The 576716-nt window shown below is 37.9% G+C and overlaps 15 protein-coding genes, 2 long non-coding RNA genes and 2 pseudogenes across 37 annotated transcripts in view; 10 read left to right on the top strand and 9 right to left on the bottom strand.

Moving 5' to 3' along the window:
* The window catches only part of LOC127417722 (AF4/FMR2 family member 2-like), a 266275-nt gene extending 191820 nt beyond the window's left edge, over positions 1 to 74455 (top strand). For both annotated transcript variants that reach the window (XM_051657903.1, XM_051657902.1), the window contains 12 exons: positions 40059 to 40221; positions 44937 to 45983; positions 47028 to 47143; positions 49181 to 49436; positions 49926 to 50062; positions 50309 to 50372; positions 51964 to 52100; positions 52767 to 52838; positions 56442 to 56535; positions 56844 to 56893; positions 65536 to 65762; positions 67920 to 74455. In XM_051657903.1, the coding sequence (XP_051513863.1) occupies positions 40059 to 40221; positions 44937 to 45983; positions 47028 to 47143; positions 49181 to 49436; positions 49926 to 50062; positions 50309 to 50372; positions 51964 to 52100; positions 52767 to 52838; positions 56442 to 56535; positions 56844 to 56893; positions 65536 to 65762; positions 67920 to 68041 (2485 nt within the window). In that variant the 3' untranslated portion in view covers positions 68042 to 74455. The remainder of the gene's footprint in view (positions 1 to 40058; positions 40222 to 44936; positions 45984 to 47027; positions 47144 to 49180; positions 49437 to 49925; positions 50063 to 50308; positions 50373 to 51963; positions 52101 to 52766; positions 52839 to 56441; positions 56536 to 56843; positions 56894 to 65535; positions 65763 to 67919) is intronic.
* Positions 74456 to 89882: 15427 nt separating this feature from the next.
* Positions 89883 to 294239, top strand: LOC127417577 (fructose-bisphosphate aldolase B-like). 2 transcript variants are annotated; one of them, XM_051657602.1, is made up of 9 exons: positions 89883 to 89891; positions 291842 to 291954; positions 292178 to 292389; positions 292663 to 292717; positions 292808 to 292968; positions 293123 to 293206; positions 293292 to 293466; positions 293548 to 293747; positions 293880 to 294239. In XM_051657602.1, exons 2-9 carry the CDS (start codon positions 291843 to 291845, stop codon positions 293973 to 293975), a joined length of 1095 nt encoding a protein of 364 aa, XP_051513562.1. In that variant the 5' UTR covers positions 89883 to 89891; position 291842; the 3' UTR covers positions 293976 to 294239. The 2 variants fall into 2 exon arrangements, with proteins under 2 accessions (XP_051513562.1, XP_051513561.1); XM_051657601.1 differs by lacking the exon at positions 89883 to 89891 and adding an exon at positions 290890 to 291039.
* Positions 142992 to 156106, bottom strand: LOC127417835 (iduronate 2-sulfatase-like; annotated as a pseudogene).
* On the top strand, positions 156278 to 158295 carry LOC127417581 (lysozyme g-like). The gene is made up of 5 exons (XM_051657605.1): positions 156278 to 156399; positions 156560 to 156643; positions 156802 to 156998; positions 157179 to 157317; positions 157556 to 158295. The coding sequence occupies exons 1-5, from the start codon at positions 156396 to 156398 to the stop codon at positions 157687 to 157689; spliced, it is 558 nt and encodes a 185-aa protein (XP_051513565.1). The 5' UTR covers positions 156278 to 156395; the 3' UTR covers positions 157690 to 158295.
* Positions 178948 to 180909, top strand: LOC127417579 (lysozyme g-like). The gene is made up of 5 exons (XM_051657604.1): positions 178948 to 179031; positions 179170 to 179253; positions 179347 to 179543; positions 180057 to 180195; positions 180379 to 180909. Exons 1-5 carry the CDS (start codon positions 179028 to 179030, stop codon positions 180510 to 180512), a joined length of 558 nt encoding a protein of 185 aa, XP_051513564.1. The 5' UTR covers positions 178948 to 179027; the 3' UTR covers positions 180513 to 180909.
* LOC127417582 (lysozyme g-like) lies at positions 189786 to 192823 on the top strand. The gene is made up of 5 exons (XM_051657606.1): positions 189786 to 190172; positions 191043 to 191120; positions 191220 to 191416; positions 192067 to 192205; positions 192377 to 192823. The coding sequence occupies exons 1-5, from the start codon at positions 190169 to 190171 to the stop codon at positions 192508 to 192510; spliced, it is 552 nt and encodes a 183-aa protein (XP_051513566.1). The 5' UTR covers positions 189786 to 190168; the 3' UTR covers positions 192511 to 192823.
* On the top strand, positions 195842 to 197570 carry LOC127417834 (lysozyme g-like; annotated as a pseudogene).
* Positions 197850 to 248019, top strand: LOC127417574 (acrosomal protein KIAA1210-like). Of its 9 annotated transcripts, XM_051657588.1 has the most exons (15): positions 206450 to 206732; positions 207086 to 207156; positions 215791 to 215847; positions 227375 to 227454; positions 232233 to 232401; positions 234634 to 234766; positions 237209 to 237364; positions 238791 to 238856; positions 241991 to 242149; positions 243214 to 243313; positions 243495 to 243886; positions 243978 to 245370; positions 245719 to 245843; positions 246225 to 246312; positions 246634 to 248019. In XM_051657588.1, exons 3-15 carry the CDS (start codon positions 215798 to 215800, stop codon positions 246786 to 246788), a joined length of 3066 nt encoding a protein of 1021 aa, XP_051513548.1. In that variant the 5' UTR covers positions 206450 to 206732; positions 207086 to 207156; positions 215791 to 215797; the 3' UTR covers positions 246789 to 248019. The 9 variants fall into 9 exon arrangements, with proteins under 9 accessions (XP_051513549.1, XP_051513552.1, XP_051513554.1 ...); XM_051657589.1 differs by lacking the exons at positions 206450 to 206732; positions 207086 to 207156 and adding an exon at positions 197850 to 198131; XM_051657587.1 differs by lacking the exon at positions 207086 to 207156.
* LOC127417584 (uncharacterized) lies at positions 222975 to 224743 on the bottom strand. The gene is made up of 2 exons (XR_007893297.1): positions 224274 to 224743; positions 222975 to 223615 (listed from the first exon to the last, which is right to left on the bottom strand). It is a non-coding gene; the product is annotated as an uncharacterized LOC127417584 (long non-coding RNA).
* LOC127417578 (transmembrane protein 109-like) lies at positions 248914 to 257298 on the bottom strand. The gene is made up of 3 exons (XM_051657603.1): positions 256283 to 257298; positions 251911 to 252013; positions 248914 to 250408 (listed from the first exon to the last, which is right to left on the bottom strand). The coding sequence occupies exons 1-3, from the start codon at positions 256490 to 256492 to the stop codon at positions 250050 to 250052; spliced, it is 672 nt and encodes a 223-aa protein (XP_051513563.1). The 5' UTR covers positions 256493 to 257298; the 3' UTR covers positions 248914 to 250049.
* On the bottom strand, positions 265352 to 285777 carry LOC127417576 (E3 ubiquitin-protein ligase BRE1A-like). 4 transcript variants are annotated; one of them, XM_051657597.1, is made up of 22 exons: positions 285655 to 285777; positions 284618 to 284801; positions 283804 to 283872; positions 283619 to 283717; positions 281283 to 281424; positions 280866 to 281051; positions 276097 to 276212; positions 275873 to 276019; positions 275684 to 275758; positions 275409 to 275528; positions 274951 to 275130; positions 273453 to 273588; positions 273210 to 273331; positions 272942 to 273098; positions 271494 to 271770; positions 271284 to 271401; positions 270935 to 271084; positions 270574 to 270786; positions 268705 to 268830; positions 268293 to 268433; positions 266615 to 266719; positions 265352 to 266253 (listed from the first exon to the last, which is right to left on the bottom strand). In XM_051657597.1, the coding sequence occupies exons 2-22, from the start codon at positions 284777 to 284779 to the stop codon at positions 266077 to 266079; spliced, it is 3018 nt and encodes a 1005-aa protein (XP_051513557.1). In that variant the 5' UTR covers positions 284780 to 284801; positions 285655 to 285777; the 3' UTR covers positions 265352 to 266076. The 4 variants fall into 4 exon arrangements, with proteins under 4 accessions (XP_051513557.1, XP_051513558.1, XP_051513559.1 ...); XM_051657598.1 differs by lacking the exons at positions 284618 to 284801; positions 285655 to 285777 and having other exon boundaries at positions 265353 to 266253; positions 282387 to 283717; positions 283804 to 283853; XM_051657599.1 differs by lacking the exons at positions 283804 to 283872; positions 284618 to 284801; positions 285655 to 285777 and adding an exon at positions 282387 to 282605 and having other exon boundaries at positions 265353 to 266253; positions 283619 to 283633.
* A 136-nt stretch (positions 294240 to 294375) lies between the features above and the next one.
* si:dkey-74k8.4 (L-asparaginase) lies at positions 294376 to 295437 on the bottom strand. Its single transcript, XM_051657607.1, has 4 exons — positions 295315 to 295437; positions 295046 to 295206; positions 294823 to 294906; positions 294376 to 294747 (listed from the first exon to the last, which is right to left on the bottom strand). Exons 2-4 carry the CDS (start codon positions 295204 to 295206, stop codon positions 294576 to 294578), a joined length of 417 nt encoding a protein of 138 aa, XP_051513567.1. The 5' UTR covers positions 295315 to 295437; the 3' UTR covers positions 294376 to 294575.
* Positions 295438 to 296234: 797 nt separating this feature from the next.
* On the bottom strand, positions 296235 to 309895 carry LOC127418049 (E3 ubiquitin-protein transferase MAEA). Of its 4 annotated transcripts, XM_051658382.1 has the most exons (10): positions 309821 to 309874; positions 303205 to 303281; positions 299661 to 299843; positions 299303 to 299506; positions 299096 to 299218; positions 298755 to 298849; positions 298458 to 298566; positions 298178 to 298311; positions 297744 to 297939; positions 296235 to 297618 (listed from the first exon to the last, which is right to left on the bottom strand). In XM_051658382.1, exons 3-10 carry the CDS (start codon positions 299766 to 299768, stop codon positions 297523 to 297525), a joined length of 1065 nt encoding a protein of 354 aa, XP_051514342.1. In that variant the 5' UTR covers positions 299769 to 299843; positions 303205 to 303281; positions 309821 to 309874; the 3' UTR covers positions 296235 to 297522. The 4 variants fall into 4 exon arrangements, with proteins under 4 accessions (XP_051514342.1, XP_051514340.1, XP_051514341.1 ...); XM_051658380.1 differs by lacking the exon at positions 303205 to 303281 and having other exon boundaries at positions 309821 to 309895; XM_051658381.1 differs by lacking the exon at positions 303205 to 303281 and having other exon boundaries at positions 298773 to 298849; positions 309821 to 309895.
* Positions 309896 to 312531: 2636 nt separating this feature from the next.
* On the top strand, positions 312532 to 334722 carry LOC127417804 (C-terminal-binding protein 1). 2 transcript variants are annotated; one of them, XM_051658056.1, is made up of 9 exons: positions 312532 to 312690; positions 321563 to 321717; positions 328803 to 328947; positions 329042 to 329248; positions 330460 to 330674; positions 330774 to 330904; positions 331088 to 331215; positions 331421 to 331535; positions 333439 to 334722. In XM_051658056.1, exons 1-9 carry the CDS (start codon positions 312684 to 312686, stop codon positions 333623 to 333625), a joined length of 1290 nt encoding a protein of 429 aa, XP_051514016.1. In that variant the 5' UTR covers positions 312532 to 312683; the 3' UTR covers positions 333626 to 334722. The 2 variants fall into 2 exon arrangements, with proteins under 2 accessions (XP_051514016.1, XP_051514015.1); XM_051658055.1 differs by lacking the exon at positions 312532 to 312690 and adding an exon at positions 318012 to 318332.
* A 2927-nt stretch (positions 334723 to 337649) lies between these two features.
* Positions 337650 to 346443, bottom strand: LOC127417802 (serine/threonine-protein phosphatase 2A 55 kDa regulatory subunit B beta isoform-like). 3 transcript variants are annotated; one of them, XM_051658053.1, is made up of 11 exons: positions 346333 to 346443; positions 346079 to 346172; positions 345503 to 345601; positions 341485 to 341582; positions 340904 to 341045; positions 340680 to 340792; positions 340186 to 340363; positions 339234 to 339398; positions 338751 to 338920; positions 338259 to 338350; positions 337650 to 338153 (listed from the first exon to the last, which is right to left on the bottom strand). In XM_051658053.1, the coding sequence occupies exons 3-11, from the start codon at positions 345558 to 345560 to the stop codon at positions 337829 to 337831; spliced, it is 1341 nt and encodes a 446-aa protein (XP_051514013.1). In that variant the 5' UTR covers positions 345561 to 345601; positions 346079 to 346172; positions 346333 to 346443; the 3' UTR covers positions 337650 to 337828. The 3 variants fall into 3 exon arrangements, with proteins under 3 accessions (XP_051514013.1, XP_051514012.1, XP_051514014.1); XM_051658052.1 differs by having other exon boundaries at positions 346079 to 346437; XM_051658054.1 differs by having other exon boundaries at positions 340904 to 341025; positions 346079 to 346437.
* Positions 346444 to 357104: 10661 nt separating this feature from the next.
* Positions 357105 to 364530, top strand: LOC127418195 (uncharacterized). 2 transcript variants are annotated; one of them, XM_051658644.1, is made up of 8 exons: positions 357105 to 357222; positions 360559 to 360659; positions 360757 to 360840; positions 360920 to 360976; positions 361141 to 361221; positions 361481 to 361579; positions 361680 to 361880; positions 362309 to 364530. In XM_051658644.1, exons 2-8 carry the CDS (start codon positions 360561 to 360563, stop codon positions 362348 to 362350), a joined length of 663 nt encoding a protein of 220 aa, XP_051514604.1. In that variant the 5' UTR covers positions 357105 to 357222; positions 360559 to 360560; the 3' UTR covers positions 362351 to 364530. The 2 variants fall into 2 exon arrangements, with proteins under 2 accessions (XP_051514604.1, XP_051514605.1); XM_051658645.1 differs by lacking the exon at positions 361481 to 361579.
* A 141-nt stretch (positions 364531 to 364671) lies between these two features.
* LOC127418194 (uncharacterized) lies at positions 364672 to 366289 on the bottom strand. The gene is made up of 5 exons (XM_051658643.1): positions 366121 to 366289; positions 365623 to 365781; positions 365446 to 365545; positions 365176 to 365306; positions 364672 to 365056 (listed from the first exon to the last, which is right to left on the bottom strand). Exons 1-5 carry the CDS (start codon positions 366172 to 366174, stop codon positions 364763 to 364765), a joined length of 738 nt encoding a protein of 245 aa, XP_051514603.1. The 5' UTR covers positions 366175 to 366289; the 3' UTR covers positions 364672 to 364762.
* A 27946-nt stretch (positions 366290 to 394235) lies between these two features.
* On the top strand, positions 394236 to 397933 carry LOC127418196 (uncharacterized). Its single transcript, XR_007893382.1, has 3 exons — positions 394236 to 394384; positions 397153 to 397516; positions 397616 to 397933. It is a non-coding gene; the product is annotated as an uncharacterized LOC127418196 (long non-coding RNA).
* A 32702-nt stretch (positions 397934 to 430635) lies between these two features.
* Positions 430636 to 434559, bottom strand: LOC127417970 (early growth response protein 1-like). The gene is made up of 2 exons (XM_051658263.1): positions 433909 to 434559; positions 430636 to 433163 (listed from the first exon to the last, which is right to left on the bottom strand). The coding sequence occupies exons 1-2, from the start codon at positions 434117 to 434119 to the stop codon at positions 431845 to 431847; spliced, it is 1530 nt and encodes a 509-aa protein (XP_051514223.1). The 5' UTR covers positions 434120 to 434559; the 3' UTR covers positions 430636 to 431844.
* Positions 434560 to 576716: the final 142157 nt, after the last annotated feature.

Genomic DNA, 576716 nt, shown 5'->3' with positions numbered 1-576716 from the left:
GCTGCTTCAGGAAGGAGGGATTGTGGGTGGTGGTTTGGCTAGGTGTTCAGGCATGATTGCCATAATAGTGGTGTAGAGTGCAGTGAGTTGATTAGTTCAGGAAGTTTTTAGTGTTTTGAAGAGCAAGTAGAAGCGGCCAAGAGTTATTGCTCTGTGGGGGCACAATCAGTATTGTAAAATTCACAAATATTTAATAAATAATACAATGCTTTATTAATAATAATCATGGCAAGATTTTTTTAATTTTCTGAAGAAAATTACAGTGGTGCTTGCCTGTGTTAAACTTGCTGCCATGATGCTAGGGTGTTATGGGTGATTGCCAAAGTGTTGTTATGTGGTTGCTAAGGTATTTGGGCTGGTTGCAAGAGCGTTGCTAGGGTTTTCCAAATATGTGATCAAATTTTGCACTATGTGACTAAAAATGTCTGTGATTAGCCACTGGCTGGTAAATTTTCAGATTTCAGTAACCTGTAATTGAGTAGAATAGTGGCAAAGAAGTTCAGCACTGAGATCCTTCCACTGCATGTTGAGAGTAAATGTTTGGTTTGACTCATTCCGTGTATTGTGTGTCCAAAGATGAGATCCATGTAATCCATTTGTCATTGAGTAATGCCTCTTTTAATATCCTTTCTGCTTTTTACAGTCAGTTGTTGATCAAAAACAACAAAAATAGAAACTTGATAAAATGTATTTCTAATTACACAAAGCATGGATGCATTAAAGAAGCCATTCGACTCAACTCTCGTTAATATGCACTCAACTGAAACATGCTCACTGAAATGCTGCTGTTCTTAAAGATACCATATAAGCACTTGTTCAACGTGTCAGTGTAAATACTTGCATATAGTACCTACATATTATGCATTATACATTATGTAAACAATAGACATCTGGTAATCTGGTGATGTTGCAACATTATAAAAATCTTCAATGTACTGAAAGCAAAACAGATAATTTAAGGATATTTTATTTTTTAAAGTACAGCTTTGAACATGGCTGTTCCAATCACATTTTGCAGCCGGACCTATTTAAAAAAAAAAAAAAAAAAAACATTTACATAAGAGTTTGCCCCAATTCCGGCAGCTCCAGTCCAAACAGTGGAATGTGCCCATTACAACATACCCTACAGTTCAGTCCTGGGCTCCATACTGCTGCAAACTGGCTGTATGACTGCCTGCTTGCCTTTCACACAATCATGAGACTGGGCTGGGAAAGCCTGGAAGCAAGAGCTAATCCAGAAGCAGGCACTGTGTTGTTCAAATCTGAGCTAAAATGCCAGGCAGACTCTGAATATAACCAGTCATTCTTTTAGTGTAATTATTTTCTCGGGCTGTATCTCAGCCGGAATAACATGCAAGTCTTTTGCACTGGAGGAGCTTGTTTTGCAGTCACACCTTGCATTCTGTATATCATCATACTTAATACGCAACATGTCACAAGTTATAAAGCTAAAGTGTGTCTCAGAATAATCATAGATGGTCATGGTCATATATAGCATGCCCACGGATTGCCCAGAGTCCATTCACTGACTGTCTGAGGCAAATTGTATGCAAAAATGACAAGCATTATCCAATCTAATTGGCAACTTCCAAAGCCTGCACCAGTCTTCCTAGACGTCAGTTCATGTAACAAGGTACAGGGTTGATACAATGACCACTTCTGAGGAAGAACAAGTCTTTGAATTTGCCAAAGTTTTATGGTTAATTTAATATATAAGGGACTGCCTGTTAAGGATGCACCGATCGATCGGCCACAGTTTTAGATTGGCCAGTAAATATGTGATTGGTGATAAGATGATCATGCCTGGAATGTGGCACATACGAAATGAAAAATACACTGCCACTCTAATGAATGAGCTCTTGTTCACCCCTCGAAACCTGACATTGCGGCCACTGGAGGGTGAGGCATTTCTAGGCATTTGTGAATTTACACTTTCAGACATGCTGTAATTCAGACAAATGTGTGTGATGCTCTCGTGGTGTTTACTGGTTGCCAGTTTGTCAAAATAATTTGATAGTGACAACAGAACTATTCTTAACTGTTTTCAATTCAAATAAATGTTAGCATTTCAAATAAATGTTAGCATTTTGTTTTAGCCACTAAATATTCTAATTGATAAATTGTATAAATTTATGACTTGTTGTCACATTATGATTATGTGACAACCCGCCCGATAAAAATTTTACAACATGCCCCTGACTTTTATGATACCTGAACTTTATGAAAAATACCTTTGTCCAAAGAACACATTTAAACCTTTCAGTACAAATTTGCTGGTTTGATTTAACAAAAATTATTCTAATTTAAAAGGGGTTTAAACTAGGTGTTTGAAACCAACATGCAAGACCACTTCTAGAGGAAACACAATTTGACTTTTGACTTAGTAAATTCAGTACTTATTACTTTCAAAGTCAATACACATTTCTGCATATTTCTTATCAGTCTGTTTTTTTTCTTGTTGAATATCCTGTTTTACTCAGCAATACATTGCATTAGAAAAGTAAAATGAGCTGTTTATGCAATTCCATGTTGACTTTAAGAATAATACTGCTCTGATAAAAAAGGGCAGGCGGTTTGCAAATGTTGAACTGTTTATTGAGGCACACAAAGTGGACAGGAACAAATTAGCATCAGCTGTATTAAATCATATGTGGTATATTGCTTTGTGTTGTGAGAGTATTGCCTGCATAACTTAATACCACCTTGCATTTGATAAACTTACTGGCTTGCTATGCCTCTGAAAATGCCTTTTAAAAATAGTAACTCGGCTCAATACCTGTCAGTTTGATTTAGGGGACTACCGTGAGGAGTTTGCCTCTTTGTTACTTTGTTTTGTTTCACTTGAAGTTGGACTCACTGTTTATCCACTGTTTAGTCTACCACGGTGACACACTTTGATAAGAATCCTGTATTCCAGAAATTATTTCCCTTAGCTTTATTTTTTTTAAAATCCTCCAGTCTCCTCCACTTAGTTGCACACTTACACACACCGCTGCTCTTTTCTTTCCACCTTTGTATCATTTCTTTTCACACAGCTTATCTCATGGATGGAGTCTCTTTAAAGCTACAGTTATCTAAAGGTCTTGTTTGTCCCTAGAGCTGCAGCCTGTTGTTAGCCTCTGTGCTGGAGATGTGACCCCTCAAATGCAACCACGCTCTTCCCTCAGTCTGTTTGGACAACTCTCACTCCCATCACAGGTCAAACTGTTCAAGAGCCAGGCTTGCAGCAGCAGCATGAGACAGCATGGGCAGATTTTATACTGCTTGTGCCTTTGACACATGAGGTTGGCTTGTGTGAAGAAGTCATGCCTGTTTTTTATTGGTTTCAAACAGCTTATTGCTATGTCAAACCAGCATATTGCTATGCAAGCTATTTGTGTTATTTAGAGGTGGGTGTTATGACCAAAATCATAAATCATAGTATGAGTAATTTTATGTTATGGAAACGGTATGTTTCACAGTATAGTCACTTTTCCACAATTCAATGGAAAATACAGTACTTCATACATACATACAGTACAGTACTTCATACATATATACAGTATATATACTCTGCTTATAGTAAAACACCATCTGCCATTTGTCAAAATGTTGTGTTGACAGGGCAAATGAAGTGAGAATTTAAATGTTGTACATAGCTGACAACTAGTTTTTAAGGCAGTTTTATTATGTCAATCAAACTAATTATCATGTCTGTTACATGGAGCAACTTTAAATGTTTCTCAAAAATGCCATCTGGACATTTCAAAAGTGCCAGAAACATCAACATTCATTTTGAGCATACAATTGCATGCAAAGTGAGACTGGCATCGCTTTTTTTGGTCTTTTTTTTAAAATCAAAAACACATTCACAAATTGAGGTCCAGGCTTTCACATCACACCTCTATTGATTGGTTCATCTTGCGTTACATTTGTTTTGCATCTCTGTAAGGCCAAGTCAGGTGGTCACGCTTTCAAATCACACTCTATTAGAACTCTAAAAATTCACACGCGCATGCACACGCGTACACACAAGCCGAATCGGAGGGCTTGAAAGTAAATGTTATGAAGGTTGGAGGGTGAAAATATGCGTATTGAGTTTACCTCCACAGACGAGTCTTGGCTGATAGCAATCTCTGTGAGCAGCCAAGCAGCAAATACATCAGGCGCTTCTCTTGTCGGTAGAAAAAGAGAGGCAGATGGAAGCGGCAAAAAAAAAAAGACCCCACCTCCCTCTATTTTCTCCTTTATCATTATTCATGTCTGCTCACCTCACTGTGCTATGTATCATGTCAGCTGCCGTATCGCCATCATCGCCGCCCGTTCCAAACAATATGTTTTAATGCCTTACCGTAAAAACAGCCCCCATATTTCAAGAGACCGCATTCTGGTGCATACGTTAGAGAAAACGGCTGGTACAGTAAAGTACAAAACAAAGTGACATATTAGCTCTGTTCCAAAATGTAGAGAGCTGCCTATCTAGACAGCATTTTAAGGTATTTTAATTATATCATAGGTGCAGTCTCGACTTGAAGGCTGTTGAGAAAAGTGGTCAGCATAATTCTAAAACTATTTGGTTATTTTGACCAAAAGATGTCAAGTTCAAGATAAACACATTTCATTCAACACTTGTTTCATTCAATACGGAAAAGTGTTGAAAAGAAATAGTTTGATATGGATTCCCATTTTTCTGAGGAAATAATTATGAACATCTAAACTACGAAACCATTTCATCGTCTCTCTTGTGTAGATGCTTAGTATCAACAATACATCTGGATAAGTCACTTCAGGTCATGTTCTTTAAGAAAATATGTTAACTCAGAGCCTTATATAAAGAATCCATAATGATATCGGAAATGCTTCAGGGTCAGTAGAGTACTAATTTCTTTGTTATTGTTTACATCCATGAAATGGTCTATATGAGTATCACGTTGTTAGCCTAACAACATGCAAACTTATTACACTTTGTACAAGGAATGCTATCTGTGTGACGAACAAGTTGTTACCTATGTAGAGCGTTCCAAATTAGTTCTGGGTGGCTTTTCAAAAAAAAAAAAAAAATAGTTCAATATAACTAAAAAATGCACCCAATATTTGTTTGTACTATAGATTTTTGTGTTTATTTTACTATCGTGTTGTTAGCTTAGCAACATGCTCATTAGAAGGTAGTTGTCTCTGTAGGCAGTAGACATCAAGGCAGCTCACAAAATTTTGGAAGAGAGCAGTTGTGTCGCTCTATAGTAAAATCTTACCGTATGTTAGCTGAATTGTTGAACAACTGAAAAATGTTTGCCACATAACCCTTTCAGTCTTGACTATTCAGCCATTGATTCATTTTGAGGACATGCATCTATCCACAGATCATTCAATTTGATATACCTGTACGTTCAACCTAAAAAATTCTTCCCATACCATCAATAAGAACCTACGAGATTTATGCTAATGTTATGGATGAACTAGGTTCTACATGGGTCTAATATTGAAAATGAGAGATATTCATTCTTTACAGCTCATACACAGATAACTTCCAGGGTAAAGAGAGATAGTCATCTTTTATCAAACACAGAGAGAGGAATAGTAATTACTCAACCTGACCAGGGCACTGGAGGTCTTGTGTGGCAGCCAGCCACATTTAATTACTTTACTCAATGGAGGGCCCTCTTAGCTATTTCATGCATTAGGCTGTAATATGCTATGCAGAGGTTCCTCACTGACAAGGAACCAATAACTGCAGTTTAATCTCTTGACTGCATATTCCAGCTGCAGGTAGCAAGGTCTCAGCCAATTGAGTCATCTGGCTTCCCAGCGCTAAAATAGACTAGGCACTATTCACTTTTTATGCTAATTGTGTCCTCTCAATGTCACAATCAAAGATAAGAGCTTGTTTTGAGGGGATACACACTAAGGGGTTGAGATACAGTAGCTTCATGCTGTACATATGAGTTGATTTGAGATGTTTGCTGGGAGCTTGACAGAATTTAAAGGCAACATCTGTTTTCAGAGCCACTGTGACACAAAACACCCATCTTGACTCCGACAGGAAATACTTTGAGAGGCAGTTAAATACCAATGAAAGCAAGTCAGAAAATATGACTCGGAGACAGAGACAGAAATAAAGAGGGTAAAGAAGACAGTGAAAAGTCTGCAAGCATGGAAACAGACTCTGTCTGGAGGGTGTTATGTTTCAACATCATCTTCGCATCATGTGATCTCTCTCAGTACCTGTCTTTAAAGTCAAACCCAGATTCTTTACATCAAGCAGAGAAGAGTTCCACTTAACTGGAGTGATGTCTGACCCCTTAAAGAACGAGGGAATGTTCTTGTTTCACCAGAATCGTTGACACAACTCACAACAAGTTAAACTAGATTTGTCAAGACAAACTTTGATGATGGCTTTACAAAGCTTTGTCTGAAATTTTCAAACTAGTTTAAAATTTTTTTAAGGAGACAGACAGACAGATGTACAGACAGACCATAAAAGCAGATTAAAGGCCTTGTATGGTTTGCTTACATTTTAATTGTAAAAAATTTTGACAGTTGGAGTTGGAATAGTCTTGGCCTGTTTGAACATTTCATCAATGTATGTCTATGAGATTTTAGGGATTTTTGACTGCAAAAACCTTAGGTCCAATCGGCTGTAAAAAAAAAAAAAAAAAAAAAAAAAACACAGAGCAACCAGAATCAGAAAAGGATGGAAGTCTGTACCAAGTTTGGAGGATGTAACTTTAAAGCTCAAAGAGTTACAGTCAGAAGCCAACATAATTATTAGTGGCGCTTGATAAGGCAAGCATCACTATTACTTTTGCTCAGACTTTGGGGTAGTGATTTCAGCAAAGCCCTAACCCTAAATTTTACACTTCAGCAAATAACTCGCCCCACAATGTGTGTGCAATGGGCATGAAAAAAAAATCACTTAACCTTTAAATAAAGGCATCATATAGGGACCAGAATATCAGACACTTGGTTGTTGGGCTGTTTTGACTTGGGCCAGTAAGCAACCATCCAGAAGACCCTAGCAACCACCCAGAACAGCTTAGAAACCACACAGCAATTAAAAACAACCTTAAAAACACTCCAGTCTTAGCACGTAACATTACCCTGGCAAACCACCAAAAGCACCCCAGCATTGTGGAGGTGAGTTTTGCACGGGCAAGCAAGTTTTGTTCTTCTCAGCTTTATTTTTCAAGCTTAAAACAATATATTTATGTTCTCTTGAAGCATTGAATTTTTTCATGACTATCTTTCAGACTCAACAATAAATTGCACAACGTTAACAACAGATTACTGCTTGCTTGTATCTGGCAACTCTTCAATGGCTAATGATGCAACCCTGCACTAAAACTTCCTACACTGTTAGATCAGTAGCATCAAACGCTTTATAAGCTCTCCTACCAATATTTTTTCAACATTAGATTGATTTTTGTGTCAGAATTCAGAAAAATTCAAAAGACGGATCACCTCTCAAACTATGGAAGCTGGAATGAACTACAGAAAAATGTCCAAAACCAATGAAAGTTACAGTTGATAAATCAACTAAGTCCAAAAAGAGCAGGTGGTGGACGCTGCTTCCAAAATCAAAGAACAAACTGTTCAGTCTTTGCACAAACTGCTTGTTTTTGCCAAGAATTATCCATCAATTATAGCAGATGCTCACTCGTCTTATTTCTGTAACATCACTCCAAACAAATTACATATTACTGAAATATATGCAGTGAGTGCATATGAGCTATAAACAGAACTTATATGAGCTATAAACAGAACAGAAGCCATGCTTTTAGTAGATGATTTATCATTTGTTTTGACAGAATCTATTCGAATATCAGCTAACAGTTGTGGAACTAACTGCATGGATTGGTGGACAGTTTTCCAGAACAGACCCATACCACCAAAACCAACAGATTGCTTTAATTGTCCATAAGTAAAAAAAGTATTCATTCAGTATTCAAGTCAAGTATTTATTTGACGGAAGTGGTCCTGACTGATAAATATACTGTATACAGTATATATATATAGATATGTGTGTGTGTGTGTGTGTATGTGTGTGTGTGGGGGGGGGGCAGGTTTAAGTGGTTTACAAACTGGTAATTACAAGGGTATTATGCTATAAATGTGGTTTGTGAGGACATTTCTAGTGTCCCCATAATTCAAATAGCTTAAAAAACATACTAAATGATGTTTTATTGAAAATGTAAAAATGCAGAAAGTGTTTTGTGAGGGTTAGGTTTAGGGTTAGGGGATAGAATCAATAGTTTGTACAATATAAAAATCATTATATCTATGGAGAGTCCTCATAATGATAGCTGCACCAACATGTGTGTGTGTGTGTGTGTGTGTGTGTGGTGTGTGTGTGTGTGTGTGTGTATACAGTATTAACATACATTTTATTATAAGCTTTTCAGAATTGTTCTTCATTGTTTACAAAAACACAATAACACTAACTATGCAAAATAAAAACTCAGTTGTTTGAATTGTATGCACCAGAAAAGAAAAAACATTTACAAACTAAATGGAAAATGTCAGCACTGTCTTTGAGATGTATGAATCAAAGACGTGTTTGAGTGCTTTGATCAACTCTCTCTCTTCTTACCTGAACACCACAGGCTGATCGAAAGTGGGACTTAATGTTTTAGGTGAGGGAAAGTCTGTGGCCCATTATGCTGTTCTAAGGTCAGTACAAATGGATGTGCATTTGTGAGCAGTGCCCATTTAATTGTTTTTTGTTTGTTTTGTTTTGTTTTTTTTTTTGTTTTTTTCTGCTCACAGTGAATCTGTCAGTGTGCTGATGCGCTCTTGGCAGGTTCGGGCTAATTGCTGCTCGCCGCTTGGCAGCCGAGTCGCACTTACAGCTGGGCTAGAGTTCAGCCCTGTTCCCTGCAGCCTTTGATATTGATATAAATGTAATTCAAGCCCATCAGAGTAGTCAAATACACACACTCACACAAAATCTTGTCTATACCTGTCTTGCAGTAAGTTTCTAGTCAAGTTGTCCTGTGTCGGGAATATGCCATTTAAAACACCTGGCTCTCTACTTGACCTTGACCTCCTGCAGCTTACAGTTTTGCTGCGTTCTATTCAACATCCATGCTGATATTTAGTACAACAAGTGTCAACTTTTTAACTTCAGTTAACTTTATAATTCTCATTACTGTTTGACAATATCATGTTTGATATTGTTGCAGATACAGGTGCATCTCAATAAATTAGAATGGCGTGGAAAAGTTCATTTATTTCAGTAATTCAACTCAGATTGTGAAACTCGTGTATTAAATAAATTCAATGCACACAGACTGAAGTAGTTTAAGTCTTTGGTTCTTTTAATTGTGATGATTTTGGCTCACAATTAACAAAAACCCACCAATTCACTATCTCAAAAAAGTAGAATATGGTGACATGCCAATCAGCTAATCAACTCAAAACACCTGCAAAGTTTCCTGAGCCTTCAAAATGGTCTCTCAGTTTGGTTCACTAGGCTACACAATCATGGGGAAGACTGCTGATCTGACAGTTGTCCAGAAGACAATCATTGACACCCTTCACAAGGAGGGTAAGCCACAAACATTCATTGCCAAAGAAGCTGGCTGTTCACAGAGTGCTGTATCCAAGCATGTTAACAGAAAGTTGAGTGGAAGGAAAAAGTGTGGAAGAAAAAGATGCACAACCAACTGAGAGAACTGCAGCCTTATGAGGATTGTCAAGCAAAATCAATTCAAGAATTTGGGTGAACTTCAAAGGAATGGACTGAGGCTGGGGTCAAGGCATCAAGAGCCACCACACACAGACGTGTCAAGGAATTTGGCTACAGTTGTCGTATTCCTCTTGTTAAGCCACTCCTGAACCACAGACAACGTCAGAGGCGTCTTACCTGGGCTAAGCAGAAGAAGAACTGGACTGTTGCCCAGTGGTCCAAAGTCCTCTTTTCAGATGAGAGCAAGTTTTGTATTTCATTTGGAAACCAAGGTCCTAGAGTCTGGAGGAAGGGTGGAGAAGCTCATAGCCCAAGTTGCTTGAAGTCCAGTGTTAAGTTTCCACAGTCTGTGATGATTTGGGGTGCAATGTCATCTGCTGGTGTTGGTCCATTGTGTTTTTTGAAAACCAAAGTTACTGCACCCATTTACCAAGAAATTTTGGAGCACTTCATGCTTCCTTCTGCTGAAAGATGCTGATTTCATTTTCCAGCAGGATTTGGCACCTGCCCACACTGCCAAAAGCACCAAAAGTTGGTTAAATGACCATGGTGTTGGTGTGCTTGACTGGCCAACAAACTCACCAGACCTGAACCCCATAGAGAATCTATGGGGTATTGTCAAGAGAAAAATGAGAAACAAGAGACCAAAAAATGCAGATGAGCTGAAGGCCACTGTCAAAGAAACCTGGGCTTCCATACCACCTCAGCAGTGCCACAAACTGATCACCTCCATGCCACGCCGAATTGAGGCAGTAATTAAAGCAAAAGGAGCCCCTACCAAGTATTGAGTACATATACAGTAAATGAACATACTTTCCAGAAGGCCAACAATTCACTAAAAATGTTTTTTTTTTATTGGTCTTATGATGTATTCTAATTTTTTGAGATAGTGAATTGGTGGGTTTTTGTTAAATGTGAGCCAAAATCATCACAATTAAAAGAACCAAAGACTTAAACTACTTCAGTCTGTGTGCACTGAATTTATTTAATACACGAGTTTCACAATTTGAGTTGAATTACTGAAATAAATGAACTTTTCCACGACATTCTAATTTATTGAGATGCACCTGTATATGTAACCCATAGGCAGATCAGGTTTTTAGATTGGACATTTTTATTTGTCTAAACAATTGTGGATATGCTTTGTTCTTCCATTAAAAATAAAAATCTGAGCACGTTTCACAAGACGAAACCCTTTACTGTAGTACAAGTGTTTTAGACTTCTTTAAGAAATGAACACACGGGTGGAAACAGACCAATGAAGTTGAACAGGTGCAGATCAAAGAGTCTTTCCCAGGCCACTTTTTTTTCATTTTCTCCTTAGTTGCCTGTTTGCTTTGGACTTTCTGTGAATCATGAAATTCCTCGTTGATTTAATAGCTCTGATAATGCATTACCGTGGCAACAAGCAAGAACTTTATTTGCACTATGTTATACTCTTCAGAAATGGCTTGGCATTTATCCCAGCAGATACGCTTAACAGAACTCTGAGAAAATCTTTGTTTGGATTATAATCTACATAATGCCTTAGAGGCTTTGCAAAAGACCAAACTCATTAGAACTGCAAATGGTATGCAGGAGGAATGCTCGTAATGGTTCAGATATCCCCATTTTTTTGACCTATGCACTGCCTCACGGACATGATATGTTAATGTCGGAATAATGTCTAAATTATTTTCCTGAGAGGAAATGAAGAAATTAAATAATTCAATGATGCGGCCAGGTCACAACCTCTGTAACGGTCGAGCATTTTTATAGTCAAGTACGAGCTTGTTTATTATAAGTAATAAAAAGTTTTCATCTCTTCGCAACTGTGGACGTAAAGTGCCCTATGAAAATTACTGTGCAAATACTGTTGCAGAATTCGAAACAGACACTTAAATAAACACACACCTCCTATTTGTCTTTATACTCGTTCAAACAAAACATCACGGCTAGCTTTTATGTTGTCAAAATCAGACTTTTCCCACTGTGCTGGGCTGATGTGTGAGGGTTTGTGTGTGTATGCATGCATGTGTGTTGAAGATTAGGGTGAGCAGTCTGACTAAAATTTAATCATGGTATGAGTAATTTTATATTACAGTGCTGGTATACTATACTGGTTCTATAATGGTTCATGCACTATATAATACAATAACTGTGGTAATGTCTATTTTCAAATTCTTTTGGCATCAAATTCTTCATGGTAACACTTCCTGCTGACATCTGGCTGTTCCTTAAATGGTACAGAAACCAAAGTTAAGGGTATTATGTTGAAAAATTGTTTATAGTCAGTTTCTTAAGATTTTGATGTTTCATCAGTCTGATACTTCTACTTTAAGTATATTTTTCAAGCTATTTAAATTACCTTGGGGTCTCTCGCAATAAAACATGAGGGTTAATTTTAAAGTCATCACTCCATATATTTCTCTCTCACACACATTACACACCATACAATCCAGCCTTAGTATTTCCTCTAATGTATGGCCCATTCAGCAGAATGTGTGTTTTTTTTTTTTACAGTGTATCACTCTTTGTTTACCTCTATGATGCCATGGTTTAATAATTCATCTCAATCTACATGGGCCTGTCAGAGCCCCTTAAAGCACAACGCTCTAGCATAAATCTTGCTTTGCTCCCTCCATGCACCCCATAAATGTGTTGAGTGAGATCTCAATTTGACGGGTCTTTTTTAAGAGTGAGGAGGTGCCATTTGAGTGGCGAATTTGTGCGGATAAGGAATGAGTAAGCATCAACTGAGGATTTGTCTTTGGAAATAGGTTGTACAGGGACAGATGGGAAAATGTCTGGGAATACAGTTTTTGCTCTTGAAGAGAGTGTTGCATTTCATGTAAACAATGTAATAGATACCATATATGTAAATGTACAGTATAGAAATATACTGTAAGTGACAAGGTAGGTAGGTAGATGGATGGATGGATGGATGGATAGATAGATAGATAGGTAAAACAGTATAAGATTTATTTGCTATATTATTTAATGTTTGATATATTGTATTACAGACAATACAGGATATTGTATTTATGTTCATTGAAGCTAGTGTGTGTTGGATGATTGACGATGCTGCAAAAGCTGATTTATGTCTTTACTAATGGGAACAAATGAACATGACTCAGAGACCTTCAAAACTATGAAGCATCTCTTTCCACTCACAGTGTCTGTTTACTCCTACATCAAAAGAGCACCTGTTAATGAGCCACAAATATATGACAGTCAGTGCTGTTAATAGCCAAAGTGCAGTTTAAATGAATGAGGGAACCATCACTGGAAAAAATAAAATAAAATGTGGATGATTTCAGTGGGGTGATACAAGGTTTTGTCATTTTGAACAAAACAGATTTTGTGAAAACAGATTCTTTTTTATTTTTTTCAAGTTCTTTTTTAGATGCAAATCTACAAATATAAATGAGAAATAATAAAAAAAAAAGCAATATTTACAATGAAAGATAGAAATGAATAAGGAGACACAATCAAACATCATTAGCTGTCAGTGTAGGAGAGATTATGGGTTGAGCATTAAGAACAGTCTTAGGCAGAAACTTCAAAAGAGACTGAATCTTTGTAAAAGCAGAGAAGTTTCTGGTAAATGACACCATATATATCAGTATGAAGAGGTGAAGTCAGAGCACCTACCATTCATTTTAATGTGCTATATCAATCAGACGTGCAAGACTCTTGTCTATATAGACACACACACACACACACACACACACACACACACAGGGTGCACTGCCTGTGGCAGCAATAGATTGCTATTCATCGTTCTTAGTTTACATTGACGGTGGAAAATATTTCTATACATCAGCAAGTACTCTAGTAAAAAAACATTGTCAATATTTTAAGTTATAAAAAAAAAAAAACACACATTTAAGATGTCAAAATTAACTGTGGAATACTTAGTAGGTTTGTTAAATATTTTAAGAGGTCTGTAATTTACAAAGTTACAATTAAGTTACAAGAGGTCATGTGCTCTAAATGCTAATTTATTATATTGAGTATAATAAAGGGTAAGAATCAATGAAGGTGAGGATCTTCTCATAGTGAAAACGTGACTATATACTGTACATTTTGTACATAGGTACAATTCCCTGCTGTTTCCAGGAGAAATGAACACTAGTGGCACTATAACAATTGTGTGTTTTATTCACTTTCACTCAAGTCATGACTTAAATGGTGGATTATGACTTTATAAATACTTATGTTGTACTCAGAACCTGCTATTTTATGATATCGACACACTTTTACTCAAGCACATCTTACGAAAAAACAACATGTTTTAATACTTTTATTACAGACGCACCTACATATATACACTTATTCCAACACGGATAGCTTGCACGGTAGCCCACCTGATAGGGTGTTGAACCATGAGTCGGAGGACCGTGATTCAAGACCATTCATGGCCTCAAGCTGACATGTGACATTACAGAGTCACAGAAGCGGCACAAACTGATGTAGTTGGTTCAGAAAGCGTGCTTTTTCATTTCACTTCTGCATTTTAAAACACTAATGGTTAGATTTAGGCATTGATAAGGTAAGGATGTCTTTTTTAACTTCTCATATTTTTTTTTTAAAACACTAATGGTTAAGTTTAGGCATTCATTTGGTAAGGATGTTTTTTTAAAATATCTTTTTATATTTAAAAAAAAAAAAACAACTATTGATTAGGTTCAGGTAAAAGTTTTAGGTTAGGGAGGTATGTTTAAAAAAATAAATAAATAAATAACAATTTAAAATTCACCTTAAAACCGCATCTGAATACGACACCATACGAAAGCTGGCAAAATGATCTAAATCCATGATGGAGCATCGGGCAGTGCAATGAGAAAATTAGCTTAGTTACGGTATTCAACAAAGGTCAAAATAAATGAGTAGAAACATTACAAAAATACAATAACCTTAATCACAGACATTGCTATTTGGGCAAGATTCGATTTCTCAGAGGACAACCAATTTAGTAAAATAAAAAGTGTAGTAATTTGCTTTGTCACGTGTAGAGAAGTTGTGCAAGAAAAACAAAGCTGTGTATGATTTGGATCGAAAAAACAAAGTATGTTGACAAAACATAAATTTACCTAACCTCCTCAGTGACGAAACATTGCATAATTTGTCATTTAAATCTGAATCTTACATGTCTGTTTTTCTTGTAAAACCTTGGTAAAATTACAGATCACATTACCTGCTTTTTTTTTTTTTTCAGGCTAATGTTAAAGAAAATAATGAAGCATATTGTGAATACACATTTTTGTTTCTCTGTTTAGTGTTATGTTTTTGCATGCTTTATGTTTAAATATACTTTCGCCAGAAAAAGAATAAACTTAGGTTTAATGTGCATGTGCATTGTATATCATTAATTGCTCTTGTTGCACAGTAGTAAAATGCAACCAATCAACAATTCTTCTTCTTTCAGGCAATATCCTATATGTCACTATTTGCATTTTGTGTGGGCGACTGCTCTTCGCTGACTGCCCAGCACTCGGCTGTGTTTATGCTTCTCCATCTGTCTTTGACAAATAACTTCATGTGCCAGTGGCTCAGCTCAAGCGCACAGGGTTTTGTACATACTTAATAGTGACGAGCTTGTCAATATCCAGCAGGTTTGACTGGGATTCCATAAGCTGCCCCTCTGGGTACTCATTTCTACCATAATCCCTCTCTCTGCTCTTTAGTTGTCAATCAAACATGGTCGATAAGAAGCATGAGGCCTCAGCTGTGGCAGCTACAAATGCACAGGGAAACTTTGATAATGTAGGCAAAAGAACAGAGTGGAAATTCTAGAGCTGAGAACACAAAAGAGCCTTCAGTGAGAGAGTGTATCGTCACACAGACACACAAAAACTTGTATGCTTTGTAGAGCTTTCCATTGACATCCAGTGTATGTATATATATATATATATATATATATATATATATATATATATATATATATATATATATATATACAGCTCTGGGAAAAATTAAGAGACCACTACAAAATGGATTTACTATTTATAGGTATGTTTTTGAGTAAAATGAACATTTTTGTTTTATTCTATAAAGTACTGACAACATTTATCCCAAATTCCAAATAAAAATATTGCCATTAGAGCATTTATTTGCAGAAAATGACAACTGGTTAAAATAACAACAACAACAAAAAAGTTTTTTCAGACCTCGAATAAGGTAAAGAAAACAATTTCATATTAATTTTAAACAACACAGTACTAAAGTTCAGAAATCAATATTTGATGGAGTAACCCTGATTTTCAATCACAGCTTTCATGCATCTTGGCATGCTCTCTACCAGTCTTTCACATTGCTGTTGGGTGAATTTATGCCACTCCTGGCGAAAAAACTTAAAGCAACTCGGCTTTGTTTTGTTGGCTTGTGGCCATCCATCTCCCTCTTGATCACATTCCAGAGGTTTTCAGTGGGGTTCAGGTCTGGAGATTGGGCTGGCCATGACAGGGTCTTGATCCGGTGGTCCTCCATCCACACCTTGATTGACCTGGTTGTGTGGCATGGAGCACTGTATATACTGTATATATTAGACATTATTGTTTGAATTAGGCTTGTTTTTAAATGTACAGTAGTAATATGTTCTGCACTTTATAATTCACACACTAAATAATATATTAAAATATATTTATTTGCATTCCTAAAGATTATTCTGGCTAAGTCATTAAATCACATTCATTAGCAATTCAAAAAATCTGCCATTATTATTAGCACTGCAGGTTAGCTGCTAATTCTGCTTGGACAGCATCCAGGTGCTAGTGGGGAACAGGTAGTGTTAGCTCGGAATAGATGTTCTGCCACAAAGGGGTCTGTGATGGTAATTGAGTTTCATTAGCGATTAGTGACAGCGGCATGTTGCAGCTCAGATGCCTGGGTCAGGTTAGTGCAGGTTAGCGCTAATGTGCATTGGTAATGTAATAACTGCTGTGTTACAGCTTTTGTCAGAGCACAGGGCAGACGTTAGCGCTGTATCTCCCCGTGGGTGGCCAAATTGAGAAAGTGGCAGGGCTGTTACTCTATCTGCAGGACTGCATGCGTGTGGAGCCAGTCAACACTGTACACACAATCGAATTAATTGGAGCCGAGACTATTATCCAGCTTGAATACATTAGCTCTTCCATGAGCAGTGCAATATCTTGCCCTTGTCGTGTTGGTGTTACACAGTACAGTGGTTGTTTTGATGAAGCTAGGAAACAGGTTGTGTTGACCTCTATGTGATGTTGTCTGTGCAAGCTCATGTACTGTTACGTATTTTTAGCAAAGGGATCATATGCATAAAAATGACAAATCTGTTCTAGGCTAACATCCAAATGCAACAGGCATTGTAGGAGGTGGATTAGAAGCCATTTGATAGCAGCTGATTGAAGATATCTTCTTTGTGATTGTGTGAATCTCATGAAAACATGCCGTGTCACATTTCATTTCAAAATAAATGAGTAAATTCTTTTTTTTTTTTTTTTTAAAGAGTAGTACTTTTTATTAAATAATTACTTAAATACAATGATTTTCTTTATATATATATATATATATATATATATATATATATATATATATATATATATATATATATATATATATATAATAAAAAAATAGCACAAATTAAAGATGATGAATGAATATTACTCATGGTCAATAAAAGTAAATAAACTGATCTGTTGGGGTAAAATTGGGGTGCTTAATATTCATGAAAATACTGTCACAATTCAACAAAATCTAAATCCTTGATTTGGGGTGAAATATGACCCAGACATGTTCTTGAGAGATTTTGTGAGAGTCACCCAATCAGTTTCTTGTAGTATGTGGAATCCCCAAGTAAATGGATGTTTGCATCTCAAAAGACCACAACATAAGAAAGCACTCTAAAGACAACTAGGAACATCACTAGTAGCAACACAGAGAGTACAACCTCCATGTTCTTTACCTTTATAATAATTGATCTCAGGGGTTTCTTTGTCTTCTTGCTAGTTTTGGGAACATTTAGCAGGCATTTAATTCCCATATCAGTAATTAAAAAATGAAAGAGAAGATTAGACCAAGTCAGCAAATTATTGCTTACATTGTTTTGTTTTATTTTGTTTATCTCTCTACATACAACCCCAATAATAGTTTAAGAGTACTAAATTATAGTACAAAGAGTACAAATTATATTGAAGGAACGTTTCACTGCCCGATGCATCATTTACATTTGAGTGTATTATTAGTCCATCAAGCTAAAAACAAAGGGCCAATGGAGAGGATGGCATATTCATTGGCACTCACACATTGAAGCTGAAGTCATAATCATAGTTGAAATGTTTGCTAATAGGGTGCGTGGCTGTCATTCCAAATTAAGGTGCATTAAATGTGCTTTTTCGGCTCAGCCTCACATCTATTGAGTCTTTTTAACACAGAGCTAAGATGACTTGGGCATCAGAACAACAACAGCTGGAGGCTATATTGCAACACATACACTTCTCTCAGTTGGAGTTAGTGGGGGGAATTAATCGAGAATAAATTGCGACACCTTATAGCATGGTTTATTTGCATATGTTGTCTGCGTTGTTTTAGCCTCCAATTTACTAGTGAAATAATTAGGTAACTGCACAAAAACACACCCCAAAATGTTGTGCTGAATGCAAAGAAAAATTGGTTCTGAGTGCTAGGTTGTGGAGAATGCAGCAGACCGCAATCTGGCATACAGGTACATTAATGGGCCTGGACAGCATCTCTCCACAATTGTGATCCAGACACCTAAACCACCAAAAATGCACTCAACTACACTGTGGATATGGATATATGGCCAGTTATAACGCTTCTCTTTATCATTTGATCATCAGTTGATGAATTATTGCTGCCCTGAAAAACAGAAAATCTACACAAATATCTCCCTTAAACGTGCTTTTTGTGGACGGTAATTGCAAAAAGTTAATTATGTCAGGCAAATAGCGCTGAGTTTTGTGAATAAAGCACAATCTAATCCCAATTTTCATATAAAGGAGATGTGTTTGCGCTGAATAAATAATAATAAATTAGCAAATAAAGGTACATTTCTAGTTTCCACATTATATTAACTTTAGACATTTGTTTTGTTGGACTAGAAGAGCTAGCTTCATATCATGTGACCCACATTTGATTTTACAGTGCATCCGGAAAGTATTCACAGCACTTCACTTTTTCCACATTTTGTTATGTTACAGCCTTATTCTAAAATGGATTAAATTCATTATTTTCCTTAAAATTCTACAAACAATACCCCATAATGACAATGTGAAAGAAGTTTGTTTGAAATCTTTGCAAATTTATTAAAAATCAAAAATCAAAAAATCACATGTACATAAGTATTCACAGCCTTTGCTCAATACTTTGTTGAAGCACCTGTGGCACCAAATTACAGCCTCAAGTCTTTTTGAGTATGATGCTACAAGCTTGGCACACCTATTTTTGGGCAGTTTCTCCCATTCTTCTTTGCAGGACCTCTCAAGCTCCATCAGGTTGGATGGGGAGCATCAGTGCACAGCCATTTTCAGATCTCTCCAGAGATGTTCAATCGGGTTAAAGTCTGGGCTCTGGCTGGGCCACTCAAGGACATTCACAGAGTTGTCCCATAGCCACTCCTTTGTTATCTTGGCTGTGTGCTTAGGGTCATTGTCCTGTTGGAAGATGAACTTTCGCCCCAGTCTTAGGTCCAGAGCGCTCTGGAGCAGGTTTTCATCAAGGATGTCTCTGTACATTGCTGCATTCATCTTTCCCTCGATCCTGACTAGTCTCCCAGTTCCTGCCACTGAAAAACATCCCCACAGCATGATGCTGCCACCACCATGCTTCACTGTAGGGATGGTATTGGCCAGGTGATGAGTGGTGCCTGGTTTCCCCCAGACATGACACTTGCCATTCAGGCCAAAGAGTTCAATCTTTGTTTCTCATGGTCTGAGAGTCCTTCAGGTGCCTTTTGGCAAACTTCAGGTGGGCTGTCATGTGCCTTTTACTGAGGAGTGGCTTCCGTCTGGCCACTCTACCATACAGGCCTGATTGGTGGAGTGCTGCAGAGATGGTTTTTCTTCTGGAAGGTTCTCCTCTCTCCACAGAGAAATGCTGGAGCTCTGTCAGAGTGACCATCAGGTTCTTGGTCACCTCCCTGACGAAGGCCCTTCTCCCCCGATCGCTCAGTTTGGCCGGGCGGTCAGCTCTAGGAAGAGTCCTGGTGGTTCCAAACTTCTTCCATTTATGGATGATGGAGGCCACTGTGCTCACTGGGACCTTCAATGCTGCAGAAATTTTTCTGTACCCTTCCCCAGATCTGTGCCTCGATACAATCCTGTCTCGGAGGTCTACAGACAATTCCTTGGACTTCATGGCTTGGTTTGTGCTCTGACATGCACTGTTAACTGTGGGACCTTATATAGACAGGTGTGTGCTTTTCCAAATCATGTCCAATCAACTGAATTTACCACAGGTGGACTCCAATCAAGTTGTAGAAACATCTCAAGGATGATCAGTGGAAACAGGATACACCTGAGCTCAATTTTGAGTGTCATGGCAAAGGCTGTGAATACTTATGTACATGTGATATTTTTCGTTTTTTATTTTTAATAAATGTGATTTCAAATAAACTTCTTTCACATTGTCATTATGGGGTATTATTTGTAGAATTTTGAGGAAAATAATGAATTTAATCCATTTTGGAATAAGGCTGTAACATAACAAAATGTGGAAAAAGTGAAGCGCTGTGAATACTTTCTGGATGCACTGTATACCATTGAAAACTACAGGTCACAAATATAACCTTTTATTTTTAATTCTAGTTTATTTTTACCCAGAGATAGGTTGGTCTATTACTTAAATCAGTTGACTTTAGCACCCATTTTTGCATTATATTGCAAAAAATAAATTGGGAAAAAACTTTTTTGTGTTGTTTTTTCATAGTTGGAGTGCATATAATTTTAAAAGTATTAAATATATCTTAATATCCTTTAGATTCTGGTTCAGAACAATTATTTATTTATTTTTTTAAATCTTGATTTTTAAGGCCCTATGTGGTTAAAAAAGCGATATGGGGATCTCAATGTGGCTCCATGCGAAAATTGTTAAAACTCCTATTTTTCTCCAAAATTTAAAAAATTTACATTTTGACCCAACTTCATAAAACACATTAATCCATGGCATTTAATATGTTGGCTTTCATAATAAGCCATATTAAGTAATAATAAGAAAGTTTATCTTTCACCAGTAAAAAAAAAAAAAAAAAAAAAATGATGATCAAAAACAAAAATTTCAGATGGGATCTCTTAAGCTCTGGAATGACCCAATCACATAATTTAAATACGCCACAGTGCTATTTCAGTGCATTTAGCATCGGTTAAACTGGATTGTGGGTGATTAGTAAGATTCAGGTTTTTTGCACTGAAATACAGAGAGCAAAAATGCCGCTGAGTGAGTTCACCCCAGTGTATGTTATGCTGGCTGGTGTTCTGTTGAGGTAATTAGACTTTCTGAATGCCTCCAGTTGGCTTTCTTTCTCACCGAAGTCCTGCACACTCCAGATTTTCAACACATTTATTGATGTGTTTTCAGCGCCAATTCTCTCTCCCCTTCAATTTACGTTTCTCTCTCCACTGTCAAAACACTCTCCTCTCCCTGCCTGCGCCCATCGAGTTTTGTTGAATGAATTTTTCATTAATTGATCCCACTATTTTATCCTTCTTTTCCCACCAAAAAAAAAAAAAAAAGCCAAAGGTGTTTTCATGTCCATGTGGAAGACAGATTAATGCCCCCCTGTCTGGTTTGGACTGTTGTCTTATAGACTTTGAGAAATAAGTGTGTTTTGGGCAATTTGTAAAGGCTGCATACAGAAACATATGCCAGAGGCCAAAACAGATGCCCAGGAGCAACAGAAATGAGCAATGTCAGTGGTACTGCTAATAGTGGTGAGGAGTATAAACAAATGATTTACATGGTTATTTATATAGTTATGATTTACAGTGATTCCTTACTTTATTGCCTGGCCCCATAGATTCTTTTTTATTTTTTATTATTATTTTTTTTTCAGATAATTATTTTCTGTAGTATTCGAAATTATTGCCACGAATGCTGTTAAAAGACCTTGTACTGATAAAATTTGACTGATCCAGGAACAGTCTTTCAAGGTGATGTGTGAATATTATCAAGGCTAGTTTTCCCAGAGCAGGTTTTCGTATATCACAACAAACAGGGATTAATTAGTTATTTTCAGACTTTTTCACACAGCTGGGCATTCCATTGATTTTAAAGTGAGGTGAAGCTTCAGTTAACATCTGATGGTGTATAAAAGCCAGAGGAGCACTAACATTATCATTGAAAGAGTATTTGAGCGAGGACATATCTCTGCCTCCGTGCCAGAGGTTTTTTATAAGGCTGAATATAGAGGGCCCATGAGCAACAACGTGCAAATTGCTGCTTCATTAGATTTCCAACAGCACTTAGAATGAGCGTGTCAGCAATTGGGGCTCTGCTGGTCCCAGCTGAGCAGTGTGTGTGTGTGTGTGTGTGTGTGTGTGTGGGGGGGGGGGGGGGGGGGTGTTTGGGTGGTTTACGAGGACATTTTCTTAGGTTACAAACTGGTAATTACAACGGTATTATGCTATAAATGTGGTTTGTGAGGACATTTCTAGTGTCCCCATAATTCAAATCGCTTAAAAAACATACTAATTGATGTTTTTTTGAGAATGTAAAAATGCAGAAAGTTTTTTGTTAGGTTTAGGGACAGGGTTAGGGAATAGCTGCACCAACATGTCAGCAATTGGGGCTCTCCTAGTCCCAGCTGAGCAGTGTGTGTGTGTGTTGGCAGGTTGTGGATGGCTCAGCATTTATTTGTATTGAAAGACACTCAGTACTGCAGTACTTGATTAACCAAGTAACCAAAGGCAACAATATATATATATATATATATATATATATATATACATTTTTTCTTTCTTTCTTTTGATTTTAGGGTGAAATGTGACCTGGGTTATTTTTTACTTTAGTATTTTTGACAAGATATAACAGATTGCAAAATATTAATACATAAGGCATTATAAAATCTTTATAATGTATAAAGAATGCCATGAATGCTATCTGAGCTATTCAGATTTCCAAGAAAATGTTACCAAAGTAATTTGAATGTAATCGGTGATAAATGGGTACCATTCCCGTCAGCAACATTTTGTAAGGGACTAAATAATTTTAATTAATTTATTTTGTCTTTATTTATTTAATTTGATTATTGTTTTGTTTATTTATGTTTCCCTATTTCACACATGAAAGCACACTGTGACACAGTAGTGTTCTTGACATGGTTTCAAGTATTTTTGAAAGATTAAAGTATGTTAATGAGACATTATAAATACCTTTAATGCACTATTTCCAAATGTTACAAAAGTTATTTTAATGTTATCAGTTGTAATATGGTATAATACCAATCACACACATTTTGTTAGGGACTTAACAATGTTTGTTAATGTATTAGTCTTTTGTATTTATTTTGTTTATTTGTTTTGTTTATTTATATACATTTTGCCATCTTCACATGTAGAACCACAGTGTGTTACCTGATGCAGTACCCTATAACAAGTAAACCATACAAATGCATCATCAAGGGAAACAGCTCTGTTTTCAATAACAGATTTGTGTAATTAGCAGAATATTATTACACATTTTTCTTAATGGCTCCTTTAATCTCTCTTGGCCAGAGTTCCTTTTCTCAATAGTGTGGGGCCGTCACATATTAATCATAGTCAACCAGTGCTTAATGTGTGCCGCGTTGTTTGCATCTTAATTCATTTATGCTTTTCTTCTTCAGGTGTAACCTATTAACATCCTGCATCTCTATTCTCTCATTTTCACTCCTCGGCTCATTCATTTCTCCACTACTTTGTTAATTGCACACACACAAACACACATACACACAGTGTGAAGTTAACTCTGGTAGAGTTTGGGATGTGTTTTGGGAATCTCCAGAGGAGGGCGAAGCACATTCAGAAATCCTTTCACATATTAATTTGTTGTTTACTGTGTCAACAATGGCATTTTGTCTCTCAAAAGCAGCATATAAAATCAAATCAAGCTCCAGTTATTTGATGTGTATCTAATTGTGTGTCATTGTGAGGGAATATCAAGCGACTCCACATGCAAAAATCTACTGGTGTCAGTCGGTTTATTCAAAAGCTGTTTATGGCCTTATACAATATAGGAAAGCAGTTCAATACATTAACATGAGGTTTTCTTCCTTTACCTCAAAACCAGGGGTGGATTTAGGCACGGGCGACATGCCCCGTGCCGCCCCCGGCAAGATGCCGCCCAGAGCGAACCCCCCCCTTCAGGGGTGGGGTGCTGAAGGGGGGTATTGCCCAGGGTGCCATAAAAGCTAGAACCGTGTATAGAAATTTGGTAGCTTACGTACATGTACACGGTATGTATTCAAGTGCCCGCGTACCTTCACCAATAATATGTAAGGAAATTTATGTGTGCTAGGAATTAAATTAAACTGTCTGCATGTCTACACCATTATGTAGGAAAATTAGCGACTTTGCATATATCCAACAATGATACGTAGAAAATTGTATAATGGAATTAGCCACGTTTGACCACTATTATAAGAAGGATAAATGACAAATGATCGGATTAGAATTAGATTAGGATTAGAGATCTGAATAAAGATTCTCCACCATTTAAAATGTAATACAACAGGCTCGTTGTATCCAATCACAATTAATATGTAAGGAATTAGCTTAATAAGGGAATTATGATTAATTTACTTATTGAAAGAATTACAGTACATGTCTAATCACTCGGCCACGCTGAGTTGATATAACGCAGCGGTTATCTCTTTAGAGTAATACTATTTTCATGGCTATTGAAAATAATATCACAAATATGTTTAGATATGGTTCGAGCTTCGGAGCGCAGATCTTTTAAAAAATCAAGTGATGAGATTATTAATCAAAATATACCACAGTCAAATTATTTTTGAATACAAACAAGACTTTATTGCTAATCTAAAAAATCAAACTAACTAACACATATAGATAAACATAAACAACAGGTTGGTGAGTTAGCTGTAACAGAAGGTGAATGAAATGATCTGTACAGAGAAATTGAACTTTATGGCGTTTATAGACAATAACTTGAGAACTATCTATACTTCATTTAGTCTAACTCGATTTGCAATCGGGTTACTCTTTCAGTTAGAGATGTACTTGCGTTTCCTGCATTGCTTTGATTCTTTGGCTCTTTGTAGAAAGTTTTGTTGTTCTGTCTATGTTTTGGACCTCTGTTAAGATCATGGATTGGAATGAGGCGGGGCTTTGAAGCAAGGCCTCCAGCAATGGAGACTACCGACTCCCCATCACATTGGTGAGTCGTAGCGCAGAGAAGAGAAGGGCTTTCTTTGAACTTTTCATTCAAAGTTTTCCTGGACTCTAAATTGTACAGAACCTGGCAGAGGGGTGCCAACGCAAAGCCAGCCGAGGAAAGGCTAAGAGCCACAAGGGAAGAGAAGAGAGGAGGATGCAAGAGCATGCAGAAGAGAGAGAGAAATTCTTCCTTGGTGGGGAGGTTTTGTTGAGTTGAGGTTGGCCACACCCCAAAGGTGCCTTGAGCCAATCAGAAGTGTATTCAGATACCATGTGATCATCTCTCTTGAGTTATGAGCAGAGCATTAGTTTCGTGTGTTACTGATTGAATAAATGAATGGAACAAAGGAGCTTCTCTTGGATTTCTGGAGACTTAGCCCCTCAGTGAATGGCCAGTCATGTGATGTCCATTAAGTGTGGGGGTACATGAACGAGAATTGATCTCGGTGTGTCCACAGAACTCTCTTTGTTCTCAAGACGGTTGACACTCAGCACAGCAGCTTTTAATGGACTCTTTTCAGGCCTCTGGCTCGTTTGTTTGCCGTTAGCAGAGCAGAGTCTTTAATTTATGACGTTGAGGAATTTCCAGCGTGGACCGCAGGGCCCCTGTATTATTCTCAAAATCATTTAACTACCTCCAGTCCCTACAACCGCTACTGCTCAAAGCAGTAAGGATGCAAAAGATACATATGCTCCTCAGCAGGAAATGAAAATGTCAAAAGTTAATGCTGTGTTCTAGTCGCTGACAGGCCTTGAACAGAACAGCCACCTCATAACTGCATGTGTGCATAATATATCCTTTAAATCTACTATTAACTTTGACATTTGACTTTCTTTTGACTTTACTTGCTAGCTTTGATTAATCTTTTTTGGCTTTGTGGCATGGGAAAAGCTGTACAAGACAGTGGAATTTGTTCTGTTCGCCCTCTCAGAACCCAGGCTAAAGAGAGGCCTGGGACTGTGTACCACCCTTTGCAATGGCTGCGGACCTGCTCTATTTGAGGAAGAAAAAAAAAACACAACTCCAAACAAGTAGAGAATAATTATGTGAGAAATATCTCCAGCTGGAACCTTTGGGTTTTTCTGCGAGACTTTGGCATTTAAAGAAAGCCACATATGGAGTTTCAAAATAATTTTCATTTGGTTAAAACATTTAGGTTAGCTATGCAATGTCACTCAGAGTACTTTATGTAAAGAGTACTGTACTTTGCATTTAGTCATGTACCAAGTTTACACTGTAGGCTACGTTTTTAACATGTTTTATATAACCTGGCAATTTCTGCTTTTGTTACCAAAACAAGAATACCATGGCATTTGATGTATACTAAAATAGACTTACATTTTTTTTAAAGCAGTGTAAATGGTGCTTTCCTACTTACAGCCACAATTCTGGGTGGTTGTCAGAGCGATGCTAGGGTGTTCTGGTTGATTGATAAGACATTGTTAGGTGGTTACTTACAGGCCCAAGTGAAAAGTTCCCACCCCCAAGTTGCTATAATATTCTTGCCCCAAGACAGATGGGATCCGCCAGGCAAATTTAATATATTTAAATGTTTAGAGAAGTAATAACACATTTCTTCAACAAAACGCACAATAATTCATGGTTGTAGCACAAACCTAAAAAATAAAAAACCTAACCCCAAGAATGAGCAATAGGAATAGTTATGCTTGCCTTAAATACCACTACTAACAAGCAGTCTAAAAACATTTCTACTGTAGCATGGATACGGCATGTAAATGTCACCAGACACCAGCACAGATAGTTAAGAGAATGTGTCCTACTTAAAGAGAGTGCATGCTGCTAATTATTCAAGGCAAACAGCCACTTTACTTAATGAATGTACCATATGATTGCATTGCCAAAACAAAGCCAAAGACGTCCGCAGATGCAGTGTTGAGTTCGACTCATCTCCATTACTTAAATGTCTTCAAATGTATATCCACAGACTGTAGGGGGCTGTGTTTAATGGTACCAGGTGACAATGTACGCAAGTGCATCTTTTCTGAAGAAAATGTCAGTGGTGCTATAGCTCATGCAAAAGTCACTTCCATGATGGTAGGGTGTTGTGGGTGGTTGCCAGGGTGTTGCTATGCAATTGCTAAGATGGTCTTTGATGTTTTATGGCGCATTGCTAGAGTGAACTGGGTGGTTTCTAGATGGTTGCTTACTGGCCCAACTCAAAAAAGCCCACCCCAAATCTTTGATATTCTGTTCACTAGATTTGGCTTGAGTCCCTCCTTCATTGTAAGTCTAAGATATTTTTTCACCCGTTTTATTGTTTGCCAGGCAAAAATCATTTAGCAAAGTAATCTAAATTAGGGTTTAAGAAAATGTTGTACGTTTTAAGATTTTGAAAAAAACAAAAAACCTAATTTAATTATGAACAATAGAACTTGTGATGCTCAAGTATCTCTAATTAGGGTAGAGAAATGCATTTGACATCTGTCATGAGTTTCAATCATAGACAGCTAGTTGCCTTTGGTGGAATTTTTGTTGTTTTGGACTACATTTCAAAGTCAGTTGTAGCTCTATTTTACAAAACATTTTAAAGAAGGACCGAATTAATATGAGCTTGGGAAACCAACCATCAAACTTCTAAATACACTCACTGTGTCCTTCATAAAAACCTCATCTCAAATGTAGAAATGTTGTATTGAAACAGTGACACAGGATCTATAATGTGTTCCTTATGCGAACAGGTCAATGATTAAATCAAATAAAGCTTTAATGGATTTAAAGGCAAAGGAAAGTCACAGTCATTGTTTTAAAGATGTTCGGCAAGTTATTCTTCGAGGTGATTTAATAAAATAATGTATGCGCTGCATGCAGAAGATCGTTTTATGAAGCAGTGGGCTGATTACTTCTAAATGAAATCTCTCTATCTTTCTCTCCCTCATTTTATAGTTCATCCTCTTTCTTGGTTTCACCCCCAAATAGATAATCATATTTTGCGCCGAGACCTTGCATACTCAAATTAGTTTGAACTTTTGAAATATAACTTATTGATGGAAATCATGAATTCACACTTCATTAAATTCACCTGGCTGGCGGTATCGACGGGTTGTGGTCCAGACTCGATGTCTGAAACAGCCCCAGCTCCATTTCTAAAGGGAATAAAATCAAACATCAGCTTCTGAGTCGAGGCTCAGTCTCTGTCTGCTCGGGCGACTGCAGAATTCATTCATCTATAATTAACCAATAAACTTCATTGAAGGAGAGGTTGAAAAAGAAAAGAAAAAGCTGACAGTTCTGCCCTTGGAAATGGGACGTGGAGAAGAGATGGCAAGAATAATAATGTGAACTTGCTCAGGGTTCTTGAAGATGTCTCAACTTTGATAGACCTGTAAATAATTACGATCTACAAACAAAATTGATGCTCAAGAATGAGGGCAGCCTTTACTGAGGTCTCAAGGTTTGGCTGGTTAGCATGGGCAGTTAACCCCTGTTGGTAGATTCTAGGGGTGTTCAGCGAACCCATTATCTGTATTTGTATCTATATCTGTTCATATGACAAAATTATCTGTATTTGTATTCGGATAGAACTGAGTGTGGGCGGGGCTTAAACCGGAAGTGCGTCAAAACTAAATCAAATGCCCATTTTTAAGTGTTAAATTTATAGTTTCTACTAATAAAATATGACTTGTATATGCCTTTTCATAATAATAGTCTATTATTATTATACAAATATTATTTTATTCTTTTTTTTCTTACCAGATGAAGCTGAATTTGTAGGCTGAATTAACTGTGGAATATGTTGTTAACTATGGTTTCTCCTGGTATTTCAGATATTAATATCAACATGAAACAGAATTTTAGTTTGTCTGTGCATGTACAACAGCATTATTCGGAAGGCAGGAGGTTTCAAGCAAAATGTGAAATGTCAAGCACACATTTTGCAGTGAATAATATTTACAAATTCAAACATTAAAAGAAATTAAAATAAAATCTATATAGCCTACAAACAGGTGAAAATCCCGTAAATCTATCAACATTATTTAGTTAAATAATAATAATAATAATAATAATAATAATAATAATAATAATAATGTCAATTATATAGTGCCTTACCAGAGTTCAAAATCACTTAATATTTTCAAATTTAGCCCAGTGTCATGTGTATTTTGTTGATTCATGTCTTTTATTATGAAATGTTTAGTTCCTGTTTGCCTTGTCATGTGATTTCATGTTTTCCCTCCATGTTCATGTGTCATGTTTTCATTGGTTTGGTTTTGGATTCACTTTTGTAAATAAACTGCACTTGTGTTCTCATCTTCATCATCGTCTTCATCATCGTCATTGCCAGCCAGCAACCAGCTTCGTTACAGAATACTTGACCGAACCATGAACCCAGCAGTTTTACATCTGCGCCTACGTCAGGGGAATTATCCCCTGGAGGACTATGTTGAGGACTTCTGCGGTCTAGCCTGCCAGGTGGACTTTAATGAGGTTGCCCTGAAAGACTGTTTTAGATTTGGACTGAATGAGTCCATTTCTTTTTTGATGCCTGACGGTCGCAGTTCCCTCAGCATGGCTCAATATATCGACCTCACCCTACAGATCATTGGTTCCACGTTCACTGTGGGGGAGGCGGATGCCGAGCCAGAGGTCCACGGCATGGCCGCCGCCGAGCCAGAGGTCCACGTCATGGCCACCGCCGAGCCAGCGTTCCACGACATGGCCGCCGCCAAGCCAGCTTCCACGACATGGCCGCCGCCGAGCCAGCATTCCACGACATAGCCGCCGCCGAGCCAGCATTCCACATCATGGCCGCCGAGCCAAAGTTTCACGTCATGGCTGCCGTGCCAGAGTTTCACGTCATGGCCGCCTAGATAGAGTTTCATATCATGGCCACCAAGCCAGAGTTCCTAGTCATGGTCGCTGAGCTAGCGCCATCTATTGCTCCTTGCCACGTCACAGCAACGCCTCAGCCTGCTCCATGCCACATCACAGCAACGCCTCAGCCTGCTCCATGCCACGTCACAGCAACACCTGTGCAGTTGGACCTGGAGATGGTTCCCACCCTTATACCCACCCTTATTTCTCCTGAGCAGGCAAGGGGAACTTTCGGCCCTCCGACCCCGCCTGGACCCTCCGAGCCCTGGACTTCACCTTGGCCTGTCAGTCCCTTGACATTTCCTCAGCTCGGCGTTCCCTCGGCTCCACTGCGGTCCTTCAGCCTGTCGGCTTTGCCGGGGTCCCTCGTCCCTCCGGCTCCTCCTTGGTCTGTCGGTCACCTGGCTCTGCTTTGGCTCTCCGACCCTCCGATTTGTCAGCTCCACCGGGGACCTCTTTCCCTACGGCTCCACCTTGATCCTCAGTCCCACCGGCTCCACCTCAGTCTTCCGATCCCCTAGCTCTGCCTTGCTCCTCCGAGCCTCCAGCGCCGCCTTGGTCCTCCCTGCCATCGGCTCCACCCTGGCCCTTCGAGTCTTCGGCTACTCTCCGGGCACCAAGTTCCATGGCTCCACCCCTCGAGCCTCTCACGGGTCCGCCTTCCATGGCTCCGCCCCTCGAGCCTCTCATGGCTCCACCCCCCACGGACTCTGCCCTGGTCCCATGCCTCTCGCCCTTTCTCGCCACGCCCCAGGCCTCAAGACACCCCCACCCCCCCAGCTCCCTACAGAACTTTGAATTTATGTCATGTTTTACGTGTTTTGGTTATGTGTTGGGGCGTCGGGAGCCGCCCCTTAGTGGGGGGGATATGTCATGTGTATTTTGTTGATTCATGTCTTTTATTTTGAAATGTTTAGTTCCTGTTTCCCTTGTCATGTGATTTCATGTTTTCCCTCCATGTTCATGTGTCATGTTTTCATTGGTTTGTTGTTTAATTATCTTGTTAGAGTTCTGTTTGTTCATTGGTTAACTTGTTTGTCTTGTTCTCCCATGTCTTGTATTTAAGCCCTCATGTTTGCCATTGTCCATTGTCAAGTACTGAATGTATGTGGATGTGTTTCTTTCTAGCCAAGTCAAGCCATGTTATGTTTGTCAAGTCAAGTTTTAAGTCTAGTCAAGTGCATGTTTCACATTTATAGTTAGGGTTTTGGATTCACTTTTGTAAATAAACTGCACTTGGGTTCTCATCTTCATCATCATCTTCATCATCGTCATTGCCAGCAGCCAGCATCGTTGCACCCAGTTTTAAAGACGACAACGACGGAGCATGTTTCAGATTCTTCGTTTTACAGAAGGATGAATATTCCTAATAGTTGAATACTCTATGGAGCATTTAAACCTTAATGGAGCATTTTAACTTTTTTTTCTTGAATAAAGTCTTAACCAGTTAATTACCTTAATCGCTGATGTGGATATAAATGTGGTCAACTTTAAGAGACGGATAGATGAGCTCTGACGTGAAATCACTTTAGGTCAGGAATTTAACATCGTGCTCAGGTTTAGGCTATAAATAAATACATGAGAATCACATGTGAAATGTGTGATATATTAACACAGACATTTCAAGAAGTGGAGAGTGTATATGATGTCGTATCATAGTTAATGTTACACTTGACAAGCTCCAGACGCACACAATTAACGGAGACCACAAACAGAGTCAAGACCGTACCCATCCGATCTAAAATCACAACGTGCACATTTTCATTCATAAGGTATACACTTTAGTAATATTGGCTGCACAGATTCATAAATTCTTGTAATTTTGGATATGTTTATTTAAAATGTTGCTTTATCCTTGTGCTTTTTGGATAATCAGTCATACCAATATTTTTTATATTATTCGGCTGAATCATTTATTTGTTTGAAATCATTATTCTGCCTTTCCGAATAAGGTATTTGGCTTCGGACACATCCCTAGTTGATTCTATAACTACTCCATTATGGGCCGCACACACAGGATGCGTTCTTGCGTTTAAAAAAAGCTAGATGGAATGCAACTGAATGGAACACTACGTAGGTGCCTCGAGATGCGTTTTTAACACTATGTCCACACTAATATATTTTTCAGTTAATTTTGCCACATTTACGCCTGTCAACCACACTAGAACTGCATTTTCCTCCACCAAAAACAAAGACTTTCGAAAATGCTCTCCAGAGGACCAAATACTTTGGGAAATGATTAGTGGTCGACTGATATGGGTTTTTTAATGGCCAATGCTGATATCCAGAGAGCAGAGTGGCTGAGAGGCCGATACAATGCCGATATATATAACACAATTTAAAGGTGCAATATTTTAAAAAAATTTCGTTCGGTTTTGGGGAACAAAACCGACCCTGAATTGGCGTTCTTCTTATTGCACAGGTAAGCTTACATAACTGCAAAGCATGTGAAATATAGTGCCATAAGGATTGATCTGTGTAATTTTAGATAACTTGATCTTACCTGCTAATGCTGCAAGCTACCTATAAATAATTTCAACGATCTTCTCTTTATGACTAAAAGTCAGTTATGCTGATTCACAGTAACTGACATAAACATGTTAATCTGTAATTATTCAGCAAGGTTAACTACAATAACACATTAAATGAATGCTAGACAATGTTCAAGATAATGCATAAAGATCCATTCATTAATGTAACATAACTTGGTTATACAGAAAATATATACAATCTGTTATTATAAAACAAAAGCGCATCGATATATCAAAATGACAGTTGTGATGGAATCACATCAATACTGAATTATATCAACATATTGTGTTTAGACAATTTTATTATATTACCAGTATAATGTATAATGTATAATGGTTTACCTGTGAACCAGTTATTTTGCCTGATCTCACAGCTCATCCACTGACAGGACTGTCTCTAATGACAGGCTTGGGACTTTGCACATTCTTGTAGTTCCAACATGCCTTTCAACATCAATAACAAAAGATAAGGGATGCTTTTTCTGCTCCCTTTTAAAAGTTGAAACCTATTTATTTTGCTATCCTAACTATGCACAATTATATGGTTAGTTGCATTTTATTATTTGCATTCAGCATTGTGGTTGTCCCTACTCTCCGTGACCATATTAGGGCATGCATCCCATTTTTGGGTCTCAACCCATCAGCTGAGAACCATTGTGATAAACCTCCTTGGTCTAAGCTTGTATCGTTTGACTCAATTTACCTGTGGCCCTTTGTGCATGGTGTGAATATCTGGATCTGGTTTTAATATGTCACCTCAACCAGCTTGTTTGTGACAGACACTAGTGTTACTTGACCCTGCTCCATTCTAATCTCTATCCATCTGTGATTTAGCCATTAAACAGACCACCAGGCTGTGACTATCTGTAACACTGATCTGAAGTCACTGTATCAGTGTAAATACGGAGAAGAAAAACACTAGTCATTGGTAGAGTCCCTACAGCTGTTGTAGTGATAGATCAGGGTTTGTGTGTATGTGCTAGTGTGTATCTGATCTCAGCATTAGGCAGCAACCCATGGGCCACTCTGTCCATTCACAAACTGCTGCATCATTATTTAAATTTGAGTGTTTTTCACACCAGTCTGTTATTGTGGTATCAACTTTTAGAGAATTCCCTGTCCCTAAATACCACAAAATAATAAAATAAACTGTGGTTGGTCAATTTACATGTCAGTTAGACAGCTATTTCCTGTCTAAGTGGGTAGTTCTTGTCCAAAATAAGAGCTGCTGACTATATGAGGCTACCTAGTGTGTATCTTAGTCTACACGTACATGAGGTTTTGATATCCTCTCCTGTTTAGCACCTGGAAAATCACTTCACTGTAAAACACTGAATGTTTAAAGTCTTAATGGTTTTAAATATTGCTGTGTTACTTATTTATTTACTAGAGTTGTTTAAGATGCTTTGCATGTGCCTGGAGTTCCTTTTTAATAGCACCATGTATTGACAGTGCATTAAAGCCAGAAAATCTGATAATAAACTGGGAGGCTCATGCAAATTCTGCACTTACTGAATATTAACAATAGTCTTGACAGCTCTCACACGCCATTACTTATGGTGAATTTAAGAAATCTATTTGTGCAAGTCTGTATCATGTGTAGATAGCACTTAAGACACTTTGAATTTAATTATTGAAGTGTTTTGTGCTTTGAGTGTTTCAAGATAGGCTGCAAATGAATGCTAATACAGTATGTGCTACTATTGTATATCTGTCTAATTCATGCATTGAAATATTCAAACTTTTTAAATGATTAAAACATAAAAACAATGTCTCAGTCAGGTTGATTATGACATTGTATTGGACATTTTTTAAATTTATACTCTTAATAAATGGCATAATAATTGTTGTCACTCAATTCTTGTTTTACACTTAGGTGCCATACATACATCCTTACTAAAGAAGATATATGTTATCATTGCCCATTAGATTTATAGAGTAAATTGTTGGTTTAGTTTACCCAGTTCTTTCAGTCCCAGGGGCCCAACTCTGGTTGATTTAGCCGAGGGGCTGCTGTAACTCCATGTGGTACTTTACAAGGAGAAAACTATTCCCAAAGCATTTCTATCCAGTCTGTTTGGGGACATTGAATCATTAATTATGATTAATGATAATAAGTCACTTAATAAGCAATGCAAATCCTCTAATTTATATATATATATATATATATATATATATATATATATATATATATATTATATACACTGGCGGCCAAAAGTTTGGAATAATGTACAGATTTTGCTGTTTCGGAAGGAAATTGGTACTTTAATTCACCAAAGTGGCATTCAACTGATCACAAAGTATAGTCAGGACATTACTGATGTAACAAACAGCACCATCACTATTTGAAAAAAGTCATTTTTGATCAAATCTAGACAGGCCCCATTTCCAGCAGCCATCACTCCAACACCTTTTCCGTAAGTAATCATGCTAAATTGCTAATTTGGTACTAGAAAATCACTTGCCATTATATCAAATACAGTTGAAAGCTATTTAGATCGTTAAATGATGCTTAACATTGTCTTTGTGTTTGTTTTTGAGTTGCCACAGTATGTAATAGACTGGCATGTCTTAAGGTAAATATTAGGTCAAAAATGGCAAAAAAGAAACAGCTTTCTCTAGAAACTCATCAGTCAATCATTGTTTTGAGGAATGAAGGCTATACAATGCTTGAAATTGCCAGAAAAACTGAAGATTTCATACAAAGGTGTACACTACAGTCTTCAAAGACAAAGGACAACTGGCTCTAACAAGATTTCCGCATCAGTTTCCAAGTTAGAAGTCCGACATAAAGTGTCTTTCCATTGCTCTTTCGCCAGTTGAAAAGTGGAAATTCAGACTCTCCGAGTTGAATAGAACGCTTCATGAATTATCACAGCAACAATACGGAGCATTGCGGCTTTCCCATAGGAGTGAACACTTGGACACACACACACACACCAGGCGCGTGTGGCAGTGGACTCAACACATTTACAGCAGTCGAGCATTTCAAACAGCAAGACAGAGTGCAGCTAAATGGAACAGAATGTCTTCAAAACTGAAAGCGATTTGAAAACAGACGATTCAGACAGTCATGGAAAAACTGGTGCGGGCTTACTAAGATTATTAGGGTAACCTGAAGGAAGAACAGACAGACGCACGTTGTGCCCATTCTTTCATTGAGTTGGGCAGCGAACCTTCACATAATGACAAAATATGCTGTTATATTTTGATTATGCAATCTTTTGTACATTTTGTAACAGATTATTTTATAACAGCCTATAATAATGAATAGATGGTATACTGGAACAACAAGACGCAATTCAGCAGCCAAAGACATTTGTCAGACATGTTATTATATATACAGTTATGTACATATCATTGCCCCTCGAGTACTCGAGTAAACAAAATTACCAAAATGCCCATCCCTAATATGTCAGATTGAAGAGTTTAAATTAACATATTTTAGAATATTACACATTTTCTAGAAAGGGGGCCTAATTGGGGACCGTGATGTATTACACATTCTGTGTTTAAAGATAAACAATATATCTGTGGTAAAAGGTGGGTGAGCCTTTTATTCATTTATTTTTGGACCTTTCTCTCATCTGTCTTATGAGATTCTACGGCAGTAGAAGGTCAGCCCTATTAAAACCAAAAAGATTGAGAGAGATTGAGATTGAATATTTTTTTGCTTTTTTCCATTAGTTTGTATGTGTGTATCACACAAATCAGTGATAATTGCATAAACAAAGTTCACAGAGCTTGGTGTTTTGAAAGAAAGGCAGATTTCAAGCCTCTTGTGTTTTCTGGAGCTTTGTGGCCATTCTAGAGGGTATTTTATTTTCTAGAATTTTATAAAGTTATTCACACTACCTGTGATATAAAGTAAAAAAAAGGATTTTTAAAATATTTTTTATTTTAATTTACAATAAATGTAATAATAATATTTTAGTTTTTTTATCAACACCTTTTTATCTATTGACTATCAAAAGACTTTTCTTGTTGTAGCCGTAAAATTCAATGCTCATAACTAATTGTAAGTTTACTTAGCTATGCCAATAACAAAATACAAGTAGCGCTGCTGGGCTTTTGAGATCTCCACAGTCGTAAATCACAACTCAAATTACTGACCAATCCACTGTTGATCTACACTATTGTTTCCTTTTGAATTTAAGACGAATAGCCTCTTTGCGTATTTCAACAGGTTTAAGGTAACCTAAAAATCAGTGGACACAGGTATTCTTCCAATTCTATAGCCGTGTCCTAAATTGTTGCCTATTTCCTACCAGGGGTGAGGAACATCAGGCCTCAGGGCCCACGAGACCATTTTACCCAGCCCACAATGCCATTCAAGAAATAATTTGAAAAGCAAAAAAATTGCCTTATTTCCATTAACTGTAAAACTAAATACATAAATAAAATAATGATTAAAAAAATGTAAAATATTTTCCGAAAATATTGGATAATAGAAAGACCTTTTTTTTTTTTTTCGGAATGTGCACGTTAATTTTAACACACAATCATAAATTGCAAGCAATTGTATGGTCCGCGAATAATTTTGAAAAGACTCTGACCCTTAATATAAAGGTTCCCCACCCCTGCTGTATGCAGTGGCCCCAAAAAGTGTTTGGAGCCTTAAGCCACACTTAAATTTATGAATGCCATTGTATTAGATAACAAAATATCAAACCAAGTAGCATTTCATTTTTAAAGAATGAAAGCACAAACACACTTTTCAAGCAAAACATTTTACAGAAAGATTTGTGTTTGGTTATACAGTTAAAATGAGGACAAAAGGTATTTGGACACATTCTGATTGTCAAATGTTAGTAGAACATGCCCATAGGTAACATGACTTCATACTTCCACTAAAAATCACTTTGGGATCAGTTGGTAATTGCAAAAAAATTGTAAATAGTGAGGTTTATTCTGTAAAAGTTTGCCATCATTTGTTTGCATATGGCACTTTGTTTGCATATGGCCACTGTAGCACACTTTTTGGGTTTTCGACATAGTGATGAGTGCACAAGTGACCAATTTTGTATACAGCCTATGTCATGGTTTGGCATGAATCTGTATTTTTTCTACTTCTCAGGGACAAATTCCTCTTTCCTGGTTAATGCTGTCCATGTCTTTCTGCCAGAGCTGTAGAACGCCTTTCTTGTCGTAACATCATTGATAATGAAGTGTCAACATAAAGCAGCATGGTCTGACCTTTGGAAAGGAATTTAATTTACCTTCTTCTGGCATGTTTGGCTCCATGTAGAACAGTCTTGGATGGCCATGCCTGAGGATGCACTGAGGAGAGAATTGCTTATTGGATTAGAGCGCTGTGGCCTTTCATGAACTCATAAATAATGCTGAGCATGACTGATAATACAGACTGAGCAAAGTAAAAGCCACGTAGGTGGAGAAATAAACAAAGCCTCATTCTGTGGTCATTCTGTCTCTATCTATCTGTTAATATCTTTCTATCTGTCTAGCTCTCTCGAAGTAATATCTTCTATCATCAACTGGAACAATTGTCTTGTTGTTAGTTTGTTTGCTGCTGCAGCAAGAACTAAATTATATATATATATATATATATATATATATATTATAAAAATATCATGGCTATCTTTTATAGTATTTAACATGAAAAACTAATTTCCATCTTCAGTGTTGGGGAAGCTATTTTGAAACCAGAGCTTAACAAGCTACAAGCTATTCAAAATGTAAAGTGGTTCAACTACAGTCAAGCTTCACTTTTTAAAATGTAGTTAGTAACACATCTGCTAAATGAAATAAATATAAATGTACAAACTACTAAGTTAACTACACAAAAGAGTAGTTAGCTGTCTGCTAAATGAAATAAATGTGATGTATGCTACAAGCTACTAAGCTAATTACACAAAAAAGTAGTTAGCTTCACTTCTGCTAAATGACTAAATAAATGTAAACATTTAGCTACAAGATTCTAAGCTAACTGCACAAAAGGTAGTTAGCTACATGTCTGCTAAATTACTAAATTAATGTAAACAAATGTACACTACAATATAGTAAGCTAACTACACAAAAGAGTTGTTAGCTTCATGTCTATTAAATGACTAAATGTAAACATAAATGTACACTACAAGCTACTCAGCTAACTACACACACAAAAAAAGTAGTTAGCTGCATGTCTGCTAAATGTAAATGTTCACTACAAGCTACTAATAAAAAGTAGCTAACTACAATGAAGCTATTAGATGAAAGCTATTATCACCCAAAAATGAAAAGTCTGTCATTGTTCACTGATGTCATTTCTAACTCGTATGACTTTCTTTCTTTTGTGGAGCACACAAGAGATGCAATAATTGTAAATGCTGACTAAGGCTGACATTCTGCCTAATAACTCCTTTTGCGTTCTACGGAAGAAAGAATGTCATACGGGTGTGTAAATGATAAAAAAAAAAAAAAGGGTTAGGGTCTTTTTTCTATGAACTGTACCTTTAAAGGATTAGTTCACCCAAAAATGAAAATTCTCTCATAATTTACTCACCCTCATGCCATCCCAGATGTGTATGACTTTCTTCTTCAGAACACAAATGAAGATTGTTAGGAAAATATTTCAGCTCTGTAGGTTCATAAAAGACAAATGAATGGGTGCCACATTTTTGAAGCTCCAAAAAGCACATATAGCCATCATAAATGTAATCTGTTTGACTCCAGTGGATTAATTAATGTCTTCTGAAGCGAAACGCTTGGTTTGTAAGAAATAGATCAATATTTAAAACTTTTTTTTGCTAAAAATTAACAAGGTCAAATGCATTGGCAAATTTGCACGAGAACTGACGCATTAACAACAGAGGAGCAAAGAAAATCATACGTAGATGCCTCAATCGGCTGGTTTTAATACGTGAACTGTGGCACCATCTTCAAACGGTAAACAAGCAGAGCTGTTTAAATCGGTTTGAATGCAAGTGGAGGAGATGCCACAGACCGAGCTCCTTGCTTAGACCACAGTATAAACTCCTTTTGTGTCGAAAAAGTACCGTAGTCCATAGAAACAGCTGCTAATAAGGGGGGATCTACATATGAATATCTATGCAGAGGAGGCTTACGCACTTACATCACGCAAGAGGCAGTTTGAACTCCACCCTCGTCAACGTACAAACCTCAAGCTGGCCAGAAGCGAACATTTTTATTAAAAAAAAAGTTTTAAATACTTAGCTATTTCTTACATACACCTAGCTTTTACGCTTCAGAAGACATTAATTAAACCACTGGAATTGTATGGATTATTTTTATTATGGCTATATGTACTTTTTGGAGCTTCAAAATTTTGGCACCCATTCACTTGCATTTTATGGACCTACAGAGCTGAAATATTCTTTTAAAAATCTTCATTTGTGTTCTGCTGAAGAAAGACAGTCATACACACCTTGGATGGCATGAGGGTGAGTAAATTATGAGAGAATTTTCATTTTTGGGTGAACTATTCCTTTAACTGTAATGGGCAGGTCATAGTTACAGGTTTGTCTAGTAGTACACTGTATCAAAGGGTTGGCTGTTGAATGTGTTGGCCCAGTTTCTCCTGATGGTTTCAATCATAGGACTCAATGTCCATTAATAAAATATCTCATACAGTATGTACATCTCTGCTGTCAATGGCACATTTGTGTGGTTTGAAGTGTGCAGTGATATCAGGTGAATAATGCTCTTGTCTGTTCTCTTGCCTAAAGCCTCCCTGGAGCCACACTGAGGACCAGCGAGCCAGCCAGTCACTCCAGTGGTGCCTCAGGGAGCTCCAGCGAATCAGAGAGCAGCTCTGAGTCTGACTCGGACAGCGAGAGCAGCTCCAGTGATAGTGAGTGCAATCGGGCATCCCGTGCCGCCACACCAGAGGTAATGAACATCGTTTCTGTCTAACATCTTAATTCATCACAACACATCCTCTCTAAACTGATCCATTAACTTTTTGTGTCAAATTTTACCGCATTACATATCTGAGTCTTCATCCTAAAATCAAAAGACAAAAACAAGAAATTATAATTTGGACAAAGCCAGTTTTTTTTTTTTTTGTTTTTCAGTAGGACCATTCCGCTTGTTTGTTTGTTTTTTGGTTGTTGTTGAGATTTTTGTATTATCACTATTTTACTTAATGCAAAAATAAAATACATTATTTAAATTGCAAAGTGTTTATACATGATGGTAGTATTTGTACATATTTGTACTTTACCTGTGTTAATGCGGTAATGAGAACTGGTAGCAAAATGTGTTTAATTGTCCTGAAAATAATGTCACAATGCAAAAAAGTTTAATGGTCCTAGATATAGTCTTAATATTCATTATGCAAGTATAATTTTCTTATGTTTCTTCTGATCTTGGGGTGAATTATGTCCCCGACATGTTCTTAACTGGTTTTGTAAGATACACCCGTAAAAATCTTTCAGTCTATCTTATTTATGTTGTTTACAGTTGTGTGTTGTTTTGCTCACCTTCTGAACTATGAGCCTTGAAGTTCAAATGAATGCCGACTTATGCAATTATTTCTCTCAAATAATTAATGTCAGGCCCCTTATCCAGAGATTTTAAAAGAACAGAAATGAATATGAATAAGTCTCCTTAAGCTAAAGGGAAACAAGTTTATCTCAGCATGGGTTTGGAGGACCTGGGTTTTTGAAGGGATCTCCTCAAAGGATTAATTGGCAGCTTTAAAGTTGTCCTACATTAGCCTGCCCGGGGCTCCCTAAGAGCATTACATTAGAATAAACATCTCCCGGTTCTCAATAGGAATCTGTATCTTAGCACTGCAAACGGTCTGCTGTTCTGAGAACTGTTTCATTCCATTTTTAATGGCAGTGCTCCGCCCTGATGCTTCAGTGACGAAACACTGGGTGGCCTGTCAATTTTGTCACACTCAATAGTCAATTTATCATCTGTGTTGGTACTTTCGATGTAAAATTTGGTAGTTTATATGTTAGTGTAAATGACAGATTGAATGTGGTTTTTAAAGTGAAATAAAGTACAAGATCAGCTTTTGTCTCAAAACGTACCATCAGGTCTGATACAAAAGTGTGCTGAATTGAATTTTTTACACTATGATTTTAATGGTTAATATGGAAGTCCACTTGTTTCCATGGCTTTCTGTTCTGAATGATTTGCTATCATTTAGGAGATCATACAAGACTGCATTTATGGTTTGGCATGAAAGATTTAGCCCTACGTGTGTCTGGGAAAATAATGGTACAAAACATATTGCGTGAGATAATAAGGCTGTTGAAAACATTGCCTCCGCATTAAGAATTGTGAGCAGTCATCAGGACAATACACAGTGCATTTCCTCTGTTATTCACAAGTTTCTTAATGGACTTTCATCATTGTGCCAGCTCATTGGTCTATGAAAGTCATATGACTGAATCATCATGCTTCTCATGAAACAACACCGGAGACTGATGATTGCTGTGCTGATATGCATCATTAGAAATTTGGGTTTCATAATTTTTTAGACATGTATATATTAACTTTGTATAGCCCAACATGATTCAGTGCAGTTAAAAATGTTGCATTTTCTTACCAACCAATTACAAGTGGTTTAAAAGAATGATAGACCAATATATCGCCTAGGTCGAATAATCGACTGATTATTGGCCATTTTGATTAGTTTCCTCCACCTTGTTTTAGTACCAAACACAACTGGCAGCCTTGTTAATGTATTAAAAATCATTTGTTTACAATTTTCTGTGAATTTTGAGGAAACTTCACTTTAATTTCAGCAAATTTGTGTACATCTCAATTGCTGTCATTAAATTCTATGATGTTTATATCAGCATTACATTGACTATCGGCCACCCTGCTCTTCAGATATGATTTTGGCATATGTCATTGAAAAACTAATAGTGGTAAAACACTAGTTACAAAAACTATTGTTGTATGCACTAAATAATTCTCTGTAACACTACGAAAAGTTTGAATGTGTTAACACTGTTAGTCTTTGTGCGTCAGAGGTAGGGAAGTGCGGAACGACTAATTTCACTTATGTTTAAATGAACATTTTGGAGTCGACTAGTATAAAGCCTGTTCTAAACGGAATTCACCAAGTAAAAGTTACTTTATATAATAAAACAGTCAGGACATTGTTAAAATAATTAACAGGTAGGCTAAGCCAAATCTACAAGAGAAAAAAAATGCTCTGAAAAGTTGCGCGTATTTCATGACGTGCAGTCGTGCTTTAGTCATTGATCTAATATGACAGCTGTTCAGTAAAAACGTTAACTAATAACAGTTACAATGTAAAAAATAAATAAATAAAATAGATATAGGATTAAAAAAAAATAGGCCTGAGATGTAGCCTACAATAAACCTAATGTATTCTAAACATGACGTGCACACAGAATAAAAGATATTTTATTCCGTTAAGCAGTTGGCACCTCGTTGAAAATAGCCTTCTTAATCAGCAAATTAAAAAAATGGCATTCATTGCCTAAAACAGTAATTTTCTTGGCTACTTCCTCAAAAGCATAAATTTGATGAGCAAAATTAACACGTCAACATGGACTTGACTCACCTGAGGCGGCTATCCTATGCTTGAAAAAAACAGCTCAGTGGGAAAACAACTTACAAGCACACACAGATTCAAAGAAGACTCAAATGTGAAAACATCCAACTTTTAAGCCAACTTTTCAGAAATCCACTTCTATCAGGAAGACTCACAGATTTGAGTAAAGTTTTAGATTACATTTATTTGATGAATATAAAACAGGAATGTAATGTCTCTCTTTGGCGTAAGCCCCGTCTGGCAGTCCGAAGATGTTGTACTCAGAACCATCAGATGCTGCTGGAGATAGGAGGCAGGGGCGAGGAGCCTACCCCCGTGCAGGACGGGACTCAACTGGTGGCGGTGGGGTGGTGGAGGTTGCCATGTTAACACACTGAAACAGCAATGTGATAGATTGTGAGCAGACTTATAAAGCAATGGCTTACATTGGCTAGGAGTTACCTAGATAATGGTGCGATGATGTACAGCTGCTAGTTTTCCCACTAGAACTACGCTGTGCTTACATTTCTATCAGGAAGACTCGCAGATTTGAGTAAAGTTTTAGATTACATTTATTTGATGAATATAAAACAGGAATGTAATGTCTCTCTTTGGTGTAAGCCCCATCTGGCAGTCCGAAGTTGTTGTACTCGGAACCATCTGATCCTGTCGGAGATAGGAGGCAGGGGCAAGGAGCCTACCCCAAAAGAGAGAAATAAAATACTACCCCCAAAAGAGAAGATCCAGTCAGGTTACTATGAGAGCGAATACGCTGTTGACATTAAATATTGGCTCTTGATATTGATGCAGATGTGTTAAGATGAACAGACAGCATAGGCAACAGAAAGCCTAGACCCATGACTATAATCTGAAAGCATTTGATGGATATGATTGAGAACTTAGCTTATTTCTGATGGAAATCAGCTGCTGCCTGAGCTGATAAATTTGACAGACTTGGCGAGGAGCGCGCTCCTTCCATGCCGGGTCGTGCATTCCGATTGAGGTGAATGTGGTGGCTCTATTGAGGGAGATCTCCTAAGTGAATGAGATATGGATGAAGATCCTGGTTTGCTGATTGTTTACTCCCCATGGATTTGTTTGATATGGGCAGAAGTTGAGAAGTGACAGCGTTGTTGGGAAGGGAAGGCGGACTTCCAGAGATGTTCTATGCACTGGTTCGCATATGGCCTGGAGAGATAGGAACATGTCTATTATCATTACAAGAGGGCGCGATCCCACTGAGAATCTGGTAATTTACAGACGTGTGTTGCGGCGAGGAGCTGCTGATTCTGGATAAAGGTAAGGAGCAGTGAATAAGTCCGTGTCCATAGCTGGATGTTAGCTAGTTGGGAATCGAATTGGACTCGATGTCAGACAGTGCTAAAGAATGATGTTGCCATGTTAGCACACTGAAACAGCAATGTGATAGATTGTGAGCAGACTTATAAAGCAATGGCTTACATGTGATTGGCTAGGAGTTACCTAATGAACAGCTGCTATTCTTCCCACTAGAACTACGCTGTGCTTACATTTCCCGCACCACCACCGAAGTGATTTTACAGCTACTTTGCTGAGTTTGCTTGTCTAGCAAGAGGACATTTTCCAGCATGTACTGTGAGTGAGAGAGGGAAGAAGCACGCGCAGCCTGAAGTGCAATGAAATTTTGTATCTGCTCCAGATATCCTCTTTTTTAAAATAATAGTTGTATTATGAATTATATTTAAAATGTGTAACATTAATATGACAGTAATTTAAGTGCAGCCTCTTTAAAAATATGTAAATGTGTAAAAGTGTTTAAAAGTTTAATGGGAGGAAATATTAACCGACTAGTAATTCCAGTGTCGACTAGCATCAACAGAACCGTCTAGTCGACTAGCCTCGCACATTCCTTGTCGGTGGTACATGCGACTGCTGTTGACTGTAACAAAAAAGTTTGCACATACTGTGCTGATGACAAAATCTGCGTCACGCACACTGTGCGCAACACACCATGATATACAGATAAACAAAGTATACCCTAGCCTTAAGAGTTGTGTAATAGCACAGTACAACTCAACTAACATTTGTTTTCTTCTTTCACCAGCCTGAACCTCCGTCAACAAACAAGTGGCAACTAGATAAGTGGCTAAACAAAGTTAATCCCCACAATAAAGCACTAATTAACACACAGCCAGACAGTCATGGGCTTAACAGCACTCAACTGGATGAAAGCCAAGCCTCTGAGAACCAGAGCTCCAGCAAGAGCAAAACCAGCACAGCACTGGCACCAGCAGACCCCAAGGAGCGAGCTTTGCTTAGTCCCATCCGTGAGAAAGCCAAACCCAAGACGTGTCAGAAAACTCCAGACAGCAAAAGCACCAAGGTGAAATCACCAGCCTCAGTGGAGCTAGCACCACCCAGGAGAAGCACTGGCAAGAAACAGCCCAAAAAGGTGGAGCGATCTTCTAGCAGTGAGGAGCACAGCTGGCCCAGACCAGGAAACTCAAGTTCGACTCCAAAGGAAAAAGAGCCTCCGCCTTTAGAACCGCCCAAACCTAGAGGCAAGGGACCTGGAGTTAAGACAGCTCCTAGAAAAGAACCTCGGACCACCACAACAAACACTGCACTGACCAACATCACACTAGTTCCAGATAAGAAGAAGCACAGAGGACCCAACAAAATCATCCCCAAGTCCAAGGAATTCATCGAGACTGAGTCGTCTTCATCCGAGTGTCACTCGGACCCTGAAGAGCTCTCCAAGGTCCAGCTTCCCTGCCCGGGTCCCAACACCCTAAGCTTGAAATCCAAGGATTGCAACAGCAATATCCTGAGCGTTAGTAGCCTTACCAGCACAAGCAGCACCTCCATTCCTGACCCAGGTGCATCAGATCTCCTGGAAGATCCTCTCTTTTCCCCAATCCCCACTGTACAGAATGAACTTTTATCACCACTTAGAGACTTTGAGGACATCAAGTCACTTTGGGTTAAGATTGAACTCAGCTTCCTGTCACGGATCCCGGGGCAAGATCCCCCTGAGCCTCCCCCGACCAAGGCTGAGTGTCGGGAGGTCAGTGTCAAGCACAGGCGGCAACAGTCACCTGCGTCCATCCCTGCAGAGAAAAACCCAAGTAAATCAAAGAGGAAACACAAGGCAGGTGTTCAGTGTTCTCACCATTTTTCTTGCTCTATAATTATGAATCCAGGTGTCGCAATATCAATATTATTAGACAATTATTATTTTAAGTAGCAATTTAGCAGGTGCTTATAGTACACTTACTGTACACATATTGCAGGGGCAGTTCCCTTTGAGTAACTTGAGGTTAATTACCTTTCTAAAGGGCAAAACTGTTATAGCTCATGGATTGCACCTTATAGGGGTGAAACCTACAATTCATTGCCTTTAACTTTAACGACTGTACTACACTACCCAACATTATTATTTGTATTATAATAAGTCACTAATGTCCAATGTCATGTTCAAATCATGGACTGTTCTCCTAAAATTCTGTCAAATGAAAATTCTGTCATTATTTACAGTACTCTCCCTAATTTAGCTCCCAAACCCAAAATATTTTCTTTCTTCTGTGGAACATGTTTTAAAAAGTCACAAATGGTTTATTTGCCAGTTTGAATGTAAATAGTGACTCTGGACAATCAAGCTATGACAAAATGGACACAAAAAACCCCCACCATAAAACCACAGTAAAAGTAATTGATACTACTCAATATGATGCACTATATTCCAAGTGATCTGAGGTGACACAGTCACTTTATGCAATGAACTGAATGAAATTTCACTCCACTCTCAAATCAAATTATATGAATAAAGTGTTTAAATCTAATATGGGCTACGTTAATAACATTTTACCAATTTTGCTTGTGCACAATGGTGACAACTCATGGATCACCACTTGCAGTGCTTGAATCTACAACCTTTTAGTTATCAACCCAGATATATAACCTCTACTAGGTTACCAACGCCTCAATTAACAGCAATGACTTCAGTGATATCTTGTTTCGACCACACGTTCAAGGGTTGGTTTTCTAAAAACAGATTAAATGTAGTAATGGAGTCCCTAGATTATAAATGATGCCAGGTGGAAGTCTTGTATGTTTCAACACTGGTCTTCATCCTGCCAAGCTAAATTATATATTAAATTGAGGATTGTGTTTGTAAACTTTATTCTCTCTGCAGTCTGAGCACTGTGATGATATAAGTGGAGGCAAGAAACTTCGGATTGACAAAGATGCAATGCTACTTCCTCCTTGTATCTCACCCATACATAACCACAAGGTCCCCAGCACAAAAGAGTGAGTATTCAACACCAACTCATGGCATGTTGCTTACATTATCACATGCTACTGAGAGCTCTTGTCAAAAAACCTAAACAAGTAGTTAGCCACTACTTGTTTTGTTTTTCTCACCGTGTCTAGTGCATTTTACCACTTAACAAAGATCCTTGTTAGACTGCATGAAAACGAATATTGAATGAGTAAGCCCTGAAAACAAAATCACACTTAACCAGCCTTAAATGATGTGCTGGTTTAAGGGGGGTCATCATAAACAATGACCCCAACAGACATGGCAAACCTGGAAATATAAGACAATTTTTCATTTGTGTTTGTGTGTAAAATGGTCTTGAAAAGGCCAGGGAAAATTCATTTATTTCATATATATATATATATATATATATATAAAAAAAAAACAAATTCAACTTTACAACATTTCAGGAGCTAGATGCTGATCACAAACCATAGTGATATCAGATTTCTAGAGTGAATCGTTTTTTTGAGTCGATTCTTGCAATGAATTCATTAAAATAAAATTCATTCATGGTCTGAATGATTCATTAGCAAATTGGTCTAAATCTAAATTGTGTATCCAGTAATCACAAACACCTGGAAAGGTCATGGAAATTAATTGGTAAAAAAAGTGAGAACTTGTCAGCTGGTCAGGCTGAGAGACCAGCTTAAACCAGCTAAGACCAGGAAACCAGTTTAGGATGAAAACATTGAATTTTTTTTTTACCGTGATTTACTGTATGTCTCGTCATTGAATCCACTGAAATACTGCTTACAAAGAACCTGCAGTGTTTTACTTTTCTTTAACATATGCTACCAGTGTCCCCTGACGTTTTCGCCACATGTGCACACAGCGCAGAGATTTGCCATCTCAGCTTAGCAATTCGCTATCGGAGAGGGAGCAGCAGGTCACCATCCGAGCTCGACTCTGACACCAGCACAATGGCTACTGCTAATTTTAGATATTCAATTAGTGTCAGGGCAGGCTAAAGCCCGTCAAAGACACATGTGACAGGGGTCGTATGCTCTTACTGTTCGCCTGAGTGCCCAACGCACTGTGACAGGAGTAACGGCAGAGGATCTTGACAATAAGATCAGCAGCACTACGCTAAAATATTAGCCTTCGCTAAGGTCTATTACTGGAAGTGTTTAGCACCCTGGGCTATTTAGTGTTATCACCTGCTCAGTGTGTTTTAAATCAGCTCATTTCAGACAGCCCTAAAGCTCACACCCCGCATTCACCCTTTTAATTGAATTAGAAAGCAAAGAAGCCTTTTATTTAGTGTTGTTAACTGATGAGACTCGTGTTTTATAGCATATTTTCAGCCCAATAAACCAAGGCAAAGATATGCTGCAGTCTCAGTGGATTTTTTTGTTTCTTTATTTAGGGCTTAGGTTAAGTTTAGACATGTAAGCACTTCAATATGTAACTGGTTCACGACAAGTTCCTCTCCAATTTGCAATCATGCATTTACTTTTGTCTTTCCTATATTGCTGTAGAAAAAGGAACAATAGGAACAGAACATTTTGATTTTTTCTTAAATGCCCAACTGTCCATACGTAATGATCTTTAAAAAAAATCTTAAAGAAATAGAGTACAATACAGTATCAAATATTATTAAATATTATTAACAAAATAACAGGCTGGGGACATGTATAAAATAATATACGTAACTGTGAAAAGCTTTACTCTTTAATTAGGGTTTCATTTCATGCTGAGATGCAACATAAGCAGACAGACAGAAAAACACATTCAGTGTGTAGTCTACTACATTAAGACCCAGAACTGGACAAACAGCAACAGTCTAGGATTGACTTTATCCATTTCTAAGCCTTTTGCAGTTTCTTCAAATGGTTCACTCTTGTATTCCTTGATGCTGTTTGACATTTGAACAATGTTCAGTTGCATTGGCCTGACAGTTTCTTTCTTTGTCTAAGTGCTCTTTGATCAACAGAAGACTTGTTGGCCAGCACTGTAGAGGTTTGAAGTGTCCTTCAAGTGCTCAGACAGAGACCTTTAACATTTCTTTTGTTTCTTCTGCAAAGTTCATTGAAGAAACAGCCTCGCAAGAGGAAGGATAAACTGTTACCACCTCTATTGTCGCCGCTGTCAGATGAGCTGGTGGGCCGCCAGAGGAGGAGCAGTGAATGCAGTTCCATCAGTCAGGAGGGAAGCACCTCCACTGGCCCCAGCTTACTGCCCTCCACCCGAACAATACCTGCCTCCACCTCCTCATCATCGTCATCACACAAGCACCGCAAAGGAGGGAACAAATCCTTCTCCCATTCCAAGACCAACTCTGTGAGTCTTTCAAGCATGCTATGACCATGGGAGGGAGGGATGGATGGATGGATGCATGGGTGGGTGGCTGGGTGGTTGGATGGCACAAAGCAAGTACATTTTGAATGGGCAAGCACCACTCAGTTAACAGATGCTCAGTTATTAATATTATCTGTTAATTTTACTATAAGCAGGTTTGAATTCTAGAATTCTTAACCAAAAAAGCCTTTAGAATGGTTTACTTTCACCATTAATGACTGTTTTCCTTACTTGAGGCTTTCACCACATTTACTGTGTTTTTGCTAAACTTGGAAGTCTTTCAAAATAGCATTGAAGACAAAAAAATGGCTCCCATGTGCCGATCATCCAAACTCAATCCAACTAAACGGCCCTAGAAATTAAAACACTGGGTAAATGCAGAATACATGAAGAATGAATGGATCATTCAGGATTATTTGAGCTGTTAAAGGATCATAATCATTGCAATGTACGGTACCTTTCCTGTTACAGGAGGAAGACAGTCACAGTAAGCCATCCAGTGTTTTCCACGGCAATGGTCAATCGGACCCAGGCCTCTGGTCAAACCCATCCACACTGTCCATGGAGCACATCGAACCCAGGAGACCTAAACTCACATTTAATAACATGTATGTAACAGCCATGTGATTCTTGTATGTGCAACAGTGGAGAATAATCAGTATATATACTTAGACTGTATAGTATAACGTGACATGGAGTGTATATGTTTAAATGTTTTGCAGATATATCAATTTTAAGTTAATGTACAGTATACTGTATGTGCAATGCAATGTACATGAAGAACAAATTTAACATGGGCACCAAGGTACATCAGGTTTATGTTAACCTTTAATTCACACTTTATATCCTTACAGTGTTCACAATGCAGATTACTACATGCAAGAAGCCAAGAAGCTTAAGCACAAGGCCGATGCATTGGTAAGCCTCAAGATATGTACATAATAAATTTACATGCACAAAATGTTTTATACATGAAAACACAAATAGAAAGAAATGCTGCATTTGGTATATTCTTGAAAAGATTCAAAAATATAAATGTATAGTTTACATTATTCATAGTTTTACTTAACTAAACAATATCTCATTGGTTATAAACTGCTCTTTGTGAGTGCAATCTCTATATAAGTATTTATCCAATAATTACAATCAACTGGAAACACTTGCAAATTCATTGGTCAAAGTGTGTGGACACCCTGAAAATTTGGTATGCAAATGTGAGCACTGAGTGTGATGTTGTTGAGATGTCTTCTGAAACTCTTGAGGTGAAACGTGAGATGAAACATGTGACATTTGCTCAGGGGAAACATCTGAAAAGAGGGAGACGTTTGCAAAACCTCTATTTGCTTTCCATCTGCTCTCACTGAAGTCTAAGTGAGATATTAAAGAGACATCTTTTGTGATTTTTCTTTCCTATGGGAAGTTAGCACTCAGCAAAGTAGATGAAAAATCTCTGCTGTACTGCTCTTAACTATATGGACGCATAACCCATTCATGCAACAGAGAACCATTAGCAAGCTGAGAAAAAGCTCTGAATCCTTTTAAAATTGAAGACTTTTCAATTTAGCTGAGAAAGAGCCTTGTATCTGCCCTTAGCATCCATAAAGCCGAAGCTTTGTGCGAGATTTACAAAACAGACTCCCGACCCCCTAATAATTGGATCCAGGCAATTATCTCTGGAAACATTGTCCATTATCGCAAGTTACATCCCTTCTGTCATAAATCGGTATGACGATGTATAGGCCTAGTCATGAATACAAAGTAAAGGGAATTGATTGCCACAGTTACAAGGGCATAGAGGCAAGCGTGTAATGAATCCCGGGTATCCGCTCGACTTGTATGGACTCATCTCCAGAGGTGCCACAAGAGGCAAATGGTCAGTAAATCTATTTTACACTCCTATGGAGATGAGATGTGCGCTTATTGTTTATGCTTGTCTGAGGAGTAGGATGCAGTCAGGTTTTTGTGGGTAGGCGTAATGTTGTTTATTACTATTGATTAGTTTGTTTTTTGAGAAATTAGATTTGAGACTTAAAGTTAGCCTTTATGTGGCTGTGCCAATAAGTCAGGATTAAAAATGCAATGCTATTTGGAACAGACAAAATGTACAGTAAAACAACCCCTCATAATTCTTTGTCACACAAAATAAACTGTCCTGATTCATAAACATGTCATGAAGTTGAAAGTACTGTTGCCCCTTAAGTTTTAGTACACTTAAGTTACACTTAAAACTCTATGAATGTCATTGCATCAGGTAAAAAAGTATGAAACTAAATGACATCTGCAAACAAATGATGCTAGACCAAATAATGCTTTGACTCACAGAACTTCATAAAAGCCCAGTGCTGAGAATTACCTCTGCCTAATGGTTGTATTTTCCACAAAGATTATATCTATTTTACTATACAACTTTATGAGCTGTTTACAAAAGTTTTGAAACTTTGAAAATGAACTTAATTAGCGTAATTCTCTCAGCCTCTAATGCTATTTTGATGAATCCACTGCGTCACAGATGGACAAGTTCGGAAAAGCTGTGAATTACGCCGATGGCGCACTCTCGTTCATCGAATGCGGCAACGCCATGGAACGAGACCCATTAGAGGCCAAGTCCCCCTACACAATGTACTCAGAAACTGTAGAGCTCATCAGGTGAGTATCCCTCCCTCATGGAGGACCATTGTTCGTTTTATAATTGAAATCCAAAAGATGAACTACTGAGCAGTTCTTACCAGTAACAGATGTCATTTTATTGGCATCAGACGCAATGAAAATAGATGGGCCTTGAAATTCCTTGCTGTGTTCTGAAATTTGGCCTTTGCTGATTGAAATATGGAGTGCGTTCCATTCAGAAGTGGTCATCCCTATGCCCTATTCCCTTTGAAGACTTTATCCATCCACTGTAAGAGCATTGCAGGGCTGAAAGGTGTGGGGCATTCGAAACTCACATTTTAAATAATTTTTATTGGAAATTCAGTTTGAAGCCATCTTACAGCATGACTATCATGATTGTTCTCCCTTTGAAGTGCCCCCCAGGGGCATCATTCATCCCATTTGGAATGCAGGGATGGTGTCAAAGAGAATTGTGGTTAGACGCTTTGACCAGTCGTTCTCAACTGGTTTTGCTTCAGGTCCTAGATTTTACATTAGACATCAAGTGGTGAAAATTAAGTAACAGTAAGCAAAAACATCCTTAAAAATCAAACGGAAAAGTATTAATATTGCCATGAGCTACACAGGCCCAATAATAAGCAGAATTATTAACATAACATAGGCTCAAATTTTTCTACCATTATAGTCTAAATTGTGTACTTTCAGGTACGCGATGAGATTAAAGAACTTCACCAGTCATTCCGCCACAATAGCAGAGAAGAAGCTCGCTGTACTGTGGTAAGTTTGCCTGAACAGATGCCTCATCATGTGCCTCATCTCTCCATATTTGATTTTATAGAATTCTTGCAGTTCAGTGTTAGGTGTTCACAAAGACAATGATATGCAGCAACAAAGGGACCTGAAGTCATTCATTTTCAAAGAGAGTTGGCGATTTAAACAGCATGAGCGACAGCGACCAGAGTTATGTCAGATTTACTGACTCTCTTAATGGTCACTCGTTGCTCAGACAGCCTTTTCCTGTCTAAGGGCAGAAACATAGTTTACGCAAGTTAAACTATAGTTCACCCAAAAATGAAAATTCATCATTTACTCATCCTCATGATATCCCAGGTGTGTATGACTTTCTTTCTTCAGCAGAACACATTTGAAGAAAAACAGAAAGATATCTCAGCTCAGTAGGTCCTTTAAATGCAAGTGGATGGTGAGCCGACTTTTGTAGCTCCAAAAATCACAGACAGTCAGCATAAATTTCATCCATACAACTCCAGTGGTTAAATTAATGTCTTCTAAAGTGATACGATCGCTTTTGGTGTGAAAAATATCAATATTTCAGTATTTTTTGACTATAAATCATTGCTTTCTGTAAGCTTTAAGAGAGGGCAGAGTTCACATGGTCTCTTGTGTAGCGTATTCATGTTGCCATGTTACGGAGGTAAACTCACGTTCTTCTCTCGGTTGAGACATCCAGGATAAACACACAAACACACCATTGTGAGTAAAGAAACAGATACAAATACAGATCTAAACCAAAACCAACAAAGCTTCTGTTCAGCATTCCTCCTACTCGGTTGTAAACAGCGCTGCCCTTCTGGGTGTGTCGCACATGCCTCAGTTCCCACGTGTCTCACGTGCCAACGTGATTACGTCACACGTGCATACCGCTGCTGACCGGAAGTGATTGTTAATAGTTTAAAAGTACTTAAATATAGATTTTTTTTTTTTCGCAACAAAAGCAACCGTGTCACTTGAAAAGACGTTAATTTAACAACTGGAGTCATATGGATGACGTTTATGCTAACAATCTGTTCTTTTTGAAGTTTCAAAAGTCAGATCACCACCAACTTGCATGTTTAGGACCTACTAAGCTAAGATATTTTTCTATTTTTATTCATATGTGTTTATACACACCTGGGATATCATGATGAGAGATTTTTATTTTTGGGTGTACTAACCCTTTACTGTAAGTACGATGAATAATGCGCTGTCCACTTGAACAGGCTTAACGTGGCGATACTGTGGCGGTAACAAACCTGAGTACTCAAGGGGGTGACAGAGTACCTCCAAAAGTATGTGCCATTACACTGTGTGTGTTATTTTTCAGGTACAGTACTGTGCAATAGTTTTAGGCACTTGTGAAAATTTTGCATAGTGAGGATGTCTTCAAAAATAATGACATAAATAGTTTTCATTTATCACTTAACTTCCTACAAAGTCCAGTAAACCTTAAAAATCTAAATCAATATTCGGTGTGACCACCTTTGCCTTTAAAACAGCACCAATTCTCCTAGGTACACCTGGACACAGTTTTTCTTGGTTGTTGGCAGATAGCATGTTCCAAGATTCTTGGAGAATTTGCCACAGTTCTTCTATTTCAGCTGTCTCAATTGCTTCTGTCTCTTTATATAATCTCAGACAGATACAATGTTCAGTGCAGGGCTCCCTGTTCTTCTGTTCTAATCTTTTCTATTTGCAAAAGTAATGTTTGAGTCCAACAATTATATTTCCTATTGACAAACTAAAGCTGAAGATATACATAACCATCTTAAGACAGATGCTTTTGTGAAACACCTTATGTGCCTAAGACTTTTGCACAGTACTGTAAAATGCTATAAATATGATGATTTTAATTTACTTGCTCTGCAATATTCTCTTCAAACTATTGCTCAGCCATGTCCACTATAGTGCCCCTTACGGCAACATTGAGAATGTAATGTGCATTTGTTATGAATTACAAACACATTCTAGAATGCAAAAATGCAGGAAATCGACCTTGTGTAACTAGAAGCATCTGCATTCCCGTGCTTGCGTTAAGTTTTGACCTAAAGTGGCGGTTCTTAGCCAGAATTGTCTGCAATGTGGGCCAGACTTTATACCAATAATACATCGACTGATTCCGTGAGACTAGTGCAGTGTGTATTTGAGGGAAATTGACTTTCAAGACTTCATTTGCATTTACTGTGCTAATACAACACAACATGTATGGAGAACGAGTCTGAACAAGTGTTGCCTTTTGATTTGATTTACTTAGATAACCCAACTGATGTGATTATTTCAAAGAAATGCCGTACACACTAGGCCAATCTACAAGGGCGTCAAGGGTGGTATATAAAACTTCACCACCATTCCCCCAAAACCATCAAAAGCTAAATCCAGCTCTTTGCTCTGGCAGCCGGTTAAATCTCCTCTCAGCCATCGCTCGTCGACAATCATCCGTATCTGGGAGGAAGCTTTAAAACACTGCTAAAGCACTTAATCAGCTTAGAGTGGATCATTATTCCTGTATTTCATTAAGCTATTACGGGATAATGAAAGATTTCCACATGGTGACGGTGGAAACATATTCTCGCCCAGATAAAAGCTGCCTGTGCTCTGCCTGCCTGTCACGCTGCCGCCGCTTGTTTATTTTGAATGTCAAGGTTAGTTTTGCGCTTATAGTGGGATGACAGTCATCAGCGCAGATTGGAATTCAGCTGCCAGTCTATCTGGCTTGTTAATGAAAGCCATCTTGCAGCCGAAAGGGATTTTCAAAGACTGCCGCATTTATGATTTATGAACCTGGATTGACGACATAATACAGTTTTGTTGATGTTAAATACATTTAAGAAAGCTGTAAAAACCTGTTCATTTTCTGACTTCAGATATAAGGCCAGTATAACCTTTATATTTGGACCTCTGATAAAGGGACATGTTTCGTGCCCAACTGAAGACATGTCAACAAATGTCATAAAAGACCCCGACCTGGTTTTTAAAATGGGCAGACACTGTTTATATATTAACATGACTTCAGTGGTCAGGTTGCGTCAGAAATGTGGGGAAGCTAGTTTTGGTTTCATGGGGCAGAGCATATGTCCAAAGCATCTGGTGTCTCGCAAGCATACTGTTGAAAGGTCAATCACCCCATGAGACTGGCTGCGTTTTCCCCAGTGTTCATATTGATGCATACTTGTGATGGCTTGTTATGATTATAGTGTTGTTGTTGATCTTGTTATTAACAAGATATAAAGTATTTTGACACTTAAACGACACTTTAAATGTATTAATTCTATTGCTTAGCTTATCTATATAATCAAATATCAAACCAGGTACATTTCAAGTTTTAGTGGAAGTTTAGAAGCAATTGAGGGAAATGGCAAAAAAGAAAATAATTTAGTTCTGAGAAAATGTCACATAATTTGTTTGCAGATGCCACTTGGTTTGATACTTTGTTATCTAATGCAATGAAATTCATTTAAGTGCTCAAATACTATTTGGTGGTTGCTGTTTATTGCCTTATGAAAACCTATGATGCTACGTTAAAAGTTTTAGCTGCATCTTTTAATATTAGTATACATTAGGCTGGGCCTTGATAGAACCATAATTTCTTTTTTTTTCTTTTATTAGCAATCGCTGTTTGTCACTTCTGTACTTGCGAATGTTCAAACTGAAGAAAGATCACGCAATGAAGTATTCACGCTCACTATTGGAGTATTTCAAGGTAAGACTCCAGTCTTCATTTTACATTCAGCACAAATTAGAAATCCTGCTAGTCTTCGGCTCATCTAAATTGACTTCATGTTTGTTTGAATAGCATGTTCTCATTAAATTTGCATGTAATTATTTAATGCAATTAATTATTTCGGTTAGTGTCCAAATTAGTACCATCACTTATGTGTACATTGTTAAATTGTAAGCTCATTATGATTAATAGTGTTTGAACATTTTCATCAGAAGCAGCTATTTGCTGTTGGCAAATATGTGCTGTTTTTGTATAAATAATTATCTCTATGTTCATTTTTTTTCCAGAATTCTGCAAAAAGTTCCCAAGCACCTTCGCCGTGGGGAGCCAATGGAAAGTATGTGCATTTTGTTCTTCTCATCCATTTATATTTATGCTTATGTCTGCTTATGAAAAGATTTCATCTTGCTTCAGAACACCCCTCTTTACAGGGACAGTTAATCTAAAAAATTAAATTTCGGTATGTCATCATTTACTCACCCACATGATGTTCCAAACCTGTTTGACTTTCTTTCTTACATAGAACACAAGCGGTACATTTTTGAAGATTATCCTGGTTACTCTTTTCTATATAATAAAGGTGAATGAGGACTGGGGCTGTCAAGCTCAAAAATGACAAAACAAGCTACAACTTGTGCAGTATATTCCAAGTCTACTGAAGCCATGCAGTAGCATTGTTTGAGGAATAGACCAAAATTTGTCATTAGATGCAATTATGGGAGTTCATGAGAATCATTCACAATGTCCAATTTGTGAAGGAATATTTTTTTTTCAATCTTTCAACGGTTGATCCAATTTAAAAATGAATGAACTGTCTAATTCAGTTCTCTAGTTCAACAGCCCACTTAAATTTCAGTCTGTTCCTCACATATAACTATCATATGACTTCAAAAAACTTGAAAATATAATGCATGAGTCATATGGACTGCTTTTATGATACTTTTAAGGTGCTTTTTTATCATTTTGGAACTTGACAGCCCTAATCATCATGAACTTTATTATATGGAAAGGAGTGGCCCGGATATTCTGTAAAAATATGCCTTTTGTGTTGTATAGAAGAAAGAAAATCAAACAGGATTGGAATTAAATGATGACTGAATTTTAATTGTGGGTTAATTTTCTCTTTTTCCAGCTGTCAAGTGAGAAAGAACTAGAGTGTGAGATATGAAATCTCAGTAATGGTTGCTTGGTATCAATGAAAAGACATGGAGAGATGAACTTTGGGAAAACAGCGTCTCTTCCATGTCAGCTCCATGGCAACAGAATATCAATGGGGCAAGCTTGTGTGAGAGGCGCTGTGTTTTACTTAGTGTGCGAGTGTGTGTGTGTGTGTGGGTCTGATTTGGCCTCTAGTTGGACACTACTCATGCCCGATTTTCGACTGCCAACCCGCCTGTCAAAAGCAATTAGCCTCACCGGCCTGGCCCCTGTAGCTTCTATGTTAGCAATAGCATTTTTCTATTCCAGTATTTCCCAACCAGCTCCATTAATAAGGCTCAAGTATTTCATCAACAACAAACCAGAAAAATGTTCCTTTTAACTCATATTATAATGGATATAACTTTAATTATCACATAGTATTACAATGCCCATTATTTATGTATAATGTGGTAAAAACATCTTTATACAAACATTTTATTTGTGGTAAAAACATCTGCAAAACTGTTACATATGGAAGACAAAATCCTTAAAATATTGGTCATGTTATATTATTTAATTACTACAGATTTGTTTTCAGTTTTACAATATACCATGTTATTGCATAATGACTTATATTATTTTGTTTTCTTTCCTAAATGGAAAGGGACTTTATACAGAATCTGTGTTTGTTATTTTATGACAACTTACACATAGTATTTTGTTTTATTTCCAAAATGGAAAGGGACTAAAATAATTACATTAATTATTCATTTATCATTAGTGGTTTTAATCAATTGACAGCCATAATATTTTATGTCATCACTTCTACTTTATAGTCATAATTTAATTTACATTTTAATTTATGCTTTTAAGTCATAATAATATGCTTTATGTAACAATTACATATATATATATATAAATAAATAATACTACAGTTGTGCTCAAAAGTTTGCATACCCTGGCAGAAATTGTGAAATATTGGCATTGATTTTGAAAATATGACTGATCATGCAAATTGTATTTAAGGATTGTGATCATATGAAGCCATTTATTATCACATAGTTGTTTGGCTCCTTTTTAAATCATAATGATAACAGAAATCACCCATATGGCCCTGATCAAAAGTTTACATACCCTTGAATGTTTGTCCTTGTTACAGACACAGAAGGTGACACACACAGGTTTAAATGGCAATTAAATGTTAATTTCCCACACCTGTGGATTTTAAAATTGCAATTAGTGTCTGTGTATAAATAGTCAATAAGTTTGTTAGCACTGACGTGGATGCACTGAGCAGGCTAGATACTGAGCCATGGGGAGCAGAAAAGAACTGTCAAAAGACCTGCGTAACAATGTAATGGAAAATTATAAAGATGGAAAAGGATATAAAAAGATATCCAAAGCCTTGAAAATGCCAGTCAGTACTGTTTAATCACTTATTAAGAACTGGAACATTCTGGGATCTCTTGATACCAAGCCAAGGTCAGGCAGACCAAGAAAGATTTCAGCCACAACTGCCAGAAGAATTGTTCGGGAAACAAAGAAAAACCCACAGGTAACCTCAGGAGAAATACAGGCTGCTCTGGAAAAAGACGGTGTGGTTGTTTCAAGGAGCATTTGAAAGTCCTATTTTCAAAATCAAAGCCAAAATTTCGTAATTTCTGCCAGGGTATGCAAACTTTTGAGCACAACCGTATTAAAATTAAAAATTTTCAAGCCATGGTCATTATAACTAATAATTTACTTTGTGCTAAAAATCATCCACAAAGTGTTTGTTACATATGGAAGACTAAGTATGTAATATTTGGGTAATGTTATTATTACTGTATATTATTTTTTTATATTATGTATATTATGTTTTGAGTTTAATGTTTAAATACCCCATGTATTTTAAAGCAGACTGAGAAATACAGAATAATTGTTTGTTACTTTATAATAACTTGCACATATTATTTAGTTTTCTTTCCTAAACAGAAAAGTAAATTAATCGTAAATTGCTTTAATCTATTGACAGCCCTAATATTTTGTCATTTGTAAAGCCATTACAAATGTCTGCTTTATAGTCGTAATTTAATTCTGCTTATAAGTCGTAATTACATTTACATAATCATATGCAATATTATACAGTTGCAATATTATACAGTTGATGTCAGAAGTTTACATCCACTTAGGTTGAAGTCATTAAAACTCATTTTTTAACCACTCCACTGATTTAATATTAGCAAACTATAGTCTTGGCAAGTCGTTTAGGACATCTACTTTGTACATGACATGAGTATTTTTTCCAGCAATTGTTAACAGACAGATTGTTTCACTTTTAATTGACTATATCACAATTCCAGTGGGTCAGAAGTTTACATACACTAAGTTAACTGTGCCTTTAAGCAGCTTCAAAAATTCCAGGAAATTATGTAAAGCCTTTAGACAGTTTGCCAGTTAGCTTCTGACAGGAGGTCTACTGAATTGGAGGTGTACCTGTGGATGTATTTTAAGGCCTACCTTTAAACTCAGTGCCTCTTTGCTTAACATCATGGGAAAATCAAAAGAAATCAGCCAAGACCTCAGAAAAAAAGTCTGGTTCATCCTTGGGAGCAATTTCCAAATGCCTGAAGTTACCACGTTCATCTGTACAAACAATAGTACGCAAGTATAAACACCATGGGAGCATGCAGCCATCATATCGCTCAGGAAGGAGATGCATTCTGTCTCCTAGAGATGAACGTAGTTTGGTGCAAAAAGTGCAAATCAATCCTAGAACAACAGCAAAGGACCATGTGAAGATGCTGGAGGAAACAGGTAGACAAGTATCTATATCTACAGTAAAACGAGTCCTATATCAACATCCTGAAAGGCTGCTCAGCAAGGAAGAAGCCATTGCTCCAAAACCGCCATAAAAAAGCCAGACTACAGTTTGCAAACGCACATGGGGACAAAGATCTTACTTTTTGGAGAAATGTCCTCTGGTCTAATAAAACAAAATATCGTTATGTTTGGAGGAAAAATGGTGAGGCTTGCAAGCCGAAGAACACCATCCCAGCTGTGAAGCATGGGGGTGGCAGTATCATGTTATGGGAGTGCTTTGCTGCAGGAGGTACTGGTGCACTTCACAAAATAGATGGCATCATGAGGAAGGAAAATTATGTGGATATATTGAAGCAACATCTCAAGACATTAGGCTCGGTTGCAAGTGGGTCAAAATTCCAGCAACTTATTGTGAGAAGCTTGTGAAAGGCTACCCAAAATGTTTGACCCAAGTTAAATAATTTAAAGGCAGTGCTACCAAATACTAACAAAGTGTATGTAAACTTCTGACCCACTGGGAATGTGATGAAAGAAATAAAAGCTGAAATAAATCATTCTCTCTACTATTATTCTGACATTTCACATTTTTTAAATAGTGATCCTAACTGACCTAAGACAGGGAATGATTAAATGTCAGGAATTGTGAAAAACTGAGTTTAAATGTATTTGGCTAAGGTGTATGTAAACTTCTGACTTCATCTGTATGTACCATAAGGCAATCTGAGCCTCATCTTAAACATTTCAATACCCAGTAAACTCAAAATGATAAATAAAACAACTTGACAAAGAAAAAATCTCAAATCTAAATCTTTCCGAGTACCCCCTGGAACCTGCTCAAGTTCCCTGGTTGGGAATCACTGTTCTATTCCACCCATACCTGTAGTACACTAGCTGCAATCAACACATCCATCCTCAACCTCATCCTTTACCATCATGAATCTTATTCGCCTTTTTTTTTTTTACTGTGGTCTCCTCCCTTTACTGGAGCTTATTTTAGCAAAGCCCTGAAACCCACTAAGAATGGGCCTTGCTTTTGAAAGGGTGCATAATTTAGCCGGCCGAGAGTTGAGTGCATTTCCATTTATCAGTGGATTACAGACCATAGAGCCAGATTGTTTGGGTTGTAGCACTAATGAGGCTAAAATCTATATGTGCTGATAGATGTCTGGAGGGGAAACAGTGTCTGTGATATTGCAGCAGGAAGGCTACAGGTTACTGTTGATAATGTACTGTACAGATTACAAGATTGATATAAGAGTTGTTGGGTAAACATGAAGCAAAAGGGCTTTTGTTTAAGTCTCTTTGGTCTTTGACATATTACCACACACAACCTGTACTGCTAATCTAAATGCTAGAATATTGTACATAAGCTTAAATATGGCCATGCTGAACTTTCAAGCTGTAATTCTGTGATAAATTTCAAATGTCAAGTAATTTTTCTGTCCTCACTGAAAGTGAAACTGTGACACAACAAAATCACGACCAATCAGAATATATTTGATGTTAAATATACTACTGTGTGGAGCTGGATTTTGGAGATTTCACTGTGGGCAGGGCCAGGAAGTCAAGCTAATACTTAATAATCAGAATCAGAATCAGATTTATTGCCAGGTATGCTTACACATACAAGGAATTTGTCTTGGTGACAGGGGCTTCCAGTGGACAACAATACAATACAGCAACAAGACAGATAATAATAATAAGAAAAAAAAGTAAAAAAAAAAAAAATAAATAATAGAAAATAGAATTAGAAGAAAAATTGGATAGAAAATAAAGTATATATAAAATACACAATAAGGACAAAATATACACATCTGTTATATACAGTGCAAGGGAATGTAATGGCAAAAGAGGAAGGATGTGTTGGATAAATATAAAAAGACTAAACTGTGAATTGCACATAATTATTGCTCAATGAGGCAGTTTTAACTATTCATGAGATGGATAGCCTGAGAAAAACTGTTCCTGTGCCTGATGGTTCTGGTGCTCAGAGCTCTGTAGCATCGGCCAGAAGGCAACAGTTCAATAAGGTAGTGGGCAGGGTGAGTGGGGTCCAGAGTGATTTTTCCAGCCTTTTTCCTCACTCTGGAAGTGTACAGTTCTTGAAGTGAGGGCAGGGGGCAACCAATAATCCTCTCAGCAGTCCGAACTGTCCTCTGTAGTCTTCTGATATCTGATTTCGTAGCTGCACCAAGCCAGACAGTTACTGAAGTGCAGAGGACAGACTCAATGACTGCTGAGTAGAACTGTATCAGCAGCGCCTGTGGCAGGTCCTCAACTGGCGAAGGAAGTACAACCTCTGCTTGGCCTTTTTCACAATGGAGTCAATGTGGGTCTCCCACTTCAGGTCCTGTGAGATGGTAGTGCCCAGGAACCTGAATGACTCCACTGCTGCCACAGTGCTGTTTAGAATAGTGAGGGGGGTCAGTGTTGGGGTGTTCCTCCTAAAGTCCACAATTATCTCCACCGTTTTGGGCATGTTCAGCTCCAGGTTGTTTTGACTACACCAGAGAGCCAGCTGTTCAACCTCCCTTCTGTATAGACTCATCATCATCTTGGATGAGGCCGATGACAGTGGTGTCATCTGCAAACTTCAGGAGCTTGATAGAGGGGTCTTTGGCGGTGCAGTCATTTGTATACAGGGAGAAGATTAGTGGGGAGAGCACACATCCCTGTGTGGCACCTGTGCTGATTGTGCAGGTGCTGGAAGTGAATTTCCCTTGTCTCACTAGCTGCTGCCTGTCCGTCAGAAAGCTGGTAATCCACTGACAGATAGATGCAGGAACAGAGAGTTGGTGTAATTTAGTCTGGAGAATAGCTGGGATGATGGTGTTGAAAGCCGAACTGAAGTCCACAAAAAGGGTCCTTGCATATGTCCCTGGTCTGTCCAGATGTTGCAGGATATGATGCAGTCCCATGTTGACTGCATCCTCCACAGACCTGTTTGCTCGATAAGCAAATTGAAGGGGGTCTAGAAAGGGTCCGGTGATGTCCTTCAGGTGGGCCAACAGCAGTCTCTCAAATGATTTCATGACCACAGACGTCAGGGCGATGGGTCTGTAGTCATTAAGTCCTGTGATTTTGGGTTTCTTTGGGACAGGAATAATGATTTAGCATTTGAAGCAGCATGGTACTTCACACTGCTCCAGTGATCTATTGAAGATCAGTGTGAAGATGGGGGCCAGCTGGTTAGTACAGGATTTAAAACAAGCAGGTGAAACGCCATCTGGGCCCTGTGCTTTCCTTGTCTTTTGTTTTTGGAAGGCATGGCACACCTCTTCTTCACAGATCTTAAGTGCAGGTTGAGTAGCAGGAGGGGGAGGAGGGGGGTTGCAGGAGGTGCTGGTGTTTGTGTGAAGTGAAGGTCAGAGCAGTTGTGGGGTGTGAGATTGGGCCTTTCAAATCTACAGTAGAACACATTCAAGTTGTCAGCCAAATGTTGTTCCTCTACAGTGTTGGGGGCAGGAGTCCTGTAATTGGTAAGTTGTTTCATGCCACTCCATACTGATGCAGGGTCGTTAGCTGAAAACTTGTTTTTCAGCTTCTCAGAGTATCTTCTTTTAGCCACTCTGATTTCCTTATTCAGTGTGTTCCTGGCCTGATTGCATAAGTCTTTATCCCCACCTCTGTAAGCATCCTCTTTGGCCTGACGAAGCTGCCTGAGTTCTGCTGTAAACCACGGTTTGCCGTTGTTGTATGCTAAATAAGTCCTAGTAGGAATGCACAAATCCTCACAGAAACTGATATGTGATGTAACAGTATCTGTGAGCTTGTCCAGATTGGTGCCTGCAGCCTCAAAAACACTCCAATCAGTGCAGTCAGTGCAGGCTTGTAGTTCATTGATCCATCTCTTTACAGTTTTTACTACAGGCTTAGCAGATTTTATTTTCTGCCTGTAGGTTGGAAGAAGATGAACCAGACAATGATCAGAGAGTCCCAAATCTGCTCTAGGGACAGAGCGATATGCATCCTTTATTGTTGTGTAGCAATGATCCAGTATATTTCTGTCTCTGGTTGGGCATGTGATGTGCTGTTTGTATTTGGTTAGTTCACATGTGAGGTTTGCTTTGTTAAAATCCCCAAGAATAATAATAACTTAGTCCAGGTATTGTTGTTCCGTGTCTGTGATTTGATCGGCCAGCTGTTGCAGTGCGGCGCTCACGCACGTGTGTGGTGGGATATAAACACTCACCAGAATGAACGAGGAAAAATCCTGCGGCAAGTAGAAAGGCTTACAGTTAATAAAGAGCACTTCCAAATTAGGACAGCACATCTTCTTTAACGTTGTTACATCTGTACACCAACCTTCACTGATGTAAAAGCATGTTCCACCGCCTCTCGTTTTCCCCGTTAAATCCTCGATGCAATCCGCTCTGAACAGCTGAAAGCCCGGCAGATGTAACACGCTGTCTGGAATGGCTTCACTCAGCCAGGTTTCTGTGAAGCACAAGGCAGCAGAGGTTGAAAAGTCCTTGTTTGTACGGGTGAGGAGATGTAGTTCATCCGTTTTGTTAGGAAGAGAGCGGAGATTCGCAAGATGAATACTCGGCAGCGCTGTTCAAAAGCTGCGCCGACAGAGCTTGTCCAGTGCGCCAGCTCGTCTCCCTCACCTGCGTCTCTTGAACAGCACAGCTGCGCCTCCGACTAAAATGTCCAGGAAAGCGTCCGAATAGTCAAAAACTGGGAAAGGTTTGTCTGGTATATACTACCAAATGTTCAGCAGTTCGTCCCTGGTAAAACTGTTTGGAAAAAGATTACTAAACACAGGACAAACAAACAAAAACAGAATTGGAGAGCTGCACACCAAGGCGGCCATCCGCAGTGCCATCTTTGCTTTCAAATTAGCAAATCAATAATAATCGCATTTTGGATTTCTGTCTTTTTATCTTTGCTGAAGTTTTGATACTGCAGGTGTGATGTCAGCTTTGTCTACATATATCTTCAAAGGTTTTTGATACAGTCAAGCTGTTGCCATATCCATCTATTGAATTGCTTTGTTCATGAGCTGATTTGAATACCTCATCTGTCTCCATCCAGGAGTACGGGTACCCCGTCTCCCATGTCCCTGAGTCCATCTCCCGTCAGTTCCGTCAGCAGCAGCGCTGGAGTGATGGGCTCGTCCACTTCCTCATCTGCCTCTGGAAGTGTGGCCATTCCCCAACGCATCCACCACATGGCAGCCAGTCACGTCAACATCACCAACAACATCCTGCGCTGCTACGAACACTGGGAAACCGCTGACAAGCTGGCCCAGGAAAGTCAAGGTAAGATGGTGTCAGTATTGTGTTTTTTGAGCTAAGTGATATTTAAGGTTGGAACACTGTACAATTTGTACAGTATGTAGACCCTCCTTTTTTCAAATGTAACCAATCAAATTGATAGTTTTGAGACCACTAGAGGCCTTAGAGTGGAAGTAAACAGTAGAACTGAGCGATATATTGAATATTCATGATATATTGCCAGGGATTGTGCTATCGATATAAAATTCTGCAACACTGTAAATATCACGGTCTAAAGCACTTTTATTTGGCCTATAAGTTTCCTAAAGAAATAATTTTACAATTCTTCCTTGTCTTGTGACTTGCGAGTAGGAGATTTGTGTTAAAGGAATGTTCTGGGTTCAGTACAAGTTAAGCTCAATCGACAGCATTTGTGGCGTAATGTTGATTACCACAAAAATTAATTTCGACTTGTCCCTCCTTTTCTTTAAAAAAAAAAAAAAAAAAAAAGCAAAAATCAAGGTTACAGTGAGGCACTTACAATGGAAGTGAATGGGGCCAGTTTTTGGAGGGTTTAAACAGAAATGTGAAGCTTATAATTAAAAAAAAAGCATTAATTCTTCTGTTAACTTGCGTATTATTTGAGCTGTAAAGCCGTTTAAATTGTAATTTTACAGTCATTTTAGGGATTTAGGGTTTGTTGACATTGCATCATCATGGTAACAAAGTTGTAAAACTGGCTATAACTTTACACAGAAAAGGTTAGTAAGTGATTTTATCACACTAAAATCATGTTAACATGCATATCCTTTATGTCTTGTGGCTATACTTTTGAAATAGTGAGTATTTTAACATTGGAAAATTGGCCCCCATTCACTTCCATTGTAAGTGCCTCACTGTAACCCAGATTTTTGCTTTTTTGTTTAAAGGAGGGACAAGTCAAAATAAATTTTTGTGGTAATCAATATTATTCCACAAATGCTGTCGATTGAGCTTAACTTGTATTGAACCTGGAATATTCCTTTAAGACAAGTGTTTTAATGGAGTCTCTTGAACTAATGAGTAATAGAGTTGCTTAGTTCGATTAATTTCAGTTCAAACTTACTAAAAATCTTGGTTTTTGCAATATCACTCAAAAATTACTCAGAAGCATTAACATTTTTAAGTCAAACTATACTGAATGAAGGAAATGAGTATAATTGTTTTTCGTTTTATTTGTGTATATAAAAGAAAATGATTAAATATCATCCTTCCTTGTGTTTATTTAATGTTAAATAGTATGGAAGACATGCTTTGATTGTTTTTGACTAGTTTTATTATTATATTTTAGTTCTTACATGAATTTGGAATCTACTTGGCTACAGTGGCTTTTTGGATGATCATTTGACATCTGTTTAAAAAACAATCACCCCTGTAGTCATTTAATAAATATCAAGAAAAATATCATATATCCTCAAAAAATATCAAGATTTTTTTTAGCTATATTGCCCAGCCCTTCCAAAGAGATAACATTACTTATCTGCCTACCATATTTGGGCTGTTATATCTTGCATAACAAAACTGTAATTTTAAACAAGCAGTGAAGTGAAGAATTGCTTCAAGAAATTCTCCCACTTGCAGATAAATATCATTCATCTTCTCTGTCATATATGTCTGTATTATATAAGAAATACCCCTTTTGCACTTGCAGCATTTAGCACTGACTCAACATTTGATACGGACCACCAGAGAAATTGAAAAGCCACTATGCTAATTGCATTTGAGATGTAATGTGGCTTGTTGTTTCCTCTTGAGAAGGTTAATTAAAATGCTCAGAGGCCCGGCATGTTGCAAGCGGTCTCCTCCACCTCTTTCAAATTCCCCTCCTCAGTGTCTTTCCTTTAACTGGATGCAGTTTGAAATCGGTTGGGCACAAGCTTTGGTCAGAATGATAGCAAGATTGGATAATTATGACAGTATCAGCTGTAATGTAGGTTCCTGGGGTGTGTACATGATCCTTTTTTTAATTACTGCAGTCATTAGAAAGTGTCAGTGATGTCATCAGATACTTAAGTCAGTTATCTTCAGTCTAAACTTAAAACAAATCTCATTTATTTTTTTCTTAGATTTTCAGTGCACCCAAGAGCCTCCTATGTAACTCCTATGTTCACAAGGTCTCTCTATTTCTCTTTCTCTCTCTTCTACATCTCGTGGGTTTGACAGAGTTCTTTCAGGAGCTGGACTCAGTAATGGAAATGTTGACGCAGCACAGCAGCATGACAGAACTGGTACGCTACATACGCCAAGGATTGCACTGGCTTCGGCTGGAGGCCCATTTGTTATAGTGCTGGCATTTCCACTGTGTTCCGTCTCTCTCTCTCTCTCTCTCTCTCTCTCTCTCTCTCTGTTCTTCTCTCTCACACCCTCTTCCCCACCGTTCATCACTACCTCCACCATCCTTGCCATCTCCAACCCTCTAGAACCCTGAGGGGCGTCGGCAGTTAACCAATAGCAAGCCTAAGAACTGTGAGTTATTCCCGAGAGGGTGCTGTGTCCTGGTTCCAGCTTTGATTCCTGTAAGGAATGCATCAAGAACATCTTGCGGTCTGTTGCAGAATATCACAGACAGGCGGACCTGGAAGGAAGGAGTGGTGCTGTAGTTTTACGAGCGTCCAAACTTATGCATCTGTTACAAGGACAGAATCTGCAATGGTAGCAGTGGGCTAGTTAACAAAGTTGTCGAGCAACTCAGCTAGTTACATCTGTGTTGTGGACTAGACACCAGGCACATCAAATTAGCTATGTAAGGCAAGTTAGGCCAGAAACATACATCACGCAAGTACATAAATGCAGCTCTTTTTCAAATTGAACAAATCAAACTGACAGTTATCCCATCAACATGCACTACCCCATTGTCTTTCATTGTTGCACAATGCCTCCGTGCTTATATCTGCGTCTCCTGCTGAATGTGTTTAGATGCGCTCTACAATATGGAATAGCCTTTCTTTCCCTCAAACCGGGGGCCCGGGACAAAAGGTCCAGTTGTCCCCCCTTATCGGTGGCCCTGACTGTATGGTAAACTTTGTTGGTGATATAAAATTCTGCAATATTGTGCATAGCGCATTGAATAAATCAAATTGATCATTTTGAGATCTCTAGAGGCCTTTAAATGTAAATGGAGAGTAGGGCTGACTGATACAATGAATATTCACAACATATTCTGAATATATTTGCAACGATTTTGTTGGCAATATAAAATTAAGCAAAATTGAGAATAGCGCATTGAACAAATCAAATTGATCATTTTGAGACTTCTAGAGGACTTAAATGGAAGTAGAGAATAAGGCTGACACATATAGGCTAATAAATATTCACCATATATTCACAATGATTTCGTTACTAAAGTAAAATTATGTAATATTGTGAATAGCACTGTTTAAAGCGATTTTATTTGATTATAAGTTTTCCCAAAAACCTATTAGACTAGTTTTGCGATCCCTCTTTGTCTGCCAGTACTCAAGGGGGTAGATGTTTGTGGCATTAAACAATGCATACTTGCGTTGTTGCATTATGAATTGCGCACACATTTCGGAACACACCAACTCATTATTCAAGCTTGTGTACTTAGAAACTTATATGTTTATGTGCTTGTGTAGAATATGTTTTGTGCCTTTGCCTTGCGTGATTGAGATGCACAGAAATGAGGGTACATTTTAAAGCAGATTAAATGAGCTATTAAGAGCTCATACTCATCTCAATGGCATATATTCAACCCTTCTCCAGATCCATATGTATCCATTTGAAATTCTGCTAATCTTTCAAGGCTTTTGTAATGACTGTAAGGGACAGTTATGGTAGTCAAAGGTACATTTCTCAAATGTCACCTTCTTTCTATTTTACAGCACTATGACAGCTGGTATCAGTATGAGCAGTATGATAGTCTTGTTGGCTTCACTCCAAAGCTGCATTCTCTGAGCACAATCTCAAGTTTGCAGTAGCTGATGGGAGATTTCCCTGTGCAATTAACTTATACATATGCACATATGACAGATTGATATCTCTGCTAGAGGGTATCAGAGTATCTTAAAGATTTTGTTTTCCAATATGTACCATAATGACTGTGTTGTATATGACAGCTACTTTAACTGTTTGGTGTTTGTTCAATCTTGCATGTTAATGCAAAGAGGTAGTCGGTAGAACTGAGAGAACTATGTCATGAGCACTATGAGGAATCAATGTGTTTTGTAAATTTGTTTTTATTTTTATTTCATTTTTTTTTTTTTTTTTTAATTCCAGCATCTTTAGTGCTGGCTTGGTAGTGTTTAACATTAAAATCGTAATCTATAGAGAGTTTATTAATTCTTGTACTTCAAACTCATAACTACATTTTTCTATCTCCAGAGAAACTCCTGAACAAAAGAGGTCAACATTTTTTGACCTACGCAATTGAATATTGTGATGAAATCACAAGCCATTTTTAATCAAAAGATAATTTTCCATGCATAAACTCTTTACTGATACATTTAATGTTAAATATGAGAAATTGTTGATAACCTGTCAGCAAGATACAAGCATTTTCTCCTTGCTGGTCTGTTCATAAGTGTAGGTATCTGAGAATGTGTGTGTGCGCGTGCGCGTGCATGCGTGCATGCGTGTGTGTGTAGCAGATTTGCATTGGCAGTGTATTATATAGCTTCATATATGTGTCAATCTATCATGTGAATGTCAGTATGTGAGCGAGAGACAGCAGGGATGTATGCATGAAATAGACATTTCACAAAGATTATTCAAAAGTGCCTGTGTATCTAATGGAAATGTATTAGAGTCTATATTTAAGAATGACAATGGATCTGAATGATTTTCCATACCATATTGGTATATCCAATTTTTCTGTTTTCATAACATGACTTTTTATTTATTTTATTTTGTAAAATGGCGTTTGTGGTATCTATATTGGCTTTAATGTTCAACTTTGTGACAAGTCTATTTCGAATTTTCATTTTCTGCTCTGATGATGATAGAAAATGACTGAAAAGTGAATTACGTAAATTTTAAATCTTAACATATTGTACAGTTGATTTTCTATATACGTTCTTCTTTATGGTCGTTTCCAGACAGTTTTCACATAACATAGCAAGAAGTGCTTACTGAACTAAACACTGTAGCACACCAATCATAACTAGCAACACACAATACATAGAGTAATATTCAAAAAAGGATCTTATACACAAATTTAGCATAAAGCAAAAGTTTTTTTGGAAGCCATTTTTAACTTACTTTGATGCAATGGCAAAAAGTATCTTTATGCAAAAATCAAATTAGCCTTCCCACTACAATGTTACCAGCTGTTATCTTACTTGTATGGAGTCAGTTTTTTAAATTTGTGTTGCTTTTACGGCATCTGTTGCCATGCTTGTTTGAGTTATGCCAGTCTGGCAAGGAAATCTGTGTCCCTCTGGCATTTCATCAGAAACAAGCAGCACTGACTAACTCTAGCAGTGAAGTAAACAACCTGCTCTGCCTATTAGATGCACCTCCCGTTTGTCTTGAAATGAAAAACAAAACAGATATGCTTTCTGGAGCCTTTTTCTGACTTTATGCAAGCTATTTTTGACTTGAGAATAAAGGGTGATGTATGTTGAAAGAGCAAGTGGAAAAATAAATTTGGTGCAATACCATTACACATTTAATTTACTTGTTTCTAAAAACTATTAATAGACTAAATTTGAGCAAATGCTGGTCTATGTGATTGTGTTGCTAGAAATTGGTTTTGTACAATGTACAGATTATATTTGATTTTGATTTAATTTATAAGAAGTGGAAACATTGATGCAATCATTAAAATGGTTTAGAAGGCCCTTGTGTGGATTTTAAAATGCAATAACACAATATTTATGCCAAATTGTAAATTGCGTAAGCTAGTATTTGCATATTCAGGGAAAGCTGATGTTTAATTGGAAATAATGCTTTAATTATAAAGGGCACTGAGTGTGCGTCAAATACTGGCCAAAATAGAGTGCAAGTAAATATTTACTTTAAATACTTATAATTATCTAACATATTTTAGGATTGCGTTAAGAACAACAATGGATTTAATTAAGAACAACAATCTTATTTCACTGCTGAAAATATTAATATAAAATTTAATAATTCAGGTTGTCCATAGAAGTAATACTGGGACATGTAATATGATCAAGGGATGGAAATAGATTTTTTTTTATAACATATTAGAGGTAGGCTGATATACTGATTTTACCGATTAATCGGTGCCGATAGTTGCTTTTTGGAACTATCATTATTGGCTAAAATCTATGGTGATAGTTGCCGATAGTTTATTCATCATTTCAAAATAATTGTCCCCAGTGTGTTTCGGGCTTGTTTATACTATTGTTAATTTTTTCTGGTTATTTTGGGGATTTTGGTTGAACAATAAACTGCATCTGGGATTTTATTTATTTAGGATGCTTTGTCTGTGCCGATCATAGTAAGGAAAGTATAAGATTTTTTTTTTTTTGACATTCTATAAAATCAGTTTTAAAAACTATCATCCGATTAATTGTTATCTGCTTTTCCCACCACCTTATTTATCAGTATCGGCAAAATCCACTATCAGTCAACCTCTATTACATATGGCAGCACATACTATACATTTATTTAAAAACCGTATTGTACCATAACAACATGAATCAAACCTGGTGTCTCAGAAAAATATTGCTTACATCAGCTATTCAGGGCTATAAACACAACTAGTGCATTTGTGAAGACATGTTTACTTTTGTCTTTTTAACATTTACATTTGCTGCCATACCATTCTGACCTCTGCTTTTGACAAAGCTTGTAGGTGGTTTTTAAATGTGAATGAAAATGTATTTAGCATTTACCCCGCTGTCTTTTTGAGGTAGCATAAAGTCCCTTTGATTCTTTGTGCTTCCCAATGAGCTGTACTACCATGAAAATACCCTATCAGGAAGAACAATCTCCAATTAAAGTAGGCTCAGCTGGAAGCATTCTATTTGCTCTGCAAATTAAACATGCAAATAAGACTTTGTTACTGAAACAAAAAAAAACGTATCATGTCAGTCAATTAAAGATCTTTCAATTCCCACGCTGATTAACAGACGCCATTTACCATGGTACATTTAAAAGAACTGGCAATGTCGCTATGGAACACAATACATAAAAAGGACTTGTATTAAATGTGAGCACTTCTCTGGTTATATCATTGAAACGTATTCATATTTTTGAGTATCCTGTGACAGGTTTATCAAACTTGTTTACTGTCTGTGGACAATAATGTCATTGTATTGATTTAATTGCACATGTTACAAAGTCAGTTTCTAACTTCATCAGAGATTTCCTTTATAAATACCTTGTTGCAAATGCCTTGTTACTAGTGTAAACTGTAGAGAATCAAAGAGCAGTTATTTAGAGTCTTGTTCTGTCCAGTTTGTCTTTCTCTGTACAGTTTAGAGTCGTGCACCATGATTTGTCCTTTTGAGATTGTAATCACATCAAGGCTACCCATCCAAAGCTTTGAATATATGAAGATAAGCAACATATCTCATTCCTATCATGGCATATGAGTCAGCCTTTCTGCTACAATATCCCATTTTCAGTTAAATTACCACCTGGAGAATCATGTTCTTGGTTTTTGAATCCGAATGTTCAGATGAGTAACGCTACAATGGATTTCTTATACAAGAAAGGTATTTACTCAACAAGGCAATACTTCTTACTTAAGGTGGATTGTTAGAAGCCATTAAAGTAACCAAATGAAAGGCAATGTACTGTATTAAAGTACAATGGTGGCATAATGTATTTGAAATGACGTAAATGTGCCAGAGCGAATCTAAAACTGAAATTGGAGCAAAGTCCCAAAGAGCAGTTCATCTTGAGTGAGCCTTATAGGAAATGATAGCATTTCCGTTCCTTGTGGATTTAGAAATGCAGCCATTTAACTGTTATTTAAGTAAAGTTTCAAGGTTTCACTTCAATGAAATATGCAAACAGATTTCTGTGGGGGGGGGGGGGAATTATGGCGAAGAATAAAGTTTCTTACAAGTTTTAATGCTGCATGACTCTTTCTACAAAGTAACATCATAATCAAAGTTGGGTTTGATTAATACTCAATTTCAAAGTCAGTATTGTTATATAGTAAGTTGTAGACATATTTAAACCAGTCAAAAACAGTTCTGTGAAACTCTCGCTTTATAGAATTGCCTCAATGCTACCTATTGCCTAAAAGAATGTTGGTTTGACGTCAAGAAAGTGCAGGATTTTTACTTTAAGTAAATAGCCTTTTTCTTACGAAGATATTGACTGTAATGATGGACAAAGTTGTACACATTAATTGCAATGACAGAAGATTTCAATGTTCTGGCATGCTGTAGAAGTTAGTTTTTTTTTTGTTTTTTTTTTTGTTTTTTGTTTTTTGTACAGAGCAGGTAACCTGCAATGCTTTGGATTTATACATTGTATAGTTGTACGAATTCATTTTAAAATGCCATATGCATCCCAAAAAAAAAAAAAAACAAAAAGAAAAAGAAAAAACCTTTCTGCCTGGTTAGCTTTGTATTTCAAATGTGTTGCATAAGTCCAGCAATTTTTTTATTCTACTTTTTTTGGCTATTGTATGTTTATTTTATAATAAAACTGTCAAACGTAATGAACAAAATTGAGATGTAGTTATGTTGTTTTTAAATGTTTAATGTCTGTTTTAAAAAATGAATAAAATGTGAATAAAAATGGTATGAGCCAAATTAAAAAGGTTTCAAGGAATTTCTGACCCAAACAAGGATGAATTATGGTTTTCCATCACATAAATGGTCATAAATGTCAGAGAAACTGACATTTGCCAGTGTCTTAATCTTCTGAACAAACATGGCATTCTAGCAACATGTTTAGTCATATGTTGTCTGAAATTTTCCTCTTATAGATTGAAATAACAAAAAGCATATAATTATGAATTACTGTAAAAATGTATGAAAATTGACCATTTTAACCTTAACCCAGATATATTTTCCAGGACTCAGCAGTGAACTGAAAAATAGGCCATATGATACAGCGGCTTTGTTGGTGTTTGCAAAATGTGTGGAGGAACACTGAATTTATTGCATGTACAGTATTTCCCTCATAAACTAAATTCCAGCATTCATATACATGACATATTTTCATTTAAATTAGATTGTGGTTACTGGGCCTTATAACAGAGCATTGCGCATTAATAATACCCTCTTATTTATTCATCACTGGGAAAATTTGCATGCTCAGGCTTGTCGTATTAATTTACGAGCTTCTTCGTGTGCGGCAATGCCTGGATTCTGTATTTCAAGCTGTAAAATAATGTACCTTTAATATAATAAAATAACACAATAGTTCATCATATATAAAATTTTTTTTTTTTTTTTTTTTTTTTTGGCCAGACCCTCCCCTAAATAATACTTAAAAGGATGTGTCAAAAAGACTTTTATTTACTGAATATGAGCTTTTCATTTTTCCGTAGCACTGAGCCAGTTCCTTGACAGTTAAGATTTACTGATTTAATTGCCTAAGGTAACCATGCAATAAACTCAGTGCAAAGATACATTTCCATGGTCCTGTGCACAATCAAAGTAATTTTTCATACACTAGGGCTACATGTCTTCAGGTTACAGGTGTACATTTATAAGTCAGAGTGCCTCTTTACCAAGGGATAGTTTTAGTGCTGAAAGGTGTAATAGTTTTCTGAATGACGGCTTCCCGAGCTGGGCATTTGCTAATTGACAGTTTCAATGCCAAAGTGAATTTTATAACATGACCAAAAAACTGATTATGTTTCTCTTTAGGATTCAGAAATATTTTTGTGCTTGGTTATGAGATGTTCATTTTTAAGGTCTTATAAACTCTAAATGCAAAACAAACAATGATTTGTCATTGTCATCTATCAATTGTCCTTAACTTTAACCCTAAAGTTCTTTTTGGGGCCCTTTAAATACCTTAAAACATAATTAACATTGAAGTATCAGGTTGATATTTTACACATTTTATAATAATCCAAATTTTAACTTAAGACCTTCTTGAAAACTACTGTAGTAACTGAATTACTTTTTTTGAGGCTGTCATTTTTCATTTATGTACACACTGTAGCAATGTCACTCCTGCCAGTTGTCTGTTTGTATTTGTTTTATTGTATTTTCTAACAGTATGTTTTTGGTGGGGTCAAAACAACTTTACTACTGTGTGTAATACTCACATTTCTGAAAAATGCATGTCTAATTTGTTATACGACAGAGGGTTAAAGCTTCAATAATAGCTGGCAAATGAGATTTGATTAGGTTAGAGGAACATATTAATGGAATTTTAAAGGGAAATAATAGGTTGATTTTGAAATAACTATTATTATTTTTACCCATAAATCATTGAGGTCAACTTTTGGGCCAGTTTCTTTGTAAAATCCAGGGCCACCCCTGACTGTACCTATTAGAAAACATGCACTTTCATGCACTTTCATGCACTAGTTTAACAGATTTGAGTGCAGTAGGTGTAACAAGCCAATCCCAATCATGTCACTTCATTGCCCAAAGGATCAGCTAACAATATAGACCAGGTACCCGTCAAAAGGATTTCACACATCAGGACTATGCTGTTAAAGTGTTAAAGATTTTGTGTGTCTCTGTACGCACAAAAACATCAAAGATGTGATACCAGAACCATACAGCTTGCCAAGTGTGACTGAATAAACAAACTGAGGCTGTGCATTGTTTTATATTTCTATATAAAAGAAAAAGCTTTTCTCTTTGCTGTTGGTTCCCTAAATAAGCCCTTTTCTTCCAGAGTACCAGTCATTTTAAATTACACCTTGCTTATTAAAAATGTCGGATTGTGAAATGCTTTGCTTTTAAAATTAGTTTTACTATTTATATAGAGTAAATAGTTTACTATGAAATTTTCAAACTTATTTAGAATGATTATCACAATTGCTTGTGCAATGTATGCTTTAATTAATGGTACACTTTTTGGATTTTGTTTAGTCACAACATAATTCCCATAGTTCCATTTATGTTATTCCATAGTTTTGATGTAGATTAGTATTATCCTTAAATGTGAAAAATAATAATAATAAAGAATGAGTAAGTGACCCTAAACTTTTGACCGGTAGTGTAGTTCAGAATTTTATTTGACATTGAACTTATTTAATAGACATTTTGAGAAATACTATCTAGAATTAACCAATTATACGCTTCTTGCTCCTTCCCATCATCCCTTTTTTCTGCTCAGCATTATTGACTTAATTGTGTTAGCCACTTAATTAAATGATTTTTGATTAAAGCCAGAGCCTGGTGAGAAAAGCACATCACATTTTATTGCTTAATAATTGGCTGCGTGTTACGTTCCTTCAGAATATGATATGCACAGTGCTCGATTTATTAGATTTTACTTGCGTATCAAAGTTGAGCAATTAGGCAGTGTATATGTGATAGACTATATGGCATGAACGAATGGAAACCCTATCTCCATTTTTTATCTGGAGCTCTGTGGAATGTGTCGACAGAGTTTACGCCATCGATTTCCCACCTGTTCCACATGTAGAAAGTTTAAATACACAAACGCAGAAAGACAACAACAAAACACACTGAAAACCCTAATAAGTTGACGATAGCACTTTATTTTACAGTACTGTTCTACATTTACTTATTATATATAATATATATATATATTATATATAATTACAACAACTCCAGTAATTACTAGGTACTAACCCTAAACCTAACCCCAACCCTAACCTTAACCTATATTAATTATATGTAGTTACCTAATATTACTAAGTATTTTCTTGGGTAAGTATGCCGTAAGTATACTGAAAGTACACATACTATAAAATAAAGTGTAAACAAGTTGACTCTACTCATTTGATGGAGTAAACTCGTTCCCTCAATTGAATTGCTTAATGGCATTTCCAATAAGTATGTAATTAAGTTCAATGAACTCGATGTTCATGTAGAATGAACTTAACTATATAAGTTAATTAGATGATATGGCCTAACTCACATTTGCTATTTACATATATGTTGTTAATAATTTTAATTGAATTGATTGAATTTATTCAATTTTAGATATAACAATAGCACAGCTCAAACAAAGATGATAACTGATTTTGGGTCAGTCATTAAATAAATGTAATTCTCCAATGAAATGCATGTACATATACCTGTACTTCAGCTGCACATGCACAAGGAGAACTGAGATATAGGGTCAAAACAACTATTTGCAACACAACAACATCAATAATACTACTAAAGAGCTAAAAAAAAAAAAAGAAAACCTTTATGAATACTTAATAACATCAATTTAAATGCCCCCATATTTTACTAAGGAAACATAATTAAAAAACTCAAGCACAAGGCATTGTGGGTATTCCCCATAGCCTCAGTTGTTTAAGTTTTGAATCTTGAGTCTATGGGTTTTATTTTAATTTAGCTTAATTTATTTACTGAACTGAAATATTTGAGTTATGAGCCCAAAACTTGACATTTCAAGTAATTTTTAATTAAGACAACTTTAGGGTTTACAGTGGGGTTGTATTAATTAATCTAAAGTTCAAACTATGATGAAATTACTATATATATATATATATATATATATATATATATATATATATATATATATATATAGTAATATGTCAATCAAACATTGAGATTGAAGGGATAGTTCACCCAAAAATGAAAATTCTGTCATCATTTACTCACCCTCACATTGTTCCAAATCTGCAGGACATTCTTCTGTGAAACACAAAACGACAAATATAGCAAAATGTTCACCCTGCTCTTTTTCATAAAATGAAAGTTATTGGGATGGATGCCGACAAGAACCAAAATGCCATAAAAGTATTATAAAAAGTCAAATAAAAGTAGTCCACATGTCTTTTGTACTATATTTTAAATCTTTTGATGCCATACCATAGCTCTGTGTGGAGAACATACCATTTATTTTTTATTAATTAAATTAAATGTTTCATTGAAATCTTGTCCTCCTTAATTTTTTGTCTTTTATGCTCACATAAGAGCTGATGTATGGCTTTAGAAGTCTTAAAATATAGTGGAATACCTATGACTCATATGGAATACTTATGGGTCCTTTTTCAGCCCCAGTCCCCATTCAGTACAGTTAACTGACAGAACTTCAATATAACAGTTCATCTCCAGGTCATATGCCTTGTCAGTTTAATGTCTGAAGGTGTTTGGCTGGACCTAATAGAGGTTCTATGGTTCGAATAGACCTTGCTGATGCATTTAGACAGATTTAGCCAAAAATAAGCTTCAGTAAAAGGTCTGTTCTCTCTCCTGCTGTCTTCACACCACGGTCCAGGTTGCTCTTGACAGTATGTCATGGACCCGAAAGCCAGGAAAATTTAAGGGCAGTTTCAGGAAAGCACAACACATCTCCCCTCACTGCCAGGGCTAATATAATGAGTCAAGTGTCCCTATTAGGTCCAGCAAAATATATTATATAGTGTATCTGTTATTTCCAGTAACATGGGCTTCACAGATGTGTATTAGACTGAGGGAAAAAATCAGACATGAATTATCATAAATCATGCAGCTTGTTCAGGAGAGTTGTGCTATTACTTTTTAAAACAAATAACATATGATTTTCACCTGGTGGATAATAAAAAGATGTAAAAAATATCCCTTATATTGACAGGGATCCAAGGGACCCAAGCCATAACTAGAGAACAAGATATTACAGAGACTTGGGGCTGGTCTTTTTTGACGTGGTGTAAGCAGTAACTTATATGTAACATGTATTACACTTATTCACTAGACTGGAAAACACACTGGGCTATAAATCATTAAATAAGATATGAGTAATACCAAGTGACACCCTAGCAACCACCCAGAACACGGTAGCAACTGTCTAGCCACCCAGAAAACCCAGAAAACCCTGGTAAACACATAGCTACACCCAAGCAATGCCCTAGCAACCATCCAGATTACCCTAGCAACCACCAATAACACCATAGCAACCATTAAAAACACTTAAGCAACCATCAACTGTAGCAACACCCTAGCAACCATCAGTAACACCTGAGAAACAGTTTCGCAACCTCCTAGCAACTACCTATGCAAGACAAGCATCAAGCAACAGTGTACTAAGCGATACTCTAGCAACCATCAAAAATACCTAATAACCACCTTGCAATCGCCAAAAACAACCTAACAACCATCTAGCAATCACCAAAAACAACCTAGCAACCACCTAGCAATGCCAAAACAACCAACCCTAGCATCAACCAAGCAACATACTTGCAATGCCTTTGCAACCAAGACAAATAATCTAGCAACCACCTAGCAACATTCTAGCAACAACGCAGAACCTAGCAACGCCCTAGTTACCATCATGAACACCTAAGAAACTGCTTAGCAACCCCCTAGCAACAAACCAGAACATCCTAGCAACCGCCAAGCAATGCCCTAGCAACCACCAAAAACACTGTAGCCACCGCCTTGTTAGCATCAGGAACATCCTAGTGACACCATACCCAGAACACCATATTAACTGCCGAACAAGCCCTTAGCGTACAACCCAAACACCCTAGCATCTGCAAAGCAACACCCTAGAAATCCCCTAAGCAACTACCCAGAAAACCCCGGCATCATAGCGGCATGTTTTGCTCGGGCACAAACAACTAAAATTTTCTTTAGAAAAAGTAATATCTAGATATAGTGTTTTTCAATAACATGCTTTGAATAGTTATCTACAGTATAATGCCTTGTTCTACTGTATGTTCTTTAAACACCATATCCTTATAGCATCATTTACAAAGATATCATTGGGTCACTACTTTAGTTATTGAATAAGGCAAATACAAATATTAGGTCACACTTTCTTGAAATTATGCATTATTATTTTTATTACTCTTGTAATTAATTGTAATGTGTAATGACTGAGGGGCTCTGTCTTGCAATAAGACAATACCTTGGCAATTGACTGCAAACAATTATAATCAACCACACTATTTCAGGGTATGATGGATTGTTATGAGAAAACCCTTGTTCCATTGATATTTCAGTGAGGTAAGAGGAAGTCTGTTAGCAGGAAGCTGCTCAACACGCTTTAGTGACAGCAAGTCTGTCACAAAACAAACAAACTCCGCCGTAGATCAAGCAGCCAGCCTGACTTAATGATACGACCATAGTCTGGCATTTTTACGTGGCACATTTGACAAAGAACAACGTTCTCCCCTGGAATTCATGGCTGCCTCTCTCCACAATATGTGTTGTGCTTCCCCAAGGTTATAATAAGAATGTATCCCCCCCGTTTGCAGATTGCAGGGAAGCCGATGATGTATGAACCATCGCGTGTTATTTATTTGCCAAAATTTCCAAGATGTGGGGCTATCATTTATCTACTGACAAATCAAACCTTCCAAATAACCTCTGTTGTGACCCCAACTGGAGCAGAGCAGTGCTGCTGCTGAAGATACACTCATAAACACACACACAAACGTTGACACCTCTGCTGTGACCTAAGCAAAAGCAGAGGCAATGGCTGGTAAGGACACATACACACACACATGCAGTGTTGGGCAATGTACTAAAAAATAAAAAGGTAATCCACTACAAGTTACTAATTACTTCTCTGAAACTGTAATCCCATTTCTTTTATGATTACTGTGTCATAAAAAGTAATCACAGTAAAGTAACTAATTTATTTGTAATCAGACTACACACAATACTGCACACATGTATGTATCATATGACGTCACAAGTGCCATTTATCTTAAAGACATATAGCACAAATATATTTTAAGCAAAGTATTTCACAAAAAAAGAACTTTGTTAGGTGGCAAACAAGTGGTGAAACTGTTCACTGTGGAAAATATGTGGACACTTTTCAGTTGTCAAATGCCCATTGTTAATGTTATAAATTACACCTGTGGTTACTCTACAAGGACACCTGGGTGAACTTGAGGGAAACTGACTTCATACATCCACTAAAAAATTACCTTAGCACCAGCTGGTTCAAAGTAAATGCAAAATGGCTCAGAAAAGTGAATTAAAGGGATAGTTCATCATTTTCTCACCCTCATGCCATCCTAGATGTGTATGACTTTCTTTCTTCTGCAGAACACAAATGAAGATTTTTAGAAGAATAATATCAACTATGTAGGTCCATACAATGCAAGTGAATGGCGGCCAGAACTTCAAACCTCAAAAAAAAAAAAAAAAATCACAAAGCCAGCAAGTAATAAGACTCCAGTGGCTAAATCCATTTCTTCTGAAGCAATATGATAGGTGTGGGTGAGGTGTGAATTTTGGAGCTTCAAAGTTCTGGTCATCATTCACTTCAATTGTAAGGCCCTACAGAGCTCAAATATTCTTCTAAAAATTTTAATTTGTGTTCAGCAGAAGGAAGAAAGAAAGTCATACATATCTAGGATGGAATGAGTGTGAGTAAATGATGAGAGAATTTTCATTTTTGGGTGAACTACCACTTGAAGTTCAAAGAAAAGGTCTAACATCATTTGTTTGCTGCTACTTGGTTTGATATTTTGTTTCTAATGCAATGGTATTCAGACACTTTTAAGTGTGATTTAAAGGTGAAAAAGTGTCTAGATATTTTTTGGGACCACTGTATCCAGCTAAAACCACACACCCCTTTGTATCTTGCAAGCAACGCTAATAAGAAAGCTTGATAGATTAGATTAGAAAAGATCAACACACACTCAGATGCATTAACACACACCTTAAAGACTCTCCCATGAAGAAATGTATTTACAGATAGTTTTATAAATGCCGGTGGTTGTAAAGAAACAACACAATACACAAAAATATATTTTTGGGTTTTTATTCTGACGGCCATTTAAAAAAAAAAAAAAAAAAAACAGCGGTCGATTGGGCCGTATGAAAAATTATGATAAAGATGCAAAAATGAAATATGGAAATAAAATACAATAAAAGAAATACAGAAATGTAAAAAAAGTATTTTATGAATTTTTAAGTATGTAATTCCAGTGTCGCAAAACTCCAGTTCTTAAAGGGGCCACGTCCAATTTATGACGAGTTAAATTACATTAAATTTCTCCACTTGGCTACATAAAGCCATATATCTTGATTTTACACAGTATTATTTAAGCAAGGGTACAATGAGCTTTGCATGGCCCCTGATTCAGGGCACTGTGTCAGCTTTGTCTCAGTCAGCAGATCTCCGTAGGACATTAGGGTCTTCCGTGATGGGGTCTCAAGTGACCTCCAGTGCCAGCAGCTGCTTTGCTTTGTGCTGATGAGGCAAGAAAAGACCACCAGTCTAAGGAACAAACTCCGACCCTTTGGGGTGTCTGACATTTGTGGCTCTCTGCCATCAGGGAAATCTGGACCAGAACTACACTGACTAATATGGGCATGTATTGCAGATTCCATTCAGATCAGACTGTTCTGAATTTGATCAATTAAACAAAGGAAAATGATGTCATCATTTACTCACTCTTATACTGTTCCAAACCCATATGACTTTCTTTTGTCTGTGAAGCACAAAATGAGAAGGCAAAATGTTAGCCTCATTCACTTTTCACTTTCATTGCTTTCTTTTTTTCTAAACAATGAACATGAATGGTGACCGTTCCTTTTGTGTATCCCTTTAAATATATCTGTGTTTCTTTGACTCCAGGAACAAGACAAGAAGTGCTTGTCAGTAATGAAATGATCATATGTCACTGTTATGCTTTGAATCTCTGATGAACTTGTACCGAACCGCAGCGATGAGCAGTGCCCAGCCGGTGAAATAATGATCGATAAGATGAAAGGCCAAATAATAAACAGCTTGCAAACTCAATGGGCCAAACGGCAAGGCAGGCCATGTCAGAAAGTGGAGAGAGAAGATAATACACATTGTCTGCTTCACCAACCTTAATGTTGACTGATTATTGATTATATACAGTACTTATGTTAATACAACAGTTAATTACAGTCATCTAATATGATTGTGCAAGTGGCATTCCTAGAATGCTGCTATATCACTCTGCCTGTCATGTGTTTGCAGTTCATATCAATAGAGAACTTACTACTAGAGGAAACTGAAAAATAAAAAACAAAAAACATTCATAATACCATTATAACATGCCATAATACATTAATGTATTATTATTATAGCAGTGTACAGTCTGTATTGACAAAGACACTTATGGATGATAAAAGTTGCACCCTAATTAAAAATATATATATATGATATTAAGCTAAATTATTAATTAGTGAGTATCATTAAAAGTTAACATTTAATCATAATTTACTAGAAAATTTAAATTGTGCCACAGCCTGAACATTTTGTTACTTTCAAGGTTTTTCTGCGATGGATGGATGGATGGATGACAGGTAACAACTAACTTAAAAGTATCTTTACAAACATACTTCTAATGGGACAAATTGGATCACAGCTGAAGATGGGAAGTGTGTGGTGTTTATAGATGGTGCTGTCTGTAGTTGTAATACTGCCCTTCACTGCTCACTTCATGCTCTCGAGCCGTCTGTGATTGAACAGAAAATTACATCAGCTTTAGCCATTAATTTCAACAAGGATGCTGAGATATGGCATCAAAAGCAATGCGGCTGACCGTAAAACTGTTCATTTACAAATAATGAATCTTGACTCAAGAAAGGGGACAAGACACAAATCAATCTTATTATTTGCTTATTTATTATTTTACATTCTAGACAATAATAATTAAGAAAATAATGTTTCAATTTGTCACTGTGTAAGCAGTGGCAAGCATATGAATGCAATTTGCCTCCTACTTTATTGACATCAATTGCAACTTATTATGCAACAATTATGGCCTCACAGCAAAAACCCTTAAAATCACAAGCTGAATAGAATTATAACTGACAAACAAATAACATAATTGACCTGCTTTAATAAACAGGTTTTTAAAGCAGATAGTACAAAAGGAATTTGTTGAGAAAAGTTCTCAAAAAATCAAGGCAACGTGATGCAATTGTCCTTATAATTATTCCTAGTAATATGTATTTGTTTAGTTAATTTTAATTTGATAGTTAACTAAATGCAAAATGTCTCATTCAGTCAATACAACCTTGCCAGCTAGGGAAAATAATTTCTTTTTCAACAATCTATGAATTGGCAACACAAGGAAATTGTGATCATTCTTACACATTTCATTTTACTCTTAATATAAAGTGACAAAGCAATGCAAAGATTTTGTAAGCAATAATTGATATACATGCACATGGATATACCTCAAAAACAGTGGCAATCAACAAACAAAAAACACGAGTTCTTAACATCACCACACAACAATTAATAGTTTCCACAAAAATGACATAAGTATATTCAGAAAACAGCAAAACAATAATACTACAACAATAACCACATCATTTATTAATGCTAAAATTAACATTAGAAGCTCGCAAACCCTTAACAAATCAGTAACACTCACCAATTTATCTTTTTTTTTTTTTTTCTTTTTTTTTTAAACAACTCTGTTAGGTTAGTTGGGACAACATTTGGAAGAATATTGTTATGTAGACTCACGTTTCTTATTATTTGTGACTCAAAAAGAACCGTAAAATGAATAAAATGAAAAGAAGGCCTCAGAAGGAAAATAATTGATTCTTAGACTGAAAGTTGATTTGCACAACTGAAATCACTTTCACAATATTGATACACCAACCTATCAGTGGCAGAGGCAACAAAAATATTTCAAAGGATTAAGAGAGACTTTGCACTATTAAGTTGCTTTGCACTAAAAACACAAACAAAACGTCTGTTGCGCTTGCAGCCAAACTCAATAGTTTTCTTTAGTGAATGCGAGCGCCACGATCAAATGTGACCCTGGAGTACCTGTAGCTCACATCAGAAGCAGGCAGCAGTTTTTTCTTTTAATTTGCTGAAAGAGTGTGAAGCTCAAGGTCTTGTGTGTACTGTTTGAAAGTATGAAGTGAAGGTCACTGCCTGAGACTAGAGAATCTGTAAACTCTGAAATGATACTGAAGGATTTCACCTCAATGCCTCCCGAGAGCAGAACGTAAAGCAGTTATCAACAAATGTTTGAGGCATTGTTTTTACGAGAAAGGATCGGTCACAGTGTCGTCCAACAACCAACTAGTCGATTAGTGACTTCTACTAGCTTTTATTTTTTTAGTTTTTAGAGGTGCTGCTGTAATTAGCCTGATTGTACTTTAGCTCCAACAGTTTGCACAGTACAACCTTTTCAGAAATGTTGCATCTTGAAATTCATCCCCTTTCAAAAATCACTACCACAGCCATACACATTTAGACAAATGTTTTTGGACATTGCATAGTGTCTTTTTGTCTATTTTTTTAGTCTTGTCACAAGCATTGCATTTTTACAATCACAAAATTATACTTTACACTATTTAACCCTTATGTTGTGTTTTAGTCATTCTGACATGGACTACTTTTTTTTCTTAATCCAATTGGAATAGAATTCCATGACTTTGTTCACATATAGTATCTGAAAACACCAAAAAATGGACCATTTTCTTTACATTTTTGGGTTATATTTAACTTTGTTACACTTGTGTTCCCGGTCAAAAATGACCGGCCACTGGAAATGAATGGATTAGACTACAAAATACAGAAATATTAAGTGTTCAGGAGCATCCCAATCCTTTATGTGGATGTTTGTTGGCACAAACAAAGTCTTTGGACATGTGCACACACACTCACACTCACACAATGTAAGTTGAGCTCCCTTTCATGCATCGTCTTTCCATGTACACTCTTTGAAGAATATTTCAAGATCTACTTATCATATTATGTTGTGTTTTGGCTCGTTTGAATCGGGGTAGTCTGCTGTAAATTATAATGCATCATTGTCTATGTTATATGTATGTTTCAGGAAGTAATAAGGAAAAACGAGACAAAAAGCCACTCCTGTTTATAATATTTATGTGTCATTGGGAATTTCATACATTAATACTCACTGCAGTTTGGCCTCTGAGTGAAGCAAATGTGTTAATTGCATTCTACTAATTGAGACCTTTCCAATTATATTTAACACATGGCTATCTAATCCATGTGCCATTCATTCATTTCATATTCAATTAGGAATTCAAAAGCAGATTAGTCATTATTAGTTTACAAAACCAATATTAAAAAACAAATAATTACTTGTTTTTCGTAATTTCAATTTAATGAATAGGAAATTGAAAAAATAGCCACGGGACACTGTGCGTTTTGATTATTTGATTTCACTAATATATGGCTTGAATATTTGATTCGCACATATGGGTGGACCTGAAACGCCTCTTTCTTCTGATTGGTCAACCTGTACCATTGTCTTTCTCAATGCTGTGAGACAGAATAAAAGTTCTCTGCTGTTTAATTGTTCAGATAAATTCATCTCAGTTAAAATTAAATTCTTTACCATTATTCTCCAAAACTCGCCACGTTTATTGCAGCGAAGCTATCACTCTCATCTAGTAGCCAGATTTATCAGACAGCCCTACACATAAACCTGCTGTCTTTGATGTTGCTCCAGTTTAAAAAGGCATGGTTTTAAATGAGATGACAAAAATAACAATACATTCATAAGACTATTGAAGCATATGCCTACATTGTAAAGACATTTGGAAGACAACTTTAAATGCGGGATAAAGTTAGTTTTAGGTTCGATATTCATTAGATATTTGCCTATGGTGCGTAAGGGATCGTCTGAAAACTCCACCCACATCTAAAATGTCACTGGCATCAGAGCAGTCATTTATTTGACCATTGACTTGCATGTTCCATCTAAAAAAAAAACATTCTGAGTGATGGCTGTGCATATGAATGTACAGTATTCACTTATATTATGGAGAAAAAAAATCACTAAAATTAACGAAAACATTATTTTCACAATCCAAAGGTTGTAGTAACTTCCCAGTGGGCAGACTGACTTACTACAGGTGAGCTTTTTACAGTACGTCCTATAATATTAGTATTCGATTATTTTAAAAAGGAATTAACTAAAATTCACCAAAATGTTATTTTCACATTCCAAAGGTTGTAGTAAATTCCCAGTAGATAAACTGACTTACTACAGGTGAGATTTTTACAGCTAGTCAGTCTATCCACTGGGAACCTTTAGAATGTGAAAATAAAATTTTCAAGAATTTTATGATGTTTATCCTAAAATAACCTAATACTGTACTCATATTATTGGATTTACTGTAATACTCTCACCTGTAGTAAATCAGTCTATCTACTTGGAACTTACTACAACCTTTGGAATGTGAAATAACATTTTGGTGAATTTTAGTTTTTTTTCTCTCGAAAATAATCTAATACTGTACTCATTATTGGACTTACTGTAAACATCTCACTTGTAGTAGCTCAGTCTTTTAACTGGCAACCTACTACAACATTTGGAATGTAAAAGTGTACTTTCAAAATTTTATGTTTAACTTGCACATCAACTGAATGAGTGATTGGACACCGCCTGTGTTTAATAGTGAGTGGAATTGCCAGATGGTCCCTTATGTACGCTAAGCAATGAAAGTGCATCGGAGCATTTTCAGTCATAATTCTGCAGCCGTCACACCAACTGACAGTTCTGAGTGCAGTGTTTTATGTCTGTATATTATAGTTACATACCATTTATATTTATATACCATAACAGTGTGTGCGCAATCTTTGCAAACTTGCCGCCGGCAGAGGGCACGGGTACGAGAAACCGAATATAAAAAATGATCGAACCTAAAACTAAATTTACCCCACTCTGGGAGCTTAGGTGTGAGGGACTTGCTCGTTCATGAATGCTCATCTTTCAAAAGCTCAACCAGTGAATTTAAAATCAGCATTTACACATAGCCTTCACATTTGTCCAATAATAAAAGGTACACAAACCTGCTGCGTATACGAGTTGGTAAAGGCTACCCATTCCATTCAAAAACATGGATGTCGGAATGAGCTGAGCTTGAAATTAGTACTCTTCGCTTCCATGTAAATACTTTTTGTCTTATATTAAATATAAAAATATCTTCCAATTTAATTGTTATTATTATTATTTATCATTTGTTATTTACTGTTGTAGCTGTTATAATTCACTGGCATGAATGCTCATCTGTCTTGGATGCACCCTGTGTTAAGTCTGTATATTCCCTGAACCGCATCTTGCTTTGTTCATTGCACTGCAATATGTAAATATTAAAATATACCGATTCTTTCAATACTCTTTGATGATTTCTCATTTCAGAAATGCACAAAACACTGATGTCAATTTAAAATGCTTATTTAAAGCAATCAAACTATAGCTGCCTTAGATTAATTATTAGTACAAATGGCCGACTGTAAGTCCAGCGTGACGGGGTACATGACTTGTAAAATCGTGACGTCTGGTCACTCTAACTGTGATTGGCAGCCGATTCTTCAGTGCAGTGTGGACCACCAGTGCCCAACCGATCAGCTGCACAGCATGGTACCCCTTATAAATGAATAAAACAAGTTGTGTGGTATGACGAAGGATAACTGTGAAAAGACATTTGGCATACAGAGCGAGGGATTAATCTTAATAAACATCTTAATAATGTGCGTGTGTGTCTCATATCAATTGCTTCACGTGGCAATGACTGTGCTAATGCTAAATCGTATGAAGATAAACACTGTCTGCATTCAGTGAACATTTTACGGTTGTGTGTAGGCACAGTGTCTGACTATTTGATGAGAGAGATAGCTCAGCTGCAATGAACGTGGTGAGCAGTGGTGGATTTAGGCATGGGCGACATGGGCAGTTGCCCAGGGCGACATCTTGCGGGGGTCATGGGGGGCGGCACGAGGCACCCACACAGACGGTCAACAACTTTGGGGGCGTGTTGAAGTGGGTTTTTCCCAGAGAAACTGCACTGAGAAAGACGACGGTGCAGGTTGACCAATCAGAAAAGGGGTGTTTCAGGCCCAACTATATGAGCGAATCAAATGTTCAAGCCATATATTAGTGAAATCAAATAATCAAAATACATAGTGTCCTGTGGCTATTTTTCCAATGTCCTATTTTAAACTCGAGCATTAAATCGAAATTACAAAAAAGTCATTATTTGTTTTTTAATATTGGTTTTGTAAACTAATAATGAAATAAGTGGTTTTTTATTTTTCCGATTTTGAATTCCTAATTGAATATGAAATGAACAAATGACACACGGATACTATCTCATCTTTTTTATGGTTTTACCAACTCTGAATATAATTGTTGTTCAGATCAAGCAAGTGGTTATTAATTTATTGTGTAATTATTATTTTTTATATTATTATTATTATTATTCTGCAGGGAGTGCCCCTCAATGGCTCGCTATAAACTCAGTTCAGTTAATCCTTCTATCAATATTTTTTTTTTCTAAATATGTTAAAAAAGGAGTACAAAACCATAATTACTAAAAAAGAAGTTGATAAAAATATATAATGCAATATCTTGTGATAATAAACTCAGCAAAAAAAATGTCAGTGTGTAAATGTGTTAATATTTGTATGAACAAAAAAAGATTCAACAACTAAGACATAAACTGAACAAGTTTCACAGACATGTGACTAACAGAAATGGAATAATGTGTCCCTGAACAAAGGGGGGGTCAAAATAACCGTCAGTATCTGGTGTGGCCACCAGCTGCATTAAGTACTGCAGTGCATCTCCTCCTCATGGACTGCACCAGATTTGCCAGTTCTTGCTGTGAGATGTTACCCTACTCTTCCACCAAGGCACTTGCATGTTCCCGGACATTTCTGGGGGGAATGGCCCTAGCCCTCACCCTCTGATCCATCAGGTCCCAGACGTGCTCAATGGGATTGAGATCCGGGCTTTTCGCTGGCCATGGCAGAACACTGACATTCCTGTCTTGCAGGAAATCCCGCACAGAATAGGGCTGGGACAATTCATCGACGTAATCGACGTCATCGATAACAGAAATACGTCGATTTGCATAACATGTGTTGGCGCGTCGCAATGGAGTAATTAAAATGGCAGCACCCGGTTTAAGTATGGATTCCCCCGAAGAACAAGCTGCAGCTAAAAAAAACTCACCTATGGTCATCTAAAGCGTGGGAGTATTTTAGCCAGTGACCGAACAATGTGGTGCTGTGTAAGCTATGCAAATTGGAAATGGCTTATCACAGCAGTACAACCACCATGAACGAACACTTAAAGTGAAAGCGTCCCGGAGCACTTTGTCAAGACGGCAGCAAGGCAGCACCTAAGTCCTGTTTATTTTGTCCCCACCCCAGCATGACATATTAGTATTACAACACGTGTTTCAGTTAGTAGTAGTCACTTTAAACTGATTTTCGAAATGTTTCCTCATCGCCCCTATGTTAAAAGTAATTTCTGCACCACTGCTAACGTAGGGTGATCATACGTCCTCTTTTTCCCGGACATTTTCGGACCTTAAAAAAGCATCCGGCCGGGATTTCTAAATTTGCGAAAATGTCCGGGATTCGGCTTTAGTTGCATTATGATGTGCATCTGGTCTAATACTTCATTGTGTGTGCGCACATATTTGCATTGCTTTAACCCCTCTTTCTAAGTCCCGCATTCTCGCACACCAATTGGTCAATTATAAGATCCGTGGGAAGCAGAATGTATGACATGTAAAGCTATTGCTAATAAAGGTGCAAGTGATTTAGAAGCACACATTAGCTCTGTGAAGCATAAAGGGTCACCAAAAGGTGAAAGTTCATCAGGTAAATTAACGGACTACTTTCTGCGACCAGGTAAAATTATCACATTGCTTCATTTTCCATGGCCATTCAAAATAATAGTAATAGTAAATGAAGGTACACTCATGGCATCAAATATTTTATTTTAGTACATGGACATTCAAAAGTATGTTGGAAATTTGTATTTATTTATATATATATTTATGTTATGCTAATAGAGTGTCTTTTTCACTGTATTAAATTTGCATTCATAGTAACACTGTTTTTTGTTGCAGAATAATGCCCTGCAGTGCAGAATTTGTTTCTTCTACATTTGTTTGTGTTTAAGAGAATATAACTTAATAAAATATTGAAATATTAATGAGACAAGTTTTGTATATTTATTTTGGGTTAATTAATTGTTATATTAATCAAGTAATAATTATAAAAAATCTTTAGAATAATCGGCAAATTAGTCGTTAGGTTAATCGACTAATCGGAAAAATAATCGATTAATTGATAAAAAAACAATCGTTAGGTGCAGCCCTAGCACAGAACGAGCAGTATGGCTGGTGGCACTGTCATGCTGGACATGTCAGGATAAGCCTGCAGGTAGGGTACCACATGAGGGAGGAGTACCTGTAACGCACAGCATTGAGACTGCCTGCAATGACAACAAATTCAGTCCGATGATGCTGTGACACTCCGCCCCAGAACATGACGGACCCTCCACCTCCAAATCGATCCCGCTCCAGAGTACAGGCCTCAGTGTAACGCTCATTCCTTCAACGATAAACGCGAGCCCGACCATCACCCCTGGTGAGACAAAACCGCGACTCGTCAGTGAAGAGCACTTTTTGCCAGTCCTGTCTGGTCCAGCGAAGGTGGGTTTGTGCGTATAGGCGACATTGTTGCCGGTGATGTCTGGTAAGGACCTGCCTTACAACAGGCCTACAGGCCCTCAGTCCAGCCTCTCTCAGCCTATTGCGGACAGTCTGAGCAGTGATCGAGGGATTGTGCATTCCTGGTGTTGGGAAGTTGTTGTTGCCATCCTGTACCTGTCCCGCAGGTGTAATATTCGGATGTACCATTCCTGTGCAGTGTTGATACACATGGACTGCCACTGCGAGGACGATCAGCTGTCCTTCCTGTCTCCCTGTAGCGCTGTCTAGGGCATCTCACAGTACGGACATTGCAATTTATTGCCCTGGCCACATCTGCAGTCCTCATGCCTCCATGCAGCATGCCTAAGGCACGTTCACGCAGATGAGCAGGGACCCTGAGCATCTTTCTTTTGGTGTTTTTCAGAGTCAGTAGAAAGGTCTCTTTAGTGTCCTAAGTTTTTATAACTGTGACCTTAATTGCCTACCGTCTGTAAGCTGTTAGTGTCTTAACGACCATTCCACAGATGCATGTTCATTAATTGTCTATGGTTCATTGAACAAGCATGGAAAACATTGTTTAAACCCTTTACAATAAAGATCTGTAAAGTTATTTTAGATTTTTACAAAATTATCTTTAAAATACAGTGTCCTGAAAGAGTTTATATGCAATATGAGAGGTTTATAAATAATCTTAGTGGGCCGATAATTTCTGACCGGGAACACAAAATGTGTTAGCACAAAACTAACACATTACAAGGGTTACTACAGTAAATAATGAGATTATTACACTTTATACAGTAGTATACAATGTGACCAAGATACTTTTATTTAAAAAAATATTTATATTATTTAATAATAATATTTATTTTTATATAAGGTAAATAGAATATAATTATATAGGACTAATTATCAAATCAATTAGCCTATATATTTTCAATTAAGCTATTTAATGTATAATAATAATTACACAGTTTAAAATAAATGCATAAAACAGATAAATTATAAATAATTAGGCATAAATCAATCATTTCCCTACACAGATTTGTATGCACGACCACATAGTTGGTACAAAGTGGCAGCACGATTAACAAATTAAATTCAGAGGGAATGAACATGTTGTATTTAAGACCAAAACCTCCTTGTCTTCCTCTCAGACACTCAAGGGCGCTCTCCCCCTCATCACAATGTGAAATATTGTCCGTTATCACTTTGGGGAGCAAAGAGCAGACCTTCGCTTGATTAGTGAATGTTCCTAAAGCACAGTAACCAGCTTTCTACTTTGCACTCTGTACTTTGCACAGAATTTGTGAAAATGAAAAATTGCAAATGCACATCTGATGAACAAAGCTTGTGTTGTCTTAGGTAATAATAGATGGCTAATTCTGCACAAAAACACTCAATTATATAGTTAATAAGGTATTTATAAAGTTATGCATAAACTACAATGCATAGAGAATGATCACCTATATATCATATAGAGACTGTGTCTGTTCCCCAAACTACCGAACACAAAACCCTCATTAAGTCATTTAGAAAAAAATTTATTGATGTCAAACTTGAAAATAGCAACAAAAAACAAACATAATATAAAAGTAGGGCTACATTAGAACGCTATCATCCAAATCACTTATTGTAAATTAAATTATTACAGATAATAGTTTGAATTCGCTTAGTTTGATTGAAACTTGGATTAAAACAGATGGATACATTAATTTAAATGTGTCTACTCCCTCAGGTTATTGTTATAAACATGAGCCTCATCTGAAAGGTTGAGGAGGAGGTGTTGCTACAATTTACAGTTATATTTTCAGTATTACTAAACGGTCTGGATATAAGTTTAATTATTTTGAACTGATAATGCTTAATGTGACATCGTCAGATATAAATTGTTCTTGCAACAGTATATAGACCACCAGGGCCATATTCTGAATTCCTTCTAGAATTTGCTGTTTTTCTGTCAGATCTAGTGGTTGCTGTGGATAGAGCTTTAATTGTCGGTGACTTCAACATCCACATAGATAACGAAAATGATACACTGGGATTAGCATTTATCTATATTCTCAACTCTGTGGGGGTTAGACAAAATGTAACCGGTCCAACCCATCGCCAAAATCATACACTAGATCTAAAAATGTGAGAAAAATCCCACACCATGGTACAATGATCACACTCATGCTCTCAAGAGAGCAACTCGGAAAATGGAGCATAAGTGGAAGAATACAAAATTAGAGGTATTTTGCAGTGCATGGAAGGATAGTGTCTCTAACTACAGACAGGCTCTAAAAACTGCCAGATCTGCATATTTGAGCAAACTCAAAGAAAATAACCAGAACAATCCTAGGTGTTTATTCAGTACTGTAGCTAAAGTGGTTAGGAATAAAACTTCTATTGAACCAGATATTCCATCGCAACATAGTAGAAATTACTTTATGAATTTCTTTACTGAAAAAAAATAGAAATCATCAGAAACAAAATTGGAATTAAGCATCCGGCTGCCACAGCACCCCAGAACTTCAATCCTTTGCTGTTATAGGTCAGGAAGAGCTAACAAAAATGATCAAAACATCCAAATCAACAACATGTATGAGTCACGTGACGCCATGCGAGAATCGGACGTGTGAATGGCGAGCTCTGTGCACTTTGCTAGTTTTAACACTTTTAATGATATAAACCAGTGAGATTAAACACACTCTGTTCCATAACTATTCTAGGAGGACAATATGTCAAAGAATTCAAAACCCTCGGGCTCTGGAGACATTAAAAGACACTTACGTACTCAAGCTGATTCCCCTGGGTGGGCCGCGAGCCACGGAATCGATTTGGTTGGAGAGATATGGGAAATGTGGCGAGAGATGCTTTGCATGTCGGCAATGCTGACGAAGGTCGTTGCTGACTTGGAGGATCTTGCTGTGATACCGGCTCACTGAACATTCACTTGACTGTTTGAGGAAACTGAGCATTTTTTTTTTTTTTGTGCTGGTTCCGCCAAGTGGCTGGAGTTTATTTTGCAGAGTGGCACACCTTCAGGACAGTTTTGTGGATGAATCTACACGCTCTTTGAGTTTGTTCCACCTATTGGCTGGAGTTTGTTTTATAGATTATCTTTTGCTGTGTAATTCTGTTTTACAAAATTTTTATAGAAACACCGGACTTCAGCAATCCGACGGCAAAGTTGTCGCAGGGGTCCTCGTAGGCTTACATAGACTGTTTGAGTTTGGAGGGATAGACACCAGCTAGCGCTGTTGTGCGCGGGGTTAATGCGCACGTTTTTCTTTTTTCTGTTTGTTTTGTTCTGGGGGAAGTTCGGGTTTTAATGGTAACATGAATGTTGGAATGTGGTCTTTATAATCTTGTTTTTGACACACAATCTATTTTTTCTTATATGTGAATATAATATGAGTGAATTGTCTCTCTCCATGTGGAATGTGAATTGGTTGGGGCACCCCATAAAAAGAAGGAAGGTTATTTCTCTTCTTAAGCATAAGAAATACGATATAGTGTTTCTTCAAAAACACACATTTCTCCACAGGAAGCGGAAAAATTTGGAAAGATATGGGGTGGGCATTTTTTTTAATAGTGCTGGCTCGAGTAAGAGCAGAGAGTAATGATCAGACTCCGGTCGCTGCCATCTCACTTGACACCAAAAAGGCATATGGTAGATTGGGATTATCTTTTTAAGATTTTGGAAATGTACAGGTTCGGGAATACTTTTTTTGGGTGGATTAAGTTACTTTATAGACACCCGGTAGCGGCGGTTCAAACGAACGGATTAATTTCAGATTATTTTACTCTGGATAGGGGCACCTGTCAGGGTTGCCCTCTTTCCCCCTTATTGTTCTGTCTTGCCCTGGAACCATTAGCAGTTGTGATAAGAAAGGAGGATGATTTTCCAGGGGTGGTTGCAGGGGTAATTAAGGTAATTAAGGCATTAAGTATTTGGGTATTTTATTCCCAGCAAATGTGTGTGATTTAATTAGAGTTAATTTTGACCCTTTAATAAAAAGGTTTTTGAGCGATGTGGGTAGATGGGCTTCATTACATTTATCTATGACTGGGAAGGTTAAATGTTATTAAAATGAATTGTATTCCAAAATTATATTACCTGCTACAATCTCTCCCTATAGATGTCCCTCTCTCTTATTTCAAGCAATTTGATAGTATAGCAGTCCTTCATTTGGAATGGTAAACATCCCAGATTACATTTCAATAAGTTACATAGGCCGATTGACAAAGGTGGGCTAGGCCTACCCAAGATTTTGTTTTATTATTATGCATTCGGTCTCAGACATTTGGCTCATTGGTCACTTCCACCTGAGAGAGCCCCTCCCTGGTTCTGTATTGAACAGGAAGTTCTTGCCCCTATTTCGCCATTGCAAAGCCTTTCTATTAAACTAACCGGAGAAGTTAAGTTACACCCCGTTATCTCGTATTTGCACTCGGTATGGACAAAAGTGTCCAGATTGTTTAATTTGGTCATTTATTTAAATGTTGCCTCGAGCATATGGCTGAACCCAAAATTATGCATTAATAAGTCCCCTTTCTGCTGGTCAGAGTGGATTGTGAGGGAGGTTAATATGCTCGGTGACCTATATGAGAGTGGAGTGTTGAGATCCTTTGAAAATATGGTTCAACATTTTGGGATTCCCAGATCTCAGTTCTTTAGGTATTTACAGCTGCGCCACCTGATCTGTACTATTTCTGGGAGTAGCATACACCCTCCTAAAGCAGCAGATACTCTGGGAGTGGTGATTACTGCTTTTAGAAAAGGTCATGAGGCATTAGTGTATTACTCCCTGCTAATTCAGAGTCTGGGGGACGGAGCTTCAACTTCTTTCAAGAGATTATGGGAGAAAGATTTAAACTTGGTATTGGAGGAGGGAGTGTGGGCTAGGATTCTAAAAAATGTCAAGTCTACATCTAGAGATGCAAGGGTGCGCCTTATGCAATTTAAGATTTTACATTGATTCTACTGGACCTTCTCTAGATAGTATAGGCTTGATCTTAAAGACACACCCACCTGCTGGCGATGCCAATCAGAAGATGGGGACACAACCCATGTTTTTTGGTGCTGTGTTAAGATCCAAGAATTTTGGTTGAGGGTTCAGAGTTTTATGTGTGATGTATTGGACACTCAATTTTCATTTTGCCCCAGACTCTGTATTTTAGGCAATGGGGCGGTCATTAATATAGGGGTAGATATATAAAAAGTTGGGTCCTTATGATCGGCAGACGGATCATCTTTGGGGACGGAAGTCGGCTGGAGCACACTTATTTCAGAAGTGGTGCACAGAGATGGGCAGGGTGGCGGCATTTGAGGAGGTGACATATAGAAGGCTGGGAAAACTGGATTTGTTTAATAGGAAGTGGGGTAGATATTTGGCCTTTTTGGAGGGTTCTCGTGGAGGGGCAGTGGAGAGGGATTTGTAGTTTTAAATGTGTGTGTGCATTATTATTTTTTTATGTTTTTATATTCTAAATAATTATGACTTAACTCCACATTATCCTTAAGGCATGTCCCAAGAAACTTTAAACTGGCAGTTATCAAACCGCTTATCAAGAAACCACAGTTTGATCCAAGACAATTGGCTGATTATAGACTGATTTCAAATCTCCCATTTATGCCGTAGTGTCCTCCCAGCTATGTTCATTTTTACAGAGAAATGGTATATATGAAGCAATTCAGTCAGGATTTAGGCCCCATCATAGTACAGAGACTGCACTTATCAGAGTTACAAATTACTTGCTCTTATCATCTGATCGTGCCTGCATTTCTCTTTTAGTGCTTTTAGATCTTAGTTCTGCCTTCAACACCATAGATCATGACATTCTTTTGGATAGGCTTGAGAATTATGTTGGCATTTGTGGACAGGCATTAGCTTGGTTTAGGTCCTATCTCTCTGACCGCTACCACTTTGTCTGTGTAAATGAGGAACTGTCAGACCAAATTAAAGTTAAGTATGGAGTGCCACAGGGATCAGTTTAAGGGCCTTTGCTTATCTCCCTATATATGCTCCCCCTGGGAGACATTATCAGGAACCATGGAATTAGTTTTCACTTTTACGTCGACGATACCCAACTTTATTTTTCTTCGAAACCTGACTAAATTTTCCAATTTTCCAAATTAACAGTGTATAAATGTGTCACGAGGAGGAGGGCGTGGCCGTGATGGAGCACGGCCGGTGCTGAATCAGCTGATCAGCAGGAGAGCGAGATAAGGGGCAGCCGGAGATGCCGGTTAGAGAGAGAGAGACGAACATGGCCGCGTTGCATGTGTCTGTTCGTTTATGTTTTATGTTGTGTTTTATCATTAAATGTTATGTTTACTATTCAGTTGGGCTGCCCCCTTATAGTCGACCAAATGTTAGTTGATGAGAAGAGTCTTGGTCGACCAAGTTTTGATTGGTTGGTTGGTCGCAGGAAAAAAAACTCAACAGGAAACCGACAAACACCGGTATTACCACTGGTTGGACGCTAGGTGGTACTATGGTGTAATTTTCGTTAAGCAGGGTTAGGGTTAAGCCTACACAATAAAGCAAGACACCTTGATTTCAAACTTTGAACTTTATTTTTTATTTATTTTAACAAAGTTCAAATGAAACTGGAAAAAAAAAAAAGTGCATTTAAAATGTGTGCTGTTCAACTATTTGAAAGATGGCTTTACGTCAGTTGTGAACAGCTCTCTGGCAAAGAACCTACTTCATCTGTGCATTCTCTACCAGTCAGGTATTTCGTTGTCCGGGAAAATACATCATGTGTGTGAATACATTCGTTTTGTTCCCTCCTTCACGATATATATATATATATATATCGCAATATCCAATTACATCGGCAAACACAGGGCTGAGGGATCGGTGAATATTCTTGCTTTAGTGATTTTGCATTGAAAATTAAATTAATTTATTTAAAAAATGAAAAACTTAAATCAAATACATTTCTAAATTCAAATTGCACTCCAAATGAAACGAAAAAGCAAATAAATAAATAATAAAGTGATAAAAGAATAATATATATATATATATATATATATATATATATATATATATATATATATATACATATACATATACATACACACATAAGTAACCACCTTTCCATTTACCGTCAGGCAAGTCTCCGTCTAAACATACAGGCGGAAAATTACTTGCACAAATGAAGACATAAAAACAATTATAAATGTAAAAATAATAATTAATAATAATCACTGAAATATAAATCATGGTTCGAGGTTTTTTGTATTATTTTATGTTTTAATCACAGATGTATAGGCAGAGTTGCGCTCACAATAAACTGCTCTGTGGAAATAAGGCAAACTGAACTCCTGAGCTGAGATGTCTGAGGTCATTTGCAGCACTCATAGAAGATACTGTTCTTGCAACAAAAAAATCAGAAGACTGAAACAAAGAAAGAGTGAGAACCTTTTACAAACGCGTTCCACAAGACTACACGCCTCCGTACAAACATTCATGCGCATAGACGGCTTTTCTGTCATCTGTTCTTAATAATAAAATAAAATGTGTGTCTTCAAGCGCGTGTCTACGGGCAAATTATTTGTAATATTAATTTGATAATAATAATAGCCTAATAATAATAATAATAATTTAATAGATTGATGGGAAAAGGAGCCAAATATCATCTTGACATCGTCAAAGGCATCAGCTATTGGTGATCACTCCATCGTCGATCCCTGAGATCATCGTCTGTTGGCACAACCCTAATGATTCTGAATGTGTCGGAAAACCTAGCAAGGAGACTGTCTGAACATTTTGTTAATTTACAGAGAGAAATTACTGCTTTTGCGGGTGTCGCTGTGGCTCGCTTTGTGCTTGCGCTTGTAATATTTATATTTTAAAGGCTCATTATTACGGTTTAGTATTTCTCTGTAATGTAGAACAGTGTTAGCAATATTACTTATAACATTCTTTCTCAGCCCTGGAACTCAAACCATTTTCTGATGCCTCCCAATATATATATATATATATATATATATATATATATATATATATATATATATATATATATATATATATATAATTAAATTAATATCATAAACGTGCGACTAGTCCACTATTGGCTTAAATTAAGGACTATTAGTCGACTAGGGAAATCTTTGGTCGGGGGCAGCCCTATAATATACAGTCTCAAAGTTTGTAGTAAAACAATCATAACTGTGTAATTTTAATTATGCTACCTCATCTGTCAGCATGATGCCGGTGAATCATGTTCAGCCTCTTTGTACGTTACGTCATTGTTTTTGTCGATGCTCGCTCGCCTCCCTATGGAGTGCGTGCACGAGTGCGAACATGAGCAACAGGTAGCTGGCTGCAGTTCACTTAATGGCCACAGGTGTCATTAATAACAAGGGTTTCTGAATCTTACATACTGCACCTTTAAACTACATAGAAAATTAATTAACCACTAACAAAAGCCGTCATCAGCCAAAGTCTAAGGAAAATGCATCTACATGTATTTCCTCAGTTAATTCGGGATGACTTCAAGGAATTTAACACTAAAGCTTATAGTTCATACAAAATCATTTTGTTTAATCATTGACCCACAACACTTATTTGGTTTACTAATCTTAACCACTAAAAGTTCTAAACATAAATAACTAATATTGGCATTATATTCATACATTTTCTGTTACAGCATAATTTAATGTACAGCTGCTTTGAAACAACGCCTGTTGTGAACAGTGCTATACAAATAAATTTGACTTGACTTAACTATGCACAAATATAATTAAGTTACAATGACAAGCGACACGACACTGTCACATTTCAGCACTTCAAATATGGACAGCGACTCTGTTAAGTAGGACATAAAGCACATCCTTGTGCATTCGTGTTAAGTGTCTCTTTGGAAATAGCATATAAAAAATAACAAACGTTCTTAAAATCGCTCGTAGAAAACGCTCTTAACAACCGAGATCAGTTGTTTTTGGGAAATGGGGCCCAGATTAGCTGACTTTCTGTTATGGAAAACCACAAACAAGTTGATTTGTAAACTGCAGTTTTGTACAGTATATCCCTACTTCCTAATAATCTCTTATGTTACAATTTCCCTAGAGAAATTATGCTTTGCAACAGGTAACCATATAACAAAATCATTGGATTTTATCTTAAAAGTTTTAAGATAATAAATACTGTATGTTTTTCCTGGACGGAAAACTTGGAAACACAGTAGGCCTGCCAAAGTTAACAGAAAAGAGCGTACGTTTCCATGCACACTTTGAGAGAACAGTCATATGCAATTCAAGTAATCGATTTCTTCATATTTGGCAAAGAAATGTGAGAAAAAACGGTGGATAGAAACAACAATAACTTTTGGATTCAAAGCACTGGAACCATGAAAGAAAACTTTCATTACGCACATCAGCTATGTTCACACAGTCAGTGTTTAGGATTAAAAAACGTATTTACCAACACGTGTGACCCTTGAATTGTCCTGTTCATACAACATCTTACAGGAGTGGATTGAATACTGTCTGTATGAACAATTATGTTCTGCTGCTATGTGAACAGCCATTGTTAGTTTATGAATGGCCCACAAGTGCTCTCTAGTTTTTATGATTGACGTATAAATTCACTGCAACTGATTGATGTCTTATTAAGAGATGTCCAACATAGCTCATATACGCAAGGTCCCAACTGGCAAAGTCTCCCCTGGATTTTGAACACTAAATTACATTTTCACATAATTTCTCCTAGCCTGCAAGAACAGCTTTAAATCAGTGTCAGTGTTTGTCAGGGGACAATAAATGCCCGCCCGGGGTACTTATTTGTCGGTGAGTGTCCCGCAGTGACTAACGCGTCCCACCTCAGCTTTGTGCTCCAAACACTGTTGTGATGACAATAGCAGTGTTGGCTGAATTAAGCTGTCACTCAAAACATCCCTCGTTGAGATGCGCAAGCAAGACTGACACAATTACATCCCGTCCTTCACAACGAGAGCAACACAGTCAATATTTGGCTGGTGAAGAGTGCATTTTTGATTTGTGATTACTGTAATTCACATTCAGTGGGATCAAAGCAACTCAATGGGATGTTCTCCACACAAAGAGCAGGCATTTAACATCGCTCTGTTTGATAGCTCAAGCATTGAAATTTGTGAACGATGACGATATGTCTGCACTCTGAAGCACATAATGGAGAGAATGTGCGAGTGAAATGACACTAGTGTCTGATCTGTCATTCATTATTGAATCAACACCAGATCTACAAGTTAATCACTCATTTCAACAGAATGACAAGCTCATGGTTAACTAGCATTCGAATAGGGTTATTCCTTGTCAAATTATTCAAATTTCAGAATCTTTCCTGGTTGATTTTGTTTGTTTGTTTGTTTTTGTTTTTATACTTTAGTAAGATAAACATAAATGATGATGATGAAAGCCAAAACATTAAATGCCATGGATCAAAATGTACTTAGTTATCCATTATTTTGTAGAGGGGGGTTCAAAATGAATGTTTTTTTTTTTTTTGTCTATATTTTTTTTTTTTTAAATGACCTTAGCAGTGGCAGCATAATTATTTTATTTTTACACAGAGATAGGTAAGTCTATTTATAAAAATTAGTTGACGCCAGCACCCGTTGTTTTTTCAAAGTTGGAGTGCCTATTACTTCAGAAGTATTAAATGTCTTAATATTCATGCAGTCTCTAATTTTGAACAAACGTTCCTTTTGGTACATTCATTTTTAAGGTTCATCATATGGTTAAATCCCGGAAATGTGTGGCTCTCAATATGGCTCCATATGTAAATTGTTACATTTTACCCATTTTCAATGGTCATAAAACCAAATGTGGGTCACATGGCACTGACATTGTGACCTTCGTTTTTATGCCTTCATTCCGTGTGACCCACATTTGGTTCTCGACCATGAGCTCAAATATATATATATATATATATATATATATATATATATATATATATATATATATATATATATATATATATACTGCGCTTGTAACAATACACATTGTTTGCAAGCAGCTTTGCAGAGACAAATAACAAAGAAAAGGCTAATTCTAACATAGAATTAATCCACGTAGAATCAACATCTAAAACATCCAAAACCTCTCAAATCACGCTGGTAACAGAAATATACAGTGTTTCTTTCATTCATATTCAGCCCGGGATGTCATGTCCAAGTCAGCCCACACCCAAAAGGGGGGTTGGAGTTGAAGATGATAACAATAAAACAAGATCACAGCAAAAATATGCAATATATGCAATTACTTGAAAATGATTTAAGGTCTCCAAGTCATTATACCACATACAGCATTCACTACGATTTTCACTTTATCATAAGACATCATTGTATGTGTTGTAAAAAATAAGTGAATGTTAAAGGGATATTTGATCATTTCCTCACCCTCATACCATCCCAGATGTGTATGACTTTCTTTTGCAGAACATGAATGAAGATGTTTAGAAAAACTGTTGGTCCATTCAATGCAAGTAAATGAGAAGCGGTGAGAAACAGATCAATAATTAAGTCATTTTTTACTATAAATCTCCACTTTCACTTTCATAAACACTCTTCTCTCTTAAGAGTTCTTCTTCTGTTTTTGGTGATTTACATAAGCATATCGCCCCCTACTGGGCAGGGAGGAGAATTTATAGTAAAAAAACTAAAATTAAATATTGATCTGTTTCTCACCCACACCTATCATATCGCTTCTGAAGACATAGATTAAACCACTGGAGTTGTATGGATTACTTTTATGCTGCATGTATGTGATTTTTGTACCTTCTGAGTTCTGATCACCATTCACTTGCATTGAAAGGACCTACAGAAATTCTTCTAAAAAGCTTAATTTGTGTTCAGCAGAAGACAGAAAGTCATAAACATCTGGGATGGCATGAGGGTGAGTAAATGATGAGAGAATTTTCATTTTTGGGTAAACTAAGTTTATTTTAAAGACTATCTAGGCACATAATAACACTATAGAGCTGTAAATGTTTATAACTCTTTCAAGGCTCATGCTTTAAATGGTCAGTGCTTTGTATTTTAGATCATTAAAATAGCAACAGATCCAGTGAAACAATTAAGGTTGAGTGATTGTTTTTACATTTTTACATGCCATTCAAAAACGCGCCATTTCACAATGATAACAGTTAAATAAAATACTAAAAATAAGACATTTGTACTTTTTTTTACTTGGATTGTAAATGTTCAGGACAAAGGCAAAATGGTTATTGTCTCTTTAAGAGGGTTTTATCACATTATACAACATTGAAGGCACTCTGTGCAGTTTGTTTCGTTGAGTTTAATCTTTTGCGAGCTGTAAAGTCCCATTATTTTTGTACCGTGTCGTGCTGTTGAATCTGTATTCATTTACTTTAAGTATTCTGTTATTTTGTGACAAAAAATAATTTTGCTATTATCATTCTGCACTGCTAGGGAAGAGGATTTCAGAGATTAATTGATTGAGATTGTGAGACTGCAGTCAGTATTAAACTTGTGATGATCTTGTAGGCTACCTAAAGCACGTTCATCCATTCAGCTATTAGTAGCCTATCTGTTCTCGACGGATCACCCGTGATCCTTCCCACGCTTTCAAGTGAAGCGGCGCAACATCAGTTTCGTCTCTCATAGGCTACTCTCTCATTTGTTTGGATGTGAGATGATAAAATACAGACTGCGTCCACTATAATACGGAACGCAATTCTGATCCTTTAAATACCGGATGTTACGGACTGTTGGCAATTGTTATGCGACATCCGGCCCTGGTGTCAGTACAAGTACGAACAAAGAATAGTACCTTTCACCATGTAACGTATTGTAATTGATACACACAACAGAATAACATGAAAAGGACCCATTTAAAATCAAACATTATCTTGTATTTCTCATTTTGCCTCATCCTCAGCACAACCATTTTGACAAACATGCCATCTATCAAATATGACATTAATTAATCAATTGTTCTCATCTTCAAAACATCAAGCTAACACCCTAGAGGGATCTGATATTAAATGTGCAGCAGCAGAAACTTCAGTAATTGATAATGTTTGGCCACTGTTGTTCTGGGGGCTCAGAGACAAGGGGCTGTAATGGAAACAAATGAAGAGGTACAGTTAAAGTCAGAAGTTTACATACATTTAGGTTGAAGTCATTAAAACTAATTTTTTTAACCACTCCACCAATTTAATATTAGCAAACTACAGTTTTGGCAAGTCGTTTAGCACATCTACTTTGTGCACGACACGAGTAATTTTTCCAACAATTGTTAACAGACAGATTGTTTCACTTTTAATTGGCTATATAACAATTCCAGTGGGTCAGAAGTTTACATACACTAAGTTACCTGTGGCTTTAAGCAGCTTGGGAAATTCCAGAAAATGATGTCAAGCCTTTAGACAATTAGCCAATTAGCTTCTGATAGGAGGTGTACTGAATTTGAGGTGTACCTGTGGATGTATTTTAAGGAAAACCTTCAAACTCAGTGCTTCTTTGCTTGACATCATGGTAAAATCAAAAGAAATCAGCCAAGACCTCAGAAAAAAATTTGTGGACCTCCACACATCTGGTTCATCCTTGGGAGCAATTTCCAAATGCCTGAAGGTACCACGTTCATCTGTACAAACAACAGTGCGAAAGTATAAACACCATGGGACCATGCAGCCATTATACCGCTCAGGAAGGAGACGCATTCTGTCTCCTAGGAATGAACATAGTTTGGTGCAAAAAGTGCAAATCAATCAAAGAACAACAGCAAAGGACCTTGTGAAGATGCTGGAGGAAACAGGTAGTCAAGTATCTATATCCACAGTAAAACGAGTCCTATATCGACATAACCTGAAAGGCTGCTCAGCAAGGAAGGACTGCTCCAAAACCACCATAAAAAAGCCAGACTACAGTTCGCAAGTACACATGGGGACAAAGATCTTACTTTTTGGAGAAATATCCTCTAGTCTAATGAAACAAAAATTGAACTGTTTGGCCATAATGACCATCATTATGTTTGGAGGAAAAAGGGTGTGGCTTGCAAACCATCCCAACCGTGAAGCACGCATCAGCATCATGTTGTGGGGGTACTTTGCTGCAGGAGGGACTGGTGCACTTTGTGGATATATTTTATACTTTGTATATATATACTTTGTGGCAGGAAAATTACGTGGATATATTGAAGCAACATCTCAAGTCATCAGCCAGGAAGTTAAAGCTCAGTTGCAAATGGGTCTTCCAAATGGACAATGACCCCAAGCATTCCTTCAAAGCTGTGGCAAAATGGCTTAAGGACAACAAAGTCAAGGTACTGGAGTGGCCATCACAAAGCCCTGACTTCAATCCGCTAGAAAATTTGTGGATAGAACTGAAAAAGCATGTACGAGCAAGAAGGCCTACAAACCTGACTCAGTTACACCAGTTCTGTCTGGAGGAATGGGACAAAATTTCCAGCAACTTATTGTGAGAAGCTTGTGGAAGGCTACCCAAAATGTTTGACCGAAGTTAAACAATTTAAAGGCAATGCTACCAAATACTAACAAAGTGCATATAAACTTCTGACCCGCTGGGAATGTGATGAAAGAAATAAAAGCTGAAATAAATCATTCTCTCTACTATTATTCTGACATTTCACATTCTTAAAATAAAGTAGTGATCTTAACTGATCTAAGATAGGGAAATATTTCCACGATTAAATGTCAGGAATTGTGAAAAACTGAGTTTAAATGTATTTGGCTAAGGCGTATGTAAACTTCTGACTTCAACTGTATAAGCATAAAGCCAAATCCATATTTCTCTCTGTCTCGCTCCCTCTGGAACAGTGGCTCCCTTGATGTGTCTAATCAATCTTAGGCAAGCTGCCGACATCATCAGTGCCAATCCAGCCTGTGACAAAATTGCCATCCCATTCATGATTAGCTGCATGCAAACAGTAGCACTCATGTAGGTCATTATCTCTCTCTCTTTCACTGTCTCATGAATGCACAATTAATCAAATTAAAATTGTGGTATGTCCTGATGATCAAACCACAAAAAGTGAAGATTTAATTAAATAATTAGTCTGCATGTGAATTTATTTAATTAGACAGTTTTTGATGATAAAAAATAATTAAACTTTAAAACAGCATTTTGGGGTTAAAAAAATAAAATAAAAAAAAAATAAAAATAAAAAAACAAAAACAATTGTTGGCCACTATATTATTTTCTCTGTTCCAAAAACAATAGTTGATTTTTTTAAGAGTATCCTGACCACTTTATTTATTATGTTTTTTTTACAATGAAAGTGGATCTTTTAAGGTCTGGAACAACTACTACTAAATGAAGCATATATGTAATACAAATCATGGATCAAATCAAATTTCTTATGACACAATTTTCAGGTTCTGAATATTAGACATTATTACCAGCTCCACACAAGCATGTCATAAAATCTGCAATTTAAATGAATATTCTGGGTTCAAAACAAGTCAAGCTCTATCAGCAGCATTTGTGGCATAATGCTGATTACCACAAAAATGTATTTGAATTTGTCCCTCCTTTTCTATAAAAAAGCACAAATATGGGTTTCAGTGAGGCACTTACAATGGAAGTGAATGGGGGCCAATCCGTAAACATTGGAATACTCATGTTTCAAAATTATAGCCAAAAGACATGGACAATATTCATGTAAACACGATTTTAGTGTGATAAAATCACTTACTAATATTTTCTGTGTAAAGTTATAGCCAATTTTATAACTTCATTGCCATGACAATGTAATGTCAACAAACCCTAAAACGACACTAAAAATGATCATTTAAACAACTTTACAGCTCAAAAAATACATACGTTTTTACAGAAGAATTAATAGTAATAAGCGCTTTTATAAAATTACAAGCTTCAAATTCCTGCTTTTAAGCCCTCCAAAAATTGGCCCAATTCACTTCCATTGTAAGTGACTTACTGCAACATCGAGTTTTGCTTTTCTGTTTTTTTTTTTGTTTGTTTGTTTTTTAAGAAAAGGAGGGACGAGTCAAAACATTTTTTGTGGTAATCAACATTATGCCACAAATGTTGTCGAATGAGTTTAACTTGTACTGAACCTGAAATATTTAATATAATATAAAGTGCAATACAAATGCAGCATAGCACCTGACAAAGAGCTCAACAGTCTTTTTTAATTAAATTTCTCTCTTTTTTTTCAGCTCTTGAATTTTGGCAATCTGCTAAATACAATGTTTAAAGACACCTTAGCAGCCCTTAAGGTAAATTAAGGGTAGAACACCAATCAAGTATACAGAAAAGCACATTGTTTAAAATTAGGGACAGTTAATTTGCCTCCTTTATCTCAGAACAATAAAAACACAAGGCTGTGCACTTTTGGAAAAAGAGGAAAGTTTTCTATTTTGTTGCTATGGAAACAAAGACACTCTCTTATCCTCTAGTTCAGTAACACTGCAGTTAAAGTCAATATTCAATATCTCAACAAAAGACAGCCTGGCCTCTCTCTGTGTCTAACTATTACTATGAGTTATGTATGAGTCCTCCATTTATCAGACACTTTCAGAATAACAGAAAATTATACTTTGTAAAGCTTTAAAAACAATATTTTATGTAACAATAACTACATCACAAAATCAGTCTATTATTAACAGCTTTGCTACCTTTCTTCTTTTAACTCTATTACGAAAATTCACTTCAATTTACGTTTTGTATTATGCTTATTTTATATCTTGGTTTGTATCCTTTGCATCTATATTTATACATCTAATCTATAGATCAAACATTTTCTGACACATTATACAGTATTCCTTGCAAGTCACATTATTATATGGAGTGTGGCAAGAAAATAAAGGTAAATGCTCTCATGACACTGAACAAGAGAAACAGCTTTATATATAGGTTACATATACAGTGCTGTGAAAATGTATTTGCCCCTTTCCTGGTTTCTTCTATTTTTATGTATTTTTCATTCTAAATTGTTTAGATCTTCAAACGAGATATAACATAAAACAAAGGCAACCTCAGCAAACACAAAAAAGTTATCCAACACCTATATCACCCATGTGAAAAATTAACTGCACCCTTAAACTTAATAGCTGGTTGTGCCACCCTTAGCAGCAACAACAACTGCAATCAAATGCTTCCGATAACTGGAGATCTGTCGTTCACAACACAGTAGTGGAATTTTGGCACACTCTTCTTTGTAGAACTGCTTTAGTTCAGCCACATTTGAGGTTTTTAAGCATGAGCTGCCCATTAAGGTCCTGCCTTAAGCATCTCAATGCTTTAGGTGTTGCATCTCAGTGGGGTTCAAGTCAGGACTTTGACTAGGCCACTCCAAAACTTTAATTTTGCTTCTTTTGAGCCATTCAGAGGTGGACTGACTCCTATGCTTTGGATCATTGCTTGCTGCATAATCCAGTTGTGCTTGAGCTTCAGCTCACAGACTGATGACTGGACGTTCTCCTTTAGGAGTTTCTGGTAGAGAGCAGAATTCATTTTTCCCTCAATTATTGCAAGTCGCCCTGGCCCTGAAGCAGCAAAGCATCCCTACACCATCACACTACCTCCACCATGCTTGACGTCAGTATGTTGTTCTTTTTGTGGAATTCTGTGTTTGATTTACACCAGATGTAATGGGACCCCTGTCTTCCAAACAGTTCCACTTTCGACTCATCAGTCCACAGAACATTCTCCCAAAAGGTTTGAGGATCATCAAGGTGTGTTTTCGCAAAATTCCGACGAGCCTTAATGTTCTTCTGGGTTAACAGTGTTTTTCACCTCACCACTCTTCCGTGGATGGCATTTTTGGCCAGTGTCTTTCTAATAGTGGAGTCATGAACAGTGACCTTTATTGATGCGAGAGAGGCCTGCAGTTCTTTGGATGTTGTCCTTGGCTTTTTTGTGACTTCCTGGATGAGTCGTTGCTGTGCTCTTGGAGGAATTTTGGAAGGTTGGCCACTTCTGGGAAGGTTCACTACTGTGCCAAGTTTTTTCCATTTGGAAATAATGGCTCTCACTGTGGTTATTTGGAGTCCCAGAGCTTTTGAAATAGCTTTGTAACCCTTCCCAGACTGATGTATTTAAATCACCTTTTTCCTTATCATTTCTGGAATTTCTGTCAACCTTGGCATATTGCGCTACTGGGTGAAACCTTTTAGCCAACTTCATGCTGCTGAAAAAAGTTCTATTTAGGTGTTGATTTGATTGAACATGGCTGGCAGTAATCAGGTCTGGGTGTGTCTATTCCAGCTGAACCACATTATGAATGCAGTTTAATAGATTTGAGGATTTAGTAACTAAGGGGGCAAATAATTTTTCACACAGGCCCAGTTGGTATTGGATAACTTTTTTGGCTTCAGTAAATAACATTATCATTTATTTATTATTTACTCAGACTGCCTTTGTTTTATGTTAGATTTTTGAAACAATTTAGTATGAGACACAAAAAGAGAAGAAATCAGGATAGGTTGCCATTTATGTCCTTGTGATTTACTACTAAAACAATAAAAAGGAAAAGTCACAGATACTGAATGTAGCCACATGTTTAGTGTGTAAAGCAAAATATTGTTTTAAAATAAAACGTTAATTTTATTTTTAAATGTTTTTGACTGTTTGCATGACATTTTAGTAGGTTATATAGAATTTACAGAAAATAACAAGTTCTACCCAAAAGTAATTACAAGATCACGCTTTCACAATATAGGATTTTCGAAAAATCTTAAGCATTTTCCGAGAAAAGGAAGAATATGTATAGGCAGTATAGCAGAAGTTTAAAAATTGCATTCTACCAGAGACTATTTAGCAGAGATAGAGAGTCACTTCTATTAAAATTAATGGGAGAAACTGGAAGCTCATTGTACAAAGGTGCCTCAGTTTGTTCCTGGCAGGCAGCAGATACCCTAACACTGCCCCCACCCTAATCCTAACCATCTGAAGCTTGTAAGGCTGAGTACACTGCCAGCAACATCCTGAGGCACCTTTCTCCCATCACGAAATTGCAACCACCAATGGTCAACAGATGTAGAAGGGAAGTCCCGCCTTACAGGTAAAAGAGCCAATCACCTTTTAGATACAGTCACCATCTGTCAATCAACTCAAGAATGTGCATGCACATTAGCAAAACAATCCAGAAAAACTAAACATTTTCAGCGTAATCTGAGCTAAAGAAGCACAATTTATGATACCAGTGTAGTCAGATTTTACTGCTGATTTGAAATATGTTTATTGATCGTAATCATAACCTAACCCATTCAAGTAGATAGGAGTTGCACTGGCATGCCGCTTGTTTACATAGAAAAACAGCTGCCAGGGAGCGTTCCAAAGATGGCCACTGAGTGAACGGACTTGCTAAAAAGACTTTGATTCTACCTACATTTTTGCTTCAATTTAAATGACAATATCAAGCATTCCATTGTCATATGTACTTTTTATAAAGTACATCATTCATTCTCTGAGAAAATTAAGAATTAGCATTTGTACAAAAGCTCAAGTTTATACTGTGAAAATAAAAACACACCCTCACTGTCTAATTTCTCATCTTCTTGAGAATGCAAGTCAAAATGTGTTCTTCAGACACACTAAATGTTTAATGCACTCACTAGGCAGATCAGTGTCTCATTAGGCAGTGGAAGGCTAGTGTTGCTTTACGGTTCTGTTCTGACTCTGTTTTAATTACGTGGGGGGAAACAGTGTGGCTGGTGGCAGTTGAGTGATTAGGCTTGCGGGCAGGCAGAGCCCTGGGGCCTGTCATTATTATGCTCGTTCAGCTCAGCTCTAATGAAAAACCTCAACTCAACACCAGTTCTGATACCAAGAACAAGAGTTCAAGGCAGGAGCAATGTGTGTGTCTGTCTCACCAACTGCAGTCAGAGTGCGGGTGGGAGATAACAGTCACTTGTGACAGGTTAAAGATTTGAAAACGTGGACAAAATAGCATTTAAATGTTAAAAACTGTATATATTTAATTAAAATAGGCGTGACATGAATTATTTAATATAATAATACATGATTAAATGTTTATTTATACATTACAATATTTTTATATTACAAACTACAAATGTAAATTGAGAAATTCAGGGCTCCAGACTGCGACTAAAATGGTCACAAATGCGACCAAAAATACTTGATTGCGACAATAACTTAACATCTAGTCACCACTGGCGACAGTCAGGTTGTGTGTGTTCATATGCGGTTCATATGTGGCTCATATTGTGAGTTATTGAATACATCTTTAGAGCGCGCACGACCAGTGTGTCTCGCGCCACTTTTCACCGCTCTGTTGTGATGAGCTCGCTAGTCGCTACACTGCATGCAACAACACACCCAGCGCGAGAGAGTCATGAACAAATGACTCTTTTGGACCGGGTCTTTTTCATGAATCACCCAAAAAGAACTGAGGGTTTGAACTCAGGAGCTCAGGTTAGCAGTTTGAATCAGATTCGCATCTGGGAGTGCAGACTTTTAAAATAAAGAGTCCCAAGTGTATTTTGAGCTTCTTTAGAATTAAAAGTCCCATATTGTGTACCACTTTTTTATTTCTTGTTTGCACTTTGTAGTCTCTGTGTCTGGGCCATCCGGTATCCGTATATATATATATATATACTGTATATATAGACTTGTACACAACTATTACACAAGGTGCAAATATTCACTGATGCTCAAGAAGGCAACACACTACTAAATGCAATATCTGTAATGTAGATTCTGAAGGGCAGTACTAAATAAAAAAATCTTTTATCTCTTATATTTGTAAAAATTATGAAAGGGGTGTGAACATTTGAGACAAAAGGGAATGCAAACATATATTCTCAGCTATATATTCTGTTTATTAAACCTCTGATTAATGGATTATCAGCTGTCTTCCTTTTCTATGGCTTTCTATCTTGTTTCTGAACAGCAATCTAAATCGAGCAATTCTGTGATTTGGTGACTAAAAACAGCCATTTGGCTCCTAAAAAGTTTCAGTTTAGGAGCCAATGGCTTCTAAGACATTTTTTTAGTCTGGAGCCCTGAAATTGTAAGTACTCCACATTTTATGGATCACCTTGACAAATTTCCACTTGGTCACATTGGTCGCAATGCTTAAATTAAAAGCAATGTTTTGATAATTCCACAGAGCCACAGTGTTTACACTTCAAGAAGTCAACCTATGAATGGCTTACTGAAAAGTTACATACATCACCTTATATTTTATCTTGGTGTTTCCAGTTTTGATTATTTTAAAACTTTAAAAACTATTTAGGTATTTTTTTGGCTATTTATGTAAATGCATATACGTATGTCTAAAGCATAATTCTGACCGTTTACAAATAGACGATGATGTCATCAATCATTATCACAATTTTCAACTCTGAAGTGTTACATAATCTGGTTAGCAGGTCAGCTGCGGTGGCCAAATAACTGGCCATCCTATCCTGACCTCCAACTTGTTGTTCCATGGCCAACAAGAAGCTTGTCTCCTGCCGAATCATTCCCAGCTAGAATCCTCTACATGGTCTACACCAGAAATCCCCTGCAGCCAAACTCAACCTGAACAGCTAAAAGTCTGCTAACACCAGTCCCTATAGTCCTACATCAGGTCTTGGTATTTGATGGATCTTAAAGGCCTGCTCAAAGCCCTACACACTTGGGACTGTCAGTTCAACAAGGATGACCTTTTTTGCCTCTTTAAAACCAACATTTGGCCTCAGGGTTGTGATGGTGATCTATAGCAACCGTAGGGTTTTCATCTGGTCAATCCTCTTTCGACTTCATGCTTCGATGTTCTTCATTATTTGTAACTAGGTTTGTATGTGAACGATGGTTTCTACCTCTATGAAAAATTAGACCGCTTATCTTGGTTTGACATGAGTCTTGCATTGATTCTCTATCTTGTTCCAAGATGTTAGTGTGTAGCGTAAGGACTATATCACAATCATCTAAATCTCCTTTGGGCCACTACAGCTTCTGCAGAGCTTGCTCAGTGGGTGCTCCATCTTCTATCATTTGTAAAGTTTGGCTGTGGTTGGATGTTGTTGTACAAACAATTTTAAGGCAGAGAACCCTTGAATTGTTCGGATGACCACACCATGGACTTGTAGACCCATCTTGCCAGCACAAGGGTAGTTACTGTACTTAGGTTCGTGGACTCCATTTCTGGTCAATTGTTTTACCTTTCTACTAGTGTAATGAGGAAATTCATGTCATGATGAATACAAATGGAGATATTGTGCATAGGGCTGAGCGATATGTACAAAATATTTTAGCGATAACTTCCTTAAAAAATATTGCGATATCCGATTACATCATCAACCCCCCTGCTGAGGGTCGGTGAATTTTTTTGCTTTATTGATTTTGCTTTAAAAATGTAATTCATTTCTTGAAACACGAAAACAATAAACAAAAGACATTTCTAAATTCAAATTGCACTTTAAACTAAATGAAAAAAGCAATACAATAACGAAGTGATCAAAAAATCTTATTTAACCTCCTCCCCAAATCCAAACATTTACCGTCTCCAACAGCTCCATTTACATCATGTAGGAATCCACAATGCATGCCAAACGCGAGGAAATAAAGCACATTAAACTCACAGCACTTCCCGAGATGATCTGAGATAATTTGCAGCATTCTCATAGACAACATTATTCTTGCAAACAGTTTTCAGACGAATGAAGCTCTTTACATGCACTTGTTCCACGAGACAGGCTCGTGCTGCATGCCTCTGAACAAACAGTGAATCAGACACAAGGCTTTTCTGTTGTCTGTTCTTAAAAATATAATAAAGTGTGTTTCTTCAATCGCATGTCTTTGTGACTTAACAGCATTTCTTGTCATGTGTCACTCTGAGATGTCTTACAGGTTGCCCGCCTGTTGCAGGTAGATGAGCAAAATCGACAGCGCATGAAATACATTTGGACGAGGAGCTTGTGAACTGGATTCAGCCTCGTCGTATTTTGCGGGTGGTTGATGCTAGTTTCACACCCTGGCCACTGTTTAATATATTTGGCGACTTCCCAGATCCATGGTTTTGCCATTTCCCGATATTGTCTATATTTTTGTATCATCTTTTCGCAATCGGCATCAGGACCTTTGTAAGACATCGTCGATATCCGATTACATCGTTATATCGCCCAGCCCTAATTGTGTAGTCTGTTAGTATTCCCTTTCACAAATCATGCCATTGTGTTTGAAACTGTCCAAGCAAACAAAAATGATCTTTCTGAAGTCAGGGATGACCATTCCCTGGATGTGATGACAGTTACAGTCCATTGCTACAAAGATTAGGTCATGTGGGATTGACCCGTTTGGCAGATCGGTTGGCCAGGTTGAGTCAGCCTACTGCTAGGTCACCTTTATTTACTTTGGCCTTCTAGATCATCTGGTTAAGAATGCCAATACGCAACAGCGTCTGTTCCAAGCATCCTGGGACAATATTCTTCTGAATTGAGGTGTCAATATACCCACTCTCAGTCATGAGGTCATTCTTTGAGTCATTACTGAGAAGAATCTTGCCTTTCATGCTGAGAGAGATTGCTCTGAATCTATTGATCTCAAGGAGTCCTTCTACTTCAGTATAAAACAGCTCTCTGCTTCTTTCAAGTTAGATGGAGTGGTCCCATTCTGTATCTTCAGAAACATCTATAATCTTCTTAGCGGCTTCTCAATTATTTTTTTTACACTAAAGCATAGCTTGTACAGGTTGGTCGTTAGGCAGATTCTGATTAGACCATAGTTAAAACTAATCTACATGTTTGTACTCTCTATAAATCTATTTGTTAATATCATAGCCTGCGGGTGCATTAAGATTGTAAACACATCCTAGTTACCGCTCATTGCAGCATCACTTTTACCCATTTTAACACATAATCAGCTTTAAAATGGATGTTCATATTCAAAAAACACTCATATTGAGAAAGCTTAATTTTCTTTTTCTTTTACACCAAGTACCCACCACTTTATTATATTTTATTACAAACACACTCCACTTTATAAATGTGTATTTTATTTTTTTAGCTCATATTTTATTGCAGTCTGTTCTTTAACTTATCTTATTTTTTTATTATATTAGTTTTATTTACTAATTCTTTATATAATTTTTTATTTATTATTTAGAAAGTTTACTTTATAATGGTAGCTTGTAGGGAAATAAATGTCATTGTCAAAAAGTACTGCTGTTGCTATGCTGATTTAGGAATTCTCATACACCTGCTTTTAACATTTGTGTCGGATGATCCGATGTCAAGTGGTCAGCTAAGGTAGATTGCCATTTACACGTGATATTAACATGCATCGACACACACCACTTCCTACGCCAGTGTGTCACTGTATGAGGGTCAAGGACTAAAACGAAAGGAAAAAAACACTGTAGCACACTGTTGCTCACAAATACATTGCATTCAGAAATTATTCAGATTATGTTGCATCTTTATTCTAAAATGCCTTAAATTTTTTTTTTCACATCAATCTACGCTCCATACCCCATAATGACAAAGCAAAAGCCAGTTTTTTGATAACTTTGCAAATGTATTAAAAAGAAAAAACATTAAATATCACATTGACAATAAGTATTCAGACCCTTAACTCAGCACCTTTGGCAGCGATTACAGCCTCAAGTCTTTTTGGGTATGATGCGACAAGCTTTGCACACCTGGATTTGGGGATTTTCTGCCATTCTTCTCTGCAGATCCTCTCAAGCTCTGTCAGGTTGGATGAGGACCGTCGGTGGACAGCCATTTTCAGGTCTCTCCAGAGATGTTGGATTGGGTTCAAGTCCAGGCTCTGGCTGGGCCGCTCAAGGACATTCACAGAGTTGTCCCTAAGCCACACTTGCGTTGTCTTGGCTGTGGGCTTAGGGTCATTGTCCTGTTGGAAGGTGAACCTTCGGCCCAATCTGAGGTCCTGAGCGCTCTGGACCAGGTTTTCATTAAGGATCTCAATATATTTTGCTGCATTCAGCTTTTCTTGAACCCTGACCAGTCCCAGTGCCTGCTGCTGAATAACACCCCCACAGCATGATGCTACCATCACCATGCTTCAAGCGGTGCCTGGTTTCCTCCAGACATGACACTTACAATTAAGGCAAACAGTTCAATCTTCATTTCATCAGACCAGAGAATCTTGTTTCTCACAGTCTGAGAGTCCTTTAGGTGCTTTTTTGCAAAATCTAAGCAGGTTTTCGTGTGTCTTGCACTGAGAAGATTCTTCCGTCTGGCCACTCTGCCATACAGCCCAGATCAGTGGAGTGTCCACACATGATCTCTGGAGCTCAAACAGAGTGACCATCGGGTTCTTGGTCACATCTCTTACCAAGGCCCTTCTCCCATGATCGCTCAGTTACGCCGGGCGGCCAGCTCTAGGAAGAGTCCTGGTTGTTCCAAACTTCTTCCATTTAAGAATTATGGAGGCCACTGTGCTCTTGGAAACCTTCAGCTGCAGCTGAAATTTTTTTGTAGCCTTCCCCAGATCTGTGCCTTGACACATTCCTGTCTCTGAGCTCTGCAGGCAGTTCCTTTGACATCATGGCTTGGTTTTTCCTCTGATGTGCCTTTTCAGCTGTGAGACCTTATATTGACAGGTGTGTGTGCCTTTCCAAATAATTTCTAATCAACTGAATTTGTCACAGGTGGACTCCAATCAAAGTGTAGAAACATCTCAAAGATGATCCAGAGAAATGGGATGCACCTGAGCTAAATTTCAAGTGTCATAGCAAAGGGTCTGAATACTTATGTCAATGTGATATTTCAGTTTTGTCTTTTTAATAAAGTTGCAAAATTATCAAAAATCTGGTTTTTGCTTTGTCATTATGGGGTATGGAGTGTAGATTGATGTGAAAAATGTTTTGTTTAAAGCATTTTAGCATAAGGCTGCAACATAACAAAATGTGAAAAAATGAAGGGGTCTGAATACTTTCTGAATGTACTGTATATTGGGCCCCCTTAGATTTTGAGGCAAGAGGATTTTAAATCCAACTTCAGTCGCATGGACCCTGTTTACACATGTATTTAGCACGTTCCATTTGTGATCAAATTTGTGATCAAATCACCCGAGACAGATGTAACAATGGACAATACCAGGTTTAAATGGGGTCAGTAAGAAGCCACTGCAGTCAGACTGAAAGCAACACAAGTGCACCTGGCCTATACAAATTTATTGATTCTGAAACTTCACCATAGCAACACAGTGTTTACTAGTCCTAAAAAAGACTATCAAGTTATTACATCAAAGTATTTTCAGCAGAACCAATAAAATATACGTATTGTTTTTAAATTAGTATATATAGCTTTAACTCCAGTAATAGACTTGTTTACTAGACTTATCTTGTAGCTCTTAAAGTCTGGCTGTTCTTGTCTGTAAACACAATTTGCGCACTTTCCTGTATTGTATAATTATTTGGCAAAAATAAAATTAAAAAAGTGTCCACTCAGAACAGAACAGAACAGTAAATGAATGTGTCAGGAAAAACTGTGATGAACAAAGAGAAAAAGGAAACAAAGAAAGAGAGCAAGGACGGCTTTGTGGGTGTGATTTGCTATTTTGTGTAGTCCTGTATGGACGATAAATTTCCAATGTGCTGTTTAAGTCAATACTCCATCACAGTGCTGGTACATACAGTCAGGCTAATGATTTACAGAGAAAGTGACTGTTTGCAATAACAAAGCTTCACCCCAGCAAACCGTCTCTCTTCCAGACCTTCCAGGAGTGATCACTTAAAGAAACATTTTCCAGTAAACCCATCCAATAATCACATAAGATTTGAATCCAAAACAGGCAATTCAAAGCTGTTCCAACAGCTTGGTAACCCACAACCTCAAAACTTCAAACCAATTATCCCTTTAAAAATATGAGAAATAGTACTTGCATGATGAGTTCATATGGAGAATGGAAACTCAAAGGGCTGCAGAAGGTTATACATCACTGAAATTAATTAATATAAACACTGACAAAGTGATGTTTTTATATGTATATAACATATCCTATTACACAGTCACACAGTCCAAATCTTGTAACTCACCCATCCATTGAATGAGTCCACAAGGAATTCTTCAGGTTGATTTGTATGGTTATTAATAACAAACCCTGCTTCAACTGTCCAAAATATAATAAGATTACAATTACGCTGACTTTCTTTAATCTCAGCAAGGGCATTAACATGACAGGCCATACTGCTTGAAATTAAGACATTCCAGGATCAATCGAATTCAAAGGTGCATACCTCTTGGCGGTGATGATGACTCACATTTTTTTGGTTTGAAAATATAGTTTATATTACTTTTGGCACAAGATTTTTAAGACTATGCAGAATGTGAAAACATTTGCCACAAGTGTAACCAGTCCTACTCGACCATCTCGATTTGAACCGGGGTCTCCAGTATGGGAGGCGGGCACGCTAACGAGGAGGCTAAAGGCTACAGCCCCTAGCGTCAGTCGCTAGTGCGCCTCTTGAGGCCAGGTGAGTGAGGTTTTACACACTGCACAGCAGTGAACGATTTGGACAAAAAAATCTAATTGCAATTATTTTTTTAAAGATTGCGATTTGAACTGCGATATGATAAACATACAACAACAACAAAAAAGTGTCATTTCTTTCAACCAAAATTAAACCATGTTTTTTCCCATGCTTTACTGCCGACCGGAAATACTGTTCTAAAAATGGTTTTTATTTCAGGGTCTTCTAAAACGAACCAAAGTAAATAAATAAAACAGTGAAACAGAGGGAGGAAAAACATCACGATCACATTGCATCTGTCTGCTTTGTTTTAGTTTTGTTTTTTAATCCCCTTTTCTCCCAATTTGGAATGCCCAATTCCCACTAATTAGTAGGTCCTCATGGTGGCGCGGTTACTCACCTCAATCCGGGTGGTGGAGGACAAGTCTCTGTTGCCTTTGCTTCTGAGACAGTCAATCTGTGCATCTTATCACTAGGCTCATCGTGCATGACACCGTGGAGACTCCGCATTTGGAGGCTTGTGTTATTCTCCACGAACCACGCACAACTTACCACGTGCCCCACTGAGAGCGAGAACCCCCAATCGCGACCACGAGGAGGTTACCCCATGTGACTCCACCCTCCCTAGCAAACGGGCCAATTTGGTTGCTTAGGAGACCTGGCTGGAGTCACTCAGCATGCCCTGGATTCGAACTCACGACTCCAGGGGTGGTAGTCAGTGACAATACACATTGAGCTACCCAGACCCCCCCCCGCATCAATATGCTTTGTAAAAAAATAAATAAATAATAAAAAAAAAAAAATGGTCCAATTTGTGAAAGGGTCAGTTCACTTTTCATCATTCTTTTTTTTAAACCCAGTCAATTTGAATAATATATTATTGCAATAATGATGTTAAGAAATTATTATAGAAATATATTATTGTATAATAATAATTATCAGTATTGCTATAATAATGCATTATTATTATTACTATAATTCAATAGTAATTTATTTAATAATTTCTTAACTTACTATGCAGTCTGGTTAAACCTTTAAGTCTTTATTTCAGTGGAAGCTTTTATTTTGAAAACTGAAAGGGCGGACGCAGATGTTTGTAGATGAGATGAGAACAGCCTGTTGTGAATGAAATGCTCTCATCTGCCTTGCTGTCAATAAAAAATGCTCTCATGGGGTTATTTTAAATGTGTAAAGTCTATTTACATGTGTATAGTCATATACTCACAATGTGTATAGTCAACTGTAGTGGCCAAACATATCCTGTATGTGAAATTACGCAAATGTGCAATTGCGTAATTTCGATTTAATTTTGGTTAATCATTAAGCCCTACCAGCTGGCTACCGTTACACTCACCCCCCTAAACCTCATTCCCATCCGGGTCACAGCACCACTGTAACCGATCCTGCTCGACCTGCTCCGAGCGGGATTTGAACTGGGGTCTCCGGCATGGGAAGCGAGCGCACTAAAGAGGAGGCTAAAGGCTACAGCCCCTAACGTCAGTCGCTAGTGCACCTCTTAAGGCCAGGTGAGTGAGGTTTTACACACTGCACTGCACGTACCAGCTGGCTACCATTACACAAGTATGGTGTCCAGAATTAAAGATATAATTCACTCAAAAATGTACATTCTGTGATTTACTCACCCTCATGTATGTTGTTCCAAATTTGTATGACTTTCTTTTTTTCTGTGGAAGACAAAATTAAAAGTTAGGTGTTAATGTGAAGTCCCAATCTCAATTAATCTTTGAATGGAAAAAGGGTGCAATGAAAGTGAATGGTGACTAAGGCTACCGGCCCTAACATTCTAACATTTAACTTTTTACTCTCAGGAATACTCAACAACTGATTGTAACATTAACTAATTTAGAATATATGTTCCCCCTTCCCACTTTCTTGTGAAAACAATTAGCTATTAAATATTATGTAGCCAAAAAAAAAAAAGCACCAATAAAAAAAGCAATGTTAGACTGAAAACTAATCTTAAATATTTATATTCTACCTTTAAAAAGTATATGGTGTGACTCTGCAAATTAGGTTCTATACTTTGGTGGATTACATTCATACACACTTTTAAAACGTTACATGTACCATGGTATTGGATGTTTACCATAGAACTAATGATTAGGCTAACATTTTGTACCAGTTTTATGGATCAACTGGGGATCGTGTTAACTGGGCATGTGCGCGTGCACGTGAATAATTTTGCTTGCCTTTTCAGCAGATTCGTTTAATATGAATTGTCAAGGAGCAAAGAAAATACGTTTTGCACATTATATAAAATGTTTGGTATCATTATACCAAAGTTTTTTTCATCGATGTCTGTTCTAATGAATTTGACACGGTTTAAGAGAGATTTTAACCTTTTCACAGGGTAACATGGTTGCCCATGTTAACGTGTGACATTGGTTTGAATGGGAACTGGCGATTACATTTGTCAGAGCAGTAAATCTCATGTTGAATTATTTTATTTGCAACACTAAAGCATCAGATGCGTATATGTGTCAATAATATACTAAAATAAATGTAATTTAAGAGTATAGGCCTATTGTTGACACATATAAGCCTATGACGCTTTAGTGTTGCAAATAAAATACTTCCACATGCCATTTACTACTTTGACAAGTGTAATCGCCAGTTCTCATTCAAACCAATGCCCCACGTTAACATGGGCAACCATGTTACCCTTTGAAACCATCTTACAATCACTCATAAACTGTGTAAAATTAATTGGAACAGACATCGATCATACAAATCGGGCTAATAATGATACCAACATTTTTTTTATTTATATATATATATATATATATATATATATATATATATATATATATATATATTATGATGTGTAAAATGCCTTTTCTTGGCTCCTTGGCAATTCACATTGAACAAAACTGCTGAAAATTCAAGTAAAATTATTCACGTGCACGTGCACATCCCCAGTTGATTCATAAAACTGATACCTGCTATTAACATGGTAATTCAATGTACATAGCCTACGCAAAGAAAAAAAAAGTGAATGCAAAACTATTTATATATATATATATATATATATATATATATATATATATATATATATATATATATATATAATATATATATATACATACAGGTGCATCTCAATAAATTAGAATGTCGTGGAAAAGTTCATTTATTTCAGTAATTCAACTCAAATTGTGAAACTCGTGTATTAAATAAATTCAATGCACACAGACTGAAGTAGTTTAAGTCTTTGGTTCTTTTAATTGTGATGATTTTGGCTCACATTTAACAAAAACCCACCAATTCACTATCTCAACAAATTAGAATATGGTGACATGCCAATCAGCTAATCAACTCAAAACACCTGCAAAGGTTTCCTGAGCCTTCAAAATGGTCTCTCAGTTTGGTTCACTAGGCTACACAATCATGGGGAAGACTGCTGATCTTACAGTTGTCCAGAAGACAATCATTGACACCCTTCACAAGGAGGGTAAGCCACAAACATTCATTGCCAAAGAAGCTGGCTGTTCACAGAGTGCTGTATCCAAGCATGTTAACAGAAAGTTGAGTGGAAGGAAAAAGTGTGGAAGAAAAAGATGCACAACTAACCGAGAGAACCGCAGCCTTATGAGGATTGTCAAGCAAAATTGATTCAAGAATTTGGGTGAACTTTACAAGGAATGGACTGAGGCTGGGGTCAAGGCATCAAGAGCCACCACACACAGACGTGTCAAGGAATTTGGCTACAGTTGTTGTATTCCTCTTGTTAAGCCACTCCTGAACCACAGACAACGTCAGAGGCGTCTTACCTGGGCTAAGGAGAAGAACTGGACTGTTGCCCAGTGGTCCAAAGTCCTCTTTTCAGATGAGAGCAAGTTTTGTATTTCATTTGGAAACCAAGGTCCTAGAGTCTGGAGGAAGGGTGGAGAAGCTCATAGCCCAAGTTGCTTGAAGTCCAGTGTTAAGTTTCCACAGTCTGTGATGATTTGGGGTGCAATGTCATCTGCTGGTGTTGGTCCATTGTGTTTTTTGAAAACCAAAGTCACTGCACCCGTTTACCAAGAAATTTTGGAGCACTTCATGCTTCCTTCTGCTGACCAGCTTTTTAAAGATGCTGATTTCATTTTCCAGCAGGATTTGGCACCTGCCCACACTGCCAAAAGCACCAAAAGTTGGTTAAATGACCATGGTGTTGGTGTGCTTGACTGGCCAGCAAACTCACCAGACCTGAACCCCATAGAGAATCTATGGGGTATTGTCAAGAGGAAAATGAGAAACAAGAGACCAAAAAATGCAGATGAGCTGAAGGCCACTGTCAAAGAAACCTGGGCTTCCATACCACCTCAGCAGTGCCACAAACTGATCACCTCCATGCCACGCTGAATTGAGGCAGTAATTAAAGCAAAAGGAGCCCCTACCAAGTATTGAGTACATATACAGTAAATGAACATATTTTCCAGAAGGCCAACAATTCACTAAAAATGTTTTTTTTATTGGTCTTATGATGTATTCTAATTTGTTGAGATAGTGAATTGGTGGGTTTTTGTTAAATGTGAGCCAAAATCATCACAATTAAAAGAACCAAAGACTTAAACTACTTCAGTCTGTGTGCATTGAATTTATTTAATACACGAGTTTCACAATTTGAGTTGAATTACTGAAATAAATGAACTTTTCCACGACATTCTAATTTATTGAGATGCACCTGTATATGTACGTTAAGCGCTTTCATATACTGTTATGTTTATACTCTTGGTTGGAAAATCTTTACCTTGAGTCGTTCGAACTGCTCGTGCAGGTGTTGAAATTAATAAAGACCTTCTTCATTGCTGCCAAATGATAGATTTACAGGTTTTGTTTCAATTGTTTGTCGGTAAATATCCACTTCAGCAAGCGCTCTGTTTGTTCTCTGTGTTGTAAAGTATCCCGTTACGTTAGCGTTTTACTGGTGAGAAACCACTCTAAACGACTCAGTGCGCGTGAGTTGTCCGAACGAATCGTGAACCGATTTAGACCGTTTTGCTAACGTTTGACTAAAAAATTGAAAAGAACCGACTCAATACATTCTTGATTCCCGAATCGGGCATTGCGAACTCTGATTTTAATAAGCTGACAGAAATACAGGAATTTTGCTTAAATGTTGTCAGGGAAAATATTTCTCATGTTAGTTCCATAGTCAGACAAAGATAAAACTGCAGCGTCAGAAGTTAACTTTTTTTTTTTTCTGAAGGGGCAATATTTGTTATAAAATAAATAATGATAAATTATACAATTTCATTTTCACTTTGCATATTTTGCCGTTTGCATTTTTTACATCAATTTAGAGGTGATTTAAGGCATATCTAAATACATATCTAAGTATGCCTAGAATATAATATGAAATATTAAAAGTTTGACACCACATTAAAAACAAATGAATATAGGGGCATTTTTGCCCACTCATTTGTTTGTTTTGTTTTTTCTCCTCTTTTCTCCCCAGTTTGGAATGCCCAATTCCCAATGCACTCTAAGTCTTTGTGGTGGCATAGTGACTCACCTCAATCCGGGTGGTGGAGGACCAATCTCAGTTGCCTCTGTGACTGAAACCGTCAATCCTCGCATCTTATCACGTGGCTTGTTGAGCGCATTACCGCAGAGACCTAGCACGTGTGGAAGCTTCACGCTATTCTTTGCGGCATCCATGCACAACTCACCATGCGTCCCACCGAGAGAACCACATTATAGCGACCACGAGGAGGTTAACCCAACGTGACTCTACCCACCCTAGCAACTGGCCAATTGGCTGGAGTCACTCAGCATGCCCTGGATTCGAACTTGCGACTCCAGGTGTGGTAGTCAGCGTCCTTTACTTGCTGAGCTACCCAGACCCCCTTTGCCCCCTCATTTTAAATATATTGGGAGAAATTTTGCCCAAAGTACTGGATAATTTCTGACACATCTGTGAGTATATGATTAACGCTGAAAATGGTGGTATGCTTCATTCTGGTCACATGACCTCACTACTACACATGTATATTTCAACCAGTGCTGATCACTTATGAACCGGGGGGTAATTGCATTTTTAAACCAATTTTGTGTTAAAATATCTTAACTCTTGGCTGTCCAATCAAATAATTAGTAAATTACAATATGTTAAAAAAAAAAAAAAGGTTAATTTTGCTACAGTTCTTTCGTCACACTGTAAATGAAAGGTCAAGTCACACAGGATTTTGGGATACAGTCAGCGCAGTGTGCAGATCCTTGGAAAATTACATTTAAACAACCAAAACTGCAACACTCCCGTTAGCATACAAGGATTTGACTGTTTCTTAGCAACCCAACTGATAAACAATGCTGCTACACTAGCATTTGTGCTACAGGTGTACGATCATCAAAAGAGAGTTTAATTTACTGTATTTTGTACACCAGTCTCTACAAACGTTTGTTAAACAAGCTTTAATATCTTGTAATGTAGGAACTTTGACTCATTGATCGATATAATTTCATAAAAGTTCATGTTTATCATTAACTTTGTTCACCTCTGGGTGCCGACATATTTGTGTGACATCACGCACCTGCATCTCAGCAAAAAACATTTGCATGAAATATATGAAATATTAAGGACAGAAAGGCAAATAGGCCATAGGTTAGTATGGGAAAGGTCCCATCTCACCATCTGCAATTATATTTGCCACTATGGGTCAACAGAATCTACTGAGAGGAAGAACCAATTAGTCAGCAATTGAACCTCTAAAGAGGGCAAGGCAAGGCCCAGTCAAGCCTCTGGACCCATTTTCATGTGAAGCTGACTAATAAACAACTCCTTACTTCTTTGACCTGTGGGTACTTTGTCCAAATGAACTTGCTCATAGGTCAATATAGTGGAGTGCAACTCATTGTAGACTTACTAACTTACTACTATATGCAGTTATTGAAGGTGGTGTAAGTGCTATGAAATGCCAGTACTGTATTGAAGCATCCCATAGGCCCTTACTTACTTGTCAGTATGCTTTCAGGTTCATGTGGCAGAGCTAAGAACTTTGTTTGCCAAGTTGTACTGCAAAAACAAAGGTCCACTATGTCCACTTTTCAGCTTATTCTGGCTAAGAATCGCCCCTGAGTGGGGTAAATCCAGTCTGAAATTGATGAAACCATAATGATAGATCAACATAAAAAAAAACTATATAGGGCGTTTCAATAACAATTTCAAATACTTTCTATCTTCATTATATCTGCATGAAATGCAAGCTTTACTGTGAGAAATAATACATTCTTGTTTTAATATTATTCCTCTGCTGACATTTAGTATCAGATTGTTTTGCTATATATAACATATCTTTCAGGGAACATTGTGTTTCTTCAACAGTATCCAATAGCTTGATTTCCATTAGTTCATTAGATATTCATCCTTTTTTTTTATTTTTTTTATTTAGGAACAAAACATATGAGGCATTTCAGCCAATTTCATCATGGGCTCCAACATATTTAAATCTGTACAGCCCTTGTTTAAAGACGGAGTGGGTCATTGTGCTTTAAAAGCAAGTGATGTATGACTGTTTTATTACAGTTAACTCGCTCGACTGCCTTTATGAATTGAACTATGCCCTGGGGAAACAGTCAAGCTAATTTATCAACCTCTTATTAATATTGTTATCAGCAAGGTTGCCAGTTTTATTTTCTCTCTTCTCATTCAGCTAAGATGCTACACTGCCAAAAAAAAAAAAAAAAAAAAAATAATAATAATAATAATAATAATAATAATTTTGTTAATCAGTATTTTTGGCTTGGTTTCCAGTAAAAAATATCTAAATGTCATTAAAAATAGATATACACCGATCAGCAACAACATTAAAACCACCTGCCTAATATTGTGTAGGTCCCCCTCGTGCCATCAAAACAGCTCTGACCTGTCGAGGCATGGACTCCACAAGACCTCGGAAGGTGTCCTGTGGTATCAGGCACCAAGATGTTAGCAGCAGATCCTTTAAGTCCTGTAAGTTGCAAGGTGGGGCCTCCATAGATCAGACTTGTTGGTCAAGTCCAGCACATCTTATTGATGCTCAATTGATTGAGATCTGTGGAATTTGGAGGCCAAGTCAACACCTTGCACACTTTGTCATGTTCCTCAAACCATTCCTGAACAATTTTTACAGTGTGACAGGGCACATAATCTGCTGAATGAGGCCACTGCCATCAGGGAATACCGCTGCCATGAAGGGGTGTACGTTGTCTACAACAATATTTAGGTAGGTGGTACGTGTCAAGGTAACATCCACATGAATGCCAGGACCCAGGGTTTACCAGCAGAACATTGTCCAGAGCATCACACTGCCTCCGCCGGCCTGCCTTCTTCCCATGGTGCATCCTGCTGCCATCTCTTCCCCAGGTAAACGACACACATGCACCCGGCCGTCCACATGATCTAAAAGAAAACGTTCATCAGACAGGCCACTGTCTTCCATTGCTCCATGGTCCAGTTCTGACACTCACGTGCCCATTGTAGGTGCTTTCGACTGTGGACAGGGGTCAGCATGGGCACTCTGACCGGTCTGCGGCTGCGCAGCTCCATACGCCGCAAGCTGCGATGTACTGTGTGTTCTGACACCTTTCTATCATGGGCAGCATACTGATAAGAAAATTATTTTTGCAATGTAGCATTGTAAAGGACCTCTGTTTGCCTGGGAAAGAGGAAGCGGGAGCCGGATCCACATTCAACAATACTTTAATTATAACAAACGCTGAACTGAAAAACATGACATCACAACATAAACACACACGAACAGTGCTGCGGATGTGTGTCTCTTTTCTTCTCTCTCTCTCTCTCTCTCTCTCTCTCTCTCTCTCTCTCTCTCTGGCATCCCCGGCTCTTCTCTGATCTCTCTCCCACTTAGGCAACTCAGTGCCAGGCATGCATCCTCACAGCCCGGCCACACCCTCCTCCTCGTCTCACTCCTCCACCGCTCGACTCAGGCTGGAGCGCCATCCATATTGGCTTACCCCCCATCTCTGGAGGAGAGACGCTGCCCTTCTGGCCGTTCCACCACCCAATGGCCCTCCCCGCCTCCTGAGAATCTGAGAGAGTCGAGGGGAGGGGGAGAGAGAAAGAGCAGGTGGAGAGACAGAGAGTGAGAGAGAGAGGAGAGAGAGAGAAAAAAGAAAACAGTCTTCTTCGGCTCCCGTGGGCATGCCGCCCGCCTGGTCCTCAGCCACTCCTCCGGCCCCCAGCAGACGGCAGCGGGTCCTCCATCCCCTGGTGGATGACAGCGGGTTTCAGCACCAATGTAAAGGACCTCTGTTTGTCTGGGAAAGGAGGAAGCGGGAGCCGGATCCACATTCAACAAGACGTCCTTCTGGATTTTTTCCGCATAACAGCGGAAACAACTTAAAATACTCCGTCATTTTTGGGCATACAGATAAGTGTATGACATCATTAGAAACCATAAAGGGTCTACTTTTTATTGTGTACACTCACAATAACAACAAAACCTTGTGCTTTTGTAAAATAAAGAAAATAAACAGGGTGCGCTTTCAGCTGTCTTTGTCTCCACGAGCATCTTTCTGAAACACGTCACGAAAATGAACTGAAACTCACGAATTCTTATCACACAAATATGAAACATATGTCTAAAGAAAGCTTAAAATGTCTACTTTTAAATAAAACAATTCAAATTTAAAACAAATATTCTCCTGCAATGTAATCTGTATGAAACGAAGTGATGTACAGTTTCTCCTGGCTCAGCTCATTATCTCTAATGTGATCACACCCACCAGCAGAGGGCGCTATTCATACGGTAATGTGCTGAGGCGATCAATGCAAATGGTAAACACCTCCAACAATGCCTTAAAAAACATCAAGTTCATCATCAGATTTATTCACTTTCCTGCGCATTTGGAATATGGCACGCTACACAGGTGAGGAAGCTCTACAGATGGTCCTGGATAGTGACAAAGAGTTCACATTTTCCTCAGAAGAAGAGCGGGACTCCAACGAGGAACGTTTGCATTTTGAAGAGTGTCTTGATCCAGCCGAGGATACAATTCCGGATGTGTAAGTTATTTAGTTTTACTTACATTAGTTGACATGCTATTTTATATAAACATGTACATATTTTACTAGTTGGACTATTTCCAGACTTGCCATCCAGGATTCAGAGTATTGAAATTTGAAATATGTCTTAATAGGCAAGTTTTAGTTACATTTAAATGTTGTTTCGGCTAAAGAAGGTATTTAAATTGTATGCTGTATGATATAAATATGATATGTAATATGATATAAAAATAATATGAATGTTTAGATTCTATTTTAACTAGTGTTTATGCTGCCTCATTATTATCAACGAAGCTTGTGCTTGCAAATATCTGTTCGGGTGTAAATGTGTAAAATGTGCTGTAAATATGCCCATATTAGAAAATCAGCATATTAGAATGATTTCTGAAGGATCACGTGACACTGAAGACTGCAGTAATGATGCTGAAAATTCAGCTTTAATCACAGGAATAAACTGCATTTGACAATATATTCAAATAGAAATGTTATTTTAAATTGTAAAAATATTTCACAATATCACTGGTTTTGCTGTATTTTGGATCAAATAAATGCAGCCTTGGTGAGCAGAAGAGATTTCTTTTAAAAACATTAAAAAAATCTTACAGATCTAAAACTTTTAAATGGGAGTGTAGGTCTAAAGTAAAGTCTTTATGTAAAGAAAATGTATAGTCAGATTACTTCTTTTAACTTAAACTTGATTTTGTGAATAAGCTACAAACATTCATTCTCTCTCAGGGGAGGGGTCTTTGTCTCCTCAGGTGTGAATCACATCAGTATTCATGATCATCCATGCATATGGCCTTTCTAACACTAAAAGTGTCTTACAAAAGTTAAATGACTATATTGTTTTGTATGAATGAGTGATCAGGATGGTTTTCACATCATTTTTGTAGCAAAAACTCTAGGCTACAAGATCCAGTCCTCAAAAGTCTTGTGAACAAATGTTTAGTATGTGTTATATGGCCTTATTTCAGTGACTTAACATTTTTTATTTTTTTTCCAAAAAAACGCATAAACGTTATTTTCTCAAAAATACAAACATGTACATACATATGTAGCCCCGTTTGTGCTGAATACAGTGTTATCATACTTTAGCCATTAATATGTTTTTAAGCAACTGAAAAAAGCACAAATGTCAAGGCATGTCAAAACTTCTCCAGGGCCCAAAACACCCTCAGACCCCAGAGGGTTAATTATAACAAACGCTGAACTGAAAAACATGACATCACAAAATAAACACACACAAACACTGCTGCGTGTGTGTGTGTGTGTCTCTCTTCCGCTTAGACAACTCAGCGCCAGGCGTGCATCCTCACAGCCTGGCCACGCCCTCCTCCTCATCATAAGCATCATTCTAGTCTTCATCCCAAACTCCAAACCCCAGAGGTCATTATTGTCCCTCTCCTCCTTCACTCAAGGATATGGCCTGACTTAGTGGAGACTAAACAGATGGCCGTGTACCATCCAAGATGACAGCCCATCAGAGCAGATGGCAATCTAAAGGGCACCAACCTCAAGATCCACACACAGGAGGGGAAGACGAGAGAGAGAGCAGTGCTGTCACAAGAGCAGTATGTTACACATGATATGGCGTGTAGCATCTCTGTATTGCAAATGATTGGCCTTTTGATAAAGGAGAACAACCTATTCATAATGTGTCATGACCAGCATCACAAAAATTAAATTAAATGCACAAGGTTAAAGTATTTGCCATACCTGTTATGCTGTGCCTGTTATACTGAACTCAATAACCTAAAAAAAGGTTTTTTAAAATTATATATATATATATATATATATATATATATATATATATATATATATATATATATATACACACATACATAAATCAACCAAAATAAATCAAAACTGTGTTATATTTTAGCATCTTCAAAGTAGTCACTCTTTGCCTAGAATTTGCAGACATGTACTCTTGACATTTTCTCAACCAACTTCTTGAGGTATCACCCTGGGATGCTTTTTAAACAGTATTGAAGGAGTTCCCATCTATGTTGAGCACTTATTGGCTGCTTTTCTTTATTATTTGGTCTAAGTCATCAATTTCAAAATCTTTTATTTTATTTTATTTTTTTATTACATTTTAGGTATATAATGAAATAAATTAATATGGTGGCACAATTATATTTTTGTCTACAAAACTAATTTCAAACATTTAATCATGCGCCTTCAGATCAAAAGATTTTTAAGATCATGAGAAACATTTCAGTCGTGTTTCAAAACTTTTGACCGGTAGTGTATACATATACTGTGTGTGTATATACAGTATATAAATAAATAATAATAAAAGATAATTCTGCACTACTCATGCAACATTTAATTTTTCAAGAATTTCAGCTTTTAATTATATAGCTTTTAATTTTTTTTCCAAGACATTTTTACCTTTAAGCCCCAGAACTCAGTAATTGGAAACATGTTCATCATAGAAGAGGTGTATTCAAGTAACTGTTTTGTTTGAATTGCATTATATGATTTTTTCCAGATCAAAAAAAAAAAAGAGAATCATGTCATTCATCTTTGTGTTGAAATGTTTGTTAAATTGCATACCAAACTTTCATAGATGTGCTCTGGTTAAGCTAGGCACTTAAACTTGATTAATTATGATTATTTACTCAATGATGAGAAAATAAACATGATGCCTAATAGGATGGAAATAAAGAGCTAAAGCTTCATTGCTTAGCGAGGGATTGAGAGATAGCTTACACAAAGGTGTCAATATAAAGTTCATTTTTAAATATTTTGACTATGAATTTTATCAAACAGGAGGGAATGTTTTAAAATGAGATAAAACACTGTATACCACAAAACATTAAAAAACCAATTTTTATTTTTTTATTTTTTTTTATTTTTTAGTGCTAATACGAAGTGATCTTTGTGATCTCCCACCAAAATGATGTCACATCCTATAGGATGATGTCATTAAAGGAACTGGCATTTTAATTTTCTTTTTTTGTTAAAGGGATATTACATAAGAAAGACAGGATGGAAAATACCACACTAAAGCCACTTACTATTTAATTAAATTATTTAAAATTAAATTAACATTTTTATTCTGCGCTAGCTTCTAGACTATACTCTCACTACTCCGGGAACTTGGCAGCGCGATACTGCAAATATTGTTGCTTTTTGAATGACAAATTGCTGGTTATGTTCCTCATTTGTAAGTCGCTTTGAATAAAAGCGTCTACTAAATGGCTAAATGTAAATGTAATAATGTATTATAATAATAGTGACACGCATATGGAAATTATATATCTCAACAAAATAAAAATGTTAAGTGTTTCCATTCATGTCAACAAGCTAATCACTTAGGTGTTGCGCAAACGCTTGCATGTGAAAAACATAATGCTGATGATGGGATAGTAATCATATTTCTCTTTACAGATACATTTATGCACCAGAATATTTCAGTTTGAATAAGTTATATTAGCCAAGTCTGTATTTGTGTTTCCTTTCACACTGTCTCCATGGAAATAATTGCGAGAGAAATGCAGCATATGCCAGCTGTCACTTGAAAAAGAGGTCAAAATAGATAAATATGCTTCTTTGAAGTTCGTGCTCATTAGTCCAAGATGTTCTAGGATTGAAGAGCGATAGAAAGTACATGTTATTTCTGAAAAGTGACCAATATATATGCTGTTTGAAGAGAAGTCATTTGCACTAGTTTCACCATCATGCTTAATATATAAATGTTTTGTCTTAGTACAGCTGATTCTGGAAGTAAGACGTATAAACACATAAACCATTTGAGACAGATCTTCTATGAGCATCAAGACTGTTAAGCAATGAAAGCTTTGTCGGAAGCCACAAGTCAGTGTGATTTCAACTTAATTAAAAAACAATTTTATTAATAGACAACATTTCCAATGAATAGCTACATTACCCAAGAATCCTGAAGAGAGTTCCACCAGAAAAGTCGCTATAAATAAGGAAACTGAAATAGTGAGAAAAGAAGAATTTCTGCTTCCATTCACATTGCAAATGACATGGGCGGTAGCATCGCAATAACTGTGCCAGGCAAATAATAAATTTATTTTTATTTACATAATTTAATTAAAATAGATTGAGCCCTATATTAAGAGCGCTATGCCTTAAGCACAGTGCTATCCAATACATCATATGCACAAAGTGGTCATGGCCATGAAGTTTTGATTCATGTAAGCACGCACTAAGTTAGGCACAAGTGGGTTGCCGAAAATGCGAGTCCGAAGCGCTAATGGGCTGGGTCAAGTGCAATTTAATTCTGAGTTTTTTGCACCAGCTGCGTCTTATTTTATATTCCATTCCCTGTCGAGCAAAGTTTATATAAATGAAGACAGCCTGTTCATAAGAATTTGGTAGTGTAAATGGGCGGCATGTAATGCATTATAATAGAAGAAATAAAGACCATTTGTGTCTTACGTTCTTTTGCACAATAACTATGCCTCTTAACTCTCTCCAGTTTTGTCTGCCATCGTTGCAGTTCTACGGTGTTTAGCGGTGTGATAAAAGTTATTGATAGCTCTTTAATATCATCTGCCGGTGGAATCTGAAAATTGCAAATGCAGGAACTGATTTGAGACTTTGCACCGGGTAAGACCTCTGAGAAGCAGGAAAATAGCGAATTGTGCTTTTCGCCACTTCATTAACATACAATACACCCACAGTTTGTGCGCATACACCCATAGATAGCGCAAACACTCCCACCCACACCCACTTGCGCTTTGCACTGGCATAAAAAATGACGTAGCCGTCATTGCGTATTGCATTGCGCCTAGTGCAGTCATGAAAATGGAGCCGATATTCTGCGCAGAGTTTTGTTAATAAGATGCAATGTATAATAAGCCATATTTACAAAGAAAGTACTGTAGGTGTGTTTTCGCTGAAAAAAACGATGACCTAATTTAAATACTCGAGGCGCAGCACTATTTCAGCGCATTTAGTGCCTTGTTAAACTAGATTTCAGGTGGTTAGCAATCCAGGTATTATGATGCACGTTTTGTGCTGAAAATACTGTTCAGTGCAATGAATTAATTCTAGGAAGATTGAGCAAAAGTTACTGAAAAACTGTAACTGAGGAATTACTGTCACTTACAAACCATTTTCCCCTGTCAAACCGAGGGTGTTTCAGGCTAATTCAGTAGCAGCATGAGTGTGTCTGATGTCAGATACCATCATTGTCATTTTGGCAGAAGCCCTTTACGGCCATTAGAATGACACATCCTCACTGTTCCCCGCATAATGCAAGTCCCACAAACGGGATGTATTTGGAAGATAATGACCCAAACATGTATTTTGCTGATGCAAGCCAACTCGCCCTGTCTCTGCGGGCTTGCTTAGCCCCTTCCAACCAGGACTCTGGCTTGTGGAGTGACATTCCTAAATGCCAACATGGTGCCATGGGAGCATCCGAGGGAAATAATGATGGCGTACCCGTGGCCGCAGGTCGGCACAAGTTTGCTGCTGGAGTCACTCCCTCACTGCGCCAGATGGAGGGCATCAGATCCTGGACTATTATGTGCATCACTCTCTCTTTTTTCTTCTGCTTTTTCTCCCACCTCTTTCTCTTGTCTGCTCATTTCCCTGCGGAGCTGCACAGTCATTAGCAGCCGCTCAGCTGCCAAACACCATTGAGCATGTGGCGACTCCAACTTTGCAGTTCCTGCAGGAAATGGCATTATCCAACAACATCCTAATGTAGGTATGTGTGCTGTTGGTTTGCAGTATGATGCATCGTGCTGCTTGCACATACATAGGGGCGAATTCACTTTAGCTTGTAGTATTTCAGCGCAAAAATCTGCATCTCATTTATTATACACCTGCAAAACAGTGCTAAATGCACTGAGATAGGGCTGAAGCATATTTAATTGTCATCATATTTTTTTTCTTATAGCAAACAGCTCTTTTCTATGCAAACTGTCTTATTTTACAGTGCGCTTTTTCACAAAACTCAGCGCTATTTGCCTGTCACAAATAACATTGCGTTAATAACATCTGCAGATAGCGAGATGTTTGTTTAAATTTTCTATTGATCATGACAGCAGTCCTCAAAATACTAGTCCTCGCATCTTTTATCATAAAATAACTTTCTCCAAATCTGAAAAGACTCATCTTTTTAGTTAATGTTACAAATTTCTCTTAAATATTTAGCCCCACCCTCTAACATCAAATGTCCCGCCCTGTAGGAAAGTGTCTAAAATCAAGTCCAACCCTAATTTTTTTCTTGTCGAATGTCCTGCTTCACGAGAAAATACATCAGAATATGGAAGTAAAATGGAATGTGAATAGCATTTCACGTTGACTTTTAAAGCTAGTTTTTGGTGGCATCAGTTTTTGGCAAGCTCTTGTCTGCTCACACATGCCAGAGTGCAGCACTTGATGTGATATAATCTGGGCACATAATGAGGGTCGTGCTGCCCGTACCACAGCACTGGCCCTAAGGCTGGACGTCACTGAGCCAGACAGGAACAGCTTCCCCACCAAGACACTTAGACCTCAGGGCCAAGAATTCTGGCCCCAATCTGACTGGCACCATTAAACTCATCTGAGACAAAGAGCCTGTGTGTGACTTCTAAGTGCACAATAAACCGACATGCACGAGATGAGAGAGAATGGTGGTTTTCAACAGATCTTGATATAAGTCTCTACATGAAACGACTGATTAATATAAGGCCATAACTGCTATTAAACTGAAAATGTTGTCATTATGATGTTGTTCCAAACCTGTTTGACTTTCTTCTGTGGAACTCAAAAGGAGGACTGCTCTTTTCCACAAAATGAAAGTAAACAGGGATTTGGGCTATCAATCTCCAAAAAGGACAAAAAGCCCTGTAAATATAGTCCATATGACATGTGTGCCATATTCCAAGTCTTCTGAAGCCATATGATCATTTTGTGTGAGGAAAAGATTGATATTGAAGATGTTATTCACTGAAAATCTTCTCCTCCACTATACAGTAGCTCTCTAATCTCATTTGCACTCATACACTTTCAAACATGGTGCCTCAAGACACCAGAACACTTAGCTATGTTTTCATTCCCCAACATTGGTGGTTTCAGTTCATTTTGTCCCCACAGACCCTGAGCTGATAAACATCATTATAAAGTTCCAAGCAAATCAGGAGCTCTTATTTTGAGATTCTTTTAAATCAGTTTGTTTTGCTGGCTGTTTGTGAGCCATGTCAGACCATCAGTGCTCTGGAAAAAGCTCTCTAAAGAATCTCCAGCTTCATTATGAAAATGCTCATGATCACAAAATCTAATTGCAAAAGTAATAGTTCACAGACTGTTTCATAATCTGGTCCTGCTGTGTTTTATTGTTCTCATGTCAGAGCTCCAGCAAACATGGCATTTTTACTTATGCAGTAAGCATCTGGTTTCCAAACAACAATATCTGGCTTTTCACAAAAGTTTTGGTGGAATGTCTCAACTTTACTAAACTAGCATCACTGTTGCAATGAATGCTACATAACAGATACCATTAAAAACAGCAGAGACAACTTTATGACTTTGGTTGCCACTTATATAAAATTACATTAATTATCAATTTATTGATTGAAACATTTAAATGTAAATTAATAAATTTCTTTACAAATAACTTTTATATTTGATGTTTAAATTACAATTTTTAAAATTGTATAATGGGTCTATTAAAAATGATTTTTTTTTTTTTTTTTCATTTATATTTTAGAAGTAATACAGTGATACAATTTTTTTTTTTTAAAGTGGCACTCCAAGTCCTCCATATGTGATGACTAAAGAGGCAACAATTATACAGGACTGAACAGGCACTAGAGAGCTATACAATATGGGATTGTGCAAACTAGGGCTCAGCCAGCAAAGCTGAACAGCAACTGTTGCTCTTCATAACCCTGGACATTGTAAAGTTGGAAATGAATTTGTAACAATGTGAGCCTAAAAACCCACCATCAAATCCCCAAGCATATCGCTAGTTATAATTACTTACATTCACACTGTGCTTATGGAAATAGATTTTTATTATACAGAGCAGTGATCTCTAACCATGCCTGCATAAATTATCCAGTAGCTATATCACCCTGTAGCTCCAGACCAGTTGCCCACTAAAGCTAAGCAGGGTTGAGCCTGTCCAGTACCTGGATGGAAGACCTCCTGGGGAAAACTAAGTTTGCTTCTGGAAGAGGTATTAGGGTAGCCAGCAGGGGGTGCTCACCCTGCAGTCTGTGTGGGTCCTAATGTCCCAGTATAGTAATGGGGACAAAAGGCACTGTCCTTCAGATGAGATATTAAACTGAGGTCCTGACTCTCTGTGCTCATTAAAAAAAAAAAAAAGAAGAATCATCCCAGGACACTCCTTGATAAGAGTAGGGGTGTAATCCTGGTGTCCTGGCCAAATTCCACTCACTGGGCCTCATCAATCATGGCCTCCTAATAATCTCCATCCATTAATTGGCTTTATAACTCTATTCTCTCTCCATCAATAGTTGGTGTGTGGTGAGCGTACTGGCGCACTATGGCTGCTGTAGCATCATCCAGATGGATGCTGTACACTGGTGGTGGTTGAAGAGTGTCCCCTGTTCATTGTGTAAAGTGCTTTGAGTGTAGTGTCAGAAAAGCACTATATAATTGTAACATTCATTCATTCTGTGTTAGAAATCACACTAAAGAGTTAATACAAACCATTTATCATAACCAGGTCTAATTCTCTTTCTGGATGTTTGCCTATTTGAGTAAAAAGAATATGAAGTTAATATTAGTTACTATAATCAAACAAATAAGGGGTAGTTAGCTGCCAGTCATTATCACAAAAATATATATATACACATATATCCTATTAGGGTATATGAGAATTTACCCTGAAGGGGTTTGTTTTGAGCAATGTCTGACTGAATGTATATTATTCCACTTATTACATAGCTATTTGACACATAAATAAATAAATAGACGTAAAATATATTTGAGTTTAAATTACTTTACTATGCAAAAAGAGACCACTCAGTGATACAAGAGACATGAATCTCATGCAACTACTGCTGGAAATTGGTCGCCTGGGACAACAGTGATTTATACAGTTTAGTGGTCATTTAACAAAATTGTCACCACAGAATGTGGCCAATCAGAATCAAGTATTCAAGGAAACCACGTAATAGTAACCGATAAGTCATGTGTATGTGTTTTCAATCTTCAAGAGGAGCTGTATATTGTCAAGACAGCCAAGACCATTTAAGGGGTAAAATTCAGATTTTAAATACAGTATATGAGGTAAATTTGGAGACATTGCAAAAGTGCAGCATTATAGAATCAGCTGGTGTACAAAAATGCAAGGCTGCTTTGGTGCGAGCAATTAAAATATCAGCTTCAATCAGCCTGTGGATCTATCTCTAACTGCCCTGACCTTTCTTTTAGTCGACGAGGAAAAAAAAAGAGACAGCAGTGGAATTTTCCGGACCAGCTGGCAATGAAGCCTGTCTGCTGAAGCTGAATACATTGGTGGTCCCAAAGGATCCCCCTCAGTATAACACTTGAAAAAGGGATAGACACACAGAGACACAAAAGATGTGCTTGCTTTGTTTTGTTGTGGTTTTTTTCTTTTGAGAGCGAGAAAAATATATTTATGTTTCCATATAAATATTGAATATGTTCCTTCAAAAATAATTTATACTCTGCAGGAGTAAACAATGTGGTATCTAACTCAAGAGCGAGAGTTTGCGAGGAATCCAAAATTAACCTGAAAAGAGAATGGCGGTAGGAGTCTTTAAAATACAGACTCCTGGTATTAAATTAGCTAGGGAGAAAACACTCAAAGACATGGATTAAACCACTGGAGTCGTATGGATTACTTTTATGTTGCCTTTATGTGCTTTTTGGAGCTTCAAAATTTTGGTCACCATTCACTTGCATTGTATGGACCTACAGAGCTGAGATATTCTTCTAAAAATCTTCATTTGTGTTCTGCAGAAGAAAGAAAGTCATACACATTTGGGATGGCATGAGGGTGAGTTAATTAGAGGATTTTCATTTTTGGTTGAACTATCCCTTTAAATTAGTCTGGGGAGAAAGTGCTCTATGATATCACACAATGCACTCTATGATATCATAATGTTGGGCGCTTCGTTCAGGAGCGGGTTTGGTTATTAGCAATAATTAATAATTATCAAAGATTGATTAGAATCAATATTAGCTTATTCATCCTTCAAATAAACAATCATCAAATATAAATATAAATTATTAAAATCAATAGAACATTGATTAGAATCAACATTAGTGTATTAATCCCTCAAATCAACAATTATCAAAGATAATTATTAATTATTAAAATCAATAGAACATTGATTAGAATCAACATTAGCTTATTAATCCTTCAACAATCATCAAAGATAACTATCAAATATAAAAATCAATAGAATATTAATAAGGATTAATATCACTAAGGCAACACCCTGGAATCAGGGACTACTAACCAGACAGTACAGCGGTCTCAATATAGGATTGTTTTCTTAGGAAGTCGACATCCGGAGAACATCAATATTCAAAAGGTAAACAATGAAGGCTTGAATCCGAGCACTGACATTCCCTGCCAGCCCTTGACACAGGTGCATGCAGAACAATACCATAACACTTCTCTCTTTAAAGTATAAGAAAGTTTACTGATACAGTAATATCAAATCAATACAATGCAGTCAATAAACTTCTGACTTCCAACTACAAACTAAACAGTATCATGATTAGATATGGTAACAAATAAGCCTATAATACATGAGAGGATGGTGTGTGTGTGTGTGTGTGTGTGTGTGTGTGTGAGAGAAGAAAGAAGGACACAAAATGGCGGACGTGGCTCTTGTGGAGAGTGCGTCACGCTAGGTTTCCAGCCAGAGAATGTGGGCGGAGAGACTGGTCAGTGGCGTCTGCCCGTTTAACGCATGTCTCCGCTGGTACAGTAAATTAGTGACAAAGCTGGGCTCTATTGCCAAGTTATCTGCTCACCAAATGTGTGTGCGGGTAGGTTTGTGAGGGGTCGTGTGTGTGTGTGCTGTTAGTACGAGAGAGAGAGAACAAAGTGACGGCACCGAAGCCGGTTTTAGCGATCGTGGGAGAGAAGGCAACCGTTAGTTTTATCACTCAGAGACACGGTGAATGGCTCATAATCTGTCCACCGTGGTCGTTGGTTCTTTAATGGATAAACTCAGTGTGCCAGTCTCACCCGTGATGGCGGAAATGCACAAACAGCCCAATGTGGTTGGACGACAATACAGTAAGTTACATTAATACCTTGAGTATTATTAGCAGCAATGAGTGGACACGGCGGTCCATAAACTGTACAAGCAATAGCCTTGATACACATGAATAACACACTTTAATAATCTATCTCTGCCCAGACTTAAACCTCTAACTTGAGTCGCGTGAGGACGCGAGTAGAATGTGTGTTTGTCCATTGTTTGACTCCGACTCGGTTTCTCGAAGCTTGGGAGGCCGTTTCCTCACTCTGTCGGTGGGCAGTATGGCAGGTGATTCTCGGCAGGTTGGCGGAGATATCAGCGAAGTCAACTCGGTTGAAGAGAGAAGAGAAATCTTCTTTCTTCACTTCTGCAGACAAAAGGGTGAAGAGTCTCCTTCGGATCCATTAGCGTGCTCGGTGGAACACGGAGAAATCTCGGCTCATCCAGCAAGATGGAGATTGTATGGCCAAAGTTCAGATACGTACGTTGCTTCCTTGGGCAACGAGGCTACACCTGATAGCAGCAAGGCTGCAACTAGACGCAACTCATACTCTGGAAGCAAAACTTAGAAGGAATTTCCGGGTTTTATACTCTTCATGGTGGGGACGCGTTCTGTCTGCGTTTCATCCAATAGGAGTTGAGAGACTGATTCTTCAGAATTTCACACATAGGTGTAAAGTGAGCAAGGCTTAGGGGGGGCCTGGGTAGCTCAGCAAGTAAAGACGCTGACTACCACACCCGGAGTCACAAGTTCGAATCCAGGGCGTGCTGAGTGACTCCAGTCAGGCTTCATAAGCAACCAATTGGCCCGGTTGCTAGGGTGGGTAGAGTCACATTGGGTTAACCTCCTCGTGGTCACTACAATGTGGTTCTCGCTCTTGTGGGGCGTGTGGTGAGTTGTGCGTGGATGCCGCGGAGAATAGTGTGAAGCCTCCACACGCGCTAGGTCTCCGCGGTAACGTGCTCAACAAGACATGTGATAAGCTGTGCGGATTGATGGTCTCAGACGTGGAGGCAACTGAGATTCGTCCTCCACCACCCGGACTGAGGCAAGTCGCTACACCACCACGAGGACTTAGAGTGCATTGCAAATTGGGCATTCCAAATTGGGGAGAAAAGGGGAAAAGGATCCCCTATGACATCACACAATGCACTCTATGACAATATCATTTTATTAAATCAAAGGAATGGTAGGGTTTTTAAAATTCAGAGTCTTGGTTTAAATGAATCTAGGGAGATAGAGCTCTATGATATTATTCAATGTCATCTTTTTCACATTATTTAACCGAAGGAATGGTGATGTCTTGAAAATTCAGACTTTTGGTATTAAATAAATGGGGAGAAAGTGCTCTATGACATCAAATGCTCTCTATGACAACATAATCTAACATTGTTAACAAAGGAATAGATGTGTCTTTAAAATTGAGGCTCTTGGATTTTTAATGAGTCTGGGGATAAAACGCTCTATGACATCATCCAATGCACACTATGACAACACAGAACACAAGCATTGGTGATTTAACGTAAGGTTGCTACAGTCAAAGCTGAACAATCCTATCCCCTTTTTGTTAATGTTGGTCCAAACATTCATCATTGTTAAACTATTCTCTGAGGTGTATCCCAGCAACATCATTTGGAAGTTTTCACATTTAAGCATCTAATTACCTTGGCAACGGTGCTCTGGAAGTGCATGACTTGAAATTTTATATTTGAGTTGATTTTCATCATGCTGCCTGGGAAAACAAGGGCCAGAGTCTCCGTCGGCCTCCAAGACAAAACACAATTATGACTTAGTGACCTGACAAATTGCTAAAGCAGAGTGTTGCCTGTGCTGAGCTTTCTATTTCTCTAAGATTTAAATTAAACTAATTTCTCATTTGACTCGATGTTACATCATTCCCTTGCATCACATTCTGAAAGGGAAATTAAGTCAAAACTGTATTGGATTACCTAATAATTTAATATTATCATATACTGTATATGTATATATAAACATATGATTATACAGCAAGTCTGTAATTATCTCAAAATATCAGGGTGATCAGGAGGATTTGGATGCAAAGCAGAAATTTAATACACAAATGGACATAAATATTATTATTTTTTATTATTTGAGAAGAATGAAACCACAAAGTGATACAAAAGACATGAAACTAGCTAAGAAATTGCTTGTCTGGGACAATGGTCAATTATACAATTCAACATTAAACAAAAGTATTTGACTGCAAAATGCCACGATTGATCAATCAGAATCAAGTATTCCAGAGAGCTGTGTAATAAGTGAGAACGTTCACTTATTATTCCTTTGAGATGTCAAACAGGTGCTTTGGAAGTTCACATTCTATTATGACCTTATAAAGAACTCATTTAATGTGGAAAAATTGACCAAAACAGTCCAAAAACAGTCCTCTGTCTTTTTTGTTGTAACAATTTGAGAGTGAGTTAATAATGTTTAAAGGCACTTTTTAAAGAAACTGTAATGCTTAAAATAGGGCAAATCCATCTCTAAGTGCAAATCAGGCTACTATTATTGAACTTAGTGACCTACATTGTCCTTAAAGGCTATGTAACATTCCTCGAAATACAATAGGATTTTCCCTTGACTGCCATATTATGAAAAACGAATCAAAGAATCCCTTTAAACCATTGTTGAGATACAACATATGTTGCTTTAAGCTTTCTGACCATGACTGCTGCATGCAAAGCTTATACAATACCTTGGCATGGCCAAATTCATCAAATAAGTTATTGTCCTCACCCAGGTCTTCAGCCAAGAGGTATAGCTCACCTGTGTGGATGTCTGTCATGTTAGGTTGACAGTTGAGCGGGTCGAAGCCCACCCATTAAGTGAACCGATAGTCAGTGGAGCGAACAGAGTAGCCCATGACATGGATGTCAGCTAGATCGGGCAGGTCAGAGTTCTCTTGAATGAAGTCAGAGGGCCAAGGGTACTGGCTGAATGAGTAGGCTTCTCTGTTGCGGTCTCTCTCTGGATGAGATAGGCCAGGTTGGAGCCCTCCGTGCACAGCTCGATCTTAAAGGATTTAGAGAGGCAGCGGCAGAGAGGATGCAGCGCAACCAGGTTTGACAGCATGGGGAAGATATCCACAAGTTCCACCACACCTTTCTCACCTTGACCTGAAAGATAAAAATAATAAAACAAACACACTATGAGTTGTGTTTACTATTGTGAGATACAGATGTATAGCATTGTCTAGATTTCAAGACAACAAGTGATGGGGTGTTTAGACCTATTCACAACATGCCTGAATTTTCCACACCAACAACATGCAGAAAAACAAAATTTTAAAATGAAACACTGCATCTCAATAAACTCCTTCACACAGAGTCTAAAATATTGAACTGTATGGATGGCAAACAATTTAGGTATCTGAACTTTTTTTAGTGGATCACGAAATCTCAGCATCGAACTTGGTTTGAAAAGTTTTGGTACTCAAAATTCGCAATGCTGTATGAGAGTGGGCAGTTGCTGCAACAGAGTGTAACAGTCAGGTTCCTAAAGTTAAGATCCCATTCATTTTTACGTAGGCAAATTAACTTATAAACCTTTAAAGACAAACCTACCGTGATCTCCGAGTCTATTAATCAATAGTACTGTTTATGCTTATGTTGACGTCATCACTCTGCGTTATTTCAACTTTTTTGAAAATCGTGTTTAATAGAGGAATTCCTGGTGGAAAAACTACACTGCCCATGATCCTTAAGAGAAAGACCAATCAGAGAATTGCAGCCAACAAAGCAGACCAAACGAGCTCTGCAGTGACCGGCCATTTCCATGACGCACTGTGAATAACGCAGTCGAGTCAGCCTTCCTACATTCTCAAACTACTTACACTGGTGGCCAAAAGTTTGGAATAATGTACAGATTTTGCTGTTTCGGAAGGAAATTGGAACTTTAATTCATCAAAGTGGCATTCAACTGATCACAAATTATAGTCAGGACATTACTGAAAAAAGTCATTTTTGATCAAATCTAGACAGGTCCCATTTCCAGCAGCCATCACTCCAACACCTTATCCTTGTGTAATCATGCTAAACTGCTAATTTGGTACTAGAAAATCACTTGTCATTATATCAAACACTGCTGAAAGCTATTTGGTTTGTTAAATGAAGCTTAACATTGTCTTTGTGTTTGTTTTTGAGTTGCCACAGTATGCAATAGACTGGCATGTCTTAAGGTCAATATTAGGTACAACAAAAAAAAGGTTTCTCTAGAAACTCATCAGTCAATCATTGTTTTGAGGAATGAAGGCTATACAATGCTTGAAACTGCCAAAAAACTGAAGATTTCATACAAAGGTGTACACTACAGTCTTCAAAGACAAAGGACAACTGGCTCTAACAAGGATAGAAAGAGATGTGGAAGGCCAGATGTACAACTAAACAAGAGGATAACTACATCTAGTCTCTAGTTTGAGAAATAGAAGCCACAATTGTCCTCAGCTGACAGCTTCATTGAATTCTACCCACTCAACACCAGTTTCATGAACAACAGTAAAGAGAAAACTCAGGGGTGCAGGCCTTATGGGAAGAACTGCAAAGAAAAAGCAACTTTTGAAACAGAAATGAAAAGGTTAGAATGGGCAAAGAAACACAGACATTGGACAACAGATAATTGGAAAAGAGTGTTATGGATCTTAAACCCATTGAGCTTTTGTGGGATCAGCTAGAACGTAAGGTGTGTGAGAAGTGCCCGACAAGACAGAGCTACAGGAAGCATGGGGTGAAATGTCAACTGAGTATTTAGACAAACTGACAGCTGGATTCCCAAGGATCTGCAAAGCTGTCATTGCAGCACATGGAGGATTTTTTGATGAGAACTCTTTGAAGTAGTTTAAGAAGTTCTGGATTTTTTTTTACAAATTGTAATAGTAATTTTTCATGTTATTAATGTCCTGACTATACATTGTGATCAGTTGAATGCCACTTTGTTGAATAAAAGTACCAATTTCTTTCCATAAGAGCAAAATCTGTACATTATTCCAAACATTTGGCCGCCAGTGTATATATTTGCAAAGATATATTATCCACCACTTACAATTAGCAGTTTTTTGACATTGCTATCGCTTTTAATTCCATTCTTTGCAATGCTTTGTGGGATTGTAGTTCATTCCCTCAATAAATACATTAAGTATGCAGTCTTGTACCTTTGTCTGATTTTCAACTTTTTTTGCTTCAAATCTAAGTTTGTAATGTTCTGATTCACCTCGGAGCTGGTTGATTTGGTTCCAGGCTTAGAATGCTTTTAAAACAGGATTTTATGAAATCCCTACGAAAAAAAAAAAAAAAAAAAAAAAGAATGGTAAAATAATTCGTAAACCAAGACAGCTGGGTGGGCACTGTTGTGCTCTATTCCCGTTTTGATGGTATTCAGCAATCAACACAATTTAAAGAAAAAAAGTTATGTTTAAATCATGCAGACTTGTGGTTTCTGCAGAAGCATATTATCATTGCTTAACCTCAGAGCTCATGGTAGGTCTGTCTCGAAACATGTATTTATCACTAGTAAAATCTCTATAGGAGAAAATGATGGAGTTTAATGTCATAACATACACTATAAAATAAAAATAACTCTATGAGCGGGAAATCCACTTTTACCTTAAGTAAATGGCTTCAGTCCAGGAATGTCCTTTGAATTTAGTGGAGCAGTAACAGAATACAGTGCAGTTCATTAGAATAACAACAAGCACCAATGTAGAGCCCACTGTAGCAAAGACTCTCAGGACTTCTTAGATTCTCTATGCTGTCACCATAGTCATTACTTCAACTACTATTGCCGTGCACTTTCTAAAGGCTGCTACATAAGTGCACTTGAGAGCTGAAAGCAAGAACCATAACCAAAAGTACACTACCAATATTTACAGTTATTACTATTTCTTTCTTCTTTTCTTCATTATTTTGGAATAATAGTAAATTCATCAAAACTATTCAATAATACAAATGCAAGTATGTGAATTGTATAGTGGCTAAAAATTTTAGCTTCTGCAATGTAGCCACCCTTTGTCTCTCAACCAACTTAATTTATCCAGCTGAGATGCTTTTTAAACAGCATTGAAGGAGTTTCCTTATATGTATCCCATCAATTAAAAAAAAAATGGCTTTTTTCATAGGTAAATTCATAGGCACAATTTATATTTCTCTACAACATTAATTTCAAGCATTTAAGCACAAGCCATTAGACAAGAGTTTATAAAATCATAAGAAACATCTATTCGGTCAAATGTGTCCAAAATGTTAACTGAATGTGTACAGTATGTGCTAACACCACACAGTCAAACCTTGGTTTTGCACAAACAAAAATGTCAAAACAAAATAAATATCAACGCTTTAAATGGACCAATACTTCAGCCAGAACATCTTTCCCAGAGAGTTGATATGAAATGCTTGAGTGACTTCAGTTGGAGCCTCAGATTCTCATGAAGGATCCTGCTGTCTTCATGTCTTGACAGCTGCTTTGAGTAACGTTACCTTTGCCAAACTGCCCCCGTGTGCTCTGAAACACATTGATGAAGTGGAATGTCTTCTCCCCAGGCCAAGGGAAAGGTGAGGTCACACCTGGCTTCAATGGCACTCGGGTGGCCACATCAAAGTTGCTGTATTTGGCCCACTCACCATGATACTCTGGTCCCCAGATTTGGCTGCACTTCAATGTATTTGATTGTTTTCAGCCATTCTAGCATGTACCAGATGTAAACCTTAAGTCTGATCGCTTAGAAAAGTAATAGCACACCTCTCCTTAAACCACACACTGTGAGGTTTAATTAATGTCTGTAGCACAAATGGTGCAGGACAGGTTTAGTGGTGTAAAGTAATTGAGTAAAAATACTTAAGTATTATACTTAAGTATTATTTTTTATATTTGTATTTTACTCGAGTGCAATTTAAACAGAATACTTGTACTTTTACTTAATTACAGTTCCAAAGAAAATATAGTACTTTTTACTCCTTACAATTTTATTTAAACTTGAAAAGTACTCACTACATTATTGCATATAAATTTCTTTTGTCTTACTGGACTGAAGCCACCTTTTCACTGCGTCCGATAAAAGACAGGTGACAGACCAGAGGTCAGTCATTTCAAATGCAGTGTCACACGGTGGCTGTGTGGAGTTCCGACCACCTGCAGAGGCGGAATTTCAGATCTGGTTTGAGCTTTGGATACGTTTAAATATTTGTGCGACTAAACCGTATGTGACCGCTCGACTGAATGTAATGTATTCATGCAAAACTATAAGCATGAAATGAGAAACACTGATGGTTTTTGTCCTAAACTTCATTCCAAACATATGCTACTTCTAAAGATTGGACAGTTATGAAGTCCAAAATTATAATTTACGTTGCAAATATATATATGAAAACAAAAGGCTTTTTTTTTTTATCCCCTTTTCTCCCAATTTGGAATGCCCAATTCCCACTACTTAGTAGGTCCTCGTGGTGGCGCGGTTACTCACCTCAATCCGGGTGGCAGAGGACAAGTCTCAGTTGCCTCCACTTCTGAGACCGTCAATCCACGCATCTTATCACATGGCTCGTTGCGCATGACACCGCGGAGACTCCCAGTGGAGGCTCATGCTACTCTCCGCGATCCACGCACAACTTCACACAAAGCCCCACTGAGAGCAAGAACCACTAATCACGACCACAAGGAGGTTACCCCATGTGACTCTACCCTCCCTAGCAACTGGGCCAGTTTGGTTGCTTAGGAGACCTAGCTGGAGTCACTAATAAAAGGCTTTTGTAATTGTGCACATGTAATTTATTTCTACACTTGTCTTCATATTTAAATCATATCTATGAATTTCTACTCCCTATTTGCTGAATTATTATTATTGCTGTTGTTAGGCAACTATTAATTATAATAATAACTCTAAAACCAGCAATGACAATAAATGGAATCTGAGAACATTAATTATGAATCTGCTCAACAGCAAGGTTTGGTAGCAAACCTCAGAAAACAATTAATAAACCAACAACATTACTAACTTTCTTCAAAGCTTATTTTGAATGGTTTTATTATATTTTTTATCTTTCTCTATGTCTCAAGGGGCTGGGTGCTCTGACATCACAATTTGTGAGTGCCTTCTCTCATGCAACTAACATTGCGTGGCTGTGGCAAGGTTTTTGCAAAATAAAATTATGTGGTTCATTACACGTATCGCTGCAGTTCCGAAGTGAAATGTCCACTGTGTGGCACTAAAAGCAAGTTAAATTTTCTCCCGAACAAATGGGTTTTTAAGGTTAATGTTCTATCGAGATTTAAATCCACAAAACCGACCTCCCTACCCCAAACCTTAAACCTAAACCTAACCGATAGTGTCATAAAAAGCAAATGTGACACGAAAAACACAGTTTCTGAAGCAACCATGTCATTTTGTGTTGCTTCTATAACACTTTTGGCTCATGTATGGACTTGTGTGCTCTTCAGGACTCGTACCCCAGTTGATCTACCACACAGTTTGATCACACTTAAACAAGCTTGTAAATGTTGTTGGTTATGTAATGCATATGTTAAAATGAGTCGAGTGCTATGGTAAAAGTGTTTATATGTCATAAGATAGCATTGTGTGAGGAACAGAGTGAAAAGTAAGGGTTTATGAACTGATAATCTGCCGTTTTACTCATGATTTGAGTGAAAGGGGATAAAAGTCATTATTGTTTTAGCGCCTCTAGTGTTCATTCCACCAGGAAATTGCCGTGTTACGTACAACAGGACACATAAAAATGTAGTTATTGTAACATGATTCTTTGACCAGGCTGCGAATGCCACTGGTGGAGAAATATGACAGTAAAATTTAGTCAGAGACAGTAAAAAGGCGACTTAGCAAAACAACAGAATTTAACACAATCCTGTTACACAATCTCCTCTATTGATTTAATTCTAGCTAGGAAAGATGATACTTTTTACTTTTCTAATGCTTAAGTACAATATAATGTGAATACTTCTGAATTTTTTTACTTTCACTCAAGTATGGTTTTTAGCTAGATACTTGGACTTTTAATTGAGTAAAACTTTTACTCAGTATCAATACTTTCACTTAAGTATAATTTCTGAGTACTTTTTACACCCCTGGACAGGTTACATGCCAAATTAAATACTTATGTTTGGGAGTTTGTTCAACTATCTCACTTTAGGTGTGAGCAGTAAGTAATAGTGATGTTTAGAAATCACCTCTAATAATATAGAATCTCAGAGCAGACTGTGAAACTATGAGATTTAATACAAATCAAATGCTTCAATACTGCCATCTAGTGGATGTAACTTAAAATAAACAGGATGAATTGATAGAACTCCATTGAACAAACACCATGATCTGAGCTGAACACTATGGTTGTGTCATTGGTGAAGCCGAGATCAAAGGCGTGCAGAATTTTTCCGAATTGAGCATCCATGTATGACACAGAGGCAAGGTAGTGTTGTCAAATTTGCAAATAAAAACAAGGGAAAAAGAAATTGGGTTTTTCTTTCTAAAAGAAATTGGATTTGAGATTTTAACCTTGGGCCTTTAATGGCCTAGGGCCCAAAACCAACCACTAGACTACTAAGTAACACTTTACAAAAGCCAAAAAACATTCATTAGTAAACATTCAAGAAGATTGAACAAGTCATTAAACTCCCTACAATACAGGACGCAAATGAGTTTCCACTGAGTAAAATGACTATTCAGTTAAAAAAAATTTTTTGAACACTTCACAATTAAAAACAAAGGTAACACTTTACAATAAGGTTCCATTTGTTAACATTAGTTAACAACATTAGTTAACAAGAACTAACAATGAAATTTGCCTTTGTATTAGTTAACATAAGTTAATGCACTATGAACTAACATGAACTAACAATGAACAACTGTATTTTTATTAACTAACATTAACATAGATTAATAAATGCTGTAAAAAAAATAATGTAAATTGTTTGTTCATTATACCTAATTATTAACTAATGTTAACAAATGGGACCTAATTTTCCCAAAATGTAAAAAGAAAAAAGGGGTACAAATTAAATTTAAACATTTAGTGCATGGTTGAATCTCACAAAAATCTTGCATTAACAAAATGAAGCCTATTTTTAGGATCATTGCGATTTGTTTTTTGCACAGTGACATTATTTTCATGACAATTAAGCACATTTTACCCCAATTCTCATTACTTTTCAGTTTGTTTGTAATAATCATTATTCTTAATGAAGATTCTCATTAGATACTCATTCCTGTAATACCGTAATGAGAATCATTCTGTCCGGTAACAATTATTTATTTATTTTTTATCAACATTAGTTAAAGGCAATATAGCAAATACTGCCATGATGTATCAATATTTTCACAATTTAAATTATGTATTTTTTTTAAAGCATTATAGTAATGACAAATGGCAGGAAATGTTCTTAATTATCTTTAAAATTATGTCATAATGCAAAAAATCTAAACGATTCTGAAAACAGGCTTGATTTTCTTTACGCAAAATGTAATTTCCTATTTCTTTCTTTTGATTTTTGGGTGAAATATTGTTTGAAAGGGGTACAAAGAAGTCTGACTCCTGTTTTTTTTGTGTGTGTGTGTGTGTGCTGTACCTGAAAATCTTTAGGAATGGGGCCTTATGTAAAGCTCAGATTTAACGCCTGGACATCTTCCCTTTTGCGGATATCAGTCCAAGGGTTGTATGCCACATTGGGTAGATTCTTAGGGACATCTGGGTCTGGAGCCAGCGTCATGCTTTCAATAGGATAGAGCTTTAGATACTCCTATAACAAAGTAATACATTTCAGATTGGCAGACAGATTCTCGTATTGCAAGTAATTTTTTTATTGTGTGAAGGACATACCTATGGAATTCTGAAAGGAATATGTGGCTTATAGAAGCCTACAGCCAGGAAGAATGGATTCTTAGAGTCTTTCAAAGACTTCAGTAGTCGTATGGCCTCTGCTGTATTCTTCATGTCAGGAAGAGTTCCTGTAGACATCTCTGACACATCCACGGGACACAGCAAATTACTGTGCAATGTGCCTTCTTTATTTTTACTAACCAAAAAGATAAACATGAAATACTGGAAATAAACATCACAATCATGCAGAAACATACTCTTAAGCGGTATGTACCAAGAACTGTAACAAACTATTTTAAGCATTATTATGCTAAACTGTGCATTTTTTGTAAACTGCATATGATATGTGAGGATACTTTCTTATGCCATACAATACAATCCATTAAAGACCTCATGTGACTAGCAGATTACCATGCGAATGTCAGAATTGAATAAAAATAAGACAAGGATGTACAAAGAGATCAGAATGGTCTATCTAAACTTAAATGTGAGTCACTGGTATGACTTCAAACTGAGACCCAACTATCACTTTAGAAGGGACTTTTAAAGAGTAAAATAAGCATAATAAATTTGTCATTTCTCTGCATTATATTTTCTTTACTGCATAGACATTGGGGAGGAAGTGTGCACATCTATCAACACACACTTACCTTCCTCTTTTCATATTTAAAAGAGGGCGGATGATACGGCGGTACAGACCAGCTGTGCGGGTAATCATCCGAGTGGTTGGAGGCTTTGCCTTGAAGATAAGCACATAAAAGAGAAGTATTATTAGTTTAACATCATACAAGACAGTTAACATGGGAAAGGACTCATTTGTAAAGCTGACAAATTACAAATTTGTTTTTCAATAAATAAATTAATAGATAGATATACTGTATATATACTGTATATCTATCTGTCTGTCTATCGAAGAATGTGAAATGTCAGAATAATAGTACAGTTATTTAATAATAGTGGTTTATTTCAGCTTTTATTTCTTTCATCACATTTCCAGTGGGTCAAAAGGTTATATACACTTTGTTATTATTTGGTAGCATTGCCTTTAAATTGTTTAACTTGGGTCCAATATTTTGGGTAGCCTTCCACAAGCTTCTCATAATAAGTTGCTGAAATATTGGCCTATTCCTCCAGACAGAACTGGTGTAACCAAGTTAGGTTTGTAGGCCTCCTTGCTCAAACATAATTTTTCAGTTCTGCCCACAAATTTTCTATGGGATTGAGGTCAGGGCTTTGTGATGGCCACTCCAATACCTTGACTTTGTTGTCCTTAAGCCATTTTGCCACAACTTTGGAGGTATGCTTGGGGTCATTGTCCATCTGGAAAATTCATTTGCGACCAAGCTTTAACTTTCTGGCTGATGTCTTGAGATGTTGCTTCAATATAGCCACATAATTTTCCTTCCTCATGATGCCATCTATTTTGTGAAGTGCACCAGTCCCTCCTGCAGCAAAGCACCCCCACAACATGATGCTGCCACCCCCATGCTTCACGGTTGGGATGGTGTTCTTCAGCTTGCAAGCCTCACCCTTTTTCTTCCAAACATAATGATGGTCATTATGGCCAAACAGTTCAATTTTTGTTTCATTAGACCAGAGGACATTTCTCCAAAAAAGTAAGATCTTTGTCCCCATGGGCACTTGCAAACTGTAGTCTGGCTTTTTAATGGCAGTTTTGGAGCAGCGGCTTCTTCCTTGCTGAGCAGCCTTTCAGGTTATGTCAATATAAGACACGTTTTACTGTGGATATAGATACTTGTCTACCTGTTTCCTCCAGCATCTTCACAAGGTCCTTTGCTGTTGTTCTGGGATTGATTTGCACTTTTTGCACCAAACTACATTCATCTCTAGGAGACAAAATACGTTTCCTTCCTGACTGGTATAGTGGCTGCGTGGTCCCATGGTGTTTATACTTGCAAACTATTGTTTGTACAGATGAACGTGGTACCTTCAGGCATTTGGAAATTGCTCCCACGGATGAACCAGACTTGTGGAGGTCCACAATTTTTTTCCCATGATGTCAAGCAAAGAGGCACTGAGTTTGAAGGTAGGCCTTAAAATACATCCACAGGTACACCTCCAATTGACTCCAATTAGCCTATCAGAAGCTAATTGGCTAATTGCCTAAAAGCTTGACATTATTTTCTGGAATTTTTCAAGCTGCTTAAAGGCACAGATAACTTTTTTATAAAACTTCTGACCCACTGGAATTGTGATATAGTCAATTAAAAGTAAACAACTGTTGGAAAAATTACTTGTGTCATGCACAAAGTAGATGACCTAAACGATTTGCCAAAACTATAGTTTGCTAATATTAAATCTGTGGAGTGGTTAAAAAATTTGTTTTAATGACTTCAACCTAAGTGTATGTAAACTTCTGACTTCAACACCCCCTTCATTGATAGAAGGCCACTAAACAAGCTCAGTTGATGAGTAAAACTCAATAAAGCCAAAGTGATCCACTGCAACTGGACTAGTTACCTGGATGGAAAACTTTGCCCACTGATAAAGTGGTGTTTCCATTAGACTTGAAGTATTGGGGAAGTGTGGTATAGTTTCCTGCATGAACTCTCAAATAGGAATTGAAATCATACAACTTTGTAGTATCTGGTCTAATACTTGTTAGGAAACACACCCTAGTAGGTCCACAAACAGCTTGCTTCAAGAGAACATAATGACAGGTGTGCATCAGTAGCTTACTAAGTACATACTACAAATAAATCATAATATACAGTACATGTTTATGTTTTTGTTGCCCAATAGTAACATACACCAGTGCATATGCATTATAAAACACTGTGCTCATAGATGCAAGTTGATCAGTGTTTGGTGACTTGACCACTGGATCAGAGTAGCGGCCTAAATTTGGTCTCAAATCATCCGCAATTAAGTGCAAGATGTTAAGTTGTTTGTTATCTTTTGCAAACACATTCTGTTCCACAAGGTATAAAATCACAACAGGAAACAACATTTGAGAATTTACCAACATTATGTCAATATCCAGCAGGAATAACGCTAAGATACTGGTCAAATTCAATACTATCGCATCAGCATTTTGATTTTGTGTTCTATGGCATGTTCGGTTACTTAGAGTGATTTTCATCCTGCTTTCAATAGACACGCCCCCTAATTGCATTAACTCAAATTCTACTGGCTGTGATGAATGGGTCTGCCCTTAAAGTCACATTACACGTTTTCATCTCAAGCTTTTGTACTGTAGGCAACAAGTTGTTTATTCATTGGTCTTTATTTCTCTTTTTCTTTATTATGCCCATGTAAACCACTTTGATTTCCCATTGTTCACTCAAAAAAGTGAAAAAAATGTACTCACCTTGTGTATGAATTTCTGTCTTCTGCTGAACACAAATGAAGATTTTTAGAAGAATATCTCAGCTCTGTAGGTCCAGTGCAAGTCAACAGGTTTTGACAAACTTTGAAGCTCAAAAAGCACATAAAGGCAGCATAAAAGCAATCCATACGGCTCCAGTGTCTAATTCCATATCTTCAGAAGAAATATGATAGGTGTGAGTGAGAAACAGATCAATATTTAAAGGGGTTATGACATGAGGAATCAAATATGCCTTGATCTTTTAACATATAAGTGGTTAATGGACTATAAAAACATATTGTAAGTTTCAGAACTCAAAACTTCCTTCTCACTGAAAAAGAGCATTTGTTCAAACCAAGCTGCCAAAACAACTCGTTCTGTACTTCCTCCACATTGATTTTCATCTGACCGCCTCCATAACAACACATAAATGCCTACTTTATCTTGTCACTTCTATATTCCTGCCCAGCAGCGGTAAGCAGTGAGATGGCAAGGAGAGAGCCGGTCAGTCAAGAGCAGAGAGCCAATCATAACAGTGGTTGTTAACTGTCAAGTCTTAAAGGAGAAACACGACCAAAACCAAGCGTTTCTGGCAGAGGATCAGAATGAGTGTGGAAAATGATGTTTTACAAATATGTTTGTGCAAAAAACTTTACTAATATTGTAAGTGAACCTCAAGGAACATATTAAAATAAAAAAGGCATATCATGACCACTTTAAGCCCTTTTTTTTTTTTTACTATAAATCTCTACTTTCAAAGTGCTCTTCTCTCCTAAGAGTTCTTCTTTTGCTTTTGCCTATTCACATTCTTCGTGCATAACGCCACCTACTGGGCAGGGAGGAGAATTTATAGTAAAAAAGGACTTAAATATTGATCTGTTTCTCACCCACACCTATCATATCACTTCTGAGGAGATGGATTTGACCACGGGAGTCATGAATTACTGTTATGCTGTCTTTATGTGGTTTTTAGAGCTTCAAAGTTTGGACCCTTTGACTTGCAATGTACTGACTTACAGAGCTGAGATTTTTTTTTTTTTTTTTTTTTTTTTTAGATCTGCAGAAAGATATATTTATGACTTACAGTACATAAAGTGATGAGCAAAATACAAGTATTTTCTTGTCCCACAGCTTCTCCAGTCATCTCATAGATACAGCATGTTTCTAGTTCATTCTTATTCAGGTTCATAAGGCCTGTCCTGACCTGAGAAACTTGCCCACTTATGAGACACAGGCTTGAGTGTGATAATAATAATAATGTGTAATTTAATAAAATAATAACAGATATTGCATCATCAATAATTATAAGAATTATAAACAAGTTCTCTGATGATTTCTCCACCACTTTACATGAATAAAAGAGAAACCAGTCCTATGTGATCATTTAAAATCACACCATTCAAGTGTATGAAGTTCTCTGAACTAGTAACAAGGTTCATCAAAAGAGATTTGTTCTTTCACTGCAGCTCTGAGACAGCATGGGTAAGTTTTTCTTTTATGCTGAATAAGTTAATTTAATACTTTCTAAATAGTGTGGAGCATTTTGAGATACTATCGTATTGCAGTGCATAAATGTTCTATAGAAATAAAATATTTACTGATCTGAAAAGGCTTCAGGTGATATTTTCCATGTTGCTTGTAGCATGCATTTTTGGAGACATCATGAAAATTGACACCACTGGGGCATCGGAGATGACAGCAAATTGGGACAAATTAACCATCAAGGGTAGTTATGCCTTCATAACTTACCCTACATCACTTTTGCTCCAGTTAACACATTTTCCAAATATATACTGTACATATATATTTTAAATATATTTGTTCATATACATTCTAAATATATACACTTCATTACAGCTTATGGTAACAATGATTTCTTCAAAGGTGTTGAAGGCTCCAAAAAACTGGCTGAGCACGATCTGACCCGGATGGAGAAATACAAGGGTATAATCACCAAGGTTGCCACAGCAAAGAAGATGGACCCATCTGTAATTGCTGCCATCATATCCAAAGAGTCAAGAGCTGGAGCAGTACTGAAGGATGGTTGGGGTGACCATGGCACTGGATTTGGCCTAATGCAGGTTGGTTAGAAGAACTGGTCTGTATGAAAACGTAAGGCTGGCACAGATAGACTTAACATCAATTTAAGAATACGAGTGCACAAGATAAGCTCCAGGGTGTTTAATTATGCATACAGCAATAAATACTAAATATTTGTGAAAATTTTAAATTGTTCTCTTCTTTGCTGATGTTTCTCTCAGGTTGACAAACGCTACCACACTCCATTAGGTGCATGGGACAGTGAGAAGCATATCACACAAGCAACAGATATACTCATCGACTATATTCAAGCTGTTAAAGCAAAATTTCCCCAGTGGTCCCTGGAACAGCAGCTTAAAGGTAGACTTGTTCACACTAAGAGACCTGAAATTAATTTTAATATCAAGTGTGTACACATTTTGAGACCTTTGTAAGACTTTTTTATGACTGATTGGTTAATTGATTTATTGCATTTAATTAATAAGCTGCACTCCAATTAAAATATTGCCAATATGCACTGTGCCTAGATAAGTGTCACAAATAAAAGTATTAAGAATGTAGATGTTAAAAGTACACATTTTCATATGTAATGTTTCAGGGGGGATATCAGCCTACAATGCAGGTGTGAAAAATATCCGTTCATATGAGCATATGGACTTTGGCACCACAGGAGATGACTATGGGAATGATGTTGTTGCCAGAGCCCAGTGGTTCAAAAGCAAGGGTTACTGAATAACCTGTAAAATTGATATGAATCCTATGTTTGGAGAAATATCAACATGTGATTACACTGCAAAAAATTATTTTCAAGACAATTGAACGTGATTTATTTACTTGTCAAGCAAAATGGGATAAGATATTAAGTCTTGTTTTAAGATAAATCTGACAAAATTTGTGAACTTTAGACTTAAAACAAGAAAAAAAAATCTGCCAAATGGGTAAGCAAAATAAACTTAATTCAAAGGGAAAACAAGTATATTTTGCTTACCCCATTGGAAGATTTGTTTGTTTGTTTGTTTGTTTTAAGTCTAAAGTTCACTAAATTTGATTAGATTTCTCTCAAAACAAGAATTAAAATCTTATGCCAGTAAATAAATCACATTGTAAGAATGTTTAGATATTTTTACTGGAAAACAAGACAAAAATACTTGTCTTGAAAATGATTTTTTGCAGTGTGATTAAAGTTACTGTATTACTGAGAATATTACTTGTTGAGTATTTCTAACCATTGTTGATACAATATTTCTATTTTAACAATTTTAGGAATTGCTATATTTTGTTTACCAGTCTAACTAGAATTAAATTACACAGAGGACTGCCTTTTACGATATGGAATAAAATAAAATAAAACGTACTTATTCACTCAAACTATGTGTCTATCATGTAACACATGGGTCTTGAATAATATTTCCATATATACATTAAGGTTTCCAAGTAGCATATCTTCTGGAGCTTTGTCTATACTTCTCAGTCATCTTATTATTTTTCAGCCCTAAATGTATCTAGGCATAAGAAACCGAAAAGCACAGAGACACTAGACTTGGTAGGACGATCCCAAATTCGAATGTATCATCTAAAACCTAATGACAAAAAGTTGTTTAAAGAATTTCATTTCATCTGATTATTTTGCAGACACAATCTCTTTGTTGCATGTCACCCATATTGAATAATAGACCTTTAGCTTTTGAAAGCAAAACACAGTAGTAAGGAAATTTTGTACAGATAAACACTAGGTTTGCTCCGATACCAAAATTTTGGCTTCGGTACAATATCAGCCCTGGTACCTATCAATAAGTATCAATACTTCGGCAACAAATAAATAGCCTCAGATTACTGATGAAATCACACAGAAATGGACTTGATTAAAAGAACTGCATAAAGTCTTTCAGTTACAAATTATGCATTTTCCATTTACATTTTTCTGGATTTCAGCAAATTGGACCGTAAAACAGGCTTAACTTTGGAAACGTGGAAAACAGGGTGAATGCGATGAAGGTGATGTGGTAATATGAGGCGGACCACCACCAGACTAATGACTACCTATAAACTTGGGGCCCAGCTTACGTGAGGGGAGACAGAGTGGGATGACACGTAAGCTGGGGGCATAGACCGGTGTCGGTCCACTGACCTCTTAACCCGAGCGCCAGTCCGTAACAAGGCTTCTCTGGCAGCTTTCTAGGTGCGTCGGCACCTCTACAAAAAGGCATAGATGGATAGAACCTGAGCATCGGGCTCTTGAGCGGGGAACAGAGGGGGCTGGTTGCTGAGGCTACACTAGAAGGGTGATAACCCCGTAGACGGCAACGAGTTATGAGCATACTCAACCCAAACCAAATTCTCGCTCCAAGAAGGAGGGTTGCGAGAGTCCATACACTGCAGGGTCTTCTCCAGTTCCTGGTTCGCTTGCTCCACCTGCCCATTTGTCTGGAGATGAAACCCAGAAAACAAACTAACTGTTGCCCCTAGCTGTCGACAGAACTCTACCCAAAAACGAGACACAAACTGGGGGCCTCTCTCAAAGACCACGTCGACCGGGAGGCCATGAATATGGAAGACGTGATTAATGACCACTACCGCTGTCTCCCTCGCTGAAGGTAATTTGGGGAGGGGAATGAAATGAGCCGCCTTCAAGATCCGGTCCACTACAATCAAAATGACTGTGTTGCCATGGGAGGGGGGGAGACCAGTTACAAAATCCATGTCATGTGCGACCAGGTTCTTGAAGGCACCGACAGCGGTTGGAGGAGCCTGGCTGGGGGGGGGGGGGTTTACAGGAAGTCTTATTGTTCGCACAAATAGGGCAGGTGGCAACGAATTGGCAAACGTCCTGCACAAGCGATGGTCAATAGAAACACTGTCTAATGAGCGTTTGGGTACGAGTAGCTCCCAGGTGACAGGCGACATTAGATGAATGACCCCACTGCCCACTGGGCGGGCGGCGGGAGACGCGGTGTGTCATAGCGCTATGCAGACTTTAGCCTCCACCTCCCAGGATACCATGCCCACCACTCAGGGAGCAGGGAGGATGGTATCTGCTGGGGCGGTGGAGGTCTCGATTTCGAAACATCGAGAGAGTCAGTTTTGACATTCTTGGAGCCCGGACGATACGAGAGGGTGAAATCAAAACGAGTGAAAGATAAGGCCCAGCAAGCCTGCCTAGAGTTTAGACATTTAGCATTACGGATGTACTATAGGTTCTTGTGATCAGGCCAAACCACAAAAGGTATCCCCGAACCCTCTAACCAATGACGTTAGCCACTCACCCAAAGCCAACCGGACAGCCAGTAATTCCCAGTTACCGACGTCATAATTCCGTTCCATGGGGGTAAGCCGGTGCAAAAAGAATGCACACGGATGCATCTTTCCATCCGAGGGAGAGCGCTGAGAAAGGACTGCTCTAACACTGACCTCGGACGCATCCACCTCCACAACGAACTGACTAGCAGGGTCGGGCGGGCGGGGGCGTTGACCAATCCGAAAGGCATAACCAAATATTCAAAATGCCCTCTATGAGTGTGAAATGCTGTCTTCCACTCATTCCCCCTCCTGATACGAACCAGGTGGTAAGCGTTGCGTAAGTCCACTTCGTAAAGACGGACGCCCCCTGCAAGAGTTCAAAGGCTGAGGACATTAACGGCAAAGGACAATGATTCTTTACCGTGATGTCATTCAGCCTCCGATAATCTATACAGAGTCTATGCGAGCCGTCCTTCTTCTCCACGAAGAAGAACCTCACCCCTGCGGGCACTGAGGAAGGGCGGATGAGACCGGATGCCAAAGAATCAGTAATGTACCTCTTCATGGCCTCCCTCTTAGGAGCCAAGAGTTACTACAGCCGTCCTCGAGGAGGAGAAAAACCAGGAAGCAATTAAATTGCACAGTCGTACGGGCAATTTGGAGGGAGGGTTGTGGCACAGGACCTGCTGAACACCGCCCTCAGATCATGGCATGCCAACGGCACTCCAGACATATCAGCGAGCTCATCTTGCAATGAAACACAAGACTGGACAGGGGAGACAGCAGAGTTAAGACAATGTGAAGAACAAAAAGAGCTCCAGGCAATACAGTGTTAGAAACTATCGCAATTACTTCAGGTGAATGAACTATAAATCCCTTTAAACATCCAAGTTAAGTGTAAATAAATGCCTTGGCTCTGCTGTTCGCGTGATTGACAACTGGAGCGAAAACAGACAGCATTTCTGTGCGTGCACAGCGACGTGCGTGGGGCATGAGGCGATCGTATGGCGAAGAGAGTGGCTGTGTCCGAAATCATTCACTCATTCACTATTTCCTATATAGTGAATGGCAATGAGTGCACTAAATCTCAGCAGCGAGTGAACGAAATGAGTGAGTGAATTCGGACGCTGACGTGTACACCGAGTGTCGGAGCTCTGGGGCTGTCACAGAAACAACATCACATATGAACTTCTAAAACACTTGGCCTTACTTGTTATTCTTATTAAATAATATATTAATACAATAAATCTTCATTCTGTTTGTCATTTTTAATACATACTGTGTGTTAATATAAAGAGTAAACACATTTGATCAAATAAAGAGTGCATTTTAAAATGTATCTGTATGTTTTGTCTCTCTATATGTTATTATGTTATTTTAATCAAGTAATGATTTGTCAAAAAGTGATTTAATACATTCAACATGAAAGAAAACATTGCAGGAGTGAAGGAAGCAGTAAATTCCCAGCTCGTATGTCTTCCCCATGGTGGATTGTGGGCAATTAACCATCGTCGAGTGTACATCAAATATACACTTGAAATTAGAGTGCGTTGTGGGTTAGAATGAAAGTAAGGAACGAGTGGCTCACTCAGAATTCAGACACTCCTACAAAATGGCGGACACTCTAAATAGTGCATTATATAGTGGATAGGGGTGGTTTCAGACACAGCGAGTGTTCCACGACCGGGGTTGGTGCCCTACGCACTAGGTTGCGTGCTCTGCATTTAGAGAGCGGTGGTACTGCTGTACAGAACTAATTATCTAAATACTTACGACACTGAAAACTGTAACTACACTGAAATAAGAATCCGCGCAGGACTTTAAAAGCTATGAAATTAATTAATAAAGCATGATCTTGCTTTGGTTTATATTTCAGCATTATATATAATGTCCTTTTGGGACATTTTCACATTTTCACCGTAATAATTACTAGAAATGTTTCCAAACCTCTCTTATTGACAAATACATCCAGATCTGACAAGAGCCCTTAAAGGGATAGTTCACCCAAAAATTACAATTCTCATTATTTACTCACCCTCATGCCACCCCAGATGTGCATGACTTTCTTTCATCTGCTGAACTCAAATGAAGATTTTTAGGAGAATTTCTCAGCTCTGTAGGTCCATACAATGCAAGTGAATGGTTGGCAACATTTTAAAGCTAAACAAAATCACATAAGTCAACATAAAAGTAATCCATAAGACTCCAGGGTGGTTAAATCAATATCTTCAGAAGTGATGTGATAGGTGTGGATGAGAAACAGAGAAACAGATCACCTTCACATTCTTCTTCTTGTGTTTTTGGTGATTCACATTCTCTGCATGTCACCCCTGCTGTCTAGCAAAAAATGACAAATATTGATCTGTTTCTCACCCACACCTATCATATCACTTCAGAAGATATGGATTTAACTACTGGAGTCTTATGGATTACTTTTATGCTACCTTTTATGTGCTTTTTGGAGCATCAAAATGTTGACTTACAGAGCTAAAATATTCTTCTAAAAATCTTAATTTGTGTTCTGCAGAAGAAAGGAAGTCATGCACATCTGGGATGGCATGAGGGTGAGTAAATGATGAGAGAATTTTCATTTTTAGGTGAACAACCCCTTTAAAGTGATAGCTCAGCCATAATTTAATATTCTGTCATCATTTCCCTACCCTCATGTTGTTCCAAACCAGTGTGATGCTTTGCATTATGTGGAACACAAAATATGTTAGACAGAATATTAGGGACCGACACTCTTGTTCACCATTCACTTTCAAAATATGGAGATAAAAAGAAAATTCACTGAAAGTAAATAGTGACTCAGGCAAACATTCTGTCTAATATCTACTTCATGTTGCATGGAAGAAAGAAAGTCATACGGGTTTGGAACAACATGATGGTGAATGATGACAGAATTTCCATTAATAATAATAATAATTCTGTAGTACATGTTCAATGTGTATTATGTTATTATGTAATGGAATATAGGGGAGTTTACGTCTATTATGTCATTTGTGAAAGTAACGCGTTACTACTTGAGAACTCTTTTAATTGGATACTTTCTTACTCTTACTCAAGTAATTATTTATGTTAGTAATTGTACTTTTACTTGAGTACAGTTTTTGGCTACTCTACCCACCTCTGAGTATCAGTGAGTTGCTGACCATTTAAATAAAAATAAATTAAAATTATAGTTAAATAAATATCAGTACTGTATGTTTAGTATCAGTCAGTTGCTGACCATTTAAATAAAGAATAAATAAAAATACAATAAATAGCTAAATAAAAATCAGTACTGTATGTTTAGTATCAGTCAATGGCTGACCATTTAAATAAAGAATAAATAAAAATAAAATAAATAGTTAAATAAACTTCAGTACTGTATGTTTAGTATCAGACAGTTGCTGACCATTTAAATAAAGAATAAATAAAAATAAAATAAATAGTTAAATAAACATCAGTACTGTTTAGTATCAGTCAATTGCTGACCATTTAAATAAAGAATAAATATAAATAAAATAAATAGCTAAATAGACAACAGTAGTACTGTTTAGTATCAGTCGAATGCTGACTATTTTAATATTGCCAGTCAATTAGGGGCAGGTTGTAAAACAAGAAGCATTTACACCTGCTGAGTCAAGAGATAAACAGCGACAGCGGTGTTACACCGTATTCTGCTATACAAGTTCAGGGGAAACTTTCAACGGTGGAAAACCAGACTGTTAAATATTACATTTTGTAAAAGCAATGACTTGAATTGTTCAATTGAAGGGGGTACCAAACTGTGAATCCTGAATAAAACAGTTTGGTGAATACATGTTTACACATTAGCTTCCACTCAGCTGACAAGCAATAAAAGTAGCTATGTGGTTAGCTAGTTAGCTATAAGCTCGTTGTCATGGAGATTAAAAGATGGACGTTGTTTATTTACTTTCCAGCATTGCGTCTCATCAACTAGGTAACAACGTAGTGTGAAATCAACACTCAACAGACACAATCCACCATGCACCATTGTCTGCTGAGCTGCAAAAAGATGCTCTGACAAACTATAGCTTGCTAACAGCAAACAGATGTGATAAACATGAGGAACATGGTTGTCAGGGACAGGGTTAATGTTATATTAGTTATATTGAAAAGGGAAAATGATGGGGTCATTGTTTATTAACTTTCCAATATGTATTTCACAAACTAGTTAGCAACTTACCGTGAAGACACCGCTTAACTCCGACCTGTCTGCAGAACCACCGTCACCATATACGCTGATACCAATATATCTGTGAAGAGCTAATATCGGCCGATAAATCGGTCGGGCACTACTATAGTAAGTGTTGTTGCTTGTACTGTATGTGCTTCTTCAGTCTTGTTTCCTTATAGTCACATGGTTTTCCATTTGTGAAATTTTTTTTAAAAACCTACAATTTAAACTCATCTTTGGCTGTTTATTACAATTTATATAAAATTGTATTTGTATACAGGTAACCCTGATTATAAGTGGTTAACAAAATTTGACATGTCATCTTTTTGTATAAGCCAGACAATATTTGGTTACAACTCATGTTGATTAATAAACCTGTGTCTTGTTAATGCAATGCCAATGTTACTAACATACTATAAAGTAACAATTAAACAAGTCAACAAAAGTTGCCATCAAATATTCATCCATCCATTTTCTAAACCCAGATATCCTTGCAACCAACATCTCAGCATCTTTTCAAATATAATTTTTTGCATTGAACAACTGTTTGTATCCACAAAATCCACAGAATCTATTTCATCAAATCTTGCTAGCGTGGAATTGTATGACTCCTTTCTTCCATAAAAAAGGGAGATGTTAGGAAGTATGTTAGTCTCAGTCTTTCATTGCTCCTTTTTCCATACAATGAAAGTCAGTGGTGGTTGAAGCTACTTATTTTGCCTAGCATATCTTTTTGTGTTCAACGGAAGAAAGAAAGGTTTTGGAACAACATTAGGGTAACTAAATGATGATAAAAATTTTATTTTTTGTACTTTCCCTTTGATCTTTCGTTTCTTTAAATTCATCAGTTCATATGACACTTTGTTCAACCGTTTTGTGTTGTTGGTACTTGGCCATGTGTTTCTAAAAAATGGATCCACAAAGCAAAGAGACTTTTGTAGCCATGTAACTATAGTCTTGTGTGGAGTATTTCCTACCCTGAAAACTTGACCTGTGCATGAACATCCTTTTTCCTTTCATTTTCTATATTTACTTCCTTCTGTGGCTTGACATTTATGACTTCCTGTTATCATCTTGTAGAAATGACAAGAAATAGCAGGTGTTCTGTAATAATATGACTAAAACAAAAAGGGAATTCCAAAAGTTCTCTGCAGTTCTCTTATAGGCTAGTCCCACCCTAATAGAAGAACAGCTGAGAGAAGAGAAACAGAAAGCAGTCCCACTCGGCTGTCTGACTTTGCGACAAATCAAGTGATTTGTCTTTTTATAGCAATCCTGAGTCAAAATCATGGATAAGAATAAAATCAGTTGTTGAAGTAGACAGTATTTTATATGATATTTTGAGTGTAGTGGCAATCGTATCATTTTCTTTTTACATTTTACTTAATAAATAACAGAAAACTAAAAATCTACTTGCTGTCTTTTGCTGTAAGAAACCTTTATATGTGCCAAAAGTATCACAAAATGTGGAATTTACAGAACACAAAAACTGGGGTGTCACAATTGTTTTGACTGTAACAGTGGTTGGACAACTGTAATACTTCACATTAAAAATCATATTAACCCACTCTGTCTCAGTCAGAATCAGAATCAGCTTTATTGCCAAGTATGCTTACACATACAAGGAATTTGTCTTGGTGACAGGAGCTTCCAGTGCACAATAATACAAAACAGCAACAAGACATAGATAATAAATAAAAATAATTAAAAATTGAATAGAAAATAAAAAAAAGTGAATAGAAAATAAAGTATATATAGAATACACAATAAGACAATATATACAGTATATATATATATAGTAAATATATATATATATATATATATATATATATATATATACATACACACACAGACACATACATACACACATACACGTATGTAGTGCAAATTTAAATACAAATCTGTTATATACAGTGCATGGGAATGTAATGGCAGAAGAGGTTGAATGTGTTGGATAAATATAAAAAGACTAGACTGTGAATTGCACATAATTATTGCTCAATGGGGCAGTTTTAAATGTTCATGAGATGGATAGCCTGAGGGAAAAACTGTTCCTGTGACTGACGGTTCTGTTGCTCAGAGCTCTGAAGCGTCGGCCAGAATGCAACAGTTCAAAATGGTAGTGGGTAGGGTGAGTGGTGTCCAGAGTGATTTTTCCAGCCTTTTTCCTCACTCTGGAAGTGTATAGTTCTTGAAGGGAGGGCAGGGGGCAACCAATCATTTTCTCAGCAGTCCGAACTGTCCTTTGTAGTCTTCTGATATCTGATTTCGTAGCTGAACCAAACCAGACAGTTATTGAAGTGCAGAGGACAGACTCAGTGACTGCTGAGTAGAACTGTATCAGCAGCGCCTGTGGCATGTTGAACTTTCTCAACTGGCGAAGGAAGTACAACCTCTGCTGGGCCTTTTTCACAATGGAGTCAATGTGGGTCTCCCACTTCAGTTCCTGTGAGATGGTAGTGCGCAGAACCTGAATGACTCCACTGCTGCCACAGTGCTGTTTAGAATGGTGAGGGGGTCAGTGTTGGGGGGTTCCTCCTAAAGTCCACATTCATCTCCACTGTGTGTTCAGCTCAAGGTTGTTTTGACTGCACCAGACAGCCAGCTGTTTAACCTCCCTTCTGTATGCAGACTCATCGTCATCTCGGATGAGGCCGATGACAGTGGTGTCATCTGCAAACTTCAGGAGCTTGACAGAGGGGTCCTTGGCGATGCAGTCATTGGTGTAGTGGGGAGAGCACACATCCCTGGGGGGCACCAGTGCTGATTGTACAGTGCTGGAAGTGAATTTCTCCTGTCTCACAAGCTGCTGCCTGTCTGTCAGAAAGCTGGTAATCCACTGACAGATAGACATGGGAACAGCGATCTGGTGTAGCTTAGTCTGGAGTATAGCTGGGATGATGGTGCTAAAAGCCGAACTGAATTCCACAAAGGATCCTTGCATATGTCCCTGGTCTGTCCAGATGTTGCAGGATATGATGCAATCCCATGTTGATGGCATCCTCCACAGACCTGTTTGCTCAATAAGCAAATTGAAGGGGATCTATAAAGGGTCACAGATGTCAGGACGACAGGTCTGTAGACATTAAGTCCTGTGATTTTTGGTATCTTTGGGACAGGAATGATGATTGAGCGTTTGAAGCAGCATGGGACTTCACACTGTTTGAAAATCAGTGGGCCAGCTGGTTAGAACAGGATCTAAGACACGTGGGTGAAATGACATCTGGGCACTGTGCTTTCCTTATCTTTTGTTTTTGGAAGACATGGGACACCTTTTCTTCACAGATCTTAAGTGCAGGTTGAGTAGCAGGAGGGGGGAGGAGGGGGGTTGCAGGAGGTGTTGGTGTTTGTATGAAGTGAAAGTCAGAGTGGATGTGGGGTGTGAGATTAGGCCTTTCAAATCTACAGTAGAACACATTCAGGTCGTCAGCCGGTTGTTGGTCCACCACAGGGTTGGGGGCAGGAGTCGTGTAATTCGTAAGTTGTTTCATGCCACTCCACACTGATGCAGGGTCGTTAGCTGAAAACGTGTTTTTCAGCTTCTCAGAGTATCTTATTTTAGCAACTCTGATTTCCTTATTCAGTGTGTTCCTGGCCTGATTGTACAAGACTTTATCCCCAACTCTGTAAGCATCCTCTTTGGCCTGACGAAGCTGCCTGAGTTCTGCTGTAAACCATGGTTTGTCGTTGTTAAACATTAAATAAGTCCTAGTAGGAATGCACATATCCTCACAGAAACTGATATATGATGTAACAGTATCTGTGAGCTCATCCAGATTGGTGTCTGCAGCCTCAAAAACACTCCAATCAGTGCAGTCAAAGCATGCTTGTAGTTCCAGCTCTGCTTCAATGGTCCATCTCTTTACAGTCCTTACGACAGGCTTAGCAGATTTTAGTTTCTGTCTGTAGGTTGGAAGAAGATGAACCAGACAGTGATCAGAGAGTCCCAAAGCTGCTCTAGGGACAGAGCGATATGCATCCTTTATTGTTGTGTAGCAATGATCCAGTATATTTCTGTCTCTGGTGGGGCATGTAATGTGCTGTTTGTATTTGGGCAGTTCATGTGTGAGGTTTGCTTTGTTAAAATCCCCAAGAATAATAATAACTGAATCCGGGTATTGTTGTTCTGTGTCTGTGATCTGATCAGCCAGCTGTTGCAGCGCTGCATTCACATGCATTTGGCACGATATAAACACTCACCAGAATAAACGAAGAAAACTCCCGCAGCGAGTAGAAAGGCTTACAGTTAATAAAGAGCACTTCCAAATTAGGACAGCACATCTTCTTTAAAGTTGTTACATCTGTACACCAACTTTCATTGATGTAAAAGCATGTTCCACTGCCTCTCGTTTTCCCTGTTAACCCCGCAATGCGATCCGCTCTGAACAGCTGAAAGCTAGTTTGAATACTTTTTATGACATAAACAGGTGAGATTCGATACACTCTGTTCCATAACTGTTCTAGGAGGACAATATGTTGAAGAATTCAAAATTCTCGGGCTCTGGAGATATTAAAAGACACTTACGTGCTCAAGCTGATGCCCCTGAGCAGGCCACGGGCATGGGAGTCGACTTGGTCAGGGAGGTGCGGGAAATACGGCGAGAGTTGCTGAACATGTCGGCAATGCTGACGAAGGTCGTTGCTGACTTGGAGGATCTTGCTGTGATACATTGATCACCACCATAGAGGCGAAGTTCAATGATGTGGTCACAAGAGTGGGGGATGTCAAGAAACAGATTGATTACCTGGAGTCATCGGAGAGGGAATTATCTGCTAATCTGCTAGCAACCAAGGTGGATATGGAGCATGTCTGGGAGAAGTTGGAGGACATGGAAAACCGTAGCCGGCAGAATAACGTCCATATCGTTGGAGTCCCGGAGGGAGTAGAGGGACAGGATACAGTGAAATACAGGGCTCTTTCTGAATCTGCTCGACATAGCAGGCCATAAGCTGGAAATCGAGCAATCTCACAGGGTTCCTGCTCAGTGATCTGCGGAGGGAGACAGGCCCCGATCAATTCTGGCCAAATTTCTGAGATCATCCGATAAACATCTTGTGTTGCACGAGGCAAGGAGTAAAGGAAGGCTTTCTTGGAAGAACCACAGCATTTTCTTTTTCCCAGACTTTGCCAACTCGACAAGAGAGAAACGTGATCAATTCAAGGAATGCAGGAAACTTTTACATCAACCGAAGGTCACTTTTGCAATGATATTCCCGGCCAAATTGAGAATATATGCTAAGGATGGCCGTAAAACATTCACATGACCACAGCAAGCGATGTCCTTCATAAAGTCAGTGGAGTAAGTCATCTTGTTGTACTCACGTTGTAGCTGAGTGGACCGGCTCACTGAATATTCGCTTGACTGTTTGGGGAGTCTGCACGCTTTTTTTGTGCTGGTTCTGCCTAGCGGCTGGAGTTTATTTTGTGGAGTGGCACACCTTCAGGACAGTTTTATGGATGAATCTACATGCTCTTTGTGCTTAGTCCACCGATCGGCTGGAGTTTATTTTGTAGAGTAACACACCTTCAGAATTGTTTTATAGATGAATCTACACGCTCTTTGTGCTTGTTCCGCCTATCGGCTGGAGTTTATTTGTAGAGTAACACACCTTCAGGACATTGTTATGGATGAATCTACATGATCTTTGTGTTTATTCCGCCTGTTGGCTGGAGTTTGTTTTGTGGAGTATTTCTTGCAAAGTCATTGGAGTGAGTACGTCATTTGCTTGCACTCATGTTGCAGCCGAGTGGACCGGCTCACTGAACATTTGCTTAACTGTTTGAAGATCTGCGTGCCTTTTTTGTGCTGGTTCTGCCTATCGGCTGGAGTTTATTTTGTAGAGTAACACACCTTCAGGACAGTTTTATGGATGAATCTACATGCTCTTTGTGTTTATTCCGCCTGTTGGCTGGAGTTTGTTTTGTGGAGTATTTCTTGCAAAGTCATTGGAGTGAGTACGTCATTTGCTTGCACTCATGTTGCAGCCGAGTGGACCGGCTCACTGAACATTTGCTTAACTGTTTGAAGATCTGCGTGCCTTTTTTGTGCTGGTTCTGCCTATCGGCTGGAGTTTATTTTGTAGAGTAACACACCTTCAGGACAGTTTTATGGATGAATCTACATGCTCTTTGTGTTTATTCTGCCTATTGGCTGGAGTTTGTTTTATTGATTATCTTTTGCTGTGTAATTCTGTCTCACAAAATTTGCATAGAATCACCAGACTTGAGCAATCCGATGGCAAGTTTGTCGCGGGGGCTCTCAAAAGCGTGCATGGACTGTTTGAGTTTGGAAGGATGGACGCCAGTTGGCGCTGTCATGCGCGGGGTTAATGCGCACGTTTTTATTTTTTCTGTTTGTTTGGTTCTGAGGGATATTTGGGTTTTGATGGTTGCACTTATGTTGGAATGTGGTCTTTATAATCTTGTTTTGGACGCATGATCTATTTTTTCTTATATGTCAAAATGTCAAATGTCAATATGAGTGGATTGTCTCTCTCCATGTGGAATGTGAATGGGTTGGAGCACCCCATAAAAAGAAGGAAGGTTATTTCTCTTCTTAAGCATAAGAAATATGATATAGTGTTTCTTCAAGAAACGCACATTTCTCCGCAGGAAGTGGAAAAATTTGGAAAGATATGGGGTGGGCATTTTTTTTATAGTGCTGGCTCGAGTGAGAACAGTTGAGTCATTACACTGATAAATAAACATCTACAATTCAAATGTCTCAAACAGAGTAAAGATAAATTAGGAAGAGTCATTATTGTTTTAGCCAAAATTCAAGGACAAAGTCTTATTTTGCCTAATATTTATGTACCTAACGTTGATGATCAGGGCTTTTTTATAGATCTTGAAGGGATGTTGCAAGCCACTGGCACCCCTCATGATATAATATTGGGAGGAGACTTTGATCTTTTGATGGACTCAGTCTTTGATCATAGTGAAACAAAAGTGTGAAAACCCCCTAGAGCAACACTGACGCTTCACAGGATGTGTAAGAATCTTGGTCTTACAGATATTTGGAGACTTTTGAACCCATCTGGTAGGAACTATACATTTTTTTCATCAGTTCATAAGATTTACTCTAGAATAGATTTTTATATATATATATATATATATATATATATATATATATATATATATATATATATATAAGTCCCTCATTTCATGAGTGTGAAATTGTGTTTAGAGGTGTTGCCACATATGGAGAAAAATAAATCATATAGTTGGCACTTTAATGTATACCTTTTGCAAAATCCTGAATTCCAACAAATGCTAAAGGCTGAAATTAATGTCTATATGGAAACCAACTGGTCCTCAGTATCCTCTGTGGACATGGCTTGGGAGGCACTTAAGGCAGTTCTTAGGGGCCAGATCATACAGTATGCCTCATTCACCAAAAAATCCAAAGCACAAGAACTCATGGAATTGGAAGGGAATATTAAAAGTGCCGAGGCAGAGTTGAAGCGACAAATGTCATGTAATGGCCTCAGGGAATTGACCCGATTGAAATACAGATATAATACTAGTTTGTATTTTTTGAGTTTTAGCTAGTCAGGACAAGACAGTCATACTTTGAGTCGGGAGATAAGGCAGGGAAACCCTGGCTAGATTTATAAAACAGAGAGAGTCTTTTTCTACCAGTCTACTGAAGAGGATATTAGAAACTTTGTGGAACCATTAGAACTTCCTAAACTGACGACTGAGCAAAAAAATTCTCTTGATTCTGAGATAAACTTGGAGGAGCTTGGCGAGGTAATTAAGGCCTTGCCCACAGACAAGGCTCCGGGCCAGATGGCTTTGCCGCTGAAGTTTTTAGATCTTATGCTACAGACCTGACTACACTTTTGCTAGAAGTTTATACGGAATCATTAAAGAATGGAAAGCTTCCGCCAACCATGACACAAGCCCGGATCAGTCTGATTCTTAAAAAGGACAAAGATCCAAGCAAATGTAAGAGTTACTGTCCAATTTCCCTGATCCAGCTAGACGGAAAAATACCTTCAAAAATTTTGGCTAACCGATTAAGTAGTTATGACATCTCTTATACATATAGATCAGATAGGGTTTATTCAGAACTGTAGCTCTTCTGATAACATTAGGCATTTCATCAGTATCATGTGGTCAGTGGTGAATAATCAGACTCCGGTCGCTGCCATCTCACTTGACGTCGAAAAGGCATTTTATATGGTAGAATGGGATTATCGTTTTAATATTTTGGAAATGTATGGGTTCAGGAATATTTTTATTGGATGTATTTAGTTACTTGATAGACACCCGGTAGCTGCGTTACAAACAAATGGATTAAATTCAAATTATTTTACTCTGGATAGGGGCACCCGGCAGGGTTGCCCTCTTTCCCCATTATTGTTCTGTTTTACCCTGGAACTATTAGCAGCAGCGATAAGAAAGGAGGATGATTTTACAGGGGTGATGGCGGGAGGTGTGGCGTATAAGCTTTTGCTTTACGTAGATGATATTTTATTATTCGTCTCCGACCCTACTAGATCTATGCCTTGCCTGCACAGAATTATTAATTCCTTTTCTAAGTTCTCAGGATACAGATTTAATTGGTCTAAATCCAAAGCTTTGTCTCTGACAGCGTACTGCCCAGTAACGGCATTTCAGCCAGGCGCCTTCCAGTGGCCCAAACAGAGCAATAAGTATTTGGGTATTTTATCCCCAGCAAATTTGTGTGATTTAGTTAGAGTTAATTTTGACCCTTTAATAAAAAGGTTTTCGAGTGATATGGGCAGGTGGGCTTCATTACATTTATCTATGATTGGGAAGGTTAATGTTATTACAAATTTATTGTATTCCAAAATTCAACTACCTGCTACAATCTCTCCCTATAGATGTCCCCCTCTCTTATTTCAAGCAATTTGATAGCATAGCAGTCCTTCATTTGGAATGGTAAATGTCCCAGATTACACTTCAGTAAGTTACATAGGCCGAAGGTGGGCTAGGCCTACCCAAGATTTTGTTTTATTATTATGCATTCGGACTCAGACATTTGGCTCATTGATTGCTTCCACCTGAGAGAGCCCATCCCTGGTTTCGTATTGAACAGGAAGTTCTTGCCCCAATTTCACCATTGCAAAGCCTTTCTATCAAACTAACAGGAGAAGTTAAGTTACACCCCGTTATCTCACATTTGCACGTGGTATCGACAAAAGTGTCCAGAGTGTTTAATTCAAACATTTATTTAAATGTTGCTTCGAGCATATGGCTGAACCCCAAATTATGTATTGATAAGTCCCCTTTCTGCTGGACAGGGTGGATTGTGAGGGAGGTTAATATGCTTGGTGACCTATATGAGAGTGGAGTGTTGAGATCCTTTGAAAATATGGTTCAACATTTTGGGATTCTCAGGTCTCAGTTCTTTAGGTATTTACAACTGTGCCACCTGCTCTGTACTATTTCTGGGAGTAGCATACACCCCCCTAAAGCGGCAGATACTCTGGGAGTGGTGATTACTGCTTTTGGAAAAGATCATGAGGCATCGGAGTATTACTCCCTGCTGTAAGTGCCTTGGCAATGACAGGCAGACAAAGACGATGATGATGTGAAGGACCCAAGTGCAGTTTATTTACATAAGTGATAATCAAAAACGTGAGCAAGAACAAAACATAAACATGGACTTGACTTGACTTGACTTGACTTCCAAACAAAGTTACATTAACAATACCTGACAAAAACAATACCTGACTAAAGACAATGGCAAACATGAGGGCTTAAATACATCGACAAGGGTGACAAGACAACCAACGAACAGACAGAACTATAAACAAGATAACAAGACTAATGAACTTAAACCAATAAAAGACAAGACTGATAATGAGATAATCAAACAATGAACCAATGAATACAAGACACATGGACAGGGGAAACACATGACAGGATCACATGAGGGAACAGGAAATCACATGACATGAAACACATGACTATAAAACAGGAACTAAACTTCCAAAATAAAAGACATGAACACAAAACATGAACAAAAACACATTTAAACGTGACACCTGTTAATTCAGAGTCTGGGGGATGGAGCTTCAACTTCTCTCAAGAGATTATGGGAGAAAAATTTAAACTTGGTTTTGGGGGAGGGAGTGTGGGATCCAAAAAAACATCTAGAGATGCAAGGGTGCGCCTTATGCAATTTAAGATTTTACATTGATTCTGTTGGACCCCCTCTAGATTGTATAGGCTTGGTCTTAAAGACACACCCACCTGATAGCGATGCCAATCAGAAGATGGGAACACAACCCATGTTTTTCAGTGGTGTGTTAAGATCCAAGAATTTTGGTTGAGGGTTCAGAGTTTTATGTGTGACGTATTGGGCACTCAAATTTCATTTTGCCCCAGACTCTGTATTTTAGGCACTGGGGCGGTCATTAATATAGGGGATAAATACATAAAAAATTGGGTCCTAGCCAGTGTTATGATCAACAGACAGGTCATCCTTAGGGGATGGAAGTCGGCTGGAGCGCTCTCATTTCAGAAGTGGTGCACAGAGATGGTCAGGGTAGCGGCATTTGAGGAAATGTCATATAGAAGGCTAGGCAACTGGGATTTATTTAATAAGAAATGGGGCAGCTATTTGGCCTTTTTGGAAGGCTCTCGGGGAGGGCCAATTCTCCCCAATTTGGAATGCCCAATTCCCAATGTGCTCGCCTCGTGGTGGCGTAGTGACTCACCTCAATCCAGGTGTCGGAGGAAGAATCTTAGTTGCCTCTGTGTCTGAATCAGTCAATCCGCTCGTCTTATCATGTGGCTTGTTGAGCGCGTTACCACGGAGACATAGCACTTGTGGAGGCTTCACGCTATTCTCCGCGGCATCCACACAACTCACCACGCACCCCACAGAGAGCGAGAACCACATTATAGCGACCACAAGGAGGTTACCCCATGTGACTCTACCCTCCCTTGCTCCCTAGCAACCTCCTAAGGTCTGGTTGCTTAGGAGACCTGGCTGGAGTCACTCAGCACACCCTAGATTCGAACTCGCGACTCCAGGGGTGGTAGTCAGCATTTAAACTCACTAAGCTACCCAGGCCCCTGAGATTTATAGTTTTAAATGTGTGTGATTATAATTATTTTATATACCTATATATCATTTTTTTTTTTTTTTTTTTTTGTGTGTGTGTATATGTATACTTTGGCTTTGACCACAGGGATATTTGTTGAGAGTCAGGGTGGGGTTGGGGATTGGGAGGGGGAAAGGGAATAATGGGCATTAAAAGTTGATTTTGTGTATATATGTTTTGCTTTTCTGTTTTGTTTGTTAGAATCAATAAAAAGTGTTAATCGGGGGAAACATAAGGGCAACATAAAAGTACTCCAGACAACTCCAGTGGTTAAGTCCATGTCTTTAGAAGCAATATGTTAGGTGTGGGTGAGAACAGAAGTATATTATAAATTCTCCTCCCTGCTAAGTCAATCTCCACTTTTACTTTCACATTTACATTCTCCTTCTTCTGTTTTTGGTGATTCACATTCTTCATGCTTATCGCCCCTACTGGGCAGGGAAGAGAATTTATGATAAAAAATGACTTAACTATTAATCTATTTCTCACCCACACCTATCATATTGTGTCTGAACACATGGATTTAACCACTGGAGTCATTATTTATTTACCCTCATGCAGTGGTACAGTAGTGACTGAAGAGGTGGGCATTTTGTGTTGTTATCAAGGATCACCAGTTGTGTGTGAAAATCCCAGGAGATCAGCAGTTACAGAAATACTCAAACCAGCCCATCTGGCACCAACAATCATGCCATGGTCCAAATCATTGAGATCACATTTTTTCCCCATTCTGATGGTTGATGTGAACATTAACTGAAGCTCCTGACCCATATCTGCATGATTTTATGCACTGCACTGCTGCCACACGACTGGCTGATTAGGTAATTGCATGGATGATTGTTGGTGCCAGACGGACTGGTTTGAGTATTTCTGTAACTGCAGATCTCTTGGGATTTTCACACACAACAGTCTCTAGAATTTACTCAGAATGGTGCCAAAAAGAAAAAACATTCAGTGAGGGGGAGTTCTGCAAATGGAAATACCTTGTTGATGAGAGAGGTCAACAGAGAATGGCCAGACTGGTTCGAACTGATAAAGTCTACGGTAACTCAGATAACTGCTTTGTACAATTGTGGTGGGAAGAATATCATTTCAGAATGCTATTCTGAGATGTGGGTTGGCGCTGTTTTGGTTTTAATGTTGTGGCTGTTCGGTGTATATTTAACCACTGGGGTCATATGGAGTTCACTTTATTTTGGAGCTACAAAGGTCTGATTACCATTCACTTGCATTGTATGGACCTTAAGAGCTGAGATAGTCTTATAAAAATCTTTGTTTGTGTTCAGTAGAATACAAAGTCATACACAAATAGGATAGCATGAGGGTGAGTAAATGATGGGAGAATTTTCATTTTTGGGTGAACTATCCCTTTAAGTCCCTGTTTACTATACATTCTCCTCCCTGTCCAGTAGGTGGCGATATGCACAAAGAATGTGATTCACCAAAAACTAAAGAAAAAGAATGTGGAAGTGAAAGTGGATATATATATATATATACAGGTGCATCTCAATAAATTAGAATGTCGTGGAAAAGTTCATTTATTTCAGTAATTCAACTCAAATTGTGAAACTCGTGTATTAAATAAATTCAATGCACACAGACTGAAGTAGTTTAAGTCTTTGATTCTTTTAATTGTGATGATTTTGGCTCACATTTAACAAAAACCCACCAATTCACTATCTCAAAAAATTAGAATATGGTGACATGCCAATCAGCTAATCAACTCAAAACACCTGCAAAGGTTTCCTGAGCCTTCAAAATGGTCTCTCAGTTTGGTTCACTAGGCTACGCAATCATGGGGAAGACTGCTGATCTGACAGTTGTCCAGACGACAATCATTGATACCCTTCACAAGGAGGGTAAGCCACAAACATTAATTGCCAAAGAAGCTGGCTGTTCACAGAGTGCTGTATCCAAGCATGTTAACAGAAAGTTGAGTGGAAGGAAAGAGTGTGGAAGAAAAAGATGCACAACCAACCGAGAGAACCGCAGCCTTATGATTGTCAAGCAAAATCGATTCAAGAATCTGGGTGAACTTCTCAAGAAATGGTCTGAGGCTGGGGGTCAAGGCATCAAGAGCCACCACACACAGACATGTCAAGGAATTTGGCTACAGTTGTCGTATTCCTCTTGTCAAGCCACTCCTGAACCACAGACAACGTCAGAGGCATCTTACCTGGGCTAAGGAGAAGAAGAACTGGACTGTTGCCCAGTGGTCCAAAGTCCTCTTTTCAGATGAGAGCAAGTTTTGTATTTCATTTGGAAACCAAGGTCCTAGAGTCTGGAGGAAGGGTGGAGAAGCTCATAGCCCAAGTTGCTTGAAGTCCAGTGTTAAGTTTCCACAGTCTGTGATGATTTGGGGTGCAATGTCATCTGCTGGTGTTGGTCCATTGTGTTTTTTGAAAACCAATGTCACTGCACCCATTTACCAAGAAATTTTGGAGCACTTCAGGCTTCCTTCTGCTGACCAGCTTTTTAAAGATGCTGATTTCATTTTCCAGCAGGATTTGGCACCTGCCCACACTGCCAAAAGCACCAAAAGTCGGTTAAATGACCATGGTGTTGGTGTGCTTGACTGGCCAGCAAACTCACCAGACCTGAACCCCATAGAGAATCTATGGGGTATTGTCAAGAGGAAAATGAGAAACAAGAGACCAAAAAATTCAGATGAGCTGAAGGCCACTGTCAAAGAAACCTGGGCTTCCATACCACCTCAGCAGTGCCACAAACTGATCACCTCCATGCCACGCCGAATTGAGGCAGTAATTAAAGCAAAAGGAGCCCCTACCAAGTATTGAGTACATATACAGTAAATGAACATACTTTCCAGAAGGCCAACAATTCACTAAAAATGTTTTTTTTATTGGTCTTATGATGTATTCTAATTTTTTGAGATAGTGAATTGGTGGGTTTTTGTTAAATGTGAGCCAAAATCATCACAATTAAAAGAACCAAAGACTTAAACTACTTCAGTCTGTGTGCATTGAATTTATTTAATACACGAGTTTCACAATTTGAGTTGAATTACTGAAATAAATGAACTTTTCCACGACATTCTAATTTATTGAGATGCACCTGTATATTGTTTTTATAGTTTTCTATTGATCAAGGAAGTTGAAATGTGGCATGCTTTTTCATTGGCACAAGTGTTAACATGTTCAAAAACATAAATTATCTTTTCCCACAGCCTTGTATTTAATTTATTTTCACTTCCTCCTGTGCTCTGCACCTTGCACAGTCATGACTTTCTTTTGTCATCTAGACACAGCAATGGTTGCTAGCTAAGACTTATACTTACATAAGGCCTCCGCCTTATGTAAGCCTGCCTCCACCTGCCCTAATGTGTGCTGTTCAGTAATTAAATGACTAATAAATAGGGGATTCCAGATTTTGCAACCTTTACACTTATAAGAATATTAAGCATGTTTGATTTCGTCCCACCTAACGGAAGAACATCTGATAAAAAGAAGATGAACCACTCCCTCTGGAATCATATATAATCACCTTGCATAGTTGTATTCAGCTATACTGATTTGTTCTTTTACAGAAGTTCAAAGACATCATCATGGGTAAGTAAAATAATATCAGGTGCTAAATAACTATGATACCATCTAATAGTGAAGAGCATTTTGAGTGTAGTGCATAAATGCACTGCATAATTAAGTTATTTACTGGGTTTTAGGTGATATTTTCCATATTGTTCTTAGCATGTGCTTTTGGAGACATCATGAAAATAGACACCACCGGGGCATCAGAGGTGACAGCAAAACAGGACAAATTAACCATAAAGGGTATGACTGCTTACCTAGCGTGTCCATATTTGTCCTTTAAAAAATATGCACTACATTACAGTTTATGTTAACAATGATTTACTCTTTTCAAAGGTGCTGAAGCCTCCAAAAAACTGGCTGAGCACGACCTGGCCCGGATGGAGAAATACAAGGGTATAATCACCAAAGTTGGCAAAGCAAAAAAGATGGACCCAGCCGTGATTGCTGCCATTATATCCAGAGAGTCGAGAGCTGGAGCAGTACTGAAGGATGGTTGGGGTGACCATGGCAATGGATTTGGCCTAATGCAGGTTGGTTAGAAGAATAGGTCTATTTGAAAAGATAAGGCTGGCCCAGGTAGACTAAAAACAAGGTGATTAAGAATCCATAAGATAAAATTCAAGATGTTTAGACCTAAATCTATAGGGGCATAATATTTTTGTGTAAGGTTTTGCACAATGGCTGTGTTTGGAATGGAAAAATATCTGTACACTGTATACTGCCTACTATTATTAAAGACTAGTAAGTGAGACTGTAAGAATTATTCCACTTCAATTAACTCACTACGTTTGTCACAAGACCTCATCACAATGCAAGTTTAAATCAGCAAGTGGTGTCCTGTTATTATTTATTATTAATGGTTATAGATTTTACAAGTCTGTTTTCTTGTTTTATTTCCCCTTTATCCCAACATAGTTCCTTACGAGTTTCTGACAAATATACAGTAAATATAAATGCAAATATAAATAAACCATCTTAAATGTGAGTATTTTAAATATTTTTGCACATATCCAATTGTTCTTCATTTCTGATGTCCCTTTCAGGTTGATAAACGCAACCATAAGTTAGTAGGTGCATGGGACAGTGAGCAGCATTTTGCACAAGGAACTGATATACTCATTGATTTTATTAAGGGCATTAAAGCCAAATTTCCCCAGTGGTCCCAAGAGCAATGCTTCAAAGGTATGTTTACTCTGAGAGACCTAAAACTAACCCTGATTGACCTTAATTAACCTTGTTTGAGAATGTATGCATAGTATCATCAGAAAAGTGCATAAGGCTTTGGTCATATCACAAAGGATTTACAAATATAAGTCTTCAGAAGAACATAAACTTCATGTTTTTGAGGTATAATGTCTGTTCCAGGGGGAATATCAGCCTACAATGCAGGTCTGGGGAATGTGAGGACATATGAGCGTATGGATGTTGGCACAACAGGAGGAGACTATGCCAATGATGTTGTTGCCAGAGCCCAGTGGTTCAAAAGCAAAGGTTACTAAAGAACAGCATTTATTGACCTGAATAACTCATACATTATGTGAAACTGAGGAACAGTGTCCTGTAAACCTTACCTGTAAGACTCAACTCACATTTGGAAAAATAGCATAACTTGATTTCTCATCATTATTATATCTGCTTTATTTGTAAAATTATTTACCATAATTAAAGTAATTAAGCAGAAATTATAGATCCTTTTTTATATAATCCTTTTTTTTCTAACAATGTTTTTAAACAGTTTCAGGTGTTTATGAAGTGTGATCATTTCTATCTTTTGATTACCAGTGCTAGCTAGTGCTTTTTACATAGTGCATTACCCACAATGATAAACAAATGTGATGAAATAAAACTCTTTAATAAAATAATAATAACATAAATAAAACAGCAGTTTTAACCCTATTCTGCATTACTTCTCAGTTGTCTTATTATTTTTCTGCCCTAAAAGTGTCTGAGCATAACTAACATTGACAAACTTACAAGGATGGTTACATGTTGGTTTTCATATTCCAATAATAAATATTTAGTTTGTGCTAGCATATACCTAATACATAAACTAGACAAATAAAAAATGCACAAGATCACATTTTAGCAGCCAGTACTTTTGGTTGTGAATGTTCTTCATCAGTAGTGAATTTCACATGAATTGTTGGATAAAGGCCTAGCTTGCATTTCTTTAAGCTTTAGCTCTTGCATGTGTACCACAACGTTTGAGTAATGACCACAAGTTGGCACTATAGTAAGTGTTTTTGCTTGTACTGTATGTGCTTCTTCAGTCTTGTTTCCTTATAGTCATATGGTTTTCCATTTGTGACATTTTTTAAAAACCTATAATTTAAACTCATCTTAGGCTGTTTATTACAATTGATATAAAATTGTATTTGTATAGAGGAAACACTGATTATACGTGGTTAAAAGAATTTTGACGTCATCTTTTTGTATAAGCCAGACAATATTTGGTTACAACTCATGTTGACTAATAAACCTGTCTTGTTAATGCAATGCCAATGTTACTAACATAATATAAAGTAACAATTAAACAAGTCAACAAAAGTTGCCACCAAAAACTTAACAAATTTCAAATGTACAGCCATCAAATATTAATCCATCCATTTTCTAAACCCAGTTATCCTTGCATCCAACATCTCAGCATCTTTAGCATAGTTTTTTTCATTGAACAACTGTTTGTATCCACAAAATCCACAGAATCTATTTCATCAAACCTTGCTAGCGTGGAACCGTATGACTCCTTTCTTCCATAAAAAAAGGGAGATGTTAGGAAGTATGTTAGTCTCAGTCACTATTCACTTTCATTGCACCTTTTTCCATATGATGAAAGTCAGTGTTGGCTGAAGCTACTTATTTTGCCTAGCATATCCTTTTGTGTTCAACGGAAGAAAGAACGGTTTTGGAACAACATTAGGTAACTAAATGATGACAGAATTTTTATTTTGGTACTTTCCCTTTGATATTCAGTTTCTTTAAATTCATCAATTCATCAAATCAATCAATCACTTTATTGTCACACAGCCATATACACAAGTGCAATGGTGTGTGAAATTCTTGGGCGCAGTTCCGATCAACATAGCAGTCATGACAGTGATGAGACATATACCAATTTACAATAACATCAAATTAACACAGCACAATTTAAACGTCTGATATACACATAATTACACACAACACAATATACAAATAATAACATACACTGTACAGTATACAATACACACAATATAGATACACATTATTCAATAAAAATAAAAAATAAAAATAAAAATATATAAAAAAGTATATATAGTAGTATATATAGAACGTACAGTAGGTTGTATTGTACTGTATTGACATTCAGGCTGTCAGCTGATAGTCAGTTGTTAAGAGAGAATATAATATAATAATAATATAATTTATGACAGTCCGGTGTGAGATATAAGAGTAAGAGTAATAAAGTGCAGTGCTGATGTATTTTGATCATGGGAGATCAAGAGTTCAGAAGTCTGATTGCTTGGGGGAAGAAGCTGTCATGGAGACGGCTGGTGCGGGTCCTGATGCTGCGATACCGCCTGCCTGATGGTAGCAGTGAGAACAGCCCATGGCTCGGGTGGCTGGAGTCTCTGATGATCCTCCGAGCTTTTTTCACACACCACCTTGTATATATTTCCTGGAGGGAGGGAAGCTCACCTCCGTTGATGTGTCTGGCAGTTCACACCACCCTTTGCAGTGCTTTGCGGTTTTGGGAGCGGTGCTATTGCCGTACCAGGCGGAGATGCAGCCAGTCAGGATGCTCTCTACAGTACTGGTGTAAAACCGTGTGAGGATGTGGCGGTTCATTTCAAACTTCCTCAGCTGTCTCAGGAAGAAGAGGCACTGATGAGCCTTCTTCACAACGACTTCAGTGTGGATGGACCATGTGAGTTCCTCAGTGATGTGGACGCCCAGGAACTTGAAGCTGCTGACTCTCTCCACTGGTGCTCCATTGATGGTGATAGGACTGTGTTTTCTGTCTTTTCTTCTGAAGTCCACCACAAGCTCCTTTCTCTTACTGACGTTGAGGGAGAGGTTGTGCTCCTGACACCAGTGTGTCAGTGTGTGCACCTCCTCTCTGTAGGCTGTTTCATCATTGTCAGTGATCAGACCTACCACCGTCATGTCATCAGTAAACTTAATGATGGCATTGGAGCTATGTGTTGCCACACAGTCATGTGTGTACAAGGAATACAAGAGTGGGCTGAGAACACAGCCCTGTGGGGCTCCAGTGTTGAGGGTTAGTGATGAGGAGATGTTGCTGCCTATTCTAACCACCTGGCGTCTGCTTGACAGGAAGTCTAGGATCCAGCTGCACAGTGAGCTGTTTAAGCCCAGAGCCCGGAGTTTCTCATCTAGCTTGGAGGGCACTATGGTGTTGAATGCTGAGCTGTAGTCTACAAACAGCATTCTCACATAAGTGTTCTTTTTTTCCAGGTGGGAGAGAGCAGTGTGTATTGTTGATGTAATGGCAATCATCAGTGGAGCGGTTGTTGCGGTAAGCAAACTGCAATGGGTCAAGAGAGAGAGGCAGCACAGAGCAGAGGTAATCTCTGATTAGTCTCTCAAAGCATTTGCTGATGATGGGGGTCAGAGCAACAGGACACCAGTCATTTAAGCAAGTTATTTTTGATTGCTTTGGAACAGGCACAATGGTGGATGTTTTAAAGCATGTGGGGACTACAGACAAAGAGAGGGAAAGGTTGAAAATGTCTATAAAAACACCAGCCAGCTGATTCGCACACGCTCTGATGACGCGGCCTGGAATGCCGTCTGGACCCGCGGCTTTACGGATATTCACCCTTCGGAAGGATCTGGTTACATCCGCTACAGAGACAGAGAGTGAACTAACCTCTGTAGCTTCGGCCGCGAGAGTTCTCTCCGTGAGGGTGGTGTTATTTCCCTCAAAACGAGCATAAAAAGTATTTAGCTCATCCGGGAGGGAGGCAGCGGTGTTCATGGCGGAGTTTTTATTCCCTTTAAAGTCTGTGATGATGTTAATTCCCTGCCACATGCTTCTAGAGTTGGTGGTGTTAAACTGTCCTTCAATCTTGCTCCTGTACTGGCGTTTTGCTGTTCTGAGGCACAACTGGCTTGTTTATGCACATTAAGTGCCGCGCGAACATCGTTATTTATCCATGGATTCTGGTTCGGATAGATTCGTATTGTTCTGGTCGAAGCCACGTCCTCCACGCACTTTTTGACGAAACACATTACGCTATCAGTGTAAAGCTCGATGTTGTCATCAGAGGCAGACCGGAACATCTCCCAGTCCGTGTGATCAAAACAGTCCTGTAGCGTAGAGTCTGATTGGTTCGACCAGCACTAGATCGTTCTGAGGGGGGGGCGCGCAAGATGGCGACTGGTGAGGAGGTTGTTTTGAGAAGCTGAGGATAAAAGTTTGTTCCTTCACCTTAAATCGTTCTTTTTGTTTAATAAATTGGCCAGTCACGGACATCCAGATGTAAGGTCTTATAACTAATCATGAAGTTAATCAGGTGCTGTAACTTTTTCTTCAGCTTTGCAACTCGCCGATGTGTAACCCAATAAGCTTCCATGGCGGAAAAACAGAAAGAGAGAGAAAGTAAAACCAAGAAAAAAGCCTAACAAAGTCGCTAACAAAGATGAAAAGCAAAGATGATGAAGTACACATTTGCGGCACTGACATTCAAGCATTGCACTCATATTCGGTGCATAACACTTCATTTGCTACATTACCGGATTCGACCCCCAGCACTCCTGATCCGAAGAAAGGTAAACATGAACCTTCCTTGTCTGAAATTCAAGAAAACATCATGCGATGCATAAATGAGAGAGTCAACGGATTAGAGGAACTCTTAAGGGCAAATACGGTGAGCATTGAAGCTCTGAAGAAAACGACAGAATTCCTCTTCAGTGAAGTAAAAGACATCAAAGAAGACATGAAAAATGTTAAGAAGGAGATGAAGATAAATCATGAGGTCAGCGGTGCACATGGTAAGAAAATGTCGGAGATTGAAGCCAGGCTCAACGAGGTAGAATGTTACAAAAGAAGATGGAATCTGAGACTGTATGGACTAGTGGAACAGGCAGGCGAAGACATAAAGGCACGAGTGGTAGATATTTGTTGTGTAGTTCTTCCAGAACTTACCAGCAAACTTCAACAAGATGTAGATATCGTACACCGGCTTGGAAGAAAACTTGAAGGAAATGCTGTGAAAGCGAGAACCGTCATCATCCAGTTTGTGTCCAGATCCTCACGTGATATGCTTTGGAAAGCTGCAAAAACGAGTACCTATCTGAAGACAAAGGAGATACGATTTGGAGAGGATTTAAGAACTATGGACAAAGCCATACGTAAACAACTGTGGCTAAAAGTGGAGGCTGCTCGGCAGGTAGGAAAGAAGGCTTACTTCGTCGGCGTACGAGCCTTTGTTGATGGAAAAGAGATATATGCCTAAATACTGAATACGATTGTGTGCAAATACAGTATCTTGAATAAGAAATGCATGTGGTCACAACTTTAGTGGTCTATGTGTCTTTAACAAGTACAGTCATTACGTGGAATGGACTACGTTGAGGACAGAAATGCTCATATAGATATTATTGAAATATATCCAAAATGTTCATATGCTGTACATCAGAGTTCTTAAAGATCTTAAGTTAAGTATTATTAAGGTCAATCTGGGTTGTAGTTACATTATTGAGGTGATGGGAACATATTTTGTTTCACTTTTGATAAGGTATTGGTAATACAGCACATTGGTGTCTTTGTCAGTTTGTTCTATAAATGTCAGGGGAATCCGTGATTTGCTGAAAAGGAAAGCAGTATTTTTATTTTGCAAGAAATTTAAATGTAACTTTTATTATATTCAAGAAACACATGCTTCTTTGTCAGATTATAATTTTTGGAAGAGTCAATGGGGGGATGATTTATGGATGTCATATGGGAATAATCGATCAGCTGGTGTTGCAGTTTTAAAAGGTACATTTAAGGGGAAAATAATTCAAACCAAATTGCATGACTCAGATCGATGGGTGATATTGGTAATAGAAAAGAATGCTGACATTTTTATTTAGGGTAATGTCTATGCAACAAACTTTACCACGCAAAATAAAGCTTTTTTTTTACATTTTGAAGATCAGATTCAAAAAATAATAGAAAAGTTTAGCAATGCAAAATTAGTAATTGGAGGAGATTTTAATACAATATGGGATTCTGAAAAGGATTGTTTTCCTCCTCGTCCAAATGTCAGGTCTGTTCTTCCAGAATTGAATAATTTATGTTCTACTTTTGACTTAATTGATATATGGAGACATAAGTATCCAGATAAAATTCAATTTACATGGTGTAAAAGGAACCTTACTCAGCAGTCACGTATAGATTATTGGTTAATTTCAAGGTATTTAGTGAATTTTGTTAAAGAGGTCTCTATAGAGCCGTCTGTTCTTACAGATCACAAAGGCATTTTTCTCTCACTATATACAACAAAATCTAGTGATGTAAAAACAATTACGTACTGGAAAATGAACCAAAACATATTGAAAGATGAGCACTTCAGAGAGGATGTTAAAAATATTATTATAGATTGTTGGAATGAGGCACATTCAACAAATACTTTCGGTTTAAATTGGGAATTAATGAAATATAAAATAAGAGCTTTAGCCATAAGGAGAGGAAAAGAAATGGCAAAACAGAGAAAAAAAAATGAAGAAAAAATTATATGTGAAATAATAAATCTCTCTGGAAATTGCAATTTAGATCAAGAAGGGAAAAATAAATTATTACAATTACAATTAGATTTAGATAAAATATATGAATATAAAGCAAAGGGTGCCTTTATTAGATCAAGGAAGAAATGGTTAGAGGAAGGAGAAAAAAGTACAAAATATTTTTTTAACATGGAAAGAAGAAATGTAGAACTCACATCTATGGTCAAACTGAATATTAATGGACAGTTAACAGAAAATATGATGGAAATATCAAGATATGTGGCAAAATTTTATGAGAAATTGTATTCTTATGACGACAAATTGAGTAATGCACAGTCATTCTTGGATTCTATTAAAGAGGATGCTAAAAAGATAAGTGAGTCTTCTATGAAAATGTGTGACCAAGAGATATCTCTAAATGAAGTACTTCATTGTATTAACAAACTTAAAGACAATAAGTCACCCGGGAATGATGGTTTAATTAGTGAATTTTATAAATATTTCCAAAACGAGTTGTCACCTTTTTTGTTAGCTGTATTTAGAGAGGCTATACAATACAGTTATTTACCAAGTTCACTGAGACAAGGTTTGATAACTTTATTACCAAAGCCCAATAAAAATGTATTACTTTTAGAAAATTGGCGCCCGATTACATTGATTAATAATGATGCAAAAATTTTCGCAAGTATATTTGCTGAAAGACTAAGTGATTGTATTGATCCCATTATTGATGATTGTCAGTCGGGATTTATGAAAGTTCGACACATTTGTAATAATATAAAGCTAATTTTGGATTTAATTGATTACAACGATTTTATTACAGATAATAGTTTTATTTTGTTTGTTGATTTTTTTAAAGCATTTGATACTATTGATCATAATTTCATGTTGGAGACCTTAAATTTTTTTGATTTTGGAGAATTCTTTAAACGAGCTATTCGAACATTATATAATGACTGTAACAGTTCAGTTAAGTTGACATATGGAACAACATCAAGGTTTAAAATCAATAGAGGCATACGACAGGGCTGCCCAATCTCACCCTTTCTTTTTTTACTTGTAACACAAACTATGGCCATACATATTAAAAGAGATAAATTTTGCAGTATTACACTTTTGAAGAAAGAAATAAAATGCTCCCAATTAGCGGACGATACTACCCTTTTTTTGCAAAATGAAAATTGAAATAAAAAAAGCTATTGATTGTCTTCATACTTTCTCATCTGTATCTGGTTTATTTTTAAACATCAAAAAATGTGTTTTGTTTCCTTTGAGAACTTGTAACCTTGATAACATACATGGTATACCAGTGAAGGAGGTGGTAGATTATTTAGGTATCAAGATCTGTAAAGATCAGAAGGAGAGAAATAATTTGAATTTACACCAATTATTGGGAAAATTAAACAAAAATTAAATTCATGGTTAATGAGAGATCTATCATTGAAAGGTAGAATATTATTATCTAAAACTGAAGGGTTATCGCGCTTAGTTTATACAGCTCTTGCATTAGACGTTCCACAATCAGTTATAAAAGAAGTAGATACTGTTTTGTTTAATTTCATCTGGAAGAACAGACCGCACTATTTAAAAAAGACGATTCTATGCAATCCAATTGAAGATGGTGGTCTGAATGTACTTGATTTTAATACTGCTAATTTATGAATAAATGGATAAAGAATTATTTATGCTTTAAAGACAAAATATGGAACATTATCCCTGACCTGATTTTTGGAAAGTTGGGAGGTTTGGAATTTTTTTTTAGATGTAATTTTGATGTAAACAAGGTTCCGATAAAGCTATCTTGTTTTTATAGACAGGCTTTTTTGTTATGGATGCTCATTTATAAACATAACTTCTCTCCACACAAATCTGTAATATGGAATAACAAGAATATTGTGTTTAAAAACAAATCTTTATTTTTTAGAAACTGGTATGATAACGGTATTGTACTGGTGAGACAGTTATTTAAGAGTAATGGACAACTTTTTAATTATTGTGAATTCCTTAATTACTATAAGATTCCGGTGACTGCTAAAGAGTTTTCAATAGTTTTTGATGCCATTCCTGGTGGCCTTATTCAACTCTTATCGGGTGATATATCCTCTGAGTGTATTTCTGCATATAATACTCAGATAAGTATTAATGGTGTGGAGATTTTAGATAAAAAATTTAACAACTTATTTATAAAAACAATATGCAGAAATACATCGTTACCTAAATGCAAACCATTTTGGAATTCATTGTATAATCAGATTGAATGGAAAAAGGTCTGGAAGTTACCTAGTAAATACTGTCTCACCAATAAAGTTAAAGAAGTCACATATAAAATTATTCATTTAATTTACCCAGTGAGACAAGTAGTCTCAAGATTTATTAGGGACACGAAGACTACATGTGTTTTTTGTGACTTAGAGGAAGAATCCATAAAACACTTATTCTTTGAATGTGTGTTTACCCAACTTTTTTGGATTGATATTGAATATTTAATACTTAAACACACAAAATTAAAGATTCGACTAACTGGTAAAGATATATTTGTATTATTTAAGAATAAGAGTTTGGAACAAAATTTGGTGATAAATCTGTTAATTATATATGGAAAATACCATATACACAAACAAAAATGGGCAAACAATAAACCTAACATCATACCATTTAAAACTGAACTGATGCATTATATTGAGACTCTAAAAGATATAAGAAATAAAAAGGCAAAACGAATGTATAGAATACTTGAAACCTTTTCTCTTGTTAATTCATTTTAAGTTATCCCCTGGTTTTATTTGGTTAATTATTATTATTTGTTATTGTTTTTTCTTTCTTTATAATTTTACTTTTTGCTGCTACTATAATTGTATCGGAGTTCATTGTGATCATTTTGTTGTAAGTGTTCTTGTTCTGTAATAATAATTAAAAAAAAAAAAAAAAAAAAAATAGATCATTCTGAGGGTGGGTGCTTCCTGTTTCAGTTTCTGCCTGTAAGCGGAATTCATATGACACTTTGTTCAACCATTTTGTGTTGTTGGTACTTGGCCATGTGTTTCTAAAAAATGGATCCACAAAGTAAAGAGACTTTTGTAGCCATGTAACTATAGTCTTGTGTGGAGTATTTCCTTCCCTAATAACTTGACCTGTGCATGAACCTACTTTTTACTTTCATTTTCTATTTTTACTGCCTTCTGTGGTTTGCGCATTTATGACTTCCTGTTATCATCTAGTAAAAATAGCGTGTGTACTGTAATAATATGACTAAAACAAAAGGGGAATTCCAAATTTTGCAACATCTACAGCTATGAAAGTTCTCTGCAGTTCTCTTATAGGCTAGTCCCACCCTAATAGAAGAACAGCTGAGAGAAGAGAAACAGAAAGCAGTCCCACTCGGCTGTCTGACTTTGCAACAAAGTTCATCAAGTGATTTGTCTTTTCATAGCAGTCCTGAGTCAACATCATGGGTAAGAATAAAATCAGTTGTTGAAGTAGACAGTATTTTATATGATATTTTGAGTGTAGTGGCAATTGTATCATTTTCTTTTTACATTTTACTTATAAATAACAGAAAACTACAAATCTACTTGCTGTCTTTTGCTGTAAGAAACCTTTATATGTGTCAGAAGGATCACAAAATGTGGAATTTACGGAACACGAGAAACTGGGGTATCACAATTGTTACAACTGTAACAGTGGTTGGACAATTGTAATACTTCACATTAAAAAACATATTAACCCTCTCTGTCTCAAATAAATGATAATGAAATCACTGCTTTAATCCTTATTGTTATTACTGAACAGTTTTCACATTTGTATTGTCCAAATATTTGTAAATGCCAGAAATATGTGTTTTTGTTTTTTTTTAATAAAAAGTTAAATAATAAAAAAAATAGGGACCAATTCATTAAAGACATAAAATGGGTTAAATCCATTTTACTAAAATACTAGGCACTTAAATTTCATAATTGTTTTTTTTATTTTTTTATTTTTTATTCACTCTTACAATTATTTCATAATTTTACAAAGGCATCAACTTAAAACAGCAAAAGAACAATATTGAAAAAAAAAAACTTTTAAAGCTCTAAGTCAGTTTTTTTTTTTTTTTTTTTTATTCTCACAAAGTGAGCCGATAATTTGTTTATTTTTTCTCAGACAGAGACAATACTTTACTGAGCATGTGCTGAATAAGTGGCATCCCTCTAACTCGCTTGTGATTTGAGAAATATTGAGCATTAAAATTGCCCCCGGTCACACCTTCTGCATGAATGTTCTATATAAATATATTATTTCACACTCCGAAGAGCTTCAGGTGATATTTTCCATACTGTTCATAGCATTTGGAGACATCATGAAAATTGACACCACCGGGGCATCACAGATGACAGCGCAACAGGACAGATTAACCGTAAAGGGTACGGTTGCTCAAACTGGTGTATCCAGTTACTTAATTTTCCAAATATATTCAATTATCACAGGTTACAGTTTATGTTAATGATTTACTCTGGTCCAAGGTGTTGAAGCCTCCAGAAAACTTGCTGAGCACGATCTGCCCCAGATGGGGAAATACAAAGGTATGATCACCAGAGTTGCCAGCGCAAAGAAGATGGACGCAGCCGTTATTGCTGCCATCATATCCAGAGAGACCAGAGCTGGAGCTGTTCAGCAGGATGGATGGGGGGACCATGGCAATGCCTTTGGCCTCATGCAGGTTGGTTAGAAGAACAGGTCTATTCTGATTAAATATACAAGGCCAGCCACATGTGTACTTAAGATGACAGTTCATTCGACTAAACCTGACACTTAGATTACATGGGCATACTACTCATAGATAATTTACATATATGGTCAATTTTTCTCACTGACAGGGGAAAAAATATGAATGTTATATAATGTTTTGCCATCTTTAACCTAAACATACTAATAACCAAAAACATTTTTTTTTTTTTTTATTTTTTTTTTTTACTTTCTGCCATTTTATAGAGAGGGACAAACAGGTAGAGGGGGTGTATGGGAGTGCCTATAAGCACTACTGTGCAGTGCATCAGACTACTCGTCACATCCTGTCTCTCTCTTGCAACGGAAATTATTTTAGTTATGCTGTATGCATTTAGAAGATGATGTTCTGTGTATCATGAATTATTCACTTTGTGTCAGCGAATCATCACACTCTAGAATCTTTAATTTAATTGAATCCCAGCGGTTACATTTTTGATTAAAATTTTGTTTGAAATGTTTTGCTTTTGTGTCTGAATAGGAGCGAATCCCTGCAGCCATGTTTAATATACTGTACAACACTGAGTATATTGAACATTGCTGAATATATTCAGTTGTTCTCTTCATTACTGATGTTTCTTTCAGGTTGACAAACGCTACCACACTCCAGTAGGTGCATGGGACAGTGAGCAGCATGTTGCACAAGCAACTGATATACTCATTGGCTTTATTAAAGAAATCAAAGCCAAATTTCCTCAGTGGTCTCAAGAGCAATGCTTTAAAGGTATGTTTACTCTGAGAGACCAAAATCAACCCTGATTGACCTTAATTAACATTGTGTAAGAACAGAGGCATATCACCAGAGAAGTGCATGAGGCCTTGGTCATTTCACCAAGGTTTTCAGTCTTTAGAACATAAATTTCATATCTTAATTGTGGTATAATATCTGTTCCAGGGGGAATATCAGCTTACAATGCAGGTGTGGGGAATGTCCGTTCATATGAGCGAATGGATGATGGCACAACAGGAGGAGACTATGCCAATGATGTTGTTGCCAGAGCCCAGTGGTTCAAATACAAGGGTTACTGAAGAACAGCAGTTATTGACCTGTATAACTCATCTTTCTAAAATGAATCTCTTGTTTGAACAAATGGCATAATTTGATCACTTATCATTAAAATGACTTTACTTGTAAGATTATATAAATAAAGTAAGAAGAGGTTATTAATCAGAATTTTCCTTCTTTTTTGGCTTTTTTAACCATTGCTCATAAAATCTTTCCATTTTAATAGTAGGTGTGAAACCGTTTTTAAACTATGACCATTTCTGTCCAACTGCTTGTTAATGCTAAATGCCATAATGATGATGATGGGATGAAATAAAACTCATTTATTCACTCAAATTGTGTGTCTGTCACGTAATACCATCTTGAAAAGTCCACATTTAAATGGCCTTGTTAGGGGTCCAAGCTGCTCTGTTTTTGGCTCATGTGCTAACATATCCCAATACATATACAGGACAAAAAAATAAAAGGGTAAACATAACGAAACTGTAGTCTGTACCACATTCAAAGAATAGTTCACCCTAAAGTTAAAATGTTTTCATCTTTTTTACCCTCACGCCATCCCAGATATGTATGACGACTTCTGCTGAACACAAACAGAGATTTTTAGAAGAATATCTCAGCTCTGTAGGTTTATACAATGCAAGCGAATGCATGCCACATTTTTGAAGCCCCAAAATCCACATAAGGGCAACATAAAAGTACTTCAGACGACTCTGGTGGTTAAATCCATATCTTCAGAAGTGATATGATAGGTGTGGGTGAGAAACGGATCACTATTTAAGTCCTTTTCTACTGTAAATTCTTCTCCCTGCTCAGTCAATCTCCACTTTTACTTTCACGTTTACATTCTCCTTCTTCTGTTTTTGGTGATTCACATTCTTCATGCATATCGCACCCTACTGGGTAGGGAGGAGAATTTATGATAAAAATGACTTAAATATTGATCGTGACATTCAGATGTAAAAGCTTAAGTGAGATTGGAGATTAAAGTAAAAAAGGACTTAACTTTTTATCTGTTTATCACACACCTATCATATCATGTCTGAACACATGGATTTAACCACTGGAGTCGTATGGATTATGCTCCCTTTATGTGGATTTTGGAGCTTCAAAATGTTGGCACCTGTTCACTTGCATTGTGAGGACCTACAGAGATGAGATATTCCTTTAAAACTCTTCATTTGTTTTCTGCAGAAGAAAGAAAGTTCTACACATCTGTAATGCCAGGGGGGTGAGTAAATAATGAGAGAATTAAAATTTTGCGATGAACTATCCCTTTAAATCCATGTCTTCAGAAGTGATATGATAGCTGAGGGTGCGAAACAGATCAATATTTAAAGGTATAGTTCACCCAAAAATGAAAATTCTCTCATCATTTACTTACTCTCATGCCATCCCAGATGTGTATGACTTTCTTTCTTCTGCAGAACGCAAACAAAGTATTTCTCAGCTCTGTAGGTCCATACAATGCAAGTGAATGGTGATCAGACATTTGTAGCTCCAAAAATCACATAAAGCCAACATAAAAGTAATCCACATGATTCCAGTGGTTAAATCTATATCTTCAGAAGCGATATGATAGTTGTGGGTGAGAAATGGAAAGATTTGAAGTCCTTTTTCTAAATCTCCACTTTCACATTCACTTCCAGATGTGAAAGTGAAACTAAACAGTAACCACATGTGACTTTCAGATGTAAAAGTGAAACTAAACAGTAACCACATATGACTTTCAGATGTAAAATCAAAAGTGATATTGGAGATGAAAGTAAAAAAGGACTTAACTTTTAACTGTTTCTCACCCACACCTATTATATTGCATCTGAAGATATACACCGATTAGACACAACATTAAAACCACCTGCCTAATATTGTGTAGGTCCCCCTTGTGCTGCCATAACAGTGCCAAGCCACATCTCAGGATAGCATTCTGAGATGCTATTCTTCTCACCACAATTGTACAGAGCAGTTATCTGATTTACCGTAGACTTTGTCAGTTCTAACCAGTCTGGCCATTCTCTGTTGACCTCTCTCATCAATAAGGTATTTCTGTCCACGGAACTGCCACTCGCTGGATGTTTTTTGTTTTTGCCACCATTCTGAGTAAATTCTAGAGACTGTTGTGTGTGAAAATCCCAGGAGATCAGCAGTTACAGAAATATTCAAACCAACGCATCTGGTCCAAATCACTGAGATCACATTTTTTCCCCATTCTGATGGTTGATGTGAACATTAACTGAAGCTCCTGACCCATATCTTCATGATTTTATGCACTGCACTGCCACACGATTGGCTGATTAGATAATCGCATGCATGATTGTTGGTGCTAGACGGGCTGGTTTGAGTATTTCTGTAACTGCAGATCTCCTGGGATTTTCACACACAACAGCCTCTAGAATTTACTCTGAATGGTGCCAAAAACAAAAAACATCCAGTGAGGGGCAGTTCTGCTAATGGAAGTTCCTTGTTGATGAGAGAGGTCAACAGAGAATGGCCAGACTGGTTGAACTGACAAAGTCTTCGGTAACTCAGATAACCACTCTGTACAATTGTGGTGAGAAGAATAGCATCTCAGAATGGTGCAGTTTTGGTGGCACGAGGGGGAACTACACAATATTAGGCAGGTAGTTTTAATGTTGTTGCTGTTTGGTGTATATTTAATCACTAAGAGTAGTCCTATGGATTACTTTTATGTTTACTTTATGTGATTTTTGGAGCTACAAAGGTCTGATTACCATTTACTTGCAGTGTATGGACCTTAACAGCTGAGATAGTCTTTGTATTCAGTAGAAGACAGAAAGTCATACACATCTAAGATAGCATGAGGGTGAGTAAATGATGAGAGAATTTTCATTTTTGGGTGAACTATCCCTTTTTAGTAGTCCCTGTTTACTAGTAAACTAGTCCCTGTTTACTATACATTCTCCTCCCTGTCCAGTAGGTGGTGATATGCACAAATAACGTGATTCACCAAAAACTAAAGAAAAAGAATGTGGAAATGAAAGTGGATATATATATTGTTTTTATAGTTTTATATTGATCAAGGAAGTAGAAATTTGGCATGCTTTTTCATTGGCACGAGTGTTAACATATTCAAAAACATAAATGATCTTTTCCCACAGCCTTGTATTTAATTTATTTTCATTATATGACTAATAAATAGGGGATTCCAGATTTTGCAACCTTTACACTTATAAGAATATTAAACATGTTCTGTGATGATTTCGTCCCACTAAACGGAAGAACATCTGATAAAAAGAAGATGAACCACTCCCTCTGGAATCATATATAATCACATTGTAGAGCTGTATACAGCTATAGTGATTTGTTCATTTACAGAAGTTCGAAGACATCATCATGGGTAAGTAAAATAATATCAGGTGTTAAATAATTATGAAACCATCTAATAGTGAAGAGCATTTTGAGTGTAGTGCATAAATGCACTGCATAATTAAGTTATTTACTGGGCTTTAGGTGATATTTTCCATATTGTTCTTAGCATGTGCTTTTGGAGACATCATGAAAATAGACACCACCGGTGCATCAGAGGTGACAGCAAAACAGGACAAATGAACCATAAAGGGTATGACTGCGTAAGCGTAAGCGTGTCCATATTTGCCCTTTAAAAATATATGCACTACATTACAGTTAATGTTAACAATGATTTACTCTTTTCAAAGGTGTTGAAGCCTCCAAAAAACTGGCTGAGCACGACCTGGCCCGGATGGAGAAATACAAGGGTATAATCACCAAAGTTGCCAGAGCAAAGAAGATGGACCCAGCCGTGATTGCTGCCATTATATCCAGAGAGTCGAGAGCTGGAACACAACTGAAGGGTGGTTTGGGCTTATGCAGGTTGGTTAAAGGAATGTGTCTATTTTATATTTAAATTATAATGCAGGGCACAGGTAGATTTAAGATAAGCGTTATATTCTGTCAGAGTGCACATAAAATGAGGGTCAAAGTGTTTAGACAGAAGTTTAGACTGAAGCTGCCAAATATCCATGTGAAACATTTCCTCACTAACAAGGAACGTTGTGCTACATAATAATTGTTTTACATTACATGACCTAAACATTCTGAAGAACATTTTCCTCATGAGCATACATACCAATAAGCTTTTATTGCACCACACAAACCAAGTCTTTGTGCATGTAAAAACCTCCATGAACTACAGTGGCCCAGGGGTGTACAACACTATAAAATTAGCAAAGCAAATAAAAGCTGAAAACACAACTACTTTAAGACACAAAACGACAAATTAAGCCACAACACAGCAAAATTATCAGAAAGGAAAAGGTTTAATTTCATGGGGTGTGGCTTAATGTTGTTGTGCTTTTTCGTTGTGCTGTGGCTTAATTTCATTGTGTGGTTCGTGTTTTCAGCTTTTATTTGCATTGCTAATTTTGTTGAGCTGTGCACCCGTGGGTCACCGTAATGAACTCTCTGTCATTGGTTAATTTGAAAAGAGCTTGCTTGTGTCCAACTAAAAAAATGATCGTGTGAATTTCCGTTCCTTTTCCTTAATAAACTTATTTGCTGGGCAAAATATAAAACTACTATTCCAGTTTATTAAAGTGATTTAAAAAAGTTTTTCCTCCAGTGTTTCATTGCTGATGTTTCTTTCAGGTTGACAAACGCTACCATACTACTGTAGGTACATGGGACAGTGAGCAGCATATCACACAAGCAACTGAGATACTCATCGGCTATATTCAAAAAATAAAAATACATTTTTCAAAGTGGACACAAGAGCAATGCTTTAAAGGTAAAATCTTTTTATAGAAGGATGGATTAATTGATCGATAAGTCTACATATTTATTCTGATGCCTTTCTAGAAAACTGGCAGAGTGAGATTATGCAAAAGTGTTATGAACAATATTCATACATGAATGTAACTAGAATATCATCATCCAGTTTGATCAAGAAAGTGTCTCATGTCTGTTCCAGGGGGAATATCAGCCTACAATGCAGATGTGAAGAATGTTCGTTCTTATGAGCATATGGACGTTGGCACACCTGGAGGAGACTATGCCAATGATGTTGTTGCCAGAGCCCAGTGGTTCAAAAGCAAAGGTTATTAAAGAGCAGCAGTTTTTGACCTGAATAACTCCTACATTTTGTTAAATCAATCCACTGGTAGAATAAAAGAGTAGACTGTTTCTGTCTTTTGTTTTCTTTAGCTTTTGTTACTGTATCTTCTGTAACAAGCACTTCAACTAGAGTATTCAACATGTATTACAACTTATATGAACAATCTTTCCATATTCTCATAAAGAATGACCATCCTCTTCATTGTTTCTTCCAAGTGGCTTCAACGACTTCTTGAAACAGTCGTTTCTTCTCCACGATAGAGGGCGATGTTAAATGGAATCATTCACTCGAGAGTTTAGAATTAAATCAGTGAAAATCCCTGAGGTTTCGCATGCTTAAGGATGACCAAATAACGCTAGGATTCCATTGACTTTGTTAGTACACGTCTGTGTTAAAGCGTTAAGAAGCCTCTTTGGTTTTATTGAGGTTCTTCGTCAGTTTTGAGCAGTTCATAGCTGCTTGGACGAAGCGTCTGGTTGTTGTGAAGTTTGCGAAGCAAACATCTCCATCTCTTTCCGCTAAGTGGTATCGAGTGAATATGTGACTCTTTGGGTGAGTTATAGCCACTTTCTTTGTGTTTTTCTTTAGTTATTTAGCGAATTTTACTTGTTTACATGTACTACCGCTATTGGAATAATCTGTTATTCCTTTAATAATCTGTAGACAAATATTACTTTGGAATCTTCTAATGGTACTTAAATAACAAATATTCCGTGCAACGAGCTGTCATAGCAAATCCAGAAATATTTTCGCGATTTTATCGGAATGCACGTCTCAACATTATGACGTAAAGTTCAATAACACAGGCAACATCGGAATTCTCTTGTTGTGTCCAGTCATTAATTTATTTATTTCAACGTTTTGTCTGCTTATTTCTACCTCAGTTTCACGTAAAATCATTGTTTTTATTTTCTTGTCATATTTAACCCTCAGTTTACAGCAACTAAACAGCAGTTTTGGTGGGAAAAATTGCATATTGATTGGCACAGCTTGCAAAAATCACACAATAGTCGCCTCAAAGCAAAATGTAATCAAGATTTCCCCATAGACTGCCATTGTTTTCTAAAGTCACACACAATTCACCCTCAAACAAAATATGCTTAAAAATCAAGATTTTAATAATCATTGGCTTCCTACAAACGCACTCAAGGAGGTAAAAAGAAAATAGGCTACATCATCAATCTCTGTGCTTGGGTCTATCACCTGTAGACAACCAGAAATGCAATAATAAAGATGGAAAACCATTAAAATATCATATGCATTTCATCATGACTTGTAGCAGTGTGTTATTGTGAAGATGAATAGATCAGTATAAATTTGGGTACCCATAAAATCAGTGTTGTGGTAATGTAAATACACCACTTGGTCTTGGTAAACTGCATGGATTTTATTCTGTGAATGTGATTTGGCAGAATAGAACATTTTGATTGATATACTATTCATGGGCAAACACTGGCCCAATAGATGTTTTGCTGGGCAAATAATCTAGTCTTCAAAATCTCTAGAATTTCTTTTGGGCAGTGTAAAACTTTTGTAAGCTTCTTGGATTTTTAAACAAGACTGAGAAGCTACAAGGAAAGTAAAATGAAAAGGAAATTTATGTTAATAAGATACCTACGTATTGGAACATTTTTGTGACACCTTGGAAAAATGGCTTTTCTGAAGTCGGGGGAAATGTATTAAGGAAGATGGCAAACAAACCTTGCCTGCTCAAACAAATTATGATACCCCTCTTGTTTACTGTGAAGATGTTATTCTGTACTGCCTTGTGATCACTGTGTTTTGCTTCATGCATAGATTAAGGGAATCATTACCAGTTTGGATGGAGATTCATGTCTCTCTTGTGAAGTAGTTGCTTTGTGCAATCTATTTAAAAGTCAGAAGTGTGCTCTCTGTACAGAACAGAACATATTCATCATTGAATGTCCTACATAATCAAAACTAGATTTCCAACATGTGTAAAACATTCTGACATACTGTAAGGTATATTAAAAAAGGAATGAAACAAAATGCTTTATTTGATATCTTGTTGAAGACAAGAGATGGCCCTATTAATAACTTTCTGCATCTCAGAAAGTTATTAATAGGGAGTTAAGAAACGTACTTAAATATTTATTTTTTTTGCACCAAAAGCGATCGTGTCGTTTAATTTAACAGCTGCAGTCGTATGGATGACATGCTGACTGTCTGTGATTTTTGGAGCTTCAAAAATCGGATCACCATCCACTTGCATTTTAAGGACCTGCTGAGCTAAGATATTTTTCTAATTTTCTTCAAATGTGTTCTGGTGAAGAGAGAAAGTCATACACACCTGGGATATCATGAGGGTGAGTAAATAATGAGAGAATTTTCATTTTTGGGTGAACTATCCCTTTAAGATGTGCAATTGTAGAACTGTGGTTTTACCAGTTCATTAAACACCTATGACCATGTGTTCAAAGAGCCTGTATGTATCCCATAAAGAATATTTTCATGATGAGGCACCTTAATATTACTATTGTGTCTGCAAATGAACTTTAGATAGAAAAGTATTGTAAAAACCAGGGTGCAATTATTTAATTATCGTCATCTCATTAAACTGTTGAAGATACTCCATTTGGAATCCTCCCTCCAGAATCGCCACACACAGAGTTTTAAAGAGCCTGGAAAATCAGGGGGATACAAAGTTAACTGGTCACAGACAGAGGAAAAGAGCAACTTAAGGGGGCTTTTCATTGGTCAAGCTGTGCGGACTCAGCTGGATCCCTTTTTATTGTAAGAGTGAAGGACTTCTCTGGGCTGCTCTGGGCTTTGTCTTAGAAGTCCTTTCTCATGTGAAGATAGAGTTTGCATAAGGATAGACTTTGCATACAGTATGTTACAGTATATATGGTTTCGGGAAGATGACATGAAATACTTTCAAATTACTTCTAAAACTACTTTTAAAAGCCTTTTACTGTTTGTTTTAATGAACGTGTGTGGCTTTTATGACCTCATATTAATTATTAAAAACTACATGGATTATTTGTACATCTAAAAATTCATTAAAACACTGTAGGACCATTTAAAATGAACTAGTGTGGTTATAAATGGTGCAAAAGAAATGGTGACCATTAACATGTAAGATGAACACTTTACCTTATATATTTGTATAAATGTAACCTAAAATCTTGATGCTAATTAATAAAAGTATCCCTGGACACATTATGCTTCAAGTATCCTGAAGTTTTGAAGATTTCAGGTCATCTCTGTAGACATTCTCCCACTTTTCAGGCCTGTGTGCTTAGCCGAGGGTATCATTTTGGGGTTATTTACAGTTTGGCATACATGGCCTTAATTAGAGTGCCGGGTAGAGCGCTGGCTCAGTAGATGTGTTCCAGATGTTGGCTGGAATTCAGAGAGTTTTGTAAAGAAAAGAAACTGTTCTCTGCAGGGGATGGCTGAAGAAACTTGAGTCAGAGGGAACTTTTAAAGGGAATTGACAGAATTGAATTGGGGGTGAGGGGTCCTTTCTAGGTATAAATATTCATGAATGTGTCTATAGAAGAAAGTAGTCAAATTTGTTCAGGGTGATTTTGTGCTTGTCGCTTGTCGATCTTCTAGAGCGATGATTACTATTACTGCTTTTTGACTTGTGATGGTTCATTTGTGATGATACTAAAGGAATTTTCTGGGTTCGATACAAGTAATGCTTTATCAATAGCTTTTGTGGCATAATGTTAATTGCCACAGAAAAATAATTTCGACTCGTCCCTCCTTTTATTTAAAAAAGTGAATAGGTCAATTTTTTAGAGTGTTTAAGGGCAAATATGTGGAGCTTATGGTTAAATAAAAGCACTTGCATTTAATTATTCTGTTAACTTGTGTACTATTGTGTGCTGCAGTTCACAATAGGAGGATTACACGGTTTTGCAGCGCTATGTCATCATGGCAACAATGTTGTAAAATATAATATAAATAGACAGAAAAAATGATTAAGGTTAGACAAGCATATTGTTTTCTTGTGGCTATACATTTGAAACAGTGAGTATTTAAACGTTTATGAATTGGCCCAATTCACTTCCATTGTATGTGCCTCATTATAACCTCAGTTTTTGCTTTTTTTAAAGAAAATAAGGAATGATTCGGATTGATTTTTTGGTTGTAATTTGGTTGTAACATTATGCCACAAATTCTGTCGATTGAGCTTAACTTGGATTGAACCCGTAGTATTTCCTTAAAGTGGGTAGTTGATATATCATATTCCATGGACCTTGTTGAATCTACATCAAAATAAAATTTAAGATATACAGTATATGTAAGTTAAGATATAGAGTGGTGGCCAAAAATATTGGCACCCTTGGTAAAAAAAAAAAAATCTGCATTGTTTATCCTTTTGATCTTTCATTCAAATCAATCTCAAAAATCTAACCTTTAATTGAAGTAAAACAATTGAAACAGGGGAAATATCTCATTATTAAATAAATATTTTTCTCTATTTTCCATAATTATTGGCACCCTTTTATTCAATACTTTTTCCAGTCTCCCTTTGCCAAGATAACAGCTCTGAGTCTTCTCTTATAATGCATAATGAGTTTGGAGAATACCTAGCAAGGTATCTGAGACCATTCCTCCATACAGAATCTCTCCAGATCCTGCAAATTCAGGGGTCCATGTTGGTGGACTCTCCTCTTCAGTTCACCCCACAAATTTTCTATGAGGTTCAGGTCAGGGGACTGGGATGGCCATGGCAAAATCTTGATTTTGTGGTCAGTGAACCATTTTTGTGTTGATTTTTATATTTGTTTTGGATCATTGTCCTGCTGGAAGATCTAACCAGGGCCCATTGTAAGCTTTCTGGCAGAGGCAGCCAGGTTTTTACTTTTTATCTGTTGGTATTTGATAGAGTCCATGATGCCATGTATCCGAACAAGATGTCCAGGACCTCTGGCAGACAAACATCCCCACAACATTAAATGTCCAGCCCCACATTTAACCATGGGTATTGGGTACTTCATCTCTGTGTGCACCAAACCCATCTCTGGTGTTTGCTGCCAAAAAGCTCTTTTTTGTGTGTGTGTGTGTGTGTGTGTGTGTGTGTGTTTCATCTGACCATAGAACCCGGTCGCATTTGAAGTTCCAGAAGTGTCTGGCAAACTGATGATGCTTGAGTTTGTTGTTGGATAAGAGCAGAGGCTTTTTTTTCTCAAAACCCTCCCAAACAAATTGTGGTGATGTAGGTGATGTCTGATTTATTTATTTATTTATTTATTTATTTATTTTTGATTTTCTGACCCCAAGACCCAGCTAATTTCTACAATTCTCCAGCTGCAATCCTTGGAGATTCTTTGGCCACTTGAACCATCCTCCTCACTGTGTCTGGACACAATATAGACACACTTCCTTTTCCAGGCCGATTCTTAACATCTCCTGTTGATTGGAAATTGTTAATTATTGCCCTGATGGTGGAAATGAGCATTTTCAATGCTTTGGCTATTTTCTTATAGCCACTTCCCATTTTGTGAAGCTCAACAACCTTTTGCCGCACATCAGAACTATATTCTTTAGTCTAACCCAATGTGATTGATGATTAAGGGAATTTGGCCTGTGTTACATCATATTTATACCCCTGTGAAACAGGAAGTAATGGCTGAACAATTTCATGTTCCTAGTCATCCAGGTGCACTAAAACATGTAAAATATGAATGGTTATGAATATACTTCAGATATATTTTACTCATAAGAATTTCTAGGGGTGCCAATAATTGTGGCCAATATGTTTTGGAGCAAAATATTTACTTAATAATGAGATATTTCCCCTCTTTCAATTGTTTTACTTCAATTAAAGGTTAGATTTTTGTGAATTTTTTTTAATGAAAGATCAAAAGGATAAACAATGTAGATTTTTTTCACAGCCTTCTTTGCTCATATTTACCAAGGGTGTCAATATTTTTGGCCCCTACTGTATATGTCTATTTAATGGAAAGTGTATATTTAAGTGCTTTAACTGGATTCTTTGAACTTTATAATAATTTTTAATCACCTTTTTCCTTCACTAGTACATTTAGAATGGGCCTGTGGTGTGATTTCTAAAAGTACAAATATTCTGTGTTGTTTCCAATTAATATGAAGTCATAAAAGTTGCATAAACAATAATAATAACAGCACTAAATGGTGTTTAAAATAGTTTCAAATGTCGCACTGCAAGAAACTTTCCAAAAAATATTTCATGTCAACTACCCAAGAAGGAAGCTGTTTAGAAGTAAGTCAAGGATGTTTGAAGGAGTATTGTATGCTGAATATCAATCAACCATACACAATGACTTCAAATCTACAGAGAATGCTAAATGAATGGTTACACTTTACAATACAGTTGTACTCATTAACATTAGTTGACTACATTAGTTAACATGAACTAACAATGAACACTACTATTTCAGCACTTATTAATATTTGTCATTGTTGATTTCAACATACACTGGCTGGCCAAAAGTTTGGAATAATGTACAGATTTTGCTCTTATGGAAAGAAATTGGTACTTTTATACACCATAGTGGCATTCAACTGATCACAATGTATAGTCAGGACATTAATAATATGAAAAATTACTATTACAATTTGAAAAAAAAAAAAACATCAGAACTTCTTAAACTACTTCAAAGAGTTCTCATCAAAAAATCCTCCATGTGCAGCAATGACAGCTTTGCAGATCCTTGGCAATCTAGCTGTCAGTTTGTCCAGATACTCCAGATTCCTGTAGCACTTGCCATAGATGTGACTGTCTTGTCGGGCACTTCTCACACACCTTACAGTCTAGCTGATCCCACAAAAGCTCAGTGGGGTTAAGATCCATAACACTCTTTTCCTGTTATCTGTTGTCCAATGTCTGTGTTTCTTTGCCCACTCTAACCGTATCTTTTTATTTTTCTGTTTCAAAAGTGGCTTTTTCTTTGCAATTCTTCCCATTAGGCCTGCACCCCTGAGTCTTCTCTTTACTGTTGTACATGAAACTGGTGTTGTGTGGGTAGAATTCAATGAAGCTGTCAGCTGAGGACATATGAGGCATCTGTTTCTCAAACTAGTGACTCTGATTTACTTATCCTCTTGTTAGTTGTACATCTGGGCCTTCCACATCTCTTTCTGTCCTTGTTAGAGCCAGTTGTCCTTTGTCTCTGAAGACTGTAGTGTACACCTTTGTATGAAATCTTCAGTTTTTTTTGGCAATTTCAAGCATTGTATAGCCTTCATTCCCCAAAACAATGATTGATTGACAAGTTTCTAGAGAAAGCTGTTTCTTTTTTGCCATTTTTGACCTAATATTGACCTTAAGACATGCCAGTCTATTGCATAATGTGGCAACTCAAAAACAAGCACAAAGACAATGATAGGCTTCATTTAACGCACCAAATAGCTTTCAACTGTGTTTGATATAATGGCAAGTGATTTACTATTACCAAATTAGCAATTTAGCATGATTACTCAGGGATAAGGTGTTGGAATGATGGCTGCTGGAAATGAGGCCTGGAAATGAGATTTGATCAAAATTACTTTTTTCAAATAATGATGGTGCTTTTTTTACAACAGTAATGTCCTGACTATAATTTGTGATCAGTTGAATGCCACTTTGGTGAATTAAAATACCAATTTCAAAATAAATGCATTGTGTAATAAAGTGAACTAACATTGAAATATTGTATCTTTTATAAATTAACATTAATAAAGATGTATAGGTGCTGTAAAACTATATTTTACATCATTAGTTCATGATGTTAACAAATAGAATCTATTGAAAATTATTGTAAAGTGTTACCATGAATGTTATGGTGACTTGGTTGCACTCTTAAAAAACTGCATGCCTGAAACAAAATACACATGGGTTTCTTCAAGGGTAGAGCAAAAAGTCTCAGGAAATACCAATCTGTCTTTTTTCATAGAAAACTGACTGACATTCCTCCAAGCTTTCAAAAGGGGGCTGTAGTAAGTGCATTGAAATTCAGATACGCTCTCCGTCTGAGGTAAAATTAATGAGATTTGAAAGTGCGAAATTGATGTCTAGTGAATATGTCTACTTATATATCAGTCTAACCAATTTAATTTGAAGGAAAAATCTTCCACCATCCACTTCCTGAGAGAGAGAGACTTTTTTTCTTTTTTTTTTTTTTTTTAAATCAGTGTTTGCCATTGTCTTTGTTGAAGAAAAATAATTGGCCGTCGCAAAGCTTTGTTTACACTTTTGCTGGATACTCCTACACGATTTGCCTGAGGGGGAAGGAAAATATTCAAAACTGGCAGGGAGGCAAAAAGTTTGTGTGTAGTAGAGACTTATAGTTTGTGGTTGTGTGCACAACACAATTTCTAAAGAAAATAGGGCAAATGAAGAAGGTCCAGGCACTAAAATGTCTGGTCACTTCCATTAGAGTTGGATCCAGATTTTTGATATCCATCTTTTTGTAGCCTGAAACCTGGAGAGTGGCTCTTTAAAAGCCACCCTCTTCTTAAAATAAACAAATATTTACATACAAGTATTTACATGCATGAGCCAGCAGCACTTTAGTCCAGCATCAACGTTTGCTTTTAGCTAAGCAAAATGATTTAATTCCAAGTCATCATGAACCGTAAGTGACAAACTATCATTTTCTACTAATCTGGTTATCTCACTAATTACTGCAGCATATTGGTCAATTTTCTTTTTTGCTGTTGATTAATTTAAACAGTGTTTGCCATCAAAAGGCCATATTTTCAACCCCCTTCAAGGCACAGAATGAGCACCCCAGACAGTGGTATCTCCTCAGGGAGCTACCCTATCTAATTATCAAATGACACCTGCCCGTGTCGACAGTAAAGCTGCTGGGGTGAGACAATAGTAGCTGAATCTGTGGATTAGGTGACGGGGGTTGGAGAGGGAAGGGAGGTGGGAATCCGAGGCAAAAAGAGGCAGAGAGCATGCTCAGTCCTAAGAGACAGTCTACTGGAGCACACATTTATCTTTTCTTTGAAGGATACACATTCTCACAATCTTTTTTTCTTTAATGAACACATCTACATGGTGAGAAAGGAGATATTGATGATTTGAGGGTCGAAGATTAAATTTTGGACCTTGAAGGAATTTTTACAAAGAATGCACTGAGGAGACATTGCTTTTTGGGAGAACTTTGACACCATGGCTCAGTTTTACAACTGCTTTGGGGAAAAGACGTAAGTTGGAGCCTTTTATTCAAGGAAACTTGGTCATTTAAACTTCCAAAGTGTTGCTTAGATGTTGTAATGCTTATCTCTTGTTAACATGCTTGTCCTGAGTTTCAGTTGGCACGGTTGGAGATAAAAATTGTTTACTAAGTACAGTGGAGATTATTTAGTAGTGGAGCACTGAAAAAGATTCTTTGAATATGAATAAATGCCTATCTTGATGATAATGATGTGGCCAAATCTGGCCAAATTATTGTTGTGCTCCATTAGAATTGTTCTACAATAGCTTCTTAGTTTAACTTGATCAGTTAGAGTCTTTTTAAAGCTCTTCTATCTAATGGTCTCATGACTTGTCCAACAAGACCCTACTCATCATTACTGGCTGGAATTCCAAGAACATGTGCCATTGGTGCTCATCCAGATTCATTATGAGGTTAGAAGAGAGAATGTTTTGTGTATTATTTCTTTTTAGAGTTTGCCATTTATCATTGCTCATACTGATAATCTAGCCTCACCAAGATAAGAATGTACAATAAGAGAGTTTGGGTCTTTCAAAAACCTAATGTTTTTGTTCCCTATTCATATATAAATTTAAAATGTGACTTTGGATAGAGACAGAAACCATGTCCTTTAGGTATTTTAAACTTTATAGTGTAGATGGGAGCCATTCCTCATCCTTACATTTTGACCTACCTTCTTTTTCACACCATTTATGGTCCTTGTGCTCTTGTCAAGAGTGCAGCTCTGTTTGTATCTTCACAGTGTATCTGCGTTGACAAGAAACTTCTCATGAAATACGAGCCCAAATGTTAATGTTCTGACCCCTCTCAGTTTTGACCTCTGTGCATTCTCTAAAGTTGTTGATGTTGTGGGGTCAATAGCCTAAACTCTTCCAAATTTCTCATCATCTTGTGAAGGAACTGTAGTTTTTAACAGATTACTGTTATCTTTTAAGACTCACTATCAAAGAAGTCTGAAGTCAGTGAGAGTCTGTGTTGGCCATCAACTAGCAAATGCTGTTAATACTGAGTCACTTATTAAAGTGAGTCACTGAACTTGCACTGTAAAATGTTTTAGGCATACTGTTCTTCTGTGGTTTACTTGCGGATTCTCCAATAATGAATCATCTTGTATCAGATAGCCAGAATGCTCTCTCCTTATTCTACTAGTTCATCCATGGTTGAAGAAGTTTCTTATTATGTGGTTGAAGTTCAGAACCACCACAAAAGTACAGAGGGTTTCATATTATGTCTGGATTTATTACAGTTTTTATTTTTTCAAACAAATGTGCTATCGCTGCTGACTACTTTTAGTTTTTGATCTATGAATCAATACCATTCGCAAAGGGCTTACAAAAGCAACTCCTTGAGGGTTAGTAATATTAACTTAAATATCTATCAGTTGTCAAAAAAACATATTTCTGTGCTAGCTATGAATTCTCAACCTGATTTCATAGAATTAGGTTACTGTACCTACATTTTTGCAAAGTGATTTTTACGTGGCTTGTTGTACGTATCGCGGCAGTGTCCTGGTGAAATGAACACTAGAGGTGCTAAAACAACAATGACTTTTATTCACTTTCACATAGGGCTGGCTGGGCGATATGATGATATACTGTATATCGTGGCGAAGATATAAAGTGTCAACCGATAGAGAATTTGCTATATCGTGTATATTGCGATATGTACAGTGCATCCGGAAAGTATTCACAGCGCTTCACTTTTTCCACATTTTGTTATGTTACAGCCTTATTCCAAAATGGATTAAATTCATTATTTTCCTCAGAATTCTACAAACAATACCCCATAATGACAACATGAAAGTTTGTTTGAAATCTTTGCAAATTTATTAAAAATAAAAAACGAAAAAATCACATGTACATAAGTATTCACAGCCTTTATCATGACACTCAAAATTGAGCTCAGGTGCATCCTGTTTCCACTGATCATCCTTGAGATGTTTCTACAACTTGATTGGAGTCCACCTGTGGTAAATTCATTTGATTGGACATTATTTGGAAAGGCACACACCTGTCTATATAAGGTCCCACAGTTAACAGTGCATGTCAGAGCACAAACCAAGCCATGAAGTCCAAGGAATTGTTTGTAGACCTCCGAGACAGGATTGTATCGAGGCAGAGATCTGGGGAAGGGTACAGAAAAATTTCTGCAGCATTGAAGGTCCCAATGAGCACAGTGGCCTCCATCATCCGTAAATGGAAGAAGCTTGGAACCACCAGGACTCTCCCTAGAGCTGGCCGCCTGGCCAAACTGAGCGATCGGGGGACAAGGGCCTTAGTCAGGGAGGTGACCAAGAACCCGATGGTCACTCTGACAGAGCTCCAGCATTTCTCTGTGGAGAGAGGAGAACCTTCCAGACCATCTCTGCAGCACTCCACCAATCAGGCCTGTATGGTAGAGTGGCCAAACGGAAGCCACTCCTCAGTAAAAGGCACATGACAGCCCGCCTGGAGTTTGCCAAAAGTCACCTGAAGGACTCTCAGACCATGAGAAACAAAGATTGAACTCTTTGGCCTGAATGGCAAGCGTCATGCCTGGAAGAAACCAGGCACCGCTCATCACCTGGCCAATATCATCCCTACAGTGGAGCATGGTGGTGGCAGCATCATGCTGTGGGGATGTTTTTCAGCGGCAGGAACAGGGAGACTAGTCAGGATCGAGGGAAAGATGAATGCAGCAATGTATAGAGACATCCTTGATGAAAACCTGCTCCAGAGCGCTCTGGACCTCAGACTGGGGCGAAGGTTCATCTTCCAACAGGACAACGACCCTAAGCACACAGCCAAGATAACAAAGGAGTGGCTCTGGGACAACTCTGTGAATGTCCTTGAGTGGCCCAGCCAGAGCCCAGACTTGAACCTGATTGAACATCTCTGGAGAGATCTGAAAATGGCTGTGCACTGATGCTCCCCATCCAACCTGATGGAGCCTGAGAGGTCCTGCAAAGAAGAATGGGAGAAACTGCCCAAACATAGGTGTGCCAAGCTTGTAGCATCATACTCAAAAGGACTTGAGGCTGTAATTGGTCCCAAAGGTGCTTCAACAAAGTATTGAGCAAAGGCTGTGAATACTTATGTATATGTGATTTTTTTTTTTTTTTCCGTTCTTTATTTTTAATACATTTGCAAAGATTTCAAACAAACTACTTTCACGTTGTCATTATGGGGTATTGTTTGTAGAATTTTGAGAAAAATATTGAATTTAATCCATTTTGGAATAAGGCTGTAACATAACAAAATGTGGAAAAAGTGAAGCACTGTGAATACTTTCCGGATGCACTGTAAATATCCATGTGCGCAGCGCGTGCATATCTATCAGTGGCCGTGCTTCATGTGAGACTGAATCCAGGCTTGAGCAGGGAATGAGTTGCGGCTGGTAAAATACGCTCGTGTAGCAGCAGATTCACTAAAGGAATTATGCAGATCAGGCAACGGCGTAAACACGGCCACAAACTCGTTGCTGATTCTTTACATTCTGATTTTGGGGGCCGATTGTGACCGCTCTATAGCAGAGGATGCAGCAGTCCACAGTGATCTGACACACTCTGCTGGGACAGTGTCACTTGATCCAGACACCTGAATCATCTCTTTAACATGCAGAGGTTCACTTGACTACACCGCACATATGTACTTCTCCAACATTTGATGAATTGTTACTGGTATGATCAATAGAAAATTCAAGAAAATGAAGGGGAGCTTGTAAAACAGGTGCGACATCCGTGGTGCAGATTCACAAAAACCTACACAGATTAGAAAAATGTTATCTCCAAACTGTGCAATACATTTTAACGTTTGCAGTTGCATAACCAACTACATTTACAAGCTTATTCACATGCGATTTAAGTTGTGCGGTAGCTCTATTAATAAGAGTGTTGCACTTGCAATGCAAAGGACTGAAAAGAACAGCTTGTGAGCCAAAAGTGTCATAGAAGCACCACATAATTATGTGATTGCTTTAGCAATTGTGTTTTTTATCTCACATTTGCTGTTTATGACACTATTGATTAGGTTTAAGTAGGGATGTAGGTTTGTTGATAGAGTTGGGGTACTCGAGTTCGGACTCGAGTCCGAGTCACGAGTCCAGTTTTAATGGACTTGGACTTGTCAAGGACTTGGATGCATTTTTACTCGGACTTGAGCCTTTAGGACTCGGGATTTTTTTTAAAAAGTCCAGCCGAGTCCATGGCATTTGTGATGCGATGACAAACAAACAAGCAAACAAATAACGTAACATAGGGTGACCATACATCCTCTTTTTCCCAGACATGTCCTCTTTTTCAGACCTGAAAAAAGCGTCCGGCTGGGATTTCAAAATTGCCTCTAAATGTCCGGGATTTGGCTTTGTCTTCATAATGATGTGCTCTCTACGGTTAGTACTATCATACATTCTGTGTAATTGATACTGCACATTAGTTTTCATGCGTATATGTCCTTATGTGTGATTATTCTGGCTGAGAGCGGCAGCGCGCACTCTTTCAAAGTACTTTCTCTCTCTCTCTCGCCCGTGCTGTATGTGTGTGCATGAATGGGATTGCCACACATACTCTACCACTCTCATCCAGAAACATCAGTAACGTAAGTACACTTTTAAAAGTGCGTTCCCCAACTCTGCAAATTATTAAATGGAACAAATGTTTTGTCAGACTTGCGTTACTACGCAAAGTCATTTCTAACTGAAAATGTTAACTATATAGATAAAATTTAAATATGCTACGAATTAGGGATATTTAAACTTATATGACGGATGAAATAGACCATGGAAATTTTACAACTTTGTAGTGCAACCTCTGTGTGTTACCTGTAAAGCTGGCACTTGTGTTTCAATGGCAACAAAGTCAGAAAATACAATGAAGAACACAAATAAAGTCTCTATTCACCTATTAAAAATTTGATCTTAACTTTAGGGAAGTAGGCTATACCTGGACACAGCATGGAGGACTGATAAATGTGAAGTGTAGTAGAATAAAAATACATTTCTAATGGTATCTGATCTTTTCTGTTTTTATTTTGTTTAATTTTATGGGCATTATTAAATGTTTTAATATTACCATTTATTAAATGTATTAAACACATTAAATGTATTTAATTAATTACATTATTTCACCCATAATTTTAGATAAAACTAAACTAAATTGAATGGACAAATTGAAAATGAAGTAGAAAAAAAACTAAATTAAAATTTGAAATAATAATAACTCTGGTTGTAATGACTAATTTCACTTTCTTTAGTCTATGTTTGAATGGAGGGGAAAAATCAACAAATAATTGAAAATGTCAACAGAACACAGTAAGTGTGTCGAAGGACAATTCTGTCTTCATACACCTAAAGCATATGCTTTCACTTTGAAACCACTTTGAAATTTGTTCAGCCGGATATTAATCATAATGTGAATATGAAATGCAACAGAGGTGTTTTTGTTGCATTTATATTGACAGATTATTTTTCTTAGTTGTGAAGGTTAAAATAAGCTTAAAATATTGATGTTGAGTTTACGGTTACAATTTTAATTCAGATTCATGAATAGATTCATTTGGACTCGACTCAGACTCAGCCTGTTATGGACTTGGTCTTGAGTACGACTCGGCCCCTTTTGGACTCGACTCGGACTCCATTGTTTAAAGACTCGGACTTGACTCGGACTCGACTAAGGTGGACTCGAACTCAACTCTGTCTGTTGATTTAAAACTCGAAAAAGCATTAACCCTAAAAACCTCATCATGTTTGGGAGAACATTTAACTTTCTTTTAGCACCACACAGTGGACATTTTACCTCTGTCGCAATACGGGTTACATGTAATGAACCACATATCATTGTGCAAAAATGTTGTCATAGCTTTCTCATAATTTTCATGAGATCAGGCTTTGTCTATTACCTATTAATTTGAGTAAAATGTTCCTGTCAAACTTTAAATGGTATCTATTTTTCAGCATACCACAAACTATACAATTATACAGGATGTACACACTTCCTGTTTTGGAAGTAGTCAATAGAATCAGTCTAATGTGGTTTCAAATGGTTCATTTGCTTCTCATGAGGCTCAATATCTAATTTAAGTTACTAATTATGTCATTGAATCATCCAAAAATAACTTGCTGTTACTGCAATAAAAGCGTGGTGGCACTTTAAAGACTGTATTGACTACTGTTCCATAACAAAAGTGGCATGTTAGACCTCAGTCTTGTGTGAGCCATGTTATATCCTACATATTCTTGCTTTATTTTTTTTTTAGATATAAATGATGGAAGATGAGACGGGGATGCTCACTACTTTAGCTAACGTTATCAACTGATTGAGCCAAATGGCAACTGCAGCTGGCTTTAATAAACTGATTAGTGTGGTTTACTCCAGTTTCCCCATTGCTGAAAGAAAGCCTTAACGATCCTTCAACCATCACTGAGCAAACACATGTCAGAGTAGACACCATAGTTAATTTGATGCAAACGAAAGCGAGGCTGTGAGGGACATAAGTACAGTACTTCCATTATGTCATGCTATCTTAATATTCAGGTTCAAAACAAGTTAAGTTCAATCAACAGCATTTGTGGCATAATGTTTTTTGTTTTTATTCTATCCCCTTTTCTCCCCAATTTTGGAATGCCCAGTTCCCACTACTTACTAGGTCCTCATGGTGGTGCGGTTACCTCAATCCGGGTGGTGGAGGACAAGTCTCAGTTGCCTCCGCTTCTGAGACCGTATGCATGACACCGCGGAGACTCACAGCATTTGGACGCTCATGCTACTCTCCGCGTTCCACGCAAAACTTACCACGTGCCCCAAACTTAATGCACCCCATTAATCGCAACCACGAGGTGGTTACCCCATGTGACTCTACCCTCCCTAGGAACCGGACCAATTTGGTTGCTTAGGAGACCTGGCTGGAGTCACTCAGCACACCCTGGATTCAAACTCGCGACTCCAGGGTTGGTAGTCAGCGTCAATACTCCCTGAGCTACCCAGGCCCCCATCCCTCCTTTTCTTTAAAAAAAAGCAAAAACTCGATTTGAGGCAGTGAGGCAGTTACAATGGAAGTAAAGGAGGCCTATTTTTGAAGTGTTTAAAGACAGAAATGTGAATCTTTTGTATTAACTTGTGTATTATTTGAGACTTTAAGTTGTTTACATTGTCATTTTTGCAGAATACAAGGGTTTACAAGAGTTTACAGTGTTACATCATCATGCAACAAATTTGTAAAATTGGATATAACTCTACACAGAAACAGTTGGATAAGCAATTTTATCACACTACAGTCATGTTTACATGCATGTCTTGTGGCTTTTGAAACAGTGAATATTTTCATGTTTACAGATTGGCCCCATTCACTTCCATTGTAAGTGCTTCACTGTTGCCTAGATTTTTGCTTTTTTAAAGAAAAGCGAAAAATAAATTTGCTTTTTAAATTTTTGTGGTAATTAACATTATGCCAAAAACGCTGTCAATTGAGCTTAAGTTGTTCCTTGCTTAAGGTTCCTTGGATACAAAGTCCCCATTTAAACCTGGTGTTAAGATGAGTCTTGGCTGATCCGATTACATGTGGTCAGGTGAAACACATTGCTGTTTACACCTGGCCACTTAAATGCATCTTCTTTGACCACTTGTGTCGGATTTTGAGGGGAGGGTCTCTGATTTCATGACGACATACATCAGTCACTATGTCAGTGTGTTACTGCATGACAAAAAAAGCGCAACTAAGTCAGAAAAGACAAAGAAAGCACGAAAAAGGTGCACTGTTTGTCCCAGATGCATTTGAATTTTAACGCTAAGTACAAATGCAACATTTCGAGCAGAATTATCTGTAATTTTGTGGATTACCTGTATTAAAGGAGCTTCAAAAGAACTTCTCATTTGGGTCTCTGCATGTTGATATTACACAAGATCCGTGAAGTTCTTGTGCTTGTGTTCGTATCTGCTTTTTAAAAATTTCCGATAGGTAGGTTATTTGCTCATAACCAGAAAAGTTTCAACTCTTGTTTTAGCGCAGCGGTTGATTGATAGGTGAGGGGTGGCGCTTCACTTCTGTCTGGGATGCATTCAGGATGGATCAGCATTTACACCTCAAATACGTAGTCACTTTTTTTTTTTTTTTTTTTTTACCACATTCGTATGTGATTTGTGATACAATTACAAAATGTTTTAGACCTCATTTAGACCTTTATTTAGCGCTGATCACATGTGATCCGATCACCCAAAACACATCTTAATACTAGGTGTAAACGGGTCAAAAATGTTCAGAACCGATATTTTCCCAATATTTTGTCCACAAGAAATGTTTCATTTGAAACCCTGGTACACAACCAGGGAGTTCTCACAAGTTATCATGAGTGCTCCTAACTCAGATTGTGCTTTTAAAGTATTCTGTAGAACACTGTGAACAAACCAGACGTGATAAAAGCAGTCTCCCTCTATGTTAATTTGTCTTTTGTCCTAACCAGGTGCAATGAGCAGAATGATCATATTGTTGATCGCTTATTGCTATTTTTCCAGCATTGTGCTGAGCAGCCCACCCACTGTGAAATCTCATTGGTCCAAAATCCCCTTCCTGAAAACAGTACATTTAACATCAGATATCTTTTGATTGGTTGTTATTGTGACATGTCCCGCAACTTTCCCTTACAACAAAGTACTGTGGTGGTACTAAGGTACAGTGATGGTATCAGATTGTAGTACCATGGTATTAGAACCATGACATATCATGGTTCTAAAAATAATGTACCATGGTATTAACATGGTACTTCAATGTAAGTCCAAGAATTCCACAGTAGTACCATGGTACTTTTAATGTTTTCACTTTCAATGTGAACAGACAAATTGCTTGTTGGTGGAAACTTGTTCTCACACCTGGTTAGTGGAATAATTAAAAATCACTTGTTCATTAACTCCCTACGTTTTTATCATTTGTTCGTCACAAATGATACTTCACACAGAATGTTTGAAGCTAACACAGCTAGCATGCTTGCTTATGTCTTCTGCTTGAATGTGTCCTCTCCCTACTAACTCTCAGTCTTTCTCTCTCTTTCTTATTTCTCCCTTCCTCCCTCCCGTCCAAAAGTTAAGACATGAAACGTCGGACGTCATCACAGAACTCTGGCGTTGGAGGCAGTCCAAGGTCAGTCCATTAGTTTCTGTAAAGCAAAATACAATTTTAGCGCTTGTATTACAGATCCACCTACATTTACACACTTATTCCAATGTTATTAGCTTGTGTGGTACCTCACCTCATAGAGTGTTGGACATGGAACTTGGAAGATCGAGGTTTGGCTCAAACCAAGTCTGATTACGACACCATTTCACTTGCTTTTGGCTTGTGGGAGGAACAGACTTAAATGTAAGTTATTCTTCCACTCTGTCAAAAATCTTCCACTCCGTCATAGCTCTCAAATTCTTGCTTGTGCGGCTGAATAAATTTTGGGTCAATTATCCCTTTTAAAATGAAAATATTATTTAATAGTAGGAGTGTAACGGTTCTCGGTAAAAAAGTAACCATACGGTTCGCCAACCACCGTTCAGAAAGCATTGGCACCGCGGTCGGTTCACCTAAAGTTTAATGATGCATCTGGAGCACAAGTGTTGGTCAAGAAAACAAAGCATCAAACAAACAGGCACAGTTACAACTAATGCACCTGAATGGATCTGTAAATGGATACGCTCCACCTGTGTTTCACGTGGGTCAACCTGATGAAATCACTGATTTGCAAGCGTTGTGTGTAGTTGAAAATGGCAAGTGGAGAAAACTAGACACTGAAAGAGAAGCCCCCTGTGTTTCTCCTTTCTGGGAACATTTTCTTTTTGCAGTCAATTACAGCAGCGATGGTCAAAAGATGTTTACAAAACAGGCACTGTTTGCAGACGTCACTTTCTGTGTAGCCTACTGGTAATACATGTCAATAATGCACATGAGGGTTTATTTAAAATGCGCACACAAGTTCTTCCTGTTTCCTCGCGCGGCTGTAATCTGTCACGAGCGTCAATAATGCACTTTGATTAATGGCATTAAGATACCGTTATAGTAATACATTGATACATGATTAATCACCCGTGGAAAGAGCCGCAGGTGAGACGAAACGGCACACACTCCTTTCCAGTGCTAATTCGGACAGACATCAAACAATAACTAAAGCGCATGGGGTGTTTATGTGGGATTTCCACGTATGATTAAAATACTTGAGCAGTATTATCACAACATCCCTATTCTTATGCATTTTAATAGCAAGGTTATTCCTTTTATAGTGATGTACAGCTTCCGAATATTGAATATATGTTGAGATTAATTTGAAGTGCACTTTATGTTGATGCATGTAGCATATTAGTGCAGGTATTAAGTTAAAATTTTGATTTATTAATAAGAGAAAATATTTTTTTTTTTTTTTTAATTAAGGACCCTGACAATAATTAACCATGGTTTTACTATAGCAATATTGTAGTAACCATGACTGCTGTCACCATGATTTTCTCAACAGAAATCAGGGTTTTGATACAGTTAACCATGGTTTAATAACAGTAATACTGTAGTTTCTATATATGATGATGATTTTACTATACATTGTAACCATGACAGTAACCATGTTTATATTGTGGATACTATGATTTTACTACAAATGCCATGGTTAAACTATGGTTACTGTTGTAAAACAGTGATTGTTATTTAAGGGCAAATCTGTTGAAGTGTTTACTAAATAGATTATTCTTTGGATTTGGCAGTAATATTTTATTTTTATTTTTTTCTGAACAAAGAAAATACCGACCCATACCAAAACCATGACCCTAAAACCGTGAGACAAACTGAACCTTGAGAAATTTGAACCGTTACACCACTATTTAATAGGTGTCTGTTTTGTTGCAAAATATTGAAGCAGTGGTAAAATGTGACATGGTTAATGCTTTAAAATTACTAACAAATTACTAAAACAAAAAAGTACCCCAAGTACCATGGTATTCTTTGATGTTACCTTGGAATGATTACCAAAGTACATAAACATGGTAATCATTCAGTACCATAGGGAATATCCCTATGGTAATGGAAGTACCATTTTATTGCCATCCGATACTATCATTGTAACATGGTACCACCACAGTACTTTTTGTTAGGTTTGTTTTCTTTGTGATCCCACTTCGTCAGTTTCGGAGAGGTGTGGACACAAGGCCAGCTGTGTGAACAATGCCAGGTGGTCTTCTATCCAGGGTTTGTCACAGGTCACCCAAAGCTCACATCAATGGGGTCAAAGGGTTTCTGAATTAAAAAATAATAATACAAGCACTATTGTACTTCTCATGCAGATGTAAAAATCTTCAACATATTTTAGCATGTGGGAAATCAAGTGAAATCGTGAAAGAGCCGCTTAGTTTATCAAGCAAAAATTCCAAAAGCATAATTATAAAACGTTCCGACTCTAAATTCTGAATGGATGAGCTGCGTTCAATGCCCTTTTAGTATCACTGTATTGCGCAACAGTGCCTGCCCACTTTTTCAACCATCTCGGTTCTAGATGTATTTTTTCCCATTTCTTTTTTCCATAGGGATTTCATAAATGAGTTCTAAGCCATGAACCAAACCAACCAGCTCTGAGGTCAATCACAACATTATAAACTTTTATTTGAAGCAAAAAAAGTAATTGATAATTGGACAAAAAGACAAAGGTACAAGACTGTCCATCTTAAATGAGGGACTGAAATATCATCCCCTGAAACATTGCAAATTAGGTAATCCACTGAGATCAGGGACAAAACATGTCATACATACAAAAGTCATCTTTGTTTTAAAAATTAAGAAATTCGTAATAATAAAAATACTGGAAAAGTTCAATCTAAGGGAAATGTATATACTTAGGGCATTTATTACTTATAATTTTAAATAATTTAATTATACATTTTTTTAAATGCATGCTCTATACTTGGAAGCACATGTAACTTAATCTGTCCTCAGCAAGAGGTCACAATATTAAACTGCCAAACAAAGCATTTAAAAATGCATCAAATTCTTTCATATAAATATCAAATGAAAAGTAGGGATCTGTAAGAAATCAAACAATACATAAAGTAAACCTTATATTTTTATATATACTTTGCGTCAACTCCGTCAGATTTTTTTATAATCCTGAATAAATCAGTCAATGTGATGGTCAGCTATAACTCTGAGTACCCCTTTCCCACTTTCTGTTCATGTTGGATGCGACAGTAGGACACGTGGTCTGGTAAGTTTGATATTTTTTCATATTTTAAACAAACAATGTTTAAGTCTCTGCGGACACAGCTTCATCGTGTCAAATCTGTCATTGCCATTATGATAATTTCTGTTATAATTGTGGAATAATTTTGGCATTTTAGTTTAGGTTATAGAGACAGCTTCAGTTGAGGAAAAAATTGAAATGGCTCCAGTGTACAACACGTGGTTAAGATCGAAAAATATTCAATTTTGTCAAATCAATAGTGTGAAAACAGTGCATTCAGAAAGTATTCAGACACCTTCATTTAAATGCTTTAAATTATTTTTCTTTTTTCACATCAATCTACACTGTTTTTCATCCACAATCTACACCCCATAATGTCAAAGCAAAAACCAGATTTTTGATAACTTTGCAAACGTATTAAAAAGAAAAAACTGAAATATCACATTGACATAAGTATTCAGACCCTTTGCTATGACGCTTGAAATTTAGCTCATGTGCATCCCATTTCTCTGGATCATCTTTGAGATGTTTCTACACTTTGATTGGAGTCCACCTGTGGTAAATTACATTGATTGGACATGATTTGGAAAGGCACACACCTATATAAGTTCTCACAGCTGAAAATGCATATCAGAGCAAAAACTATGCCATGATGTCAAAAGAACTGCCTGCAGAGCTCAGAGACAGGATTGTGTTGAGGCACAGATCTGGGGAAGGCTACAAATTTCTTTTAGATGCATTGAAGGTTCCCAAGAGCTCAGTGGCCTCCATAATTCTTAAATGGAAGAAGTTTGGAACAACCAGGACTCTTCCTAGAGCTGGCCACCCAGGCAAACTGAGCAATCGGGGGAGAAGGGCCTTGGTAAGAGAGTTGACCAAGAACCCGATGGTCACTCTGGTTGAGCTCCTGAGATCATGTGTGGAAATGGGAGATGGTTTGTTAGCTGACATATATCCATTTATATATCTATTTCAAATTAATTTATTATTAAAAAATAAACACTCAGATTTTAAACATATTTTGTTCCTTATCTCAAGAATCAGTGAATCAAATTAAAAACGATGATCAAATATAAAACTATTGATTTAAAATAGTTGATTATAAGTATAGAAACAGTATATTTAAATTTTACTGCAAAATATTCAGATATATACAAAAGTAATTGAGAGTGTAGGGAGATGCATGGCTCTTTTGCTGCGGCTTGTTTGCCACGATTCTCTGATTGGTGGATCTTTGCTCTTCAGAATCATGGGAAGTGTAGATCTTTACCAGAAATTTCACTATTAAAAAAAATAACTGATGGCTTGAACAAAGGCATAGAACATTGATTAACAACTTCTGAGCTCACGGTAGTGTCTGTCTTTAAAGGTAAAAATCCCTTTAATTTTTCCATAGGGCAATTTATTTTATCGTTTTAAAAATTAATTCACCTATGGAAAAAACTAATGGGATTTTTGCTTCCAGAGCTAGCCTGTTGTGTTCTATAAACCCACCGTGAGCGCACATTCTATCCACCTTATTCCTGGGGGTCTTACTGGTTAAACAGATATGGGATGAACTTCTGGCGGAAGTCGTTCTGTAGCATTCGCTAATGTAGGCAGCGGTCATTTAGACCCTGTTTTCAGCTGGTATTAGAATGTGATTCGGATGATCCGATGACAAGTGATCAGCACTATATATAGGTGTAAATGGGGTGCAAAACCTTTTGTGATCATATCACAAAAACACATACAAAGGTAGTCAAAAGTGCATTTGAAACGCTGTAAACACCATCCGGGATGCAGCGAAGTGCCACTCCTTATCTGTCAATCAACTGCTGCGCTAAATCAAGAGTTTAAACTGTTCATGACTCATGACTCATTGACACATGGCTTTAAAAGGAAATAACTGTCCAAAAAATAGCTTACAAATACATGTACGAGATCTTTACGGATCTTCTTCAGTGTCTTCGTGTGCACCTGGTGCATCATTTTGTGAAATTTTTCTGGTTTATTTATTTATGATGTAGTAATGATAAATGCCATCATGAAACCCTCCCCTCAAAAACCGATCACAAGTGCTCACAGGATTTTTGCAACTAACAGCTTTATGTCTCGCCTGACAACATGTGATCGGATCACCCTAGATACATCTTAATACTTTGATGTGCATTAATTACAATACCTGTTGTTCTTCAAGTATCATGTTACGATGTCCTTACAGAGCTCAAAGATACGTGCGGTTCATAGCTCTACATACATCCTGAGGTCCTCCCAAACCTCTATTTAAGATGGAACGGCTAGCCGTATATTGTCCTTATTAAGCTCTGTCAGACTGTGCTCACACATTTAGAAGTATGAATGAATGATCAACACCGCAACGGAAAAATTAACGAACGTACGATACAACTACAACTGTTTACTTCTTAGCGGAAGTACCTCCCATATTTCACGTAAAGCATCACAGGGTGTAGGAATAAGGTGGATATTAATCCACCAAGGTGCTTAGTTGCTTAGCAACTGCATAGACCTTATTCACAGCAGCGCCATTTTTGGTGGGAATGACAACGAGGCTGTGAGGGAAAGACGTACAGTCTCTTCAATGGGCTGTACTGTAGTATAAATTGTGTTTGGATCGTTCCGCAGACAAAACATTGAAAAAACATCTTTCCAAGAACTTTCAGTAGACAAAAAACTACAGACAACATGAGTTGTGGAAAATCTTTTCACAGCTTTATACCGTTTGTGCCATTGAAGAGACTGTATGTCTATCCTTCATAGCCTCGTTGTCATTCCCATTAAAAATCAAATATGGCGCTAACGTGAATAAGAATAATACAGCATACAGTTAGGATTATATCACTTGGTGGAAGAATTGTTTATTCGAATAATTAATAATAATAAACGTAACTGTGTATTAAACATTGGTGTCTTTAATAAAAGCAATAAGCCACTTGAGTTTGTGTTTACAGTGATTTTACTACAGGTAAAGGGGGTTTCAACCACTCTGCTTCGTGTTGTACAAAAGAACACCCCTTAACTGTGATAAAATCAATGTGATATATGAACTCGTGTGGCTTATTGCTTTATTCAAACCCCAGCTTTTTTTTTTTTTAAATGAGCATTCCAGGTGTAGCACAACTGCTTATAATGGTGTCACACACGACTGGTAGAACATTCATAATCTCATCCTTACTCAATAACTGGACAGATGCAAGACCATCTCAGTGTGTATGAGTGTATTTTCATTATTCCTCCATTTTACTGGATATCCTCTTCAGCAGTGGTTTATGAAGTGTGTTTATGCTTAAGTCATGGCTGTTCTTTGTATTTGTTGTTTTTCTTGTCTTGTTCTTTCACATGGCAACATTAGCTATCAGTGAATCAGTCCTCTGTGAATCTGTGCAGCAGACTTTATATGCACTTCCCCCTAGAGGAAATGAATGACTGTTATCTGATGACTTGAGAAGAGGTCATCCATGTGCTCTGATGTCACACCAGCCCCTCTAACCATAAGAACAAATCCGAATAACCCCTATAACAAATTTGAACCATTTAAGAGTTTGTGAGAATTTGCAAATCTGGTCTCTGTTAAAGGGAGTTGAACTAACATGACTGTTAGTTCAGCCAGAAATAATTAAAAAATAATAATAATGGGGGCCTGGTTAGCTCAGCGAGTTAAGACGCTGACTACCACCCCTGGAGTTGCGAGTTCGAATCCAGAGCGTGCTGAGTGACTCCAGCCAAGCAACCAAATTGGCCCAGTTGCTAGGGAGGGTAGAGTCACATGGGTTAACCTTCTCATGGTCACCATAATGTGGTATGCTCTCGGTGGGGCACGTGGTGAGTTGCGTGTGGATGCCGCGGAGAAGTGCATGAGCCTCCGCACACGCTATGTCTCCGCAGTAACGTGCTCAACAAACCACATGATAAGATGCACGGATTGACGTCTCAGACACTGAGATTCGTCCTCCACCACCGGGATTGAGACGAGTCACTATGCCACCATGAGGACTTAGAGCATATTGTGAATTGGGCATTCCAAATTGGGGAGAAAAAGGGGCCAAAATAAATAAACAAATAATCATCATCAGTCATAATTTTTTATTTTCCTCTTCAATACAAGTATATCGTAAGGTTATGGTTATATTCAAATTCTAAACTCTAAGTATGACCAAAAGTAATAGTGATGGTTAAGAGAGGTAAAATGTCTAAGAAAATGCTAATTGTGTTTGGACGGTGAATATCCTCTTGTTTTATCTTTGTTAAGAAAAGTTTGGCAGACATGTTGAAGGTGTAAGCCAGATGGAATCCACTGATGACTAAATGGTCCCCTACTCTATACCCTTAAGTACATTGTTGTTGTAAAATAGTTTGTCAAAACTGACTACTTTCACATTAAATCTTTTTATAAAACATCAAGTTAAATTTAATTATTGGTTTTCTGAATTCACTTCATTTAAAGCCATAGGAGCAGCACTTATTTCACACAATAGATGCTCAAAATTAATTAACAAATATTAGAAAACTGAAAAATGTGCATTATCTATTGACATCACAGTCAAAAACCGACACTGTTATTACCGAAGCCAGTAATCTCAAAATATCGCCATGATTGCTTATATATCAGTGTAACACTAAAAGTAATACAGGTGCCAATCTGGCTTTAACATGTCCCAATCCCAGACCTCCACTTCTTTTCCATTTCTTTTCACTCTGTTCTGTCTTTGTCTAATAAAAGAGACAAAAACACATAACGGCAATTGTTTAATTGTTTTCAAAATACGAAAGAATTCGATTCACCATTGCTGTGACTATCATGTGTCTTGTTGCTCACATTTGCAAGATAAGCACATGTCTGCCAATATGATACCAAGAGTATCACAACACAACAAACACCGTCATGAGTAACTGAAAGGTCCTATTTTGTGTGGAAAATTACTTAATTTGTCATTGATGTAGCAGAAACTCATGAACCTGGTTAATATCATCCTGACAGGAAGTAGATGGTGGGATGAGTAGAGGACAGGAAGTGGTATGAGAAGGGGAGGGAGTGATGACAGAATGCGTGGGTGGGTCAGATGTGAAGTTACATGTGTTCCATAGTTAGGTTAAAACAGTAAATGTCTCTTCATTGAATTGCATTTAAAAAAATATTGTTAGGTCAGTAGAGGAACAGACACATTGGGTTGACATGACAGTTGTGATGGCAATTATCTAATGTCTTAATTACAGACAATGGAAACGCTGGGGCATAAATGGCAGTAGATGCAGGAGCACAGTGGTTCACAAATGAAATCTGCATATTCAGCTGGTGTACAAGAACAAATTTTAACACACACACCAGCTTTAAATGTGTCACTATAATAGCTGAAATGCTCGTTCTTACCTCTGGTTATCAACTGAAAAGTGAACTGCTCAAGCAATCGTACATGCTGCCTCTCTTAAATTGGAATAATCCATGTCAAGGGGCCGAACTGCCTGTGTATGTGTAAATTGCCCCCACATCCTGTTTGGTCATTCCTCCGGCCTGGAGCCGCAGCCGCCTGTCACAGATACTATTTAAGAGTTTCCTCCTAGTAAGCTGACTGTGTTCCAGCAGAGATTCTGATCCAGGATAAGACCATAGTTACTCATGACCAGTAATGTCAGGACAAACACTGAACCCTCAGCTGATCTGGAATCTGGTTTGGGCTGTTAGTATAAACAAGTCTGGTAGTTCAGATACGGTGGATCCGTTGGAGTGAGTCAGCTCCAGTAGTGTCAGCTTATCATCGTCACCTCCTGTGCGTCCTTGGGTGCTACGAAGCCTCTGACATGGGTGTAAACATGTTCCCATAAAGGGCAGTAGTCAAGCAAATAAAGACAGGCCTAAATAGTCTCCATCTTCAACCCTCTATGTACATATTGGAGAATGAATCACCACTGGCTAGTAAATTTTTGTTTTTACTCACCAGACTTTGGACAACATGTAAGCGTAATGCAACTAAAAACTAAAAAAGATATTAAGAAAACCAAGAAGGGGGCATCATAATTTATAATGGATATATTGTACATATATTATACAAGATTGTACATTTTATTTTCATCTTTAGCTTTTGATCCTTTTAATCACATTTTAGCTTGTGTACAAATGTGCAAATTTCACATTCTGTCAGTTTATATGATGTCATAAAATTGCATTTTTTATAATGATACAAGCTGTTTGAAATTTCATACAAATTTTTAACAAAATATCCACAAGGTTGGAAACTATTGAAAATAGAATTTATAGTTATATTGTAAAAATTATCATTTAAGTGCTACTATATCAAAACTACCATGCAAAAAAACAAAAACAAAATATTTTTACAAAAATTGCCAAACCTTGCATACATGTGTAAAAAATTTGTGTTTGTTAAATTTTCATATTTACAGTGTTTTCTGTAGTTAAAATATTTCACAATGTATGATTGTGTATGATTGTTTACAGTTATTACACTTACTACAGTTTTACATTTTGTAACATGTTTGTTTATATGCACTTGTGCGGTTTACATTAATGTGTATAACAAGCGCTAAATTGCGGCTCCCCTAGCAAGTGTTTATGGTTGAGTGAGCACAGCACCAGTGTCTTCCTAGTAAGTCAGTCCACTGTCGGCCATCTTTGGAACACTCTCAGGAGGCTATTTCCAGTCATGCCAGTGCAGCTCCTATCTACTTGAATGGAGAAAGACCAAAATCTCAAATACGGTTGGTCAAGATTACAATCAAAGGACATATTTCAAACCAGCAATAAAATCTGACAATACTGGAATCATAAATTGTGATTCTTAACCTCATATTACATTAAAAAAACACCATTTTCCCCGGCTTGTATAGTTATGCGCATGCGCGTTCTAGAGTTGATTGACGGGTGATGTCTCTATCTAAAAGGGGATTGGCTCTTATAACTGTAAGGCAGGACTTCACTTTGCTCCAGACTTACATTCGTTGACCGTTGGGCACTCAGAGCTCCTTGGTTGAGTGTTCCAATTTCTCCCATCATTTTAACAGAAGTGGCCCATCTCTGCTAAATAATTTCTGAGCACACATTAACAAGAGAGAAGTTGCATGGTGGTTTTTCCCTCATCCATGCAATGTATGATTAGAAATAATGTTTCTTTTTATCTTTTTGATCACCAACTGACTGAAAATAACAGAAAGGATTTTAAAAGAGACATGAACTGAAAATGGGGTGCCTGGGTCTCGTCTTTAGACACAAAATACACAGAATGAAGCTAAAGGAAACTTTTACTTGCATAATGTATAGACTTACGTGTACAAATATTTATTCTAAAAGTTCTCACATTCAGATCTACAAACTCTCGAGTTTTGCAACACTTTTACCTTCGACCTTCTAAAATCGGAATGTTTACTCGCCAATGGCTAATAAAATACCTATTTTAGTTGCATAGCTCAGAATTTGGAGTGGAGGGAAAAATATGCGAGTGATTTACTTGCTATGTAGAGGGTTGAATTGTGGATTTTTGAGTATGAAGTATTATTAAGTATTTGATAAACAAATTTGATGGATGAGAGCATATTTTTTGTTTTGTTTTTGTGTGTGTGTGTTTGGATTTGTTTTGATATGAAGTCATCGTGCAAAAGATTTGTCATCACGGTATAGGCTAAGACTATAGCCTTCAAAAAATTATTTTCTGTTGATATAAAATGAATCTTAGAAGAATAAAGAAAAAAGCTTGTAGAACCGAAGTAGAAAATACATTTATTCAAATCTTAGTATAAAGGTTCCAGATAGAACCAAAAAGGGTTTATAGTCCAATGCCATTAGGAGAACCATTTAAAGTTCAATAAAGAGCCATTTGTTCTCTTCTTCATTGGGTGCTAGTGGTTTAAAGAACCAAATAACCATATAGCCATCTCAAGAATCCTAATAATGCATAAAAAAAAAAAGGTTCTTAATAAGAAAGTTTGTTGTTGAACCTAAGGTTGTGCAAAGAAGCACAAAAGAACCTTTATTGTTAAATAAAGAACTATTGTGGAATAGTTCTCCCAGAAATGATGATTCTGTCATAATTTACTCACCCTCATGTTGTTCTAAACCTGTATGTTTTCTTTTGCGGGGGAGGGAGGGAGCTGATTTTTTTCCATACAATGCAAGTGAATTGGGATTATAAAAGTACTTTAAAGTTGTAAACATTTATGTACGTTCAAACTGGTGCGCTATGACCGCAGGTTTGATGTCATTGGTTCGCGCAAAACACAATGTTTTTTTGTTTGTTTTTTGCAATTTTGGAGAAAATTTCATTTTTGTTATTTGGAAAAGAGCAGCTGAGACATTCTGACAGATTTCTTCTATTGTGCTCCATGGAAGGAAAAAAAAAACACATGTTTGGAACGTTGGTAGGGTGATCTGTTGGGTGAACAATTCTTTAAAAAAATCCTTTTTAATCTCCTTTATACTCCTTTGTTCTCCAGGGTAACTCTATGTTTTTTTTATCTCAACAGTGATTGTGACACCATGGCCTCAGGATCCCCAGATGCTACATCCACTGGTGAGCCATCAGAAGCAGGAGAAGAGTGTTCAGGTAAGGTTCTAGTCCAGTCTATTGTGACTTTAAATATACTGTATGTGAAATTCCTTACTGAAAGGAACCCTATAAAGAACTTCCATATATAATACATTCTGGCCACACTGATATCATATGAGAATAATTAGGACACACTGTACTCTCTGAAGAGAAAAAAAGATTCTTGTTCTCGCTGACAGGAAGTCATGTAGCACAGAGACAAAGCCAACATTTGTCTCTCCCATATGAGTATGCTTTCCAGTGTCCGACATTTGACCTTTCACTTTGGTTCAGTGTGGGAAGTAGGAAGCTCCAGGCTACTTGAGTCAGATCCTGCAATGGAAGACGGAAGGTCTACAGTATGTGGTGATGTGGATTAGCCAATTCCTTGCAGAATAGGACGCTAGGAGATGGAAGATAATCTCCTCTATCCGATTTCAAATCTATCCAAGTCCATTTAGATTAAGAGTTAGTAAATGGCTGGAGTGTGTTTGGAGGTCTGCCAGTGTGGTAAGCTTGTATATGTCCAGAGTTATCACAGAATGCTTTTGAACCTCTGATAATTGATCTATGACTGGGTTCATGTAAATTACACTGATGGTCTTTACCTTGCACACAATGAGTGAGATGACATTTATGGTCCTTGAGTTAGATATTACTAAATGCTGATCCAAGAATAGGCACTAGTAATGGGTACTTTGATTTTTCTCCAACATGATCAATCAGGAAGTCAGAATGTGGTTTCAGAGAGTTCCGGTACACACATTATGCCAACTCACCGACAAGCACCATCACCTATCAGACATTTTTGCATCAACTCCATTGTTTACCTTTCCCTGTGGTGCAACCGGAAGTGAGTTGCATCAGCAATGAGAGAGACCCTTGGTTCAGATCCCGCATTGAAATCACGAAGTAATTGCGTTCGCATAATCTGTGTTTTGCGAGATTCAGAGGTTACATTTTTCCCTTTAACATTACATTTTTACTCCACTGATGGTTAGGGTTAGGTTTGGGTTTGGTTGGGGGGTACCATTTATAAAATATGCATTTCTCTTCACTGTATTACTGCCTGTTCAGCTGAAAACAGCTCACTTCTCAACTCACTTTTGGCGCCCTCTGTGGACATTACACCCGCAAAAAAGAACTCACACATGCCCATTCGCCCAACAACACTTACCACTTTGGCCACTGGGGGCACTGCTTCGAATTTCAGTTAGCACAGACTAATTTTTGCTAAAGAAAAGTCAACCTGCTGTTTCCAATTTCACTGTAGAACCAGTCTGTTTTCCTAGTGATTTCTAATAATAAAAGATAAATCTTTTGAGTCAGTTCACTCAAACAACTCTTCACTGATTCGTTCACTGATTAATTCAGTAAGCCTTCCTGTAGGCTACATTGATATGACTTGCTTTTATTATAGTCCACTTTAATTGTATCAGCTGTAAGTAAAGATTTCTAATAACTGATCCAGCAATAGGCACTAGATTGGATTGAATGGATTACTTAAAAGATTTGTTACAAAAAACAGTCCTTCATGACCGAAACAATTCTTAATAGAGTAGTCGTAGCCCAGTACAGACTACTCTCTCAGAGCACTGATCATTTAATGTAGCCACTTTTAAACATACTGAGTCCCTGTTCTTAGAAGGCAATATTTAATGTCCCTCACTGTGTAATCAAATAACTGAGCATTGAGTGGTTTATAAGAGATAGCGAGAGCTCTTTCTCTGCGTGTTGTTTACTCCTTTTAGACAGGCCACAGCTGGAGACTACAGGCTTTGCTAGTACAGCTTCATCATGTGACTTTCCATAAGACGAGATTGAGAGAGACATATCAGGCAACAATAGAACACCATGCCACAAAGTCCTGAAGGACTATATGCGAAGGCTTGTCAGCAGCACTGAGAGACTTAAGAGTTGTGACTTTATCATTGTGCTGCTGTTTGCAAAAGTGTTCGTGAAATCAGAATTTGAGCTCGAACCCAGCCCATTCGAGAAACCTTATGTTTAAAATTGTGAATTCAGTCACACTATGCATAGTTTGTTTTTAGTGATTCAAGTCTTATCTATCGAGTTCAGTAGGACTTGAGCTCTGTTCCACAACCTAGTGGGCTGTTCCATAAGGTAAGTAGCATCATGTAGCTGCTTTCTAAAATACCTTGTTTTGGGCACAAATAGATTTTTCAACATGACCACGCAGGATGTCGGCATGTTGCTTCCGAATGTTCCAGTACCCTGGCACTCCATCATGCCAAGTTACTAACAGTTTCCGTCTCCTATCCAACGTTTTTGCATCACTCTTGGAGTATGACCTAAAGAGCGTTGCATCAGCAGAATGGGAGACCTGGATTCTCGTCCCGCGTTGAAACCAGAAAGTTTAGGAGGTTCCATTTTCCCGCTAAGATTCAATTTGTACTCCACTGTCGGTTAAGTTAACGGTTTGGGTTACGGGGTAGAGTTAATAAAATAAACATTCCTCTTCACTCTAGTACAGGGGTCGGGAACCTATGGCTCGCGAGCCACAAGTGGCTCTTTGTTAAAAATCAAATGGCTCGCCGGGTGTCTCACCATTCACCAACACATGATCGTTTAAAACTTTCTAGAGATAATTTTCCAACAGAAAGTGTGTGTGCGATTGCAAAGCTTGAAGTCAATGACACTGTTTTGATTTCCTTCCGAATTTGTCGTACACCGTACCCCTGGTGAACAAGGTTTGAAATGAACACCTGCCAAATGCAGATTTTTCTTGTGGAGTATTTTGCTGAAGTACCAAATTTTTGGATTTGGGGAGGAGGTTATATATAAAAAATTTTAATCACGTCGTTATTTTAATTAATTTTTCGTTTCATTTAAAGTGCAATTTGAATTTAGAAATGTCTTTTTAAGTTTTTCGTGTTTCAATAAATGTATTTAATTTTTAAAGCAAAATCAATAAAGCAAAAATATTCACTGACCTTGGGGGTTGACCATATAATCGTGATATTTTAAATGCGATTATCATTAAAATATTTTTTACATATCGCACAGCCCAAAAGAGAAGTTAAATTTTTCATGAACAATTGTAAAATGAAGTAATTTTATGGAGACCCGCACAAATGCGTGTACTCAATTCCATATTGCAACATGTTACCTATTAATTTTTGCATATTTGTTTGTTTTTGAGTAGTCTATGGGCAATATAAACATTTTATTTTATTGAAAAATATTGTTTTTTAAAATAGTCAATTATTAATTTGTGGTATGGCTCTTTCGAAAAATGCATCAACCAAAAATGTAAAAATTGGCTCCTTAATGGATAAAAGGTTCCCGACCCCTGCTCTAGTACATCCATACTCTCTTTAATGCTCACTTTTGGTTCATCTCTGTGGGCATCACCTCGAAACTGGAGATTACATGTGCCCTTACATTGATAAACACTTCTCTCTTTGGCCACTGTGGGCACTGCTTCGAATTTCGATAAGCACAGACTGAGTTGAGCTCAAGTTGCTTTTTTAGAATTCACTGTGAGATCAGTCTGGATATTAGCTTATTACGCAGATAATAACATTGCATGTAAACAGCTTCACCGGCATTCTTTCCGGCTTATCCAATGTGCGCATGTGCTGTGGGCATGCCTGTTGAGGTCAAAAGCTGACAAAAATCTGATGATTTCAAATCTCATGTAAACTAGAGTTTCCTACATTGGTGTGTTTTTTTTTTCTTTCTGAATAAGCTGATTTTTGTTAACTGTCAGCATATCACTGTGCATGTAAACACGCTCATTGAGAATTGTGAATTGTTTTGTTGATTTAAAGGTTATCATCCCAGCATTGTTTATGCAGCTGGACATCTAGGTTAAAGAGCACTAGCTTTTTTTAGTAGAGTGAGTCTGACCTTTCACTGTTGGTTTTGGCCTTTCTGGTTCTTAACCTTTGGGATGAATACAATTTGTTTGCAGTTTAATCGCTAAAAGTGGCTGAAATAAATAGCAAAGCATCTAAATGTGGAAACTATACACTGCAGGTGATGTCACGGTCACATGTCACAATGGATAGATGGTATGAAAACAAGAAATTATAGTACACCATACAATAAGTCAAGAGAACTTGATTTATCAGCAAATGTTACATATTAGATATAGGGCTCAGTTGTGTGCTTGGCAGTATTGCTTGGTAAACTGAATCAGTATAAACCTCATTGGACTAAGCAAGTTTTTAAAACCGAAATAACACTTGGATACATTTCACAGCCATTTTCATAACACAGTTAGACCTTCATTGGCATTTAAATACATTAGCATTACATAAGCACCCAAGAGGGAATATTCCAGGGTCTATAAAGATGACAAAAGTTGTGAAATGGGTATTATATAATCACTTTTTAAGGATGTGTAGAACCAAAAAGGATGTACAGCCAACAAGTTAATTCTTTAGAAATTCTGCTGCTACTTGTTGCCCAGAACCTCAGCCGTTATAACAAAATAACCATCTGTCCATCATTTACTCTGTTTTGTTATGAAATGTAAATTCACAAAGGTCAGTAGGACTCATTAATTTATTTTCATTGACCCCAGTACAAATGGTATTCATATCATAAGCTACAACATGATTGTTTAAATGTGCTGTTTACACTGGAGGGCCAGCAAAGAGAAGAGACACAACGGTCTGCCAGTTGAACTCATTTTGTTTAGAAAACCGAACATTGAATAATTGTATCCATATGTTTTAATGTTTGCCATATGCAAGCAGGATTTTCCATTGAGATTACTCTACAAGTGGCACTTAATAAAATGCATTTCTGTTTTGTTTTCAATCCAGGGAAAAAGAAGTCCAAATTCCAGACATTCAAGAATTTTTTTGTAAAGAAAAAGAGGAAGGAAAGTCCACCTCCATCGGGAGAAAGTGTTTTGAAGGGCAGTCATTCAAGTTATGACGTCAACAACGTAGAGCCACCTATCACCCCCACAACCATAAACAATGAACTGGGGTAAGGGAATAAAATACATATTAATTAGATTTTTATCACTATACTATATATATATATATATATATATATATATATATATATATATATATATATATATATATATATATATATATATATATATTACTATATTATACATTTTTTTTAACTTGTAAACTACATCTCAATTCCACATGCTACACTGTATAATTTTGTATAACCTGACCACAGTTTAACATTTCATAATCAAAGTGAATTCTGAACAGTCACGAATTGCCACTAAATATGTGTATACAGTTTATATATATATATATATATATATATATATATATATATATATATATATATATATATATATATATATATATATATACACACTGGTGGCCAAAAGTTTGGAATAATGTACAGATTTTGCACTTATGGAAAGAAATTGGTACTTTTATTCACCAAAGTGGCATTCAACTGATCACAATGTATAGTCAGGACATTAATAATATGAAAAATTACTATTACAATTTGAAGAAATTAATTCAGAACTTCTTAAACTACTTCAAAGAGTTCTCATCAAAAAATCCTCCATGTGCAGCAATGACAGCTTTGGCCTTGGCATTGTAGCTGTCAGTTTGTCCAGATACTCAGGTGACATTTCACCCCACGCTTCCTGTAGCACTTGCCATAGATGTGACTGTCTTGTCGGGCACTTCTCACGCACCTTACAGTCTAGCTGATCCCACAAAAGCTCAATGGGGTTAACATCCATAACACTCTTTTCCTGTTATCTGTTGTCCAATGTCTGTGTTTCTTTGCCCACTCTAACCTTTTATTTTTGGTTTTCTGTTTCAAAAGTGGCTTTTTCTTTGTAATTCTTCCCATAAGGCCTGCACCCCTGAGTCTTCTCTTTACTGTTGTACATGAAACTGGTGTTGAGCGGGTAGATTCAGTGAAGCTGTCAGCTGAGGACATGTGAGGTGTCTATTTCTCAAACTAGAGACTCTGATGAACTTATCCTCTTGTTTAGTTGTACATCTGGCCTTCCACATCTCTTTCTGTCCTTGTTAGAGCCAGTTGTCCTTTGTCTTTGAAAACTGTAGTGTACACCTTTGTATGAAATCTTCAGTTTTTTGGAAATTTCAAGCATTGCAAACCTCCATTCCTCAAAACAATGATTGACTGATGAGTTTCTAGAGAAAGCTGTTTCTTTTTTGCCATTTTTGACCTAATATTGACCTTAAGACATGCCAGTCTATTGCATACTGTGGCAACTCAAAAACAAACACAAAGACAATATTAAGCTTCATTTAACAAACCAAATAGCTTTCAACTGTGATAAAATGGCAAGTGATTTTCTAGTACCAAATTAGCAATTTAGCATGATTACTGGAATGATGGCTGCTGGAAATGGGGCCTGTGTAGATTTGATCAAAAATGACTTTTTTTCAAATAATGATGGTGCTTTTTTTACATCAGTAATGTCCTGACTATAATTTGTGATCAGTTGAATGCCACTTTGGTGAATTAAAGTACAACATTTCCTTCCGAAACAGCAAAATCTGTACATTATTCCAAACTTTTGGCCGCCAGTGTATATACAATATATATATATATATATATCGATTTGCTACTTGCTTTGTGAACATACAGTTTCTCACTGTAGTTTGGGGTAGAGTAAATAAGGTAACCCATTCAAATGAAATTAAAAGCAGGGCAAGCCCTTCAGTGAAGCATTACACTTGTAGTTAGCCTAATAACCAAATATACACGAGTAGTGAGGCAATGTGTTATAAATGGAAAAAAGTGGGCACTGAATGTGTTAAAATTGTCATATTGTCGAGGTTTGAAAAGAATAGCTCACCCAAAAGTGAATAGTCTAGTTTATATTCTCAGACATTCCACTTAGCAAGATCAGCCATATAAGGTACATATTTATACAGTCTTTAGCAAACAGTTAACATTCTGTGTAATCTTGACTATAATTGACTTTCTGTCTGGTTTGTCTGAGCCAAAGTGTAAACTCTGAGCTTGAGGATGGATATGAGATGAGTTTCCATCTTCAGGTGTATAGCATGAGCAGCCTATGCCCTTGTTAAAACATGTTATTGGGGTTTGGTTTGAGTCTGCCTTAAAAAAAAGATAATTCCGTTTCATCAGTTTGGATAAGAGCTGCCAGGATTTGTTGAATGAATTAAATGCTGAAAGACAGTATAGACACTAACATTATTACCATTACTATTATGCCACTGTATCTTTCATTCAAAGATCCAAGATCAACATGGGAAACAAGGCCGTGTCACATGACAGTGTCTTCGTCTCTGATTCGCCCTCATCAGAGACTAACGAGGCTTTGGGGGAATTACAGGACAGCATTCACGGAAAAGTAAAATCTATACAGGTATTCCAGAGAGATCTACTTGTATATACTAAGTTTCACAATAAAATTACTATTCAAGTTCTTTGAATGCTGTTTTAGGTTTGTAAAATATCTGACTCATCAAATTATTTATTTTTAGTGTGTTTGTATATATATAAATTACAATTTGTGTATGTAGCTAAGAGTGTAACATTTAAAAGCAAGTGAGGTATTATGATGGAGTGTTTAAGTGTGCTTCTTTGCCTGTCCTCTTCCTTTAATCAGTTTTAGTAATGGCAATTCACTGGGCTTTGGTATAAAATTTGCCTAAGCCTCAAGATACAGGGCCTGAGATTTTCACTGTTGACATTTTGCCACCAGCCCAATCTAGACAGCAGGAATCAATTTCAATGTCTCTGATCAGAAATAGAATAAAAACAAGACCAAGTCAATGGTGAGTTAAAGTGAAGCTTTCCATTAAGTGCACTTTGTGCAGTTGTTTGAATCAGATATATAGTATATTTTGGAATAGAATTAGAAATAACACAAAGGTGTACTTGACATGTAGTAAGACTACCATTGAAAGGCTGTACACTGTGTGTATTTTCATAATCAGTATAATTATGGATGAGTATTCTGAGTTTCACTAGAAGTGTATCGTCTAAAATTGATAGCCTGTTTCCATGAAAGCATTGGTGTTGTCTCTCTTGGCATTGATTAAATGCCACTTACTGTTGCATGCATGCTGTAGTTAACATATTACCATACTACATTTCAGATATGCACTTTGTCATTGACTCAGAGATGAGAGCAGCTTTGCAATGATAGTTATCCAGTCCATTAAGAGAGGAATATGAATTTTAACCACTGTTGAAAAGAAACCAGCAGATCAGAGAATAGCTGATTCTAAGCTTAGATGAGACAAAAGATTGAATTTTACATATAAAGTTTTAATTAACTGATTTACTTAAAGTGATAGTTCACCCAAAAATGAAAATTCTCTCATCATTTACTTACCCTCATGATATCCCAGTTGTGTATAACTTTCTTTTTTCACCAGAACACATTTGAAGAAAAATAGAAAAATATCTTGGCTTAGTTGGTCCTTAAAGTGGATGGTGTGGCGAATTTTGAAGCTTCAAAAATCACAGACAGTCAAACGTCATCGATACAACTCCAGCAGTTAAATTAATGTCTTCTAAAGTGATACAGTCACTTTTGATGTGAAAAAAGATAAATATTTAAGTACTTTTTAACTATAATCCATCACTTCTGATTGCTTCCGTAAGCTTCACGAGAGGGTGGAAATCACGCTGTCTTTTGTGTGACGTATTCGCGTTGCCATGATACAGATGTAATCTCACGTTTTCCACTTGGTTGAGACATCCAGGCTAAACAGACAAATGCACTATTGTGAGGAAAGAAACAGATACAAATACAGATCTAAACTAAAACCAACAAAGCTTCAGTACACTATTCCTCCTACTCAGTTGTAAACAGCGCTGCTCTTCCATGTGTGTCGTACGTGCGTCAGGTCTCGCATGTCTCACGTGCCAACACGATTACGCCACATGCGCATACTGCTGCTGACCGGAAGCGATGATTTAGAGTTAATAAAGTATTTACGTATTGATCTTCGTAGCACCAAAAGTGATCGTGTTGCTTCAGAATACATTAATTTAACCGCTGGGGTCGTACGGATGATGTTTATGCTGACTATCTGTGATTTTTGGAGCTTCAAAAGTCAAATACCATCTACTTGCATTTTAAGGACCTACTGAGCTGAGACATTTTTCTGTTTTTCTTCAAATGTGCTCTGATGAAGAAAGTAATGCACACCTGGGATATCATGAGGGTGAGTAAATGATGAGAGAATTTTCATTTTTGGGTGAACTGTCCCTTTAATATAAAACTAGGCATATTTAAAATTATATCTCCTATAATGCTTGAAAGATGAAAAGAGTAAATATCATGGGTATAGATAGACATAACCTGTAGATATCAAAAGAGCACATTTCTACACATTTTCATTCTTTTTAGAATATACACCCTTAAAAGGTTTTAAAAGGAATCAATACAAAATCTGTTTTTATTCAAGTTTTTCTTTAAACTGGATCTAAAACACTTTATGTAGGTTTTTAGTTGTTTTACCCTTTATTGCAGAATACTTTAACCTTGATTTTGCCATTAAAATAGCAATATAGGCTGGCATGGCGTTAAAAACAAACAAACAAGCTATCCTTTTAGAATTTGGTCAATTATAACTCGGGTCAACCAAAAAGGTCATAATGCTCATTCTCACTTTACACTTAATGCAGTTAAAAAGGCAAAATATCACACATCTGGGTCTGTTTTAGCACTGTCCAACAACATATTACTTCATTTGGATTAATTAATCAGTATAGTAGGTTGTAGTAGAGCAGAATTAAACCGTTTAAAGAGTTATCACGACAACTGTTCGCAATGTTTCTTTTATGTCCTTAGCTGCAGCTGAAGCAGACGATCGGTCTAGGCTCGCCACCGGGACTCCTATACGGAAGGAAAGGTGAGGACGCTGGGACTCTCTCTGAGGACGATGGTCTTCCCTACAGCCCCCCGGAATACTCCAGCCTCCACACTGTGCTGGCTACCCCTCTTCAGGTACTCATTAATACACTAATAATTTTATAGCAGCCTAGACATGCTTTTATTGTTATTTCATATGAATAATTTTGCATTGATACATTTAAAATCTTTGATAAATAGTAAACATTCTGCTGTTATCTTGTGTCAGAAGTGTTTACGATACTTTTTAGCCTTTTATTACACAGTCAGGACTGGAGTTCTGAGTTCAGCTTTCTTAGTTTGCTTGTCTGCTGAAACTTAAATGATAATTTAAGCCAGTGTTTCTAAATTGGTGGGTAGCAGCACAAAAATGGGTTGTCGATCTGTTCTGATAGGGTCCCAGACAGCAGTGAGAAACCAGTGCTAAATGCAAATTTTAAAATGCATCTAACCATATAATCATGTAGTTAGGCTAGCAAAAAAGTCTTATCAGCTTTTAAAAGGGAAGAGAAAACGCTTTTCATTTTCATTTCTTGCTCTTTTGATGTTAAAGTTCATAGAAGCTAGCCAAATTTTATTCTACCTAAAGTAGAAGGAAGAAAATAACTTGGACTACTGTACATTAAATATGGGTGTTGGGTCGCCCCTTGATGTCCAATGAAAACTCCGTGTCCTGAAGCAAAATCGCTGATTTAAATTATTCATTTGCTTTGAGCATAACATGGTGCCAGCACTGGTCACTCCTTTTCTAAAACATCTAGAAAGGATGTAAATGTGTGTTTCACCACCAAGAAGTACCATACATGAAGTCAAATAATCAGTCACCCTGTGATGAACATGTTATGCATCAGAAAGTGATTGTGAAAGTTGGATAAGAGCCTGAGACGTCAAAGGCATGATCGAAAAGACAGAAAGCTCTCTGCTGAGTTCTCTTAACAGGATTAGGTGTGTTGTCTGTCTTCTCTGATGTCCACTATACCTGTCTCCCCTGGAATCTCTTCAGAGATGTGCAGAGCCTTCTGTCCTCACCTGCCCTGAGCTTATCACACAGCTTATCTTTAATCCAGAACGTTTTATGTAAGGGCAGTGGCATTCGATCAGTTGCCAAACATAGTCCAGACTATCAAACCAGTAAAAGTGTTAACTTAATATCAATAATATAATATCACAGGTTTTGCATCATTTATTAAAGGGATAGTTTACCCCCATATGTTGTTCCAAACCCATAGGATTTTCATTTTTCTGTGGAACACAAAAGGTGGCGATGTTAGTCTCAGTCACCATTCATCGTCAATGCATATTTTTTCCATACAAGGAAAGTGAATAGTCACTGGGGCAATCATTCTGCCTAGCATCTCCTTTTGCATTCCCCAGCAGAAAGAAAGGAATGCAGGTTTTGGAATAAATAATAACAGGATTTTGCCATTTTGGGGTGAAATCCTCCTTTATGAGAAAAATGCTTTATGTCAAACATTCGAAAAGGAAATTTGTACTGTTTTAATATGTCCCTTTATCACTGCAGTCGGCAGAATTGAGCCAGAGGGGCAGTACCTTGAGCATGGAGGCATCAGACAGCGAAGATGATCAGGTGACTCATGCATCACATATGCCTCTTTTACCTCCTCACATTCCACATATCAGAAATGCTTGGATGGTATGGGAAAAATAGTGGTTAGTGGAACATGTCCATAGTTAATGTGATGAACTACATCTGTGGTTATTCTGCTGGGACACCTATGTGAACTTAAGGGAAACTGACTTCAAACATTCACTAAAAATCACCTTGATACCAAATAGTTAAAAGTAATTGCAATAATGCTTAGTTAGTTCTAGAAAAAAGGTCTACCATCATTTGTATGTTTGATATTTTGTTATCTAACGCAATGACTTTTATACATTTTTAAGTGTGGTTTAAGTGTCGAGATACTTGTTGGGGTTACTGTAGGTCATTTAAGCATCCCTGGCTCTGGTGTGGGTTTGGACTCTAAAAATGTTTGGAATTTACCCATAAAGTCAAGTGCTTTAGAGATGAATATATACCCTGAGAATGTTTCTTGTCTGCTGTTGCTTTGGCTTGTATATGACAGAGAGTATAGAATTGAGTCAACTAAACGTTGCGCTATCGGATGTAAATGAATGTATTCATGATGTATATCAATGTATTCAGAACAAGTACTTTTACAGTCAAAGGCTGAAAAAGATCACGCAGACTTGAGAGAGCAGGACACTGGCTGTATCCAGTAGTATTGTTAAATTTGAATTTCAAATTAGAAAAAAAAGGGTTTAGTGCATTTGTGTGCATGTGCGTGTGCATGTAGAGAGGACATTTCTAAGACTCTGTGCACACAAATATCTCACGCACGACACCAGCACCTACCTAAAAGGATCTCGAAACCAAATTTAAACCACTGCAAATCATGCACTTTTCGATTTGTCTTGTTGCCAGTGCTTTAAATAGCTGTCACGTGTTTTGTGTTGGCAATGCCTTAGAGAGACTGTAGAGAGATGGACATTTGTTTTGGGGGGAGAAGTACTTTTTGATATTCTGCCTAAACTGGGAGTAATTTGCTACTTTTCTGCCAACTATACGGTCAGCTGATGCATGTTAGAATGCATTTTTTTGTCCTAACAGTAAGTTCAGTTGTAAGAAAATCCTAAAACTAAGTTTTTATGCAAAAAAATTTAAATTATGTAATCTATTGCCCATGGTAAAAGAATGCACAGGTAATGTCTACACAGGAAATCGACATGTTGCTACCAAATTTTCCAGTACCTTGAAATCGCCCCCATTCTGCCAAATTACTTAGAAGCACCATCTCCCATCTTTGCATCAATTCAAATGTGTTTACCTTTTCCTGTGGTGCTACTGATAGCCTCAAAGACACAGGTTCTGGTCCCATGGAAACCAGGAAGTAATTGCATTCCCATAATATGGTGAGTGCGATTCAGAGGTTTCATTTTCCCTCTAAGATTAAGTTCTTACTCCACTGATGGTTAGGTTTAGGTTTTTGGGTTAATAAAATATGCATTCCTGTTTACAACAAAAAATACTACTCACTTTTGGTGCCACTGTGGACATTTCACCTGGAAACTGAGGCTCACGCTTGCCACACGTTAAACAACACTTCCAGCTTTGGCCACTGGGGGCAGTAGATTTGAATTTTGGTAAGCAGAGACCGATTTTAGCAGCAGAACTTTCCTGACCGTCCATTTCTGTGGGATTTATCAAGCGGTGCTTAACTGCTGGGGTTACGAGTAAAGTAGCAGTGTGAAAGCATTCCAGTGGTTCACTCTAGCAGCCTTGCTGTCTGCTGGAAACGATATATTGAAGCATTCTGGGTCAAATTGGCTACAAAGATGAACTGTAACATCTCGTGTATAACTAATTCACGAGTTTGTTACATACTGTGCCATTAAAAGCACGTGTTAACTTGAAGTATGTGCCATCTTCTATAAGGCTTATAGAGCATTTAAGTTGCATTTGACTTTAGTGAGCATGTTAATGTACTGTATGGTTTTCTACTTGCAAATGAAAAGTGTGAACTTGGAAGTTTATACTGTCTAATAATTAGGTCTTATAAAGAGCATTTAAAGGTGCACTGATTAATTTTTTTCCTCATTTAAAAAGTTTTACTTCTAAAGAAATTAATAGTAATATTGAAACATATGCATGAAATCATGACCACTCATGTGAGATGAAAAATTCAGTTATATCAGTAACCTTATAAAAGCTCTTTTATTCGACATTGAGAGGGTCCCCTCATGGAGGCAGCCATGTTAGGATCACATGACCTACTGAATACTTCTTGCTTAATCTCAGTAACTGCCCTGTTATTGGACACTTTCATTCATGGATTAAATTAATCCTGGTTTACTGTGAATAGTGAATTCCTACAATGGCTTTGGTAACTCAAAACTACTGTGTTTGAATGATGCTGCATTCAGGCCACTAGATGTCACTAGATGTCAAATACTAGATGTTGGATTTCTTTGAGAAATTGTTTTCAATTGGCAGCCTTAAATATTGAGATGTGGCATTATTGTCATGAAAAACATTCTGCTAATGCTTCAAAGGATTGCACACTGGGAATGGTGTACAACCATAACCTACTGTTTTTTTTAACCGGAGAATTTTTTTGTTTTTTCGCTCATTCTGAATGAAAATAGATAAGGACCATCATCAGAATTGTTAATAATGAGTAAGTTGCGGTGAAGGTGGCTCGATACCTGTTTTTTTTTTTTTTGTTTTTTTTTTTTTATTTTGTGGTTTGCTGCACCAGATACACCCATGCTGATTACATGACTGACCTTAAAGGGATAGTTCGCCCAAAAATGAATCTGTCATGATTTGCTCATCTTCGTGTTGTTCCGAGGGTAATTAAATGATGACAGAATTTTCATTTTTGGGTGAACTTTAAATGAAAAATGGATCTGTTAACATGATGCCACTCTGGTATGCTGTTGGTTAAGGAATGGAAGGGAATTATGCTTTGAACACAACCATCTATTTGGAATTGTAAGCCACAAATAGAGGGTTGAGCAGGAAGTGGTTTTTGCAAGAATGTTAACAATACAGTTATTTTATATTAAAGGCCTCATTTTAAATAAACACATTACACAATTGTATTGAACTCATAGCTCAGTTGATTTGGTGATGGAATGTTACACAGTTATTTAGACCTATTAATGTCTTTCCTTTCTGTCCCCCTCAATTATATAAAGATGTCTTTTGAAGCTTCATCAAGGCCTGCCACCCCTCAGGGGTTCGTCCCTGTGGACTTCAGTCTGCCAGCCAGCTCCTTCTCATGCTTGGACAGCTCAGCTGCCCGTCACCGCATTGCCGTCAATGCCAAGGCCTGTGCCAAAAGAAAGCCTGTTAGCGTAAGATTCTTCACATTAATTATTCTCACTTTGTCATCATCTATGGTTCCATGATGCCATCTCATACCAAGTCAAAATCATTGTTAGTAATATTTTTCATTGAATGTTTGACTGTTAAAGACAAGTATCTCTTTTTGTTATTAATCCTTCTGTGCTGTTGGGGGTCACTGTGATCCTTTTTCAACTTTAACAAAGATTTAGTATAACTTAACATCAACTTTTGAAGGCTGAAACTCATCAAGGTTATAATACTTTAGAAAGTGTCACTACTTTTTGTTTGTTTGGGGGGATTTCAATTTCAGATTTAATTGTATTGTACATAAATAGTTGTTATTTTGTTTGTATTTTTTTTAATTGCTATTGTTAGTTTTTATATAGTTTCAGTATGGTTTAAGCTTTCATCCGTTATAATGTAATGCAAAACATTATCTGCTTGTGATGACACCTTTATCAAAAACTACTCATGATCAATATACCACTAAAAAATATTTTAGCCTATGTTTAAGATTTAGAGATTTTAATTTCATAAAAAAAAATTCCATTAAATTGAATTGTGTAATTTCTAACTAAATTTGTTTTATTTATTTTTTTGTTAAAGATAACTCAATTCGAATTAAAGTAATTTATTTATTAAATTAAAATGCATAAATCTTAAAATTATTTTTTGAGTGTTAAAAGTTAAAAGATTAATTTGTTATCTTTACTTGCCCCTAAAAATCTCATATGTAAGCAAACTGTGGTTCAACATGTTTTACATGATAGCCAATAGTCAGCCATCAGTAGTCATAAATCATGCTTGAGAGATTATATCTGATTAACCAGAATTAATTGGAAAAATAGTTACAAATATTAAAACTGAAGTAATTTTCTCTCTGATTCTGCATGGAAGGGTTAACTACAATTAATCAAGGTCCACTCTGACATATCATTTGGACAGTTGGACGACGCACACAAAATTTGCAGAGTTTTTTAACATGGTGCTTGAAATTGTAAACACATGCCATGCGAAAAGAGGATTAGCAGACTTAGTGGTTCAACTGAATTGTGTGCTGCTTCATGTTTAGAGGCAAATGTTGGACACCAAGAGAAGAGACCTCAGAGAACGAGTGTTGCTGAGAGACAAACTACGGTTGGTTAAGAGAATTACAGAGGAGGAAAATGATTGTAAGTCTGTCCTACCTATTGAGAAACTTTGGTATTAAATGTTTATTATTAGACTAATGTAAAAAGTACCATGGTATTACTATAGTTTTATACATGAGACATGGTATTACCATAGTTTTTGTAAGGGTAGTGTTGTCATTGTGTCTCTAAATTGTTTATTCTGCTGTTCATTTTGGTCTAGATTTGCCCGAGGAGCAGGGTAATGGTATAGACCATGAGATTCGGGAGTTGAAAACGCTGTCCTTTGCTTCCGAACACGAGGATGAGGAAGTGCCTGACTCCGGCCAGGGTCAAAAACCATCTCCAACATCCTCCATCTCATCTGGAGATTTTTCTGAAGGAGAGGAGCTTTTTCCTGACGAAAATCACGTCAACAAGTCTGAAGTCCCAGAGTCCCCTTGGGAGAATCCAGTAGTACTTGAGCTGCAGGCTGATGACTTCCTGCTGGATGCAGGATGTGAGGTCACTCATGAGGAGCAGGGGTCATTGCTGGAGGAAGTGCTGAGCTCCCTGAAGGGCCCTCTTGCGTCGGGACTAGCGCTGGAGCATGAGAACATGGTTCTTCAGTGTGAGGTACAACACGCACAGTAACATTGTTTAGAGATGACAATAACAGTTACTTGATCTCATGGATACATGTTAATTCTGTGCTGTCTTTCTGTAGGTTTCAGACATAAATAGTGGGAGTCTAGTTGCTCAGATAGAAGAGGAAGCCAATAAGCATCATCTTGATCGTTTGGAGCCTATTGTGACCACAAAGGAACAGGTTCCTCCACCCAATTCACTTTCAGAATCCACTACAGATTCAGAAGAGCTCTCCGAAGAGGCCTTGGAGCAATTGGATCAGCTATTAGAGGTGCCAGAGATTTCACAAAAAGTGTCTACTGATGTAGATCGACAAGTGCCTGAACCCAACGTTGAGAAAGAAGCAGGCAATGCAGAGCATGCCAAAGAGGAAGAAGGAAAGACAGAGTTTCAAGAGGAGTTGATTGAAAAGGCTGATACGTCAAGAGCGTTTGCAGTGAATTTGAAGGAAAGGGATGAAGATAAGGAAGAGGAAGCTGTCGTTGAGGAAAAAGCGGAACTGGAGAGAGCAACCAAAGTTGGTGGAGATGAAGATGAGAAAGACGACTTGACGGTGGTGGAACTGGAGAGAAAAGATAAGGCTACTACTGTTGGAGAATCTCAAGACATTAGAGGTCAGACGGGTCCTTTAGAGCAAGAGAAAGACAAGTCTTCAGGTGACAAAAGAGACTCAACGACAACTGATGTTGAAAATTTTGCTGCATCAGGTCAGACAGTCAGAGCCAGTGCATTGAACTCAAAAGGGACTCCTGATGAGCTTGAAGAGCAGCCTGTTGAGGTCCTTTTCTCTAATTTGTCTCACGTCCTGGAGAGTCCAATTCTTCCTTCTCTATTCTCCAATACGACAATGCATACTCCAGAGAAGGAAGTGGAGCCTGAGCCCAACAAACTTCAGGTTGTGTCTAGTACGCCTCAAGAGGTGTCTTCTGAAAAGCTTGAGGTAGTTTCTGATCAGCAAGTATTTCCAGATTCACCACCCAAGAAACAACAGCCAAGCACCCCTGAGGGTCGACCTCAGTTCACCATTGCCCCTGCATGGCAACGGTCACTGGCTTCTGGCATTACCAAAGAGCAGCCCCAGATCATCTCGCAGTCTGTACCAGAGACTAAAGCGACTATTTTATCAAATTCAAATGAATCCCCCCAAAAAACTGAGTTCCTTACACCTGTAAAACGAGAACAATCCTCCAATCCAGCCCAAACTCAGAGTTCACCAGTTCTTCTCAAGCAGAAAGAGATGTCTCACGTTCAAGAAGAGATGACCCCAGAGAACCCTTTTGGAGTGCGGTTGAGGAGGACAGCAGTTCTCCAGCGTTATGGTATAGATGGAGAATTGCCTTGGATACCCACACAAACAGAGTCTTCGGGGGCACAAGCGATCCCAGACATTGACCAACATGGCAAGAAGCCCATCTTGCCCAAGAAACCAGAGCTGCTTGTTGAAACTGTGATGTTGGCCAAGAAAATCCCAGGTAACTCCAGTTTTAAAAAAGCTGATAGAATGGGCAAAAAAGGGCAATTGCAACATCCATAATACTGATTTTTAGGAAGTCTTCTGTTAGAGTAATTTTGTATGGGCATAAATTGAAAGAACCAGTATTTCATGTTAAAAGACAACATTAAATGGAATTTTTGCATTAATTGGAGAAATTTATTAAACTTTTTATAATTGTAATTTTTGTAAAAGATTACAAACTTTTTTTTTACAACACATACAGGGACTTTTATTTAAAAAGTAAATAAATCAATTCCATTATGTCTTTAAGTCTCCATTGTGAAAAATTTCTTAATTTATGTATTATGTTATATGTAATTTTCAGAAACAGTGGGTAGAATATCTGTTGGTGAAACAGAGTCTCCAAGCTGGATATCTGTGGCCAGGCAGAAACAGAGGAACTTCATGGAAAACTCCCCAGAGGCCTCTCCAGAGAAACTTGCTTCACAGGTTTGTACTGCTACATCATTTTATGGACAAATACTGTACTGGGCAAAAGTTTAGGGAAGTTGCATTTTCGAATGCCATCGAATTATGCAATATTTCACCTAATATATTTGAGTACTTCGAGTATCAAGTTGTGATTTTACTCTCATTATAGGCTATGTATGACCTGTTTGTAAAGATACTGCAAAAGTTTAAGTACTGTGTAAAGCACTCTTAACATTTTACTAATACTGTAATTACAAATGTAGGCTACTTGCATTGCTGTAGTTGTACTTTTGGCCCTTAAAGTTAGATATACATTTTCCTGAATAGAAATGTTGTGTTAATCTTAAATGTTGAATATATCTCTCCATCAGCTTTAATAATTTATCCATTTGTTTTCAGGAGGAAGTCAAAAGACAGAGTTCACTGCCCAGCTTGTCAAATTCAATCGCCAAAGAGCAACTTACACAGCCATGTTCAACTATGAAGGGTAACAATCTTTCTATTAGTATCAGACACTGTCGTGGTCTTACATAGCAAAGCTTTAATTTATTAGATTTGTTCTGTTGACAAGTGCATTGACCTGCAAAGTCACTTAATGCATTTTTTAATAGCCTTACTAGCATGAGGTGAAGTTTTCATGCATTGAGCTAAAAGGGAAAATTAAAACAGCACATGTCTGCCCCCTAGTAGATACTTGTTGTAACTGCCTACAAATAAACAACCTTTAATGATCAATTTATCAATTGCACAATGTAAAGTGCAATATATAAAGATTCAAACTTGTTTAATATTATTTTTTCATGAACAGTGTCTTGCTCCCTTGAGATATCCAACACGTCCTTGGTGGAGAAGGATAGTAAGAGCCCATCCGTTGCACCTTTATCCCAGCATGAGCCCCCTTGGCTGGCCTTAGCCAAGAAGAAGGCCAAAGCTTGGAGTGAAATGCCCCAGATTGTTCAGTGAAAGGCCCAGCTGGTATATGGGCTTCATAAACACACACTTCATAACCTTTCCCAATACACTTCAGTGGCTTTCTCTTCTATATCTTTGTTACACTGCAGTAATGGATGTGAGCAGTTGTAGGAAACGTATACAGCCTAATTTTGCTTAATCAGAGCTTGCCTGGTGTAATTAAAAGAATTGACCTTATTCATGCTTATTCATGTTATTCAGGCTGTGAGGTATAGACTTACCATCTCTTCAATGGCACAAACGGTATAAAGCTGTATAAAGCTCCTAGATCACATCTGATTTTCCACAACTCATTTTGGCTGGAGTTTTTTTGTCCACTGAGAGTTCTTGAAAATGACATTTTTTTCAACGTTTTGTCCACGGAACGATCCAAAAACACTTTAAACTGTAGTACTATCCCTCACAGCCTCGTTGTCATTCCCATTAAAAATCAAAGATGGCGCTAGCGTGAAAAAGGTCTATATTTCACCCAAAAATGAAAATTCTGTCATCATTTACTCAACCTCATATTGTTCAAAACCTGTATTACCTTCTTTCTGCTGTGAAACATAAAAGGAGACGTTAGGTGAAATGTTTGCTTCCGTCACCATTCACTTTCATTGCATCTTTTTTCCATGCAATGATTGGATGAGTGGTGACTGATCCTAACATCTCTTTTTGTGTTCCACAGTAGAAAGTAAAATGAGTTTAGAATAACTTGAGGGTGAGTAAAGTACAGAATTTTTATTTTTGGTTAACTTTTCCTGTTCCAACGTAATGAAGGAAATGGAAAAAGACTGGGGCTTATGGGTAATGCATTCTATCTGTATCATGATTTGTTGTCCAATGGAAATACACATAAATAGGCTATGATGTCATACAGATCTGTGTTCGTAATTCAATTGGAGTGTTTCAGACTGAGAGAGAGAAAAAAGAGTTTTGTTACCAGAAAAATGCGCTCCTACTGTTCAACCTGAAAAACAACATGTGAAAGTTATGAACCACCATCAAAGGTGTATTTTTATTCAGGCTCTTTACTATGTAACTTTGGTATGTTATAATATAACCTTTAAACATAATAACGACACAGTTATCATGAATGGAGCCGAAGGTGTCTTTGTATTTATTTATCTCACTCTTGTATGTTTTATGTATTTTTGATCTATTTTTGTATTTACGTTCACAGTTTTGTGACTTGTACATAAAATGTGAAGTACCAAAAAAAATAAAGAAAAATAATAAATTGGAGTCATGTTTATTTGATCGGTCAACCAACACAAATGTCACATTTTCTACTTAGAAGTGTATCTTTAAACTGATTAAACATTTTACATCAACATCATTCCATTCATTTTCCATTTCTTATGCATTGTAAAAAAGTTTAATTGTTGCTGTCAGACAGACACATGGCCAGAAGCATGGACTCCCAAACACCACACTCAAATGTACTTGCTAAACATATTAATTTCAAAACCATGGGCATGAATTAGGAGCTGGTCTTCTGCTTGCAATGCTAATTAAACATTTTCCCTAAAAATGAGTCCCTGATGTGAAGGATTTTTTTAAGGTGACATTGGATCCTGCGTTTAGTTATGGAGCATCTGCTTTAGTTAGTATGCAAGTATACTTGGGGAACTAAAGAAGAGAACTGTTATCCACAAACAGAAAATGTATGATCCCATTGATGTCAGCTGTACGTACCATGAGCGCTAGCTCCGAATGACCTGTGAAACATTTTCCCAGGGAACTTTTAGCAATCAATTTTTTACTATAAATACCCCTCCCTGCCCAGTGGGTGGTGATATGCTCAAAGAATGCGAATCACCAAAAACAAAAGAAGAACTCTTAGGAGAAAAGAGTGCTTAGGTGGGCTGGTGATAGTGGACACTTATAGTAAAAAATATAACTTAAATATTGATTTGTTTCTTGCCCACACCTATCATATGACTTCTGAAGACATGGATTTAACCACTGGAGTCGTATGGATTATTTTTATGATACCTTTATGTGCTTTTTGAAGCTTCAAAGTTCTGGTCACCATTCACTTGCATTAAATCAACCAATAGAGCTAAGATATTTTTCTAAAAAATCTTTGTGTTCAGCAGAATAAATAAAGTCATACACATATGGGATGGCATGAGGGTGAGTAAATGAGAGAATTTTAATTTTTCCTTTAACATGTTCAATGTAACAAGGTTGCATTGTCACAAATTTTCTTTGTTTTACATTTTTCAAAATACTAAAACTTTGTTTATTTTAAGGCTTAAATTACATTTTGAATTGCACATTTTGCACTTTTGTTTACTTTTATCAATGAGTACTTTTAAACCCTATCTAAATCTGTTCATCATTTCAAATGATCAAAGGGCACAGAAAAAACAATAACAATCCCTGAAAAAATCTGAGGGAACAGAAAACATTCAAAGAAAACTTAATAATTTCACACAATTCACACAGGTTGTCTGATTGGGTTTTGTCTTGTTCGTCCTTTACATTCTTGTAGAAATAGATAATTTCATGAAAACATGTTTGACTGGCTATTGTGAAATACCACCAGAAATAAGGAGCTGTTTCACATGAAGTACAGAGTGATAAGACAAAGTCAGACAAAAACAATCCCAATGCTTCTGAATTAAGTTACAATCAGAGGCCATGTACACACTGCAACATTTTGTGAGTGACAACCGCATTTAAATGCATATTTTTTATTCCATGTATGCATGGAGTACAGGAATCACGCCTGAAATTGCAATTATTGATAGAGTGATCAATCCATATACAACGGTTTGGCATCTTGCTATTGTAAACGTACATTTATGCATCTCGTCCACAATGCAACAGCATTTTCCTGCACTGAAAACACTCTCTAGTACTGCATAATTCAGAAAACAATAACGTTAGGAAATAGAAAAATTCAAATGAGAATTTTCAAATGAAAATGTACAAAAATGGGCATGCGCTATTACTTCATTGACAACCAGAAGATCAGTTCAGCTACGTACATACTAGGTGGATTTAATGTAAATATGGATGTCACTACCTGAATTTTTCAGGATTGAATTCAGTTGTAGAATGCTGTTCTCACTCCCATAAAAAATCGAATTCTGTGTGTACAGAATATAATTGTTTGAGCACTTAGAAGCAGAGTGACAACTGTATTTAGCTGCAGTATAGACGTGGCCAGTTTCATCCCTGAGTCCTTATCTCCCTTTTTTCGTGAGTCTGTAGCATTGCTCCACCTCATCTGCTTTCCTCCTTGTTTTGAGTTGCTTATTACTCTTTTTTCTTCTTTACCATCCCTTTGACTCGTACCTCCAGGCTGCTGACTCGGCTCTCAAGACTGGCTGCCTTCTCACCACTGTTGCTCGTAGCGACTCCAAACACAGCACAGATAAGCACAAGTAGTGTCAGTCTCATTATGGTGGTATCTGGCGAGGCAGTGGGGTCACTGACAATCCGTGTGAAGAGCCACAGGACTACGACCAATTTAAGCAGCCAAAAAACCCACCTTACAAACGCCACAGTGACCCGCAGCAAGACAGACAGGATCCAATAACTAGTCAGAGCCAGCAGTGCCAATTTGGTGACGGTAGAAACGCCCTCAGCGGTGAAATGAGGGATAGATATTGTCTCTATGAAGAAAGAGAGAACAGTTGTTAATTTTATTTTTTATATTTTTCTGAAGAAAATGTGAATGGTGCTTGCCAGTTCAAAACTCAGAGTTGGCCTGACAATTTTCTACTTGGTTTTGCATATTTCACAAACTTTCTCAGTATTTGGTAAGTCATTGCAAGATTTCCTGGGTGGTCGATAGGTCATTGTTATGTGGTTGCTAGATGTTCTAAGTGGTTGTTATGGTGTTGCTAGCATGCTCTTGGTGGTTCCTAGAATGTTGCTATGTGGTTGCTGAGATATGGATTGGTTGCCACGGAGTTGATAGGTGGAGTTCATTCCTGTGTGGTTGAAATTGTGTTTTGGGTGGTTGCTAAGCTGTTGCTATATGGTCTCAAGATGTTCTTAGTGGTTGTTAGGGTGTAGCTAAGGTTTTCTTGGTAGTTGCTGAGATATTCTGAGAAGTTGCTAGGGTGCTCAAGGTGGTTTGTTGGCAGTTTCTAGGGTGCTCAGAGTGGTTGCTAGACCATTGCTCTTGCTCTATTCTTTGTTTTTGCTAGGGTGTAGCTAGGGTGTCCTTTGTGGTTGCTAGGGTATTGTTAGATGGTTGTTAGGGTGTTCTAGGTATTTGCTAAGATCTTGCTGTGGTTCCTGGGGAGTTGCTAGGTGGCTGTTAACTATAAAATTGCTATGTGGTTGCTTTGATATTCTGAGGAGTTACGACGCTGTTACTAGGCTGTTCTGGGTGGTCGCTAGGGTGTTACTATTCCGTCATTGTAAATTCATGGGATTTTTTCACTTGTTTTAGGTCAGATCACTTAGAACTATACCTGCACACCTCTCCTCAACAAACCACATAATTTGAGGTATTGTTTACATTACAAAAAGAGTGTGGGACAAGTTACTTCAAAGTTTAATACTGTGGTTTAGGGGTTTGTTCAAACCACTAACCCTATGTACAGTACAAGCAAAAGTAATAGTGATGCTTGCCAGGAGTTGGACAATTGCATGTTGTCTGTACAGGGCCCACATTTATCTGAGATGAAAAACAACCTGTCTTTCTCCCTACAATCTCATAATATTTATCATTTGGGCATTCCATACACACTAAGTCACACATAAGTGATTTACAGTATATCAGTATTGAGGCAACCCCATGGGCAACAATACACATACTTTCTCTGTTATTACTCAACAACAGAGCTTGCACATGGCCTACATTTTAACAATTATTACATACTGATTTACATTTGTTTTTGAGAATATACAAGCATGTGCAAATTAAACAAAATGTATTTTGTGGTGGTGGTGTAGTGGACTAAAGCACTGAACTGGTAAGCAGAAGGTTGTTGGTTCAATCCCCACAGCCACCACCACTGTGTCATTGAGCAAGGCACTTAACTCCAGGTTGCTCCAGGGGGATTGTCCCTATAATAAGGGCACTGTAAGTCACTTTGGATAAAAGCGTATGCTAAATGCATAAATGTAAATGTATTTCAATATACACAGTCTATACCCTCACCGTTCACTCCTGTAGCTCGGAGAATTTCAGATACGTAGGCAGCAATGACATTCAGTCCACTGGCAGCTCCTTCAGCGACAAACTTCAGCAACATTTCAACAAACTGAATGAAAAATGGATGGAAAAGAAAAGGGAATGGAGAAAGAAAGCTGTTAGACTCAATGAAGTGTCTATGCAGTGTGCATTGTTGACATGTGTTTACTACAGAAGGCAGTGTGAACTGGAGAACTCAAAGATCACTATCCACTGCTAATAATTAACCAATTCTCTGTTTGATACAATGCATGAGTGATGTAATTACAGGAATGTTCTGGGTTCAATAATGTATTTAAGCTCTATCAACAGCTGTGACATGCTGTCTTAAAAATAAAAATAATTAAGACTCAGAAAAAAACATTAATGCACTTTTTATAGAAGTCTATGGGGCAAGACATAGATGCAGCAGGATAAACATTAAAATACTTACCATTTAAAAAATATGTCCACAAGACTTAAACATTAAATATGTTAACATGAGTCTAGCGTAAAAACTCACATACTAACCTTGTCTGTGCAAAGTTATAAATAGCCTACATTGATAACGCATAACCAGAAGTTCATCAGTTCATCCTAAAACAGTAGTCCCAAAGCTGAGATTGTTCCGGTTCAATTCAAGTTAAGCTCAATTAAAAGAATTTGTGGCAATTTTGATTTCCACAACAACAACAACAACAACAAATTAGACTCATCCCTCCTTTATCTAAATTTTTTTTTAAAAATCAACAATTCGCAGTTACAGTACGACACTTATAAAGGAAGTGAATGGGGCTGGTCCATAAACTCTAAAATGCACACTGTTTCAAAAGTATAGCTATAAAAGGTAAACATTGTACATGTTGACATAATTTTAGTGGTATAAAATTGCTTACAAACCTAATCTGTGCAAAGTAATTTCCAATACTATACCTTTGTTGTCATGGCAACAAAATGTAATCCCAGTATTGGATTTAACGTTACACTGAAAAGTATTATCACACCAAAATCATGTTAACGCACATAATGTTTACATCTTGTGGCTATACTTTTATAACAATGTGTATTTTAGCGTTTATGGACTGGCCCCATTCACTTCCATTGTATGTGTAATACTGTAAACACTTTTTTAAAATAAACAAGGGGTGAGTTGAAATTATTTTTTGTGGTAATCAACATTATTCCACAAATGCGGTTAACTGAGCTGTACTTGTATTGAACTGGAGCATTCTTTAAATTATTTTCGAGATTAATTTATTTTCAATTTACAAACAAGAAAAGTGAACAGATAAGAAGTTAGCTAAATTAGTATATCTAATTTGAAGGAGGTGGGCTGTAATCTTTAATAGTGTTTGTGTGTGTGAGCACGCCACAAGGCACATTGAGGTGTGTGCGTGCGTGCGTGCAAGCAAAGCTGCCAGAGTGACAGCTGGGCATCCCCCCTTAACTTTAACACCAACACACATGCGAACTCATTACTAATACATTACTTGTGCTCAAATATAAACAAGTCCACTTCATTTAAGAACACAATGATTAACAGGCAAACAAACTTTTTCTCACACAGGAAATGAGTGCATGGCTTCATGAAGGGAGCAAATGTACAGAATCACTGTATAAAAGCAGCATTGTTTGCCCTCCTGGGCATGAGCCGCAGACTATATAAGCACTTGCGCACCTGTTCTGGCACTTTTACAGTACCGGTTGTCGCTTTCACACAGATGGTAACACAAAAGGTGGAGCAGTATGCATGTCAAAACAAGTGCATGAATCAATCTGTTTGACTGCTTTGAGATGATCTTTGACACTGGATTCAACCTTTTACTTTTTCTTACCATTGTCTTAGCATAGCAAAAGAATAGACGTTCTCTGGGCCAACAACTGACTCGAGGTACAACACAGCATTCTGGGTCAAAGAGAGGTGGGGGAGAGTTGGGTGAGGGGAACAAGCAGATGAAATTAGGGCAAAGGATGAGTGGAGGAGAGGAGGGTGTTAAAGGAGGATTAGCAAGAAGAGGGGCAATATGAGAGAGGGATAAAAGCGGGAAGGAGAGCCATGAATACCAAACACCAAAAAGTTTATGCATTCATTAGAGAATAAGAGGCAGAAAAGATCCCATTAGAAGTTGAAGGAATATTCCAGGTTCAAAACAAGTAAAGCTGAATCAACAGCATTTGTGGCATTATGCTGATTACCACCAAAAACATTTGACTTGTCAATCTTATATTAGTAAAAAAGAACTAATCTGGGTTACAGTGAGGCACTTACAATGCAAGTGAATGTGGACATATTTTGGAGGGTTTAAAAGGCAGAAATGTGAAGCTTATAATTTTATAAAAAGACTTGCATAAATTCTTCTGTCAAAACGTGTTTATTATTTGAGTTGTAAAGTTGTTTAAATCAGCGTTTTTGCAAGATTACTGGGTTTTACACTGTTACGTCACCAATTATAAAATTGGATGTAACTTTGCACAGAAAAGGTAAGCAATTTTATCACACTAAAATCATCTAACATGCATAATGTTTACGTCCAAAGGCGTAGCCAGGAAATAACTTTTGGGTGAGCCTCAACAAAAATGGATATGCCAAGTTTCTGCCCAGTTTTTATTTTATTTTACCAAATTTTCCTTAACAACAGAGAAGCGGCGCATTCGAACAGTTCTTTCACACTTTCAGAAATCAGAATTTATGCATTTTTTTAACTATTTTATAAATATATATTTGAAGTCAAAGAATAATCTTTAATATTCTGGGTGGGCCTGGGTATAATTTGGGTAGGCCCAGGCCTACCCCGGTCCACCCTTGGCTATGCCACTGTTTACATCTTATGATTATATTTTTGAAATAGTATTTCAACATTTTCAGATTGGCCCCATTCACTTTAATTGTAAGTGCCTCACTGTAACCTACATTTTTGCTTTTTTTTTTTTTTTTTTTTAAGAAAAGGAGGGACAGGTTGAAATGTTTTTGTGGTAATCAATATTATTCCACAACTGCTGTTGATTGAGCTTAACTTGTATTGAACCCGGTATATTCCTTTAGAATTAATATGATGGAATTAAATAATTTTTGCAGTTAATAACCAGTTCAATAGGAAAGAAAAATCACAACTGTGATTTCTTTCATGTCCCAATTGTTTCTCCTAGACAGCAATAAGATAAGGAGAGGAACTGTCTCTTTACTGCTGGTAAAAAAAAAAAGAAATACAAATAAAATTTCTACATTGTCTCAAACTGTGCTCAGATCTCGATATGAACTCAAACATTTATCATCAAATTCTTCCAAAGCCAAATTATATGAGCTATCCACATTAATCATTGTGGATTAATCAAGCACATCAAAGAAACAACAACTGAGAGCTCTAAGAAAAGAGCTACACACTCTCACGGCGAAATTGTAAGGATTCATGACTTTTCTTAATTTGGCTAATTCGTATGATATCCTACGACTTTCACTACAGCCAATGACCTCGCTGGACATCGTTTCCATCTAATAAGCGACAATTACTTGCTTCTGTCACACACAACAGCTTCCTATCCTGTTTACACACTCTACTGATCAGTTAGGTTTAGGTAAGGGGTTTGGGTAAGGGCATAATATTAATAAGCATGTCCTTAAATGTGCTATATGTAAGATTGACAACAAGCGTTTGAAATGGGTACTGCAGTCCATATTCAAAATATTGGAGAGTTGTCTGCCCCGCCCCAGACTCGAAGCTCATGCGGGTTGCCAGAATGTTGACATGCAAATTAGCCAACTCAGCATGCGTTTTAAAGGATTTCTGGGCTTTAAGCTGTCTCCATCTTCCAAAGGCATCTCCAAAATGTATCCTTGTTTTAATACGCCTCTGGTCATGGTGGTTTTTATATGGATGGCGAGGCTTTTTAGGTCGGGTGGAATCTGTTATATCTGATCCAGTTCGTTTGCTGGCTTCCATGGCTGCAGCACACTGTGTTGTTTGCCTGCAAACTTGTTCAAATCTGGGCAGTGGGCGGGATCACAAAGGCCAAAACATAAACAGAAACTTCAAAGTAGAATATACTGGCTGTAGCATTGTTATCGGAGAAGCCAGTATTTAAACTTAGCATGTTCCCTGATTCTCTAACGACATATTATGGTTATTTTATTTAGTACAATAAAAATATTACATATAGCACCTTTAACGTCTCGTGCGTGAAACTCGTCCTTACTCCCGCATTAGACATAGGGGCACGTGATGAAATCGTACAAATTTATACAAACTCGAACGAAATCATACGAAATAGCCAACTCGTAAAATATGTACGAATTTTCATGAGACTGGGTTATTTTAGTCTGAATAATTCATTAAATAATTGTAAATAACAAAACAGTTTTTACCTCTGCACAAATCCCAATCACGTGCGTGCCAACAATGGACTCCATGTATCTTCTCAGCCCATCCAGAGGCTCCAGAATAACAGACCCCAAATCATAAGAGCTAGAGTTGGATGCTTCAACAAACCGGTGACATAAAACTGAACGAGCCAGAAGCAAAAACCCAAGAACAAGCAGCTTTTTCGAATTGGACGCACTGTTGTGAAAAGACATCCTTAAAACCCGGATCAATACATCACGCGACCCAAAAGTTTATGAAAAAGAGAAAAACTACCGAAGAATTGAGAATGAATCGCACTTCAGTTTTGTCTAATGTTTAGCGGCGACCTTGTTGAAAATGTATAGATAAAAAAAAGAACCAACAGCTGATTTAAATGTAGGTTTTTTCTTTTTCTGCAGCTAGATCTAGTTCATGGCTGTGCCACAGATTGACAGTTGAGGCGTGTCACAAAACAATAACTCAGTAACTGAACAATAAGAATAAGCTGGTAAACGAAGCTGATTAAATTCTATTCGTACTTAAATATTTACTTAAGTCATAAATTAAGTAATACTGACTCAAAGTTAAGAGTGCGTCTAGCAGTCCAGCGCGCGCTTGCCAAGGGCACTTAAAAATAGCGCGTTGATGACTGTATATGGTAGCGTACAACAAAGTGTAAATTAAGATACAATGTAATTTTGAAAAATTCTAGTTTAAAATAGTGTCGAGTTTTCTGTCATTTCGAAGAAAAGCGTAAAAAATAGACGGTTTTCCAGAGAGTCCGTGAGTGAAGTATCAGAATCCAGTTTGTCTCTGTGAGGATGTTAAACGCGTTTGAAAAGATCCGTATAAAGAACCGACTACCGTCCTTCACTGAGAAGTTAAGTTTGAATACGGTTGTTCGACTGAAGACACGGTTATTACAGTTGTGTGTCCGCCCCTTGCATTCCTGAGCAATAGAACATGAGAAGCCCGTTTACACAGTGACGGCACTGCAAGCAACCGAACGACGCGGAGCATTCTTGGTTTGACGCGCCGCTCGCTGACAGTGAAGCACCGGAGGCAATGCATAGATTTGCACACTGGGACGCGTTTTTTACACGAAGGGTTAAATGGAGCAAAGACTTAACAGAATTATGGAAAAAAATACGAGAAAAAAAAAAAATAATAATAAATACACGAGGAAACGTGAGTGATAAATAGGCTATGGATATTATTGTATAATAATAATAATAATAATAATAATCATAATAATAATAATAATAACTAGATAGGTAAAATTTGTTTTTGATATTGTCAAACTTTGATGTTGGCTTTTCAAAGCCTTATCTGAAAGTTTAAACTAGTTTTGAAAATTATAATTTTCATAATATACACATTACAGTAAGACAATCTAGTTAGAGATAGTCAGATTGGTAGACAACTTAAAGCAGATCAAAGGCCTTTTGTGGGTTTGTTTACATCAAAGAGTTTGAATTAGGAGGATTTTGTTGGCAGAGGTGGCACTTGGGAGGGGCTAGTAGTCCATAGCACCCCCAGCATGTGTTTGTAACAGCCAGCAGATTATCCTCTGTATAAAGACTGTATGAAGAAACATTTTCCCTGACAATATTTTAGCAATCATGTCGTGTGTCCTGTATTTCTGTCACCTATTTAGAATCAGAACTAGCAGGGGCGGACTAGGATTAAAAAGTGGCCCTGGACTTTCTGGCCCAGAGCGGCCCACCAAACCCGGCCCACAACACACCATACCATAACACACCGGCTTATTGATTTAAATTTCCGGCTCAATTTCTAATTTTTGTGTTGAAAAAAAGACATTTTTATTGACTGCTTGTCATGATAATGGGGCCCACCAGTGTAAAAATTGTCATAACTTTAAAACATAAAACCACTGTAAATATGAAGAGTGGATTTTTTTAGAGAAAGCACAAAAATAAGCACTTTATAGCTCAGACTATTCACATGTCCGAAAACTTTTTTTCCCAACATACAGATCTTAGGTTAAAATGATCATGAAAGTATAAGGGAAAGTTTGTATTTTATGTGCTGTGACAAGTCAGCATTTCTTCAAAGTTTTTAAATATCTGAATCACCTTCAACTTTTTTCTAGAAGTGCAAATAAACTCTTGTCTTAGTTAATATGAGGTTGTGGAAACAACAAGTATAATTATAATAAATTATATATACACACTACTGGTCAAAAGTTTTGAAACACTTGACCAAAATGTTTCCCATGATCTAAAAAATCTTCTGATCTGAAGGCGTATGCTTAAATGTTTGAAATGAGTTTTGTAGACAAAAATATAATTGTGCCACCATATTAATTTATTTCATTATAAAACTAAAATTGAATTACAAAAAAAAAAAATAAGTTTTTGAAATTGATGACTTGGACCAAATAATAAAGAAAAGCAGCCAATAAGTGCCCAACATAGATGGGAACTCCTTCAATACTGTTTAAAAAGCATCCCAGGGTGATACCTCAAGAAGTTGGTTGAGAAAATGTCATGAGTACATTTCTGCAAATTCTAGGCAAAGGGTGACTACTTTGAAGATGCTAAAATATAACACAGTTTTGATTTATTTTGGATTTTGTTTAGTCACAACATAATTCCCATTGTTCCATTTATGTTATTCCATAGTTTTGATAACTTTACTATTAATCTAAAATGTGAAGAAAAAAAATTATAATAAAGAATGAGTGTTTCAAAACTTTTGACTGGTAGTGTAGTTGTAGAAGATCATAAAATGTTCTAAGATAGTCGTTGGATGAAGAAAATGTCACACAGCAGGACACTGATGATAATGCTTAAAAAGTAATTTCAATTACCCACATAACTATGTGGAAATTTTTATTAAAAGAAATAATGAAAACAAAGTTGGCCAGAATATGTACATACATAAATGTAAACAAATATAAATAGATTAAAAAAATAAAAATAAATAAAAAACAACTCAAAGTGTAGAGCTTTGCATATATTTTGCAGATTAATTGCTCATATTTTCACTATGTGAGTTTGTTGTGTCTTTATATCTGCAGTATTTTAATTCCTTCCCCAGATTATTGTTGAGAAAAAGTGAAAAGCCATATGCTTTGACAAGCACTGTTTCTGCTATCCTTTAAACAAAGTAAGCCTCAAAGACTCATATAGCCACAAAGTAATATTTTTTTATGACTTATTTTCTGCATTTTTATCAGGTCTGTTTCACACCTGAGACTTTTGCCCTAGCGGCCACCAGAGGTCATGTTTAAGAGACTTTTAGTTTGAAGTTTTGTTTACCTTCTTTTGTCTCTGTTCCTGGTCCACGGGAACATCAGCCAAAATTACCCAGCGGCCCACTGGGAAAGTCCCAGTGCTCCCGATGTCCAGTCCGCCCCTGAGTAGGGCCGTAGCTAGTGGGATGAAAGGTGGTAACAATTCTAGGGACCCACAGGTCCAGGGGGGCCCCACAACAAAACTAAACTGTACATTTTTAATAGGAGAAGGGCCCAGAATACCTTGCTACGGCCCTGCCCCTGAGAACTAGTGATGCCCATTTTACGAATGAATTACTAATTTGAGACGATTCCTTCAAACAATAAGTCAAACATTTTAGCAAAATGGTCCGAATCGTTCAGAAAGCTCACGCACTGTACCGTTTGGAGTGTCTCTCACTCTGTAAAACAGAAATGAAATAACTAGAACAGAAAACAATCAAGTGGAATATTTACTGTCATGATACACAGAGCAGATGAGGAGGTAAACTAATATGTATATATAACGAATAATGTATCTAAGTTCAACACATGCGTGTGTAGCTTTTGAACAACTTTAACTAGGGCTGGATGTGCTGTGCGAATAAGTATTTTATCAATGCTTTGTAGCCCGATATACTTGTGAAAAGGTAAAAATGCTGCTCCTAAAGTCACCAGAATTAAATGCTTTAGTGCCATTTTTGCAAAATGTTTCTCCCAGCCTGGGGGAGCATGTCCCCAGACCCCCAAAAAGGGTACACTGTTTTGCTTTACCTGTGCTTCAGACAGTACTGTAAAAAGCTCAAAACACCCCTGAAAGTGTGTTGCCTGTTTTATTGAGGCTGCAGCATAAAGATTTCACTTCTGTTGTCACCACGTGCAAACTGATATTAATAAAATCGCCTGGCAATGCCGGGTTTTGCACATATTTCGTGACCAAAGCTCAGTTCCCCCTGTCAATGATTTAGCACCTCTTCAGCACCAGCAATCAAAATTCGCTGGCGCCGCCCCTGTTTGTTGGCCCTGTTTGAACATTCCATCAGTGGAAGTCTATGGGTGTTTCCAGAGATTATTGAGCAGAGATGAGCCACTTCTATTAAAATGAATGGGAGAAATTGGAACGCTCAACCAAGGAGCTCTTAGCAGTATTACAATATATTCAGTTCCTGAGAAATTGTGTTCCAGTGGGTGGAGCATACACAAATATACATTAATTATCCTGACATGCACGTTGAGGTGGAACTGAAAACGTTAGCGTAATATGCAGTAATATTAAATTGCAACTTAAAATGCATGAAATGTTGATTAATACTTTTGTTTTCATGATACAGTCTTATTTTGTAGTGTGCAGATGCACAGTTCTAATGAGCAATGATGCAAGTAGACAGGTCAGCAGTTATCACAACATTTATTTTATTAAATTGGGATGTCAGGAAATAGTACATATCATATGTTGTCATGGCCAATATTGTGGATGTTATGCTTTGCTTTGCATTTGTGATGCACATGTTTCTACAGAAGACATAACAGATTTTTGGCTTATTTGGGAGCGACTATCATTACACACAATACACTGTAAGTCTACATTTCATTGTGGTAATATTAAAACTAATTTGGAATTTCAGGTTGCTTTACAAACTTTAAATGTGTATTAACCTGATATGATCTTGTTAAAATAAATGCATACTCATGTGATGTCATTGTCTCTTTCAGACTGAGCTGCAGTCGCTGGTACCACTGGCAAAGTGTGATCCAGGCAAAAATGTGGGCTGTTTAAATTTGTTCAGTGTGCCTAGGACTCGATAAACTGTTTTCTGGGATACTTGCTAATCTTGTGTTTTATTTCATATGTTTTTGAAGCTTTGCTTATCTTCCCAATAAGATTCACACTCATTTGTGACCGCTTCCTCAATTATTAGGCTATGGTAACATTCTTTTATGTGACTAATATTTATATAACATATAACGGAGAATATTTTTTTTTATGTTTCTCACAGCTAACATTCAGAGACCGTTATATTCAGTTAAACACATTGCTTATATCACACTTAAATTGTGATCACTAAACATTGTAAGTTCTTCTGATATATATATATATATATATATATATATATATATATATATATATATATATATATATATAGTTTATTTAGCTATAAGTAATAAAGTATTTAAACCTTTTAAAGAATGAAACAAACTCATAATAGAGCTGTGCTGTTAGAGATTCAAGTAGTTGCATATTTCATTCATTTAGTGCAGTTTCACTGCAAATATTCATTTTAGTGTTCAATAAAAGGAACATTTACCCACAAGCCTATTTTGGAAGGACTTTACCTATCTGTCTAATTGAGGAAAAGGACTCCAAAGTGAGGATAGAATGAGTAGGTTAAACATTAGTCAGAAAAGAGTAAGTTAACTCATCACCATGGATCATTAAAAGTTGGATGCTGTCACACAACATATTAATGAAGACATGCTTAAAATGATTTAAATAGGTTGGGTAGAAGGGGGGAAAAAATTATTTTACTTATCCACAGTGCAACACGGTCAAATAACAGACAATATAGTTTATTTCATGTTCATGAGGGGAAATAAGCCATTAGTTCCATAGTCAGGGACTGTTTATTAAATGAAATAGCGACACAGAATAATCACACCAAGACAGGTTCTGAAATTTTTATTAAATCACAGATACTTCTGCAGGTTTATTACAGTCACTGTTGTTGTAGTCACCAAATTATAACAACTTATAGACATATGAAATTAAAGGTATAAAAGAAAAAACGTACAATGTGGACTATGTGCTTTTTTGCTAAAGTTTGCTCTGTTGTTTTCTAACTTAGCCTAATACCTTCTTCATTGAATGCTGTATTCAGTAACACAAAACTAATAAAAACTCATATTTTTACAAACTATTTTTACAAACTTTACTATTTGTAAAGGTTTAGTTTATACATACTTTATTCGACACTGAAACTTAAATCCCTTTTCAAAATAATTCTTCTTACAAGTTGAAACATGACGGTGGTGCGCTAACGTTCCACCTCAATGGGCATGTCAGGATAATTAATGAATATTCATGTATGCTCCGCCCACTGGAACACAATTTCTCAGGAACTGAATATTTTGTCACACTGGTCAATGGATGTAGAAATGATTTTGTGAGGCAGCTGATGAGACTCTGGAACACATGTTCTTTTTATGTCCTATGGCCAAAAGCTTCTGGTCTGATTTACATAATTGGCTGTCATTTAAGTCTGATGACATCCCAACGTTTGACTTATCACACATCCTCTTATATATGGATAATGTAGATTCATCCCTATCTGATTTGGTTAATATGATTGTTCTCATGGGTAAATATCATATTCATTGTAGTATGTGGAGATATTTTAAGCCTTCTTTTTCATGGATTATGAATTATTATTATTTTTTTTTTATTTCCTCACTGAAAAGAGTAAAGTCTAGTAAAATTGCAAGAAAGATGTGTAGTGATATATCCAGACAATTGTTGTTTTGATAAATATCCCCTTGTATGCTATGCCTAAAGGATGTTTTTTTTTTTTTCTCTCTCTCTCTCTCTAGCCTTTTGCTCTCGATTTGTGTTTTAACTAATACCCCCTTGTTGTTGGCTTGTTGTTGTTCGGTATTGTGTAGGGGACGCTTTTCTTTCATTTACACTGACTGTTTCTTATTTTTCCCCCTACGAGAGTTTTGTATGTTTTCTTGTCAATATTAAAAAAAAAAAAAAAAAAAAAAAGGATGTAGAAAGGAAGTCCCGCCTTACAGTTAAAAGAGCCAATCACCTTTTAGAGACACACATTTTTTTTTTCAAATACAAAATAACAATAACTGCAAGAAAATCAGTAAAAATAACATAATACAAATAAATAAAATAAACAACAAAATAATACAAAAATTAAGAACTATATACACAGGGGTATTTAAATCAAATCCATATCTCTAATTGCAAAATAAATACAAAAAACTTAAAAAAGGATAATATTTCAAGGCTTTACAACAATCTAAAGTCTTTTTTGCTTTGGTTAGATACAGACATCACCGGTCAATCATCTCTACAATGCACATGCGCATTAGCTATACAAGCAGGGAAAATTGAATTTTATTTTATTTATTTTTTTATAATATAAGGTAATTATCACAATTTATGATTGCAATATTGTCAGATTTTATTGCTGATTTGAAATATGTTCTTTGATCGTAATCTTGACCAACCGTTTTTGAGATTTTGGTCTTTGTCCATTCAAGTAGATAGGAGCTGCACTGGCAGGACTGGAAATAGCCTCCTGGGAGCGTTCCACAGATGACCAACAGTGGACTGACTTGGTAGAAAGACTTTGGTTTTTCTCAATTCAAAGAATGCAGAGAACAGACTTGCGTTTTTATGAAGGCCAGTCTTGCCAAGCTACCTTGGAAGAATGAATTTTGAAGGATAGGAGGACGTAGAATGCATCTATTGCAAGCTTTGAGAGGTTCTGCAATCTTCCTTTTGAGCAACTGACCATCCCAGCAAATTTGTAGCCAGTGTGAGAACTACCGGTGTAACGGGAGCCAGTTGGTACGAGATAGCTGTGCGGTATGTGTAAACCTCACTCCCCAGCGACTGACGCTAGGGGCTGTAGCCATTAGCCTCCTCGTTAATGCACCTGCCTCCCATGCTGGCTGACGGCGGTTCGAATCCTGCTCTGAGCAGGACCGGTTACAGTGGTGCCGTGACCCTGATGGGAGTGAGGTTTATGGGGGTGAGTGTAACATGAGCCAGCTGGTACGTGATAGCTGTGCGGTATGTGTAAACCTCACTCCCCTGGCCTCAAGAGGCGCACTAGCGACTGACCCTAGAGGCTGTAGCATTTAGCCTCCTCGTTAGCGTGCCAGCCTCCCATGCCAGCTGACGCTGGTTTGGATCACGCTCGAAGCGGGTCAAGCAGGACCGGTTACACTGGCATTATCATCATCACATCAGTAAGGTTTTGCATGACTAGTAACACATTAAAAGAATGAAGTCTGTAAACACTCATTTCCTCCATGTGTTTATTACTTTATTCAAATCATGCCCAACAACACAACAAATGTTGAACGAGTATAACGATTCTCATGAGCCGTCAGACTTTCGTGAGATTACAGAATGACATTTTCGAGGGAAAACACAATAAGAAATGTCTTTTGTCTGCCACCGTAGTACCGGGTTCTTGCCCACGATTCACCATTCGATGCCTCCTCGATATTCGATTTGTATAATTTGGGTAATTTTATGCATTCCCGGTACTTGCATTCTTGAGTATTGGAATTGAACTTCGGCAGTGGATGATGACATTGAAGAAGTACACAAGAACATAAGAACGCAAAATAACACACACTGAGAAACAGCCTATAGGTTTTTTGCTGATTTTTGATTGTCTGCTGTCCGAAAACCATAAGTCCAATGAAAAGACATAGCACGCCAAGTCAGAACATTCTGCACGTCTGTACCAAGTTTGGTGGATGTAGTTTGAAAGCTCTAGAGTTAGGAGTTAGTGTTATACATTTTGGTCTTGTTTTAGGTGTTCTGTTAACCCTAAATTAAGTTTGTAGAATAACAGTATGTTGGCTTTATCAAGCCAACATAATGACAAAAATAATAATAATGGATTGCAATTCATAAGGGATTGAAAGGAGGAGACATGTTTCACAATGTATTTTTAATAAAATGTTTAAAGGGACCTATTAGGTGCCAAGTAATTTGATTAAACTGATTAAATGCAAATTAGCTACAAAAATTTCACGCATCTTGCTGATGACCATTTCTATTGTTTCAACTATTTCGCTGCTATCAAAAAAAATAATGCGGAAAGAAATCTAAAGATCTGGCAGGTAACTAAGTGGTTGTAAGTTCAAACACTACAAGGGGTCCATCACCATTTTGCCCTTGGGTGTGTACTGTAAGTCACATTGTATAAACGCATCAGCTGTAGAACTAATTAATGGTAATTTCAATAAGGAAGCACAAATAAACAAAGTTCATACATTTCTACATTTTAATGAATGAAGTCGTTGCACAACCATCACAAGTAGGCAGTCAAAAATGAAAAAGTAAACAGTACAAAAATGACAATAACAGCTGGTCAGGCAATTTCCCAAATGCAAACTCAATGTAAGTGATCTGTTCCCCAGTCTACTCAGCAGCTTGTTTTCACTGAAAAGCCTATAAAGACTATCGCTGTTGTTGATGGGTTCACACTGGCTCAGAAATCACTGGGTAGTAAAACTAAAGTTGAGGTTGAATGGGAGATTTGGTCTAGGCAGTTTGAGATTTAAGACAGCAAACAGTCAGGACACTCCTGGGAGCAAGCAGCAGCTTTTGTGAGTGAATAATGTTGAATGAGTCAGGCCTGTGGAATGTGACCAGGTTAGTTCTGTTAAACCGGCTCTGGGAAAACCTACCACATAAACACTTTAGTTGGTTTCTGAACGGAATGTAGAATAGAGCTGATGTCTGCCCAAGGATATAGGACAAGCTCAAACTAAAGAACAATGTTGAGAAACTGGTCCAATCAGATTCGGATATAATGAATCATATGCTTATCCGATGTAGATGCGGTGGAAATCGTTGGCACCAAAAGCAGCATTGCACTTTGGGCACTTTCTCTGGCGAGTGTCATAACGTGTCTTCACGCATTCAAAACAGAAAACGTGGAAGCACTTTGTTAAAACAGCGTCCTTCACGCGTGAATTGCAGCATGGGCACGTCAACCGGGCCTGTTAAAAACAAGAAATTATCCTTAAAAACAACATGTAACTGTTGCGGCATTTACAGACATGACAAATGGCTATTTCTGGTGACCCTTAGTTAGCCGTAACTACACCATTCTCGGTGCAAAAAGTTTCTTCCTCCATTGATGGCCTTTCAATAGTAGCCTACATTTTTTGCAGGCAACAAATAAATCACAGATATTTCATTAGATTACAGTTTATGGGACCAGGGACTGATTTTTGTTTAAAGGTCTTTTAAAAGTGTGAAATTGACTACTGAGATTCTGTTGACATGAATGCCAATGCTAATGGAGAGCTCCTTCCAGATGTTTTAGAACTTGAACCATACATGGACAACATAAATTACCTTGTATTCGTTTATTTCCTCATTCAGTATCTCATCTCCATTGCGAATGTTCTCTGCAGGTTTCTTGGTCTTCTCTATCTTCCTGCGCAGCTTTGATATGTCCTCCTAATGTGGCGAAAAGATGTATCAAATAAAAATAAAAATGGCACAAAATGGTCTCCAAGCTTGCTCTTTCAACAAAGTACATACATTTCTACCAAGAGATGACCAACAGTATACGTTTAAACTAGGGCTGGGTATTGATACAGACTTCCAGATTTCAGAGATTATTTCAGTTATAATGTCCCATTTGCTTAAATATAAAAGAAATTATCTCCCAGCTAATGCTGTTAATTATACATGGGACATTTTAACTAGGTATATTAGGAAAATATTAATGTTACTAATTATATTTTATTACTTTTTCATAATTTTGGTCATGTATTCAATCAATAAATAAGATATTATATTTCATACATTATTTTTGTTACATAGTTATTGTTAAATTGCATAATTTGTACTATTTACAAGTATTTACATTGATTTGTTGAACACGTGCTAAAACCAGTACTGTCTCTTTAACAAAAATGCCATTTCTGTAAACTGCGCCTTTAATGAGTGCATGTTACAGAGCCCATATTATCCTCATTTACAGATTCATAATTTTATTTTGGGGGTCTACTAGAATAGGTTTACATGCTTTAATGTTCAAAAAACACAGAATTTTTCTTATACTGTACATTGCTGCAGCACCTCTTTTCACCCCCTCTCTGAAACGCTCTGTTGTAGCTCCTGTCTCTTTAAAGCCCTCCTTTCCGAAAAGCCAGTCTGCTCTGATTGGTCAGCTGGCCCAGTCTGTTGTGATTGGTCAACCCCTTAGCGCGTGTGTCGGAAATGTAACGCCCCTTACCATAACCAAGTTTCAGCTCCCGAGGTTCCTGAGCAGCGCATTCCTGAGGCGGCATTATGCAAATATTTTACATAGTGACGTAGCTATGTCACTGAAGTAATGGCTGGACTGCAAACCAGGCGTTTCAGGCAGTTCAGGAGCAGTGTTTTCTGTGGGAGAGAGTAACTCCCTTTGGCGTGGACTTTGTGCATTGTAACTTTGCAGACCTTTTACATGCACAAACAGCTATATTACACACTAAAGGAAAGGTAAAATCCCAAAAAGCATAATAGGGCCTCTTTAACTAGAGAGGACTCGAATGGCTTTACCTCATCTGTGCGATGTATTATTAGAATTAAATATTTTTTTGTAGTTATTTTTGAACAACAAATGACTGTAAAGAAACAGAAAGGGTATTAAAAGAGAATGTATTTAATAACGAATGTGTTGCGTGGATCTTGTCTTGGACACACACACGGAACAACTTTTGTGAGAGGATCTCGCTGCTGAACACATCATGACTAAACTACACAGTTACTGGTGGGTGAAATGTAAACATTTATTAGCTAGTTGCCAAATATATTCACTTTAGTCAAATAGCGTGAAATTTGGTTGCAAATGTGAGTGATTTCCTATCATTGTAGTAGAGGGTTGCGCATTGAGTGAAAGATCGATCTTGGGATTTAAGAATCGATATCGTTCAAATGAAGATCGCGATTAATCGGAAAAACTATATTTGTACCCACCCCTAGTTTAAACTGTTGCTTATGCATGCCATATAAAGATGTGCATGCCACAGCGTGTATGCACCTGTGCACGACGAGTATTGAAAGACTCTTTCTCTCGGGAGATGCTGTTCTCGATCACTTCCTCTCTGACCGCACTCAACCTCTGCTGCACTCCCTCCAGCTGAGCACGCACCTCCTCAGAGAGCAACACGGACTCCTGTGCCTAAAACACAGAGAAACAAATTATGAGGTTAGTTCTCTTCAACACCTCTTGTCCCATATTGTGAGAGGTAAGTGTTCTGTCCCATGACAGTGTTTCACTTGAACGTGTTTTATGGAATCTGTTTGAAAACAGTGATTATTTTTTAATTCCATTTGGTGACTCTAGTGGTGCATAAATTACATACACTTTAGCTTTACTAGGTGAAATTGCACAAATACAAGTATACAAACTGCAAGTCTATAAGTTAAATTGCAACCACATGTTAGTGTACCTTGCGCTTGTTCATCTCTAATGCCTGTGTGCGAAGAGACAGCTCCCTCTCTGCAGCACTGATGGTACCCTGCAGGAGGCGCTCTTTCTCCTCTAGTTTTCGTACAACCTGCAGCTGAGCATCCACCTAAGTTTTTACGAGAAAAATGTTACGAGACACAAAAGACAGTTTGCTGTGTAAAGTCAGTTTTAGGGGCAGTCACACTAGATTTTGTGTTCCATTCACTTCCATTCATATGGATATTCATGTACTGATGTTCAAGTTTGGTAAACTTGGACATGCAAATTCACAGCTAACAGACTTTTGGCCAATAGAGAATGGAATTGTCACAAATTAACCTTGAGAATTAAGAAGAGAAGATGCATGTTTGCATTATTCAGGAAACTGGATGATTTTAACAATTATTTTGATTTATAATTCATTCAAAATAGAGCCCCTGATGCATATCCTATTTTTCATATTCTTTGCAGAGTTTGAAATCAATTTGAAAGTATAAAATCTGTATACTTTATACTTGCACTTTGCACATCGTATCCCCGAAATGATCATGAAATTTGAAGTAGAAGGAGACCGATAAATTGGTTTTACCGATTAATCGGTGCCGATAGTTGCTTTTTAGAACTATCGTTACCTGCATAAATCAGTGGCTGTAGTTTTTTCATCACATCTTCATTTCAAAATAGGAGTCCCCGGTGTATTTTGGGCTTGTTTATACTTAAAAGTCACACATTAGGCACCAAATCGTAATTTTTTCTAGTTATTTTTGGAATTTTGGTTAAACAAACTGCATATGAGATTTGATTCATTTAGGACTCTTTGTCTGTGTCCGTCATAGTAAGGAAAGAATAAGATTTTAAAAACTATCGGCCGATTAATCGGTCATCGGCAGTTCCCACCACCTTAGTTATCGGTATCGGCAAAATCCACTATCGGTCAGCCTCTAATCTGAAGATCATAAAACATAATAATATTACATTTAAATGTGCACTCAGTAATTTGTTCCCATTAAAAAAAGTTTTACTTCTAAAGCAATTAATTGTAATTTTGAAACATATAAAATCAGGGCAGGGGAACCCTAATGGGGGCTGCCATTTTAGAATCACAAGACCAGCTGAATACTACTCGCTTAATCTCAGTAACCATCTTGTTATTGTACACTTTCGCTCTTGGATTAAATTAATCATGGCTGGGGGGCCTGGGTGGCTCAGTGGTAAAAGACGCTGGCTAACACCCCTGGAGTTCGCTAGTTCGAATCCCAGGGTGTGCTGAGTGACTCCAGCCAGGTCTCCTAAGCAACCAAATTGGCCCAGTTGCTAGGGAGGGTAGAGTCACATGGGGTAACCTCCTCGTGGTCGCTATAATGTAGTACGTTCTCGGTGGGGTGCGTGGTAAGTTTAGCGTGGATGCCACGGTGGATGATGTGAAGCCTCCACACACACTATGTCTCCGTGGCAACGCGCTCAACAAGCCACGTGATAAGATGCGCGGGTTGATGGTCTCAGACGCGGAGGCAACTGGGATTCGTCCTCCGCGACCCGGATTGAGGCGAATCATTACGCGACCACGAGGACTTAAAAGCGCACTGGGAATTGGGCATTCCAAATTGGGTGAAAAATGAAAAAAAAATAAATAAATAAATAAAATAAAAATAATCATGGCTGATTGTGAAATGTGAATATCTATAATATGATATCTATAATTGAAAACTACTGATTTTGAATTATGTTGCATCCACACCACTAGGTGTCACTGTAAGTCCAAGAAGACACAAATAAAAAGCTACTGAGTGGACCTTTAACTGATTCACTAAAAACAGATTTCAACTCAATGTCAAAAGACAAGCTTCATAAAACTCTCAAAGCCCCAAACCTGTGTTTTTAGTGTAAGCAGTTGGTCAGCTAGCTCCTCTTTCTCCTCCTTGAGGAGTTTGTGGATCTGGTTAGATTTGATGCGCTCGCTCATGAGTTTGAAGTTGGCATCATCTTTCTCTCTAAGCTGCTGCATCAGACGAATGTTCTGTTCCTGCATGTCCTCAAATGCCTGACCGGTGACATCCATCTCACTCAGCAAAGCATCCTCCTCCTGAGACAGAGAGAGAAGGGGATGGATTCAGAATTTCCAGCAGATGTTCCAACAAAATGTTTGCCATTATTTAAACTGAGGCATCACTAAAAGCATAAACATAGGCTCAGTCCCAGTCTCACACTGTAGTGTAAAATCAGAGCTCTACCTGCTTAGCAAGAGAGAGTTTTTTATTGAGTATATCGATCTGCTCCTCAACTGAGCGGATCTTCCTCAGGGCTTCTTCATCAGCCATCTTCTTTCCTTCCCTCCTCTCCTTCTCTTCCAGCTCTCTCACACGCTGACGGAGCTCCTCGGCCTGCGCAAACACATACGGAAAATGCAAACATATCTATTTCCTTCTTTTATAATTAATATAAACAAGGAAAATTGTATTCAGGTATACAAGTAGTTACATATAATTGTTTCCAACGTGAAGTTTTTAGGTAAAAATGTATACAAACATTATATTTTTGGTGCTGTGACTGGCCATGGCGAGCAATTATATGTTTATGTACCTCTGACTTTGCCTTTTTCTCCGCTGCCATCAGTTGCACTTTGTCTCTCTGCTCTTTTGGCGCAGAACGATACATGTCCAACAAGAGTTTCATCTCCCTCTGTGACTCTTGGGCTTTCCTGAATCATATCATTACATCATTACTATAAAAGTCACTGAATTATCATTGATGATAACCAATTTGGAAATCATCTCTCGCATGATGACTTACTTTAGGTCCACCCTCACTATTTTCAGCTGCTCTATTTCCTTCCGTTTAGGTCCTCCAATCACAGCGCAACGTTCGGCTGCGAGGTCTTCTGATTGGCTGCTGCTTGTAATTGCTTTCTCCCTCTCTTCCTTCACAGCTCCTCCTCCAGAACTTCCACGGGTCACCCTTTCTCTTTGCTCCTTTTCTTTCTCCTTCTCTTTTTCCCTTTCTTTCTCTTTTTCCTCCTCTTTTACGACAGTCTCAGTCTCTGTTCCAGGTTCTGTCTTAACCGTTACACCTAAAAAATTTAAATTGTAAAATCAGATTAATTATGCAATTAGCGAGCTACTGCGAATTTAGAGGTATCCAAATCAGCCACATATGAGATTCCATTTGTGTTAGGATGCTACCTTAGATGTAAGCTGCCTATGGTTCACCATACATTATCAAAAGGATAGTTGATCAAAAAAAGGAAAATTCTCTCATTTACTCACCCTCATGCCATCCCAGATGTGTACGACTTTCTTTCTTCTGCAGAATACAAATGAAGATTTTTTGAAAAATATCTCAGCTCCGTAGGTCAAGTGAATGGTGACCAGAAATGTAAAACTTCAAAAAGCACATAAATGCAGCATAAAAGTAATCCATAAGACTCCAGTGGATAAATCCATGTCTTCTGAAGTGATGTGATAGGTGTGGGTGAGAAACAGTTAAATATCTAAGTCCTTTGTTACTATAAAAATCTCCTCCCTGCCAAGTAGGGGGCGATATACACGAAGAATGTGAATCGCCAAAAACAAAACAAAAGAAGAATGTGAAATTGAAATTGGAGATTTACACTAAAAAATTACTTAAATATTGATCTGTTTCTCACCCACATCTGTCATATCGCTTCTGAAGATAAGGATTTTACCACTGGAGTAGTACTGATTACTTTTACGCTGTAAAAGACCTTCAAAGTTCTGCCCACCATTCACTTGTATTGAATGGATCAACAGAGCTGAGATTCTCTTTTTTTTTTTTTTTTTACTTCGTGTTCAGCAGAAGAAAGAAAGTTGAGAAAAAGATGAGAGAATTTTTATTTTTTTGGGTCAACTATCCCTTTAAATATATATATATATATTTACAGAAATTACTGATCAAATGTCGCATCTCACGGTTTATGGGGCCTAAGAAAGAGCGAGAGAGAAATAAGGAGCAAGGAAGTTCAGGTCCTTCAAATGCAGAACTGAGCGAGTAGAAAGACATAACCACATCATTATAACTGTGAGCAGATTCTCTTTTTTTTTTTTTTTAACTTCATTTGTGTTCAGCAGAAGAAAGTTAGTTGAGAAAAAGATGAGAGAATTTTTATTTTTGGGTCAACTATCCCTTAAAATATATATATTTACAGAAATTACTGACAACATGCATACATAGAAAGCAAAAATTCCTCTAAATTAAAGCAGAATATAAAAGCTAGTCTGTACCAGTGGTGCTGGGTGTAGCTAAGCCGTTATCTGGCTCGGTCTTCACAGTAACGTCACTTGTCTGGGCTGGTGTGAGTGGGGAGATGGTTTCTTCCTTCACATCCAGCTCTGTGCTTGACTGTGACTGGACAGCAGCATTGCCTTTGGCAGCGCGGAGCTGTGAGAGACAGTCCAAATCTTAAGCAACCCCTTATTTTGCTACTGCTTTGTACACTAGTATTCTTCCTGTAAAATCACATGTGACTTCTGTCACAGTTTTTGCTCTCACTTGGTTGAGCTCTTGCTGAGCCTCTCTCAGTCTGAGTTTATATTTAACCACCTCTCCCTTCATCTGCTGGTTATGAGTCTGCAGCGTACTGATCAAATGTCGCATCTCACGGTTTATGGGGCCTAAGAAAGAGCGAGAGAGAAATAAGGAGCAAGGAAGTTCAGGTCCTTCAAATGCAGAACTGAGCAGGTAGAAAGACATAACCACATCATTATAACTGTGAGCAGATTAGAAGAAGGTTACCTGCTTGTTCATTAGCAGCTAGAGTCTGCTCAAATTCGATCCTGAGCATCTCGTACTCCTTGCGTACTTGTGCTAATGTGTCCTCCAGCTGAATCACTTCAGTACGGACTTTACGCTGCAATGACACTTCATCATTCTGAAACACACATGATTAATTACAAGTCATCCATGAAATACAAATGCATTGTTTGGTCAACAGATTGGTCAGTCCTGGAAGTTGATTGGTCAATACAGCATTCCAGCTGTGCTACAATACACCATATACTGTAGTAACAGCAATGACACGAAACATCTGTCCACCTAGCTACTGTGTATGACCCTGTTTACACCTGGTATTAAGATGCATTTCGGGTGATCCGATCAAATGTGATCAGCGCTAAATACAGGTGTAAACCAGGTGCAAAAGTTTTGTGATTGGATCACTGAAACCACATATGGAGGTAGTCAAAAATGCATGTGATCACATCGCATTTGAGGTGTAAACGGCATCTGTCCTGATGAATCCCGGACAGCAGCTCTGAAAAGAGGTGGCACCCCTCACCTGTCAATCAACCGCTGCGCTAAAACAAGAGTTAAACTTTTCCGGTTATGAGCGGCTTTAAAAGGAAATAACCATCCAATTGGAAAGTATGAAAAAGCTAATAATTATGCAAGCACGAGAACTTCAGGGATCTTCTTTAGTGTGTCTGATATCAACATGCAGTGACACAAATGACAAGCACACACATCTGAAGCGCGTTTAAAACAGGTACTCCACTGAAGCAACTGATAAATTTGTGCTTATATTAAAGTTCAACTGTATCTGGAAGAAACAGTGCACCATTTTTTCCTTGCTTTTTTGTCTTTTAATGACATTTTTGCAGTTTATTATCATGCAGTTGCACACTGACATACTGACTGATGTATAGTATGTCATCATGAAATCAGAGACCCTCCCCTCGAAATCCGAACACAAGTGGTCACAGAAGATGCATTTAAACAACCAGGTGTAAACAGTGGTGTCTCGCCTGACCACATGTGCTCGGATCACCAAAGACACATCTTAATACCAGGTGTAAACATGGTCCATATGTGTCTTTAATCTTAGCACTAGGTATGTTTTTGATCATAGGCACAATAAGCAAATTCTTATTTGTTTTCTATAAGGAACTACTTGAAGGAGGATAACATTTCAACAGAATCTAGAACATTTGTGAACTTAATTAGCACTATTCACAATATTAACCATGTCAATAGGTTTTATCTATACAGTTCAGTTCTAAAACTTATGAGTGATTCTTAGCAATATTTCAGTGTGCCACAGCTGCCTGATGAATGAATTATCAATAAATGATGGGTAGCAATTACATATTGTGATCTCTTTTATTTATTTGTCCTTCATAAAAAGCTTATGGTATGGTTTACTTATAATTCTCTCTGCATATTAAGCTGGGATACGTGTGTATACAGAGTACTTTAACATTTTCACTCTACCAACACACACAGTTATGGTCAGTACCTCCATGTGGTCCAGCTGGCGTAGACGGGCGGTCCTGGTTGTGTTGAGCCTTGTTTTGGTCTCATCCAGCTGAGATTTCAACACCAGCGATTCATTGTAAAGCACCGAAAACTGAGACTGCAGACAGCGATAGTCAGCACTCTCTCTGGCCATCGCCTCAGCCCTGGACAACAACTCCACCTGAGACAGAGAGAAAGAGAAATACCACTTAACGGATGCTTTAAATACCCATTCATTGTGGAAATGCACATCTAGCTTTTGAAGAATCTGAATGATTCTTGCAACTTCATTTATGTGAGGTACAAAGAACCTCTTTCTGCGTACATGTGTACATACGCATGTACAACTTTTTTTTAACAGCTGAAGAGTTGACTGACTCTGAATATCAGACATAATCTGGCATTGCCTGTTAAAGAGATCTTGCAACAAAAATAGTACGTTTATGGTGTATGCGTTACCTTTATGTTATTGTTCTCCTGATACACAGTCTCCAGGTCATGCTGGAGTTTCTGGAGTTCACTCAGCCGATTCTCTGCCAGCTCCCTGTTCTCCTCCAACTCACTGTTCATCTCCTCAAACTAACAAAAGACAGAACTGATCAAACTCACAATATGCCATAGCTGAATACTGAACAGCAAAGAAAAATGATTGCTTGATATCATCGTGTTTACTGCAAGATTTATGAACACTAACCACAAACAATAAGTGCAATTGCAAACAGACAGTCTATTACCTTTCTTTTGTTGATAGTGATGGTTCCACATACACTACTGGCCTCCCCACACACCTTATAACCTTTACTGTTCACCTGGTTATGATGAAAGAGCACATACATTAAAATAATCTCTTTGAGACATTTTAACAAGTATTTTATATCTTATGTATCTTATTACAAATATCTGTTCATGTAACTGATACGTACCCGTTCCAACACCTCCACAAGGTGTGCGTTGAGTCGATTTTCTCTCCGTCTGATCTTCTCCATATCCCACTGGAGTTCCTCAATAAGAACCTGCAGCTCACTGATTCTGTTATCGGCACGATTTGCTGCACGGCCTAATGAGCGAGACTAAACATGCACAAAAAATGTGAGCACTCAATATGACGAGGTTATCCAATAAATATGTTCACAAATCAAATACCAACCTCACTGGTCATGTGACTATATTTCTGTTGGAGGCCATCGGTCAGCTGACGGAGACGTTTGTTTTCATTAGTCAGAAGGGTGTTCAGGCGGACAGCGACGTCCCAGAGACTGCCATCTGAAGAAAATCACATGAACATTCACATTAAATACTGAATAAATATAAGTCAGATCACTGTTGTCTTTACCACAAATAGGGCCGCACAATTATGACAAAAATCATAACTGTTGATTATTGCCCTTGATATTGTAATCACGATTATTAATGACAATTAATAGATGAAATTACTGTGATGTCACTAAGCAGGCAGCTGTGCTTGCAGGATCTTCAGAACATCAGGTGGTTATGGGCTGCAGTCTATTTTAAGCATTAAATACTCTAATAATGTTTGTTAATGTTTGTAAAGGTTATTATAAATGTATATCTATGGTTTACAGTGAAGAAATGTATGTAGGTTCTTTCTGAACTATTGACAAAACCAGTTTTAACTTCAGTCAATAAGCCTGTGTGCCATGTAACAGGTTGATGTATACACATCCTCACACATTTAACACACTTCCAAAGCCTAAAAAATGTGGCATACACTGTGTGCCCAATTATTGGGCATGTGAGTATTCTGATCTTATCATTATTTCTATGCACATTTACCAACTCCAAACCATATAAACATGAATGCTTATTGGATTCAATCATTTTCAGGTGATATGTATTTGTGTAATGAGGGAGGGTGTGGCGAAAGTGACTAACACCTTATATCAAGGTGTGCATAATTATTAGGCAGCTTCATTACCTCAGGTAAATTGGGCCAAAAAAGAGATTTAACTGACACTGAAAAGTCAAATATTGTAAAATGCCTTTCAGACGGATGCAACACTCTTGAAACAGCTAAACTATTGATGCGTGACCACCAGACAATCAAACGTTTCGTTGCGAATAATCAACTGGGGTGCAAAAAACACATGGAGAAGAAAAGGCGCAAATTAACTGCAAAAGACTTGAGAAGAATTAAACGTGAAGCTACCAGGAACCCATTATCCTCCAATGCCACCATATTCCAGAACTGCAACCTAACTGGAGTGTCCAGAAGTACAAGGTGCCAAGTGCTCAGAGACATGGCCAAGGTCAAGTAGGCTGAAACACGACCACCACCGAATATATTCACAAATTGAAGCGTCAAGATTGGGCAAAGAAATACATGAAGACAGATTTTTCAAAGGTTTTATGGACAGATGAAAAGAGAGTGAATCTTGATGGACCAGATGGATGGGCCCGTGGCTGGATCACTAATGGACACAGGGCACCACTTCGAGTCAGGTGCCAGCATGGTGGAGGAGGGGTACTGGTATGGGCTGCTATCATTAAGGATGAGGTAGCTGGACCTTTTTGAGTTGAAGATGGACTGAAACTCAACTCTCAAACCTACTGCCAGTTTCTGGAAAGTACTTTCTTCAAGCAGTGGTACAGGAAGAGTCCTCAGCATTCAAGAAGGCCATGATCTTTATGCGGGACAATGCTCCATCACATGCATCCAAGTATTCCACTGCTTGGCTAGCCAGCAAGGGCCTCAAAGATGCCCAAATAATGACTTGGCCCCCTTCCTCACCTGAATTAAATCCTACTGAGAACTTGTGGGACCTTCTCAAATGTGAGATTTACAGTGAGGGAAGACAATACACCTCTTTGAACAGGATTTGGGAGGCTGTGGTTGTTGCTTCAGTGAAAGTTGACCTTGAACAGATCAAGAAACTGACAGACTCCATGGATGGAAGGCTCATGGCAGTTATTGAAAAGAAGGGTGGCTATAATGGTCTGAATATTTTTGAAAGGCCAAAAATGTTATTTATTTGTCATTTTGTGTTACTTATTTGTTGCACCTACTCTAAAAATTGAAAATAAACAATTGAGTTGGGAGAAATTCTTTTTGTAATTTAGTTGCCTAATAATTGTGCACACTTATATATTCCCCTGAGAAAGACAAAACTCACTTTTCCTTTGTTAAACATTCAGGTTTGAGGTTCAATAAGATTTTGGATTGACTGAGAGCATTGTGTTTGTTCAACAATAAAATTAATCCTGAGGAATATAATTTGCCAAATAATTAGGCATGCAGTGTAAAAATCAAAAACCACCATCAGACATGCAATATGTGTCTTTACTGCTTAAATCAGTGGTTCAACCAGGGGGCCTAAGCACACTTCCAAGGGGACCTAAATTTGACTTAAAATGTATTTAAAATAAGAAATATTAAAATAATTCAAAATGTAAAAATATACTTTAATATGTATGCCTACAAATTATAAACATTCAGACTCTTTCTGAAACTTCTAGAGTCAAAAATTTATTTTAATCAAACACGTCTAGTTTTGGGCGAGGGGGCCTTCAAATATTGTCTTGGACACTGGAGTCCAAGAGGTTTAGAACCACTGGCTTAAATTATTGGTCCACATACAGTAAATAATAATATTTGACATATTCAATAGTCAAACTGAACAGCCGATTTAGACTGAACTTCCTCACTGCATTTAAAATCCCGTATTGTGATCTTGTTTGCTTAAGATCATCGTTAAATCATATTTGGCCTCAAATCTGTCACAGCGGTTGCACTTTGGAAAGTAAGATCAGCCTGTTTGCGATTTTGTGTGATTCGTTAAAATTTAAATCCAACAACAGCAGTTGTGGGTCAAGTAGGTATTTATTTGAGCAGATGCGATAACAATGAAAATGGTCTGTGAAATTTGAAGTTCAAGACTTTTTCAATGTCCAAAACATCCAAAACAAGCTGACTTCGAAACAAACCACTTTATAGCTGTTTAATACATAAATACAACAGATTTAGTTAATACATAGTTATACTTTTTTTTTTTTTTTTTTTGTACACAAAAGTTGTACACAAAAATCGAGCAACTCAACAATATTCAAACTCTCCTGTTCTGCACTCATAAATGCTCTCATAATAAATATAGCTGTTTAAACAACACAATAATCACTTATTTAGACCCTGTCTGTACCTTGATTATAAAGGTCAGGGATCATTTTAGTTTTGTCGCATTGCTCATTTGCAGGTTGTTTACCTATGATAAATAAAATGGGGTGACATTTAACAAATTGAAAATAATTAAAAATAGCTCACCTTTGTTCTACAGCTTCTTTTTGAGTGTCAGGTGATGTTTCTTTAGCACTCATTTTTGTGTGCCATCGCAAACCGAGATGAAATATACTGTAAAGCAAGTATCTGGACGTCAGACTATTCAAAACTTGCGCATAAGGATTGGTTGTCATTACTGATTGGTCTGAAGACTCACTGCATCTCTGATTGGCCATTGCCGTTTTATTGCTCCAGCACACGTCTGGGATTGGTTAGAAACTCAACCACTGCAAAAACATGTTCTAAATAGAAACAGTAACAGTAGATTTCAATTGAATGCTGTAATCATCAGTTTTCACGATTACATAATCGTGAGAGCCATAATCGTGATTCATTTTTCGATTAATTGTGCAGCCCTAACCACAAACATAAAAAGGGGTTGGAGAGGACTTCATGATTACATTGCAGAAAATAAGACATAGGGGGCAAATTCACTAAACAGTTGCGCCACTTTTGCACTTGGTATTTCAGCACAAAACCCTACATCTTATTCACTAACCATCTAGTTAAAGCAGGCACAATCAGCACTGAAATTGCACTGTATCTTGAGTATTTAAAGGAATAGTTCACCCAAAAATGAAAATCCTCTCATCATTTACTCACCCTTATACCATCCCAGATGTGTATGACTTTCTTTCATCTGCTTAAATCAAATGAAGATTTTTAGAAGAATTTCTCAGCTCTGTAGTTCCATACAATGCAAGTGAATGGGTGCCAAATTTTGAAGCTCCAAAAATCACATAAGTCAGCATCGAATTAATCTATAAGACTCCAGTGGTTAAACCAATGTCTTCTGAAGCGATATGATAGGTGTGGGTGAGAAATCAATATTTAAGTCCTTATTAATATAATTTCTCCTCCCTGCTCAGTCAATCTCCACTTTCACATTCTTCTTCTTGTGTTTTTGGTGATTCACATTCTTCATGCATATCGCCCCCTACTGGGCATATCACTTCTGAAGATATGGATTAAAACACTGGAGTCATATGAATTACTTTTATGATGCCTTCATGTGCTTTTTGGAGCGTCAACATTTTGGCAGCCATTCACTTGCATTGCGAGGATCTACAGAGCTGAAATATTCTTCTAAAAATCATAATTTGTGTTCTACAGAAGACAGACAGTCATACACATCTGGGATAGCATGAGAGCGAGTAAATGATGAGAGAATTTTCACCATTCCTTTAAATTAAGTAATTGTCCTTCCCATGCAACCAAGCCTACATTCTATGCAAATTAGGCTAAATTCACAAAAATTAGCTGGCTCAATTTACATTGTGCTATGAAAGCAAGCGGTAAAATAAATTTTATTTAAAAGAGATGTCCATGTACTTGTCTGTTTTCTATTGATCATATCAGCAGTAATTCATCAAATAACGATCAAATGATAGAGAAGAGCGTTATAACCTGGCATATATCCAGATGCGCAATTTAGTCAAGAACAATTTCGGCATGTTAAAGAGAAGATTCTGATGTCTGGATACAGAGCTTAAGGCTGTGACCAAGAAAAATATCGGTCAAAAAGTATATATAAATATCAATAAAAAGGCAACAAAAAGTTGTAATATATAGTTGTTAGAGTGTTCCACATCAGAGTGTGGCTTGCGCTGTTGAGTTTATCTCACCTGTGCCAGACTCCACATCCTTCTTCAGCTGATCTACCGTTTTCTTTAAGTTCTCGTAGATTTCTACCACGCGGCTGGCCTGTTTACAGCTGGATTCCACTCTCTCCTGCAGCTCTGCTTCCATCTCCTCACTGCTGCTGCTGGCCAGTGTGGCCAAAAATGAATTTGCTCCCTCTCCCTGTTGACCTGAAGGGAAACAAACATTTGGTACCTGATTTACTAACATCTTACAACAGTTCTTGTAAAAAAATAAAAGAGCATCTAACAGACTGGTGTAATTCAAGTAAGCCAATCATTGTAAGTGTAACTGTACTACTGTAACATTGTAAAGATACTATAAGTATCTTTTCATTTACAATAAAAATTTCATCATCCAAATTCACCAGGTTTTTTTTGTACCTCTGTCCTTTTATGTACCTTTTGCCCTCTCCTGGTTTGAGTCTCCATCTGGTTCTGGTGTTCCTGGTTTTAAGCTCCTCCCTTCAGGGGGCTGGCTTTCCACTTGCTCACTCCCTGATTGGTCATAGCGCCACGCAAATAACCGCACATTTTCGTCAAACTGGAAAAGGTGGGAACAACAATCAAGATAATAAGAAATGGTACAATTTTCATTTATTTCGATTTGTCTTTTCTACAAACTGTGTGGTACAAACCAGGGATTCACCAATATGAAAATTTCTGTCTGATACTGATGCCGATTTAAAAAAAAAAACTACAGGCCGATAACAATATTTTGCCACTTATCTTATTCTGCAATCAGATCACTGTTTTACTTAATTAAAATTATGATTTTTTATTGTCCTATCAGTAAATATTTCTATTGAACATGAATATGAATTGGATCTGTTGAACACATGACAGTCCAAAATTTTAAAGAGAGCCACAATGAGGGATAAATAGAAGACAAAAAGATACAAAAAAATAACAAAATATGATAACATGACGATTGATATGAAAAATATATATTTTGTACTTCTAAAACATTTTTTGCAGGTCTGTTTTTGTAGTTTAAAACATCAGAACATTCACAGTATATGATAGAACGTTACCAATCGTTCCTATGCATATGTTGGGCAATTCCACAAAAATGTCAACCACATCACATACAGATAAAAAGTTTTAGCCAAAGGGAATAAAAACCCCAGTTGAATTCTGTATTATAGTGGTATAATGCATAATGGATAATGCTGTTCAGACCACTAGAGTATTCTTTAGGTATGCATGCGATTAGTATGAATACTGTAGATTACGAACATGCTTTATCCATGGGTATTGGCCTGTGACACGATTATAATACTGTCACGTCCGTTTATGATTTTCCACATTAATGTGAGAACAAAAAAGAATAAAGATTCAATATTACATGTTCGTAAGAGTGCCAACCCTTCTCCATATTGTGGCTATTATTATTTCTGAATTTTTTACAAAGTGTAACACATTCATGGAAAGGAGACGGCGAGAACCGGCTTGATAATAGAAGTAATAGTTTAATTATAAACTGAACCAAAAAGACAAACCCACACGTGTCGGACAGCTGTCCGTAACTCTCTCTCTGTCGCACTGCCGTCTCCAGTCGGCCCTTATCCCTCTCGGGCTAATCAGCCTGATTAGGAGCCGGGTGTGTGGAATCACGACCCGGCCCCGCCCTCTGCCCTGCCACATTCCTCCCCCATTCTCTCAGGCTGGGGAGCCCCCGGCATGATGTACAGCCCCATCTGCCGGCAGGTCATCCCAGTCTACCTGGATCAGGGGAGGGGACAAGGGGAGGGAAACAAAAAAAAAAATGTGGCACCTACACGCCGTAACGCGATCGTGCCAAATTAACAAAAACATTTAAAAAGAGAGGGAAAAGGCCAACACAGAGCGGCAGCGGGAGAGAGAGAGAAAAAAATATTCACTTGCCGGTTCTCCGATACGCCGTAGCCTGGTCTTCGGCCACTCCTCCACCCTCTGGTGGACGACAGCCGCGCCTCCCCGGGCAGATCAGAGGCAGTCCTCCGGCCCCTGTTTTCGGTGGACGGAAGGGTCTCCCCGGCCCCTGGCAGCGGTTCTCCCACTCCAGGCAGTCGGCCAGGAGCCCCTCCCCGCTCGCAGTCGGCGGTCTGAGACCCCGCCGCATTTCAGCGGCTGGTAGGGGTCTCCGCCGCCCCTGGCAGTGGCCCTGACCGCTCCAGGCGGTCGGTTAGGAGCCCCTCCTCCCCTCGCGGTCGGCAGCCGTTCCTCCGCTTTCAGGCGGCCGGGCTCCTCCGTCCCCTGGCGGATGGCCGCGGCTGCTCCGTTGGGGTGGATGGTAGTGGCGAGGACTCTACTACGCCGCATCCCTCTGCCTTCCCGGGTTTCGGCACCAGTGTAACACACTGATGGAATGGAGGCGGCGAGAACCGGCTTGATAATATAAATAATAGTTTAATAATGGACTTAAACCAAAAGACACAAACACACAGGTGTCGGACTGCTGTCCGTAACTCTCTCTCTCTCTCTGTCGCACTGCCGTCTCCAGTCGGCCTTTATCCCTCTCAGGCTAATCAGCCTGATTAGGAGCCGGGTGTGTAGAATGACGACCCGGCCACGCCTTCCGCCCTGCCACAGTGTGTTACTAATTAATTATAAATAAACCATCTGTTTTTCATATCGGCGTATTCATGCTTATAACCGAAACGTTGATGGGTTTAAATTTGATCAATAACTGGCCAATAAAACATCATCAGCTGATACATCGGTGCATCGTTAGTAAAAACAAAACAAATAATTACCTGATTCCAGTATCTGTTAAGAATCAACAAACTCGCATCATCTGTCGCCTGACGAGTTTCCAACCTCTCAACTCTCTCTCTCAGTTCATCCTCAATCACCTACATCAACACAACAAAACGAATGCGTGTTTAAATGTGTATCCAGTATGTGTGTTTGAATGCTTATGTGAGAACTCAGTAAGTACCTGTCTTTGGTCTAGTGCCTCTCCCAGCTTCCTGTTTTTGATCTGCAGAGCTTTGATGTCCTGCTCCTCCTGCAAGAATTAAATGAACACTGTCAGTGAAAAAAACTGACTGAACTTTAGAAAAGCTTCACATGACAGAAAAATACATTAACAGACTAATATAGACAGGTTCAAGATTTTGACGTTAATACTTGGCACTTCAACAGGGGGTGGGGGGAGGGACGATTTACAGTTTCATTGCGATTCTTTCTGAAATTATTCTGGACTGATGCATAAAAACTCATAATCAGAATTTTAAAGTAACTATTAACAAATTTGTTTATTGATAAACGCATACGCAGGATAAAACATGACAAATGTAAGGCACGGAGGGCTCATCTGCATCAGCATTTATATTTAAGAGCACTTAAAGTCGCTCTTATACTTAATTAAATTTACAAACATCAAAGCCTATGATCCTAGGTTATTGGAGCCACTTATTCTATTAGCAGTCAAAGCAGACATATTAAAGTATGGCTTTTATGGCAACAAACCACCCCTTTGATTTGAAAAAATGTTGATGCACTGAGAATTCTTTTGGAATTGACCGAATCAAAGTCAAACCAAGTCGAATCACAAGATACCTAAAAGATTCCTACCGCTATTTAACATACGTACCACAAACACGTACCATAGGTAAGACATATCATGGAAGTCAAACAAACATTAGATAATTTTTTTTAAAGATCAGGAGCACAGAACGAAGACAAAATAAACAACAGAATGCTCAAATCACACAAAAACGCGGCAGTACATATGATCTTATGAATCTCACCAAGTTGGATCCTCCTCCCAGTTTGATGACCGTTTCTACAGCAGTGCTTCCCCCTGATCCAGTGCTCATACCCTCTCCATCCTCAACTCCCTTCTTCTTCTCTGGAGGAGCACCGAGGGCCACAGAGCCACTGGGTTCAGCGGGGCGCTTCTGACCTGACATATATACCGTCAATGGGACCTCACTGTTGACGACACATTATCACAGACAGTACGTCACAGGACATCATCACAAACTACAGCACTGTTATCCAAGATTATGAAGTGTCACCACAATACAGTAGCAGAACAACTGTCTGATCTAGTTTAATATGTTATTTAAAGAATTGTCAGTGAATGGAGAAAGTAGAGAACAGAATAAATTATTCAATAAATTATTATAGACATGTATTAGTTCTTAATCACTTATATTATGACAATGTCTAAATATGAATATGCCTGGCATGGACAGAACGGCATGTTTCGTTGTCAGTTTTTTTTTTTAAATGATTAGCCAAGCTTTATTTGGTTTCAAGTGAGTTTTAAAACACGAGCCTATAATAATAACATTGTAATCATTTGTTGTTGTTGTTGTTGTTGTGCCAGGTTACCTGATGTTAGATGTCACTAAACTCTGCACACTACACAATTGACCCTTATGAAAATACTATGGTGGTATCAGATTACATGTACCATGATATTTACATGGTACCCAAAGATATTTAAAATAATAATAATAATAAAATTAAAAAATACAATGGTACTACCATAGTACATGTGCAAAAAACCATGCTATTACTATGGCACCTTTTTGTTAGAGGTCACTTTAACATATCCTCATAACACTGGTTAATAAATTCACTCTTTATTCAGTTATACATTAATGCATACTGTTATACATAAATCTAAACAAATACATTTACTGTGAATCTATGACGAGCCGGTGAAAACACTGATCAGAGACTACACTGCGCAACTAGAGGCCTTTGATTAATCACTGTAACATTTTAAAAGCATAATAATAATGTATGCTTTTGCGCTCTGATATTAATTTCTTACCGAAATGTGATGTTTGTGTTTCTGAAATGAATTTGTGGATGTCACTGATACGCTTCATTCAGCGGCCGAGCAACCACCCGGAAACTGACCTCTTCTTCACTGCTGCTACTCACTGATCTGAATGCGCCACCAGAACTGCAGCGCCACCGCATGTATGTAGGACCAACAGCAGGGGTGTCCACCGGAAGTTAAAATAATTCTTCTTCTTCTTCGGTTTATTGGCAGATCGCACTAATTAGTGCATTACCGCCACCTGCTGACAGCTTGGATTAGCACACCAAAAAAGTGTTAATTATATAAACGTATATATTTATATCTATATATCTCTTATATTCGTTTATATTCTACTTATTAGACACGTATATTCCAGGAACTGTAATACTGCAGTAATTGCATTCTTTCCTGTTTCTGGATTTAATTTATTCTTCAGTGTTAATAGCCTACTTGTTCTCCTATCCTCCTCATTTCCTCCAATAACATTTCTCTTTCTTCTTCTTCATGATTCCTACAGTAAATAATCACGTGTAATCACTCTGTCCACACAATTCACACAGCCCTGTTGGATGTTTAGGTATTAACTGCAATGTTTTATTTAGACCTGTGCATGCCCCAGCCTTAGTCTTGATAATATATTCTCTTCCCTCCTGCTTCTTCCACTGTTTCTTCCCTTCCCAACTTTTGCTTGTATTGCATACAATGTCTTTCTTTAATTCCATTATTCCAATACTGTTGCCATTTCTGTAGCATCTTTTGTTTAATTATTGATTTGATTTCTGACCTACAATGGGATATTTCAATTTCTACCACCTCTTCTTCCATAGCTTGCTTTGCTAATCTATCCGCTTCCTCGTTTCCTTTAACTCCCACATGAGCTGGTACCCACATAAACTGTAACTCTATTCCACATTGTTGTAAGATGTATAAGTTTTGAAGAATGTCCAATATTATATCTTGCCTTGTTTCTGAATGTTGTATGTCAAGACTTGCTGATGCCGAACATGAGTCTGAGCATATAATCGCATGTTGTATTTTTGAATCTTTTATCCATTGTACTGCTAACAGAATAGCCATCAATTCTCCTGTAGGCCTATATACTGATACCTGGTCAGTTATTCTTTTCTTCTTTGAGATCTTTCATTTTGGAATAGTAACTGCAACTCCTACTTGTCCTCCATTTTGATTTTTTGAAGCATCTGTGAATATATGAATATTATTTCTGTATTTTAGCCAAATATACTCCTTTACTCTTGTTACTTCCTGTTCATCTTTACTAAAAGAATACTGCGAAGGTTCAGTACAATTCAGTACTATCCAAAGTTTTCCCGAGCAACCACTGGGTGGTGACATGATGATTCTAATTGCCTGTTTTGTATTTCTGGTCTTGAGATGCCAAGTAAAAAGCAACATGATCACACGTGAAGTCGGCATGATGTTTCCGATAGTTTCGTTACCCTAGGATCGGCGACTGTATGCCGACGCGCTGACATGCAGCATTCTTATCAGACATGTTTGCAGTGGTTTCAATGTGCATACCTTTCCACCTGGTGCGAATGGCAGCGCATTGCACAGCTGTGTGGGATACTAGGGTTCAAAGCCAGGCAGTAAACACGTTTGAATAATCAATGACGAGCATGATTCGGAGGTTTCACTTTTCCTTCTAACATTACTTTTTTTACTCCACCAATGGTTAAGGTAAGGTTTGGGTTTGGGGATAGAATCTATAAATATATGCTTTTCTCTTCATTGTATAAACCTGTACCTGTAAAGCTGAAAACAACTTGCTTCACTACTAGCTTTTGGCAACTTCTCCTGGACATAAATGGAGCTCATACATGCTCATATGCCCTACAACACTTACCGCTTTGGCCACTGGGTGCAGTGTTTCAGAATTTCGGTCAACGTCTACCAATTTTGACGAAAGAAAAGTTGATCTACTCTTTCTGATTTCACTGTGAGGTCAGGCTGGTAAAAACTGCCAAAACAAGTGATCCAGAGGAGAACAACAACCTTTAAGTGTTACTTGGTGTAAAAATGAATTTCAGGCTAAACTTGTGCAGTTGTTGTCTGTCATAACAATGATTAATGATTAATGATATCAACGTAACTCACCTCTGACCATCGCTTCATGTCATCTACACACTCAGGTGAGGCACTGTCTATAACAAAACAGTCATCTTGATTCTGTGAAGTATCGGCATTTGTTTGGACAATTTTTAAACAAATTTAATACCTTAAACATTACATTACCCACTAAGAATATACGCCGATGCGAGTGAAAACACCGGAGATCGGAAATTGAAAACAGTCGAATCGTGGAACACTTCTGCGTTCAGGAAAAAGGTGGATACCATACAGTGCAATACAATGCAATTCAATACGTTTTTAATTAATATTGATAAAACAATATTAATAAATAAGTAAAAAATATAGATAATATTATATTTATTATTAATATATTAACAATATTTTTAATCATTTATTAATGTAATTATAGCATTATTACAGAGGAGCAAAAAAAATAAAAAAATATGTTGAAAATAAAATATACTATGAAATGTGTAGTGCATTGAAATATACTATGGTAAAATATTAATACATTATAAGCATATTAAAACTGTGAAGATACAATACAATTTCATAAATTAATATAAATTTAGTTTTAGGCATACACAGTGATGAGATGACACAAGAGGAGATAGTTTAGACTGAAGCATAAAATTAATCAAGAAAATAAAATGTACAATGGAAAAGTATGAAAATAAAATGAGGGATTAAAATTTAGGGAAGATACAATACAATGCAATACAAATGCATTATTTACTATTAATTAGACTAATATTAATATAAACATGTTAATATTAATTTCGGAATACACAATGAATAACATGGTTTGTGCCTAACATAAACATTTTAATATGTTCAAGAAAAAAATGTATAGTGCAATAAAATGTACTACGTAATTTGCGATGGAAAAACAGGAACATACAACGATAAGGGTAAAATAGCTAAAGAAAAATTAATATCTATTAATCTGAAAATTAAAAAAAGATCCACAACATGCACAGTAGAGTAGGCCTAGAGTAGTGGACAGGTCACTTCTTAAAACTAACCCCATTACAAGCTGATTGTGTAGTTGTTGTGTATTATGTGATATTTATGTGTTTAACAAATTCACACAGGCAAATAAACCAAAATTCATTGCTTTTTGTATCTGATATATTTGCCTTTTATTTATGTGTGTGTCTGTGTGTGGTTTTGCTCTGCTCAAAGAGTTTATCTACAGTTATGTGCTTCATGTTCTGCGCACCAACTTGGACTATTTGGAATCATTGCCCTTGAATACAGAGTTCATGTTATGATTATGTACACAGGCTGTACAAGGGCCTGTGCGTCAGTGCACGTCTTTGTCTTTACATCATGCAGTGTGCTTGTTAATGGCCTGTCTGTTTGCCAAACTGATTTTATCAACTGCTGTTGATGTATTTTTCCCCCACAATTACTACCTTTCATAGTTTTGTGATTGGTGTATTAACTGCTCAAGTCAAACAAGTCTGTTAACCACACACACACACACACACACACACACACACACAGAGAGAGAGAGAGAGAGAGAGAGAGAGAGAGAGAGAGAGAGAGAGAGAGAGAGATTGTTTCAGAAAATAACATTATAATGAATTATTCCTAGAGAATTGAAAAGTTATTTTAATAGCATAATTTCATGCCAACACAGGATGTTTCTTTTAATTCACTAGAAATATTTCATTTTATTTTATTCTTTTTTTTTAAATAATTGGTCATAATATTTATAGCACACATTTAAAAGCATCAATGAAATGCTATATTTCAGTCCTAACTGCAAGGGTCCTCTGAGCTTTACTTATAGTGGTCACACAAAGGAATATTCAATAGAAGTTAAACTGAATCGACAGAATTTGTGGCATAATGTTGATTACCATCAAATATAATTCCGATTTGTCCCTCCTTTTCTTCAAAAAATAAAAAATCTGAGTTACAATGAGGCACTTACAATGGAAGTGAATGGGGGCCAACCCGTAAACATTAAAATTCTCACAGTTTCAAAAGTATAGCCACAAGACTTAAACAATATGAATGTTAACATGAATGTAGTGTGATAAAATTGCTTACTAACCTTTTCTGTGTAAAGCAACATACAAATTTGCAACTTTGTTGCCGTGACGATGTTACGCCATAAACCCTTAAAAACCTAAAACAACTGTAAAAATTATTTAAATAACTTTATAGTTAAGATAATACACCAGTTTAAACAGATGAATTGATGTAAGTGCTTTTATAAAATTATAAGCTTCACATTTCTGCCTTTAAACCCTCCAAAAAATGGTCCCAATCACTTCCATTGTAAGTCCCTCAGTGTAACCTTGATTTTTGCTTTTTTGAAAGAAAATGATGGACGAGTAGATTTATTGTTTTTGTTTTGTTTTTTGGTAATCAACTATATGCCACAAAATTTAGCTTAAATTGTACTGAACACAGAATATTCCTTTAGTAGAACACAATGTGCCAACCGAACACAACCCTTCATAATAACACCCTGCTGGAAAATCCACCTTAAGATGGTTGCTGTGTTTTGGTACATGGTAGCTGGTCCAAGCTGGTCATTAGCTGGTCCAAGCTGGTCGACCATTTTAGGACCAGCTTGGACCAGCTACCATGGTGCAAAACACAGCTACCAGCTTAAGCTGGATTTTCCAGCAGGGTTCGCCTTTTATAATGCTATAGGCTATCTCCTTGTCTTCAAGTTCAGGATTTAAAATAACCCACAGTTTCAGTTGAACAGTTGGATTATTGCTAAGATATGAATTTCAAGTCTAGTGTGCATTACACTACAGGGTCAGCACTTCCACAGAAAAGGTTGCAAAGTGCACCTGTACTTTGAGTAAGACAATTCGGAAACTGAAGAAACCTGAAAAGCAACTCAATGCTATCTCAAATTTCATGTGTGTCATCCATGAGCTTCTGGCGTGATTGAATAATGCATTGTTTACTTAAGATTTTGTGAAGTAATAAAAAATAATTTGGAAAAAAAAAAATGTTTGACTCAAAGTTATGCTGTTCTAATCAGTGATACAGCTGTATTATGGAACATCTAGGGTTAAAAGGCTGTCAAAGTCCACATAGGCAGATATTGTATTCTCACACACCCGTTCAATATCCCAGCCAATGGCGTTACCGGAGGCTGCGCACGCCCGTCCAGCATCACTTTTGTCCAGCCTCTGCTCTCAACTGAAATAAATACAAGCTCCTTCGAATAGTTCTGTCCCGATCCATTGAAATTGCGGCGTGAGTGTGGAGAGACCTCTTCATCTACTCTTAATACACAGCGCTACTAACCTTCAGATCAAGCAAGTAAGGATGGCTGTTAACTTTTACATTTTTTTTTTTTTTTAGTCTTATTGTCATCATATATTACCAAATCGGAATTAATGTTAATTTCACACTGTAGGAATCAATGAAGTTGGAAAGGGTTAACCCATAAAGTATCTGACTTTAAATGTGAATGTGAATTTCAACTTCGAGACTGTGCAAAGAGGTGTGTTGTGCATGCATGCATGATGTCGCGTGTACAGGTTCTGCTTTTTATCAACGAATGACATATTTTACAGTACCAAAATGCAAAGGATTTTAGAGCTACCTTGGTTATGTAGTGGTCTGATAAAATGATTGATTTCATCGCAGGCAATGCACTGTGCATTTTACGTGAGCAATGCATTTAGCAGTTTATTTACGCATGAAACTTTAATTTTTATATACTGCGAAAAAGGGAGGTAATTTAGATGATTTATTTTAAATATTTTAATTTTTTATGATTTAAAAAAATAAAATAAAATCAGGATATAAATGGCTATGAGCACGGTTGTACAGTTCTTAATGTTATTGCACGAAACTTGTTGCATGAGAGCAGCACATAATCGCTAGAACTGCACAAATCTTTGGCTTTACCAAAAAATTGTGAACCCTGATCTTGTTTGTTCAGTGGGAGGAGCCAGACTATCTTTCTCTGGACTAAAGTTCAGCTGCTATGCCAAATATTTACAGATGGAAGGAATAAAGACCTAAGAGAGTCAATTAACAGAAGTTCTGTAAATTACACGTTTTATTTATTTATTTTTGCAAATAATTTAAATTCTGCCCTCCTCTTTTTCCCCAGCATGACCCACCAGTTTCCATCCCTCTCTCCGGAGCAGAAGCAGGAGCTTGCCACAATTGCCCAACGCATTGTAGCTCCTGGAAAAGGCATCCTGGCTGCAGATGAGTCCACAGGTAGGAGCATGATGTTTCAGAGTTTATAGTAGAGTATATTTATGCAATATTTCATAAAAAATATCTTCCACAGTTTTTAAATAGGTCACTTTGTTATCTTGAAGGATTTATTGCATTTATTGCTATATCAGCCTGACAGCAATAGCAATAATAAATGTACTTGTTAAGCTGTCATTTCAAGCTTGCTTTCCAGAAATCCTTAGATGTTTGTTTCATATTCTAGGGACAATGGGGAAGCGTTTTCAGAAGATCAGTGTGGAGAACAATGAAGAGAACCGCCGTAGCTTCCGTGACCTCCTCTTCTCTGTCGACACTTCTATCTCTGAAAGTGTGGGGGGTGTCATCTTTTTCCATGAAACACTGTACCAGAAATCAGACAAAGGGGTTCTGTTTCCAAAAGTCATTAAGGATAAGGGCATCATAGTTGGTATCAAGGTGAGTTTGAAGATGTTTTGAGGGCAAAAACGAGCTGTGACTTCATTTGTGTTTGGTGTGTACTCATATTTGATTATACATTTCTATGCTTGCTGTAACTGTACAGATGGTTTAGTAACCAAACTAATCACAGAACTGTTGGTTGAACCCTTTCATAATCACAGTGATATAGCAGTTGCCTTCGCTCTCAGTATGCAAGCACTAAGTCCTCTCACTAATATAGTTTTGGCAAGTAATGAAGTATCAAAGTAAATTGTACTTTTGTGTCTCAAGGTGGACAAAGGTACAGCAGGACTAAATGGTACAGATGGAGAGACAACCACACAGGGTAAATCATTTTTTCCAAGTAATATGAACTTTACCTTGCCTAACTTGTATGGATATTTAAATAAACCAATTATTTGCCTTGCTTCTCTAGGGTTAGATGGTCTGTCTGAACGCTGTGCACAGTACAAGAAGGATGGATGTGATTTTGCCAAGTGGCGATGTGTGCTTAAGATCTCCGACAGCTGCCCTTCTGCTCTGGCAATTGCTGAAAATGCTAACGTTCTTGCCAGATATGCCAGCATTTGCCAACAGGTATATCTAAGAGAATTTGCTTTGTTTATGGGATCCTGGTAATTTTCCATGACTCTCAACATTTGAGAGTGTGCCAATAATTAATTTATTCTGTCTTACAAACTACAAGTCTACATGTTCTTTTTCTGATTGACTCTGCCTCTTTTTCTTTCAGAATGGCCTGGTGCCTATCGTAGAGCCTGAGATCCTCCCAGACGGAGATCATGATCTGAAACGGTGCCAGTACGTTACTGAGAAGGCAAGTTTTCTTTAAGAATAAATACTAAAAGCAGAGCAAAACCAAATTACCCAATGAAGGTAATTCCTTACAAATTACATCCAAGGTCCTGGCGGCTGTATACAAGGCTCTCTCTGACCACCATGTGTATCTGGAGGGCACTTTGCTCAAACCAAACATGGTCACTGCTGGACACTCCTGCACCAAGAAGTACACACCACAGGAGGTTGCCATGGCAACAGTTACTGCTCTCAGACGCACTGTGCCAGCTGCTGTACCAGGTTGGTCCTCAGTGGCTGGTCTCCATTTAAATGCTCTTCAGATTGTCCTCATTATACTAACATCTCTCTTTTGCTCCTCAGGCATCTGCTTCCTCTCTGGTGGCCAGAGTGAGGAAGAAGCCTCTCTGAATCTGAACGCCATTAACCAGACTCCCCTGCACAAACCCTGGAAGCTGACCTTCTCTTATGGTCGTGCTCTACAGGCCTCAGCTCTTGCTGCATGGAAGGGACAGGCAGCGAATAAGAAGGCTGCACAGGATGCCTTTGTCACACGTGCCAAGGTGGGCAATCATAGTTGTCATGATCAACCTTTTCTTGTAACTTTAAATTATATTGTGCATCACTGTGTTGTGTTAATTTACGCAATATTTAAACTGCATATATTGATCATTTTTGTGATTGTTTCTCTTCAGATCAATGGTCTGGCGTCAAAAGGTGAATACAAACCCGCAGGCCAGGCTGATAAAGCATCCACACAGTCCCTCTTTACCGCAAGCTATGTCTACTAAACTAAACAAAACAACCCATCATATCGCTGAATTGGTTTGGACGATACAGATTGACAATTTACATGCAAAGACACTAAATCTATTCAAGATGACCTTACATTGTGTTAAAGTGTACACTTGTTTATTATACATTTGTATTTTTAGACATGACCAAAACTGTCAATCATCGTGACTCGACTGGATTTAAATAACACTGGAGTGGTATCTTTCTTTATTCATGGGGCGATGGCTTTCATTTTGGAATAAATGATAAAAAAAAAGTTATCTTTAATGGCTTGTTTTTTATTATTATTATTATTTTCTTGTCAGCTGGAAATTAGCTGTTGAGTGGTGAGTTACGAAGAACAACGTGGTTGGAAAAGCACTAAAATATCATGCAGGTCATTCATCCTTGCTTCATCCGCTGCTGTCCTTTCCCACACATCCCTCTTCTGAAAGGGAAAACAAATTATGCGTGTTACAGGTTGCCAATTATTGATTTTTTTTATATTTGCATGACTTATAAGTGCAATCAATCAGAATGGTAAAAGGCAGTATCTGAAAGAATGTATTGATTTTGAAAAGTATGTTGACAGAAATAAAAATATACATAATCTACATTTATTGTACCCATGGGGTAGCTCCATACTCAAGAAGTTTGGCCACCATGTCCTTGTCCCTCTTCTTCACTGCCACATGTAAAGCAGTCTGTCTATTATAATCACCCTGGTTCATGTTCACTCCAGCTAAATACCAAGCATGCAAAAGTTGATAGTCTGTAGTTCGGACTGCCCTAAAGTAGAGGGGAGAGCTGAATACAGAAGTACACACTAGACTGACAAGTTTATTTTAAGTTTGAAAGACTCACTTGATGAGATCCATGCCGATTCGCACAGGCTTTAGAGTTACGCTGGCCCCTTTCAGTCTCAAAATCTTAATCAGGTCAAAGTGCCTGGCATATGTAAGACAATGGTGGCACTCTCAAAAATGAACATGATTTTGTGTATTTGTTGATTTATTGATATTACTTCAAATCTGGAAACCTGTGGAAACATTATTTGAGGGATTAAGAAATGCTCAAAAACACATACTTGTTTTTTATGGCAAGGTGCAGGGGTGTGCAGCCAAAGCGGTTTTCCAGGTGGCATGTTGCTCCACTATACAGTAAATACTTTACCATATCACTTTTACCCATTTTACAAGCTCTGTGCATGGCAGTGTAGCCATCATAGTCCCCAACATTTACATCCATCTGTAAAACATGCAGTAAGAATTTTCAGCAGGTTATATAAAACAGTAACATAATCCAGTCAAATTTATATCAGACAGCATTTGAGTTTACAGGCATTATCATCCCTACCCTCACAAGGATTTCCTGTAGAGAGACAAAGTCGTTGTTCTCTACGCATCCGCAGGCGAAGGAGGGCAACAGCAAGGCCAATATTGCTTTAACATCCTGTTTAACGATCAATTTGATGTTCTATCACTTGAATCTCAAATAACAGAATAGAACACACACACACACACACACACACACACACACACACATATATATATATATATATATATATATATAAAGATGAATGGCTCACTTCACATGTCTTGTTTTTAAGCCAGCTGAGCCTGAGGACTTTGCCCACGCTGCAGAGGAACTGCAAGTCTCGCGTTTTAGCACCCAATTTCGTTAAGGGGATAAAAAATGGTTCGTATTGTTCCACTTCAACCTCATCTATAAAAGCATACATACTGGCATTGTTAAAGTTATAAGAGAATAAACACAGACGCCTTAAACTCACAGAGCTTAAGCAGGTACTCAGGTATCACAACCACGTGTTACTATGCTGTTTAATTAGCTTGTAATTGTAGTTTGCAAGCAAGATGGCGACATAACAGCGTCAAATTTCTACTTACGCTCCATATTTTCAAGGTGTAGTTATCAGGCTAACCTGAGCTGAGGCAGAACGACCGTTGGAAGAACAGGCAAAATTCCCGCTCTTGCTGCGCGCGGTTTCATGCGTCACTCAAGTCGTGAAGCATATGACAGCAAAGGTAAAATAACACTGCATCTCTTATATTCAATGTAATTTGAATTTACTTTTTTTTTTTTAAACGGCCTAGTTATGCTACAATACACCTGCAATACCACAAAGCACTGCTTTTAGTTGGTTATACGTAATAAGTAATGGCTGTGCTTCTCTTTTGTCTTTATTGTGAACTTGGAAGAAATGTTTGGTTTTGCTATTGGGAGGTAAATTGTGCTTTTATTGAAGTCAGTGACAATCCATAATCAAATCAATCTTTATTGGCAATTGAACACAAACAACCCATCTACCCTACCTAAATATGCATGCATTAGATGTTTCTAAGCAAGTCTTTCTACAATTACAATTAAATACATATTTGGGGAGTCATTTCCAACAAGAAGGATCATATTGGTGTACTTCAAGTTGAAACTAAAAGACCAAAGCCTTGTGTACATCCCCCTCAATGGTAACCTGCTGTTGGTCCTGTGAAACCTGAGACTTTTTTTGTTCAGGAAAATGTGCATAGGGCACATTTTTGAAACAACGAGATTTTCCTACTCTGAAAATTGTGCTCAATACAAGTTTGTATCACTAAAATTGATATAACTGATTTGTAGCAGAAAACAACCCACACTAAACAAATATTCACCTCATAAAATGGGTGTATCTAGGCAGAATACAAATTTAGATGCAAGATTTGAATCTACCCTTAAATTCAAACACCAAAAACTGCCATTTTACTATTGAGCCTGTAGTCACAAAACAGTAATAATGCAGCATGAAGTAATTAACAACATTATATAATAGTTTTGGTCATCCAAAAAAAAATTGTTTTATTTTACGCATGGATGATGATGATATTCATAACGTCCATATGGTATGCACTGGAAAGTGTAAACTAATGTAAATCTTTAATAACAGCCTGACACCAAAGAACACAGTCATGTCTTTCTGTTCCGTACATCTAGTGTTGTGATAAAGAGTAGTATTGCTATGAATGCTACAACATTTTATAACATGTTACCTCAGTATGTGAGGAAGTCTGTCAAAAACAGGTTAGTATCACATTAACATAAATGAATGTGGTCACAGATTTCACAGGTGCAAAAGCACGGCATCCCACACACAACATATCTAAAAATAATGACCTAAATGGGTGCCCTTGTTCAAAAAAACAAATGATTTATTCAGTTTGTTAACTCAATAAAAGGCATAAGCATTTGGAGATAAGAAGCCATGTTTTGTTTGTTTTACACTCCTGTAAAGAATCCCATTAAATAAATGCCAAAATTAAAAACAAATAAACAAAAAGATTTGCTTGTCCTAACAGTCCGGTTTAGCGCAGGGCAGCTCCGTTCTGAATCATCCATTTAGTGAAGGTCTTGTATGCCAGTTGATGGTGAGGGCATTTTGTCGATAGGATTTGTTTGCATGGAACAAGGGCACGAGGATTGAAGCCCTTGGACAAATGGTGTAAGCTTGAGATTCACCCAGCCTACGATGGCGCCTCAACTTTACGTTCCAGAATGTATGTGAAGCTCCCATCACATAATATAAACCTTCTCAGCCTGGGAAAAGTTGAAAACTTCTTTGGTCCTGGGGCATACCACCTTGTCATCTTGACGAATGGACAAGAGAGACTGAAGACCAGAGTGAAAGGAAAGGAATGTTAATGACTAAATATACCCAAACAATGCATTCTAAATGGCACTGAACATTTATAACAAAGAGGAAAAGAAACATAGCTCTGAAAGCAGCTACTCACATTGTAACCATAAACATAGCCATTAGGCAGCATCATGGGTGGGTTGTTCTCATTCATGACTTCTCCAGAGATTTTGCACACCAGTCGCGAGTTTGCACAGTGGGCCATGGGAAGAGGTTGAGCTAGTTTGTTCAGCGACTTGCTGCAGACAGGGCAGTCTGGGTTTTTGGAAGTACCATCCTCTTTATAACACTGCCTGCAAACTTGGAATTAAGGTGGACAACTATTCAGCAATATTATTAATCAACAAGGTTTCATTTGATCAAAGAAAAAAGTACAGTCATTTAAAATAATGACTCTGATGTCTACTTTCATCCCTCAAAAAATACACCAGTACTGATGTTGAAATCATAAACGTAATGCAAATCAGTCAAAATCCTAGAAACATAACCTGAAAACCTTAAGCATAGTCAACATTACTGCGAAGAGGATACGGGGTTTTGATGGCAGACAGCCCTGCCTGCAGGGTAATGGTAAATACAGAGTTGTTCCCCAGCTGGTGCAATCTGTAGTTGTCAAATCTGAACTGCTGGATCAGCAATTTCCAGCGAGCTGGATCCAAAAGATCCTGGGAGAAAAGTCAAAAAGTGTTATGGACCATTGAACTTGTACTAAGACAGCATACATTCATATATAATTAACGATCAATATCAAAACAATTCCTTCGAATGGAAGATAGATTTTAGACAATATAGAAACTAAAATATTATTTACCTTATATGGTGAGATGTGTGTGTCAGAGGGAAAAGCCAGCATACCCATGACCTGCCGTACCTCGTCCAACTGCCCTCCTTCAGCTTGGCTGAAGTGTTTGCGTGCATGTCTGAAAGAGAAAAAAAGTTCTTTGCCATTAGTCATGATTTATATACAAGTTTAACAATATATTGCAATAATTCAGGCAGACTTAGAATTGCAGCTATGTTCATATGAAGCCTTGTTTGTAGCAAAAAAATAAATAAATAAATAAAAAAAATAAAATTGGTTTTAAAAATATCTATAAAAACAAAATACCTATGCAATGTCTTATACCTTACTGCATCCATGCGTTTGTTTTGTCGAATGAGTTCAATAAATTCCTGGATCCTTAAACTGAACTCCAAACAGCTCTGGGAACAGGAACATATTTTAACAAAATTAAATAAACTTGACTTTTCTAATTATATTTGTCTTTAGCCTATTTGAAAAAACATCTCTGCAATGTAAACAAATGAAAACATATCGTAGACGGCAAGGAATATAATTGCTTACTTATTTTTGGCTCCATAATTGTAGTTGAAATTCAAGTAAATATTTGAACACAGCAGTTGGGGGGAAAAATAGACTTGGGCACTTTGTGTAACCCAATGTCTTACTTTCATTTTTCGAAGGCGAGACTTGTTATCATGGCACCAAGTGAGACAGGTAGCTGTTTCCTGTCGTTCGAGTGATTCCTCAACTTCTTTCGCAGTAAGAAACATTTCTATGTTGACCAAATCCTAGGATGACAAAACACACCACATAAAAAATAGCCAAGCCTCATGTGCACATACACACACTGCAAAGGAAAAGTGGAGACACACCTCAATACCACTTTGTCTGGCTAGCTTCACTGCAGTGTTGTAATAGCCACAGCGTAGCAAGTGTTCCACCATCATGCGGTCCATTCGCTTCTTCTTCCAGACGTTGACGCTGGCTGGCTGGTCACTGCTATGTTCCTTTAGGTGCTCTATGCGTCGCTTACATAGCTTAGCGCTCTCATCCTCTGCTTGGATAGACTCAGCTGCCTATCAGATACAAAACCCTATAACTCGCTGGTGTAAACAGTAAAAATGTAGTTACATGAAATAAATTCAACAATTGTGGGTGACTGTGACACATGTAGTTTAAACCAAACAAATCCAAAGAGGCTACATTACAAAAGTGATGTTCTCTGCATACTTTTCTCTTGAGGGCGCTGAGCTTCTCAACCACCCCATCCAGGAGAGAGACCACAGTATCCACCACTGGAAAGCTACTGAGGGTTTTCTCTAGCTCTGCCACCACCATTGTCACGTGACTGGTCTCCCGGTCAATGTTCTTCTGAGCAGCTCGGAAACGCTTGTTTAAGGTTTCATAAGGAACCTATAGATACATAAACATAATTTTGTATTTCATTACTTGGGGTAGCTCAATTTCAGGTAGCTGATTCAACAAATACTTTTTTGGTTTATGTCTTCTTAATAGCATGGGTTTACAGCAATTTAGTGTTATGCAAATGAAGAGTACAGTGTATAATTAATAAGCAACTTTTGTAGTAGGAGGCTACAATACAGACAAAGGGAGTATTTACAGTTGGTCACTTCATGTGTTTTTCAATCAATAAATGTGATTTGATTTTACTGATCGGACTGCAATCCGCTTAAATGAGCACATTCCATTTACACTTGGCCACATAAATGTGTCTCCACCAAACGGATATAAATCCTATCTTCAATTCTCGCACCATATGCAAATTAGTGCCTGACTGATATATCGGTCGGCCGATATTTGCCTTTCACCGATATATCGGTACCGGTGTATATTTTACTGATATGCGCAGATATGAAAACTTTTTTTCAGAAAATATATTGCAGAAAACAATGCTTTAGAATTGGTGTCATAGCATAGTTTGTCCAGCAGAGTGCGCTCCGACTCCATTGTTTACAGAGCTGAACTGGTGGCTCTGCAGACAGGGCGGAGTTCAGCGGTGTCATCACCAGGGCTCGACAATAAGGACTGCCCGATGGCCCGGGGCCAGTGTGAAAGAGGTTCGGGCCAGTTGCAAGAACTATCACTTGCCCGATCGGGCCAGTGCTGCATTTATAACATCACTGTTAGCAGACAACGAGCGAGAGAGCACAAAAAATACACGGAGTGAACAAAGTCTTCTAACTGAGCACTCGGAGACGAGAGAGCGTGTTTATATTTAGCTTTCAAAGACATGTGAGTGCATAATATACTGAAGCGGTGAGGAAGTCTCGTGAGCGCACGAGCGTGCAGACACCGAGTGCGCTCTCTTAGAACTGTCCTCCCTCATTTCCAAGTGTCCTAGCAGCAGCCATCGGCATTATTAGGCCTTTTTTAGGCCTTAAATTCTGTGACTTTGCAATCAACACGTAATCGTTCTAAACAGCTGCAGCCGCAACACTGCACTTGTTTGAATCGTGAGGCACTTTGGTTGCTTTTCCCACGTGTAAAGACTGACTGTAGTGTGAGCCAATAGCATTGGAGTGTGGGCTGTGAAGGAGCATATCATTGATTTGAGCCACTTAACTAATACACCCCATTTCCTCATTCAATTCATGAATGAACGAGGATCAGTGTCTTATTATGACAAATGACAGAGGAGGCATTTCGCTCGTTTAGTTCGGTAATCCCGTATAACAAGGAGAGAAAGGAGCTGGATTAATTAAGAGTAAAAGTGATTAATGACATTACAATGTATATTCCTTGATGGTCATGCACAGCAGTTCACAAAATTATATGCTTTGTCATTTGCAGGGAAAACACTTATATATATTTAAACACTGATGAAGTCTCTTAGTAGACATGCTGGTTTGAATCAAGTATAATTAGACTTGTTTCCACCTCAGTGCTTTATCAATGGTTTAATGACTCAAAACACATGAAAGATGTTGATTTGCTGCCACCTAAGTGTGATTTACAAAAATGGTTATCTGAATGAATCTGTAAACAAATCTGAAAGAATCTTACATAGTTTTTATTTATTTTGGATTTTGTTTAGTCACAACATAATTCCCATAGTTCCATTTATGTTATTCCATAGTTTTGATGACTTTACTATTATTCTAAAATGTGAGAAAAAAATTATAATAAAGAATAAGTGTTTCAAAACTTTTGATCGGTAGTGTATATATAAAAAATAAAATAGCTTTGGACACAATATTTTTAAGCCATGATGTATCAGCTATTTTTCATTTTTGTTTTGGGGCCAGTGAAAATTTTGGCAGGGCAAGTAAAAGTCTGAAGCACTGGTCCGACCGAGCCTGTAGAAAAAATCCTTAGTGTTGAGCCCTGCATCACGGTAAGTTGTTAACTAGTTTGTTAAATACATACTGGAAAGTTAATAAACAATGACCCCATAATTTTCCCTTTTCAATATAATTAATATAACGTTAACCTTGCCCCTGACAACCATGTCACACATGTCTGTTTGCTGTTAGCCAGCTATAATTTGTCAGTGCAGTCAGTAATGTAGCAGATTGAAAGGTAAACATCAGAGCATCTTTTTGCAGCTCAGCAGACAACGGTACGGTGGTGGATTGTGTCTGTTGAGTGTTGAATTCACGCTATATTATTACCTAGTTGGTGAGACACAATGCTGGAAAGTAAAATAAACAACGTCCATCTTTTACTCTCCATAACAACGAGCTTATAGCTAACTAGCTAACCACGTAGCTACTTTCATTGTTGTCAGCTGAGTGGAAGCTAATGTGTAAACATGTATTCACCAAACTGTTTTGTTCAAGATTCACAGTTTGGTACCCCCTTCAACTGAACAATTCCAGTCATTGCATAAACAAAATGTAATATTTAAAAGTCTGGTTTTCCACCGTTGAAAGTTTCCCCTGAAGTTGTATAGCAGAATACAGTGGAACACCGCTGCCGCTGTTTACTTGACTGATACTAAACAGTACTGACGTTTATTTAACTATTTATTGTATTTTTATTCTTTATTTAAATGGTCAGCATTTGACTGATACTGAACATACAGTACTGATGTTTTTTAAGATATTTATTCTATTTATTCTTTATTTTCTCAGTGTTCATTTCTAGAATTTGTTGACAATGAATAATAATAATGTCAAATATTCTTTGATAAAAATATTTGTTTAAAAAAAGCAACCTTTGCATAGTCATATCGGTGCAAAATCGGTGAAAAATCCACATAGAAAAGGTCTGTTTTCATTCCAGCTCAAAAATTAAATATATCGGCCACCATATCGGTAATCTGTGAATTTTCCGTATCGGTCGGGCTCTTTTTTTTTTTTTTTTACGTTTACTCCCCTGATTATACTAATGCCGCCCATAGAATTTTAAAGATGTGATTTATTTTCTATCCAAAGTAACTTTGAATAGTGTGCGCACTGTGTATTTTACCCCTCGGGGCATCTCGTAGGTAAGACGTGTCAGCTGCGCTCATTTTTAGTGTTTAGTTTCAGTTTCTTCACTTGACCAAGTTTCGAATGGAACGTGTCTGAAACCACCTCCGGAGGTGGTTTGAGTGATCAAATTTATATCCGTCTAGAATCCTTCTTGGAGGGCATTTACATCTGTTTTTTTCATGATTGGATAGCAATCTAATCTGCAAAAACACATGAAGTAAATAAGTGTAAATACCGCATAAAGCAAATTCTACTTCACAGGATTGAACACAGTGACAACAGAGCTCCTTTAAAAGCAAATCTGACCATATTAATGTTTTATGTAGGTAGATATTCACCTTTTTCAGCACTGCCCCTTTTCCACGCTACGCTCTTCTGAATTTTGTCATCTAACTTCCTGTTTGTATTGAAGCTACTAAGAAGAGTGTATCAAAATGGATTACATGTGGGAGCACAGAAAGCATTTTCACCAAGAGTTGATGGTGCGAGTCTACAGCACCCCTTTTACTACCATGTTAAAATGTGTAGTTGATATGAAATTTTCAACAGTGACAACTCACATTATTACACATGCAAGTTCAACATTAAAGAAAATTACAATTGTACTTTTTTAAATTAATTTGTCACCGTACATTTTTTAGAGATATAAATGTGATTTAAAATGGTTGTAAACGAAATATATATTAACAAATAAAAAAAAAAAACTTTCGCATGTGTATGTATTAATGTAGTTGCACCCCTTACCCGTCCTGGTTTAATGCTCAAAAAATCTGCTTACCTTAACTATAACGCGATGGGTGAATGACATGAGAAGATGGTCAGAGGTGTTTTACGAAATATTTTTAATGACTTTGTTGTCTCTTGGAGTTAAACAAAGGCATATCAGTACATCCACAGTGTGAAGGTAGGATCTTGGTATTTAGAATACAGTCACATTCAAAAAGTATTTTGATTACGGAAGAGATTACTTTGCATTTTATTGTCATTTGTTTCATTTAATATTTAGTCCTTTCAGATGGAAAACATTTATACATATAAATGATGCGATCCAAAGTGCATTTGAACAGCTGTGAAACACTTTCTTATGATGTGTTACATTCATACGAGCAGACAGAGAAGTAAGTTTGAAGTCTGGAGCAGAAGAAATAGAAATAAACCTTGTGTAAATTGTCAGCTTTACGCTAAGCTAAAATGCTATTTCTAGCCATTTTACATGCACATGTTACCAGGCGTGATCATATTTTTTTATTGAGAAAATTCACATTGGATCATAATTTCTTTTTTCTAGTAAGACCTTTGATATTAGGGCAAAAATCATATTCTTGATAATTTTTTTATTGTTTTCCTGTAAAAATATATAAAAATCCTTAAAACAAGATCAATTTGATTTATCTTGTTTTAGAAACAACACTGTATAAGATACACTATATTGCCAAAAGTATTCGCTCATCTGCCTTTAGACGCATATGAACTTAAGTGACATCCCATTCTTAATCCATAGGGTTTAATATGACGTCGGCCCACCCTTTGAAGCTATAACAGCTTCAACTCTTCTGGGAAGGCTTTCCACAAGGTTTAGGAGTGTGTTTATGGGAATTTTTGACCATTCTTCCAGAAGCGCATTTGTGAGGTCAGACTCTGATGTTGGACGAGAAGACCTGGCTCGCAGTCTTCACTCTAATTCATCCCAAAGGTGCTCTATCGGGTTGAGGTCAGGACTCTGTGCAGGAGAGTCAAGTTCTTCCACACCAAACTTGCTCATCCATGTCTTTATGGACCTTGCTTTGTGCACTGGTGTGCAGTCATGTTGGAACAGGAAGGGGCCATCACCAAACTGTTCCCACAAAGTTGGGAGCATGGAATTGTCCAAAATCTCTTGGTATGCTGAAGCATTCAGAGTTCCTTTCACTGGAACTAAGGGGCCAAGCCCAGCTCCTGAAAAACAACCCCACACCATAATCCCCCCTCCACCAAACTTCACAGTTGGCACAATGCAGTCAGACAAGTACCGTTCTCCTGGCAACCGCCAAACCCAGACTCATCCATCAGATTGCCAGATGGAGAAGTGTGATTCGTCACTCCAGAGAACGCGTCTCCACTGCTCTAGTGTCCAGTGGCGGCGCGCTTTACACCACTGCATCCGACGCTTTGCATTGCACTTGGTGATGTATGGCTTGGATGCAGCTGCTCGGCCATGGAAACCCATTCCATGAAGCTCTCTATGCACTGTTCTTGAGCTAATCTGAAGGCCACATGAACTTTGGAGGTCTGTAGTGATTGACTTTGCAGAAAGTTGGCGACCTCTGCGCACCATGCGCCTTAGCATCCGTTGACCCCACTCTGTCATTTTACGTGGCCTACCACTTCGTGGCTGAGTTGCTGTCATTCCCAATCGCTTCCACTTTGTTATAATACCACTGACAGTTGACTGTGGAATATTTAGTAGCGAGGAAATTTCACAACTGGACTTGTTGCACAGGTGGCATCCTACCACAGTACCACGCTGGAATTCACTGAGCTCCTGAGAGCGGCCCATTCTTTCACAAATGTTTGTAGAAGCAGTCTGCATGCCTAGGTGCTTCATTTTATACACCTGTGGCCATGGAAGTGATTGGAACACCTGAATTCAATTATTTGGATGGGTGAGTGAATACTTTTGGCAATATAGTGTATTTGTTTTACAGAGAATGTATTTTTAACGTGTATTTTGTCTTACTGTACTGCCAGAGTTTTTATAGTCAAAACAAGTGAAAAAATCTACCAGTGCTGAAGAAGTAATCCAAAGTATTTTGTTACGTTAATACGATACGTTACTGACTTTGAGTAATCTAACAGAATACGTTACAAATTACATTTTACAGCATGTAATCTGTAATCTGTAGTGGAATACATTTCAAAAGTAACCCTCCCAACCCTGTTTATTACAATGCACCGCTTTCTACCTTAGTCCTCATGACCCTTTACCGCCTTTTATATCTTACATATAGATATTATACTCTCTCTTTGAAAAATTCCCCAATTAGTTTTTGTCCTTCAAACGGCATTAGTAAGCAATTTTCCCTGTCTAACAACAGAGAACTGTGTTCTTTTAGAGGCATCTGTTTGCAAAAAAAAAAAAAAAAAAAAATCAGAGAGGTGGACATGATTGTTAGGCCAGATTGAGTGGCTGTTCTACAGCTGTGGAAGAAACAGAGATGCATAAACCTTCAATCTTATCTCTGGCAGGGCCTGGGTAGCACAGAAAGTAAAGACGCTGACTACCACACCTGGATTCGCAAGTTTGAGTGACTCCAGTCAGGCTTCCTAAGCAACCAATTGGCCCGGTTGCTAGGGTGGGTAGAGTCACGTTGGGTTAACCTCCTCGTGGTCACTATAATGTGGTTCTCACTCTTGGTGGGGCGTGTGGTGAGTTGTGCGTGGATGCCACGGAGAATAGCGTAAAACCTCCACACACGCTAGGTCTCCTCGGTAACATGCTCAACAAGCCACGTGATAAGATGCGCGGATTGACGGTCTCAGACGCGGAGGCAACTGAGATTCGTCCTCCGCCACCCGGATTGAGGCGAGCCACTACGCCACCACGAGGACTTAGAGCGCATTGGGAATTGGGCATTCCAAACTAGGGAGAAAAAAATAAATAAATAAAAAAAAGAAATCTTATCTCTGGCAGCCCATTTTGTTCAGGCCATGTGTCACTGTCCAACTAGGGCAAGTATTCTAGTTCTTGATTACCATCTACCTTTGCAATGCACTATTCATATACTAGGGATGTAGCAAACACAAGTAATCGAGTAACCGTTCTGAACCAACTAGTCTAATATTAAAAACACTACCTGAATATCGCAAATTGATTTTCCTTTCTGCATTTGCCTGCCGTGAGCAATGCTAAATTTCACTGTACTTTCCCTCTGACTCGCATATCACATCTCGCAGTTACAATTAAGTCAACTGGGGGGGCGCATGTCATTGAGGTGTTGGATGAGATAAGAAGATATGATAGCGTATGTGCTTTTGAAAGCAAAGCCAAGTGTGGCAATAATTGTAATATTTTGATTCTAATTTAATTCTACTCTATTGGTATTCAGTTCTTGTTGGAGTCACCCAAACCTACGGATGAGGATCTGCTTTTATGGTGGGGAAAAAAAAATGCGAAGTGGTATGATAAACTCAGAAGCTTATCAGACTAGTATGCGTATATGTGCATTAAATCTCTGAACACCGACAGAGCACATTTTATAAAAAGCCAATTTTCTTCACTTGTTTTTTCTGAATAAAAATGTACAATTAAAAAATGTGATGGGCATGTAGACAGTAGACTCAAGTTTATACACAGTGCATGCATATTTATTAGGCAAGCCAGTATTCTTATCATATTATTTCCAAGCATATATTTTCATTTCCAAACCATAAAAACTACTGCCAGCTTCTGGGATACACTTTCTTCGAAAATTGGTTCAAGAAAAATTCAACAGTATTCAAGACCATGATCTTCATGCAGGATAAGGCTCCTTTACATTCGCCTAAGTACTCAGACTGACTGGCCCCTTTCCCCACCTGAACTGAACCCAACTGGGAACTTGTGGGCCTCTTCTAAAATGTGAGATTTACACTGAATGAAAACAATCCACATCTTTAAATGACATCTGGGAGGATGTGGTGGCTGCTTGAGCTAAAATTGGTCGAGAATATACCACAAAACTGACAGACTTTATGGTTGGGAGGTTCATGAAAGTTATTGAAAAAAGTGCGCTTGTATTGCCCACTGAAAATCTTGAAATGCCTAAAATGTTACTTGGTTATGTTATTTGATATTTTACACTAGTTATTTACTAAAACCTACTTTTTTTTTTTTTTTACTATTAAAGTTTAAAGTAGTGGAGAAAAAAAAAGTTTTACCTAGTTGCCTAATAATTGCACACAAAAATTTTAGAAAACTGCTGCAACACCCCTGAGAAACACAACTTTTACTTTTTTTCCCCTTTAAATATTCAGTTTCGGTACAAAATTAGAACTAGAATGTGAATAAAAGAAAATATAAATTTCACGTACTGGTTACTTTTAACTTACATTTACGGCCTACTCTTTTTTTTTTTTTTTTTTTTTTTTTTGTGGTTTAGAGTACTCCATTACAAATGATCCATCCCTATCATATACAGATGTTTTAAAAATAGATAAAATCCCTAAATTAATCAACGCTATTATTGCAGCTTTTTGTAGTTTGATTCTCCCAAATAGTATTAACACTGTGGCATTATCAAAACATTATTCTTTTTCTTTGATCATCCCAACCATCATGACGTAAAAACATTGGTTTAACCGATGGTGCGAGTTTGGGGTTATATAATCTGTTTGGCCAACCTACTGATTATGGGGGAAACCTGTTTGTAAAACTAATTTTTGCTACTTTGTTTGGTGATGCTAGTCATGCAGAAACGACACACATGACCTTTAACCTTTGTTAAATCTCACAATGCATTCTAATTTCGGCCAAAGTGAAAGATTCTCAATGCAGGCCAGAATTCAGGTGGACTACTGAAAATGATCCGATGCATAATCAGATCCAATGCACCATTATGAGGAGCTTATTATTGAAAGCACACAAACCATTTTTCTTAATCACCAAAAAAGACAAGATAAAAACAGTTCATACCTAGTGCAAGAATTACAAACTGTATTACAAGCACTGAAAATTATTGTATATTCAATTCTTTACAATATGCTGTCTTACATTTATTCCCACTACCCTAAAATTGAAAATCTTGGCTTGTAGACCTGGTCCCTTTCTAAAAACACATCAATCGGTGCTTTCCAAGTATTTGCTGGTCAATACATTTTCTTTGTTACGCCTCAACCACTCCTACAATGATTTAGTACAGAGGAGATAATGACAAGTTTATTGTTTTAGCACATGAAGCCATGGTCAAGACAACCAACGAAGCTAATGGGAATCATGCTCAATGCTGCAAGGCAAGCAAACATGCAACATGCCCTTGACACAATAATGAAACCCATGTATTATTGACATTCTGCACGCGTGCACATGAGCAGGCGTCATTTTAAAGGAGATCCATGAACTAATCACCTTACAAAGCACTCAACTCATCATCAGATAATCAGAGCAATCGGATAGGAATACATCCAAATAGACGCAATCAATCGTGGTTAACAGAGGAAAAATCTGTGACGCAGAGAACAAAGGTGCCATATGCCGTCCATTAAATAGCTCAGTAACCCCTTCGCCAAAAAAATACACCTGAGCTGCAACAGCTAATCAACTTAACAAAGAAATATGATCTTGATATAAAGGATAAATCGCATGCATACCGAGCTCTGACAGCCACATGCATGTGTGCATTCCTCCAGCAGGCACACGATCAGTGTCTACAGAGACAGGGATATAATGCTGTCTACATCATAGTTTCAGATGATAGCGTTTAAAACAAATGTACACAAATAACTAATTAGTGGTATTATCCATTTCGCTGGTGAAAAATATAGCAGGCATATCATCCGATACGATTGGAGCCATCATCCGCCTCACTAATGATCCCTCAGACTGCATTACTCGCTGTTTACACTAGGGAAAATCATGTAATCGAATAAGACAGTTTCTAATCAATTAAAGACAGTTGGATTGTGAGTGAGGATGACTTCGATAAGACTGCCATTAAACGACTTAATTCCCCCTTACAAAGATCTGTCGTCGAATACCAGTACAGGCGATGTCGTTAATGAGGCATCGCTCATCACTTCAGTGGGATCTGTTTGTGTGGGACTTGTTTTGCCAAGTTATCCAACCATAGAGCTAACCAGTTAACTATCTAAATACAGCCACATACATCCCATCTGGCCGATCGTTTTCATTAGATGGATTATCTATGATGAAGTTTACATAGCTCAGAATAAATGTGCTTAGTTGCACGTTTAGAGTAAGTAGAGGAAAGCTTGACAGACCTTTAAAGTTGGATATTCTTGCACCTTTAGGGCCATAGAGAGCTGTGCTGCTGTCTCCTGCACCGCCATCTTGCATTGGGGCAACTGGAGCGTGCTCATCTTCTTCTCGTTATTGGCCTTCACTGTGGTAAAATGATCAGAATGCTCATTGGGGCCCCCTAGTGTGGTGGTGCATATAAGCGTTTGAATGCGCTTGAATCGCGTTGAAATCCTGCCAATTGTAGAAGATACATGGACTTTTTTTTTTTTTAAGCATGACAAAAAGTACTGTGGTGGTACAGTGATGTGATGTTATCAGACAGTAATACTATGGTACTAAATGATTATTACCAAATTCATGCACTACTGTTAGCATGGGTGTCTGCAGGATTTCATCTGAGGGTATGCACAGAAATCTGCTTAAATACAGTACAACCTTATATCTAGGGGGGGCATGCTCCCCTGGGATAATTTTTTTGCAAAAACAATAGCACAGCATTAATTTCTGGTGACTTTGAGAGAAGCATTTTGTTATTTTCTCGACTATGAGTAGCATTCATATAACTATTGGCTAAAGCATTTCTTTCTTCCAGTAACCGTTCAGAACAAACGGGCTCTTGTGCTAAAAAAACACAATGTACCACGACAAATAGAGCAGAAAGCAGGTGTCTCAAGACCTGTTTTTATACAAGAGCTGAGATATTCTCTAAAAATCTTTGTTTGTGTTCAGAAGAAAGAAAGTCATACTCACCTAGGATGGCATGAGGGGGAGTAAACGATGAGAAAATTTAAATTTTTGGGTGAACTAACCCTTTAAGTTTACATTTACATTTAGTTACTCAAGTTACTCAAAAATAGTAATCCACTACACATTACTAATTACTTCTCTAAAAATTGTAATCTAATTACTTAACCAATTACTTAATGGAAAAAGTAATCATTACAAATTATTTTGAGTTCAAATTACTTTGTTATTTTCTAAACCAGTTTTCTTAAAATAGTTTTTGTTTTTCCGCTCAACGATTTCGAAACAATGTCTATATTTCCTCCTTGTTCACTTTAGTTGCCCCTTTGGATGTCACAGAAACACAAACAGACATGCATATGAATATAATTCATGTTTTAAATAGTTTCTACATACAGTATATACTGTATATTTTTTGGAAATATCTGTAACCCAAGTAATGTACTTAATAGTAATTAACTTCATTGAGTCAGTAACTGTAGTCTGATTACAATGATTTGAAATGTAATGCTTTACACTACTCTACTTTTTGAAAATTAAAAATCAGTCAGTAATGTTTTGTAATGTCAGCAATTTCATATGACATCGTTTTCCAGCAAAACTAACAAGGCCACTGCCTGCACCTCAGACATAGGACGGACTTCAACGGAAATAAACTGCCACAAGCTTCCAGCCAGACTGAGAGGCACACCTCACTGACCTCTGCCTGCATCATCTTGGTCATAGGATGGAATACATTGTCTTGAAATGAAATACACAGACAGTAAATTAATGCCAACTAAAGCCTTCATTAGCCAAATAAAAATGACACTGCATCTGCGTGCACTTCTGCAGTCAAATCGGGATGGACTTCAAAGACACTCAGTCATTAATCTTAAACTTCACTTTTACTTAAATAAAAGAAGTCTTGTACTGCACATAGTTACAGTAACTAATATTGCCATTATATTCAAGCTGTATAGCCAGAGAGGAACTGGCTCCCCCAGCTGAGCCTGGTTTTTCACAAAGTTTTTTCTCCATAAACTAACATCTTATAGAGTTTTGTGTTCATTGCCACAGTCGCCTTTGGCTTCCTCACAGGGAGCCTGAAGACAATTTTTAAGGCATGATTATCAGTCACGTTATTCATTTAAACTGCACAATGAGGACTTTTAAGACACTACAGGGACATTGGAGGGGCCAGTGAAAAGGTTGGCAGGGCAAGAAATAATCTGAGCTACTGGCTCAGCTGTCATAGATATATGCTCTAGAGTACTTCAAATAATACCATGGATTTACGATGGAACATAAAAAAATATCACAATGGTACCATGTACTACTATGTTAGTTTGGATTTTCCTTTTAATAAATAAATAAATTCCTCTGTTACTGTATAGACAGAATACAGTTGAAGAAATAAAGATCAGAAAAAGAGGCATGTTTTTGCTATTATAATGGGGTCTCATTTTATTTAAAATGTATCTTAATAATAAATTCAACTTGAATGAATTTAAAATGTAAAATACATTATACATTTATGTATAATTTTGATCATAAATATATGACTTTTATATAAGACGGCAATTGAATAAGAATTTATAAGGATTCACAGATGTCATTATAAAATAACAATAATCTGGATTAGCATATGAACTATACACACTGACTACAAATGGAGTTTAGATCTTTGTAAAATGTATAAAATAGTATTTGGAAGCCTGAATACAGATGGGCAAAAATCTCACTTCTAAGCTTCTAAAATCTTTCTTTGTGAAAGAACAAACACATCATTTTGTCACCATTGTAATTAGAGGTTATTTAAAATCAGGCAAACTGAAACACCTCCTTACAATCCGCTAATTTATTATAAACAACGTTTATAACTAACCATCCCCCCTCACACATTCTACCTCCACTCCGCCCTCAGTGTCACCCCACCTCGTGCTTACATTTCGTTTTCCTGCACGAGAGTGAACCCTCCCCCACCCTTCTGAGTGTGCTTGAGCAGTGAGCCGTGATATAATTGGCTCTCGTCTAAACGTAGCATATCTTGATTGGCTTCCTCAGTCTTCACACGGCCTTGATTGGCCGTTTTTATCGTTACTTGTTTTACCCGAATCGGGCGCTTTCTGGACTTCAGCCAGCCTTCAGAGTGGGGTGATGCAAGGTTTGTGATTGTTTTGCTTCTCTTTGAACTGGGTGTGTGTTTGGCAGTGGCGGCCAGACTGCACTGACAGGGGCCTGCTTTCCTTTTCCTCTTTTCAGTTCTATCAGCGGAAGGCGGTTGTGTACGGCTTTTAAGGGCACTAAGCTGTCAACAGAATTTTAGAATTCGAGTTTGGTTTTGAACGACTGAGTTCACGGTCACTAGATATTTAAATGTCATCATTATTCTTTCAACAAGCGGGTAGCAAGAAACTGAAGCTGATACAAGATTTCTTTGACATTTATATATGAGAGAGAGAGAGTGAGAGAGCTCTGGAAAAAATTGAGACCATTGCAAAATTATCAGTTTCTCTGGATTTATTATTTATAGGTATGCGTTTGAGTAAAATTAAAATTTCTCCCAAATTCCAAATACAAATATTTTAATTTAGAGCATTTATTTGCAGAAAATGGCAACTGGTCAAAATAACAAAAAAAAAAAAAGCACAAAAAAAAAAAAAGCACAAAAAAAAAAAAAAGGCAGTGTTTTCAGACCTCGAATAATGCAAAGAAAACAAGTTCATATTAATTTTTAAACAACACAATACTAATGTTTTAACTTAGGATGAGTTCAGAAATCAATATTTGGTGGAATAACCCTGATTTTCAATCATGGCTTTCATGCATCTTGGCATGCTCTCCACCAGTCTTTCACATTGCTGTTGGGTGACTTTATGCCACTCCTAGCGCAAAAATTCAAGCAGCTCGGGTTTGTTTGATGGCTTGTGGCCATCCATATTCCTCCTGATCACATTCCAGAGGTTTTCAATGGGGTTCAGGTCTGGAGATTTGGCTGGCATGACAGGGTCTTGATCCGGTGGTCCTCCATCCACACCTTGATTGACCTGGCTGTGTGTCATGGAGCATTGTCCTGCTGGACAAAAACAATCCTCAGATTTTGGGAACATTGTCAGCAGAAGGAAGCAAGTTTTCTTCCAGAATAACCTTGTACGTGGCTTGATTCATGCGTCCTTCACAAAGATGAATCTGCCCAATTCCAGCCTTGCTAAAGCACCCCCTGATCATCACCGATCCTCCACCTGGTCATCTAATGGGTAGGAGACCTGGAGAGGCCTACAAGCCACAGTGTCTCGTACCCACTGTGAAATTTGGTCTCGTGGCCCATCAACTTTGAAAACAAATGTTTATATATGCTTAAATATGTGGGCCTCACATCTTATACAAGGCCCCCTCAACAGGGCCCTGTGACTATGAGAGCAGCCTCTTTGTCTTCAATTAAATTTGTGTATCATAATTAATACATGACATTCTTAAGCCTCTACATCATCATGATGTGTATGAGATGTCTCCTGTTTCCTGGTGAAAGTTTTTATGCTGGTCTTCTACTTCCAGTACTTGTTATATAATTTTCCAAAATAGCTGGTTGCTACCATCATGTTTTGTTGCACTTATCTTTTTTTTTTTTAATGTGAAATCTTTGCTGATTTTTGAAGTAAAATTAGTGTTCCTAATAAAGTGCTTGGTGAGTGTGTATACATAGCTTATTTTAATTTAATTTGGTGTCATGACATGAACTAGACTTTTTTTTTTCTGCTTCAAAATTCCTACGGTGTGAATACAAATAGTCACAAATGTAGTCTCTCAGTTATATGTGGTCATAAAACTGCTTGTATAATAGTTTCTTGGGTTTATTGTGGATTAGTTACTGCAATTTTCACTCTCAATTTTTCTCTGTATGTAAGACAAATGATCCGTCACAAGACCCCATTTTGCAAAAAAAAAAAACATTTTTCGGAAGAGGCATGATTTAGCTCATTACTCAGTTTTGTCGAAATGTGTAGTTACTGAGTTTCTCTTTTCTGCATAGCAAAACGTTGAGTATTTTCAAAGGATGGTGTAGAATTTTGTCTGTTGTTGGGAACATGGTTGACTGGAATGACAACACGAGCTGTGTCAAGATTCGGAGACAGAGAATAGGCTTGATCAAACAGCAGCCTCTTTTCTGGCATTCACAATGCTGATATCCCTTAGATACAATCTGTTAATGGACTTTGATCTAATGATGGACTGTTAAGTCTCAGCGGGTATTTGAAGAAAATATTCTTATTTGTGCCATGCACTCCCTGGCACATTGCAGCCAAGTTTAATAGGATGCGATCCATCACACTGAATTTATTTAGGGAAATGTTATCCATGCACTCTCTTTCCCCAAAGATAGGCGATGTGAGGGAGTTTAACCATTCGCCACGCTGCAGTGTGTGTTGGCAAGGCGGCAGCAGTGTGTTTCTGAGGCAGCGTAATCTTTCTCAGGGGCATCTTTCTTATGCTCTTTGCCTCTCCCCACTTCTATATTTCCTTTTCATCGTCTTTTTCAGTGGGTTTTGAGGTTTTCAACAGTTCCAGTTACAATATTCCTCATTCATCATAGATTGTGTCCTGTGACAGGTCCTTTCCCAGCTGTCCCAGAATTTATTTGACTTTTGTGGATGTGCAGTTTGGTGTCGAAATGGTTTTCACCTTATGTCCTTGCTCTATTTTATGGGGCAAAAACCATATACCCAGTTGGAAAGTGTTGGTTTTAAAAAATATAAACCTACTAGTTTTTTGCAATGAATTAAGTTTAGATTTAAAAGTACACTTCACTAATCAAATGCTTAAAGGAATAGTTCTCTCAATTCACCCAACTCAACTAAATTCTCTCATCATTTACTCACCCTCATGCCATCCTGGATGTCTTCTGCAGAACAAAAACAAAGATTTTATAAAGATTTTAATTAGAAAAATATCTCCGCTGTTGGTCTATTCAATGCAAGTGGATAGTGGCCAGAACTTTGAAGCTACAAAAAGCACAAAGGCAGCATAAAAGTAATCCATAAGACTCTAGTGTAAATCCAATATTTAGAATTGATATGATAGGTGTGGGTGAAAAACAGATCAATATTTAAGTCCTTTTTTACTATAAATTGAACACCCTGGCCAGTAGATGGCAAAATGCATGAAGAATGCGAATCACCAAAAACAAAAGAAGAAGAACTCTTTGGAGAGAAGAGAGTGCTTAGGAGGGCTGGTGAAAGTGGACATTTGCAGTAAAAAAGGACTTCCTGTAAATGTTGATCTGTTTCTCACCCACACCTATCAAATCGCTTCTGAAGAAATGGATTAAACCAATGGAGTCTTATGGATTACATTTATGCTGCCTTTTTTATACTTTTTGGAGCTTCAAAGTTCCGACTACCATTCATTTGTATTGAATGGACCAACAGAGCTGAGATATTTTTCTAAAAAATGTTGTTTTCATTTTCATTTTTGGGTGAACTATTCCTTTAAGAGAACACATTGTACCTGTTACCATGATCACACTTGTGTGTTCCTATGGTGTGGCCATTTTTGTAATTACTGACTTTAGGGTGTGTTTTACCTCGCCAGATAACATCGTCTAGTGTCTGGAATGTTATATTAAGTAATAATAACACTAGTCAAGCTTTATTCAACAAATGAGGGGTTGGTGAAACACTTTTGAGCAAGTTAAACTTGACTTTTCCTGAACAAATCATAGATTTTACATAAATCTGCCCGCAAGATAAAGTATGAGCAGCAGATTTATGGAACAGATGTGATCAGCCAGCTTATGCAACGTAGCCAAAGCGATCGGATCACATACGTGATGCATACTGTGTGCGCTACTGGCCAAAACCAACGGTCCCCTGAGGTCCTGCCCAGCGCTAATGAATTCACAAGAATGGGGCTCTTCTGCTTGAGGACCAATCAGCCTGACTTTTCCACTGGAGCGCAAATACACACAAGATAGAGTATGTCTGTGTTCCCAGGCTGACTTGTTATTCACACACTGTAACAGAGGCCTTGCAGATAGCAGAAATACAGGACAGTATACAGCAAACAATGAGTTAAAATTAGCCTATTTTCTGTGGTAATCAGCAACTTGCCAAAGATGCTGTCTTTAAACATATCTTGTAGTGACAAATTGCATTTTAGCACGATTGCATTTTAACACATTGGAGCATTCATTATGTGGTCTGAGTCATCCCATTAGAGCTTTGATGAGGATTGTATTTTATCTAAATGAATCCGCTGAATTTGTCACTCACTGACAAGTATTGCAACAGTACAAGACATTTGGTTAATTCTTGCAAAAGCCAAGAAAATGTCCTGGTCATATTTTTACCCCTCTTCAATGCAAATAAATAAATAAATAATAATTTGCATAAAGAAAATGAAAGGCCATTAAGATTTTTGCATTGTGAAATTACTTTCAGAACACTTAAGCACATTTTACCACCCAATTCTTATTACCATAACGCATCCAGACATTTTACTTTTACAATTTCTATTGTTTTCAATGAAGATTCTTATTACTGTAACAGATTTTTTTGTTGTTTTACTGTATTATGATTTTTTAAATGAAAATGAATGGCAGTACCAAGAGAGTACTTTTATGATATATATATATATATATATATATAATTTCTATTTTTTTATTTTTTTCACTTCACGTTGCGGTAATGGGAATTGGGCAGTAAGATGCGCAATAACGTGCGATAAGAAAATAATGTCACGATGTAAAAAATCTTAATGACCCTTAATGTCATAATTGGCTTCATTTTCTATATGCAAAAATAGTGTGTGTGTATATATATATATATATATTAGTAAATAATATAATAGTAAATATTTTTTTCTTTTGTTTTTTTTAGTAAGATAGGATCAGGAATTTTTCTTGTATCTAATGTAGGTATCGTGAGAATTACCCTTTGGTTTCTGTTCTATATTCTAAAGGAAACTAGTAAATGTGACATTAAGTTAAAGGCTTAAATGACTCTAAAATGTGAGAAAAATGGTGAAAGGGCTATTTAAAGAACAAATTTCTCACCCAGTCCATATTTAGATATTTTTTGGGAAACATACTTGAGCCACCCATCAGGACTGTAGGATTCAGTAATTGGTTTTCCAAGAGCTAAATAACCCAGAACCATCACTGTCAGAGCCATTTAATTAACTTTCACTCAGCAAGAGTATTCATTTACAGTTGGCCAAGACAAGTAAGATGTTTTTTTTTTTGGTGTGTTTTAATAAAAAGCATTTTAAAATGTTTTTTTTTATTTTTTTAATTTTTTATTATTATTATTATTATAGGAGATATATAACCAAATGTTCTCACTTTGATCTTGTTCTTCATTTTTTTATTTAATTTATCTTTTTTTTATTTTTTTGCCCCTTCTCAGGAAACAAAAGATCAATTTTGTGAGAGTACAGGCTCCACCCCATTCCTCTTCAGTCATTCTTGTAGCCACCTCACACTAGTTCTCTCTCTCTCTCTCTCTCTCTCTCTCTCTCTCTCTCCCATAAATGCAGTGACACTTGCATTCTGTGTGTGCATGCGTGTTTGTCGGATAGAGAGAGAGTCGAAATAGAAAGTGAAGGAGTGGGGGGGAGAGAGGGAGAGAAAGAAAAGGAGGTGGAGTGTGTGAGTTTAAGCTAACTACTCACAGAAAAGAATAAGAAAATTGAAGTAGCCGCCATATGCTGTGGATTTTTGTGAATGCCTTGCTGAGAAGACACGCTTGTTTTTTTCGGCGGATCCTAAAATGGGAAGCTCTCATTTGCTGAACAAAGGCTTGCCTTTAGGTAAAGGTTTACATTTCATTCTGCATGCATGGGGCCACATGTGAATGTGTTGTACGGGAATCTGTGCCAATTTCTGAGCGTTCGTTCGCCTGTCGTACAGTATTCTGCCTTCCCCTCCCCCTCTTCCTTTCCTCCTTCCCTCCTCTTTGCTCTGCTTTCTCCCTCTTTCCTATTTCATCTGAACCATTCATCCACATACAATTTCTTGCTTTCTGTTGACTGCATGGAGATAATAGTCGTCCGAGAGTGTGGAGCTACAGACCTGTGATCTCTCTCTTTATTAACTGCATTAGTCTTTCCAAGCTTGAATGATAAAAAAAAACCAAACAGTATCCCTTCTGGAAAATTTGAGGGGTTGGCAAGGACATGACTCTCTCTCCTATGGCCCTCCCTCACATTGTGCAGTGGAAATGTGGCTTCCAGTTCCGGCCTTGACTTGCTTCCTAATTTTGCTCTCTTCGAAGGAAATTCTCATTCTAGAATAGCCCGTAAAAGGAAGACTTTTTAAACGGTTTATTATGGCATACTTTTGCAACCGTCTTTTGGACAACTGTTTAATCTTAAATTAAACAGATATTATACTTAGGTTGTGTTCGATTGTCACCTGATCCGAGAGTAAAAGAGAATATACATTTTGTCATATTTATGTCCCAGATTGGTTGAGATCTAGAGAGGATATTGGGAAATCATAAAAAAGTTAAAATGTGGATTGGTAAAGTATTCAAGTTGCAGCTTAGCCTCCTCCTTGAAATGCCCGAGTGGATGCCTGAGTGGATGTCTCATTTCAGGAACATTTGGGATAAGAACAATGCATTTGCTTTCCATGAATTTCAAAAGCCCAAATTCACCGCAGCTCAGCCAGTGACAAGCAAAACAGTGTCATTACAAAAACAGGTTTTGTTCTTTTCACGCATTGAATGAGAGGTTGGGATTTGAAATTGGCTTTCTTTTTCACCAGAACACAACAAAAGGGGGCATGTCAGAGGGGGCATGTCAGCTTGAATTATCACCCGTGGGCAGCCGGGGTCTTTAGACGCTGTGTGCGACTGACCCTGCGGTTCTTGTTGCTATGAACTAGCTAATTCAAACAGATCCAGCTTACCCTCGGGGCAGGGCAATATGAACGGAGCGCTGAGGGACTTTGACAGAATGGTGTGGAGATGATCAGGTTTTTTTTTTTTTCAATGCAAGATTCTTTATGTACCTAGCTGTGATCTTTCATGCAAAGGCGGGGAAAATCCGGAATTGCTCAAATGAGCAAAATATTTCTTGATTTTTCTTGATTGTAGGCTAGCATTTGAAGTTGTGTGCTTACTAGTACTCGTGGTTATGTGCGGGTTCTTATTTGTGTTAGTGACGCATGTTTGTTGGCCGTTGCTAATCAGAAAAAAGGAGATAACATTGGAGGTGTGACCAGATAACCAGACCCTGCTGGGATAGTTTAGATGTCACTAACATGTAATTTATAGTTGTGAAGATTCACCTTCATTACAAGTGGATAAAACACCTGGTTTGGTGTGTGAACTGATGAGAGAAAGCTATGGATCTAATAACAGGGGTAAAGTGCAGTTGTTTGTGCACAGATGTGTGTATTGTGTGTTTAAGTGTGTGAAAGAGTATACTGAGAGTAGAAGTGGGTGGGGTTGATAGAGGTTGGTGTGTCTGTGTCTTACGGGCATGATTACACCATGTCTACACTTGCCAGGTTGTGGGCTATATGATAATAACATTTTGGAGAGATCAAATACACAGGTGCACATATTGCATTATTGTTATATCATCAACGAAAAAGCTCACATACTGCACCTAAAGGTCTTGTCCTGACATTTAATGTAGCTTAGAGGTGTTTTTCTTTCTCAGCATTAAATATCCTTAAAACTTTCCTTTGAGTCTCAAAGAAATCTTAGATTTGAGAAACTATAGATTGTTAGTGATTGACCAATATGTTTTATTTTTTTAATGTCCAATACTGATACCGATATCTAGAGAGCAGGGTGGGCAATGGCATACATAATATATATCTAATATAATTTTAGGATTGAAGAAAATAGATGTGCACAAAATGCTAAAATTATAGACTGTTTACTGAAACAATTACACTGAATAAATATAATTATTATATACTAAATGTAAAATAATTAATAGACTCGAAAAAATCTGTCCACATTATAGATTTGAGGTGTTATAAAATGTTTGTGGTCGTCAGATATAAGTTGTTTAATGGGCGATGCTGATACCGATATCCAGGCCAGGGTGGCCAATGGCCCATATTGTGCCAATAAATTTAATACAATTTAATGATTAAAAAAGTAACGTACACGAAATTGCTGAACTAAAATGAAAATTATTTTAACAGTATTTCTTATATATATCATAATAAATAATATGCTAAAAGTAAATAAAAATACTAAATAGGAAAGCAATTAAAAATTTTAATTTAAATTATACAGCGCCTGATCTTTCTCAGTGGCTTCTTACATCTGCTGTTGTTCTTATAAACCGCAGTAATCATTCATTACCATTCATTCATTTATCGTATTTTTTTCTCATAAAACATGATTCACAAGAGTACTTGTGTATTTCATCATTTATATCATTAGTCCTTTTTGTCAGGGATTAATATCTTGCCGAAGATGTGCACGGTTCATTGTATATGTACCGTCTTGTTAATCCTTGCCCGGTAACCGTTATCATATAACCATTTAGTTTGGCAAAATGTCACTGGCTATTAACTGACTACTTCCTTGTCAATGCAATTGGGCATTTGCGCTGTGGAAGGGAAGGCAAATACATTTTACTGAATGACATCATCAATGTTAATGCAAATAATTGTAATGGAACATTTTGGTTAACAAAGGTCTTTTTATCAATAAATTAACAGCATTAATCCTGCTTGTGTGCTGCACTGAAACAAAACCACAACCTATCCTTCAGTTTACTCTCTGATTTACTGAACAGCAGTCAGCAAAACATGAAAAAAAAAACCAAACAAAAAAAACCAAATATATATATGATTACACAATAAGCAATAAAGTAGAGAATCAATGTATATTTGGGAACATTATGAAAAGCCTGGGGTGAACCTGCGTTATGTTTCATTCTTGTAAATGCCTTACTGCTAATGTGAAGTGTTTATGAATTATTTTAAGAATCCTTCCATAATAAGTAACCTTGGCAGTGAAGATTGAACATTTGTACTTATCCCAAATGTGATTTATTGTTCTCTGCAGGCATCAGGCCTCCCATAATGAATGGGCCCATGCACCCTCGTCCTCTGGTGGCACTGCTGGATGGGAGGGACTGCACAGTTGAAATGCCCATCCTGAAGGATGTGGCCACAGTGGCCTTCTGTGATGCCCAGTCCACTCAGGAGATTCATGAGAAGGTATCTGTACAACTGCCACCAACTGCCTCTTACTAGCCTATATCTTATTGTGCATGATCCATTTTATTGTGCGCCCATCATCAAAATTAAATAACTTTCTCTGCCTCTATAATAACTTTTCTACTGATGTTATCAGGGTCACATGGGAAGGGAAAAATAATATTATCTAACGATATCATCTACTTTTCACAATCCAATCAAATCCTAATGAATAAAATCAAGCCCTGTCTCACTAAGAAATATGTCCCATTACAGAAGGTAAATGCATTGTGAATGCCATTTCATGCATTTCAGATTTATATAACTATATGGAGGTTTATTTTTCACCACTTCTTCATACAGATTAATATATCATGTAATATATGTTTTACTATGGTTCCGCAGTACATCATAGATCCCACTGGCTCGACATGACGGAACCTCTTTGGCTTTGTTTCACGGAAAAAGCACTTCATCTCAGAGGCTAAAAAAGTGGATTGCACAATGGAGTAATATTTATGAGGCTGTGAGCGGTTTTGCCAGAAATGAGTAGAATGATTCATTAGATGAATTCACTGGGTAGTGTGATGAAACCTCAAAGCCATCCTAACCTCTGTGCTTCATGTGATTTATTTATTAAGTTCCCAGTCTCGCTTGCTTGCAGATAATGATCAGTCATTTTCTTTTGCATTTGTAAAAACTTGAAGGGTGAGTGAATCAAATCTGTCATGCTGTGATGTTTAACTTGAAAGAACACATTTCTCGCTGTCACTCATTACGAAAAATAACTGAACTGTATCTTGACTCCAGTGTTGTGTTTCAGTTGTTGTGCACCACATACTATGAGACAAATTATTAGAAACAAATGACTAGGGATATAGAAATAGCTAAAATTATTTTTATTAGCTCATAACTGATATGAAGCCCAATATATTTGTTTTGTTCGGTGTTCAAAATGAAATCTCCAATCTGGAATTACATGCTTCAAATAAAATATTTTAATGTATAATAGAATTTTTTTTTTAATATAGTATTTTGTTTAACCTGGCATAGAAAAAGACTACTGTTTGAACCCTAATATTTATCAGCTTCCAATTTCAGCCAAATCAGACTGATACTAATATTGGCCAGTAGCCATATAGTCACCAATATATCGTACATCTCTACAGATCAAATATTATTATATTTTTGCTGTCAATATTATTAAGAGTGGCTGTTTGCTCGAGTCTTTCAACTACCTACCCACCATAGGTCACATCACTGATTACCATATATCATTCACTTTCAACACAAATCACTTAATTCCACGTCATATAAATATATTCACTCCCTTTGAATGATTTATGCTCAATCACACATTAAATGTGGCCAGGGCCCGCACATTTTTCTGCTGATTTGCAATTGTTTTTGGCATGTTTTGTGTGGTTCTGGGTGGTTGCCAGGTTGATTCTCTAAGAACACTTCACAGGCTTGCAGAGACAGATGGTATACTCCCTTTCTACTTTTTCCACAATGCTAAAAAGAGTCTCCTTATTTAAACTAAACAAATAGAACCTGAAAAAAGGAACCAAAATCAGAAAAGAACCTGGAAAAAAGAGCTTCTTGTAAGATGGAAAATCATTTGGCTGTCTGGAAGAGAAATGAAGTGATATGAATACTGTCAACTAAAACTGAATTTGACTGTAGAAAATATGTTTCAAGATGCTGTAGCTCATAAACAGCAGTGAATGCCTAATGCCGTGATTTTTCTTGATGGCTGTCAAACCAAATAATGTTTATTTATTTATTTAGTATTATTATTTTTTTTTGTCATCAACCAGAGTTATGATGTGCTAATTCTGTTTATGTTGTGTATGACCCATCAACATGCTTCAGAGTTTGATGTTTTATTAGATTACGCCAAGATTGTATAACTGATTAAATATAGTAAATCCTTGGTTAGTAAAGTTGTACAGTGAAGTTCTTTCTTGTTTTTAGTCATCATTAAAAGATAAACCTGTAGCTTCATATTGAGTCATTTTGAAAGCTAAATATGTTGCAGGCAGGGCTTAAATTATGCTGGTACGGTCCGGAACGGCGTTCCAGCACCTTCGATTCCAAAAATAAAAAAAAATGCTTGTTTTCAATCCATTCAATTTCTTGTATTCTCCGATGCGGTTTTTGATTGATCCATTTGACATTCTGTCTCTGTTTAGCGAGTGTACTTGTGAAGTAATATTTCAAGTTCATTATGCTTTGCTCTAGTCAGTTGCGGATGCTGGTAGAGGCAGCATATTCGAGAGCTGCACGAGAAAACGCGCCCCGAATACAGACGCGCGTTCCGCTTCTGTACCGTGCCGTGGAATCATAGTGAAAATGCTTCATGCCACAGTGAAGAATTTTAAGCACTTTTATAATTTAATGCAAATGTTTTAATTACAAATGATATTATCAGAATAACAATTTGAGTACAAATAGTTGTGTAGAAGGTGTTCAATTTTAGAGTTACCCCACCTCTGAAATCCCAGTTTAACCCCTGGTTGCAAGCCTACAGTGTTGGCCACAATGCCGCCTTCTGAAAAATCCACAGATCTCAGATCTGATCATACTTTACTGAAGTGCATATGTGTAGTTATACATTTAATAAAATAACCAATTAATCTCATAAAAACAGTCAAGAACATGTCCAGGTTTTAAAAATAAAAATAAATATGTCTAGATATTTTTAGAACTGCTGTAGGTGTGAAGTGTGTCTTATTTTTGAATTTGAATAATTCAAGTATTTATACAGTGGTACACACTTTTTACACTTAGATTTTATTTAAAATTAACATAAATTAAATTCAGTTCTGCAAATACTACCATGCTGCATAAATGCATCACAATTTAATTGTGACGTGTTGTTTTTGTCATAAAAAAGTCATACTGCAAAAAATCGTAATAGTCCTAAAATAGTCCTTTTTTGTTTTAATGCAATATATACACCGATCAGCCACAACATTAAAACCACCTGCCTAATATTGTGCAGGTCCCCCTTATGCCACCAAAACAGTGCCAACCCGCATCTTAGAATAGCTTTCTGAGATGCTATTCTTCTCTCCACAGTTGTACAGAGTGGTTATCTGAGTTACCGTAGACTTTGTCAGTTCGAACCAGTCTGGCCATTTTCTGTTGACCTCTCTCATCAACAAGGCATTTCCATCCACAGAACTGCCGATCACTGGATGTTTTTTGATTTTGGCACCATTCTGAGTAAATTTGACTTGTGTGTGTGAAAATCCCAGGAGATCAGCAGTTACAGAAATACTCAAACCAGCCTGTCTGGCAATCTAGTCTTTCCTTACTGAAACAGGTACAGACATAGAGGCTGCAAGAGTCCAAAATGAGTAAAATCCCAGAGCGTGTTTTTTTTTAATACACCGCAGACTATTAATTTTAAAATGTCTGTGCTTCCAGCTCACACAAACACACAAGGGAAACAAAACATGTACTCTTACAATCGTCTACAATGTATTACAATAAAATCACTTTTGAAAGTAAACATTGTCCTATGGGCTAATAAATACTGTATGAGCAGTAATAGAGCGCAACAGTGACCGCACACTTTTTCAGCTGTCTGGGTTCCGGTAGTATTTTCTCCATTCATTTCTTCCATAGATTTTTAATAAATCCTTCATAAAAGAGTTGTGAGCCATGAACCAAACCAACCAGCTCTGAGGTGAATCGCAACAACACGAACTTTGAGGCAAAAATTCTTAGAAAATTGGACATAAAGACAAAGGTACAAGGATGTGTACTTATCGTGTTTCATGAGGACATGGACTACAATCCCATGAAGCATTGCGTATGATGTAATAATAAAAAAAAGGGAATATATAAAATTATTGATTTGAGGAGGCTGTGTAAAATGATGGGGAGCCCATACTTAAGGGGAGGGGCAAAAGTGTATGTTTGGCAAACAAAATAGCAAGCGCTCTAAACAGAGAGGACCTGTGAAGAGAGAGATGCTACGTCTAGGTTGTAAAACCTTGTCAATGTGTTTTGAGAAGACCATCCTGCTGCAAAACATATGTCTTGTAAAGACACACCATTCGTCCATGCCCACGAGGAGGCCATGCCTCTAGTTGAGTGTGCTTTAACACCAATTGGGCAGATCTTACCCTTCGACTCGTAAGCCAGGGGAATCGCATCAACAATCCAGTGAGAAAGTCTTTGCTTGGAGAAGGACATTCCTTTGGTGCGTCCTCCATAGAACACAAAGAGCTGATCAGACAGTCTGAACTGGTGTGTGCGATCATCGTATGCGTGTAGTGCCCGCACAGGGTTTAACAAATGCAAGGATTGTTCTTCATCTGAATTAAATGGAAGAGGGTAGAAAGCTTGAAGGTGAACCACCTGTGCTCTGAAGGGCGTGGTTAGGACCACGGTTTGACAGTGGATTTTGAAAGACTGGGCCAAACTCCAGACATGAATTGTCAATTGATAGTGCATGTAAGTCACCGACCCATTTTACTAAGGCCAGAGCCAGCAGTAGTGCGGTCTTAATGGAGAGCATGCGCAAATCAAAATAGTCCAAAGGCTCGAAGGGCGGGCCTTGCGAGCGCTTTTAGGACCAAAGTTACGTCCCAAGTCGGGACTGTAGCCGGCGTGGATTTAATTGTCTTTCTCCAAGTAACTGTATGATTAAATCAAGCTTGCCTATAGTGGCGCTGGCTTCAGGTGCGTGATACAGATGTAGTCACCACATAAACTTTGAGTGAGTCGTGCGTCTAATCGCTCTTGAAGAAATATGAGAATTTATTGTATAGGGCAGTTTACTAGGTCTTTGCTATGTGAAAGACACCAATAAGTGAACGTATTCCATTTTAGCATCTCGTGGACGGCACTCTGGCCTGTAAAATGGTGTTCATGACTGAATATGTCAGTTCTGACGCGTTTAGCGCACTCCGTTCAGGGGCCACACGTGCAGGTTCCACAGCTTGGCTGGGGATGCCAGATTGTGCCTTGCGCCTGAGAGAGGAGATCCCTCCTCAGCGGTATTTCCCATGGTGAGCTGTATAACATCTCTGTCATTTCTGTTGTGTTGTCTGAACGAATCAGAATGTGGTGATTCACAATATTGGAATGAAAAGCTTTCAAAGCTAGAAAGACAGCCAGTAGCTCTAGGCTGTTGACATGTCACGGCTGTTTCGCACCTGTTTCCAGGTGTCGAAAGTCAGGCGTCCATTACACACCACGCCCCAACCTGTGTTGGATACATTTGTGGTCAGCACTTTCTTTCTGAAAAACTTGACCCAGCATAACACCCTGTTGGTAGAAGGCTGGCGCTGTCTATGGTGCTAGAGCAGCCAGACAGTGGCGAGTTACCGTGATGCACAGGAAAATGAAATGACTTTAGTGGTAATGTTTTTTCTGTTTGAACTGAAACAGACACCGACAATTAATTCATATGAAACAACCTCTATCGCATTGTTTGCAAGAAGATTGTGTATTTCGGCTCATAACACTGGCGTGGCTTCAGATGGAACCGTGGGAGACAGAACACCATTGAAACGGGTCTGCCGACGAGCAAATTGGATCATATAACCAGGTTCGATCATTTTTTTAGCACCCAGTCAGAATGCCAGTAAGAGCTCGCTACGTGTCTGCGTAATAAGACAGAGGGCAATTTGGTATGTTCATAAAATAATATAATGCGCCGCTCACCATTGGGAAGTGGTTGCGCATAATGTGAGGCTTTGAAGTGGGAAAGCCCTTTATTGAAAAGTGTGAGCGTCTCGTGCATGTGCAATGAGTGCTGTAATCTTTTTTTCAATCTTTGTAATTCATAACAAGATATAATGCACCGCTCGCCATTGAGAAGTGGTTGTGCATAATGTGTGGGCTTTGGAGTTGGAAAGCTCTTAATGAAAAAGTGTGAGCATTTCCCAATGGTGCAGGGTTTGCGCTGAGGTGGCTGCCTTCATTGGGCCACGGCTTGCGTGGCTTTACCAGCGGCACGGCGGTGAAATTTGGTGGTGCTGAGACAGCTGATGTGGGGTTTTTTAGATGGGCGCTGGACCGAGACCGAGTGGGAGCGAGCCGGTTGTGATAAAGTACTGCTCCATTTTGGCCTAAAATATCTCCTGTGATTGTTGCCGAGTCGTGACGTAGCGCTCAGCAATTTTTTTCACAGAGCCTCCGAAAAGGCCGGCTGGAGACACCGAAGTATCAATGTGTTTAAATTATTATTACTTTTTTTTTTAATTATTTTGATAAAATCCCACTTAAAAGTTCTCGAACACACATTACTTTCATAGGCTCTCATTGGAAAATAGCAAACGCATGTCAGAGTAATGGCGGCAGGGCAACAGTTGCTAAAACGGGATTAGTCAGAAGCACTTTTAAGGCGGGGATTAGCAAAGGGTCAGTTGTCATATACATACGTGTCTTTTTAAAACATTTTGCCTTAATAATTATGAATTCATGCATAAACAGGGAAGGTGACAGTGTATCCATCCGTTACAATGCTCTATTTATAAATATTCACAAAATTGAGCTTTTTGTAGCCTATATATTCATCAGATGAAGGGTTTTGGCCACAGAGATACAAGGAGGAATAAAAAAAAAACTCTGCAACTATCAGTGTAAATTTTTGTCAATAACCGATAGTTCCAAAAAAACAACTACTGGCACTGATACATCGGTCGACCTCTAATCTAGATCTTTATTAAATGATAGTATAACTGTGTATTTTCTTTGCACAGACCCGCTGTAATCACCACAACTTTTCATGGAAAAGTAAAAATTTCAACTTGTCCTTCAGTTTGATAAAGCAAACAAAAACGTGTTGACGGTTACATGCTCACAATGCAAGTCTATTCGTCAAACGTACGATGATATCTGACAAATATTTGTCACCATGCCAGAGATGCTGCCATTAGAGCTTAACTTATATTGACACAGGAACATTTCTTAATGTAACGTATACTGTAGGTGATGTTGATATTTTTGTGTTTTTAGTATTAACGTAGAAATTTGTATTGAGAATTTTATTAAAGCCAAACCATTAGTTAAGGGGTGTTGTTACACTACTTTGTATTTTCTTTGCATCCTTGACTCATTGAACTCACTGAACTTTCTCTCAGGTATTAAATGAAGCAGTGGGTGCTCTCATGTACCACACCATCACCCTGATGAGGGAAGACTTGGAAAAGTTCAAAGCACTTCGTATAATTGTCCGCATTGGGAGTGGTTTCGATAATATCGACATAAAGTCTGCTGGCGACTTAGGTAATGAAAATCTGTCATCATATTTTTACACATTAGATACAACAATGTTTTTTGCTTTTTGAAGTGTCTTACCATAACTCATCCTCACCTCTAGGCATAGCCGTTTGTAACATGCCAGCAGCTTCAGTTGAGGAGACTGCAGACTCCACCATGTGCCACATCCTCAACCTGTACCGACGCACCACCTGGCTGCACCAGGCTCTCCGGGAGGGCACACGGGTCCAGAGTGTAGAGCAAATCCGTGAAGTCGCATCTGGGGCGGCCCGAATCAGAGGAGAGACACTAGGGATCATTGGTCTAGGTGTGTAGATAAAGTAACACAGCTATGAACCATTATGCATGGAATGCTTAGGTTTTGTTGCAGGGTAGTCATCATATCATCATTGGTGAATCTCATAAGTTTGCCATGACATGACTACAGTGACTAGGTATGGACCAAGATGATCAACTTGTGCACTAGTAGTCCAGTAACCAAATAGTCGATTAGTAAGGTTTACTATTGGGCTGGGCGATAGGACGATGTAATCGATGATATCGACGATATCTGACAAATACCCGAAGCTGATTACAACAGTCATTGACAGACAATGATCGAAAATATCGGGAAATGAAAAAAAAAAAACGTGGAGCTGGAAAGTCGCCAAATATATGAAAAATTTGCCCATGGTGTGAAATTAGCACCCGCTAATGCGCATGCATCCAAATTTAATGCACAGTGGCGGGTAATTTTGCTCATCTACTGCCACTGTGGCAGGCAACCTGCAAGATGTCTCTGAGTGACACATGACAAAAAATGGTGTTGGACACAAAGAAATGCACTTTATTATATTTTGATAAACAGACAAAATAAAGCATGTCTCTGGAGGTGCTCTGAGTTTAGTTCGCTTTTCGCATGCAGTGTGAACTCATCTCTGCATGTTCACTATTTAAGAAGCAAACATGAAGTAACAAATTTCATTATGTGGGTAGTGTTGAAGTTTCAAAAGGTAATGGTTTATTTTTAGTTCAGTTAATAGTAGTATCATTATAGTTATTTTTATTATGTTTACATTTATAATTATCCTTAGATCTTAGTTTGTATTAGCAATTTTCCACCAGGTGTCGTAGACGGATACTTGTGTGCTGTGATGGCAAATGGAGGAAGCTGGAGACGGTAAATGTTTGGATTTGTGGAGGTGGTTATATGCGTTTAAAAAAAAAAAAGAATTTTTATTGCTTTTTTGTTTCATTTGAAGTGCAATTAGAATTTAGAAATATTTCTGTTTTTCGTGTTTCCATTAATGTAATTTTTAAATCAAAATCAATAAAGCAAAAATTCACCAATCCCTCAGCAATGGGGGCAGGGTGGCCGACGATGTCATCGGATATTGCATATTTTTTTACATATATAAACCTATTGTGAAAATATTTCTTGCATATCGCCCAGCCCCAGTGGACTAGTGAGTTTATCTAGATTTTTTTCTTTAGAATCCTGAAGGCTCTCCATTCATGAAGTGATATGTCTGGTCTCAGGGCGTGTTGGACAGGCGGTGGCTCTTAGGGCCAAAGCATTTGGCTTTAACGTGATCTTCTACGATCCATACCTGTCTGACGGGATGGAGAGAGCCCTGGGGCTGCAGAGAGTCAACACATTACAGGACCTGCTCTTCCACAGCGACTGCGTCACCCTGCACTGCAGTCTGAATGAGCACAACCACCATCTCATCAACGACTTCACCATCAAACAGGTGATACACACATTCATACGCAAATAAGAACTCGAATGTACAGTCGCCACATGTTTGTGTTTATAACACTATATGGTCATTATTTGGTGTTGACTGTAGATGCGTCAAGGTGCATTCCTAGTGAACACTGCACGTGGAGGTCTGGTGGATGAGAAAGCTCTGGCCCAGGCTCTAAAAGAGGGAAGAATACGGGGAGCAGCCCTGGACGTCCATGAGACAGAGCCCTTCAGGTAAAAAAAAAGACGTGTCTCAGAAGTGTAGTATGTAAAGGGGTAGTCACACTGACAGAGATTTGCAACGACGAAGTGACAAGAAGTCATTCATTTTCAATAAGAGTTGCGATTGGAAGTCATGAACAACATGAAAAAAAATGGGTGTGGCCGACCCCTTTTATACCTGTATTTGTGTGTCAGTTTTAGCCAGGGTCCTCTTAAAGATGCTCCCAACCTGATCTGCACCCCCCACGCTGCCTGGTACAGCGAGCAGGCCTCCATTGAAATGAGGGAGGAGGCGGCGCGGGAGATCCGTCGAGCTATTACCGGTACATTGGCCCATGAAGCTATCAATACCACTTTTGAATGCATCTGAGCTGACATTTTTCAAATGATTTAGAGAGCTCTGTATGTCTGACCTCTTTCAGCAGTCCACAGCAAACATCAGTGTTTAATTACAGGCTCTGCAGGCTTTTATGTGCTGTGATCAATGACTCCGGGTTTCCCTGTAATGAAGCTGTTTTCCGCCTCCAGGTCGCATTCCAGACAGTCTAAAGAACTGCGTGAACAAAGAGTTCCTCACACAGACCACGCACTGGGCTGGCATGGACCCTGCCGTTGTTCATCCAGAACTCAATGGAGCCTATAGGTACAAAACTCCTTCCTCTTGAAGTCAACATGAAACGCAGTTCTCAACCCAGTTTACTTCCACCCAAAAGACTTCATTTTATCCATTGGGAATTGATTGGATTGCAAAAGGTCCAATTTTAACATGGCAATTAAAAATAGGTGGGTGGAAGAGAGGGGTTGAAAAAGGAAGAGGGATTCGTGACATCAGCCAAAAAGTAAAGCCGTTTGAGATTGGAGCAAGTTACTAAAACTTTGTATTTATTTTTTATTTTTTTAATAACATTTAATAAATTGTGCACACTTGGAAAGTACATTAAGAAACTAAATTGTTTTATATGGTCAATTTTGATTTCATGTTGAGTTGAACTGAATGTATCATATAGGTGGTGTCAATATTTTTTGTATATTGTTTTGTGTTTTGGATTAATTTGTACAGATGTTGTGCCAAATCCTATCTTCACTGTACTTCTAGGTTTAGCCGTTTGTAATGCCTTATTAAAAAGCCTTTCACATTATCTTGTTGTAGCTGATCAGGTCAAACCATGTACAATTAAACTACTTTAATGCTTCTAATATAGTATTAAATATTTGGTAACACTGTACAAAAAGGTTTCATTCGTTAACATTAGTTAATGCATTAAGTATCATGAACAAACAATTAACAATAGATTTTTACAGAAATTATTCATATTTGTTAATGTTAGTTAATACAAATACAATTGTTTATTGTTAGTTCATGTTAGTTCATTGTGCATCAACTAATGTTTACAAATACAACTTTGGATTTTAAAAATGTATTAGTATATGTTGACATTTGCATTAACTGAGATTAATAAATGTTGTAAAAGTATTGTTCATTGTTAGTTCATGTTAACTAATATTGTTAACTAATTTCAACAAATAAAACCTTATTGTAAAGTGTTACCAAATATTGAATATGGGTTGTCTGGATATTACATCAACTATAACATATTACCTACTTCTGGTGATACATAAGATAATAATAATGAAGATCCCCTTGTACAGTTGAACATTATCATAGGATTAAAAGTTTTATAATTTCAGAAAAAAACATATTAAAATTTATCAAGAGTTTAACACAGAGGGCACAAAATTCTAAGATTTACTATGATTACAGAAGGCAGTGGTTCTCAACCAAGGCGCTGGGCCCCACTAGGGGATAATGTTCAACTGTACAAGGGGATCTTCATTATTATTATCTTATGTATCACCGGAAGTAGGTAATATGTTATAGTTGATGTCATCAAACATCCAAGGGGCCTGCAAGATGACTCAAAATAATTTAAAATAAGTTATATTAAAATAATCTAACTTGATTAAAATGTTAACAACAGCTAGAAATCAAGATAGAGGCCCACAACTTTTAAACTGACAGTTAAACTTCTGAAGTCACAAAATGCATTGTGTTTCATTATTGCACTCTATTGACACTCCTAGTTTCTGGGAGGAGGGGGCTTTCAAATATTGTCTTATACAGTGGGGAGCCTTGGAATCAAAATGTTTGAGAACTGAAGTATAGTAACTTACAGTATTTGCCAATTAAGCTGCAGAACTACTACACAGCAAACTTACAATCATATAAGTTTAGCAGGAAATTAGTTATTGGGCTAAATGTAACCTAATTTTAAACACAAAGTTTCTAGTTTAGTTACATAATATATGCAGTTTTTGTATTTGGTTATAAATGTCAAATGTTCAATGTTAATGACCACATATATCAAAAAGCTATTATCTTTTTAGGATTTCTAGTCATGCATCAAGAGAATACCCAAAAAAGTCCAGTCAATCAAAAAATTGTGCTATTATGCACTTGTTTTAGTTTCATGGAAAAATGAAGAGGTGCAGGGACAAATCAAATTGAAGGTGTTATTAATAGCTGTTGTTTAATATTGTTCCTGCAGGTACCCCCCAGGTGTAGTAAGCCTTGCCTCAGGGGGCCTCCCTCCGCCCGTGGAGGGCATCATGCCAAGTACCGTGCCCATAACCCACAGCTTGCCCTCTGTGGCCCACCCTCCACATGCCCCCTCGCCTGGTCAAACCGGCAAACCTGAACCTGATAGAGAGCAGCACCCCAACGAACAGTTGTAGCCCTGTACTTCAAAGTTTCTTTACCACTATAGAACTCTCCTGGTCCTTCTTTACCCCAAAGAAGATGAGCGGAAACAGGCTCCCAGGCTCAGAACCAGCCACTAAAAACACAACCACGATTCTGAAGTAGCCAACTCTTTGACTGAAGGTGGTGAACTGTGCTCTTTGAAGTATCCAGTTTAAGAAAAAATAAAAAATCTTGTGATTTTAACACAAAGTAAACTTCTCCCTAAGGCAAATCCTGCTGTTTTAGATTGTAGTTTGTCCAAGTGCAGTGGGCAATCTTTTATCTGTTATTTTGTCTGTCTAATGGGTTTCATTGTTAAAACAACAGTAGCTATTACATGAATGTAACCTGTTTGTGTACAGTTTTTGGAACATGATCAATGGTTTGTAGAAAAAAAAAAACAAATAAAAACCCCGCATTGAAGTGATAATTCACCCAAAATGAAAATTCTGCCATTATATACTCACACTTGTGTTGATCCAAACCTGTATGACTTCCTTTCTTCCATGCAACACAAAAGTATGACAAAGAGCAGCGTACCCATTTTCCCAAATTTTTCCCTATGTTCCATATGGGGGGAAAGTCATACGGGTCACACAGGGTCGTATGGGTTTGGATGGCATCAGGATGAGGAGTTTTCATTTTTGGGTGAACTAACCCTTTAAGGGAGGCATCATACCACCTAATAATAGATACAACATAAAGTGTATTAGTTTCACTTGTTTGATTTTAAAAGTCCCAAAAGAGGTGGGATTTGCACACCCTCTCAGGAAAATGTATTTTCCCCCACCCTTCATTTTAAATTAAGTCACATAGTGCATTGTTTTTTTTTTTGTTTTTTTTTTACCCATTTGTCAAACTCAGTACAGTACTTTGAACAACTACACTCAGTATGGTTTTTATTTTTGGAGCATGTATTACCTTATGTGATAAAGGTTAAAAACTAAAACAGAAACATTTTCAGTTTTTGGACAAAAAGTAAAAAAAAAAAAAAAAAGTCTTGTGCAAAGCTGGTGTAATCCTTGCCTGTTTGTGTGTGACTTGATTGTACCGTGTTTTTTTTTTTTTTTCATTTTTTTTTTTTTTATTTTTCTCTCAAGGATGCCGGGATAGTTGCAGCTCTCCATCGCCTACATAGTTTCCTTCCTGGTAAAGTGGTAGGCTAGCAATATACATACTATATATACTATGAGATATTAATATTTTTTGTTAAACAGAATCCAAAAAGAAATGTTTGTGACCGTATGCATTTGTATGAATTATTTTAAATGAAATAAAAGTCCAAGTTAAATGACACAACAATGCTTGCGTGAGGTTGAGAAAGGTTTATATCACTTCCATGATGTCATGCTGGCATGAGGTCACCAGAAATACTGGTGCCTGGCCATTTAGTACAAGTTAGTTTCCTTTGCATTTGAACCCATTTCCAAGACATGCACACAATCACTGTGGATGCCCTCTTGTGGTCATTAATCCTGTTATATAAATGCACGCATAAACCAGGCATCATGCAGAAAATAGTTAATACAGGGACCTGGCTCACTTTGGAGAATGTGTATTAAAGGAATAGTTCACCCCCCAAAAAAATTTGTTCTTCATTATGGACAAAAAAAACTTTATAAAACTAGTCAACACTTGTTTATTGTATTCCAAGTCTTCTGAAGCCATACGATTGCTTTGTGTGAACAGAAAGTCTTCTTCTAGCTCTAAAATCTCATTTTTGCTCATGCACAATCACAATTAATGTGTAAATGCCACATTGAAGCACCACAGCTAGTTCTTGTGTCTTGTAACCTGACTCAAAGTGCCAGTTTTGAACATGCGGAAGTGTGAAAATGATTTGAGAGCTATAACAGAGGGCAATATTTACAGTGAATAGTGACTTCAATTTAAGCCTGTTCCTCACGGAAAGCTACTGTATGGCTTCGGAAGACTTGGCATATAGCGCACAAGTAATATGGACTACTTTCATATAATTTATTATATGTCCTTTTTGGAGCTTGGCAGCACAAATCCATATTTTTCATCATATGGAAGAGCACTCAAACAATGTGCTTCTCTATTTGTGTTCCACAGAAAAAAGAAAGTCATTTGGGTTTGGAATGACATTTGGGTGAACAATGTTTTATTTTTTATATATATATATATTTTAGATAAAATTGTCAAATCAGTGCACTAGCTAACATACACCAATCAGAACATGGACAAAAGCACTGAAGGGAAATATTCTTTCTTTTTTTGAGGTGGGGTGGTGATTACTCGGCATTGAATCTGATCCCTGCACATGCTGTTTTCCTTTCAGCATTGTCTCTCGACAGACCTCCACAATTCCTTTATCCTGTTTGCTGCTTGTTTTGGATTTCATTTTTGTGAGTTTTGACATCGAACATGGGAAGAGGCCTTAGAGTATCCCTGAGCAGTCTGTCAAAATAAAGAAATCTAAAGAAAACTCCAGACACTTAATTCTACTGTATACAAGCACTGTAGAGCATTAGAACGCAACAAAAGGCTCTGAGTCATTTACAATCATTATTATTGTTGTTAAAAGAGATAGTTCACCCAAAAATGAAAATTCTGTCATAACCCTCACATTGTTGAAAAACCATATTAAAAATACTTTCTTCCGTTTAACACAAAAGAAGATGTTAGGCAGAATGGTAGCCTCAGTCACTTTTTTTCCATATAATGAAAGTCAATGGTGACTAAGGCTAACAAGGTTCTGATACGGGTTTTGAACAGCATCAGGTTGGATAAATTACACAATTTTCATTTTTGGGTGAAGTATCTCTTTAAAGGAAGGGTTCAATACAAGTTAAGCTTTAAAAACAGCATCTGTGGCATGCATGTTGATGAATACAACAGAAGATAATTTCAATTTGGACCCCGTGTGAAGCCGCTAAATCTGGTAAATTTAGCATGTTATGCACAAGGACACCAGAAAGAGTCAAGTCATTCTTATTGACAAGATGTGACGTAACTATTTGCAAAGTACTGTTTACATGGAGCAAACTCCACCCACAGGAATCAAGTCGGTAACATGACTAGGCATTCTTCCACCTAGAACAGTAGTCCCACTGCTATAAGGACAATTTAGATGCAAAACAAAACTGCATTTTTGTACAGAATTAATGTTATCACTTAATATGATCTGATTCCCTTTCTTCATAGACTTGCATTATAAGTGTATTAAATTGAGGGACGAAGCGAAATTATCTTTCTGCGGGAATCGACAGCATGCCTCAGACTTGTTTTGAACCTGGAACATTCCTTTAAATAAGCCCTGTTTATGAGAAAACAGCTTTGTAAACATGCATGTTTTAGGGCAGCTGAACCATATCTAGCCAGAGTGTTCATACTGCATGTCATGCTATAGCACTATAGTGGTACATTCTCATTCAGGACCACAATTATAGTTGTTATCATTAAACTCTGTTATATATGTTTATCATAGTTTTTTGTCATTGTTCCGTGGCTGGCATCACTGAATCCAGATGAGAAATATGATGTTTAAGGGCAATATATACTGAATAGAGAGTGCTCCTGACATGTGTGTTGTGCTGAAGAAGCATATATAGAAGGGTTGGGCAAAATTCAGAATTTAAGAATTGGCACCCAGCTCATGAGTTGGAATATGATAACCACTCTGTACAATTGTGGTGAGAAGAATAGCATCTCAGGTTGGCGCTGTTTTGGTGGCACGAGGGGGACCTACACAATATTAGGCAGGTGTTTTTAATGTTGTGGCTGATCGGTGTGTATGTGTATATATATATATATATATATATATATATATACATTTTTTTTTTTAAATAATTTTATGTAGTGTACATACTGTATATATAAAACAACAAATTTCTATAGGTGACATTTTAAAACTTTTTATGATAATTAACGCCATCCTATGGGAATACCTCATATGTTGTATGACAGCATGTTTATGTATGTAATTTATGAATGTCCTTCATACTTAAAAATGAAAGGTATTATTCAAAACAACACTTACAGCATTTAAGTGAATTTTTTTGAATTTCATTCCATTTTAATTTTCTACTCCTTAAATCCAATGTCGAATCACAATTCTGCATTCTGTTTGATACCTAAAGGCATTCTCAATTAAAATCTGAATAGAGCGCAACCCTGATGTACAGTGCAATACCACATACAGTAGGATGTGGAACCATTGATGGGTGTGTCTGTCATTTGAGAGGCGCACTTTGTATTTGTGCATTGTGATGAACATTGGGCGTCATTCTGTCCTGAAAAATGTAAAGGTTGTTGCTGGCTGCGATGGCAATGATGTTTTCTTTGGGATGCCAGGCGGTATGGAGGATTTTCTTCCGGAAGTCCAGACTGTCAACGCAAACATCCGTCTCTTTCCTCTTCTTCCCCACACACACACGCCGTGGCTGCAGGACAGCCCTGCGTTTACACACCTCGCGACTGGCCTCCAGAGTCACGTCACGTCTGCTCGCCCGGTCAAACATTCGGAAGTAGTTGTTGTACGCCCCTGTCATTATGACACTGAAGAGGAAGAGAGGGATTCAGAGAGAACAGATGCAGGGTAGCTGGATTATCACGAGTTATATTTCAAAGGTCAAATGTGAAATTGTTAGGGTGATGGCTCACCTGTCTGTTCCGTTCCAGGCACATTCAAACTTGTCAAAAATACAATCGCTCTCATATAAAGCGCACAGTTTGGTTCGCAAGTAGTCGTGGACCTAAAAAAACAAAACAAATTTTGATACAAAACAGGCCATCAGAGGAATAGGGTTAGCGTTGGTTAGGGTTAGGGGCAAGGTCAGAAATGAACCAGGGCTAAGGACAAAAATGTCACTGAGAGTGACCAAAATGCCCTAGATATTTAAAATATCTCCACAAAGTTTTTCATTTATTTTATTTTTTATGTTATTTAATATTTGACATTTTCATATTGTTGGGCCTATGCAGCTCATTGTAATATTAAAACATTTACATGTTTTATTTTAAGTACATTTCATTTCCATGGTATTTTTGGTACTTTTCAGTGAGACTATTAGCTTACGATACACAGGGAGTCCTGAAAATGTAAACAGAACATCTGTATGTGTGTGTATTTGTGTGAGTGAGTTGGTGACGGACCTGGTATGTTTCCACTGGTTTATTTTCCATGTTGAGGTCCCATACTTTAGCGGTGAGGTAATCTCGAGTGAGCAGGTAGCGGCCGCTATGACTGAACTTCACATCTGACACAGAGGAAACAATCTCTGAGAAGAATGTTCGATGGGCCGGATCCACTTCTTCTTCAAACACTGATGGAGCATAAATATAAATGTCATAAGTAATCATAAGAAGGACAGTGTTGTTAGAACCCGTTCAGTGTGAACAAGCCCCACCTCCCTTTATAAATGAGAAAACTTTCAGTGGCACAAAATGCAAATTAGATTTATGATATTCTGCATTTGATAATTTAGTTTAAATAATTTACATTATTTAATTTAACAAGAAACCTTTAAGTAAGGGGACAAATGTGGACATTTCTGAAATTGGGGGTATGTTGCTTATAATGAGTTAAGTGAATAATGATCGATACGCCCCTGAATATATGCACTAAATGTGGCTTACATTTGGCATGTTTGTCGCAGAGTGCGTGGGCTCTCATGTCACAGAGGCGTGTGGTTCCTGTACTGCTGCTGAAGGCCAGCAGGTGGCAGTGGTGAGGGTGAAACTCCGCCACTGTGATCACCTCGGTGAGGTCCTCCATGTTCTCTGGCTTCAAATCTACTATGTCTGAAAGAAATTCACTGAGGAAAACCAACTTACTGAGACACTTGAGGTTTCATATCATCCATACCAGTCTAACACAGACCTTAACCTACCCCCCACCACCATCAATCTGAATCTAAATGATTTTTAAAAATTGGTTTCCAGAAATCATAAACAACTGGGAAAGTTATGGAAGAGTCATGGAAATTAATTGCTCAAAAAGGGTGGGAACCCAGCTAGCACCAAACAGCACTAACCAGCATTAAAGGTGCACTCAGTAATTTTTAAGTTACGTTAACTTAAGAAGTTGTACTTCTAAAGAAATTAATTGTAATTGTGAAACATATGTACTCACATGAGATGAAGACTCCAATCATATCAGTAGGCTAACAAAAGCCTATAAAAGCTGTTTTATTATACATTGAAAGGGTCCCCTCATGGGGGCTGCCATGTTAGGATCACATGACCAGCCGAATACTACTCGCTTAATCTCAGTAACCACCCTGATACTGGATATTTTCATTTAGGGATTAAATTAATCTAGGCTGATTGTGAATAGTGAATTTCATCGACGGTAGCGGTAACTAAAAACTATTGCGTTTGAATGATACTGCATCCCTAGACGTCAGTGTAAGTCCAAAATGACATATTCAAAAAAGTGCACCTTTAACTAACATGGAAAATGATGCTGGTCTAAACTGGCCTTCTCAGGCACCGTAACAATTTACTGCCACTCCTTTTCTCAGTCGTTTTGTCTCCCTTGGCCTGTATCTCTCTATATTTCTCTCTCTCTTTCTCAGAAAAAGGATACTGAAGCTTCGGTCAGTGATGTTGAGGTTCCACAGGTTAATTCTTAGGTCATCAGCTGACATGTACGTCTCACAGTCACTGTTGACGCTGATGGAGTTGATGTGATATGCATGAGCATTAGCAAAAACACGCCGGGGAGATGCCTCCACCAACAGATCCATCGGCCGGAGCACCGGAACCTACACAACATGCATGAAAATACATCATAAAATAATAAGAGAAATGAAGCATTGTCAGCTTGAAGGAGCATCAATACATACTTGTATGACCTTTTTTCCTCTGTGTAACACAAAAGGAGTCATTAGAAAGCATATTAGTCTCAGTCACCATTCACTTTCATTGCATATTTTTTCCATACAGTGAAAGTGAATGGTGACTGAGGCTGTCATTCTACCTAACATGTCCCTTAGGATTCCATGGTCCATTCGGACAACATTAGGGTGAGTAAATGATGACAGAATTTTCATTTTTGGGTGAACTGTTCCTTTAACACACCTGTAGAGTTGTAATTGTAGAAAGGTCCTTTAGTCTGCCCTCCTCATCTCTGAGATTATAGCCCTCTGCTCGCTTGTCTCTCTCACTCACCTTCCACAGCTTTATGGTCTTATCTGATCATAAAAAGATCATGATTCTTAAAGATTCAACAATGTGTCTCAGTATTCTGGGAAATAAGTTGCATTTCTAATGCTATCAGAACAAACAAGCATTTCAGACGTTACCATTGGTGGTGAGGAGGAAGTGGGCGGGGTTATGTGGAGGCAGCCAGCGAATCTTATTTATTTTCTCCTCAATCTCCAAACTTTTCAGGTAATCAAACTCAGGCTCGTGACTCTGAAACGTACTATAAACATTATATTCGCCCTGTAAGAGAGAGTTGGGTGTACAAAAAGCACATAAAATATTAGCATAAATGAACACATTTTTCACACCAGAATGAATTACTTGGTATAATCTCGTTTTGCTGCTTACTTTCTGTGTTATGACTGGCTGAGTCAACATTAGAGTAATTAGAAGTTAAAATATATAGACCTCAAGAAACCTAATTCAAAATGTTGTGGCTATTAGTACAATATCTGTATGCTATTGTACTCCAATAAGTTGACAAAATAAACTTTTAGAATTAAAAATGATTCGGCCTCATTAATGAAACACGAGCAGAATGTATTTATGTCTAAATTATTCATAAAACCATTCTTATGTAAATTTTCACATCTAATGATAAACTAAAGGCAATTGGCTATTTAAAAAGACAAACTTCTTATTTCAATAGAAAATATGGTCTTTAAAGGGCATCTCTCACCTGTGGTTCTCTCTGGAAGATGACAACCCTCCCTCCCTTATCACCGGTGGCCAAGAACTCTCCCGTCTGGTTGAACTCCACCGTAGAGATGACATCAGCTGAATCAGAAATCAGATTTAAATCAGTTTGATTGTATGTAAATCAAAATTCTTTTTGGTTATTTATGATTTAAGAATGGAATTAAATTGGTCTATTGCACTTGTCTAACTGAATGTATTTTATTATAATGTGCTGTCAGCATGTGGATTTGTTTAAAAAGATCAAATAATAGTAATGCTAAAGATCAACCTGAGAGTCAAACATTGCCTTTCCAAAGTCAACTAATGCAATGTTTATACAGTTAAATAAATGAATAAAACCATTTTAATGTCACGTTCACTTTGTTTGTGAGTGCCAGTGCACAGGTCAAAATTTTGTTTTTGTCTACTTAAGTTCAATAAGAGTCAAAGACTTATACACACTTGTTTGAATGTATTTTTCTTCTGGTCTTTAAAACCCATTGATTACCATCTTACACTAAGCTGAATTAATTAGTTTATTAATTTTTTATTTTTACTAGTGAGTTGGACTGGATAGGTGATTCTCACAAAACCAGTCAAGAAAGTGTCCTGGTATATTACATATGTTTTACATTTATAGATATAAATGTGTTATAATTTTTAATAAAATGTTTTTATATATATATACATTTATATTAAATTATTACTATAAATTGATTGACATTTTAACACCCAATTCTCATTACCGTAACGAGTTTGGACATTTTACTTTCCCCATTGTTTTTGATGATGATTCTCATTACTGTCATTTTTTAGTGCATTAAAGTAAAAATAAAAGCTTTTGTACACTGTTTTTTACATTAAAATCAGAGAAGGTTAAAGGCAGTACCAAGGGAGTACTACTATGATGTACTTAACGTTGCGGTAATGTCAATATTAAAATTATAAGAGATAAAAAAAATCATCTCTTTTTGCATTGCGGTAATGATAATTGGGGGGTAAAATGTCATAAAAACAATGTCACAATTGATGTAAAAAAATCATAATGGCGCTAAAAACAAGCTTAATTTTATACATGCTAAATATTATTTCTTATATGCTTCTTTGGATTTAAAAATGTTCTTGACAGGTTTCATGAGAATCACCAGGATAGTGAGACAACAAATGGTCAGCATACATGGGAACTCCTTCAATACTGTTTAAAAGGCGTCTCAGGTGGCACCTCATGAAAGTGGTTGAGAAAGCACAGATTGTGCAGATCTGTATGTGGCGGCGGGGGCGTGGTTGAGCGTTCATCCGGAGAGAGAGAAAGCAGTAAGTGTGCACACACCTGAGCGCTATAATGTCTAACACCTGTTTCTGATTGCAGTAAGCACTGGGGAGAGCGATAAAAAGGGACCACGCCAGAGACGAGGGAGAGAGAGAGAGAGAATGGGAGGGCTCTCCGCCCTCTGATACGCTGACATATGGTCCTCCGCCAGTTGGACGGCCTCCTCCAGCAATGCTGGGCAGTGGCACTGGACCCACTCCGCCGTTCCTTTCGGTAGATGATGGATAAGCTGCTCCAGCACCACGAGATCAATGACTCCCTAGGCGTCGTGGTCCTCAGCCAGCAACCACTGAGCTGTTGAGCGAAGGCAAACGGGCGGCCGCGCCCATCCATCTTCATCGACCAGAAGAGTTGTCGGTATTGCTCCGGGCTGCGACCAACCCGCTGCAGGATGGTCTTCCTCAGATAATCATACACCAGGAGACTTGCTGCCAGTAGTTGTTGTGAGTTGAGCTTCCCCAGTCAACAATGGGATGAGTCTGGCCGCCCACTGAGCACGTGGCCAGCCCCAGATCTCGGCCGTCCTCTCGAACAGATCCAGGAAGGCCTCGGGATCATCTTCTGCCCCCATCTTCATGAGGACAACCGGGGGCATGGGGGCTGCTGGGTCCGGGGTCGCGGCCGGGGCTTTCTCCTGGTGTAGTAGGCTCCGGATCGCGTGCTGGTCCTCTGCTTGAGCTTGGAGCACCTCCTGGAATTGGCGATCCTGGTCCTGGTGTAGCTCAAGCAGGGCCTGATGTTGCGCATGGTTCATACTGGCGAGGGACTTGATGACTTCTGCCAACTGCGAGGACTCCATGCCGGCGTATTTCCTCCAATTCTTTCGGCACAAGAGTAAATGTTCAAGGAAGGGAGGAAAAGGAGGACACAGGAAACTTGGGCTTCAACTCAAAGGAATAACTTTTAAAAAACAAATTCAAAGGGACTTTTCAGCGTTTTCACTCTTTAGCTAAACACACACAGTCTCTTTCAGATGGGTAGCTCTCTCTCCCTCGTCTCTGGCGTGGTCCATTTTTACCACTCTCCCCAGTGATAACTGCAATCAGAAACAGGTGTTAGACATTATAGCGCTCAGGTGTGTGCACCCTTACTGCTTTCTCTCTCTCCGGACGAACGCTCGACCACGCCCCCGCCACCACACTGTAATCTGCACTACTTTAAAGAAGCTAAAATATAAAATAGTTTTGATTTGGAACACATTTTCATTTGTGTTCATAATTTAATGCCTTTATTATTATTTCAAATGTGGAAAAAAGTAATAATTACTTGAAAGTGTCCAAAATTTGGTGAGTAGTCTACATAAAACTCTGTGGTATATGATGGTGTGTATGTTTAATAAATGTCACCAAGGGAGTATCAGCGACGGGGGACGTGGGGGACACGTCTCCCGCACTCTTTAAAAAGGTGATTTTTGTCCCCCGCACTTTTCCAAGCTAAACCCATAATGAGTCCAAATGGTGGATTTGTATACAGTATTCTTTGTGTTTTGTTACTTTGGGACTGATTGAGCAACCATCCAGCCAATCACAGGTGAGTTTCATGAGCCAAAACAACTCTTACATAATAGGCCGTCAGTCAGACAGTCTAATCAACAAGGCTCCATTCATTTCTACAAAGCTGCTTTCAACAATGCTCATTTATCCATGTTTTTTATCAGCATTTATGTTGATCTAAATTAATAATCTAGAGATGAGGAACACACAAATGAGAGTTATTTATCAGCATATCTTTCTTGATTGGCAGCATTATGTGAAATGCACTGCAGAAAAAAAGATCTGTGTTAAATATGTAAAGCTATTTTTAATATCAGCTCCTGTTTTTTACCTATATGTTGGTGTGCAGTTGATAAACTGTAGGAAACAAAATAGATCTGCTGTGTTTTTAGAACACTTAGGCATTTTACTGAAGTGAATAGATATGTAGACATGCTTTATTATACATGAAAACATATGGACGTTATTGAAACTCATCAAAATTATTATAAGACTATTATTGTTGTCTTTTGATAAGTCATTGTCAGCAGCTCACAAACTGTAGGGAAATTTGCTTTGTTCTTATAATTCATAAAACCTTTACTAAAGTCTCTTTTTTTTAGGTCTGTAGACATACAAATTTTAAAGGATTAAAATTTTCTTTTGATCATTGGTTCAGTGACTAACTAATTTCACACAAGACACTCATTTTTCATCACCTTCTGGCATCACCATAAATGGACACTGAATCATTAAATGGATCTGAACGAATTTTGGTGAATGTAATCAAAACACTTGAGCCAATTGAATACTTTTAAATCCCACAATGCACAAGCACAGAGTAAAACATTTAATTGTGCACATGCACAATTGCCATTATTGTAACTGATTAAATAATTTATTCAAGACCAGCTTGTGCTCAGTCTTTTATTGTCATGTGTGAAACAGAAGCCGGTGCTCCACAAGATGGCCTTTATTTTTGCAGCTAATTTTGCAAAATTTTGCAATTATTTTGCAATACTTGAATCTTTAAAATTCTACAAATATTAAAAGTAAATAATACGTATATATTAATATCATACTTATATCATATTTATATATTAATATATACTGTAATATATTAATACTGCATTGTAAGTGTTGGATCTGTGCGAGCCACCTACTAACAGCTGTGTCCCCCCCACTTTTAAAATGACTGCTACGCCCCTGAATGTTACCCTCTGTGTACTCTGGCTCCAAGGCTGCGAGATCCGAACAGAGAACCGGGCTCAGCATTCTGGGACAGAACCAAGGGCGGGGCTGCAACTCTACCAATCCTGCAAAGAGGCAGATTGTCATGATGAGCATAAAAATTGGAGTGAAAGGGTTTGAACATGCTACTGGTATTTTAAACATATGCTTCTCTCTTGGAATGATTCCAGATGCAGTTATTCAAACATGCATGTGTCATAAGCATCAGTTCAGATCAATTGCAAACCAATGAGATCCATAGAATGGCTTTGATCAGTGGAAATGAGCCTGAGATGAGCTAATCTAATCCTTTTCCACATCAATATAAACAACAGATTATCTGGGGGGGGGGGGGATAAGATTATCTTAGATCTGACACACATATACATAAACATATCCATCTGGACCAAACATTTTAAATAGCCTCTGACATGTTGTTTTGAGTGTTGAAAGAGGGTTACACTGCTCACGGATGCTTGTAAACACTCACGAAGATGCTAAAGAGTGAATGGGAATTATTTGAGGAGAAAATTCAAGACATACATGCAATATAAAACTCTTACCTTCTGTCACATTGCTGTGCAATTTCAGATGCAAAAATCAGATGCTGAAATATTTATTCAGTTCCATTGCTGAATTTGAGTGTATAAAAGGTCTCTGTGGGTAGATGCGTGTGTTTGATGAATGAGCAGCACACCATCCATTTTTCACACATCAGCACATCTATTGCAAAGCGTCATAAGAAACTCCACGCTAAGAGGCTGATGCCACACAGACATAAACTACACAAAATAAACTGGCACTGCAGAAAACTCACAAAAAGGATCTTTTGGCTCAGGGGGCATCTACAACCAGGAGTCTTCGGTTCAGTTCATTCCAGTTGTGTTTTCCTGAAATCAGATGTAAACACATGACAGCTGGACTTGTGCATAGGCATACTGATGTTTGTGCAAAAAAATGAGGGAGGGGTAAAAATCTATCTGATCTGCTGCATTGACTCCTCCCCCAAAGCATCTCACATAGAGGGAGACACAAAGATCTTGAGCGACACACAATCATCCAATCGTTTGACTGGTCAGGGAATTTTGGCCAATGAGAGAGCAGCTCAGCATCACTCTGAAAATCAACCCCCCACTCCAGCCTCATACTGATACAGCTACAGGAGCGGTTGCCTAGTAACCGCATCTGTCTCTGAGAGCAGAGCAAGAGACTGGGAGGAAAAACGAGGCATTGCAATGGTTACATAAAGATGTGAAAAACATTAAAAATTTTAAAATGTTGTGGACAGACAGAATGCACTGCTAAAGCGAATTCTGCTCTATGTAACCATTTGTTAGCATGCATATGTTTATATACATATAGTGTGTGTATATATATATATATATATATATATACACACATATATATGGTGAGGGGGTGTTTGGGTAGCGTGGCAGCGGCCTCCTCTTTGGCGCCTATTTCCAATTCTGTATTGTGTTTACATAACAGAATCCCATGGTGGAAATGATGATGATGCAAATTAAATTTTTTAACTCCTATGTCTTGCTAAAGCTAATTGCATAGATTATACAGTTGTGCTCAAAAGTTTGCATACCCTTGGAGAATTGGTAATATATGTACTATTTTTAAAGAAAACATGGGTGAGCAGGCAAAACACATTTATTTTATTTCTTATGGGATTCATATTCAACTGTTGGTTATAACAGAATTGCACAATCATAAAACAAACATGGCAACAAAGAAAAAAATGAAATGACCCCGTTCAAAATTCTGCATACCCTTAGTTCTTAATACTGTGTATTGCCCCCTTTAGCATTAATGACAGCGTGCAGTCTTTTGTAATAGTTGTCTATGAGGCCCCAAATTCTTGCAGGTGGTATAGCTGCCCATTCATCTTGGCAAAATGCCTCCAGGTCATGCAAAGTCTTTGGTCATCTTGCATGAACCGCACGTTTGAGATCTCCCCAGAGTGGCTCGATGATATTAAGGCCAGGAGACTGTGATGGCCACTCCAGAACCTTCACCTTTTTCTGCTGTAACCACTGGAGGGTCAACTTGTGCTTAGGGTCATTGTCATGCTGGAAAGTCCAAGAGCGTCCCATGCGCCGCTTTCGTGCAGAAGAATGCAAATTGTCTGCCAGTATTTTCTGATAACATGCTGCATTCATCTTGCCATCAATTTTCACAAGATTCCCCGTGCCTTTAGAGCTCACACACCCCCAAAACATCAGTGAGCCACCAACATGCTTCACAGTGGAGATGGTATTCTTTTCACTATAGGCCTTGTTGACCCCTCTCCAAACATAGCGCTTATGGTTGTGAATAAAGCTCTATTTTGGTCTCATCTCTCCAAATTACAGTGTGCCAGAAGCTGTGAGGCATGTCAAGGTGTTGTCGGGCATATTGTAACCGGGCTTTTTTGTGGCATTGGCGCAGTAAAGGCTTCTTTCTGGCAACTCGACCATGCAGCTCATTTTTGTTCAAGAATCGTCATATTGTGCTCCTTGAAACAACCACACCGTCTTTTTCCAGAGCAGCCTGTATTTCTCCTGAAGTTACCTGTGGGTTTTTCTTTGTATTCCAAACAATTCTTCTGGCAGTTGTGACTGAAATCTTTCTTGGTCTACCTGACCTTGGCTTGGTATCAAGAGATCCCTGAATTTTCCACTTCTTAATAAGTGATTGAACAGTACTGACTGGCATTTTCAAGGCTTTGGATATATTTTATATCCTTTTCCATCTTTATAAAGTTTCATTACCTTGTTACGCAGGTCTTTTGACAGTTCTTTTCTGCTCCCCATGGCTCAGTATCTAGCCTGCTCAGTGCATCCACGTCAGAGCTAACAAACTCATTGACTATTTATACACAGACACTAAATGCAATTAAAAAAGCCAGAGGTGTGGGAAATTAACCTTTAATTGCCATTTAAACCTGTGTGTGTCACCTTGTGTGTCTGTAACAAGGCCAAACATTCAAGGGTATTTAAACTATTGATCAGGGCCATTTGGGTGATTTCGGTTATCATTATGATTTAAAAAGGAGCCAAACAACTATGTGATAATAAATGGCTTCATATGATCACTATCCTTAAATAAAAGACCACACGTCTTTTCAAAATCAATACCAAAATTTCACAATTTCTGCCAGGGTATGCAAACTTTTGAGCACAACTTAATACAGCAAATTTATTTTTGTAGCAATGTGTTACATGTAAACAATGTGTTCCATTTGTACACATTTCTTACATGTAAAGTCATATATAGTGAACAGAAAACTGCCACAAAATGACATCCATGCAAACAACAAAAAAACCTGTGGTAGTTCTGTAAAAAAATAAAAATTGTCCCTCCTCACAGTACGTAACACTACAAGTTCCCATCTTCTTGGTGGACAGCCTCTTGCTCTTGCTGGTTTGGCCAGAGATTTAGCAAACACAAACATTCCATGTAGATATTTATGGAATATACATGTATGCAGTGCCGGTCCTACCCCATTTAGCACCCTAGGCAAGACCCTCCAGTAACCCCCCTCCCCCCACTAAAATTATTAGAGAGCTATGTATTACTTTTTACACAAATTTTTTTACAAATTAACACATAATACATCCTAATGTGTGTAAACCCAAACTAGCAAAACATTCATTATAACAATGTTAAGAAGAGGTATGCAAGTGCATGTTATGGCTTCTTAAGTAGGCATCATAAATGGGTATCACTGTATATAGGAATAACTTTAATGTAAAGTGCACGTAAAGTGGTCTAAAAAAAAAATAAAAAGGCACACTGCCCTAAAGATCTATTCACATTGTACAGTATATTTCACAGCAGGCACATTTATAGGCGTTCATCATTACTGGAGAGTCTGGGGCCCATCAGTTACACAATCTATTGTACTATGATGTTGTAGGGGGTTTAAAATTATTTATTTTATTTATTCATTTTCCAAAAACAGCACCAAAGCATTCATTTCTGGTGATTTTAGGAGCATCATTTTCTTTAGCCTATATGCAGTATATTGTGTAGCATTAATTTCACATTATACAGCACAAGATGGTTTATCAAAGTTACCTTATTCAAAAGCCTGCTGTGACAGAATCATGGTACAGTATGTTAAAACCGTGGTATTTTTTATAATACAATAAGCCTATATCATGGTATTTATATGAAAGGCTACTCCAAAGAACATGTCCAAAAAACATGGTATTGGTTTGGTTTTGGTACTTTTAAGCGCTTTCAAGTAATGAGTTTTGATACACTTTTATTTAGAAAGTATCTTTACCTGCAGTAGACAATCATTCACAGGCTACACATGATCTTCATCACTGGCAAACAACTGAATGCAGCTTCAGGTTTTGTTTCAATGTAAGTAAATATTCACTTCATTCAGCATTGTTTTAAAGCATCCCGTTACTATTTTACTGTGTGACAAAGAGCTTCAAATGATTCAGCCCGCACGTTAGACAAATTAATTGAGAAGAATCGACTCAAAAGACTAATTCACGCATCAGGCATCACTTCGATTCATGAGCCACGCGCTCATGAGTCTATGGCTGTGATCACAATGGCATACTATCCATACTACACTCACTGTTTTTGCCAAACACAGGTATAACAGAAATAGTAGTAGTAGTGTGGTAGTAAGGCATTTTGTTTGAACACTACTTATTGGCTCGGTAGATCGGCGCCCCCGAAGCGATGCCGCCCTAGGCTCTCGCCTATGTCGCCTAATGGGTTGACCGGCACTGCAAGTATGTCTGACAGATTTTGATAATTTAATGGATTATTTTGCATGTGATGGCTCACACAATGAAAGAATGTTTACAAATTTTGAAGAGTATGACAATTTCACTGAAAATCAACTTATCAGTTTTGATCAGCAAGCCATGTGCATTAAGTTATTGTGCAAACTGTAGACAGTTGTACTTACTCTTTTGAACCATGTGCCAAAACACATGCAATTTGCTTAAATGAATAAGAAATTCAAATCTGGTGTGAACAAGAAACTAACTGTTCAGAGATTTTAACTTCTTGTTTTGAAAAAAATTATTCTCATTCGAGATTTGAGCCAAAGCGATTGAGAAAAACTGTAAAACTATATATATATATATATATATATATATATATATATATATATATATATATATATATATATATATATATAAACCTTTTATAAACTGCCATATAGTTGTAACAAAAAATAATGATATTCCTCCACTCCCCTAATGTAGCCTATTATAAATTTAATAGTGCTATAGCAGTAATATAATATTTATTATGAATAGATTTCTGCCTAAAATACTACAGTCAATACAGTTAGTACAGTACTATAGTAATTTCATGATAAAGGTGGTGATGTGTGAAAAGTCTAATTTATGTCTGTGCATGTCACTGTGTTTTCTCAGCGTCAATGCTGTTTTGTCGGGCCGTTTAATGTTTGCTCACCAAGAGGTTTGCACCAGAGAATTCTGTGCCGAATTCAAATGTTTCCGTGACTCCCGCCGTGCTTTTCACTGATTCTCACAGCGCTGTAATGTGAGATGTGATGTTGAGAGCTCGAGACAGGTCCGAGAGACGCGTAAACGCATCTGCACTGCGCTCTGGCTCCTTTGTCCATGAATCAGGCAGCGAATAGCGCTGTTTCATTCCACTTTTGATGCGTATGCCATTTGATATGTATGTCAAGTCTCAAGTCAATTGCTTACCAGGTCGAGTCGCAAGTTAAATTATTATTATTTTTTTTTGCTACTTAAGTGCGACTCGAGTCCGAGTCACAGTATGGAGCTAAAATCATGACTTAAGTATTTGAAGCATAAAAGCATTTTGAATTGCTCTGATCGAAAAAATAAATGCATTGTATTATCAGTGCTTGCAGTTAAATGTGTTGAATTTACAATTTGTATTTTTAAGCATTGAATATTTCATTTGGAAACATTTCACAACTAATTTCATTATTAAAAATTCAATAATAAATATTCAAATATTCAAAGTTAATTTCCAAAATATTCAGTTCATTTGAAAATACAATCTAGATTTTTCAATAGATAAAATTTAGCCCGTTATATTTCGCTTAGCAAAATTCGCTTCCTCAAATTCAGTGGTTCAAATTCGATTGGAAATTCAGCCATCCACATCCGGGAACTGCAGGAAAAGCAGCAGATTACCGATGCACAATCTCAAACTGATGCTATTCGTTCTCAGCAGTAGGTGGTGCAATTCGATCGGGTGTTGACTGCTGAAGCTACAGGTAGAGAGAACAGCCGTGTACGTTTTAATAGTTTAAAAATAGATAGATATTTGATTTGCACATGTGGGTGGGCATGAAATGGGCCTTTCCACTGATTGGAAAACCCACGTCATCAACCCACGCCATCATCAGTTCCTCAATGCCGTGCAACAGGATAATTATCCACCGGTGCTCAACTTTTATTGCAACTACATATTGTAATGAAATTGGGGGATTTCTCATCATACTTGGACATTTTTTTTACTTGTGAGTTCTAGGTAGCTCAGGTAATTCTGTATGCAGAGTTTCTCCAATCCCCTCCCCCTTGAGTGGACGGGAACTTCATTAAACTCACCTGTATCCAATTTGGATTTGGGAAGCAAGAGTCGATAGGAAAGGAATAAAAAGAGTGTGGATTTGAAAAGAGGAGAGTTGTGATGTGTGATTAACTTAGACTTAAAGCTCACAAAAAGTGGGGATGTTTTCGGTCGCCTGAAACGATGAAGATAGCTAGATAGGGGGATGAATGAGCTGGCTGAATTTGTCTATGCCTGGACCCTCAGAGGCAGCGGTGCTCTTTATCCAAGTGGTTATACTCCAAGTGCAAGTGTGTCCTAATTTCTGGGTGCCGTGGCTGGGAGAGCGCATGGACACCGTTGAAAAAAGAGCAACTAGTTCGCACGGGACAGCACTGATACAGTCATCCACTCCCTTCAGACACCATGGTGGGGTCTTGTTTGTCTGGATAAGGGGAAGTGTTTTAAAATTCATTATTTGTTGTAAGAATGCATGTGTATGGGAATTTTGTGTTTTTTGTGTAAATTATTGAATCTTTAATATATATCTGAACGAGTTTAACTAGATGCTGACCTTCTCACTGTGTATAATGGGTTATCTGTGATCACATATTCTCTCCAGGGCATTAGATAAGATGATCGTAAAAGCTTAAGTTGCAGTATTATCGGGAAACCCAGCCATTGACATTTTTCTGCTCTCTCTGATTTTATTTGATCTATTTATCCATTTTTATATATATATATATATATATATATATATATATATATATATATATATATATATATATATATATATATATGTGTGTGTGTATTATTATTAGCCTATTATTATTATTATGAATAACATCTATTATTATTAAACAGATTAAGACATTGTGAGTAATGTGACCACGCAGTTTAATACTTAAATATGCCTTAATAAATCATTAAAATATGGTTAACAGAGGAGATTAGAGTGAGAGTGTGCAATGAGAGATCCCTTCTCTCTCTCTCTTCATCCTCCTCCTCTTCATTCTTCCTCCAATGTCTGGTTCAAATTGGCTTGCATATTGATTTTACAAGGCAGTAACAAATTGCATGATGCATAATGGCAGTAAGTCTACAAGTACACAGTACACTAAACTCTAACCAGATGATTTATCCATATTTCGACAAGTCTATGAATAGTTCAATACTGATGTCCGTCATTTTAATATCCTGTTCTGTATGTATTTGTTCAGTTTCCAGACAAAAATTTTTGGACAACGTGAGAGCCCCTTATGATTCACATCGCATACATTCAGATTACCTGGCTTTTGGGAAACAAGGCTCACTGTGCAGTGCTCTCACATCTGCAATTAAAAACCTGTGATTAGAAATTTGAACCCATTCACATGTGAGCGATAATGTGAAAATCTAAGTGTAGCATATTGACAGCGTTGCAACAAAAAACTGCTTCTGATATCTATTTTGCTATCGCAAAATCTCGGACACGTCTTCTAGGTGGAGGTAATGTTCCCTCTGCGCCCTGCGCCGCACCCCCTCACACAACCACACTCGAGACGAAATCCATAATTTAATGAGCTGTACACCAAAACAAGAGCAGGAGAAATTGAGAGGCGATCAAATAAAATGCAAAATGTTATTGGTTGCCCGACAAGTCATGCGTGTGAGTCTTAAGCTTTACTTGAAGAGAACAAGCTTAAAGATGTGGAACTTTGACACAGTAACACTGAATTCAACATGTTTCTTGTTTATGTATGAGTTTATGTTGGAGTCGGTGTTGTGCTGGGAGCCGGCCGTTTGCTGGATTCCATCTCTAAGATAACGTTACTTAGATTTGCAGACTGTCTGTTGACGCATAAGAGAAGCTATTACTGAGGCAAGGCTCTCAGGAGCATGCATAAACGTCACATGCTTTGGATTTTCCCGGCAAAAGTGACCCGCTCCCTTCGTATGAAAATCAGTCTACAGGCTTTAATAGGCAACCTAGGAAGTCTGGGAAGGGCTCATTTTTTAAGTTGCGTTACAAGCCGTTCACACATTGGCAAAAAAAAAAAAAAGAAAAAAAAAGCGAATATTACGTGAAAATTGTTACATATTGCACCTTTAATGTGTAATAAATGTTAATTAAAATATGTATTAAAATGGTTGTATTTATTCTTGTAGTGTTACTACAAAGCAGGAAATAGGAAAATGCATGTTCTTTGTGTTTGATTTTCAGAAATGGCTAGAATTTATCTGAACATGAATATTAATAGTAATAAAAGTATCATCATCATTATTTCAAAATGTGGTATGTGGTATTTCAATGGGATTGATTATTTTGCACTCTGTTTTAGTTTCTGTTCTTGTAAAACACTAAACAAGTAAGTCAATGTTGGAAGGTGAATTTAATTTGGCCAATGCTAAGGGTTAGTCTCAGTCTCAGATGGTATGAAATCTGCAAGAGATTTCAGAAAATCCATTCTATTGGCTGGCAGCTCTTATGAGGTGCACAGGCTTTTATCACTTTATCAGATAACAAAGTGTTGTTTAGAAGTTACCAGGCTATAACAATAAGCATCTCTGTGGAAGAACTAGTCTTTTGTTAGAAGATTTGTTTATTATATTGGGAAATTTAGTGGGGAGGTGGGTGCAGATTTATTTAATGAATGTTTTTATATTTGGCAGACACTTTTATCCAAAGCAATTTACAGTGCCCTGATTACAGGGACAATCCCCCTGGAGCAACCTGGAGTTAAGTACCTTGTTCAAGGACACAATGGTGGTGGCTGTGGGGATTGAACCAACAACCTTCTGCTTACCAGTTCAGTGCTTTAGTCCACTACACCACCACCACTCCTTTCTTCTCCTGTTTATTCATAGAGGAGACAGGGAAGTGTGGTTTTTATCTTTTGTTTCATTTTAGGTAAGTTATCATTTCCCTCTTGAGAACATTCTTTGTCTGTTATTTTGGCTTATATCCCCTCTTGAAGTTTATGATATTCCTATTATTGTTATACAAAATAAACAACTCAATATTTGAGCTGACTGTTGCTTATTTGTGTGTATTGTGCTGGGGCCAGAGACTAGAAATTAATTTCTAACGCCATTTATCGATTTATTTTTACCTTGTTACTCTTTCCCTCCCTAGCCCTAGACAGGGGAAAATTGTAACAAAGAGTAACGCCTGTTTCCCAAAATGGCACTTAGATCGCTCGTTTTAAAGTAAAACTTAAATGCTTCATTACGGGAGCTGTCAGGTCCACCGCTGAAACCTTGGCTAATATATCCAGGAGTTTGTCTTCTCAACATGACAATAATGCAGAAATACTGACAAGCTTGGAAATTATAAATAACCTTGTTGAGATGTCAAAGGTTAATGATCACAGTATTTAATTAAATAATGATGACTTTGGTAAGATGGGGTTTCAGATTGATGCTTAACTTTATAGAGATTAATGATAGAAATGCATGTATGTGAACGCACACTATGTGAATCCTAATAAGTGTCTCTAATGTTGCCAAAAGTATGCTGCTTTTGCTGGAAACTGAATGCACATGGTATTGTCATTTTTCTATTTCATAAAATGCATCACACATTTATTGCCTTTCCTAAATGAAGTTTTTGAATCATTGAATGTAAAACCTGGTAGTACTTCTTGTCAGTATGATAAAAATTGTCCCTTCATTTACCTGTGCATTTGTCTTCTGGATTTTGGAAAATAAATGGGTAACATTCTAAAATAACTCAAATTTTATTACTAAATATTAAGCCTAATATGTACAAGCCTACCAACTCCATTGAAAAAAGTGCCATTAATTTGTTTAGGCTAATAAATTAATTATAATGTAACATGGGGCTAATAGAAAATAAATTTAGCGCTAAAAAATGGTTACATTTGTGAAAGACAATTGTTAAAGTTACAAAACATTTCACTTTTTTGTGCTTTAGTGCTTGAACACAATTTTCCCTTGGCACACCCAAAGTCTTGTTTCTGGCTATGGCTTTCCAATGATCCAAATATATTATAAGTTATTAAATGCTCCTTATTCTCTGATAAACTGTGAAAAATGTGAGAAAGATACATTTAAGTTGCACTTATGACTTTAGAGCGGTTCAAAGCCCTCATTAATTTACAAAGTTTTATGTTACTATAGCTATGCTTTTTGGGAAACACACCGTAGAGATTAAGTAGGCTACTGTAGGCTACTGTAGTGATACTAATGTTTTATAGTGCCTCGGGAAACCCAGCCATGGAAAAATGAAATGAGACAACAACAAAAACTTCCAATTTAGGGACTGGGCACCCTACTACATTATAATGCCTACCAACAATCAGCGCTTCAAACATCTGAGTTATGTAAGAACCTGGACAATGTGTCGGTTGTTTGATGAGTGAGAGATAATATGTAGTTGCATTAAAAGTTGAGCAGCGGTGGATAATTATTCTGTTGCACGGCATTGAGGAACTGATGTCGGGTTGACCAATCAGTGTAAAGGCCCGTTTCGTGCCCACCAACATGAGCAAATCAAATATTTATCTATTTTCTACCCACAAACAATTTTGAAAAACAAACTATCAAAACATACACGGCTGTTCTCTCTACCTGCAGCTTTGGTCTTCAGCAGTCAACACCTAGTTGAATTCCACCACCTACTGCTGAGAACGAATAACATCAGGTTGAGATTGTGCATCGATAATCTGCTGCATTTCCTACAGTTCCCGGATGTGGAAGGTTAAATTTCCAATCGAATTTGAACCACTGAATTTGAGGAAGCAAATTTTGCTAAGTGAAATGTAACGGGCTGAATTTTACCTGTCGAAAAATCTATATTATAGTTTCAAACGAACTCAATATTTTGGAAATGAACTTTGGAAGGTGAATATTAATTATTGAATTTTTAATAATGAAATTAGTAGTGAAATGTTTCCAAATGAAATATTGAATGCTTAAAAATACAACTTTGTTAAAATTCAGCCTCCCAAAATGCAAGCACTGTAAATAAAACGATATTTAAATGCAAGCACTGATAATACTATGCATTTATTTTTTCGATTAGAGCTATTCAACATGCTTTTATGCTTCAAATACTTAAGTCATGATTTTAGCTCCATATCACAGACTGACGTTTCCATCTCTGTAGTTTAATCGCGAAGATAAAATGAATAAAAGTGAAAGTGAAAATGACAAGACCTAAGACAAGAGTAACATCTGCTTCAAGGTAAAGTATTCTCTATTGATTCATTTGCTAATTTTGATTTTTGATGGTAAGTTAGAAGGCAAATTCTGAATTTAAGCCATGTGGCTGTGCTCTGGTAAACGCGTTTCCATCGCATAAATCTAAACAAAAGAGACTCCATGTACTGTATGGTAGGAATTTCTTATTGAATACAAATTGATTTGAAACATTTGGCTTGTTGTTATCATTGTCAAATGTTGATGAAGTTGTGCAATAATAAGAGTTCTGGGAAGTCAAGTAGCCTTTGCGTTGTCCAGAGTATAGTAGGGACACTTTTATAAATATTTATTTTTATTTATTTTTGTTAATGTTGTGCTGTGGCTTTACTGTTGTTTTGTGGCTTATTTAAATTGTGTTGCTCCCACGAGTGAGGTTGTGAGGCGGAGAACTGTTTTTTAATTTATTTTGTTTTTGTTATTTTTATTGACAAGATTGAACTTGCTCTTGCTGAACTTTCTCTGACATTGACCTGCTCTCCGAGTATCCGCCGGGCATAGGTATCACAATAATTAAGCGGGTTAAGATGGGATTTAAGTCAGACAGCTTTATTAAATGACTTCCGAGCAAATTACATTAGAAGAAGAACCTTTTTAATCTGCAAATGTTGTCCTCACACGAGAATGTGTGTTCTCAAGTGGGAACGTGAAACAGGAACTAAAACAAACAAACATCCACCATAATGAAAAGACGAGGAACTATAAATAAAATAATTTAATATACAATATTTATATATTATAATACAATACACTGGTATATAAAATATAAATAAATAAAAAATAATGAATAATAATAATTAAATTAAATAGTGGCGATGATTACATATCAAAACTGTCACTTAGGGCCGCCCCAACGGGGCCCAGGCTGTGTTAGAATGCGGGGCCCCCTCAGTAGGGCTTGCCGCGGGGACTCTTGAGGCATGGGTCTGGTGTGGTTAAGTTTAATGGCACTTTTTATTATTCCTATTAAAATAATTTTCATTTTAAAAATGAATATTTTTTCTTCACTATAATTTTTGAATATCAACCTACAGTTTTTATTTTTTTTTATTTTTTTGTCAGCAAAAACTCGGCAACAGCTATTACTTTAACAGAGAAATTCAGTTAAAGAAATATTCCAGGTTCATTACAGGGTTTACGAAGTTATGCTGTCATGGCAATCAAGTTGTAAAATTTGAAATAACTTTGCACAGAAACGGTAAGTAAGCGATTTTATCACACTAAAATCATGTTAGGGTGATTCTCCAATTGGGGGCACATCTGACTGCTTAAACTTTTGAGAAATGAAATTACTAATGCTGTTTTTTTCATGTTGCCTAAACAATATTTACATGTTATGAAGTAAAGATCTAATGCTGGCCTATCCTTTATAGAATTATAATATTTTAGCTTTTTTTTCCGATGTACCCCAGCAAAAGATCATTACCATCACAACGTTGAAAAATACATTTTTGCAGAAAATCCCCTTCTGGTGTTTCTTATTGATGGAGTGGCAATTAGCCCATGAAGTAATTTGTGTGAAAGCAAAATGGTGAGGATACAAACAGTTTAAGCAAAACTTTTACAGAAAAATAAGTGTCATGATGGTAATGTGATAAGTGTTTCGGTAATGACATAAAGTGTTGGTGATGACAATAGTTAGTAACGTGGTGCATAAAAAATGGATTAAAACAGAGACACACTTAACATAAAAGTAGCCCATGGGAAGGAAAAATGTGGTGTCAGAGAATCAAATTTAATAACACCAACATTTATTTAATTATTTTTTATTTTATCCCTTTTTCTCCCCAATTTTGGAATGCCCAATTCCCACTACTTACTAGGTCCTCGTGGTGGCATGGTTACTCACCTCAATCTGGGTGGCGGAGGACAAGTCTCAGTTGCCTCCGCTTCTGAAACCGTCAGTCTGCGCATCTTATCACGTGGCTTGCTGTGTGTGACGCCGCAGAGACTCACAGTATGTGGAGGCTCATGCTACTCTCCGCGATCCACTCACAAATTACCATGCGCCCCATTGAGAGCGAGAACCACTTAATCGCAACCACGATGAGGTTACCCCATGTGACTGTACGCTCCCTAGCAACCGGGCCAATTTGGTTGCTTAGGAGACCTGGCTGGAGTCACTCAGCACACCCTGGATTTTGAACTCGTGACTCCAGGGGTGGTAGTCAGCATCAGTACTTGCTGAGCTACCCAGGCCTCTTAATAACGCCAACATTAAAACAATACAATGGTAAGCGAAATTCAAATACAAGGCACCAGGCAATGAACTACAACTCTATCCATAGGCTAATAACTTGAAAATGTGCCTCAACAGAAAATTATTGCCAAAATGATAACATAAAAGCTAACATAAAATATCTGAGCAGCAACAAAATAATATTATGAAAGAGCAATGTCCTCCTTAGGGCCTTTGGTTTAAGCTGCATTTGTGTTTTAGTTTTCAGCTTTGGCGACTCCAAATTAGAAAGCTGCTGGGAAAGCCATCTTTCTCTGAGATTCTTCTAGCTTCTTTTGGATTGCACTAAGGTCACGATAGACTTTTGTTCTGTTTGCCTTCACTTTTTTCCGTCCTTGTTTGTGAGGTGTTTTATGATGTGCACTTGAACATTCAGGACATTCTTGGAAACGTTGAGCATCTGTCCCTGTCGCTGGTCTACTGGAGACTCAGGGGGCTGTTGCTTGCTAATTACGTCTGTATTTCCAGTCTTCTCCTATCACTGGCTCTTTTATTTCGTTGGTTAACTTTCCATTGTTGGCATTTATGTCTTTTTTCCTGTTTTGAAAGCTGGGAGATTGTTTTAAGCTTTCCTGTCTCTTTTCTTTTTCTGTATCTTTTCTCTTGCAAGGTACTCCTGATATTTCACAGGATCTTGCTTGACTTTATCTCTGTATTTTCTAGACTGTTGTGCTGCCATCTTCGGGGCCATGATATCTTAAAAAATAATTAGGATCACCTGAAAAAATCCTGATCAGAGCAACATTATTGTTAGACATTTTCCCAATCTTACACACCCTCTGCCTGCAAACTTTGTTGAAATGCTGGTGTTGCAAAAAATTACCTTGTGTACATACTCTTTGTACAGATAAGGGTGCCACTGTCTTTTTCTGTTCTGTAGCCAAACACACATAAGTTGTATGTGAATTGTTTGGATAAACATTTTTTCTAAATGATGATCAAATAAATACATAAATTGATTCTATCCTATATTACTTAATTCTCAGCTTTGAAAACAAAAATGAAGAGTAACACTTGGTTTCATAGCACTTGGCTCACAGGAAGAATATGTGTATAAACATGATCTTCTCTGTATTTTCACAGACATGCCAAACTCCTCTGATGTGATGATAGCTTCTGCAGTTTATCAGCAGCAGCAATGTGCAGTTTCAAAATTCCTGAAAATCAAGCAAATGGTGTTTGGGGTAAACAACATGGTTCTACAAGGGATTTTCCTTTAAAGTGCATATGTTTTCAGGGTGTATGAAGAAATGGACAGCATCTTATGTTTTTGTCTTACAGGTTTTGGAAATATTGACGGCTTTAGTGGGACTCGGTTTTACAAGCTGGCAAATCTTTTGGTTCCTTTCCTTGTCATCAGTCTTTGTAAGTCATTAATTTCAATATCAGCACTACATTGTGCTGTGAACAAATGCTGAATTAAAATCCTTTTTTTTTTCTGCAGTTTATTTTAACTGGAGTTGTAACAGTCTCGGCTGCATGCATACGTAAACCGTGTCTGGTTAGTCTGAATTTGACATCTCATTTTTTTATATTTGAATAAGACTTATTGGAACTTGAGAAGGATGTGTTATTAATAATAATAATAATTATTATTATTATTATGCAATTTATATTTAAGCAGCATTTTATGAGAACTGTTTAACCAGATCTTCTTAATTGTAGGTCAAATTCGCACAAATTCTCAACTATATAAACATTGCAGCAGCTGCTACCTCCCTCCGCATTAACTTTATATTACGTTGGGTAAGTGGTGTGTGTGTTCATGTTGAAATTTGACATGTCTTTTACTTTGAAAGCTTCTTGTCTTTTGACCAAGTATTTGCATACCTGTTCTTTGTTCCCTTCCCTCATTGTTTTCAGAGTATTTACAAGAAAAGTGTATAATTGCTTGTGTTACAGCAGTGCAAAGCTTTTTAGCTCATTGCTCATTTTTCTTTTGTACTGTTTAGACCAAGCAACCACTTCATGCTTATTAATCTTCCTGTGTCTAATGCTGACTTAGGGTGTGAGTTTTGTTGTCCTTGTGGTCTGCGATGTTCTGGTCATAATCTTCTCTATTATCATTGCCTCATCATCTTGTTCCTGCTGCTGCAGGCCAAAGGTAACACTCATCAAGACACACTGAATCAGATGAAATAAGATCACATGTATGATAAACATGTCATGTCAGTTCTCTGTCTCTCTCTCTCTCTCTCTCTCAGCCAAGAAGTACCATGGTCAGTTACATGAACACAAATTTGCCTGTTAACAATATTGTGTTTGTGGGCCAACTGGACCCCTCTGCATTGCCACAACCTGGTAGTTCAGTCCTGTACATGATGCCAGCAAACTACGGACCCGTCCCGACTGCACCTCCAGCAAACTTCAATCAACTCCCAACGTCACCTCCACCAGCCTACGAGGTAATTATTAGGCTGTCGTGCCATAGCGGGGGTTCAGCCGGGGAAACTGAGGAGCGATCTTATTACCGAGTCTGACCGCTTTTCCACTAATTCGAGAACCAAATGATGATTTTACTAACCACGTTACAAAATAACCAGCCCAAAAACAAACAGTGCATCGCAGTCTTTGCTTACTATGAAACTAAGCAAGTCAGTGCAGATGAATGAGAAACAAGCAAGTAAAACATCACAATATATCTGTTTTGAATCACAACACACTAAACATAAAGAACACTTACCCATGCTGTACATCCCAAGAAACCTCAGAAAAACACCTGCATTAAACATCTGAATAGTCTCATATGATGTGTATGTAAAATTGAAATCTTTATTTATATTCACATAAAGTAATATATATTCTCACAAAAAAATTCTAAATGTATTTACAGGCCTGTGTGCTCTCCACCCCAGAGACGAGGACTAGAAGATGAACTAGATTTCAGCCGCAAATCCATCAACATGTGATGTAAGAAGAAAGGTATATTTACAAGTGAACACTGAAATGAGATGGCAAAGAGCCTGTGGGTGGTGAAGTTTTATGCGTACACATTTTATAGGTTAAAGGCAAATGGAACACAAACCAGTGCTACTTTTTGTATTATTTTCTTGGTTATACATTTATGAACAATTTTTTTTACACCATTTATTAATACTAATTCTGTGATTGTTGTGTGTTATTAAATACATTTTGTGATAACACACAACAATCACAAGACTGTGAGAGACACTGTTGACTTAGTCTCTTCAATGACATGCACTGTATAAAGCTCTGTAAAGCTTCTAGATCACTTTGAATTTCCCACAACTTGTGTTTTCTGGCGGGGTTTTTTATCTACTGAAAGTTTTTGGAAAGATGTTTCTTTTTTTACCTAAAACACTTTAAAAAACAGTACAACCTATTGAAAGTCTGTAATTCTATCCCTTACAGCCTCTTTTGTTATTCCTGTCAAAAATGGCACTAAAAAGATGGCACTACTCTGAGTAAGATCCATTGTTTTCCGGTTATTATTGGTTTTTATAGTAATGTTTTTGCCTCATTAGCAGAGATCTCTTGGTCTTGGGGTTTCAAAATGTAATTTCTTGGTCTGGATGTAGGTCTGAGCTTATGGTCTCAGACAAGACCGAAATGTATTTCCTATGTACTAAAGGGTATTATTTTCTCAACCACTAGTCCGCACATCTTTTGCAGTGATTACATTTGTTGACAGTAAATATTCATGTAAAATCCCATCAAATATTATTCAGCATGTGCTTTTAAATTGGCATTTATTCATCTGGCTGACATTTTTATCCAAAGTGACTTACAAAAGAGGAATAAAACAACATAAGCGATTCATCTAAAGGAAACGGTAGTACGAAAAGTAGTACATGCTGCATTACAAAGTTTCAGTTGCATCAGAAAAATACTATCCAAGATAGATAGTATTCAGAGGATTGTATATCCAAGAGATATATACTGTATATGAGTGTATAGTCAAGTGCTCATGGAAAATATGTGTCTTCAGCCGTTTTAAAGACTTTTAGTGAAAAGACCAACATTTGAAGAGTTATCTCTTAAACAAAGGGTTTGCACAACCAAGGTATTGATGTATTAAGCATATTAATCTCTATTAAGGACAATTAACTCTTGAAAACAGGGTGATTGGATTCATGTTTTGTTTGACGACAGATGGGACAAAAGTTACACTTTCTGATGAATATACATATGTAACCTTGCATGTATAAAAAGCACTGCATATCAACATCAACACACCACCTCAGCTCTGAAACAGAAGAAAATGTTTTATGGTTTTAGGAGGCTTTGTTTCTTCTGAGTCTTGATGGATTGCAATCAATAAAAGACCAATAGAATCTGTCTGAAATCTAAAACGGTTGGGTTCTGCAATATGATAATGATCTATGATAGAGATGCTCAAAAGAAATTCAGAATTTAGAATAAAGTCAAGAGTGCTGATGTAACAGGAGCCAGCTGGTACGTGAAAGATGTGCAGTGCGTAAACCTCACTCCCTTGGCCTAAAGAGGCGCACTAGCAAATGACTTTAAAGGCTGTAGCCTTTAGCCTCCTCGTTAGCACAGCCACCTCCCATGCCGGCGACACCGGTTCAGTCTCGCTTGGAGCAGGTCCAGCAGGACCAGTTACACTCTCATCTCACTGAAACACTATGTTATCTGAAGCAATCCTAAAATACATTAACTAAAACAAACCAGTATAGAGGAACAGGTCAAATTACCCCTCAACTACTCTGTACATTTTGATCAACTGCTATAAAACTTATTTGACAGGGATAACTCCCAGTAAAGGCATTAGAAAGTGTTCACATGTCATAAAGATGTGCAACTATAAAATGTTGATTGAAAAGTAAAATACAATGGATTATGACATGAAGACCAGATCACATTGGAGCCGTTCATGCAAACATGGCTCCAAATGCAATTGTGCATTGGTCCACCTTTTTATTTTATTTTATTTTATTAAGGACAGCATTTATGCAATTGGAGATTTACATTCTCTCTCTCCTGCTAATAAATAAAGTCTAACAAATACAAGTAAAGGAAAAGCCAAAGAGTACTTCCAACTTGGTAAGGATCGACAAAGAAACAACGAACGAAATACAAAAAGTACCAAAAAGTGACTAAAGGGATTTTAGGTTAAATGACCTGTAGTATTTTCTTTGGGTGCCATTGTATTTTAATATGAATCACAATACTATGTGCATACAGCAGTAAAAGTGTCAGATAAGGCACAAGCGGTGAGATTTTACAAGGCATGTATTTATTTCACAGTCTAGAAATATCTTTGCACATAAAACATTGTAACTTTGATCCAGAGCCTGATACGAGTCTATTCTCCGATCAGCTGCCCATCAGAGGCTTTTGCTTTGTCTCTTGGCACTCTACCCATTTCATAGAATTCTGCATTAGGTCTCATATCAGTCAGGTGAGCCAAGCGATTGGACATCGCAAAGAAGGCAGCAATGGCAGCAATGTCCCAAACATCTTCTCGGTCAAAACCATGAGTGTCCAGGGTGCTGAAATGGTCTTCATTTATTGTTTCGCTTCTGCAGACTGTCATTGCAAAATCAAGCATGGCTCGCTCACGGGAAGTTAGCTCTGCAACCTTGTAATTAACTACCACCTGTGGGGCAAGATAAGTAAATTATAAGCCCACTCATTCTCAGTGGTGGTGGGAAGCGCAGTGAAAGAGTTTCAACATTTGTCAAATTTCACATTGTGTTCTGATAAAATTTCAGGCACCTGGTCAGCCAGCATGGGGTTTTTGGAATAGATGCGGTGCAGCGCACTGTGAGATACTACACAATACAGGCAGTGATTGTAAGCACTGGTTGCGACAACGATCAGTTCCCGGTCCGCTTTTGACAGACCACCTGTTACAAACATAACATGTTGCAGAATTATAAACAACTGGTTAATAAACATCTGATTCTCAATGAAACCATGCATGTGCATTAATTTAATTATAAGAGAAGCCACTAGCTACCATCATGCATGAAGAAAAAGCCTTACCACTTTCCTTGTTCATGAGGGCATTGTAATAAGAGAAGAAAGCCCGAAACTCTGCAGGACGATGGGCAAGAACTTTGAAGACATTGGGCAGGAACCCTCCCTGTGGATGAGCATCTTGTATTACTACTGATTCAGAGGCACAAAAATGCCATTAATGTGGATTTGTGGATATCTTACCTTCTGTTCGACCTCCTCCATCAATTCCACAATATCAAAAGGCAGATTCTTCCTGTTTGGCACTGGATACCGGCTGATGCCCTCTGAACTGCTGCTACTGAAGCGTGTGTGAGCGGCTGGGATTTTCTGACAAACTTTGCTTGCAAGGACAAGTGATGGCTGCAAATAAGATAAGATAGTGTTATTACATTTTAATAGTTTAAATGCACTACATCATTTCATATTTTAAATGACAAGGTATGTTAAGTATTAGTTTTCCAAGTTTGACTGTTAATTTTCCTTGCTGAAAAGTAGCATCACAAAATTGCATGCAGAAACCCACATTCACATTTAATAAATGTATTTATGTCATGCAATATGAGATGCAACAACGACATTCAACTAACTATTGGTTCGCATGCATGACATAAGATGGTTAAGGCATTTACAGAACATTTAGGCTACTAGCAATACATGAATGCGCCACAGTTTAACATCTTAATTCAATGTCAGGCTTACCAATGACCCAAAGTGAGTGTGATGTATAACCTTTAAAATGCCTCGTAACGACATTGTGAAACTTTATTCTGCAATCTTGCTATGTTGATGTTATTTTGAGGACGGATAGCGCGCAATGGAAGTTTCAGACGTTAAAGAGCGCAGCCAATCATCGAGGATGATTCTTACACGCCTCCTGCCCGTTTGACCAATAATATCATTCTGTGGAATTTAATTTTACTTCCTGTTTACAGTGACGCAAGAAAGAAGCAAGAAACAGTAAGCGAAATGACGGGAGCTTAAAAGTGTCAAAGTAAAAGTGTACGTGTGCGCATTCTGTTAATATAATTCTTCAAATTAATTAAATGTGAGAAAATCAAATAATAAATGAAGATAAATACCTAGTGTAGAATATAAATTAAAGCTATTGAAATTGTTTATTGGTATTAATTAGATATTAAATTAGTGGAGGGCTATAAAAAGTACCTGGAGCAATGGGGGACTCTTCAGAAAATGACAGACCATGCAATATAATAAGGACATAACAGAAAACTTCAGTACCCCATACCAGCTAAGCTTTCACTATATACTTTCAAAAAGTGACATTTATCCAGTTATACATTTCAAGACTAGTGTTTGGTTAGGTCTCTTGTAAAATGTTGTTGTTGTTTTTTTTTTTTGGTTGTGACTTTTATTTTGAAGAGTACTACAGCGTCATCTCTGCTCATCCGGAAATGAATGTGGATTGTAGAGTCCCTGCTTGCAACCAAAATAATCAATTGAGATGCGAGTATAGTGCAATGCATTTTCGCATTTGAACCAAGGCATACAGGTGCATCTCAATAAATTAGAATGTCGTGTAAAAGTTCATTTATTTCAGTAATTCAACTCAAATTGTGAAACTCCTGTATTAAATAAATTCAATGCACACAGACTGAAGTAGTTTAAGTCTTTGGTTCTTTTAATTGTGATGATTTTGCTCACATTTAACAAAAACCCACCAATTCACTATCTCAAAAAATTAGAATACATCATAAGACCAATAAAAAAAAAACATTTTTAGTGAATTGTTGGCCTTCTGGAAAGTATGTTCATTTACTGTATATGTACCCAATACTTGGTAGGGGCTCCTTTTGCTTTAATTACTGCCTCAATTCGGCATGGCATGGAGGTGATCAGTTTGTGGCACTGCTGAGGTGGTATGGAAGCCCAGGTTTCTTTGACAGTGGCCTTCAGCTCATCTGCATTTTTTGGTCTCTTGTTTCTCATTTTCCTCTTGACAATACCCCATAGATTCTCTATGGGGTTCAGGTCTGGTGAGTTTGCTGGCCAGTCAAGCACACCAACACCATGGTCATTTAACCAACTTTTGATGCTTTTGGCAGTGTGGGCAGGTGCCAAATCCTGCTGGAAAATGAAATCAGCATCTTTAAAAAGCTGGTCAGCAGAAGGAAGCATGAAGTGCTCCAAAATTTCTTGGTAAACGGGTGCAGTGACTTTGGTTTTCAAAAAACACAATGGACCAACACCAGCAGATGACATTGCACCCCAAATCATCACAGACTGTGGAAACTTAACACTGGACTTCAAGCAACTTGGGCTATGAGCTTCTCCACCCTTCCTCCAGACTCTAGGACCCTGGTTTCCAAATGAAATACAAAACTTGCTCTCATCTGAAAAGAGGACTTTGGACCACTGGGCAACAGTCCAGTTTTTCTTCTCCTTAGCCCAGGTAAGACGCCTCTGATGTTGTCTGTGGTTCAGGAGTGGCTTAACAAGAGGAATATGACAACTGTAGCCAAATTCCTTGACATGTCTGTGTGTGGTTGATGCCTTGACACCGGCCTCAGTCCATTCCTTGTGAAGTTCACCCAAATTCTTGAATCGATTTTGCTTGACAATCCTCATAAGGCTGCGGTTCTCTCGGTTGGTTGTGCATCTTTTTCTTCCACTCAACTTTCTGTTTACATGCTTGGATACAGTACTCTGTGAACAGCCAGCTTCTTTGGCAATGAATGTTTGTGGCTTACCCTCCTTGTGAAGGGTGTCAATGATTGTCTTCTGGACAACTGTCAGATCAGCAGTCTTCCCCATGATTGTGTAGCCTAGTGAACCAAACTGAGAGACCATTTTGAAGGCTCAGGAAACCTTTGCAGGTGTTTTGAGTTGATTAGCTGATTGGTATGTCACCATATTCTAATTTTTTGAGATAGTGAATTGGTGGGTTTTTGTTAAATGTGAGCCAAAATCATCACAATTAAAAGAACCAAAGACTTAAACTACTTCAGTCTGTGTGCATTGAATTTATTTAATACACGAGTTTCACAATTTGAGTTGAATTACTGAAATAAATGAACTTTTCCACGACATTCTAATTTATTGAGATGCACCTGTAGTAATTAAATAATTATGGGATGGTACGGTGTGGTAGCAAATGAGGAGTCACTTGATTATTCAGTGCATGAATCGTGGAATGAGGCCACCAATGTTTACCTGCTGGTTATTTTGGTCAGCTTCGCCCTGCTGATGTACGCCAGAAAGTAAGTGTCCATTATATTTGAAATTCATTTTTATATATTCAAACAAGAAAATGTGCTGTAAACAATATTATAATTAAAGCTGCCACTCAGGGGCGTAGATTCCAGGGGGGATGGGGGGATGGGAGGATGGGAGGTAACCCCGCCAATTATCAAAGCAAGCAAGTACAACTCCCTCATTGTTTATACCATGATCAATGGAAATATGTAAATGCTTCATGCTGCAACTGCCCCCCTCCCCAATGTTCAAGCCAAATCTATGCCTTTGCTGCCACTTCGTAATGGCACAGTAAATATATGTACAGTAAGATTTAGATTATGAGCGTCCTGTGTTGGCAGCCATGAATAGTTTTTTTTCTTCTTTTTATTAGAAATAAGAGGAAGATCATGCGTATATTTGCGCTGCCACCGACAGTCGGAACCTCAGCAGAACCGAACTTCTATGACAGTCTATAGAAAGTCAGACTGAGACAACAACTGGAAATGTATTCACTAGGTGGGTTTGAGACATTTTTATACGCAAATGCCCTGTACTCTCTAAAACCAATGGTTTCTGCCAAAATACCAACGTAATACAATTATTGTCAGGCTACTTCAATGAAAATACAGAAACTCTGTGTTACCCCACTGTCCTTAAAGCGACACTATGTAACTTTTGGCCCTCTAGCGGTTAAAAAACAAAACTGCATGTGTCTTGCGGGAGAACATTGTTTTGGTTATGCTTTGGCTCTGCTCCTCTGCGCGGATGAATGTGGCTCGAGGGACCGGCGTACACATGAATACAGGACATCTTATCAGAGTGAATGGACAAATAAATAACAAAAGAAAGGAAAAGACGGATATCTGAAAAAATGTCATCTGAGCAGATAAGTGCCATATCATATGCTGTTGTTTTGACCTATTGGAAACATTGATGTTTTGGAATAAATGACATTACAAAAGTTAGGCAACGTTCGTTAACATTAGACATAACAATTGCTAAGGTCGAATGTTTTAACGTTTTTATAACTGCAGGATATTCTGTTAACTAATTTATAGATTGTCATTGTTACCAACCAGTGGTCAACATCATTTCAAGACTCACATGTCCTTGGCAAGCCTAGGACTAAAGGATTTATTTATATAAATGATTGCCGATATAAAGAAAAAAACACACGTGTGCTAGCAAGTGAAAAGTTCTGCACCGATTACAGTATAATTATTGTATATCACTACACACACAAAGACGTGTGTGTGTGTGATTACACAACTATACGTAAACCATATCAATAAAATATCTTACTTGTTGAGTAAGAAAAAAGCTATCTCTGGGTCACTTTTAAATCCTTTCAGGTTTCGTAGTTGTCGCCACCTCTGAAAAGCCAAGCCGATGTTGATTCGGGTTTTATTACGAACTCTGTCGCTTTTCCTTTTTTCTTGTAGACTCTGCTCTGTTCGGGGTTTCTTTGCATTTTACAAAGTGATTCCCTGGGGGTTTTCCATTTTGAATGATCCATGGTCAGTTTTTCTTTCAGTTTCAGCTACTTCCACACACGCGCTACAGTAGCTGGAGCTTATTTTCTCTGTGTATGGATATGACATCAACACACACAGGCGAATGACATATGTATGCAATTTCCCGCGAAATCCATCCTGACAGCTCTAAAATATTTATAATATAATAGCATTATTATAGGTTTATCAAACTGTATTTGGGTAAAGACATGGTTTGGAAGAAGGATTTTTGTTGCACACTCTCATTAATAACATTTTGTTATTTTTAACAAAAAAAGTTACATAATGTAGCTTTAAATAGATAAATAAATACAAAAAAATTAATTATCAGAATGATTCTGAATTCTGGCAGCTTCTTACTACACTACTTGATAGTTTTAGCCTAACATTGATGTTGAATTTCATGAGTTATTACGATTTCAGTAACTAAATATTAGCTGTACTTGTAAATATACAGTACTGTGCAAAAGTTTTAGGCACTTGTGAGGATGTCTTCAAAAATAATGCCATTAATAGTTTCCATTTATCAGTTAACATCATACAAAGTCCAGTAAACATAAGAAAGATAAATCAGTATTTAGTGTGACCACCTTTGCCTTTAAACCAGCACCAATTCTCCTAGGTACACCTGGACACAGTTTTTCTTGGTTGTTGGCAGATAGGATGTACCAAGCTTCTTGGAGAATTCACCACAGTTCTTCTATCTATTTAGGATGTCTCAATTGCTTCCATCTCTTCATGTAATCCCAGACTGACTCGATGTTCAGTGGGGGCTTTGTGGGGGCCATGACATCTGTTGCAGGGCTCCCTGTTCTTCTATTCTAATCTTTTCTATTTGCAAAAGTAATGTTTGGGAATCTAACATTTATATTTCCTATTGACACACTAAACCTGAAGATATAAATAACCATCTTAAGACAAAGTGCCTAAAATTTTTGCACAGTACTGTATTTTGTTGGAAACTGTGGTTACCATGGTAATCATTTTTAAGGATGTAAATTCCAAGTAAATAAATAAAAATACAAATTACAGTATTAAAAATATTGTTTTTCTCTGGTCAAGAAGTGTATCAAGGTTGAAAAAATAAATGTTCTTTTATTGAATATTGATGGAGCAACATCATTTGTGTGTAAATAAATAATAGTGAAAGGTTGGGGTACTTTAGGGTAAACGGCCCCCAGGGGGGTTATAGTGATATCGTGTAAATACAGGTACAAAAGTTATAGGGCAAAATTGAATAACAAATTAAGATAATACTTATTCAAAATAACCACTTGAGAAAAGGGTCAGCCGTTTCCTATGAATATAATTTAAACTCATTTGACATTTCATAACATATCAAATATTCTTTAAACAAATGATTCTCCATTGTGATTTGATCGGTCAATGTGAGCCCACTTTGAACATTCTTCATAACAAATCTATTCGCCCCACTTAAGAAAAACAATGTTTTTAATAGGGACCTTTAGCTCCTGCAACAGAGGTGCTTTTTACCCCAGATACTACCCGTTCATTTATTCGATAGTTAATAAAAACTTTTTATTTAATCACCTTGAACAAAATTGATAATTACAAATAAGTATTTTGTCTCAGAATAAATGTGACGATTTCAAGGATTTTCATTAGCTACATAAATTTGCAGCATTTAAAAAATTATTAAATAGTAGATCAAATTACCTCAAAATTAAACTTCAGACATTGCATGCGGTGACTACATGGATCAGGAATATTTTGCAATATGGACATTTTTGTTGCTTTTTAGTGTTTTGGGAGAAAATAAAATCAAAAGTGCCTTTTAACCCGGGGGCCTTTAGCTTCGTTGTACCCTGTACATAACCAAATCTTTTTTCATACCATACAGTACCGTAGTTTAGGACATGCATGCATAGTTTAGGATATTTGGATATTTTGTTTCAGCACCAACAACAGACAGATCTAACACCTTTTACCCAAAGAGATGACTTTGGGAGCATTCCCATAAGTTGTAAAATGTAGTTTTACATTTTTTATTATTTTCTTCACTGTCAGACGCAGACGCAGTCTGACAGTGTGCAGCTGTCAATGGAGTGATCTCGCCAGAGGGGGCGCTCTTCACTCACTAATGGAACTTAAATGAAAAAGAACAGGCCACGTGTGAGCGGCCATGCTACAACTCACAGAGACTGAGAAGTACTGGGGTTGTCTGGGGGGGTTAACTGTTGAATTTTCATTTTATTTGAAGAGGCTTTCTTTTTATTCACATTCTGAAGGAGAAAGTTACATAATATATATATATATATATATATATATATATATATATATATATATATATATATATATATATATATATATAAATTGTGATCTGATTTTCTTAAGTGAATGTAGGTGGACTACACTCAAGTAAATTGCTTGTATGATAGCTCAGTATTTCATATTTTGAAATATTTCTCACATAAGTGCTTGACAAATACGTTAACTGTACACATCATCTCTGTATTATGTCATAAAGTGGTGGGTCACAAAGTTGGTCACTGTTCGGCATCTATATTCAAACATTAAAGGTGCAATATGTAAGATATTTACTGTACTAAAGCATAAAATTATCATAATATGTTATCAGAGATTTAGGAAACACTAAGTTGAAACACTGGCTTCTCCGAAAACAATGCTACAGCCAGTATATTCTACTGTGAAATGTACGTTCCGGAATTTCTGTTTGTGTTTTGTCCTGTGTGATCCCAACCACTGCCCATTTCCCAGTAGTATTTCGACACCCCGGGTTTCCAGATTTTAAACAAGTTAGCGGGCAAACACAGCGCACTGCAGCCATGGAAGCCAGCAATACATCTAGCTAACATTTGACAGAGTTATAAAAAATCCACATGAGCTGATTTATAATTTGCAAACAATAAAAACATTGCAAACATATACATTAGCTGATCAACTTACAGTGTAAGGCTCGTTGCTTGCCATTGTCAGTTTGCTTGTTCCTGTTGCGTGCCCTCAACCTGGCAACCCGCTTGAGCTTCGAGTCTGGGGAGGAGGGGGCGGGGGAGACAACTCTCTCCAATATTTTTAATTTGGACTGCAGTACCCATTTTAAACGCTTGTTGTCAGTGTTACATATTGCTCCTTTATAGGAATAGTTCACTCAAAAATATAAATTCTAATTTACTCACTCATGTCGTTCCAGACCCATTTGACTTTCTTATGCAGAACACAAATGGAAAATGTTTAATGAATGTTCTGGTCTTTCTTTTCAATAGAATGGCAGTTAATAGGGACTCATTTTAAAGCTTATAAAAGGATTCAAAAATATGTGAGCCCCTATCAACCACCACTGTATTGAAAAATGTTAAAGGGTGAAATATTCCTTTAAGATCAACATTTTAACTCCTCTCACAAAATGTTGCAAAATTCTACTTAATCTTGACAATGTAAATATGTTCTTTAACATACGAGTGTTGAAAATACTGTACAGGTGATGAATTCACTGCAGATTTCTTTATGCATACCTTTACCTCTAGTGTTGTAGTCCATTATCTTATATTGCCCTCTAGTGTTAGCTTACAAGCATGTCAGTTGTTTTAGGCTGACATGCTAGGCAGTTTAAACAGTCTGTTGAGAGTAAAGTTGAACACTAAACAAACGTCATTTAATCTTAATCTAGAAAGTGACTGCAATACATTCTAATTAAAATGGCTACATAGGGAAATTAGTCTGGCTTGAGCATTAATGATGAATGATCAGTTCTGAACATCTTTTTTGGAAGTAGCTCTCTTTACCTCTTTAATTGCAAGACCAGCTGTATAGTAAATCTAATCTTTCATTCTCAGTAGTGAGCATGAATTTTAGTGGTGTTTGCTAAGGCAAGCTATTGCTTTACTTAAAGGGATAGCTTACCCAAAAATTTAATAATGTTATCACTGACCCACACTTATGTTGTTCCATGACCGAATTTTGCATGGCAATCAATAAATCGGGTGCAAAAATCCCATAGACTTGCAATGAAGGAGGGACCCGAGCCAAATTGGGGGTGAGCTCTTTTGACAGTAAGCAACCACCCAAAACAAACTTGCAACCACACAGAATGCCCTAGCAACCACCCACAACACTAATAGCACTGTTTTGGTGAATTTTGTATGGGCAAGCACCACTCTCGGTTTTGTTGTTGTTCACATTATTGTAAAAATGGAGTGATTAAACAAAGAGTGCAATAAATTAGTCCAGTATATACACCAAATGTGAGAAATGAGAAACTTGGAGTGAGAAATAGAAAGTGAAAAGGTGTGAGAGAGAATCACTGTCTTGGACAGTCTCCCTATTGTTTTAGCTTCTTTGTTCTAACCATTTATTTTTCTTTCATGCTGCTCTTCCAACATTCTCAAGCTTCTGATCCAATGTGGTTTCATACCCCCAGATGAATCATAGGACGCTAAAGAAATGATGCTTCGCCTCGCCTTAGTCATCTGCCTCCCCCTAGTCATCTGCCTCCCCCTCCCTCTTCCGCTTGTGTTCTCCCTCCGGTCTCTGTGGAAATAAGATGAACAAACTCTCTATCATTTTTCAACCTCCAATAATTTAATTTTTTATTCTCTATCTGTCTTTGCCTTTTATCCTTACCCCTCAAAGTGTGTCAGATGTCTTACTCTTTCTCTCTTTCTCTCTTTCTTTCTCTGTCCATTGTAGAACAAACGTAAAAGATCATGCACTGCACATTGAACTGAATTCCAGGTGTTAACTCATAGCATGCATCAACAAAAATCATAGACATTCGTTCTGCACCCATTTGCAAGTTCGAACCAAAAAAAGAATCAATAAACCAGAGGAGAAATAAACCACAAGGTTTGGGGAGCAATGTTCATGGCCGCTATATTTCAACACATTCATCAGCGTATGCTTGATGTTTACAGTCTGGGTGTCGTCTCTTACTCTGTCTCGATCCACTGTGCTGTTCTGAGACCTGTGACTGCTAGAAGCCCAGACAGATGTAAACATGGCCTGACCACACACACTGGCCCTAGGCCAGCAGCTGGCAAAAACAGCCTGGAATGTCAGTGCCACAGGCCCGGCTCCCTCTCTCTGGGTTTGTGCACCGAGTTACGCTGGCCCACTGCCCAAGGACCAGATCACTTTATTTGAGGGCATGACACAATGAGGTTATGATCTGCTTCTAAAATATGCTTATGAATAGTACAATTGTTTATAAATGCTGTGAGTCAGCAAACTGTGTATGGGTGTATTAATACATATGATATACACTACCGGTCAAAAGTTTTGAAACACTTGACTGAAATGTTTCTCACGATCTTAAAAATCTTTTGATCTGAAGGCGTATGCTCAAATGTTTGAAATTAGTTTTGTAGACAAAAATACAATTGTGCCAACATATTAATTTATTTAATTATAAAACTAAAATGTTATATAAAAAAAAAAGTATTTGAAATTGATGACTTGGACCAAATAATAAAGAAAAGCAGCCAATAAGTGCCCAACATAGATGGGAACTTCTTCAATACTGTTTAAAAAGCATCCCAGGGTGATACCTCAAGAAGTTGGTTGAGAAAATGTCAAGAGTACATGTCTGCAAATTCTAGGCAAAGGGTGACTACTTTGAAGATGCTAAAATATAACACAGTTTTGATTTATTTTGGATTTTGTTGAGTCACAACATAATTCCCATAGTTCCGTTTATGTTATTCCATAGTTTTGATGACTTTACTATTATTCTAAAATGTGTAAAAAAAAAATTATAATATAATAATTATAATAAAGAATGAGTAAGAGTTTCAAAACTTTTGACCGGTAGTGTATGTATGAATGGGGCAGCACTCAAAATGGAGTGCATTATGAACTTGGTACAGACTTTAAACGATTAGTTCACCAAAAAATGAAAATTCTCTCATCAATTACTCACCCACTTGCCATCCCAGATGTGTATGTCTTTCTTTCATCTGCTGAACACAAACAAAGATTTTTAGAAGAATTTCTCAGCTCTGGAGGTTCATACAATGCAAGTTAATAGGTGCCAAAATTTTGAAGCTCCAAATCCATATAAGGGCAACATAAAAGTACTCCAGATGAGGGGGGTCTGGGTAGCTCAGCGAGTAAAGATGCTGACTGCCACCCCTGGAGTCACGAGCTCGAATCCAGAGTGTGCTGAGTGACTCCAGCCAGGTCCCCTAAGCCAGGGGTCTTCAAACTGGGGTCTGGGGACCCCTAAGGGTCCGCAAGAGGGTTATAAGAGGTCCATGGAAAATTTCAGAGAAAGAACATATTTTTCAGATAATTAGAGATGCACAGATATAAACATACTTGGCCAATACAAAACCGATTTTAACAAAAAACTACAGGCCGATTCCGATGTGACTATATGCCAATAACTTCCCTGTTTTGCTTAGGAATTATGCTTTAAAGATGTACAAATGCTATTTTATTATTCCAACAATAAATAATTTCCACTGAACATGGATTGGATCTGTTGAACAGTTGACAGGCCAATTTAAAAGAGCAATGAAAATACAAGATAAGTATAACACGATCATTTATGTGGGGGAAAAAAAGGTTATTTTGCACTTCTAAAACATTTTTGCACTTCTGTTTTTGCAGTTTTAAACAATACAATTCACATTTAATGTATTATGGTAGAACATTCACCATGCTTTACTTTTTCATTTAATTTATTTTGGTAGGTATTTCTTAATATTACACAGATAAATAATTAGAAACTTAATACATTGCAATCAATTTACGTAATTAATTATAAATAAACCATCAGTTTTTCATATCTGTGTTTTCATGCCTATGCAATCAAAAGCATAAAAATGCAGATATATAAAACAATGGTTGATATTGGCGGTTTATATCAATGGTTATGTAATTTGGTCAATAATTGGCCGATACATTGGTACATCCCTACAGATAATATTTTAATAATTTATTAAGGTTTTAGTACAATAGCAATATAAAAGTTAATTATTTAATTTGTCTTTATAATATCATAATAAAAAATATATATATATTTTTTCTGGTCTTTATACACAAAAAACATAGCAACATTTATATATTTTAGGAGGGGGTCCCTTGCAAGTTAGTTGTCATATTTGGGGGTCTTTGCCATCAAAAAGTTCGAAAACCCCTGCCCTAAGCAACCAAATTGGCCCGATTGCTAGGGAGGGTAGAGTCACATGGGGTAACCTCCTCGTGGTCGCTATAATGTGGTTCTCGCTCTCAGTGGGGCACGTGGTGAGATGTGCGTTGATGCCGCGGAGAATAGCGTGATGCCTCCACATGTCTCCGCTATGTCTCCATGGTAACGCGCTCAATGAGCCACTTGATAAGATGCATGGATTGATGGTCTCAGACACGGAGGCAACTGAGATTCGTACTCTGCCACCACGAGAACTTAGAGCGCATTGGGATTTGGGCATTCCAAATTGGGGAAAAAAGGGTGAGGGTAAAAAAAAAAGTACTCCTGATGGTTAACTGGTGGTTAAATCCATTGTGACTATGAGGAGGGCGGGGCCAGGCCGTTAGGGTGGACGCCTGGCGCTGAGTTACCACAATCAGCCAGGAAAGGGATAACGAGGAGCCGGAGATGCCTGTTCAGGAGAGAGAGAGTGGTGCATACAGCTGCTAAACGTGTGCATTCCGCCTGTTGGACTGAAAAGTAATCAGAATGAGAGAGCACACGGAGCTGTGTGTGCATTGTGGTTTTGTTATGCTGAAAAACAGTTTTATGTTGTGTTGAATTAAAAAATCTTTTGGTTCCTGCTTCCTCTTTTACGATGAACAAGAGACCTGTCTGCCACATTCATATCTTCAGAAGCGATATAATAGGTGTGGGTGAGAAACAGATCATTATTTAAGTGCTTTTTTTTTATTTCTTTTTTTTACTATAAATTCTCCTCCCTGCTCATTCAACCTCCACTGTAACTTTCACATTCTCCTCCTCCTATTTTTGGTGATTCACATTATTCATGCATATCGGCCCCTGCTGGGCAGGGAGAAGAATTTATGATAAAATAAAAAAAAAATTAAATATTGATCTGTTTCTCACCCATACTTATCGTGTCTGAACACATGGATTTAACAACTGAAGTCATATGGATTACTTTTATGCTGAATTTACATAGCCTTAAGTTTTGGAGGTTAAAAGGGATAGCTCCTCTCACCACCACCACAAACAAAATCAATCATTTATTTACCTTCATGTTGTTCCAAACCCATATGACTTTCTTTCTGCTGTGGAACACAAAAGGAGAAGTTAAACAGAATGTTAGCCTCGGTCACCATTCACTTTTATTGTATGGAAAAAAGATGTGATGAAAGTGAATGGTTACTAAAGGTAACATACTGCCTAACATCTCCTTTTGTGAAAGTCTTATGGGTTTGAAACAACATGAGGGTGAATAGTAATGACTGAATTTTAAATTTGTTTTGGTGAACTACCCCTTTAACATGCATTGTGCCATATCTGTGTTTATATTGCACTATTTGATCAGATACCATATCTGTACTGAGCTTCAAATTCACCATGAAACAGCAATTGCTGCCCATTTTACTTCCGTAATGCGACATGCTGTATTTGAGAATTTACGAATCTATCGCAATTCGCTTTACCTATATTTTTATATTTTGCATTAAAAAGGTATTTGGCTATTACATTAAAGACTTTCAATAAAGGTGATGTGTGTCATTTTTTGGATCTTAAAATACTTTATCTAATCCCATCTTAACTTGCAGAGAATATTAAAAATATGCCATTCATAGGCTGATTCCCCCGAAATGTATAAACTGTGGTGCTGTCAAAATTTCGCTTTGGTTGTTTGAGCATCTTGACCAATATGACATCAGCTCAATCAATGGCATGTATTTGGGGGTGGGACTGTCTGTTTGACCAATGGCAGACAGGATGAGTGTTGGGGAAATCTGTATGATAACAGACATTATTGTTGTAAATCTTTCACCTTTAACAAATAGCCTTTGTGGCATATTACATTTTGATAAAAGATTATTTTTTTGGAATAAGACCAAAGAAATAATCTTAGAATTATAAGAAGTGCAATTCTTGAAAATTCTTAAGTTCTCAAATATTTTCTTAATAACATCTTAATTTTTTTCTTAAGAATAAATAGACAGGCTTTGACGTTGTCTGATCAGCCTGCTCATGGGCTTGCCTTGTCACATAGCCAAATTCAGTACTTCATCACTGCTAAATCGTAATGATACATTTATCTATTAACCTTTTTTTTTTTTTTTTTAAAGTAGCAAGCACCTCGCAATCATTTTTTTGAATGTAAAGTGCGTGAGATGTGTTAGTTTAACGACATCAACCGTCATAGGAGAATATACATGCTGCTAACCATTTGATAACTTAATTCGACACGGAGGAAACGAAAAGAAACAAAAACTTCAGTAGACAAGATCTGAGTAAATTACTGCAAGGAAAATGTTCTACTTGTGAAGCTTGATAATAATTTCATGTCGGAAAGTAAGATGCGGGTAATTGGGAAAGGGTGGCGGAGGCTGTCTCTGCTGTGTCCAACTCCGATAAGGATGTGGATGGGGGGTGAAAAAGAAAGTCTCAGCTTTCTAATGTTATAATAATGTTTCTATAAACTAAAGATCACGGAGAGTGAGCGCTATATGCAGTGCATCTGTTTGAATAAGCATGCTTGGTCACCACATTAAGAAGCTTCAAAACAACATTTATTGTTTGAATTTGGTGATAACATTTACATGGTTTACAAGCTGAAAATAAAATTAAACACAAAACAGTCAAAAATGTTTTTTGGTCTAAAATCAAATTTCTACGTAAACAGCCCATTGCGACTTGAGACTCAACATGAAAAATCTAGTAAATTCATTAAACATTTTACCTTTTAGGATTTAAGACAACTGTGAGGTTATCCTAACTTTAAGATGTTATTTACGATGATTTTTTTTTAAGAACTATCTATTTTTTTTTCTTCGATTTTCTCCCCAATTTGGAATGCCCAATTCCCAATGTGCTCTAAGTCCTCGTGGTGGCATAGTGACTCGCCTCAATCCGGGTGGCAGAGGATGAATCTCAGTTGCCTCTGCGTCTGAGACTGTCAATCCGTGCAACTTTTCACGTGGCTTGTTGAACGTTACTGCAGAGATGTAGTGCGTGTGGAGGCTTCACGCTATTCTCCGCAGTATCCACACACAACTCACCATGCGCCCCACTGAGAGCGAGAACCACATTATAGCGACCACGAGGAGGTTAACCCATGTGACTCTACCCACCCTAGCAACCAGGCCAATTTGCTTAGGAGATGGCTGGAGTCACTCAGCATGCCCTGGATTCAAACTCAGCATCAATACCTGCTGAGCTACACAGGCCCCCCACTTCAGAACAATCTTAAGAAAAAAGATAAAAACTTTCTTAGGAAGTTTTTTCGGGAATACAAAATATTCGTAAATTTTTTCATAAGTTAGAAATTAAGAAGAAATGGTAGTTAAGAAGAGATTTCTTCTTAAGATCATTTCGTGAATCTGGCCCCAGGAACATGTATTAAGCAAGTAAATAGGGTCAATTTTTATTTCATTTTGACTTCAAAGGTGCTTCAAATGTTCCTGGTGCCAATACAGAAATGAGAGATTCATTCAGACACATTTGTGCTTGTTTGAATTATACGGAGGAACAAATATGGGTCACAATGAAACCTGCGCTTCCCTCTCCCTCCCCGTTTCATTCCTCTAGAGCACTTTCTTCTTTCGCACAAAAGCACGAGTCTGTGTGTTTCCATGCTGCGTATCTCTGGATCCAAGCGCAGATGAGACATGACAAGCTCCTTCATCCTCCCCTCCGCTCTAGCGTTGTGGGGCTAAGTGCTTTTCCTTTCTCATCTTCATTCCACCATTCCCTTTCTCTCTTTTTTTTCACACTTTTTCTTTATGTCACAGGTGGAAACAAGACACGACTGGGAATGAAAGAGAACAGGCGCTAATTAGGGAATGGGGACTGGGACAAAGAGAATGAAATAACAAGACGTTTAAAACAGGGAACTCTAATCTGGGAGAATTGGAAGCAAGGCTGACTGGTGGTTGCTTTCATTTCCTTCCTGTAATACAGAAGGATCAAAAGAGGAACAAAGACATTTTCAATGGTCTTTTTTCCATGTTGTTCTTTTTTTCAAACTCAGAGGCCCTTTAAACCAACAGAGTTGGCGAGAGTTGGGGAGAATAGAAGCCGCAGTTTCATGCATGTCCTTTAGTGTGGTATCCTCTGCATCCTATGAGACTTTCAGCTGTAGATTTGGCAGATAATGAGAGTGGATCTGTCCTGCTTTGGAGGCCCGATCCTCTTTCAGGTTACGCTTCTGTACAGTCTACTACTTGTAAAAAGGTGTGACTGAGAAAGTGTCCAAAGCTCTCACCATCTCTCCGAGGTCAACTGCTCTTCACACCAGCGTTCCACGAAGCCTCCTAAAACCCAGAGCTGTTAGTCATATATGTGGTTTCATGTCGGCCCTCAGAAAAACTCCTGAGGGGCTGCTGTGCCAGGGTAGACGGCTCTGGTTACTGGCAGAGAACAGCTCAGGTATGGCCCAGGTTTCTGTCTGGCCACCAGCCTCCATGGAGCCAAGACCTGAACAACAAACACAAGAGACCCAGGTTGACCCTCCTCTCAGACTGTGTCCACGGGGCCCGTCATCACATGTATGGACTTTCATATGGATGTGGGCCTCAGCCCAGGCCGCAGGTTCCATTTCACCTCATGCTTTCTCCAATAAACAACAAGAGGAGAATTGAAAACTCAGAATCACTTATGGCAGGCCCAAAAGACACCTCAGTCAATATTTGCCTCAGATGTGAAATGGACACAAGGAGGACAAACTCATCACGGTTGGATTTGAGCCAGTTATTTTTGCTATGAAATCTGAATCTTATACAACCTACCTGCTAGGTAATAAATAACTCCAATAACTCCAAGGAGTGCAGTTTCTTTCCTTGAGTTTGAGTTACTGATGAATTGGTGAGATTATGTCAAAAGTACCGTAAATTCTAATCAAGCTTGATATCTAATAAATGTGACTTTTAATTAATTGTCCTAAAATGTCCATCCTTCTGTGAACACCTTAAAAGATTACAAGAATGTTGGAGCCATGGCCTAGTGGTTAGTGCTTGAAACCTATTGAGCCATGCTCAAATTGGCGACATGCGTTCAAGTCTTGCTCAGTTGCCGATCCAGTTCCTGTCACTTATTTCAGCCATTTCCTGTCTAATTTTTATCATCTCTATGAATAAATTTTTTTACAATTATGACAGAATTTTCATTTTTAGGCAAACTAGCACTTTAACCGATGCTGATACTTGAAGGGTTAGTTCACCCAAATAATTTAAATTCTTTCATCATTTACTCACCCTCATGCTATCCCGGATGTGTATTCCTTTCTTTCTTCAGCAGAACACAAGTATATCTCAGCTCTGTAGGTCCATACAATGCAAGTGAATGGTGACCAGAATTAAGAAGCTCCAAAGGATATTAAGGCAGCATAAAAGTAATCCAAATGACTCCTGTGGTTAAATCCATGTCTTCAGAAGCGATAGGTGAGGGTGAGAAACAGATCCATATTTAAGTCCCATTTACAGTCAAAAACAACTTAAATATGGATCTGTTTCTCACCCACACCTATCATATCACTTCAGAAGACATATGGATTAATTTTATGCTGCCTTTATGTCCTTTTTGGAACTTCAGATTTCTGGTCACCATTCAATTGCATTGTATGGACTTACAGAGCTGAAATATTCTTCTTAAAATCTTTGTTTGTGTTCTGCAGAAGAAAGAAAGTCATGCACATTTGGGATGGCATGAGGGTGAGTAAATGATGAAAGATTTTTCATTTTTGGGTGAACTGTCCCTTTAACATCTTTCTATAATTATACCTTCAGTCCTTCTCAATATTATTTTCTCTTGATTTTTCCCTTTCCCCCCATCTAACCTCATGGTTTGAACTCTCTGTTGTATACTTTCAGAAGTGTGGTGTGCAACTTATTGACACAGACAGACTGCCTCTTGTCTATTTGTTGTCAGTGGTTCCTTTGCTTACTCTTCTAACCTCAAGTATTTCTTTGGACAGTGCTATAAACCTCATTCAGCTGTAGTCGAATCAGGAAGAGTGAGGACTTTTTTCTTTCTGTGGTCTCTTGTGCAGTTGAGAGATGAGTGACCATGTGGTCATATGGTGGTCTATCTACAAAATCAGGCTGCTAGGAGTTCCAGAGGTCTACCAGGCAAGGGAAACTGGCTTGACATTTTCAAGCTAGTTTCTGAAAGTTTCCCATCAGTGAAAAGCTCTCTGCAAAGTGGTTTTGTGGTTCTACTGATGGTTAAAGAGGGTAAAGTCCACCTCCAACTGAAATAGAAAAATTATGAATTTATTGCGATATTAATTTTAAACACTTTGTAATGACTTTGTACAGTGGTTAAGTAGCCATATAGAGTCATAGAATTCTTGCACATTCTCTGTAATAGACATAGATACCATACTGTCCTGTGATTGGGGTTATTATTTTTACATTGGTAATAGACTGTGTTTTATTCAGAGACCATGAGCCTAGATCCAGATCCCCCAGTTGGAAAGACCAGCATAGACCAACATGAATTTCCTTTGCTTTTCACCTGCATAACTCAGGGTCTCAAAACATTAAGTTTTGAGTACCAGACCAAGGCCATGTTTATGTGGTCTTGAGAGGTTTTAAGACCAAGATCACCAGATCAAAGCTTTTTTATGCTGGTTTGGTACAGGCACAGTGCCAACCAAATACTCATATCAAACAACATATGTGATCCCAAAATGTCTGCCTTTAGTTAGTAGCATATGCCATCTGAACTTCTGCTCAATGAAGGACCACATCTAAGCACCCGTCCCTCCACCACACCCCCTCATGACCCCTACGCGATCAAACCCGGATATCCTGTCGTTACATTTTACATTTCTCTCTTTTGAGCTGCACATGTTCCACTCTCAGGTTCTATCCATTAAGAAGAACTTTATAGTGCCACTGGCTCATTAAAAAACAACTATTGGTCCACTTCCTTCACCTGTTTTCTGGAAACACCAAATGAAAAAGTAGGGGGAAAAAAAAAGAGTCTCTGAGGGTTTTTCACTTCACTAAATGTGTTAAGGGCAGGTTAAGGATAGACACAGGCAAGTCTTTGCACTTTTCAGTTCGGTCCATTCTTTGATTTAGAGCCACTCTGACGGCCATGTTTCTTTGATAAGGCCTGTCGGTGCAGGTTAGCTCCAGTCAACTCTTTTTGACAATTGATCCTGTCCTAAGGGCCCTGGACCTTGACATGCTTTCAGTCACATGGATGCTTAAGCTGTGAACTGACTCAGTCTCTTGGTCTAGGAATGGAAAAAAGGATGTGAACCACAGTCTTTTTAGTGGTATTGAGAGTGAAGCAAGAGCAGATGACCTGAGTCACTTGAACTTAGTGAAGGTCACGGAGAGTTTCAATTTTGAACTAGTGACTGTTGCTCTTGTACTTTGCTCTTGTACACTACCAGTCAAAAGTTTTGACACACATATTCAGTCTGTCAGATTACTATATTGGCCTATATGTATATATGAGATGCCTATTAATTCATCAAATGAATTACAATGAATTGCATATATCAGTATTTTGGCCTATATAAAAAGGCCCCCAAATAAAAATAAATCAATGTACAGTTGTGCTCAAAAGTTTGCATACCCTTGGAGAATTGGAAATATTTGTCTTTTTATTTGTATCCCGAACAATTCTTCTGGCAATTGTGGCTGAAATCTTTCTTGGTCTACCTGACCTTGGCTTGGTATCAAGAGATCCCCAAATTTTCCACCTCTTAATAAGTGATTGAACAGTACTGACTGGCATTTTCAAGGCTTTGAATATCTTTTTATATCCTTTTCCATCTTTATAAAGTTCCATTACCTTGTTACGCAGGTCTTTTGACAGTTCTTTTCTGCTCCCCATGGCTCAGTATCTAGCCTGCTAGGTGCATCCATGTGAGAGCTAACAAACTCATTGACTATTTATACACAGACACTAATTGCAATTTAAAAAGCCACAGGTGTGGGAAATTAACCTTTAATTGTCATTTAAACCTGTGTGTGTCACCTTGTGTGTCTGTAACGAGGCCAAACATTCAAGGGTATGTAAACTTTTGATCAGGGCCATTTGGGTGATTTCTGTTATCATTATGATTTAAAAAGGAGCCAAACAACTATGTGATAATAAATGGCTTCATATGATCACTATCCTTAAATAAAAGACATATTTACAGTCATATTTTCAAAATCAATGCCAAAATTTCACAATTTCTGCCAGGGTATGCAAACTTTTGAGCACAACTGTACTTTATATTAATAAAAAAGAAGAAAAAATTTACATTTTTTATAATTAATTTCGCTGAACTAACTTGTTACAGTGATAGCCTTAATATATTGACAAAACTAATATTTTAAATATTTGTTAATAAACAGTATACTATATATATATATATATATATATATATATACACACACACACACACACACACACACACACTGGCGGCCAAAAGTTTGGAATAATGTACAGATTTTGCTGTTTCGGAAGGAAATTGGTACTTTAATTCACCAAAGTGGCATTCAACTGATCACAAAGTATAGTCAGGACATTACTGATGTAAAAAAAAAAACGGCACCATCACTATTTGAAAAAATTAATTTTTGATCAAATCTAGACAGGCCTCATTTTCAGCAGCCATCACTACAACACCTTATCCTTGAGTAATCATGCTAAATTGCTAATTTGATACTAGAAAATCACTTGCCTTTTTATCAAACACTGCTGAAAGCTATTTGGTTCATTAAATGAAGCTTAACATTGTCTTTGTGTTTGTTTTTGAGTTGTCACATTATGTAATAGATTGCCATGTCTTAAGGTCAATATTAGGTCAAAAATGGCAAAAAATAAACAGCTTTCTCTAGAAACTTGTCAATCAGTCATTGTTTTGAGGAAAGAAGGCTATACAATGCTTGAAATTGCCAAAAACTGAAGATTTCATACAAAGGCGTACACTACAGTCTTCAAAGACAAAGGACAACTGGCTCTAACAAGGACAGAAAGAGATGTGGAAGGCCAGATGTACAACTAAACAAGAGGATAAGTACATCAGAGTCTCTAGTTTGAGAAATAGACACCTCACATGTCCTCAGCTGACAGCTTCATTGAATTCTACCCATGCAACACCAGTTTCATGTACAACAGTAAAGAGAAGACTCGGGTGTGCAGGCCTTATGGGAAGAATTGCAAAGAAAAAGCCACTTTTGAAACAGAAATGAAAAGGTTAGAGTGGGCAAAGAAACACAGACATTGGACAACAGATAATTGGAAAAGAGTGTTATGGATCTTAAACCCATTGAGCTTTTGTGGGATCAGCTACACTGTAAGGTGCGTGAGAAGTGCCCGACAAGACAGATCTATGGCAAGTGCTACAGGAAACGTGGGGTGAAATGTCACCTGAGTATCTGGACAAACTGACAGCTAGAATGCCAAGAATTTGCAAAGTTGTCAATGCTGCATGTGGAGGATTTTTTGATGAGAACCATTTGAAGTAGTTTAAGAAGTTCTGAACATTTTTTTCAAATTGTAATAGTAATTTTTCACGTTATTAATGTCCTGACTATACTTAGTGATCAGTTGATTGCCAATTTGGTGATTAAAAGTACCAATTTCTTTCCATAAGATCAAAATCTGTACATTATTCCAAACTTTTGGCCACCAGTGTGTATATATATATATATATATATATATATATATATATATACAGGTGCATCTCAATGAATTAGAATGTCGTGGAAAAGTTCATTTATTTCAGTAATTCAACTCAAATTGTGAAACTCGTGTATTAAATAAATTCAATGTACACAGACTGAAGTAGTTTAAGTCTTTGGTTCTTTTAATTGTGATGATTTTGGCTCACATTTAACAAAAACCCACCAATTCACTATCTCAAAAAATTAGAATATGGTGACATGCCAATCAGCTGATCAACTCAAAACACCTGCAAAGGTTTCCTGAGCCTTCAAAATGGTCTCTCAGTTTGGTCCACTAGGCTACACAATCATGGGGAAGACTGCTGATCTGACAGTTGACCAGAAGACAATCATTGACACCCTTTACAAGGAGGGTAAGCCACAAACATTCATTACCAAAGAAGCTGGCTGTTCACAGAGTGCTGTATCCAAGCATGTTAACAAAGTTGAGTGGAAGGCAAAAGTGTAGAAGAAAAAGATGCACAACCAACCGAGAGAACCGCAGCCTTATGATTGTCAAGCAAAATCGATTCAAGAATTTGGGTGAACTTCACAAGGAATGGACTGAGGCTGGGGTCAAGGCATCAAGAGCCACCACACACAGATGTGTCAAGGGATTTGGGTACAGTTGTCGTATTCCTCTTGTTAAGCCACTCCTGAACCACAGACAATGTCAGAGGCGTCTTACCTGGGCTAAGGAGAAGAAGAACTGGACTGTTGCCCAGTGTTCCAAAGTCCTCTTTTCAGATGAGAGCAAGTTTTGTATTTCATTTGGAAACCAAGGTCCTAGAGTCTGGAGGAAGGGTGGAGAAGCTCATAGCCCATGTTGCTTGAAGTCCAGTGTTATGTTTCCACAGTCTGTGATGATTTGGGGTGCAATGTCATCTGCTGGTGTTGGTCCATTGTGTTTTTTGAAAACCAAAGTCACTGCACCCGTTTACCAAGAAATTTTGGAGCACTTCATGCTTCCTTCTGCTGACCAGCTTTTCAAAGATGCTGATTTCATTTTCCAGCAGGATTTGGCACCTGCCCACACTGCCAAAAGCACCAAAAGTTGGTTAAATGACCATGGTGTTGGTGTGCTTGACTGGCCAGCAAACTCACCAGACCTGAACCCCATAGAGAATCTATGGGGTATTGTCAAGAGGAAAATGAGAAACAAGAGACCAAAAAATGCAGATGAGCTGAAGGCCACTGTCAAAGAAACCTGGGCTTCCATACCACCTCAGCAGTGCCACAAACTGATCACCTCCATGCCATGCCGAATTGAGGCAGTAATTAAAGCAAAAAGGAGCCCCTACCAAGTATTGAGTACATATACAGTAAATGAACATACTTTCCAGAAGGCCAACAATTCACTAAAAATGTTTTTTTTTATTGGTCTTATGATGTATTCTAATTTTTTGAGATAGTGAATTGGTGGGTTTTTGTTAAATGTGAGCCAAAATCATCACAATTAAAAGAACCAAAGACTTAAACTACTTCAGTCTGTGTGCATTGAATTTATTTAATACACGAGTTTCACAATTTGAGTTGAATTACTGAAATAAATGAACTTTTCCACGACATTCTAATTTATTGAGATGCACCTGTATATACAGGGTTGGGGAGTAACAAAATACATGTAACGGGATTACGTATTTAAAATACAAAATATAAGTAACTGTATTCCACTACAGTTACAATTTAAATAATTTGTAATTAGAATACAGTTACATTAAAAAAGTATTTTGATTACTGAAGAGATTACTTTGCATTTTATTGTCATTTGTTTCATTTAATATTTAGTCCTTTCAGACAGAAAACATTTATACATATAAATGATGCGATCCAAAGTGCATTTGAACAGCGGTGAAACACTTTCTTATGATGTGTTACATTCATACGAGCAGACAGAGAAGTAAGTTTGAAGTAAGTTTGGAGCAGAAGAAATAGAAATAAACCTTGTGTAAATTGTCAGCTTTACGCTAAGCTAAAATGCTATTTCCAGGTTACCAGGCACGATCATATTTTTTTATCAAGAAAAATCACATGGATCATAATTTCTTTTTTTCTAGTAAGACCTTTGATATTAGGGCAAAAATCATATTCTTGATAATAATTTTTGTATTGTTTTCCTGTAAAAATATCTAAAAATCCTTAAAACAAGATCAATTTGATTGATCTTGTTTTAGAAACAACACTGCATAAGACATTTAGGTTTTTCAGAGAATGTATTTTTAAGATGTGTATTTTGTCTTACTGTACCGGCAGAGTTTTTATAGTCAAAACAAGTGAAAAAATCTACCAGTGCTGAAGAAGTAATCCAAGTATTTAGAATACGTAACTGACTTTGAGTAATCTAACGAAATACGTTACAAATGACATTTTACAGCATGTATTCTGTAATCTGTAGTGGAATACATTTCAAAAGTAACCCTGCCAACCCTGCATGCAATATACAATATATATTCAAGCACATAAGAAAAAGCCTTTAAATCTAAATATTTTTACATAAATACAGTCTAGTGTGTACAAAACTTTGACTGATATTGTAATTTTTAGAAATCAACAAGAATTCTAAAAATAACATCTTATATATGAAAACACACACATCAAATAGACGTCACACAAAGATACAGAGATACCCAAATGTACTTTTCTATGACTGTGCATTCCCTACATATGGATCAATGGAATCCAACAAACTAGTTTTTTAAAATAACGTTTGTTTCGCTTTTGAGGGCTTTGGGGAGAAAAATTGAAGGAATTTGGTGAAAATTCCCCTTGTGGTAAAAAACAGGGCAGTGCTCGTGGTGCTCTATAAATATGAGTTTGAGGGGTCAATGTGGTTAACCATAATTACCAGCCTCTTAAACTGGCTCAGCTGAACTGTCTGCCTGCTGCCTTGCACACACATGAACACACTCCATTGAGGGCGTAAACTGTGTTTTTTTCACTCAATTTTCACAGCACTTGTCTAGAACAATAAAAGATGTGTAACAATGTGTTACATAATGCCATCTCTCATTTGAAAACAACTTGTTTTTCAGGTTGTGCAAGTTTACAGACAATAACCTTGTTTGCAAATTGTGTTTTTCAGACAGACAGACTTAATAATGTAAGATCTGCAGAGCCAAGAATTCCAGAATCGGAACTGCGTTGTTTTTTTGGTATATTTATTTATTTATTTATTTTTTTTGCTTGCTCATTATCACAATATGTTTATGGTGCACTGAGTAACATTTTGATTGAGGGTTTGATTCCAACACACATTTATTGCTTTTGGACAGCAGACATGTATGTTTTACAGTACTTATATCTTTTTAAATGTTACATATAAACTTTTGCCCTACTTAAGCGAATTTTGAGTGTTTTTGATTGTGAAGAGAGAGAAAGAGAGAGAGAGAGACAGAGGAAGAAAAATAAACACATGCACAGTAACTCTCACTGGAATATCATGTAGTCATAACACTGTGCAATGCAGGTAGCTGTCTAAAAATATAGGCTTTATTTTTGAAGGATTTTCATGGAATGCCCGGAAATTTCCGGAAATTTTCAAGAAATTTTTAGACATTGTTGAGATCTCTTCTGAAACTTTAGAGGAGACACATGCAAGGAAAATCTGAGAATCAGGAGACATTAGCAAAGGTCTCCATTTGATCCCCATTTTATCTCATTGCTGCTGGGAGTAAAAAGTAAGATATTAAAGAGATCTCTTTTGGGATTTTTCTTTCCTATATGGCTTTGGAGGTATTATTTAAAGCACTTTACTAAGTATCAACATGTTTTTTTGCTTGCTTAATTCTGGTCTGATATCTCAAAATGCGTTTAAAGGTCATTGTGCGGCAGAAAAATTACACCCTGTACAAGGAAACAATACCACTTTAACAGCTCCAACCAGTTCAGTTGAAATAATGTATCTCTATATATTCCAAAGCTGTGATGCAGACTGTAAACCAGGGTCTTTACAAGAGCCTCTTGTTATTTTTCACTTCCTGTCTGACTTCTCCCCAGAGCCCTCTGGTTTAGGCTGGGCTTAGTCTGTGGTCAGATAGATAGAGGCCAGACGTCTCTGTGTGTTTCTCTACACACTCCATTTCTGATGTTCTCAGAAGGCCGCTGGTGCTGTGCTTGGCTGCTTCAGCATTTATATAACAAGCTCTTATTGACAGGTTTATAATAGCACACAACACACTCGTCCTGTGCTGCTTTTGGGTACCATTACTGGCTGTAATATCAGACAATTTTTCTGTGGCCATTTTTAACGATGGTCCATTCATAACAATTTTTCATCAAGATAGCTGTCTTTATTGTGTTTTATAAAATACATAAGTTACAGTTCTTGGTGCTGACTGGTCAATACAGCATTCCAGTCATTCTAAAATACATATAGTAAAAGCTATAATGTGAAACATTCATGTTAATAATTACATGAATGATTATGAATGAATGATGTAAATAGCTGTCTGTCTGTCTGTCTATCTATCCATCTAAAAATATAACATAGAGTATATAAATATTTATATACCGATCAGCCACAACATTAAAACCACCTGCCTAACATTGTGTAGGTCCCCCTCTTGTCGCCAAAACAGTGCCAACCCGCATCTCAGAATAGCATTCTGAGCTGCTATTCTTCTCACCACAATTGTACAGAGTGGTTATCTGAGTTACCGTAGACAGTTTGAACCAGTCTGGCCATTGTCTGTTGACCTCTCTCATCAAGGCGTTTCCATCCGCAGAACCGCCACTCACTGGATGTTTTTTGTTTTTGACACCATTCTGAGTAAATTCTAGAGACTGTTGTGTGTGAAAATCCCAGGAGATCAGCAGTTACAGAAATACTCAAATCAGCCCGACTGGCACCAGCAATCATCCATGCGATTATCTAATCAGCCAATCGAGTGACAGCAGTGCAGTGCATAAAATCATGCAGATATGGGCCAGGAGCTTAAGTTAATGTTAATCAACCATCAGAATGGGGAAAAAATGTGATCTCAGTGATTTGGACCATGGATGATTGTTGGTGCCAGATGGGTTGGTTTGAGTATTTCTGTAACTGCTGATCTCCTGGGATTTTCAAACACAACAGTCTCTAGAATTTACTCAGAATGGTGTCAAAAACAAAAAACATCCAGTGAGTGGCGGTTCTGTGGATGGAAATGCCTTTTTGATAAGAGAGGTCAACAGAGAATGGCCAGACTGTTTCGAACTAACAAAGTCTATGGTAACTCAGATAACCACTCTGTACAATTGTGGTGAGAAGAATAGTCATCTCAGAATGCTGCTCTGAGATGCAGGTTGGCGCTATTTTGGCAGCACGAGGGGGACCTACACAATATTAGGCAGATGGTTTTAATGTTGTGGCTGATCGGTGTGTTTATATATTAATATATTAATATTTAAATGACAGAGGCTTTATGTTATAATGAAGGGATGATGCTTAATTCATGAATTTAATTAATAAAATAATGCTCTTATGAAAAATTTTACCCTTAAAAGTATTTTCCCTTGTTTAATTTTTTTTCACATAAATAAATGTAATTAATAAAATCAAAATACTACTACTACTGCTAAAAATAAATACAAACTAAATAAAAAGTAAAAAACAATAAAAAATAAATAATAATAAAATAATAATGAAATAAATTAAAATACATTTATTGAACAAAAAAGTAAAAATAGTTTCAAATCTTGTCCTATAACGTGAGATGAAGACCCCAGTCACATCAGTGGCCCAATAGAGGCTGTTTTATTTTTCATGGAGGTGGGCTGCCTCATGGGGGTCGACATATTAAGATTACATGACCACCCCAATACTACTTTATGGTAACCATCCTGTTATTAGACACCTTCACAAGTGCAATAAACTAATCATGTCTGACTGCAAATAGCACATTTCTACCTTAACATCAGTACATGAAAACATTTACTTTGGTGTTTTCCTGCTTCCATGCCAGGTGCAAGGTGTCAGAATAAGTACATACCGATTGTCACTGGCCAGCACAGTATGTACAAAAAATTACTAAGTGCAACTTTAAGTGAGGCATTGTGTTTGAGTGTCTGTTGCTGTATCGCTCTGAGTGTGTGTTCATGTGTGTATGTAACTTCAAGAGGCTGAATCCAGAGTAAACCAACACTTCTACTCAAAGTCCATCTCTTCAACTGTTCACTACAGTGATTTTAGGATCAAAGTTCAGAGCCATTGACTGCTCTTCTGTTGCTCTTCCTGTGTGTCACTGCAGTGCTCTTCAACATCTGCTCTTCAGCACCGAACCGCTCCAGTTATTCCTTTCATCATAGAACATCTAGTGTTTTTTGACAAATTATTCACTCTCATCACACAGTTCATGGTGCGTTTTGACAATGTCAAGTTTCTCGATTGATAAGGACAGACGTTATGCTCAAAGTGTGTCTTCTAAATTTCAGCGAGACGTTTGACATATTAGAGCCATTATTATTATTAGTAAGCAGAGTTGTAGAATGTGTTAACTCCTTATGATAAGTGAAAACATCCACAATTAGTCCTATTTTCTCTGTTGAATAACATGTTGTGTTATTCAAACATAATGTCCGGTTTACTCCCACTTTGTTCTCAGCAAATGCATATTATTATGAAGCTACTGTAGATTTTTGACATTTTCTAAAGAATATACTGTATGAGAGGTGCTTGGCTATGCAAAGGTCACAGTCACATACTAGGATGTTTTGGGTGGTTGCCAGGTGTTGCTAAGCAATCAGTACTTATTGCAGAATTCAATAAATTTCACCTGATATTTATTATTCAGTTAACGTAAAATATGCATGGTTTTGCTACAGTAACCATATAGTTTAACCATGGTATTTGTATTAAAACCATAGTAACCATAAAATGAACCATTGCTACTGCAGTCATGGTTACTACATATTACTAAAGTGAAAACTATGATAAATCATCATTATGGTTAAACAAAAAGGGTGACAGCATTAAATTGAATACTAATGTACTGTATACTTAATATACACTACTAAACAAAAACACACTATTTTATATAACTGAATCGAAAAACCTGAGCATTTCTCAACTTTTTTGATGCCCTCGGCTGTTTTCCACATTTGATCTACTCCACTGTTAATCCCACAATCTACCTCGAGATCATGGAACTTGACTTCTATGGGACTGAATTGAAAATGCTTGCTCACCTTTGCTAACCAAGAGCCAGTGGACACACAGCGTAAATATTTCACTCTAAAAAAAATAAAAAAAAAAAGGCAAAGTCCCTTTAAGGCTGTGCAGGGCTCAAATGAATTAGTAAATCATTTATGAGACCTAGTTCATTTACATTAACGGTCTGAAAGAACCGACTCACTAAAATGAATCAGAGTTCCCAATGCTAAATATAAGGGAATCATTTATTTTATGGAAAGAATGGATTATTATTTGGATTTTTCAGCACTACATGAGAGAGAACGAGGACGGTTTAGGGGCAGTCTAAAAGGTAAATGTCCAGATTCAAAGTCTTGTGTGAGTCGGTTTGCTGTTACTAAGGTTAGGGTTAGGTTTAGGGGTAGGGTTTCTGTAGGATGGTTACCTTATAGACACAACCCTGTTTAGGTGAGCTTGTTTGATGACTCCCTCGGCTCCGTTGCTGCTAGAATGTGACAAATTCCCGAAACAATGTAAAAAAAAATGCATTGTTTTGTAGTGCTACAGCGCTACTCGTTAGAAAATGTAGCTCATTAGTGGAAAAGCTACACTATTGTGAAAATAGCTGAGCTACAGTCACACTACTGAAAAATTTAGTAAAGTTAGAAGCGCTGCTATTTTCAGTTAACTACTCCCCAACATAGCTTTTTAGCACAAGAGCGTATTCGGTCTTAACAGCCTTTAAGGTGTTTTAAGTGGTTTTCAGTATGTTGCTATGCGGTTGCCACTGTGTTCCGGGTGGTTGCAAAGTCAAAACAGCCCACCCCCACTGACACATGTTATTTTTCAGCCTTAAAGCAGGATTCGTACATCTAAACAAATTAGGAATTGAAGGTTCACCCCAACATTTACTATAGCTGTCAGTGCTGTGTGTTACCATGTGGACTGTATGCATGGTGCTGTGATGCTTTGAGTCAGACCCGATCATGACAGCCAGGTTTTTTTTCTGAGGCCACCATCAGCTGTCAGTCATTTGGACATCTGTGTGGATGTACCGTGAGTTTGTTCGGTGTAGAATATCAGGGCAGAGATGATATGTTGTGCAACTATAATGGAGAACTCTATCTATCTTACCTTTGCTGGAAACTTCATATGAGTTGCTGTGGAAACTTTTGTGCCTCTGTGTGTGATTGTGTTTGTAGCAATACACAAACACCACTCAACAAATACACACAGAACATAATCTTTGTTTAACCTACAGTTCTGCCATTTAGAACCTGTATGAGTGGGACGAAGGGAGCAGTGTTTTGTCAATGTTACGGCTTTTATTTAAAAAAACCTCAGAGACATATAGTGTTAAGTATTGAGAGTGAACTGGTCCCATACTGGCTTGAAAGTACACAATGCTGGTGTTCTGGTGTGCCAACAAGGCTTGCCAACAAGGCTTCTTGACTAGCTTAACCAGCAAGACTTCCTTAGCTAACTAAAATCACTAGACATGCCTTGCAGGTCGAGTGCATGAAGCTGGAAAGTCATGGCTATGCTGGGCCACCAGCTAGACCAGCACCAAACCAACATAAACTAGCCTGGACCAGCATGTGAATCTGTTGCTTAGAAGTACCTTTCCTGCAAAAAACAAACAAACAAACAAACAAACAAAAAACACTTAAACCAGATTAGTGGGATTGGCTGGTCTCTCAGCCTAGCCAAGCTGGTTAGGCTGGTTTGTTTTCAGTTAGTGGCAGTTTAAATGGGTTTGATGCACTTTTCAGATAGTCAGGCTGGGGGACCAACTAGCTGACCAGCTAAACCAATTAAACACCAGCTTGGCCATGGTGTGAGACCAGCTACAGCTAGACCAATGTAACACCAGCTTGCACAGGTTACCAGCCAAAGTTTGTTAGCTGGTCTGCCAGCTTGGACAACTGGTTAAGTGGGTATGTTTTGATGGTTTTAGAAGGGCTTTTTGCACATTTAAGATAGTCAGACTGGAAGACCAAGCTAGCCATTCAGCTAAACCAGTTAAACACCAGCTTGGCCAGGCTAGGAGACCAGCAAGACTCTCTTTACACCAGCTTTCCCAGGTTGGGAGACCAGCCAGACCAGCTTAACACCAGCTTATCTAGGTTAGGAGACCAGTTAGACCAGCTAGACCAGTTTCACACCAGTTAAGACCAGCAAACCACCTTAGACTGTTTTAAGCAGTTTTTTTTTTTTTTTTTTTTTTTTTTGCCAATTCCGTTTGCCAACATAAAACACCTTTCCAGTGTTCAGAAAAAGAGATAAACAAGAGAAAGTTCAGATAATTTGTCTCTGGCACCGCAGGAGCGCAAGTGTCCCCCTGCAAACTGTGAGTGCGTATTTAGAGGGGAGACAGAGAACAATGGGATTGTTGCAGTGGTTGTGTGCTTCTCTGGGGCTTGCGCTCTGCTCACTAATTGCAACTCTGGATGTGTTTGGATCTCTTTGAAGTGTGTCTGAAGAGGATGCATGAAAGACCAGCAATTACCACACATCATGTAATAGCTATGAGACAGACAGCCGTATGAGAGAACTCACTGCTTTTTCTGAAAGAGCGCGCGCACGTGTGTGTGTGTGTGTGTGTGTGTGTGTGTGTGTGTGTGTACTTTCTTGAATTAATGGAGTAATACTTCACAATATCTGAGTAAGAAAACAGCAAATCAAAGAGAAGTGAAGCTTAGCACCAGAGCTGTTTTGGACGCTTTTGATGCACGTTTTGTTAATAGTTTTAGAAAATGGCTAGACTAAAGCTTAATTAAGGTTATAAAAGATGAATTCCATTTACATTTTCAAAGTGTGTTTTAACCTAATTGATGATATTGATTGGTATTATGTGCAGTAGAGTGGTAGGTAGGCTAAGTAAGGGTTTGGCCGGTTTAGTTAGCTCCTGCTGGTAGATGGTGTAACTGCACCATTCTGTAGGCCAAAAGCATCTTTCTTCATTGATGGTCATTCAAAAGAAATACACTTTTCTAGTTTTATCTTCATTTTGGCTGAAAATTGTAGTTTATAGGGATAGTTCACCCAAAAGTTTTAATTACTGTATGTCATCAATACTCACTTCTCATGTAGTTTATCATATGACTTTTTCTTTCACAGAACACAAAAGGAGATTTTAGGCAGCCTGTCGTCTCTCTGGTTCTGATGTGCACTTTGATTTGTGCCGATCTGCAAGTATTCATACTACAATGTGCACTCATGCTTATGCATACTGTATAATTTATGTGGGTCACATCTGCTCTTTGCTTGTATGTGGATATGCATGTTGTGTATTTTAGAGAAAGAAGGAAAAGCAGAGAGATTGGTGTGGATGCCTGCCAGACTCCTATGGCAGTGCGGGCATGGACAGCCGCTGTGTTTACCTGAAGGTCACACTGCATATCAGCAGCAACCCTGAGCACATCTCATCACAAACACAAAATAAAAACACATGCTGTCTCAGGACTGAACTCTGTCAAAGAGGGTAACCACTTTATCCCTAATTTGAATTGAAATTAACACATTTTCATATGTTGAACAATAAAGGATTTGCAGAATGTTTGCACTGCTTTTTTCCATACAGTGAAAGTAGGTGGTGACGGTGGGGCTTTCAAGCAACAAAAAGACAAAAAAGCACCATAAATGTACCATGAAAGTCTTATCTTAGGTGAGTAAATGATGACAGAATCTTTATTTTTAGGTGAACTTTTCCTTTAAAATGTACTCTTTTGGTGTTGTTTGTCCTGAACTCTAGGGGGAGCTTAAAGTAAGTTAGTTTGTTGTGCACTTTTATATTTTCTGTGTTTCTTTTCTTTTCTTTTACATTTTTCCTGAAAGTGGTAGTTTTAAGGGACCTTATAAAGACTGAGCTCTTAAATAAAATTGTTTTTAAAACTTCTTTTAAAACTAGAAGTGTTTTCTGATTTCCTTGACGGCCTTCATGTGTTGCTTTAGCTACTTTGTGCAGACAATTCTTTGATACGAGTTGAATAAACAAAGAACAACCTTGAGGCAAACTCCCATTTGTAGTTATGCCAGGTATACAGCCATACTACGCCTGTCACATTTTCAGTGCTGTGGAGAACTTTAAGAAAATATTTAAGGCATGCAATCTTAAAAAGAGTTCAATGATGCCAAAATATAATCTTTATAACAATTTTTTTTAGAAAAATGTGTCACTGAACCATAATTTCTCTCTCTCTCTTGAATTTGTAGTTCTTGATTTCAGGGAATTATTTGGACTAATTTCACAAACTAAATATAATATTAATATGTAAATATTATATCCACTGCTAAATATAAATATATTCATATTAAGCAGTGGAAAGCATTTCGCTAGGAAAGAAAAGTCACAAATAAGATCTCTTTATCACAATTGTTTCCCCTAGAGAGTGATGAGATTAAATGTAGAGCAGATGGAGACATTTGCTCTAGTCATCTGATAAAAAAGCCCCAGCAATCTCACAAATGTTTCCTCAAGAGTTTCAGAAGAGTCCTCAATAATGTCTCACGCTGTACTCAAGTTTGCTAAGATACCAAAGTTTGCAGATCGCAATATGGACTCAAACATTTCTCAAAACATTCTACCAAAACCAAATTATCTGCGCTATACTACATTAAATTTATAGCTCTATACTCTGACTATACATCAACAGATGTCTAATTTGTTCCTATTTCTATGCTTCATTTGACAGTATATATACTTTTTACATTAGTATCAACTTTACCTTTATTTATTTTTTCTGGGTTGTACATACTGAAGCTGCCTGGAACCTTTACAGGAATCTGTATGGTGTTCCACATTTGATAATGATAAGAAACTATTAATAATTATATTTTGTTGCACCTAAAAACTTAAGTCCTTCAAACAAAGCCAAGAGAATCAGTTTAATCTTATTTGCAGTACCATTGTCAAATCTCAAAATGCCATTGGTCAAGAGCTCAGCAGGCAATGATGTCACTAGCCCAGATGGGGGTTGTCCTAGTAATGGATTAGTACAGCCATTGGTGCAGGATAGAGCATGTTAGGACATATGATGTAATTGTGAATCTTCTAGACTTACATGAGAGAGTCCTGTTGGGTTCACGCCAGAGAAAAAGAAATAATCATGAAAGTGATGAAGATAACAGAAAGGTGAATCTCACATTTTACCCAAATATCATAAGAAGAAAAAAAAAACAATCATGCATTTTGAAAAAAAGACAATGAAGTCTTTTTTTTGTTTTTTTTTTGTTGTCATTGTTGCAATATTTTCATGTCTGTTAAGCATATGTCCTTCCAAATCCTCATTACCATGCATCTGCAAGTTTCTCAATTATTATCTCATTATTCTCAACAATGATTCATTAGATTTACATCACACAGTAATTTATTATAACAGCTTGACTTAAAAGATAGTACAACTATGATACATACTATAACTAATATGATACTTTACTATTTATATAGTATAAATATATTTTTGTCATATTACAGTAAAATGAATGACATTTTTGTATTGCGGTAATGAGAATTGGGACTGGAATGTTCATAACTGCAAAGAAAACAATGTCATAATGCAGAAAATATTAATGTTCCTAAAAATAGGGTTATTTTTTCTTTCATGCAAAACATCATTTATTATTTTTTTTCTGTCTTTTGATTTTGATCACCAAGAGTCAGTTACACTAGACTGATATACAGATGACTAACATTTAGAAAACGTTAAATACAACATATTTTCAACTTTAAATCTTCATGCTTACACACTGCAGCTTGCAAGTCATCACAGGACAGTGATACAAATCTGTGTACCTGCTTCGAGGTTAATTTAGACAGTATGTCATACATTCATTACACACAAGCCAACTTCTCTTTTTTTGTTGCATTATTTTGTTCTTGTTCTTTGCTCCTAGAAATGCTAAGGTTACAGGGTTGACTAACAGGAAAACACATACTGATAAAATGTATACCTTGAATGCACTAAGTCACTTTGGATAAAAGCATTTCATTAGTAACATTAGTAAATGCATTAGGTATCATAAACTAACAATGAGCAAAACTTTTTTAACAGCATTTATTAATCTTTAATTTATTCAAATATAATTGTTAATTGTTATTTCATGTTACTTCATAATGCATTAACTAGTCTTCACAAATACAATTTGTAATGTTAAACATGTTTGAGTATATGTTAAAATGAACATTAACCAAGCTTAATAAGTGCTACAAAAATATTGCTCATTCTTAGTATAGGTTAACTAATGTAATTAACTAAAGTTAACAAATACAACCTCACTGTAAAGTGTTACTGTAAATGTAAATTTTTTAGACAGTTCTGGGTCCAGGTCTCAAAATTTAGTGTGCATGTCTATACTGTCTACATGTCTACTGCACACACAAACCCCCACACCCTCATCACACAGGGTGTTAAGAAAATAGTGTATGTATATACATTCTCACATTCACATTTACACACACACACACACACACACACACACACACACACACACACACACACACACACACACATATGGCTGCCATTCTTTCACACAGCAGCAATCAGTAATGAGAAACCTCTGGCCTGCTTTCCACACACACAGAAAAAAGGCACTGCCAGAGAGAGGAAAAAAAGGATTTCACCCAGCCAGTTTACCAGGGCAGACAGCCAATACTGAGAAAAAGAAAGGGAGGGAATGAAAGGGCAGGAAACTCCATACATAGCCAACAGGAAGACAAGAGTTGGGGAAGGAAGTGCCTTGTATGGTCACAAAGGTTTCCTGGCTGGCCAAGAGAGACTGCATTTCTTTAGCTGGTTGGCTCCCTAAGCCCGGATCACATGACACCCAGCGGGAGATTTCAGGACCTGGGCCACAGTGTGTGTGTGTGTGTGTGTGTTAAAAACTAAAGCCACTCCCTGCTCTCTATTGCTCTGTTACGCTGCTTGCGGTGACTGGGCTAAGCTAAGCTAATCCCTTAAACTCAGACTGTGGTTATGTGTGCATTATAAAAACAAAACACATTTTTATAACACCATTTGAGCTCACAGAGCAATCAAACCACACATTCTTTGTGTCGTCTCCCTTATGTCGTCAAACAAAACTGTTCAAACTTGTTTTTTATAAGTAGAAAAAATTAAGATCAACTCCTGCAGTCATAGCTGCTAGCTAGATGGATTTTAAAGTTGCTTTAGTGTCATTATTTGTGACACAATTTGTCTATTTTATCTTTGAATATTATTTCAAACATGCAAAACATCTCATTGTGATTATTTACAGTATGACAATCTGAGCAGATATGTGAATCAGTAGCTTTATCATCAAAATGGATTAAAAGTAGCCTACTTAAAAATTGCTTTACTTTAGTAGACACAACAAGAGACTGTATGATTTGTGGACATATACTGTATCACATATTTATAAAACTGATAGTTCTGACTGTCATAGAGTGCAAAAGTCGGGTTCTGGAAGTAAATATCCCATTAATTTTGCCCATAGGCGAATTGATTATTAACAATAACTTAAACCTTTAAAGATAGGACTACCATGAGCTCCGAGTTAATCAATATTATGCTTCTGAAGCAATCAGTCCACGTTAATTCAATTACTGGTGTTGAACTATACTACTCATGATCCTGAGGGGAAACCATCCACCAGTCAGAGAATCATGACAAAGAAAGCACACCAAAAGTGCTCTGCAACGACTGCCCGCCCCATGACGCATTGTGAATGGCACAATCAAGTAGGTCTCCCTTCACTCTCAAACTAATTATATATTTGTATTTTTATCTGAATAAAAATTTATAATTTATATTTAAATATATTGTTTCTATACTTATAATCAACCACTTTAGATCAATAGGTATATATTTTCGATAGTTTTTTATTAAATTATAGAATTTGCAATGCTTCATGGGTTTGTAGTTCATTCCCTCACTAAGGACTATTTTGCTTCAAATCAAAGTTTGTAAAGCTCACATTGGAGCTGGTTGGTTTGATTTATGGCTTGGAACTCTTTTATGAAAGACTTGATAAAAATGTATGGGAAAAATACTTCTGAAACCAAGATGGATGAAAACAAATTGGGCAGGCACTGTTGCAATTTATTCTGTTTTCTGATTTCTTAATTTTGAATCCCTATTGCATGAGCTACGCTCGAATTCATAGTAAAATTCTGTTGCTTGGCAACTGTAAATGGCTTACAGTTAAATTGGTGAACCATATTACTTAATGGAAGAATTATTGATTCTGATTATTGGTATTAATAATGTACTAAACTACAACCCCAGTTCCCAAAAATTTGGGGCAATGGAAAATGAAATGTAAATTGGAAAATGCTAATAAAAACAAAAAGGAGGGATCTGTAAATGTCTATTCATTTAAAAAAAAATAAAACAATATATATATATTTTTAACAATATATAGATTGCAACACGCTCCAAAAAGTTGGGATAGTCGAGTGTTAACCACTTTGTAACCACCATTTCTTCTTATAACACTTATTAATGGCCTCGATATTTTTCCTACGAAATCGAAGAATGAACGGGTGTGACCTTATTTAGAACAAAATCTGGCCAAAAAGGTGTTTTTGCATTCGTTTCAGTGGTTTGTAACAGCTCGCTGGAGCGAACTTTTAGGAAAAGTTCTATTCGACAGCAAAACACCTTACATTGGTCAAAGTCATTGGTAGGTGTGACCTAGAGCTCCACCGACCTTGATACCGACAGCAAGTTCTGTTTATGTTGTTTAGTGAGTCAAAATCAGTCAACATAAACACATCGGCATGTAGAGTTATTAGCGACCTGGTGCAACTTACCTACATCTGTACGATCGTTCGGTTAGAGAAATTTTCCAAGACCATGTCATGCGATTTATTTTTTGTTTAATTAGTCTACTAAAGGAATCAAATCTTCTCAAGAACTCTTAAGTGCCCATTCACTCATGTGCCATCTGCAGCAAAAGCCATTCACACATCTATCTAAAGTAAGATATGCCCATGATCATTCTTTTGCCTTTATTCTGAACATTATCACTTTTCTACACTTATCTATTGCAAATAGTATCAGTGTCATCATAAATCACAATAACAGTGAGTAACCGGCGCATATAATGGCCGTGTATAACAGGTTAATTCAGAATAAACAAGACAAATCAAAAATTTTCTACTGCATATATAATACTTTAAATCATCATCAAGTGATTAAAACGGCTAATTTTACTGACCACATGTGAAGTCTACTCATAGAATGAGGCATAAAATCATTTATAACACATTTTAGTTTAACACATTGGTTAATGTAGTTCTGAAACACCTTCCACAGCGGTATGAAAGGTGTCTGAATGTTCAGAAACAGTATATCGTTGCTTGGCTGTTTAGAACTTCTTTTTACCCCTGAACAAAGAACGAAAAGGAACTTCTCCGGAAGTATATCAAGGCCTTAAGTGTTTGGGCACTGAAAACACAAGTTTGTTAAGTTTAGTAGGCAGAATTTTCCCTCCATTCATCCATTAGCCAGGTCTTCAGCTGCGTAATTGTACGGGGCCTTCGTCACTGTATTTTGCACTTCATAATGCGAACAGATCAAGACTGCAGGTGGGCCAATCTAGCACCCGCACTCTCTGCTTACACAGCCTTGCACTTGTAATCCAGGCAGTATGTGGTTTGCTGTTGTCCTGCTGGAAAACCACTTCTGAATGTGCATGATCTCTGATCCCTCAGATGTCACTGTCTTAACAACCGTCATTCGTCTGTAATGTATATCATGACATGGGCTTGGGAATACTTAGGTAAACCTTTGTCAACACCACTCGGCACTGCATCCACAGATGCAAGTTAAGACTTTACTTTGCAAAGCAGAAGCAATACAGCAACACTGTCCAGAAGCTCCGCTGACTTCTCTGGGCTCGATCTCATCAGAGATGGAAAGTAGAACAGTGGAATAGTGTTTTGTGGTCCGACGAGTCCACATAAAAAAATAAATAAACAGCCGTCGTGTTCTATGGACCAAAGAGGAAATGGACCATCCAAGCTGTTTTCAGCATCAGGTCCAAAAGCTAATTTTTTCTTGGTATGGGGGTGTGTCAGTGCCCATGACATGGATAACTTGAACGTAACTTGGAGCAACATTGTAGAGCCGAGGAGGGCGGGGCCGGGCTGGAATGAGACACACCCGGTCCCCAATCAGCCTTATGGGGCGCGCGAGGGATAAAGGCGGCCGGGGACGACAGTTCGAGAGAGAGAGAATTACAGACAGCTGTGCTGTGTGTTTGGTTGTGTGTTTTTGGTTGTGTGTTTTTGGTTAATAAATTATTATTTAAATTGTCAAGCCGGTTCTCGCCTCCTCCTTTCCACTAAACCCCCTTACACTGGTGCCGAAACCCGGGAAGGAGGAGGGATTCCTGTCGCAGAGTCCTCGACACTGCCGTCCACCCAGGGGAGCGCCGCTGCCATCCGATGGGGGACGGAGTAGCCTGACCACCTGGACGCGGGGAACGGCCGCCGTCCGCGAGGCGAGTGGGGACGGGACTCCCCGACCGCCTGGAGCGAGGGAGCCGCTGCCAGGGGCGGAGGAGTGCCCTGCCGTCCCCCGGGAACGCGGAGGGGTCGAGAGGAGACTGCCGTCCGCGGGGGGAGGAGGGAAGCGACTCCCCGACCGCCTGGAGTGGTAGGGCCGCTGCCAGGGGCGGAGGAGAGTCCCCACGGGACGCCGGGAACATGGAGGGGCGTTCTGTCCGCTGGGGGTCGGAGGTCTGACTCCGGTCCGCCCGGGGAGGAGCGGCTGCAGTCCGCCTGAGAGGGTGGAGTAGTGATCGAGGACCACGCGACGGCGCATCAGAGAACCGGTGAGTTTCTTTTTCTCTCTCTCCTCTCTCTCTCTGTCGCTCCATGTTGGCCTTTCCCTCGCCATTTTGTGTTTGTTTTTTTTCCCCTCCTGTCTCCTCCCAGGTCGAGGAAGGCGGGGAGGACCCGCCGGCAGTCGGGGCATAAGGCACGCCCCCCCCCCCCCGGAGAGGAAGGGTGGGGGGGGGATGTACGTCATGCCGGGGGCTCCCCGGCCTGAGGCAACGCCGGGAGGAGTGTAGAGCCGAGGAGGGCGGGGCCGGGCTGGAATGAGACACACCCGGTCCCCAATCAGCCTGATGGGGCGCGCGAGGGATAAAGGCGGCCGGGGACGACAGTTCGAGAGAGAGAGAATTACAGACAGCTGTGCTGTGTGTTTTTGGTTGTGTGTTTTTGGTTGTGTGTTTTTGGTTAATAAATTATTATTTAAGTTGTCAAGCCGGTTCTCGCCTCCTCCTTTCCACTAAACCCCCTTACAAACATATACTGCCATCCAGATGGCATCTTTTCCAGAGATGTCCCTGCATTTTCCAGCAGGACAACACCAAACCAAATCCTGTCTAGTTTACAAGTCCATGGTTGCATAAGCAGAGAGTGTGGGTGCTAGTTTGGCCTGCCTGCAGTTCTGACCTGTCTCCACTTGACAATGAATGGTGCATCATGAAGTGCAAAATACAGCACCCGTACAATTGTACAGCTGACGACCAGCATGGATAAATAGAGGAAAATTCTGCTTCTGTGTGACACTGGTGAATTAAAAATCTTTACAAACTTGTGTCTTCAGTGCCCAAACATGTAATAAGTATAATTAGAAGAAATCGTGGTGTTACACAGTGGTAAACACTCGACTGTCCCAACTTTTTTGGAGCGAGTTGTCATCATCTGATTTGAAATAAATAAATGAAAAACCACAACAACATCAAAAATTAAATTCACAAGGTAAAAACCTCAAATACTGTGTTGTTGTAGTGTTTTAATATAGCACATGGTGAACAGAATTTACAAATCACTCCCTTATGTTTTTATTAGAACTTTCCACACTGTTCCAACTTTTTCGGAAATGGGATTGTATTTAATTAGTAAACCATTTTCTGAACATCAGTGTCTTTTACATATTGTTGTTGATGGTGTTTATATAAAAGCAATAAGCCACAAGAGGCCATGCATTATAATGATTTTTCCACAATTAAGGGGTTTTAGTTTGCTTAAATAAATTACTGAAATGGTGTTAAGAAATTTAAAGTGCAGCTAATGTATGGTAAACCTTTGAAAGCTGCAGACTGTGTGCAGGGTGTTGGTCCTAATACACTTCTATACGATGGTGTATTATCTTATCAGCTCATGTGCTGGGCAGTATCTGACCTTTTAGACTACACAGAGAACAGAATAGTCGATTTTCTAGCCTTTGTGGTGGTGTACGTTTGCGAGAGAAAGATTGTGAGAGAGAGAGAGTACACAAACCAGAATCTCAGAGATTTTAGTAATTAAGCAATGTCATTTTATTGACAGCAAGTTGCATGAGATGACTGACAACACTTTGACGAGCGAAGATCAATAAACACTCATTTAATTTTTTTTATAATTTTTTTTTTATTATTATTGATCATTGATTCCCAAACTAAATGGCAATGTTCTGATATTGTATGTAGAGATGTTTGTTGGATTTTAGAGTTTATCAAAGCATTTGAGTCTGATATTATATATTACCAGAAAATTATTGGTACAGTTTAAATTAAGTTAAGAAGCTCCATAATTCCTGGGAAGATTTACATAAAAAGTAGACACATACAGTATATATCAGAGGCATGTTTGTTGAATGATGAAAAATATTGCTGTTTTATGTTTTAGCACTTAAAGAGGCACAGATGCACACTAGAACATCTTTTTAATTCAGACCAAGAGCAAATGTTTGTGTGTGTGGGCGGGTTTGGGTGGTTTATGATGCCTTTTTTTTAGGTTACAAACTGGTAATTACAAGGGTATTATGCTATATATGTGGTTTATGAGGACATTTCTAGTGTACCCATAATTAAAATTGAAAATGTAAAAATACAGAAAGTTTTTTGTGAGGGTTAGGGTTAGGGGATAGAATCTATAGTTCTTACAGTATAAAAATCATTCTGTCTATGAATATTAGTCCTCATAAGGATAGCCGCACCAACATGTGTGTGTGTGTGTGTGTTCATTAATGTGTGTAGTGTGTGTGTGTGTGTGTGAAAAAGTGTTTGCCCCCATCCTGATTTCTTCTGTTTTTATGTATATCTCATACTAAATTGTTTCAAAAATTTAAACAAAATCTAACATAAATCAAAGGCAATCCGAATAAACACAAAATACAGTTTTGAAATGATAATGTTATTTATTGAAGCAAAAAGTTATCCAACACCAACTGGGTCTGTTTGAAAAAGTATTTGCCCCCTTAGTTACTAAATCCTCAAATCTATGACACTGCATTCATAATGGGGTTCAGCTGGACTAGACACACCCAGACCTGATTAATGCCATCCCTGTTCAATCAAATCAACATCTAAATAGAACTTTTTCAGCATCATAAAGTTGGCTAAAAGGTCTCTCCCAGTAGCACACTATGCCAAGGTTGAAAGAAATTCCAGAAAAAGGTGATTGAAATACATCAGTCTGGGAAGGGTTACAAAGCTATTTCAAAGGCTCTGGGACTCTGGGAGGTAAGTCCACCTCTGACTGGCTCAAAAGAAACTAAATTAAAGTTTTGGAGTGGCCCAGTCAAAGTCCTGACTTGAACCCGATTGAGATGCTGTGGCAGGACCTTAAACGGACTCAAAAACCCTCCAATGTGGCTGAACTAATAATATGTTTAATTTATATAGCGCCTTTCTAGAGCTCAAGGACGCTTTACAATAGTAACACAATAATACATAAACAATGCTACAGTCACAAAAACACAGTTTAGATAGTACAGTCATTGAGAGTGAATACACAACACATTAAGACAAATAACACTGAGAAAACAAAAAAGTTTTAAGTTGAAATTTAAACTCAGAGATAGAAGAGATGCTGCGAAGAGTCAGAGGGAGTGAATTCCATTTATTGGGTGCTACTATGCTGAATGACCTGCCACCCATAGAGAGGCGAGATCTAAGGACAGAAAGGAGTCCGGACTCAGAAGACCTGAGCGAGCGGATCGGGTTGTAGGGGAGAGGCAATTCACTAAGATAGCGAGATGCCAGACCATGAAGTGATTTAAATGTAAGCAGGATTATTTTATATTTGATGAAAATGAAACTGGTAACCAGTGAAGTTCAAACAGGAATGTGAGTAATATGAGTTGAGCTCTTGGTATGTGTAAGCATAGCAATAGAGTTAGCAGGTAAACCAATGAAGAGGGCATTGCAATAGTCAAGACGTGAGGATATAAGTGCATGAACCAGTGTTTCGGCGTCTTTGAGACTGATAAAGGGACAAAGGTGAGCAATGCGGCAAAGGTGAAAGAAGGCAATTTTAGAGACGGGGTTAATATGAGCTTCAAAGGTGAGGGAGGCAACAAAGATGATACCTAATTTTTTTACAGTACTGGATGGTTTAATGAAAGTGCCATCAATATCACAACTAAAGTCATAAATAATTTTTTCGTAAGTGTTTGTTCCAATAAAAATTATCTCCATTTTATCCATGTTCAACTAAAGCAGATCTGCAAAGAAGAGTGGGCCTAAATTCCACCACAGCATTGTGAAAGACTGATCTCAAGTTATCAGAAGCATTTGGTTACTGTTGTTGCTGCTAAAGGTGGCACAACCAGCTATTAAGTTTAAGGGGGCAGTTAGTTTTTCACATGGGCGATTTAGGTGTTGGATAACTTTTTTGCTTCAATAAAAATTATATATATTTGAAAACTGTATCTTATGTTTACTCAGGTTGCCTTTGTTTTATGTTATATCTCGTTTGAAGATCTAAAACTATTTTGTATGAAAAATACAGGAAAAAAAAGAAGAAATCAAATACTTTTTCACAGCACTTTATGTGTGTGTGTGTGTGTGTGTGTGTGTGTGTGTGTGTGTGTGTGTGATTTATAAATCTACTCTGCATGTGACAAGTTCAAGTCCATACACCTGTCCTGGTTGCATATAGCAAAAGAGAAGATGATGGATGGATGTGTATGTGTGTGTTTGCACACTAAGCAAAGATGGGCCACAGACATGGTGGTAGGCACAGAGATAAGGGTACTGAAGCAGCCATCTATATTCTATAAATTCATAACATACATCCAGACTAAAACACCAATAATACATGCACGCAAACTGTGAATTTGCAGTGCAAGTTGCCGGACAAATACAAAGAGATAAAGGTGCACTTGGTGGACGATATAATACTATAAACCTACTACCGGTATATATAAATGCCATATACCTATAAAAATGCAACCTTTCACCTTCAGTCCATGGTTCAGTTCTCAGGTCCCATATGGAGGATGTGGGTGAATGCTTCCTTTGGGTTTAAATAAACATACAGTTTATACAAAATGCTTTCTGAGATTTCGCCAAGTATCCAGGATTTGTTCCTGGATCAACATCCTTGTTGGTCTTTGAGCAGCATTAATACATTCCTATCAACCAATCAGATTTAAAGGATAGGGTAAGGGTGAGGTTAAGGTTAGGGTTAGAGCTGGGATTGGAGCTTGAACAACATTCCTTCTATCATTTACTTCTGATTTTAGGGATACTTAAAGGAATAGTTCACCCAAAAATGAAAATTTTGCAACCTAGTCTCATACAGTGAACGCTACTATAGCTATATTTTGCAAACTGAGTTTTATGTGCTGCATTCTATGTTTTGCTTTTCTGGTGAAATGAACACTATAGGTGCTACAACAACTGTGCGTGTAAAAAAGGCTATTGTTTGCCGTCACTCTAACCCCTCTCTATTAAACCTCTCCCTCTGTACTCGTATGCACACGCATACGCATACGCAGCACCTTGCCTGAGCCAATCAGTGTCCAGAAACCCATGTGATCTCCCCCGCCCTACAAAGACAGTTGTTCAGTGCAGCGGGACACGGAGATGGATGCTGAAGTTACAGCGGCATAATAACTGTTTATAGATCGCCTTTTAGACGAAGTGTTGTGCATGAATGCAAAAAAAAATCACACAACACAACCACAACCACACAAACCAGTCTGTTGAGTGGTGACAAATGGGTTATTCCCAGAAAACAAGTGCGTCTTCGTTTCGTCTCTAATCGGACAGCCTTTGGTGGGTCAGCACCCTGAGCCGGCAACTTGTCTATGGTAAAGAGCTACTAAGAGCCAACCATTTTCTCAGTGCGTTTATTCACTTTCACACAAATCATGACAAAAATGGCTGATATGACTTTATAAACACACATTTTTTGCTGTATTAATCACACAATGCTATGTTATGTTATTATATCGACACAATTTTACTCTAACGCATAATTTGAAAAACTACCAATTTTAACGCTTGTATTATAGACCCACCTACATTCACACACTTGTTCCAACTTGATTAACTTGTGCGTAGCTCACCTGAGCATTGGACTTTGGACTTGGAGACCAAGGCTCAAACCCAGCCTAGGACACTCAAAATGAAAGTAAAATGAAAGTGCCATAGAAGCGACACAAAATGACGTAGTTGTGTCAGAAAATTTGCATTGCATGTTGCATTTGCATTTTAAAACACTGTAGGTTAGGTTTAGGTATTGGTTAAAGGTAAGGATGTCTGTTTTGTTAACCTCTCATTTACAGTATCTTTTAAAACACTATTGGTTAGGTTTAGACAAAATTTTTAGGTTAGGGAAGTACGTTTTACTTATTAAAATATCCATCTAAAATTCACCTTAAAAACGCGTAAAAAATCATTCCAATCATTTTTGGCACCCCCCGCTGGACATATTTATTGGGAAACTGCAGCAAAACATGTAATACAATACGTAACTTTGGTTTGCAAAAATGTTGCTATGGTCACGTCATCACAAATAAATCCCCCCCCCCCCACCAACCCCATCTAGCATTGGTTGTATAAAAATTGGTCTAGCCAAATTTGTTGTGTTAGCTACAGTTACACTTTTACGTGAAATCAACCCACAAATGGCTTACTTATAGTTGACTCGCATATCAAGGTGGGATACACAAATTTTGAAATAAAAAAAAATGACAAATATCAGCTTTAAAGTCAAATTCCTTTTTCTTATAACATTTCCAATTTTTTTGCTTATCCCCTGAACATGTATGAATTCCAAACTCGGATCTTGACTGGTACAAATGCCAACACATGCACACACACATAGAGTACATGGCTTGGCTCAGTGTCAGACAGTAAATACAAATCCCATAGGAGGTTACTTGACTCAGCAAGATTGTCAGGCCTTCACAGCGTGTTTGTGGGATACATGCGTGGCATTGCTAGTGTTCTTCTTGGTGGAGGAATGCATTTATTTTGTCCAAGGATTTCCCCGGTGGAAGTGCAGACTGAGGCAGTACAGCTGTAGAACAGGAACGCAATGGATGTGGATGTGGATGTGCTTTTGGGCCTGGCAGATGTCAGTGAATTAGAAAAGCAATCCAAACAGCTGAAATAAATCAGACTTGTGTGTTTTTGTTGTTAAAATACCCTCTACTATCCCAGTTCAGTGTGCAGAGACAACTATGAGTAAGCCTGCCATTCGTCAGTTGAGTTCCCCAAAGAGTGTAAACACTGAGGCTCTATCAGTATTGGTTTGTTTGTTCAAGTGGCCTGACAGAGCAACATTGGCTCAACCAATTTTGGGGTGGGACTACCTATTTGGTCAGACAGTTTGGCTGCTTAGCATGGGTTTATGCAGCCATCCTATGCAATCAGAATTATCCTACTTCCCACTTCTGAAGTTGTAATTACGAGTCGTAATTATAACATTCAAGTGCTTTGTTGTCAGAAAAATGTTGCTGTTCTGCACAGCCAGGTAAATTCTTGCACATTTCTTGAGGAACTCTTATTTTGACACCGTAATTCATGTTAGTCAACTTGCTGATAATAGTGGAATTTCGGTCAAATACATGCCATTTTCTCTGTGTAAAAAATGCACAATCTGCATCAAATGGTTACTGATATAAATATACTGTATGTAGATGACCGGCAAGCGATATCAAGGTAACTGCATTTCAAAAAATAAATAAAATCTATTATTCAACACCACTGGCATAGAATTGGGGGAGATGGGGTGCACACCCCCCCCCCCCCCCCCCCCGCCCAATGCTGTGAAGGGGGTGATTTGCCCCCCATCATGCATCTGTCCTTTATATATTTTTTATCAACGTTGAAAATAATTTCGTATGAGATACCTTGAAATTGTGTGGCTGTGAGTCTGTCATATTGTGATAAAAAACTGAAGTCCCCCCCTCCATTGTATGAGTTGGTATCGCCCAACTAGACGGCGGTGTCACGTGGGACCTGTTACTTTTCTCAGCGCCGGCTAGGATGCATGAACTCGTTTATTATTACTGGATGAGGATTTTTAAAAATGCTTTTATAGAGAATGCTGAGGCGGATTTTCATTCACAGGTATGAATCCTTGCCATTATCAGTTTTTATTAAAAATAGCTATCCAGTGTAAAATGTCTCCAAATGGATATAAAGCGTTCTTAGATTTAAATGCAGATGAATGGAGAATTTGGTGTTCAGAGCGTCAAGCGCCCCCTGCAGGATTAAAACACCCAAGACTGTGGCTGACAACATGCAATTTCGGTCTGTAGGTCTGCTACCCACACAAAACTTTCATATGAATTTAGAAAACATGAAATACATCACATGAGTCAGTGAAGATGTTAAAGGCATCCATAGAAATTATCAGTTGTTTTTCATGGTGAGGAAAGCAGAAAGGCAATGAAAACATTAACCCTAATGCTTTTTCTGAATGTTTGATATGATACAGTGTATAAATATTTAAAAGTATGCATTGAAGATGACAATATTATACGGTTTTACTATTAACTGCGATTAAAAATATCACGGTTAATTTAACCGTAAGAATCTAAAATCCACGGTTAAAATGAATTAGGGGCAGTGGTGGCTCAGCAGTTAAGGTTTTGGGTTACTGATCAGAAGGCTGGGGGTTCAAGCCCCAGCACCACCAAGATGCCACTGTTGGGCCCTTGAGCAAGGCCCTTGACCCTGTCTGCTCCAGGGCCACCATATCATGGCTGACCCTTCACTCTGACCCCAGCTTAGCAGGGATATGTGGAAAAAATGAATTTCACTGTATATGTGTGAAAAAATAAAAATTATAAAAACCATGAAATGCTTTTACACATGGCAAAGATATTATATATATATATATATAATGTATAAATGTATAAATATATAATATAAAAGAGTTTTTCATAAGATTTTGTAAGCCTTAAAGGGAAAACTCTTGTGCCTGTGTGGGTACTGGAGCTGGTGCTATGGTTATAGACGGTGGCCGCGTGATGCTTTAATGGCAAGGTGTCGCAGACTGAACGTGAACTTTCAATTCACGTGAAACTGAAGCTTAAACACACAAATTCTAAAATATGACAGAGGAATTCGATCTACCAGATTCATATCCATCAAAAACTTAAAAAAACTTAAATTGGCTGTTTGGCAGCATTTAAATGACTGACTGAAGATGACAAATGTAAAACAAGCAGACAGAAGTCATAGAAAGAAACACATACTGTAAATGGTACAGGATGCTCCACTAGTCATCCAACAACAAACTAGTAAGTTTAATATATTTAGCTGTGTTGATTTTAAAGTGATGAATTAAAGGTGCCACTTTTCACCATGTTTAAGCATGCTGACAGCATGTAGTTACTATCAGCAAGTAAACTTAGAAAAGTTGCATCTTAAATCATCCTCAAAGCATTGCTTCTGTACAAATTCACCACATTCAACAATAAATGTACATTTTAGTCATGATTGGGTTTTAAATTGCCTGTTGTGGACAGTATTTAAAGTCTGTTGCTGATTTTTTATGTTGGGGTGTCTGACAGACAATGGGTTGCTTTAATAAACTGATGCAGAATAAAAAAAACTTGTGTGTGTGTGTATTTATCAGTTTTCTTATTATTGGGCTTCCCTTAGCGTCCACATATCCCCCCAGAGTCCACTTAGACATTTAGACAATTGTTATATAATATGAATTTTTTTGCATCAGTGCTGTTGGATAATAAGAAAATGTGCATATAATTGTAAAACCGGTTAACCGCGATTTTTTTTTTTTTTTTTTTTTTTTTTTCTCAGACGGTAATCTAACCGTTAAAAACTCACACCGCAGCATTATTACATTTAATATATTTTTTATTTATCTGTGCATTAATTTGAACTGTTATTATGCATTTGGTCCCTCTCAATGTTCAAACCAAATCTACGCCATTGTTCAATACAAAAACCAGCTGCATGTGCCAGCTGAGCAACTACCATTGAGATGAATGGGAACGCTACACGCTATAAAGTATAGCTCTTTCATAAATGTATGTGTGTGTCTATGAAAGCATTTTTGACTTGCCTCTTCAACCTCAACACATGCTGATAATTGCCTTTTGACAACCATTAATGTCACTGAGTTTATGTCTGTTTTAAGATAGGAGTTCTTCTCCATTTAAAGTAAACCGTGATCTGAATTTCGATTTTCATGCACAGGGGTGCTACCTGCTCTGCCTGATCATAGAAAACTACCTAGCAACAACGTGTTTATATCTAACTGTTTGTAAATAGCTTGTCAATTCAGTGTCTCACAGGATCATGTTTGCGAGGACCATGTTTTGCATATTCTGTTTATTTGGGGCCGTGTAGACATGTCAATAGACACCTTGAACCAAGCCTTTGCCTCTGAGCTTTACAAAATTTGTCAAAGTGTGACACTGAAATGCACGATGTGACTCATTCACTGAGGCTCTTTGGAAATCAGTCCTTTCAACATGTTCAGAAATCCCTGAGCACGTTATGAACGGGCGATAAGTTACATGTACTTTAAAGGCCAATATCAAGCAGAGGAGTATGCCGGGCGAGCCGAAGCTGACGGGTAAAAGCATAGCGCTCATTTCCATTCTTATGTGAGCTTTTACCCTGTTGAACCAGATGGAATAACAGTGTGGATCAGAGGGTCATTACTCACAATGGAGTTCTATTAGGGCTCATCAGAGTCCGTGGCTGAACCGCAGTCGGCTGGTGTGAATAACACTTAACAGCGCCTGTATTTCCAGCGGGGGGAGAGGGGAAAAATACCTGCGAGGCACTCTTTTGTAATCCAACGCAATTATCCGAGGCTTCATGTACATTAGAGGCAGAGAATAGTGCGAGTTAGAAGTAGGGGAGGTTAGAGGGGGTTATTGTGTATTTATAGAGCCGCAGGTGCTTGACAGGCCAGGTCCGCAATCCAATCACGGCTTAATGCCGTAATGACGATGGGTGTCGGTGCGGCAGCGTTTTTATGGGAAAGTGAGTGTGTTTTTCTTTTCTCCCCCCCCCCCAACCCCTGGTGATTTTGTGTTTAACCTTAAATAGTTACGGGTTAAGGATGAGTGTCATGGTAATGTACAATAACATGTTAAAAGCACATGAGATGTATTACATTAGCACTTTACATGGCTCGGTTTGTATGTGGACTGCACTCTGCATGAACATCAGAGCCTATAGCCTATACAGCAAGATCTGAAAATATATATTATGCAAATATGTAAAAATGCTGCTGGCATTATGGAGTTAATTGGTGTGATAGATAGAACTGAGTGGAGGATTTAAAGGCCAAACTTCACCTCAAATGAATAAGGCTAAGATTACTTAATGTATATAATCATCCAATTTCATTGTATGAAAAAGAGCAGAGCTGAGCAAATGATGACAGAATTTTTCATTTTTGGATACATCAGGAATAGTTCACCCAAAAATGAATGATCTGTCATCATTTGCTCAACCTCATGTGAGCTATGTTAAACGGAAATGTATACAGCCTATTTAGCAGAATATAATCCAGGCTGCTCTTCTTCATATAATGACAGTGGATGGTGATTTATGGAGCTTTTCAAGAGAGAGAGAGAAAAAAAAAGCACCATAAAAGTAGTCTGTACAATTCGAGTGCTTTATTCCAAGTCCCCTGAAGCCATACAATAGCTCTGAGTGAAAAATAGACCAAAATTGAAAACGTTATTCACTGAAAATCTTTGCTTGAGCATATCTTTCAAATCTCACATGTGCTTGCACATATTCAAACAGGGCATCATGGCAGGTATGATATCTTTGTTTGTTGTGTGTCTCGTGAACAATTGTGATGCAACGTGTTTGACTGTTTTGAATTGAACAAAAACGCAGATGACTTTCAAGAGCTACTGCGAAAGGGAAGGTTTTCAGCGAATTTCTGTTCCTCACAAAGCTACTGTGTATGGATAGGTTCAATACAGTGAGTAAACACTACTTTTATGGTGCTTTCATTGTGATTTTTGTCCTTTTAGGAGCTTCACAGTATAAATCACCATGGACTTTTATTGTATAGAAAAAAGCAATTCTACTACTACTTTTGCTTTCCTCAGAGGAAAGAAAAACATACAGTTTTGAAACAACATGAGATTGAGTAAATAATGACAGATTTTTTATTTTCTATTGGCTGAACGCTTCTAAGAGAGTAATAAAATAGCAATGCTTTAAAATGGCATTCATTTTGTATTACAAATACAGTATATGTATGCTTATGAAATATGGATGTTGACATCAAAGCCAGTCCTACACCGTTGTCATTCACACTAGAGAACCCAAATTATATACACACTCTGTTTAAGGTACAAGGCCATCACTGGGGTGGTACCATTGTTTTGGTACCCTTAAGCATACAAAAAGGTTCCTCTGAGAACAAAACATATCAATGTACCTTTAAATTTCTCAAAGTGCATACAAAAGCCTTCCATGTTATTTGAATTTATTTGAACATTATTTGAAAATTGTTAAAAGTATTTTCATAAGATGCTCTAACATTTCTCCATGGAAATGGAGCCTGTAGCTTGCAATCAAACTGGTCAATGTGCAGTTCTGCAATCTATAGGTTGCTGCTTCTACACGGCTTGTATTAGAATGTAATTTGTATTGCTCTAATTCCTGGGTGGTAAGAGACTACACATTTTCACAGCAGGTAGCCCAGCACCCCTGCCACATGCCCACGCACCCTGGTGACATCAGCCCCCATAGAGAAGAGAGATTGGTTCCACCTCATCACAAGGATCCTAAAAATACCACAGCTTTCTTTCACTGTATCAAAGACAAGCATGGAGGGTGCACAGGAAAGTGAAGGGTGCCAGGTATTTTGACTTGTACAAACACAAGCACATGATGGACTTTATCCTTGCTGTACTTGTAATGGATGAAATAGTCTTTAGTACAATTTTGCCTTCAGTTTACACACCTCGCATTGTGTGGATCCATGGCCTTGCAGCTATGTAAACACTGTGGTTGTATTCTCTTCGTATTGCGGTTCTCTTGTAGCCGTGCCTATTACAAAGACTGTCACCAGGCAGTATTTGAATTCCAAGTGTCACGTCCCTCAAGGATGCCTGTGGCAACAGTAGAAAAAAACAACAACTATTTTCCAAAACATCAACAGCATAAAAAAAATATAATCCCTAGATATGTATGCAGATACAACGTATTACTGATACAATCAGAACAACTCAGTTGGTTTTGCAGAATCCCAACCCTCTACTTTCTGTAGGCTTTTTTTTTTTTTTTTTTTTTTTTGCAACATTAAGAGTTCATAAAAACAGAGTACCATCATGTAACTCAATCACGTGTATGCATTTTTGTCACAATGGTTATATCTTAGTACCTATAAGGTTTAAGTCTAATTTCTTCAATGCTTGTTTTCTCTAACAGTTTGAATGACCAAGTTCAAAGCTGGTGTTTGGATATTTTTGTGAAATTGTCCTCCAAAAAAGCAAAAACAAACAAACAAACAAACAAACAACAACAACAACAACAACAAAAAGAGCAAAATCTGCATATTTTTGTAATAGGTTTTGGGTTGACAAGAAAACAATAAAATCACACTATATTGTGATTTTACCTTGGCAAAGGTGACCAATAAAATGTAGTTGCTGTAGATTTTAACCAAAAGAATGAACTGCATTCTTTGATCAAGGCCATTTTTCATAAATGTCAGGTTGGGGCTTTTTATTGGGGGAAGTTGTTGCATGTGATTTTTATATTTATGGCTTATTGACAAATAATGTTTCATAGGTGATAAAAATATTTTTAAAATCTTGTTTAAAACACACATCAAGTTCGTAGAAATGAAATAGTTGTATCATGCATGAAACTTGAAAATGTGAAACTTTATATTTGTGTAGTTGTGTTAATTTTGGTTTCAAATACTTTTGGAAAAAAATTTTTTATTTTTATTTTTTTTTATCCCCTTTTCTCCCAATTAGGAATGCCTAATTCCCACTACTTAGTAGGTCCTCGTGGTGGTGCGGTTACTCACCTCAATCCAGGTGGCAGAGGACAAGTCTCAGTTGCCTCCGCTTCTGAGACCGTCAATCCGCGCATCTTATCACATGGCTCGTTGTGCATGACACCGCGGAGACTCCGCACGTGGAGGCTCATGCTATTTTCTGCGATCCACGCACAAATTATCACGTGCCCCTTTGAGAGCGAGAACCACTAATCATGACCACGAGGAGGTTACCCCATGTGACTCTACCCTCCCTAGCAACTGGGTCAAGGAGCTTAGGAGACCTGGCTGGAGTCACTCAGCACACCCTGGATTTGAACTCGTGACTCCAGGGGTGGTAGTCAGCGTCAATATTCGCTGAGTTACCCAGGCCCTGGAAAACATTTCTTATATTTCCCTGACAACCTTGCTGAGTGAAGTAACCTCCTATGGGATATGTATTTACTGTCTGACACTGAGCCAAGCCATGTACTGTACGTGTGTGTGCATGTGTTGGTGCTTGTACCAGTCAAGATCCAAGTTTGGATTTCACACATGTTCAGGGGATAGCCAAAAAATTGGAAATGTTACAAGAAAAAGGAATTTGACTTTAAAGCTGATGTGTCATTTTTTCAATTTTAAAATGTGTGTATCCCACCTTAATATGGAGAGTCAACTATAAGTAAGCCATTTTTTTTGTGGGTTGATTTCACATAAAAGTGTAATACTGTAGCTAACACAACAAATCTGGCTAGACCAATTGGATGGGTTTGGGGTGGGAATATCTGTTTATACAACCAATGCTAGATGGGGTTTTCATTAATCAAGAAGGTGATGCAACAAATATAGAACAGGATTCAAAATCAAATCACTTTTATTGTCACACAACCATATAGTGTGGAGGAATTCATTACTTCCACACTGAAATTTCATGAGATGGCAGTCAAACACATATTGAGCAACGCATGTGACGGTAGTGGGAAAACAAACCCACACAATAAATAAATAAAAACTACAGAAAATTTTAAACTTGACATTTGTGACTCAAAAATGCATGATATTTAAAAAAGATTACCTTGAAAAATGTGTTAGCTTTAATAGCACTTTGAGACGCTATTCTTCTCACCACAATTGTACAGAGTGGTTATCTGAGTTACCATAGACTTTGTCAGTTCGAACCAGTCTGGCCATTCTCTGTTGACCTCTCTCATCAATAAGGCATTTCCATCCACAGAACTGCTGCTCATTGGATGTTTTTTGTTTTTGGCACCATTCTGAGTAAATTCTAGAGACTGTTGTGTGTGAAAATCCCAGGAGATCATCAGTTACAGAAATACTTAAAATGCCCGTCTGGCACCAACAATCATCCATGCGATTATCTAATCAGCCAATCGTGTGGCAGCAGTGCAGTGCATAAAATCATGCAGATACGGGTCAGGAGCTTCAGTTAATGTTCATATCAACCATCAGAACATATACATATACATATATATTTATTTATTAATTTATTTGTTGTACACCACATGACTTTGGTTTGGTTTTTCAAACCAGATTTGTTTTTTCTATAAATAATATTAAAAGATTATTTAAAACTACTGAGGCCAACATTTCTTTTGTCAAGAATTTCATCTTTTAATGAGACTTTTATTTCTCATTTATGTCTCGGTTACACCACTTACATATTTTAGACTTTCAGCCCCAGAACCAATATCAGAATGACTTTGAACTCAGTAATAAAAAACATGTTGTACAGTCGAGGAGGGCGGGGCCGGGCTGGAATGAGACACACCCGGTCCCCAATCAGCCTGATGAGGCGCGCGAGGGATAAAGGCGGCCGGGGACGACAGCTCGAGAGAGAGCGTATTGCAGGCAGCTGTACTGTGTGGTTTTGGTTGTATGTTTAAGTTGTTCATTAAATTATTATTTAAGTTGTCAAGCTGGTTCTCGCCTCCTCCTTTCCACTGAACCCCCTTACACATGTTTATAGTGGAAGTGAATACAAAAATAATTGCATTTTTTTTATTTTTTTATAACAATTGATCCGGACAACAAAAAAATTGTGTCACGTGATTGATCCATATTCTGTTTGTAGTTTTATAAAATTTTATACAATTTTTGTTGGCTAATGTTTTATTTTAAAAAGTATTCCATATTTTTTTTAAAAAGCATCCTGTTATATTGGTGTCAGTAAACAGAAGGTTACCATTATACAACATACAACATACCCCACTATAGGCTCAAGGTGTGTATGTGTCTATACAAAAACTAACTTAAACTAATAACCCCAACTTGAGAAATATTCATTAGAGTAAAAAGTCTCTGGTCTCCCCTATACTGTAGCTCCATTCTTTTTGTATGATCATAAAACATCCAATCTTAGTGGAATGTGCAATATCACCTTTGATCTTATGTCATCTGATACATTTGATATATGTTATATGTCTTATTACATGGCAATGTATTTCTCATTTTGACATTCATTGATAAATTGGTTTTAATAATCAATGGCATGTGCCATTAGTCAGTAGTTTTAGCATGCAGAAAGCCATTGATTGGTTGCGTAACTGAATGTTTCATTTATATACTTTTTGCATTATTTATCACAGCTAAAGTTCACACACCTGATGGCGTTACCTAACAAGTGACATGATGGATTTGTCATGGCACACAGCCATGGCTCTCTCTGTTGTCATGGTTAAATGTGGTCGAATCAGAAGATGAGAAAATTGTGTGTGAAATACCAGAGATCATACATAAATGCATTTCCTTTTACCTCCAGTACATACTACAGACAGCTGTAAGCTTAACCGTGATGACTTCAGCATTTAGAATAGCATGATAAATCATTAACAATTGCATCAGAACCTGATCACATTGATTTAAATTGCTGGATACAGTTCATGTAGTGTGAACTCAGGTTAAGGGGGGATTTGGAGTGAAACACAGTTGGACAGTTGGCTGTGGTGTGTGTATTTGTGTGTGTCAGGGCAGGTGTCAGCACAATGGTAAGATGCTGCTCTCACTGTAATTGACAGGTGGTGTGTGTTACGGCTGAAGTGAAGTGACATCACTGGCATGGACACACAGCAGGTGTAAATGGCACAGGACATGCGGAAAAGTGCCGGAACATTCTGCCCAGAGCTCCATCTTATTCTATTCCAGCAGGACACAAAGTCAAGGAATGTATTGATTCTGATGAGTTTTAGGCTCTTTAAAACACATTTCCTATATGTTTAAATAAGGATTAACTGGGCTTGATTATTACTGTTCTTGCACTGTATGGATGGATACTATTCACAGAGTTTGATGACATATTTCTACTTGCAAGCACTGGTGCAGTATTTTCTAGTTATATGACCATTCTTTTTAGAGCACTCTTCAGGAAGGGACTCATAACACTACAAATGCACTACTTTTACCCGCCAATCTTCCCGTGCTTTTGTTGCAGAAGTGTGATGTGTCCAGAGTCTGATGCTCCTCCTGTGCAGCAGATTGAATTATGTCACTGCTGGCTACTGCAGTTTCCCAGAGCATGCATGATCATGATCACAGATGTGATTTTACATCTGTACAGCTCAGTTCTCTAGTAATTTGACAGTTACTGACTTTAGCATGCAAAAATTTTGAAAACATTTTAAAAAAATGCATTTATGTTTTAGCAGAAGCTTTCAAACCAAAGTAAACTGCAGTCATGTTAAACGAAAATTAAAACTGTCATTATTTACTCACCCTAACGTTGTTCCAAACCTGTATGACTTTATTCTTCTATAAAATGCAAAAAGAGATGTTATGCAGAATGTTAGCTTCAGAGACCATTTACTTTCATTGCATCTTCTTTATTCAATGAAAGTGAATGGTGACTGTCAGTATCTAACGTTTTGCCTTACATCTACAGTACTTTCATGTGCAACTGAAGAAAGAAAGTCATACGAAAGTAATACTTTCAAAAATAATGAATTTTACCTTTGATAAGTTGCACGATTATTGTGGTTGGGGGTGGGGGAGTGTTTGTCTAAAACGCTGTGGCAGAAACCATGCATGTCTAAATTTGGTCAGTTCAATGAGTCACACCTTCATTGGATTATTTGCTTTAAATTGAAAGTCTAGTCATCATTTGCAAAACTCATATGACATTTCCCCTGTGGTACACAAAAGGAGTTCGATACAACACTTTTTTATATACTACAAAAGTGCATGTTTATTATTGGGTGTAATAGATTAGGATTTTAAACCAGGTACTCTTGTGCACTAAACAGAAACTATTCATCTGACACTTGCATATAGTACTACTAAGTTTGTAAAAGTAACTTTAAAAAAAAAAAAAAAAAGAATAGGATCATGCAGAAGTACATTTTTGTCCAAAATCACCAGGCAGCACCTCTAGAAATGAGAGTCAGTGTGGGGCAAAGAGTAAAAAACTTTAGTAATAATGTTTTTGCTCAATGTTGATTCCTGTTTCCCAAAACTATACTTGAGCCTAAATAGTTGCCCTGTTTGGAATACCTTTCTATAACAGATTGATAGTTTTACTTTGTAATACAAGCCCTGCAGGAGGATAATGACTTTATGCTTTATATTAATCAAAACCAGTGTGGACAGCTCTTAGTGAAACAGCTGTGAGCTTGCACATAACAGCACATGGTGCATTGGCAGATACAGAGGCGTAGATTCCAGGGGGGATGGGGGGGGGAGGTAACCCCCCCGATAATCAAAACAAGTAAGCACAACCCCCCCAATATTTATACCATGATAAATGGAAACAAGTAAATGCTTCACGCTGCAACCCCCTCAATGTTCAAGCCAAATCTACACCCATGGGCAGATAGGAAGTACATTATTGATGAGGCATTGAGCAGGTGTGTACTTTTGAGTACGATTTTTATGTTTCAGTGGTTTTGATGCAAACAGTGATGTGTCTGATGTTTGTAATCCAGCTAGGTGGTGGTAAAGATTCGAACATCAGGGCAACATGTGTAGGAAAAAATTATGAGGTAAGTCAATGGGGCACAGAATGATACCAGTGCTTATCGAGTAGCAACAAAAATGCAAGATAGAGAAGCACAGGCAATTGAATGATAGCTATATAACCCAGTTATGTGTGTTTTAACCAATAAAAAAACACTACCCAATTATGATATAAGTGGTGCTTGCTAAGGTTTTCCAAAACCTTTAACCCTGAAAATTAAATTTCAGTGAGTAACTCATCCTGCAACTTGTTTATGCTACGGACATCAATATGACCTCAAATCGTGCGGCTTGTTTAAAGTAAGATGTACTATTACTTTTCTAAGCAATCAGACTTATTATTTTCATCTGACGGATGATAAAAGGGGATGATAAAAATCCCACAGACTTACATTGAAGGAGGGACCTGAGTCTTATATTAGGACCTGAATATCTTAGTGATTTTGGTGTGGACTACTTTGACTTGGTCCAGTAAGTAACTAGCAATCTCCTAGCAGGGCCCTAGCGAGACCTTAGAGCACCCTAGCAACCGCATAGCAACACACTAAAAACCACGCAGAACACCTTGGAAACCATATAGAGAAGCGTTAACAACCATTCAGAACACCTATGCAAGTGCATAGCAAGGCAACACCCTTGCAATTACTTAAAACACCCTAGCAACAACATAGCAACACTCTAAACCACTCAGAACACTCAAGCAACCACATAATAACACGCTACAAAACACTCTGAACACCTTAGCAACCATACAGCAGCATGCTAAAAACCAATCAGAACACCCTAGCAACTGAACAGCAACGTGCTAACCACCTTTCTGTAAACCTTAGTAACTGCATAGCAACACCCTTGCAACCACTCAGAATACCCCAACAACCACATTGCAACACGCTTCAAACCACTCAAAACACCCTGACAACCATATAGCAACATGCTAACAACCACTCAGAACATCCAAGCAACTGCAAAGCAACACACATAAAACCAGAACACCATAACATCCCCATAGTAATACCCTAGAAACCTGTAATTAGGTTACCTATTCTTAATTAATGTTCTACCTGGTAATAATTTATTTCAAACACTATCATTGAATGAAATAATCACAACATATAACTCTATTTAATAATACTGCAGTCGAGATGTCTGATCTAAAAGGTGCAAGCATCTTATTTCATTTGTGAAAAGGTGAGCAGATTTAGTGAAGTGCAAAGCGTCATGCTTCAACATCATCAGTTCTTTCAGTTCTCTCTATTTCTTTCACTCTATCTCTCTCTGTGTCGCCAACGCATTAAAGTCAAACCCTAATCACTGTGGGGACTTAGCCAATGATGTACTTATCAAACAGCATATTTCAAAAAGAGATCTTAAAAGGCCTGAGGGCAAAGATGCAATAAGAAAGTATTTGTAGCTGGATGAAAGGGAGAAAATGACAGAAAAAGAAAGAAAGAGTAGAATACAGACCTTGCATCAGAAATGGAGGGAGCTCATTAGCATATGCCGTTTAACTTGGCACAAGTATGTAGAGACAGGGAATGATAGAGAATGATCGCACACTCCTTTTCATTCTTTTCTTCCCCTCCCCACTCCCCCCTTTAAAAGGTCCAAAAAGAATAAGAGAACAAACACTATTTTAACAGGCAGAGGCCTTGATGTCTCGGCTCGTAGGAGAATTGGTGAGGTGGCTTTATTGTGAGTTGACATTCGGGGAGATGAGCGATGTTTTCTCTGGCTTCTTCTGTCTTCATCTCTGTCCTCTATCTTGCTTTCTCCAAATCCGAGAGAGCCCTGCATGTCAGTCAGTCAACTCTGATACAGGCAAAAGCAGCGAAAGCCAGCAAAGGGAAAACACTATGAACACATCCAGCACACTTGAAAGAACTCTTTTCTGCTCTATAGTTGTGTGTGAGGGACATATTGTCATGAAGGCAGCTTTAAACTTGGTGTGAGATGGTGCTTTGAATTCCCGCTCCCCTACGGAGTCTTTAGATGCTGCTAGCGCTCAGCTAGCGCAGCACTGTGTGGTGCCTGTTGAATATGAAACTCAAACTATTCTAAAATGACCACAGATCTGGGGATTGTGTTTTGTTATCACAGATGCTTTGGAGCAGAACCACGTCTGAGTGTTTTAGTATAAAATTAGCCTGTAGTGTAGAAATTAAGAGAGGAGTGTTTAGCAAAACAATGCCATAATGAAACAATGTAAATCATGGTTCTATCAGGAAGACTCGCAGACATGAGTGAAATTTAAGATGACATTTATTTGATGAATATAAACCAGAAATGTAATGTCTCTCTTCGGCGTAAGCCCCGTCTGGCGGTCCGAAGAAGTTGTACTCGGAACCGTCATATCCTGCCGGAGATAGGAGGCAGGGGTGAGGAGCCTACCCCCAAGCAGGACGGGACTCAACTGGTGGTGGTGGAGTGGTGGAGGTTGCCATGTTAGCACACTGAAACAGCAATGTGATAGATTGTGAGCAGACTTATAAAGCAATGGCTTACATGTGATTGGCTAGGAGTTACCTAGCTAATGGTGCGATGATGTACAGCTGCTAGTCTTCCCGCTTGAACTACGCTGCACTTACATTTCTTCATTTGCTTGGAGAGTAACTAAATGTTGTTATGCTTCAAACTTTTTCGAGCCTGATCTCATAAAAATTATGTTACTGTGGCAACATTTTGGCAAAATTAAATGACGTGGGTAGTGACATGTAACATGGCATTTCTGGGTTGAAATGTCCACTGAGTCATGCTAAAAACAAGTTGCACTTTTCTCCCAAACAGCTTGAGTTTTAATCAACAAAATCTACCTTCATATCCTAAACCTTTAACCTGAACCTAACCGATAGTGTCATAAAAAGCAAATAGTTGAAGTGTTTGATGGCAGAACATAGCATTGTGTGAGAAACACTGCGAAAGTTAAGTGTTTGTGAACTGATCATTTATCCTTTTACCTGTGATTTGTGTGATAGGGAATAATTAATTGTTGTTGTAGCGCATCTAATGTACATTTCACCATGAAACTGCAGTGACACTGTACGTACAATGGGTCACGTAAAAATAATTTCACATATAATTTAGGTATAGTAACGTAATTCTACCAGGCTGACTTTGCCAGTAGCATGACAGTTATTCAAAAGTGTTACCACAAAGAAACTACAAAATGGTGCATTTCTGTATTTTTAGTCACATTTTATTGTGCACACCGATTTACAGCCGAGCAAACTAAGGCAATAATCAAACATGCCCTCCTTAATTTTTCTCTTTCTTTCCAAAGTAGGATTGAGAAGGCTGATACATTTCAGTGAATCAGTTCATTTGGACAGTACATGTAAATAAACAATTTATAAATAAATAACAATTTACCAACAATCTTGCAATAAAAAGCTAAATTTTTTTGTTAAATACTGCTGTTCATCACTATGTTTTCGAGTTGGTGAGTGTTTTCTAGTTTTATTAGTTGTATTTATTGTAAACCAGTGTTCAGTGTAAAGTAGTGCTGTCCGTCAATTCAAATATTTATTTGCGATTAATTGAATGATTTTTTTTTTTTTTTTATAGTTAATCACAATAAATCACGTGATTTTTCATAGATAATCAGCGATTTTTGAATGTGCTAAAATTTTATTTTACGGAATATACCTTATTCACAGCAGTGCCATCTTTGATCTTTAATAGGAATGACAACGAGGCTGTGAGGGATAGACTTACAGTCTCTTCAATGGGCTGTACTGCAGAGTAAAGTGTTTTTGGATCGTTCCACAGGCAAAAAATATCTGTCCAAGAACATTTAGTATACAAAGAACTCCAGACAACACGAGCTGTGAAAAATCAGATGTGATCTAGGAGCTTTATACAGCTTTATACCATTTGTGCCATTCAAGAGACTGTAAGTCTATCCCTCACAGCCTCGTTGTCATTCCCATTAAAAATCAAAGATGGCGCTAGTGTGAATAAGGTCTATATAATTTATTTATTTATTTATTTATTTTTTTACAGTCAAAATGCATTTAGTTCCTTAGAAAACATAACACTATGTAACAATAATGTTTATTAACATTTGCCAAACAACACCTCCCACAGTATGAAGATTGAAATGCACTAAAATATAAACAATTTAACATCAAACGTTTCCTAAAGTCTAAGTAGGAGGTTGAATAATTAAAAGATATATGCAATTATATAACATTCTCCACAGGTAATGTATTTGTTGCAATGTGCTAGGACTGGATAAAAACAAAGATTTTCCAATGCATTGCGATCTTCCTTTGAATGATCTCGATATCGATTCTTAAACCCCAAGATCGATATTTTACTCTGGCAACTCTCTGTAATGCAAGTAAACCAGACTGTGAATCTAAATTTTGTGCTCTGCGGCTAAAAAATATCTGTGACCACTGACTGGTAAATGTTCAGATTTCACTCACCAGTGATTGATTAGTAGCTTTGATGGCAAAGAAGTTTTTAGCACCAAGATCTTTTCACTGTGTGTAGAAAGTTTGGTTTATCTCATTCTGTGTCCAAAGACAAGATCCATGCAATCCATTTGTAATTGAATAATGTCTCTTTTCATACCCTTTCTGTTCTTTACAGTCTGTTGTTGATAAAAAAAAAAAAAAAAAAAGATACATTCAATACTAATCACATAGGGAATGCGCTTAAGAAACCATGCATGTCCTCTCTCGTTATGCGCTCACTGGCTGATGCCTATAGTCTTAAAGAGACAGTACCGATTTATCACAAGTTACACATATCAATGTAAATACCTGTAAATAGTACAAATTATGCAAGTAAACAATAAACATTGAAAATATATATATATGCAACATATATGGTATATGGAATATGGTATATGGAAGTTTTTTTGCTACAGCATTGTCAAGCCGCATTCACATGATTTGCATTGGTCAGGGCGTCAACACACCACTCAACGCCAGCGTCAAGCTCTTCTTTGAGGTTGGAACTCCACATGAAAAGCACTGCAGAGAATGGGCGAGTTAAAAATGGCATACTACCCATACTTTAACTGTTTCGAAATAGTAAGAGTAGTATGGTAGTATGCCATTCCGAACATGGCCAACATCTTGTTTTGCTTTTAGCGCTGGCACTACCGACATAATGATACCTCATCCGAACTGTCCGGTAATCAATAGCTGATGCTTCAAAACATCAGCGGCAACTGGGTCAAAGTTGAAATTGTTTCAAATTTGAGCAGCGCATTAACAGACTGTACACGGGAGAACAAGCGATCCCTCATCAGTGCCATGTATCATGTGTTTGGCTTTTAGGTGATAGTTAAGACTTGATGTGCTTCTGTGGTAATTAAATTCCACCTTACAAAGGAGGCAAAGTACTTTATTATTGTCACAAGTTCTAACTGGGTATGTTTTGTAAGAGGTCCTTTCACCACAACTTGGAATCGCTGTTGTGTGTGTGTTTGTGGTGTGTGCATCAGTGTAATGTCTCCGGACACATCACAAAGGTTCTGCCCTATTCCATTAAGTGTTTAGAATTCACGCAGAGCTAAATAACATTTCAGAACCTAATGTCAACAGTGGTAAATGTGTTAACACATTCATTTCGACAGCTCTAGTTTCAAGCATTACCCAAATCCTAATTGTTTTTGTGCCATATAAATACTTTAAACATTAATTAAACATTATCATCAAGCTGCAGTTTCAATGCTTCTCCAACACTTCTGGAGAGTTGTTTTGCTGTATTTTTGCAAAGCTACTTCACTTTATTTGCTTTTTACTGCAAATGTTTCTTATTCTCATATCCCCTTGGATAAGGGTCACAGGTTTCACATGAGTCGCCCTGGAAGAGTGTGTACGAATGGCTGTAGGAGTGACCCTGTCAAAAAATAGGTGTGTATGAAAAAGGGAGCAGGGTTTCTGTCATTACAGTTCATTCACATCAGGCAATGGTTCTCGCCTAAGATATATGTAGAGAGTCAATTTGGGATTATGTGACTAATTACACTAATAACTTTCCTTTGTGTAGTTCTTTCCCTTCAACTCGCTCTATCTCATGGTTGTTATTTCTCTTTTAGCTACGTTTGAATCTAGTGCTGTTTTGTTTCTTAATTTTTTGGTCTGAAATTGCCTCATAGTTTGGGAAAGTCCCCCGTGCAAAAACACAAGCCAATTTTTCCATCCCAGTGCTGCTGACACACCCTTAAGGTCTGAGATTTTAATGTATTTAGCAGTGTTCCAATTTGACCGATTATCATCTGATACAGAAAAAAATAATCTCTTTTCTTTCTCAGCTGTTTGCCAATATGGTTACGATATGTTTATCTGCAATGGTAGAATGATCAACCTGGTTTTTGGCTTTTCACTGCAATAAATAAGGAAATAAATGTACAGACACACTACACATGTATGTATACACCCCCAATTTCTGTCACATTAAACCTGTTCAACTTGTATCTTCACTGACAAAAGAGCTTAACCGTGCTATAACGAGCACACAACGTCTGGAAGCCAAGATAGTGGGAGAGAAAGATAGAGAGCGCTTTTTCATTTGATCTTTTTGGTGGCACAGAAATTAGTATGAGCACATTATTATTTCTCTTTTACAAAGGCACTCATGTAGGAAGGTAAAGCATACAATAAAGCAAAAGCTGCCTTACTCTTAAAAGCAACTTGGATATTGAGACTTTTTCCCCCCCTGACAAACTCAATAGACACAGAAGCCCATTACAAGGGCGTCTTATTAGTGTCGACTGATTTTACAAGATTGCTATCAATGTATAATTAAGCCCCAAGCGCATCCAGTCACATTCATACATGCTATCTTTTGATAACATATTCTCATGACGCCCAGGAGCTCTTTTGATAAGTAATAAAGAGAGACAGTCTGATCTGCGGTATCAACTCAATGATTGGCTTCTCAGCTTGCCAAACTTCTGAACAAAAGAATGCATCAGTATATATATTTTTGATGTCAAGTTGATTTTATTTATTAATTTTGTTCTTTCTTCTTTTTTTGGCTCTAAGCTATATTGTAGTTTCATTTGAAAAGACATGTTCTGATTTATTCAATTAAAAAGTCTGATCCTTCAAAGCTAAGCAAACAAGTTCCTTACTGACAAACTATCCACTCTGTACCGCAGTGAAACTTTTTCATTCTTAATCTGAACATTTCAGTGATTAATTTCAGTCAGCTTCTGTCATCTCAATCCTAAAACAATTTTATATAAATGTTTGTTGTATTGTATATGATGAAATGTTTTAATAATATGAATGTTGTAACTTGGCTTTTAATTATGCTGAATTCATAATTAATTAATTGTTTTTTTTTTTTTTATGTACATGCTTACATATGTTCACTCTATAAAGGAGTATCCACAGAGATGTGTGAGAATTCACAATCCTGTTGCTAAGCAATGAAAAGGACGACAGAGATTCAACGTATATATTTATATATTTGTTTTATTTATATTTCTGTTCTTGAAGGATATCTTGTACACCAAATATCCCATTGGCAGTTAAGCGCATTCAATGTGTTTAGAAGCCATAAACAGTCACTTTTTTTTAACAAACACAAATACAAAATAAAAATAACAACAAAATAATGGACTGCATGTAAATAACATACAAAAAAATCCCATGCCTACTCAGTAGGTAACTACAGCATTCCAACTCCTCAAGATGTAGATATGTACATTTTCATTACAAAAATATAGTTTATAGTTTTCTTTTGTTTTGCTCACATCCCAAAGAAATGCAGTGCCCTCATATCCTTTCCCTTCTTTCCTTGAAATGGCTTTCTGAATATAGAAAAAAAAAAAAAATCCCTTACACCTTAAGGCTAGATGCAACGCATCCACACGCTGATATCTGTCAAAATGTCTGCAAGGCTTCACAAAAGGCACCAAAAAAATTTAAGATTTGTGTTGATTCTTTTCTGATGTTTTCCCCTTACGTTTAACAGATATTTGTTGTCACATTTGAGAAAGAGAAAGATAGTACCAGTGGATGATATTTACAAAATAAGAGAAACTAACATCACTCTTCTACATGCATCAGAATACTTAAGTGCGTCTAGTCAAACAAAGTCAAGAACTTATCACAGCATTTTTACTACATAATACAGAATGTATCTTAGAGAATATGGGCCCTGCTCAATTCAGAATAACACAATGCAAATATTCAAATAAATTTTCACAACAATGGTACTAAAAAGTAAAAACAAAAAGGAAACATGGCACATGTACAATATACTGTAGCTTATGTATATTATTTAAATGTCTTTTGTAACTGTACACCTGTCAGGTCAAGCATCTGAGCCTGAAGCCCTCAGGCTTCGATTACACCTTTAATGTCTTTTTGTCATTCCGCATCGCAAGTACATCTGTGCACGCACAGTCTGAGGAAAAACTTGCCGAAGCCTGTTGCTTTTGTTTGTCATTCGAAAGTCTCACATGCCTAGCTTGAAAGGACAGGATTTGAAAGGAGAGAACGACACAAAAGTTCCTTTTGATTTCAAATGTCTTTGCTGACTGTTTTGTAACTGGACCATGTTGGAAGCATGGGCAGAAAAGTGCTTCTTGCAAAGGAGACTGAAAAGTCATTGACATTTCTGTTCTTTTATGCTAGGGGAGGCAGGAGGTGATGAAAGTCTCAGCAGATGTCGGCTGTCCGTGGGGAAAGTGATGCCTGCATGTCAGGCAGCGGGGTGGTGACTGGAGAGCTGTAGATGTTGCTGACCACTGAGGATGGGAAGGAGGTGGCCACCTGTGTCTGGAAGGTACTGGTCACAGAGGGGTAAGTGGTTGCGATGGAAGGGGAGGGGTAGGAGGTGTGGACCGGTGAGGAATAGCAGGAGTTTACAGGGGACGGGAAAGAGGAGACTGGGGATGGGTAGGAGGAGATGGGAGAGGGGTAGCTGGACACAGGTGAGGAAGATGAGATGGAAGCATTGGCAACTGAACTCTGTAAAGTGGTAGCACCTTTGTCTGCTTTCTTGTCCTTCTGCCGCAGGTGGATCTTAGTGTGGCGCTTGCGCTCGTCACTGCGGGCGAACTTGCGGCCACAGATCTCGCAGGCAAAGGGCTTCTCGCCCGTGTGTGTGCGGATATGGGTTGTCAGGTGGTCGCTGCGGCTGAAGTTACGCATGCAGATACGGCACTGGAACGGCTTCTGGCCTGTGTGGATGCGGATGTGACGTGTTAACTCATCTGAACGTGAGAAACGACGGTCGCAGGTCTCCACAGGGCACGCGTAGGGCCGCTCGTGTGGGGGAGTTTTGCTTGGCCGGTTAGGGTACTTGCGCATGCGACTGGGCTTGATGAGCTGAGACGGGTAGCCGCTTTTCAGATCCTGAGGTCCAACCGCCTGTGTCGCAAAGGCCTTGATGGTGGACAGCGGTGTCAGGGAGGGCTGTTGACCTGCTTGCGTCTGGAAGGGCTTCTGGTCAGGGGCCACCAAGTTGATTTCACATTGCTGCTGGGAAAACAGATAGTCTGGTATCATTGGCACAGGGAAACTGGTGCTGCAGGCCTTGCTGTTGGGGTAGTTTGAAGGGGTGTACTGCAGCGTGCTGCCCACTGTGGTTGGGAAGTTGGACCCATGCTCAGGAAAGATGTCTGGGCTGGCGCTGGAGTAGGTAGGAGCTGCCGAGTAGATGGGGTTGGGCTCGCTCATGTGGACGGAGCAGCTCAGGCTGGCGCTGGATGTAGCTGAGGAAGAGGAGGAGGGCACGGAAGACGAAGATGAGGAAGAGGGGACAGTTGCCTGAGAGGTCAAAGATGATGGAATGGAGGTGGGGGGCGGGTTGATGCCCACCAGCCCACTCACCAGGCTGAACAGAGGCTCAGCCCACAGACTGTTGCTGCAGTTGGTGGCAGGTTCGAGGGTGAAACGGCCAGTGTAAGAGATGGGGGGCAGCCGTTGGGTGGAGTAGCTTTGATCTTTCTCCATGGCAATATCTGGAAGCGTGTCTGCAGAAGCAACCACAAAATAAAAAAAGAGGGAGTTAAACACCATAGTACAGCTGGTTCACTACACATTGCCTTAAGCCCATTTCAGTGCAAATAAATGATCACAGTGCATGTTGTTTAGTTGGGGGGTGGAGAGGTCCTTCTAACTGTGTTTTTCCAAAATCTCAGACAGAGCAGCAGGTGCTGATGGTGCACAGGGGTGTGTCCCCCTCCTAAACACACACACATTTGCCGATCTCCCTTGGAGACAAGAGCCAGCGCAAGCTAAACCATCTACATGTGTGCTTTCTCAGTTTGCTCGCTTTCTCATTACTGTCATCCTGCTCTCTCTTTTTTTTACTCTTTTTCTGCTCTCATTAGCATTATTATTATTACGAATGAAATCTGCACTTTTAGATTCAAATTTAAATTATTCAAAAGCTGTTTGAAATAAGGCTATTGTGCAAATCTTGTCATGTCTCATTCATTTTACTGATTTAACAGTCTTAGTATAAGCTTAATTATTCAGAATTTTTGATGTTATTTGTGCATCCATAAAATTTGTAAGGCTTTACAAAAAGGTTGTGTTAGTTAACATTAGTTTATGCATCTTTCTTTTATGTTCATTTTATAATTCTAATATTTCTAAATTTAAATTAAGTCAGCCAAAGCATAAAAACACATTTATTGACAATTCAAACAACTGCATTTATGAAATCAGCATGCAGCTTTCTCCCCATGCAATTTAATCAATTTAAAAGCTTACCCCCAGCAAGGTGATCAAACTGCTCCCCGGGATCTCCAGAGCCAAAGCCAGTTCCTTCAGGCGCTGTGGCATTGAGAAAGGGGGTCCCTGCAGAGTTTAGCATGATCATCTCCTCCAGCTTGGGGTAGTTATCCAAGGGAGAGTGAGGGAAGCTCAGGGGGTCAGAGATCTGCAGAGCAGACAGGAGCATCTCTGTCTTGGCTGCAGCCATCTCTCAGGAGTGTGCTCGGAGAGGAGAGAGGTATGCAGGAGAGATCAGCAGCTAGCCCCTCTGGGACGACAGTCGTGAAGATGCTGCAATGTCTGACTCTCCTTCTCTCAGATTGATGTCCTCACTCTGACAGAACTTTAGATCTTCTTGTTTGCTTTCCTGCTTCTCCTTTTGGTTTGTCCAAAGAGGCAGAAAAAAATCCAATATGTCTCAGATACAATAACTGAGATTCAGAATGTCCCTTTTACTCATTCCCTAAATTTTAGAATAGTAAAATTTTCACCAAATTAGGTCTTGTTCCAATTTGCTGTTTTGTTTCTGTTGTTGTTTTGAGTTCACTTGTCACATTTATTTAATGTGTCAAAATGTATTTGGTTAAATAGCGCAAACGTGTTGCCTATCAGCTGTCTGCACTAGCACTGAATCGCTTGGGCTCTCTAAGCTCTTTCTCAGCTCAGAGAATCCCTACTCCTTTATATATCCTCTTGCCGTGACGTAGATGTCCATATTTGGACTGGAGGAAGCCCATATTTAGGCACTGCAATGGAGGACACATGACGTTCGCCTAGAGGAAAAAGCAGATTGGCGAGCTTAAACATTAAGTCTGTGCATTAAATGGAGGGGAGATGCCCGTTCCTCCTCCACAGCAAATCAAAGCATGGTAAGCGCAGTATTTTCGCGCGAGAAAGAGAGGCGCAAGTTTAGCTTTTCTCCTCTAAAGTCCTTGTAAACATTCGGGTTTCCCGTCTGCGCTGTAGCAGCTCGGTGGCCGGAAGATCCTGCTCCGCCATGCCATATAAGGTCGTGACTACATAAGGCTTAATTCCGGTGGGTTTCCACTTCCATGCCCTTATTTGGAGTTTCCTGATGTAGCGCTGATCGGCGCTTGGCAGTGAAAGGGAGGCTTGGGTGCAATTGAAGTCCAGAGCTCCGCACAATAACTAATGTCAGCAGCATTATGCTGCCTCGCCCGCTGCTAGATTTATGAGAGAGAACTTTTTCCCCAACGCTTATCCAACAGTGCATTTTCAATGTACATTTGCAAAGAATTAGCCTATGCCACGGAAAAGTATTTTAACATTTATACAGACAGTTTTACTCCAAACATTTAGTTATTCTTTCTATATCTGCCTTAATACTAATCAATACATTTTTTATGATAGGCATACACGCAACTAAGTATTCACAGCGGGAAATGAGTGTGTTCCACGTGCATTAAAAATGCAGTTTTACAAATGAGGAACACGCATGAGGGACTTTCTTTGCACATTCTGTAGTCTTTAAACTGATGCTATTCTAGTACGGTTATTTTATTCTACAAAACGCGTTTTAATATGACGAATATGTCAAGAATCACCATTATTTGTGCTGCAGACTGCATAAATATTGTATACATACAGCCTACATATAGCTATTATGCATCTATAAATATTAAATACTATATATGTAATACTGCCCAAATGTTAAGTGCCCTGACGGTATCCTCTTGTTTTTATATAAATAGCTATAGCTATATAAACTTTAATTAAAATATAGTATTCATCGAGCTTCACTGTGTTTAATCCCGTTTATCATTAAGCCCGAATGCTTGATTTGTGATGAGGAAATGACACTTGGCCATTGGGAGCACGCCTGGGCGCGTTGGCACTGATGGATGGCGGCTGCTGCTGACAGAGGAGATCTGTTTAATTGGGGGATGTCCCTGACTCCATACACAGGGATCCTCTCTGTCACTCAACTCCCGACATCCATGCAAATAAGCGCTGCAGCATGCTCTCCGGACGCCGGTGGTGTACTGATGCTGTGTAAATTGAGGACAGGAGCAGGGAGTTCGCCGTGGCTTAGGCAGGGAGATCGATGTAACTTTGCTGACTCAATAGAGTTTATTCAGAGCAGCCGCCATATTACATTTGACGCGAACAAAAACTAGGCCGTGAGGGAAGTTTGTTTCAATATGTGGTGCTGTTTTGTACCTGGACGTCCATGAAATATACAAAAATAGATCTTAGAAAATGGACCTTAAAACTTAAGTGTGTAAATTCTGTGCCACTAGCGCCACCAAACGGAATTTCAAAAATGCATTGTTTTCAAACAGCTTTCTGAATACACCCTTCATCTGCCAACACCTGCCATTGGTCCCGCCACTAACTCGCTTATATTAGTTGAGCCAGTGTTGTGTTGGGCTGATGGTTGCTCAAAACAAACATTGGAAGGTTGAAAGTGTGCCACTGTACTGTGGCACTTTCAACCTTTCGACCCCACTCGCAATTGCCGTTTTTGTCATTTTTTGTCTTGGGCACAATTTAGTTTGGAACCGTCTCTATACAACCGCAACACACAGGAGACTTAATATGTGCGCACCACTCCCCCCAACCCCACCCCCACACACACCAAACCGCTGCCGGAAAATTTCTGTGCCACCACAGACTGATTGCTGGCCCCTGCCCGGCCACCCCTGTGAAAAGCTCCTGACTCCGTCCCTGCCACAGTGTTTACACTTTTTAGGGAAATCAACCTATGAATGGTTTACTTGTAATTGATTTTGTATATAAGCTGGGATAGGCATGAGCTTTACTGTAGGCTACTGAATGCTCCCGCCACTCACAGCCTCATTTTCATTTGTGTTGACATTATTATGTCTTTTACTCACACTAAGTCTAACAAATCTTTTTAAGTTTGCACCACAGAATGCTACTAAATTGCATGGGTGGCGCTAGAGGTGGGCTACCGGGGCTAAAGTCCTGAATGTTTTCAGTAAAGCTGTTTTTAGCATCTTGTAGTGGTGCCAAAAGTACCAATTCAGTCTACACGAGCTGTCTTGTTGGATGGCTGCTTTCCAGCACTCATGAGAATGTGCAAATACGGATGTAAGAAGAGCGCTTGTGAATCGCAACTGTGGTTGTGTCAGTAGAGTCTGAACGGTCAAAATGCCTGTCTTGCTGAAATAATAGAAACTGTGTTAAGAGTTGGTCCATCCAGATGCAACCAGAACCAAATATTACAATATATAGCCCTGAAAACAATTAGTAATATATAAAAATGTGCTTGAGGAATTCACAAACTTTAAGTCACAAGCCAGGATTTGTGTTTTTTTGCAAAACTCTTTTAAGAGAGGATGGCATTAACCTTACAAACTTTGGCAAGTCTGGCTATATTTTTTTTCATAAGCACCTATTTTAGCATATTTTCAGCCAGCTGTCTTCTAAATTAACTTACTACGGCAAGCAGAAAGGGACAAAAATATAGTCTTTTTTAAATCACATTTGAAAGTACATAGTGTTAAAAGCACACAACTTTTGATTTTGAGCGAAGCTGAAGCTGAGACAAAAGTTAGTGGGACCTTTTAGTTTCAATAATATTTAAAGATTTGCTCTATAAATGAAACCTCACATATGTAACATTTAAACTTTTTTTATAAAGTGTATTGGTATTTTATCAAAGGATCTCCCCATATATATCCACAGAGGTCTGGGCTGAGCCCTGAATATCCTCTGATCTTAGAACCGCCCCTGATAAATTGACGCTGACTGTTTAATACTCTGAATCTAAGGCCATGTCCACACTAATACATTTTCATTTGAAAACGCATCTTTTACCTCTATGTTTTGGCCTTCCATCCACACTGAGACAGCATTTTTGTCAGTGAAAACTGAGCTTTTTGAAAACGCTCTACCAAGTTGATGAATTTGAAAACACCATTTTCAGGTTGTAGTCCTGACTAGAAAATGGATATATCTGAAAACGATGATGTATTTGTTGTCATGTGCTGCAGTCATGTCATTCATTAAATCAATTAAGATGGCTGCCCGTGTTATAGCATTTCAGACTGTACATGCAACTCCTATTTTTGCATGCGCAGTAAGAGGATTTAAGCGTTTTCATACGTTTCAGTGTGGATGAGCAATTTTTGTAAAATGCTTGAAAATGGCAGTGTGGACGGAGAGCGTTTTGAAAACGAAAACAACGTTTTCAAATGTATCCGGATTAATGTAGACGTAGCCTAAAACTACCTGGTTCTTCATTCATTGCTTTCCTATAGTTAACATGAAATAGCTTTCATGACCCATTTTACTTCCAGAAAATGGAATATTTTCACTGGAATATTTCTCATATTGTTAGAGAATTGATTGGATTGTTAAAGTGGGCTTTACTTACCAAAATTGAGTCAGGTAGTTGGAGGGGGAGGTTAAAAGTAAGAGAGATTTGTGACATCAGCTAAAAAGAAAAGTTGTTTCAGAGAGAAAGTTATTACATTTTGATAGAAGATTACAAAGACATATTTTTCTTATTTATATATAAAAGTCCTGGAAAATGGTCAATTGGTCACGCTCAATCCTTGTCAAAAGTTGACAAAGGTGAATTTTGATTTCATGTTGCCTTTAATTAAGAACAAATGAATAAAGCACAGAGTTTTAGCTACTAAAAAGGCCTTCACAAGTTGCACATTGATTTGATCTTCTAAAAAACAGACAAGTGAACTCACCATAAACTTGAATATAATGAAATATTAACTAGGTCTGAAATAGGCTAAAGTAAACTTTGCTGTAATTGCACAGGTATGCAGAAGAAATGGGTAGGCGAATTTCATCCTTCTAATGATCAACCACTTTATATAGCCACACATGACAAGACAGGGTGGCAGTTGGTGACTCACTTATAAGTTTAAAAGAGTGGTGGGTGGGTGTTCCCTATCCAGTGAATGGGGGTGGAAGATGGGACATCCAAGTCTGCCTGGGTAGCTTGTCTAACCTGATGTGTTATTGTCATGCTACAGCTATATACATATGCTTGTGTGGAGGGGTTTTCTGCTTCTCCTTGTTATGAAAGGCCGGTTCTCCCCGCACCTACGCTGAAACTCACACCGTTGTCTGTCCTCGTACGGTCTATCGCCCGCTGGTTAATATTTCATTAAGATCTGCCAGCCAGCCTGGGTACAGAGTGAGAGAGAGAGAAAGAGAGAGAGTAAGAGAGAGAGAACGCTTCACACCCCCACGTTACCAGGCATCTGCTGGAATTAATCACTGGCTCTGGCTGGCAGCCTGATGGAGATGCTTTCTCTCTGTCTTTCCCTCTCCTTCGCCCACTTCTGCCAACCCCCCACCTGTGCCATCTCCATCATCAGTGTAAAGGTGAGCCCGTCAGGGGTGGCCGAGGAGCAGACAGGTTGACTGGCTGATATATGAGTATTTGACAGTCTATTACATGATTTAGAAAGGGCTGGAGCAAAAGAGCAATGCATGTTATTCTGGCTACAGGAGAAAGATGTGCATCTGAGTTTAAGAATTACACAAGGTGTTGATAATGGATGGTGTGGTGATACAGGGGGCTTGAGATGAGAGGGACAGACAAGGAAACAATTATGTCTCTTGATTAATATGACAAGATACTAAGATGTGTAGCTATGTGACGATTCTTAAGAATACTTGTGGCCTTCTTTGATTAGATATTGATCAAGAGCAGCATTAAGAGACTGAGATAAAGAGTGAAAACGTACAATATTCCTTAAATTATCAGACAATATTTATCTGTATTGTTCTAAAGAAGGCTGTAAATCTTTTGTTTTTATCTTCCATTAATGAATTGTCTTGCTTCATATGCTTAGAAGCACTTGTAATAATTAAGTTTGCAAGAAGGAGGTAATGTATTGAAATGTCTGGCTGAAGACTTGATAACCTTTTACAAAGGTTTACTCAATCTGGTTTCTGCTTTGTTAGGCCTTTCAACACAGCTGCGTAAATCTTTATTGCCGCAAATCAATTTAAAAGACTTCAGCTAAAGAGCAGTTAGCAAAACAGAGAAAAATGTGGCAATAAGCTCATTATAATTAAATGGTAGCTTATGAATTAAGTCAATGTAATAAAAATTGACCCTGTTTACTTTTTTAATGCATGTTCTTGGTCTTATTATGTGTGATTAATCAGTGCACGTTATAAATGTTTTTTTTTGTTGTTGTTTTTTTTCAGAACTGACTACAAATGCAAACTCTGGTGTGGAACACTTACTTTTCATAATCCAGGGGTTTTTCAATGTCTTGGACAGTAAGCCCCCCCCCCCAGTAATGCATAGTATTTCAGGTGTTGGAGCAATCACCAATGATGATCAATAACCTTTAATTCGGTCTGACAGACGCATTCAGCATTTCATATTAATAATATGAAACCGTATTGTGTATTATTTTTATTAAAATACCTGTTTGCCCTTATGACAATGGGATTACTTAACTGTTTTAGCCCATATCTGTGATAAACTCGCAGCACATGAGTCAGTCTCCGTCTCTATGTGAAACTTCACTTGACACAAACACATGATGACACATCAACCCGATATCATGATGAACTTGTAATAATGGACACGTGTGATTTTGTTCCACATATTTTCGGATTTTCTGCGCCCTAGACACACTTGTGCAGCTGTTTTCCACTGAGGTGACAGATGTCAATCGCAACAGATGTTTAATTGATGGTTTTATTTGCTCACATCACTTACATCAGAATATAATTCTTACAGTACGAATTTAACCATGTATTACTGTATGCTGCATTTAAAAAACAAACAAACATACAAAAAAAAGTTACCGGCCAAATGGCGATTTGATTACTCAAACTCTGGTATGGTTTCTCCCTTGATATAACACGTCTGCAGAGGCAGAATATGAATAAATAGAGGCAGAGCTGTGTGGCTTTATAATAGATTTGCGAATGCACAGGACACGTTTTGAGCACCCTCCCTGAGCAAGAGCAGGGAGATTTCATAGAGCAGTGTAGTTTATTTGAGAGCGCGTGTCCAGTTTTGAGCGAGAGTTTTGGACTTCCGCGTGCGAACGGAGAGATCCCCGCTGATCAACTGCTCGCATGATCTGTGCTCTAGACATTAACAGTATTATAACGCCATTTACCTTCATGATACATTTTTATTGCATTTATGTATCTTTTGATTTTACTCGGTGAAATTATCATCAATCTCCACACCACACCACATCGGACAGATGTCACATTATAGATGTAAATGGGTAGCGAATGTTGTTTAATGTTGACTTTAATCTACAAAAAGAATGACACAAGTTTTAGTTAAAACTATATTTTTTGAGTGTATGTAGTGTATTTATTTAAACTTTTCATGAGCAGGGTCTAAATTCCTCTGCAGTGCCCTCTGGAGTGAGTTTTTTTGCACGTGACACTGCACAGCCCGTAGAGGGGAGCAGAGTGTAGACAAGCATTTTTTTAATTTAATTTTAATTTTTGATTTCTTGTCTTAAAAAAATACTGTATATAATATAGTAAACATGTAAACAAATGGGTTATGTCTGCTGTACTGTTTGTTTTATTTATTTAGTTTATATAGCTGTAAAAAAAAAACAAATGAACAAATAATATCAGCATTCCGGTTTGCCTATGCACTGTTTGACATCTCAGACATTGTGTGTGTGTGTGTGTGTGTGTGTGTGTGTGTGTGTGTGCGTGTGCGTGCGTGTGTGTGTGTGCGACAAGCGCTAGTAAACAGACTTGGCTGCATGCATCGGATAATCGCACTGGATCAGCATGTTTTCACTGTGAGTATACGAGAACTGTTGTCGTGGTGCTTTTGTGATAGTTTGGCTGCCTGTTTCAGAAAACAAACGTATTATATGCCTGTAAAGACTGTTTGTGTTGCTGTTTGTGTGAATGTAAACCGCATATGCACCTAATCAACAGTTGTGGCTGCGTGCATGGAAAGATCATGTTTAGATATGATGGATGTGCATATACAAGTTGTGAGCTGTTATCGTGGTACTTAAATGACAATTTGGCTGTTTGTTATGTAAAATAAACATATTTTGTGCTTGAAAAGACTCTTTGAGTAGCTGTTTGTTTGACGAATGACAACCGCTACTAATGTAAACAAATGGCAGCACGCATCGGAGGAAGATCGCGTTTGATGTATTGACTGCGCGTATAAGAGCTGTAAACATTTTATCGTGGTACTTTGTTGATGAGTTGGATATATGTATATAAAATAAACTTATTCTGTGGTTTAAAAGACTGTATGAGTAACTGTTTGAGCAAATATAAGTTACAGACCCTTGACCAGATTTGAATCTGGCAGCTTGTAATGTAATTGGCTGTTGCAGAAACATATGTGTGACGCTGCTCTGAGGGGCCCAGTTATTAACCATCACATATGTGTGACGGTACCTATGAAAGGTTTAATAAACATAAGCATTAGGCTAATTTTGAGCCATTCAAAGCCTGTAGCAGACATTTAAGCCCTGAAAATGAAATTTTACACCTCCACAATAGGCCATACATCGAATATCTCATCCAGTCACATGTTTCTGTAATGTATTTTGCTTTAAAACAGTGGACCAAATTAGTGCCTAAAAAGGTTACATAATTATTTTGTATGATTTGTAAAAAACACGTTATCTTTATTAGACGTATACATTTGTATGTTTTCTTGATATGTCCTATGAAATTATTCTAGCCCAACCTAACTTGAGGATATTCATTATATACTAAATCAACCATTAACCATAGTGTATTTGTCATAACTGTGATGTTTAGGCATTGAAGCGTGACTTACAGTATGTCCTGACATCTGATGCACACATTCATGTCATTAATATGACAAATGCAATGAAGCCACTGCCCTCTTGAAAGTTTTAGCCAAATGAAGGTTACAGGCGACAGGGAAACAATTGCCAGTGCCCATGAGGCTGCAAGAGAAAGCCGGCCTTTGAGACCTGCCCCCAACTGAGTCATTGCCTGCTTTTGTGCTCTGTTTGATGTGTGCGACAAAAGGAGGTTCAGCTATGTGTCAGAGGACCAAAACATGAGGCATATCTGTTACATTAAAGGGGACTTTCTGAAAATAACTGCAGATTTAGTTTGCTTTAGTTAGTGTTTAAAAAGATGGCAACACATTACAAAAAGGTTTTATTTGTTAACATTAGTTACTGCATTAGGTAGCATGAACTAAAAATGAACAATATTTTGACTTTAATCTACAAAAAGAATTATATTTTGGCTAATATTAATTTCAACAAATACAAATACATTTTAAATTTTAAATTCATAATACATTGGATTATGAACTAATATGAACTAACAATGAGCAATAGTATATATAAAAGTTTACATTAACCAAGATGAATAAATGCTGTAAAAAAAAAAAGATTATTTATTTTTCGTTCATAATACTGTACCTAATGCATTAACTAATGCTAACAAATATAAATTTGTTGTAAAGTGTTACCATGTTAATTGATCAAAATACTATTGTTCATGTTATTTCATAATGCATTAACTTATGTTACAAAAATGTATTAGCATATGTAAAAAATTAACATTAACCAAGATTAAGAGAAGCTGTAAAAAACTAGTTCATCGTTAGTTCACGTTAATGATGTTACCAATGATAATTAATATTAACGAATGCAACTTTATTGAAAAGTGTTACTAAAACAGACTGATCTTACTGTGAATTCGGCAACAGTAGGCAAAGGTTTTTCTGCTATACTTGATCTGTTCTTACCAAAATTTTAACCATTACCCCAGTGGCCCATGCTGGAAGTGTTATTGATCTTATGGGCACTTCTGAGCTCCTGTTTCCGGCTGAAATATCCACAGAGTGACGGCAAAATTGATTTGTAAAGTGAGTTGTTTTTTTGTTGAAAATCATGTAATACAGTGAAGACTCAACCCAACTATCAGTGCGGTAAAAATGTAACCTTAGAGTGAAAAATGGAACCTTTGAATCGTGCTCATCATCACAATGCATTGGTTCAGTCGCGCCACAGGAAAAGGTAAACATATTTGAACTGATGTCAGCACTTGTCAGTAACTCGGCAGAATGGGGTTGATGACAGGGTACTGGAACATTCGGTAGCAATATGTCGATCACTTGTGTAATCATGTTGAATGCAAAGTCTACAACCACCTAAAAACTTCAAAGTCTAAAAGCTTGTTCACACTGCTTGGCATTATACAGTATTCATGCTATATAGTCAAAGGGGAACTGGCTCCCCCTGCTGAGCCTGGTTTCTCCCATGGTTATTTTTTTATCTTACGGAGTTTTGCCACAGTTGCCTTTGGCTTGAACACTGGGGGCCGAAAGACAGAAATTGTTAAGGCATGATTTTCAATTGGTTTGTTCATTTAAACCGCACAATGAGGACTTAAAGACATTACAGCATAATTTTCGGTTACAGCATTATTTTCTGTAAAGCTGCTTTGAAACGATGTGTGTAGTGAAAAGTGACCCAGCAAACACCAACTACCAGTGATTGTTGGATTTAGTTAGATCAGCCCTGTTGGTGTTTGCTGGGGTAGTTTGGAAATGACAGTTGTGTTTTCCTACATTTTAAATCCAACAGCCAATTTTAGAATATTTGAAAAGTTGGCATTTGTTACATGTTTCATATCATGTTTTAGAATACAAATTTTCACCATGAATGGTTAGGCCATATGTATCAAGTATGAGTAAGAAATAACCATTTACAGTGGACTAAATGTCTCTCTAATTTTAGTAGTAACTATTCTAGTGGTAACAGCAACAACAGAGAAGTGAAACAGAATGACTTGCACATGCTTCAACAATAATACTGAGAACTAAACCTCTCTTGCTCCATGACTTTTAGTACAGTTTTAAATGGAACATAGCGTTGTTGTCTCTTATGCAATACTTTCCATCTGTGCTTGGCTAATGCGGTGTGTAAACTGGTAGTGCAGTGTTGTGGTAAAACCGGCTGGCTAGATTTTTGTTGTAGCTGAGATTTTTAGCTGGGTGTGATTCCACATGCATTTCTTTGGACAGACAAATCCAGATTTCTTTTATGCTCAAAGTTAACTTTGCTCAGTTAAACATGCATTTCTGTAACATACTGTATTTCCCATATATACACAATTTAATTACTCTAATTATACTGTATGTTCAACAAAAAAAAAAAAAAAGTTTTTTTTTTTTTTTAAATGTGTCAAAAAAGAGCCCCCTTGTCCTTAAGAAGTTTACTTTTCCCTTAGATGCAAGCCTTATATTGTCCAACTTGCTATTGTCTACCTAGTGGACATAAGGGGTCATGTGAGGCTAGGTTGTAACGCTGGACCACAAGGTCTTGTCAATCCAAGATTGCCTAAAGGTAGCTCAATGGTGTTTGTAGCCAGAAAATGGGGGCGTTTCAGAATCATACAATAATCATAACCATCAGAACAGAGCATACTGTAAAGGATGAGAGGCAAGAGGGAGTTGGGAACCCAAAATCTTACCTACAAACAGTACAGCAGAGGTGGCTGAACTTGGGCAAAAGAGTGAATAATTCAGGAAGCCCTGTCAGAACAGCTCCAGTCTGCATTTCACTGGTTGTTGGTGAGGTGGTTCACTATAGTCAGGGTTGTGAGTGTTACTTTTGAAATGTATTCCACTACAGATTACAGATTACATGCTGTAAAATGTCATTTGTAACGTATTTCGTTAGATTACTCAAGGTCAGTAACGTATTCTAAATACTTTGGATTACTTCTTCAGCACTGGTAGATTTTTTCACTTGTTTTGACTATAAAAACTCTGGCAATACAGTAAGACAAAATACACATCTTAAAAATACATTCTCTGAAAAACATAAATATCTTATGCAGTGTTGTTTCTAAAACAAGATCAATCAAATTGATCTTGTTTTAAGGATTTTTAAATATTTTTACAGGAAAACAATACAAAAATTATTATCAAGAATATGATTTTTGCCCTAATATCAAAGGTCTTACAAGAAAAAAATTAATTATGATCCATGTGAATTTTCTCAATAAAAAAATATGATCGTGCCTGGTAACGTGCATGTAAAATGGCTAGAAATAGCATTTTAGCTTAGCGTAAAGCTGACAATTTCTATTTCTATTTCTTCTGCTCCAAACTTACTTCAAGCTTACTTCTCTGTCTGCTCGTATGAATGTAACACATCATAAGAAAGTGTTTCACCGTTGTTCAAATGCACTTTGGATCGCATCATTTATATGTATAAATGTTTTCCATCTGAAAGGACTAAATATTAAATTAAACAAATGACAATAAAATGCAAAGTAATCTCTTCAGTAATCAAAATACTTTTTGAATGTAACTGTATTCTAATTACCAATGATTTAAATTGTAACTGTAGTGGAATACAGTTACTTATATTTTGTATTTTAAATATGCATTCCCGTTACTTGTATTTTGTTACTCCTCAACCCTGACTAGTGCAGTGATATAATGCTGCTATACATAGAGGAGAGGTAAAGGTTCACAGTCTTTAAGGGATACAGAAAAGCTTTGTGGTTTGTTCAGTTCATTAGATGTTGCTTAGCCTTCAAAGAATTTGAATAGTTGTAAAAGTGTAAAATCCATTCCAGTCAACTTGAAATCAAATAAAAATCGACCATATTAACTTTCATAATGTACATTCATGGGGTTATTTTGTAAAATTCTTCAGTGAACGTTATTCAGAAGGAAAAATTCCTTTGTAGTCTTACATAAAAATTTTATAACTTGCTCTACCTTTGAAATAGCTTTCCTCTTTTTTTTGTCCGTGAGTCGACACGTGAGGCAAAAGAGTAGAAACACCGCAAAATGCGATAGCTTCAGCAATTGCATTTTTCATCTCACCTTGGCTGTATATGACAAAATAAGGTTAAGGTTTAGGGTAGGAAGCTAGGTTTTGTTGATTTAAAACTCGATAGAGCATTAACTTTAAAAACTCATCTGATTGGGAGAAAATATAACTCGCTTTTAGCACCACTCAGTGAACATTTTAACTCGGAACTTCTGCGATTCCTGTAATGAACTACTTATGATAATTTTGCAAAAATGTCGGCACTGTCCCATAATTTTTATGAGATAAGGCTGGATATGTCAAAGTGTTTTCGATGGTGAACTTGACTTTCAGCTCCACATCCCAGTCACCATGCTGGTTTCCCGCAGGTAGAGACTCATATAAATATGGGCTTATTCTTGGGACAACATTTTCATCCTCTCCACAATTGACTGTGAACTGAGATTCAGGTCTGGCTCCATTCTGGTTTGGAATGCCCATAAAAATCATTGAATATCCTATTTCACTAATATGCCACATTATATGAGTGAGATGGGTTGTAAATACCTTTTGAAGTTGACTTTAAGGACTAACTAAAACAGAATTATGTTTTCATGACCCCAGACTCCAGTATCTTTCATTGTGTATCCGTTCACCTTGGTTACAGGCAAACCTGTTCTTATAGACTCATACATACTGTATGCCTTGATTGAAAAAATACAGTTAGAATTGATCAAATTGTGAATTGGTGTCCTTGACTGAGAGTATGCGAGAAATGTATCCTTTGTTCAGATAGTTTGTATGTAATGCTATAACAGGCATATATCATAACGCAGATTTGTGACAGCCCCCACACCATCCACCCTTCCAAAAATGGATCAAGGCCTATTTCACAGCTGAGACACACTCTGGTTTTGATATTAACCTGTACATTCATATTTTCAAATGAACAAATGCTATTTGCCATATGCAAGCTAGTATCTCATCTCTTTTCATCTTTGCACAAATCCAACCCACCCCTCAAATAACCTTTGCAACACACAAACTATAGGTGAAAACTAAACAGCAACACTACTGGTTGTCTTTTGGTTTTGAACTGAGGATGAGTTTGCATGGTTCATCTCTGTTAATGGGAAAAATTTGACTTTTGTTTTGACATGTTTTGATAGCAGCTGAAAAGCAGCTACCCTAGACTTGCAGGGACACAGGCTCGACAGCTCCTTCAAATAATCCTGATGTTGAAAGATAAGAATGTACATATCACACTTGTTCAGTTGCCTAACCGTATTATGGGTTTGTGATTTTACACCGTAAAAAATAAGGTGCTCATATCAATATAAAAATTAATATGACAGTTTGCGTAGCTTTTTTGCAGTTGAATTCATTTACAGAACTTTAAATGCTATGTTGCCATTACTTTAAATCAGCTATTATTGTACATGTAACAATTACCTATTTAGACTAAATAACTTAGAAAAAAGTCCTTAAGTTGTTTCAACTTGAAGGGATGGTTTAAGCAAAAAAATTTAATTATGTCATCATTTACTCACTCTAATGTTGTTCCAAAGCTGTATTACAATACATTATTTTTTCTTTAGAACACAAAAGGAGATCCTAGTCAGAATGTTAGCCTCAGTCACCATTCACTTCCATTGTATGAAAAATATGCACTGAAAGTGAATGGTGACCGAGGCTGTCAGTCCCTAAAGCTCACAGTCTGCATAACAACATCTTTTGTATTCCACAGAAGAAAGAATGTCATATGATAAGTAACTGAAGACAGAATATTCATTATCATTTTTGGGTGAATTATCCCTTTAAAAAGGGTTACGCGCACATGTTTCTTTTAACATGGTTTATATATCATGTCACTCATGTTTTCTATGAAAAGTTTACATGTTAAACAACTTAAAAAACAACAACTTTTGAATTTTTTAATGAAGTTTTTTTTCAGTGTAGTCCTAGGTGAACTAAAAAAACTGCATTAATCCAACTTACCTGATACAGTATTTACATGTATTTTTGTATATGCAGCCTTCTCTGTCATTATAAACATCTCATTGTTTTACATTAAAAGACCCAGCAAAAAAAAAAAAAAAAAAACAACTTCGCTTTTTAAACGATATAATATACAGTCAGTGGCCACTTTATTAGGTATACCTGTACACCTGCTTATTCATGCAATGGCCAATCGTGTGGTAGCAGTGCAATGCATAAAATCATGCAGATGCGGGTCAGGTGCTTCAGTTAATTTTCACATCAACCATCAGAATGTGGAAAAAATTTGATCTCAGTGATTTCAACCGTGGCATGATTGTTGGTGCCAGACGGGCTGGTTTGAGTATTTCTGTAACTGCTGATCTCCTGGGATTGTCATGCACAACAGTCTTTAGGGTTTACACAAAATGGTGCCTAAAACAAAAAAAACAACCAGTGAGTGGCAGTTCTGCGGACGGAAATGCCATGTTGATGAGAGAGGTCAATGGAGAATGGTCAGACTGGTTCGAGCTGACAGAATGGCTACGGTAACTCAGATAACCACTCTGTACAATTGTGGTGAGCAGAAGAGCATCTCAGAATGCACAACATGTCGAACCTTGAGGAGGATCATTGGCTAAACCAGCAGAAGACCATGTCGGGTTCCACTTCTGTCAGCCGAGAATAGAAAGCTGAGGCTGCAGTGGGCACAGGCTCACTAAAACTAGACAGTTAAAGACCGGAAAAATATAGCCTGGTCTGATGAATCTTGATTTCTGCTGAGGTACACAGATGTTAGCCCCACTGCAGCCTCAGCTTTCTGTTCTTGGCTGACAGAAGTGAAAACCTGACATGCTATATATAGCATGTTATATATATTTCAAGGGGGATGGTGTTGTCATATATATATATATATATTAATAAAAAATACTAATACGTATCTAATACTTATTAGATAAGGGTCTAATACGTGTGGGTCATTGACAAAAGGTGTTAAAATGAGACAAATGTAAAAAAATTAGTTGAAAACAATAGTGTCATGTTCTCAGAAATGTAATCTTTGTGTCCAATTTGGTGTCACACATTTTTGAACACTATAGCATTTTCTACAAAAAATTAAAAAAAATACAACTTTATAATTGTCGTGCTCTAACCATCAAGTAAAAAGTATTATAATACTTTCATTGCACCTTGAATACATAATAGAATAAACAACTTTCATTAAAACATCTTTTAATGAGAATGACTTTTTTTTTTCTGTCTCTGGACACTACATGACATTTTTTACGTTAAGCCCCAGAAAAAAATAGAAATATGACTTTAAACTCAGAAATTGGAAATATGCTCATCATAGAAGAGGTGTTTTCAAGTAAATGGTTTGCGTGAATTGCATTTTTTTGTATTTTTAATTTAATAGATCTGGACAAAAATGAGCGTAACTTCATTGACCCTTAGGACACATGGCCATAACATGCACCTGTTACCCTCTCTTATTGTATTTTATGATGAATTCTGTGAAAAGAATCAATGATATGATCATGAAAACTTTTTTTTCTTCCTAGATCGCTCATCCACTGTTACAGACATGCATTTTGTTTACTCCAATAACTGAACTAGTAAAGGAAGTTTGGGCCATTTCTATGAAGGATGGACAGTGGTGTAAAAAGTTGTTCTACACACAAAAGCATTTTATGGGCGAAACCCTGAAAATTGTTTGAAATAAAACCATGTACATGTTGTACACACGTCATAGCAAAATCTTACCTTCTGTTCTCTTCTTTTTAAATAAAGACAAAATATTTTTTTGAACTGTTCTCTTGGCCATTTTTGAAAGTGCGTGAAACTTTTGAAAACTTGCATTATCTTCAGTGGCCTAAGTTTCATGTTAACACTAGGAAGGACAAGTCATCGCTAAACTGACATACCTGCCAGTATTTTCACAAAACTGCCATCTTTTCACAGTGGAGAGAGAGCTTGCGTGCTCACGGTTGTCAGATTGCGTGACTAAAGTGTCTCCCTGGCAGAATATTTCCAAACTGTACAAGTGTCAAGATCTAATTGGGGGATTTCACCTATAGAAATCTAGCAACCATACACGTCAAAATCTACTTCTGACTGGCTAATCACCCTTAGTTGTGGAAAATTAAACATTTTACTTGCATGATTAGTTCTAAGTAATCCATGACTCAATTGATCTAAAATGGATGGTAAGGGGGGATGGTGGTTTTACAAGGGAGATGCTTTTTGGTATTTCTTGCAAGAAGGGGGATGGCATCCCCTTGCATCCCCCCTCAACTTGAGCCCTGGTTGTAGCCCATTCTCCTCAAGGTTCGACATGTTGTGCATTCTGAGATGCTAGTCTTCTCACTACAATTGTACAGAGCGGTTATCTGAGTTACCGTAGCATTTCTGTCAGCTCGAACCAGTCTGGCCATTCTCCGTTGACCTCTCTCATCAACAAGGCATTGCCGTCTGCAGAACTACCGCTCACTGGATGTTTTATTGTTTTAACCACCATTATGTGTAAACTCAAAAGACTGTTGTGCATGAAAATCCCAGGAGATCAGCAACAGAATCAGCTCTGTTCAGAGATCAGTTACAGAAATGCTCAAACCAGCCCGTCTGGCACCAACAATTATGCCACGGTCGAAATCACTGAGATCACAATTTTCCCCATTCTGATGGTTGATGTGAAAATTAACTGAAGCTCCTGACCCGTGTCTGCATGATTTTATGTGATGCACTGCTGCCACATGATTGGCTGATTAGATAATCACATGAATAGGTGTACAGGTGTACATAATACAGTGTCTGTAAATAAATCATATGATAATGATAATTTAATAAATGATTTGGTGTGCTGAATTGTAATGTCATTCAGGCTAAGAGAAATGTAAATAACAAAAATCCTCTACAAAAAGGAGGATAATGACCTTTCAAGCCTGAAGTTTCAAATATTATCCTTTGTTTTATTTATTTAAAAAAAGTAATAATCTATAGGGTTAAGAAAAAACAGCTCTATTTAAAAAAAATAAAAAATAAAAATCTTAATTTCTGACTATTATTTCCTATGTCAGGCTTTATAGGGTTAAAGTAACAATTGTAGGTTACCACTTTTCCAGTGCAGTGTACCTGTTTGATCTTTGGTTAACCAGTAGCTACTCACTTGTCACGCCTGGTGCGCCATCAAGTAAGTCATACTTGGTTAAGACTCAAACAATTCAATCAACATCTTCCTCGATCAAAATATGTCAGCAATGCCAAATATTTAATACCATAAATACAGTGCAGAAAAAAAAAAAAAACAACTCAAGGCATTTTTTGCCTTCATGTGAGTCACATGACCCGAGTTATCCTTTAACTCAGTTGTTACATACAGCAGTGCTCCTGTACTGTTGCCACAGGAAATTAACACAAGCTTTCTCTGTACACTGCAGGCACCTCACATTCTTCACCCCATGTCTGCTGCTGTTTGTGTTTGCTTTGCACTCCATCATTTGAGGAATATAAGAAGGAGAGAGAGAGAGAGGGAGAGACACAGGGTATACAGACATACACCCACATATGTGCATTTACACATATGCGTGAACTTGTACACACTTGTGCTGGGTGAGTAAAGGAATAGAATACTCAACTGTTAAAAAAAAACCTGTTGAGCTGTCTTTATTTCATCAGTTTGTTGATATCAAGACATGATAAAGCTGAAACTGACATGACCATAATCTGCCCCATTGTTTATTGATGAAACCCAATAGTGCACACAATAATATTTTGTAATAATACATGTATCCTATGTTTGGAAATAAACTAAAAGAGAAGAACTGGCTTTTGTTGAACATATTAACTCATAAAAAGGGATAGTTCACTCAGAAATGAAACTTCTGTCAACATTTACTTACCCTAATCTTGTTCCAAACCTGTATGACTTTCTATGATGTTAGACAGAATGTTAGCCTGCCAACATTCACTTTCAATGAATCTTTTTTTTCTTCCATACAATGAAAAGTGAATGGTCACTGAGGTTTAACATTTCCTTGGGTGAACTAACTCTTTCCCACATCCAGTTAATTTGCGTGTTAGATCGCACTGGACATTTGGAGAGCTTTTTTTTTTTCAAAGTAAAGTGACATTATTTTGGAAGGTGGTTTAAAATATAAAAGATGTGAAACGCACTTTCTGCATTCTTCCACAGAATGTATCGTTGAAGCCACATTACTGCACCGTATCTCAGCACACAGTTGCCATGGCAAAGAAGTCCTGCTGGTCTCCATGGTACCCAAGCCTATTGTCTTTGCTTTCTTTATTTAGATGAAAACATGATTTATTGTGGAGATTACCTGTCTGCTAAAGGGGGCAAATATACACATTAAGCATCCTTTACCATAGGTTTTTGATTTTCCAGCAGTGGTGGTCAACACGTCATGTGACATAATAAAGTTGGTGAATGACATGTCACTAGTAGGTGACAGTTTCCATTGTATATGCTGCATCTGAATGCAAACCCTCCAGTGCTGTGGTCATTTTACTATGCAAAACTCACCAGTGAGGTTTGCACCTGTGGTCTTAGTGAGGTGGAAAGTACAGTATACAGGCTGCTTTTTGTTCCACACCTGTTTTACATAAACTGATCATACAGACTGAATTCAGTTCAATTGCTTTTTAAAACTGGTCTGTGATTAAATGAATAGTTCAACCAAAAATGATCATTTTCTCATCATTTACTCACCTTTATGCCATCTCAAACTTTCTTTCTTCTGCAGAACACAAACAGATATAAGGAGATATAAGATGTTTTTGTTCATACAATACAAGTCAGTGGGGCTCAAGACTTTCAAGCTCCCTAAAAAGTCATAAAGGCAGCATAATCAGTGGTTTAAACCACTTGAGCCACATGCATCAAGCATGAGGAAGTGTAATCAAGCTTCATGTCATGTTCTCAAGGAGACTGCAGATGTATAGATTTATGGTTAAAAAGGAGTTACGTTTGGTCCATTTCTCACTCAAAATCGATTGTATTGCTTCAGAAGACATGGATTAAACCATACAAGTTTTATCAATTACCTTTATGCTGCCTTTATGTCTTTAATTGGAGCTTGAAAGTTTTGGACCCCATTGACTTGCATTGTATAAGCAAAAAAAGCAAATAAATAAATAAATAAAATACTCTTCATCAAAGTATCTTGTTTTTCATTTTCTTTTTTCTTTCTTTCTTTTTTTCAGCAGAAAAAAGAAAGTCATACGAGTTTGAGACCTATGCTAAGAGACTTATAATTTTGGGTGAACTATTCCTTATACTTCAAAAAGTATGCATAGTTCACTTAAAATATTTTAGATTTTGATTTAAATTTTGGTTAAGCTTACACTGTAGTAGTACTTACAAATGCATTAGGGTAGTTGAAATGTCAAAAAGTGTTCTTGTTACTAAACTATGCTTTACTTCATCTACAATTATTTTAAACAAAATTTTTCTAGTCATCCGTTTTTCTTTGTTCTTATGTCTCATATTAATTGAGAGACTACATGGGTATTTTTAAAATATATTTGTCACACAGCAGGATATTTAAGTGAACTGTGAAATGGCAAAAAGATAATTAAAATGCAGAGAAAAAAGCAACACGGTTATGAGACTAACTTCTAACCACAGCCATATCCATTTTCCAGCGCAGCACAGCTGTCATTTGCCGTCTAGCCCACAATTACCAGGCCTCACAAACATGGAAGTGATGTCACTTCCTGTGCTCCGTGATATCACAGACCCAGAAATGGAGAGTCTAATGCTGATGCGTGGAAAGAGGAAACAGCTCTGTCTCACAGACAATGCAGCAACAGTTCAGCTCCTAAAAAGTTTTTTAATTCTGCCATGTGACTTTGCTTACAAGCAAACAAACCCAGTGCTATAAGCGCTTATCGGTCAATGATTACTTTTGATCCCACTATTGTTGGTGTTAAGTCAACCCAATGATTTACAGGTTCTAAAAACAACTCCAATAAATTACACATGTTATCATAATCTGAAGCCATGTGAAAATAATGCACTAAGCCACGAGAGGCTGTGCATTACAATATGTTTTACGATTTCCCTACCAGTGGTAAAATAACTTTAACACACAAACTTAAGTGTTTATTGCATTTATAAAATGGCGATAACAGAAATTCTGTTAACTGTGTTTAAACGAAACATTATATTGCTTATAAATGTGTTGATTCCAATGGAAAGCTTTTAAACCAACTAATGTTGCTAATAAAATAGCATTAGTCCAGTGACGAAAAGACCAAGGTGATTAATAGCTTTAGAGTAAGGAAAATTTGACATGACAGAGGTGTAATAGTCGTCTGACTGGTTGTGATTGGATTGCAGTAGAGAGGTGAAGAACAAGTGTATGCATGCTCTCTGGTCCTTCATGTCAGTAGGGTACTCAATAAGCCTGAAAGACTTGTAATTAAAAGTTCTGAAATCCCAAAAACTGTCAGGTGACAGAAGCATAGACTGAAATATGCTGTAGGCTATAGACTAGTTATAGGAATAATTCTGTCATTGTTTACAAACCCACATGTTGTTATAAACCTTTCTTCTGTGGAAAAGACAACAATTTTAGAACATGTTGTATTTTGGAGATCTGGAAAAGGGATTTTGTCACTACCATGGTTCAGTGATGGTATCAGGTAGTTATATGATGGTACTTTAACATATACCATGGTATATTTCTTCTGTGGAAAAGAGAAGATGTTTTGCGCAATTTTCATACTGCTCTTTGTTCCATACAACTAAATTAAATGGGGCTGGCACTGTCGAGTTCCAAAAATGACAAAAAAAAGCACTATAAAAGTAGTTCGTATAACCCATGCGCTATATTCCAATTTTTCTAAAGACACAAGGAACAGAGCAAAATTTGATATTCATAAAAAGAATAATAAAAAAAATATTCCCCAGTTCTTAAATCTCATTCAAATTTACATTCAAATTTGACGTGTCAAGACATTGGTTCTCAAATGTCTTGAATGGTGTTTTGAGGCGCCATATTTGAATGTATGAGAACGCAAATGAGATTTGATAGTAATTTTTTTAAGGTTGACAGCCACAGTCCACATTCTCTTTTTACTGTATAAGAGTAGCTTGGACATTCAGCAAAATATCTCGTTTTGTCTTCCACAAAAGAAAGAAAGACATGTGGGTTTGGAATAACGTAGGAGTGAGTAGATGATGAGAAAAATGTTCAGTTCTGGGTGAACTATTTCTTTAAGATTATTTTTAAATACTTGAACAAGCACAGTACAATGAGTGTATATTTGCTTTTGAGTGCAATCCAGATCAACACCAAAAACCTGCTCCACACCCTCATGGACAAATGTGAAGATACAACACACTCTTGACTTGTCATTCTGTGCCCTAGAGCTCTAAACCACTATTATATTACAGATCAGAGTAGGGCAATATCTGTCGCTCACCATATTGTGAATATAAACGTCCCCAGCAGACCTGTAGCCCCCTCTGAATTATACGGCAAATCCTTGTATAATTCTTGCAGCATAAACGCCCACCAATAATATCCCGCCAGGCTCACAGCTCTTTATTGGCATCATATTCCCTCCTCTGATTATGCAATAATCTGAGATAGAAGATTTATGATGGCTGGGAATTGGAGCTCAGTTGAAATGGAAACTACAAAGTTTTATCTGAAACCCTGAGAAATTATTCCACAAAAGCTTGCTTGTTGAGCAAAAAGTTTATTAAAAAAATCTTGGATGTTCTGATGATACATTTGCTTGATTTCACTGCTTTTAGAATTCTCTGGCAAGAAACATTTTAGAATTAAATAACATTTAAGGCCATGTTGTATTTTCAGAACCTAACAAAAAAGTATTCTATTGCTTACAATGGTACAGTAATGGTTATTAGATGGTACTACTATGGTACTTTGATATATACCATGCTACTGAATGTAAATCACAGCCAAGTAGCATGGTATTTGCATGGAACGCCAACGTACTTTAAAGAATTCCCTGGTCTTAACCTCATTAGAGCACCCCCCAAAAAAGAACATCCTAAATGAAAGAAAAATCACAAATGAGATCTCTACTATTGCATCTTACGACTGTATCTCTTACTTACATACTGTATATCAGTTATTTCTCCTAAACAGCAACATGATTAAATTGATTAAAGTGCTTAAAAAAAGAGCCATTGGAGGATTTGTCCTGAGGAAAAGACCCTAGTAATCTAACTAGTGTTTATCTAAAACAGTAAATATATATATGGTAATACCATGGTACATTTTTGTGGTAATGGTTACAGTTATAGTTTTACAGTTGCTTAGTAAAATGTAGCTAAGTATCCCAGAAAGGCAATGTGAGTCACTTCAAATGAAAGGTCAGAGGTTAATACATGCTGTAAAGAGGATAAAACATGACAGGCTTGGACTTAGGAGGCCAATTGGCCATTTACATAGTCAAGATTTAGATGTACAAGAATCCTCAGAGGAAAGAATGAGAGAGAAAAGCAAAGACAGAGGGAGGTGAGAGGGAAGACTGGAGTGAATCCAGGGGAAATCCAGCTCCACATGGCAGAGCTCAGCTTGGGCTACAGTCAAACAAGCGCACAGGAAATTTAACACAGTACATCAGTATAAAACACTCGACTCATAGACCAATAACGATTTAAAGTCCACTATAAATATGAAACTGGTGTAAGTATCTAAGCCCATGTTAAAACTCAAATGGTTCCAGTGATTTCACTGTTTGCTGTTTTACTGGCTGAATTCTGTAAGCGTGTTTAATAGAATTTGTGTGTTATAGCAGTGAGGCGAAAGCCTCAAGATTGCAATGGCTGTTTAGAGACTACTTTAACCAAGGTTATTTTTCATTGATATGTAATATCCTGACATGATGGATACACTGTCACAATGCGTTTATGAGGAGACTCTCAAGTGTAATAGCAGAGTAAACAATGTAAGCTGCATTTTGGCTACTTTTTCTTGCTAAGCGAGCTTGGACTTTAAAATGAATAATAGTATGCCATGAAATAAAAAGACACGTTTGAAAGGATCTTTAAAGTAATAGTTAACTTAAAAAAGAAAATTCTGTCATCTGAAATTTAATTACAGATTTATAGAAGTCACTGAAATTCTGGCCCTCAATGGTTTCAAATGGTATTGGTTTATGCAAATCTCGCAACGAATTACGACATGCTTATTTTGAATATTCAAGACTGTGTATGAGATTTGTGAGTTACGGCAGAGGGTAATATTTTTAACGAAAGCGACTTAAGTTTAAGTTTTGCTCTTCAAGTTACACAAAGCTATCGTATGAAGATTATAGTGCATAAATCACAAGAATTACAAAGGTGATTTTAAAAAAAATTTTTTTAGCTTGGTAGCCCCTGGTCACTATATGCTTTTGTTGTATGCAAAATATTTTGCAATATATCCCCCTCTACATTCCAGGGAAGAAAGAAAATTTTACAGTTTTGGAACGGCATTGAGTAAACAACTATTCTTTAAAAATAATAACGAGATGCAACACTCGTTGAAAGTGTCTTTCAGTATGTACTGAAATCAGAGTTGGCAGGGTTACTTTTGAAATGTATTCCACTATAGATTACAGAATACATGCTGTAAAATGTAATTTGTAACGTATTCCGTTAGATTACTCAAGGTCAGTAACGTATTCTAAATACTTTAGATTACTATTTCTATTTCTTCTGCTCCAAACGTACTTCTCTGTCTGCTCGTATGAATGTAACACATCATAAGAAAGTGTTTCACCGTTGTTCAAATGCACTTTGGATCACATCATTTATATGTATAAATGTTTTCCATCTGAAAGGACTAAATATTAAATGATACAAATGACAATAAAATGCAAAGTAATCTTTTCAGTAATCAAAATACTTTTTGAATGTAACTGTATTCTAATTACCAAATATTTAAATTGTAACTGTAGTGGAATACAGTTACTTATATTTTGTATTTCAAATACGTAATCCCGTTACATGTATTCCGTTACTCCCTAACCCTGACTGAAATTACCTTCATATTCTCATTGTGTCACCAGAGTAACACGGTGACCCCAGCCAGGTTCATTTATGCTTTCCACATGCTGCTAGAGTCACAGATAGAGGAGTGCAAATCTGGCTATTTATAGAGTGATTTTGCTTTCTTTACTCACACACAATAAGGTCTAATCCGCTTTCTTAAAGGCTCCGCTGACCCAATGGCCTTTATCCATTTATAGACAACAGTTGAAAGGGAAGGAAAGAGGAAAAAGATGAGAGGGATGAGAAAAATATATGTGAGATATGGGTCCCTTTAGTTCCTCATTAAAGAGAAATACAGGTATGTAAAGATATACCCATGTATACCTCAGTGAAAACTATTAGCAGTCTTTTTTTTTTTCTTTCTTTTTTCTTTTTTTTTTTTTTTGAGTGAATGTGGCTCATCCATGGCCTCCTGTTACAAACATCCACTCTGGAATGCTTCAACTAGACAAGCTAAACATGCCTATAATTAGCTTGATAACAAAGGGGTCTAGTGTTACGCCTGTGATATTACAGCAAAAAAACATACAATTATAATATTATTTTAAATTTAGTTAATTACACAGTGTTAACTACTTTTTATGGGGACACCTAGTTGGTACACTTTTTACTCCAGGCAATATTTTGCAGGATAGGTTTTATTTTGAAAGTACATTTTTGTTTAGGCACAAACCTCAGTCTTGGCTACAAAAATAATATTGAAAATTCCACCATTATTGCCCAGGAAGTAAATTTAACACACGTTGTCCTTTTGCACCCTATATTAGAGTGTTACCACACGACCGTATCTCAGGTAAGTTGTCACAATAGGAACCTGCTGTTTATTGATACTGATTTGAAGAATACCCTTGTTTGAAACATGAAGTACTATCTAAAATGTAATCTTTAAATCTAACAAATAAATAATAAGTAAATAAAAAATTACATGGTGGAGAATTTCCATTGATTTTTACTGATTTATCTTGAGCGTATAATGTTGTCAAAAGCTGATCTATCCAAACATGCATACACACATACCCTTAATGTACATACAGTAAAATGACATATATGGTCAAACTTTTCAACAAATTCAACATTTGTCTTAGTATTCATGGTTCAAGCCACTCAATAATTTCAATGATTATCAATACCCAATCAATTGCAAGCTCTTCTAGGGTTAAACTACTATGAAGCACCTACTATGCGGATATGTAAAACTCCAGTTCTGAGAGTGATCAGAATAACTAACCACAAACAAATAATAGACATGTTTTACGCTAATCTCAGTGGTTACAAACACCCAAACATCATTGTTTAAACAGTTTATTTTAGTCTTTTGAAGCCCCTATATTTAGACCCTGTGGCTTCAGAACAGCATGGAAAAGGTGACTGAATTTGTTTTTGCTGCAACATTTCCTGTGTGTCGCGAGGAGAGGAAAACCACATGTGCAGTGACGCTGCAGCTGAGAAGACAGAAAGGACAAGCCAGAGGCGTGGAAAATCAGATAGCAGGAAGTAAAAAAAAAAAAAAAAGAAAAAAAAACAGTCAAAAACAAAACTCAACTCTGTGCTTGTTTTATTAATGAGGTTTAAAAAGGACACTCCCTTTTAAAAGACATAGGCCAAATTCAATCCATTCACCAAAAGGCAGATGTTTGAATGGTTTCAGTGAGTTAGATTTATGAAATACATCTCCCTTAGCCAGAAGGATAACATTTAAAAAGTGCTTAAGACTGGAGTGTAATGCAATAACAGTATTATTTTTCTTCACAATACATAAAGCACTCAATAAGCCACAATCATATGCCATGCAGTTTCATAAACTCACAGAATGTGTCACCTCTGAATACGTCACAATGAAAAACATTTCTCTCCGTCTATCGTTGTATACTTTTATTTGAAACAATTTACAAGATTTAAACTTAAAAAATAAGTTAGCTGACCCTTGCTACTGAGCCAAATCAAAGAGATTTAAATAGTTTACTAAAGAAAGGATGAGTGACAACTTTTAACTTAGTGGGAAATGATCAGCAAAAGCTTGTAAGAAACCAAATCTTTTCTTCTTTTACTGTCATAACTTAAAGGTGCAATATGTAAAATTTTTCATGTAATATTCGCTTTTTTTTTGCCAATGTGTGAACAGCTTGTAACGCAACTTAAAAAATGAGCCCTTCCCGTACTTCCTTGGTTGCCTATTAAAGCCTGTAGACTGATTTTCATGCAAAGGGAGCGGGACGGTTTTGCCGGGAAAATCCAAAGGATGTGACTTTAGGCGCGCTCCCGAGAGCCTTGCCTCAGACAGTAATAGATTCTCTTCCGCTATTCAACAGCAACAACAAACTGCAACACTAGGTAACGTTATTTTAGAGATGGAATCCAGCAAACGTCTGACTCCCAGCACAACACCGACTCCTACACAAACTCACAACCCCCCCCCCCCCAAAAAAAAATTGATCTACTGAATCCCGGAAACGTGATCGTGGTCGAGCGAAAACTAGAGTGAACATCGGCAGGGCATTTGATTCCTTGAGGGACCTTCGTTCAGTTTTGGGGAACAAAACCTACCCTGAATTGCCGTTCTTCTTATTGGACAGGTAAGCTTACATAACTGTAAAGCATGTGAAATATAGTGCCATAAGGATTGATATGTGTAATTTTAGCTAACTTTATCTTGCCTGCTAATGCTGACGAATTGCAAGCTACCTTGCTTCGTAACTTTCAAATAATTTCAACAATCTTCTCTTTATCCTAAAAGTATTGTATACAGGATAAATTTAAGCAAATATGCTGGTTTCTTGATCGTAGTATAACATATGACATACAAAACATACAATAGTGCAACATAACAGTACAACAGTAAACTGACTGGTATAGTTCGGTAGTATGTAGCTGTGTGTATCAGTATGCTATGTTAGCTGATAAGTAGTTTTAGTTTAGTCTCAAAGTTTGAAGTAAAACAATCATAAATGTGTAATTTTAATTATGCTACCTCATCTGTCAGCATGATGTTGGTGAATCATGTTCAGTCTCTTTGTACGTTACATCATGTTTTGGCTGATGCTCGCTCGCTCACGTCCCTATGCAGTGTGTGTGAGAGCACGAGCAACAGGTAGCTGACTGCAGTTCACTTAACAGCCACAGGTGTCATTAATAACAAGGGTTTCTGAATCTTACATACTGCACCTTTACGAATTCCAAACATGCCGCAAATGTGTAAGGCAACATCAGCTAAATAATATCTTTGACAAAAGGACAATACAACAATTTTTCAAAATGACGTAACATGGTTCATTACAAGTGTCACAGCACTTTCGAGGTGAAATGTCCACTGAGTAGTGCTAAAAGTGAGTTAAAGGAATACTCCGGGTTCAATACAAGTTAAGCTCAATCGACAGCTTTAATGGCATGATGAAAAAAATGCAAAAATCTGTGTTCCAGTAAAGCAGTTACGATGGAAGTGAATGGTGCCAATCCGTAAATGTTAAAATATTCACTGTTTCAAAAATATAGCCACAAGACGTAAACAACGTTGTTAACAACATTGTTAACGACTTTAGTGTAATAAAATTACTTACTAAACTTTTCTTTTTAATGTTATAGCCAGTTTTACAACTTTGTTCCCATGATGATGTAATGTCAACAAACCCTAAATTGACTGTAAAATGACAATTTAAAAATTATTTTTTGCGGTAATCGACATAATGCCACAAAAACTGTCAATTGAGCTAAACTTGTATTGAACACGGAACACTCCTTTAAGTTTTCTCCCAAACAGATGAGGTTTTTAAGGTTAATTCTCTATCATGATTTAAATCAGCAAAACCTACCTCCCTACCCTAAACCTTAAACCTAAACCTGACTGATAGTGTCACAAGAAGCAAATGTGAGATAAAAAACACAATTGCTGTTGCAACCTCACTGTTTTGATGTGCTTCTGTGACACTTTCGGCTCAGGAATTTGATTGCACTCAAACAAGCTTGTAAATGTAGTTGGTTTTAATGCAAACGTTTAAATGTATCGGCTTACAAGTCATGCACTATAGTAAAAGTGCAAAAATGTAGGTATAGTAACGTGATTCTATGAGGTTGCAAAATACAGTTTTCTGGTGGTATCATATTTCAAGAAATATTTATGACTGGTAAATTTGCTTAATTCACCTGCGATTGCCAGGTATGGGGGAAAATGTTTTAAATGTTAACTCTGGACCATGGCAATAGCCTACATGTAGCTTTTAGGTGAAAAATATATGGGAATCAGCCAATGTCAGCACGTCTTTCTGTGAACATTACATCTACATCATAATTAAGGTAAAACTGCTTGTTTTCCTTTAGTGACTAGGTAGTTGATTGGTGCATGGGTGCATACTGTATAGTGAAAAGTACAGTAGTCATAGCTTTAAAAAATCAAATCTTATATATAGTTTTAGCAGTTAGAAAATGAATATTATGTCATTGTATCTATATCTTTATTAACAGAGACAGAGCAGTTCAGTCATCTTGCCTTCAAAGGAACTATAATAAAATCCTTGTGACTAATGTACTTTCACCAACCCTACAGACATTAGGGATCAAACCAGTTGACATCTCCAAGTGCAGGAAGAAATGGTTTGCAGAGCCAGACTGAAACTGAAAGAAAGAATTTGTGTGTGTGTGTGTGTGTGTGTGTGTGTGTATGCATCTTTACAATGGCCAGTAAGGATATGGCTTTCACACAATCAGGAAGTAACAGTGGAGCACACCCTCATACTATAGACTAGGCAGAGGAAAGAGACTTTCCAACGGCTCATGTTCCATCAAAAGGCACTTTTACACAACTTGTTAACCACTGACCTCTCTTCAGGATATCCTCATGATGAACCAGGTCTCCTCTATAGGATCACCCATTGAAGTTCAGAAACCTAGCGTGTCATCCCACCTTGGCCTTTGTATAAACAGTGACCATAAAGTACTTTAACCATTTTAAAAACTTTTAAGAAGATTGTAGTTCATCACATTAACAATGGACATGTTCCACTATAGCCTCTTTTCCACCATCGGGCTAAACTGTTCTTGTCATGAAACTGTTCTATTCTGTGCCGATCCGGGCCTGCCGGCATGGTTACGTTTTTTTTGTTTTGTTTTTTTTTTCACTGTGGTGCTGAAAACAGACTTTGAATGTACACAAGAAATATGTCAGTCGTTACCTTGGTAACACAAGAGTTTAAGGACCGCGTGAGAAGTGTGTTTAATTTGCCCAAATAGTGAGCTTGGCCAGCTACAGAGGAAAAACGAGTAACCTTGGCAACTGACAAATCAATTGATTTATAATAAAAACCAAAAATGTTTTTGTGAAATGGTTTGCTTGAAATATGTGCTTGTGCTATGTTTCTTTAAAAAAAAAAAAAGAAGCCACTTATAACGTAAAGACATTGATACATTTTTAAGTGTGGTTTGACTCTAGAATGCATATGTGGGTAAAAACATTGTGTGGTCTTTTGATCTGCCACTCAGGTATTGCTCAATTAAAGTGTCTTTGTGCATGTGAACTGACTTTATAAACATTTAGTTTATTCTTATTTAAAATATAAGAGAATTTGCATCATTTTCATCAGCAGATGCTTTTATCCAAATTGCATGACATTATATTCATTACAAGGACAGTCCCCATATACAGTAGCAATCTAAAGTTATTTGCCTACTGTAGTTCACAGCAAGTGCACAATGACAATAGCTCCTGGACCACTTTTTAACATTTTTGTACTGTATTTTGTAACTTTTCTTTATTCAGTACGCCTCTCCACTCAAAACAACAAATATAGCTACATAGAGAGATATAGAAACATGTGGCCATACAGCAATATAGAGTACATCAGTCATTACAAAAATGTATTTAAAAAAAGTAATAAAAAATAATTGTTAAAAAAACATTGTTTACAATTAAGTAAATTTTCCTTGCAAAAAAAAAAAAAAAAAAAAAAAAGTAGTTTTTAAAAGAATAAGCATTTAGGTTTTACCTGGATCTTTTATGACCCACATATGCATTCTAGGGTTAGGTGTCCAAATACATTTCAGGCCACTGTATATCACTGCACATTGCTTGGGCTAATATGTTAGTCCATTAGTGCATTTGTCCTGAATATATTAGCTAACAAGTTGAATGTCTTTAACTGAAAAATCTGCATCCATAAGGTTGCTATAGGGACCAAAGCAGAGCTGCTTCATTAGCATGAAATAAAGAGGCTTTAAAAAAGCGTAGTGTTGGCAAAGTCCCCAACCTCTTTTAAAAAGGAATATTGTGGGTTCAATACAAGTTAAGCTCAATCGACAGGATTTTTGGAATAACGTTGATTAGCACAAAAATAACTTTCGTCTCGTCCCTCCTTTTCTTAATCAAAAATCAAAAATCTGAGTTTCAGTGAGGCAATTACAATGGAAACGAATGGGGCCAATCCGTAAATGTTAAAATACTGTATACTGTTTCAAAAGTATAGCCACAAGATGAAAACAATATGCATGTTAACATGATTTTAGTGTGATAAAATTGCTTACTAACCATGTCTGTGTAAAGTTATAGTCAATTTTTCAAATTCGTTGCCATGATGCTGTAAACCCTAAAATGACTGTTAAAATGATTTAAACAAATTTACAACTCAAATAATACAAATGTTTCAACAGAATAATTAATATAAGAGCTTTCATGAAGTTGTAGGCTTCACATTTCAGCCTTTAATCCCTCTGGTATGATCTCAGACTCTGATCCTATTTCCAGCATGGTTGTTATTTTTCATCACTGGAGTTGCATCGTCTGAATTCCTCATATCATCTCTCTGATGGAATCTTCAGTCATTGCGCCGTCTTGGAAATTACACAGCGGCCACAGTATGTTCACCAAGGATCTCGTCGTCTGTGCAAGCAGGTGTCAGCTGTCCCCTCTGGTAGTTCCCGCATACCGGCAATGTGGTCCTCATTTCGACATCCTCCCGCTCGGGTTGCGCAGAAACTGGGTGTTAATCCAGATAATCTCCGTTTGCTGAAACACTCTACTGTAAATTCTACTATGATCTCGGAGCCTATTACTGTCAAGATGGCCCTAATCAATGCAAGATCAATATAGAATAAATCCTTTGTTTTAAATGACTTTTTCACATCGCACTCTTTGGATTTTTTATTTGTGACGGCGACTTGGCTCAGCCCTGGTGACTTCATTTCTCTTGGTGAACTTTCTCCTCTGGACTGTGCATTTCTTAGTTTTCCTAGGAGCTCTGGACATGGTGGTGGTTTTGCACTATTTTTAAAAACATTTTTATATGCAAATTGCTACCAACGGACATGTTCTCAAGTTTTGAGGTGCAGTTATTAAAGATCGACATTATGGGGCCTGTGCTATGTCTTCTTGTATACAGACCTCCTAAGGTTAACAAGGACTTTATTAATCAATTTACAGTTTTTCTCACGGATTTGGTTTCTCACAGTGATAGTCTGTTGATTCTTGGTGACTTTAATGTCCACCTCTTACACCACTCTTACACCACTTCCAAACCTCTGGTGAAGAAGTTTGTCTGCCTTTTAGAATCTTTTAATTTTATGCAATCAGTGTCTGGTCCCACTCATAATCTGGGTCACACACTTGATCTGGTTTCATCCTACGGATTTCCTGTAACCAATCTGGAGATTGCTGATGTTGGTATTTCTGATCACTTCTCTATTGTATTTGACTCTGTATGCACAGGTCGTCTCCCAACCATCTCACAGTCTGTAAATGTCTCTCGGGCCATTCACATATCCAATGCCAGTCAATTTGCAGGTTACTACTAGGCCATTTTTTTTACTCTTCTCTTATAGGGTTGGATACTGAGAAGCTGATTGAAACCTTTAATAAATCATGTTTTTCTGCTTTAGATGTTGTTGCTCCTGTTAAACCCAGGAGAACAAAGGGTAAGGGCCCCCTTCAGCCTTGGTTAAATGACACCACCCGCTTTCTTAGACAAGAGTGCAGAAAGGCTGAGCGTAAGTGGAAAAAAGACAAGCTCCAGGTCTCGTACAAGATTCTAAGAGCCTGTTTAAATAACTATCAAAAATCTGTGAAATTGGCCAAATCAAATTTCCTTTCTAAATTGATTTCAGAAAATGCGAACAGGCCTAAATTGCTGTTTAAGACGATTGACTCTGTTACATCCCATGTCAGTCACCTTTCAGGAGGTGTCCGCTGAGACCTGTGAAAAGTTTCTGCAATTTTTTAACCATAAAGTACAAGAAATTAAAGCCTCTATTAAAGGAATAGTTCACCCAAAAATATAAATTTGATAATATGCCTACCCTCAGGCCATCCAAGATGTATCTGAGTTTCTTTCTTCATCAAAACAGAATTTAAGATTTTTAGGATTTCATTTCAGACCTCCTCCTTTAAACAATGCAAGTGAATGTACTCCATTTTTTTTTTTACAGTCCAAAATGCATATTTAGGGTGCATCAAAATAATCCACACGTCTCCAGTCGACATATAAAGTTCTTCTGAACCCAAACGATTGATTATTTTTTGAAACAAAACAATACTTATATACTTTTTAACAACAAATGTTCACTTCTGTACATCTCTGTGACATGTGCTCATGAGAGAGATGACGTAAACTTACCAACGGTCAGTTGTGGAGGAGGAGGCAGGAAGCACGTCACTGTTTACAAGAGAAGGAGCGCTGTTCAAAAGTTTAATTGTTTTTGCTGTAGATTTGAATTTGTATAAGTGTATTGTTCAAAATGGTCATTGGCGTGTGTATCCTGGATGCTTCAGCCTTCAGAAACCCCAAAGAAAATGCATGCTGGGAAAAATATTAACTTTTTACGATTGCATATACATGATCATGAGCGATTGAAGCTCTGGCTTATCGCGCTGAACCTGGATATCAGTATATAAATATTGCTTTGTTTCTAAAACTAATCAATCATTTGGGTTCAGAAGATCTTTATTTGTCGACTGGAGTCGTGTGGATTATTTTGATGCACCCTAAATATGCATTTTGGACTGTCAAAAAAATGGAGTACATTCATTTGCATTGTTTAAAGGAGGAGGCCTGAAATGAAATCCTAAAAATCTTAAATTCTGTTTTGATGAAGAAAGAAACTCAGATACACCTTGGATGGCCTGAGGGTGAGGAAATTATCAGCAGATTTTCATTTTTGGGTGAACTATTCCTTTAAGCCCTCAAAATGTCATTTATCACTGGTAGCTCAGCCTCTTGGCTCTTTAACATGCTTTCAGCTAGTCTCATCAGCCCAACTTGTTGATTTGGTGTCTGTGATGAAGTGTTCTAATGGCAATGTTCAAGATGTTGAACTCCTTTAACATCTTGGATAAGTATCAGTCTGGCTTCAGAACGTTTCATAGCACAGAATCTGCTCTCCTGAAGGTCACTAACGATATTTTGCTCACTCTTGATTCTGGATCATGTGCAGAGTTAGTTTTATTGGATCTGATCTCAGCATTTGACACTATTGATCATACAATACTTTTAAACAGGCTGGAGTGTATGGCTGGTATTCAGGGTCTGGCTCTACAGTGGTTTGCCTCCTACCTTAGAGAGAGGAGTTTCTCTGTATATATAGGAAATTGTTCCTTTTCAACAGCCCCTCTATCGTGTGGTGTGCCCCAGGGCTCTATTCTGGGACCATCATTGTTCACTCTTTATATGCTTCCACTGCGCACCATTTTTCAGAAGTTCAATATCTCCTATCACTGCTATGCTGACGACTCCCAATTTTATTTACCAGTCAGACCTAGTAGCTGCTCTGCTGCATCTATTTTAAAATGTTTTGAGGAAATTAGATGGTAGATGGTGGATGATGGATAATTTTCTGCAAGTTTTTTCCAGTTAAGATCAACTGCAAAGTTGAAACATTTTCTTACTAGTAAAGATCTTGAAACTGTAGTCCATGCTTTTATTACCTCACGGCTGGACTATTGTAATTCCCTGTACGTTGGTTTGCCTCAGTCATCCCTTTCTCGGCTGCAGATGGTCCAAAATGCTGCAGCTAGATTTTTAACAGAGACTAGAAAAACTGAGCACATTACTCCTCTACTGGCTTCCCTGCACTGGCTGCCAGTCAGGTATAGAATTGATTTTAAAATTTTGATCTATGTTTACAAGGCCCTGACTGGTCTTACTCCACAATACATTTGTGACCTTTAGCACCCATACTCACATCCTAGAACGCTGAGATCTTGTAACCAACTTTTTCTATCTGTTCCACGCTGTCATTGCAAGTCCAAGGGAGATCGATCATTCTCTGTTGTTGCCCCCAAGCTTTGGAACACTCTCCCTGCTCATGTGAGGTTGGCAACATCCGTGTCTAATTTTAAGACTTCTCTTAAAACTTATCTGTATTCCGTATCTTTTAATAATATCTAGGGTCGTTTTATATAAAACTTGATTGTTTTAGATATTTCTTTATACTATGTCACTCTTTTATCTATTTTGTACAGCACTTTGGTTCAACTGTTGATGTTTTTAAATGTGCTTTAAAAATAAATTTGACTTGACTTGAATTCTTTTCTACCAAACACATGCCTTGCAGACTCTGTCCACCCAATAAGGTACCAGTCACTCTTTCTTGCATCAGTTGTGACACAAGCAAGCTTAAGTATGGCTGAAGGTCATAAGGCCACCTCGGCTCAGGTGGAGTGTACCTGCTGCTCTGGGCAAGAGCTGTTCAATATGGCTGCTGTAATTCTGATGACACCTGACCATGGTTCCCATCTCAAAGCAGGGGACACTGATGCCAAGGGGAAAGAGAGCAGCTGGAATGATGACAGGACAGTGTTTACCAAGCTGACCGGCTAGTTTCAGGCTTACGCAAACACACACTGTGCAAGTCACTACCACTCAGTTCTTACTGGACAACATGGAGAAAAGACATGAAGATTTGATCTAGAATTATTTATTTTTTTATTATTTTCTGAAGAAAATGTGAGTGGTGCTTGCCTGCACTGCTTAGAACAGCATCAGTTACCATGGAGGTTTAGGTTGGTTTATGGTTCAAGTGTTGGTTAGCTGGGGTACAGCATAGCCAAGCCAACTATGGTTGCAGGTTCAATCGTTACAACATACAGTAGTTTAACGATTTGCTGTTTTCTGAAACCGTAAATTCAACGAACATAATCATCTCTGTGTACCTCAGCAGAAATCGAGATTCATCAGACCAGGCTAGGTTTTTCCAGTCTTTAACTGTCCAGTTTTCTGAGTACAGCGTCATCAACAGGTGATCGCACACACTTTATCTCTCTCTCTCTCTCTCTCTCTCTCTCACACACACACACACACACATCCTTGTTTCTCCAATAACATGTTAGAAACAGCCCAAACCGTGATACTAGTAGTTCTAAAGTGATGTTTTTGAGAAGCTTGGATACATCATTTGTTTAGAACTAACAACGGCAGATTCTGATCCATGGCGCAAGAAAGTAGTTCCATGCACAAATGCGTTTTTATGACCGTACTCAGTTTTTCCAAATTTTTTACAATTTATATTGCTAATGCGCATGCGCGTTCTCAAGATGATTGACAGGCGATGTCTGTATCTAAAAGTTGATTGACTCTTTTACCTATAAGGCAGGACTTCCTTTCTGCATACACCTTTATCACTCAATTCATAGCTATGCTGCTTTAGTTAGGTCTGCCGGAACCGAAACATTTCTCTTATTCTTTAACCCTGCTTTAAATTGAATGGCATCTATGCTAATTTTATTCTATTTCTTTCCCTGTCTAAACCTCTTGATTATATCCCGAGGTTACCAGAGCCATGTCCGGTCCTGCCTGATGTCTGATTTCCTGTGATGATGACCAACTGTAGCATGTGCCAGCAAGACTTCACTTCAGTCTACTAAGACAGACTTCACAGAGGATGAATTGATGCAAACTCGAAGATATGGGATTCTTCATGTCTGAAGCATGGGCTCAGAATGGAGTTCACCAAAATTACCTGCCATAAGCTTCCAGCCGGATTGCGATGCTCCTCACTGAATTTTACTTGGTCAAAGGAGGGACAACACTCTCTTAAACTACATAGCAAATGAATTATCCACTAACAAAAGCATTCATCTGTCAAAATCAAAGGACAATACATCTACGTGTATTAATCTACGTGTGTTAATTCGGGATGACTTCAAGGACTAACTAAAACTTATATTTAATATAAAATCGTTTTGTTTAATCATTGACCCACAACACTTACTTGGATGATTAATTTTAACCACTAATAGTTTTAAACATAAATAACTTATATTGGCAATATACTCATTCATTTTCTTTGAAACAACGCCTGTTGTGAAAAGCACTATACAAATAAATTTGACTTGACTTGACTTACATCCATTGACCATTGGTTGCTAGAGCTTCTTGGTTGGGTGTTCCAATTTCTCCCATTCACAGTGGCGTGTCTCTGCAAAATAGTCAAAAGTTATTCACTTTCACACAAATTTCGAGAAAAACGGCAGATTTTCAGTTCATAAACACTTTTCGCTCTGTTCCTCACACAATGCTATCTTATGACACCAAAACACTTTTACTATAGTGCATGACTTGTAAGGCAATATATTTTAATGTTTGCATTGCAAAACAAACTACGTACATTTACAAGATTGTTCGAATGCAAACAAATTGCCACAGTATCTCAACGGATAGAGTGTTGCACTAGAAATGCAAAAGACTGGGGTATAGGTCCTGAAGAGCATGTGAATCAACATGTGAGGAGAAAGTGTTATAGGAACACCACAAAATGATGTGGTTGCTTTTTTAAATATTAAAAGCTTTTTAAAGATTAAAAATTGTGTTTTTAATCTCACATCTTTTAGGTTTAGATTTAAGGTTTATAGGGAGGTAGGCTTTGTTGATTTATTTTACAACTCGATAGAGTATTAACCTTAAAAATACGTAGTTTGGGAGTAACGTAACTCTTTTTTGGTGCCACACAGTGGTCATTTCACCTCAAAACTTCTGCAATATGTGTAAAGAACCACATAATATTTTGCAAAATGTTGGAATAGTCATGCAATTTTCATGACATCCGGCTGTTTGAGGTATAATTCATGGTCATAGCACAAACCATGTGCGATGAGTTACATGACAAAATGTATTACTTTGGGTTAGGGGGTTGTTCAAATTGAGTTGGTAGCAACGTAACTAAGTCGTTTATTTTATTTTATTTTTTTTTGCTTTACACTGCTCTCATTTAAACAGATAAAATATTTTAAGAACTGTAAAAGATCCTCAGAAGTAATGCTGAACGATGATGCGTTGACAGGTTTTCTCTAACCGAGACCTTCCTCTTTCCACAGATGTTAGACAGACACTTCAAATGACCTCCTTTATTTCATGTTCTCCTGTGAATTTTTCTTCTTTTTATTTTTAAATGCATGCCATTACTTGCTGTTACTCACCTTAGATGCATCTCCAAAGCGGAGTTTTGATGTTTACAAAAGGGTGAGGGATTAATACAGACAAACATAGACTGACTCACCTAAAACTTAAACGAAACATAAAGAGTAAGAGATGACTGTGAGATGTAATATTAAAAAGAAGCATAAGGAAACTTTACAGTATATAGAATGTGTTGTGACCCCAGGCATAATAACCCCAAATATGATAAACGCAACATAGCGCGTGAGGCGTAATGTGTTTTCATAGAGACTTGTCTGGTAGGCTGTCTGAAAGGGTGTGAAAGAGTGTTTATCTTGTCTATTAAAAAGCTTTAACACCTCAGAGACAGCAACATTAAGAAATCTGAATATCAATACAAACTCAATACAGACTTAATTGGTCTGAATCAGCAGAATCAAAAATCAAACACTTTTATTTTATAAACACTAAAATTTATATTTTTATATGACTGTAATGCAGTTGTTTCCTTGTAGGTGTTGACCTTTGGGCAGGGAGGATATGAAGAGGAGGAATCAGCAAAAAACTGTCATATTTCATTATAAATAAAATAAATGTCAAGCACATATTGCAGGAGTGAGTCATGCAGAAATGGAAGATCTACATATTGCAAAGTACAAAAATGAAAGAGCATGCATTCTACATGCAAGCAAAGTCGCAAGTCATCATTATCTTTTGAGTTGAGTCAATTTAACATGGAAGTGCTTCTTGATAACAGGAAGACCAGCAAGCGCCTTAGGTTCGCATTCCACACCGGTTACAGAGCTGAGTTTAAAAACGAACCTATACGTACCGAAAGAGCTCTGATCTAGAGAGTTAAAGGGGCGAAAACGGGAGAAGCAATGGTGTATTTTGAATGTAGCTGTGACAGCCCAGATTTTTGCAAAGAATTTTGATGATATGCCTTATTTCTGTCTGAATACATTTTCTTACACCTGAATCCACACATACGAAACCCTCGAAGTATAAAGTCAAGGTGTGTCTTTTATATATTACTACTGATGGTTCTCAGATCTGTGAGACTTTATCAGCAGAAATGCTCACAAGAACTACTATTAACCCCATACTGGAAACTGATCTGTCTTTCTTTCACACACATAAACTGATCAAGGCCTTTTTATCAGTCTTCATTAAAGGTGTGTCAATAAATTAAAGTTTTTAATCAGCTTAATTACATGATAGGCCGATTAATTAATGTAATAATTAAAATAATTATAAATATAATATATAATAAATAAAATAATTTAGGTACTTCAAAGACATCACATTATTGTGGCAGAAGACTAAGTATTGATTAGACAATACAAAAAGTGTCTTTAGAAGTTAATAAATTGTTTGGTTTAATTCCATATGATTGAACATAAGCCTGTCACTGGCCAACAGTACACTGTGTCCATTTACAATTGAGTTCATCAATCTGTCTGAGGTAGACGTGGGCTGTTTTCACAGGACGTATTTTTGTGTGTCTGTACACATGCATCAAATGGACATGTTTGGCCCCTCTAACTGTAGTTGCATCACGTTTTACTGGCTTCTTCATGTTTTTGCGAGTCTCAGTCAGCAGGGGACAGTAAGTGCAGCTAAAGCTGTACAGACAACGCACAGCTGTACATACAACAAACCGACAGCTGATCAAAGACAGTTGGACAGGCAGAATGCAGGAGTATTGAGTAAAGTTTTTTTCAAGTTTCAAACTACATTTAACTTGAAACTTGAAAAAAAAACTTTCTGAGCTGTCGGTTTGTTGTATGTACAGCTGTGCGTTGTCTGTACAGCTTTAGCTGCACTTACTGTCCCCTGCTGACTGAGACTCGCAAAAACATGAATTGCTCCGTTTGTAGGAAAATTACTTATTACGTTGGCATAATAAAAAAAATTAACATGCTACTTTTCTATAAATAATTACACTGAATTAACTTGCTTCTTTTGATTGATAAGTAATGATAAATGTCTTTCTTTTGCCTCACTTTCTAGTGCATGTAAGCAGTATCCCGAGTAACAAGTCTGAGTTCCTCCATGTCTTTGTTCTTGTTAAAATCACTGAGCACAGACCAGCAAAATAAAAGGGAGTATAGCATTTGAAATACTGAAGATGAAGAAAAAAAACTGCATTGTGAATAATTCATCTGCTTGATACAAAGTGGCTTTGTGTTAGAGAGATTTATGTGCAGGAAAGTACAGATGTTTGATGGAATTGTATGGACTTCAGTGTGCTAGTTTGCCATTCCATGTATAGAATAGAAACCGATGCAAAAAGGCTTTTCAAAATAATTGGAATGTCCAACAGGCAAATCATTTATGTTTAACAGTATATATACGGCAGACTATGTCATTAGCGTTCTGGCTAGTGTTTACCCCATGTCGACACTGTTGTTTCACAGTTCCACATCATTCTGAAAAGGTCAACCCATGAGTCACTGTCCACCAGAAATCCCACATCTAAAACAATGTGCTTTGTATTTTGGTTTTATGTATACAAACAATTCAGATGTCGCCCACATCGAATAGCTAATCTTGTGTACCGTTGGTTGTCCAGTAGTGCGGTGGGAAACAGTGGTAAAAGACACCTACCTAGGGAAAGTCTGAGTACACATTGATTACAGTACCTACAACACTGTGGTAGTGAGAGTGTGTGGGCTAAATGTGATAGTGTACTATCATAATGCAGAAAATACACTTCCATTTGAATGAACTTTACTATCTATCTATCTATCTATCTGTCTGTCTATCTGTCTGTCTGTCTGTCTGTCTGTCTTTCTTTTGATTGTTTGTTTAGTGATGTCAAGCATCAAGGTTGTGCAACCATTTATGTGCTGTACTTCCCTAGTCATTATGATGAATACTCAGATGGTGATTGGTGGCTCTCAAGCAAATCATCTCTGATATTAGCCAGAGAGTGTTTTTTATGAGGTTATATAAATTGGATGCTCATTTTCTGCTGTCAGTGATCTATTAAATTACTCATTCCATCCTATTTCTGTCCTCCCCTTAATTGTAGCACAATATAAGATTTCTACATTGTCATTTCTACCCCAGGGACATGTTAACAAGCTGTGAAATTAATCATGACTTGAGTAGTTTAAGCAAAAGAGGGTATAGTGTTGGGGAGGCTGGGTGCTAAAGGTTCATGCTGAGTGAGATCTACCTCTCTGATTTTGGTCACGGTCTCTGTTAATTCTAATCTGAGGTCATTATCCTAGTTTCTCATGCAGTATTTCAGATTTTTGGCTAATTTAACAGGTTTTTAGTTCTGTATCTTCTGGTTTAGGTAATAACTTATATGTCAAGGCAAGCTATCTGTCCTGCCTGCATTAAGGGCAAAGTGCCTTGTGGCATGTTACAGTAATAGAAAGAGCACCCCCTATTGGTGAGAGGACATATTTTTAATGGAGAGTACTGTACAGTGTTTGGGAAGCTACTTTGAAACTGTAGCTTCCCAAGCTTCTACAAGCTAGAACTACAGTTAAACTACCTTTTTGTGCAAGTAGTTTGCAACATTACAGGCAACTAGTAGCTAACTTCTTTCAAACTATTTAAGGAATAAAGTCTTTTTAAATAACTATCAGATGATATTATTTAATTCTGCAATCAAATGTTCTGCTTACAAAATTAAATAATATATCTTTAAAATGAAGTTATTTAGTTTAGTCTATATAAGTTGGCTTTTAGTTATATTAACTATGGATTAAATTATATTTTCTTAAATTATATCATCTTAGATACTCCTATCATGTATATTTAAAACAGTCTTTATTACCTTTTATTAACGTTACAAAAGCTACACTATTCTGAAAAAAACTGAGATATTGACATAACTTTTAGTTGGTTACTCCCTGAACATTGGTACTTACTCTCTCCACTGCCCTCACATTTAAGGTGTAGTGATATCCACTAAATGTCTATATCCAAAGCCAAAACTACATCCATTTTCCAAGAATAAAAACTGAGGGAAAGTGAACACAGCAATTCAGTGGGTTGAAATAATCAGCATGACAATGACATACACTGGAAGCCAAAAATTTGGAATAATGTACAGATTTTGCTCTTATGGAAAGAAATTGGTACTTTTATTTACCAAAGTGGCATTCAACTGATCACAATGTATAGTCAGGACATTAATAACGTGAAAAATTACTTCAAAGAGTTCTCATCAAAAAATCCTCCACAAGCAGCATTGACAGCTTTGCAGATTCTTGGCATTCTAGCTGTCACTTTGTCCAGATACTCAGGTGACATTTCACCCCATGCTTCCTGTAGCACTTGCCATAGATGTGGCTGTCTTGTCGGGCATTTCTCATGTACCTTACAGTCTAGCTGATCCCACAAAAGCTCAATGAGGTTAAGATCCATAACAATCTTTTCCAATTATCTGTTGTCCAATGTCTGTTTCTTTGCCCACTCTAACCTTTTCATTTCTGTTTCAAAAGTGGCTTTTTCTTTGCAATTCTTCCCATAAGGCCTGCACCCCTGAGTCTTCTGTTTACTGTTGTACATGAAACTGGTGTTGAGCGGGTAGAATTCAATGAAGCTGTCAGCTGAGGACATGTGAGGCGTATATTTCTCAAACTAGAGACTCTGATGAACTTATCCTCTTGTTTTGTTGTACATCTGACCTTCCACATCTCTTTCTGTCCTTGTTCGAGCCAGTTGTCCTTTGTCTTTGAAGACTGTAGTGTACACCTTTGTGAAATCTTCAGTTTTTTGGCAATTTCAATCGTTGTATAGCCTCCAATCCTCAAAACAATGATTGACTGATGAGTTTCTAGAGAAAGCTGTTTATTTTTTGCCATTTTATACCTAATATTGACCTTAAGACATGCCAGTCTATTGCATACTGTGGCAACTCAAAAACAAACACAAAGACAATGTTAAGCTTCATTTAACGAACCAAATAGCTTTTAACTGTGTTTGATATAATGGCAAGTATATTTCTAGTACCAAATTAGCAATTTTACATGATTACTCAAGGATAAGGTGTTGGAGTGATGGCTGATGGAAATGGGGTCTGTCTAGATTTGATAAAAAATTACTTTTTTCAAATAGTGATGGTGCTGTTTTTTACATCAGTATTGCCTGACTATATTTTGTGATCTGCTGAATGCCACTTAGGTGAATTAAAGTACCAATTTGTTTCTGAAACAGCAAAATCTTTTGGCCGACAATGTAAAATTTGAATCTTGTTGTGGTTCAATGCTCTGATATCTTTACTATATGAATGTACCTGCTTGACACTGTAAGTTCTTAGAAGAACTTGTACAGTAAATGTTGCATAGGAAATCCCATTTGTGGAGTATAAGGCTTTTGAATATATATAAATGTTTCAGGGTAGATGTGTGCTAATTATGGGAAAACCTGATGAACTGCAGATGCATTAAAGGGAAATAACGTGGGCTTCCACGTGTGTTATTAGCACTCACAGATGTTACTGACAGTAACACCTGTATGAGCAAAATAAAAGATAGCACATGGCTGCTTTCACATGCTCTGAAAATGAATGCATACTCTAGCTTTAGTAATATGGTTTATAGAGCATATGAAAAGCATATACAGGGTAAAAATCAGTATGTGGGTGCAAATACCTGGGCAAGCGCCAGATTTTATATAAAATTGCTACAAAAAGGAAATCGATAGAAAATGGCCCATAATTTTCTTTAAAACATAGCCTACAATTTTATTTTTTGAAGCTATTTAATATCACTTTATGTTCCTCATCCCTGCCTGTTTAGTCAGCCATGGGTGCCCATTGAAGCTCCGTTACAGCATATACAGTTTGCATTTGGAAGGTTTCAGATTTTTAAGCACTGTGCAGTTTCAAAGCAACACTTAAAATATTATCAGCTAACATGTCCTTGTAGCACCTTATGGTTACAATTTCTCTAAAACTTCCAGTACAGGCCAAGAGCTGCCATTGACATCAAAACTCTCATTCTTATCACCTCTATTACCCTACTGTGTCCTTATATATTACATGGTTGTGACAAGGAGGAGGGCGTGGCTGGGGCGTGATGGTGCACAGCCAGCACTGAATCAGCTGATCAGTGGGAGAGCGAGAAAAAGGGGAGCCGTAGGCGCCAGTTCGGGAGAGAGAGAGATGCACTGGGCCGTGCTGCATGTGTGTCTATGTTTGTTTATGTTTTATGTTGTTTTAAGATCACTATTATTATTATTAAACCTTTATGTTGACTGTTCAGCCGGTTCCCGCCTCCTCCTTGCCCATCCTTACACTGTTACAAAGGTTTAATTAGTAAAGAGAGTAGTATCTCATTTAGTGCTGGGCCAGTGACTGGGGTTCAAGTTTATCTTAGCTTACAGCTCCTCTTTTTCTTCTCAGGCATGTTAATGATGCTCTGCACAGATTTGACCCAAAGGATAACCCAATTAAGCTTGGACCTCAAGGACAGTGTCTCTCTTGAAAAATCGCCAAAAATGTATTGCTAGGAACACAGAAAACTTGCCTTTGTACAAATTAATTATGTTGTTGTTGAGTTTCTCGCCAGAGGAGGTATGTTCACCATTCTCAAAACTTGTGTCATTAGTGCCTTAATTTAATTTTGACTTTGAAGCATGGTTAACTTAAACCTCATTGCAAAACCGATCTATGAAGAGTTGATGAAATAATTTTCACACACTTGTAGCCCTCAATGTCCCTTGACTGACTGAATGGAAAGCAGTCGTGGTGGAATGAAGACATTTCTTGTGTGAACCTTTTGTCCTAAGGGACTGACTTTCTAAAGCCCGTCTCATCTCCCTGTCCTTTGTGCTTAGTTGCCATGGAAACCCAGAGGTAACTACACCGAAGCGCAGAAACAGGGGCACGATAGTGTCGGAATGCTCAATACAAGACCATCAGTCACATTGCATTCCTCCAAACACAAAATCAATGGGCTCCATTTTTCTTTCTCTCTTCAAAGCGCACGGCTTGCTTGAAATAAGTCACCCACTAGTATTTTTCACGCAAAGCTCTGACACCACAATGTACAGCGTGACTGAAGGAAATGGAAACCCTGAATACGTATCTTTCCAGTGGTTACTCTGTATACAGGATTAATGCAGAACTTGAGGGAAAAAGTTACATGTTCATTGATTTAATAAAAGCAACACTTCGCATTGCATACATTGTGAATTGAAATACAAAGCTGATGCTTAGTGACACAGATAAGAGTCGTCTACCAGTCTTATAGCTACTTTGAAAGTGCAGCTACCAAGCACCAAGCTACAAGTAATTTAAAGTACTCAAACTACAGTCAAGCTACACTTTGGAAAAAAGTGGTTAGCTACACTAAAAGCTACTAACAATAAGTAGCTTCCTCGAAGTTAACATAAGGGGCAATATCTTTTTACATACTGTATAATCTAATGACATGATATAACCAAAGCCATATTTTGCTGGCACAAAAACAATGAGGGTTTTTGAATGAACAATTACAGTGACAGCATTGAAATTGACACTAAAAATCAAATAATAAAAATCGAATACATACTAATTTATAAAACCAATTCGAAAAAAAGGAGTCATGAACAGTACCATTTAAGTAAATAGTTTGCTATACGTTAAGTAGGAAGACCTAAAATGCTGGTGAGGGACAAATCTGCGAGTCATTTCTTTTTAATTTATTTTTTATTTTTTTATCGGTTCATTTACTCTAACCATCCGAATAAACCAATAAAAATACAAAATAAAAAATACAAATAAAAAACTACAAAAGTCATGCTACACCGCTACTTGTTGAAAAAAGCAGCTTGTTTCGGGAAAAGATACACTATTTTGAAAACAGCTGACCTATTGTCAACTAAAAAACGCAGTTAAGTTAGTAGCATTGCTACTTTAAGTTAGTTATTCCCCAAACACTGTCCTCTACCATGCCATCAAAGACAGTTGCACATTTTTGAGCCCTCAGTAACCATCAGTGTCGGCCAGAACCTCTCGAGTTCATTGTCGGTTCCGCTTCAGTAGTGCAGCGAGGGCAGCTGAACCACCGTAATCGCTGCATCAATTACATGCATCTGCGGAGAGCGCTTGTTACTCAGTATGTATGAGATTAGAGGCCTGAGTTCAATTGCCTTATTCATGTTTGTGAGGGAACAATGTCAGGAGAAATTACAGGGTACACTCGTATTTTCGGTACTTTTGTTCTCCTGTTCATGTCTGGTTTATGCTTACATAATTACACTTTCTTTTCACCTGCTGGTGAAGCTGTTGAGTCTTAGTGATCCAGACTGCTATAATCTTAAGTGTTTCTTGATTCATTATGTTGCATGAGCTCATTTATTATGAAGCATATTATGCTGATGTCGGCTCTGTGCTTTAAAATATGCATGCATGTGTGACATGTATTAATCTTGCATCTTGCATTATGCACTCTTGTTCTGCATCTGTATATGATGTGTCTAATGTTGTCTGCATTCTATTAACTAATGAAAAAGTAATGGGAAACATCCCTCAAGCAAAAAGATTATTGAACACATTCATAATCTTTGGTAGTGTTTAGGTAAAGATATTTGTTGACCTTACCATCCAATCAAAAAAATATTCTGATCTGATTAGCCATACTTTCTTTTGTGGCATTAAAATGTATTCAGAGATCTTTTTATTTTTTATTTTTTTTATTTGGAATGCCCAATTCCCAATGCGCTTTTAAGTCCTCGTGGTCGCGTAATGATTCGCCTCAATCTGGGTGGTGGAGGACGAATCCCAGTTGCCTCCCGTCTGAGACCGCCAACCTGCGCATCTTATCAGTGGCTTGTTGAGCGCGTTGCCACGGAGACATAGCGCGTGTCGAGGCTTCACGCCATCCACCGCGGCAACCATGCTCAACTCACCATTTTTTTAATAAAAGAATACAGTTCCTCAGTGGTTCTTTGTATCTTCTTACGTTCCGCAAAGAACCTTCTTGTTGTTAAGAACTATTTTTGGCTGAATAGATTTCTTGAGTTGGCTATATAGTTCACAGTTTTTAGATGTTTTTTTTTATTTTTTTTATGTATGTATCAACTTTATCTCAGATGTTACTCCTAAAATTCATTTGGAGAAATAAAAATAGACCCAAAGACAATTATAAAGATACAGTTAGACTCAAAATCATTTGGTCTTCGAAGAATTGTATAAATGCTTTGTGTTCATATTAAAATCTCTGATTTTTGATTGCGGACTCTGGTGTCTTGTGTGTAACTCTGAGCACAGTTTGTGACATTATTGAGATCTATAGAGAATGCTACAGGAGACACATGTGAGATAATTGCGTTTTTTTCTCTGGAGAAAAATCCATGAAGCAGGATACACTCCATGTAATTTTATTCCTGTCTAGGAGAAACAATTCAGATACTGAAGAGTTATTTGCGATTTTTCTTTTGTATGGACCAGTACACACAGTACATTTTTTTGTAAAGAACAATAGACTAAAACATTTCTTTGTGGAGCTTGATGTAAAAAGGATCTTCTATGGCATCAGGCTGTAAAACCCTTTTTAGTTCTAATTGGAACATTAATTTTTTAAGAGTGAATAGTTGCATTTTGGTCCATAAGAGGCCATATTGAAGGACTACCTTTAGTATAAAGCAGTAAAGACAAAATGTTTAAATTGTATGTACATCTTATGCTTTTTTTTATCCACATCTCATCCCTTATTTCCTGCTGCCAAGCACTTTCCAAGCCCATGTTCCACCTTTTTTGTCCCTTATCTTTTCCTGCTCAATGTTTTCTGCCTTGTTTCTGTTTCACCATGCTTTACCTCTTGAGCTGCACATTTTGCGCTTGTTGTCAGGTTGCTGGTTGCACACGGACTCACGGGAGAAGCCGGTGAGTGATCTGAGGTGACAGCCCAACACGGCGGCAAGTGAGCAAAAATTTTCCCCCCTCTACATGTACATACTCTGCAGTGAAGTTTCCCAGCCAGTGTCCCACGAGCCTGCAGTCACTGGAGTCATGGGAAATGTTGAGACCCCAGGGTTCATAATTTAATTATATGAGATAGAGAGAAAGAGAGGGTCTAATAGCAAAAGACACATTACTTAAAACCAAACACACAGTCTTGCCCCCTCCCCATCACTCACACTTATAAACACACACACACACACAGATAAACACACAGATCTGTCCATGGACTGGATTGGTGGAAGGAATTACATTAACATTGCTGTGAGCTGAGTGGGGTTTGATAATCATGCAACATGACTGCGGCAGGAGGAGCATAAGGGATGGGTACAAGCGTCGGAGCTGCTGTCCACTACCCTGCGGAGATGTTTAAGGGAGAAAGGGAGCGCACTCGTACTAAGGCCAAGATTCCTTTCTTCAATGTTTGTAAGAACACATGCACACCATAGTAATATACGCACTGGTAATGTCAATAGCCCAGTGGCGATGCACTTTCAAAAATATAAACACCCAGTTTCCAGTCTTAGATACTGGGGTATAGAGAGAGTCAGCATCCCATGGAGAGGAGGTGATATAGAAAACCTACTTCTCCATAGGGAAACCTTTTGGATTTATTTTTTACAGACACTATCTCCAAATGGTCTAAATGAAGATTTTAACATCAGATCTTTTCTTTAGATTTTTGGTCTTAATTACTTAAAATAATAATAATAATAATAATAAATTGTATTGTTGTATTTTTGATGAATGGATTAGGACATCTATATTGGAGAACTGTGGATATATGTGCATGTATAGAGGGATGTATATTTGTATATAATATGGAGACCCAGTTATATGCATATAAGTAATGTATGTGGGTGTATAGGCACAGTATAAATGGTTTATTGGTACGTATTATGATGTCTATTGTAACCATGTTTATACAAGTCTCTGTGTTGCCTGCACCCACCCTGGGATATCTGAATGGGTGGAGTCACTAACACCAAATAGGGAGCACCTGCGGGAACCATGAGATGTTTGGTTTGAAATTGACATCATAAAGTTTGTTGTAATGTTCTGAAGAAGACTCGTTACACGAGTCGAAATATTAACAACCACATGGTTTTGGATTAAAGTTATTGTTGGAGCAGTGAGTAAGTGTGCAAGTTTTTCTGTTTTTGACAATATTCCTTTCTTGCCTGCTACACTGGTGGGAATGCTGGGGCATGCTGGGGGAATCTTTCTCTGCTTTTCAACAATTGTTTTTCCATAAGTTCCTCCATGAATTGTGCTTTTCTTGCTGTGTTCTATGATGATGATGATGGTGATAACACTGGTTGTGATGATGATAGTAATGATGATGGTGAAAACATTGGTGATGATGAGAATAAATAAGATGGTGATACTATGATGATGATGATGATTTTAATGATAGTGATAACAGCTATGGTGATGATAATGATAATGATGATGATGATGAAGAGGGTGATAACAGCTGTTAGTGATGACAGCTATGGTGATGATAATGATGATGATGATGAAGAGGGTGCTAACAGAGGCAATTATGATGTTGATGAAGATAGTGATTACAGTGGAAATGATGATGATGCAGATGGTGATACAGTAGTGATGATTATGACAATGATGATAATGGTGATAACAGCAATGGTTATGATGATGTGTGGTGATAATGGTGATTACAGTTGTGATGATGATAACAGTGGGGGTGATGATGGTAATAACAGAGATGATGATGATGATGAAGATGGTGATACAGTGGTGATATTGATTATGGTATTAACAGTTGTGGTTATGATGTGATTACAGAGATGATGATGACAGTGATTACAGTAGGAGTGGTGATGATGATCATGATTGTGATGAAAATAATGGTGATACTGTGATGATATTATGATGATAGTGGTGACAAATATGATGATAGTGGTGGTTACAAAGATTATGATGATGAGGAGGATGATAATGGTGATTACAGAGATGATGATGGTGTTATTACTGGTGAAGATGATGATGATGATAACAGTGGGGATGATGATGGTGATTACAAGTGATGATAATGATAAATTGAGTTAATTAACAGAGGTTCAGGAGGAGCATGTTAATTTTAATCTGACAAATCACAGCCCACTAGCAGGAGTATATAAGCCGCTGCTTACCTGCTTCCTGTGACAACTCTCCTGATATCCCACCTCCACCCCATGTACCTATTCTCTAAATTCATTATCTAAATAAGTAAAGTCCGGGGGGGGGGGGGGATGATGGTGATTACAGGTGCTGCTAATGATGATGATAAAGTTGGTGATAACAGTAGTGGTGATGACAGTAGTAATACAGGTGCAGTTAATACAGATTGTAATTACAGGTGATGATGGTAATAACACTGGGGATGATAATGATGATTACAGGTGATGGTGATGATGATAGTGATCATGATGATGAGGCTGACGATGATAATATTGATGATGATAGTGATTGCAGAGATGATGATGATGACGATGATGATGATGATAATTACAGGTGATAATGATGATAGTGATAACAGTGGGAATGATTATAGTAATTACAGGTGGTGATGATGATGATGATGGTGATAACAGTGGTGGAGTTGATGGCGATTACAGAGATGATGATAATGATGACGATGATAATGATGGTGGTAATTAAAGGTGGTGATGATGTCGATATTGATAACAGTGGTGATGATAGTGAAAACAGAGATGATGATGATGGTGGTGATTACAGTGGTGGTGATGATGATGATGATAATTACAGTGGTGATAATAATAGTGATGATGAAGATGGTGATTATTTACTGGTGATAATAATGATGATGATAACAGTGGTGATGGTGATGAGGATAATCACAAAAGTGACAACATTAATACCAACAATATTTCTTCATTTTGTAAAAATAGAAGCTCTTTGGACCTACACTTTGCAACTTGCTCTTCATATTTACACTTAAAGTACAACAAATACTGCAGAGTAAGTGTCTCTACCAGTCTCTGATGAGGAAAAATTCAACTAGATTTGCAAATGAAGCCAAGATGTCATTGGCCATAATGAAAAAAATGACTATCCTGCTTCAACTGGCCCAAGGCTGTTTCACCACAACACAGCTACCCACATTACCACCCCAGATACTTCAGCTACTGCTGTGTTGCATTATACATTGCAATGCTGTATTATACTGTACATTCTACAGAACACATACTGAGCTGTCTGTATTAAGCTACACCATCTTTAACGAGGCTTGAATAAAACTAAAGTGGTATAATTATTCAATCCTCATCGAGACATAGAAACACTTTCTGGCTGCTTTTCAACAGCCCCATCAACTGTTATCATCATGCCTCTGCTTTGAAAATCCAGACATGGCAAAATGTTAGAAAATTCTCTGACATGTTGAACATGGGACAGCTGGCTGGTTTCACTGTGAAAGTGGTGGACAGCCACAGACAGCAGGCAGAACTAGAAAAAAGTCAGGCACCAAAAAAAAAAAAAAATCAGTTAAAAAAGAAAGTTAAAGTTTTTGATGTCTTGGCTACTTTAACTGTGGACCAACAATAGGCTTTAGAAGTCTTGGTAAATAGTGCAAAAACTGAATGCACCACTTTTAAGGAACTTTAAGTCCTTTTTTTTGTTTAACAGTATGACTCGTCTTTTTTTTTTGAATGTACTGTAAAAGAGCAGCCATGGAATTCTCCTGGTGCTCCAGATACTTAGAAGGATGATGGGGCTATCTAAGTGGGATCTCTCAAGATTGGACAACAATTATGTTTGTCTCTCTTAAAGCACAGATAGTGTTGAGTAAAGATACTGTATCAGGTATCGTCTCGAAGCTGAAATCTCTCAGTAAGCAAAACATAACATTACAGTTGTTTGAGAATAGACAAAGGGGAAGATGGGAAAAAATACTTAGGGAGAGAGAGATAGACAAGGTAGGAATCTCACATCAAAGAGAGGATACTTTCACTTTCCCAAGGCAAGCCTCCAGCTTAACATCCTGCTTTTCCTCACTGAGAGAGTTCATTTCTGGTGCAGCGATGAGAGGAAGTGGGAGGGGGGTTGGGAGAGAGAAAACGAGGGAGAGGAGACAACATAAAAACACTTTACAGAAAGGCCTCAGTGAAAACCTTCTTTGGTACTGCAGAATTAAATGTTTTTCTATGTGCTAGTGGGGAAGGAAAGATATAAAGAAGCTCAAATCAGAACCACAGTGGTTCCAACGTTTTTGAAATGTGGCCATTGAACCTGGTGCCCGTTCAAGAAAAACAATTTATGCATGACACCCCTGAAAATGGTAAAGGCCCTAGCACACTCACGGCTCAGAGCCAAAAAGAAGTTTGAAACAGCTGAGCAACAACATGCTGTTTGCAAACATTCAGACACCTGCCACCCTGCAGGGGGAGGCATTTAGAGGAACATTTAAATATGAGGATGCTTGAGACTACATTTAAAACATCAACTAATATGACATTAAAATGTGATATCAATGCCTCATTCTATGAGTAGAATTAGCACAATATCAGCAAAGGCTGTATGAACTACTCAATGATGATTTAAAGTAATATATATGCAGCAGATAATGTGTAATTTGTAATGTTTACATTCTGCATTCATGGTTCAAATGCACTAACACTCATACACGGCCATAATATGCACTGATTACACTCTGTTTTTGTAATTTATGATGGCACTGATACTACTGCAAAGATGGGTGTATAAAAGAGTGTTAATGGGCAGAATACAGACAAAAGAATGATAATAGGCATAGCTTATTTTGGGCAGATGTGTGAATGGCTTTCGGCTACAGATGGCACATGAGTGAATGGGCACTTGAGAGTATTTGAGTATATTTGAGGCTAATTAAACAAACAAATAATCGCATGACATGTTCTTGGAAAATGTCTGTATGCAAACGATTGTACAGATGCAAGTAAATTTGCACCAGGTTGCTAATAACTCTGCATGCCGGTGTGTTTATGCTAACTGATCTCCAGGTAACACCTACCAATGACATGGACCAATGGAAGGAAGAAGGTGTTTAGCAGCCGGTAAGAAGCTTTCCTCAAAGTTCGCCCAGGCGAGCTGTTACAAACCACCGAAACTAACTCAAAAACACTTTTTGCCAGATTTTGCACACACCTGTTGAACACCTGTTCGTTTTTTGATTTTGTAGTAAGATGGCGGGGGCCTTAATTTAAAGTAAGTGGAAATGCTCTGATGCACTGAGTTGTGGTGCTCATCTAATAAGAGTTCTAATTCTTCTTGCAATATTTCCCAAATATCTTAGAATGCAGCATAAGTATGGAGCAGCCTTTGCTTTAGAAGCATGCAGCCATAAAATGCTGTTTTAGCTAGTAGGCAGCTTGCTAAATTTTTGAACGGAACAATAATTCCTTACAATTTCAGAATAAAAAAATCCAGTAAATGTGGTTCTAGATCAAGTGTATTTTTTCACAAATAATGGGTAGTTTCAATGCTTTGTAGTGAGAAATTTGCAATCACTATTTCTAGAGTTTTATGCATTGGAATATAAATGTACTTTATTCTCCATTCACCTTAAGCCTCTATTCCAGTACCATTTTCCATGTGACCTTGTCTTCCATTACAACCAGAGCAGTTTAAACAGACACCCTTCATAAGTTTGAGCATCAGCACTTTAAATGTGTGTACTGTCTATCTATAAATTCATCCCCTGGCAATTAGCCTCACAATATAATTTTAATTACAAATTTGAATGAGCCCAAAACACTAGCCAGTGGGTAAGAACTAGCATCGCTTGCAAGATCTTAATGAAGACTGTGTTTTGATGAATCTATTTTAGGCTTCAGCACTGATAAGACATATGAATAAAAGGACAAGCTCGAAGTTCAGATACTGTATGAAGGATGATTATCTGACGTTTTTATTCATGCTTCACAGGTTGTATATTCAGTTGTTTTAGTTTTTGTGTCACTTCTATGGCAAACAAGTATGCTAAATGAGTGGTGCTTGCTATTTAAAATATAAAAATCTACTTTTCATTTTTGTATTTTTACTTTGTCAACTTGATCTCTTAGAATATCTGACTATCATTATTAACTTATGGAGCTAGACTTGAGGCTTGTTTTGCACACTTTAGGCAACTTGTTATTCAACTGTAATTGTTAAATTGTACACTACCTGGATTATGTTTTTTGAGTACATTATGAATCAAACTGCTGATATAACCAGTCATTATAATGTAATTTTAGGGTTCATAAAGGATAATGGCAATAATTGCAAAATTGCATTACATTGTGATGTTAATATTATCAATATCATCAGAGTCATGCCTGCATACAATCACATCTTTCTAAACTAGAATTCATATGTAATATCATAACAATAAACATTTCTGTAGAGAATTGCAATCAGCCACAGGATTTAATCAGGTGAGATAATGAAGCGATCTATTTCTGATTGCTGTAGTTATCCCTTCACAGTAAGGGGTTACCATTATGAGAAAATTCGCCTATGTCACTGTATTCCCCAGTTCTCCACAAAGACCCAGAAACAGAGTAGGGTTAAGTGTACCATCTGGGAGTAATTAATACTTAATTAGTGTGTGAAGTGTTGAATACTCGTTAGGGGGGACATTTGGGAGCACCTTCTACGTCCTAAAAATATCCCGCATTCTGCCAAATAAACTGACTACATGCAAACAGCCAATTGGAGCCTCTCGGTGACATTTAAACACACGAGGAGTCCACGGGAAAACTGAATCATGCTGTTCAGCATCTTGTATGTGATTCATTTCCATCAAAAAACATTTAAAATCTTTCTGGGTGATTTTTTAAATTTGCGTATGATAACTGAAGCATCTATAAATTTACTGTTTATTTATTATAATAGCAAAACAGGAAACAATTAAGTGAATCCAAGTCACTGACTAAGCTCCTTTTGTGCCCAATTTTAAATGTGCAAAGCATTTTATGAGACAAATTAAATGCCCACATGATCAAAATAGACCTGAGATATCACAGATGAGTCATGCCGTATATGGGAAATGTTAGACAATTCCAATAATACATTTATGAAGTATTTGTGATGGAATATATACAGACAACTTCATAAGTCCTGCTAGTCATGAGAAAATGATATATTAAAAATGATTTGACTTTAGAAGCACATATACATATATATGTACTGTACTGTATATAAAGCCATATATAGAGCTTAACATCCAAATCCAATACGGTGAGTTAGTCATGGTCGTTAAAGTCATGCTCCAAAAATGGCTTAAAAGAACCATAAAACACCATTAAAGCAGCCCATATGACTCGTGTATTTCATTTAAAGTCTCTTGAAGACATACTATAGATTTGTGAATCTCTAAAGGCATGTGTTCAATAAATATATATAAAGTGTTCAGGGTGAGTGGTGCTCTTTTGTGTCACACAAATACACACACACACACACACACACACACACACACATGTTGGTGCGGCTATTCATATGAGGACTCTCCATAGACATAATGATTTTTATACTGTATGAACTATAGATTCTATCCCCTAACCCTAACCCTCACAAAAAACTTTCTGCATTTTTACATTTTCAAAAAAACATCGTTTTGTATGTTTTTTAAGCGATTTGAATTATTGGGACACTAGAAATGTCCTCATTAACCACATTTATAGCATAATACCCTTGTAATTAACAGTTTGTAATCTAAAAAAATGTCCTCGTAAACCAACCAAACCCGCCCACACACACATAGCACATACGGGCTAATTAAGTGCTGCCTTTTTTTTTTAGCTCTCAGAGTGGTGCGCAATATGTGAGCACTACACACAAACTACATGTCAGATGTATGTAGTTGCTCGATAGTTCAGGTCGCTTATAACATGCATTTAAAGGAGAGGAGGAATTCACCAGATTTTGAATGAAAAGCATATTAATAGTACATTTCCCTCAGTCTATCCATCTCATGAACAGTCAAAACTACCCCATTGAGCAATAATTATGTGCAATACACAGCTTAGTCTATTTATATTCCTCCAACATATCCTACCTCTTCTGCCATACATTCCCTTGCATCTGTATGTAACAGATTTGTATTTGTACATATATATATATATATATATATATATATATATATATATATATATATATATATATATATATATATATATATATATACATACATACATACATACAGTTGAAGTCAGAATTTTACATACACTTAGGTTGAAGTTATTAAAACTCATTTTTTTAACCACTCCACAGATTTTATATTAGCAAACTATAGTTTTGGCAAGTCGTTTAGGACATCTACTTTGTGCATGACACGATTCATTTTTTCAACAATTGTTTACAGACAGATTTTTTAACTTTTAATTGACTATTTCACAATTCCAGTGGGTCAGAAGTTTACATACACTAAGTTTACTGTGCCTTTAAGCAGCTTGGAAAATTCCAGAAAATGATGCTAAGCCTTTAGGCAATTAGCCAATTAGCTTCTGATAGGAGGTGTACTGAATTGGAGGTGTACCTGTGGATGTATTTTAAGGCCTACCTTCAAACTCAGTGCCTCTTTGCTTGACATTGTGGGAAAATCAAAAGAAATCAGCCAAGACCTCAGAAAATTTTTTTTTGGACCTCCACAACTCTGGTTCATCCTTGGGAGCTATTTTCAAATGCCTGAAGGTACAATGTTCATCTGTACAAACAATAGTATGCCAGAATAAACACAGGACCACACAACCATCATACTGCTCAGGAAGGAGATGTATTCTGTCTCCTAGAGATGAATGTAGTTTGGTGTGAAAAGTGCAAATCAATCCCAGAACAACAGCAAAGGACCTTGTGAAGATGCTGGAGGAAACAAGTAGGCAAGTATATATATCCACAGTAAAACGAGTCCTACATCGACATAACCTGAAAGGCTGCTCAGCAAGGAAGAAGGTCTGCTCCAAACCGCCGTAAAAAAGCCAGACTTCAGTTCGCAAGTGCACATGGGGACAAAGATTGTACTTTTTGAAGAAATGTCCTCTGGTCTGATGAAACAAAAATTGATCTGTTTGGCCATAATGACCATCGTTATGTTTGGAGGAAAAAGGGTGAGGCTTGCAAGACAAAGAACACCATCCCAACCATGAAGCATGTGGGTGGCAACATCATGTTGTTGGGGTGCTTTGCTGCAGGAGGGACTGATGCACTTCACAAAATGTATGGCATCATGAGGAAGGAACATTATGTGGATATATTGAAGCAAAATCTCAAGACATCAGCCAGGAAGTTAAAGCTCGGTCACAAATGGGTCTTTCAAATGGACAATGACCCCAAGCATACCTCCAAAGTTGTGGCAAAATGGCTTAAGGACAACAAAATCAAGGTATTGGGTGGCCATCACAAAGCTCTGACCTCGATCCGATATAAAATTTGTGGGCAGAACTGAACAAGCGTGTGCGAGCAAGGAGGCCTACAAACCTGACTCAGTTACACCAGTTCTGCCAAATTTCCATTTACAAATGGGCCAAAATTCCAGCAACTTATTGTGAGAGGCTTGTGGAAGGCTATCCAAAACGTTTGACCCAAGTTAAACAATTTAAAGGCACTGCTACCAAATACTAACAAAGTGTATGTAAACTTCTGACCCACTGGGAATGTGATGAAAGAAACTAAAGCTGAAATAAATAATTCTCTCTACTATTATTCTGACATTTCACATTCTTAAAATAAAGTAGTGATTCTAACTGACCAAAGACAGGGAATGTTTTCTACAATTAAATGTCAGGAATTGAGAAAAATTTAGTTTAAATGTATTTGGCTAAAGTGTATGTCTTATTGTGTATTTCTATATATACTTATACTTTCTATTCACTTTTTATTTTTATTCTATATTTTTTATTATTATCTCTGTCTTGTTGTTGTATTGTTTGTGCACTGGAAGCTTCTGTCACCAAGACAAATTCCTTGTATGTGTAAGCATACTGTGAACTATGCCACACACAGACACTCTATGGTCACTGTCTTCCTGAGTGTTCCATCAAAATAAATGCCAGAGGGTTTTAAAGATAAGAAATTATGTGTGAAATCATTACTATTGTAATCAGGCGTGCTGTTATATACTGGAGCACCGGTAATTGTTGAAGGCAATGTGCGCACGCGATCTGTGGCATTCTCCAGACTTCGTAGCACTATCGGGGGAGTTGATCTATCTCTCTTGGGCCTCTGAAAGCAGTCCCCTTTTCCGTCCCTTATGGGCGGCCCTGATTGTATAAAAATACTGCAATTACTGTTAGTTTTGCTGCTGCATTATAACAAAAAAGTTTTTATTAATATGCCACACATTTTTAATGTTATAATTTTTTGTTTTCTATATTTTAGAAAAGGGACTAAAATGGTTCAAGGAATGAAAAAGAAAACAGATTTTTTTTGGCAGAACTTTTCAATTGTTCCATAGTAAAAACGTTATTTTTAAATGTTGGTAACCAGTTATAACAGGTTAATTTCAGTCCAATAATTTTTTTATGAAACTAAAAGCCAATGGGTTTATCACAGTACATTTTTGGAAGTACACCACTTCATGTTGCCTAAAAAAACATGTGCTTTGATCCTGAAGGACACCGCTGCATCACACATTTATTTATTTATTTTGCCTAATTGCCAATTGTGGAAGTAGTATTCTGTGAAATGAAGACCTTTTGAACAACTCTGTATAATTACTACATATACATGCATGTATACAATCCAGATACAATGAAAACATTATTAGAGGTAAAAAGAACATTTCTCAGTTGTTACAAAGTCTTCACTGAATTATTGTTAGATATGATGCATTAATTCAGATTTGATGCTGCTGGGTTTTGATGGAGAAGCAGATCTGTAATAAAAATTATACTTGAATTACTGTAACTGTATGCTTGTTATGATTTCTATGCTGATAAATTCACCACAACATGGGGAAAAAAATTAATGGCTTATTTTGGGCTTGTTTTTCCAGAAAACACCGCTTGTTTCTCTTGCTAGATCTGGCAACCCTGCAGTTGGTATTTCACACACCCTTAACTCAAAGTACTATAATTTTGAAAATAATATTATTAACCATTCTTTTATTTTATAACTGGTTACCAATTGAAAAGGAGGCTGCAGAATGAAAAAAATACTGGTTTGCTCAGAATGAACAGAAATTATTGTTCAGTATGTTTACTGTATATGTATAAACATATCTTTGTTTTAAATTCCTCAAAAAAGGGTCTATTAATTTGCATGTTTTAAAAATCTAATTTTCAATGTGGTCTCAGACTTTTCAACACCACTTTATACAAATACTGCATATATAGAGTGATATGAGCAATGCAATGTACAATACAGAAACAAAAAGTTGAAATAGTAAAGGTTCAACAGATGCAACTAATTACTTGAAGCCTGAATAGTGGATGAAAATGAACAAGGTGTGCTATTTAATATTGTTTTTATGTTTTTGTCAAATAGAATCTGCCTGGTTACATATTTTCCAGTTACTATTACAGTTATTGCACCACAATAACTCAGTATACGAAATGACAGGTCAAACAACAAACACCATCAACTTCACATGCAAAAATCGCTTCATCACAAAGCAAACGCGTTCCGTGCTTTAATCGGGCCTTTGCATAAGCCACTCTTATCATCTCTCAATTCAAAGAGGGAAAAAAGAAAACTGCTCAAGACAGCTTTTAACATGTCCGCTTCAACAGCTGTGTGTGTGACTGCTTTGCTGCTGCATCTGTTGGGATGCGTGTTTTGTGTTTTCACGCCGCTCTTTTGGTTTTCCTTTCATTCCCTGCCAAAAGTCAAAATCCCTTTCATAAAAGCCGCGGGCGAACAGCTACCTCCGTTGATGAGAGACACTTGGTAAAACAATACAAGACAACCCTTTATTATCACGGTACCTCATTACATTTTAATGAGTATAATCCTAACATGCTACTACTCATGAATAATTTAAGGAGAAGAGCTCACCCCGGAGTGACAGGAGAAAAGGAGGGAAAGTTAAAAAGCGTAAGAGAGCAAGTTTATGACTTCAGCGGAGGCACTTATAATTAAGACCGTTCATGAAAAGTACCTTCTAATTGCACCGTCATTGATCCTTGGGAAAGGTGAGTCAAAAGCCTTTGATAACCAGTTAATAACACGGTGACAAGAACACAGGTATCGTCAGCCTGGCTCATGCCCTTTATAGTGCTCTTTGAATTGCCGGTGAAATAGAAACGCACGCTGATGATAACTTTCTTTTAGTCATCTGTCATGAGAGACAGTTACAGCCTGCAAAGGTGTCTGGATTCAGTTCGCACTCATTAAAATCCAATACAAAACAATTACTGCTTCACAGACTAGGTTCGCCAGTAAATTACATTGTAAATGGATGAAATTATGAAGGTAAAGGTCTGGAGGGGAAAATGTTTTGTTTATCAAAACTGCTTTGTCACTAGACGGAATCGAGGGCATGAAAGTGGATTTTTTTTTTTTTTGTTTTTTTTTTTTAATGATTTTGTTGTATGACACCATTGCCTTCATTGAATAGGCTATTGAAATTTTTGTTTTCATAAATTACTAAAAAGGCCCAAATGGGACTGAAACCAGTGATTAATCAAGTGTGCTAAGAGAGTGGGGTGAATCTGTTTGCTACAGAGATTGAAGGAAACACTAGATGTGATGTGCCTCGGGCCGATTGCTGTGTTTCGTAGAACAACTTCCCTCTGCTGGTTTGGACACACCAACTATAGTGTTGCATGCTCGTCATCAAGGAATTTTAATGTGGCTCGTAGTATGAGGCACTTTCCTGAAATACAAACTAGAGGCGCAACAACAATGACAACACTTTCACACTTCACGAGTAATATGGCAGATGATTCTAATTTAATATTCTACACATCTGCACTAAGTCAATGTCATCACCTTACATTAGTTTCAGTGGACAGCTGAACATCTGTGAAATCAAATGCTTGTTAAATGTGTTATTTTTTTGGCAGCTTCTTCAGATGATGGTTCATAAAAACATACTTTTCGCCCTGTTCCTGACACAATGCTATCTTATGACATCAAAACAAATTTCTGAATTGTAATGCGATACATTTTAACATTGCATTACATAATCAACTACATTTACAAGCGTGTTCATGCGTGATCAAGTTGCGCAACAGCTCAACCGATAAAGCGTTGCACTTGTGATGCAAGGGACTGGGGTATGAGTTCTGAAGAGCACGGAAGTCACAACTGTGGGAAACAATGTTTCATACAACCAGACACATGCTGATTGTCATGACAACGGCAAAGTTTCAGTATGATTTTTGCCAGAATTTGGAGGCTGTACAGAATCGCATCAAAACCACTCTGTATGTCTTTAGATGCCTTAAAGGTGATATAAGCAATTTTTTTTTTTTTTATTTTGTTTTATACCAATGATAAAACATCCCTTCTACCTGGTCAATAACTGAAATATGTGTCCTGAGAAGTCACACCTGACGTTTCCTTGGAAGGTGAGGTTTTGGAGAGAGCGTGTGTGGTTAAAAGCATGGGGGCTGGTCTAATTCTAATTCTAATTCTAATAAAGCTGGAAAATGCTGGAGAAAGGGAATGAGAGAGGGATGGAAAGAAAGGTGAAATCAGGAGACACATTTCCCTCTTTCACAAAAAGAGTTAATGTGTCAATTTCCCACTGTAATATTCATAAATTCATAATCTATTTTACATAACTTATATCTACTTTAACTTTTATCTACATAACTCATCAGGGTAATGGGACAAATTATTCTTTTAATTTTAACTTTACCATTTAAAAGATCCAAATAACAAAGAAAGTAATGATGAAAAAATACTTAAAATATGACAAAACCTTCCTCTTAGCACTTGACTTAATAGTGTACCATCATGCAGCTTTACAAGATGACAAAGTATTTTCATGGCAATATTTCATTAACTTCAATTTCTTTTCGTTAGCCACTTTGGGAAGGGGTACAATAAGGCAACGTCCTCAGAGAGCCACACATCACCGTGTAGCACACAACCATCTTCAGCCTGATAAAAGATGTGAGTGACTCGCTGAAGCGTGACTTTCCCTTGGGGCACCAAGTGTCCCCAGCGTGGAATGAGATCATTAAAATAATAAAATTATGGCCACTATGAAAAAAATCACCAATGCCCAAAGTTGTTTAAGACTATTATAAATAATGGCAGTAATGTTGTTGAGAATGAGAGTCATTTAGAGCTAAACAGACCCTGAGCGGTCCACACTTCAAGCTAATAGGCAGTCGCTTGGCTTGTAACGTAAGCATAAAGTTGTAAAAGTTTTCTCCACTTTGCAAAGACAAATGTCACGAAGGTCAGTATGTTTTTGTGTTCAAAGAGGATTGCATGGTTCAAAATGATTAAAGCATGCCTTTCTGGCCAATACAATAAATATCAAGCAAATAAGAAATGCAAAGTTTTGTTTATGCAAAATAAACATCTTAACTCTAATTATGAACCATTTAATTTTCCTTTCCTTTGGTGCGCATAACAAATATCTCCTTTGAGGCAGTCTGTTTTGAAAATGCAGTTTAATTTAAAGGGGAATTAAAACAGCAGTAATTACTTTATACTCTCATCTGATGATCTTTATTGTTGGCTTAAAAACAATATTTCATTTCCCAGTGGAGTTTGAAAATAAGAGTGTATTTCCCCTGCCTCCTCATCAAGTTTTCACCAGCGCCGCAAAGACAAGGAGAAATTGTACTCATTTGAACCAATAATCTCCTTGTCAATGCCACTTATCAAAAAGCTTCCAAATTAATTACGGCAAATGCAGGTTTGGCATTAGATCCGTGAAACTGTGAACATGCCATCAGTTAGGAATGGCTCTGCAGTGATTACAGTTAATTTTATGTTCTTTAATGAATCTAATGTTGCCTTTTTTTCTTCCATCTTTCTCGTTAATTGGATTATAATGTCTGTCTGCTTTAATGTTTGGGAAGAATGAAAAATGAAAAGAAGTCTTTGCGCTCCTATCTATAATGAAAGTTTTCTCTTGCTCCCCAAAGATTAGAACTACCAAGTACTTTATTTGTTCAAAATCTCGCTCTTGACACAGAATGATAGGAAATGAAAGGGTGACAAGAGATTACTGAAGCATATACTCTTTTGTTCTGCTTTGACAGTGCAAAGTCTGCAGAAATAATGAGGATGGGGAAAAAATAAATAAATAAATAAATAAAGACTCTTTTCGCAATTACTCATTTTGAGACGTTGTCCAAAATGGTCAGTCTGCCTTAAATACAGAGAGTTGTGAGAACAATGCAAAAATTTTTACATAGTATGGATGCCATTTTGGCAGAAATGGCGAGAACAAGTTTAATATTCTACACATCTGAACTAACAAGTCAATGTCATTGTAACACAGCTTCACAGCGGAAGGGAAGGAGAACACAGGGAAGCGGGATTTCCAGGTTCAGGTAAGACTTTTAATCGGCCAATCGAGTGCTTTACAACTTCACAAACTCTTCAGCTTCACAAACACATAGTCACTCAAACACATCAGCTTCACAGGCATGTAGTTATTTAACACATCAGCTTCACAAACACAATAGATTAAACGCAACAGCTTCAGGAGCACCGTGGCCTTCCTTGTGCCAGACTCTCTCTCTCCTCTGCTGGTGGCATGGCTGCTTATATGCCGCTCTCCCCATGCTCACTGGAATTAGAAACAGGTGTTAAACATAATCTAGCTCAGGTGCAAGCGCCCTTACCGCCTTCTCTCTCTCCAGACAGACACTTGAACATGACCCTGCTGCCACATATCCCCACCGCCTGACTCAGGCTGGGAAGACATCCAGCCTGTCCACCACTCCCCCCCATTTCTGGAAAGGAAGTTGGCGACAGCCATCTGCGCTCCTGGTCTGTGGACCACCTTGAACTTAAATGGCTGAAGAGCCAGATACCAACGGGTGATTCGCGCGTTGGTATATTTCATGCGGTGGAGCCATTGGAGTGGGGCGTGATCTGAGCAGAGGGTGAAGGCACACCCCAACAGGTAGTACCGGAGAGTGAGGACCACCCACTTGATGGCGAGACACTCCTTTTTTACGGTGCTGTACTTAGTCTCCCTCAGCGAGAGCTTGCGGCTAATGTACAGCACCGGGCGCTCCTCCCCCTCCACCACCTGCGAGAGCACGGCCTCCAGCCCTTTGTCTGAAGTGTCCGTCTGCAAGACAAAAGGGAGAGAGAAATCAGGTGAATGTAAAAGCGGCCCCCCGTAAAGTGCGGCTTTAACCTCGTGAACGCCTATTGACACTGCTCCGTCCACTGGACCGGGTCTGGAGCTCCCTTTTTAGTGAGATCAGTCAGCGGGCTGGTGATATTTGAATAATCAGACACAAATCTCCTATAATAGCCAGCCAGCCCCAGGAACTGTCTCACCCCTTTTTGGTCTTGGGCCTCGGGCAGGACGCAATCGCCGCAGTCTTGTCAATTTGAGAACCCCAGATACCATACCTCCACCCGCCCAATCGCGCATTTCTTGGGGTTTGTTGTGAGTCCCGCTCATCGCAGTGATCTCAGAACCGCCCTCAGATGCTGCATGTGCCACTACCAATCATTATTGTAAATGATGATGTCATCTAAATAGGCAGCAGTATACGCCGAATGCGGTCTGAGGATTCGGTCCATGAGACGCTGAAATGTAGCTGGGGCAACAAACCGAACGGAAGCATCACAAATTGGTGTAATCTAAACGGTGTGGAGAAGGCCTTTTTTCACGGGAAATTGGTGTCAAGGGGATCTGCCAATAACCCTTGTCAAATCCAGTGTTGAATAAAATCGAGTAGTGCCCAACCGATCGAGCAACTCATCAAATTTAGACACTGCATTGATTTTTCTATAATGCACACAGAACCGTACAGACCCGTCGCTCTTAGGAACTAGAACAAACAGGCTGGATCAAATGCTGTGGGATTCCTCTATTACCCCCATATCGAGCATTGCATCCAATTCTTCCAGGACAATTTTTTTTTGTGCTCGGGCAATCAGTAGGGACGGCTACGTACCACCACCCCCGGCTCAGTCTCGATGTGGTGCTGGATGAGGTTTGTACGACCTGGTAGAGGGGAAAACATGTCTGCAAACTCCTGTTGCAACTTGGCAACCTCTGCAAGTTGATAGGTTGAGATGTGGTCTCCTCAAGTGACCGGGGTGAAATGATTATGTTTTGTATTCACCTCCGGCCCAAGCTCCGCCCTCTCCGGAACTACTGTAGCCAGCGTTACAGGGACCGCCTCCCTCAACAATTTCAGGAGGTTGAGGTGATATATTTGACGTGCGCCCCATATTGGTTTGCTTAACCTCATAATCGAGATCCCCCACTCGTCATGTGACCTCAAAGGGTCCTTGTCACTTGGTGAGTAATTTGGAGCTCGATGTGGGGAGAAATACGAGTACCTTATCTCCCGGTGCAAATTCCCGGAGCTGAGTTCCCCTGTCATACAGTCCCCAAAATCAGCGGATGGGTGAGGCGGGAACTAACCATGGCCTCCACTCTATGTTTTGTTCCCCGGAATTGAATCACAAGGGTCACCACAAGGTAGTTGTGAGAGAGAAGAGGGGAGGGGGAAGAGAGTGGGGAAAATACAGGGGGAGGGGAGAGTGAGTGAGAGGGCTCTTCCACCATCGGGTCCTCCGCCATATGGTCCTCCGCCAGTTGGACAGCTTCATCCAGTGACGCCGGGTGGTGGCACTGGACCCACTCCGCCGTTCCTCTTGGCAGTCGATGGACTAGCTGCTCCAGCACCACCTGGTCGACAACACCCACGACGTCGCGATCCCCCATCAACAGCCATTTCTGGCAGGCGTATCGGAGCCATTGGGTGAAGGCAAACGGGCGGCCGGTCTTCTCCAGCTTCATGGACTGGAAGAGCTGGCAGAACTGCTTTGGACTGCGGCCAACCCGCTGCAGGATGGACTTCCTCAGATCTTCGTAGGCCAGGAGGTTAGCCACCAGCAGTTTTTGTGCAGCAAGCTGGGCTTCCCCGGACAGCAACGGGAGGAGTCAGGCCACCCACTGATCATGCAGCCAGCTCCAGATCTCGGCGGTTCGCTCGAACAAGTCAAGGAAAGCTTCCGGGTCATCTACCACCCACATCTTCAGAAGTGTGGGTGGGGGCAGGGGGCTGTGGTTGTCCGGGGACGCAGCCGGGACTCTTTCCTGGCTGAGGTGGCTCCGAATCGCATGCCGGTCCTCTGCTTGAGCTCTGAGGATCTCAAATAACCGTCGGTCTTGGTCTTGACATGAGGAGAGCGTGTATGATTTTGTGAGGACAAACAGTACATCAATCACTATATCAGTGTTACTGAATGATAATAAACAGCAAAAAAGTCATAAAGACAAAGACAGCGCGAACAAAACCAGTATGCTGTTTCTCCCAGATGCAGTTGAGAATTAATCTAAACACAAACGCAACATTTAGAGCAAAAGTATCGGTTTTAGTGGAGTACCTGTGTTAGTTCAGCTTCAGATGTGTGTGCTTGTCATCTTGTCACCCTGCGTGTTGAAATCAAACAGACGGACTGAGGAAGAGCCGTGAAGTTCTCATCCTTGTGTATGTAATCGCTTTTTCAATTTTTCAGATCGGATGGTTATTTCCTTTTAAACATTAGTTCGGCGGGTGATTGACAGGTGAGAGGTGGTGCTTTGCTGCCATCTGGGAAGTATCAGGATGGTTTTTAAAACCTCAAATGCGATGTGGTTTTTACTACCTCTGTATGTGTTTTTTATGATCCAATCACAAAACATTTTGCACCCCGTTTACAACTATATTTAGCACTGACCATTCGCGATTGGATCATCCAAAATGTGTCTTATTACCAGCTGTAAACGGGGTCTAAAATGACTGCACCCAGAGCTAGGGAATGCTATAGAATGACTTCCGGCAGAAGTCCCACCCACATTAATTTACCCAGTTAGACCCCCAGGAAAAAGGTGGATAACCTGGATCACAACCTGGATTAGGTGTCTGGATCACAGTAGTGGAGTGATGCTGTACAGTACCGGCACAGTGTATCAGATCGCAGTGGTCTATCAGAAAAAAATTGTGTTCAGCACAGATTTTGTGGGCACGTTTGCGCTTTTGCCTGATCTGCATAATTTCTTAAATGAACCATGTGCTAAACCAGCTCAGACAGCATGTGCAAATAAACAGAGCTTTTACTGCCAACAATTCTTATTGAGTTCTTAGTAAAACATCCTGAAGTTAAAAAGTTCTTCTAGTTATTCAAAAAGTACTTTGCGCCTCAACGTCAGAGTGTCTTAGCTGATAAAAGCAAAGAAAAAATGAGAGATGCACAAAAGTTGTGATCTGTAAAGGAGACACAGTGGCAGAGCTGTATTAAACATGTCTCTTGTCTGGGACAACCAGACGATGAAAAGGAAGTTTGCATTTAGTCTCACCAGACAATGGCAGTTAGAGACAAACCTCATCCATTTTTCACTGTCAAAAAGACCTGATTCAGGCCATACTGACAAAATCGCTGTAAGGATCTAATAGTGTATTGTGTTAAACAGAAAGAATCAGAGTAGTGACACTGGATGTGTGTGCAAGTGTGTGAAGCTGGTTTGAAGCACCAGGAGGTATTCCATAATGAGCAGAGTGGCTAAGAAAACTGCGGCATTCTGTGAAGGAATTAGGTGCGTGCAGCATCGGAGCTACGCAGAGCTGTCATTAACACAGTTCCAAAATCACCATTTTCATTTTATTAGTACCCTTTAGTTGCACACACACACTTTCTTTTCTTTCAAACATCATCGACAGTACAAATACAAGACCGAGGAGTGAACAATTCATCAGTTCCATGGCAATTTCATAACCATTTCGAGGAAAATTACGCTAATAGGGTGTAGCCTCAAGCAAATGTATAACTATTCCATCCGAACCCAGTATGAAATAAATGACAGTCTCACAAAAAGGCCTACTGGAGAACGAAACTCCAGGGATGGAAAATCAAGGCGGAATCGGCCTAGCTGAAATAACGAAGGCCATTTTCGTTTCATCTCACCATCCCCTGCTGCTTCCCACCAGGCAAATTTGATAATTTGGTCAGAAATAACATTAGTATTTATTTCCCTGCGCTGACTGCTTGTTAACGTAGGCAGATGTGCACTGTTTGACTATTCACACACATAAAACACCTGTTTATAAATTGCCATTTTGGCTCCTGCATCTTTATAGGTGCACAGAGGTACATCCATACACACATGCCACAAAAGGACTGTGGGAAAAGGTGAGGGAGCCCTTGTGCTCCGCTAAATGGAAAACTTGATCTTCTTACCTCAGCAGCTTCATACAGGGGAGATCAGAGGACATACTGTATGTGCTAGAGAGAGGTCTTGTGTTGTTGATTAGCAGTATGCATGGGAAAACTGTGCAGACTTCTCCTAATAAAATATCTAATCTCTCAGTGACCTCTCATATTGGTGCTCGGCCAGGACCGTTTATATGGTCAGTGAATCCACTACAAATCACTCCTCTGTCCAGCTTTTGGTCTTTAATTATTCTGCAGTTTTAGCTTTGAGGATAGTAACATTTTTCTACATGATGGTCTATTCAAAACCAATTGGTAAAAAGCAAATTAAAGAATAGTTCACCTAAAAATGACAATTTTATCATAATTTACTCACATTCATGCCAAGCTCTTTTCCATACAGTACATTGAAGATGATGATGTTGCGATCCAAAAATATCAGAAAAAAGCAACATACATTTGTATATTCAAATCTTCTGAAGGCATAAGCAGTGGCGTAAATACTTGCAGGGCGGGAGGGGCAGATCGGTGCCATTCCATAATATACCCACCAGTGATAGATTCAACAATTTTTTTTTCAATCTTATGTACCAAATGTGACCCAACCCTAAAAATAGAGCAGCCACTTTGTATTTATAGCTGTATCTTTTCAACTTTTTCTTTAAAATGTGAAAGTTTAAAATCTTAAACTCATTCAAATATATAATTAGAAATGACTCATTTTAATTGATGTATTTGAATGATTCTCTGAATTTTTGGTGTGATACCATAGTGATATTGGGAAATCTTACTGAGCCAGTGTCTTGCGTCTGTCTTCTTTACTCAGTCCGAACGGAGCCCTCAGCCTGAGCTTTCGTGGCTACTGCTGCATTTTGTTCTGGAGCCCCGAACATGTTTCTCCCACACAGAGAAACCATAATTTCTACCCTGCATTATGTGAGTAAACAGCTGCTGAGTGCCTATGTAGTGACACTGTCAAATACATAATATATTTAATGATAGTAGAACGTAGCAGAATGAATTGTGCTGAGAAATGGCATGAAGTAAAAGTGAAACCATTTCATGCATCGGGCATCTCCAGCACAAAAGATCAGCTGAATTGAGCACTCTATGTCTGAAAGAAACAGGTCAGAAAGCTGATAATAGTGTGATAAAGAAACTGACAGTAAATCAATCTTTTCCTAAAGACGTGCCTATGATCAGCTGGATTCATTTTATAATTGGTTTTTATTTACAATTGAGCTTTATTAAAGGGTTAGTTCAACCAAAAATCTAAATTCTCTCATCATTTACTCAACCTCATGTCATTCCAGATGTATTAATTTCTTTCATCTACTGAATACAAACAAAGATTTTTAAAAGAATATTTCAGCTCTGTAGGTCCATACAATGCAAGTGAATGGGTGCCAAAAATGTTGAAGCTCCAAAATCCACATAAGGGCGATATAAAAATACTCCAGAGTTAAATCCATATCTTCTGAAACGATATGATAGGTGTGAGTGAGAAACAGATAAAATATATAAGTTTTCCTTCACTTTCACCTTCTCCTTCTTCTGTTTTTGGTGATTCACATTCTTTGTGCATATAATTCCCTACTGGGCAGGGAGGAGAATTTATGGAGAGGAAAAAAATTACTTAAATATTGATCTGTACCCACACCTATAATATCGTGTCTGAACACATGGATTTCACCACTGAATTCATATGGATTTCTTTTATGATACTTTTATGTGGATTTTGGAGCTTCAAAATGTTGGCATCCATTCACTTGCATTGTATGGACCTACAGAGCTGAAATATTCTTCTAAAAACCTTAATTTGTGTTCTGCAGAAGAAAGAAAGTCATACACATCTGGGATGGCAGGAGGGTAAGTTAAGGATGAGAGAATTTTTCATTTTTGGGTGAACTTTCCCATGAAGTCATATGCAGTCTTTCAGAATAAATAGCAAAACTCATTTGTGAAATTCCATTTTAATTGTTTCAGAAACACTTTTCATAGTTTCTGAAATGATAAGACATTAGAGCTTTATTTTCTGATAAGCATCATTTCCTGTACAGCTGCTTTGAAACGATGTCTGTTGTGAAAAGTGCTACACAAATAAAAATGACTTGACTTCACTTGAAAGGGTGCCTTGAGAGGATTAACTTGATTGAGACATATAGTAACAATACAGAGCAAAAAAATTAAAAATAATAATAAAATAATGTCATATATTTTATATTAAGTTCATTCTTGTAGACTACGGGTAGGTTGGGGTGGCGGGGGGCCCCCATCAAGTTTTTCTGCACTGGGGCCCATATGATAGCCTACTAGTTACACCACTGGGCATACAAAAGCATTTAAGTCATTATTGTGTGGTAATCTTCCTCTCCCTCGTAGCTCTCAAATCTCATTAGTTTCGCGTACATTAAAATATGGAATGTCAAGATGCATTGCGCAAGGTTCAACATCAATGACAATTGGACACGACACACAACGTTTTTTTCCATTAAACCTGGAACGACACAGTCTTGATGTGTAATATTTGAATCAGGGACTAAAAACAAAATGTTTTTCATTTTGGTGCGTTCTGAGCAAAAAAGGTATTTTTTCAGTTCAGAAATTCTGCAGCCTCCTTTCCAAATGGTTACTGGATAGAACAAAATAAAAGAATGGTTAATAACGTTTTTTTTTTTTTTTTTTTTTTAATTACAGTACTCTGTGCTAAGGGGTGGGTGAAGTACCAATTGCAGTGTTGCCAGATCTTGCAAGAGAAACAGTCAACATGGTCTGGAAAAACAAGCCCAAAATAAGCCACTTGCCTCACCCAAATAAGTGATTTTTTTTCCCTGTGTGGTGGATTTATCAGCATAGAAATCATAATTCCCAAACAGTTAAGTATAATTTTAAATACAGATCTGCTTCTCAGTCAAAACCCGACAGCATCAAATCTCTGTGCATCATATCTAACAATAATTTTAGTGAAGGAAACAACTGAGAAATTTACTTCAATATAATCTAATAATGTTTTCCTTGTATCTGGATTAGCCGTGCATGTACACTACCGGTCAAAGGTTTTGAAACACTTACTCATTCTTTATTATATATATATATATATATATATATATATATATATATATATATATATATATATATATATATATATATATATTCACATTTTAGAATAATAGTAAAGTTATTAAAACTATGGAATAACATAAATGGAACAATGGGAATTATGTTGTGACTAAACAAAATCCAAAATAAATCAAAACTGTGATATATTTTAGCATCTTCAAAGTAGTCACACTTTGCCTAGAATTTGCAGACATGTACTCTTGACATTTTCTCAACCACCTTCTTGAGTATCACCCTGGGATGCTTTTTAAACAGTATTGAAGGAGTTCCCATCTATGTTGGGCACTTATTGGCTGCTTTTCTTTATTATTTGGTCCAAGTCATAAATTTCGAATCTTTTATATATATATATATATATATATATTTGTTCCGGTTTTCGGTTACGTTCTGTTAAAAACATTTTGTTCTTTGAACCGTTTTCAATTATATACACAAACAAAATAGATTTTAATTTGTGTTTAAATTTCCTTGTATGGAAAGAGGAGTTTCTATAAAATTATTATTTTTGTGTTACACAGTAAAAAGTCATTATTTGGAACAACATGTTGGATAGTAAATGAGAACAGAATTTTCATTTTTGTGCCTTTTTTTAGAGTAACAGAGTGAATGGAATGGCATGGTGATCATCCCTGTTTCCAAAATCACATACTGTCAGATTATGTACTGCATTTGATGACAGATGCACTTCTTGGCTGGTAAAAAGTACATTCTTTAGGTATGAATTTCTCGCTTACCCCTTTATGAATAGTGAGGATTCGGACATACACAGTATGTAGAGAATATAGTATAGTACTGTATAAAGTAGGGAAGTATTATTCGTGCATATTCTGAAGCAGGGTTTGCCTTGGCTGTGTCACATCAACACCATTAGCACCTTCTCTAAAAGTCAAGTCATCATCACAGTCATCACAGATACTAGGGTTGCCACCCATCCCGTAAAATACAGGATCGTCCCGCTTTTAAAGTTGAAAAGTCGCATTCCATATCAAATCATTACAGGACGCTATTTGTCCCTTATTTTAAGCTTGTCAGATGGTGTCATGGCAAAATCATTCAAGACTGATAATTTAACCTTGATATTCGTTATAAATGTTGCTAATGCGGGACCGTCTGAAAACTCCACACAAGCAACAACTGCCATTGCAACCCCCACCCCCAAACAACTTTATTCCTTTATTCTACAGCTTCAAAAGTGGCAACCCTAGATACCACCCTCCTCTGTGCTCTCCACATGACCTTTTGTTTCCTCTCCTAATCCATTATTTCTTCCACTTTCATCTCTCCCAACCTGTCTTTGTCTAGTTAACTTAACTTTAGTAGTCTAGGAAACCGATGATGCAGTTGGAAATCTTCCTTATATATCTCCATCTTTCTCTCTGTCTCAGCAATTGTGTGTGTGGCTCATTTAGGGAGGCCTGCTCCGGATGCATGTATGAAAATATTAATGTAGCACAATAACAAGTTTCTTAATTTCATTAAGTGTTCTTCAAACACCTGAGATCCATAAAGCTCCACTGTCATCTCTAATTACCCATCACGCACATTCTTAAAGGTGGAGTGTGTCATTTTTCCAAGTTAAAATGCTTTCTCCTATCCTAGTTGTTCCCAATAGCAGACAGGGGCCTTGTTTGGAAACAATCTGTTTTTGGCAACAATCAGTAGTGATTCTTGTGAAACATCATTATTATTACTGCTCATACTGTACCTTCTAAATCTCTAACACTAAGTATTAAACTTCAGGCATAACTTGTCCTGCACTGTTTGTGCTACAGACATTAAATATACCACAAATTATAATGCTTATTGAGGAGAGGTGTGCAATAAATTTTCGAGCAGACAATAAAACAAGGGATAAATCACATAGACCTATAAAATATGTCGAGACCCAAACCATATCTAGGGATCAGAATCTCATAGAGATAGGGGGTGAGCTCTTATGACTTGGACCAGTAAGCAACCTCCAGGAACACCCTAACAACCACTCAAAACACCTTAGCAACCACCTACAAATTCCCTATTTACCAAATAGCAATGCACTTTCAACCACTCAGAACACCTTAACAACCACCTTGCACCCATCCTGAACACCATAGCAACCACCTAGAAATGCCCTAACAACTGAACAGCAATCCACTAACAACCACACAGAACTCCTTAGCAACCACCAAGAAACACCCTAACAACCACATAGCAATGCACTAACTACAACTAAAAACACCCCAGCAACCACATAGAAACATCCTAGCAACCACATAGAAACGGCCCAGCAATCATATAGTAATGCACTAACAACTGCTTAGCCTAAACACCCTAGCAATTACCTAGAAACACCCAAGCAACCACACAGCAATGCATAACAATTACTCAAAACATCCTAGCAACCACTAAACGCTCTAGCAACAACATAGTAATTCACTAACAACCACTCAAAAAACCCTAGCAACCACCAAAAAAATCTACAACATAGTAATGCACTAAAAACCTCTTAGAACATCTTAGCAACCTCCCAAAACACCATAACAACTGCATAGCAATGCACTAACAACCACTCAAAACACATTAGCAACCACCTAGAAATGCCCTAGCAAACACATAACAATGCACTAACAACAATTTAGAGCACCTTAACAACCACCTTGTAACCCTCCAGAACACCCTAGCAACCACCTTGAAATGCCCTAACAACTGCACAGAAACCCACTAACTAGTACTCAGAACACCTTAGCAACCACCTAGAAACATGCTAGCAACAACATAGCAATGCTCTAACAACCACTCAAAATACCCTAGCAACCACCAAAAACCCACATAGCAACCACATAGCAATGCACTAACAAGCACGCAGAACACCTTAGAAACCATTCAGAACATCCTTAGCAACCACCTAGAAAAGCCTTACAACCACATAGCAATGCAATAATGACAATTCAAAACACCCCAGCAACCACCTAGAGACATCCTAGCAACCACATAGAAATGCACTAATAACCACTCAAAACACCATAGCAACGATACAGAAATGGCCTAGCAACCACATAGAAATGCACTAACAACCACTCAGAACACCTTAGCAACCACCTAGAAACAGCCTAACAACCACATAGCAATGCACTAACAACAACTTAAAACACCCCAGCAACCACCAAGAAACATCCTAGCAACCACATAGAAATGCACTAATAATCACTCAAAACACCCTAGCAACCACATAGAAATGGCTCAGCAATCATATAGCAATGCGCTAACAACTGCTTGGCCTAAACACCCTAGCAATTACCTAGAAATACCCAAGCAACCACATTGCAATGCATAACATTTACTCAAAACATCCTAGCAACCACTAAACGCTCTAACAACAACATAGTAATTCACTAACAACCACTCAGAGCACCTTAGCAACCACCAATAAACACCCTAACAACCACATTGCAATGCACTAACAACCACTCAAAAAACCCTAGCAACCAACAAAAAAATCTACAACATAATAATGCACTAAAAACCTCTCAGAACATCTTAGCAACCACCCAGAACACCATAACAACCGCATAGCAATGCACTAACAACCACTCAAAACACCTTAGCAACCACCTAGAAACGCCCTAGCAAACACATAACAATGCACTAACAACAATTTAGAGCACCTTAACAGCCACCTTGTTACCCTCCAGAACACCCTAGCAACCACCTTGAAATGCCCTATCAACTGCATAGAAACCCACTAATTAGTACTCAGAACACCTTAGCAACCACCTAGAAGCATCACTCAAAACACCCTAGCAGCCACCTAAAAACCACATAGAAACTAGTGGTGTAGTAGTGTCTGAAGAGGTGGGCATACAGTGAATTTAAGAAAGAATATTATTGGTTAGCAAATATCCAGTCACGTCTGAAATAAACATTCTGATTGGTGGATCAGCTTAGTCAGACCGTCTGTCTTGCCAGTGCCATCAATTGCACTCCTGCAGCTCCTTGCGTGTTTAGAGAGAATCTCTGTACCAATAAAAAAAAAAAAAAAAATATATATATATATATATATATATATATATATATATATATATATATATATAATACACACAAACACACACACACACACATTCACTCAGTGGTGCTGCAGCATCTCGTTAGTAGACTGAAAAAGTTCCAGGTCAAAAGACTACTCGTTCTGGAAGCCATACGTATCATCACTTATTTCAGGTGGGCATATGCAAAATCCAAAGAAAGAGAGGTGGGCATACGGCGTATGCCCTAGACTACACTAGCAACCACATAGCAATGCACTAACAAGCACTCAGAACACCTTAGTAACCATTCAGAACATCCTTAGCAACCACCTAGAAAAGCCTTACAACCACATAGCTATGCACTTACAACCACTTAAAACTAGGGATGTCCCAATACTGATCCTGGTATTGGGTCCGATACCGCGCTCATGTACTGGTAATTGTACTCGTAAAAATGCTCTGATACCAAAAACCGATACCATCTGACGTACGAATGTCATTATGTAAACATCCAGCCAACTAATTAAAATCCCTAATTTTTTTCCTCCGAAGTTTTGGTAAAATGGGGAGAGTATTGAGACAATTCATTGAAATTAGCCAGCTTACTGTCATTTTAATTTCACAAATAAAAGCAATCAGAAGAGGAGGAATTGCAATCAAAAGGGAACAGTTGCCCTTCAGATAGGACTGTAATAATGTAATAATGTTGCGCCTATCGCAAGTTGCCACCGGTTCCGACCCGAAAGCGAATCGTCATGGCCCTGTTCAAGCTGGCAACCTGCACCAAGTAGTGGGGGAAACTTTCAGTCTTAGTATAAGGACCATCCATCCATGTGTAGCCTATATGCTATGTGAACAGCTATTAAAGAAAAAATTATGCGGTGTAATATCAGGGTTTACATATGATACATTCCTGATATTCAATAGACTATTTTGAACAATCATCTAATCTAAAGCATCGCCATCACAACTGCATTATGTCCCGCATATTTGTCCAGCAACTTTTAATGACCAACTGAACTTGATTATCATCTAAAATTAATTTTAGTGTCATAATGCAATTTACATTTTCTGAAGAAGCTCAGCAAATGCGATCCTAGATAAAGAGGGTTAGATTTAAAATATTTAAATGTTCTAAAATGTTCAAAAGCTCATTTTGGACAAATAGTTCTGATAGTTTATAGTCTTGAAAAAAGTGCAGAACATTCTGATAATGTAATTCAGCCGACTTTTTTTGTCTACAGAACAGGGTAAAGCTAATTTAAGTTTGTGTAAAGAAAAGGCGTATAGAGGTCTAATTTTCATTTGGTAATTTATTTTTTTAATTTAATGCTTTTTTTTTTGTTGTTTTTTTTTTTGTAATTAATTTCATACAGAGAATTTTGCCGGCATTTTTTTCAAAAGTAAACTAAACAATAATTTTATAGAATTGGGCCATGTTAGTGTTCCAAAAAATTACACTGATGTTTTTCTCCTAGTATTGTGTATTTATTTTTAATTTTAAACATCTTTGTTCACAGAAATGATATGTTTTTTTTGTATTGTGGGCTAATTCCGTGACTGCCATCTATTATTTTGAATGGTGTGGAAAAACAACTTTAATAAATAAACGGATGTCTACCGCGATTAAATTAATCGCAAAGAGTGGCCATTCATTTGTTCTCTGTGCATTTATTGATGTACATGATATGACATATTTGTGTTGGCAGATCGGATCAATATGCCAGCAAGATCAATCCATAATCACATACAATAAATTAGCATTCAAGGATGTGAACTCTGTCATGTGACTACATTTTTGCGTTAATGCCAATTTTCTCCACAAAAAGTGTTTCCAAACCAGTTTTTTGAGACATTTGAAGTATATAGATGTATATAGAGTTAATGCACTAGAGTTAACAGAAAAATATTATGTCGACAATTTTAGCGATAATTTGCGTTTCCATCAGCTTTATTTTGATGCGCTAAAACTTTCTTCGCAAAAAATCCTTGGATGGAAACGTAGTGTTGTGCTGATGCCGGCTGCTTATACCTTTTAAAGCTCATCCTGGCTCATACAGGGAAAACACAGTCATAAGCATCATGCGCTCTGTTTGTAGCAGATGAAAGTAAACAGTATGCAAATTCACGTTATAGCGTGAGGCACATACAGAGTACATGCATATTTAATTAAATAGCAGCCTTTTTGCGGTTTAATAATCACTTTGAGTCACGTAGCAACCAGCTTTTCCAGAGTAGGAAGCTGCCGACATAACCTCAGTGCTTCTTGGTCAAAACAACACAGAAACACTTCAAAATAAAAGCTCAGTCAAAATAAAAACTTAATTTATAGGAAAAAAGTATAACAGAAATATATCACTACTGTAAAGTTATGTAATATTCACTGAAATACTACTACTACTACTAATGTAGTAATTCACCCAAAAATGAAAATCTGCTGATAATTTACTCACCCTCAGGCCATCCAAGATGTATCTGAGTTTCTTTCTTCATCAAAACAGAATTTAAGATTTTTAAATCTTAAATTCTTTAAACAATGCAAGTGAATGTACTCCATTTTTTTGACAGTCCAAAATGAGTATTTTGGGTGCATCAAAATAATCCACACGACTCAAGTCGACATATAAAGTTCTTCTGAACCCAAACGATTGATTATTATTATATTATATTATATTTAAAGCAATACTTATATACTGATATCCAGGTTCAGCATGATAAGCCAGAGCTTCAGTCGCTCATGATCATGTATATGCAATCGTTGAAAAGTTAATATTTTTCCCGGTGTGCATTTTCTTTGGGGTTTCTGAAGGTTGAAGCATCCAGGATACACAAACCAAACGACCATTTTGAACAATACACTTATCCAAATACAAATCTGCAGCAAAGACAATTAAACTTTTGTACAGCGCTCCTTCTCTTGTAAACAGTGACGTGCTTCCTGCCTCCTCCTCCACACGTGACCTTACCAACAAGCTTACGTCATCTCTCTCATGAGCGCGCGTCACAGAGATGTACGGTAGCAAACATTTGTAGTTAAAAAGTATGTAAGTATTGTTTTGTTTCTAAAAATAATCAATTCTTTGAGTTCAGAAGAACTTTATTTATCGACTGGAGTCATGTGGATTATTTTGATGCACCCTAAATATGCATTTTGGTACATTCACTTGCATTGTTTAAAGGAGGAGGCCTGAAATGAAATCCTAAAAATCTTAAATTCTGTTTTGATGAAGAAAGAAACTCAGATACATCTTGGATGGCCTGAGGGTGAGGAAATTATCAGCAAATTTTCATTTTTGGGTGAACTATTCCTTTAAGAAGTATCTAACATCTTTGATGCTCTGTTTATTTGACAAAATATAATTCCAGTGTTGTATTTTGAATTGTGCTGTGAGGAGAAATAATACAATATAATGTTGAAAATTAATTGTAATATTTTCATTTGATGAAATTTTAATGAATTAATTTGTTTAAACACCATTTTGATGATAAAATTGAAATAAACTGTTGATATGGAGTTCAGAAAAAAATAATAAATAAATAAAAAACAGGTATTGGACTCTGTATCCGCAAGTACCAAAAAAAGTATCTGTGCTGTAAAAACTCAAAAAATAAAAAATATGGTATTGGGACATCCCTACTTAAAACACCCAAGCAATTACATAGAAACCCCCAGCAACAACATAACAATGCAACTATCAACCACTCAGAACACCTTAGCAACCATCTAGAAACATACTAAAATCTACATAGCAATGCACTAACCACTCAAAACACCCCAGCATCCACATAGAAACGCTCTGGCAACAACATAGTAATGCACTAACAACCACTCAAAACACCATAGCAACTGCACATTGCATTGTGGTGGCAAGTTTTGCACTGGCATGCACTGCACTACACACATTTTTTTTTTTTTTTTATAATTATTTGAAAATAATTTATCAATAGCATTTGGTGCCAGTAGTGGTGCAGAAATTACACAATGCACCTTTACAAACTGCCATTTAGAAACATTACGGGTAGTGTAGCATAATAGGTCTTGATGTTGACTGATAACCAAAAGGTTGTATGTTCAAACCCACATGGAGCGATCTTTGAGGAATCACCATTGTGCCCTTATTTCAGGCAATTAACCCCTGATTGCTTCAGAGGAACCATCGCTGTAAGAAGTGTACTGTACGGCACTTTGGATAAAAGCGTCAGGTAAATTTAGAATGTCTACCACACAAAAGCTTTGATGTGCTTGACAGCAATGTTAAGTCAGTCATCAGCCTTTAAAGTCTTATGTCAAGTTCATGACCATGACTAATTAACATTTTGCAGGACTTATTAAGGACTCTTCAAAGAAGTGTTGCCTTGGAAACAATGACATCACCAGCTTGTCATGCCTTTATACTGGCTCAGACTATGTGATTATGAGTGTCAGGCTCCACTATACAATGGGTGGATCACTGCCACACTCCGACAATCAGAATTATTACAGCAAAATGACAAGCTACAGTACTGCCATTCAGCATTGTCGAAAGTAGTTATTTCGCCTTGAACCCCTTGCGAGCAAGTTTATATATAGTATAGCCCGTATACGACATGTTACAGAAGGGGAATGGTTATTAGTGAACAATGAAGTGAATCACTGTCTCATTCAGTAGTCAGATGACAAGCACTGCTTAGCGAGACAGACCGCAGTGTCAGAACGCAATGGCGGAGTGACGGGGATGGGACTTTGGTGACATGTAAAGCAGATAAGACTCATGTACTGCAAAAAAAAAACAAAAAAAAAAACAACAAGGATTGTTACTCAGTATTTTCCCCCTTAAAACAAGATACTTGAAAAGTAAAATGAAAAATGCTTAATTTTCACAGAAAATTAAAGGAATAGTTCACCCAAAAATGACAATTCTCTCATCATTTACTCACTCTCATGCCATCCCACATATGTAAGACTTTTTCTTCTGCAGAACACAAACAGAGATTTTTTTTAAAGAATATCTCATCTCTGTAGGTCCATACGATGCAAGTAAATGAAGACCAAAATTTTGAAGCTCCAAAAAGTTCATAAAGGCAGCATAAAAGTAATCTATAAGACTCTAGCGGTTTAAGCTATGTCTTCTGAAGCGATCCAATCGGTTTTGGGTGAGAACAGACGAAATTCCAATTTCAATATAAATCGTGACATCAGCAGTCTCCTTGGCGATCATGATTTCAAGCTTGATTATGCTTCCTAGTGCCATCTAGCAATCTGCACATGCGTCAAGTGCTAGGAAGTGTAAACAAGCTTGAAATCATGATCGCCAAGGAGACTGAAGATGTCACGTCCATTGGCCGTCTTGAAGGCCAGAGTCAAAGCCTTGACTTTGGTTGATTGAAGACCAGACATGCTGCAGCGTTCTGGACCATTTGCAGTGGCTTAAACGTGCTAGTTCGCAGACTGGTCTTTTTTCTATTTTTTATCCCCGTTTCTCCCCCAATTTGGCATGCCCAATTCCCACTGCTTACTAGGTCCTCCTGGTTGCATGGTTACTCACCTCAATCCGTGTGGCGGAGGACAAGTCTCAATTGCCTCCACTTCTGAGATAATCAATCTGCGCATCTTATCACGTAGCTCGCTGTGCATGACACTGTGGAGACTCACAGCATGTGGAGGCTCATGCTATTCTCCGCGATCCACGCACAGCTTACCACACGCCCCATTGAGAGCGAGAACCACTAAACGCGACCAGGAGGTTACCCCATGTGTCTCTACCCTCCCTAGCAACCGGACCAATTTGGTTGCTTAGGAGACCTGGCTGGAGTCACTCAGCACACCCTGGATTTGAACTCGCTACTCCAGGGGTGGTAGTCAGCATCAATATTCGCTGAGCTACTCAGACCCCACAGTAGTCTAGTCTTGAAATGTCCAGAGCTTGGATCAGGAGCTGTGTAGTATATTCAGACAGGAAAGGTCTGATTTTCCTGATGTTGAAGTTGAAGAAACACCTTGGTTTGAGTCCCTTTTTTAAATGTAAGTCTGTGCAATTTTTCCCCCACTTATTTTATCGTCGTGAAAATTGTAAATCAGATCACTTGCAGCACACCTTATCTGAGATTTTTTATTTAAAAAACCCTCATTGTTTTTAAAAAATATGACTCGGATTAAAATGTAATTACATGATCAAGCAGTTATATATTTATAAAGACATTTCCCCCTAGGAAGATTTAACGTAGTTAGCCACTTTTTGTAAGTAGTTTGTATTGTAACTATTTTTTCAAAAGAGAAGCTTGACTGTATTTTTGCTACTTGAAATTATGAGGAGATTGTAGCTCTACAAGTTGCTGTTTAAAAGTAGCTTCCTCAAAACCAGCAAGTAAAGGAATTTTAGAGTGTATGGTGTGTGTGTGTGTGTGTGCACATCTGTGATTTGTCACTGTAAGCTCCATTTACTCAGTGCTAATCGATACCATTGTGCTGGAGCTCTTTGCATAACAATGCAGTCCCCTTCCCTAATCATGAAACACTTCCACATCTCCTCCCGCTGGTGTTACAAATATGAGCGATCATCACGCTCAAGATGTTTGCCATTTTCCCGTCTGCTCGTGGTCCCTGCAAACTCTGCGTTCAACCTCCCCAACTGCACGAGAGCCCCCAATCACCAGCCCCACACTTCTATTCATACCACACCTGCATAATTGCCACATCTGACCTTTCCAACCTGTCTTTTCCAACCTTTTCTAACAATTGAGCTGCGGTATAAATAGCAGCTCATTTCATGCTGCCGAGGCATAAAACAAAGCTTGATTTTCATGCCCACTTCATCTCACCAACTCTGCGCCGAGCCGCCATGCCCCGTTTCGTGTAATGACACCGACCTGAAGTAAGATCGCACCAATAATGCTACCAGCAAACAGTCATGGGATGTTAAAAGATGTCGATTTTATATGTAAATAAGACCTGGTTGTCGTTTTGTTGTCAAACTGCTTCTTTTCAGAGGGATTGTGGAATCAGTTCTATGGAATAATTCGATTGTTGCAAGCCCATGTGAATTGGTAATAGCTCTCTGGATGACTAGCTTCAATTACTGACAGCCGTTTGTTAAGTAGGGCAGGAAAAAAAAAGTTTTGATATTGAAAGCGGCTCATAGGCTTAATCCATAATTATCCTTAAAGCTCTCTGCTGTCTAGGAGGCTGCTGTGCCCCTGTATTGATTCGCCAGAAATGTCTTTAGTGTGTGAGCAAGCATTAGAACACAGATTTGCGTACAATTCACACATGCATAACAGCATGCAAAGCATCAAGTCACATTCAGGAGAGATCTCCTTAACTAACTCATCGCATATGTTGCACTTAACATCATCTCGTCACATACAAAAAACATGACCCCAATGTGTTGTGGATTACGATTTTGTGTTCTTGAGGCATGATTACAGAGGCTTGCACTTTTGATCTCATTACCACAGATTTATGTGCTGTTTTATAAGCTTAATAATTCATCGGATCACATTTGATCATTCCAGGGAAAATCTATCCTTTAAGAAGAGAGCTTTCCACATGTGTAACAGCATGATATAAATCTACTTGGCGTTAGCTGCTATGGAGAGCCCAGAGACAAAGGACAGAGATAGTGTTGGGCTAACACTAGAGGATCGCTTTTAACGCACCACAGACAGCAGCAATAAAACGACCTGGAAAGAGTGTCTTTTCATGTGAACAAGAATATGCAATGAAATGAAATGCATCTTACACAATCACTGAAAAGAGCAAATCAGACTATGAGTATTCTTGAAAGTCTGTACTAAAGTTGAGGAGTCAGTGTGGGTGAATGTTAGTGGGTGTTAATAGGGTATTAATGAGTGGAGAGCACACTGGATGAGGGGATGAACATGAAGGTAAGGAGTAGTGATGCTGGATTAGTGCAGAGTGGGGGTGTTTGTGTGTGGGAGGGATTCTCCTGTTAGAGAAGTAATGGGATAGTGATCCCCTTGGAAGCTAGAGTCCACACACAGATAGCCACACTCTCCCACAGACAACATCTTAGATGCAGTTTGTCTGTGGACAAGCAGCAGCACAAGAAATCAACAGCTACTGCTCATACTTGAGGTTAGGGATTTGAACAAACCCCTTACCCTAAGTATTAAACTTTGGTCCATTATTCATCCTGCACCATTTGTGTTACAGACATAAACAATCATGCAGCTTTTTGAGGAGAAGTGCTACTACTTTTATACAGCAAAACAACATGATCACATGGGAAGTCAACATGTTGCTACTGAATGTTCCGGTACCCTGAAATCAGCCCCATTCTGCAGAGTTCCTGACAAGCACCATCTCCCATCAAACATCTTGGCATCAATTCAAATGTGTTTAATTTTCTTGTGCCGCTACTCATAGTGCATTGTGCAGCCTCAGAGACACAAGTTCTGGTCCCATGAAAACCAGGAAGTAATCGCATTCACACTGTATAATCAGAAATAAGCATGATTTGGAGGTTGCATTTTCCCTCTAAGATTACATTTTTATTCCACTGAGGGTTAGGTTTAGGATCAGGGTTAGGGTTAGGGCATATGGTTAATGAAGTATGCATTCCTGATGACTGTATTCCATCACTTACAACTAAAAATACAAATCGCTATTGGCGCCACTCTGCAGACATTTCACCCGCAAATTGGAGCTCACATACGCACATATGTTCATCAACACTTCCAGTTTTGGCAACTCTGAGCAGTGCTTCAAATTTCAGTAAGCACAGACTGATTAACTTAGGAACTTTCGACCCACAGTCGCCAAATTCACAGTAAGATCTGTTTGATTAAAATCACAAAATCTAGACATGCATATCTAGAACCATATCAAAGGACAAGAATAGAATAAGCTCTTTGACTTGGGCCAGGACGCAACACCTAGCAACCACCCAGAACACCCTAGCAACCACACAGAAATGTGCTACAATACATTACTCCAGCCAGGTCTCCTAAGCAACCAAATTGGCCCGGTTACTAGGGAGGGTAGAGTCACATGGTGTAACGTCCTCGTGGTCACTATAATGTGGTTCTCGCTCTCGGTGTGGTATGTGGTGAGTTGTGCGTGCATGCCGTGGAGAACAGTGTGAAGCCTCCACACGCGCTATGTCTCTGCGGTAACGCACTCAACAAGCCACATGATAAGATGCGCGGATTGACGGTCTCAGATGCAGAGGCAACTGAGATTCGTCCTCTGCCACCCGGATTGAGGCGAGTCACTACACCACCACGAGGACCTAGAGCGCATTGGGAATTGGGCATTCCAAATTGGGGAGAAATGGGAGAAAACCTAAAAACACAGCACCATTGCTTCAACCAACAGCAGCCTGGTCTCATTAAAATTACAGTACATGACTGTGGTGACATATTTGCAAAATGGTACTACATGGTTCATTACACGTATCATGGCAGTTTTGAGGTGAAATGTCAACTGTGTTTTAAATCAATGAAGCCTACCTCCCTACCCTAAACCTAAACCTAACCGATAGTGTAATGAAGGCAAGCGTGAGATGTGAGCTACTGCGCTACTTGATTGCACTTTAATAAACTTGTAAATGTAGTTGATTATGTAATGTAAATGTTAAAATGTATCGCCTTATAAGTCATGCGCTATAATACAAGTGTTTAGATGTCATAAGATAGCATTGTGTAAGCATTGTGTTTATGAACTGATAATCTGCCGTTTACTTTATGTGAAAGTGGAAAAAAGTCACTGTTGTTTTAGTGCCTCTAGTGTTCATTTCACCAGGAAACTGTCCTAAAAATTATTTCGCAAAAATGTAGGTATATTCTCACAATTCTATGAGACCAGGTTGACCAATAGTGTGAGTTTGTGGAGGGACTATCTGTTTGACTGGCAAAGTGTTTGGGAAACCTGTTTAAAATCAATCATCATTATTCAAATTATATCTGGGGATGCTAGAGGTAGCACAGTAAAATTACACACTTTGCTTTTAAGTATGTGCAACGGGACCCCAGGTTTGCAATGAGTTGACCATGCATTCATGTTTGCATACTTGAGAAGATTATGTATTTTGTCTAAAGATAAACTTAATTTTACTTGTGTCTAGAACCTCGAAGTGACATTTGTTGCCTTTCCATCACACACCATGTGAACCTTGTAAAATGAAGTGACACAGTTGATAATCTGGTGAAGCAAAACAGCACTCACTGCAGCAACAAGTCTCCACCATGCATGACTTCTTTCACTCAGGAGCTAAGCATGCTGCGTTTCTCCAGGTGTCTCCTCTGGGCAGATGGGCTGCGCTACTGCCATTTTTAGATCAGTAATTACTCAACATCTGCCACACAGTGATGGAACCTCAAATTATAGTGTGGAACCCAGCAGAGGGTTGTAGGTAGGAGGTGTGGATTTTCAGCACAGGAGGGCGGACATGGACCAACTTACCAGGTGTTCCCCACGCTGAATGTCTCCAGGGGGAGATGGAGAAAAAGTTGGGGAAGTATACAGTTTAGCTCATTTATAGCCAAAAAAACAAAACAAAACAAAACAAAAAAACATTAACTACAAGGAACTCAGCCTGGCCAGCACAGTTTGGGCTGATAAGATTTGCTTTTGCATCATAAATGAACACATAAATGATAAATAGGACCATATACTGCCAAGTTTCAGGTTTGGTTCCTCAAGATTTCTAAATATAGAGCAGTCATATAGCTCCTATGGTCTCTCTCTCTCTCTCATCTATATTCATGATTTTACATATTGAAAAGGTCTCTGCATCTCCAGAATAGCTGTGAAAGCACTCCTGCTGTAATTACTGATTAATTACAGGGAATTAAAGCAATTAAGGCTTTTGAAATATTCAATTAACCATCACATTTCCCTTTACAGGCCTGAGATTATAATGCATTCATATCGCTACTGCTGTAGTGTTAGTTTCACATTCTGCTGACTTGGGCTGGTCAAAGAACTTCCAGCAGCTCTGGCAAAAAAATGAGGTTTTGTACCATACAAAATGAAGTTTCTTTATGGAACATTGTAGAAACGAATGTACATACACAACCAATAAAAAGTTATGACACACTCAACTGAATATAAAGCTTTCATAATCTTAAAGTAATGTTCCGTGTTTAATACAAGTTAAGCTCAATCGACAGCATTTTTGTGGCATAATTTATAATTTACAAAAATGTATTTGAACTCATCCCTCCTTTTCTTTAAAAAACAAAAATTGAGGTTACAGTGAGGCACTTACAATGGAAGTGGGGACCAATTTTTGAAGAGTTTAAAAGCAGAAATGTGAAGCTAAAAGTTTTTATAAAAGCACTTACATTAATTCTTCTGTTAAAACTCGTATTATTTGAGCTGTAAAGTTGTTTAAATCATAATTTTTAAAGTCATTTTAGGATTTTAGGTTTTGTTGACATTACATCATCATGGCAACGAAGATGTAAAATTGGCTATAACTTTACACAGAAAAGTTTAGTAAGTGATTTTATCACACTAAAATCACGTTAACATCATAACAGCATATTGTTTAAGTCTTGTGGCTATACTTTTGAAACAGTGAGTATTTTAACATTAAAATAAAATTGGCCCCCATTCACTTCCATTGTAAGTGCCTCACTGTAACCCAGATTTTTGCTTTTTTTAAAGAAAAGGAGGGACGAGTCAAAATAAATTTTTGTGGTAAACAATATTATGCTACAAATGCTGTCGATTGAGCTTAACTTGTATTGAACCCAGAACATTCCTTTAAAAGCCTTTGATCTTAAGGCACTTAAATGCTTGAAGTTTTGTAGACAAATATTAAGTGTGCCTAAATATGAATTTCTTTACAAAACTAAAATCTCAATGAGTGTGCTGGTCCGGATATTAAATGAAAAGCAGCAAACAAGTGGCCAACATGGGAACTACAATACATTAATATTGTTTAAAAAGAAGAAGCTAAAATATGAAATAGTTTTTTTTTTGTTTGTTTGTTTGTTTGTTTTTTACATTTTTAGTTATGTAATTACCATACTTCCATTTGTGTTATTTAGTTTTGATGATTTAACTGTTATTCAAAAATCTGGGAAATAGTAATAATAAAGAATTGGTAGGTTTGTCCTAACGTTTGACTTGTTGTGTGTTCATTATTTTTAAAGAGACTGATCACCAATGTCAGTAGTTTGCAGACAAAGGACACAAAAAACCTATCACTATAATAATAATAATAATAATAATAATTAACTAAAAATTAGCTTCAAGCAGTAACATCTTAATTAACTGGTTTTATTCAAGTCAAAAATTTGATTAAATATTACTGTATATGACTACATTAGGTTATGCCAACAAAAGTCATTTTTAATGGTTATATCAGCTAGAAATGCTCCTTATGGTAACAACTGCACATTTTCACTTTTTAATGCATTCAAAACTGTACTAATTTAGGCAGGTCACCATAAAAAAAAAAAAGGGGGAGTGGACTAAACAAAAACTAAATCATGAGTTCTCCCTGAAAAGACAACAAAAATCTGAATATGCTAACGCTCTCTCCTTTCACAAGTAAACAAATAAACATAACAATAGATTGTGTTGTCAAATCACGATTCAGCTCAAACCTAAAGAAAAGAGAGCGATACTTTTTGACAGATGAGGCACAAAGATACAATAGAAGGTAAGATCGTGGATCCTCTCCCAGGTACAACAATGATGGTATGACTGATTGAAACACAAAGGAATTTCAAGATTTGAGAAAGTGAGAGAGGGTCTTACAGGGCGTTGTCTCTGCACTCCTCTCAAACGTTATGCCAAACGGGGCATGTTGCCTAGAGTCTTGCCTGCGGACATCAGCTTGGGTACGCACACTTGCACACACTCTCTCCTATTTTCTGTGTTTCTTCTATCTGTTTTATTTACCAGCAGTATGGTGCATATTTGCATGACAACAACAACAAGGTGTCTCAAAAGATTTCTATTAAACTTTTGAATGTGTCATCCGTCTCCACAAGCTGCTCTAACCTTAACTTTAGATGGCAAGTAATTTCCAAGTGAAGTCTTTGTATCAGGGGCTTATATATAATGAAAAATAATGATAATTGAATGTAGACCTTTCAAAATAAATGAATTAAAATGGTTGATGTACCCCTGCTTAGATTAAATACAGTACAACCCCAATTCCCATGCGATTGTAATCCTGGCAGTATGTGGTTTGGAGTTGTCCTGCTTGAAAACGACTTCTGAATGTGCATTATCTCTGATCCCTCAGACTGTCTTAAAAACCATCATTCATCTGTAATGGATATCATGACCTGGGCTCAGGAATACTTCAGTAAACCTTTGCCAGTCAACACCATTCACCGCTGTATCCACAGATGCAAGTTAACAATGTAAAGCAGAAGCCATACATCAACACTGTCCATAAGTGCCGCCGACTTCTTTGGTATGGTCTCGTCTGAAATGGAAAGTAGAAGAATTCTTTGGGCCAAAGAGGAAAAGGACCACCCAAGATCTTATCGTCATCAGGTCCATAAGCCTGTGTCTGTCATGGAATAGGGGGTGTCACTGCCCATGGGTAACTTGCTCATCTATGAGAGCACCATTATTGCAGAAAGAAAGATATGTACAGATTTTGAAGCAACATAATGTATACTGCCATCGAGATGCCATCTTTTCAAGGGACGTCCCTGAAATTTCCAACAGGACAACACCAAACCACACACTGCCCAGATTAAAGTGTATGGATGAGAGTGCGGGTGCTAGATTGGCCTGCCTGCAGTCCTGACCTTTCTCTAATAGAGAATGTGTGGCATGTTATGATTGGGGGAAAATTCTGCTTGCTAGACTTGTGTCTTCAGTGCCCAAATGCTAAAAGGAATAGTTCACCCAAAAATTACAATTCTCTCATTATTCACTTACCCTGATTCCATCCCATATGTGTATGACTGTCTTTCTTCAGCAGAACACAAATTAAGATTTTTAGAAGAAGATAGAGCTCTGTCAGGTCCTTATAATGCAAGTAAAGGGGTGCCAGTAATAATCTCATTTAGGCAGCATAAAAGTAAACCATGCAACTCCAGTCGATCAGTGAATGTCTTCTGAAGCGAATCGATAGGTTTATGTAAGAAACAAGTCGATAATTAAAAAGCTTTTAAATTTAATTTGGCACTTCCGTCCAGGGCTCTGATGCTGTTTGAAATGGCCGAACTCTCGTGTGAAGTTAATTTCTTCTGTTGTAAAAAAGCGCCGTTTCCGAATTCTCACGTGAACTCACGACACGTTTATGTCACGCGACAGCTACATGATGCGTCAACTGCTCGCAGGAAGCACTTTTCAAAAGTTAATAACATTTTAATTATCGATTTATTTTTTACACAAACATATCGATGTGCTTCAGAAGACATTCACTGATCAACTGGAGTTGCATGGATTACTTTTATGCTGCCTAAATGTGACTTTTGGACCGTCAAAGTGCTGGCAACCGTTTACATGCATCATAAGGACCTGACAGAGCTCTGTCTTCTTCTAAAAATCTTTATTTGTGTTCTGCTGAAGAAAGACAGTCATACACATCTGGGATGGCATCAGGGTAAGGAAATAATGAGAGAATTTTTATTTTAGGGTGAACTATTCCTTTATTAAGTGTTAGACAAAATGGTGATGTTACACAATGTACACACAACTTGTCTGGAGCGTGTTGCAATCATCTGATTTGAAAGTAGTGTATATATCAAATAAAATAAAAACTTCACAATTCACAAGGTTATACATCAAATAATGTGTTGTTGTAGTGCTTTCAATATAGCACAGGGTGAATAGAATTGTTTTTATTAGCATTTTCCATACTGTCTCACCTTTTTCGGAATTGGGGTTGTATATTACTTTCACAAGTTCACATTTCCATATAATCCCTGAACGAGATGTTACAGTTAGCTCCAGTCCTCTAATCTAATTGGATATGTGGTGTTCCAAGAGTGGCATTATTCAGTTACAGCACTGGAACTTTTTAGTGTTTCTTTTACTCATCTTGTATGCAGTGTTCCAGGCTTTCAGTCTATGCATTGCTCTGTGACACGTAACACTTGATCCTACTTTAGCTTCTTTTGGAATGATTTTCATTGACAGTTTAAAAAATAGACAAAATATTTGTCCATATGGTGTCAAAAAAATCGAAGTTACTCGACATTTTCTTGTGTGATACATGTCCAGACCAGTAGTGACTGTAGTGTGACACTATAATTCATCTAATATTTTTAAATATACTTTTTCTAGGTTTGTAGGTAGTATATCCTATATGCAGTTTTGTATGAGCTCATAATACTGAGCGACTACATGGAATTTATCAAACTGAAACTGCAACAACAACAACAAAACATATGGGTATGGGGGGGGGGGGGGTATGGATATTTGTCAGCTATCCATAACTTAAAGCTGAAGTGTGTAAATTCAAGCATTATCAAATTGAATTGCAAAAAGAATTGCTGTATTTACACAGTAAAACATCCCCTATCTTCCATTGGTTGAACAAACAGATAGTCCCGCCCCAAACTCACAACATCGGTCGAGTCAGAAAAAACAAGCAAAGTAATATTTTGATAGCTCCACAGAGCCACGGTTTTTAATTTTTAGGTGAACTCAACCTACAAATGGTTTACTTATAGTTGATTCTGCATTTTAAGCTTGAATACAAGAATTTAACAATCAACAAAAATGTACACACATCAGCTATAATGGAGAAGTATTCCATTTCTGTGCCACTAGCAGCACCAAAAATAACTGCAATCTGTTTGAGAGGCCTGACTTGGCTGGATATAATAACATTGGTTCAACCAGTGGAGTCTCTGAAACTTATTTGAGAACATTATTTTTAAGTGGTTATTTTTCAGTTCTGATTGGTTCTGCTAATGGTGCAAAAATTACACACACATCTTTAAGAGCACTAAACAATCAGTGTTATGCAACCATTAATGAAAAGATTCTATTATTTTAATGATATCGTATGTATCTTGTGTAATGTCTTACTTCTGTTCTACCAGTGCGGTTCTTGTTCCACTAGCGTTGTTGAACAAATTCTGCCTCTTCCCTCTGCCAGAGCCTCGAGACTAAAGCCCTGAAAGAGGAGCTTATGCTGTGCTACCGGTGTCATGAATCTTTCATAAAAATGTCACAGGAAAGATGGAGCGCTTGCTGTAGCCATAATTCCCAGTGTAGACACAGTCCCAGTAGAAAGTCTGTTATTGAGGAAGGTGAATGCTCAGAGTCTCTTGTGTTAATTAAGATTGGCTGTAATAACATTTTACATTGAGTCACTATAAGAGTGTTATGAAAATTTGGGTGTCATGTTAATATTGAAAAACGGCTTTCTACATCTCTTCTTTGCTCTTAGTTCTTTCTCTTCCCATTTTGAGTCTTTCTCTGTATTTTTCTTTAAATGTGATGAATGATCCATTCCTCTCTTCAGGAAGCCTCCTAGAATCTCTGTCTGCCTTGCTAAAATGAGAGAGATTGCCTTCTTTTGCATGCTTAGATAAATGATCAAATATTCATATCCATACATAGTTAGCTGTGCTTTTTTGTTCTATTTTCTTACTCTGGAACATATCTCTGCACTTTATTGTTTTTTTTATTCATGAAGAGAACAGCAAGTGTCCTTACATCAGCATTACGAGTCATTTAAAGGCCCTGCTTGGGAATTAACTCAGCAATCCTTAAACATTTTTGTCTCACACACATGCAGTACATGCACACGTGGCCACTCTCAAAAATCAATGCAAATTCAACCCAGCGACCACTATTGGAGAGTGATCATACAGTATACGACTTTGCAGATATTCATACGTAAAGTGGACACATAGATATTTGAATGTTTGAATAGACACAGAAATAATCTATTAAACTTGTTAAAGCATATAAAGCCTAAGCACTTTTATGTACAGAGAAGTACAAATATTTTGAAACCCCTGATGATTGTTTGGAACTGAAATTAAAAATACATGAAAATCAAAAGGGACTAATAAAAGTAAAAGTCTTTACATTTTTATGGCTGAATATAATTATTATCAAAGTAAAAAAAATAAAAATAAATAAGAAATATAAATAAAACACCATCAATGTTACAGTGTTTCACTCATTTATGGACTTGTGTGTGTGTGTGTGAATGTGTGTGTGTGTGTGTGTGTTGTCACATTGGTTCTGACCAGTCTTTAGAAATGCACAGAATAGAATGAAACCATTATAATGTCAAATTTGGTCAAACTTATGAATTCAATTAATTTAATATTTTACAAACCTCAAAGGAATTACAAAAATGTGTACATCTCTAAAGATTTTATATTTGACATTAAAGGAATATTCTGTGTTAAATACAAATTAACATCAATCGACAGCATTTGTGGCATAATGTTGATAACCACAAAAAAAGAATTTTTCTTTGCATGCCCTTGCTTTCCATTTAAAATATTTAATTATCTAATCAAAATAACAAAATATATATTGACATGCGGATAAAAAGATTTAGATGAAGCAAATCCCCACGAAGGTGTCAGTGATTTTGTTTTATTATTTTACCTCTAGAGACCACTGTTATACTGCAGAACCAAGCCGTTTTATCTGTAGAATCCTCCAGTGTCAGCAATATAGTAACACAAATGATAAAAAAAAAAAAAAAAAAAAAACTATTGGCATATATTTTTGTCGATAACCGATAGTTCCAAGAGCAACTATCAGCAATGATTAATCCGCAAAACCGATATATCGGTCTACCTATACTATGAACTGCATAGTATGAGGATAAGGGCATGTCACGCAACCCATTCATGTTTGGGTAGCCGAATTTAACTGGATGCACATCTTTTAATGTCAAATGAAAATATATGATAAGCATTTTCTCCTCTCTTTTAAAAGTTGAAAAGCTTATTTATGTTGCCATCCTTACTATGCATGAGTATATGGTTAGTTGCATGTTTTTATTCGTATTTAGCATAGTTTTTCCCCTGATGTCCATGACCCTGTCAGAACAGACCTGTGACACATTTTGAGTCATGACCCACCAGTTGAGAACCACTGATCTACAGAATATAATTAATCATTAACAATTGTTTACAAAGATTTAATAAAAGGCTTCATATAGAAAAAGTGGCCTATATAAAGACATTCCACAACTACAGTATTTGTGTGTTTTCTCCACTTTCTGCTTCCCCGTGGAACACTTTAGCATCTAATGACGAAGTGCTGTCTGCTACAGCTATAGTAATGACATCTAATGTGTTGAGCTGGGATAATGTGCATTACAAGTTGCATTTGCGTTGAGTTTGGAATATGCCTCTGCGCTTTAATACCGTGCTGCAGTGAGAATCCATTATGGTAATGCAGCACCTGAGGGAAGCAAAAGGGGAGATCAGTCTTCAAGTGCTTATTACCAAAGATGACTGTGTTTAATGAAAGCCTCCCTGTGTGAGAAGGTACTGTAAGTGTATTTCTCCCTCTTTATCTCTTTTTCTTATTTTTCCATTTGTCCTTTAAAACCAGTGTTGGGGAAGCTACTTTGAAATTGTAGCTTCCCAAGTTTCAAGCTACTCACAACTTGGAGGTGAGGTGTGTAAATTTATGATGTTAAAATATTTCTCTTTTCCCAGCTTAATGTGGATAGTCAAGTATAAGTAAGCTACTTGTAGGCTGATTCCCCTGAAAACATTCTGACTCTGTGGTGCTATCAAAATATTGATCTTTTTGTTTGAGTATCTCGACCAGCCTGACACAGTAACGTTGGCTCAACCAATGGCGTGAGTTTGGGGCAGGACTATATGACTAGTGGCTGATGGGGGGAGTGTTCAGGAAACCTGTTTGAAAACAGTAACTACTAAAGAGTAACTACTAAATGCACAGAAATAACAAACTTTAAACACTTTTAAGTAGTTAAACGACAGTCAAACTACATTTTACTTTAGCTTTTTGTCCTTTAATTTAGTTTTGTTTCAGTAGTTATCACTGGTTTTAGCTTATTTTAATGTTTTCGAGTTTCAGTTTAGTTTAGTTTTTCAGTAAATTTTCTTTCTACTTAGTTTAAGTATTTAGCCACAGTTAACAAGTTTACTGATATTATTATTTTTTTTATTATTTGTGGGGCCATCTAGTGTTTTGCTAATTAGGAAAATGTTCATGTTTAATGAATGTGGGTAGTAAGGGTTAGGGTTAGGGTTAGGGTTAGTTAGGGTTACCATTTTCAGTTTATTTAGTTAGCTTGTATTATTATTTCAGTTAACAGAAACATTTTTATTCCATTTTCATTCATGATAATTACACGGCTTTTCCTTTCCAACCTGGTTCCTCTCAGCTGACTAGTACCAATCACCAGCTTTCTCTCTCTTTTTCTCCTGTTGTCCTCCTTTTATCTCATCGTCCTCTCATCTCTCACCATCTTTCTCTTTACCTCCCCTCTTTCATTTGTCTATACTGAGTACAAGTGGTGAATGCTCAGGGCCAGAAAAGCCTTCTCTGCTGACCTAACATGCCAAATAAATAAGCATTTTTCATCCTTTCATTCTCAATCACCTTTTTGCCTATGTATTTTTAAGTGATTTCCTCTCTCAATTAATCTACAAACAAAATAGAGAAAAACAAAAAGTTTATCCAGTCAGAATTAATTCTGTTTCACAAATCACATGCCTGAATCCGAAGCAGTACGTGAGTCTGAGCTCCACCCCGTTAGGCCTTCAGAATTTCCACAGAATCCCTCAACAGTGCAAATGTATGGGCAACTAAAGTCAGATTGTCAGATTCATCAGCCAATCAGATTGATTTATTTGTTCTTGGTGGGTGTTCTTTAGGATCTGTCCCTGTCGAGGCCTTCTAGCTGGCCTTGAGTGACGCAATCACGCTTTAAGTGCCGTAATTTGAAAGCGAGCACGAGATCTTGCTGACGAGTCGTCTGTTGTCACTGTCTCATCACCATTGAGAAAGAGATCCTTATGGATTTAAAAACACGAGATGTTCTGCATGACCATGTGATTGCTTAATTTATTAAACAGGAAAGGAAGACTGATTTTCACTTCAAGTAAATTGGTAAGTGCTTTTTGCATTGTTATAGCAACATCAGGAGTTTTCTAAGTGTAAATTAGACTGCTGGAGCATTCAGTGTCTGATCAGGTTTTGAAAAGTAGTGCTGCGTTCCATTCAACTCGGAAAGTCGGATTTTACAACTTCCTACTAGGAAAAGTGCAATGGAATGCATCTTAAAGTCAGAATTACAACCTGTAGGCTCGTGCAGAAATTCTCAAGTCCGATTTTGCCGAGATGCATGGGCATGATGTCACACAAACATGTCGACACTCAGGGAGATATACAAAGTAAGTGATAAACATTCACTTTATTAAGTAATATCGATAAATGAGTTATTTTCCACATTACATGATATTAAAGCTTGTTTAACAAATGCCTGCAGAAACAGGTGTATAAAACATTATAATCTCTTTTGATAATCGTACACCTGAAGCAAAAATGCTAGCGCTGCAGCATTGTTTATCAGTTCTAATCTCTAATGAGAGTCAAACCCCTTAAACGTCAAATTCCGAATATCGGGGAATGGAATGCATTTATGGTCGGAGATCAGAGATATCAAGTAAGAATATCCCTCATCCTACTTGAATGGAACACAGCATAACCATGTACCCTGACGAAACGAAATTTATTGCAAGCAACATTTAAATCGCAAATTTTATTAGATTGATTTTTCCATGTATTATAGACCTACTTATTAGATTCATATGAAAAATTATGATTTTTGAATGTCTGTTGGGGAGATGTTCATTTCACAAAACATTCATGCTGCAGTTAAAATTAGGCTTGCTTGAGCATTAAGTGTCGTTTCAAGTTCTGGCTTTCGTGCGTGGACGTGTTTTTAAAATGTCAGTTGGTATTACTAGTTAGCTGCGACGTAATGATGCCCAAAGGCATAGGGTGTCTTATTCATTGTGAAACTGTGTTTTCTTAATGGCATGAATCACACTGAAGGCCTAGACTTTTAATGCACGGCCCGCCACAAAGCTTATGTAACAACTTCAAACTTAGCCTTCTATTTTAGCGGCACGTTAGGCTTATTTTTTTTCTTTTATTACATGACTCATTTTAGCTATTAGCCTATCATAAAGAGAACAAGATGGGGCGGGGGGGGGGGGGGGGTGATCTCATAGAAGAGGCAGAGAAAGACTGAGAAAAGATAGAAGTAGAAGAGAAAATAAGAATTGAATTATTTAGACTCTGCAGAGTGAGTATGACCCAGATGAGGCTTTTAGCACTATTCATAGGCTAGAGGTGCATGATGGGTCCTTCATAGGGGTTGCCTTGGGATGAGGAGGAGGAGGGTGGGTGGCGGAGGACGGCCGGGAACACCGACATTATGAACGCATAAAAAGCAGGGATCCCTGATCTTTTTGGACTCTTTTGTGCCCTGTAAATGTCCTGAACATCAATAAATACTATATACAGTTGAAGTCAGAAGTTTACATTCACCTTAGCCAAATATATTTAAACTCAGTTTTTCACAATTCCTGACATTTAATTGTAGAAAACATTCCCTGTATTAGGTCAGTTAGGATCACTACTTTATTTTAAGACAAAATGTCAGAATAATAGTAGAGAGGATGATTTATTTCAGCTTTTATTTCTTTCATTACAATCCCAGTGGGTCAGAAGTTTACATCCACTTTGTTAGTATTTTGTATCATTGCCTTTAAATAGTTTAACTTGGGTCAAATATTTTGGATAGCCTTCCACAAGCTTCTCACAATAAGTTGCTGGAATTTTGGCCAATTCCTCCAAACAGAACTGGTTTAACTGAGTCAGCTTTGTAGGCCTCTTTGCTCGCAAATGCTTTTTAAGTTCTGCCCACAAATTTTCAGATGGAGTGAGGTCAGGGCTTTGTGATGGCCACTCCAGTACCTTGCCTTTGTTGTCCTTAAGCCATTTTGCCACAACTTTGAAGGTTTGCTTGGGGTCATTGTCCATTTGGAAGACCCATTTGCAACTGAGCTTTAACTACCTGGCTGATGTCTTGAGATGTTGCTTCAATATATTCACATAATTTTCCTTCCTCATGATGCCATCTATTTTGTGAAGTGCACCAGTCCCTCCTGCAGCAAAGCACCCCCACAACATGATGCTGCCACCCCCATGCTTTAAGTTTGGGATGGTGTTCTTCAGCTTGCAAGCCTCACCCTTTTTCCTCCAAACATAACAATGGTCATTATGGCCAAACAGTTCAATTTTTGTTTCATTAGACCAGAGGAAATTTCTCCAAAAAGTAGAAATTAGAACTTTTTCCCCATGGGCACTTGCAAACTGTAGTCTGGCTTTTTTATATGGCGGATTTGGAGCAGTGGCTTCTTCATTACTGAGCAGCCTTTCAGGTTTGTCAATATGGACTCATTTTACTGTGGATATAGATACTTGTCTACCTGTTTCCTCCAGCATCTTCACAAGGTCCTTTGCTGTTGTTCTGGGATTGATTTGCACTTTTCGCACCAAATTACATTCATCTCTAGGAGACAGGATGCGTCTCCTTCCTGAGCGGTATGATGGCTGTGTGGTCCCATGGTGTTTATACTTTCGCACTGTTGTTTGTACAGATGAATGTGGTACCTTCAGACATTTGGAAATTGCTCCCAAGGATAAACCAGACTTGTGGAGGTCCACAATTTTTTTTTTCTGAGGTCTTGGCTGATTTCTTTTGATTTTCCCATGATGTCAAGCAAGAGGCAATGAGTTTGAAGGTAGGCCTTAAAATACATCCACAGGTACATTACACCTCCTATCAGAAGCTAATTGGCTAATTGACATAATTTTCTGGAATTTTCCAAGCTGCTTAAAGGCACAGTTAACTTAGTGTATGGAAACTTCTGTCCCAATGGAATTGTGATATAGTCAATTAAAAGTGAAACAATCAGTCTGTAAACAGTTGCTGAAAACATTACTCATGTCATGCACAAAGCAGATGTCCTAAACGACTTGCCAAATCTATAGTGTGCTAATATTAAATCTGTTTTAATGACTTCAACCTAAATGTATGTAAACTTCTGACTTCAACATATATATATATATATATATATATATATATATATATATATATATATATATATATTGCAGGGGTACGTAAGTGTCAGGTATCAGGGAATCCTTTTCAGATTCATTTTGTAAAAGTACTTTTTTGTTCAACAAAATCTGCAATGGATTTCTGCAATTGATTATTATTGTGTGTGGAATTGGTGGAAAATCATTTATGGAAAGCACAAAATAATATATAAGGACATATTAATAATGATGTACAAAATTGGACATTATTTTTTTATGCAATGAAACAGATCAGGACCTCCAAGTTTCTCGTTTTTTATTTATTTGATTTTTTTTTTACTTTTGTGGGGTGTTTGGGACTCTCATATATATAACCTCAAATCCCCAGTTGACAGCATAACATTGAGAACTTTGTTGATTATAAAGGGACTAAAAATGGGAATGGGGGTGATATTGTTTTGTCACATCGCAACACTTTGCTCAGTGTGTGGTGTTACACGAAGGGAACGTGCAAATAAGTGCATATTCAGTGCAACTCCCCTTAGAATTCCCCACTTTTATTTTTCATATCCTCAGAGTGGATAAAAAACTCAAGAGATAGAGAACAAGAGAGAAAAAAGAACAGGGAACAATGTAGCTATCCCCTTGATTTCATTCTTTTTTTTTTTTATTGTCATATTACATACAAAAAAGTATAAGAATTTCTAAAAGTAATTAAGTAGGTCAGGTGTCTTATCTATTCTCTGCATTTTAAGGTTTGCATATGAGTGTAAACAGTAATGTTATTGGCTTTCTAATAAATGCTTTGAGGCAGGAATCTCTCAATCTAACCCAAGCAAAAATACAGCTACAGCTTTGCTGGAACGTCATAAGCCTAGAGAGGAAATGCTTTTGTTGTTGTCTCAGTGAGCTGCCAGGAACAAACATTAAAGGAAAATACTACAACTTTGTCCTCTTCCTCTCCTAATTGCCCTTTTTTATACCATCCTGTGCTCTGTGGCTTCTCTATCTCTCTCTCTCTCTTTGCTCATCTCCCCATTCCACTCATTTCTGCAACAGATTCCGTCTGCTCCAGCGCACGGGTGAATCAGCGCTCCGCATGGCCTCAGCCACTAAACTTCCGATAAAATCAATGTTTAATTCACATTGCTTGAGGCCATAGACAGAAAAAGTGGAAGCCTTTCATCTACAAAGGGATACACTGAGGCTTCTTGCGCAAAAGGAATCTCACAGAATTAGCGCAATCGTCACGAGTTGTCCCATTAATTTCTTTGAGCATGTGCTCACGCTGACACTAAGAAGATCTGAGAGGCCTCAGAAAGAGATGCATACAGCTCACCTCTTGAACTACTAGTGTGTGTACGTGCATGTGGACAGGGTGCACACTGTACCTCTAGTAATTTTAACAGCCTAATTTTAATAGAATTTTAAAGATTATAATGCTTTGAAGTGGACAATATAATTAAAGGTACTAAAGTGTGTCATTTCTTCATAACTATAACATCAACAAACAGAATTGGGGGAAAAAATAATGACTTTTTTCAATCACTGTTTGCCAATAGAGTGCAACAGTGCCTCCCACTTTTTTAGGATGTATTTATACCCATAATTTTTTCCATAGGAAGGGTACAATTCTTCAAAAAAAGAGTTTAAAACCATGAAACAAACCAACCCGCTCCAAGGTGAATCACAACAATACAAACTTTGATTTTAGGCAAAAAATAATTAGAAAATTGGACAAAAAAAAATACCTATACTTAAACGTATACTTTTATACTATAACTATAAAAAATATACTTTTTACTATAACGTTTTTCATAAGGGCATGATGGAAAAGAATTAAACTATTGAATTAAAGTTCCTGACTTTAAGTATAGACACATGTTTTTTCATGTTTATTGCAAAATATTCAAATATATACAATATACAGGTGCATCTCAATAAATTAGAATGTCGTGGAAAAGTTCATTTATTTCAGTAATTCAACTCAAATTGTGAAACTCGTGTATTAAATAAATTCAGTGCACACAGACTGAAGTAGTTTAAGTCTTTGGTTCTTTTAATTGTGATGATTTTGGCTCACATTTAACAAAAACCCACCAATTCACTATCTCAAAAAATTAGAATATGGTGACATGCCAATCAGCTAATCAACCCAAAACACCTGCAAAGGTTTCCTGAGCCTTCAAAATGGTCTCTCAGTCTGGTTCACTAGGCTACACAATCATGGGGAAGACTGCTGATCTGACAGTTGTCCAGAAGACAATCATTGACACCCTTCACAAGGAGGGTAAGCCACAAACATTCATTGCCAAAGAAGCTGGCTGTGCACAGAGTGCTGTATCCAAGCATGTTAACAGAAAGTTGAGTGGAAGGAAAAAGTGTGGAAGAAAAAGATGCACAACCAACCAAGAGAACCGCAGCCTTATGATTGTCAAGCAAAATCGATTCAAGAATTTGGGTGAACTTCACAAGGAATGGACTGAGGCTGGGGTCAAGGCATCAAGAGCCACCACACACAGACATGTCAAGGAATTTGGCTACAGTTGTCGTATTCCTCTTGTTAAGCCACTCCTGAACCACAGACAATGTCAGACGCGTCTTAACTGGGCTAAGGAGAAGAAGAACTGGACTGTTGCCCAGTGTTCCAAAGTCCTCTTTTCAGATGAGAGCAAGTTTTGTATTTCATTTGGAAACCAAGGTCCTAGAGTCTGGAGGAAGGGTGGAGAAGCTCATAGCCCAAGTTGCTTGAAGTCCAGTGTTAAGTTTCCACAGTCTGTGATGATTTGGGGTGCAATGTCATCTGCTGGTGTTGGGTCATTGTGTTTTTTGAAAACCAAAGTCACTGCACCCGTTTACCAAGAAATTTTGGAGCACTTCATGCTTCCTTCTGCTGACCAGCTTTTTAAAGATGCTGATTTCATTTTCCAGCAGGATTTGGCACCTGCCCACCCTGCCAAAAGCACCAAAAGCTGGTTAAATGACCATGGTGTTGGTGTGCTTGACTGGCCAGCAAACTCACCAGACCTGAACCCCATAGAGAATCTATGGGGTATTGTCAAGAGGAAAATGAGAAACAAGAGACCAAAAAATGCAGATGAGCTGAAGGCCACTGTCAAAGAAACCTGGGCTTCCATACCACCTCAGCAGTGCCACAAACTGATCACCTCCATGCCACGCCGAACTGAGGCAGTAATTAAAGCAAAAGGAGCCCCTACCAAGTATTGAGTACATATACAGTAAATGAACATACTTTCCAGAAGGCCAACAATTCACTAAAAATGTTTTTTTTATTGGTCTTATGATGTATTCTAATTTTTTGAGATAGTGAATTGGTGGGTTTTTGTTAAATGTGAGCCAAAATCATCACAATTAAAAGAACCAAAGACTTAAACTACTTCAGTCTGTGTGCACTGAATTTATTTAATACACGAGTTTCACAATTTGAGTTGAATTACTGAAATAAATGAACTTTTCCACGACATTCTAATTTATTGAGATGCACCTGTATATGTAGTTAGAGAATGTAGGGAGACTGAACTGATTGTGTTAATCACAGTGCGTCATTGAAGTGGGTGGTCGCTTTAGAGCTTGTTAGGCCAGCTTTGTTCACCAATATGGTCTGGTTGTTGGATATCTCTGCTGGATCTTGGCATGGGTAGTGTTGTTCTTCACCAGAAATTGCGATTAAACAATTGTTTAAAAATGAAGTTAAAATAACGTGGACTGAAGCAAAATATATTGGTTAACAACCTCTGAGCTTACTGTAGGCATGTCTTTAAATGTTTATAAGTTATTGTTAAAAAAAAAAAATTTCGCCTATGGAGACAGTTAATGGGGTTTTTACTTCCGGAACCAGACTGTGTACTTAGTTGTCTCTAGGTGATAGGTGAAAGTATTGTAACATCGAAAATTACATCATGTTGTAAACCTTAAAACAATTTTGAGGTACTTAAAGGAATATTCTGGGTTTATTTCAAGTTAAGCTCAATCGACAGCATTTGTGGCATAATATTGATTACCACAAAAATTAATTTTGACTCGTCCCTCCTTTTCTTTAAAAATCTGGGTTACAGTGAAACACTTACAATGGAAGTGAATGGGGGAATTTTTTTACTTTAAAATACTCACTTCTTCAAAAGTATAGCAACAAGACATAAACAATATGCATGTAAACATGATTTTAGTGTGATAAAATTACTTACTTTCCTTTTCTATGTGAAGTTATAGCCAATTTTACAGCTTCGTTGCCGTGAAGATATAATGTCAACAAACCCTAAAACAATTTTAGAAATTACAATTTAAACAACATTACAACTCAAATAATACATGAGTTTTAACAGAAGAATTAATTTAATCGCTTTTATAAAATTTGGCCTTCAAACCCTCCAAAAATTGGCCACATTCACTTCCATTGTAAATGCCTCACTGTCACCTCGATTTTTGCTTTTTTTAAAGAAAAGGAGGGACGAGACAAAATTTATTTTTGTGTTAATCAACATTATGCCACAAATGCTGTTGATTGAGCTTAACTTGTATTGAACCCGGAATATTCCTTTAAGGTATTCAAATTTTAAGCTATTTAAATTATATTAGTATTAAGTTAGCCATTGGCCCTTAATTTTATAAATATTATCCTAAATATTGGAAAAATCTGATACTGTATCATCATTGTACAATGGTACCACCACAGAAGCATACTTTTTTGTAAGGGAATGTTTTGGTGAATGTTTCTAATATTCTAGAAACTATTTTACAATTGAAATAATTATTTAACTATTTGAGATAATGAAATACATACAAAACTCAAAACATACTGCCAGGCTGATTAAGAGTTGTACATTGAACTATTCTGGCTGCTTACCACTTCTTGACCTGAGATAACATCCTTTAATAAACATCCATGAACATCAGGGGAATAATGAAATATTTTCTGCCACACTCTGTTATATCACCACAATATGAAAAATTCTGTCTTTCCCGGTCAGCAAGCTGGGGGGCAAAGGCACTATTTCAAACCTCGATCCACAGTAATGCCACCCGAAATCTACTGGTTTCAATCAGAATTCATTAGTTTAAATGGGCCACCTACAAAGCCCTGTCCATGCTTCAAACTGGTATGCCTCAACCCTAATTCTAATTAGTCAACCTCTTTAAAAGAGATTACTTATGTAACCCCCCACCCGATTACCCAGAAAAAGATTACCAAAAAAAATGTTTGCTTTCGAAAAACCATAAAAATTTAGCATTTTGTTAGTGCAGAAACAGCTTATTAAACAAAAACAGGAGCTAAGCGACAGGAGCATCATTTGAAGTGCTGGTGAATAATCCAGCTGAATATGTCCTTGCCCTTGAGCGCTAAATACATGGCCAGAACCATCAAAACGTACAGAGACAGTAACACATGACTCACTGCTAAAGCTTATTGAGACATGATCTTTAGCAGCAACACAAGCAGAAACTGCCTTGTGCTAAATCCATTCTCAGAAGAGTCTAAAAATGTTTGTACCAACAGTCAGATTGCCAAAGGCGATGACCTATCTGTTGGTGGATTGCATTCTCTGGCTCTCCAATTTAAGCAAAAGTAGCGTGTTTTTGTTCAACTTTCTGTAGACCTTTGCTAACAGAAAATGGGAACATGTTAAACTGTTAAATTTTTAGACATAAGGGAGAATTGATACAGGATATGAATAATAGGCCTTTGTTCACACAATCATATTTCTAACAGATGTGTCTCTCGAATTGTCCTGTTCAGGCTTTGAATGCTTTTTTATTTTTAACTGAGCATAGAGGGCAGCATTTGGGTTACACCGACCACATAACTGATCGAAGCAGCTCCAATGGAAAACACTGTTTGCAGTACACTATATGACGTGACAGAAAACTAAATGTCCACTGCGGTTCTGTTTACACAGCACAGGTTTACCAAACTCACTCTCAAAAATATGTGAGTCCTGAAAATTTAAGGCAGTCACTTTGATTATAGAATGTAGTTTTAATTCTCCTTTATAACAAAACTGTGAGTAAATGTAACTGTAATTAGCACTCTAAAACTGGACTGAAACCATAGCTGTGTGAGCGTGGCCAAAGATCATGTCAAACCAATCAGAAGCAAGAGATGTGCTTCAAATTGACACTTTATATACACTTTAAATAAGTCTTTATAGGATCTTACACACTTCCCTTGGCTGATTGCATGTGACTCGTTTGAGTCACATCATAGTAAATCTTGTTTGCTGATAGTGATGGACAGGGAGAAATGTCAGACCTCTGACTTTTGGATGTGAACCCCAGGCAATGGCTGTGCCTTCTGCCAACCCCTATGAGCATTTTTGACAAAACATTCATGGATTTAGCTAAAAATACAATCATTAGCACACACCCTAAATGTCTAACCCTCACTTGTAACTCCTTAAGCTGTTTGATTACTCTGGAAAAAAAAATAAAATTTTTTTAAAGCATTTTATAGCACAGAAAAAAAATGTGATTCGGTGGCTTAAAGGGATAGTTCACATAAATATTCAAATCTTGTAATTATTTACTCACTCTTTGGTTGTTCCAAACCTCTACAGTATGACTTTATTTCTGCAGTGGAACATAAAAGGAGATGTTAGGCAGAATGTTAGTCTCAGTCACTATTCACTTTCATTGCATTTTTTTATTTTTTATTTATTTAATAAAAGTGAATGGTGACTGAGATTGAACATTCAGTCTAAATTCGAATTTTGTTTCACGAAAGAAAGTCATACAGGTTTGGAACAACATGATGATGAGGGATGACAGAATTTTCCATTTCACAGCAGGAGGGGCAATTTTAAACTTGGTCACTTTATTCGTCATTTTGACTCATTCTGGTATAGGCTTATGGTTTTTTTTATCAGTGTAAATTTTTTTTATCCATAATATTTTAAGGCAGAGGCTGTTTGAACTAAGTGTAAAAAGCAACAAAAACCATCTTCTTTGTACTAAGTGCAAATAGTGTTAGATACTATTTTCACCCCTGATTAAATACTAACATGCAGTATAGAATTGTCACTGCAGTGTATTTATTGTGTTTATTTAGAGTCCCACAAACACTCTACACCAACCCCTACCTCTAAACCTATCCCTTACCTTACCTTACAAAAATTTGTCATGGTTTTACTACAGTAACAATAGTATCACCATGGTGTTTTGTAGTAAAATCATAGAAACCACAATATTAAACATGGTTATTATATTAACACCATATTACTGTAGTAACACCATGGTAAATTGCATTAAAACTATTGCTCTCGCCAAAAAACAGGGTTACTCCAATATTACTATAGTAATACCATGGTTGCTTTTACCCAGATCAAAACTTTCTCTCAACTATCTCTACCACAAATCACTGCAAGGAAATCCACCTTTATATTAATTTTTATTAATTATTATAAGTAGTATTAAAGGAAATATTAAGAGTTGAGACAGGAAACAGTATGGAAAAAAGTAGAACAAGAGGCAGAATCGAACCCAGGTCATCTGCATAAAAAAAGCACTTCCAAACCGTTGTTACCCCCCACGCCACTGTAGCAACACTAGAGGTGGAGTTTGTCTTCAGTTTCTGTGGTTCCACCAGATTATTGGAGTGCAAATAGTTGTGCTGTGTGGCAGGAGCTTTTTACACCTTGTGCAATAGCACCCTGGTCTCATAGTGAAAACATGACTCTATATACTGTACACTGGCAGCCAAAAGTTTGGAATAATGTACAGATGTTGCTGTTTCGGAAGGAAATTGGTAATTTAATTCACCAAAGTGGCATTCAGCTGATCACAAAGTATAGTCAGGACATTACTGATGTAAAAAACAGCACCATCACTATTTGAAAAAAGTCATTTATGATCAAATCTAGACAGGCCCCATTTCCAGCAGCCATCACTCCAACACCTTATCCTTGAGTAATCATACTAAATTGATAATTTGATACTAGAAAATCACTTGCCATTATATCAAACACTGCTGAAAACTATTTGGTTTGTTAAATGAAACTTAACATTGTCTTTGTGTTTGTTTTTGAGTTGCCACAGTATGCAATAGACTGGCATGTCTTAAGGTCAATATTAGGTCAAAAATGGCAAAAAAGAAACAGCTTTCTCTAGAAACTCATCAGTCAAACATTGTTTTGAGGAATGAAGGCTGTACAATGCTTGAAATTGCCAAAAAACTGAAGATTTCATACAAAGGCGTACACTACAGTCTTCAAAGACAAAGGACAACTGGCTCTAACAAGGACAGAAAGAGATGTGGATGGCCAGATGTACAATTAAACAAGAGGATAAGTACATCAGAGTCTCTAGTTTGAGAAATAGACGCCTCACATGTCCTCAGCTGACAGCTTCATTGAATTCTACCCGCTCAACACCAGTTTCATGTACAACAGTAAAGAGAAGACTCAGGGGTGCAGGCCTTATGGGAAGAATTACAAAGAAAAAGCCACTTTTGAAACAGAAAACCAAAAAGAAAAGGTTAGAGTGGGCAAAGAAACAGACATTGGACAACAGATAATTGGAAAAGAGTGTTATGGATCTTAAACCCATTGAGCTTTTGTGGGATCAGCTACACTGTAAGGTGTGTGAGAAGTGCCTGACAAGACAGCCACATCTATGGCAAGTGCTACAGGAATCTGGAATATCTGGACAAACTGACAGCTAGAATGCCAAGGATTTGCAAAGTTGTCATTGCTGCACGTTGAGGATTTTTTGATGAGAACTCTTTGAAGTAGTTTTCAAATTGTAATAGTAATTTTTCACGTTATTAATGTCCTGACTATACTTAGTGATCAGTTGAATGCAACTTTGGTGATTAAAAGTACAAATTTCTTTCCATAAGAGCAAAATCTGTACATTATTCCAAACTTTTGTCCGCCAGTGTACATTTTTTCAAAACTTGTTATACGTGTATCTAGGTACAATTCCCTGCAGTTTCAAGGTGAAATGAACACTAGAGGCGCTATAACAATTGTGTATTTTATTCACTTTCACTCAAATCATGACTTTAATGGCTGATAATTACTTTATAAATACTTGTTTTTCTCTCTATTACTCAGAACCTGCTATTTTATTTTATTGACACTTTTTATTGACAGCCATGAACTCAAGCTGACACATGACACGACAAAGTCATAGGAGCAAAAAATGATGTGGTTGTTTTAGAAAATGTGCTTTTTCATTTCGCTTCTGCATTTTAAAATACAAATTATTAGGTTTAGGCGTTGATTTGGTAAGGATGTCTTTTTTTAAATGTCTCATATTTTAAAACACTATTGGTTATGTTCAGGCTAAAGTTTTACATTAGGGAGGTATGTTTTAAAAACATCCATCTAAAATTCACTTTAAAATCTCATCTGAATATGACACAATTTGACTCGCTTTTGGTGCCCCCAACTGGACATTTAACTGGAAAACTGCAGCCAAACGTGTTATAGAGCATGTAAATTTTGAATTGAAAAATTTTTGTCATGTTCATGTAAATTTCATGAGATCAGACCCAACATTTTAATTTCAATAAAGCAAAATTTTGGTAAAAAAACAACATTTACAGTAATAGTGATAATTGGGGCATGCAAATTGGTTGATAATCAGATGAAAAACAAACATAAAAACTCGCTTTACACAAAACAGAATTAAATCTATCAAATAATATGACTAAGTTCAATATTCAATATCAAAACTTGTTGCTCTACTCTTAAGCTAATCTCTTCCAGCACTGACATTAAAAGAAAATGTTTGGTGAGCCTTAGAGCCTTGAACTTTATTTCTCCAACCAGCATAATGTGTTCAGAGCAGCAATGGTCAGTCAAGGTCACAAGTGCAAAGGTCAACACCCACATTTATGCTGTTAGCTCTGGACCATGACAGTTACCTTTGAGTAGGTATCTAGGTGATGTTTGATGCGCAAACATGATCAAAAAAACTAAGCTAAAAGGTGACAGTGAGTCAGAATCACTTGTTTGGAAACTATTTCCAAGAGCTCTAGGTCAAAACTACAAACACTTGCGCAAGCCTATGAATCAAATGCATACAGAAAGATGATTCAAATCACTGTTGAACTGTGTGGGTTGCATCATCTTGTTTGACACACACTGTAAAATCAAATTAGTTAACCTTACTTTAAAAAGCATGTAAACCGATTGCCTTAAAAAATCTAAGTAAAATATACTTATTTGGCAGTAAATGTACTTATTTGGCTCAAGTAAAATGAACTAGGAATAGTCCACTTTACTTGAACCAAATAAGTATATTTACTTGATTTTTTTAAGGCAATTGCTTTTCTCACTTTTTTTTTTTTTAAGTAGTCACCTTATTACATTTTACAGTGCACAAACATCAGTCTGAGAATTTCATACACTGACTGTCAGTGTCAAAGACAAACAACTGTTGCATACACAACTAAAGTGGCCTTTTGAAATGCTAAATACTCTGTTATCCCTATAAAATTTATGATAACCTTTAAAGTTATGACATTTGCAATTAAAGGTAAGCTATATTGTTTTAAAGGTGTATGACTTTTTTTCTTACATTTAGCACAAAAGAATTTTAGCCTGTCACCATTCACTTACATTGCATCTTTTTTTCCACATAATGAAAGTGAATAGTGACTGAGGCTAACATTCTGCCTAACATCTCGTTTTGTGTCTTACGGAATAAATTAAGTCAGTTTTGGAACAACATGAGTAAATAATGACAGAATGTCCACTTTTGTATGAACTATCCCTTTAAATGAATATTCCAGGTTCAATATAAGTTAAGCTCAATCGACAGCATTTGTGGCATAATGTTGATCACAACAAAAAAATATTTCAACTTTATAAAAAGCACAACTCTGGGTTACCATGTGAATACGGCCAATTAATAAACATAATACTGATTGTTTTAAAAGTATAGCCTCAAGACATAAACAATATGCGTGTTAACATGGTTTTAGTGTGATAAAATCACAAACTAAACCTTTCTTTGTTAAGGTATATCCAATTTTACTTTATTTGTATTTTTTTGTGGTAATTAAAATCCTGTTGATTGAGCTTATTCCGGGTTCAGTACAAGTTAAGCTCAATTGACAGCATTTGTGGCATAATATTGATTACCATAAAAATGTATACTTTTTCTTTAAAAAAAAAACAAAAAAAAAACATAAAATGTCTCAGTAACTGTTGTAACCTCTGTGCCCTGATGGAGGGAACAAGACGTTGTGTCGATGTAGTGACACTAGGGGTCACTCTTGGGAGCCCCAAACACCTCTAATCTTTGAGAAAATGCCAATGAGATTTGGTGAGTGGAATTTGTATGCCACTCCCCCGGACATACGGGTATAAAAGGATCTGGCTCGCATCCACTTATTCAGGTTTTGTGCTGAGGAGCCGAGACAAGGTCCCGGCCATTTCAGCGGATAGTACAGCGTTGTGGCAAGAGGGACACAACGTCTCATTCCCTCCATGGAGGTTACAACAGTAACTGAGATGTTACCCTTCTGTCACTCACTCACGTTGTGTCGATGTAGTGACACTAGGGGTCCCTATAGAAAAATGCCACAACAGCTGGACCGTGTTACGTGAACTGCCGATGCAGGTGCAAGCAAGCTGCTGCGTACGTAATAGCAGGTGCATCAGTCCGCACGTAACCTACCCCAACGCCCCACAAGATGTCATGTAGTTCCCCACATTCCGGGAGGGGGGGGGAGTGACGTAACTAGCATGGGAGCAAGCCACGCCAGCCATGGCCTTTTCTCTCGGTTTTCTCTCCACAGAGTATTAGATTCAGCTGGGGCCATCTAACGCTATTGCATGTGCCGGGGAAGGTGTTCTTTTCCTTTCCTATTCTTTCAGGAGGAAAAGACCCTGGGGAGACCACATCCTGCCTGAAGGGGAGGTAACATGTGGCAATACGTCACGTAGGCTAACCAGCCGCACATGGAAAAGGTGCGGTGGTAGGTCCTGCCTGGAAGGGGAGGAGCTCTACAAACACAGCAACCGGGGGCAGAGAGGGCTCTGCCCAAGGGAGACACGGGTCTGCTGACAGGGAGACCATACCGTGGAAAATACATCATGGGGTTACCGGAGTAACCGGCACCTGTGGAGCACCTATCCCAGTACAGGGCATATTAGTACCCGTAGTGGGTCCAGCTGCGAATTCCTCCACCGAATTCGAAAGCCACAGGGCTAGAGAGGAAGGACATCCAGGGTTCACGGTTCGTGAACTCGCATGGGAGAAGAAGCGCATGTCTTCACCTCATGGAGGGGAAAGGCGCTATACGCAAGCGATGCACCCGGCCAGCTGTTCCGTATTACCAAACTTACCTGTTCGTACCTGACAAAACACGGGACGAAACTGGCTCAACCCAGAGACTGTAAAATCTCGCAAAGGTATTGGGTGTTGCCCAGCCCGCTGCTCTGCAGATGTCTGCTAGAGAGGTGCCATTGGCCAGTGCCCACGAGGATGCCAGACTCCTTGTAGAGTGTGCTCGTATTCCCAAAGGGGTGGGCACGGCCTGGGCCTGGTATGCCAGAGCGATGGCATCCACAATCCAGTGGGCAAGCCTCTGTTTGGAGACAGCGTTCCCTTTCAGCTGTCCGTCGAAGCAGACAAAGAGCTGCTCAGAGCGTCTAAAGCTCTGCATGCGATCCAAGTAGATGCGCAAAGCACGCACCGGACACAGCAATGACAGGGCTGGGTCTGCCTCCTCCCGGGGCAGCGCTTGCAGGCTCACCACCTGATGCCTGAAGGGGGTCGTGGGAACATTGGTAACATAGCCCAGCCAGGGTCTCAGGACCACGTGAGAGTCTATCGGACCGAACTCCAGGCAGGTATCACTGACAGAGAACGTCTGCAGGTCCCCAACCCTCTTGATGGAGGTGAGTGCATTCAGGAGGGTCGTCTTCAAAGAGAGGGCTTTCTGCTCGACTGACTGTAGCAGCTCAAACGGGGCTCTCCGAAGGCCTAGGAGGACCACGGAGAGATCCATGTGGGAAAGAGGCGTGGCCTAGGTGGATTCAGCCTCCGGGCGCCTCTCAGGAACCTGATGATCAGGTCATGCTTCCCTAAGGACTTACCATCCACTGCGTCGTGGTGTGCCGCTATGGTGGCCACATACACCTTCAGTTCCTTTTATACCCGTATGTCCGGGGGAGTGGCATACAAATTCAACTCGCCAATTCTCATTGGCCTTTTCTCAAAGATTAGAGGTGTTTGGGGCTCCCAAGAGCGACCGCTAGTGTCACTACCTCGACACAACGTCAAGTGAGTGACAGAACCTGGGTTACAGTGAGGCACTTACAATAGAAGTGAATGGGGGCCAAATACTCACTGTTTCAAAAGTATAGCCACAAGACATAAAGGATATGCATGTAAACATGATTTTAGTGTGATAAAATCACTTACTAACTTTTTCTGTGTAAAGTTATAGCCAATTTTATAACTTCATTGTCATGACAATTCAATATTAAAAAAAAACTAAAACGACTGTAAAAAAAGACAATTTAAAAAACTTTACAGCTCAAATAATGCAGTTTTAACAGAAAAATGAATGCAAGTACTTTTATAAAATTATTAGCTTCACATTTCTGCCTTTAAACCCGACAAAAATTGGCCCAATACACTTCCATTGTAAGTGCCTCACTGTAACATCGATTTTTGCTTCTTCTTTTTTTAAGGGAAAAAAAAAGTCAAAATTAATTTTTGAGGTAATCAGCATTATGTCAAAAATCCTGTTGATTGAGCTTAACTTATATTGAACCCAGAATATTTCTTTAAGGCCAATGATTCATGCCTGAGTGATTCCTGACAACATTTTCAGAAGTATTCAGAAAATAAATGATTTCTATTACATAATTCCTCTCCTACACCATTAAGCACAATTACCAAGCCCTGTAAACCTTTCCATGTCCATAAGCCTCTGAAGCATCACCTGCACCCTTTTATCCCAATGCCACCTCTTTCCACTCCAGTCATGTCAGTTGTGTCAGTGATGGGCTCAACAGAGCAGATAATCGAACAGACAGACTGAGCCACCTGCCTGAAGGACTCATTAACCCAACACAGCTCTAAAACACAATGACACTCTCACCAGGTCAGCAAGCAGTGTGCGAGTCATGGTAGGGGATGTGAGCCCTGCTTAGCATCAAGGCATGAAGAGATGCAGCCCTCCACGAAGGCTAACTTACTGATTTGGACAGGAGTAACTTAACCCAAGCTCACCACTTCCAGCCTGGGATACAAAACATTGCACTGGTCGAAGGGGATAGCTATTGAGCTAGACCTGAGAGCTTTGAGAATTCCTGAGGGAACTATAAGCTGACACTGTCTTGGTTAGACACAAAATTTGCTGTTGAGATCCACAAAGTTGGGCTGGTACATTTTAAGACCTAAAAAAGATCATCAGACCTTTGTAGGTCAAGTCACTGTTATATGCTACAGTATCTTTCTTCCATACTTCACTTGATAGTCATTTGGACTCTGCTCAATACCCTACACAAAACTAATCCAAAGCAAGAAGATTCCCCACTACAACTTAAAACCTCTCCTTTTAGTAAAAATCAGATTCTTAATGTATCTTTTGGTCTCCTCTGGCAATATGTAACATAGTGCTGGCAGGACAGGTGAGAGGAGAATGTAAAGTAGGAACCCAAGTGCAGTTTCATTGTAAAGCCAAAGTGAGAAATGATAAATCCAAATATGTGACTCCAAAGTGAAAACAAAACAGAATATAAATCAGAGACCAACCCAATGACACAATATTACACCAACAATACTCGACAAAGGACAAGAGAACATTAGGGATATAAATACAAACCAAAAGGTACCAACATAACAAGACATCCAATGACAAGACAGAACTAATAACAAGGTGGTAAGACTAATCAACCAAGAACCAGTGACAAACTAGAATTGATAAGACAATGAACCAAACCAATAAACACATGAACAAGAGGGTCACATGACAACACACATCACATGACAAACAAGAAACAAGGAAGTGATCTACTTATCAAAATAAAAGACCTGACTAAACATGAACAAAATCAAACATAAACGTGACACAATATTCACAGCCCTTAAGATGTTGTGGACGTTGGAAACAATAATTATGCCCTACCAACAAGTAATTCCTCTAAGTTCTGGAGCATTTGACCTGTAACTCGAGCATGATCTCATAAAGAAGTGACGCTGGCAACATTTTTGCGAAACGATATTACGTGGTTCCTTACACGTGTTACGGCAGTTCTGAGGTGAAATGTCCACCGTGTGGTGATAAAAGCGAGTTAAATTTTCTCCCAAACAGATTAGGTTTTAAAGGCTACTGCTCTGTTGAGTTTTACCTAAACCTTAAACCTTAAACCTAACCGATAGTGTCATAAAAAGCATATGGGAGATTAAAAGAAAACGTAATTGCTGAAGAAACCACATCATTTTGTAGTGCTTTTATGACACTTTCGACACGTGTCAACTTGCGTGATCTTCAGGACTCGTACCCCGATACTTTGCATTGCAAGTGCAATGCTCATTCAGCTGAGCTACTGCGCAATTTGATCACATTTGAACGGGCTTGTAAATTAAGTTGTTTATGTAATGCACATGTTAAAATTCATCACCTTTACAAGTCATGCATTATAGTCAAAGTTTTGATGTTATTAGATAGAATTGTGTGAGGAACAAGGTGATAAGAATTTATGAACAAATAACACTATGTAAAACAATTTTTGTTCCTGGATAGTAAGTGTTATTTCCTAATTGCTTATGCTTCAAAAGTATACAAAATGGATATTATTCCCCACAAACTTTGCTTTTGTGACCAGGACAGTGATGTTTTGAAATGTACCTATTTCCAATGAGAAAACGGCCGAATTTGTGTATTTTCGTTCACATAAAGTCAGAAAAAACAACATATGAATCCAAAATCCTTCTTTATCTGTGGTCCGACGAAGACACCAGCTTTGATCTTTGCCTCACTTTGACCTTTCCCTAAGACAGCTTAGGGAAGAAGTCTTGAAGGTACTTGAAGGCTGCCGACTCCTTATCTAGAGCTCTGACAAATTGTTTCATAAGGCCCAATTTGATGTGCAGAGGTGACATCAGCACTTCCGGGGGTCCACCAGTGGCTCCCACTTGACGTTGACCCTCCCCACAGAGAACTCGTCCACTGTGGCCAGTCCCACCTGTGGTAGTGTGCCTTGGTGTCCCTGCTGCCCCAAAGGCAAAGACAGCAGGGAAACTTGGTAAAACCGCCAAGGAGACCCATCAGGAATGCCACCTTTTTGAAGTCTCCTATGACCTCCCAGCTGTACTCATCATACTTCAAGGCATCCAGCAAGGTCTTGATGCTGTTGTAATCCTCTTTGAGGTTCACCGAGTGAGCCAGGGGAAGAGACGGGTACTTGTTACCATTATGGACCAGCGCGGCTTTGAATATTACTTTAGTATAAATACATGTTAATTTGGATTCATATTTTGTTTTTTTCTGACTTTATGTGAACAAAAAGACACAAATTCACCCGTTTTCTCATTGGAAATATGTAAATTTCAAAATATCACTGTTCTGGTCACAAAAGCAAAGTTTGTGGGGAATAATAGCCATTTTCTATACTTTTGAGGCATAAGCAATTAGAAAATAACACTTACTACCCAGGAACAAAAAAAATAAAAATTAAAAATTTGTATTTAAAAAAAAAAGAGTAATCTGCCGTTTTACAGTAGATTTGTGTGACAAGAAATAAAAGTCATTGTTTTAGCACCTCTAGTGTTCATTTCTGCAGGAAACTGTCTGGATATGTACAACGAGCCATGTCAAAATAATTTAGCAAAAATGTAGGTATTAAAACATGTTTCTATAAGACCAGGTAGGGTAAATATGTTAATAAAACTCTTTGAAAAGACCATTTTTTGTTTCTACAATTCGATGAGGAACAAACTGATTATTTCCACTAAAGATTCATCAGTAATGGAAGACTCTACGTCTACAGTAGAATGTCTTGTTGGTTTATGATGAATCCAGCTTATGGTCACAACTCCCTCAAATCAATGATCTACCTCCAAGATCTCTTTCCTCCAACTTCATCATTACTCTGGTTATAAAGTACTAAAGTATGCCAGCCAAACCTCTCAAGTTTTGCTGGCACCCTTGGCACTTCTCAAAGAGTGAGTGCTGTAGACTGGTCAGGTCACTCTCAGATTTTCACAAATCTTTCCCGTCTCCTTGTTTACCTTCTCCAACCTGATATTGGCCAGGCCCTTCCTTGGAATCGCAAAAGCTACTCTAATCCTTCCTCAAGACTGTATCCAGATCTCACAGAGCAGGAACAACCCCAACCATCTGTGTGTCTCTCTATTAATCTGGCTTCCCTGAGACCATTCTGGAAGGCTGGACTTTCACCCCCACCGCCACCAGACTGCACAGCTCAGCAGCCTCCATTCATCAGATCAGCACATACTGTTCTGTGGCCTAATTGAACATAAAGGAACGTCTGAACATTGCTCTCCCACTTCAATAGACCCGTATGGAAGTTACAAGTGTTTGAATATCTACAGCAGCTGGTTTGTTCAATACATCAACTGGATCTCAGGAGCTTTGCTGGGTCTTTTTCAAGAGGTCTCTTGCTGTACTACTGGCCTATTATGACCATTTCTTTGTTCATTGTTGACCTTTGTCGGAAATGTACTCTCTCTTCAAACGTTTTTAAATCAGCTAAAGCACTAAAAAGTCTGATGATTTTGGGCATGTTTACACATTCGCACATGTCTTATACAAGTGAGGTATGCAACTGGCTCAGGCATCCCTGACTGCTCGGGCAGTTCGACCTTCTGCAGTGGAGAGGGGCCGAGGGGGGAGTCCCCGTTCCCTGCCCTGCCCTACAGCGTGGGCCATCTGTGCTAGGGAACCTCACGCCGAGGACCTGGCCATGTATGTGATGCCCTGTGACTACACACACACATAACATATACTTTAGAAGCTTATCACTGAGAGCTAAGACTGCCACACTTCATGCTTCTAGGGTGGGGCGGCATGACCGTATATAATACTTATTAACAGTAAAAATGTATACTGTTTATAGCGTGGTATATTCACACGTAATTTAAAAAATCCAACACTAAATAGAAAACTAAAGTCTGCTTTGGAAACTGTGTCATAGATGAGTGCTTCCAGTGTGGAAGGCCTTTTTTGATTATAATGGGAGCAATTCAACTTACTTGGGTCCAGTGTAATTTTAGGTTGTTTACAGTTGCCAAGCAATGTAGCAACAGATGTGTGTTCACACCCTCACAAGTGTGCATATATTGCCTATTTTACAATAGCTTCAAACGTGCCTCCTCCAATTAAATTTAAATTGTATTACTGCTTTGAGACTTTAAGAGAGTTTTAAACTCTTTAAACCAAAATAAATAAATAAATAATTCACATTTAAAATATATAGATATATTATAAATAATTTTCTATATAATGTAATAATATAAATTATTATATATGTATATATATTATTTAGATCAAATATACAAATATATTAAAACAACTAATTTGTAAAGTATTATAAAATATTAGATTTTATGCAGAATGACAGCCTCAGTCACCATTAACTTGGTGAAAAAGATGCAATGAAGGTGAATGGTGATTGATATTAAAAATGATGTCTAACATTTCCTTTTGTATTCCGCAGAAGAAAGAAAGTCATATCGTTTTGGAACGACATGAGGGGGAGTAAATGTTGACAGAATTCAAATTTTTGGGTGAACATTTTCTTTAGGATTGAAGATAAAACAAAAACAGACATTACTACATCATTATGTAATATATAAATGGTTTTATGGTTGCATTTCAAGCAAAAAATAATTACGTTGTGATGTACCATGATATACAATTTTGGTCATATTACCCATCCCTACTGTACCTATGATGGTGATTAAATAATCACAGAAAACAATGCAATTTTTTTTTTTTAATTATTAAAGGCAAACAAATGCATTGGTCACTGGTAAGACCTACCCAAATAACATTACATATACCTCAGATGAACTAAAACAGTTCGGTCATGGCAACTATGTCAAAAATCACCTGAGGTGAATTATACGGAAGGGGGAAACTCATATATGTGTTGCGTGCTGTAAAACGTGATAACAGTATAAGTGGCAGCACTTTGTTCTTGTCACATTTAGGGAGCCATTGAGCTTGTGGGAATCTGTTGTACTTAAACCTCAAAAACATCAATGTGAGAAGCACAGGGAGAGCCAAGAATACTGAGCGAATGTGTGATGTGTGGAAACATTTAAACATTTTCAGGTCAGAAACAAATAGAAAGCGAGAGAGCAAATGCAACAGCGAATGTAAAGCCATGCACATGGAATTCAGCCTAATGTGATTTTGTGTTCTGTGTCTATTCAAGTCAGCCTTGATTTGGTTTCCAACACTAATCGCATCATCCAAGAGATTTGCATGGGTTTTTTTTTTTTTTCATCTCTGCTTTTTTTTCTCCTCTCCTGCCTTATTGAAACTCTCATCAGCCATTGTCACATAAATCCCCCCGATAAATTAAAAATGATTGAATCAGAGAAGGAAACAGCACCATAGGGGTAGGGTGGTGGGGGGGGAAGGATGACTATTGGCAACACAGGACAAAAAGGGAAACATAATTGAGTCAACGTTCATTTGAGTGCGAGAGTCAGGTCCTGTAATCACCTCAGGAGTGTGCATACCACAATCAGCCCACACCTCGCTATAACCTGCCTTGTTTTTTTAAAGTGGTTTGTCAATTAGAATCAGCTTGATGCAAAAACCTTATTCTGTATTGAATTTTACCATCAAAATGGTAATATTGACAAAGTGTGTAAGAGTTAGTCTGATCACTTTTTGTGCTAATAGGCCACTCTCTGTCCCTAAGGAAAACTGAAACTGTTCCCAAGATGAATATGAAAAAACTTTAGATGTATATTATACAAAATAGTAATATTGTTAATATTAATATATCCCATTAAGTAAATACTGTTTTTTTTCCCAATGTCCCCAGTCTTTACAAATAAATCATCTTTTGTCTTAAAAAGTAAATTTTCCTCAACAGCAGTATGTTTTCTGTCTGTCCTCAGGATTGCTTTCCACCCTGTTAGTATAATGGCAGCTTTAACAAATTAACCCAACCAACTATGACGTCATGGTTACTTGCGTAACCTCCTTTCCCTGATGGAGGGAACGAGATGTTGTGTCGATGTAGTGACACTAGGGGTCACTCTTGGGAGCCCGAGACACCTCTGGTCTTTGATAAAAAGCCAATGAAAATTGGCGAGTGGTATTTGCATGCCACTCCCCCGGACATACGGGTATAAAAGGAGCTGGCGTGCAACCACTCATTCAGGTTTTATGTTGAGGAGCCGAGACAAGGTCCGGCCATTTCAGCGGGTAGTTCAGCATTGTGGCAGGAGGGACACAACGTCTCATTCCCTCCGTCAGGGAATGGAGATTACGCAAATAACCATGACGTTCCCTATCTGTCACTCATTCGACGTTGTGTCGATGTAGTGACACTAGGGGTCCCTATACAAAACGCCGCAACTGGCTGAACTGTGTTATGTGAACTGGCGGTGTGACAGCAGACAACTGTGTGCCTCGTAGCCAACACACCAGGCTGACACGTAACCTCCCCCAACATAGTTATGGGTGTCAAACGGCCCTTTAGGGACGAGTCGAGTACCCAAAAGATAGAGACAGGCTAGCCCAGTCGTGGCCTCTTTTCCCCTTCTTTTTTTCTCACTCCCTAAAAAAAGGGGGAATATCCGACTGGGCCGACCAGGTCTAGTCCCTTCCAAGGGGAGGACACCGTGGAGACCATACCTCGCCCAGAGAGAGGGGGGGATATTTAAGTGGAAAATACGTCACATGGTCTTGCCGAACTATGTCGGGAGTATGTCATGTGGAGAAGTCTCATAGTAGATCCTACCCAACGGGGGAGGAGTTACTACAAACATGGAGACTGTGGCAAAGGGGGCTCTGCCCAAGGAAGACGCAGTTTTCCAACAGGGAAACGAATTAGCGGAAGATATACATCACATGGGGTTACCTTACAGGGAACCGCCACATGCAGAGCACCTACCCCAGAACAGGGCTCTTAGTTAGCACGTGTACTGGGCCAGCAGCGAGTCTCTCCGAGTCCTTCACTGCCACAGGGCTCGGAGGAAGTCAACCAGGGAACATAGTTTGTGAACACTACTGGGAATTAATGGCACACATCTTCAGCTCAGAGGAGGTGAAAGGCGCTATGTGCAAGAGATACACATGGCCAGCTATCCCGGGCTTATCCGCTTGTATTGCGTGCCACTACCCGGGACAAAACCGGTTCCATCTGGAGGTTGTAGAACCTGGCAAAGGTGTTGGGTGTTGCCCAGCCCGCTGCTCTGCAAATGTCTGTTAGAGAGGCACCCCTGGCCAGGGCCCAGGAGGCCACTATACCCCTGGTAGAATGGGCTCGTAGCCCTACCTGGGGCGGCATGTCCTGGGAGAGATATGCCATAGCTATGGCGTCAATGAGCCAGTGGGCGATCCTCTGCTTGGAGACAGCGCTTCCTTTCTGCTGTGCACCAAAGCAGACAAAGAGCTGCTCAGAGATCCTAAAGCTCTGCGTACGATCCAAATAGATGTGTAAAGCGTGCACCGGACACAGCAATGGCAGGGCTGGGTCTGCCTCCTCCTGGGGCAGCGCTTGCAGGATCACCACCTGGTCCCTAAAAGGGGTCATGGGAACCTTGGGCACATAGCCCGGTCAGGGTCTCAAGATCACGTGAGAGTAGGCACGTTTCGCTGACAGAGAACGCTTGCAGTTCTCCTACCCTCTTGATGGAAGTGAGCGCAGTCAGAAGGGCAGTCTTCAAGGAGAGTGCCTTAAGCTCAGCTGATTGCAAAGGCTCAAAGGGGGCTCTCTGTAGACCCTGAAGAACTACAGAGAGGTCCCATGCGGGAACGAGGCGCGGTCTGGAGGGGTTCAGCCTCCTGGCGCCTCTCAGGAACCTGATGATCAGGTCGTGCTTCCCTAAGGACTTACCGTCCACTGTGTCATGGTGTTCTGCTATAGCAGCAACGTACACCTTAAAGGTGGAAGGGGACAGCCGCCCTTCCAACCTCTCCTGCAGGAAGGAAAGCGCCGATCTGACTGCGCATCTTTGGGGGACTTCCCGTCGGGAAGAACACCACTTAGCGAACAGACGCCACTTAAAGGCATACAGGTGCCTCGTAGAGGGGGCCCTAGCCTGAGTGATCGTGTCTACCACCGCAGGTGGTAGACCGCTGAGGCCTTCCACGTCCCATCCAGGGGCCAGACATGGAGATTCCAGCAGTCTAGTCGCGGGTGCCAGATGGTGCTCCATCCCTGAGAAAGAAGGTCCTTCCTCAGGGGAATTTGCCGGGGGGGGGGGCTGTCGCGAGGAGTGTGAGGTCTGAGAACCATGTCTGGGTGGGCCAGTAGGGTGCTACCAGGATGACCTGCTCCTCATCCTCCCTGACCTTGCACAGAGTCTGTGCAAGTAGGCTCACTGGGGGAAACGCATATTTGCACAGGCCAGGGGGCCAGCTGTGTGCCAGCGCATCTATGCTGAGAGGTGCCTTAGTCAGGGCGTACCAGAGCAGGCAGTGGGAGGATTCTTGGGAGGCGAGCAGGTCTACCTGTGCCTGTCCGAATCGACTCCAGATCAGCTGGACCACCTGAGGGCGGACTCTCCACTCTCAACTGAGGGTAACCTGCCGTGACAGCGCGTCCGCTGCAGTGTTGAGGTCGCCCGGGATGTGAGTGGCTCACAGTGACTTGAGGTGCTGTTGACTTCAGAGGAGGAGACAGCGGGCGAGTTGTGACATACAACGAGAGCGCAGACCGCCTTGGCGGTTGACATATGCTACCGTTGCCGTGTTGTCTGCCCAAACTAACACGTGCTTACCCTGGATCAATGGCCGGAACCTCCGCAGGGCGAGCAGATTTGCCAGCAACTCAAGGCAGTTGATGTGCCCGTCCATAAGCCAGCGGCTGTGTGCCGTTGCAAACAGCACCCCAGCCCGTTTTGGAGGCGTCTGTCATGACCACGATGCGCCTGGAGACCTGCTCTGGGGGAACGCCTGCCCGTAAAATGTGAGGTCTGTCCAAGGGCTGAAGAGACAGTGACAGACCGGTGTGATGACCACACGATGTGTCCCGCAGTGCCATGCCTATCTCGGGACTCGAGTCTGAAGCCAGTGCTGAAGCGGTCTCATATGCATCAACCCGAGCGGGGTGGCCACTGCTGAGGATGCCATGTGCCCCAGGAGCCTCTGAAAGAGTTTCAGTGGAACCGCTGTTTTCTGTTTGAACACCTTTGGAGTCCAACTCCAAACCGAGAAAAGAATGCTCTGAACCAGGAGGAGCTTGCTCTTTTCTCAGTTGACCCGAAGCCCTAATCGGCTGAGTCCCTGTGTGCACACAACATGTCCCAGGAGTGAGCTAGGATTAGCCAATCATCGAGATAGTTGAGAATGCGAATGCCCACCTCCTTTAACAGGGCAAGAGCTGCCTCTGCGAACTTCATAAAGACGTGAGGGGACAAGGACAGACTGAAAGGGAGGACCTTGTACTAATACACCCGACCTTCGAATGCAAACCGGAGGAAGGGTCTGTGTCGAGGTAGAATCGAGACATGAAAGTACGCATCCTTCAGGTCTACCACCGCGAACTAATCTTGATGCCGGACGCTCGCCAGAATCGTTTTTGCGTCAGCATCTTGAATGGGAGTGTGTGTAAAGCCCGGTTCAGTACTCGCAGGTCCAAGATTGGCTGCAACCCACCGCCTTTTTCGGTACGATGGATTAGGGGCTGTAAAACCCATTCTTCATCTTGGCCGGAGGGACAGGTTCTATCACACCCTTCCGTAGGAGGGTGGTGATCTCCGCACGCAAGGTAGCAGTGTTTTCGTCCTTCACCAAGGTGAAGTGGATACCGCTGAACCTGGGCGGGCGCTTGGCGAACTGAATCGCGTAGCCGAATCGGACAGCCCGGTCCAGCCATCGTGATGGATTGGACAGCGCAAGCCACGCATCCAAGTTCCGCATGAGGGGGACCAAAGGGACAACCCCGTCGGACGTACCGGCAGATGGGGCCTCGCGGCGGGGCAGAGCTTGAGGTGCCACACCATGTCATGGCCGTGCTGAGTCTAGGGACATCAAAGCATTTACCTGGCTCCTTGTGACCACATCCGGAACAGCCTGGGACGGGGGAGGAAGAGGCCTGTCCTCGCAACCCGTGGAGACTGTCACATCGGGGGAGGATGTGTGCCACAGCTGGGCACGCAGGGGCCGGGAGACTGCCGCTGGAGTGCCAATCCTGCAAGGGTAAAAAGGTGGACGGTGGTCATGATAACGACTGTGCACACCGGGTATGTGACCCAGGGAAGGAGGAAACCTCTCTTTTGCTGAACTGTTGGGTACCGCAGCCACTTGGGCATGCAGCGAAATCAAATGAAAAGGCAACAAAAGATTCTCCACCCAGCCCTCCACCGGGGGATGGAGTGGTCTTACTACCAGCTCCAATGCAGTGGGTTTCGTCGACACTGGGTAGCCCGTCTCAGGGGCAATTTGAAGTCCTTCACAGGTTCTTGGTGGCCGGCCGTGAGACGGGTGGTGTCTGCTTCCTGCGGTGGGCTCCACGCCGGGGCCAGGCTGAAGGGGTGGGCTGCGGCGGAGCCGGTGCAGTCACCGCAGGGGGACGCCCTTGGCAATGAGCAGACGGGGTGCGGGATCTTGAGCCGCACCGGGGCAGGATTTGCCGAATAGCCTCCGTCTGCTGCTTCACCGTCGAGAACTGCTGGGCAAAGTCCTCGACGTGACGCCGAATAGGCCAGCCTGGGAGATAGGGGCAGCAAGGAATCGTGTCTTGTCGTCCTCACCCATCTCGACCAGGTTGAGCCAAAGGTGGCGCTCCTGGACCACTAATGTGGACATCGTCCACCCGAGAGACCGCGCCGTGACCTTCATCACCTGGAGAGCGAGGTCGGTCGCCGAGCGCAGTTCCTGCATCAGATCTGGGGCGGAACTACCCTCGTACAGTTCTTTTAGCGCCTTGGCTTGGTGGACCTGCAGGAGAGCCATGGCATGCAGGGCAGAGGTGGCTTTTCCAGCAGCACTGTAGGCTTTGGCCATCAGGGATGATGTGAACCTACAGGGCTTGGATGGGAGCTTTGGGCATCCGCGCCAGGTGGCGGTGCTCTGCGGGCATAGGTGCACCACGAGCACCTTATCCACCGGAGGAATCGCCGTATAGCCCCTGGCTGCCCCGCCATCGAGGGTACTGAGGGCGGAGGAACTGAGAAATCAGGACTGGGCAGTAAAAGTGCCTCCCACGATTTTGTCAGCTCCTCGTGCACTTCCGGGAAGAAAGGCGTGGATTCTTTGAGCTGCGCCGCAAGCCCAGGAACCAATCATCGAGCCGCGACAGTTCGGGGGAGAGCGGAGGGTTCCACTCCAGCCCGATGCTCGCGGCCACCCGGGAAAGCATGTCTGTCATTTCCGCATCAGCCTGTGACTGGGCAATCGTCCCCGAAGGGGGGAGCCCAGCTGAATCTTCTGCGTCCGACTGGACAAGCCCGCTCTCCGATGCTGCGCTCGAGATCTCATCAGCTTTGCGGGCTCCGAACAAGAGGTCGAACTCACCGTGAGACGAGCAGCCAGACACAACCGGAAGCCTGATCGGGACAGACGAGTGTGCTGGGGAATGGGAGGTCCACGGGGGGATACCCGTCGGAGGCGGTCCCATTGGGGTCCCCAAATCGCCCCCAGTGCTAGCCGCGCTGGTCTCATACCCGTAGGTAGAAGGACCAAGGCGGGGAGATGCTGGGGTGGGTTCTTACGAAAGCAAGCCGCGACTGTAACGTTGCCATGGTCATGTTCTCGCAGTGAGAACATGAACCATCCACGAATGCTGTCTCTGTGTGGATCGCGCCCAGACACGAAAGACAGCGATCGTGACCGTCTGAAGTTGAGAGGTAACGACCGCAACCAGGAATAACACACAAACAGAAAGTCATCTTTAAAAAGATGCGTCTTTAAAAAGACTTTCCGTGTGTGCCGCTCTTTTAGAGAAATATACTCTTTTAGGAAAATATACTCTCTTTTTTCTGCCAAAGCGCCCAGGGTCATTCTCTGCAGTGCACCAGTGCAGAGGAGGGAGAAGCCGCTGAAATGCGCCGTCAGATCCAGCAGAGGTGAAAGAACAGTCAGCTCAGTAAACATCGACCGTTCGGCTCCGAAGAGAAAATCTGAATGAGTGGTTGCACGCCAGCTCCTTTTATACCCGTATGTCCGGGGGAGTGGCATGCAAATACCACTTGACAATTTTCACTGGCCTTTTATCAAAGACCAGAGGTGTCTCGGGCTCCCAAGAGTGACCCCTAGTGTTACTACATCGACACAACGTCGAGTGAGTGACAGATAGGGAACATAAATTTCCTGAAGAGAAATCGCATTTCAAGGGAAATTAAACAAGGAAAGCCTAACAAGCCTCCACTCACCTTTTGATTTGTGATGTTTTTGATGTTTCATCATCATATCCTACTTGTCTTCCTCACAAACATTCCACCATGTTAACATTTAATGGCCAATTAAATAAAATTTCAGAACTTTTTAAAGGCATAGTTCACCCAAAAATGAAAGTTCTTGAAATCAAACTTGAAATCATGATCGCCAAGGAGACTGCTGATGTCAAAAATTATAGTGAAAAAGGAGTTATATTTTGGTTTGTTCTCACCAAAAGACGTGGATTAAACCACTGGAGGTGAATTGTAAATTATGTTATACAGTCAACAGGAATGCATATTTTAATAACCCTATTCCCTTACACCCTGTCTACACCGGACGCAAGTAGCGCGTTGCGTCAAAAGTAAGAGAACTCCATTATAATCAATGATGCTGTCTACACTGAAAGTGTCCATTGCAGCGCGTCCATCGCGCCGACAATAAACAGGTGTCCCGCTCCATTTTGCGCTGCACATGCTGGCGCTCTTACACAAATGAAATGGTTTAGAAAGTTTGTGTCAATGTGTCCAGTGTAACCCAAACCCCAGTCCTAAACCTAAATGTCAACGGAGTAAAATTTTTATTTTAGAGCAAAAAGCAACCACTAAATCATGCTCACCATTGTTTATTTCAATGTGATTTCTTCCTGGTTTCCACGGGACCAGAACCCATGTCTGCTCGCACAACACACTATTAATAGAGCCACAGGGAAAAGTAAACCTGTTTGAATAAATGCAAAAATGTCCAATCGGGATGACACTTGTCAGTAATTCAGCAGTATATTCAGTCAATTTACATGAACATTCGGAAGCAACTAGTTGATTTCCCAGGAGATAATATGGAACAATATAGCTACATGTAGTGTATTTTTCAAAGAAATGTCAGTATTATTTCAACCCTGTTACTGTTTGCCACATTTCCATTATCATTAATTTCATATTACCTTTGGAAATCCAGAGTCTAGCTGCTGAAGCTTAGCTATTGTTTTTTTCCAAACAATAAACATATACTTCTCCTAATGCAATGTTAAAAAATCTGATCCAAACAGCTTTTTTCAACATGCCATGACGTTGAAAAGGCACAGCATACAAAGAATGACCTGGAATGCCATTGTTGTTCCAGCATAATAAAATTGCTTATTTTTTCATTAAAGATATTTGTTGTTCTGTCCAGTCATGAAATATAAAAAAGTGTTATACCGCACATACTCTACGAATACCAAATGAGCCTATATTTAAATTACTGTTTTGATCATTAATGCACTTGATGACAGTTGCACAGTAATTTAAATCAAAAACTTCAAATGCATTCCTCAAATTCACAAGTATAAAAGGATAAAAGTGTGTGAATGAGAGAAAGAGTTCTGGTGTAGTGAACAATGTCAACTTCAGACACACTTTTGTGCATCTACAAATAAGCCTTGGTCCCAGTCACACTGAAGAGTGTATTATCATTGTTATTAACATGTTTTGCACAAAGCAGATCTTATTTCTGCCCAGGTTTTTCCTGCACACACCACGCACTCATACACACTGCTCCAATTAGGAGGGAGTGTTGTGTAGCGTCAGTGTCAAGGGAATCAGCTTTCTTCAGTGCTGTCAGGTCCCATCAGAGAGGCGGTTCATTAGTGTCAGGTTCAGCACTGCCACTGACTTTCCCTTCTCTCTTGCTCTCTGTCACTCTCACACACTCTCTCTCTCTCCTTCCTTTTCACACAAACATTTCAAATGATCCTCCTGTATACCTTCATATATATAGATCATCAGAGCGCATAATTGTTTTTTAGCCCACCGTAAATGGCCTCATAGATGCACCCTTGTCCACCGGTCAAATGAAAAAGAAACGCATCCTAATTGTGCTACAGAGTGTGAACAAGGGTTTCAGTCATGTTTCTCTCAAAAACTACTGCAAGATCCCTGTTAAGATGGGTTGAACTTTTATGGGGGAATCTTATGAAACTTGTCTAGAGCATGTTCTTTTCATATTTCACCCCAAAACCAAAAGAGAGAAATTAGAAATCTTGCTTAAAGAAAATTAAGCCTATTTTAGGACCATTACGATTTTTGCAAAATGACATTATTTTCATGACAATTAAGTGCATTTTCCACCCCAGTTGTCTTTACTGTAGAGAAAAATATAATTTACTTCTCATTACATTATAATGTTAGGGCTGCACAATTAATCGAAAAAATAATAGAGATTACGATAACATCTGCCCCAACTAACTGATTGTGAAAACTGACGATTACAGCATTCCATCCTGTTGCATCAAAGGTTTCAATTTACGTGTTTTAACAGCAGTTGAGTATTGTAACCAATCACAGACATTTCCGCTGATCCATGACACAGCAATAGCGAATCAGAGATGCTTAAATTAGTCTACAATCCGATCAGTAATGACAGCTGATCCTAATGCAGAGGTGTGGAGGTGAGGGCGTGGTCGAGCGTTTGTCTGGGGAGAGAGGAAACGGTAAGGGTTTTCACCTGAGATGAATTGCTGGTAATTGCTGTTTCTATGTACGCAGTGAGAGACGGGGCAATAAAAAGGGGGCCAGACCTCAGAGTGAGAGAGAGAACCCAGCTAGCAAGTCTTGTGTGTTGGCCGCTGCCATTCCCAGAGTGTTTGAGTGTTTCTATGTGGAGCTTTACCGTTACAATGTTAAGTGAACATGTTTTGTATTATTAATAAATTTACCTTTGAGTTGGATTCGCCGTCTCCTGCTTCCTCATTCCTCGAACCTGTTACACTGGTGCCAAAACCTGGGAGTGGAGGAAGAAGGATACGCTGTCATGGAGTCGTTGCCGCTGGAGGAAGTCTTCCGGTCCCTTGCCAGCATCCACCAGGGCCAACACCAGGCCCTCATGGAGCTTCGGAGAGAGCAACACCAGCACTTTGAGGTGCTCTTTCGGGCCCAGGAGGAGGACCAGCGGGTGCTGCGGAGCTTAGTACCCCAGGAGGGGGCGGCCACCCTGGCAGCAGAGCACCCCCACGGTGGTGTGCGGCATTCTGTGAATGTCAGCTGGTGAATCCGCCAACCGCTCCAAAAGCGCCATTGCACCCCCTTACATTGATCGAGGTTCCTTTCGAATGAATTGCCATGGACCTCGTCAGGCCATTAAAACGAACAGCACGTGGGCATCGCTTTGCGTTAGTCCTGGTGGATTACACAACACGATATCCGGAAGCAGTGCCACTGCGCAACATCTCAGCACGTAGTGTTGCGGAGGCACTTTTCAAAATTATCTCCCCAGTGGGGATTCAGAAAGAAATCCTCACTGATCAGGGTACGGCTTTTATGTCACATATACTATGCAAGCTGTACGAATAATTGGGTATTAAATAGATTCAGACAAGTGTGTACCATCCCCAAACGGACGGCTTGGTCAAACCATTTAATGTAAGACCTTAAAGCAGAGGTTTTCAATTGGTGAGGCGCGCCTCCTCTGGGGGGCGCCAGAGAGCCCCAGAGGAGGCGCAGCGCGGGGAAAAAAAACATAACGGTTCACATCTGTACACGTCTGTCCTGCTAGCTTGCGTGTTAAAGTGCGTGTTATGCATATGCGTGTTGCAAAATGGATCGCTTTGTACAATACAAAAGTCTACAGATGAGGAGGAAGATTCCCTTCACCTCCACTTACTTAAGTGAGTGCGGGTTTTCCGCTTTGACCCTGCTTAAAAGCAAATACCGATCAAGGCTGCAGGTGGAGGACGATTTATGTTTTTCCTTTCTACTGTGCAGCCCCGCATCGATCACCTGTGCACATCAAAAAGTGGGCACGGCTGTCTTCAAGTTCTCTAGGGGGAGGCTCACTTTCACCCAATTTGAAAACCCCTGCCTTAAAGAATATGATTCGTAAGTTCATGCACGAAGATGCTCGGAACTGGGATAAATGGCGCAAACCTCTATTATTTGCAGTGCGAGTGGTCCCACAAGCCTCCACGGGGTTTTCCCCATTTTAATTGTTATATGGCCGTAAGCCCCGTGGCGTGTTAGACTACATGAAGGAAAACTGGGAGGAGTGGCCTTCACAGAGCAAAAATGAAATTCAATACGTTCTTAACCTGAAAGCAAAACTCCACACACTGGGGCAACTATCACAGGAGAATTTGCTACAGGCGCAAGAATGTCAATCCCAGCTGTATAACAGGGGAGCTCGGCTATGGGAGTTTGCACAGGGAGATAAAATACTTGTATTACTGCCCACATCGAGCTCAAAATTTCTCGTCGAAGTGGCAAGAGCCCTTTGAGGTCACACGGCGAGTTGGGGAAGTCGATTAAGAGGTAATGCGTATGGATAGGGGCGGGGCATGTCAGATTTACCATCTCAACCTACTAAAACCATGGAGAGAGGCGATACCCATATCCTTGGTGATGGTAGTTCTGGAGAGAGAGGATCTCGGACCAGAGGTGAATCTAAAAGCCAATCATTTCACCCCAGTCCCTTGTGGAGACCACCTCTCAGCATCATAATGAACAGAGGTTGCCAGGTTTGCAAAATGATTTCTCTGGCGTGTTCTTGCCTCTCCACGGCCACACTAATCTCATAAAATGCCACATCGAGACAACCCAGGGGTAGTGGTGCGTAGACATCCATACCGCTTACCCAAACACAAGAAACAGGTAGTACGGGAAGAATTAAAGGCCATGTTCAGGGGGCCTGTGTAGCTCAGCAAGTTCGAATCCAGGGCGTGCTGAGTGACTCCAGTCAGGCTTCCTAAGCAACCAATTGTCCCGGTTCCTAGGGTGGGTAGAGTCATGTTGGGCTAACCTCCTCGTGGTCGCTATAATGTAGTTCTCACTCTCGGTGGGGCACGTGGTGAGTTGTGCGTGGATGCCGCGGAGAATAACATGGGCCTCCACACGCACTACATCTCTATGGTAACGTGCTCAACACGTGATAAGATGCACGGATTGATGGTCTCAGACGCAGAGGCAACTGAGATTCGTCCTCTGCCACCCGGATTAAGGCGAGTCATTACACCACCATGAGGACTTAGAGCGCACTGGGAATTGGGCATTCCAAGTTGGGGAGAAAAGGTGAGAAAAAAAATTATAAAAAAATAAAAAGGCCATGTTCGATATGGGGGTAATAGAGGAATCTCACAGTGATTGTGCCAGCCCAGTATTTCTGGTACCTAAGAGTGATGGCTCAGTCCAGTTCTGTGTGAATTATAGAAAAGTTAACGCAGTGTCGAAATCTGATGCTTATCCAATGCCTCGTGTTGACGAATTGCTCGATCGGTTGGGCACGGCTCACTTTTATTCGACATTGGATTTAACAAAGGGAGATTGCAGATCCCCTTAACGCCGATGTCCCATGAAAAAACGTCCTTCTCCACACCATTTGGCTTACACCAATTTGTGACCCTTCCGTTCAGTTTGTTTGGGGCCCCGGCTACATTTCAGCATCTTTTGGACATGGTCCTCAGACCACACGCTGCATATGCCACTATTTGGATGATATCATTTTTTATAGTAATGATTGGCAGTGGCACATGCAGCAACTGGAGGCAGTTCTGAGGTCACTGCGACGAGCAGGGCTCACAGCAAACCTGAAGAAGTTGAGCAATTGGGCGGGTGGAGGTACGGTATCTCGGGTTCCACTTGGGTCATGGTCAAAGTGACCCAAATTGATAAAACCGCAGTGATTGCGACCTGCCTGACACCCAAGACCAAAAGGGAGATAAGACAGTGGGTGGCTATTATCAAAGGTTTGTGCCAAATTATTCGGACGTCACCATCCCACTGATGGATCTCACTAAAAAGGGAGCTCCAGACCCAGTCCAATGGATGGATCCATGCCAAAAAGCATTCACGCAGGTAAAAGCTGCACTTTGTGGCGGGCCGCTTCTGCATTCCCCTGACTTATCTCTCCCTTTTGTTTTGCAGACGGACGTATCGGAGAGGGAGCTGGGTGCTGTACTGTTCCAAGTGGTGGAGGGGAAGGAGCGCCTGGTGCTGTACATTAATCGGAAGCTCTTTATGAGAGAGACGAAGTACAGCACCATAGAGAAGGAGTGCTTGGCCATCAAGTGGGCGGTCCTCACTATCCACTACTATTTGTTGGTACGAGCATTCACCCTCTGTTCCAACCATGCCCCGCTCCAACTGCTCCACCGTAATTGCTGTTTCTATGTTCGTAGTGAGAGACAGGGGAAATAAAAAGGGGCCAGACCTCAGAGTGAGAGAGAGAGAGCCTAGCTGGCAAGTCGTATGTGTTGGCCGCTGCCGTTCCCAGAGCGTTTGAGTGTTTCTATGTAGAGCTTTACCGTTAAGGGAACATGTTTAGTGTTATTAATAAATTTACCTTTGAGTTGGATTTGCCATCTCCCGCTTCCTCATTTCTCGAACCTGTTACAGGAAGTTTTAAACAATCTGATGCCTAGATTTGTTACATGTCTTGCTGCTTCATTTCAGTGTACAGTTGAATTTATACAAAATTTGAATTAAACTTTAGTTTTATTATGCTACTACACTCAAAAAACAATATTTTAGCCTATTTTTAAGATTTACACATTTAAATTTCATTACAAAATTCCATTAAATTGAACTGTCTTTTTATCCAAATTAAATAAATGAAACTTAAATATTAATTTTTTTTATTTTATTTTGTTTAAGATTACTCAATACAATTTGATTTAAATTTTGCTATGAAATTGTAAAGCGTAAATCGTAAAATTAAGTTGAATCATAAGTTGTCTAATGTGAAGTATGACAGCGATAAAGTAAGTTCTCAGCTTGTTTTGGAACATAAAGAATATAGCTTTCAGTTAAACAAATAAGTATTATATGTAACTTCTATTAATCAACGTTAATAATCGTGATTATAATATCAAGGGAAATAATAGACAATTACGTTTATTGTCAAACATGAAGCCCTAAAGTTAACAAAATTATGAATAAAATAATAACATAATAATATTTAAAATTTTGTAAACCATTAGCCATTTTTGTACTGCCTTTTAATGTATGCTTATTTAAATAATACAAAAAAAAAAAAAAAAACATTGTAATACAGTATATTGTATTACAAATTACAATAATGACAACATAATGGTAAATCCATTGAGAATATTAGCAAATGCCAAAAAAAATTACAACATCCGGACACATGACAATAATGAGAATTTAGGGGTAATATGTGCTTACAATAATGTCACAATGTAAAAACATTTAATAGTCCTAAATTTATGCTTCATTTTCTCTATGCAAAATAACAATTTATATATTTTTTTTATTTTTTATTTTGGGGTGAAATGTGACGTGGACATGTTTTCTGGAGATTCAACCTTATACTTTCATAACTAATCTTAGACAGCCTTACAGATGGGCGAAGGATTTTAAAACAGAAAGATTTGGCATTAAGCATAACGGAGTATTTTTACTCCCGTCAGCAGGAGAGGTGGCAGAAGCAGACTGGCAGTGAGAGTAGAGGGAAAACAGCACTAATGGTTTCAATGTGTCAACAGGTTTTCACCAAGGACTCCATCTGCAAGCGTCACACACACTCACATAGTTGAGTGTGTAAATCCATACACATCTTTACAGTGCAGTCCAAAGATTCCAGCAAACTTCAAGATGAATGTACACTCCACACATTGGCTAATTCATCCAAATTTGTTTATTTTTGAATCTCTGTTTTGTCTACAGTGGTTTTAAATGAGTCTGTTATTGCTGTATATACAACACATCACTGCACACTTGTCAACGTTGTATATAGTACAAACCAGGTCGGAGAGTTACTCAGAACTTGTATTTACATACTAATTATTACAAAAGAAAAACAATGCTGATTTATTTCCCTCCAGAGAGCAGCTAAAAGGTGTCAATGAGAGAGATTATTGAGGTGTTACACTTAAAGCAAAGCTTCTTATCTTAATAACACCATGCTGGCATCTGAAGCTGCACCAAAATATAATTTCAGTCACATGCCAAAAATAAATGGTAGACTTGCAAAAAAATAATATAGTTAAAAAAAACATTTGTTTATCCCAAGTCTCATCTTCCCTATCTTCTAACCCCAATAATCCTCTTACACTTTCTTCAGGCAGCCCAACCCCATTCCTGTTAAACCCTTTAATTAAGAAAATAGGCTTTGAATTCATTTGTGCAACCAGATACCATGTTGAGGGAACAGAAAATCTCCCCTTTCCTCCATCATCTCTTTCCCAGTTTTCCTGCATTTTTTTCTTTCTTTCTCTCATGCCCTGAGCCCTCTTCACTCTCTTTCATTCTCTCGCTCCGTCTGCACACTTTCACTATCAAAGACATGATAATTAGTCACCGAGGTTCATCTGGAATCTATTATACTCCTTTTCTTTAATTAATTGTGCAATATAATTATAGAGGCACTCGGTAGCATGCATACGTTTGCCAGCATGCATGCACGCTTGCAACTTTGAACCGTAATCTGGAAATGCCACATAGATAAAAGCGAGCAAGTGTCAAAAAGCAAGCAAACTTTTTATCTCCTCTACTTTGCCTCTCCTCTTCACTTCTCTGCGGTGTGCGTCTTTTCATGCCATTTGTAGCGACCTAATGAGGACATTTCTGTCAAAAAAATCAATCAAACCCTCGGCTGGGAGCGTGTTATAATTCACAGGTATCTGAGGTGCCTCTGTTTCCGCCGGATGAATAAAAATAAAATAAAATAAAATAAAATAAATATGGAGTGTTTAATTCAGTGACACGGGAGGGGCTGCTGGTGAGGAGGGGGGAGTTAAAAGGGGACACGCAGGAAGCAGAAGCTGGCTGGATTTCCTAATCTCTGAGATGGCGTATAAGCGAACATGGCAAACAACTTCAAATTAAAAACTGAGTGTGACTCAGTTTTTACCTTCCTGTTTTGTTTTTTTGTTTTTTTTCTGTTTAACTTTTTGCATTTAAGGTAACCAGATTTCACCACTTTTAAACTTAAAGGGATCGTTCACCCAAAATAAAATTCTGCCATCTTTTACTCACACTCATGTTGTTGCAAACCAGTATGACTTTTTTTTTCTTCCATGGAACACAAAAGGAGATGTTAGGCAGAATGACAATCTCAGTCACCATTCACTTTCATTGCATGGAACAAAAAGATGCAATGAAAGTGAATGGTTACTGAGGATCTCATTTTGTATAGCACAGAAATCATACAGGTTTGGAAAAACATCAGGGTGCAATTAAATAACACTTTTCTTTTCTTCGATTTTCTTTTTTATACTAAATGTAGCTAAGTGGAGAAATTTCATGAAATTTAACTTAGTCATAAACTGCATGTGGCCCCTTTAAGACCGGAGTTTTGCATCACCAGAGTTTTGCGACACCTGCTTTCCGGCACTCTCTCATGTTAGAAGGGTGAGAACATACACTGTGCAAGAGAGCTCCCGGTTTTGTTCATCGGTTGATAATTCTTTGGGTAAATATCAAATTTTACACCAGATTCTTATAAATTGCATTAAATATGTGTTCAGAAGAGTTGTATGTTAAAATTGAGTGTTTGTTATGGGTTATTTTTGAAGGATGCATATGGATTGCATGTGTGGAGTTTGACCATATTTTGGCACACATGTGAGGACTGGTTATGTAAATTTAGTATTAATCTTAACTTATTTAATGATTTATAGCTCAGAGTGTTTTCCAGTTTAGTGAATGAGTGTAATACATGTTATATGTGCAAATATGTGTAATGAGAATTCTGTTGTTTTAAACTGTAATACATGTCCTTAAATCCTGGTTAAAAAATGCAAAAAATGATTTTGAGTGATTTATGCATGTGTTAAATGCATAAATTGCTTTGAGTGAGTTAAGCAAGTACTTAAATGCATAAAAAGTTGTGAATGATATAAGCATGTATTAAGGTGAAGTATGCTGACGCATATGTGTAGGCTAATGCCCTGTTTGTATTTTCTAATGACATTAGCCTCCACCATATTTTGTTGTACCTTATTTCATTTTTGTATTTAAATTCAGTTTTCTATTTTACAAATGTATTTTTTTTTTTTTTTTACATATATTCGGCCCCATCAACCGCTGTTTTTTTTTTTTTTCTTGTCTTTATTCAACAGCCGTCAGAATAAAACCCCAAAAAGATATTTTTGTATCCTGTGTTGTTTCTTTACAATCTGCTGGCTACATAAATATAGGTAAAAATGGCACATAACAGTAAGCTGTATAGGTAAAAATATAGGTAAAAATAACACATAAGGTCAAATATGAACTTTTCCATTAAGGGGCGATATTTGCTCCCTGGACCTGATTTTTTAAGGGTTAATTTATATCTTAAAAAGGCATTGATTTCTAACTAAATAAAAATATACAGTGCCATCTTCCAAATCAAATACAACAGAAATACATAGATTAACACTATGAATAATTGATTGAGAATTTATAACCTCTTATCCATTAAATTCAGTCAACATGTACTCATACTTTATTTAATAATATGTATAATAATTAGCCCTTAATAGAGGGATTTATTATGAGGGCATGTTTTGCTCCTATATTTTGAATTTGGGGGGCATTTTTGTCACTTTTAGAGGCATTTTTGCCCTGAGCCCCCCACACAGTGAACTGCATCACATTAACATATTTGGTGCAAAATGAAATTACAAAAATTCATACAAGTGTTGCAGTTTTGCTACATTTGGTCTTTGATGGTTTAAGAGGTTTGAGACAAAGTGGCATAAGTGTTTGAGTATATAAATAAATATAAGCAAAAGATGCACAGCAATGGGCAGACCTCCAGAATGCCTCACTCCAAGTACATTTAAACTTATCTCCCCCAAACCATGCTCTTGCATGCCTTGTTTTGAAAAGCAAATCTCTTTACGTTACAGATTGACAGGGGGGGCATGCAAGGAAAGAAGAAAAATTCTAATTTCACTTCAATATTGTGCAAATGATTACGTGTTTTAATGCGGAAGCTTTGAGCTATTGCAGGATCCTGGGTTGCCTCTCATGTAGGGCTTAGCACTGTATTCTCTCAAACGGGTGCTGATCTCTTAATTATTTAGCAGGCTTGTCCCTCTCTGATCAAACAATGGCATGATAGAATGTTTCCACACAAGCTGAAAGTGTCTTATAATCTTGCTTGTCCTGAACTGAAGTGAAAAAGGGATGAAATCCAGCCCTGACAGGTGGCAATTTGTTAGTGCGCTCAGAATGGAAAAACACAGTTTGGCTCCAGCGCATCCGCATTATGAAAATGATGCAGAGGAAACTGAAAAGACACTTCACAATCATAAGTCCCAGAGGACGCAGCTAACATAATATCAACATAACGCTGATATTTCATGTATTTAATTAAGACAATGAAAAAACGGATATTACATGAAGTACAAGATCACACAGTGTGATCTCACTTTTCAAATTAAGAATACTTAATTATTTATCATAAAGTGAGATTAAGAATGTTGAGGTCTAAATGTGCTGCACTGAATAGCTTGTGTAAATTATTCTATAATTACAGTAAATTATACTGTTGTACTTAAGAGACTATGAAAAAATAGGTTGAATTAGCCATCCACGATACACATAAAGATTTGTAGCACATTCTGTATGTTGTGAATTATAGGTGTTTTCTCATTGAGTATGAACAACTAAACATATTTCATAAGCTAAACACTGTAAAAAATAAGTAGCATCTAAAAGATTCTGTGAGGAGTTAATTCAAACTAAATAAATCTAAATCATTAAAATAATTCGATTTGTACATTTTCTAAAAAAAAAAAAAAAATGTATGGTGCTTGCTCATGCAAAACTTGCCACCAAGATGCTAGACTGTTACTAGTTTTATGCATGTTGCTATGTAGTTGCTAGGGTGTTCTGGGTGATTGCAAGGGCGTTGCTACTGTAGGTGGTTGCTAAGGTGGTCTGAGTGTTTGTAAGGGCAATGGTTGCTATGGAGTTGCTAGGTGATTGCTAGAGCAACATAGTTTCTTGGCAACTCATAATAATTTGTACGGAGTGGAGAAATCACAAGATATTGTACGCTTTGGCTCATTCAAAAAGGTAAGACTTTTATTCTCATCGAGACCAACTAATGAACAAACAGAACTTCACATTGATACAATACAGGCATCAAATTTGAGCTATCCTTCAATCCAAAACTTTATTTTAAGAAAGGAACTATCTGTGCACAAATCTGGTTACTCATTACATATTTATGCATTACAAATGACTGATGTGTGAATAACCTGTAAAATGCTTCCCACATCTCGTTCCAAACACCAATGTTTTCTTTATTCCGAGGTACACAAAAGTTACTTTCCTAGTAAAATCATGGTTAGATTTGGGGTTTGGATTAGGGGTTAAACAAAGGGAAAATCATAAGAATGCTCATTAAAAACACATGTTTCTCTTCTGTGGTACAAAACAGTGATTTTCCTTTTAAAATCACGGTTAGGTTTAGGCAATAACTGCTTTTTCATTGCCTTTAGGGACTTTTAAGGGATTTGGCTTAGGAAAAATCATAATAACATCATATGCTTGTTCATTTATTTTTCTCTATGGGAGCAAAAGTTGTAAATTTTTGTACTAGCCAACTTGTACATTTGTTTTATGATTTTGTGATCTCGTACAATTTATTATGACTTGTTCTGAGTGTTTTTAATTACATTGCTTGCAGCTGTAATGGTGTTCTGGATGTTACTGGTCCAATAATAATAAGTAACAGAATATGGCAGAACCACTTAAAACTAAAAACACATGGATTAAAACATTGTTATAAACCTTTTGTTTTTCCTCATCTGCGTTTCCTTATTAGTGTGCGGCTGATATTTTCTAACAGATATCTCCAAGCAGTCCTCTCAAACCCTCTGGGTCAATTACCTAATCTTAATAACCGTAATTGCTGAGCTTGGAAAGCAGCTGAGCTATTAATTCTAGAGTGGACCACTGGAGAATCGAGAGCCACATTCAGACACACACACATAAACATACTGATGCCAAAACCAATGGTTAACAAACACATCATTGTGTGAGTTTAACTAGAAGACAGACCGCATTGTCATATATACAGTATGTTCTTTATTCATCAAACCCCCTCCCAGCGACTGGGGCTTCTCGGATAATTAGTAAGATATTGCACCCCTCCCCTCGGCCCCCCATGGCCTTCTTTACTCTGCTAACAGGTCGAGCGCAGAGGAATCCCCAGTACACAGGGGAGAATCAATCGATTCCTGTGCAAGAAAGATTGATCCAGGCACCATCCCACTGCTTTTAATGAAGCCGCCTGCAAGGGAATACGGCTTTCACACCATTACCCGGTAGCTCTTCCACCGCAGGAGGCCCATATCAGACTACAGATACTATGAGAATTACAATGTAAGCAAGGAGGGGTCTGATTTGAGTGCAAACATTGGAGGTGACCTGAAATCAATAGTTAAACTAAAAATAGGCATGAGTGAAATGTCAGCTGTCATTCTGATACTTAAGACCGATTTCTGGTGCAGAGCTGAAAAACGATCGGCACAGAGAGACTATTCGTCAAAACCTACCGTGAAAACAAGACTTGCTATCCATCCCCGAAAAGATAAAAGACTTGTGTGATTATGTACTGAAGGATGAAATGATGTTACGAGTTACAAGTTCTTGCCAAGTAGCTGCCATAACTGTCTTTTCATTCCCAGACTGAATCACACACCTGTTTTAGCATTAGTATTGAGTTTCCCAACTGTCATTTTCTATATCAAATCTTTGGGGAATCAAGCTGGTTTCACATACCAGTCCTGGAGTTGATCACAGATAACATCAGGGGCGTCTATCTATTTTTTTGAAGGGGCACAAAGGTCAGCCACTGCAACCCAAATCACCAACATTCGACCATTACACTCTGTACAGTGCATGTTGACATACAAATGAAACCAAAAGGTATTTAGACACTTAAAGGAATAGTTCACCCAAAAATGATAATTCTCTCATCATTTACTCACCCTCATGCTGTCTCAAACTCGTAAATCGGAAAGAGTAGGTTGACATTTCTTTAGCAAAAAACACTGCCCCCAGTAGCCAAAGCGGTAAGTGTTATAGGCACATGTGAGCTCCTTTTATGTCCAGAAAAGGTTGCCAAAAATGTGTTGTGAAGCGAGTTCCTCTCATCTGTATAGGATGTAATACAGTGAAGAGGAATGTATATTTTATAAACTGAACCCCCACACCCAAACTCAAGCCTAAACCTAACCATTAGTGGAGTAAAAATGAAATGTTAGGGGAAAAAGTGCAACCTTTGTATCACGCTCGTCACTGATTAAGCAAATGCGATTACTTTCAGGGTTTCAACGTGGATATGATCCTGGGTCTCTAACGCTGCTAAAACAACACGCTGCCGGTTGAGCCACTTGGGAAGGTAAACACTGAAACCGATGCAAAAATATCTGGTGGGAAATGTTGCATGTCAGTGAGTCGGTAAAGTGTTGCCGATCCAGGGCACCGGAACTTTCAGAAACAGCATGCCGACTTCCTGTATGATCATGTTGGTAGAACACAGACAATGATTCCAAGGCTGTGTGATGTGATTTTGTCCATACAATGTAGTCCAAAACTTTCAAGCACCAAAAAGCATGAAAGTAATCCACACAACTCAGTTGGTTTAATCCATGTCTTCTGAAGCGATATGATCGTTTTGGGTGAGAAACAGACCATTTATTGTGAATAAGCATGAGTACATGATGAGAGAATTATTATTTTGAAATGAACTATCCCTTAAAATGTAATTTAAAAAACAAAAATCACTATCACACTTAAAATGTAAGAAAGATATATCTGTTGTATCTGAGAGTTACAGTATATCTGTTATATTTGTTTGTCCAAGCAACAGCGACTGACAAACAAAGTAGCATTCATTTTAAAGAAAGATGACACAAGCACTTTTCAAGCAAGACATTTCTGAAAAATTTATTTATTAAGTTTTAAATTCTAAAACAATATACAATGTTCAAAATAAAGATATTATAATAAAGGGCACTTTCTGGTTGTCAAGGTAACTGACTTCATACAGTATATCCACAAAAAAATCACCTTGACACCAGTGGCTTAAAAGTAATTAATAAATCCTCAGACAAGTAAAGTTAGTTTTGAGAAAAGGTCTAGCATCATTTGTTTGATTAAGACACTTGTTTTTTATATTGCGTTTTCTAATGCATTTTAAATGCAGATTATAAGGAGAGTTGAGCCAAAAATTAATATTCTGTCATCAATCACTCATCCTCGTGTTTTTCAAATCCATATGACTTTCTTTCTTCATTGGAATGCAAAAGAAGTTAGGCCTTATGTTTTTTCCATACAATGAAAAGGAATAGTGATTAAGGCTGAGTAATTATTTTTGAGTGAACTATCCCTTTAAGTTTCCAAATATTTTTTGGGCCCACTCTATCTGTGTCAGAAATTTACTTTTACATTAAGGGGCAATATTTGTCCCCTGAATTTAATTTTCAGAGGCATTTTTTACTTTTATATTTTTCTAACCATTTAAAAACAAACAGAATAATTCATTAAGAGGGCATTTACTATGCCCCCACATTTTGAATTTCATTGTCATTTTTGGTGGCCTGAGCCCCACTAAATTTTTGACCCTGGCCTGCACTGTATAAAATATATATATATATATATATATATATATATATATACACACACACTACCGGTCAAAATTTTTGAAACACTTACTCATTCTTTATTATAATTTTTGTCACATTTTAGAATAATAGTAAAGTCGTTAAAACTATGGAATAACATAAATGGAACTATGGGAATTATGTTGTGACTAAACAAAATCCAAAATAAATCAAAACTGTGTTATATTTTAGCATCTTCAAAGTAGTCACCCTTTGCCTAGAATTTGCAGACATGTACTCATGACATTTTCTCAACCAACTTCTTGAGGTATCACCCTGGGATGCTTTTTAAACCGTATTGAAGGAGTTCCCATCTATGTTGGGCACTTATTGCTGCTTTTCTTTATTATTTGGTCCAAGTCATCAATTTCAAAAACTTTTTTTTTTTTTATTAAATTTTAGTTTTATAATTAAATGAATTAATATGGTGGCACAATTATATTTTTGTCTATAAAACTAATTTCAAACATTTAAGCATACACCTTCAGATCAAAAGATTTTTAAGATCATGAGAAACATTTCGGTCAAGTGTTTCAAAACTTTTGACCGGTAGTGTATATGTATTTCTCATCCAGCAAAAACTGCTCTTGATATACTCGGGTACTGAGCTAATACACAGTCTGGATACGTATATCTCTGAATGAGTCTCACTGTGAGCCCATTTATTAGACATGTCAGTATATAATGGTGCTCTTTAGTCCTTAAGTATATAGAGTGTGTTCACAGGCTGGGGCATTTGTCATCTTAATGATAGCAATTTCTTCTGTTATCCTGCCGGCTCTAGCCTCAAGTTATCCTGACACCGACTTTCGCCCAACTCCACTAGTGGACATCTGTCACTCTGACCTGTGTCGCAACACATCTCATCTGACTATCAAACGCTGTCTGGCACATGGTGACACGGGCACATTGGTTAACGCCGTGATATTGTTCATGGCAAGATTTAAAAATTTATAGGCACATTGACCTATTCCTTTAGCTTTAGTGTCAATGTCAGTTCATGCCCGCAACACACAACATCAGCACGTTGCTGTCATGAATCGTACTGAACTGACATAACGATGGCTATCCGTCCTTCCAGCTGCGGCCTCCGGATATGACGTTTTAACTCTTTGAGCGGGAAGAATCCAAACACAGCTGAAGGCGGGAAGCATGGGCGAGCAAGAGTGAAACAGAGAGCATGGGAGGCTTGAGCTCGGGCTGCAGTGGTTGCCATAGAGACAGATGAGGAGTGAAAGCAAAGCAACGGCACTAAAATAAGAAATGGCCACAGGTAATTAGAGGAGGGCTGTCGCAATAATGTTGACATCTTGCTCATAACGAGTGACTGAGGCAAGAGCTGAAAACTCAGTGGCTGTGTCTAGTTTGGAAGGCTGCGTCCTCTGGAGGTCGCATTTGTCGACCGCATACGTCATCGAGGCTGTCTCGTTTCAGAAAAGCGAGTAGGACACTTCGAATGCAGCTTTCGATTGCGACACATTCTTTCACGAGAATTCGGAGGATACATGAGGTGTATCTCACAACCCACAATTCTTTGCTTCAACGGAAATGTTGAAAAATTCCGCCAATTTGCCCGTAAATATGACGTTCAAATGCAAGGAATGTTAATTCCCAAGTTGCAGTACCTCAGTAGATGGGTGCAGAGTATATAATATGTATAATTATATGAATATATAATTAAAATAAAGTATTTGACTAAAAGTACACCTGTAAAATCTATTTTCTTTTCTCTTTACATCATTATAACTCTCCTAAAATGAACCTCATACATTCCCTTCTAAAGGGACTTTGTTCCCTTCTCACTCAAGGTACTCGTGCTTGTTAAAGAGTGGCGTGCTGTCATAGCAACCATGTTACGTTCCGTTTCCATTTGTCCTACGAAGGCTGTCTCGTTTAAACGAGGCTTGTTTAAAGGAGGACACTCGGTATACTGCAGCCTTCAATGGATGCGTCCTACCTAGCATGCAGCCTTCCAAACGAGATACAGTCAGTGTCTTATTTTGAAATTACATGGATAGGTATAGAATCACCCAATGTGATCAACTTAAATGATATTTGGCCGAGTTAAGGCCTGGGAAGTTTGTTCCAATGAGCTGGTTTCAAACTATTAGGTTATTATACTTGAATAAACTACTAACATCAAACTACCCTTAATAAAATGTACCATATTTTTGCCAAAATGATAGTTATATCATTGGTACCACAATAAAACTGTGGTCATGTGATATTCCACCACTGTCATCAAAAACAGAAATTGCACAAAAGATTACTATGTATTACACACTTTGA

The sequence above is a fragment of the Myxocyprinus asiaticus genome, chromosome 27 (genome assembly GCF_019703515.2).
Source record: "Myxocyprinus asiaticus isolate MX2 ecotype Aquarium Trade chromosome 27, UBuf_Myxa_2, whole genome shotgun sequence".
NCBI classification, from domain to species: domain Eukaryota; kingdom Metazoa; phylum Chordata; class Actinopteri; order Cypriniformes; family Catostomidae; genus Myxocyprinus; species Myxocyprinus asiaticus.
This window is presented reverse-complemented; position numbering and strand designations above follow the sequence as displayed.

Coding starts and splice junctions, on each gene's coding strand:
- LOC127417581 (XM_051657605.1), top strand. Junction 156,999..157,178: donor CTGGATTTGGCCTAATGCAG/GTTGGTTAGAAG, acceptor TGTTTCTCTCAG/GTTGACAAACGCTACCACAC. Junction 157,318..157,555: donor CCTGGAACAGCAGCTTAAAG/GTAGACTTGTTC, acceptor GTAATGTTTCAG/GGGGGATATCAGCCTACAAT.
- LOC127417579 (XM_051657604.1), top strand. Junction 179,254..179,346: donor GGACAAATTAACCATAAAGG/GTATGACTGCTT, acceptor CTCTTTTCAAAG/GTGCTGAAGCCTCCAAAAAA. Junction 179,544..180,056: donor ATGGATTTGGCCTAATGCAG/GTTGGTTAGAAG, acceptor TGTCCCTTTCAG/GTTGATAAACGCAACCATAA.
- LOC127417582 (XM_051657606.1), top strand. Junction 191,121..191,219: donor GGACAGATTAACCGTAAAGG/GTACGGTTGCTC, acceptor CTCTGGTCCAAG/GTGTTGAAGCCTCCAGAAAA. Junction 191,417..192,066: donor ATGCCTTTGGCCTCATGCAG/GTTGGTTAGAAG, acceptor TGTTTCTTTCAG/GTTGACAAACGCTACCACAC.
- LOC127417574 (XM_051657589.1), top strand. CDS start 215,798: ATGAAACGTCGGACGTCATCACAGAACTCTGGCGTTGGAGGCAGTCCA. Junction 215,848..227,374: donor GGCGTTGGAGGCAGTCCAAG/GTCAGTCCATTA, acceptor TTATCTCAACAG/TGATTGTGACACCATGGCCT. Junction 243,887..243,977: donor ACATGGTTCTTCAGTGTGAG/GTACAACACGCA, acceptor GTCTTTCTGTAG/GTTTCAGACATAAATAGTGG.
- LOC127417578 (XM_051657603.1), bottom strand. CDS start 256,492: ATGTCTTTTCACAACAGTGCGTCCAATTCGAAAAAGCTGCTTGTTCTT. Junction 252,014..256,282: donor TGATTGGGATTTGTGCAGAG/GTAAAAACTGTT, acceptor TTTTTCATTCAG/TTTGTTGAAATGTTGCTGAA. Junction 250,409..251,910: donor CCGAGCTACAGGAGTGAACG/GTGAGGGTATAG, acceptor CTTTCTTCATAG/AGACAATATCTATCCCTCAT.
- LOC127417576 (XM_051657597.1), bottom strand. CDS start 284,779: ATGTCAGGTCAGAAGCGCCCCGCTGAACCCAGTGGCTCTGTGGCCCTC. Junction 270,787..270,934: donor AACTCTCTCTTGCTAAGCAG/GTAGAGCTCTGA, acceptor TCTCTGTCTCAG/GAGGAGGATGCTTTGCTGAG. Junction 266,720..268,292: donor TCAATACTCGTCGTGCACAG/GTGCATACACGC, acceptor TCGCCACATTAG/GAGGACATATCAAAGCTGCG.
- LOC127417577 (XM_051657602.1), top strand. CDS start 291,843: ATGACCCACCAGTTTCCATCCCTCTCTCCGGAGCAGAAGCAGGAGCTT. Junction 293,467..293,547: donor TGTGCCAGCTGCTGTACCAG/GTTGGTCCTCAG, acceptor TTTGCTCCTCAG/GCATCTGCTTCCTCTCTGGT. Junction 293,748..293,879: donor CCTTTGTCACACGTGCCAAG/GTGGGCAATCAT, acceptor GTTTCTCTTCAG/ATCAATGGTCTGGCGTCAAA.
- si:dkey-74k8.4 (XM_051657607.1), bottom strand. CDS start 295,206: ATGGATGTAAATGTTGGGGACTATGATGGCTACACTGCCATGCACAGA. Junction 294,907..295,045: donor CACCTTGCCATAAAAAACAA/GTATGTGTTTTT, acceptor TACATATGCCAG/GCACTTTGACCTGATTAAGA. Junction 294,748..294,822: donor ATCGGCATGGATCTCATCAA/GTGAGTCTTTCA, acceptor CCTCTACTTTAG/GGCAGTCCGAACTACAGACT.
- LOC127418049 (XM_051658380.1), bottom strand. CDS start 309,889: ATGGCGGTGCAGGAGACAGCAGCACAGCTCTCTATGGCCCTAAAGGTG. Junction 298,850..299,095: donor CTCGCCTTCGAAAAATGAAA/GTAAGACATTGG, acceptor TCCTGTTCCCAG/AGCTGTTTGGAGTTCAGTTT. Junction 297,940..298,177: donor CTGTCTGCCATCAAAACCCC/GTATCCTCTTCG, acceptor CCAAGTTTGCAG/GCAGTGTTATAAAGAGGATG.
- LOC127417804 (XM_051658055.1), top strand. CDS start 318,293: ATGGGAAGCTCTCATTTGCTGAACAAAGGCTTGCCTTTAG. Junction 328,948..329,041: donor AAAGTCTGCTGGCGACTTAG/GTAATGAAAATC, acceptor CCTCACCTCTAG/GCATAGCCGTTTGTAACATG. Junction 329,249..330,459: donor ACTAGGGATCATTGGTCTAG/GTGTGTAGATAA, acceptor GTCTGGTCTCAG/GGCGTGTTGGACAGGCGGTG.
- LOC127417802 (XM_051658053.1), bottom strand. CDS start 345,560: ATGCTGAGCCCGGTTCTCTGTTCGGATCTCGCAGCCTTGGAGCCAGAG. Junction 338,351..338,750: donor AACCAGTGGAAACATACCAG/GTCCGTCACCAA, acceptor TTGTTTTTTTAG/GTCCACGACTACTTGCGAAC. Junction 338,154..338,258: donor GCCTGGAACGGAACAGACAG/GTGAGCCATCAC, acceptor CTTCCTCTTCAG/TGTCATAATGACAGGGGCGT.
- LOC127418195 (XM_051658644.1), top strand. CDS start 360,561: ATGCCAAACTCCTCTGATGTGATGATAGCTTCTGCAGTTTATCAGCAG. Junction 361,222..361,480: donor TTAACTTTATATTACGTTGG/GTAAGTGGTGTG, acceptor ATGCTGACTTAG/GGTGTGAGTTTTGTTGTCCT. Junction 361,881..362,308: donor CACCTCCACCAGCCTACGAG/GTAATTATTAGG, acceptor ATGTATTTACAG/GCCTGTGTGCTCTCCACCCC.
- LOC127418194 (XM_051658643.1), bottom strand. CDS start 366,174: ATGTCGTTACGAGGCATTTTAAAGGTTATACATCACACTCACTTTGGG. Junction 365,307..365,445: donor CCTCATGAACAAGGAAAGTG/GTAAGGCTTTTT, acceptor TGTTTGTAACAG/GTGGTCTGTCAAAAGCGGAC. Junction 365,057..365,175: donor ACCCCATGCTGGCTGACCAG/GTGCCTGAAATT, acceptor CTTGCCCCACAG/GTGGTAGTTAATTACAAGGT.
- LOC127417970 (XM_051658263.1), bottom strand. CDS start 434,119: ATGGCTGCAGCCAAGACAGAGATGCTCCTGTCTGCTCTGCAGATCTCT. Junction 433,164..433,908: donor GTTTGATCACCTTGCTGGGG/GTAAGCTTTTAA, acceptor TTGCTTCTGCAG/ACACGCTTCCAGATATTGCC.